General features: G+C 34.7%; 2 protein-coding genes and 1 pseudogene across 2 annotated transcripts; 1 reads left to right on the forward strand and 2 right to left on the reverse strand.

Annotated features, from left to right (window-relative positions):
• Positions 1-25,262: 25,262 nt before the first annotated feature.
• Positions 25,263-27,399, reverse strand: LOC100986196 (corepressor interacting with RBPJ 1-like; annotated as a pseudogene).
• A 108,902-nt stretch (positions 27,400-136,301) lies between these two features.
• On the reverse strand, positions 136,302-427,444 carry LOC100986527 (N-deacetylase and N-sulfotransferase 4). Its single transcript, XM_003830045.7, has 14 exons — positions 426,881-427,444; positions 389,464-390,687; positions 290,991-291,078; positions 284,222-284,376; positions 248,581-248,766; positions 246,465-246,593; positions 182,299-182,481; positions 164,260-164,356; positions 159,747-159,870; positions 157,671-157,845; positions 151,234-151,404; positions 145,472-145,581; positions 141,971-142,073; positions 136,302-140,111 (listed from the first exon to the last, which is right to left on the reverse strand). Exons 2-14 carry the CDS (start codon positions 390,439-390,441, stop codon positions 139,992-139,994), a joined length of 2,619 nt encoding a protein of 872 aa, XP_003830093.1. The 5' UTR covers positions 390,442-390,687; positions 426,881-427,444; the 3' UTR covers positions 136,302-139,991.
• Positions 427,445-454,526: 27,082 nt separating this feature from the next.
• On the forward strand, positions 454,527-455,019 carry LOC100986857 (small ribosomal subunit protein mS33-like). Its single transcript, XM_034958079.1, is given in 2 exon segments — positions 454,527-454,868; positions 454,870-455,019. Coding segments are annotated over 2 exon segments (321 nt in total). The 5' UTR covers positions 454,527-454,697.
• Positions 455,020-576,716: the final 121,697 nt, after the last annotated feature.

Here is a 576,716-nt window from a genome sequence, read left to right on the forward strand (position 1 = left end):
ATAAAACCTAGACTGACACATAACACCCTTCATTATTTGGTGCTTAATTGCATCTCCAAACTCATTTCTTTTTACTTTCTACACTTCCTACCTGCTCGATATAGTCATTTGCAATTTCTCATATGTATTATGCTATTTTTAATAAACATAAGCTTTAGTATCTCTGTTTCTTTCTTGATTTCCCACTACCTACCATCTTTTTCCTCACCTCTTCCCACTTCTGTCGTCACCCTTTCCTTGACCAAATGTTTCCTCTTCAAATCATAACCCTAATATTATCTTTTAGAGAAAGACTTAGTCTGAGTTATGCTCCCTGCTCCCAAGTTTTCTTCTGGTTTTCTGTGCTCATGGCTCGTTGTTATAATTGCTCACACGTTAGTTTCTTCACTAACCATGAAGAAACCATGTCAGTGACTTTTTAATTTTAATTCCCAGCACCTAGTAGAGACCTCAGATATGGGAAGCACACATAAAATGTTTGCTGAATGAACAAAAGAAGTATTTCGGTTCATTATTTATCCTACTGCTTCTATATCTGTATATGTTAGGATTTAGGGTGAGAATTTGTGGTAGAAATAAAGCTAAATTTATGTAAGATGAGACAAAATATATTTAACTGTTAACTCTTGGCCACTCTGACCCAAATAAGAGCCCCTTGCTAGCTTTCTCTGAGTACTAAGCATATGCATACATTTCCCCCCTCCCCTTCTGGGCTTTAAATTCTTCCACATCAGGAACCACATCTGTCAGGCTCAGTGACCTATCCTCAGTGTCTGGCACAGGATATTTTCAATAGAGGCTGTGAGATTTACTAAATAATTGATTCTCCTCTGGAGAATGTCTAGTGGAATAGTTGTTCTCGATCGTTCGTAGATAAACTTATTTCTGAATCTTTGTCAAGTAGTTGCCTTTCTTGCTGCCCTTATAAATTAAAGCATAAATTCACTGATTTTATATGACATATATAACCTATGTGCTAAAATATATGGGATGTGAATTAGAGTTCAACAAGGATGTTATTTTTAAAAACCAAACCAGAAACACATACAAAGATGTTATTTTAACGCAGTGGAGAAAGCTCAAAATAATAACCTGTATCCCTGTCAAAAGCAGGCAACATACAGTCATTATATAATAATAGTATTTGATAATATTTAAAGGATAAATATTATTTAGAATAAGGCAATCATGTGGAAACACTACTTCATACTTATTAAATCATTTTCAGATGATATGCTTGGACATTCTGCTTTATTACTAAATCGTGAAATTTACCTGTAAGATTCTTTATGAATGAAACAATTATCTTGGATTTCTCTTTCAATATTGCAGAATCTATGTCTTTAGTATCTAATGATGCTGGTTCTGGAAGAGCTTTTATAAAGAAAACAACACGATCAGTAACCCTGGTCCAAGAGATGTGAGAAAATGAATAGTCACATTTTTGGTATAGTATATCCATGCAAACAATTGTAGGTCTATATTATCACTTTATAATCATCTCACCAAGTAATCTGGAACAGAATGTTTAATTCCATGCTCTTTTTGTCGTAAACACAATTAAAAACCTACCTATTTTCACATGTTAATGTTTCATTTTCTTCTCTCTTTTTGCTTAGTGCTTGTCTGTGTATGTTATTTAGACTTCTCAGCAGGATAATACACTTATTTGTTCATTCAGAGAAACATGTACTGAGCACCCACTCTGTGCTAGGCACAGGACTATGTGTTGTGGGAGACCAAGCTGAAAAAGACATGGTCTTTGGCACAAAGACCCTACTGTCTAATGGTAAGTTTGAAAACAAGAGGTTTTTGAAGGTGTGATGTGTGGGAAATGCCCAGGCTGAGATTTCTAGTACAATTAATATTCCCAAAGGTAGTTTCATCCAATTCTCTGATAAAAGAGCCATGGTAACAATGAAAAACAGAAAAATAATTACCTTAAGTACTCAAGAAATCAAGCAACAGGTAATCATTTGAGAAGCCTAAGATAAATTTTGACTAAATATAAAATACCGTGTGGCATGAACGAAAGAGTCCTATTAGGCCAGAAGAAAGGAAGACCCCCTGGAGTTTTAAGAGTGGTAGAGAATAAGAACAATTTGCTGTGGTTCGTTTCATGTAATATGAGTTAAAATTGAAATCCCAAACTTTGTTAAATACAACACTACTCTAATGCCAGACTTTGGGAAAGTCATGACTCTATAAGCATCATGCATACAAAATGTAATTTTTCCTGCTCAGAATCAGGTAGTGGAGACAAGAAAATCTCACTTTAGTTCAGCAGAGGCACACTTCTAGATGTTATACATTGGGCTAATCACTGCACCAACTCCCAGGTGTGGCTCTTCATCAAAATTCCCTGGGAAAACCCAACTATCTGCCTACTGTACATCTGCACCAGAACAGCTGAATACTGCTAGAGAACACTGCAGTGCTGACTGGTTTTCTCATTATACCTATGACTGCAATCTTAAATGGCCTCTCAACACTGCTATCCATCTGTTTACCCTTTCTTAATAGATTTGCTATTTTTAAATTCTCTTTCATTAATTGATGAATCTTTTTTTAAATTGTTGTTGTTGAGACAGAGTCTTCCAGGCTGGAATAAAGTGGTGCAATCATAGTGCACTGCAGCTTTAACCTCCTGGTCTCAAGTGATCCTCCTGCTTCAGCCTCCTGAATAGCTGGTACTACCAGCATGTGCTACCATGGCCAACTTTTTTTTTTTTTTAACCATTTTTAGAGATGAGGGTCTCATTATGTTTCTTAGGCTAATCTCGAACTGCTGTCCTCAAGCAATTCTCCACCTCAGCCTCACAAAGTGCTGAGATAACAGGTGTGAGCCACTGCACCCAACATTTTCCATTAATCTTTCTACACTCTTCCCTCTCGTATTCAAATGATGACCATCATATTTCTTTCAGACAATAGAAATAGTCATGAACATCCTCTTATACTCACCATCAAACCTACCCACCTTCCCTGCTTCAGTGTTTATATTCTTTTTGCCCGGATTCCTGTTAAAATACACAATGTCTCAGCACCCACAAAAAGTTAGTTCCTCTCCATTTATAGTTTGGATCACATTCTGATTTTTCAAGGTTTTGCTACAGTAATTAATCACTATCTTTCCTATGTAATTTATCTCCATATATAGGATAATAGAAGAATAAAAATATTTCTTGGTATCTCTCATATCTTAAATTCTTAATATAGTGTCTCCTTCCAACAAATTTATGTTTTCTCTTTCTCTTTTATAGCAAAACTTCTCAATAAGGTACTACTATTTTTTATAAAGCACATTTTTGTGGAACTCACACATTCATCCTATTGAGCCTGTTTTTTTCTGAAATCACCAATGAGCTCTCTTGCTAAATAAAAGTTTCATTTTTATGTCTTTGTCTTAGTCAAGCTCAAGCTTGCAGCATATTTGACATAGTTTCCTTTCTTAAAATGCTTTTAATTTTTCTCTTTCTTGGTCTCCTCTTCTATAAAAGGAGTTAAGTACTTATGTTTACCTATATCATGTGGCTGTTGTGAGGATGGAGGAGTTAATACTAACACATAAACAGTATTAAATGTGCCTAGCACATGATATTTCTCAAAAAATGAAAGCTGTTACTGTTTTTAAAATAGGTACTCTCCTGTTCCCTCTCCTATTTTGATATTTCGATGACTGTTTCAGTTTTGATTTCTGGCTGTGCCTCTGCTGCCTGACCTATAAATGGAGCAGGGCTCAGGGCTGGGCCCTCTTCTCTTGTCTGTCTTAATTTCCTCCCTGTATAATCTCACAGAGCCTCATGTCTTTGATTATTATATGTACATTAACATCCCAAATTTATATCTCTACCTCTCATCTATCTCTCGAGTTCCCAACTTAACTACTTGTCATCTCTTTTTTAAGTCTAATAAGGATTTCAAATTTAAAATACCATAACAGAATCCATAATTTCCCCCAAGATTTTTCCATGTTGTAAATGATACCAATATTTTTCCAGTTACTTAAACATCTCAACTGCTGTATTTTTCTCAGTCTTCACATACAATCAAATAGTTAAGTCCTATTGGTTTTACCCCTATAAGTTTTCCTAAAACACTTCATCTCTTGCCACCTCCAGCCATGCTCATCTCTTGCTGGCCTACTGCACAAAGCTCCTAGAGGGTCTCCCACCTTCCATCCTTGGCTTTCTAATATTAAGTTTCTACTCAACAACCAAAGCCCTCTTCAAAAACCGTAAAACCTGTCGTTTCACTTCTCTCTCAAAATGCTTGGGTTTTCTAAACATCCCACCAAGGCCTACGGGTATCTACCTGTTCTTGCCACTGTCTGTATTTTCAATCTGATATTCTACCACATTTGTCTTTACTCACTAAACTTCAGCCTTACTGCACCTTTTTTCTTTCTCAAATATGCTAAGCCAGTTTCCTTTGAGAGGCCTTTGCAGTGCATGTTCACTTTTCCTGGAATACTTTTTCTTCAGTTTTTCATGTGGATGCCCTTTCTTCTCCTTCAGGCCTCTGTCTAAATGCCTTTTGTTCAGAGAGGCCTTTCCTGATCAACCAATTTAAATTGGTCTTCTCCAGTGGTTTATGATCGGATCACCCTTTCTTAATTACTCTCACTATTATCTAAAATCATGTTACTTATGTATTTCTTTCTTTACTTGTTTTGTGTTTACTTCTCTCAATGAGAAGGCAATCTCCACGAAGGCAGAGATCTTTGAATGCTGAGTCCTCAGTGACCAGAGCAATGCCTGGCACATGGTACTTGGTAAATAAATATTGTTGAATAAGTAAATGTTTAAGAAGGCATATTCCCAATAAAGTGTGAGAGCAAGCCAGGGCAATTCATATATCCTCTCTGTCGGTAAAACTGAATTTTATAGATATCCTTTCCTTAAATATAAGTTAACAATATAAAAGCATGACAATTTCTGCCATCCCCTACATTTTGTCAACATGGACTTGAATACTATAAAATATTTGGGTTATAAGGAATATGGAATATCATATGAAAGTTTCTAAGAAAGGTTTGTTAAAAACAGTAACTTATTTTCTCAATTTATCTCAGGTTGCTATGACTAGTTGGTCAATTGTCTTATTTTCTTCACTCCTGAATTGTTTATAATAATCTCTGCTTACCTGCAAGTATAAGCTGCAAAAATAAGATATGTCTCTACGTTAAAATTTGCCAATATATTACTATCATTAATATTACAAGTGGCATAGGTATTATTTGCAAAATTAGAGATAAGTACAGAAAAAGCCAAAGTCTCTCTTCTCATGATTACTGCCATGTGTTATTCATGCATTTATTCATTTCTTCAACAGATACATACAGAATATCTAATGTGTGCCAGGAAATATACCTGAAGATATGCAGTGAACTAAATATATGCCATGCCCACCCTTTTCTGAATATCATACTAAAGTAAATTATTAGTATAACCAATGATCGACCTATCAGAAATATCATAATTTTGAGTCGGCATTATATATGACAGCCTTGGAATATATGATTTCTTTCCTTTTTCTTGGAAGGATTGAGTTGGTGATTTAGTATATGAATTTAAATGTTCCATCCTGGTCATAGTCAATGTATTCTCCAAAACATAGAGATTATCTTTAAGTTGGGAAATTTGCAATAAAAACATTATTCAGGTCCTAGAAAGCAAAGTATAATTAATGAGTGTTCAAAAGAAGAATAAAAATGCTTAATCAAAATGGTTCCAATTATATTACATTTTATCTTGAAAAAAAAAGATACTACAAAGCACATTCAGGGAAAATATTTAATACCCAAAGTGATATTTGATAGCACATTATGAAGAAAAAGTCTACATTGAAGGGAATGTATTCATTATTAATTTTATTATGAATTTTTCCTTCCTGCTCTCTTTCAGTTTGGAAGTATGCCAATTCAGATGAACATCAACTTACTTACTCTAAGCTATAAAAGTAGATTATTAGATTGGGTTTTTCAGATAAAATTATACATGTTGCATGAAAGTTTGCTTTTTAAAGGAATTCTACCATAAAACTATATGAAGCAAATTATTTCATTATACAATGAATGAAAAGTATATATTAAAATTATTTAAGCTAATTAAACATGTAAAATCAATTATCAGATTCTCCATCTTGGGGCTGATAATAATAGTTACAAATGATATGAACAGTTTCAACTGTTAATGGTGTTATAATCCTCCCAACTGGTGAGTTATCTTAGAGTGAAAGAGGACAACTTGTACTTATTTTCCAATAAAAATGGCAGAGAAATTACATGCATGTATATTTTTGATAAATATATATAAATTATAAAATTACTCTCACACTGGCAATGTCTATTAATTAGATCTATTGGGAGTTTTGAAATGATAAATAACTTCTCTATTAATATACATTTGGGTTATTTTTATGTATTTTTAAGATATTGCTGCATATGGAAATTCATTATTTAAACATTGAGGAATTAGATAGACTATTTTACTAAAATTATCGTTTCCTGATTATGCTGAGAAATGCAATAATTTTTCTGGCAGAGGTCAAATGGCCAAAAGCTGGATGGCTGATGTTCTGATGAACAGATCTTTGATGACATCTAGTGGTGAAATGTAGATTTATTTATTCACTGTTCTCAAAGTTTTAAGATGTCAATGTTGTATATATCTTGAGAGACATTGAGATAAGTTGGAGATTGAATAAAATGGAGAAATTTGGTACTTTTTGTCTTCAGCAAAGATACCTTAAAATGGTTAAGAACAAAGGGGTAGGCAGAAAAGAGATAAACAACCTTTAGTAAACATTTTTACATTTTAATTCTGAGAAATTTGTGTAGAGAATAAAATTTAAAACTGTAGCTTATAATATAAATATATTTCTTCATGCAATTATGTTTAGCTGATGTGAATATGCTCCATTTCTGTGTATAAGCACCACACTTGTTCTGATTAGGTGAATTTCAGTAATATATGGACTTTTAAGAAAATTTAAAAGAAAGCCAAAAGACAACCTGTGTATATATTTTCCATTTATGATAATCTATCATTATTTATATTTTTAAATGACTGAATAGACATGTCCTTATACTTAGTAGCAGCAAATTTTGTTGACCTAGGCTTATTTTATATGTGTTTTAAGCAAAATAACATCACAAGCAATGAATTCTAATTTTTGCTAGGTTTTCAGGAGCAAAATTATTTATACTTTTAACAAATCAACTCAGACCTTTAATCAGCATGTTTCAGCAGCACAAACATGCTGGAGACTGTCAAATCTTGTCTTCAGACATATATATACTAGCAGAAATTGGGGCAAATTATTTGATATCATTAAGCCTGAAACTTATTTTCAGAATGAATATATTGGATTAAACCCCAGTCTCTCTTTGAATCCAAACATTCTTTGATTTTTATATGATCATCTATATGCTTTATTTACTCTTTGGAACAAAATTCTACCAAGGAGTAGGGGGAAAGTGTCACAATTATATTTCTAAGACTTTGTTTACAAATTACAAGTGAAATTGGAATTTTGTTAATTATCCAGTTAATTTAATTAGTGTTTAAATTCAGACTCAATTTGCCATAGCCTAATTTACCTACATTATTGTGTCTATATTGACTAAATTAAATGTTTAGCCTGCACTTTGCTATGTTGACTTAGCCTGTAAACTGACAGAGAAATAAGAGAGTACATAACAATGTAAACTAGTATAGTCTCTCAGGGGAAATATGTTTTCTTTACACTAGATAAGCTCCATTGTGTTAATCACACTGCAAATGAGCAATAAAATATTTGACATACATGATCAAAATGTTATAGTCAGTTATTTTTATTAATTCAAAAAATATTTACTGAGTACCGATTATGTGCTCAGCAAAAATTTTTATATTGATAAAATTTGTTTTGTGGTATCTTTTCCCTAGCAGTCTCCAGCACGTTTGTGGCACTGAAACATGCTGACTAAAGATCTGAGTTGATTTGTTAAAAGTATAGATAATTTTGCTCCTGCAAACCTAGCAAAAATCAGACTTCATTGTTTGTGATGTTATTTTGCTTAAAACACATATAAAATAAGCCTAGATTAACAAAATTTGCTGCTAGTAATTATAAGGACATGTCTATTCAGTCATTTAAAAATATAAATAATGATAGATTATCATAAATGGAAAATATATACACAAGTTTTCTCTTGAATTTCATTTAAATATTCTTGTATATTTCCAAATATATTTCCATATATTACTATGTGTATATATTTACTATATATTACTGTGTATATATTTACTATATATTACTATATGTAATATATTACCATATATTACTATATGTAATATATTACCATATATTACTATATGTAATATATTACCATATATTACTATATGTAATATATTACCATATATTACTATATGTAATATATTACCATATATTACTATATGTAATATATTACCATATATTACTATATGTAATATATTACCATATATTACTATATGTAATATATTACCATATATTACTATATGTAATATATTACATATATTACTATATGTAATATATTACCATATATTACCATATATTACTATATGTAATATATTACCATATATTACTATATGTAATATATTACCATATATTACTATATGTAATATATTACCATATATTACTATATATTACTATATGTAATATATTACCATATATTACTATATATTACTATATGTAATATATTACCATATATTACCATATATTACTATATGTAATATATTACCATACATATAGTAATATATTACCATATATTACCATATATTACTATATGTAGTATATTACCATATATTACCACATATTACTATATGTAATATATTACCATATATTACCACATATTACTATATGTAATATATTACCATATATTACTATATGTAGTATATTACCATATATTACTATATGTAGTATATTACCATATATTACCATATATTACTATATGTAATATATTACCATATATTACAGAAATTCACCTAATCAGAACAAGTGTGGTGCTTATACACAGAAATGGAGCATAATCACATCAGCTAAACATAATTGTTGACTGTTTTGAAAACATGCTTTCAGGAATATCTTTGTGTTTATTAATTCTGCAATATTCACATTGTTTTATTAAGATAGAGTCCTGAACTGAAATTGAATTGATGAAAGTATGAGTACTTTATAGCTTTTGGTAGGCATTGCCAAACTGCTTTCCAAAAAGACTTAATAGTTTATAATATCACTAGTACTTGTTTTTCTACCATGCATCATTATTACGAAGTAAACTTGTTTTTTCTTGTTTTGCTTGTTTGCTAAGTGAAGTCTGTATCTCATTTTGATTTGAATTTTCATTTCTTTAATAGAAAAAGATATCTGTATTTTCTGTTGCTATTTAAAATTTGTCTTCAGAATGTATATAAACTTTGAAAATTTTGGCAGATATATCTCCTACTGTATTATTTGCCTTTTACTGTTTTTGCATGGTAGTTTAATTTTTTTCTTATCTGTCTTTTCCTTTATGAGTTCTCCCCTTGTTTTCAAATGTACAAAGGCACCTCTGTCTCTTCCAGGATATTGAAAATATTTGGGTCTAGTTTCTTTTAGTTGTATGCTATTTCATTTTTAAAGCTTTACCTTTTAATCCACTTACATTTACTTGTGTTTGATGTAAAATATTTACCTGAATTAATTTACTCCCAAATTTTAAATAATTGTCCCAATACTGCTTATTATATAATGCTTTCTTCACTCTATCATGGTGATATTTTCTTTGTCACATAAAGTTTTATGTTCAGCAGGACCCTTATCTTGTTTAGGGCGACATTTTTCTTCTTGCTTAGGTTTTACACTTTTGCATGCTTTCCCCATCCTGACTTTGATGAATATTAGTTGAATGAATGGCTATAATTTTTAATATGTTTTATCACCTGATAAACTAATTGACATTCAAACCTCCTGTCATCAAGTTTAGGTATCTGCTTTTTTTACATTTTACTTATTCCTTTTCTCATTTCAATGTAATTGTGTTCAAATCTCTCCTAAATATGTTTGATCTCAGATGTACCATGCAAGGACTTCTGAAAATCCAGCTTCACTTTTACAATGTAGCACTTTTTCCAAGTGCATATTTTGTGAGGCTTTTAACATTTATCAATTAGCAACTAGACACTGACTCAGGAACAAAAACAACAAAAAAAGTGTTCAATGAAATGGCCTGAACAGACGGCCGATCTAAGACAGGAAGTCTTCTTTTTTCTGTTTAGTCCACTGATCCTTTTTATTCTGCAGTGGAATAAGGATGATTTCAAAGTTACTCTTATGCTGTTCTATGGATTATTCTGGGCTGTTTATGGATGAATACAAGGTAACCATTCAGTGGAGCAATGTTGCTGTTGGCTTAAAACGTAAAAGAACAATGCAAGGACAACTGACCTTGGTACCCTAGTATTCTATCTTGAACATATATTTGATATTCGCAGCCTCAGTCTGAAGTATACATTTGAAAAGTAAGACAGAAAAGACATGTTAATATAAACTCGGTTATAAATACTCCTTATATCATTAAACATAGACTATTTGGAAACATTCCCAGGATATAAGCAGTGATTTATTTGTTTGGGGAGGTAGGCATGGAAATTCCTCCCCTTCTCACTAAACAATCTCATTTGAATTCTTCATGTTCGGTAAATTCTAAGCACTGGGGAATACATTTTCCTTCCTATAACTCAATGTGGTTTGCATTAGTCCTTAATAAATATATTATGATATGCTATATACGTCCGTTTGCAGCTTTAGAAATCATTGTGTAACTTCCTGCCAACCACCTCCAAAATGTACAAATAGGCTATTGCATACAAGTTGAGTAACTGTGTATCTTTTAAAATTGAATTATTATCCTTTTAAAAAATTAATCATCCTCACTTGTACACCAACCTAGAGAGAGTACTGACCTCTTGTAAGCAGTTTTGAAGGTTATTCAAAGTGGTAGTGACATTTTCAAGTCGTTTTTCAAATGCATTTATTTTTGAACCAGCGGGACTTTGTAGCTGCTGAAAGAGAGTATCACAAAGTCATATACACCAGGCAGCAACAATGATATAATTAATTGAGTTGTAGGTAAAATTATGTAAAACAGCTTGACTTTTGAGTTCATCAGTAAGGTGTCCAGTTTATTTATTTATTTTTTTTGCAAGGTAAAGCTGGCAGTGATATTTTAGTGGTACAATACTGACATCCAATGGAGAGACAAATTAAATTTTATTTCCTTTGAAGAGCTAAAAAAGAGTTATTATTTATGCTGTTTCTAAGAGATCTTTCACATTGAAGAATTCGTTCAATTTTAAGACATGTAAATTTGTATCTCTGTATCGTCCCTTCAAAACAGTATTATAATTTTCAACATAGTTGTATAAATATGCCAAAAATTTTCAGTTGTAATCTTTTTGTTGTAGTTGCTTGTTTGGTTGCAGGTTTCTCCCTGCAAGAAAATATTTGTTTCTTAATTCATCAGGATATAATCACTAAGTAAATAAATATCATTTGCTTATACATAACTATATTTAGGACCTTAAAATGAGCATAAAAGATATGTTGTTCATAGTAAAGATAACCAGTTATTGCAGATATTTCCCCATAATATTTTAGAGTTTAGCTGAGTCAACGTTTGGTTGATTTTCTAATATTGCATAATTAGATGTATTTTAACAATTAAAAGAATCTTAAAGAGCTATTAGTGCTGGTATAGTAAATCATAGCCAGTGTAAATGAATGTTTCTAAAAAGTCATTAATGTCAGTGGAAATTAGAACCTCGGGCCTGTAGTTTTTCTGTCAGCAGAAGACAATGTGTATTCTGCCGAGGAATATTGACTGCATTCTTATTCAAAACCCAAATAAGTTTGATAATTTAGACTGAGCCATATTGAAAAAATTTGAAAAGGGACCGGGATAGACACCTTTGTGTGTGTATGTATGTGTGTGCACACGTGTGTGTGTTTTCCTACTCAGCACACCTCCTCATTCTTTTGACAATGAAGCCCCTCCTTATTGGGGGGTTCTATGTAGTTTGGATGGGTTAAATTCTTTCCTCCAGTGACAGGGATTTGCATGTGACCCAGGACTGGTTAGTCTGAGTAATTCATCTCCTGCCCACAGTGACAAGTGCAGGGATCAGAACACAAACCAAGCAGGAGCTATTTTTTCAGATTCTGCTAGGATTGCTAAAGTTATAGGACAGGAGCTTTAGACTCAATGGCTCTGGTTCCCTGGATCCAGCTGCACCTGATCTGGCTTTATTAGGTGCATGAGTTAATCCATTCATTTGTGTACTTAAGTTAGTTTAAGATAGGCTTATGATTATTGTTATTGTTATTATTATTATGATTGTTGTTTATAAGGGAAAGAACCCTGAGCAATGCAGTGAACACAATACTGGTGACTGGCATGAAAATTTTGAAATAAATTATAATATAATTCTCTGCAACAATAGATTTATGCTACCAGAACATATCACTATTTCACACAGTCATTGCACTAAGAGGTTAAATCAAGTGAAACTTCTCTATTAACCATGAAGGGAAAAAATGGTTTTAATAAAAATAGTTTTATTAAAAAGTTTAAAAATCACTAAAAAATTAGAAAGCACTAAACTATTGATAGGGTGGAATAAATCAATAATTTTCTTACTAATAAATTCAGTGATCTGGAACAAATCACTTTCTTACATTTTTAATTTCCTTATATGTTTGATGCAGGAGTTAAACTCCATAACATAAATCTAGCTCATACTGAATACCTGACTATTATGACGGCAGAAAGACTATATCTTCCAATGTCAGATAGTCTCCAACACAAAGCGAATCAGGAAAAATACAAAAACAAAAACAAACAAAAAAGAAATCACTAACAAACATAAAACTGGAAACAAAATGTATGTACGAGGCTTTAATACCCTTAGGAAATCTGTTTACACTTTTGTTTTCTTTTTACAAAAACACCTACACCAAAGAGTTTATTCATTTGTTCTTAGTTTTGCCTTTTGCTTTTCAAACAATGTTTTGGGTTTTGTGAAGTTTAGGAATATAAATTTGTCTTTTTTCCCTAAAATATAAGAAAATCTTGCATACACTGGAATGTGGATAATCAGATTAACTGCAATTTTTTCATGGATTCAGCAACTTAATTAATCAACACATAGTTATTGAATAACTACGGTGTGCTAAACACTTGGCAAGAATATTCTTCTATTATTTTGGAGAACAAAAAATATTGACACTGACCTATTTGAGACAGAACAGATGAAGGGGTTTGGGTGGTTTTAAGCATAATTTTAATTAGCACATTTTTTTCAAAGTCTTAGGTCTCTCTGTATACAGATTTGAATTGAGAAAGACAGGGATGGGGCACAGAAAATACTAAGAGGGACAAGTGCTTTCAGGTCGTATTTGAGATTTACTGCTACTCTTCGGTGAAGACCACTGAAAAGTGTAGGAACTTGAGGTAGATTCCCTTCTTTCACCACTATAGAGAGTCAATAACCTAAACTCATTTTATCTGTTCAATATCCTGGAAACTAGGAAATTTTTGTTTAGTATTTGCTTTTGACGAACATTTGGCAGCTGAAAAACTTCCAACCAGATTAGTAAACTCTGGAGAAAGATAAAAACTGGAAGCAATCATTCAGGGTCTGATTAAATGTAAAAATGTACATGTTTACTATGTAATTTAGTTACAAATAGTTTTGTAGGAAAAAACCCAAACTTAGTGGCTATATCTAGTTAGGAAGACAGATAAGGATTTGTGTCATCCAAACACGAACTCGGTGAGTAAGCTGTTGAAGCTCAGATACAAATTCACACAGGAGTGATTTAATTTTCTCAGTATAACATACCAATTGCCAGATTCTTGGCTACACTCTGATTGTTACTTACATAGTAGCTGAGTAGAAACAATAAGATTGAGCCAAGTAGCATTTCATATGTGCGGCGTGGGGGAGGTGCTGGTGGTGGTGGTGGTGTTCTTTCTTTAATGACTATTTAAGGATGTTTCATAACTGTGTTGCTTTTATCACTATTTCTCTTATTTGGTATAACTCTGAATGTAAATCGTCCTAGTTTTTTAAAAGGTAGCTCTTTATTTCACACAAGTTATGGATCCATTAAGATTTCAATGTAAAATATATGCTATTTTCTTGCTTAGTAAACCTCTGGATATCTCAGGCCAACATTTTGTAGGAACGATAGGCTGTGTGTATGTATTGCTATTCCAGGACTAACCTCTGTTACATTTTATATCACTTTATCGCCAAACATTTCCATAGTAATCCAAGACTATAGCCTTCACTGATGTTTTTTCAGCCTTTAAATCTGTGGATAAAGATTATTAAGGATTATATCTCACTGATTAGTATCAACTGATTTACAATGTATAAAGATTTACATTGTAATACAGAACTACTAAGGAAATCAAAGTCAATCAGAATAGCCTATTAATGCCTTCCAGAGGAAAGAAAATAGAGATGTGTCCTGGTCAGTCTCTCTCTCTCTTCCCCTCTTTTTGACACACTCTACAAATATTTTGCATCTTTAAGTGAATATCCCCAGATAGAGATAATTGAAAGATAAGCATTTTCTTGTATGAAAATGAATTAGTTTATTACCAGGACAGAATAGGGGGTCTTAAGAGAAAGTAGCTCCTACTACCTGTTCCCTGGCAGAAAGAGGAGCTACAATTAAAATATTCCAAAATGAAAATTATCGTATCAGGCAAGATTTTTATTTAACTTTTAGCAGGCAGCAGTTACTACCTGGAGGTTCGTCTTGTACTATTCATGGCTTATTGGGCATTTTTATATGATTTAAGTTGCAGTCATGCTTCATAGCTTGGAATTGTGAAGGCTTGTTTGCTCACTTGTTGCTATGTAAGAGCACACTTGGAATTGCTGCTTGATAATAACTTTATTCTTACCAATAGGTATTACCTGGCTCACCTTAAAGGTGAGCAGCCCTCACCTAGTCAGCTACATATCCTTTTCAGGATTCTTAATTTTTACAAGAGGATGGCAGCCTACTCCCAGCAAAACTGCCTGTTGAAGCATACAGCACTGCGCTCAACTCCCACAGTAAAAGTGACTATATGAAGGTCCTTCCTAAGAATATACTCTTGACCTTGTTATCTGTCAATAGCTTCCAAAAACTTGGCTGAGATAAACAGTAGTTATAGAAGACTGCATAAAGATTGTATCATCCATTCTTTCAACTAAATCTATATTTTTCAAACATCTTTTAAAGTAGCAGAACCTTTTTATCAAGTGGGACTTTTCACACTGTCCAGTAAATAAAATGGATTTAAAGAAGAGTTTACCCCCAGGGACTCCTGTTGAACCCTGTTGTCTTTAGTGGGACCCACAGCTGTGCAATGAACAATCTGAAAACCATTGCTATAATTGAGGTTGCAAGCCCAAAGGCCTTTAGGGGCCCACTCAAGTAAAGGTAGATTAGTCTGTATTACTATACATATACAAATACATGTACATATACATATACACACAAAATATATATCAAGAGCATGAATAATTCCCAAGGGCATTTATCAAATGTGATTTGTTTGTAAAACACTGTGCTGGCCACACAAGGCACATGTGCCCTTCTCATTTTATCCTTTGGGCCCTAGTTTCCACACCCAGATACTCTAAAGTCTATCTTTAAATAGCCACGTTATCAGAAAATTATGCCCTGAAACTGTATTATATTATATATAAATGTAACACATCATTTATTTTGCTTGATTGCATTTGGCATATTGCCATGAGCATGACTGACTCTATAGGAAAGAGCATCATGTGTTTATTATTAGGACATTTAGAACAGTGTTTCTCAAAAACTGATAAATGTACCTTTGTATTAGAATCCTCTGGAATGCACATTTCTTGGCCTTATCTCAAACTTACCAAAGCATAATTTCTGGTAGTGAAGACTGGAATTCTGTACATAAAATTATTTGATTAATGCAGAGGAAATTTAAATACATATAACTAAGTGAAAGAAGCCAATCTGAAAGGCTACATAATGTATGATTTCAACTACATGACCTTCTGGAAAAAGTAAAATGGACATTCTGTTCCATTTTATTGTAAGCCTAAAACTGCTCTAAAAAAGTTTATTAATGCAAAAAGGTAGATAATTATTATGAACAATGAAGTTTGAATATCACTGGTCCAAAGGGTCTTTTCTATTTATTAACCTGTGTCCTCAGAATCAATAGAAACTGTTCTCTGAGCTCATCTTGGAAACAGTGTTAATTAGGCTTTTACTAAACATTTTTTCTTAACTTTCAGAATGCTGTGAATTTTGTAACTAGTAGTACTTTCTTCTTTGTGTGGTTTGCTCATAAACTTAGAATCAAATTTATGGAGTTTATTTCACAAGTATATACCACTTCAAGGCCTTAAATTATCTTGCCAAACACACTATTGGCTCTACTTTATTTTTCTATTACTAAATTTTCTTCATTTATTTTTCTTCAGTTATTTTAATTTGCCTTATCTTGACAGAATATATTTTTGCTTCTGTGTAAGATATTTTAAACACTGTCACATTGGACAATAACTTAATTTTTCTGAGGTAATATTCTCATTTTTAAAAGGGAAATATTATTACCCAACAAATAAGTTTGTTGGATAATTCAATGTGATAGTGCATATAAAATACTTACCAGAGTGCCTGGCACATAATAAGCACTCAATAACTGCTACTTAGTAATTTTTTTAACAACAGGAATAATATATGCCAATATAAGTGTTAATGTAAATCATCAGTGATATTTCAGACATTGATAGCTTTTTCACTTTATAATTTCATTTTTATTTGCTTAATTATTGTGAAATAAATTACATACCTCATTACATTTTATCTCTAAGTACTTCTAATGTGCATCTGTACAAAAATAAGAACACATACATCTAAAATAATATTATCACATCTGAAAATAATAATTTCTTGATGTCTTACAATACTCTATCTACTCCTAAATTTTGCCAGTTATCCCCATAATGTCTTTTCTAATGCGTTTGTCCAATGAACAATTTTAAGTAGAAAAACAATTACTGGGTTTCTCTCTATATAATCTGAACATTATTTGGCCATTTCTAAGTAATTAATTTTCTGCAGGTTGGCTAGTAGAAGAGGACAAATGTTAGACAAATGGAAAGGGCAAGGAAAAGACCTGGCCAGAGCAGGCTGTTCCATGTGAATAAACAGCCAGAGCATGCTGTTCATGCCAATTGGTATTTTTGCAGTTGGACTATAATGTCATAGGATAGAGAGTCATACTTTTAAAATTCATTTCAGCAAATAATAACACAATGGCCAATAATACAAACCCGGGAATTGACAGTATAGAACAGAGAATCCACAACTATCTCCATAGAAAGAAGCTGATCTGATAAATTATGCATACTATTGTGTAACTGGATAATTTTGCCTTTCGATTCATGAAGTTCCAGTGTGCTGGACATATTCAGGTTGTAAACACATTCAAAAAGACAGGATACTTCCTATGTGGTGAAAATAGAAGAGCACTGAAAGCATAAAGCATAGATTTTATTTCTTTTTTTGGATGGAGTTTCGCTCTTGTCACCCAGGCCGGAGTGCAGTGGCACAATCTCAGCTCACTGCAACCTCTGCCTCCTGGGTTCAAGCGATTCTTCTGCCTCAGCCTCCTGAGTAGCTGGGATTACAGGCACATGCCACCATATCTGGCTAATTTTTGTATTTTTCGTAGAGACAGGGTTTCTCCATGTTGCTCAGGCTGGTCTCGAACTCCCGACCTCAGGTGATCCTCCCGCCTTGGCCTCCCAAAGTGCTGGAATTACAGGTGTGAGCCACCATGCCCGGCTGAAAGCGTAGATTTTTCTAAGTGAATTTACTAAAATATTCTGTGAAGTGACCATCTAAAAAGGAATTAAGCACCAGAAAGATCCCCTGATGCACAGGAATAAAATTTTAGTAAAGTAAATATAGCTCAAATTTTAGATTTTAGAAAATGATATGGCAGGGGTTATTTTTTGTTCTCAAAATGAGCACTAGTTGCTTTGATTTTTGAGCTATTGACATATATTTCCACTACTTGTGGTTTTCTACTTTGTGAGAAATTCACAGCAATCAGAGAAAAGATAAACAAGAATAAAACTGAGCATTTTTAAAAGTTTTCTTTAGTCTGAGGTTTTCCAAATGTTTGTGCTAGTCTATCAGTTGGAGTGAATTCCAAAAAGCATCTGATCTTTGAAGGTAAAACTAAATTCGTTAGTGTCTCTTTCCCTTTTTCACTTCCCCATCAAACATATACACAATAACACATACACAGTCCTTGTATAATATATTTCAGAGGTAATTTGATGACTTTAATAATTATTGGCCTGATTTATGCTACCTCATGAAGCAATTGATTTATTTTGAGTTTGGGGAGCTGGAATCAAGTCACATATTTTATTATATTTATTCCTTCTCAGTGTGCTTCCTTGTCTTGATGGAAAAGTTTTCTCATTCTAAATATTTGGAGTGATCTTATTCATTATATTTCAACTATGTTAGGTTTTCTTGCTCAGGAAATACAATTAATTCAAGTCATTAATTCAAGAAACATAATTGAGCACCTGCTATGTATCAGACTCTTTTTTTTAGGCACTAGGAATAGAGTATTAAACAAGACAGAGAAGCATATATATCCTCATGGGCCTTGCATTCTAGAAGGAAGAGAGAGAAAATAACAAAAAAAAAAAGTACTACGCTATGTATTTAAAGTGAGGAAAAGACTAAGTGAGTTCTGCTGAGGTGGGGATGGGGAGAAGAGTCACAAACATAAATTGGGTAGATGGGAAAGACTCTTATTCTGCCATGTGCTAGGTAGATGCAGCTGAATTCACTAGAGGAGGGGGAAGTTTATAATGTTTTCTACAAAGGCTCAAATGGGCTAGACTTAGCTTTGGGGAAGCAGTCAAAATCATTGACTTTGACTTTCATGGAGTAGAATGAGAAGCCAGTTGATGGCTGCCAAGCTTAGGACAGTTAGTTGGTTACTGCCATGTCCAAGCAAGCTCTGACCAGGGAGATTGCAGTAGACATAAAGGAGAAATGGTCACAATCTGAACATATTTTGAAAGTAGAAACAACAGAATATGGATATTAACAAAAAGGAAGAATTGATATTACCACACAAAGTTTTGGCCAAGAAACCATGAGAGTGGAGTTACTATTGAGATGTGATATGTAAAGAGTTCAAAAGAAACATATTTGGGGTGTGTGTGCATGTATGTGTGTGCTTGTATCAGGGAAAAGGAGAGTCAAGAGGAATATTTTGTTTGAAATTATTATTAAAAATCCAAGTTGTGATGTTGTGTTGACAGTCTTGAATATAAGAGGCTGGAGTTCAGGGGAGAGTTCCTGGGTAGACACGTAAATTTGAAAATTTTCAGCTTGGTGTCTTAGAGATTGGATGAGATCACTAAGAGAGTGAGCATGAATAGAGAAGAAGTCCCATGAGTTCGATATGAGACACTACACTCTAGAGATTAGGAATATGAAAACAACAAAGGAGATAGAGAGGGAGCTCTCCCTGAGAAAAGAGGAACACCAGAAAAAGATGGTGACCTGGAATCCAAGTGAAAAAATTACTTTAAAGAAGAAAGCAGTATCTGAAGAATCAAATGCTATTAATAGGTCAAACAAAATGAGGGTTGATAAACTATCTTTGGACTTTGAAATACAGGGCCTTTGGCGACTTAACAAAACCTATTGTTTTTTAGTGTTTGAGGAAAATAATGGTATGAGTTCAAGAAAGAATGCAGGAGGGATTTGAGATAAGAAATAGAGGACGATGATTGTAGGCAAGACCTTCAAGAAGTTTAGCTAAGAGAAAGGACATGGGAGGCCTTGGATAACGCTGGGGGGTCAAGTAAATATTTTTAATACAGAAGAAATGATATTATGTTTATATATGAAGTGAAATTGTTGTAGAGAGAGAAAATTAAGACTTGAGATAGACTGGAGAACTTCCTGATTGATATCCTTGAGTGGGTTAAAGAAGGCAAGGCATAGAGTACAAGTGAAAGATGTGGCTTTAGCTAAAAGCACAGTCATACCCTCCATAGCAATAGGAGAAAAAACACAGGGCACACATGTGGGAAGGTGGGAGAGTGTGGATGTAACCTTCAGACTGTTTCCTTTATTTAATGAAACAAGGTCATTGACCTAATGTAATGGGGGAATTGGTGTGGGAGTTTTGAGGAGAAATAGATATAAAGTAGTTATTCAGAATGTGGATTAGTGAATGAATTAGGGAAATACGGTATTTTAGCTGGAGAGTATTGGAGACCCACTTGATGAAAGACACAATTAATTTAAGGTCATTGTGTTCTGCATAACCACTGTCATTGTCACATTCTGACCTGTAAGTGAAGACTTAGAGTGGGCTGAGAGATAGTGTTTTCAGTTTTACTGAGTGAGGTATCACAAAGCAACAGAGCGGGGTTATTATAATGTTTGGCCATAGAATCTAAGCTGATGAATTGTGTGAATAAGATGAAGCCCTAAGGAAAGTGAGGGACAGTAAAAATGTGATAATATCAAAGTATTGTTTTTCTGGGGTTAAAGGAGTTTTGAGTTAGGATGTCTATTAGTTTCCTATTGCTTGTGTAGCAAGTTACTACAAATGTAATAATAGTTTATAAAAATACAAATTTATTATTTTACAATCGTGGATGTCAGAACTCCAAAATGCATCCCAATGGGCTAAAATCAAGGTGATGATAAAGTTGAGTTTCTTTCTGAAAGCTCTAGGGAAAACATATATTTTTGTACTTTTTCCGGTTTCTAGTGGTTTCCCGCATTCCCTGTTCATGGCCCCCTTTCATCTTCAAAGCCAGCAATGTCTGTTCATATCTTTCCCTGGTTCTTACTCTTCTGCCTTCCTCATTTAGGTCTCTTGTGATTACACAATGAGCCCATCTGGATATTCCAGGATAATCTTCATATTTTAAGATTTGCTAATTAGTAAACTTAATTCTGTCTAATATTTAAATTTCCCTTTGTCATGTAACAGCGGGAATTAGGACATTGACATCTTTGCAGGTCATTATTCTGCCAAACACAAGATATTGAAAGTAGTAAGCAGGAATTATGGGAGGAGATGAGAGAAAATATATACATGTATATATGTATACAGAGAAAATGTATATAGAAAGAAGTTGTTGAATAGGAAGCTTGAAATTGAAATTGTTATTTTGTAGTGGGTCTAGAGATTGATTATGGGAATGAACAAATTCCAAAGGAAGAGAGTAGTCTAAAGAACTGATAGACCTCAGTTTTGAAATTATCATTTTGAAAGGATAATTATAAAGCCCATACCATTACATTAAAAATCAACATTAAGGATGTAGAACCAGAAATACCATTTGACCCCACAATCCTATTACTGGGTATACACCCAGAGGATTATAAATCATTCTACTATAAAGACACATGCACACATATGTTTATTGCAGCACTGTTCACAATAGCAAAGACTTGGAACCAACCCAGATGCCCATCAGTGATAGGCTGGATAAAGAAAATGTGGCACATATACACCATGGAATACCATGCAGCCATAAAAAAGAATGAGTTCATGTCCTTTGCAGGGACATGGATGAAGCTGGAAACCATCATTCTCAGCAAACTAACACAGGAACAGAAAACCAAACACTGCATGTTCTCACTTATAAGTGGGAGTTGAACAATGAGAACACATGGACACAGGGAGGGGAACATCACGCATTGGGGCCTATTGGGGGATGGGAGTCTAGGGGACGGAGAGCATTAGGAAAAATACCTGACGTAGATGACAGGTTGATGGGTGCAGCAAACCACCATGGCACATTTATACCTATGTAACAAACCTGCATATTCTACACATGTACCCCAAGACCTAATGCATAATAAAAGAAATCAACATAAGAGGGTTTTGGGGATCCAAGAGATAAAATACTTAATCAGTGAGGAGTCATGACCCACTGTGGCAGATTTTATTATTGTTTAGTAAATACTAGGCTTGGCCATGTCACTTTCTTTGGCCAAGGGAATGTAGCGATAAGTGAAAATGTGCCAGTTCTGAACAGAGGCTTTAAAGGCTATTACAGCATGTAGCCATTCCTCTTGAGCTCCTACTGACCTCTGTTGTTAGAACTGCATGCTGGGATGGTGGCTGCTCATTCAGCCTGGGATTTGGAATGTGAAGACATGTGAAGCAGATCTGAAACTAATCTATAACCTGGTTCTAAGCCCAAGTGAGTTTAACTCATTTCCGTCCAGCTAAAGCCAATCCACAGACCAGTAGGTGGAACATAAATGATTGTTTTTGTAAACTGTTAAGTTTTGAGATTGTTTGTCATGCAGCATTATGCAGCAAAAGCTGCTTAATACATCAGGTAACAGCAGATGACAGTAATAAGCAGGGCTAGTAGTGAACTACTCTGAAGATATGGAATTTAAAGCTTTTTGTTTTTTCTTTCAGGGAAGAGGGAGGGAAATGATCTGGGATTCACTGTGAGAAACAAGGACACTTTATTTACTGGTCCAAGAACTGTGAGCGGAAAATCAGAATTTACTTTAGGAGTTTCAAGGAAAATGAGGTTCACAGAAGGTATCTGCATTTTTATTAAAGCAAGAAGGTGAAGGGACAATTTGGAGACATTGAAGATATTAGAGAATTTGCTAAGGATCTTCCTTAAATTTCATAGCACAGTAGTAAAATTTCCACTTTGACTTCTTTCTTATTTTAAGATCTTTTTTTTCAGCTCCATAAACATGCTTCTGCTCTTCATTGTCCTTTTTCCTAAGCAAGAGACTAGAGACATTCTTAATTCTTCCCTCCCCATTGCCTCTCACATTCAATAGATGCCCAGGCTTTGTCTATTATGCTTTCAAGTTATGTCCCAAATGGGTTGCTGTTTTTTTCTGTCCTCACACTGCTGGCCTAGTACATACTCTCTTCTTTACTTGCATGAGATTCTGAAACAATTTTCTAAAAGGCTTTTATGTTTCTAGTATCACCTCCAATTAATCTGCTTATCTATTGAAAAAAACATGGATTCTGGAGTCAGATATTTCTCAGTTGGCATATCAGCTTTGAGACTTATTGTAGACAAAAGATAAAGCTTTATGAACTTTCCTCACTTGTAGAAATGGGACACAATAAAATTATCTAATTTATAAGGTTGCTGCTGGAGTTAAATGAAATCAAACCTAGGTAATTTTTGGCAGTAAATAATGTCCAATTAATGTTAGCTTCCTTCTTTCTTTTACATTTCTAGAGCTGTAGTTTAATAATGAAAATTTGATTGTGTCACTCTATTGTGAACAAAAGAGATCTCAAAAAAATTCTCAGTTACTATAGAATGGAAAGCAAATTCTCTACCATGGCATAAAAGACCTTCAATGGCTTGACTTATTTTTTATTTAATCACCTTCCACTCTTAGGCACAGCTGATGGGTCTGAATTATAGTAGTAACTCCATTGGTGCAAAACCCAGAAGGCTCAACTTCTAAGTAGTACAGCATCCTGGAAATGAGCTAATGCAGACATTGCCATTTGCTTACTACAAATCCATTTTCTTTTTTGTTGTGGCAGAAACTTGCCAACTGTAAACAATATCTGTGTTATCTTTCTCCATATACCCATTTAGACTGTATGATCTAATCCTCTGTATTAAGTGGGGCTATGTTTCTGAGTGTAGGTAGCAGAACATACATAGATGTGATATGTGCCATTTCCATGCCTAGTCCTTAAAGCCCGACTTACTTCTCCACACTCCCTTTCTTTCCTGGCAGCCAGATGTGAACAATACAATATCTGCAGGCCAGATGTGAACTATACAATGGAGGACTCTGAGCCTCTGAGGGATGATAGAGCCATGAGATCACAGGCATTTGGATCCCTAAATGATTACATGAAGCAGCTCCCCCACCCTCAATTTCCATTGTACTGTGATGTAAACAAGAATGATGTCTTGTGTGTGTATGTGATAATCCGTTGATATTTTATTGTTGAGTCTAATAACTTTTAGCCTGCCACATTAACACAGATATTGAGGGGTGTTGCTGCTGCAATAAAACCTAAAGAATGTGTCATTGGCTGAGTGGTTGGGCAATGAGCTACAAAGAAGCAGATATAAAAGGCTGACAGTTGAGATCCATCCTTTACTATGGCAAAATATCTGGTAAAAATAAAATATGATAACTAGAAAGGCAGATCACAAGCATACACATATAATTATGAAGAGAGGTTGAAAAACAGAACATTATTCATGAGTATAGGTTGCTATTGGATGAGTTTCGAAAGGCATTACAAGAAAAAGATGACAAGAAATAAGTGGTTTATTTGTAGCAAAAAAGGAACAGGAGGAATTTAGAGGCTTTTTCAAGGTGGGAAAGCCAATTGATTCTGAACTCCAAAATAAGAGACATAAAAGATGAGATTAAGAAAATGGCTTTGAGCGCTGAAGACTCAGTGAGACTTTTCAGTTGAAGTGATTTACTCAGCCACATTTTAGAAAGTCAAATTAAAGTTACCTTTCCGTGAAGGTCTATCCAGCTGCCATCATGATACCCTATCAAATTGAGAGAAGAGGTTTGAGGATGAGCAAGCAGAGATAAAACTAGGTCTAGAAAAATACTTTAAGTATGGTTACTGTCATATGAAAGTGACTTGAAGCAACTAAATCAGAAGCCCACTAAAATTTTGAGGGACTTCTGTTGCCAATGAGACAATGTAAAAGAAAAAAAAAACCTTTGAATGTTCAAGCTATAAAACACATTTCAGTTCCTCAAGCTTTCTCCAGAAGTAAATGAGCTGTAAAAGCTGAGCATCCCCAAAGGATGGCAACATCCCCAGTGGAGAATAATGGGAAATGAAGGGTTACTCCCAGAAAACAGAGTCAAGGCCTAATTTGGAAACTCTACCAAGTGTCAGGAAAATAACCTTCATTCACCAAGCTGGCCCAACAGGATTTCATAGACACTACAGCCAAATGACTACTTCCATTCTGCCATTCTTCAAATGGGCATGGTTATCATAGTTATTCTGCTCCACTCTGTGTATACATATAACATACATATACTTTTTGGTGAAAAAGGGGATCAAATAAACATGACTTATAGTTCATATAGAACTACCAGACATGGCATTTGTGCTTGAGGACTGCATATCTCCTAAAGGTACTAGACTCTGAGCTAGGGGCAGAGACTAGATGAGGCATTGGCTGTCTCTTTTATGGAAGTGGCAAGCATGTTCCATGTGTGGAGAATAAAAGTCAAAGACTGGCTTGTACACAAATACCTATTTTAATTTGCAAACAGCTAGATGTTACTTTCCAGCCTCTTTTTTTTTTTTAAATAGAGCTTTATTAATTAGAAAGACAATAGTACATCATTTAGCCCATGATAAAGGTATTCATTAAAAAGTGGAGATATTTTTATTCCCAGATAATCATCACATAGAGTCTCTCTTTAGTCTCTCATTCTGCTTCATTCTCTTTGTGTCACTTTAGTATGCGTATCTCCTGGGTACTCTGTACATTTTTTTCTTCTCTGTATACATCTGTGCCATGGCTTCTGGTGTCATTTCTTCTACTACACTCTTCACTGGGACTTGGCTGTGGCTGTTTTCTTATCTCTCATTGTTTATAGCTACAGAACTGCTTTGGCTTCCCCAGATCCTATCTTCTCTGCCATGGCTTCTGCAGCTTCCCTCCTTTCTTTCAGAGACTCTTTTCTCTGGGCTATGATTATGGCTTCTGGACTTTTTGTCAGAATCGGAATGGCTCCATTTGCCATTCTCCCTAGAACTCTTGTGTTTTAAGAACTCAGGCCTTTCCTTGGCTTTTTTCCAGTTTAGGGTAACTTTTAGAAAGTTCTTTATAAAGTTTTCTCTTTTTAGGCTTGTCCTTCTCTTCAGAATCACTGTTGTTATGCCCTGAGCTCTTGCATTTCTTTCTTTTCTTCTTTTCAATATATTTTTTCCTTTAATGTCACTCTCACTCTACTGCTTTCTGAAGTTTCAGTAGGGGAAGAGGAGGAGGAGGAAGAAGAGGATTTGTTTTTATGTTTTTTGTGTGTACTTCAGATCTTCTGAAACTTTTTCTTTTTTTCTATCTCTTTTTCTTTGTTTCTCCTCCAGTTTATCTAATTTCCTGAGAAGTTTCTGTTTTTGTTTGGTTGTTAATAAGTTTAAAAATTCAACTTCTGGATCTTCTTCAGTGTCACTTACAGCAAACTCCTGTGATGGATCATTTGTGGTCAAGTTTCTCCGCAGTACATTACATTGCAGGGCAAATCCACTGTTTCTCATTTCCTCTATTGGCTCTGAGGGGTGCATTGATGGCCCTGAGCCATCACTGGGAACTGAACTTGCATTGATTCCAGAAAGACCCAACAAAGGGTATTCTTGATCTCTGTTGACATGACCCCATTTGTGACATTTAATGCCCCTCACATTTCAAACCTGAACACCAAAGGGTTGATCTCTGATGTTCATGTCATCTTTGGCATATTTTTCTTGTAGGGCTCCTTTCTGCCATTCAAATTTGTATTCAGTCTCTCCTCTATTTCTTCTTTCTCTTTGTCTACTTTTTAAACTTCTGGTGGGGCTTCATACATGAAATTAAGACCATTCTTTACAGATTCATATCCCATAACCAAGCTATTATCATACGATTCTTGTTCTTAAAGATACTGTTGCATTAATTCTTCTTATTTCTTCTTACCATATAATATTTTCTATTCCTCCCTCCATATTTTTTTGATATTAGATTTAGAGGTGGGATGAAAGTCCTTCTTGCACATGAAGTTGGTGAAGGATTTCCCCATCTTGGAGCTGGAGCTGGGGAAAGCAGAGACTACTGGAATCATATGACTAAGTTCTGTTCACAGGATGTGATTAGAGGGTTTGTCTACAACTTTCAGGCCTCGTCCCTCAAATAATTCTGTCTCCCTTTGTCTTCTGGCCACTGTAGAGGATCATGCAGAAGCTTTGAGGTCCTAGGATATTGCTGAAGCATCATATGGAAAAAAAGCTGATCCTTAAATGACTGCAAACAACAAAGCCTCTTTGACAACTTTCACTGTAGTGACATAAGCAAGAAGGAAATATTACTGTTAAAAATTATGAAGAGTTTTTTTTTCATAGTAGTTAAGCTATGTTATAGTTCCCAGCCTCCCCTAGAAGTTTACTTTTAGACTGTATTTTTAGTTTGACACTTATTCAATATATATTCCATTCCTACAAAAACATTTCAGTAACTTTGGTCACAAGAGACTGTATCTCAGTACAACTTACTATGTTCATTTGGAAACCGTGTATTGTCTACTCTGTGTGAGTAATCATGGCCATATGACTGAGTTCTAGCTGGTGGAATATAAATGGGTGTTTAGTGTGCCATTTCTGGGCTAGCAGATATGACCCTTTAAGATATCTTGCCCCTTCTGTTGGGCAGATGTGGAAAGCAACCATACCTGAAGACACAAAAAAACCCACGAAGAAAGGAGCCTAATTCCAAATCATTGCATGGAAAAAAGCCACCATTTTATGTAAGCGAGAAGTGAATTTCTGTTTTTACTTATATGCATATCTACTTTTTAAATTTTTAAATTTTTAATTTTTAAATTTATTTTTATTTATCGATTGATTGATTTTTGGAGGCAGGGTCTGGCTCTGCCACCCAGGCTGGAGTGAAGTGGCATGATTTTGGCTCACTGCAACCTCTGCCTCCCAGGCTCAAGCCATCCTTCCATCTCAGCCTCCCAAGTAGCTGGAACTATAGGCATGTACCACCGCATTTGGCTAATTTTGTAGAGATGGGGTTTCCCTTTGTTGCCTAAGCTGGTCTTGAACTCCTGAGCTCTAGCAATTCTCCTGCCTCAGCCTCCCAAAGTGTTGTAATTACAGGCGTGAGCCACTGCGCCTGGCCGCATTTCTAAACCTTCTTGTAACAGCACTCAGCATTTACCCTAAATAATAAATGGGCCATATTCCTTTACATCTCTATTGCTTCCATATAGTCAGTTTGGAGCACCCTTTTCTGACTTCTTCTCCTGAAAACTCCTATTTAACCTTCAAAAATTCATCTCAAATGTTAACTACTCACTGAGCTTTTCTCTATTCCTAGGCAGTTATTTATTCCCTTTCCCAGAATAACTAAAAATTTCATGTATCCCTATTATTGTATTTCTATTATTCAGTTATGATTGATTTGCACAATCATAATTGAATAATAGAAGATTTGCACAATCTTCCCTTCTTGACAGTTAAATCATAGAGAGTAGGAATTTACTTTGTATTTCCCTGTATCTTACATGCCTCACACAGAGTAGACAATACATGGTATCCAAATGAGCAAAATAAATTGTATTGAAATAATACTCTCATGTGATCAAAGTTACTGAAATATTTCATAAGAAGCATATATATATATATATTGAATAAGTGTTGAACAAAAATACAGTCTAAAAGTAAACCTTATTAAAACAGATTCAGCTTTAGAACAAATAGAACTCATTATCTGTCTGTTTCAGTATATGGAAATTCTAATAATGTCATGACCCTGATGGAAGAAGATAGAAAATGCTATAATAGAGATTTTTCTTCCCACTCACCTCAGGTTAGGAAGGGATTTTAATTATTTCTACACCAATCCATTAATTATTCACAAACTCGATGATCTGAGTGCTATCTCCATTCTGTCAGAGTAGAGTTTCAGGCTTCCCTAGGCTTTTGCTGGGTGTAGGTTGTTAAAATGCAGTCAATTTAGTCTTTTGTAGAAGTTTCTTGACACTTTTCTCGAGGTCTTCTATGACTGCATAGAAATCTTTGTTTCCACAGATGAATTCCAAATGTGAGAGAAAATAATTTGGAAAAATGTAATTATGTTTTATTCCAGATCCAATATCAACAACGGAACACAACTTACACAAAAAGCTTAATTTCCACTGGGTTGGTTCATGTATGACTCACTTGTATGATTTTTAAGAATCTTCTACTTTAAAATCTATCATAATAGTTAACAAAATTGAAAATCAAGAATATGAATCAGATGTATTGCAGTAACCGAATTCTCAACAGGTTTTATTTTTATTATACCACACTGTGTAGATGCAGTGACAGAAACATAGATTTAAAGTAAATAGCTCATTTTCTTTGTATTAAAAATGCCTTAAAGATAATATTGTTATCAGATTAATTCTGTTTACACATCTGAATCTATTTCTGGATAATATGATCAGAATTAATTACAAAAAGACAACCAGAGTGGACCACAATGCTATGAGTTTATCACTTCAGGCCTCTATATGTTCCTGTTTTCATTTTTTTTAGTACATACTTTCTTAATACATGGGACAGAACTCTTATTAAGTGTTCTATTTTAGATTACCTTTAAATTACAGCTGTCATTTTTTTCTGTATTTGTGGAGATCAATAAACTAATAGATACCTGACAATAGACCTAGTTGTCTCTATCTTTTGCACCTATGATTAAATTCTTATAAGCTATAACTTCCAAATTTTACATGATTATTTGAAATGTCAGCACTTTAAGCAAACATAAACTTAAATCTGAGAGATTAGCTCAGCTAAGCCATATACTTACTACAATAAAGCCATAAAACACACACCTGGAATTACAGTTTCCCAGCATCTACTATTGCCTATTGCCAGCAGTTGAATATGTAGAGAATATCAGCAGCCCTGAGGTGAAAAAGAGTATAATGTTTGGTATCAAATCCATCTGATGCTAGTACATGAGAAGCCTTTACTTTTCCCCCCAAACACACCTTTTTAAAAAGATAAAAAATGATTAGAAAAAACAAATCAGCCTCAGTTGCTTTATGTTTGTTCCTACTCTAAATATTACTACTCTGGGGAAGCTATACCATAACACACAAATGTAAAAATATAAGGCTAGCCATGGTAGAGTCATAAGGTTACTATTATTATTTGAAATGTTAAAGTGGCTTTAAAAACTGATAAAACAGAAATCACAGTAATACTCAACAGTCAACATAAAGCATACTATTTCTGGCTCTAAAGGGTCAATGCACTAACGCTGCTGGATGTTGAGTAGCATCCTCTATGTTTCGTATCAGGGAAAATAGAAAAAAGTTAGATCATTTTTCTACTTCTAAGTGGAATAGCAAAGAATCATTATAAAGTCTCTGATACAAAGTAGTACTTCAGATAGGTGAAGGTTGGTATTAAATTTCACAGCCTGATTTTCACATTCTTGTTTAAGCCTTAATTACTTGTTGTACTCAAGTTTTCAAACTATTTTAATTCATGATCTTTTCTATTACAGCACTTCCAGACTTCCCCTCAAATCTTGCCTTGTTAATCTGATTTAGAAACTAAAAACTACAAACTTAACAATTATTAAACTCAACTCTTTAAAACCATCTTGCCCCAAAAGGATCTGACCTGCAACTGATCCACATTCTCTTGGTCAGTAATACCACCCTTTGCTCAGGAACCCAAGCCATACCTAAATCACCCTTCTCTTCTTATTCCTCTCCGTTTACTTCAGCCAGTAAGTCCTAAAGCCTTGTCTGTCTCCTAAAAATCTCTTTTATAAGTTTCTTTCATCTTGTTCTATCAGTGGTTTTATTCAGGATCTTGTTATCTTTTTTCTAGAACTAGCATCCTAACTAGGCTTACTGTATTTAGTATCTCTCTAATTTTACCCCTTTTCTTCCCCCAAACTTGTGTTTCTGAAAATAATTTGATCTTTTCACTATTCTGTTTGAAAAGCTCCATTAAATCCTTATTATATACAGGATAGTATAAAAATTTCTGAATTTGGCTCATGAGATCTTTTATAAGGAAGCCCCATGTTGCTTTTCTTATACTTCCTTGTCTTAGTCTCTTTAGGCTGCTATAAAATTACCATAGACTAGCTAGCTTATACACAACAGAAAATTATTTCTCACAGTGCTAGACTGAGAAGTCCAAGATCAAGTCTCCAACATACTGAGTGTCTAGTGGGGGCTCACTTCCTTTTTCATAGAAGGCCATCTTCTCACTATAACTTCACATGGAGGAAGGGGCAAGAGATTTCTCTAGGGTCTCTTTTATAAGGTCCCAAATCTCATTTATGAGGTCTCCATCCTCATGACCAAATCACCTTCCAAAGTCCCATATGAAAATACCACCACACTGGGGACGATATTTCAACATATGAAATTTGGAGGGACACAAACCTCTTTTCTATAGCATGCACCCTTTCATTATCTTATAATCCAGCCATACTGGATGACCAGTATTCCCAGAAATTACCAAGTTTATCCATACATTTGATAATCTTCTTGGAATAAGAGACTACAGAGGAAGTATAGCTCAGTGTTGAGGACCACAAGTTTTGGAATGAATTCAAATGGAGGCCTTGAGTCTCTGCTTTGCAATTTACTAGTATTGAGACCTGGTCAAGTTACCTAAAATAATCAAGATCCAAGTTCCAGTTTCTCATCTATAAAATGAAGATTATATCACTCTTTTCAGGATTGATATGAAGATTATCTATCTATCTATCTATCTATCTATGAGATTATCTATATATAAATATGATATTCACACAATAACTGGAAAATACTAAATAATATATGGTACTTATTTAACTGTGGCTATGACTGTTATTACTACTATTACTATTTCTACTACTGCTGTAGTTCCTTTTGTGTTTAGTTGCTACATGTTCTGAAATTCTCAGCAACAAATACTTGTTTTTCTGAAAGTGTACTTGGTTATTAGAAACAACTGAAAATGATTTAGGCTACTTTATTTTTAAATGGGTGATAAAATTTTATAATATTATTTTGATCTAAAATGAGATTTAATTATGAAAAAATATCCTGATAAGCCAGGTTGGATGATTAACTTTGAAAACAACTTCAACAGATCATTTTAAAAGTATTTAGAGAAACATCAACATTTTGATGTAGTTGTATGGTTAGGATGAATATTAATTATCCAAACACTTTTTGGAATGAAAGAGGAATTAATAATTACTATGCAGAGACAATAAGAATAAATGAGAGTAGTTGCTGGAAAAGCTCCCTCTGCCCCCCAAGTTAGTTCAATTTATTTTTATCTTGAGTGAGATTGAAAAAGTTGGGTTGCAAAACGTTGAATGTAGAGAGGTCTAACATTAAAATAAACATTGAAGTCAGTTGCTGTCCTTTAGATAAAGCTAAACTTACCTTTGCTAGATATTATGATATATGTGACAAATGTAACCAGAATATTAAAACCATAATTATCAATTATTTATTCGTAGATAATTTAATTTTAATGAGGTAGAGGAGTAGTTTGGATATTTTTAAAGTGTGGTCACGACAAAGCTGGTCATAGGTAAGTTATAACACACCCAGCTGCCCAAAAGTCCTTTGGGCTTTTGAGACAATAAAGAAATTTCAGGGTTACCTTTAATATTTGTGTGAAGATAAGAAGACACACGTCAAGTTAAAGGAGTTACTGAGTGTTCTTTGGAGGAAATGAGATGATGAGTATTAAAAAAACTAAATAAGCATAGTGTTAAAAGGTTGTCATCACTATTGGGGAGAATTTAAAACAGAATCCTCTTTTCTCTTTGACATCTAGTTTCGTATGTATTTTACAACTTTTTACAAGAAAGGTGACATAAATTTTTTTTTCTCTGTTTGCTTAGCTGGCATTCAGTAGTCTGCACATCAACAGGAAAGAAAAAATGCAAGGAAAGTCGTTTATCTGCTAAAGAAACACATTCCTGATAGTATTCACCTGCTAAAAATCTCACATGCATTTTAATAAGGTGGGGGTAGTAAATCTCCTATGTTTTTATCACCAGCTTTATTGCATACTCATTAGGTGTGCACTATGTGTAGAATACTCCACTAAGCACTAGATTTCAAAAGTTTGCAGAGCTTTTTCACAGAAGATATTGGGCAGTAACTTTAGATGTTATGAAATGTGACTATGCTTACCCAGCCATAGAGAACAGCTTCATGAAAGAAAAACTCAGTCTGTTTTGCCTGAGTTAATAGACTCTTCCAGTGTTTGTACATGGATTATTTTTCTTATAATTTTTTCTGCATTTTCATGTTGTAATCCCTAGATCCTATGTCTAGACCACAATCCTGTACCTTCGATTTATGTTACTTTGTCCTGACATTTTAAACTAGATTCTGACTTTATGCTGCAGTTGACATAAAAACTCAATACTGTTTGAAGACCATCCCATATTCCCTCTGGATTTCACTGATAATTCACCTGGAGAGGGGAACTGACATTTCTAGAAATGCTACATCACAGAGACATAGAATTTCACAAAAATAAACTACAAGATTAGAAACTGGGAAAGGACCAAGATAGTGGATTAGAGGCTCTTAATGTGCCTCAGCCACCTGGAAATATTACAAATTCATCCAAAAATATTTATTGACCACCTACAATGTGCCCAACATCATTGAACATGTTGGGAATAGAGCAATCAAATGAGAAATGAAGTTTCTTCTCACAAGCTGCTTGCATTTTAGTATATGTTGAAATACAGACAATGCACTGGATATATATAATACACTGCATCAAATAGTGGTGTGTTCTGTAGAAAAATAAAGCAGAACAATGAGGCTGGGGTATTATGGGCATGATTGGAGGTACTATGTCTTGCAGGGAGGCACAAATGCCACTCAGATAAGGTGTTGTTTGTGCAGAGACATGAAGAAAATGAGGGGCCTGAGGGATAGGTTGGGGAAGAACATTCCAGGTAAAGAAAACACCACTGCAAAGGCCCCAGTGCAGAGGTGCAGTTGCTGTTTTCTTTCTTTTTCTTTTTTCTTTTTTCTTTTCTTTTTTTCTTTCTTTCTTTTTTCTTTCTTTCTTTCTTTCTTTCTTTCTTTCTTTCTTTTCTCTTTCTTTCCTTCTTTCTTCTTTCTTTCTTTCTTTCTTTCTTCTTTTTTTTTTTTTTTTGACAGAGTCTTGCTCTGTTGCCCAGGCTGGAGTGCAGTGGCGCCATCTCGGTTCACTGGGAGGCTCACCTCCGCCTCCCAGGTTCAAGCGATTCTCCTGCCTCAGCCTCTTGAGTAGCTGGGACTACAGGTGCCTGCCACCACGCCCGGCTAATTTTTGTATTTTTAGTAGAGACGGGGTTTCATCCTGTTAGCCAGGATGGTCTCAAACTCCTGACCTTGTGATCCACCCGCCTCAGCCTCCCAAAGTACTGGGATTACAGGCATGAGCCACTGTGCCCAGCAGTTGCTGTTTTCAAAGAATAATAAGAGCAGTTAGAGTCCAACAAACATTACGGAAAATATGAAGAAATAAGGTTAGAGGTTGGCAAAGGCAGACTGGGGACAGTCTTCAGGCCATATTAGGAATTGTGGCCTTTATTGTCTGAAATACAAAACCATTACGCATTTACAGCAGAAAGGGGATATGGCCTGATTTCCTTCTTCAAGGATTACTCTGGCTGTGTGTGGAGGATATGCCATAGAAACGACAAAATTGACAACCAAGACACTAGTCCTGAAACTATCTGAATACATCATATGAGAGATGATAGGATTTGGATTGGGTAGGAATGATAAACATGGTGAGAAGTATTGAAATTCTGAGTATCTCTTAAAGGTAGAGGTGGTAGGATTTGTAGATAAATGATCTGTTGGCAATAAGATTGAGGGGTTCAGTTTGATTCTAAGTAACTGGTAATATAAGGTTGTCATTTATTTATTAAGATGAAAAAGCATATGTTTGTGTGAGTGAGGTGTGTGTGTGCACCTGTATAAAATATCAAGTTCAGTTTTAGATATAATATGTTTAGAGTTGCAATTAGACAGCCAAGTCAAGAGGTGAGTAGGAGCTGGACACATTTGTTTGGAGTTCACATGAGTTTAGTGCTAGAGTGTAAATTTGGGAATCCTCAGCATCTAGATGGTATTTAAAGCCCTGGATGTGGATGAGGTCACTTTGTAGTGAGTAAAGGGGGAGAAGTTCAAGGCCTGAGCATGGGAGCATTCTGAGATCTAGAGGTTGAGAGGGTGGGATGCAGCAAGAAAGAGACTGTGAAGAAAGGGCTGATGAAGTAGACGTAAGATAGAAAAGAAAGTACTAACCATGTCACATGGTTTATCTGCTTAGAGATCTAGTAAGATGTATGCTAAGAAAATATCAGCTGGGCACGGTGGCTCATGCCTGTAATCCCAGCACTTTGAGAGGCTGAAGTGGGAGGATCCCTTGAGCCCAGGAATCTGAGACCAACTTGGGCAATGTGGCAAAACCCCATCTCTACCAAAAACCCCACAAAAATTAGCCTGGCATGGTAATGAGTGCCTGTGGTCCCAGTTACTTGGGAGGCTGAGGTGGAAGGATCACTTTAGCCCTGGAGTCAGAGATTGCAGTGAGCCAAGATCATGTCACCGCACTCCAGACTCGGTAACAGAGTGTGACCCTGTCTCAAAAAAAAAAAAGTAAGATAAATAAAGAAAAGTAATTATCATTAGATCATTGGCTGTGGCAACAAGGAGTTCACTGGCGAGAGTGGCAAGGGCTATTCCAGTGGGAGACCTGGCCAAAGGCTTACTTGAGTGGACTGAGTAAGGTCATGGAGAAGATGAAGGAATGATTTCAAACATGTAAACTGAAAAGATTGGCTATTACTTATTGAGTGCTTAGGCTATCTAAGCATCTCTCGAAGGACTTTATATGAATTTACTTTATATGAGGAAGTTATGTGTATTAACTTCAATTTGTAGACAAGGAAACTAAGTTAACAGAAAGCCTATATTACTTGTATGATAACATATAGTAAGTGATGTGATGGAGCAGGGATTTTTTTTTTTTTTTTCGGAGTCTCCCTCTATTGTCCAGGCTGGAGTGCAGTGGTGTGATCTTGGCTCACTGCAACCTTCGCCTCCCGGGTTCAAGCAATTTTCCTGTCTCAGCCTCCCAAGTAGCTGAGACTACAGGCGCCTGCCACCACACCTGGCTAATTTTTATATTTTTATTTTTAGTAGAGATGGGGTTTCACCTTGTTGGTGAGGCTGGTCTCAAATTCCTGGCCTCAGGTGATCCACCTGCCTTGGCCTCCCAAAGTGCTGGTATTACAGGCGTGAGCCACCACGCCTGGCCGGAGCAGGGATTTTTAACCCAAGGAGTCTAACTTTAGGAATCTGGCTCTTAATCCCTATGTTATAGCAGAAGACTCTCTACAATTAGTTCCATAACTTCCTGATTCTAAGACTACAAAAATGAAATGTTCCTTTTCATAGGGATAACATCGATGATGATACTTCCATCAAAATTTTCTGCAACCATTTTTCTTGCAGTTGACACTTATCTTCACCTTTCTTTTTCTGGTGGAAGGAAACAGGGAAAGTGGGATGCTATGGTTTGAATGTGTCTCCTCCAAAATTCAGGTGTTCTCAATGTGATAGTATTAAGAGGTGGGCTTTTAGGAAGTGATTAGGTTATCTACATTCCACTGTCATGAATGGAATTAAGACCCTCATAAAAGATGCTTCACACAACATTTGGCCCTTTTGCCCTCCTCCCTTCTGCCATGTGAGAACACAGTGTTATCCACTGTGGAGGACACAGCAACAAGACACCATCATGGGAGCAGAGAGCAGCTCTCATGGGACACCAAATTCCAGCACCTTGATCTTCGACTTTTCAGCCTCCCAGAACTGTGAGAATATATTACCAGTTACAGGTATTTTCTTATAGTGGCACAAACTAAGGCAGGAAGTAATATAACAGAAAATGGTAAAATAATATAGACATGAATGATGAAGTTTAGATAAAGATACAAACATTTAATAATCTTATGGCTTTCTTCTACTAAAAACAAAACACTAAAAAAAATTTCCAGTTTAAATTAATTATGGAAGGAAATAAAAAATGCACTGAAAATATTTATGATTACTACTGTTACAGGATCTCTTTGGGGTGTGGATTTTCTGGCCAGAAGCCTCTGTGGCTGTGGCACCTTGGCCTGCATCCAGGAAGAATGAGGTACAAAGACAAGTGAAGAATGAACAAGAGGAAGATGAGCTTTATTGAGTGTTTGTACAGCTAAGAGGAGACGCGCAGTGGCAGTGGGTAGCTCCCTTCTGTAGGCAGGTCATTCACCCAGTGTTCGGTTCTCAGCAAAGAGAAGGCCCTGGAGAGAGTGGCTTCTCTCTGCTCACTGGTCATCCCGATCGATGTCTGCAGCTCTCAGCAGAGAGGAGGCCCGGAAGAGGGTGAGGCCCTAGAGAGGGTGGCTCCTCTCTGCCTGCAGGTCATCTCTGCAGCTCTCAGCAGAGAGGGTAGCTCCTCTCTGCAACTGGTTGTTCCATCCTCTCTCTGCCCTTTTCTTCTCTGGCCATCCTCTCCTGTGCTCTGGCTGAGTCCAGAACTTTTATGGATCTCAGAGGGGAGGAAGTGCCTGTGGAATCATCCATGCGCGGCCACAGGCTGGCGGGAAGAGGCACCACGAGCCCCCACTCCAGTCCATGGGACTGGCAGCCTGCCCCCACCCTTCAGGCCCTCTCTGGCCTGAAGGTGAGGCCTTACTGGGGACCCACCCTTTTCCACCCAGGAATCAGTCCCCTTTTCCATCCAAGAATCAGTCTGCCTCCCGCTGCCATTCATGGTCCCTAGGGATCGGCCCCAACCCCTGCTCTGAGATTGGAGCACACTCCAGGAGTGGAGAGAGGCCAGGCAGCGGAAGCAGACACCCACGAGCCTGCTCGGAGGATTAGGGGTGTCCTTCTTGGGTCCCCTAAGGGTTCAGGCTGCAGAGATGCCAGGGTCTTGCGCCTGGGAGGGTGGCTTCAGCTGCACCCAGGAGGGCAGATCCTGCCTGCTCCTGGCCCCCTCCAAGAGCAGAGGGAGGCTCAGACCCACAGCTGCAGTTTGGGTGGGGTTCCTGCCTGTTCCATAGAGCAGGAGCCCTGGGTCTGCAGCCACAGCTTGGGTGGCAGCAGCGGCATCCAGGGAGCTCCTGCCCCAACTCAGAAGGGACAGGGCTCCCACCAGCTCCATGGAGTGTGCGGCCCCAGCACACCTCCCTGCTGCAGCTGGTACCACTGCCATCACTATGTCCCAGGCATCATGGATACCAAGTACCAGGACAAAGTCATCATTCCCTTAAAGCTTATAATCTAGTGAAAGCAGAAAAAATTAAAATATTATAACACAGTGTGACATTTTGTTGACTATTACGTTAGTGCAGGTGCAGGTACAATGGGAACACCAAACTGAAGGCCTAATCTGATCCAGACCTGGGAAGATTTCCCTCAGCAAGCATTGTGTAATTTGAGATAAGCAGAACATATGGACTGTTAGATATATACTCTGTAAAACTCTCAATGGTTAGCCTTTAGATAGATATATGTATAGATTAGGGTGAGCAAACCCATGGGCCAAATCTGGTCTTCCAGTTTTTTGTAAACAAAGTTTTACTGAATACAGCTTTGGTCATGAAATTACATATTACTACTTTGTCAACACAGTGGCTGAGCTTAGTGTCTATATGACATACAAAACAGAAAATATTTGTTATCTGGCCCTTTATAGAAAAAAAATTGCCAACTCTTGATATAAATAATTTACTTGTTGCATGTATAAATTATTATAATTAATGTTTTCAAGGAATATTTGTAAATATTTTTCATTAAATTATTATATTTAAAGTATTTTTAAATTAGTTTCTTAAATGAATTTTTTTTTAATTTAAAAAATATGGAAACACTGAGTGAGCTTTTTATAAAGCAATTATCAACTAGTGCTTATTAGCTGTGGCCCCCTTAAGATGGGATGAGCTCTCCAGGTCATCACTGCCCCGCCAGTCCTTGTTTTTCCTATATGTGACTCTTTGTCACTCATTTATATTATTTTTCTGGACCCTCTAGGATTTGAGTTTTGACCCAATGAAAGTGAATCCAAGATGAAGTCTGTCTTTCTAAGCAAATGCCAGGAAAGATAATCAATGGAAGTTCAAAGATGAAAATACAGGCTGTTGTCAGAGGATCTGGTACATGCAAATTATTCTTTTTGTATATTCTAACAAAAACTTTAAAAAATTTAAAAATTTTAAAATATTATCATTTTTATTATCTGTTTCAGAGAATTATAGGGACTGAAATGGGAGGCTTTTATGTAAGAACAAAGGAAACTCAAAAGTTTCCCAGGAAAGATAAAGAGATAGATATTTTATTCGTTCTCGAACTTCCACAGAGACAGAAAAATATTGCCTCCATGAAAGAACAATGTAGGAAGTTAGCGAGAACACATCTAAATTAAGTTCCACTCTAATAAAGATGATAGTTCCCATGACCAATACTGTCTTTGTAATTTTACCATTGTCTGTTACATTGTCTCCTCTATGTTTCCTTCTAGTTGTTTCAGAGAATAAAGAGTTAAGGAAGGGACAAAAAAAATCACATTCCATTCTGTAGTGGACTAGAGGAAAAGTGTCCAGCTGGGAGAAGAATGGCTGCAGAGAAGGAAGCAGAAAGATGAGCTGAGAGAGTAAGTGGGGTGTTAGAAGTCAACATGGGATAACAAAACCATCTGGGGTTTGGATCAATACAGGAGGCTCTACATTGCATTGTGCATGAACAACAAGAGTAAATTTTGCTGACTCTGAGCTTGAGGTAAGCTCCTTAAAGTCTCTGTGGAGAAAGAGAGGCCCCAGAGTGTGGGCTGGAGATTGACTGATCCCAGATGCAAAGAAAATTATAAAAGCGTAGGACATTGTGCATTTCTTTGATAAGCCGAATGTTTGGCATTTAAATTGTATCATCTGAGGTGTTGCAGAAGATATGATTCCTTTATCAAATCAAATACAAGTAAATGGATATCCCTAAAATTGTAACTTAAAGTAATGCACTAAGACACAAGTATCCAGAGTTCACTTGAGCCTAGAAACCTAAGATAATGTTCTTTTGGAAAATGTAAATAACAGCTAATTGGGGAGATAAAGAAAGGAATTGTAAGAGTCAAGTCATATTTTTAAATCTGTGAATAGGTTAATGTGTAATTTTTTTAGAACTGCTTTATTCCCTATGTCGAGATAAGAGTGTTAATGCAGATTCACGTGAGAGATTTCCAAGATTTAGTTACTTTTACTTTATTAAGAAGTATTAAGATGTTCCATGATTCTTGCTGATTTTGTGCCTTGTTTCCTTATCCTTTTATTTCGTCTTCTCATCTTTTACTTTTTTGTATTTTTTCACCTCTTAGTGTAAGAAAGTAGACAGGATATGGAATAATTTGGCAAATTAGTTGACAGAGCAGGAGGTGCGTGGAAAAACCAAACCAAACCTAGTCTGGTTATTTTCTCTTCACTTTATCTTTTATATTAAGTTGAATTTTATGAAACTACTGATGCTTTAATGGTTTTGACCTATTAAAAAAAAACAAATTCATTTGGTTCAACCTACTCAAAAATGCACCATGTCATTCCTCTTCCCAAGACAATTTCAGTTACTTCCTGTGGCTACCAATGTAAAATCCAGACTCCTTAGCCTAGCTGTTCAAGAGGACTCATCAACAGGGCACAGTACTTTTCTACCACAATTCTCTAATCCAGTTAAGTTGGCCCCACTTGAAATCCACTTCCTTTAGAAGGCTTCACAGCTTAATGCGGTAACTGATTCTTTCCTTCCCCACGCTCCTAGCATTGTGTATACACGTATGCTGTAGTATACAATGCACAATTAATCATGTGCTTATCTTTTGGCCTTGCAGTACTCTGGAACATGCTATCTCAAATGCTTCTACTTTAATCACAAATTAAAATACAAACTGCTTATGGACACAGCCATATCTTAAGCATTTAAAAAAAATCTCTCTCCATCTATTCTAATATCTTACAGCACAATTGGAATTTAATTATTTTTGGCTTTTTTGTCAATTTATTTTTGTTGCAGTTGATTAATCAAGATTTAGAGAACCCTGCCCAAATTGATATATTCTGGGGAATTTGAAAAATATAAAGCTGTTATGTGGGCAGCTTCTTTTGCTAATTTATGCCCTTTTTATATACTTTAAGAAAAGATTATTTAAAGTCCCTATACTTTGTTAGAATCCAGATTCCAAACTTCAAATTTAGTTGTTTTTGTTCAATGATCTTAAGTTCAAGGGAATTGTGGTCAAGTGTGAGAAGTGCATTTGTACTTGTGAGAGCATCTCAGCCTACCATGGAAAGAATCCTTTCACATAAATTATGCAAACTGTCTAAAAGAAGAAAATTAAACCACACCTCATACAAACACTGAGCTCAAGGAAAAGAGGCTCTGTGGGGGAAAGGTAATTTTAGGCAACCCACTGAATAACTTTTCTGTGTGTGACAGTGGGACGGATGCACAGGGTACAGGGGCTGCCATGTGGTAGGTAGGGACTGCTGCAGAGCTGGCAGAGGCCCCAGGGTGTGACTGGCAGGGGCTGTCTTGCAGCAGCTGGGAGCAACAGCAGGTGGCCATGGTGAGCGTATGGCTGGCAGGAAGATGGCCATACAGCTGGCACGGGAAACTGTGAAGCAGTAACCTGGCTGGGGCTGCTGTCAGCAATCCCAACCAGGTACCGACCCTGCTTAGAGCTCTGTGAGAAACAAGGGTTGATATCACCTGATTCTAAAAATAGTCAGCAAGGCCACATGAACTGGCAAAGCAGAATATTTCATGTATGTGTTGAATGACCTTCTTTGCCATGAGTACCTATTACTGGTTATTTTCATGGCATCTTGATTTTTTCCTTTGAAAAAAAATACCAGGAAACTACAACCATTAGCATCCTAAGGACAATTTTCACCGATAGAGACCCTTGAATCTATCCCTGTAAATGCCTAATTAAATATTACGTATCAACCAGTAATAAGCCAGGGAAGCATCTGGCTCTTTTAACAAAGGTTTAGGATGGCAATGCTCAAAGGTAACTTTCATTTTTATAGAAACAAGGTTGTAATCTAATAATAAAGAAAGGTCACCTTTGCTGGAAATTCACATTTGTGCTTTGCAATTGTTTTAATCCAAAGTATATCCAAATGAAAGAACATTAGGGCAGCCAAGGTTAGCATTGGGCTGCTCTGGTACACACAAACACACACACACATCCCTTCTGAATGTACCCAGTGATTTGCAAAATGTTATGTGAAGAACAGTACAATCTAATAGCCGAACAAAGAGCTGAGCGAAAAGCACAGTTAGAGAACGCTTTGCCTTGATTGTGCTTGATACTGTCCACAAAAATTTCTTTTTAAAACATTCATTTTTAGCAATAGGGTGTGGATTAGGAACCCTCGTGTTGATGGTGAAGGGAACCATAGCACAATCCAGAGTTTAAGAACATGAAACTATTACTCTGAAGAATAACAGCAGCACTATTTTTAAAAGAATTATTTTTCTCTTTATGTCTTCATTTTTCACCATTTTCTCTAGTTTTTTTTAATGTATTTGATGTCACCTTAACACTATCACTAAAATTTTAAGCGAGCTCTTCATGATAATAACACTCAGCCCCATTTCAAACAGCAAGTAACTCCTAATATAGTTTTTTTGTGAGAAGCAAAGTTTTGGGTGTGTGAATATGATGAGCAGGGATTTGGGTACATTTTGCAAAAGAGGGCATCTTTCTCATTTCTGGCTCTGCTGGCAATTGAAGTCACTTTACCTGCTTTGTGTTTTAATTTATTCCCCAAGAGAATGAAGGATATTCTAACATAATATTCCTCTACTATATTCTTAGGACTGATAATATGTAAAACTAGAACTTTCAAATTATCATGGGCTCCTTTAAACTAGGTTTATAAAATTAAATAGCCCATTTTTCTAATACTTTTTATACCACTCAGTAAATAATATATAGCTATAAGATTTTCCTGCTTTAAACTTAATCTACCATTTTTATTACTGTGTCAGTTATAGACCTGAATATATAAATATGCTTATTTTAGTTTAAAATAACAATTATTTGGTTGCATGCATGCTAGAAGAATATTGAAAAAATGTGGAGACAATTGCCAGATGTTTACTGCTAATTGCAATTTTTGTTAAAGCAATGTTATTTTATTTAATGTCTTAGGAAGTCCTAAGCAATGCTCACCGCTGAATGATGCGTTGCGATATCTACAAGTTCCCCCCCACGCGCTGCCCCTTCTAACTGTAAGAATAGCAGCTTTCTAACATTACTACTTTGGAGAAAAAAAAAATGCCTCTTAAAACTATGTTGTATTTATAAAATGGTTCTTTATAAAATCTTTTCAGAGAAATAGCTTTGAAAAATTAAATGAACTGGATTTTGATTATTTCATGGGTCTCTTTTTGTGTACAAGATATGCAAAACTGTTCCTGTGAGAACTCAGGATCAGGATAACAAAGGGCCTTCAAAAGAGTAAATAGCATTAAAGTTGATGACTTGGAGTCAGGGAGTCCTGAACTGGAAACCCAACTCTTCTTACTCTCTGTGCACCTCTGAGAATTCTTAACCTCACCTACACAATTATCACTGACAAAATGGAGCGGATAATAGAAGCCTCATTACAGGGATATTGTGACAGTTCAATGATGTAATTAATGGAAGGACTTAGCCTAAAAGCTCACAAACAGTGACACAAGAAAAGAACTGGGCAGCGGTGCTAGGAACCACATCCTTTTCTTCTAAGCCTATGGCTCGTTCCCACATTACAGTACCTGGCTTTTATCTTTAGGAATTCCAGTTTCACTTTTCTTAGCTGATGTAGGCTGCTCATTAGTGTTTCTGGAAATAATAGTTTCAATGGAGGCAATTCCCAGAGAAACAAAATGAAAGAAAGCAAACAAATCAACAATCGCAATATATATAACAAATCTATGGAAAAAAATTAAGCTGTAACAAATAGTCTGCTTTGTTTTTCAGGAAATTTGCACCAAAATGATTTTTTTTCCCTGTTGCCCAGGCTGGAGCGCAGTGATATGATCTTGGCTCACTGCAACCTCCGCCTTGGGTTCAAGCAATTCTCCTGCCTCAGCCTCCCGAGTAGCTGGGATTACAGGCATGTACCACCACACCTGGCTAATTTTTTTGTATTTAGTAGAGACCGGGTTTCACCATGTTGGCCAGGCTGGTCTCGAACTCCTGACCTCAGGTGATCTGCCCACCTCGGCCTTCCAAAGTGCTGGGATTACAGGTGTGAGCCACCGCACTTAGCCATAATTTTTCTTAAATGTACTTTTCAGCTTCTTTTATAATTCCTATGGAGGACTAAAGATGACCTAGGCTATACTATAAAATGTAAATAGACTTTCCTGAGTCAAATTACAAATTCTTACTGATTTCTTGCATTGTGATTAAGAAGAAATCTATTGAGTTCCTGCCATACCCTGGCTCTGATATTGTGTGCTGGGGATTAAGTGGTCAGCAGGACGGGACTTCTCTGCTGTCCTGCAGCTTGCAGTGAAGTGGTGGAGTCAGAGATGAATTGTGTAATCATGAGTCTGAAAAGTATGGGGAAGGGGAAAGACTAGATGATTTGGGGATGCAGCAAGGGAATTTACTCTAACTTAGCTTGGTCATATATTCTCTCTGGAGTAGGTAATATATGATTTCAACCCTAATAAAGAGACAAACTGCCTCAGAGACAGGTAGCTTTCTTCACTAGTAAAATAATTTTATTGAGCCTTTATCATAAAGAATTACTTTTAAAAAATTCACTGCTGTTATTGACAGATAATATTGGATTTTTTTTCTTTGCTATGCATAATTGAATAATAACTGGTTTGATAACCAATTGTTATTGGCTAATATTGTGGTAGGTGCTTTACAGGATTTTAACACAAATTTGTGAAGTATTATTTTCATTTTGTAGATAGTGGAAACATGGTAGACATAGAATTAAAGAACGTTTCTAATGTCACACAGGTAGAAAGTGGTGGAGATGTGTTCCAGGTCTGGTACTCCCAACAATGAGAAGTCTGTAATCTCAGAACGATAGCACCCAGTCAGAGCAAGGGAATTTATTAGCAGGAGGCTATCATTTCCATTGATCTATTCTTTAAAATAAATCTTCATGATGAATATAATAAAGATTAAATGGAATAAAAAATTTTAGGCTTTCAGATGAAAACAATGCTTGAGCTGGTTACTGAATGAGAAGGTGAGAATGTGGACTCCACAAGGGCAAGGACCTTTGCTTGATTTATTCACTGGTGAACCTAAGTGCTTAGAACACTGCCTACTGCTGAAAATTATTTGTTGAATTAACAAAATGACAAATGATAAAAATTAACCCAAAATGAAAGAATCATTTATCATTGTGAGGAGAAAAGATGCAGCACTTTTTTGTATTTGAAGTTTTGTTAACTTCTCTCAAAATTTTTTGAATCATGTGAGACATAGTATCAGACCAATTTAATTGGTAAAATTACAGATTTAGAAATTATATAAAGCCTTGATAAAGGATTTTGATTTATCACTCTCCTGCTAAAGGAAATGGGAAGAAAAGAAATTGCTTGATATGTAATGGGATAGGTTTACTTTTTAAGGGAAAATATGAAGATGGAGTAGAAAGTTGTGTCTACGAGTGGAAGAAATGACAATAATTTTAGGGATCAAGAGACAGTTTTATAGGAATGCCTCTTCACACACACACACACACATATATACACACACACACACACACACACATATATATATATATTTTAATATCTCTTTCCTGCACGAAAAATGTGAGGACCTGGGGAAGTTGCAGGAGCAATGAAGCAATCAGAACAATATACTTATCATGGAAAACTAATTAGAAACATACAAATAGTCCTGCTAAAGTGAAACATTACCATATATATAATATATACCATATATTTTATATATACATATATATACACACATATATATATATATATAAAATATTACCATGTCACACAGGTAGAAAGTGGTGGTATTAGTATATATATTTATTTTACATGTACTATATATTTTAAGACAGAGTGTCACTCCGTCACTCAGGCTGGAGTGCAGTGCAGTGGCATGGCCTCGACTCACAGCAACTTCCACCTCTTAGGCTCAAGCGATTCTCAGACCTCAGACTCCTGAGTAGCTGGGATTACATGCATGTGCCACCTCGCCCACCTAATTTTTGTATTTTTAGTAGAGATGGGATTTTGTCATGTTGGCCAGGCTGGTCTCCAACTCCTAGCCTCAAGTGATTCACACACCTCGACCTCTCAAAGTGCTAGGAATATTATCATATTTTAAAGGAAATTATTAATTGCCATTAGAAAGCATGGTCCCAGATATTGCACCTATATTTATTTCATCACGATTCATTCAATAAATTATTATTTGTGACACCTAACATGTGCCAAACACTGATTCAGTCCCTTGAAATAGATCACTGAACATAATGGACAAAGGTTCCTGATCTTATGGAACTCATATTCTTAAAGGGGGAAACAATATACAATTAAAAAATAAGAAAACTATATAGAATTTAAAATATGTGTTGTAGAGAAAAGAAAAAGGAGGGTGGGATAAGGCGTACTGGGAGAGGTGGTGGGCAGGCAGTTACAATTTAAGTAAATTGGTCAGGGTAGACCTTAATGAGAAGATGATATTTAAGAAGAGGAAGAAGAAGAAAAACAAACACAGTGAGGAAGTTAGACATGCAAATATCTGGGAAGAGCATTCCAAGCAGTGGGAACAGATGGTGGGAGGTTCTTAACGCAGGAGCATGCCTGAAATGTTTGAGAAAGAGCAAGAGGCTGCAAGAGCAAGAGAGAGAACAGGGGGAGGTGAGGTTTGAGAGGAAGGACAGCCAGGTCATGACTGTGGCATTGTAAGGCCTCAGGCATTTATTGGGTGCAACCTAGGGAGACATTTGAAAGTCTTGTACAGAGTGATGGCATGAGCTGACCTATATTTTTAAAGGATTACTTTGTAGGGGTTCAATAGTGAAAAAGAGAGAACTAGTGAGGAGACTTGGAGCTTTTAAGGCAAGAGGGGATGGTGGACAAGGGTGGTTGTGGTAGACATGGTGAGAAATGATCAGGATATGGGCATATTTTAATTTACTGATAAATTGGTTGTGAGAATTAACAGAAAGAGAAATTACTTTCAAAGAACTGATTTTAAGCTTCTGACATTAAATTAAATTTTGGTGAGCATGAAATGTAAAACCAGCATGAACTCTGCTGTGGTTTTAATGTGTCCCCCCCAAAAGCATGTATTGGAAACTTAATCTGCAATGCAGCAGTGTTGAGAGGTGGGGCCCCTTGGGAGGTGTTTAGGTCAGGAGGGGTCCACTCTCATGAACAGATTAATGCTGATTCGAAAAGGGCTCGAGTCTGGGAGTTTAAGCTCTTTGTCTCTCTTACCCTGTTTTTGCTCTTCTGCCATGGCCTTTGTCAAATGCTGGCCCTTCAATCTGGAGATTTGACTTCCCAACCTCCAGATCCATAAGCCAATAAATTTATGTTCATTATAAATTACCCAGTCTCAGGTATTCTGTTATAGCAGAACAAAATGGATTAGGACAACCACCTCACTTTATTGAGGAATTTTAATTTTAATGGAAATATTTTAAATAGTTTAATTATCTTGGATCATTGATTTCACCAGTGATTTTTTTAAAAACATTTTAATTGTATAAGGATAAATAGAGTATGCCTAGGATTTAAATCCTGGAGGTAGATTTGTATCAACTTTGGAATACATTTTAAAAAGCATTAGATGTCAGATATTCATCCAGAACAATTGGCTGAGACTCTCTGAAGGTGGTGCCTGGATGCTAATATGTTTTAGTTGAAAAGTTCCCCTGGTGATTCTAATATGTAGCAGATTAGAAAGCTTGAAATATTGCTCATTTGTACTAAGTCAGGAGAAGTATTGCCCCCTGAAGGGGAAGAAGTCTGTAACTTGATCTTGGTATTCCAATAACATAAGTTTAATTTTTTCTGAATAATTTAAAAGCAAAGATTCAAGCACCCAAAATATTTCCTTTTCCACTTAGCTCTCATGCCCAGTAAGGGTAGCCATTTATAATAGCTTTTTAGCTAGAACTCCTAGAAATTAGTGCTTGCTCTCAGGAGATATACATATTAATTCTGAAAGTGATATTGATGCCAAGCCTAGCGTGAGGAAGGAAGCCATGTTAATCACATGGGTTTCAGCTCCATTAGAAACACCAGAGAGGGAGAGAAATTCCTTTTTGCCAAATGGAAAATGTCAAAAAATCAGCAGGGTAAAAAAGAATTGGATTTTCATGCTTCTAAGAAGGAGGAAAATATAAGCAAAATAGAGACTTAAAAAATGCAAGTTAATTCTCCTAAAGAAGTTAATTTGGTACATGTCCATCATTAATTCAAGGATATTACCCTTTTAAAATTACCATTTCTTTAAAATAAAAATGTCTTCTGCTTCAAGCTTCTTCCGAATCATGTCGTCTCTCTACCTGCTGTTCCAAAATACTGGTCTAGGCTTGGTAAACCATGAATCTGTCCTTACCTGCTGGTTTAAGTCTTTGAATTGAGAGTCCTTCTGCTGTTATTCTTTCTACATCCGTCTGCTCACTGGCAATGTTAAAAGATGCTGTTAAAGGAAAAATACAGACAGTAAGATCATTTTTGAAATATTTTTTGGAGCAGAATGCATTTTCCTTACTAAATTATATACGATACAGTCTTTGAAACCATACCTATTATATAAACAAGTTAAATCTTTAGTATGAACAGTCTTATTAAGGCTTGACAATACAAATTTACACTGAGAAGTATAACTTCATAATAACGAAGACAAGGAAATCTAATCATATGAAATAAATGTTTGCTAGCAAAGTGGGTTATATGAGAACTGTTGTACAAAGAACCACAATGTATTACTATCCTTGAGGGAAAAAAATCAGGATAAACTTATATATATCCATAACATAAATATATAATACAATGACATATACAATATACATATACAATGTGATACATACACATTGACTTAGCTGAAAACTTTAATCATAGGAGAATATCATATGGCATTTGACTCTGATACATACGGGATATTGGAGAATACAACCAATAACACATGTGCTGAACAATATAACCCTCTCAGCAACTGAGATTTCCCAGGTATTCTAGAACACTCCTTTCACTGTATTCCTGAGCACCCAATAAATCACTTTTCTGCTTCCCTTAGACCGGTGTGGTAGCTCATGCTTGTAATCCCAGCACTTTGGGAGACCGAGGTGGGTGGATTGCCTGATCTCAGGAGTTCATGACCAGGCTAGGCAACATGATGAAACCTTATCTCTTCCAAAAATACAAAAATTAGCCGGGCATGGCGGTGTGCACCTGGGGTCCCAGCTACTCAGGAGGCTGAGGTGGGTGGATCACTGGAGCCCAAGAAGTGGAGGCTGCAGTGAGCTGCAATTGCACCACTGCACTCCAGCCTGAATGACAGAGTGAGACCTGATCTCAAAAACATTAATAAGTAAAAGTAAAAAATCTGCTTTACTTTTTCTTCCTTATTTATATATTATAGAAAGTGAATAAAATTGCAACATATAACATCAGGCTATGTTATCTAATAATACTCCATATAATATTATATTTAGCATAAAATTATCCGTAAGTGGAAAGCTCATCATATTTGAGGTATTAGGCTTCATTATACATATAGATCTGGAGGCAATAATTCATTTAACTTAAAACAAATTGTGCACTTGTGGTTTCAGCCAGCTTTGAATCCTACTTTGGCCACTTAACCTCCCTGTGCCTCAGTTTTACTACTTGTTAGGTTGGGATAATAGTAGTACTTATTTAGAAGATTGGTGGGAGGAATAATTGATTTAATATATGTAGAATACTTAGAATAATGTCTGGCATAGAGTAAGTGCCTTATAGCTATATGCTATTACAATGTATTTGCTATTATCAAAATTATTAGTTTGGTATTATGTAACGTGATTCCCCAAAAGACCAGTTTTGACATTTCATAACAAAAGGGAAAAGAGTTAATTTAATTATTTAAAAGCTTTGCTTGTAGATAATATTGCATTACTTCTCCCACCCCTTGCTTAAGATCTAAAGAAATTAAGATACCACAGTAAGAAAGGAACATTAAATTAATAAACATATAACAGAATGTTCCATGGGTTTAAAATACAAGCTTGCTCCAAACTGCATATCTGGAAAATACCTATCAAAATCATTCAGAGAATTTGGCTCTTGGAATGTGATTCATTATAGTTCATTGACAAATAGTGGATGGCATTGCTTGGTTAAAGAAGTACAAAGATTATCTGAAATGCATTGACGGAAGTGTTCATAGAATGAAATGCATAAATAAAAATGAGGAGTATTGTCAGTTTCTCATTTACTGCATAGAGGAGATTTAGCTTTGATGACATACCTGATAGTATAGAAAGCTCCAGTTCATATTGAAATTCAAACTCTTTTAAAAATAATTTTAATTAAAATTCAAAGGAGTCTAGGGAATTATATCATTAACCTTTTCCTGCTAGAATTTAAGGGATCACTTTTTAGGTCAACGTGAATAATGAGTTAGCTAGTCTCATCCAAATGTCCATTTATACAGCTCCCCAAGCCAAAAGCAGGATTATTAAATCATCAGCCATTTGGCAGTCTTTGCCAAAAGAAAAGTGCCAAATGGGGGTTTTAGGTCATGACTGTCTTCAATTGACGATGCTGCACGACAAATTTAGTGAAGCATTTTCTTGATTTAATTCATTGCTATTTGTACCTGACTCATTCAAAAAATTCTAGAAATAGTTAAAGGCCTGCCAAAGAAAGGAGTGAAACAGGTACAGAGAAAAAGATTGGGAACACAAAAATATATTCAAAAACATTTATCAGAGCTCTCTGTAATATGTTTGATTGCATCTGTGTTTGCACTTTGTGATTGAAAAATAGTTAAGGGACTAGTGGTAATCACTTGTCAGGTTATTGTGAAATTTCAAATTTGAAACAAACAAAAAAGGCAAAAGAAATTGAAAGAAGTGTGAGTGTTTGAGGAAGACTTCTTTATTGGGGTTGACATATTCCTAGATAGCACATAGGAAGTAACCTGAATAAAAGGCAAGAGGGAAAACAAGATTATGAGGAAGATAAAGACTATCAAAATCAGTGAAACTATGCTGGTGACCAGAAAAACTGATGGAGAAGATAAAGGAGAGAAGTTTGAACCAATAGTGCTATAAAGGCAAGTAAGTTTCTTTCCACCTCAGCACAATTAAGATATTTAATAGGAAATGCAGTCTTTGTTTCTCTGAACTGTACAGAGAATTTTTCAGTCATTAGCAGATTTGAGGAAATCTGTCCCTGGCCCCAAGAAAAGCTGAGGCAATTGATGTCTCAGGACTCAAGTCTTTTGTGGACGGGCTATTGTGAAAAGGGTGGGGTATAGTCTTCCCATATTCAATACTGTTATTGTGGCAGAGTATCTGTTGGCATTTTTGAAATTATCATCTTCCTGTTGATGTATATTGGGACAAATGCCACTGCCAGAGTACAATCTCTGAGAAACTATGAACTTCCAAGTAGAAAACTGAAAAGGGCTCGAAGATACAGCTGATTTTATCTTTTTTATAAAATGGAATATAATCATGTTTCAAAAGAAAGAAAATTGGGAGTAAACAAATGGCTGCTGAGTAGAAGGACAGGGCATTTTTCTTTTACATGATTTAAGCATTAATAATATGTCCCTTGATTTGGATTGAATTACTTGGAAAGGATAGAAAAAGTGACCCAGACACCTGACAATCTGATAGTAGGATTTTAACCTAAAAGTGGAGAGAGGAGAGAGAGAAAGAGAAACCCTTTAATTCAATGGGAAAAAAAAGGCCAGAATATGTAAATTATGAGAACTAAATTTTGTAGAGTACTTTTTATAGACTGCAACACTGTTAAATATTATATGTTTTTTTAATGTATTAGATTGTTTAATCATCTCTACTTACTTATTGGATAGGTTTTTTCCTCTTTTATTTTTTCTTTTTAAAAATATTCACATATACAGGAAGAAAGTGGGGTCTGAAGAAATTAAGAAACATGATCAAGATCATACTGTTAGTAAAATCTTAAAGTCAGCAGTCTAACTCCCGAGCCCATATACCTAAATACATGGATAGTACCTAAATACTATTCTCTCTTTCTGATATAGATATGTCACAATAAGAGGAGCAATAATAAAGTATCAAGCAATTCAGGTAAAAAATGTTGAAAATATTAACAGACATCAAAATAAGGTGATCATATAATAAAATAAAAGTAAAATTTACTTAGAGTTAATAATTTCCAGCCAGATGGAGAAAATGAATATACACTTTAAGGAAAAAAATGAAAATGAAAGTGACCAAAAATACACAAGTTTCTACAGTTATGGGATTTTCCAGTTATGTGGATACATTTAGAAGACAAATTATAGAAGGATAGTAGTTGATCCCTTTATGACTGTATTTGTCTGCTATGACCAGCATAACATGGCCACATAGATTGGTGTAAACAACCAAAATTTATTGTCTCATAGTTCTGGAGGCTAGAATTCCAAGATCAAGGAATTAGCAGGGTTGGTTTCTTCTGAGCACTATTGGAGACAATCTGTTGCATTATTTTCTCCTAATTTCTGGTTGTTTGCTGGCAAACTTTGCTGTTCCCTGCTTGCAGATGCAAATTTCTCCTTCATCTTTACATGATGGTCTCTCTGTGCTTGTGTCTGTGTCCAAATTTCCCTTTTTTATAAGAACACTAGTTATAATGTGTAAGGGGCCTACTCTACTTCTGTATAACTACATCTTAACTAATTACATCTACAATGACACTATTTCCCAGTAAGGTCACATTTTGAGGTACTGGATGTTAAGACTTCAATATATACATTTCTGCTGGGACACAATTCAACCAATAAAAATGGACTTGAATAAAATTTTTATTTTTCAGAATGCAGAATAAGTTATAATTGGAAATACTACTCTGAACTTGATTGAGACCATCAACTAACGGTGTTTGCATATGTGTAGATATTGGAAGCAAATGGTTGCAACTAAAGAAGGGAACAACACATCACATGTGTAGTTGAATATTCAAGAAGGCAGATTTTAATAGGTAATATTAAAGATATTTATGGAATCTTCTGTCCTGGGACTTTAAAAGGAAAAGTGGCTTAGCAACGATTGATAACGCAAAAAAAATTAAAAAATTATAATGGATCCCTACATTGAGGGTTAAAAGCTGGCATTGAGGAAGAGAGAAATATACTGGCATTGCTCTTTCTAGAAAGAGCTTTCTGAAGAACTCAAGTTTACAGCATAGAGCACCAACTAACATTTAGATTCTGTTGATTTAAAGTAAAATTTGTCATGTGCAAAACATGGAAATTGGATGATATGACCAAGAACTAGTATTAAAAGTTCTATAAACTTGTATAAATTATGTGAAGAAATCTATAACTGAATAAAATGTGGCTTCAACAAAAAATGTCAAAGGTACCCAAAGGCTTTTTTAAGGCATGTGAAGAGCAAGGAAGACAAAAGTATGAATAATTCTACCACTTGGGACAGATGGTATAATGTTAACAGAAAACAGGGGAAAACAGAAGTCCTTCACTCATGTGGGATTTTTAGCTATTTTGTTATAGAAAACAACCCTTCAGCTAGAGAGGGTAGAACACATATTGACAAGCGGGAATTGAACGTCAAGTGAAGTGATACAATTGATAGAGTAGACCTGGTGTTCCTCAGGATCCAGACACACTGTATTATAGGTTTCAAGGGAAACTGGGGAAGAGATGTCTACATGTCTGCTTCTAATATGTTTTCAAGACTTGTAGGAAATGAAAGAAATGATAAAAAAAATTGGGGGCAGAAAATAACATCCTGGTTTCTAACAAATAGAGGACAAAGAGTGGACTATCTGCATTGCAGATTAGTGAGTTTGAATTAATTCCATAGCAAGATCTATATGACAGGAATTTGATAAACTTTGGTTGTCCCATGTCTTATGGTTTTCCATGCTCTGGGGTTCTTAGAGAAATCATAAGGGACTGGGGTGAGGGTGAGGAAGGACTATCAGGAGAGGCAGAGTACCTGCACTAAGATCCCAATCAAAACATCAACATTTTCCTTTTTTCAGATAAGACTTTGGCTGGGGAGAAGGGTTCTATGATTTTTTTCAATTATGAAAAAAACCCACCATATAATAGATTACTAAACCCTTGTTTTGTGAACACTTGGAGAGGATTTCAGTAAGCACCTCTACCTATAGTGATTTGAAGGAGGATCGATAATGAGAATTTTTCTTTCCCTTTTTTTATTTTCTTTCTCATTTTTTTCTTCCTCTACCTTCCCTCCTCCATTCCTAATTCCATCTTTTGCTTTTGTCTTTCTTCTTTACCTTTCCCATTCCTTTTCTTTTTCTAGCTTATTACGATTTTAAGGAAATTTTCTAAACATGTAGAATATTATTTCTTGTAAGACATTGACTGTAACTTTTGATAACCTTGTAGATGAGACAAAAGAACGGAAGATGAATGGCATTATAATTAGGTAAAATTGTAAGTAGTTGATTAATTGGATGCAAAGTTTGAAAATTTAATAATGTAACATGGAAAGATATCTCAAGTAAAGTCCCAGAGCTCTATTCCCTTTATAGTAATACCCAACATTTTAAATTAATAACTATTCCAATTAATAAAGCATGCTGATTGAATTCATGTACTTTACATGAAGCTGTGAAGAATAACAAATTTATTTTTAACTTACTTCTTTTAAAGTTTCTCAACAGGCTGGAATGGGACTATAACTGATATATCATGACCACACCAACTGAGGGTGTGGAGTAGGTCACCCATTGGGGATGGAAAAGGGAGGCTTCGGCCATGCCTGTGGAGAAGAAACCAAGTCAGTAATCTGCAAGAAGGCCCATCTGGTCACATGAAGGTCAATCTCATGGTCCCACAATAAAAGCCAACTTCAGAAGCCATTTATGCCAAGAGAGACTGTAAGGTACCTGCACCAGCTGGAGGAGCAGATGAAAGCAAAGAAGTGCTGCGCTACCACAATTATGTGAATGTGCACCCAACCATGAGCAATACTTTCATTCTGTCCTTGAGGCTCCCAGCTTCTGACACAAATGAGCTAGGGAAATTTAAAAATGGGAACAGATGAAGTAAGAGGGAAAGATTTTTGAGAATTGAAATAAGATCTGAAAGGAAGTTGTAAGCATTGATTGAAATATTAATACATTAATTGCATTAGACCATCAGCTCAATGTATGTTTTGATCCATAAATGGCCATGACTACAAGTGGCAAGATTAAGTAGTCACTGTCAATAGGATTAGAATCCCATAGGGAAGTTTAATTTTGCTAAATAAAAAAGAAACCTCTCTCTTTCTTTGTCTTTAACTTACCTGATTTGATACTGTTCCATTTCATCTATCTCTATTTAATAAGCAAAGCACATTGAACTGTACCTGGAACTTTGTAAGTGCTCCATAAATTATAGTTTTTATAAATAGAAGTCCTATTTTATAATATGGTGCCTAGATCACACGTGGAAAATTATAGTCAGTTTAAGATGAAAATTGATAAACTAGGGTATATCACCCCAAAAAACTGTCCAAGATAATGAGTATCATTCTTGCCCTAAGAATAGAGACAGTAACACTACCCAAATGGCTCAACAATACAACTACTGTGTATAAAGTAAATGTGGGGGAAAGGAGCAATGCTGTGGGTGCTGGGAGAGAAGGACAAGCCATGTTTTATAGTAAATGAGGAATGAACAAAGCCAGACATCTAAGCATTCAACTTTGTTATGGGAAAGCCAGAAGGAGTGGATTTCCCACTGTAGCTTAAGAAAGGTGATTATTTTAGAATATTGCATAAATGTATAAAGGAAAAGAAATGTAGTAGAATCAACTCCATGCAAAATTAGGGGCTAGTTATGACAATGGGTTTTAGAGTGGCATGATATACAGTGTGGCACTATGCAGGTATGGGTTGAAAATTAATAATTATCTTAATACATATCAGGTTGTTTATTAACTTTCTATTATTATGTAATGAGTTGGGTTAGAAAATACAAAGGAACAAAGACAAAATGAGTTCTCTGATAACTTGCAGTTTAGTAAAAACATAAAATACAGAAATAAATTGCATTATTATAAAAGAAACATGTGCTGTGTTCAATATAGGCACAGACGAGAAGGGAGTATCAGGAAAGATTCTCAAGAAAAGGAGATAATAGAATTTATGTTAAAAAGATAAATATGTTTCCTCCAAGTTGACTAGGAAAGGTCTTTCAGATAAGAGGCTATCATAACATTAAGCACAAGAAAGTTAAATTATTATGAAACAGTGTGGAAAATTCAAAGTGCCAGGAATTCAGTACTATTGGACTATAAGAGGTTACCAGGCAAATTATCTGACTTCAGATTTTACTTCAGATCATGGCGCTGGCATAAAACAGCATGGTACTGGCATAAAAAAGACACACAGCCTGATGGAATGGAACACAGAGCCCAAAAATAAATCCATATATCCACAGCGAACCCATTTTTGACAAACGTGCCAGGATCATACACTGGAGAAGGAACAATCTCTTCAATAAATGGTGCTGGGAAAACTATATTTCCATATGCAGAATAATGAAATTAGGACCCTATCTTTCACCACATACAAAAATCAAATAAATATGGATTGAAGACTTCAATCTAAGACCTCAAACTATAAAACTACTAAAAGAAAACATTGGGGAAACTCTACAGGACATAGGTCTGGGCAAAGATTTCTTGAGCAATACTTCAAAAGCACAGGCAACCAAAGTAATAATGGACAAATGGAAATACATCAAGGGTGTGGTAGCTCATGCCTATAATCCCAGCATTTTAGGAGGCTGAGGCAGGAGAATCACTTAAGCCTAGGAGCCTGAGACCAGCCTGGTCAACAGAGCGAGATCTTGTTTCTACAACAACAATAAAAAAAGCTAATGTGGTGCTGTATGCCTGTAGTCCCAGCTATTTGGGAGGCTGAAGTAGGAATACTGCTTCAGACCAGGAGTGAGCTATGATTGTACCACTGTACTCCAGCCTGGGTGACGGAGCAAGACCTCCGTCTCAAATAAATGATAGATAGATAAATAAATAAATGATAGATAAATAAATAAATAAATACATAAATAAATGGCTTCTGCACAGCAAAGGAGGAAACCAAAAAAGTGAAGAGACAATTCACAGAATTGGAGAAAGTGTTTGCAAATTATGCATCTCACAAGGGATTGATAACTAGAATATATGAGGAGGTCAAACAACTTGGTAGGAAATAAATCTGATAATCTGATTTAAAATGAGCAAAAGATGTCAATAGACATTTGTCAAATGAAGACATACAAATGGCCAACAGGTATATGAAAAATTATCAATATCACTAATCATCAGATAATTCAAATCAAAACTACAGTGAGATATGATCTTACCCCAGTTAGAATGGCTTTTATTCAAAAGAAAGGCAACAACAAATGCTGGTGAGGATGTGAAGAAAGGGGAACCCTCATATACTGTTGTTAGGGATATAAATTAGTATAGCTACTATGGAGAATGTATGGAGGTTTCTCAAAAAAAAAAAATCTAAGAATAGAACTATTACATGATCCAGCAATCCCACTGCTAAATATATACCCAAAAGAAAGGAAATCAGTATATTGAAGAGATATCTGCATTCCTATGTTTATTACAGCACTATTCACAGTAGTCAAGTTTTAGAACCAACCTAAGTACTCATCAACAGATGAATGAATAAAGAAAATGTGTTTTTTCCCCAAGATATCAGAGTAGAGGCTTTTAATGTGCCTCGGCCGCCGAGAAATAGCAAGATAGTGCATAAAGATCAACTCTATGATCTTTAATTAAAGAAGGAAAACAGGCTCCACCAGAATCATAAAGGACACCCCAGATACTGGGGAGGAGCCATCTATGACAAACCCAGAGCCGATATCATACTGAGCAGGCAAAAACTGAAAGGATTTTCCTTGGGAACTGGGGCAAGACAAGAATACCACTCACACCACTCCTATTGAACACAGTACTCAAAGTGTTAGCTACAGCAATCAGGAAAGAGAAAGAAACAAAAGGCCTCCAAATAGGGAAGAAGTTAAACTATCATTTTGGATAATATGATTCTGTACCTACAAGACCCTGAAAACTCTGACAAAACACTCCTGGAAATGATAAGTGACTTCAGTAAAGTTTTGGGATACAAAGTCAATGTACAAAAATCATTAGCATTTCTACACATCAATACATTCAAGGTAAGGACCAAATCAAGAAAGCAGTCCAACTTACAATAGACACACACACACACACCCCTAGGAATACATTTAACTGAGGAGGTGAAATATCTCTACAAAGAGAACTACAAAACACTGCTGAAAGAAATTATAGATGACACAAACAAATGGAAAAACATTCTGTATTAGTCTGTTCTCATGCTGCTAACAAAGACATACAGAAGACTGGATAATTTATAAAGGATAGAGATTTAATAGACTCACAGTTCCACATGGCTGGGAAGGCCACACAATCATGGTGGAAGGCAACACAGGAGCAAAGTCACATCTTACATGACAGCAGGCAAGACAACATGTGCAGGGGAACTCCTCTTTATAAAACTATCAGATCTCATGAGACTTATTCATTATCATGAGAACAGAATGGGAAAGGCTTCCCCACCCCCATGATTCAATCATCTCCCACCGGGTCCCTCTGATAACACATGGGAATTATAGGAGCTACAATTCAAGATTAGATTTGGGTGGGGACACAGCCAAACCATATCACATTCCATGCTTTTGGATTGGAAGAATTAATACTGTTAAAATGTCCATACTGTCAAAAGCGATCCACAGATTTAATGCTATTCCCATCAAACTTCCAATGCTATTTTTTACAGGACTAGAAAAAAACCATCGTAAAATTTATATGGAAACAAAAAAGAGCCAAAAGAGTCAAAGTAATCCTAATAAAAAGAACAAACCATAAGCATCACATGACCCAATTTCAAACTGCAATGTAAGACTAGGGTAAGCAAATCAGCATGACACCAGTACAAAAACAGCCACACAGATCAATGGAGCAGAATTACGAACAAAGAAATAAAGCCACACACCTACAGACATTTGATCTTTGACAAAATTGACAAAAATAAACAATGCAGGAAGGATTCCCTACTCAATAAGTGGTACTGGGATAACTGGCTAGCCAGATGGAAAGAATGAAACTGGACTCCTATTTTTCACCATATACAAAAATTAAATCAAGATGCATTAAACATTTAAATGTAAGATGTCAAATTATAAGAATCCTAGAAGAAAACCTAAGAAACATCATTCTGGACATTAGCCTTGGCAAGTAATATTTTTCCTCAGCCTGCTGACGGCCTCTCAGTTTTGGAAATCTGAGTCTCCTTACTCCTCAGCCTGCAGACAGCCTATTGGGAGACCTTGTGATCATGTGAGCTAATACTTAATAAACTCCCATATATATATATATGTATATATACACATATACATACATATATATGTGTATATATACACATATACCTATATATTCCATTAGATCTGTCCCTCTAGAGAACCCTGGCTAATACATATTTTGGTACCAGGAGCGGTTCTAGACGAAAAGAATATTAAGGATGGAATTCTTTCATTGGTTTGGGGGTTTCTGGAGTTGGCTGCTTAATATGATTAGACCCCAAAATGCTAAGGATTCTACTTCTAATAGTATGGAGAACACTGATAGTCCTGAGAGTGAACTGTTTAGAGAGTTATGCAAAATAAATGCAGTTGACACTCCTGATTCATTGCTTGTGAAAGGCAAGGAGTTTAGTGACTCTGTACATAATACCTTTGACCATATGTGGAGAACCAAGGAACATAATGAGGCTGGTTGGTTGCTCCCAAGTTCAGTGGACAAAGTGAGGAAAGAAAATGATGAACTCAGTGATTCTATCTCCCAGCTTCCGAAGCAGATACTGAACCTCTGAACCTCAAATCTGCTTAGAGTGCCCTGAGTGTCTTATCTCCTGTAGAGAGAGAGCTAAAACTGTGGAAAAACAGACACAAGCTCTTATCATGCAAGTGGCTGACCTGCAACAAAAGGTGCGTGCACAGCCTCACTAGGTGTCTACTGTTAAAGTGAGGGCATTGATTGGAAAAGAACGGGACCCTGCAACTTGGAATAGGGATGTGTGGGAGGACCCTGATGAAGCTGAGAACACTGAGTTTGTAAACTCTGATGAACCTTTTTCGCCAGAAGAGACAACTTTCCCATCCCCAGTAGTGGCAACATACCCTTCCTGACCCATGCTGCCATCAGCCTTTCCATCATTGTCTGAGGAGATAAACCCTGCACTGCCTGAGGCAACAGCGGTGGCCTCCCCTGAGGCAGTTGCCAGGCAAGATAATGTTGATTCTCTTCAGGAGCCACCCCAACAGCCCTGTTTGCTTCTAGACCTATAACTAGACTAAAGTCCTGGAAGGCCCCTAGAGGTGAAGTTCAGAGTGTGACTCATGAGGAGGTGCACTACACTTGAAAAGAACTGCTTGAGTTTTCTGATTTATATAAACAGAAATCTGGAGAACAGGCATGGGAATCGATATTAAGGGTATTGGATAATGGTGGAAGGAACACAGAGTTGGACTAGGCTGAATTTATTGATTTGGGCCCACTAAGTAGGGACACTGAAGTTAATGTTGCAGCTTGGGGAGTTATAAAATGTTCTAATAGTTTATTGTCTTGGTTAGCTGAAATATGGATTAAAAGATGGCCCACTGTGAGCAAACTGGAAATGGCTGATCTCCCTTGGTTTATTTAATGTAGAGGAAGGGATCCAAAGGCTCAGGGATATTGGGATGGTAGAGTGGATTAGTCACCTTAGACCTACTCATCCCAGCTGGGAGGGTCCAGAAGACATACCCTTGACCAGTGCCTTGTGCAATAGATTTGTAAGGGCAGCACCTGCATCTTTGAAGAGCCCTGTAATTGCTCTTCTCTGTATGTCAGATCTAACAGTGGGAACCACAGTCACTCCACTACAAAATTTAAATAAATTGGGAATAATTAGATCCCAAGGTGGCAGGTGCCAAGTGGCGGCACTCAACTGTCAAAGACAAGGTGGGCTTAGTTATCGTAATGGATAGCAGAGGCAAAGCAGCAATCAGAATAGTCTGACTTTTCTAGAGCTCTGGCATTGGCTAATAATGGTGTTCCTAGAAGTGAAATTGATAGTAAGCCTACAGCATTCCTACTTAATGTATACAAGCAGAAAACTTCTAGGTTGAATAGACAAAGGACTAATTTGAATTATAAAACAGAGAATCATGGCCCCTCAATCAATTTCCAGACTTTATCCAGTTTACAGACCCAGAACCCTTTTAATGAAGGGGAGGCTGGGTCCCCTTAAGGAAGGACCCCACTACGTTACTGACAATTTATGCAATGAATCTTTCTCCCATTCTTCCCCAAGAAGAGCTCTGGCCTTTTACCAGGGTAACTGCACACTGGGGAAAGGGAAATGATCAGATATCAGATATTTCGGGGACTACTGGACACTGGATCTGAGCTGACATTGATTCCAGGGGACTCAAAACGTCATTGTGGTCCTCCAGTTAAAGTAGGGGCTTATGGAGGTCAAGTAATTAATGGAGTTTTAGCTCAAGTCTGACTTACAGTGGGTCCAGTAGGTCCCCAGACTCATCCTGTGGTCGTTTCCACAGTGCCAGAACAGAATGCTTAATTGGCATAGACTTTCTTAGCAGCTGGCAGAACCCCCACATTGGCTCCCTGACTGTGGGGTGAGGGCTGTTATGTTGGGAAAGGCCAAATGAACTTGGCCTTAGGTAGAGCTGGCTCAACCTAGAAAAATAGTAAATCAAAAAGAATATCACATCCCTGAGGGATTGTGGAGATTAGTGCCACCATCAAGGACTTGAAAGATGCAGGGGTGAATGATTCCCACCATTCAACTCTCCCATTTGGCCTGTGCAGAAGACAGATGGATCTTGGAGAATGACAGTGGATTATTATAAGCTTAATCAAGTGGTGACTCCAATTGCAGCTGCTATACCAGTTGTGGTTTCATTACTTGAGCAAATTAACACATCTCCTGGTACCTTGTATGCAGCCATTGACTTGGCAAATGCCTTTTTCTCCATTTCTGTCCATAAGACCCACCAGAAGCAATTTGCCTTCAGCTGGCAAGGCCAGCAGTATATTTTCACTATCCTACCTCAGGGGTATATCAACTCTCCAGCTTTTTGTCAATCTTATTCTGAGAGTCCTTGATCACTTTTCACATCTGCAAGATATCACACTGTTCCATTACATTAATGACATTATAGTGATTGGATCCAGTGAGCAAGAAGTAGCAAACACACTGGACTTATTGGTGAGATATTTGTGTGCCACAAAGATGGGAAATAAATTCAGGAAACTTCTACCTCAGTAAAATTTCTACGGGTACAAATAAATTCAGGAAACTTCTACCTCAGTAAAATTTCTACGGGTACAATATCTCGACAGGCCCCACGGGTACAGGTGGGGCCTGTCGAGATATTCCTTCTAAGACAAAGGATGAGTTGCTCCATTTGGCTCCTTCAACAACCAAGAAAGAGGCACAGTGCCTAGTGTGCCTATTTGGATTTTGGAAGCAACACATTCCTCATTTGGGTATGCTACTCCAGCCCATTTATCGAGTGACCTGAAGGCTGCCACTTTTGAATGCGGTCCAGAATAGGAGAAGGGTCCACAACAGGTCCAGGCTGCTGTGAAAGCTTCCCTGCCACTTGGGCCATATGAACCAGCAGATCCAATGGTGCTTGAGGTGTCAGTAGCAGATAGGGGTGCTGTTTGGAGCCTTTGGCAGGACCTCATAGGTGAACCAGAGCAGAAGCCTCTAGGATTTTGGAGCAAGGCCCTGCCATCTTCTGCAGATAATCGTTCTCCTTTTGAGACAGCTCTTGGGCTTTTACTGGGCTTTGGTGGAAATTGAATGTTTGACTATGGGCCATCAAGTCACCATGAGACCTGAACTGCCTATCATGAACTGGGTGCTTTCTGACCCATCTAGCCATAAAGTGGGTCATGCACAGCAGCAATCCATCATCAAATGGAAGTGATATATACGTGATCAGGCTCGAGTAGGTCCTGAAGGCACAAGTAAGTTACATGAGGAAGTGGCTCAAATGCCCATGGTCTCCACTCCTGCAACATTGCCTTCTCTCACCCAGCCTGTACCGATGGCCTCATGGGGAGTTCCGTAATATCAATTGACAGAGGAAGAGAAGACCAGGGCCTGCTTCAAAGATGGTTCTGTACGATATGCAGACACCACCCAAAAGTGGACAGCTGCAGCACTACAGTCCCTTTCTAGGACATCCCTGAAGGACAGCAGTGAAGAGAAATCTTCCCAGTGGGCAGAACTTTGAGCAGTGGACCTGGTTGTGCACTTTGCATGGAAGGGGGAATACTGATTCATGGGCTGTAGCCAATGGTTTGGCTGAATGGTCCGGGACTTGGGAGAAGCATGATTGGAAAATTGGTCACAAAGAAATTTGGGGAAGAGGTATGCAGATGGACCTCCCTAAGTGGTTGAAAACTGTAAAGATATTTGTGTCCCATGTTACCACAACATGGGTCATGGGCTCTCCTTGCTCCGCAGCCTGCAGATGGCCTATTGTGGGGACTTGTGATTGTGTGAGTTAATACTTAATAACTCCCCTTTATACATATGTCTATTCCATTAGTTCTGTCCCTCTACAGCACCCTGACTGATACAGTTGGTAAAATGTATAACAACAAGGAACAGGTTGAATAACAAAAAGATCCACCAGTTTCTTCATCAGCACTGTCTATTCTTATATACAAAAGAGACAGTGTGAACTAATATTTTACTTGAAAAAAGTTTAAAATTTGAAATGTTTTCATAAGAGGTTCATTTATCTTTGGAATTATTTTATTTGTGTTAGGAAAAATAGAACATGTGTGCATAAAAGTAGAAGAGAAACATATTTGCAAGCCAAAGTACAATCTCTAAATAAATTAAAGAGGACAGAAATAATCAGATATCAATGTCTAACCAGAGGCATCTCCTTATTCTCATATTAACAGTAACATGTGCTCAAATTTACAATGGCTGATGTTTGAATCTAATCTGCCAGTACCTTTTGGTATATATTCCTTGTTTATGTCAACTCAAGCCCTTTATCACAGGAAGAACAGAATAATAGAACAGATTCCCAAGGCAGTGCTGAGGTTAATAAAAAATAAGTCATAAATATACAACATGAGGGAAAAATAAGACCGGCAGGAGCTACTCTAGTATATAAGCTATTTCTTTCTCATTAAAATGTCCTGAAATTTTAAAGATGAAAATTCCTATTGCAAATGCCTTTTTTTCATTACTAAATAAGGTCTGGTAATTTTACCTTATAAACTGGATTGAAAGGTTCTATGAGTGATCACAGACAGAAACTGTTGTAATGATTACCACACTTCTTCTCAGCAGAACCCTGGTGCTACTAAGCGTGATTTTCCTTTCCCTTCTCAGTGATAGATGTGTTTTCCTAGCTGATGGAATTAAGGGGGAAGAATTGTGAAGGATGTGACACTAATCATCCAGGGAACTGGGGAAAAAAAAGAATCGTAGTATTCTTTGCTGCTCAGGGCCATTTTTGCTCACCATATCTTAAATTACATCCATTCTATGATTTACAGGCACCTCGGTTTCATCTAGAGAGCCATCTGGATCAAAACAGTAATATAGCCATGTTGACAAATGCCACAAAGCCGACTTCCTTCTCAGGGACCAACTTGAATTTCTGCTTAGTCACAAGCAGACCACAAACGAACATGATTAAAATCTCAGAATGATCTTTAATACAAGACTGCCCATCTTGGCCACATTGGCTTTCTAAGGGTATTATCTAGTGTTTCACTAGCACACCAGGATCATGTAACATTCCCCAGTATCCCATGGGGGACATCTTGAAGGGAGAAGTGTATGATTCACATGCGCAGCTAGGAGATCAAAAGAGTTTTCTGGATATTGAATATTTGGTAAATTCCAAAAGTCTGAGACAGAAAGTTGGCCTTAAGGCTATAAAAAAATACAATTTTGTTCCTCCTCAACATTATATAATCAAGCATTTGTGTGTGAAATCCAGAAAGCTGCTTAAATTTTAGGTCCCTTGAAGGGCTAGGAGCTTAGCATTTCCTTCAACTAATATCAAGGGAGGAAGAAAATTGAAGGAGCTATTTTTCCTGTGTCATTATTTGTTTCCAATTAATAGTCACAGAGATATGAAAAGGGTCATGTAATTTAAGAAGTCCATGGTATAGAGAGTTACTGAAATAATTGCCCAGCTTGGAATCTTCATCAGCTTGTCAGATCGCTCTCCCTCTACAAGCACTTTCATAGTATACTTTAAGAGACCACTGTGTAACCTTCAAAGGCCAAACATCTACCCAGCAGCACATGATTAAACTCTCAAACATATATAAAAAGAGCTCTGCTGGATATTCTCCTTTCAACCAGCCAGTATTTCAGGCTTCACAATGTAATTTTTTTTTATAACAGCTTGCATTATAAGAAAAAGGCTGTATAACTGGAGGAATAACCAGAAGTAGTTGAAGAAAGTGAATATTGCAAACTGCATTTCTTCCTGGAACTAGTAGCAATTCCAAATTTAGTAATGTTTGTTGCAAATTTACATGAATTCCAAAGTACTTACCTTGATCAAAAGTACAGGTTAAAGTCTAGCCCCAAAGATGATATTGTTGAGTATTATTTCTTATGTGATGTAAGGAGATGAAAGAAGTTGCTTTCTTATAATTATAATAACTTATAAGTATTAATAAGTACTTGTAGTGCAGGTAGGAATAGCATAGTACTCAGTGTAATCTATAATAGAGTGGTTAATCACAGATACTGGAGTCTGACTCTCTGAATTCAAATCTCAGCTTTTTAATTTTTACTAGCTACCTGACTTTGGGGAAGGCATTTCACCTCTCCAAGGCTTAGGTTCTTTATCTTTATAATGATAATAGCAGTATTTTAAAAATTAGGTACAGGATATTGTGTGAGATCAAGTCTTGTAAAGGATTTTAGACAATACCTCTCAAGTTGTAAGTGCTTAACAATCGCTACTGTTTTTGATAGCTTAATCACTATCTCCATTGTTCTTTGGATATAAAAATGTTTAAAAATGTTATTTAGGCCTGGCACAGTGGCTCACGCCTGTAATCCCAGCACATTGGGAGGCCGAGGTGGGCGGATCCAGAGGTCAGGAGATCGAGACCATCCTGGCTAACACGGTGAAACCCCATCTCTACTAAAAATACAAAAAATTAGCTGGGCGAGGTGGTGGGCGCCTGTAGTCCCAGCTACTCGGGAGGCTGAGGCAAGAGAATGGCGTGAACCCCGGGGGGCGGAGCCTGCAGTGAGCCCAGATCACGCTACTGCACTCCAGCCTGGGCGTCAGAGCAAGACTCAGTCTCAAAAAAAAAAAAAAAAAGAAAGAAAAAAAGAAAAAAAAAGTTATTTAAAAAAATAGATCCTTTGAATTGGTTTTCTTTTTTTTTTTTTTTTTAGTGAGGGCGTCATCCAAAACCATGAAAAGCTAACACTGACATCAGCTTTGGGTAAACAGGGCTACATCACAAAATGTTTTGTAAGGACGTTTAGCTTTTATTGTGAAGGCAACTGGAGTTTATTGAAGAGCTTTGAGCAAGGAAGTTTTAAGATATTAGGCTGTGAGAGAGGAATTTCAGGGCTGTGGCAAGGAAATTAGTCACAACCATAGAGAAAGGGTTAACAGGCAGCTGCTATGAGTTCTTTGGATTCTAAGGTTATCAGAGGTTGGATCTTTAACACGCAAATCAAATTAAATGCAAGAGGAAAACTTGCAAATTGATGGTTAGGTAAATCTTTGTAATCGTGATTGCTTATTATCTAAGTATTCATTTTTAAGTCAATTTTTCTATTCTGAAGTTTTTTTGTTTTTTAAATGTTTAGGATGACATTAGAAATCTAAGCAAGCAAAATGTGACTTTCTTTCTGGACTACATCAATTAACAAACATCAAATTTGCTATTGTTTTCACCAAACCATCTAAAACTGAAATTGCAGAGATATCTCATAATTGATCACATGTATTTAGTATTTTATTTTTGCAATCACAACACTCTCTCAAGGTTGTCATTAAATATTTTTTATTTTAAAGAGCAAACTCAGTTGCAAGAAATATTAAAAAACTTTTCAGAAAAAATATATTAATCATATTGAAGGCAAGGGGGACTAATGACCAGTGGCAGAAGCATGTGACCGGTGATAGTTTTATAACAAGGTAAGAAAAATAAATTTTCCTTATTAAGGGAATTTTGCTAAAATAATCACATGAAGGTGATAAGCTTCAGTTTCAATTTCACTTCTGGCATGTGTGTACCACTTTAAAGAAAATAAAGGCATCCATAAACTTTGTCCTGGTTTCTGGCAATGGGTGGCTTTAATGATTCATAGAATATTTAGGGGTGAACGTAAATACATTGAAAAAAGTTATGTTACTTGTGGAATGCATATATACATATGTGTGGCATAAAGCTGTATGATTACAACAGATTTAGGATAAATTTATTCAGATAGAATTTGAATGAGGGGGCAAGCATGGCAATGGCTTCTGAGCAACTGTTGAGAACTGTGTTTTTGTTTCATTGTTGGAGAAAAGAAATGAGAACTGGAAAAACTTATAACCTGTAAAATTTAAAACTGAATCAATTGAATTACCTGAGCCTAGATTTTACCTGGGGCTTGTTTAACTTGAGATTGAAATCATAATTAAAAAACAAACAAACAATAAACTCATCATTCCCTTACCTTTCATTTGTGTGGATGCTCCCTTTTGTTTAAGCATGCTCAAATCTTGATGAGTTTTTAGGACGAAGAAACTTGAAAGTCTCTGGGAAATTAATATCAACAGCACAAAGAAAGCATCACAGAACCTTTGGAATTGACCGCAGGATGAAAACTTCTTAGTTTTAGAATTTCTTGAGAGAATTTTCCTGCCAAAATATAAACAATAAGTTGTTTTAATTAAGGTATAATATGTTCTTATAGTTAGTGAGAGAAGAGCTATATTTTTCTTCAGTAACCAATAAAACTACAAAAAGTATTTCAGATGTAACATAAAAAATTGCACACTATAATACATTGGATTTATCTAAAACAGAGCAATGATTTGAAATAACATATCCTTCAGACAGTGTAATAATTTTGTTTTTATACATTTGGGGAATAATGATAATTTTTAAAGGAGGCCAGTATTTTAATGTGTCTGAAATTAGATCTTGCAATGGTCAACAGTCGATGATGTACAGGTCTCCTACTTTTGCACATAGGGAGAAATGCAGGGCTACTCATCTGACCATTATTACATTAAATGGAAGTGTGGACTTGATTTATGAAGTCTAAGAGCTCCTTTTATCTTCCCTCCCTCCCTTTCCTCATTCCTTCTTGCATACATTTTTAAACTGTTGCCTACTTAGAAAAAAATCTTAGTGGATTCTTTTAAAATTGATTTTTCTATTATGAACAGTATACTAAGCAATTTTAACTTTACCCTATAGCCAATGATATCATTAGAGACTATTGAACACAGGAACGTTCTGACCGTGAACTGTTGGATGGATTGGTGGGATTACAGTCTGGAAGGCAGGAGGCCTATTGTAACAGATGAAAAATTGGGGTTTGGTTAGGTTAACGGCAGTGAAAATGGAAGGAAGAAAGAGTTTTGAAAAGGAAGAATCAAAGGAGCTTGCCAATTGGCTTTTGGGGGAGTGACAGCTACAGTTGTAGCTAAGGATTCAAGTGTCCCCAGTAAGGAAGAATAAGTGATGAGAATGTATACAATAGAAAGGAAAGAAAATAAAATATTACAAAGAGCAGGTAGTGGCATTGGATGTAATTTGAAAGAATAAAAAGAAGGAAGTACATTTTAAAAAGAGACCTAGACAGTTAATTGCATCGTGGGGGACCACCTTATTATTTCGCTTAACTTTTCACGTAAGAAGAGGTCTTGGTGATGACTAGGGATGATGCACTGTCAAGACTGGGGAAACATTCTGTCCTAGGCTATTTTGATTTGTTTCAACCAATATTTATAAGATGTGATAAAAAATGATAATGGTGAAGGTAAAAGGTTGGTACAAGAAGATAAGACCTGGCTGTGTTTTAGCTAATTCTGGTTACTTCTTTTCAAAATAAAGTAAGTTTCTTTTCTTATCCCTCTGAGTGTGCACGTGTGCATGTCTGTGCCTTGGGTTTTGATTACAAAATTTGCAATCATAACTAAACCACTGAATGCCTACTCAGTGCCAGGAACTGTGCAAATCACTGATCACATTTACTCTTCACAGCAACCTTTAAATGTAGTAACATTATTATTCCAGCTCTATAGATGGGGACATTGAGTCTCGGAAAGATTAAAGAGATTTGCTGAAGTTCCCAAAGTTAATAAATGGCAGAGCCCAGATTCAAATCTAGGCAGTCTGGCTCCAGAGTCTTAGTTGTTAACAAATGTACTTTACTCTCAAATTTTATATTTGCTCTGAAAAAAAGGTACATAACCTCTTGTAAAAATTTCAGAAAATAAATTTATTTTCATCTTCAGCTTTTTCATATCATGTAGAGAGTAAAGGATTTATGTAGCATATTAAAACTTTAATTAATGTAGACACAATATGTACATAGCCTGGATTTCTGAGGGAAAATGTGATAAAATTTCCTCTTTCCTTTCTAAGAGCACATAACCTGAAAACATCAGAGCTTCCACGTATGCATTTAAATGAGTAGTATTTGTCTTGAGATTATTTATTCATTGAGTGGAATGTTCCTGGTTATATAATTTAGCACGAAAAGGTAAAAGTTTTTCCCCCACTTTTCTCCCCAAGTTGATCTTTCAGACATGAATTGCCTTTTACTCCTTCTCTACAGGCAAATTTCTATTTGTTTGACAAGATTCACATCAAACTGAATTCCCTAATAATTCCAGGGAATTACTGGTAATTCCAGGGAATTAGTGGCTCTCTTTGTGGGATTATCTAGCACTCTCCATAAACCTCTCAGAACATGTTACTTTGAGCAATCATATCTTGAGGGCAAAGAGCTTCTATCTTATCTATTACCTGATGCATAGTAGGAATGTATTAGAAATAGTTGAGCTGATGAATAAATGAAAAATAGATGTATTTCAGAATACTATTGTGAGCATTTCAAGCCTGAGTATAATAGCCCTTTGTTCTAAAGAGCACAAATGACTTTTGGAATTCCTGAGGTACAATAGAGATTTGGGGAACAAAAGATTTCATTTGTGGTCCAAATGAAACTCTTAAAGTAATTTTACTTGAAAGTCATAATGTGCACTGCCTGACTACGTTTTTTAAAAATACGACTGTTGATGGTGCTTTCTTCAATTTTTTCTTTCCAATTCTGAATCTGTTCTTGATTGCTCTGAGTATCATCTTGCCGTTCAGAGTGAGTGTCCAATTATATTTAATTGCATCACTTTTCACAGTTAAAATTTCCACCATGACCAATTTTTCTGTGTTCCTGGATAGCTTTATGAGTAATCTATTATTTTTCTAATTTCCAATTTGAAATAATGACATGCTCAATTTGCTTCTTATGTTTGTCTAATGTATATGTCTGTGAATATCAATTGCCTTTATTCATTTTAGCAAAATTGTTTATTTCACTTTAATTATAAGTTTGCTATGTTTTCACTTAGACCAAGCACACTATAAGATTCAACAGTTTTTTCTGCTATAACAATTATATTTCTCAGATGGCAAGTTATTGTGTCAGAACAATCAAATGACCTGAGATAGCCAAGGGGGATAATGGATGCAAATGGAGGATTTATTTGGCACACATAAGTGATTTGATTGTCTTTCTTTGCATCTCAAAGAGAATAAATTTCATATACTACCAGGCAGAAAAGATGAAAGGAGCCATTTCTACACCCTCCTATTTTGAGTAATTTATTCAGTCTTATTCCTGCAAATTTAGTAAAATTTGTTTTTCTGAGTGAAGTTATGCTTTTCTACCTAGAAGTAGAGAAGAAACCCAGTTCTGTATTTTCTATTTATGGATAGAAAGGGCCTTGTTTAGCAGTGGAATTTGAGTCAAGTTTTAGCATATGAGATAGCCACAAAATTGACACTAAATTGAATTCACTGCCTCTCAGTGTCTTCAACCTGGGAGGCAAATAACCAACCATGTGGCAGTATATCTGCAGTTAAAGCAGCTTCTCTTAAAGGATTACCTACTGCACATACTTTTGTCCTTTGCCCAACTACATGAATATTATAGTGAGTTACAATAATTTATAACCAATTATTTCAACAAGCTTTTCCTAAACCCTATCTAAATTCCCAGCACTATAGCAATCTGTGGAAGTCACAGCAGTGAATACAGTTGACTGAGCATTTGGGCAGCTTGCAATCTACAGGATCATGGGCATCAGACAAATTAACACAAGGGGCATAACCACAATTAGGGAGACATTTAGAGAGCTAATAAAGGCCAGTTAGAGTGATCTACCCAGGGTCACAACTGGGAGGAGGCCAAGTCAGGTGTTGAATGTCTGCCCCAAACCTTATCAAAATGAGTAAAAGCACTTGAAGTCCTAATCTACCCACTGTACTCAGTAAAAGGCACAAAGGTTCCAATATCTACATATAGTGAAGAGTTAGAAAGACTGAAGATTAATTTCCTACTTTCAAGACTTAGAAACAAAGTAAACACCACTTCCTGATCCTCAATTTTCTCATCTGTAAATTAATCTACTGTATAATGTTCATATATTCAATAGTGTTTTCTACATCACACTCCATAAATGATGGCTATTTATTTTAGTAAGACTGTGTGTGGACTTTTCAATAATGCAAGGTTAAAAAAATGTAGAATTTTTGAAACAGATTTTGAATAAGCTCTTTCCTACTTGAATTCAGGTCAGTATAACTTCTAAATTTAGAGCCTATGTTTTGAATAATCTGAGATACCAATGCATAGAAAGCTAGGGAACAGCCTACATGGAATAAAGATCATGGTAGCCTCCATCCTTTCCCCCATTCCACAACCCCCTTCTCTCTCTCTCTCTCTTTCTTTCTCTCCCTTTCTCTCCCTCTGTCTTCTTCCCCCTCTCCGCCTTTCAGCACTTGGAGTACATTTTTGTTTGTAACTGCTGAGGGAATTATCTGCAGTCTTTCTTGAGGAAAGGGAAATAGGAAAAAAGCATGGAGAATAAAGAGGATTTTCAAGTTCAAAAGGTACCTAGTTTGTGCTCATCTTTTCTGAAATTTGAGAAGATTTAACTCTGAGTGTTCCCAACAACCTTTCTGGTAGACAATGCTTGTAGCGAATGAATGCATGAGCAGAAACCATATCCAACAAAACAAAACAAAAATAGATAAACTGAAATTAGAGAAAACCAGACGAAGCCCTAGTACAGATTTTCTTTATGATTTTGGTAATATATACCAGGCTACTAGGTACAACTGAATAAGCTGGCCAATTGGTAGCAGCAAAATCTTTATCCTGAAGTCTTTATGTTTAATATTATTTTCACATAAATGATTTTTTTTCTCCTGATTCAATTTTCAGTGAACACGTTTAAGAGCAAATATGTCAATTATAAGCACACAGGGCTTAAAATGCCACTATTATAAGCATATTTTTTTCAGAAGATTTTTAAGCTTTTAAAAGAGAACTTTTTTTTAGGAGATAGAATATATTATTTCAATTTTTCTCTGCTCTTCACATTTTTTTCTCCTTAATGTAATCATAAGACAAATATATAGTGTCGAACTTCGTGGGCTTAAAAAAAATCTTTCACCTGTAAATTCTTTCTCAATTCTCTATGCCCAGTAAGAAGAGATTTGGGATATGTCACCAGGAGAACTGGGATTATTAAATGACATTTTCAATTGTTAGAGTTCTGTGTGAGTTAGAGACATTGAATTTAGTGGGCTCAATTTTAATCTGTTTTATAAGAAAGTGTCACTTTATATCATGTGAAAAAAATACTTCCTCAATTGGGATACAAAACATCAAAGTACTTCTTTGAACCTTTCAATATATCTCCTAGGATAAAAACAACAAATCCTGTTTTTACTTTTCACGTTATACAGACTATTTTTTTTCAATCTGCCACCTAGATTACTTACCATTTTTATAAATCTCTGGCTGTCCTAACATTTAATATTCTTGTTTTAAAGTTTACATGTCATGAAGACAAAGCATTTGAAATCTGTATTAAAAACTATTCTTTACTTAGGGTACATAAAACATGTTAACATTTCCGAATAAAGTATGGTGTTTGATATAGAAGATTCATGTAGAATTGATTATCCAAGCGCTTCTTGAAAAATCCTTAGGATTATGATTTTACTGATCTCTAATCCCTTTTGATAATGGAGATAATGCAAATAGACATTGAAAGTTAATAGCATCATCATATGGTGGAGATAGGCAATTTACCAAAAGCACATATCGCTATTTTCCATGAGCATACACATACAAAGCATTGGCAGCCTCCACATTACATAAAACCACTAAAAGCAAAGCAAATAATTTAGGTAAATGTTATATATTCTACTAATCAGTGTCTTGTTTTCATTGTTTTCCGCAGTTTTTTAAACTAAATGTCTTTCTCCCATGTAGGATTGGCCTTTTGGAATTAAGCTGAAGACTCTGAAACTGTCTATTGTTATTGTTTGCTACTTAGAGCTATTTCCCCAAAGGATTGTAATCAGTTTGCTTCTAAAGAATATGTGATGTTTGAAAGAGAATGGCAGACAGAAAATTAAAAATAAAATAATTACGAAATGGAAATACATAAAGTAGGTTGCAAATTGTCTTATCAACTTTGGCCAATTAGTCTGAAACAAGCTCTAAACCCATGCTCTAAGAAATGTCAAATCTATATTTGTATCAAAAAGTGGTTCAATTTTAATCCATCCATATGCCTGTGATTTAGAAAAATACATAGAAGACACCTGGAGACAAACATTGCAAAATGACTTTATTTACAGCTAATCAATATTGGGCAACCACATGGCTTTTTATGTTTTCTGTTATACCTGGCTCTAAAAGTACAAATATAGAACAGCCATAGATAGAGTCTGAGTTGATATGTCAATAATAAACATGTATTTGTAACACTGATGCCTTTCTGTTTAGAGACAGCAATCTGGTAAGTTTCTGTACACTTAAATCATTTCTTTAAAATTACTGAAATCACTGGATATGATAAAACTAGTCCATTGTTTCATATTACAATGTATATGATTCTCTAAGTAATTCTAAGAGCTAAGTATATGACCATCTAAGTAATTCTAAGTAAATATATATATATGTAATTCTAAGAACCAGCTGGTATTAAATAAATACTGTCCTAAAAGTATAATGTAATACATTTGCATGTCTCTAGATAGAATTTCTATGCGTTTACTTACACTGTGTATACTTATATACACACAGCTATAAATTGGTAAGTACGTTTTGAATAAAATGATCATATTCATATTTCATAAAACTTACCCTTCTTGAGTTTGATGTGTCAGTGAAATTTTACCTTTGTCAAACTCTTCCAAGTCAGAGTTATTGTTTAAAGGAATATATTTTTCCTGCTTATCTGCTTCCATCATTTTCATTTCTGAAAGTCTTGATTCAATAATCTCTGAAAGTCTGCTTAAATCCTAAGGTGATTTAAAAGCTATGCTTATAAATTCTATTTGTATCCTATAATAACATTAAGAACAAACTTTGGGGTAGACAGCTTGTTAACCTGAGCTTCCTAACTTAGTGTTGAGCCTGCAGCTCAAGAAGCCTGTGAGGTTTTTCTGCAAAAAGTTCCTCCCACTTTAACTGCAGGTAGGATTTCAGTGTCACCTTCACAGGACTGGATGTGGGGAGGGCAAAGGAGAGAACAAGTCTAGCAAGATAAAGGACTCACATGAGGGGAGGTGATGTGAAAGCAAATATCAATCAATAACCAATAACCTGTTTTGTGAATTTTGATCTAAGTTTTCCCTTCATCTGAAACTGTTAATAAAAAAGAGTCAAAAAAATTTTTAAAAGGGGGAACGACAGTGTTATTTTATTATTTATTTATGTATTTATTTGACGTTTAAGTTCCTGGTTACAAGTGCAGGTAACATAGGAAAGCTTTTGTCATGGGGGTTCGTTGCACAGATTATTTCATCACCCAGGTATTAAGCCTAGTACCCATTAGTTATCTTTCCTGATCTTCTCCCTCCTCCCCCACTCCACCTTCTGAAAGGCCCCAGCGTGTGTTGTTCCCTCTGTGTGTCAATGTGTATTACATACCCTAAAAGACACAGGCTTCAGGCCTCTTTTTTTTTTTTTTTTTTTTTTGACGGAGTCTTGCTCTGTTGCCCAGGCTGGAGTGCCGTGGCGCCTCTAGGCTCACTGCAAGCTTCGCCTCCCGGGTTCACACCATTCTCCTGCCTCACCCTCCCCAGTAACTGGGACTATAGGCACCCGCCACCACACCCGGCTAATTTTTTGTATTTTTATTAGAGACAGGATTTCGCCGTGTTAGCCAGGATGGTCTTGATCTCCTGAGCTCGTGATCCTCCCGCCTCGGCCTCCCAAAGTGCTGGGATTACAGACGTGAGCCACCGCGCCAGGCCAGTTTCATTCTTAATTCTGTGGCCAAACACTAAACAGCATTCTTGAGCCAGATTTTTTTCTTTCTAGCTCAGGCTACTGTAGTCTCCACGTTCTGTGATGTCTTTTATTCAAGTAAGAATGCAAGTCCTTTCAGGTATCTTCGAAATCTTTATTCTGATATGTAACCCTGGCAATAAAGTATTAGTACCTATACGTTGGATGTAAATAAAGCCCATTAATCATTTGTTTATCAAAAAGGTTCAGAAAATTAGTAGGTTGTTCATATGTGGACAATATTCTTATTAATCTATTAGTTCTGTTCATTTTGCAAAGGGTAGTTACTTGCACAGGCAATTGCCATCTTTTCATCTTTCTCTTAGAGAACTGGTTCTCAGGCTGGAACATTACATTCACTTGGGGAGTGTTTAAAAAAATATCAGTGCCAGGGCCCCAATTCAGATAAATTAAATCACAATTTTTGAAGGCAGAACCATATATATATAGGCTCTATATGTTTACGTCTCTCTCGGACACATAGCTAGATGATATGCAGTTACGTATGGCCATAGGACTGAGTTCCCAACAATGGATGGTGATGAAAAAGTGCTTCTGACACTTTCAAGTCTGAACATTAAGCTGTTTTCTTTATCTATTCGCTTGCTCCATTGAACATACTCTGAAAACGTAGAGGAAGGTAAAGTTAGAATATGTAAGAAATTTGTAAATTTTTGCATGGAAGGTACCTCCCAGGAGAGCCATCTTACCAAAAACTCTCACAATGGGCTACTGTGTGAGCAGCAGATACATTTTTACTGTGGTAAGCCACTGAAATTTTGGGAATTCTTATTTTAACATTTAGCCTATCTTCAGTAATACACAGAAGAAAGTATCAGAAGATGAATGCAATACTCAGGTCTTAGGAAGAGAAGGATTAAGAACTGATGTGAGAATTCTAGTAGCAGCAGTTTGCTGATCTTGAATGTGGAGCACTACCTGTAATTGAGCTCCAACAACTGCCAGCCCCCATGATACTTCATTTTCAACTTCTTTTTTCTGGAAACAAGAATCTGAAGGATTCATAGTTAATCCACTGTCCAACTCTGGATCAGTTAGTTAGCTGTGGCTGGTGGAAGAGAGCACACTTTTGGAAAGACAGAGAGAATCTCCTTTTTTTCTGTTGTATTTCTATTACTGCTCTTATTATTTCTATAGTGCTTCTGTGTAAATTCCCTCAAAACTTGTATGAAATTACTAGAACAAAAATAAATAAATGTATAAATAATACATAGATCAAGGATTCTTTTTTTCCCTCTTTTCAAGTTAGCAGTGCCATTTATTTCTCCACAGGCCTTTGGCATCATTCATATTCTTCACCCTCTTCAAAGGTTTCTAATAGTAGTTCACTGATCCCATTTACACGTTTTTCATATATCCTGAAATATAATTATCCTCCCACCATGAGAATTTAATTCATTTACAACAGCCCAGGTATTCTTTTACAATCTCTTCTTACATATTAAGTTTTATCTCCTTCTTATCATGCTGAAGTTCATTCTCCTTGACAGGGAAGATAGAAATATGATGACAGAGAAAAAGTACCTCATGTTGTCCATCAACAGTATATCATAGGCTGCTGAAAACCAGCCTTTGTATTTCATCATCTTTCTTGATTTGAATTTAACCAAAAGAGTGGACATTGTTTTTCAGAACAATTCTTTAAAGCCTAAACTCATTAGGAGCTTTAGATACAATAATATTGGTCTTATTGCTTTATGTAATCTTTCTACTGATCTTTAAGAGAACCATCTCCACCATTTTTATATATAAATTTTAAAGTGTGAATTCATCAGAGCACACTGTATGTACTTTTTCTGGCTTTATTTAGGTATTTTCTTCTCTCTTTCTCAATAGGATCATTTATGATTGAAAAAATAAATATTATACTTCTGAGAATCCCTAAGTCACCATCTATGACAGAATCTCATATCATAAAATCATTACTATCTCTTTCCTAAATGTTTGAATTTCTGCCTTTAAGGATACATGTCTTCATTGTCTCAGTTATTACAAACTCTTAAATCACATGGTTTCTTTTTCCTTGTTTTATTGTCACAAAGAGAAGGAATGGCACTATCTGAGGAATGAATTATCATTTTTTGATTTTCTGTCTTGGAAATATAATTCTTAATATATGCAGAGTCACTAGCCTAGCTGCAAAACTAGTTAAGAGCATAGAAAAATAAAATGTAAAAATCAGAATGACAATTTTTGAATTCACATTCATAGACCTCTATCAAGGAGGACATGTAGATACTGTCATTAAATGATGAGCTTATTCTTCCTCTGCAGTCAAATGTATATAAAATGTCAAATTGTAATCTAATGACTTTGGGCAAATTGAAATAAGTTGGGTGATTTTTATTATTAGGATCATCATTCCATAAAAGCTGGATGCGTCAACCTTACCAAGAAGGAAATATCTATATATTTGCTTCGGGAGGCTGAGGAGGATCTCTTGAGCCCAGGAGTTGGAGGCTGCACTGAGCTATGATTGTACCACTCTACTCCAACCTGGGTGCACAGTGACACCTTGTCTCTAATACCTATATCTATATATAAACAATCTATAGACACACACTTCATATATGTGTTTATATATATATATATATGATATTTTTCAGGCTAGTATTTAGGATCCCCTAAAGTCTTTGGCTATGTTTGGGGGATATTATTTCTATAATTGTATTTTACTTATGTATTTTAATTTATAAATTATAAAAAATTAGTTATAAAACCTAAATTGTATTTTCAAGGAATTATTCATAGTTGAAAATAATTTTTAATTCTCAAGTCAATGTTCTAAATTGATATAAACAGACTACAATTTTGAGAGGATGTGAAGGCAACAGTTTCATATCTGTCTCTAAGCCATTTATTGCCCTATTAAAAACAAAACCTTTTTGGAGTTATTTCACCAGGCAATAAGTCATAAATTACCTGCAAAGACTAGTTTTTTATCCAAGTCCCAAGGTCCAATAAGATTTACTTAGAAATCCCTAGCTAGGCAGAAATATGAAAATATTTTCTTGCTTTCCCACAGTCTCTAAGGCAAATTTACCTATCTTGGCTTTAAGCATTCATGTGCTGATAGTTTAGCTCTCCCAAAATAATGTCATTTTTCTATTTTCAAATTCTCTGTGGCTCCAAACTGCCTGATTCTTGCAAATTTCACTGCAACACAAATTAATTCTTATGCCTGGAGAATTGGCATGGAGCAGTGTTTTTTTTTTTCCCCAAGATGAATTTTTCAGCAAAGCATATCAAGAATTTGTTATGAACTATATATTATTAGTTAAATAAACTCCAAGGATTTCCCAGATATTTGAAAGTTGCCAGTGGTTTCTCACTTTTGTGCCAAGGGTACATTAGTTGGTCTAGGATACTTACATAATATTATTATATTAATTTATCTTTTCATTTATTCTTAGCCATATATTTACATGTCAATATTCATAGGCCCAAAAGATTCAAAAATTTTCATGCAGGTAAATATCTTCTTGAGATACTGTTTTCTTATCCAAAACACCTTTTAAATATCAAGTGAACATTTATTGCTCTAATCCAGTATTTAGCTCCATTCCAACTAGTCTTAATAAAACTTAAGCAATTTTATTTACATTCCTAAATTTATACTTGCAATTACAATTAGTCTTTGACACCACCTGACAAAATTGCCATGTTTTCCTTTTCCTGTTCTCCATGATGACTTTGTCAAACACACTCTACTGTTTTTCAACACTCTCTTGTCTGTCTTCACATCACAGAAAATCAAAGACTTAATAGGTGAGTAATCCTAACTTGGGGAAGAAAGAAAAAACTGCCTGTATTTGCAATCACTCTTACTTCTTTCCTCTTTTTTTTTTTTTTTTTACAATGTTTAGTAATTCACTGTTACGTGCCAAGGACCTACTAGATTCTGCTACTGGGTTTACAGTCTAGTAGTCAGGGAGAAATACAGGTGTACCGGTAAGTCCCACATTACGTGATAATGTTCTCACTTATAAGTCGGAGCTAAGTGATGAGAACACATGGGCATATACAGAGGGACAACACACACTGGGGGCCTATTGCAGGGCAGAGGGTGGGAGGAGGGAGACAATCAGGAAAAATTACTAATGTGTACCAGGTTTAATACCTGGCTGATGAAATAATCTGTACAACAAACCCCCATGACACTAGTTTATGTATGTAACAAACCTGCACGTGTACCCCTGAACTTAAAACAAAAGTTAAAAAATATTAAAAATGCTATATAGAGGTGTGATTGAGTTTAAGATACCACCAGAATAGAACTCTAATCAGATAGGTAAGCTAGGATTCTTCTACTGTCTGTAATGCATAAGCAAAATCTTGAAGAATGAGTAAAGATTAGCCTGGAGAGTGGAGTGAGAAGTTCTAACCAGATGACTTGGAATTTGTATAGCCATGGGTACAAAGGAGCAGGAAAGTTTTCTGTTATTTATTTTTGTCCCTGAAGAACCTAAATATTTATTTATTTAAATTCTTAGTTATTGTGTGACCGAAGCAAAGGGAATATATGGGATGTAAGGAAAATGATTAGAAATGAACTATCAAATTATACAGAATCTTAAGTGCCCGCGCTTTATTCTGATGTCTCATAGGGGATGGGATTGGCACTGGAGGGCTTTAGCAAGAGAAGTTGTTATGGATTGAATGTCTCCCCGAAATACATATGTTGAAGTCCTAACCCCCAATGTATCTATATTTAGAGATAGGGCTTTTGAAGAGGTAATTAAGGTTAAATAAGGTCATAAGGGAGGGGCCCTAATCCAATATGGTGGGCATCCTCATAGAAAGAGGAAAAGACACTAGGGATGCCTGTGCACAGAGAAAAGGCCATGAGAGGACACAGAGAGAAGATGCCATCTGCAAGATGAGCAGAGGTCTCAATGTGAAGCTGATGACACATCGACCTTGAATTTCTAGCCTCCAGAACTGTGAGCAATAAGTTATTGTTTAAGCTACACAGTAAGTGGTATTTTGTTATGGCAGCCCTCAGACTAATACGAGGTATAATAAGTCTCATATTTTCAAAATAAATTCTAATATCGATATGAATAGTAAATTCAATGGGTGTGGGGAGAATGTATGAAAACTGAAAACAAACTATGAGTAACACAGGTATTTTGTAAGACTGAAAGAAGTGGACATTGGAGAATTGGGGCCAACAGATTTTAAGAACTTAGAATACACTTACAGCAGATTATTAAAAGTCAGAGATAAGGTATATGAAGACAGCTAAGATTATTTTCAAATTTCTCTTTGGAAAGCTAGACTGTACTACTCATCAAGTTAAGAAACAGGAAAAAAACAGATCTGGAGGAAAGATAATGGACTTTATTTCTGACGTGAGTGGGTTTCAGGTGTCTGTAAGACATCCAAATAGAATTTCCAATAGATACTGAATACTGTGATGAGTAATCTTGAGTGTCAACTTGATTGGACTGATGGATGTAAAGTATTGTTCCTGGGTGTGTCTGTGAGGGTGTTGTCAAAAGAGATTAACATTTGAGCCAGTGGACTGGGAGAGGCAGACCCACCCTCAACCTGGGTGGGCACCATTGAATCAGCTGCCAGTGTGGCTAGGATAAAAGCAGGCAGGGGAACGTGGAAGGACTAGACTGGCTGAGTCTTCCGGGCTTCATCTTTCTCCCGTGCTGGATGCTTTCTGCCCTTGAACAGCAGATTCCAAGATCTTCAGCTTTTGGACTCTTAGACTTACACCCGTGGTTTACCAGGGGCTCAGGCCTTGGGCCACAGACTGAAGGCTGCACTGTCGGCTTCCCTGCTTTTGAGGTTTTGGGACTCAGACTGGCTTCCTTGCTCCTCAGCTTGAAGCCAGCCTATTGTGGGACTTCAGCTTGTGATCATGTGAGTCAATACTCCCTAATAATAAACTCCTTTTCGTATATACATCTATCCTTAATAATAAACTCCCTTTCATATATACATCTATACTATTTGTCCTGTCCCTCCAGAGAACCCTAATACAGATACATATATGTAGAGATTAACACAATTCCATGAAAGTTATATATATATGTGTGTGTGTATATATATGTATATATATGTGTGTTTGTATATATATGTGTATATATGTGTGTGTATATATGTATATATGTGTGTATATATGTATATATGTGTGTATATATATGTGTGTATATGTGTATATATATGTGCATATATATATATATATATAGAGAGAGAGAGAGAGAGAGGGCTATAAGGCTATACAAAATCTGGTTCTTAGTTACCTAACTCTCCCAATGTAACTCCTATTATTTATCACCATGTATGTACATTCTCCAGTCACAATGGCATTCCTCATGTTTGTGGTAATTGCCAGGAACATTCCTATTGAACTTAATGTTCACCCTGCCTAGAATGTTTTCATGCCAGATTTTTAAATATAATTATCCCTTGCATTATTTATTTCTCTATTAAAATGCTATCTCACAAAGGCTTTCCATGACCCATAACTATCCCCTTCCCCTACATTTTTCTCTTTATGACACTAATGACCCTGGAATGCTGTATGCTGTGCTTATTAGTTCATTGGCTTTCCCATCCTCTAGATTGTAATTTCCATAGATCTGATACTTTACATTTTTTACACCATGTCCCTGGTATATATAACAATGGCAGGTGCATAAAAGGTAGTCAATGAATACGTAGGTAGAGATAGATAGATAGATAGATAGATAGATAGATAGATAGATAGATAGATAGACAGAATGGCTGAATCTAGCCATTAGAATATAAATGGTAGTTGAAGCCATGGTATGTGGATGATGTACCTAGAAGAAAAAAAAAAGATCAAGGAACCAGGATAGAATCCTGGGCTGTACTGATTTCAGTGAGTGAGTGAAAGTAGAGGAGTCTCTTCGAGAAAATTGAGAAGGTAGAGATGTAAAAATAAGCCAGAGGAGCATTGAGAGAAAAAAAATAGTCAAATGTTTCAGAGATCTCAGTCAAGGTAAAAAAAAAAAATACTTCATAGCTTTCCTTCCTTACAGCCTTATTTGAAAATCCCATGGATTTTTAATAAGCAACATTGTGCATACAGGTACAGTCATGTGTTGCAAATGCATGGTGCTTACATACACAGTCGTGTGTTGCATAACAATGGGGATATGTTCTAAGAAATGCATTGTTAAGTGATTTAATAATTGTGTGAACATTATAGTGTGTACTTACACAAACCTATATAGTATAGCCTATTATACCCCTAGTTTATAACATAGCCTATCACACCTGGGTTACAAACCTGTACATCATGTTACTGTACTGAATACTGCAGCCAATTGTAACACAATAGTACTTGTTAACATATCTAAACATAAAAAATGTACACTAAAATATTGTATAAAAGGTTTTTTTTAAAGTGGTGCACCATGAATAGAGCTTGCAGAACTGGAATTTGCTCTGGTTGAGTCAGTGAGTGAGTGGTGAATGAATCTGAAGGCTTTGGATATTACTGTACACTACTGTGGATATTATAAATACTGTACACTGAGACTATACTAAATTTGTTAAAAATTCTTCTCCTCAATAATAAATGGACCTTAGCTTATTTCTTTACTTTATAAAATTTTTAATATTTTTAACTTTCTGACTCTTAAAAGACAAATACTATTTTACAGCTGTACAAAAATATGTTCTTTCCTTATATCTTCATACTATAAGCTTTTTTCTATTTTTTTAAACTTTTTAATTTTTAAACTTTTTTTTTTTTAAAGACACAAACATACATTAACCTAGGCCTACACAGGGTCAGAATCACCAGTATCAGTTGTCCACCTCCACATCTTGCCCCACTAGAAGTTCTTCTGGGGCAATGACATGCATAGAGCTGTCACCTCCTATGATAACAATGCCTTCTTCTATAATATCTCCTAAGGACCGGCCTGATGCTGTTGTAAAGTTAACTTTTTAAATAAGTAGAAGTATACTCTAAAATAATGATAAAAATCAGCGCACAGTTGTTCACTCCAGCATCACCACAAACACCTGAATGAAGTGTTGCATTACACTCCTGCAGTGGCTACGACATCACTAGGCAATAGGAACCTTTTAGCTCTATTATAATGTTGTGGTACCACAATTGTATATGCAGTCAATTGTTGACTCAAACATTGTTATGTAGCACATGACTGTATATATTTATGCTAAGCAAAGAAAGCCATTATAGGAGAATGAGAAAAGACCCAAGATGGGATATTTGATCAATATAGGAAAAATGAGATCAAAGATAGTGGTGGAGGATTTAGCTTTAGATAGGAAAAAGAACATCTCCTCCTCCAGTTGTGAAATAACTACGTCAGCACCTACGGATTCTAGCTTCATATACTGGAACCAATAAGCCCAGTACCTTAAATGTGACTTTAAACTTTCTTTGAGCCAAGTTACCTTCAGGATGTAATTGAGTCCCCAAAAAGATCCTGGTTCATAATTGATAATATTACATAATGAAGCACATGTGAAACATAGACAGAACTTTGCTTCTATTTTCTTGAATTTGTCACTATTACTACTACTTCCAACAACGACTGTGTTGAGTTCCTGCAGTGGTCAAGGAAAACATCTAAAGACTATATGTGAAACCTGAACAAACATATAAAAGTATCTGACCATATTTTCCCACATATATTAGATCTTAATTTTTGTGAATATTCTCCTGTCTCATACAATATACATTTTTATGTATTGTATTAAAAATGTAAATCAGAACTTGGAATATGCCTGGATATAGTATCTTAATCAACTTCCCTTGTCCCGAGATATGTCTACTTCTCCCTTGCTTAAAGGGGCTGCAACTATTCCCTGGCATAAGAAAGGTGTTTCAAGAGAAAATACTTTTCCTCAAACGCCAATCCACATTCTTCATTATCTTGAGTTGTAACCACAATCAACCCTTTCTGTGCCTAACATGAATGGCTTTATGATCTAATCAACAGAGACATGAATGCAGCTGTGCTTAGGAGCATTTTAAATGGAAATACTAATTACAGGGCAGGACCCAAGAAGATTCTGAAGACAAAATTATTTGGTCATTCAGATTACTTGCATTCTCCACATATATTTTACTATCCATCCCCTAATAAACACCTATTGTACTAGGAAAGAATCCCATAGCATGGACCATTTAATAGAATATAAATAAACCAGCTCAGAGAAACTACACTGGCATTGGACAATTTTACAATTTTGTGCAAATGTAGGAAAATGTTGGATTGGTGCAAAAGGAGGAATTGCTTGATACCCGAGTCCTGGATCTAAAGCTATTGAAAACACTTAATCTTTGAATATCTGAGCAGTGAATGAATATCCTTAAGTTGTAAAAAGGATGGTTATACTGTTAGGATTTTAAAAATATATACTATTTTGTGAAAGATAGAAGGAAGGTTATATTTTAATACTGATCAGCCAAAGAGTAGACTGTATAAGAGACACTTTGCCGTTTTGAGTTATTTTTGTGGCTATTTTCAGCATCAGTGCATATTTTTGCTTTGGGAAATTCCTCACTGTGTGCAGTATTGGTAGGAAACAATGCCTTACCCCCTCAGGAAAAGTCATTATGAGGGAACAATCCTACTTTTCTGTCACTAGTAGAAAGGGCATACGGACCCTAACTGATTGAAAGCTCATGTCTGGGACTTGAGATGCAAAGATAAAGGATGAGAAACTGGTACCTTTAGTAGAATGCTTTTAATAGAGCCTGGTTGCTGTATTTCTTGTTTCTTTATCTTCTAGAGCTGCCCTTGTTCCTGCCTATTTTATAGACCAGCTCTCCAATGTTCCTATTGACTTTATGAGCTTCCCTGTGGTCTTCCTGTACATTTACTCTTGCTTTTGTTTTTATTTAAGACAGCATGATTGACAACTTCTTTTCTCATTGTAAAGAAGGCTAAAGACTATCTCTTCGTTTCTCCCATATTACTCAACTACCCTACTATCCCCATCTCTTCTCCTTATAGGGACACTTCTAAATGCTGAAGAATAAAAATCCTGACCTCTCCCCAAAATCATAATATATTTAGAAAACAAACTAAAGTCATTAAATTATAAGCTGAGTTGCAGTTACTTGGCCCACTCTTCTACTGATACTCTTTTTTTTCCCTTTTTTTAGAAACACATGCTTTTGGTATGGAATATTCATTAGTTGTTGTGACAACAATTTTCACCTGTATAGAAAAGTCATGGATACTTATATATAGTTTTCATTCATTTCATTTAAAGGGATAATTTTTCATTGTACTTTCTCCTTTTAATTTTTTAAAAATTGACACATAGTAGATGTACATATTTTGGGGGTAAATATGATAATTTGATACATTCATATAATGTATAAAGGTCAAATCAGGATAATTGGATTATCCATCACCTTAAATATTTGTTTTTTGTTTATGCTAGGAACATTCAAATTATTCTTTTCCAGCTATTTTGAAATGTACCATAGATTAATATTAACTATAGTCACCCTGCTGATCTATTGAACACAAGGTCCTTTTACTTTTCTCTAACTGTATCTTTGTATTCATTATTGAACCTCTTTTCTTATCGCTCTCCTCCCTACCCTTCCTGGCCACTTGAAACCACTAATTAACTCTCTATATTTATGAGATACACTTTTTTTAACCCCCACATATGAGTGAGACCGTGCAATATTTGTCTTTTTGTGCTTGGTTTATTTCACTTAACATAATGACCCTCATTTTATCCATGTTTCTGCAAATGACAAGATTTCATTCTTTTTTATGGTGGAATAATATTCCATTGTGTCTATATATACTACACTTTCTTTATCCACCCATCTGTTAATGGGCATTTAGGTTGATTCCATATTTTGGCTATTGTAAAAAGTGCTGCAGTAAACATGGGAGTCCAGATATTTCTTCAGTATACTGATTTCCTTTCTTTTGAATATAGACTCAGTGGGGGCATTCCTGGATCATATAGTAGTTTTAGTTTTTAGTTTTTTGAGGAACCTCCATACCATTCTCCATAGTGGCTGTACTAATTTACATTCCCACCAAAATTGTATGTGAGTTCCCTTTTCTCCACGTCCTTTCCAGCATTTGTTATTGCCTGCCTTTTGGATAAAGGCCACTATAAGATAGATAGATAGATAGATAGATAGATAGATAGATAGATAGATAGATAGATAGACAGATAGATGATAGATAGATACATACACATACATACAAATCTTATACTAAATACTTGTTATCTGTGGGGTGAAAACATACCTTGTTGTAGTTTTGATTTATTTTTCTCTGATGATTAGTGATTTATATAGCTCAGATTTTCATCCCCTCCAAATCTCATCTTGGAATCTGACACCCCAAATGCTGGATGTGGGGCCTAATGGGAGGTGTTGTGTCATAGGGGCAGATCCCTCATGAATGGCTTGCTCTCTCTGTGGTAGTGAGTTCTCACTCTATTTGTTCATGCAAGAGGTGGTTGTTTAAAGGAGCCTGGTACTTCTTGCTCTCTCTCTTGCTCCCTGTCTCACCATGTGACAAGCCTGCTCCCCCTTCACCTTTTGCCATGAGTAAGAGCTTCTGAGGCCTCACCAGAAGCTGAGAAGATGCTGCTGTTATGCTTGTACAGCCAGCAAAACTGTGAGCCAATAAACTTCTATTTTAAAGATAAATTTCTCAGCCTTTAGGCATTCCTTTGTAGAAGCACAAAACAAACTAATACAATGACATTGAATTTTTTTATATACCTGTTTGCCATTTGTCTGTCTACTTTAGAGAAAGGTCTGTTCATATCTTTTGCCCAATTAAAAATTTGATTATTTATTTATTTGCTACTGAGGTGTTTAGGCCCCTTATATATTTTGGCTATTAATCGCTTGTCAGATAGTTTGCAAATATTTTCTTCCATTTTATGTATTGCCTGTTTGTTGATTGTTTCCTTTGCTATGGAGAAGCTTTTTAGCTTGGTGTTATCCTATTTGTCTCTTTTTGCTTTTGCTGCTTGTGCTTTTGAGGTCTTACCCAAAAACTCTGCCCAAACCAATGTCTTGAAGTGTTTCTCCACTGGAAACTTCTCCTGGTAGTTTCATAGTTTCAGTCCCTTAGATTTAAGTTTTTAACCCATTTTGAATTAAAGTTTTATATGATTAAAAATAGGAGTCTAGTTTAATTATTCTGCATATGGTTATCCAATTTTCCCAGCACCATTTATTCAAGAGACTGTCCTTTCCCCATTGTATGTTCTTGCCACCTTTGTAGAAAATGAGTTAGCTGTAAATGTGTAGGTTTGTATCTGGGTCCTCTATTTGTTTCTGTTGGTCTATGTGTTTGTTTATATGCCAGTATCATGCTGATTTGGTTATCATTGCTTTGCAGTATAATTTGAAATCAGGTAATGCGATGCCTCTAGCTTTGTTCTTTTTGTTCAAGACTGCTTTGGCTATTTTCAGGTCTTTCCTGGTACCATATAAATTTTAGGATTTTTTTATTTCTTTAAAGAATTTCATTGGTATTTTGATAGGGATTGCACTGAATCTGTAAATTGTTTTGGGTAGTATTGTCATATTAACAATATTAATTTTTTCCAATCCATGAGCATGGAATATCTTTTCTTTCTTTGTGTGTGTCCTCTTGAATTTTCTTCATCAGTGTTTTTATAGTTTTCTTTGTATAGATCTTTACTTTTGGGGTAAAGTATTTAGTATTCTTTGTAGGTATTGTAAATAGGATTGGTTTCTTGATTTCTTTTTCAGATTGTTCTCTGTTGACATATATGAATTCCACTGATTTTTCTATGTTGATTTTGTGTCCTGTAATTTTGCTGAGTTCACCTATCAGTTTTAACTGGTTTTTTTTTTTTTTTTTTTTTTTTGGTGGAATCCTTAGGCTTTGCTAAATGTTAAGATCATGTCATCTGCAAACAAGGCTAATTCAACTTCTTCCTTTCCAATTCGGATGTCTCCTCTCCCTCCCCTCCCCTCCCCTCCCCTTCCCTGTTTTACCTAATTCCTTCCCTTCTTTCCTTCTTTTACCTAATTTCTCTGGCAAGGACTTCCAGTATTACATCGAACAAAAATAATAAAAGTGAAGATCTTTGTCTTGTTTCAGATCTTAGAGAAATAGCTTTTATGTACCCCACTCAGTATGATATTGGCTATGAGTTTTTGCTATATGGACTGTATTATTTTGAAATATGTTCTCTTTGTACCCAGTTTGTTGATGGTTTTTTTTTTATCATAAAGGGATGTTTTATTCAATGCTTTTTTCAGCATCTATTGAAATGATCATATGGTTTTGTTGTTGCTTATGTTAATGTGATATATCATGTTTAATATTTTGCATATGTTGAATCATTCTTGCAACCCTGATATAAATCCCTCTTGAGTATGGTGAGTGATCTTTTTAATGTGTTGAATTTGGTTTGCTGGTATTTTGTTGAGGCTTTTTGCATTTATTTTCATTAATTATACTGGTCTGTAATTTTCTTTTTTTGTTGTGTCCTTTTCTGGTTTTGATATCAGAGTAATTCTGGCTTCTTCGAGGAGTTTGAAAATATTCTATCCTCTTATTTTTTTTGGAAGCATGTAAGTAGAATTGGCATTAGTTCTTCTTTAAGTGTTTGGTAGACTCTACCAGTTTATTCCTCAGATCCTGGGCTTTCTTTGATGGGAGACTTTTTATTATGGCTTCTATTTCATTACTTGTTTTCAGTTTGTTTAGGTTTTCTAATTTTTCATCTTTCAATCTTGGTAGGTTGCATGTGTCCAGAAATTTATGCATTTTTTCTAGGTTTTCTAATCAGTTGGCATCTGGTTGTTCATAGTAGTCTGTAATGATTCTTTTTATTCTATGGTCTCAGTTGATATGTCTTCTTTTTTGTTTCTGATTGTATTTATTTGGCTTTTCTCTCTTTTTCTTAGTTTAGCTGAAAATATATTTTTAAAAACCCAGTTTAAAATCTTTTTTGATCTTCTATATTTTTTAGTCTTAGTTTTATTTATTTCTGCTTTGATCTTTATTATTTCTTTCCTTCTATTTTTGGGGGCTTGATTTTTTCTCACTTTTATAGTTCCTTGAGGTGCATTGTTAGGTTGTCTATTTAAAGTCTTTCTACTTTTGGTTATTCCTATAAAATTCCCTCAGTACTGGTTTTGCTGTATCCCATAGATTTTGATATGTTGTATTTTCATTGTCATTTGTTTCAAGATATTCCTAAATTTCCTTCCTAATTTATTCATTGACCCATTGCTTGCTCAAGGGCATGTTATTTAGTTTCCATGTGTTTGTTTTGTGTAGTTTCCAAGGCTCAAACCCTCTTGTTATTGATTTCTAGTTTTATTTTGTTGTGGTCACAAAAGATATTTAATATTATTTCTACTTTTTTTTAATTTGTTGAGATATTTTTTGCAGCCTAAACTGTAGCTTACCCAGGAGAATGTTCCATGTGCTGATGAAAAGAATGTGCATTCTGCAGCAATTGGGCAAAATGTTTGTAGAAGTTAATTAAGCCTATTTAGCCTAGTGTGTAGTTTAACTCCAATGTTTCCTTTTTGATTTTCTGTCTGAATGATCTGTCCATTACTGAGAGTGGGGTGTTAATGTCTCCTACTATTATTGCATTACAGTCTGTCTCTCTCTTTAGATTTATTAATGTTTACTTTGTATACTTGAGTGCTCTGATGTTGAATGCATAGATATTTATAATTGTTATATCCTTTAGCTGAACTGACACCTTTATCAGTATATAGTGATCTTCTTTGTCTGGTTTTACAGTCTTTGACTTGTAGTCTATTTTATCTGATGTCAGTATAGCTACTTCTTCTCTTTTTTGGTCTCCATTTGTATAGAATAACTTTTTCCATACTCTCATTTCCAGTCTATGTGTGTCTTTATAGGTAACGTTCACTTCTCATAGACAGCATATAGTAGGGTCTTGTTTCTTTATCCATTCAGCCACTCTATGTCTTTTAATTAGAGAATTTAGTCCATTTACATTCAGCATTATTACCGATTAAGTAAGGAGTTACTATAGGCATTTTGTTGATTTTTTTTTTTTACAGGCTGGTTTGTAACTCCTCTCTTCCTTTTCTCCTTTTTGTTGCTTTCTTTGGGATTAAATGATTTTCTCTGGAAGTATGTTTCAATTCATTGTGTTTTATTGTGTATGATCTATTATAGATTTTTGCTTTATGATTACCATGAGGCTTACAAAAAAATCTTATAGACACAAGAAGTTATTTTAAAGAGATGATAACATCTTAGATGGCAAAGAGAATAATATAAACAAATGAAATTTTAAAAATCCTCTGCAAATTAACTTAATTCCTTTCACATTTGGCTTTTGTGTTGTCTTAACTTAGATATTTTTATATTGCCTATCTCTTGACAAATAACTGTGCATATTATTGTTTTTGATAGATTTGTATTCTGGGCTTCATTATGAGCAGATTTTTATCACAATTACAGAATTAGACTATTCTCGGGTTGTCTGTGCACTTAATTTTACCAGTGGGTTTTATATCTTCAATTTTTGTTGTTGTTGTTTGTTTGTTTGTTTTCATGCACATTAGTGTTTTCTTCTTTCAGATTTAAGAACTCCTTTCAGTATTTCTTATAAGATCAGAAGGGTGGTGATACATTCTCTCAGTTTTTATTTGTCTGGGAAAGACCATCTCTCTGTATTTGAAGGATAGCTTTGCTGGATTTTGCATTCTTGGATGACAGGTTTTTTTTTTCTTTCTTTTTCTTTTCTTTTTTTTTCAACACTTTTAAAACATCATCTCACTCTCTCCTGGCCTGTATAATTTCATCTGGGATGTCTGTTGCCAGATCAACTGGAAGGATTTTAAAAAATATGTTATTTGCTTCTTTTTATCTTGCTGCTATTAGAATATTAGAATCTTCTCCTTGTCATTGACCTTTGAGAGTTTGAGTATTACATGTCTTGGGGTAGTCTTACTTAGGTAGAATCTATTTGTTGTTCTCTGATCTTCCTGTACTTGGATATTTATATCTTTCTCCAGTTTTGAAAGTTTTTTGTTATTTTTTCTTTAAATAAGCTTTCTTAGCCTTTTTCTTGCTCACCTCCCTGTTGAACACCAACAATTCCTAGACTTGGTTTTCTGAGATACTTTTCTATATTTTGTATTTGATATTTGTTGCTTTTCATTCTTTTTCTTCTTTCTGCTCTGTGTATTTTCAATTAAATAGGCTGCCTTTGAGCTCACAAATTCTTTCCTCTCCTTTATCCATTTGGCTGTTGAGAGCTTGTAATAATTCTTTTTCAGTTCAGTAAATGTATTTATCAGTTCCAAGATTTCTATTTTATTTTTCAATTATTTCAGTCTCTTTGTTAAATTTCTCTGATAAATTTCTGAATTGGTTTTCTGTGTTATCTGGAAGATCACTGAGTTTCCTAAAAACTGCTAATTTTACATTTTTGCTTAGAGAGCTCACATATCTCCATCTTATTAATCTCCATCACTGGTTTCTTGCTTTGCCCATTTGGAAAGGTCATGATTCTCTGTTTGCTTTTGCTTCTTGCAAATATATGTCTATGCCTTTGCATTGAAGTATTAGCTATCTATTCCTGTCTTCTCTGTGTTATTTTTGACTTTTCCTGGATATATTTGTTTAGAGATTCTTTGTAATTTCGGAATTTCCTTTCTTTCTTTCCTGCTAGGTCATTACCTCATATTTGGCACTAGATGGTGGCGTAAGCCCAGGTTTGCCTCAGATTTAGTACACAATCAGAGCACTCCCTGCCCTGAATGAGGGAGTTCTCAAAGGGGATATCCTGGTAGTGTGGAAAAGCTTCTAGGAGTTTGTGCCAAGTGGACCTTTGGAATGCACCTCCTATAGTGTGGTGCTATTGAACAGTCACTCTGATGGGATGTTTCCTTTACCCAAGTTATAGACCACCTTTTGTCTCTGACTGTCTTCTGGGGTATTTCTCACTTCAGGCACTGGTGATGTTTCCCATGGGTTGAGGCAATGAAAGGTCTCCTGGTATGGGAAACTGGTTGTCCACCTTGGTCTCACTTTTTCCATTGTAGAAACCGGGAGTTGAGGGAAATTTTTCTGTGTGCTTGGTGCAGGGCAGATTGTGGGGCTGGGCATCACTGGCATAGAAGTTCAGTTCTCTTACCATCTGCTTGGAGTTTTTCTTCACTTCTCTGTGGCTCCAGGAACTGTCTCATCCTCATATTTCAGTTCTGGGATACTGCTGGCGATAATCTCAGTGTTGTATATTTGGTTTTGGTTTTCTGTGGGGAGGAGTGAAGCCAGCTTGCTTTTATGCTGCCATTGTGGGACTGGAAGCTCCCCACATTGCACACTCTTCAATGTTTTGTTACCTCCACGTGGCTGCTCTCTAAGGCTTTGTTCTGTCTTTTGCTTTCTAGCTTTTGCTCATCATGTTCTCCAGGCCACTTCCACAGAGTTCCTTCATTTCATTAGTTCAACAATTACCTTCATGCTGTGTCTTAAGCTTATCTTTTCACGTGGTATATGTTTCTGTTTCCATTTGGGCATTTTCCCATCACCTTTTATTCAAATGTCCAAATCTAAATATGAATTCAATCCCCACAAAATTCTATCTTCCTAACCAAAATTCTAATATGTGTTAGTTTCATCATTATCCTCCTTATGCTTTAGACTTCTTTGCTCATCACACACTTCACCTTAGACTATTTCATATATGTTCTCACCACTTTACACAAGATAGGACACTGAAGCCGATGACTGGTTCTATCTGCCTTTGACTCCGAATTCGTGTCTCTCCAATCCATCCTGTTTATTCAGTAAAACTCATTGTCCTTAACAGACACGTTCACACTGTTACTGCTCTGTGAAGCCCATAAAGTTATCAGATCCCTGCCTCAGAAGTCAGACCACCTCAACAAGAGGTGGATGTCACTTACTAGTCTTTTACTTGTAATGAGGCTATTTCCTCATCTGTTAAACAAGAATGATGACAATGTTTTGTCTGCCCTCTGCAAATAAATGATGTGGGAATACTTGAAAGAAATGTCAAGAGCCACATTTATAAATTATTATTACCATACTGTCTTTTGGCAGCACAACATTAAGTTTACAGTCTTCTTGCTTTTACTCTATATGTTTTTTCTGTGTTTCCTAGTCAACATTTCTTCACTACTTCTGATAAGGAACCTTTTAGGAGAAGCTTCTCACTGACTCAAAACTTATAATAAAGGTCATCTCACTCTTTCATTTTTATTGGTTTTTCCCTTTGTCTGAGTTATTATTCTCTTTTATATACACCTGCCAAGATATATTGTTATGTTCAGTTCAACCTTTATTTCCTACATGGACATTTTCCTATAGCATTACTCTAATACATTTCTTCCTTTTTAAAACTATTATTGCTAGTCTGTTGCAATACTTACTATAACAGGTAATTACTCTTTTGTTGTTATTATTATTATTCCAGTTTTCACTTTAGCAACTACCACACTTTGGTGAGTATGGTAGGTGCTTAATAGTAGTTTTGATTGACTGATATAAGTAGCAAGTATTATATAATATAGAAAATATAAATCCCTCTGTCACATATTTTATACCTAATTTTTTTGTTTGAGAGATGATGCAAAAATTGCATTACATTAACAAAACAAAAATTATTACATTATGAGTCTGAAATTGCTAGATATAGACATACCAATCTTTGTATTCAAGTGAATCACAAGGACATATCAGCCTAAATAATAAATTAGAAGTCTGCAATGTGCTTGTGCCACTTGACAATGAGTCCCATCGACATAAACTGATACCATGGACAGATTTCTTATTAATCATGCTTCACCGGGTCATTGGGTTAAACATTTAAATAATAGGCTAATAGGAGTCTTGCTGGCAATTTAATTCCTGCTTTCTAGGCTCTGGAAGACAGAGTCACTCCTCTCTTTCCCTGGAGGAGGGGAAGTCCATCAAAATGTCATTATTCTACATGTGTAACAGAGTAATTTCTCTTGGTTTCTATATAGGTAAATTTGCAGTTGGCAATTGGTGATGAAGTGTCACTGATTGATCCTCACAGACTCATTCCTTTCCCCTCCTTACAACAAAGATCCTGTTTTTAATCACCTTACTGTGTACTTCCTTTGCCTTATCCATTATGCAAGGAGGTCAGCTAGTAACACTCAATATGACTAATTAAAGAAAGAACTCCAAGGTAAAGTGCACAGAGGCACTTTGGTAATTGCTGTGATATCCATAAATAATAATGACAACTAATGAGACCCATAATAGCTTTGTAAACAGTAATTTGCCCACTCACAGGAAGTGAATAACAATTTACACTGAGTGAGGAGAGTCAACTCTCATGGGTCATTTGAGCATTTCTTTTTCTGCTCTCTGTAGCCAACTGTTTTTGGCATTTCAGGAATTTCTGGAGGGGGTCGACTTATAACCTCGCTCTAAATGATAGCACAGTGTTTCAATGCATGGAATGAATAGCATGTTCTTTGCATGGGCTACTTTATTTTTAAAATATTTAGTTAGGCTAATTTGAAATATCTTTGGAGATGGTAAGAAGAGTGGCCATATTCAAATACAAAAGAAATTCAGAAAGTTGTTAGAGGTTACCTAATAAGAAAACTGAGGCCAAGTACGGTGAAGAAATTTGTGCAAGAACTTAAAACTTCTTTGTGCCAGAGTAGGGACAAGAAGATAGAATCTCTGGACCTGTGCCAGTTATCTTCACAGAGCCGATCTCTGAGGGCTTTGAAAATCATGAGCAGGGGTGTGGCTTGAATTGTATTGTGAAGCCCCCTTGGTGATGTCATGCTACTGTCTAGTAGCTAAACTGACTACAAATAGCACACTGCTAAAGTAGAAACATAAAATCATATAGGTGAAACAAATAGCCATAAGTACATCAAAGCAGGTAGCATAGCGAAAGACCTGAGGATCACTTTCCAAATTCAGGTGGAAGCTTCTCACTCTGACTTAAAAGCAAGGAAACAGACAAATACACTTAGGTTCTGGGTAGTACTTTTTTGCCTGGAAAATTGCTTTTCCGTCAGGACAGTTGTATCTCTTGAATATCATTCTCCTTTTTAAGGATAAAAACACAATTCCTGAATGTGGCCTTATCTTTTCCTATATGCTCAGAGTAGCCATCTTCCTCCTATTCAGGAATTTGTATCTGCTTAGTTTTTTGGTTTTTTTTTTTTTTTTGGTCTGGGAAAGTTGATCTCATTCTTCTTTTGCTAGTTAATACCTGTTAATCATTCAAATCTTAGATCAAGTGGCATTTCCTAGGGAATATCTTCTGTGATTTTGACAGGTAAAATCCATCCCTTTATTATAGACTTTGACAACATCGGGAATTTTTGCAGCAGCTGTCACAGTTGTAGTTGAGTACTTGTTGTCCAGTTTATTTGATAAATATGGATCTCCATCATTAGGCGTATTAGTCCATTTTCATGCTGCTGGTAAAGACATAACCGAGACTGGGAAGAAAAATAAGTTTAATGGACTTACAGTTCTACGTGGTTGGGGAGACCTCACAATCATGGCAAAAGGTGCAAGGCACATCTCACATCGTGGTAGACAAGGGAAGAGAGATTCTGCAGGGAAACTCCCATTTTTAAAACCATCAGATCGCGTGAGACTTATTCACTATCACAAGAACAGCAAGGGAAAGACCCCCACCCCCATGATTCAATTACCTCCCACTGGGTCCCTCCCACGACACGTGGGAATTCAAGATGAGATTTGGGTGGATACATAGCCAAACCATATCATTAGGGTTCAAGTCCCATGAGACCAAGACACTATCTGTTTTTACAAACTGTTTTATTACCCTTCCCTAGAATGTGCCTGACACATTGTAGGTACTTAGTTTGATTAAATAAATACATGTATGAAATGAAATAAAACAAGAATCATTTTGAGAGAAAGAAAAACACTGCACTTTGCTTTGTGAGAAATGCTGGATAGACTGTCTAGACAGAGCCCATTTCTGCCTTACTCACTGCTGGATCTCCAGCACCTGGCTTTTTACAGGTTCACCTGACACCTGAGCTTGCAAGATATGTCTAGTTATTGAATGGTTAAATATTTCTATGTTAGGAGGTAAATGTGGCTGTTGACTAGAGTTAAAATTCTAAAAATGTTAGCAAGTATATTGGCCAGTGGGAAATTGATTAGTTTTGTGAGAGGTTTACTTATGAAATGATTCCATACACCACCAAGATTCCACATGTTGGTGGGAATGGATAAGCACCAGCTCAGCTTGTTTCAGAATTACAAACTTGAGTGAAGTTCCCACATTCTCTGCAAGTTCTAGTTTACATCTGAGGGAGAAGTTTGTGAGTGAAGCTTAGGCAGTCCCATTTGAATTCTTTTACCCATTCTCATTTATTAAAACTTAAGGAAGGCTTCAACAAATGGTACTGGGTCACCCAGATGTTCACGTGCAAAAAAATGAAGTTAGACCACTTACCTTATGCCATGTTTGAAATTAACTCAAAATGGACCATAGACATGTATAAGAGCTAAAGCTATAAAACTCTTAGAGCATAGAAGAGTACATCTTGGTGACTTTGGATTAGTCACCAAGAAACAATAGTTTCTTAAATATGACACCTAAAGCATAAGAAACAAAGGAAAAAAATAGATAAATTGTACCTCATTGATATTAAAATTTTTTGCTTCCAAGGAGAAAAGACAAGCCACATAATGGAAAAAAATCTTTGTAAATAACATATCTGATAAGGAATTTGTATCCAGAATAGATGAATTACCCTCACAATTCAACAACAAAAATGCAAATTATTCAATTAAAAATGGGTAAAGCCTCAACAAACTAGACACTTAAGGACCATACCTCAAAATAATAAGAGCCAGAGCCTTCTATGACAAAACCCCTGCCAACCGCATACTTGAACAGACAAAAGCTGGAACCATTCCCCTTGAGAACCAGAACAAGAGAAGGATGTCAACTCTCACCACTTTTATTCAACATAGTACTAGAAGTCCTAGCAACCGAAATCAGGTAAGAGAAAGAAATAAAAGTCATTCAAATATGAAAAGAAGTTGTTAAACTACCTCTTTTTGCTGACAAAGTGATTCTATACCCAGAAAACCTGAAATATTCTGCTGAAAGGCTCCTAGAACTAATAAATGACTTCAGTAAAGTTTCAGAATACAAAGTCAATATACAAAAATCAGTAGCATTTCTATACACCAATAACATTCTATCCAAGAACCAAATCAAGAATACTATCTCATTTACAAAAGTCACAAAAAAATTAAATACCTAAGTCTACATCTAATCAAGGAGGTGAAAGATTAATTAAATACCTTGGTCTACATCTAACCAAGGAGGGAGAACTAAAAAACACCAATGAAAGAAATCAGAGACACACAAACAAATGGAAAAACATTCTATGCTTATGGATTGGAAAAATTCATATTGTTAAAATATCTATTGTGTCCAAAACAGTCTAGAGATTTAATCCTATTCCTATCAAACTACCAATGACATTTTTTACAGAAGGAGAAAAAATGATTCTAAAAATTTGTGTAGAATCAAACAGAGCCCAAATAGCCAAAGAAATAAGCAAACAAACAAAATAAGCAAACAAACAAAAAATAAAAGCAAACAAACAAAAACCCCCAAAAAACTGGAGCCATGACATTACCCAACTTCAAATTATACTACAAGGCTACTGGTGCTAAAACTGGCCCATGAATCAATTGAACCAAATTGAGAACTCAGAAAAAAAAAAAGCCACATACCTACAACCATCTGATCTTCAACAAAGTTGGTAGAAACAAACAATGGTGAAAAGACACTTTACTCAATAAATAGTGCTTGGATAACTGGCTAGCCATATGACAAAGAATAAACTGGACCCCTACCTATCATCATACACAAAAATAAACTCAAGATCAATTAAAGAATTGAATGTAAGGCCTTAAACTATAAAAATCCTAGAAAAAAGTGTAGGAAATACCCTTTTTGATATCAGCTTTGAGAAATAACTTATGGCTAAGTCCTCAAAAACAATTGCTACATAAACAAAAATTAACAAGTGGGACCTAATTAAACTTGAGGGCTGCACAGCAAACCAAACTATCTACAAGGTAAATAAACAACGTACAAAATGGGAGAAAATAAAAACTATGCATCTGATAATGGTCTAATATCCAGAATTTATAAAGAACTTAAAGAAATCAATAAGCAAAAAGCTCATTAAAAATGGGCAAAAGACATGGACACTTCTGATAAAAAGACACATGAATGGCCCAAAAACATATAAAAAATGCTCAGGATCTTTAATTATCAGAGAAATGCAAATCAAACCACAATGAGATACCAACTTACACCAGTCAAAATGGCTATTATTAAAAAGTCAAAAATCAAAAATAAAAACATACAAACAGGTGATGGTGAGGCTGAGGAGAAAAGGGGACACTTGTATACTCTGGGTGGGAATATGAATTAGTCCAGCCACTGTGGAGAGCAGTTTGGAGATTTCTTTCTTTTTTTTTTTTTTGAGACGGAGTCTCACCCTGTCTCCCAGGCTAGAGTGCAGTGGCACGGTCTCGGCTCACTGCAACCTCCGCCTCCCGGGTTTTACGCCATTCTCCTGCCTCAGCCTCCAGAGTAGCTGGGACTATAGGCATGCACCACCTACGCCCGGCTAATTTTTTTTGTATTTTTAGTAGAGATGGTGTTTCACCGTGTTAGCCAGGATGGTCTCGAACTCTTGACCTTGTGATCCGCCTGCCTCAGCCTCCCAAAGTGCTGGGATTACAGGCATGAGCCACCACGCCCGGCGGAGATTTCTGAAAGAACTAAGAGCTGGACTACCATTTGACCCAGCAATCCCATGATCAGGTATATACCCAAAATAAAACAAATTATTCTGCCAAAGGACAGATGTACCTGTATGCTCATTGTAGCACTATTCACAATAATAAAATCATGGAATCAATGCAGGTGCTTATCTTGGTGGATTAGATAAAGAAAATGTGGTACATACACACCATGCAATACTATGCAGCCATAAAGAAGAATAAAATCATGTTCTTTGCAGCAACATGGATGCAGCTGGAGGCCATTATCCTAAGTGAACTATTGTAGAAACAGAAAATCAAATACCACAAGTTCTCACTTATAAGTGGGAGCTAAACATCAGGTTTAAGGACATAAAAATAGGAAGAATAGAAACTGGGGACTAGTAGAGGAGGAAGACAGGAAGAGGGGCAAGTGCTGACAAACTACCTGTTGAGTACTGTGTTTATCACCTGGCTGATGGTTCAGTCATACCCCAAACCTCAGCATCATGCAATATATCTTTTAAATACACATGCACAGGTATCTCCTGATTTTAAAATAAGAACTACATAAAATGGGTAAAGGATTTGAATAAATATTTATCCAGGGGAGATTTATAATAGTCCAATAAGCAAATGAAAACATGCTCAATGCCATGAGTGATTAGAAAAAATAAAGAAGCACAATGAGATACTCCCTCATACTCAAAGACAACCAAGATAAAAAAGACAGACAATAACTAGTGTTGGTGAGGATGTGGAGAAAATGGACCACTGATACACTGCTGGTGGAACTGTAAAATGGTGCAGCCACTTAGGCAAACAGTCTGGCAGTTTCTCAAAATGTAAATAAGAACTGGCAATTGCACTTCTAGGTATATACTCAAGAAATCTGAAAACCTACATTCACACCAAAGTTTGTAAACAAGTATTTATACGAACATTATTTAAAACACCTAAAAAGTGAAAACCACCCAAATAATCATCAACAGATGAATGGATAAAGAAAATGTGGCATATTTATATAATTGAATATTATTCAGCATTTAAAAAAAGGAAGTATTGAAACTTACTACAGTATGGATAACCCTTGAAAGTATTATGCTCAGTGAAAGGAGCCAGACACAAAGGTCACATGTTAAATGATTACTTTTATATGATACATTTGGAAGAGGCAAATCCATAAAGACAGAAAGTAGGTTAATGGTTTTCAGGAGCTGGGGGGGCGGGGGAATGAGAAGTGAATAGTATTGGGTACAGAGCTTCTTACTGGGGTTATGGAAATGTTCTAAATTTAGAGTGTGATGGTGGTTGTACATCTCTGTGAATATACTAAAAAACACTGAACTGAGAACTTTAAAAAATGAATTTTATGGGATGTGACTAACCTCAATAAAGCTGTTATTAAAAAATGAACTAAAAACACTCAAATAAAAACTGTAAGAACTTATACCTATGTGCATTATTCAAATTACATTCTAAAGTTATCTATAACTGAAAGCGATAAATGTTATGCTTTAATATAGGCCATTTTTAAACATCCTGGAATTTGCACAAAATTAATTTTTAGGTTATTTTTACTCAATATATTTGCATTTACTACTTACAAAATGAGCCATTTAGAGCAAAGATTACCAGATATGACTATGAATTACAATCACATAGAACACTAATATCTAAAAATTTTAGTCATGAAGTATTTCAAATATAGATTCAAAAGAGTATGTTATCGCACTGATGTATGTTTATCTGTGATAAGGATTTATCACTCTATGCTTAGTATAAGAAATTTTGTCATAAATGGAGGCTGACTTTCATCAAGTGCTTTTTTTCTGGCTATATTAATATAATCATGTTTATTTTTCTTCAATCTGTTAACATGGATTCCATTCATTCATTCCAACACATAACTGCTCACCATAGCATATGTATGTCCTTTCTTTTATATACTTCTGGTGGATGTTGGCAAGTGTACTGGGGGGCACTAGAGTGTGACCTTCATGATGTCAGGGACACACTATCTCCAGCCAGCCAGCAAGCAATCAGAGTCTTGTCTCTGGTGGTGAACTTAAAGTGTCTTCTTTCAGAGATGATTTTATTTGTGCTTTTTCAGGCTACACGAGGCAATCTTAACTAAGGACTAATGAGTTTAATTTTTTTCTTGGGATTTTGGAGCTTAGATGTAGTATGAATTCTAGTGACAAACTCATATGAGCTTGTGGTTTGGAATTATAACGTGAATATAATAAGTATTTTCACATTTTCCCCTGGATAGATTTTTTTCAGACTCATTCATAGAAGGCATCACCCTGTTTCTGCTTTTGAATAATAATAATTTGAATAATAATAACAATAATTTGAATCTTTAGATTCTGTGGTTTCTTAAAACTTAGGCAAAGTCGTTACGGCAGAAACTGGCTCCATTACTAAATCACCTCTCTAAATTCGCAGTTCTGCATTGTTTTAGCTTTAGAATAATTTCATTTACTTTCATATAAGGTCAGCCATTCATCAGAGCTTTGTTTGTTTGTTCTATTACCCTCATCGATGATTTTTTAAGTTTCGTAGCCTTCTTAGATTAGATATACTGATTAATTATGTGTGCAAAAACTTGTCAATACTGACTTTGTTATTAATAGACATTTATACCTTTGCTTGTCTTATATTCGGAAAGATGTAAGATGCAGGCTTGGTATAATCAGAGAAATGTCAAGATGTACATTCCACAAATCTGTTGCATTTAACCCTATTTCTATAAGATGCTCTGATAACACAGGATCTCATCATGAAATAAAGCTGGGAACCATTGCATACCAGAGCCTCATTTTAGATTTACGATGAACATTTGCACAGTAAAAGTCCCAAGAAGTCACACCATAAATATCACTGTTTTATGTTGCTTAACATTTTTCTTAAAGCCTATTAATATTTGAAGAAAATAGTATTCTGTAGAATAAACTTTCTTATTTTACAAGTGAAGAAACACAATCTTAATCAGGCTTATGGATAGATACAATTAGAACAGAGTGAGGAGGAGAAATAAAGTCATGCTCTCAGTTAATTTATCTTGCTCCACACTGCACATATCTTATATCAGAGAAGCAAGTAGGGATCCAAAAGAAATGGGTTGCAGATGACATAAATATGCATATATTTGTAATTAGTAACATAATAAGTTCCAGCATATAAAAGGCTTTCCAAAAGTGATCTCTAGTATACTTGGACAGTCAGCAGGGAAAGATGAAAACATTACATTTTAGATTGGTGGTAATAAAAAGATCAGGCATTCAACAAAAAGCAATGGAGAAGACCAGAGCACTCACTTCTCCTCCTTCTTCTTTTGACCAATTGACCTATTATTAACTACTTGCTAAGCAGGTATTTGAAAGGACACAAATGACCTCTCTCTTAATGGATTTTTTGATGTGGAATTAATGTTCAAAGACATTTAAATTTTGTACAACATAAAACTACTTTTTTCCTTTTATTCCTTTAAAACCTCTGCTTATAAGCATTAAGGAATTGATTATCTTAATCCCATAAAGACAAAAAATTTAAAGTTAAAAAAAGAAACTATTTCATCATATTGTAGAAATCTTTTAAAAGTCAGTTAGTCTACCATGACAAACACCTTGACTATTTTACCTTCATATCTTGCCATTGCACAAACTGAATTTTATTTATTTTTTACCAATATTATTTAAACATTCTCACTTACTAAAAAAAATCTGGCCGGGCGCAGTGGCTCACGCCTGTAATCCCAGCACTTTGGGAGGCTGAGGGGGGCGGATCACGAGGTCAGGAGATCAAGACCATCCTGGCTAACACAGTGAAACCCCATCTCTACTAAAAATACAAAAAATTAGCCGGGCGTGGTGGCAGGCGCCTGTAGTTCCAGCTACTCGGGAGGCTGAGGCAGGAGAATGGCATGAACCCGGGAGACGGAGCTTGCAGTGAGCGGAGATCATGCCACTGCACTCCAGCCTGGGCAACAGAGCGAGACTCCGCCTCAAAAAAAAAAACATCTGAATTTACTCCTTTTTGTATCACATAAATCTTTTAACAAACAAATTCTTAAATAAAGTCCATATAGAATGCTTTGGTGAAGAAGATGTAGAGAATTTGCAGCTCAATTTTCTTAGCCATTCTCCAAACCATTTACCCCCAAGTCATGCAGACACCTCCTCAAAACCCTTAAGACTCCACACAAACACCTTGAAAGACTGTAGAAATCTTACTGGAAAGGGATCCCAATCCAGACCCCAAGAGAAGGTTCTTGGACCTCACGCAAGAAAGAATTAGGGATGAGTCCATAGACTAAAGGGAAAACAAGTTCATTAGAAAAGTAAAGGAAATAAGAATGGTTACTCCATAGGCAGAGTAGTGGTATGGGCTACTGCACTTAGTATACTTACAGTTATTTCTTGATTATATACTAAAGACGGGTGGATAATTCATGAGTGTTCTGGAAAAAGGGCGGGCAAAAAAAAAAAAGGGCGGGGAGGAGCTCTGGAACTGAGGGCTCCTCCGCACTTTAGACCATACAGAGTAACTTCCGGATGTTGCCATGACATTTGTAAGCTGTCATGGTGGGAGTGTCTTTTAGCATGTTGATGCATTATAGTTAGTGTATAATGAGCAATGAGGGTGACCAAGGTCACTTTTATCTCCATCTTGGTTTCAGTGGGTTTTGGCTGGCTTCTTTACTGTATCCTGTTTTATCAGTAAGGTCTTTGTGACCAGTATCCTGTACTGACCTCCTATTTCATCCTGTGACTAAGAATTCCTAACCTTCTGGGAATGCAGCCCAGTAGGTCTCAGCCTTATTTTACCGAGCTCCTATTCAAGATGAAGTTGCACTGTTTCAAAGGCCTGACAGAAACAGATGAGAAACCTGAAGTTCTGTCTTTGCTATCCCTTTCCCCTTAAGCTTCATCTCCTAGCAGTTCTGCATAAAATGGCAGAAGTAGTTCTGCATCAAGTGGCCATCCACTACTAAGTCAGCTTTTGTTATAATCCACTCTTAGTTCTTACTGACTTCTGTCTGCTATTCTCAGTCAAACCTTAGATGCCCATTATTTTCCCTTAAACAAGAGAACCCCAGGACTTAACTCTTTTACAGCCTAGTGCAATACTAAACCCACAGGCAGTTCTAGGATTCTGCACTACAATGCTTTCTAAATTCCATTAACTCACAGCATTTATGTGTATCTGACTTGAAAGACTTGAGGATAATCTGAAATAAATATATTACAAGGAAAATAATCACATTAGATGTTAAATATGTCTGTTTTCAGACCAGAGAGGAGAAATATAATTTATATCTCTGCAAGATTTCCTTAATGAGCACATTATTGTTCCTAGCCTTGTCTGTCTGAGTCTACATTTCATCCTGTAATTAGGCCTTCACCCTCCACTCTTTTATCCTTTTACTAGGGAAACCCATGATTAAATAACCCATAGTCGATTTTCAGAAAAGTTCGAATTGTTCTGGCTAGAACCAACACCAGGGGTGGGCAGACTTCAGCAGAACAGTGAAAAATGGCCTTAGTCATTTCAAGCCTTCACCTCTTTAAAACCTTAATTTCCCTCCGAACCCCGGTTTTTGTCCCTTGTTAAATTTTGGAAAGTAAAGACACTCACAGAACTATAAACTGGCTGGGTGTGGTGGTTCATGCCTGTAATCCCAGCACTTTGAGAGGCTAAGGTGGGAGAATTGCTTGAGGCCAGGAGTTCGAGACCAGCCCTGGCAATATAGGGAGACCCTTTATCTGAAAAAAAAAAAAAAAAAAAAAAAAAAAAGAGGCCAGGCGCGCTGTGGCTCACACCTGTAATCCCAGCACTTTGGGAGGCCAAGGTGGGTGGATCATTTCAGGTCAGGAGTTTGAGACGAGCCTGGCCAGTATGGTGAAATCCCGCCTCTACTAAAAATACGCAAATTAGCCAGGTGTGGTGGTGAGTGCCTGTAGTCCCAGCTACTCAAGAGGCTGAGGCAGGAGAATCACTTGAACTCGGGAGGCAGAGGTGGCAGTGAGCCGAGATCGCACCACCGCACTCCAGCATGAGAGACAGAGCAAGACTCCAGTCAAAAAAGAAAGAAAGAAAGAAAAAGAAAGGAAAGAAATAAAGAGAGAGAGAAATATAAACACTGACAACACACAAGTCATTTTCAGAGACAGAATCTACGTTATTATTGAAAAAAAGAATTATTTTCCAGATGGCTCTATAATATGACTTTTCGCAGCCCACAATGTATATAACATTTAACATAATTTTTAAAGAAAATTCAATCTCCCATTCTTAAATATTTCAAACCTGCAATCTATTAAAAATTACTATTTGCTATAGTGATTAAGATATTTTAATGAAATAAAATATTATAAATACATTTAAAGTCTAAGGTAACAGATCAGTCAGTGTGTTTATTTCTAGTAAGTGTGTTTATATTTTACTGCATGTGGGTTCAAAAAAAGTTTCACTTTTAGGGCTCCAATCCAAGCCCTAGGGCCTTTAGGTCCTATTACTAAACCTTTCCAAACAACATTTACCTCTGGTTTGTTCACAGTTAATTGCACAAAGAACCTAGAAATAGGAGGAGGGAGTATCTAAATTTACTGGGACCCCAACTTGTGCAGGTGCTTTACCTATCTTTTCATATTTCATCATAACATTCATTATATAAATGGAGAATTTGGGACCCTAAGAGTTTAGGGTCTTAAACCAGGCCTCGTGCTTATAAAGAGCCAGTATTTGAAACTCATTTGGCCTTCCCGCCAAGCTGGAAGAGAAACGTGGCATCTCTACTCTCTAGAGTAGGTTTATTATTTAAACTATGAAGTGATTGATGTTAATGTTAGTACTGTTAAATGAAGGCTAACTCTGTAATGGAATATGTATATCACTTTAACAAGTACCTCACCAATGCTTTCTAAATATTGTTCACAATAGAATTTTCCATTTCTAAATACATGATCAATTCAGGGAGATATCTCCAAAATTAATTTGATAGTCATGATGAAAGCTTTGGGACTTTTAATATAAAATATAGATTATCAAGATCGCTACCATAAAAACAAAGACATTCTTAAAAATAACTAGCTACAAATTATGGATGGAACAAATAGGATGTATGGAATAATAAATTTTTAGTAGACTTTTGACAATGATATGCACATAATTTTAAAAGATAACATCTTGAAATATTACTATTTTGGGGTCTTCTAAGACTTTGAAATCAATGTTGGAAACAAGTTAATATTATGTATTTATTCTATTTTCAGGAAAGCAGTTTGTAATGTGTTTCTATTGATATTACCCTTAATGTAACTTTACAACAATGAGCTATTCATGCTCCATTGTTTTGATGATCTTAACTAGGATCTAATATATGACATTCAGAAGATATTGTAATATTGGCCCTACAACTTAATGAAGGGCAGCATTACTTACTTTTATTTTTCCACAGGCAGCTGGAACTTAACAGCTGTGTGACTAATAAAACATGGCATCTACTTTCTAATATAGAAACAAGAAAGTAAAGCTACCAACATTATTGTAAACTGGGTCACAGTCACATAACATGTTATCTGAAAAAGCTGAGTGGTGCTGCAATTAATGAATCACCTGGAACTATAACTGGGCTGAGGTTTTGTTTTTTTTTTTTTTTTGACCTAACCCATTTTTCACAAAACTAAATGCAAAGCTTTGCAGAAAGAAAACAAAAATTTAATGGCATCATTATCACATATACACATAATATAAATCAAGTATTGAGTAGTGGAGGAAAAGGGTAGGTAACAGAAGTAATATTTATAGAGTGCTCATTTTTTTATTGATATGTACTATGACTTTTATATAGGTGCCTTATTTAACCCCCACAAAAAAACTTGTACATTGATATTATGATTCCCATTTTACTGATGACGAAACTGAGGTTTATAATGTTTAAGTAATTTCGGCAGGTATGAATGAGGTAAAAAGTCATTCAATTTGACTCCAGGACCATACTTCTTCCCAACAAACCTCAGTGCCCATGAATGAAAAATACATTTTGAAGGGTGAATGTTCCTTGAGTGCCCCAAAGAAGAGATTTTGACATAGAACTTGGCCTGCAAAATGCTTGTTTATACTCTTAAAATTAATGCTTGTGGAAGGGAGGAGATGAAGCAGGAGCAAGCAGAGAGAGAGAAGTCAAGCTGTGACAGAGACCCAAGCTGACGGAGGTCATAGGAGCTGAGGCAAGTTTTTCACTGAAGGAGGATCCGGGTGGCCTCTCACAGTGCCCACCTCAAAGTTACCAGGTGGGCTAAGGGCTTCCCAACAAAACTTATGAGTTTAAAAATGTATAGAGGATGACAGTTTTTTGCATTTGTGAGATATTTCAATGGAATGGCTAGTTTACCTATTATAAGCTGAAATTGCAATACAACGGATTCACTGCAAGATTAAGAAACAAGAAAAGGAGGCCAGCGCAGTGCAGTGGCTCAGGCCTGTAATCCTAGCACTTTGGAAGGCTGAGGTGGGTTGATAGCTTGAGCCCAGGTCTTCGACATGAGCCTGGACAATATAGTGAGACCCGCACCTCTACAAAAAATAAATTAGAAAAAAAAAAAAGAAACAAGAAAAGGTATTTTCTGTTTCATTACAAGTAGATTGTTGAGTTTAAGACAGTGGTGGAAAAAGTATTTTCTAAGATAAACTGGAAAGCTACCTCTCCAAGAAAATTGCCAGAAAGGCAAAACCATAAGGTGAATAACACTGGCCAGGGAGTGTGTCTACACTGTCAAGAAATCCTGCCTAGCCAAAGGCAATTCCCAGGAAATGGTGGAGATACAAGTTCTGAGGATAATGGGAATTTGATTTCAGTTGAGATTTTGGTCTCTGAATGTACTATTATTTTGAAAAATGGCAATATGATACAACTATTACGATTTATCTGGCAAAATGCATTCTAGAATGATGATTTTTAAAAATTAGGCATTTCCCTGAATAACATCAAGTTCATAAAATGTTTTATTGGTAATGTAAACATGTTTGTTTAATTTTTTACCTGTTAGCTTACTGTTTTCTGCTTATGCATTCATCTTCTGCTTATGCATTCACAAACCTTAAAGTTTGTGTTTCTTCACATATCTATATCCTTTCATTCTCTCTTATTTCCACTGACTTTAGATCTCCTTCATTCTGAGAGATGAGAGCCATGAAAATGAAAGAAAATAGAAAAGAGTTGACAATAAGATCCAAAGAAATATCGCCTAGACAAAAGTAAGTGACAGTTTGGAAAGAGCACCAAGAAATAGGGTAGGAATCACTTTGTCTTGGGTTTATTTAACTCCCTGTAAAAATCACTTCAAATGAAAGATAGGTACCAAGGACAGCTTACATACCTGGCACTCAGCAGACTCTCAGAAAATAGTAAGTGAACACCAATTAAAGGACAAATAAATCCAGTTTATGGCATTATTAGACTGTATTAAGAGTTATTTATGGCCACAATTCAAAATTATTAGAATTGGGAGGGGACTATTAAGATGTCTGTGGCATTCTCCGTGTGACTTGCAAGTTGAGAGATTATCACCTGTGATAACTTCCAAGGATGTTACACAGATAATAGCTATGTCTTCTTAAATTATTATTTCTTGAGGTATCTATGTTAATATAATTATTAAAGAAATCTACCTACCTAAAGTTCTAGAATTGCATTCCATTGTAAACTTTAGAAGAGCTTAGATACCGTTTTTTGAGAATGATTTAGGGACAAAAATTTCTATTTGTTTTGAAGTAGAAACCAGGGGAAGAAAAAAAGCCCAGTTAAAAACAGAACACCTCTGTTATTGGGAGCAGAGTCTCTCTTGATCCTCACTGCATCATTTTCCTTGATCTTGCTGACTTGGAAAGCTTAGTCTCAGAGTTGAAGCCACAGACACTGCACAGAAAGAGATGAAGATGACGAGCAAAAGGAGAGAAAACATTCTATACTTTTGGTGAAAAATAGACTCAGAGAGGAAATTTAAAAACAGGCATTAAAGCTAGAAAAAAAGTCAGAAAAAAATTATAAAGCTGCTATAGGTAGTAAAGGAATTCTTTTGTAATTGATGAAGAGAGAAAAGATGGGATATGTTTCCTTTAAAACAGTAGTTGGAAAGAAATGATATCCTGGAGCACATGTGCTAATCATCATCTGGACAAATAGCCATATGATTAGTATGTTACTGACCAATTCATTCCACTGGCTCTTGATTGATGTGCTCTTCTTTAATGCATGCATGCCTTCACTCATTCAACAACTCTTTCTGGGAACATTCCGTGTAAGTCACTAACTGTACTCCATGATGGAAATCTCTTTGTGAATGAGACTAAAACCTTTCTTGTCTTCTTAAAGTTTGAAAGCTACTGCTTGGGTGAGTGTTAGCAATCCTATAAAAAAAATTGAGCCGTGGATATATGAAGAAATATTATCCTCTAAAATGTACAGGTCTGTCTGACTCAGGCTGAAGGTCACCTTGTTTTAGTCATTTTCTTTCTTTGGATCCTACTTACTATGCATATATCCCTAGCCTTCTGAATTTGTTAAATACAAAGAAATTTGTGTATATTTAAAATGTTGTATTTTTATTTACTCTATTATCAAGTGAATCAGGCTTCCTACAGTGCACTACCTGGATTTCAGTCTCAACTCTGTAACTTATTCCCTATGTGACCTTGATAAAATATATATATCCTCTTGATAACATATGTATATTCCCATCCATTAAAAGGACATAATAATAGTACTTGTGCCATGGGTTTGAGTATAGGGTGAGATAATGCATGAGATTGGGCATCTTTTCCCATGGTTATTAGCTATTTATGATTTATCTTCTGTGGTATGTGTATTTTTGTCCTTTGCCAATTTTTTGATTGAGGAATCAGTCCAGTCTCTAAATCCAAGTTGAATTATTTGGGAGATTATTTTCATGCCTACCTTTCTCTTTTTCTAGGTGACTGATGTGGGCCTGAGCTAGGGTATACACTGGCTGGTTCTATGAGGAGGGGAAGAGGAAATGAGGGTAATAGATCCACTGTAATACTAGATTAGGCTGGATTCTGACTTCCATAATGAGGAGATCTATTTGTCTATGTATTATCTATCTATTAATTACCTACCTATTGTCTGTATATATGCACACACGTATAGACATATATACATATGCAGATATACATACATAGACATATGTACTGTCTGTCTATATACATATATGTGCATATATATGCATCTATAATTATTTTTGCTATTTTTAATTAAGAGAAGGAAATGAACTGTTTCAAAGTAGTATGGTAGAGACTTTTGTTGCTAGCCAAAAGGAGAGAAAAGGCCTGGAAGCAGGATCAACTGTAACAAGCCCCCACAACACCATTTGAAGTTATATGTTGTATTAGGCTGTTCTGGAATTGCTATAAAGACACAGTTGAGACTGGGTAATTTATTAAAAATAGAGCTTTAATTGGCTCATGGTTCTGAAAGCTTTACAGGAAACATGGTGCTGGCATCTGCTTGGCTTTTAGGGAGGTCTCAGGAAGCTTAGAATCAAGGCGGAAGGCAAAGAAGAAGTAGGCATGTCACATGGTGAAAACATGAGTGAGAGGTGCCACACACTTTTAAATGACCAATCTCGCAAGACCTCACTCACTATTGCACCAAGACAGCACCAAGATGTGAGGGATCCACCCCCATGATCCAGACACCTCCCACCAGGACCCACCTCCAGCACTGGGGATTGCAATTCAACATGAGACTTGAGCAGAGATAAATATTCAAACCATATTATATGTAACGTTATCATATTACATAAAATATTATTTATATAGCCAGGCACAGGGCATGCACTTGCATTCCAAGCTACTCAGAAGGCTGAGCCATAAGGATCACTTGAGCCCAGGAGTTCTGGGCTGTAGTACATTATGGGTATCAGGTATCTGCACTGAGTTCTGCATCAATCCGGTGACCTCCTGGGAAGTGGGGGACCACCAAGTTGCCTAACAAGGGGCAAACTGGCCCCTGTCAGAAATGAACCAGGTCAGAAGTCCTGTGCTGATCCCTAGTGGGATTGCACCTGTGGATAACCATTGCACTCCAGTCAGGGCAACATAATGAGATCCTGTCTCCAATATAGATACAAAATTTATATAGCTATTCATTTAAGTGAGTGAGAAGTGTATGGAGTAATTCTGGAGCCTTGTGAATTTCCTAAAAATAGGAAATTAATGCAATGTAAAATGAATATACATTATACAATTCTGTTTTCAATTGTCTGTTTGATGGAAGCAATTATAAAATACACTTTGTTTTAATTTAATGGCTTCCTTAGATACTCTATTATAAAAAGAGGCATTGTAAGATAGTATTACATTTGTCATTCATTGCTCTTGCTGTTTACATTTTGTTTTTCTGATCAGTTTAAATACTGATGTGGAGGAGTATTCTTTACTTCCTTGGTCTAATGCATTAATATTAAGATGTTTAGCAATATTGCATATTTAAAATAGCAGTCTAACATTTGTTACATTGTGTATATGCTACACCAAAGTTTGCTAATTCTCTACTGAGTTACTTCAAAATAAGTATACTAAAATAATATATGAGATCTACAAAAAATACGTAGTTGGTAGTAAGGAAGCATTGGTATTTTAAATCCTTAGCCCTTTATCAAATATTCTAGACATTTGTGTTTTTTTAAAAAAAATCTAATCTCCTACCACAACAGAAAGACTTTAATTCATATTCAAGAAAATTTTGAAAACTTCAGTAACATTTTCAGTTTTCAAATGCAAAGTTTACTATACCAAACCATATGTTTATTTTTTCACCAAATCAGCTAAATAGGGAACACATTGCTATCACTAATTTATCCAACTCAGTGTTTAGACTACATAATTGAATTCTTCCCAATCAATTTGCAGGTGTGTATAACATATTTATAGTGACTGAAACATTTTAAATGATGCATGCTTAGTTTATGAATATACCTCAAAATGTAATAAATTTTTATTTTTTAGCATTTTTTATCTGGAGGCTTAAGTTTTTATCAGTTTAGTATGTTCCTTTCAATTACACACCTGGAACTCAGTAAATATGAACGCATTTTAACCTCCCCTTTGGATATGTGTTTTATTCTTTAGATGCAACAATGAAGCGTAAAATATAATCTAATCTCTGAACATATAAGCATCTGAAAGACAATCGAGTTTGTAAAAATTGCAGATTTTTATTGTCTAGACATATTACAAATTTATCAATCTAAAATGCACTTACCATTACTTAAGTCAATCAATTGTAAAACTACATTTCAGAAGTGCCCTTAATGTAGAGAAAAACCACATTCAATGAGCTGTAGATGACCATTAAAGAGGGCATTTTTCCAAATACTCTCTATGACATTGTGTTCATGTTCTTTAATGCCTCTTCAAGGTAACTTATTTGCTTACAGTCACTTTAAATTTTTTTTTGAAATAGTCAGCAGATACAGTACATTAGATTAACATGCAAGCACCCCCGCTAAGGTTTCACATAATTTCTGTGCTACTAGTGACTCTGATTTCTGTTTTTATTTATATCCATAATGAGTTAAAATTGCAAATTCACCTTATTTCTAAGGTTTCTTATTTGGTGTTCACTTAATTAAAAGTATCATCGCTGCTGCTATAGTGATAGCAAAATATGAAGCTGTCTTGAAAACTTTGGTTAAAGGTCTTTATACATATAAAACCTGCATTTTGAGAAAACTTGCAATGAAGTTTTAATTCTAATAATTTGGTATTTCTTAGAAACACAAATTAAGATATAGTATTTTTTTCTTGTGACTACCTACCATGTGGCCCTTTGTGTGTACTATTGTATTAATATTAATAAAAGAATGCTATGTCTGGTTAAGTTTGATGGCTTAAAATATTAAACATTGTGGTTTCCAAGTCTAAAGCATTTGATACTTGTACAACTAAGAATTGCAGAGAATGCTCAATTTCCCAAGTTTAGTTGTATAAAACCAGATTATTGACTGTGACAGCTCCACTCTATTAGATGGATCACATTTCTGTATGGTAGACATCAGAATGGTGGGGGACTGTAGACTAGAATTCACAAGTGGTACCAATCCTTGAAGATGTAGTAAAATATTTTAAAGGTATTATACTGCTAAAGCATGCTTTTTTTTTGCATTACTGTAGTCTGAAAAATAATTTATTTTTGACTGATCACTTACTATATCAGATTAGAACAATTTTAGACCAAAATAATATTGATAAACCATTTAATCTTCTTTTTGTGTATATACATACACATGTCAGTTGAAAAGAAACTTAGCCAAACTTATAAAATAACCATTCAATTAAACTGAATTTTACTTGTATATCTTCTTTATTCCTGCCTTCTCTAATTTCTGCCCCATTTCCTGTCCTACTATCTGAGTCAAGTCACTTCTTATTTCTCCCAGAAAAACTTGTGCATAGTTTTATGAGAATTTTAACATTCTACATCAAAATTGACAGTTGTTTGTCTTTTCCTTTACTTAACTCTAAACAACTTGACAGAAGCTGTATCTTTTTCATTAATTAATCTTGTAATATTTTAATAACTCTATAAATACTTTTTAAGTTAATGAATAACAGTAGTGTATGTAAAGTTACAGCTGAAGTGTCAGTTGGCCTGAAAGTCTTCAGCCAAGTTTAAACACTTGTGGCTTTAACTTGCTGAGAGTCTGATGTACAAGAAATATTTCAGTTGATTAAAAAGGGAGATAATTTAGAATATGTGGCGTCATATTGCATATTTAAATTAATGATGAGGGAACAATCAGATGGATACTGATTGGCTCATGTAGGTCAACTTTACAGTTTTCATTCCTATGGTTTTGACCCAAGTCCAGAAAGATTTTTTGAAAGATTATATGGATAATTTCATCATTTACATTTATTTTCCTGGTTAGTCAAGCATAATGATATATCGTAAGAGTAGACCAATTAATTTTATATTGCTCATTTTTTATATTTTGGATAGCAGATCAACATAAGAATAGATTTACAAAAGAAATTATTAGGCTATTATGGCAATGGTCATAAAAAATTAGATATTATTAAATAAGTCATAATCATATATGCTTTATTGTTTGACATTTCATTATTTAAAATTATGATTTGTGAAATGAAATATGACTTTAACTCATTTTTCATGATATAACAACCATTTCATGCCATGATATTTAATCTTATGAATAGTAGTGTCTCCTTGTTAGAGAAAAAGATACTACCAAATGTAAATTTGAACTAGGATGTTTTTCCAAATTCAATTCAATCAAGTTTGATTTAAAATAATTTAGTTTAGCAAATTTTTACTGAAAACTTAACATTATCTTTGGCATTGTTCTCTACACAGAGTACCTCTTACTCCAGGCTTACTATTCAGAAGCATTTCTAAATCTTATTACTATCACTGAAAGATTTGTTTGCAGTATCCTGGCAATCTTATTATTGCTATAACAAAACTAAATATATTTATTTACAAATATATCACTTTACTATTTGTAGTAAAACAATACTAAAGAGCAGTAAGCTTTTTAGTGTGTAAAATTATCTATAAGATTTTGTAGGTAGAAGATAGAGGGTGACCTCACAAGCTCCTCCAGAAATGGTCTTAATGAATTTACTCACACTCTGTAAACCTCTCAGATATGTTTTCTTATTTACACTTACGTTGTAAAAGTTCTAGGGCTTTTTTCCTAATCATTAAATTTCAATGCTACATATAACAAAGAGATATTTAACAAATCTGAGTTTCATTAAGAATAAACATTTTGAACAATTAAATGAGAATATTTCTGAAAGCTCACTTTAGATTTATATGTCTTCCAAAGGATATAAAGAAACAAACCCATATGAACCCAAGTTACCTTAATGGAATGTGTCTTATTAACTTATTTTTATTTTATTATTTTTTTTACAGACAGGGTCTCATTCTGACACCCAGGCTGGAATGCTATGGTGTGATCATGGCTCACTGCAGCCTTGAACTCTGGGAATGAAGGTATCTTTTCACCTCAGCCTACACATTACCTTGGACTACAGGCATGCACCACCACACTCAGCTAATTTTATAGATTTTTTTGGTAGAGATAGGGCTTCACTATGTTGCCCAGGCTGGTCTAAAACTCCTGGCTTCAAGCAATCCTCCTACTTAGGCCTCCCAAAGTGCTTGGAATATAGACATGAGCTGCTGTGCCCAACATGTTTTATTAATTTAAAATACTATATTCAATCAAGTCTTAATGATATAATTAAGAATGAGCTATGTCTATATGAGGGGAGAATATAACATTTTTTGATTTTCAATAATTTTCATCCAAGAAACTCAAGGAAATCACAGAACTCAAAATAATTCTTTAAAGAAGGTCAGCAAACTGCAAGAAAATACACAGAAACAATCCAGTTAAATCAGGAAAATGACAAATTGCCAAAATTAGAAATAAATAAAGAGATTGACATTATTAAATAAAAATTAAACAGAAATTCTGAAATTGAAAAATACAATGAATTAAATAAAAAAAATTAAAGGGCATCAATAACAAAGTTGACCAGGAAGAAGATTCTGTGAACTGGGAGACAGATTATTTGAAAACATACAGTCAGAGGATTAAAAAAAGGTGAAAAGGCATAAAGAACCTTATGGGATTTATGGAACTGGATCAAAAGAGAAAATATCCAAATTATAGGAGTTGAAGGAGAAGGAGAGATAAAGGAAAAAAAATTATGTTATGAAATACTAGCAGAAAACTCCCAAGTCTGCAGAAAATTATAAATTTCCAGGTACAGGAAGGTCAAAGGTCTCCAGTGTAATCCAAATTACAGTATATCAAAATATAATCAAACAGTCAAAAACCGAAGACAAACAAAGGATCCTGAAGGAGCAAGAGAAAAATAGAAAATGAAATATAAGGAAGTTCTGATAAGGTGAGCATCAGATTTCTCAGCAGAAATTTCTTGGTACAATCATGGAAGGTCAAAGGTCTTGTCAGATTAAATCTAAATTAAACTACACTAAAATTTGTTGTTTTGAAGGTTTGTCAAAAAATTAAAAATAGAACTACCTTATGATCCAGCAGTCTCACTACTGGATATATATCCAAGAGAAAAACAAAACAGTATGTCAAAGAGGTATCTGTACTCTCATGCTCATGGAAGCATTTATTCACAGAGGCCAAGATATAAAATAAGCCTAAGTGTCCATCAACAGGTTAATGGATAAATGAAATGTAATATAAATAATGTATGGATGCACAAAATACAATTAATGAAATGAAAAATGAAATAAAGAACATCAATGGCAAAATTGATCAAGAGGAAGATTCTGTAAACTGAGAGACAGGTTATTTAAAAAACATGCAATCAGAGGAGAAAAAAGAAGGTGAAAAATCATAAAGAAGTTTATGGAATTTATTGAACAGCATCATAAGAACAAATATCTAAATTATAGGCATTCAACAAAAAGAAGGAATAGTATTCCTATTCAGTCCTAAAATAAAATACTCTTCAGCTTTAAAAAAGAAGGAAATCCTGTTATTTACAACAACATGGATGAATCCAGAATACATTATGTTAAATGAAAGAAGACACAGAAAGGCAAATACTGCATTATCTCACTTTCATGTAGAATCTGAAAGAGTTGACCTCATAGAAGTAGAGAGTGGCAGGGGCGGGGGTTGGGAGTGTTGGTCAAAGGATAAAAAATTTTAGTTAAGAAGAACAAGTTGAAGAGATATATTGCATAAAATAGCAACTGGAGTTATTATCAACGTAGTGTATTTTAAAAAACTTCTGAGAGGATTTTTAAGTGTTTGTACTACAAAAAATGATAAGTATGTGAGATAATGTATATATCAACTGGCTCTACTGAGCCATTCTACACTGTTCATATATTTCAACACATTATGTTGTACATGACAATTATATACATTTTTAATTTGTCAATTGAAAATAAATTAATTTTCAAAAGATACTAAACAAAATCAACTGCAAAACAAAATTATTGAAAAAGAATCATAAAGTACCAAAACACAAAACAATTAAAAGATTTACATAGCTTTTTAATGGGAACAATAATTTTCTCACAATGAAAACTAACACCTTAGAAATTACATGGGGGAAAAACATTCCTCATGCACTATATGTGATATATTACAAATAATAATACATTGAAAAATTTTTGGGACAATATAAAGACATCTCTATTTTATACATGTTATTATATATAAAATAAGACAAATAAAAAACAATAATTGTGATTGGAAGACTAAATAATTTAACGATATTATATTTTATGTATAATGCAGCTCCATACCAAACCTTTGCAGTAGAATTAACACGTTCATGTACTTAACTTAATGATGGTAAAATACTGTTGGATAATAAACAAGAAAATATTTAATACTTTTCAAAAATGAGAATAATTCTAACAATGTGAATTAAAAGATTGGTAAACAAAGGTTGATATTGGTACAGTAGATATTTCAGTAGAAGTGAATATTAGTTTGTATAATATAGCATTTGATAAAAAGTGGCATTAGTTCCAATTGAGGACCTAAAGGAAATAAATTTAGACAACTAGTATTACCTGCCATGTGAACTGGGGTTTACTGTGTAATAATGAGGAAAAAAGCACCATCATTCTTTCTGCAGAACCAAGTAGTGAAAAACATGACAATATTTGAGATATCCCCTTTCAAAACAAGTCTAATACATGTATAGAATAATGCACTTGGAACAATTTTATTAACATGAAGGAAAACTAACTTGTTTAATAAAATTGCTATTTTCTATAATCATGCAGCTGCAGAATGGTGTCAATATACATAAATATATCCTAAATTAAATGTGTGCTTCTAATCATATGTGGATCAGTCAATAAAATATAACAGATATACAAGCAAAATGTTTGCTATGTATTTGGTTGTGAATGATAAATAAGATTTTTGTTATAGTTTCTTAATACTAGGAAAAGTGATACTTAGCATAATTTTACTGATGTACCCTGTTAAAGTTTCCCTATGATTTACTATCTCCAAATTTCTTGTTCAATCCTGGAGTTCTACAATGATCGTTGTGATAGAAGATACTATACCACTTCTTTTTTTTTTTTAAATAAGGATGACTAGGGATATTGGATGCCAGTTCTCCTCAGAGAGAAGATCAAAGTGCAGGTGAATGGTCATGATCTGAGCGGAAGGCTGAAGGAAGAGGTCCAGGACCTGTTGGAGAGCCCATGGAAAGAAGCTGGAGGACAGAAAAGGAAAGCAGCAAGAGTCTAGCAGGGATGGACCACTGAGGAACTCAGAATCCCGTGGAAAGGGTAGGTGGCGGTATTTCTCTGTGTGTTCCCCGCAACCCTGTGACAATCTACTGACTGCCAAATTGTCTGGGAGCCCCTCTACCCTTATGTTCCCAGGTAAACCTTTTGGTGACAATTTGGGAACTTCTCAGGGATAGAGCACCAAGTGGCCAGCTCCTGAAGGTGTGCTGGCACTCCCCTCAGGCCTGAACTGAGATGGTGGGCACTATACTGACTCTGCACCCATTATGGGTGACTCCTTCACCTGGGAAACCTCAGCCCTTGTTTTGCTGCATCATCAGACACACCACAAACACACCCTTGAACCTGCTCTGACTTTGGCAACCATGGGGCATTAGTGGGTCTCTGGGGAGCGGCAGAATCCCTGGAGATCTAGTGGCAGAATCTCTGGGCAGCCTCAACACGGGCTGCTTCCAAGGGAGTGGGTAGCACAACCTGCCAAAGCCTCTCTTGGGACAAAAGAAACATGGGCGTGGCATCAATAGCTGAAGGGGGTGTAACAAATGGCCAGAAATGAATACTGAGGGGAGGTTCTCTCCCACTCCTCCCAACCACTGTGGCAGACACAACAGAGACTTTACTTGCTGGAGGCTGACACGAGTGCATTTTCACTTGTGAGACAGCCTTTTCAGCACTTTTTGTACCGGCTGCGCCCCCATTGAAAGTTAGCCCGTGCTGCATGGGCTTGCATGAAGGGTGGACCCGTTTCCCCGACCTATATAGAGCAGCAGTGTCTGGGCAATGGAGAGCAGAGAAACCGCACACCTGTCTGCTCTGGAATGGAGGAAGAGGCTCTGCATTGAGCCCATTTTGTGGGTAGCCACTAGAGGAGGATTTCGGGGGACTTCAGTTGCACTGCAGCCGGTAGCCAAAGGACAATGTCAATATTAATCAAAGGTCGCAAGCCCTGCAACAGGAGTTTGATGGGGAAGAAAATCGCATTCCTCCCTGGCCAGAACAAGGACCTGGTGCATCCACCCTCACACCGCCTCTTCCCCACCCAACCCGTGAGACCTCAGTGTATCCCAACACAATCTCACCCTGCTATCTCTCCTCAACCTCCATCAGGGCAGGTGCTTCCGTGCATTATTGGGCTGCCCCAGGGCAAGCTGGCGCTTACTCTTATCCGCCACCTACTGGAAGGCAGACTGAACTGCACCACCGAATAAGAAACCTTTCAAGCATATGCTGGCGTACAAGATCAGCTTCCTGAGACTTTCGCACTCTCAGCCCTGTAGAAAATAGTGTGTCAGATCATATATCTAATCTTTTGCTACAACAAGCGGCATTTAAGAAAGCCATGGCACAAAAGCTATCCATAACTAAGGAACCCATACAGAACCCTGGCCTTCTGAAAACACCCAGAAACAAAGCCAAACAATCGTACACAACATACACTACAATCATACGCTCAAGGAAAAAACAAATAAACGAAAGTCTCATCCAAACAATAGCAAATTCAAAAATAATAAGCAAGAGCTTTTTTAGATGAGAAGGAATCAATGCAGTAACTCTGGCAGAACAAAGAGTCAGGGTGTTTTGACACCTCCAAAAGATTGCAACAGCTTTCTAGCAATGGATTCTAACCAAAATGAAAATTCTTAAATGACAGATAAATAATTCAATATATAGATTGCAAAGAAGTTCAATGAGATGCAACAGAAAGTTAAAAGCCAACGCACACACACAAAAAAAACAGAAAAAATGATTCAGGATATCAAAGATTAAATAGTTTATAGCTTTATACATATAAAACAACATATATATAAAACACTTCTGAAATTACATATACTTTATAATTATTATATATAATAATTATTGAATATTACAGTTTTAAATTATATATAATTGAAAAAATTATTATATATAATATACATATTGAAAGCAACTAAATATTATTATTGTGTATATTATGATATATGTATATTGAAAGAACTGAATGAAATTAGAACTAATAAAATCATATATACAATTAACAAAACAAAAGGTTGGCTTTTTTGAAAGGATAAACAAAATTGATTGCTTACAAGATTAACCAATAAAAAAAGAGAAGATTCAAATAAGGACAATCAGAATTTATAAAGGTGGCATTAGAACTGACACCACAGCAATACAAAAGATCACTATAGACCTCTATGAAGATCTCTAAGTACACAAACTAGAAAACCTAGAGGAAATGAATAAATTCCTGGAAACATATAATCTCCCTATGTTGAACCAGAAAAAAACTTGAAATTCTTGACAAATAACATGTTATGAAATTAAATCAGTAATAAAAATAACTACTAACCAAAAAAAGCCCAGAACCAGATGAATTAACAGCCAAATTCTGCCTGACATACAAAGAGCTGGTACCAATCTTTCTGAAACTATTCCAAAATATTGATGAGGAAGGATTCCTCTCTAATTCATTTTATGAAGCCAGTATCATCCTGATACCCAAATCTGGCAAGGACACAACAACAACAACAAAAAAACACAGGCCAATATTCCTGATGAATGTAGATGCAAAAATACTCACCAAAATACTAGCAAACCAAATCCAACAGCACAGCAAAAAGATAAGTTATTACAATCAAGTGGGTTTTATTCTGGGGATGCAAGTTTTGTTCAACATACATAAATCAGTAAATGTGATTCACCACATAAACATAAATTAAAACAGAAACCATGTGATCATCTCAGTAGAAGCAGAAACAGCATTTAGTAAAATCCAGCATCCTTTTCTGATAAAATCCCTCAACAAACTAGGCATTGAAGGAATATACCTAAAAATAATAAGAGCTGTCTATGATAAACCCACAGCCAACATGATACTGAATGGGGAAAAGTTGAAAACGTTCCTGATAAGAACTGAAAAAAGACAAACATATCCACTGTCACCACTCCTATTCAACATAATACTAGAAGTCTTAGATAGAACAATCAGGGAAGGGAAATAAAAAGCACCCAAACTGGGAAAGAAAGCATCATATTAACTCTGTTACAGATGACATGATCTTATACTAAGAAAATCCTAAAGATTCCTTGAGAAGATTCCTAGACCGGATAAACAACTGCAGTACATTTTCTGAATACAAAATTAGTGTTCAAAAATCTGTTGCATTTCTCTAAGTTGACAAGGCAGAAGCTGAGAAACAAATCAAGACCTCAATCCCATTTACAATAACTACACACACACACACACACACACACACACACACACAAACATAGGAATACATTTAACTAAGCAGGTGAAAGATTTCTGCAAGGAGAGCTAAAAACCTGATGAAAGAAACCATGGATGATAGAAACTAATGGAAAAAAATCCCATGATCATAGATAGGGGGAATCAATGTTATTAAAATGACTATATTGTTCAAAGCATTCTACGATTCAATGTAATTCCTATCAAATTACCAGCACCATTTTTCTCTGATTTAGAAAAAACAATTCTAAAATTCATATGGAATTGAAAAAGAGCCTGAATACCCAAAGCAATCCTAAGCAGAAAGAACAAAGCCAGAGGCATCACATTACCTGACTTCAAATTATATTACAAGTCGAAAGTAACCAAAACAGCATGGTACTGTTACAAAAATAGACACATAGATCAATGGAACAGAATAAAAAATCCCAAATAAAAGCCACATATCTACAACCAACTGATCTTAGACAAAGTCAATAAAAGTGAATAATGAAGATGGGACCCCCTATTCAATAAATGGTGCTGGAAAAATTGGCTAGCCATATGCAGAAGAATGAAACTAGACCTTTATCTCTTACCATATATAAATAATTAACTCAAGATAAATTACAGTTTTAAATGTAAGACCTGAAACCTAAAACTTCTAGAAGCAGACCTAAGAAAATCTCTTCCAGATATTGGCCTAGGCAAATAACTTATGACTAAGACCTCAAAAGCGAATGCAACAAAAATAAAAATAGACCAATGTGACTTAATTAAAATAAAGAACTTCTGCACAGCAAAAGAAACTATTGGCAGAGTAAACCGACAATCTATAGAATGGGAAAATATATTAGCAAATTATGCATCTGATGAAAGACTAATATCCAGAATCTATAAAGAACTTCAACAGATCAACAACGAAAAAAATCCCACAAATAATCCCATTAAAAATGGGCAAAGTATATGAACAGACACTTATCAAAAGAAGACATACAAGTGGCCAAAAAACATAAAAAATTTTCAACAACAATTGCTCAAACTAATTTACTTTCTTATTTGTTTATAAGTGTTTTTAAAACATTAAAGAAGAAAACAGAATTTTTTGTAGCTTTTCACTTGTATCTTTTACTTGTTTTATTTTTATATATAATTCTTTTAAATTAAATTATTGATTGATAGATTATTACTTGGTAAATCACATATGGAAAATAACTATCACCAATACCAACTAAAATAAATGTCATTTGTTTAATCATGTAAATGCTATGTTTAAACTTTTATCTATCTCTTTTTACTTGTTTTACCATTGAATTTAATGATTTGGATTCTTTCTTTTTTCTCATCTGAATCCGAAACCCGAGCTATGCAGCAGAACTCTAGCCTTTGGGAAAATTGGTTACCATCAGTGTGACTGAGAGTAGCTTCCAGGTCACCAATCCAGTCCTCTTTAGTTTCCTCCTAGAAAGATAATTAACAAACAAAATAACCGCCTTCTAAAATTTAACAACAAAAAATTTAACGACTGAAAAATAAAGCATCTTATTTTGCAACCCTCTTCTGTTTCTTTCCTCGGGCTCTTTGAGATATGAGGAGCATCTCTTGTCTTCCTGGGTTCTGCTTCTCCTCCAGGGTTCTGCTTCTCCTCCAGGGTTCCTAATCCTTAAAAATCCTCCACTTGTTCTGGCTGGTCATGCCTCAGGGCCTCCTCTGACTATGTCGTGAATAATTAGGCTGACTTCTGTGACTTTCCTTGTGTTTTTCTTGGCTTAATCATGATACAAGCTTTCTATAACCAGTACCTAAATGCAGTCCTTTAACATGGCCCACATGATCACCGTTTTCCTATGCTGTTTCTTGTTGAATCCAATACAGCTTTTCTTACTTGGTTTCTCTGTGAATCCTGGCTTTCTGTAATTCTGGTGGGATATATCCTAGAAGTTTCTGCCTTTAAAAAATGTTGTAAAGGGAAATTGGAAACAATACAATTGGCACCCTTATTGGAACAGTGAAGAGGTCTGCAATAAATCTGTACAACTTATTGCTGCAGCTTTGAAGCTTTGAAACAGGCCAATTTACTTTCCCTTCTGCAGGGTCTAATTCATTAGACTCCCGCTATAAAACTTTTATTGGAGAAGTTGAATCATAAAGTCAACCAGAAAGAAAGGATTTGGTGATAAGTGGTATAAGTGTCATAATGCAAAGAATAAAATGCTACACACAAAATAAAAGCATTTATTTACTGCTTTTAGAAGTGAAACAGCTTGAAAAAGACAAGACTGCATTCCCAGTGATGATAAATTTCTGTTTTGCAGGCTTTACAATGGTTTGGCAAAGTGGCAGGCCTGCTATATTGGAGACATGATTACTATATCTGTACCACTATAACACACACATACACACACACACACATATATAAGCATACATTTTTGTGTGAATGTGCATATATGTGTGTATGTATTTCGTATACATATATATAGACAGATTATATATATACACTATTTATAATATATGTATGTTCTAACTAGGGCAGAAGACTTGATTTGGAAATCAAGAAATTGCTCCCTCTTTTCTAGTGGGGTAGATATAAGTCTCCTCCCCACGTGCTTCTTACTTAGCAGATAGGTTTGATCAAGATGACTATCTGAATTATAAATAAATGAATACTTCTAAAAAATAAAGGTAAAACCAATAAATTGGTTTGTTGGTTGACAAATGGATAATCAACCAACCAGTCAAATATTAGTTATAATATCCTGTCAATGGTTATACTCTCTCTCTGTCTTTTATTTTGTACTAAATATCATATTCTTTAGAACTGGAAAGGAACAAAAGGCTAGGATTTTAGACTTTTTTGATGAATTTTCTGGAAAACTCCAATTATGTCTATTCTTGAAGACTTAAAAATATGTGAAGGTTACTTCTCCAAGCATCTCATTCCAATACCCTATTTACTAGAAAATATTTTCCTATTAAAGTATTTTAATAGGAAACACTAAATATTTTTTCTATTTCCTATTAAAAGAAAATTTGCCTTTCTAAAACTTCTGTTCTTTTATGCAGCAGGTTCTTGATATCAATATGTTCTCAAAACCTATTCTTCACTTGCTATGCCTTCATTTCCCTTGTCTACACACAAGCTTTTGTTAAAAAACAGTTCAATTTTTTTCATGTGCTCCTCATTTGTTACGGTTTCCTGATCCTTCACCATCCTGTTTTTTTTTAAATTCATTTTTTAATTAATATCTGTTGAGAGCCTAATATAATGTGCCAGAGAGCTCCAGGCATAGGAAAAGCAGCAGGGAATAGAAGAGAGTCCTTTTCTCATGGAGTTGATAAGATAGAGGAAGCAGAAAAATAATCAAGAAAACCCTCATATGTCAGTTGTTGGTAAGTGGTAGGGAGAAGAATTAAGCAAGAAGAGTAGATGAAAGTATAATGATGCAGGAGTCTGGGAAGACCTGCCTGACAAGGTGATATTTAAACAAAGACTTGAAGGAAGAGAGAGGATAAGCAATGCATATATCTAGGGAAACTGTGTTTAGGAATAGAACAGAGAATGTGAAGGCTCTGGGATAGGAGCCTGCTTAGCATGTTCAGAGAAATCTAAGGATGCTGGTGTTGACTGAAGACGGTCAGTTGAGGGGGAAGTGATAGGAAAATTGGTCAAAGAATTTCCCTGGTTGTTATGGAAACTAGTCTGTAGGACCTCAAGTTTTAAGTAGAAAAAGCTATTCGTTTATTTTGAAAAAGATGGTGGGGTCTTGAATTAGCATACCAGAGTTGGAGATGACAGGAATTTCTTAGAGTCTGAGTAGTCTTGGAGATAAAGCTGACAGGATTTGTCAATAGACGAAGGTTGTGGGAAGAAAGAGATCATGGCTGACTGAAGTTTTTAGCCTGGACAAATGGACTTGTTCTTTCTGGAAATGGGTAATCGAATTGTCTTAGTTCAGAAAAGTACTGAAGTTGGGCTATAATTCCTTAACACCTTACTCTTTCATAGTGTAAACTTCACCCAAGAATTTTTTATGTCCTAGGTGTGATCTGTTCAGTACAAAATAAAGCAATCATTTTTTATGATCTAGATTTATTGTTATTTTTTCTCATGATCTAGATGCACTGTTATTAGCGGACAGTGATATTGCATCATCGTTTATGGATGTCTACTATTTTTCATGTTGAGTTTACCTTTAAACTAAATCTTGGTCTCATTTTCAACCCCAATCTGTGGGGCAGCGGATAGATAGCTGTTTATCAAATATGTATGCCATTCTTCTTTTCAAACAGCTCGACTACAGTTCTCAGCCTCTGTTGTAGTGAAGAGTATCCAGATGACTGAGTTCTAGACAATGGAACATGGGCAGAAGTGATTAACATGACTTCAAAGCTTACCTTTCAAAAATCTTTCACTCAGAAAGCCTCCACTCTTTTCTCTCCATAAGGCTTTCTCATTGACACGAGATAATCCAGGAAGATTTTCAAGGCAGATTCTCTGTGTAGAGGAAAACAGCTCTCTCTTCCACTATTTGGAGTATATGTGAAAGAAAAAAAAAATGATCTTTTGAAAAATGATACTGCTAAGAATTTGGTATTAATCCATTACAGCAGCTAGTAGCACCTTAACTAATTTGAAAATTGGTAGCTTAAGAAGGGATCTTATAAACAAAGGTTAATATTTGTAACATTTCCCAGCAGTGGCAGTGGCTGCTAATGAGAACACCGAAATGAGAGATTGGATATTTGTGGCAAAACATTGGTCAAATTGTCATTTATGATAACTTGAAAAACAGATCAAATGCCTCCAAGATTGTATTTCTATGGAGAAAGCTACAGGATAGGATGTTTTTTATTTGTAATAGAAGGCATTAGAAGAAAGAGATGGGCTCGCCCAAGAATTAGTTGATTTTGCAGGCAAATATAGAATGAAATAAATACTCCGGATATCTGAGGCCTCAAAAGTTTGAAAAATCTGAATTCTCCTAAACCTCAATGATACAATATTGAGAGAAGACTTTAGTTTAAAGGCCTCATTAAGATTCAGCCTTTTGAAAAGAGTAAAATTGAATATTACTTTTACATTTAAGCCTGGTGCCTCTGAAGGCTGCCATTAAATTGAGGAAGGGAGAGAGCTCCAGAGACAGACAGAGAGAGGGAGTAACACAGAGAGAAGGAATGACTGGTGCAAGAAAATGATGGAAAAAAGCAGATACAAGAACAAGGGTTTGGAAGATGATGACTGGCCCACAGAACTAGTGGAGGCAACTAGATTAGATACCTACTAAGTTTTTGAGGTAAGTGTAGTGGCAAAGAAATCATAAGTCCAGATTATAAGGGAAAATGCTCCTAGAGGATAGAGATGGTCATCACTAGCAGCTCTAAATCACCAAACTCCAGATCACCAAATGATCAAGGGAGCTCCTTTCAGAGAGCAAAACCAGCTCTAATAAATAAAACAAATTTCCACTGCAGGCATCCCCTGCCTTGCCAGCAGAAACACATAATAATTACTGTCTATTAACAACCGTGTGTTACCTAGTCTTCCAATTTCCAAATAGGAATGTCTACTGTGGTTATCGTGCCCCTGGTCCACCATTGTATACCTGAGAGAAGATGATCTGCCCATGGATTGCTAGACCACAAAAAGCCATACCTGGACCTGATGAAGAGGCTGACGTATGACTCAAAGATTTTCTATGTTGCACTGAATGAAGTGGACAGACAGGATTTTGTGCTGTTTTCCTTGAGGAAAGGATGAATGTGTTCTATGTGTGGAAGAATGTAATGGATATTTGGTGACTAGAAGGGTGGACTAGGACAGAGAATGTCTAGCTATTTATCAAACCTATTTCCCTTTCCTTTTGGCATACAGCTAGACTACATTTCCCAACCTCCCTTCAGTAAAGTCTGCCTTATAATCAAATTCTGGTCAATGTGGTATGTTTTAGAGTGCTATGAATCATTCTGAGGTCCATAAAATACTCCTACTTTCTGATTCCCACTTTCCATGTCTTGCAGGCTGGTCGAAGTCTAGAGTGACAGTGAAAGCTACATTTGTGTTTGAGGACAATAGAGCCTAGAGCAGCTTGATTTTCTAAATAACAACATGGAGCAAAATTTCCTCCCTTGCCCATTCCTCCTCGTTTCTGATTAGATTTTTATGTGAGTGAAAAATAAACGTTGTTTGTGTTAGGCTATAACTTTAAAAATTTATCTTTTATAAAGGATACTAGTTTGAAAAATCTTTACTAAAACTATAGTACTTGGTTAGTTGGGTTTTTGAACCTAAGACAAATTACTTTATTTATGCTGAATCCAGATCATAACATTGCCTGAGATTTATATATCTTCCAATGATTTCCATATACAATTTTCTTAATGATAAATTTCAGATCAGGGCCCATAAACCCTAATGCCTTCAGCATCTAGACAGTTATAAATGGAAAATAGAAGGCAGTACATCCCAGGGAACTAGAGAGAACATGCCCTACCTAAAAGCAATACAGTAATTTTAAAAACCTACTGGCTAGGGTACTCCGAAGACTGCAATATTGGGACCTTTGATTTGGTTCTTTATTTGAATATTTTAATAAAAATTTTCTTGCACGAAACTGAAGAGTAAGCCACTCAAATTTTCTTTTTAGACAAACATTTATTCATTAACCATATTCTTTGAGTATGCTATTTCAACTGTTTGCCGGTTTACTGAACTTCATTAGTTTGTGGTTCATATTTCTCTTACTCATTTATAAAGATATCAAGAGAAACATTGGCTCATGGCTGCTGAAATCCAGAAAGATGATTTACTTACATCTACATAGTTGGGGCTTCAAATGTTTGGAATATCTGAAGGCCATCAACATATGAATCACATAAAGAATTTGGACATTCTATCTCATCTCGATTTATTCACTCAGATTTCAGGGGAGATGGAACTGTGAATCCAGATTCTTGACCAGCTCCATAAGCAATTCTTACGATTTAGTTCCTCTGATTTATTGTATTTTTCTAATCTAGAATTCTAGCATGTAAAATTAGATAATGTTTACTATAAAATGACTGCGTCTTTAAATTAAAAGTTGCCAATCTCTTTTTTTGTAAAAGATCCCACAGTGAGTATTTAGGCTTTGCAGCCTACTCACAGTTTCTGACTCATATTCTTCTTATTTTGAATATTTTTAACATTCGTTTAAAAATATAAGTCTATTAGTTCATGAATTGTATGTATAAAAAGAGGCTCTGGCCCATGGGCCATGGTTTGCTGGTATGAATTCTCTTCAAGATGTCTATGTACCTTTCTTTAAATGAACGGTTCCTAACTTGTACTCCGTGAAATTGTACCCCTGAAGGATGTATAAGCCAACAATTCTCATTCAAATTATTGGTGGAAGTACTGTACATTATTTCATCCTTATGGAGATTTGCCAAGTAAATCAACATAGTAAATGTTCATATATAAAGATTAGAGTTGTCTGGCCAATTAGCTCCATTTTTAGCAGTACTTTTTGAATATAGAATCCTTTTCTTTCTCCACAAAGTTCTCATTAATGTCTTTAAATTTTAATGTTAAATCATATGTGTTGAAGAACAGTTGAAGAATTTTAGTGTCTGTAAAATACTTTTGGGAAATTTCAAACACTCTTTTCCAGGATCTTAAAATCTTGCCCATGAGTAAATATTGTTAAGTTTAATAGTTTATAGTATACAGAAGATACTTTTTAAAATCCACTTTCAAAAATTAAGTTGATATTTTTAAATCTCTGGTTTTAAAAAACTTTTTTCTTGTCCATTACTCCTCAGTAATAGCACCTAAACAGATTTATGCTGTTCTTTTTCCATATAATGATCTACTTTGCAGGTTTTCTCAATGGTCTGTCCTTTATAGGCAACTTTAATTTAGTAACAGTTCAGTTTTCTATTTAATTTCTTCAGTAATTCACCTTAAACTTTGGGTTCACTTATTGGTACTCTATCTTTAAGCTCTTATTCTCAGTGTTTACTCAGGAAAAAATGAGATTCAGAATTCCATAATTTGGTCAACCATGTAAAAATAGTTGACAGAATTAAAATTTTAAAATACTTATATATCACAGGTAATCATCTTGTTATTGCCTTGTTATTATCTATAACTATCTTGTGGTTATAGAATCTTACATTTTTAAACATACTTAATCTTATATATATTTAATTTTATATGAAGCCAACACATTTGGAACATATTTTTAAAAACACGTATTTTGTGTCTATAAACAGAAATGCAAAAAGTAAATAATTACAGCGAACACTTTTAAAGTAGTTGCTATGTGCCAGCTACTGTTCTAGGTGCTTTTACTTATTTTAACTCATATAATCCTCACAATAGCCCCAAGGGATAGGTGTTATTTTTGTTTGCAATGTAAAGATACAGAAATAGTAACACAGTGAGGGTAAGCAATGTGCCTGAGACACACCACATATTTAGTAAATGGTAATGTCAGAATTGGAACTGTCACTCTGGCTTCAGAAGTCCATACACTGTGTTATGTTGCACTCTGCTTCTTCCAGTTGAAAGCATTTTAAATAACTTGAAGGACCTTGTTGTTGAAATCGCAGGGGCTTGATACGAGTTGGTTCATTTCAGAGAGTAGCACAAAAACTGATAAATCCTTGCATTATTTATTTTGATTGAAGGTAGTTGAGAATTCTGTGTTTGTATGTGTGTCACCTGTGACAAAGGCACTATAACTTTTGTTATCTAAGTCTATTGCCTTATTTCTTTTAGCTTTGCCATGCTGCTGAAATGGGATCCAAGTGGCCTCAGAGTCTCATCTACAGGGAACATTACCAATCTCTTCAAGACATAATTACAGGCTTACATATGCTTAATTTAATTAACAGGTTAAAGACTTCTGTGTAAAAACTCTGTGATTTCCAGGCAACATTCTGGAAGCAGCAAGAGAGAATTACAATTGATCTGGACTTGAGAGTTTCATGTATAGACTGCTATCTGGAGGTACAGAGAGAAAAGCAAGTCTACAGCTTCACTCTGTAGAGTGAAGAGAGCTTATTTTAGATAACCCAGGCAAAGTAAAGTCTGTACATTTTTCGTCTCAAATGCCAAGTGGGTTACTACAAGCCCATCACCCTCAACACTCCCCACCACATACTGCTCTATCTTTGACTTGTGATTTGTTCTCATCAGCAAACAAGATGGGAGAAAAATAAAAATATATTCAAGGTAAGATTTGCTCCCCTGACGCACCCTCATTTGGATATACATGTGTCCTGGTTCATGTACCAAGATGCCACCTCTTGCTCTGGGTCAAAAGCAGTTGATGTTTCTTCCTGCTTTTCTGAAAACATTGCTGATAATTGTACAACTCATAGTAATTTTTCTCTCTTACACCAACACATGTGATCTGGAAATGGCCATCAGGGGTCATAGGAATGCAGTCATGATTCTTTTGTATTCTTGTGCATTGGTTCCTGGTTTCTCGTTTCTGCTGTGTATCCTTACTGTGTTGCTAGTGTTGTATTGTTGGCATATTATTAAGATTTCTGAAAAGACTTATGAAATTTAAGGATATGAGAATGGAGCCTTAAATAATTCAGAATATTCTAGAAATAATCTTGTTTACATAGATACATCTGATTATGTGGGGATATTTTAATTCCACTTGAATTCAAATGAAAAAGTGCCATAGCTTTCTGGCATAACAATTTCACCTATCCTTTCTCTTGGCAGTGTTTACACAGACATTTTAAACATATCATTAAACAATTAGCATTATTCTCTTTGTCAGTAGAAAAAAATATATAAAACTCAAGAGCCTCAATAGTCAAATGCTAAGACAGTGATCTTTCATTCCCTTCAATAAGTTGAACTCTTTTTAATTCTAAGGCATGCACTGTCACCACACTAATTGCATTGTAGATAGCTCTTAGCTTTGCTCTGATTATTAACAAATATATTTGTAGGAAAAAAATGCTGTGAGATCTTTAAATTAATACAAAAGAGCAATATCTGATGTAGTTAAACTTTTATGTGTTTAGAGTTGCTTAAATTTGTCTGTTTGGCAAAGTGGGAGCATGATCTTATTAAGCCAGAATAGGTGATTCAGATATACACACATAAAGACTCACAGAAAACAGTCAATACTCCTAAACCCAAACATCCTTGAAAGTGTATATTTTGAGCCTGTGAATGAGAGAATGACAGTAATTTTTTATGCTTAGAAATTGAATTTAATATCCCACCAGTGTAAAAATATAAGATCATTTAACACTCACTTTACTTATTTTGTGCCAGATACTGCGTTCTGCATGAGAGATCCAAAAATGAAAAGACATTGCTCCTTTTTATAACTTACATTTTATCATATAGATAGACATGTAAAAAACTACTGTACAATATATGTTCAACAATAATGGTATAATGGAAGAATATCAAATCACCTTCTGGGATTATGGTTTAAATATATTATCATTAATACCCAAATATTGATGGCCTAATGCCAAGGGAACCGGGAGATTTCTGAAACTACTTTAAGCTGGAGATCCATGTGAAATCTTGTAAAGTTTAGAGGCTTGATATTTCTGTATTTTAGATACAAAGGAATAGGGGGGGAAAAGGAAGTGGACTTTCACAGCTAGGTTGCTTGAAGTCCAGTGATAATTATGTAAGTGAATCAGCAACTCCAGTTCATACAGGAAATTGATTGACGAAGGGACAAATAAGTGTTCTAGGCAGCGTCACTTACAAAGGCCTGGAGATGTAAAAATTATAGTAATTGGAGAATTGCAAATGGTTTGTTGCTACTAGAATTTGGAATGTAATTTTTAAGAGATTGGAAAATAAAAAATAATAATAATAAAAAGAATAGTCTGGGCTGGGTGCGGTGGCTCACACCTGTAATCTCAGCACTTTGGGACGGCCAGGCAAGTGGATCATCTGAGGTCAGGAGTTCACTGCTACCAGCCTGGCCAACATGGTGAAACCTCGTCTCTACTAAAAAGACAAAATATTAGCCAGGCATGGTGGCAGGTGCCTGTAATCCCAGCTACTTGGGAGGCTGAGGCAGGAGAATCACTTGAGCCTGGGAGGCAGATGTTGTGGTGAGCCCAGATAGCACCATTGCACTCCAGCCTGGGCAACAAGAGCAAAACTCTGTCTCAAAAAAAAAAAAAAAAAAGAAAAGAAAAGAAAAGAAAGAAAGAAAAGACTAGTCGGGTATACAAGACCTTAGCTCATAAAATACTTCATAGAATAAGTTGTGGAGTTTTCAAACATTTTATTTGGAGGAAGATTTAGGGGTTTTTAAGGAAAGGAATGGTATAGTCCAATTTAGAAGCTGTGTAGACCATCCCATCAGTAGTGTGGTGTATGATTTAGAGAGAAGTGAAAGCTCCTGGCTGTACCAAAGGGAGATAATGATAGAATGAAAGAGTGTTGAGAGGTGTGATATGAGGCCAAAAATTAAGGCTCAATATCATCTGCTGCCTTGATATCTGGTAAAATCTGAAGGACCTTGAATGGCATACCCACAAGTTTCTCTTACCTCTCTGCTCCAGTGGATAAGGTTTTCTAGCTAAAAATCCTCCTGATTAAATGGACTCATTGCAGTTTCTGCTCATCCCTGAGTAGCGGGTTTTGGTTCCCTGACAATCTGCAGAGGAATTCAGACAAGCCCATCACATCTTCCTGTGGGAGCTAGCAGTGACCCCTCTCTATTGGTACTCCAAAACCTGCCTCCCATAGCCCCTGATTGTTCACTGTGTTCCTAAGTGTAAGCCCCATGGGCCTGCATGGCATGGGATGTCCTCCTCTCTGGGCTGTGTGTACAGTTGATCTCATCTGTCTTGTGTTGAGTGTTGTGTGTTCAGCCATTTTTTTATAACCCCAGGGTAGGAATCCTTCTCTCACCAATGGGGTGAAAAGAGGACCTCATAACAAGTACACGTGGAGAGTAGAGCTCAGAGCTGTTCTGTCTAGTAGCTTTTAGCCACATGTGACTATTAAATGCTTGAAATGTGGCAAGTCCTAATTGTTATGTGCCATAAGAGTATAATACAAACTGGATTTTGAAGACTATGAACACAATAATATAAATATCTCAGTAAACATCTTTATAATAATTGCAGGCTGGTATATTTTACATATATTGTTGTTGAATAAAATATTAAAATAATTTTCATTTTTATAGTCTTCTAAAGTGGTTACTGGAAAACTAAAAATTATATACATGGCTTCCATTTGTGACTCATGTTATATTTGTACTCTGAGACTCTGGTTTAGTGAAATGGATTCAGGAAGAGATGCAGCATAACTTGGGTGTATAGAAGAGAGAGATTTCTAGAAAGGACTAAAATGTTGGTCTGGTTGGGTATAGTCATTAAAAAGACAAAAAGATAGAGGAGGAGCAGAAACTTTACTTGCGTGATGATTTTGGATGTGCTCATTTGAGATGTCAGGCGGATATTTAGTTGAAGATGAACAGTGTAAGGTGGATAATAGGTCTGGAATTCCTGAGGAAGGTTGGTGCTGAAGATACAGATTTGGGAGTTGTTAGTTCTGGCATCTAAAGTCATGGATAAAATTTCTAGAGCTAGAATGTAGAGCAAACTGAAAAGGTGAGTGGTATATATTAAAATACATAAAAGGGTTAAGTAAATTAGTACTGCTGAACACACTTGAGTGTTAATTAATTAACTAAAAGTTAATTAACCTTTAGTGGCTACCTACTATGTGCCAGGCTTTGGTGATATATGAGATTTTAGGCATTAGAAAAACAATAAAAGTTTTTGAATGGAAATTAATAACTTATATAAATATCTTATTTCAGGCATAAAATGTTGTGTATTTGCAGTTTTAAAAATGCAGAAAACAGGCTGGGCAGCTGTGGCTCATGCCTGTAACCCCAGCACTTTGGGAGGCCGAGGTGTGTGGATCACCTGAGGTCAGGAGTTTGAGACCAGCCTGGCTAACATGGTGAAACCCTGTCTCTACTAAAAGTACAAAAATTAGCCAGGGGTGGTGGCAGATGCCTGTAATCCTAGCTACTCGGGAGGCTGAGGCACGAGATTCGCTTGAACCAAGGAGGCAGAGGTTGTAGTCAGCCAAGATCGCACAACCGCACTCCAGCCTGGGTGACAGAGTGAGACTGTCTCCAAAAAAAAAAAAAAAAAAAATGCAGGAAACAACAGTGTTTGATATTAATAAATGTAATAGGAAATACATTTAAATATAATAAATAGTTTTTATTTGTGGCAAAATCTTTCTAGAAGAAGGTGACATTAGAGATAAAGACTTGTGGAGAATTCTGAAAAAGTTTCTTGTAATTTTATAGAACTAATTCTTTATTATATATGCTTTTATTATATATATGTCTCCATATGATACATATGCTGTCATTAAATTTTGTGACTTTGGTTTGAGGAAGTTGCAGCTCTAGATCTGATATTTTTGATAGAATATGTGTTAGGTTGCAAAGAAATTTAAGAGAGCAATATAAAGAGAAGCTACAAGGGAGATATTCAGCTGAGTAGACTGACAAAGGAATAGATAGGAGGAAAAGGAAAGAGACTTCAGTAGAATGGACTGAGACGGCACTACTTTGCTGTCAATGTTATCAGAAAAATAGCAAGGAAAAGCACAAAATTTATTTTTTGATAGTGATGAGGAAGACAGTTTCCCATTTTGACCACATATAATTATATGTTTAAGATTTATATGTTTTATTTTAAAAGGAGTAGAAAAAACATATTCTTTTTGATAAATGAAGAGAGAATGATTCAAATTTTACATATTGTTGTAATTAACATGTTCCCACACAACTGCATCAGCATTGTGCTAAGTTATTTAAATGTATTTTCAATTAATGCCTACGAAAACCCAATGAGTAGCTATTGTCTATTTTTTACTAACTGGCTTAGAAAAGTTCCACAAACTGTCCAAGGCCACACAGCTAGCAGCTAGTAAGAGGTAGAACTGAGATGAGAATTCAGTTCTCATAACCTTGTGGTTATACTTGTTAAGGGTTTAAAATTCAGGGAGTATGTATACAGTGAAGAAAGATAAAAGATAAAGAATCAACTATTGATTAAAGCCTTGGATTTCAGAGGAGAAACAACACGACTCTAGTGACCATACCAGCAGTAGTATTTATTCTGAGGAAGTGAGAGCCAATGATATGCTATGCATGTACTACATCAGTTTTTTTTTTTTTTTTTTTTTTTTTTAACAATTTCAGTAAATACAGAACTCTCTCCCTGCTTTTCCCAGCCACCTCACTGGCTGACACAGAAAATATAATTTGGGAGACAAAAAACTAGTTGAAGTTTCTCAGACACCACATATATGCATATACATTTGCATTATACACATATAATGAGTGTGTGTGTGTGTGTGTGTGTGTGTCCATAGCTAAGCTGTGTTCTTATTGTTGAAAGAAAATTCTGCTTGCAAGACTAATAGATTTTTTTTTCTTTTTGGAATAATGGGCCAGCATTATTTTTGAGGTACTTCCATCAAGGAAACAATTAAGTTTTCTAGCCACCAGAAACTGAGCTTTTAAGATATCTTTCCTCCTATAATTTTTTTGTGTTTTCTGTAATTAAAAATAAAGCAGTACTCATGGTAAATGTGTCACATTATATTAAAACAGTGAGACAGAATAACAAAAACTACACAGGGTAAATGGATAGGTTTGTTAAAATTGAAGGCTACAAAATCTCGTATTGGACTAAAAGCTATTTTTCTAGAAAAAAATGTGATAAAAAGAGTATAAATTTTTCTCATTAGCATTCTTTCTTGTTGTTTATTTAATTCTCTTTGGGCCATTGTTAAATACAAACAAAATTTGGTTTGGGGCAAGTTTTGTAATATAATTTTTAGAGACTGTTACTTGATAAGCATACACATTTTGATAAAGACAATAATCAAATATTGTTTTTGCCTTTATAAATGTGAGGTCATCAATGATTATATCTGTGAATTAGGCAACTGGATTATAAAAAAAAAGAAAGGAGAGAAACTAGCTTGTTTTAGAATTTTTAAAGAAAGTACGTCATTCAAAGTGGTGAAGAGAGAGTATAGGATTCTAAGGTATTGTTATTTCACAGCGATGAGGTATCTATCCCTTTTCAGAAATATTTATTGAGAAACATCTTTTGCTTTATGGCTCACCATGCTGTTATTATTGTGGCTTTTGTCAAGACACTGTCTCTGTATTTATACTGACTAGTGAATAGATACCAGTGAAAGTTAGTTTGACACCTTATTTGGGAGATTAATATACTACTCTACTTAATTGCTTTGCCTACGGTTTGTGATGCTTCATATTCATTGGTAGAAATTAAAAGAAAGTTTAAGCAAACAGCCTGAATTTAGCCTAAGAACTAAAATTTTCCATTTCTGTAAATTCATTGTAATCACTTTTTTATTTATAGATAGCTTAAATAAATTTCATGACTACTAAAACATATATTATTTAAGACCATGAGATCAAATTTATTTAACATTTTAAAGAATTAAATGTATTAAAATCTTGAGTCAATAATTCTAAAATAGCCAGTGGGTAAAAATTGGAAAAAGCAAGATATTCTTAAATATTAATTTTTTCCTGATTTATTATAATCTCAGAGCCCAGAGTTCCTCTTAGTAGTTTATTGTAAGATGAAGATAAATTATACAATTAAAATTTATTTTGTTGTCTTCATTATCAACCTTAATGAGAAATATGTTCACATTGACTGAAGTAACCAGATCGAAAAGAGTAGTTGAGTTTGGGGAAAATTTTGCTCCCAGATATCTGTAGACAGCTAACTGATACTGTATAAATTATTTAGAAAACAATGAAAATGGCATAAAATGAGTTACACTTTTAAATGCCAGGTGATGGGTTGGAAAACCTTGAGTTACATAGATTGTACTTGAGATGTAAAAAAGTTTCCCTCTGTTCTATAAATATTACTTTTATCCCACTTGAAAAAAAGTTAATCACTATTTTTAAAAAGAAAGATTTATAATATAAATTGGAGGAAACTAATGAATAAATCAAAGGTTCGAGCTGTACATGCAGTTACTGTGATTTTAGTGTGTGTAATAAAATGCTGTGAAGCACACACTCACTTACGCAACAATAAGATGGATAATTGAGCCTCACAGTTAACAGAGAAGGACAACAAAAGTATATGTGATTTATACTCATGTCCATGAAAAGCCTTACATTTTTTGAATAAGGTCAAGATCCTTTTGCTGAGAAACAACAGGAAAACAAACAATCTTAATGAAGTATAAATGTAAAGTTGGATGCTGAATACCCCAATTAGGACACATAAATTTGATGTGTTTGCTTAAAAATCAACAACAAACTAATATACAGAAAAATACAGATCTGCGATTTGCTATTATATTATTGCAAGCATAATTTCTCAAATTACAAGAAAAAGTAGTATTATCTACAGCCAATAGGAAAATTACTCTGGAGGAAGAATAGGTTGTTGGGTAATGTTACCAAAGTCAGTTTGATTTACTGTTCTGTTGAAATTTTACCTTCATGTATTACTGAAAAGTTTAACAAAATATTAATATACCATCATTGACAAATGAGATAAAAATCCAACTAGCCTTACAATAACCTCTAAATAAGAAAAGAACCTATAACTCTAAGACAGAAAGAATATCACTTCTCCAGAAATTAACATTTGGGTGGCGTGGCTGAGAAACTGGGTTTAGGTTAGAGAATTAGTGATGTTTGAAGAGGTAAGATTTGGATTATACTTATTTTTTTAATAGGCATTAAAAACATAATCTTCTACAATAGTAGACATACTGGCATATATGAAAAATCCATGCTTTAAAAAGATTAACATATAGTATGTAGAAGGCACACTGCCTCACTATATATGCAAACACACCTTGGTGTTTTCATTCCATATTTTATCAATAAAGCTTTATTTCTATCTCAGATAGTGAAAAATATATAAATACTATATCATTGTCAAGGTGGAAATATCTATATTATTAGTATAGTAAGATTCGGGACCGACTTAAAGATGGCCTTAGACTTAACAGTGGTATTATGCAGCTTCATACTCTTTTTCTTCCCCAAAAACTTTAACAGATTTTGCTGGAATCATAATGACAAATTCACTGGGAAAGGCATGTGCTGCCAGATAAAATAATATCAGTGAATATGGAAGCTTTCACGTAATCCCCTCTTACAGGAGGAAAACAAACAAAAAACATGGGAAGCTATAACTTCACAACTTCTTTAGCAAGTCAAGAAATTAATAAAGAGGAGTCACTGCAGAAAGAAAATATGTGGGCTGATATAATAAAGAGTAATTACTCACAAATAAGAGTATGGGGTTACATAATTCCCTCTCATAATAAAAGCAAAATTGTTTTTAAATTCTCAAGGGGAAAATGTTAGCCCTTAATTCAAATATTGAGTTATGACTAACCTCATTTACTTGGTTTTTCCTTAAAATTTTAACTGGTCACTTGTATATAATCCAGATTATCAGTCGTACATAGAGTATCTGAAACCTTACGCTTAACATAGGAACTGGGCTGTGCTATGATCTGTACACTAGAAACTGGATATTGCCACAAACCCCCACATAATCTCCCAAAAGCTTACACAGGGATTGATGCTAGTAATTGTCAATGCGTGCATGTATAACAGTTTTCATTTTATGAAAAAGGCTGAAGGAAATTTATTCACACAGTTCTTTGTTGACAATCACAAGTGCTTGAGAATAAAGGTGGATTTTTTTTTTTTAAACACTAGAAGTATCTTGAGAGGCTTGGTTCTTGTCTCCAGTGCTATCTCACTTTCTGCAGTTCCTGTCTCAGCCATGATGGCAGAGGCTGTCCCAATCTGTGTAGCAGTTTGGATAGTTCCACATTATGATCTCGGTAGTAATTAGAGAGGAACGTTCTAGACTGGAAAGAAAAAAAGAGGAACTTGAAAGAAGCTCTTTGTTTCATCAAACAGGATATTGTAATCTATATTTCTTAAGGAATATATCTACTACAGTATACGTGTCTACAACATATTATATTTCTTGTATTTTTCCTCAAATATCAGTTATTTTTACCTTTTGAAAATATTTGGCAAAGGTGTAGCTAAAAATAGAAATAGGACCAAGTATATCCTATATGGCGTATCTGTCATTACGGCACATATTTATTGTGGTATATATGAAGTCTACACAGAAAGAAAAAACGATGACAGGAGTGTAATACTAGAGATAAATGAGATAAGGACCACATGAGGTATGAAATTTATGGAGGTAAGCTAGATAAATGTACATACATTTTTTTTGAAAATTGGCCCATAAGATAAAAATTGAATGTGAGCATAATCATAAAAACTAAAATTCACTATTACAAACAATAACTTGCAATATTATGCAAAATTTTTATACATTTACTCAGAGCTGAAATATATTTTTTTAGTCACTAAGAGCTTTTGGTTTCCAAAATATTATAAGGTCTCTGAAGCCTGATCCTTTTTGCAATTCTTATATTTCTAATCATGTTGCAGAGATGGGCCGTTATTAGAGAAATGCTAAAAAAAATGAATGGTTTTAGTTTTATATTTATCTTTCATCTACACAGATTTCTGGAAAACAGGACATTTCTAATTGGACTTTCTTTCTGGATATCACCTATATTATAACCCAATTGGCAGAGTTCCATCTCTTTGACAAAATTGGAGATGAACACTTTTCCTGTTGCTGGCATAGGTAACAATGCCTCCTTCATTGTTTTCCATTTGGTCCAAGATCCACCATCTCTCTTAAGCCCTCCTCAATATTTTAACACAAATGGTCTTTTACCACATAAACCTCCCTTAGCAACTTTTGTGTATACTGTGGAAATGGATTTAAGACAACTACATTTCATCTTGGAACGTTCACCAGGTATTTCATTATGTTTCTTCCCTTAAACCAGATTGTAAACACTTCACATTTCGGATAAGATGTTTATAGTAGTAGTGGGAACATTACATTTATTTCTTGGTGGATTAAAGTGATTTCTGAAACCCTTTTGAAGTTATTGAGTTCAAAAATGTAGCTTAAGGACCTTCTAGTACATCTATTTCCATAGTAACCCATGAATCACCTGCATCCCCCTTTGCCCACCTTGCCGTAAGAGAAATATGTATGATACCTGGCTGAGCCAATTGCTGGCTGGTTTTCCAAGCCTGTTCTACCAGATAAGGCATTTCTTCTCATATCCTCACTTCTATTGAAATATTTTCCCGCCGTTTTCTGGTTTCGTTTGTCATGTTTTATGTTTTTATGTCCCTAATACAAATCAGTGGATATAACTAATTTATCCTGTAATAAATCTGAGTTCGCAACTGTTTTATCTTTGTATTCTTTCCATTGCTTAGCCCAGTTCCACCTGTAATGTAGGCCTTGAATATCTGTATTGAATATATAATAATGATACTTGAATATTTTATCCAAAATCACTTGTTTAGTAAACTATTTAAGTGCTTTAAGCATTTGGAAATGAGTCATTTTTTAGTAAATATTTATTTTTGAATTGCATTCAAACAGCAAATAATTTCTAGGAATGTATATTAATTCTTAATATCTATCTACCGATCTCTATCTATCTATCTATCTATCATTTCTATGTGTCAATTATCTCTATCATCCTCTAAGTATATAAAATTATTAATTGCAAAGGAAGAGCAGAAAAAGGAAGCAAATTTCTTGTTACTAGTTTTGAAATAGCTGTTTGCAAATATTTTTGCTAGAGTAATTCAAAGATTAAAAAATTATTACCTCTGGATCCATAGGTGGATATTTTCGGCCTTTGCTTTTTCCAAGGCATTTTGTCTTTCCTCCTTCCAGTAATTGACACCAAAAACCCTTTTGGGGATCAAACCTACAGTACATAAAACATATAATGATTACAAATTGTATGCAGAATTTTCAGTGAGACAGCCTCACCAATTGAATAAAGGAAATGTATTTTTGTATGCCCACTGATTTAATTTAATTCATTTTTACAGATATTTATTTAGCTGATTTGAGAGAGGCTAACTGAGATGAAAGAAGCTATATGTTATTATATATTTTAAGTAGCTATACTATAATGAAAAAAGAAATAGATCTTTAGTTTACTTTTACATGAAAATTTTTAACTTAAGTTCCTTAGCTTACTTATGCATCCATAAAAGATCAAAGACCAATAACTAAAATTACAGCCAATATATAAAGGAACTTTAGGATACTTTATTTACTTATGGATGTGATTTCAAAGATATGTTAACAGACTTATTTGAAATCATTCACTGGTATATATTAAAGGGGTTGAATGTAATGTAGGTATACTTCTGTGAATATAAACATGAATTAAAGCTTTCAGTTCAGAAATTATTGCATTTTTTACAGTTCAAAATGCTTACACTTTTCAAAAAACAAATTAGAAGTGTAAAAATAAAGTGGAGGATCAGACAACCTCTTATTTCTCTTGTTGAAGGCAGATAATCTGTTAGATAATTCAGGTACCTATATTCTTACAGAAAACTCTAATGTCGTTTTGCTCACGTAGCTGCACTGAGTTATGAAAGAAAGGATGTGTGGCCTAGTGTGTTTTTAAAAGTCAAATATGTAAGAATTTTTGTTTAGGACTAACAGGAGAGGAAAAACGGAAGAATGAACCAAATAAGAAGGGAAATTTTAAGTTCATTACTATGGGGCTTGCTGCATGCATAAAACATCGAAAAGGTTTGCATTTTTGTTGCTCAGCAGATGTTTTAGAAGGATGAAGCATAATTGACTGGGATGTAAAGTTAATTAGTTGCAGAATATTTTGTTGCCCTGGGCCCATTCCTATAATACTGGTGCACCTGCAATTTGCTTCTGTACATATGTGAATTCATTTAGGGGGAGAGGGAAGTTTTCTTCACAGTTCTCTGCCCAACCTATTATTAGAGACCTGAACCTTGCAGTCCAAGTTGTCCTAGTACATGTTGTAAATTAAAATTAAATACACCACTAGTTAAATGGATAAAAGAAAGACAGAGTCATTTCCAACCTGGAATTTTCAATCTGCTCTTTGCCTGTCACAGTCCTTTCTCCTGTTTTCATTAATTTCCCAAGAGGAAAAACAATTCAGCATGCTGTATAAAATGAGATGAAGTCGGCATAACAGTGCCCCTAAACATTGTTTTCTGCCTCAGGATGAGAATATTTAACTGCATTAAGGTAAAATACAGCCCTGGCAGCAAAGTCAACATATTTATACACATGCTGAGAGCATCTCCTTTGCTCTCAGGTAATGCCGAGGTCTCAGGATGGGCTGTGGTCTCTCCTTGTTATCCACAGCAGCTGTTGTAAGGCACAGCTTAATACAATCAGAGAAAGTAGAGCCCTCCAGAATACCGAAAGTCATTTTTTTTAGATAGGGTTGTCATAACCTTGAATCTACATGATTTTGCTGTCCTGGTTTCATTTAATGCATTGGCAACTTCATACGCCTTAAGTCTAACAAAGGACATTTATCCTCTCTAAGTTATATCAATTCATTGCTTTATGGTTTTACTTTAGTAGGCATGAAATTGTGAAATTAAGATGCAAAGCCTGCCTCAATATAACTGTTAGGCAACTTTTAGTACATGAGTTGGTTGTGGTTTGAGTTTTTTTTATTCTACTGAACATCACTATAGTTATTAATTTTTGTGATGTGTGAGACATATTAAAAACGACATATTTTGTACTTGTTCGTAATCTCTCCTTCAAAAGTGTAATTTTACAGGTTTATTGAACCATAAGCAACTATTTTTCATAAACAGGATAGAAACATTACCTCAACTACTGCTGAGAGGCAGGAAAAGAAAGCCAACATCAGTAACTATTAATACAAACATAGGAAGCTTCGTTTACTTAATTAACAGGAATAGGCCTTGTGTTGTTGTTATTTCCATGTGTAGGTAAAAACTTCATTAAGATTGTTTTAGTGGATAAAACACAACCCAATCTTATTACTGCTTTTCCTGTTCCTCTGTTAGCCTCTCTAATTGTCTAATTGCTGATTCTAATCTGCTGCGAACTGGGAAATTATATAATTGCGCTTGTTAGAATTTTGTCAAAATTTCACAGGTTTTGTATCAGACCTTGTGGGAGAGGCTTTTATGAATAAAGTACAATCCCTTTTAAGGTATATTTTGGCTACTTGTTTTTGTTTGTCATTCTGCTTCTTTTACATTTCTCCCCATTTTTAATTATAAAAATATAGGGTTTTATTTTCCCAAGATGACAGCAATCATATCTCCCATCCCACATTCATTCCCACTGGTGATGCTGTCCCACCCCACCAAGAGGTGCAGTCTTGTTTTTCTCCCCTTGGATTTGGACTGGCTTTAGTGACTATTGTAACAAGTAGAATGTAGCCTAAGTTATACTGTGTGACTGGCAGGTCCAGGTCAGAGAAGGACTTGGCTGTCTTGGACCACATGCTCCCTTGACTTATTGCTCCCTCTTGGAACACAGCCACCACAGGGTGAGGAAGCCAAGTCATCCAGGAGGCCTCATGGAGAGTCTTCAACCCACTGATCTCAGCCTTTGAGCCACGCCAGTCCAGGATTCAGAGACGTGAGTAAAGGAGACTCCAGATGATTTCAGGTCCCAGTCATCTGAGTCAAAGCCAGATATTCAAGTCTTCCAGGCTGTGGCTCTAAACATCATGAGCGAAGACAAGCCATCCTTCTGTATCCTGTCTAATTCCTGACCCACAGATTCCATGAGCATAATAAAATAATGGTCATTATAAGCCACTAGGCTTTGGGATGGTTTGTCATGCAACAATAAATAGCTGGAACAGTATACATGATTATATTTGGTTATAAATAATTTAATAAATACAGAATAAAACATGAATATACTCATTTCCCAATTCTGTCCTACATATTGCATTTCATTTCTAACCTGTAAATTTCTTGAAAGAGGAGACAATATCTTTTTCACCTTTGTAAACTAAATTTCTAGGACACTTTCTGCACAGGTAGGCATATAAAAAATTTACTTAATCAAACTGATAACAGGGAAAACTCACAAAAAGAAGAATTTGCAATAATATAACATATACTTTATAAAATAAAGTATTTCTCATATTTAAAAGAGAAACACTACATGATTGATGAGGATATTCCTTTGATTGCTTGTAGGTAGCATAGGATGTATAAATTCTAGCTAGTATTAATGATGTTATATACACACCTACCAGTGATAATTTATGATGGCAAATAATGGAAATGAAATCAAGCATGACAATAGACTCACGTTAGTGCTTCAGAGTAATTATAATGAGGTGTAACTCCCAGAAACCTCTGGACTTCATCCATCACAGTAGCTGGGTCAGATCTCAGCTGCTGTCCATCAATAATTAGCAACTGTAAAGTCAGAAATAGTCACTTTATGAAGAAAAAAATTAAATTGAATAGACTGTGATGCCTTCCTTTACCTGGTGTGACATTCATAAATTGGATCAGTGTGAATAGGAAGCAAATATGCCCTACTTAGAATACATTTGAATGTTTATTATTCTTGCATCCTTCCACATAAACAATAAAGTTTGCCATAGGCATCATTTCTTGTGAATTATCAAGTTATAGCCCTTAACTTGCTTTTTGTAAATCAGAAGTAAACATAGACACTTTCTTGATTTAGTGCTTCAGTAGAAACATAATTTTCCATTTGTTGTGTGATCAGATAATTATCCAGCCTACCAAATTCCTATTAGCTAACCCTGGAGCTTAGGGCTCAGAAATAGTGGTCATCCAAATGAAAATCACCCATCTAATCTTAAACAAACAAGACAGAGGGAGGAGGGAAATGTTTGTCCGTGCCTTACTGATCATTGGATCACTGCCCCAGAATATCATAATTGTCAAAGGAATACTGGAAAAGGCCGGGCGCAGTGGCTCACACCTGTAATCCCAGCACTTTGTGAGGCTGAGGTGGGTGGATCACCTGAGGTCAGGAGTTCGAGACCAGCCTGACCCACAAGGTGAAACCCTGTCTCTACTAAAAATACAAAAATTAGCCAGTCATGGTGGCAGGCTCCTGTAGTCCCAGCTACATGGTAGGCTGAGACAGGAGAATTGCTTGAACCCAGGAGGCCAAGGTTGCAGTGAGCCAAGATCGTGCCACTGCACTCCAGCCTGGGTGATGGAGCGAGACTCCATCTCAAAAAAAAAAAAAAAAAAAAAGGAATACTGGAAAAAGGTCAATGGTAAGGCCCAGCTACTAGGGCTTCAATTTGCCCTGAGCTGGAAGACAGAATATTAAAGTTATGCTTTTTTTGTTAAGTCTCTGCCAGGTTTTGATATCAGGATGATGCTGGCCTTATAAAATTAGTTAGGGAGGAGTCCCTCTTTGTAACTCTGGTAGAATTCGGCTGTGAAGCAGTCTGATCCTGTGTTTTTGGTGGTAGGCTATTAATTACTGCCTCAAATTTAGAACTTGTTATCGGTCTATTCAGGGATTTGACTTCTTCCTGGTTTAGTCTTGGGAAGGTGTATGTGTCCAGGAATTTATCCATTTCTTCTAGATTTTCTAGTTTATTTGCATAGAGGCATTTATAGTATTCTCTGATGACAGTTTGTATTTCTGTGGGATCAATGGTAATATCTCCTTTATCACTTTTGATTGTGTCTATTCGATTCTTCTCTCTTTTCTTCTTCATTAGTCTAGCTAGCTAGTGGTCCATATATTTTCTTAATCTTTTCAAAAAACCAGCTCTTGGATTCATGGATTTTTTGAAAGGTTTTTCATGTCTATCTCCTTCAGTTCTGCTCTAATTTTCTAATTTTAGTTATTTCTTGTCTTCTGCTAGCTTTTGAATTTGTTTGCTCTTGCTTCTCTAGTTCTATTAATTATGATGTTAGAGTGTTGATTTTAGATCTTTCCAGCTTTCTGTTGTCATTTAGTGGCATAAATTTCTCTCTTAAGACTGCTTTACCTGTGTCCCAGTGATTCTGGTATGTTGTCTCTTTATTTTCATTTATTTCAAAGAACTTCTTTATTTTTGCCTTAATTTTGTTATTTACCCAGTAGTCATCCAGGAGCAGGTTGCTCAGTTTCCGTGTAGTTGTGCGGTTTTGAGTGAGTTTTTTAATCCTGAGTTCTAATTTGATTGCACTGTGGTCTGAGAGACTGTTATGATTTCCATTCTTTTGCATTTGCTGAAGAGTGTTTTACTTCCCATTACGTGGTCAATTTTAGAATACATGCTGTGTGGTGTGGAGAAGAATGTATATTCTGTTGATTTGGAGTGGAGAGTTCTGTAGATGTCTATTAGTTCCATTTAGTCCAGAGCTGAGTTCAATTCCTGGATATCCTTGTTAATTTTCTGTCATTGTTCTAATATTGACAGTGGGGTGTTAAAGTTTCCCACCATTATTGTGTAGGAGTCTAAGTCTCTTTGTAGGTGTTTAAGAACTTGTTATATGAATCTGGGTGCACCTGTATTTGGTGCATATATATTTAAGATAGTTAGATCTTCTTGTTGCCTTGATCCCTTTACCATTATTTAATGCCCTTCTTTGTCTTTTTGGATCTTTGTTAGTTTAAAGTCTGCTTTATCAGAGACTAGGATTGCAACCTCTGCATTTTTTTTCTTTCCACTTGCTTTGTAATATTCCTCCATTCCTTTATTTTGAGCCTATGTGCGTCTTCGCACGTGAGATGGGTCTCCTGAATACAGCACACCAGTGGGCCTTGAATATGTATCTGATTTGCCAATCTGTGTCTTTGAATTGGGGCATTTAACCCATTTACATTTAAGATTAATATTGTTATGTATGAATTTGATTCTGTTATCATGATGCTAGCTGGTTATTTTGTACATTACTTAATACAGTTTCTTCATAGTGTCATCGGTCTTTATATTTTGATGTGTTTTTGCAGGGTTGGTGCAGGTTTTTCCTTTCCATATTTAGTGCTTCCATCAGGAGCTCTTGTAAGGCAGGCCTGGTGGTGACAAAATCCCTCAGCATTTGCTTCTCTGTAAATAATTCTATTTCTCTTTCGCTTATGAAGCTTAGTGTGGCTAAATATGAAATTCTTTTTTTTGTTTGAAAATTCTTTTCTTTAAGGGTGTTTAATATTGGCCCCCACTCTCTTCTGGCTTGTAGGGTTTCTGCAGAGATCTGCTGTTAGTCTGATGGACTTCCCTTTGTAGGTAACCTGACCTTTCTGTCTGGCTGCCCTTAACATTTTTTTCTTCGTTTCAACCTTGGAGAATCTGACGATTATGTGTCTTAGGGTTGGTCTTCTCATGGAGTATCTTAGTGGTGATCTCTGTATTTCTTGAATTTGAATGTTGGCCTGTCTTGCTAGGTAGGGGAAGTTCTCCTGGATAATATCCTGAATTGTGTTTTCCAACTTGGTTCCATTCTCCCTGTCACATTCAAGTACACCAATCAATTGTAGCTTTGGTCTTTTCACATAGTCCCATATTTCTTGGAGGCTTTGTTCATTCCTTTTTATTCTTTGTTCTCTAATCTTGTCTTCACACCTTATTTCAGTAAGTTGATCTTCAATCTCTGATAGCTTTTATTCTGCTTGATCGATTTGGCTATTGATACTTGTGTATGTTTCACAAAGTTCTCATGCTGTGTTTTTCAGCTCCATCAGGCAATTTAGGTTCCTTTCTAAACTGGTTATTCTAGTTAGCAGTTCCTGTAACATTTACCAAGTTCTTAGCTTCCTTGCATTGGGTTACAACATGTTCCTTTAGCTCAGAGGAGTTTGTTATTATCCACCTTCTGAAGCCTACTTCTGTCAATTCATCAATCTCATCCTGTGTCCAGTTTTGTGCCTTTGCTGGAGAGGAGTTGCAATCATTTGGAGGAGAAGAGGCATTCTGGTTTTTGAAATTTTCATCATTTTTGCACTGGTTTTTCCTCATCTTCGTGGATTTATCTACCTTTGATCTTTGAGGCTGATAACCTTTGGATGGGGTTTTTGTGTGGGGGTACTTTATGTTGATGTTGATGTTTCATATGGAACCAAAAAAAAGAGCCCGTATAGCCAAGACAATCCTAAGCAAAAAGAACAAAGCTGGAGGCATCATGCTACCTGACTTCAAACTATAGTACAAGGCTACAGTAACCAAACAAGCATGGTACTGGCACCAAAACAGATATACAGACCAATGAAACACAACAGAGACCTCAGAAATAACACCACACATCTACAAACATCTGATCTTTGACAAACCTGCCAAAAACAAGCAATGGGGAAAGGATCTCCTATTCAGTAAATGGTGCTGAGAAAACTGGCTAGCCATATGCAGAAAACTGAAACTGGACCCCTTCCTTACACTTTATACAAAAATTAACTCAAGACAGATTAAAGACTTAAATGTAAAACCCCAAACCATAAAAACCCTAGAAGAAAACCTAAGCAATACCATTCAGGACATAGGCATGGGCAAAGACTTCATGACTAAAACACCAAAAGCAGTTGCAACAAAAGCCAAAATTGACAAATGGGATTTCATTAAACTAAAGTTTCTGCACAGCAAAAGAAACTATCATCAGAGTGAAAGGCAACCTACAGAATGGGAGAAAATTTTTGCAATCCATCTGACAGAGGGTTAATATCCAGAATCTACAAGGAACTTAAACAAATTTACAAGAAAAAAAACAACCTCATCAAGAAGTAGGCAAAGTATATGAACAGACACTTCTCAAAAGAAGACATTTATGCGATCAACAAACATATGGAAAAATTTTATCATCATTGTTCATTAGAGAAATGCAAATCAAAACCACAATGTGATACCATCTCATGCCAGTTAGAATGGTGATCATTAAAAAGTCAGGAAACAACAGACGCTGGAGAGAATGTGGAGAAATAGGAATGCTTTTACATTGTTGGTGGGAGTGTAAATTAGCTCAACCATTGTGGAAGACAGTATGGCAATTCTTCAAGGATCTAGAGCCAGAGCTACCATTTGACCCAGGAATCCCATTACTGGGTATATACCCAAAAGATTATAAATCATTCTAATATAAAGTCACATGTATACGTATGTTCATTGCAGCACTATTCACAATAGCAAAGACTTGGAACCAGCCCAATGCCCATCAATTTTAGACTGGATAAAGAAAATATGGAACATATACACCATGGAATACTATGCAGCTATAAAAAAGGATGAGTTCATGTCCTTTGCAGGGACATGGATGAAGCTGGAAACCATCATTGTCAGCAAACTAACACAGGAACAGAAAACCATATTCCGCATGTTCTCACTCATAAGTGGGAGTTGAACAATGAGAACATATAGGCACAGGGAGGGGAACATCACACACTGTGGCCTGTCAGGGGTGTGGGGCAAGGCGAGGGATAGCATTAGGAGAAATACCTAATGTAGGTGACGGACTGATGGGTGCAGCGAACCACCGTGGCACATGTATACTTATGTAACAAACCTGCATGTTCTGCACATGTAGCCCAGAACTTTTTTTTTTTTTTGAAGATCAATACAAAAAAATATATGGATGCCTTTTTTCAAATCCTTATTTCTCGGTCTATCTCATGTTCCTGTGGCCATTATAACACTCCCCATTTGGCAGCCTAGTGCATGACCTTCTTTCCTTATAAGGGCCATACAGAACAAACAACATGCAGGTATCTGCATGTGGTGTTTCGTAAAGTTGTTGTCTAACTGGCTGTTGTACTGGTAGTTGAGAGTTGTTGCCCATAAATCACATGATGTCTCCTGTATGAGAACTTATCACTTTGAGACTAGCTACTGTTCAAAAGAAGATTGTAAGAATGTGTTTTAGAGATATTTATCATGTTAATAGTATTAATAAAATTAAAAATGTAAAATGCACATTTCTTCCTTACTTATCATTGTCTCTGATTATAAATCACTGTCTGTGGCAATATTAATTCCCATTTTCTGCTTGTCAGTGCAATACAATCATGATAAACAGAAGAAAATAATTTCAGGACATTATAATAAAATATAAAATTTCAGGACATTATAATAAAATAAACAGAAGAAAGTAATTTCAGGACATTACCTGAGAAGTAGCAAAGTAAGTTAGCCATCTTTCTATGTGGACTGCATACCATCCAGGTACTAGGCATCTTCTCTGCAAAGTTTTTAAGTCAGATGGAGCCCAATGTCCTGTTGAAATAACTTCATAGAAATTGAACCTCAGAGCAGCTGGATCTTCATGTGATCGTTGGTGCTTTAACAAGAAAGTCAATTGTAAAGTTAGATTTTTTTTTAATGCCTGTGTAGATATGCATATGTGTATGGGTGAGCACATGCATGTGTGTGTTTGGTGTGTATGTATAAATGTGTGTGTCCTTTATGTCACAAAATAATAACAAATCAAATACTTAATTTTAAAATGAAAATAAACAAATGAAATGAAATAGAATGACAATTGTATACATTGGAATACCCATTGGCACACTGCTTATTTTAAAGTAAATTAAAGTACAAGCCTTCACTATATATCAAGTGGTATACACATAAACTTGTAGTTATATTTATGTCTAAAGTGGTTAGGTGCAAGGCAGAGGTAGGATGTGAGGATTTTCTTCATGGATATTATTAAGACTGAGAAGATGTCAGAGACCAGACAAATCAAGCCTAATGAAAAATTTAGATTTTGCAAGAATAATCTTTTTAAGAGTAGTCTTACATGTTTCTTGGGCCACTGTTCCATTACTGCCACTCCTTCAGATTCTGACATTTCCCCAATATCCCTGTGTATCAGGTGCTATGGGTACAGATAAAGCTGCTGTCTATTTCTCATGCTTGTTTAGATGTCATATTCATATTACATCACCCAAGATCCTTTCTGTTTGAAAGGGTTTCTACCTAAACCTGCTAATTCACGAATACTGCTTCACTTCTACTTTTCAGTATCAAATCCTGAGTCACACCAAACTATCATTGGTCAAACAGGAAAGAGCCCAGCTCAGTGAGAGATAAATTTAACAGTCAATACAATTTAACAAACATTATTTAAGCTTCTTTCCGGAACAAAGATCTGAGATAGATCCTGGAGATGAAAAGATATAAGACATAACCACTCTCTTCAAAGAAATCAGATCTAGTGTGGGAGACAATAGATTGGAATAAAGTTGTATATTTGACATATTTGATTAGAGGTAGAAGTTACTTGCTGTGACAGCCAGATCAGTAAGGGATTAATTCTGACTGCAGCATGAAAGGACTTTTCGACGGTTGAAGCTTTCGAGCTAAAATGTAAGGAGAAAGATTGTGATACTCAGAAAAACAAAACCACCAAACACATATGAAAACTAAGAGGACTTCATCATCTAAGGTAAGTTTGAGCTAAGATAGATGAGGTATGTGGGAATAAGTGTTGTGAAACTTCTAAAAGTGAATTTGAAGAAATTCTAGTGTAGGGTAAATGTGGAAGTATACTGGTCCGTGCTATGACCGTGTAATGGCTGGCCTTATGTGTGAGTGATGGATCTTATGTGTGAGTTAGAAATAAAAATAACTAGAAAAGTAAAGATGATTAGGAATTGATGAGTGGTTAAAGAATAATTAGTAAGTGGCATACACTTTTAAAGTTCTCTTGTTGTTGTATATTTATTGATATTTTTACATGCATATACCTTATGCTGAGTATATAGATTATATAACTCATTTAATTAACAAAATGTGTAGAAATTATATAATTTCAATGAAGAATAAGACACACTACATACATATTTAATACAGTAATGCTAAAATGTCTACCTTAAGCAGTGATAATATGAAACTGTGCTTAATCTGTTCTATATTGACTTTTACCAGTTTAGCACCAACTTTTCTTTATATTCCTGCAACTAAGTAGATTAGCATAAAAATATGACCATGAAGTCACAAAAGGACATATTTTATGGAAAAACAGCACTATAGCTCCTCTGCGAGGTCCGTTATGAAAATGCGGGGTAGAAATTACAGTGGCAGGTGACATTTGTAGGAGTTTCTGAATTATGCCTGCTGAGCTTTGGATTTACGGTATTTACTGAATAGACAGGACTAGCTAAGTAATAGGCTACATTATTTTGAAATGTGGAGCAGTGTGGGGCCCTGCTCACTGCAATACAGCAATAAAAAGTATTATCAGAAAAAATAATTCCTTTCAAACCTGTATGTATGTTCAAAGAATTTATTTGAAAAAGCAAGCGCAGAGAGGCACACACATCATAAAGATTCTCTTTTATTGAACTGGTTTAATCTATGTGAAAAAAAAAGGTTCACTTAAATCTGCTCTAGATAGTGACCATGCTTTCTGCTAGGGAAATGTTTAACATTTTCCTCAATTGCTTAAATTCAAAACTTTAAGGCTTCATGCTTTAATGCTTTTGGTATACTGAAAAAATAAGTTTATCTTGCTTTGCAATGAGTGTTCACAAACTGAGAAAGACATAATTCTTGTACCTTGTGGGAAATACTGACTCGTGTATTAGATAAATTCTGATGGTAGTTTATAAATTTTGCTTCCAATCTAAGTGTTTTTTTGGGATCCCAACTACTCGACCTCCAGTTTGCAATGTCACATTTTTCTATACAGCAGTATTTGTTTTCAGTAATACATTTTTTATTAAATAAATTTTGAAAAATCAAGAAAAAGAAGCAAAAAAATGAAATGACTTGTTATCCTACTCCACCCTTCAAAAATTCCCTTTTAGTCTTCTTTACTTTGGTATTAATTTGTATATGCACTAAATTCGTACATACACAAAATGCACTCACATCGTTGGGATTTTGGTATATATACACTGTTACCATCATAACTTCAAGATTACCAACTTGTATTAGGCCATCATTGCTGTAGGCGAATTTACATTTTTGTTGTCAGCTTTATCGCGCCACTGTATAATGATTTCACATCCTCTTTTTTTCCTCTTCTCAAACTGCTGTGTCTTCAAACTATCACCCTCTTTTCATCAGATTAACTCATTCCAGGCTTCTCAAAGGAAGGAGAGACCATCACAGTCACTTCAATTTTTCCATCTCAGGTCTTTGGATTTACCAGTGTCTACATTCATCCCCTCTTCTATCCCTTAAGTTTCAACCCAGGGATTCTCAAACATAGGCCTGTTGATAGAATACAGTGTGTCTACGAACTCGGATCAGCAAAAGGAAAAAAAGAAAAACGACAAAAATACTTTTTGTGGCAGGGCGCGGTGGCTCACGCCTGTAATCCCAGCACTTTGGGAGGCCGAGGCAGGCGGATCACGAGTTCAGGAGACTGGGGAAAACACGATGAAAACCTGTCTCTACTGAAAAAAAAAAAAAAAAAAAAAAATTAGCCAGGCATGGTGGCACGCGCCTGTAGTCCCAGCTACTCAGGAGGCTGAGGCAGGAGAATGGCATGAACCTGGGAGGCGAAGGTTGCAGTGAGCCGAGATCACGCCATTGCACTCCAACCTGGGCGACAGAGTGAGACTCCATTAAAAAAAAACAAAAAAGCAACAACAACAAAAAACTTTGTTTTCAGTAATTACTGAATGGAATGTATGTAGACAACAGCCACAGTATTTATTGTACTGTGATTGTGATTTTACCACCAATAAAAATCAGTTATTTTATATCCCATTACCAGTGTCTTAGATATATCAAAATGTTGCTTATGGTCACTACTATTTCAAAGTTATTATAGTACTAGACTCATCATTATCATATGATGTAGTACTAGACTCATCAAATCATATATCATATATCATATGATATAGTACTAGACTCATCAAATTATCATATGATGATTTAATTAAAAAGTTTGTTACTGATTGAAAAAGTATTTCACATTAACATAGCAGTTTCTTTTGTATACATATTTAGTTTTAGGCTTTTAAAATATATTTTTGAAACACTTATAGGAACCACCAGACAGCTAGAAGAATCTCAACACAAGAAAAGTTAAGAACTCAGAATGCAGGCAGGGTTGCCCCTGGTCCCACCATGTAAGCCATTTCCTATAGCCATTCTTTCCTGTATCTCCGCAGAGTTGGTTACCTATTTTCTCTTCTGGGCCTTTAACCTCTCTTTTTCTTTGGAAATGACTTATCAAATCAACACTACTACAGATCACGTTTTCTCAGTTCTACTTCTACTTCTATGTAATAAACCAGTGTCCTGTTTTACCCCTTCAAAATCACACTTTTGGAGTCTTTCGCAAGTGCTGCCTCTATTTCTTCACCCCTAATTACTTCTTTTTTCACCAAAATCCATCTGGCTTTGCTCTTTTTTACTGTCTTGCTAAGGGCTCCACTTCCCTCCACATCTTTCGCTTTGCCTAATGGTTTGATTTTTTAGCAGCTTTTGGAATTGTTGTCACCCCTCCATCTGGCAGCACTCCCTTCCCTTCGAATCAGTGCCACTGCACTCCTGAATTTTTTTCTTCTATTTTGGCTATATTTTCTTGTCTTTCTTGGCACCTCATCCCGCTCTGCACTTTTCATCTCTAAACTCTTTCCTTAGGTGATTTCACCATTTACATGGCCATGGCTTCATACCTCTGATTCACAAATATCTAGCTCAGACTTCTCCCAGAGTGTCAGCTGACTTCACTGTTCTTTTGATAATGAAGGGTTTCATTCATCATGATCATAATCCACACTTTTTTAGTCCCCACCTCCCACCCCACCCCAACCCTCCTGTATACTGCAGTGATTCTTTTTTCATGGGAATGTGTGGCCATCATCTAGGGCCCACATTGGAAATTTGTTTCATCCTTGACACTATGTTCTCACCAAATTCTGTTGATTTTAATGTCTAAATATCTCTGAATACTTATTCTTCATTCAGTTTCTACTTACCATTTTTGTCTACACCATTTCCATACCTCAGTAGGTCTATTGCAATAGCTTCAAGTGTGATTTCTCCAAAGAGTCATTTGTCCTATTCCAGTTTCTTCAAATAGCAGATAATGTGATGTATTGTAAAAGAAAATCTGGTAGTCACACATTGGCTACTGTTTTTCAAAGGCTTTCAGTTGCTCAACAAATGGCAGCAGCCAGATGGTTCTAGCCCTAGTGTGCCTCTCAGCTGCAACTCCTATAGGTCTCTACCTAGGATTTTCCCACTAGCCACGCGGAATTTCTTCTAGCTCTTTAAATGTGCCATGATTCTTTATATCCAATGCGTTTAACATATACTGTATCCTCTACTCCACCTTTCTTCTATTCTCACTCAGGGAATATCTACTTGTCCTTCAGTTTTAGGTCTTAAGTTTATTTTCTTACACAATGCTTTCAGAGAACCTTTACATACTTCCTCACAGTACATTCACAATGTTTAATTACATATCACTATGATTATTTAATATCTACACATTAGACAAACAACTTTTAATTACTATTTTATTAATTAAAACCACAGTTAAATGTTGCTGCAGAATATTCCATTTTAGTATGACACAAATCTATGTCAATGAACACTTTCCTCTTGTTATTATTTTTGTAGATAGTGCTGCAATGCTCCTAAACATTTGTCCATCCTTTTGAAGTTTCCCTTATGATCAATTACAGAAGGGGAATCACATCACTAAAAGATCTTTACATCCTTTTTTGTAATTATTGCCAAATGAGTTTTCAGAAAATATCTTAAGTGTACCTTCTATTGGAACACTTGAGAACCTTTGTAATCACTTTCTTGCCAGCAGAGAAAAACATCATAATTGTTGTCAAGATACTAAAAAAAGAATGGGCTGGGCTTGGTGGCTCATGCTTGTAGTCCCAAAATTTTGGGAGGCTGAGGTTGGTGGATTGCTCGAGCCCGGGAGTTCAAGACCAGCCTGGGCAACATGGTGAAACCCCATCTCTACAAAAAATATAAAACAAATAGGCGGGTGTGGTGGTGTGTGCCTGTAGTCTCAGCTACTTGGGAGGCTGAGGCAGGAGGATAACTTCAGCCCAGGAGGGAGAGGCTGCAGTGAGCTATGATCACGCCACTGCACACCAGGCTGGGTAATAGAGTGAGACCTGGTCTCCAATTGGGTTGATTATTTTCACATAAATTGTTGGACTGTTGTTTTTTTGTGTGTGATTGTTTAGCTGTGCCTTTTCTTCACTTTGCTCATTTTTCTACTGCGATATTTTACTTATTTATTAACTTGGACGAAACTTTTATAAAATAAAGCTCTATGCCATTCACCATGTATTGTCACTCTAGAAACTGACTTTTAAATTTGTTAATTTTTGATAAATCAACATTCTACATGTTTATATAGCTTAGGAAATCTATTAATTCTTTGGTGATGTGTGAGTTTTTAAATAATTATTTTATGCCTGAAAGTCCTTGCCCAACTTGGTACGAGTTAAATATACAGCTCATATTTCTCATATTTTTTGGTGGGGGTTGGGGGTTTAGATATTCTTACATTTGACTTTTCATATGTTTAGGTTCTATTCTGGTTATTTTTCATTGCCTCCATTTAAGCTATAACAAAATGCTTTTAGCCGATTTTTTTACTGACCATACCTGGTACCAAGAGTATGCCCTGTCTGAGGGGTCAATGAGGATGGTGATGATCTTGGCTTTGGGGACAAGAGATGCGGCTCGTCTTGGAGCTTCTTCCGAATGGAAGTAATTAGCACTCTTTTCAAACAGAAAGTCACTTGTAGTATTGGATGGTGTAGGGAAAAAGTCCATATACCTGAAGGCAGAGAAAGACAATTAATTAATCTGAAAATAATTTTTCTTGCCATATTCTGAATGTGAAATAATTGGAACATTTTAATATTCATTTATAGCTATTTCTGATTATTATGCTGTTATAGTTTAAATAATAGATATTCTATACACATTGAATGTGAAGTCAACCCAAAATATTCCTCTTCTAATGACCCATTTTGGGCATGGGAAGGAGTGAGGTGAAATAGGTAGGCCAATAAGGGTCAAAGGAAAAGTACTATACATTTGGGCTGATGTTCTGTGCTATAAAACTCCAATTCCAGAAATACTATTTGCCTGTGGCAAATAGCAAATTACACTATATTGTTTAGTTGATATTAAAAAATAGTAAATTTATGTTTGCAAATTTGAATGCAGAAATTATTCGGTGAGATTAAAGTTCACAAGACAGAAAAATGTGTAAGTCTGAATAGCTATAAAACACCAACAATTTTAGGGCATGGCGGTTCTCTTCCTTCTTAATTTCTTTGTAATTTGTAGTATACGTAGCGATGTGAACACTTTATAGTCTATCTAGAGTAATTAAGGGGATATTTCCTGCCAGTTGATCCTGTGGTGCCTCAGTAGGTTCCCTCCTCCATATGCTGTCAAAACGTTCCTCTGCGTGTGGATTATGGAATCAATATGTTCTGAGGTTAATTCAGTGCAAGTCTTTAATTATGTGTGTAACCCTCCTTACAGCTCATCACTTCTCTCACCCTCAAATATTCTAGAAATAAATAATAAGAGCAATTAAGAATTCATATAAGACACTTATTTCCCTCTTTGACATTTGTTATTATGTTTCCCAAAAGCAGAGTGGTGAAGAGTCTCATCTATATTCCTGCTAAACAATTTGTGTTCCATTTGGGCTCACAGATCAGAGAAAATTGCCGTTCTGCTTTTAATAACCTGCATGCAATTCCAAAGGTTATTTAGCTTTTTAAAAGTAAGGTAGGATATAATGTCCTAGATGCAGAGTCGACACATCTCCAACAACAATGGGAACCTTGATCTGCTCGCTGGTGTTGCACCTGCCCAACCCTGATCCTAGCTGTACCTTAAAAAAATGTGTCTTTCATTGCAAACAGGTTCATGCATGATGATGACACACAAACTTACATGCTGCAGATGTGTGCATTGAGGGGAATTTTCCTCAGGTGAGATTTGCTTTATATACCTGTGAACTAGAAATTAAATTCAGGACCGTGTTTTCTTGAAAAATTGGAATAGAGCTAGAAAAAATCACCAGAGTGAAAATCATTTCCAATATCAGGTTTATTCTATTTTAGTTTAGGGGAAATACTGTGATTTTATTTTTTTCATAATTTATCATGTGTTACTTAATATTTATTTTATGTACGTGTGTGACTAGAATTGATATGGTTTTGAAAATGTCCTGTTATTATTTGCATGACAAATATCAGCCTATATTATAACAAAACTTATAGTTTATGTGGTTAATGAAGATACATGTCACAAATTATAAAATAAACTACTGATTTATTTGTTGCCTGAAACATTGTTGTGAAGACAAATTATGTGTTCAGAAAAAAATTAGGCACAGTTAAATAATGCTACGCTTAAAGAGAATTTTAAATACCCTTATGAATAATTCTGATGAAATGTATCCCATAATGTTTTTTATTCAATCATATTAATTTAGCAGAAAAATATTATCATTATTGCACTGTCCAAATCACATTATAGGCAACACTGATTAAACATATCATCATTATAAATTAATTTCTAATTCACTGTGGTAGAACTGAGCATAACAAATTTATCCTGTAATTATGCAGATGCCACACATACATCTGTAATTGCTCTGCAGTGATTGAGCATGTGTTAATAATGGAATTTATTTTTTGTTATTTTTCTTACCAGTCTATTCCTTTGTGATAGTTGTTGCCATTAAAGAACTGAACTTCCTCAAATGTCTTTGGACTAGGGAGATTGCTGATGATTGAAGGATGCATAAGAAGAAATAAATAAAGTGCAGTTGTTCCTATTACAAAAAAAGAAAGTAAAAGGTTATATGGCAATAAGAGACAAAATATTATTTTAGCATATTTTTGCTCAAAAAGTAATATTAAAATAATCAACTATTTCCAGTGTCAAAATGATTTCCTTAAAATCAACTAGATGCATTCCATGCAGCCACAATCTAAGTGTTCTATTTTTAGTCTTCATGATTCTATTTATCAGAATGCCTGATTTAATATTAGCACATGGCCAAAGTAAAGCAGACTGATGATGCAGCTAGTGTGGCACTGCGGAAGTCATGCAGCTCAGCTTTCCTCCAGGAGTCAGGTGAGTGGCTAAAGCATGAAGGGCAAGGGTCCTTCTGTCTCCATCTTTATCATTAGGCATGGTATCTTAACTGGTGGGTCTTCAATTAGCATTGAAATTCAGATGAATGAAATCAAACTATTTAACAGAGGTTGATGTGCTACTCTGTGTATGGTCCGGAAGTAACTCTTGATTAAGAAAACACATTTGCTGCCCTCAATGAACTTAAAGTCCATGTGTGGACTTGGACAAGTACACAAGTAATTGTGATGTTGTGGGACAGGTGCCATAATGAGAGAAGACCAGAGCACCTTTCCAATATATGAGAAAATGGGTGATTTAGACTTGGGAAATCAGTGACAGATTCTAGGAGGAAGTGTATTCTAATACTTTTCCTTAAAAACATAAGTGTTACACAGCAAGGTTGAAAGAAGAAGGCAGGACTCTTGAAAGATGGCTGCTTCAATGACTTCTCTGGCAAAATATGACAATCAAGTCTGATAATTGGAGCACTAGATAGAGCAGACTGGCTGATAGAAACCACCTGTGTGCACATTGCAGCGGTCTCAAATGTAATCTCTGAACCTTATTTCCCTCAGAGCCAGGCCAGAGACTAGCAGCTATAGCAGAAAGAACTCATGAACTGACTGGGTCATCATAACTCTCATAAATCAAGACTTTTCTTCTGGAAAAGGTAAACTGTTCTGTGATACATTGGAGTGAGCAGCAGTTGTTAGATTTCCTAGCCCTAGCAGAGCTGCAGACAAGCTACATAGGTGGGCTGGCAGAACAACTATCATTGCAAACGGGATCTGGAAGTAGACAAGGCCAGCAGATAATTGGCATTTTGTTCACATATACCTTAAGCTCATATGAGCAAAGGCTACTGCACTTTGAGTATTAATGAGATTGCCGCCCTTTTAGATCCTCCCAGCTTTACATGGCCACCAAGAGGTAATGAGTAGCTAAAGGGAAGAACGTAACAACAGATCCATGGGGACCAACCACCTTGATAGAAGACATGTTAAAACACCTAGAATGAAACACTGTGTGCGAAATAAGATGGCAAAATTAATAAATGCCCTAGGGATATGTAATTACTAATTTAAAAAGATTTAAGGAATAACAAATGTGAAATCGAATTATACAAACTTGATTAAAAGAATGAAGGAGACAGAACTGGTTAAGAACTAAATTAGAGTCTTAAAGTTTAGACAGGAGAAATCTCTCAACCACACTGAAAAACACAGATGTAATAGTTATGAGGGACGAGGGGCATCCTCAAGAGCTTATATGGTTTACTCCTAAATATAACAGGAGTTTAAAAACGAGAAAATGTGAGAAGAGCAAAAACAAAAAATGTTCTAGGGAAATGAATTAGCAATAGAGTAGAAACTGGAAGGAAACATGAAATCTAGAAGTTTTTTTAAAAAATACTTTTTAAGATAACACTTTCTTAAGGGGGGTGGAGAGAAAGAGAGATTTGAGACACACAAAACACAAATGAGAAAATTGATAGTTTAATATTCCTAAGGTATTGAAGGTAGATGAATGCAGGGCACAGAAAAAAATATTCTTTAGTTGTTGATTATCTAAATATAGACACTTTATAGCCTCACTCAGTAATAAGTAGAAATGTTTAATTACCCTGTTGGTCACATAATTGTACCCAGATCTCCCCTGGCCTACAGAAAGCCAAAGCCTTTATGTTCTGCACACATACCTTCATGCCTCCAGGACCTTAAGGGACATCAAGAGGCATCTGATAGGGAGGAGAGAGCAAGCACTCTCAACTAGAAACAGAAAAAATGTGGCTTGATATTCATGTAATCAGCCATAAAATCTGGGCCCATTACCTCAAAATGCACATTTTAAAAATTATCACCTAAATTTTTCATCTATCCTTGACATTAATTTTCTATCAATTTCTTTTACCTCATTTCCTTTTATATCAACTTCTTTAATATAAATATTTCATGGAGGAAGAGGAAAAAATCCTATACTAATAGAAACTATTCTATTTTATATACACTCAACTCCTCCTTAGTTTTAATGTATGGGGATAAGCCAGGCAAATCATGAGACATTAATATTGACAGTGTGAACACTGATCTTCTGAAAGATCTAAGGCCAATGAGTTATGCTCTTATAATTGTTGTGCTAAATGTAACCCTATGAGAATCCTCTTTTTACATTGACAATACCAGAATTTGACTCTGAATGATGAAGGATGAATATCTGTTCAAAGGCTCACAAGGGACTATGATTTGAACTTTGAGTCCCTTAAGTCTAAGGTCTCTAAGTCTATGTCCATCATCTCTGCCTATTTCTCTTCTCCCCTTCCTCATTCCCTGACCGACTTTAAGCCCACAGGAATCTCTTCTAGGATTCAGCAATGGCAAAGTGAAATATCACGTCTTTCCATTCTCACCTCACAAAAACTGAGCAAATAGGAGTTTGGGAACCACTTTTGTACCTCATGCTTCTTGTAAGAGATGCATGCACCACATTTAAGTCACTGAAAGACAAGTTTGCATTTAAGGGAAGATTGGCAGCACGTATTTGTGACCCCCCTGCAGTGAATTTATAGTCTCTGACAGCACTGGGTGTTTTGCCAACTGAAGCAATAAGAAGAACAAACTATGACTTCAGACTTCTACAATTGGATTTTAAGAATTACTACAACCGTTTTTATATTAGAAGAATATTTTCATAGCCTATGAAATATTATTACCATCTGATTCCTTTGTTTTAACATCTTATTTGTTTGTTTGTCTTAGGAAAGCCAAAACCAGCTAAATGCTTTATCATTTCCATACTGGTAGGTCAAATATGAAAATCTAAAGGTATAGCTTAATGTCTTTATGAATGCAAACAACAAGAAAGAAAAATAGATTTATAGTTACTAAGCTGTAATTTTTTCACAGAACTAAAACATAATAATATTCAATGACAAATGATAGGGGATACATCTTTCTATTAGATTTTTAACACAATTTTACAACACAGGAGTGTTTTATTTCTTTAGTAGTCACTCCAGAGTTAGCAATGCTGTAAGGGAGTTGGTAGAAAATTAATGTACATTTTAAACAACAACAAAAGTGATCTATCTGAAAATATGTGTTGCTCTTTCCCCTCCCTGCACATGTGTTAACTTACTGTTGTAATACAATTTATATTCCTAGAGAAAGAAAAGATTTCAACAACCAATATTTAATAGTCTGTAAATTTTGCCCACAACTTTTAAAATGACCTACTTACTTGTATTACAAATATCTTCATCTGGGCCAGGCTTATTTATTGAGACTGTTTGTTTTCTGTTATGGTTTGTGCACTCACTGATGAAAATGCTTCTAGTCAAAGTAGTGAATTCAAAATACAGCAACTCAATAAAACTTTAATTAATCAGGACATGAGCAAAGTGTATAAAACTGTCACATACTGAAGAAAGTATAAAATATTCTAATTGAAAGTGTCATCTCATTGGTGAAATGCTTTCACTCTCTTTTACTGCATTCTTATACAGTTGTCCTTCAGTGCATGAGAGAATACCAAGGAAAAAATACCTGATGAACTTCAAGTGTTTCAGAAAGTAAGTCCATACCATGCTAATACCTAATGATTAATTTTTTTTAAAGGAATCACACATGTAAAATATTTGAAAGTAATCATGGCAGTGACTCTGAATAAAAATCAATTCAAAGGCTGATGTACCAGATAAAATAGTTTGAATCGGGTCAAAACATGTTTTTATAAATTGCTTTAGAAATTAATTAAATAAAGCCAAAAAAGTAAAAATTAAAGATGAGGTACAACAACTGAGACACATAAGTTCATAGTTGTCCAAATTTGGCATGTATGTTGAACAGTTTTAAAGTTCATAAAGAATTTAGTGTTTAAGGCTACTTAGTGGGAAACTTTAAGATCCTCTTGAGGTTCATGGCATAAATGCGAATCATGGAGATGACAAGCAGTTCAAATAATAAACTTGCATGGATAGCTAAATATTTCACAAAGAAAAATCTAATCTGATAAATCCATATACCAATGTATTTCATAAAATATTTTTAAAAAGGATATAAGTAGCACAATTGGCTATTTTTACCTGTTTTTTGTGGACCAATTACTAGAAATTTTGGTAAGTGGTCACAAGTTTTCTCTCTGGACCAGATGTCTTTGTGTCGTTTATCATCACATGGATTCTGCAAGAAGGAAGAATAAGTAACCTCACAGTGTAATGACTGTCTGGCTCTGTTCTCTAAAAATTGTTCAAAAGATGGAATCAAATTCTGGCCTAATACCTTAGAACTTGGAGTTAGACCTCACTCTGGTTCTCTGGTTTCCAAATCTTTTTTAAATAAAGTTATTGACACCTTCCTTATCTCAAGGCTGGGACTCAGCATCAAGTCCTTCCTGTTGTTATCATCTTTCAGTGTTTGGCAAGGCTCTAATCCCTGTGATACTACTCTATTTCTTGGTTTATGTTTTATGTCTATATATCAGAGGACTTGACTTAACCTGGTTTCATCATAGTTACTCATATTACTGTGTTCTCCCTAATCATTCCTATTTTTTCTCCCTAGAGGCTGGAGTGCTATCCTTGAATTCCAGACCTGGCCAACTTTTCCTTTCATTTCATTTCATGTTTTGATTCAGATATTCCCATGGTTTGGCCACATCTTATAAGCTGATAGCTTCTAGATCAGTATCCAGCCTCTACCTCCCTCCTGAGCTCTAGACTTAAGGTTTTATATTGCAAATATATCATTTTTGTATAGATACGGTGAGGAAATTTCAGACTCAACATACCCAATGTATCCATTGGTCCAATATTATGCCCATCTAACCTACACTTCCAGTGCCAGTTTTTATTTCATTCTATCTGGCTGACTCTAATTTATTACCAAAATCATTACACTTTTGAGAATTAAAAGGGCTTTTAAAATTAAAAGGATAAAATTTTTGAAATACTTATTGACTGCCATATTGGTTTTATTATATTGGTGACCTACACAATAATTATATTCAAGATGATTGTCACAAGTAAAAGTATTTTTAAAAAACATATACCTTGGAAATTAAAACATTCTATTTTTATATTTATTATCCCAATATTAACAATGAAACAAGAAGGAAAAACATTTATGGTTCATATTTCTGTACTTTAATCAGTTCCTTTTTCACTTAATTTTTAATTTTTTAATTTTTAATTTTATGGCTACATAGTGGGTATATACATTTTTGAAATACATCAGATATTTTGATACAGGCATACAATACATAATAATCACATCAGGGTAAATGGGGTATCCATTACTTCAAGCATTTATCATTTCTTGTATTACAAATGTTCTAATTTTATGCTTTTGGTTATTTTAAATGTAAAATAAATTATTGTTGACTGTAGTCACCTTGTTGTGCTATTAAATACTAGATTTTATTCATTCGATCTAACTATATTTTTGCACCCATTAACGATCCCCATTCCCACCACCTCCACTTTTCTTCCCAGCCCCTGGTAACCATCATTGTATCATTGTATGCTCTATCTCCATGAGTTCAGTTGTTTTAATTTTAAGTTCTCACAAATGCATGAGAACATGTGAAGTTTGCCTTTTTGTGCCTGGCTTATTTCACTTAACATAATATCCTCAGGTTTCATCCATGGTGTTGAAAATGACAAAATCTCATTCTTTTTCATGGCTGAATAGTACTTCATTGTGTATAAGTACCACATTCCCTTCATTCATTTCTCTGTTGATGGATACTTAAGTTGCTTCCAAATCTTGGCTATTGTGAATAGTGCTGAAATAAATGTGGGAGTGCAGGTATCTCTTCAATATACTGATTTCCTTTCTTTTTTTTTTGAGACAGAGTTTTGCTCTTGTTGCCCAGGCTGGAGTGCAATGGCACAATCTCGGCTCACCGCAACCTTCGCCTCCCAAATTCAAGCGATTCTCCTGCCCCAGCCTCCCGAGTAGCTGGGACCACAGGCACGTGCCACCACACCCGGCTAATTTTTTGTATTTTTAGTAAAGACGGGGTTTCACTATGTTAGCCAGGATGGTCTCTATCTCCTGACCTCATGATCTGTCCACCTCAGCCTCCCAAAGTGCTGGGATTACAGGCATGAGCCCAACCAATTTCCTTTCTTTTTTAGAATATTTTTAATATTCATGATGTTAGATTGCTGAATCACATGGTAGTTCTATTTTTAGTTTTGTGTGGAAACTCCATATTGTTTTCCATAGTGGTTGTACTAATTTACATTCCCACCAACAGTGTCCAAGTGTTCCCTTTTCTCTACATCTTAACTAGCATTTGTTATTACTTGTCTTTTGGACAAGATATGTCTTAACTGGGGTGAGATGGCATCTCATTGTAGTTTTGATGTGCATTTCTCTGATGATCAATGATGTTGAGAACATTTTCATATAATAATTTGGCATTTGTATATCTTCTTTGGAGAAATGTCTATTCAGATCCTTTGCCCATTTTTAAATCAGATTATTAGTTTTTTTTTCCTATAGAGTTGTTTGAATCCCTTACATATTCTGGTTAAAAATTCATTCTCAGATGGATAGTTGCAAATATTTTACTTCAGTCTTTGGGTTGTCTCTAAACTTTATTGTTTCCTTTGCTGTGCAGCCTTTTAACTTGATGTGATCCCATTTGCCCATTTTTGCTTTGGCATGGACTTGTGGGGTATTGCTTAAGAAATCTTTGCCCAGACTAAATGTCTTGGGGAGTTTCCCCAATGTTTTATTTTAGTAGTTTTATAGTTTGAGGTCTTAGTTTTAAGTCTTTAATCCATTTTAATTTTATTTTGTGTATGGCGAGAGATAGGGGTCTAGTTTCATTCTTCTGCATGCAGCTATCCAGTTTTTCCAATACTGGTTACTGAAGAATCTATCTTTTCCCCAGTGTATGTTCTTGACATCTTTGGTGAAAATGAGTTCACTGTAGAGGTATGGGTTTATTTCTGGATTCTCTATTCTGTTTCATTGGTCTATGTGTCAATTTGCGTGCCAATACCATGCATTTTGGTTCCTATAGCTCTGTAGTATAATTTGAAGTCAAGTAATGTGATTCTTCCTATTTTGTACTTTTTGCCTAGGATGGCTTTGGCTATTCTGGGTCCATTGTGGTTCCATGTTAATTTTAGGATTATTTTTTGTATTTCTGTGAAGAATACCATTGGTGGTATTAATCAATTTTTTTAGATACATCTTTCTTTAATACTATGTCACCAAAGTTCTGAAGAATGATCATTTTTGATATGATATTATTATGTTTTGCTTTTCTATAAAATTGTCTTCAATCCTTCTCAAATTTGCATTTCATAGTTAATAAATGTGAAAGTGTTGACACTCAAATTACTCTTCTCTGTAAGCCACTGTATTTTTAACTGGAGAGAGAGGTGAGATAAGCCCCTTCCCTTTCTTTCTTTCTTTCTTTTTTTTTTTTCAACACAGTCTCGCTCTGTCACCCAGGCTGGAGTGCAGTGGTGCCAACTCGGCTCACTGCAACCTTCTCTTCTCAGATTCAAGTGATTCTCCTACCTCAGCCTCCGGATTATCTGAGACTACAGATGTGCACAACCATGCCCAGTTAATTTTTTATTTCTTTGGTAGAGATGGGGTTTTGCCATGTTGCTCAGGCTAGTCTGGAACTACTGGCCTCAAGTGATTCTCTGGACTTGGGCTCCCAAGGTGCTGGGATTAGCATGAGCCACTGTGCCTGGCCGATAAGCAAATTTTCAGTTCTAATTTTTTTAATATGAAAATGTCTAAATATTAGAGACCAAATATTTTCACAATTATTTTCCATTAAGAATGTTTTTCTTTGACAAATACTTTTAAATATAACACTTGTCAAGTGAGTTTTCTCTAATTATGATTCTTTTAACCATTTTGCCAAATATAGGTGCTGCAAAATCATAGACTTCTCAATATCATTTTATTCTACGACAGAATATAATTTTATCCAATTAAAATAGAAGATCCATTAAGAAATGCTTAGGCTGATTCTTCCCAGTGTTATTATATAGACTAAAGGGACCAGTATCACCCTGGCATTCTGCAGAACCTAACACTGGCTTACTATATTGTTGACATGATATTTGGACCTGACAAATAAGTGGAAATTACTCTGGCTGCCTTAATAAAACACATGCACCTCAGAGGATGGAAGACAAGCATACAAAGTTTTAGGAGCCTGCCACCTTTTAAGCTTTCAGGGATCTGGACATCTTGAGCACACTGGGACATCCCGTTCATAGCAAAGTGTAAGTTGTACATTGCAACTCTTACTGCTAAGAGGTAGCACAGTGCTAGGAAATATTTCTCTGTGCATTTATTGAGTGATACAGATAGCTTCAAGTTTAGGATGGGGCCTAGAGCAAGAAAGGGGTAGGCAGTAGGTAAGGCTGAAGTACAAGCCACCCTCACACTTGGGCTTTATATGCTGGAAGATTCATGATACTATGGCATCAATGATATAAATGGATGCCTTGTGGAATATCTGGCAAGTACTTGAAAAGAATCACAATGTACACTTTTAAGGTTCTGTAGCAAAGGATACTATCTGAATCATATTACGCAAACCATAGCACTTGTATACTGCTGTATCCAAGAAGAGAGTGCTATGGAAGAGAGTGTTTGTCATTAGTCATTAATGTGATCAAGTGGCCATAACTACCCACCATGAACTGAATAGTGATAGACCCATCAAATCATAAGTTCAGGTATGTCCAGCAACAATTCACTGTAAGATGGAAATGGTATATCTGGGATCAGTGTCAGGCTGATCCAGGGGCCACTTACAAATAAGTGGCCCATGATTCTAAGTCACCTGTCACTGTTGCACTGATGCTTCTCCATCAGCTCATTTTTAGTTTTGTGAAGGGTTCCTATAACCTGCTGACAAAGAGGAGAAACCCAGGCTTGGTTTGCAGATGGGCTAACCCATATGTTAGTAGAAGACTAAAATGGACTTTGGTGGCACTACAGTTCCATTCAGAGGGGTTTCTAAAAATCGCTGGTTAATGGAACTCTTTCAGTTGTCAGAGTTGTGGGCAGTGTACCCAGTCATCTGCTTTTTGTTTGCTTTGTGGATAGACTTATAGCCAAAGGTAAGGATATGACAAACTAATCAGCAGAGATGAATAAATGGCATAGGATGGACAGGACAGGCAACTTGAAGGAACAAGCTAGGAAAATTAAGATAGGAAGTTCTAAGAAAGAGGCATGTGGATGGACCTATGATAGTGTCCAAAGTGTGTGATGATCTTTGTATTATACATTAATGTACACCAGAGAGCATTTTATGTAGAAGAGACCCTGACAACCAAGAGAGCAGCATGATTCAGCCAGGTTACAACATTCCTACATGTTGCCTAATCTCTGTTGTCAACTAACCCAGAGCTAATGCAAATGGCTCATGAATAGAGTAACCATGGCAGCACAGGTGAAAGCCATGCATGGACCTCTTTCCCCTATGTCTTCTGTAGTTACTGCCAGTGCTGAATATCTGACCTGACAGTAACAGCAAATACTTTCAAATCTCAGAAATAGCATTATCCTGCCACTTAGTGAAACATTGATTATATTGGACACTGTGATAATGAAAAGGGCATGATTCACCTACATCAGGTTTGACATGTATTCCAAACATTGACTCTCCTTCTCTGCCCACGTAGCCCTGGCTATCACCACTATGAAAGGGCTCACAGAGTATATGGCTCATTGACATGTTATCTTACATACTATTGCTTGGGATAAGGGAAACTTCTTTCTGGTAAAGGAAGCATGACAGTAGGCATATGGCCCTGAAAGTCACTAGTCCTATTAACATACCCCACTTTCTACAAGTTGCTCACCTGAGAGTGATGGAAAGGCCACTTGAAAGATACAGTTGAGGTACCAGCTTGAAGATATAGTGTACGCCTTAAATCATAAACTATTAGTTGGTGCAGAGTCCAACAAATAGTTTTTATTTAAGGAATACACTATATCACCAACAGGTGCCTCTACTGTACCCTTTGTCCAAAGAGTTGTGTATTTGAGTCCAGGAGTTGATGTGGGAATGGACCCCCTTACCAGTATTCCCAATGATATGCTTGGAGAATTTGTGCTTTCTTTCCTCATAACTTTAAGGTTGGTGGATCTAGGAATTCTAGCTCCCATAGCAGGGAAGATTCCACCAGGAGACATGGGAAGGGGCTCACCAAACACAAAGCTAAAACTCCTACCTGGTCACTTTGGACTTTTTGTGCCAGTAGATTGGCAGACATGGAAATGAGTTACCATCCTGGTAGGGGTAATTGACCCACATAATCATGAAGAATTAGAACAGCTACTATATAGTGAGAACAGGGAGAAGTATCTTTGGCATTCAAATAGTTCACTAAGTTGCTTGTTGGTACTTCCTTACCCAGTTATAACTGTAAATGGGAAAGTATGGCAACCACTGCCTGATAAGAGCTAGATGGGGGTGCCAGAACAGACTACCATAGTGTACTCCTTAAGTCATCTTTATCTAAACACAGCTTTTCTCCTAAAGAAATTTACAAGAGGAGAGTTAGTGAGACAAACTACCACTGCTGCTACTTCCTCCAGTCCTAAGACTAACTGACCCACCCAGTATTTCTTCTAGGCCAGCAAAAATGCTAGACAAAGGTGGGGGAAATACAGAATAGGAGACAAAATGGGAGAAAATAATCACTGATTTCACCTTTGGGACCAAAAGCAGCAATTGTGTTATAGTTTCTCAAAGTAATTCTCCTCTTATAAATTTCCCCAGGCATGAAGTTTATAGAATCATGAGAAAAAATGTGTCTGGTTGGAGTGAACATAACAAATGAAACTGAGCGTGTACAGAGTAGAGCGTGGTGGATGCTCTTTTCTCCACTGAATGCATCCTCTTTTCAGACTAGAGCAAACCCTCCACTCCTCTGAACTTTGCCAGCTGCTATTGCCCCCAGCTAGGGGATTGAGAATTCTCCCTGGCTAATAGAAGCCACCTGACCGGAAATCAAACTCTGCATCCCCTCCTCACTCTCAGGGGATAGCCCACCTCCAGTGGATGCAGGGGTATGGAAGACTGACCTGCTTGCCTCAAGGTGAGAAAATTGGCCTGTGACTAGTTCTCTCCCTGCAGATCAGGTAAGGCTAGGCTTTACCAGAGATGACATCCTTGTCAGCTCTTTTCCCATCTTTTCAGTTTCATAGTTTCCCTTATAGGTTTTTCCTGAAAGCATTTCTTAAATCATTTGCAATGGAATCTCTATCTCACATTCTGCTTCTAGGGAACACTACCTATGGCAGTGGCTATTCATATTCATACTCTATAAAATTAAAAGGCACTCTTGACTCAAATACATTTCTATCCCTGCTCTCATTGGAACAAGGCTGAAGTACAATCTAAAGGGATCAGTAATGTATAATGACAACCATATTATGTTAGAATTTACCTTGGAAAAAATTAGTTACAGATCCTGGATTTTTCTACAAATTCATCTATGGAAACTGTGATAAAAGGAATTAATTAGAAGCCAGTAAACGACATTCCTTATTTAATTCGCATAACTGAAATTTTGTTTTAACTGGTATCTCCATTTTCTGCCATCTTTTTATTTAGTATTCCATCTCATATACTCATATGGTGTAGTTTTAGTTCAACTAACCATATTTTTCACTGTGGCAGAGAAGGCTCAACTATCTATTCTTCATTTCTTCAGTCGATAATGGAGCATCCCCTATTTAGCTTATTATGCAGATTCCCAGCTAGAGAGTATATTTCACACTCTTTCCTCAATGTAGCTTTCCTCATATTAATTTCAGTTCAATGGAAAGTGAGACAAAATGATATGAAGTATCCTAAAAAATAAAGCCACACTCCCTGGATTTCTCCTTTCCAACTTACCCCCTGCTGTAAAATGGCTAGATTGCAGCATGTAACTTGACCTCAAGTGGAAGCCATATATTGAAGAGCCTATCAGTCTGAGGCCCTAGGTGATCATGTGGCGTGGAACTGTCTGCAGCTCCAAGACTACCTGCTTACTTCTGGACAGTTACATGAGTGAGAAATACATTTTCATTTTATTTAGCCAATGTATTTTTGAATGGCATAATTACAGCAACATCACCTATACTCTAGCTCATTGTGTTTCAAAGTACTTGTCTATGAGAAGATAAGGAGCTTGTGCAAGAATGTGAATCAATGCATTGCTTGTTTCAAAAAGAACATTCTGTTACAAGATAAAAATAAAATTTCAAGGAAAGCAACTGGTATGCTTAGTGATATAGTTGATTTCTACTCTGGCACCAGCTTCTTGTCTCATGGTAAATCAGCAACAAAATAATTCAAACAGGCTATTAATGGACCACACTTTGAGTAGCACTATTCTGAGTTAATAATTGCCAACATCAACTTAATGCTTCAGTTATACTGTATTCACTACTGTAGAAATTCTCATGTTTGTACCCTAATCATTGAATTATTTCTCCATGTGATGCTCATATTTTTCCCCAAAATTTTGCCTACATTTCTAGCTTAAGCTAATATCTACCATAAACCTTCCCTATTTATTTTAGAGGGGTAGCATAGCCCAGTCATTAAGAGCATGAACTCATGAGGGAGACTGCCTGTGCATTAAGCAATTTTCCTAAATTATCTGGACCTCAGTTCCTTATTTATAAAATAGTGGTTGGTAATATTTATCTCATGTGGTTGTTGACAGCATTATACGTTATTTAAAATCATTAAATCATACTGTATGTAAGAGTATTTATTATTTGATTCCACATTTGCCCTTCTTTTCTTTTTGTCCAGATTAGTTAGGCAAGATTAGTTAGGCAATTGGAGCAAGAGAAAGAGTAAATCTCACTGATGGATTGCTTTACTACAGGTGTTCATCTTGAGAGACTTCTTGGTCCATCATTAGAATGTACCAGCACCATGTGTGACTGTCTGTCCACAAGATAAGTTTTGCCTCACACAGTCAGATCACTAGACTTCTGGCATCTGTGAGTTACTTTGTAGAGAAATAGCTTGGAGTATCTTTAGCCAACTTGAGGATATAGGTTGCCCTACTAGATTACCTGAAGACCATTATATAATCCTAATTTAACACATTTCTGTGTATACTTGCTGCCTGGTTCCTGCAACTCATAAAGCCAATAGTTTCAGCACCGCTTACCATTCAGATCTCAACACAAATGTCAACCCATGCAAGTGGCCTTCCCTGATGACGATAGTCAAAGCTTCTTCCCACTCTTGTCTCTTTCTGAGTTTCCTGTCATATTTTCTTAATTACATGTCAGTACCTAAAATTATTTTCTTTGTGTATATGTTTGTAATGTTTATATATATAAGTATAGTTATAGTTAATAGTAATTCTATGTCAACTAGAATGTAAGTTCTCTGAAGGTGAGGTCTCTGTCTTCTTTATTGCTACAACCCAATACTTAAGAAATGCTGAATAAACATTTGTAGAATGACTTAGGACAGGCACAGTAAACATTTAGCAATTGGCATAGACTAATTTGGATATATGTTTGAAAACAAACATAATGTTAACTGTATAGACATTTAGCATCTAAACTCCTACAACACACCATACATAATCCCCAATGCTGTCTTTCTTGGCAGTCCCAGAAGCTAGTTAATGAGTACACCATCACTTTAGAACTTAAACATTATTTCTCTCATATTATCATATAACTATTTATAAAGAACTTCATTTCTGAACTGCATTTTTAGATACAAAGCAATAGGAAGGCAGTTCTCAACCTATACTTATTGAATTTCCCCACACATAACCCAGCAGAGCAAATCTCAGAGTAGGTGTTCACTTCATTTGCTCAAATGAAGATATCTTTATGCTTAGCAAAGGCAGAAGAGTAGACTAATTGATAATTCAGTGCCACTGTTGAATGTCAAAGTCTTATTTGCGAGCTCGTTCTTGGTTCTGTATGTTCAACTCAGCCACTTATCTTCTTTATTGCAGTGCACATGTCTTTGGCATTCTAATTTCTGCTTGCAAAACTGGTGAAATAAAATGTTCACAGAAATAAGCAGATTTAATATAAGACTTGAAAAGAGTTGTCGTTGTCTCCAACACAGAGAGAATATGGATAAGCATGCTTTTTGGGGGAAGAGGATGACACTAGTTAATATTTATTTATACTTTCCCAGAATGTTGGGATGCTAAGCTGTTACAATACTTGCTGTTCCAAATATTTTTATTACTAACAACTTAATTTACATTATTTCAGGTATTCCTATCGGTATGTTCCTCAATATAGGCAGATTGTCTTTTTTTGTAACTGCAATCCTTTTATATTATGCTATTTTAGGGATTTCCAGATGCCCATTTCTGTTTTCACCTCTTTTCCTGGCAAGTTTTCCCTTTAGTCTGTTAATCAAAACTTTATTAATGGATGTTTGTATTTTCTATTTTATATTCTGAACATGTTTGTTCAGACTTTTCCTACTCTGACTTTTCTTATACTGTATGAAAATCTGAATACCAGCAAAAATAATGTCTAACTTTTATTGATCACCTTCTATATTCCAGGTACTTGATTGACGTAGATTATTTCTAATCTTCAAAGCAACCTGGCAAGACAGATATTATTATCCCTTCTTGATAGCTGAGAAAGCTGAGATGCAAGGTGTTTTATTTAGGCCCTGCTGAAGGTCACACAGCAAGGTAGTTTCAGATTTAGAATCCAAATCTGGCGTTGTCTGCAGTTAAATTATGTGCGTGTGTGCATGCACACATGTGCATGTGAAGTTTTTTGACAATGATTATGAAGGGTAAAGGATCTTCCCTCCAAAAAAGCTAAGCATTTAATTGCACTTTCTTACTTTGTTCTGTTTCTATTGTTTTAATTTTTAAGTCAGAAAATTAGAAAGCAATTATTTCCCTTTTCATTCTCCAATCTTATTGTTCCCTGCATAACTGAAACTGCAACAGATATTTACTGGTTTAAGTATCTAGCACTATAGATATATTTAAACTTTGAAAAAGGAATTCAGTTAAAATTGCTTTAGGCAGTTTATGGCTACAGTGCCAGTCTAGTGAAAGTACATGTAACTCAGCTGTCACACAGGTACAGGTGATGCACATGGTTTGTGTTTGTGGAATATATGAGGCAAATTTACTTTTAAGTAAACATAAACAAAGCAGGCAGAAGATTTCCTGAAGCAATGAACAAGACTTAGAAAGGGCAGTAAAATCTGATGAAATTATGTTCCTTGCAAGGGCAGAAGCACCCTTGGATATTTCCCTCCAAATAAGTAAAAATTGCAAATTCGCAATCAAGCTAAGAAGAACATAGATTGAAAGAATATCATACCATTTACCTTATTATAATTCCATATTTTTATAGGCTGCATTAAAATAACTTTTGTTCTTATTATATCTAGTTATTCAAAGTCTACATTGCCTTTTTGCTACTAAATTTTTGCTTTGCTCACTATTCTCCACATCCTTCACTGGCAAGGACACCATGGAATTATCAATTCAAGATTGATGATCCTCATCCAGGTCACGTGCCTATTCTAGATAACTAGGACATTTCTAGACCTTAATAGTTGAAACTTTAAAAATGCCCAGTGCTCATGATAGAAGGATTATTTTACTAATTACAAACATTTCAGAGGCCATTGGTTTGCTTTTCATTTCCCTTTTGGTATTCCCCTGACGGTTTAAAGAAGAATGCTATAAAAGGCATCTTTTAAAACATATTTTTCCTTTCCAATTGGCCTGTGTTGTTTCTTAATTTTTTCTGCTTATTGAGTCTTGCCCTGTGTATGTCTGTAAAATGCCCTTTCCAAGTTGTATTGCACAGGGTGGTGACTTTCAAGTTTTGTCTCTCAATGTCATTTAAGCCTAATACAATCCATGTACACTGATGAGGAAGTTTAATAGATTAAGGGTGTTTATTCTCAGTGCTCCAATCAACAAATCTTTATGGAAAAACTGAGAGACATCTTTATGAAGGCTTGAACTCTCCTTGTTCCCCATGTAAAATCTATGCAGTCCCTCAACTTCTTGGGAAAGTGTTCCTCGTGTGAGTACACTGATCCATAATAAATGCACTCACTACAGAACTCCTGTAGCACTTAATAGACTGATTTGTCAAACTTTGCTACAAAGTACCCTGAATTTCAGAGGTTTATAATGCCAACCTCTGGGGGTAGGACTGGATGGAAAGGAGCCCATGGTTCTGTGTCTGTCTGGGGTGACAGCTTCAAGAGTACTGCTTTAGACACAAAATGTTTCTAATTTACCCTAAATGTCTATCTATTCTTCACCATATTATACTCATGTTTATTTAAGTAAATTAATACTACTGGTATTTTCCCATGAGGTAGTCTCATAGTAAAATTGACCCCAAGAGAAGGTGGCATATTTACTTTGTAGCGCTATCATTTTTTTTTTCTTTTTTTTTTTGAGATGGAGTCTCACTCCATCACCCAGGCTGGAGTGCAGTGGCACAATCTCGGCTCACTGCAACCTCTGCCTCCTGGAGTCAAGTGATTCTCCTGCCTCAGCCTCCCAAGTAGCCGGGACTGCAGGCACACACCACCACGCCTGGCTAATTTTTGTATTTTTAGTAGAGACGGGATTTCACCATATTGGCCAGGCTAGTCTCAAACTGCTGACTTTGTGATCTGCCTGCCTCGGCCTCCCAAAGTGCCGGGATTATAGGAGTGAGCCACTGCACCCAGCCAGCTCTATTTTTAAACTAATGACTGTGTACTTTTGAACATACTCCCTTATGTTATTATTTGTGTTTTAATGAATATCCTGGCAGGGAAAAGAAAGCCAACTCAATAAAATGAACTGTATTTTTAAACTCTTATGAATCAGTTGTTCTAATACAGTATTATTCACTCATATATGACATTGAACTTATCAAATGTTTCTGTAAGGCACAAACAAAAAATTCAGTTTCCTTTTTCATTATTATACTTGGATTAAATGCTCAAATATATTTTATGATGATTTTAAGTTAGAAAGTATTGCCACTTTATTTTATTTTCAAGGGAGCTATCTGCAAGTAATTTTTTTTTTATGACTGAACCTCAATAAGTGGTTTGTGTGGGGAATTTGACCCTTGACAAGAACATGTTTGCAATTGATTAACAGGGAAAACAATCCAAGACTTAAGTCATCATTTTTGGATGTCAGAATGACTGACAGCCTCATATAATCAAAATGTTGCTTCAGTGTAAATTAAAGAATCAAAATCGTGAGAAATTATTGCCATCTTTGGTGGAGGAGATATTCCTGAAAGGTATATAACATACTATCGCTAAGTTAGGAGGAGAAAGATAACATGGCAAAATATAAATTTAAATTTTGATTAGGAAAAAATATTTAAGATAATAATGAAATCTGTCCTCTCTCATCTGTGATATGATAAAAACTATACTGACTTAATTTCACTGAAAAGACTAAAAGATGAAAGAATTAAAGTGAAAAGTGCTATTACAGAACTCCTATTTCCCCAGCAATGGGGGTAATTAGTCACAGATCACTCTTTCGTTATTCTCAGTCTCACTCACTCCTACTTCGAAGGTCTTGCTTTTCACAACCATGAAGCTCTTCTGGGCTTCCCTCTCTCATAGGTAGATTATTTTCCTATCTTCAGCACCTCCCTATTCTTACCTGTCCTGAGAAAAGGCTTCTGGTGTACTCTTCATTGACCAACATTTTTTTAAGTCACTTCACTCTCAACTTCAGAGCCTATAGCTTGTTGTTCCTAATTGTCTATCAAATTCAAATTACACTGGCAGCATTCAAAGCTTCCCGCACTGACTTGTACCTGCTTCTATAGGTTACTTACCATTACATCACTATTTACTATCTGAGAAACAGATGTGCCACTTTTCTTGTTCTTTGTACACACAGCCCTCTGCTTTTGGTTATTCTTTAATGATATTTTGAAGACGGTGGCTATTGTACTATGCTAGGTTCCAGGGTGCAAATATGAACCAAACAAAGTCTCATTCTTTAAGGTTTGCAGGAATCAGTATATGACAGGCATAAGTGTCTGCAATTCTGTGTGGTAAGTGCAGTAATATAATTATAAATAAGTTGTAGGGTGGTAAAAAGAGAAATAAATATGAAGACAAATTTGTAACACTATTTTGTTCACATAACAAGCAATTATTGTGGCTTATAAGTTCCATGAAGGCAATAATTTTCTTTTGATTATGTTAGTACTTCAAAAGCATAGGTTGAATAAATTCACACTGAACATACTGTCAGATCCTTCTAAAGTAAGGAGTTACCCCTGAAATTTCATTTGACGTAGAGTTGATGATAATAGTATACTTGCTTTTTTAATTGTAAAACCACCATCTTGTGGTTGAAATCACCCTTGAGGAGGAGTAAGAAAACCTAGGGCTTTAGTCCTGACTTGTTCCTAATAAGCCATGTGACTTAGAACAAGGCATTTCACTACACTGAGTGTCATCCATTTTCTCTCTACAATGAATAGGTTGAGCTAGATGTCCCTAATTTCTTATTCTGCTCTTACAATCTTTAATTCTCTGTGTCAGCATTCCTTCATTCCTTCAACAGACACATACTAATAGAATCTACAGTGTGTTTGCCACTAGATCTTAAGATTTCTTTATGTCACAGCTATTCAAATTTCATCATTTCTAAACTGGGGCTGGATGTCTTGACAGCTGGAATCAGCAAAGGGATTAACCACCTAAGGTTAGTGCTCTGTGGTTTATTTTCCCACTTCTTTAACCCTGGAGACGTTGGCATGGGGAGAGAAACTTCAGCTCTTTGAGCATTCTCCTAGTCACACAGAAAAGCAGGAATCCACATCATGTTTGGCATGTTTGTTGATAGTGAGACTCTGGAGTGACTGAGTGAAGACTGGAACTGAGCTAAGCTGACAGTTTGAGAGCTTAAAAGCATCGATTAGCTCATGTGTAAGAATCTGACCTTCTAACTTCCTCCATATTGTGGTTTTGGTTCCCATAATGAGAATTATAAAAAAAAAAAAAAAGCAAAAAAAAAAAAAAAAAAAGAAAGAAAAGAAACCCTATTCTTTTACACTGTGTAGTGATTATTCTACCAAAATAATAAAGGACATGAATTAATGTACACGAGTGAGTACAATTTTAAGAGTCTTACACACTAAGGACTAAACTGACAAGGATACAGTCTGGGGATTGCATTTCATATGTGTCCTCAGTACACATTCCCATGTTAATCACCTGTGAAAGAATCCATTTCCAGTGAGAGATGAGCACAAATGCGTTTTGTGCTCTACTTATCAGGGTACCCATTGACAGATATTCATATTGCAGTTTTTAATTAGGTGACAAAGCAGCTTCACATACATGGTAGTTGGTGCTAATGAAACTTTACATGAGGAACCAAAGGAAATTAAATAGATGTGAATATTATCATTTTTCACTTTTTCTTTTATTTGTGGTAACAAGAATGTGTGAATTGAAAATCTAAAGAAAAATAATAGTTGACTTAGTTTTAAACATGAAATATACTGAATAAGAAGTCACACTTGTAAATACAAAAGAGTACTTTAATATTTTATTTTGACACTTTGTAACAGTAACAGAAACACACCATGTTTCTCTATTCTAACTCTCTAGCATTGTGATGAATGGGCCATAAAAAACCTACCAAGTAATACTGGTTTTTAAAATAAAACTAAGTTCATATTTTATAGAGAAAAGGGTGACAATGCTTACCATTTTAAAATGTGTTATTATAGATATGAATATGAAAAGAAGAGATAACCACCAGGGAAGTGAACTAGTATTATGCACTTTATTGTTACTTCACAACTTGAAGATTTTTGGACATGATGTGTTTGGCAAAGTTCATCAGATTTGCTGCAGTAAGTCAACTTTTGTCAAAATCTCATGTATCTGAATAATTCTCCCTTTAACTTAACTACTCTATTTTCTATTCCTTGTTTTTCTTCTTAAATATATTTGAGAATATATGATATTTAGTTAACAAAAATGTTTGCAACTTTAAAATTTCAGTGAAAAGTAACCATATAAATAATATAATTTCATAATAGCAAAGGGAGACTTTCAGTAGGAAAACATTTACTCATGTATCATTTAAGTATTCTTACAGAAAACTATATTTTGATAATGTATATGAAAATTCCTAAACTTATATAAACAACAGCAATGATGAAAATTTGTAAACTCTATGTTATCTTTTCTGAGTTATTCTCTCTCTTATGATGAACTTCCTAGGAACTTACCCCTATGATATTATGCAAAATTAAAATTATCAGCACTTGCAAATTATATATATATATATTTCTTATATCTTCCAAGAATGATGTAATTTCTTACAGAATAATCCCATATTTTAATTTCTAATTTCCATTTATACCCCTAATCCACCAGCACTGTATTCTATATTTAACAAACATTCAATCAATACTTAGAATCATCATGTTGCCCAAATCATATTGGAGCTGGCATATCTTTGATTATATTTATTTTTTAAGAAAAGTGTCACTGATATCCAAACATATTAATAAATACAATTCTTTATCTTAAAAATTTCAAATAATATCAAGAAATTTAGTTCATCATTAAAAAAAAGTTTTTCCTTTTTTCTACAGATAGAGGAAGAGTAGAGCTGGAGGCCATTGGAGGATTCTTTCTATGTAAGCTGTCTAAAATCTTTGTTAATTTGTCTGATTTTTATTATTACTGTGCCATAAATATTATAGATATATTTTATATAAACATTTGTGACAAAAGAATTGATTTACCATCAATAATTTATCAATTTTATAAAAGTATGTGAGATCTTTTGAATAACCACCATTTGTGGGACACTTGCTTTGTCTTTATACAATTGTATTTTGTGTGTTGATATATGCTCATAATACTTATGCTTCTATCTATTTACCTGTCTTTCTAAATTACATATCAAATGGTAGATGGTCAAGTAACTTATTGGGATGGTAAATAGAATGTAGTTCAGTGTAAACACAAACGGTAAAAAGCTGCTTAATAAATCATCAGAATATAATATGACATGTAGCAGTCAGTTTTAAAACACATTTTTGAAATGTATGATAGTGAATAATGAGAAATCTCTCCACTGGCTTTGAGAAAAAATTTATTTTGTTCTTTGCATGCCCTAGAACATCTAGCCTTACCTTACACATAACAGATGGACAATGAACATGTGTTGGATGTATTTCTGACAATGTAGACAGAGTGGCATGTAATATGCTTTATGGAATAAAGAGAAACAAATAGTCTTGACCAGAGGGAGAGAGGATGACAAAAAGTCTGTTTCACAGTAATTTCTCATTAATGGTGATGCTACTTTCTCAGCCGACTGCTTGGCAGGGGACTATCTGATCTGCTCTCTGCAGCCAGCCTATTGATTTTGTGGGTCGATGTAATCTGATGCATAAAGAGGCAAGAAAATGGGAGGCAACATTTGCCTAGATAACTGCCAAGAAGCAGATAGTTTACATTTGATGCATCCAGGCTAAGTGGCCCCACATGAAGTTGAATTATTAGTAAAGCAATCCTAACACTGACAATTCTCTTTTTCAGTAGGTCTAATATTAGTGAAAGATCTGTTAGATTTAAAGAAAAGTGAAGATATGCTTGAGAGGTTAACTCTATATGGATACAAGGTGAAAATTGCTTTTCCTTTCTTATATACACAATGTTGCACATATACATATCAAAGTCTAATTATAAATCTTAGATTCCAGTGGCTCTAGGTTTTTATTTCTCTAGATATCTACTGTCTAACCATTTTACTGCTAGTTAGTGCTCACACTGCATGCAAGTTAAAATGATTAGCTTGGAGAAGACACCAACAATAAAACAACATCTTCAAAGCAAAAATGTTAAACCAACCAAGCAACCAACCAAACAAAAACCCAGAAAAGCAAGCGAAAAATGCAAACAATTCATAAAATAAGCAAAAATTGTTGAGGAAGAGGATAAAAGTATTGTATAAAAGAGGATTTTGTGTTAAATTCCAGTTTTAATATGTCCAGCAGAGTGCCTAACACAAATTATACACTCACAAATTGCTAGTTTCTTTCCTTCCACCCCAAGAGAGAATGTTAAATGTTACCTGCCATAGAGGGTCTTTCTGCTCAGGGAAGAGCTCAAAATACTGGTGGGCCAGTTGCACTGGAGGCAGAGTTTGCAATTTCAGGTTGGTCCAGCTCTGCACAAAGTTGGCCAAGTTCACAAAGGTATATAACCCTAGGCGGTCATTTCCATAGTTTGATAAATGGGTCATGAAAATGCTGATCTGAAAGATAAATAAAAATGACCACAAAAATATCATATGCTTAAGCTCAAAAGTAGCAGTACAAGCCCCAGGCAGCACCTCACCTCACCTTGGAATTTCATAAGAAGTACAATGATCTTTTTAAGTGGAAAGCCACACATTTAATTTTCATCTCAAAATAACACTTAAACTCACTTTTAAAATTGAAATTGAAATTGAGAGTGTTATTTCCTCACTGTTCTTCAGAAGTATAGCGTTACTTTGCATATCAGTTTTGCTTATTGTGGAGCCAATACCATCAAACTTCAATCTAGTAACTTTCAGACTAGTGAAGAAACAATATTAGACCAGTTCTAAAATTAAACAATTTTTCCAGAACTTTCCTGGTGTAGATATGTGTACAGGTTGAAATAGAATCAGATTCAAGAAAACGTGTTTCTTTGTGGTCTAATTAAACGAATTTTATTTCAGTAGAGACTGTAAATGTTTGCACAGAAACTGATTGCATTTAGCCAGAAACTTTTCCCCACTCATTAATCCTTTTACAACTTTTCATACCCCAATATTAACTCTAAAAATATCATGGCATTTCAGTGTTGTTCTTTTGTGTATCATAGACAAATAAAAAGTGAAATTAGATTAATTGGTCTGGAAAGAGCAAGAAAAAATTCAAATGTTATTACAAACATAATCTAATATTTAGTTCATTAGGCATTGCAGCAGGGATTTTAAAAATACTAAATAAAAGAGAAATTGCAAAATTCTGATTGAAATTGCAGAGATTGTTTACGCAACTCATAAAAAGAGAGTTCATTACTTTGTGACAAGTATAATTTTGTACTTGTTTCTCAATTTCATGATATTTTCAAATTTAATTATCTTAAAAATTCATTTTACTATTTACTGTATTGATCTGTATTGTAAATGTTTTATAACAACCCAAATATTATAATGAAATAATTTATTAACTTTATTAGAAATGTAAGGCTAATATAAGGTTATAAATAATAATATTAGAACAAATGTAACATCTGAAGCTGAACAGAAGAATAATATAGAAGAAAAGTCAAGTGTCTCATGGCTAATATTTGTATGGAAACTCACTGACACTTTTTTAAGGGTTTATGTTTCTTGGTGTGGTTATTTGGAAATAAAATAGGTTTGCAGAACTATTCCAATGTTAATTTTATTGACACCTGGTTAGATACTAGCCATGCAATAAAGACTATATGCAGACCTTCTGTTCCCATGATCTAATATGTCACTGGATAACTATAGATGTCTAAAGAGGAGGCCTTTTATCTTAAAAAATAATAAAAGCATTATCTTGTACCAGAATTTAGAAACTCTGCTCTGGCAAGCCACTGTAAGTTAAAACCCCACTATAGGTTAAAAACATCTAAGCATTAGTTGATAAAATGGTTTTACTTGAGATTCATATGGAATCATTTAAACAAACACAGGCATATATGTCACCGGCCAATGTTACGCTGACCAATCTGATAGATATCAGTTCGTTGTTTGAATGCCCTTTTTATTGTGGAAAAGATAATCTCTATTATGTGTCATACTAGAATGCTGAAAAAATATCTGAAGAAAACCTATTAAAATGATCAAAGTCACACCTCATCATGGTTGAAGGTAGAGAAGAGAATGTGGCTTTAATGTCTCTAACTTAGATAAAATCTTACCTAAAATTCATATAGTGTTTGCTTACTATGTACTAAGCAGGATTCTAAGCCCTTTACATATATGAAATAATTAAATCCTCTCAATGCTGTTACAGATAACTGCTGTTATTGTCCCCTTTTACAGATGAAAAAAAATGAAGCACAGAGCAGTTAAGTAACTTGTTCAAGTTCTACATCTAGTCAGTGGCAGAGCAGGACTTTAAAACCAGGCAGTCAGATTCCCAGTTCTGACATATAATATAACTGAAACCTTCGCCAAAACATATACGTACATTGAGTTTGACATCCGTCATTTTTTTTCCTTTTGCCCTTTTCAACAACAACAAAAAAGCAAGACAAAGAACATATTTTTATAGAAGGTAGTAGAAAACTATATAAGTATTATCCTGGCAGCTGAAAGTTTTTATTTTTCTTTTTAAATTGGAATGACAAAAGAAAAAAATATTTTGGAAACCTTAAATGAAAGCTTTTAAGACAATGAATTATAGCATCTGAGAAGAATATTACTAATAGACTGCAAATTTATCTTTGAAGACAATATCACTCATCATATTTCTAGTCCATTTTTTATCCTTGGAGTATATTCAAATCTTTTATTTGAAACATCAAAAAAGACTATAGATATTTTAAAAATATTATTTATTTGATTTACCTAGGTAGAAATTTAAGTTAAACCCCTTAAATTTAAGTTAAACCACTTAATCTCTTTAAAGTTAAACCTCTAAATATTAGTTGACAATGATTTTAATTGAGATTCATATGGAATCTCAAGTAAAATTTAAATCATTTAAAAATTTAAATTATTTAAAAATTTTAAATTATTCCATATGAAGCTCAAGTAAAATCATTATATCAATTAATATTTAGGGGTTTAACTTAAATTTCTACCTAGATAAATTATATAAACATAACACTGTCCAATGTCCCAATCTCTCACTCTTGAATTCTTTTATCTCAAATAGAAAGTTCCCTCTTGGCAGGACTTAGTTACAGAGTTTCTGTAACATAGCATTGTATCAGTAGTTGATGACCATATAATTGCAATTATTGTCATAAGAACTTCTTTATAATCACCACAAAATAATATGCATTCGATCCCAATAAGTATGCATTTATCTCATGTCACTACTGTAATTAAGAAATAAGACGGTGTAAGTAGCATGCTTCAGGATAATTATGGTTTCCCAGGACTGAAAATAGTATGAAAAACCAGGCTGCAGGCTAAATGCCTGAAGAAAGATAATAATGTCCTAGAAATCTACCACCTGCCTTCTTAGCATTGTTATTTTAAGAAGGAATTGTAAATTTGTATTGTGCTAAAGTACACATAAAATGTACCATCTTCATCATTTCTAAGTATGCAGTTCTGTGGCATTAAGTGCATTCACATTGTTGTATAACCAGCATCACTATTCATCTCCAGAACTTTTCATCATAACAATATTTTTTATTTTGAATAAAATCATGCAGATATTATTGAAAAAAAAGGAATTGTAAGACACCTGTGAGAGTCTAAAGTCTGACAAAATTGTAAGTAAGAATATTACTTTGAGAGTATCATAAAGAGTATTTTTATATCATAAGCAGATGTATATTATCATTTTATAAGGGTATTAATATAGGCTTTTAAAAGATTTTTGCAGCAGACTGGTTCTAAGTCATTTTTCCAGAACATTCTTAGGAGGATAAGCTTTGTTTGATGAAAAAAAAAGCTTAAAACTGAATGCAGGGCAAATGGAAAATCTGTCTTTGGAAGAAAGCAGAGTCTGGAGATATGTGGTTCTAAGCTGAGGCGTGCTGCTGCATTTAAATTTTCCTTTACTGAGAATAAAAACAAGCACGCCATCCATATTGGTTGTAATCACTGTTGTATGGGGCAACATGTGCACATGCCTTACTGGTTAGAAACAAATTAGTGCTGGTATATGGTCAATTGGTTGCACTTTAAGAAAAACAATTCTGCAAGCACAGCTTAACTGTGCATATCTGGCTTGCTAAAATCACCTATTGTGCAGACACAGCATTTTAGTTTTAGCATTTCTGGGCAAATGGCTTCTTTAAACAAACAAAATAAAACCTATTTCAGAGAGTATATGTGTATAAGACAAATTAAAAATGGATGCTGTTGAGGCATAAATAAGAGAATTCAAAAGATATGTGGTATGAGATAGTAGCAAATAATTTTTCACAGACTTATGTTGCTACTATTTTTTACTGTTTATCTTTTTTTATATATTTATTTTGATTATTATTTTCTTATTGCATACTAAAAATAATCTTTCTCAACAGTGTACTCCCAAAAGTATCATCTGGGGAAAGTATGACAGGACTACATGGATAAAAATGGTTTATATATACAACCCACTGAACCTTGAAATATTGCAGCTCAGAGATATGCATTGATTCAAACAAGCAGAGCTTTATCTTTCATATGAAAAGGACAGGAAAGGACATCTTGTTCAATGGATGAACTGAAGAATAAGATGTTCAGTATGTGCTAATTTCAGTAGGCCAATTGCAGCAGGCCTTCCAAGAGGGCACCAAGGTCTGGGTGCCACTGCTTCTGGTATCAAGCACTCTGGGCTGCCTTTATCTTGTTGTTGGCACTTCTACCTATGTTTCTCCCTCAACTCTCAAGGCTCTCAACTTCATTATAACCAAACATAAAACAAGTCTAAACTTTCTTATCTGTTGTAAAAATATACAAGCAAGCTTATGGGCACGTTCATAGTCTATTCATTAGAAACATAAGCAGTTTTTCATTAACCTGATTGTCAGATACAATACATATACTCAAAATATGGGAAGACATTATCTATGGAATAAATCTGTTTAATGATGTATCTAAAGTTCAAGGAAAAAGGAAGGTTTATGTATCAAAATGTATAAATCTTGATAATAGGGAATTGAGTAAATATAATTGAACTTTATGGATAATCCTTAACTATGGGTAAACACACTGTCATAGTGACAAATGGAATGGTGGTAAATAAATTAGGCAACTGCTTATCCCCCTGAGTATTTAATTGCAAATTATACAATTAATTGTTTTTGTAACATTTTGTTTTTGACTTATGAAGCTGCTAATATCCAAAATATAAGAAGAGAAGAAAAAAGGAAAGAACAAAATAAAAGTGAGAGGCCTTATTTTATCCACAAAATAAAGCATTACTCTCCAGGTTGAGTCAGAGTGTTTTCACTGCCAAGACCAGAATAGTTTCCTTGCTTTTCCTACTTGTATGACAAATAGAATGGTATTGTAAACTGTATGATCATGAATATCAGTAGCCAGAATATATTATACAGCATTTTTAAATTGAAATTAAAAATCATTTTTAGAGCATACATTTTTAGTTAAAGTACACATTGAATATTTGGGTACTTAGTCCTGTGCCTTACAGTGCCTTTAAAAGTCAAATCATGCGCAGAATAGTCAGATATTTGGTTCCTAGGAAAAAAATGCACAATCACAAACACAGGATGAAACAACGGCTTTGCAGAGCAAGAAGAGAGGCACCCTGTTTTAGGGCAGCTTGCTTTGTGCTCACGCTGCAGCACAGTATTTTTCAAGATAGGCATTAAATATTAGCAGTCGGTTTCCATTTTTGCCTTTGTGGCTCTGATAGCGTGCCCCTTTTCAGAAGAGTTCATTGTGTTTAAAAATATGTCCATTAGCTTGTTAAATTATCGATTATGCTTTTAGTTCTCATAAAATGTGAAGATAGATGGAATATAGGGAAATACATCCCTGATGGCTCATCTGATGGGCTTTGGCATTGTACTCACATTTTTCTTATAAAAGGTAATTTTGTGTCTTTATTTTATTCTAAAAATAGTCTGGAACCACACAAGGGATATTAAGAGTCAGACTAGGCTTAACATTACTAATATGAGTGCCAGTAACACTTCTTGATTTAAACACACATAACTATTGATAATAATTGTAGGCAACCCAGTCTTAGGCAACTCTTCAGGCCTGGGCAACTAATAACCTGGTAAATGTCAACATCTATGTTCTTAGATATCAAAAGTAAGGAAAGTTTGTCCAAACCTAATATAACTATATTAATCTTTTGCTCAATCTAAAAATGGTTCTCAGCTTGGAGTCTACTATTTAGATACATCATTTTGTTTTTCTAAAAATGAAACATTCCAATGAATCATTAATTAATGATTGATTGTAACATATTATTTGTTGAATGTTAATGTTAATTTACTTATATAACTTTACAAAGTGGTTTTATGTGCACTTTTGTTGTGTTACTAGGAACTAAGAAACTATCTTATTTATGAGAAAAGGAAATGAGGATCAGGGGTTTCAGGTGACTGTCTGAGTTTATATAGGGAATTCTAGCAAATCCAGCATTCAAAGTAGTCAACAAGCGGATTGCACGCTTAATGATTTGTTAAGAGAGTAGTTCCTATATTAAGTGTTATTAACACACACACACACACACGCGTGCGCGCGCGCAAGCCTGGGCATAGGAATTCAGAATCAGTATTCTTTCTTATTCCATGGTTCTCCCAGAACTTTGGCTACAAATTCATCAAACTTCCGTCTATTTTCTGCTTCATTTTCTTCTATTATTTTATTTACCTGGTGAATTTTATTTATAACAACCCTATATTGCAACTTACGATATTTCCTCATAAGCTTTTCCTAGAATGGATTAAATCTAAAATATCACTTACATATTTTTACTTTTTTGGAAATGAAAATAAAATTTGATATTTCAATATGTATATCTACGCACACACATGCATGTCAGCTGATTACTGACTCTAGACACTTCAAGATAATAAGTACTTAAGAGAGAAATGATTGTTTCACTTGGAAAGATTTTAATTCTCTTGCAGCACTAAAAATAGATGCCAAGTTTTTCACAATGGAACACAATAATAGATTTCCACTAAGAAATGTGTTCTATAAATAAAAAGTAACTCTGATCTTCCAATTTCAAAGAGACACATTTTATTAATTTAGGTAGATGTTTCAAGATTTATTCCTGTAAGAACTACACTTAGAAGGAGAAATAGGCCGGGCGCAGTGGTTCACGCCTGTAATCCCAGCACTTTGGGAGGCTGGGCGGGCAGATCACCCGAAGTAAGGAGTTTGAGACCAGCCTGGCCAAACCTGTGAAACCCCGTCTCTACTACAAATACAAAAAGTAGCCGGGCCTGGTGACTAGCACCTGCCTGTATTCCCAGCTACTCAGGAGGCTGAGGCAGAAGAATTGCTTCAACGCTGGAGGCAGAGTTTGCAGTGAGCTGAGATCATGCCCTGCATTACAGCCAAAAAATGAGAAGTAAGAGAAAGAGGAGAGGAAAAAAAATAAAGAAGGAAAGAAAATGGAAGAAATAAAGAAAGAAAGGAAGAAGAGAAAAGAAAGAGAAAAAAGAAATGAAAGGAAAAAGGAAAGGAGAAAAAGAAACAAAGAAAAGCTCCAGAATCAAACACATCTCACCATGTGTAGGTCAGATGAGTAGTAAAAAGGTTAGGCTACTAAAAATTGTTTAGCTCATGCCTTTAAATCTCCACTTACAGTAAACTTCAGTTATTGATCTTTCCACTCAGGCTACTTCCCTAAGCACAGGAGCTCTATTGCTCCATGTGACTTTCAATGCGGTTTCATATAAGATGTGCATCACCACAAGCATTTATGATTAATCACTAATCCTAGTTGATGTTTTAACATCCTATACCCTTGACTGTTAAAACGAAATCTTTTTTTGGATGTGTGAAGAACTAAGTTTTTGGTTATTAATTTGGAGCAGGCTTCATGAAGAAAATAATAGTAATTAAAGAGTTAACAAATAAAAAAAGGGTATCGATAAAAATATCCCAGAAGTTTGTATTTAATAAGTCTGAAAATATTTAAAAAATCAGATTGCTATAATATTCATATTGTTTTGATTTGCACACAATGGAGCAATACAAACATGAAATTTGGAATTAGAATGACTACGCTTGAGCACTGGCTCTTCATTAGTGTATCAATTAACTTCTCTGAATCTCAGAGATCTCTAAGGCTAAATGAAAACAATAATTTAGTTTATAGGTTTGTTGTGATGCCCAAATGAGTCGAGGTATGCCAAAACATTTTATAAAATGAAAAACATTGTATATTATCACCATGGATATTCAGTTAAAATAAATTTAGAATAATTAATATATCAAATATAATTTAACTTATTTTATTTATATCTAATAGATAATATATTTTGTAAGCAAAGCCAGTGTTTCTTTGTTCCTCTGCTATCATCTGTATATACCAAGGCCTATGATAATATAATTTCTGGTTAAACCAGAAAATTTTGGATACGTGTATACCAGAGTGAAAATGACTAACTTTGATACCTAATAAATGAAACTCTTTTGTAGTCTTTATGTTATTTTTAAGTTTTATTTTATTTTTAATTGATAAATAATAATTGTATATATTTATGAAGTACAACGTGAAGTTTTGATACATCATTGTGGAATGATCAAATCAGGCTAATTAGCATATACATTACCTCAAATATTTACCTTTCTTTGTGATGAGTACATTTAAAATCTTCTTTTAGCTACTTTGAAATATACAATACATTATTATTCGCTATAGTCCCCAGGCTGTGCAATAGGACACTAAAACTTAATCCTAATAAATGCAAGTTTTATCCATCAGAATCACCTCTGACAGCTGCAGTTAAAAATCAATATAGGAAGAGATTGTTAAATGGAATCCTTTGTTTCATTTTCAAAAGTTCAATTAGTAGATTTGAGAAGCAGACATCACTCAAGGGTAGTATGATGAGGTGATGTCTTGTTTTTCCCCTCCTCTACACACCTAAATCAAAGAGCACCCCCATCCCTCTTCCCCATTCCCTTGCCCTTCAGGCCACTCACGACCTGACATATTATGTATTTGTTTGGGTATTTCCTGGCTATTCCCTCAGTCTCACCTTGCATTTTAATCTCCTTGAATACAGGGACTCTGGTGCTGTTGTTTACTGCTGTATCTTCAATGTGTAGTAAAATACCTGGCACATAATAAGTATGCAAAAAATATTTATTGAATGAACAAATAAATCCTTGATAACATACACTTCTTTGCCAGTAGAAAATATGGAGTAATTTAATTGCCTTCCAATTATTCCCCAAGGTCTGAAAACACGAGGGGAAAAACAAAACACTATCCTAAAACCCTGAAAACAGCTGGCATTTAACAGGATACAATGAATTGTTAAATTACATTTTTTATTTGTGTTTCCCTTTCCATTATCAGACTAAATGCAACTGAAGTTCCATTCTGCATCTGATTATTTACCAGTGTCCCAGTTTTTCAGTCATAATATTTGGTTAGTGCATTATTAACAAATCAGAACTGTTTTGATTCAAGACTGGCTAGAGTGTAAACACCGATCTTCCTGAATAGAGAAGCTGGGCAGTGACTTCGTCAAAGCAGCAGTAAATAGGGCAGCTGTTCTAACTGAGAACAGAAGGCTCCTGCTATATTTCAGTGAGCAGGTGCTTTACACTATTTTTCTTGTACATTAATAAAGGCTTAGTCATTAAAAGGCAACACATGCTCACAACTGTATAGTTGTTGCATATATTTGTGTTTTGTTTTCTTTTAGTAGGCAAGTCAGAACTGGGATTTTAGATGTCATGGCAACTACATTTTAGAATACCCTGATTTTCAACAAAGATCTCCCACTTTTACATGATGGGAGACAACCAAAGCTGCTTTCCATCTGAGTTATTTACCATTACTCTTTTTAAGAGATTAAATCTCCCTTTCAACCATGTTGCAATGATGCCACATAAAAGTCACTGAAGTGCAAATTCATAACCCCAGGAATAATCATGGGCAGTTCAGCCATGGGGTGGAGAAAACATGTCCATTACTAATCAGTGTAAGCTTCACTGACAGCCTCAAATAGAGTTCAACAGTTTTCAATGAAGAAAATAATGTCACATTTAGTTATTCAAGCAATCAACCAATTGAGAAACATTTATTAATGCTTAATAAGTGCCTGGCAGTCTATTAGAAACTACAGATATAATACTAAATAAATTATCCATAGTTTTTGCCTAAAGATGCTTAGGGTTAAATGGGAACATAAAAAAGAGAACAGCAGATTATGATACAATGTGAAATGGAAATTCTGTTGTTCTATAATATCACACAGCTGCTTGGGGCAGGGTACTGATCTAAGCCTTGCAGATGTCTTCTTGAAAGAGAAACATGGGAACTAAGTTCTGAAGGATGAGTAGAGAATCTTCACGTGAGACAATGGGTTGGAGTAGGAGCAGGGCTGAGATTACGTGTCAGACAGAAACGCATAGTGAAAAGCAATTGGTAACACAGTGCCTTCTAGAAACTAAAAGTTATACAATGTGGTTCATGAAAGGAAAAGAAAGAGACCAGCTCATATAAATCTTTTAAACTGTTGAGGGCTTGGACTTTAATCCTAAGAGCCATAAGGAACCATTGAAGGATTTTGAGTAGGGAGGGATCATAGTCAGATATGCATTTTACAAATTCTTAGATCCTAAGTGTCTTATGAAGAAGAGTGAAGACTGGAGGTGGGGAGTCTTTCAGAAGGTTGCTGTAGGTGTATGATTGAGAGGTGATGACTACTTGAACAGTGACAATGGGAAAGGAGAGAAATTAAATAGATTCAAAATATGTTAAGATATTGAATCTCTAATGATCTGTGTTTGATTTGACATCAGGGATGAAAAAAAGGAAGGCTCAAAGGTATACTCAGGTTTCTGGCTTAGGTGACTAGATAGATACTGGAGCAATTTCACCTAAATAGAGAACAATAAAGGGATGAATGAAACAAAAGACTGAGAGGAACAGAAACCTCAAAATAGTGACTATCAGGAACCACACACACGAGCTAACAAGGGAGTATAGAAGCATGCTGCGGCTGCTCTGAGGGTCGAGGTGAGCCCATATAAATTTATACAGCCTCGAATCTGCATGCTCTTCTCCAGCGGTACACCAGTGAGAAGCCAGTTATAGGTCTGGAGGGAGCAGACAGCTGAATTCTTCTAGCCTTGAGTATTTGCCAAATAAATAGAATGAAAGTGCAGTGGTATAAGAGACATGTTTGTAATGATTGGAAGATAGGAATTGAAATGATCTCCCATCGTGTTTTCTCTAAATTAGTAACGGTTTCAATCTTCTAAAATAGATTTTTATAATATTTTAAAGAACTCACTTTATGGCTACATGTAAATCATACTAAAATATGTTTACATATTGAAGTGTACCTTTTAAAGTTTCTACCAAAGTGCATTAGGAAGCATTGACAATTATTTAGACATTTTTTTTAAATACTACAGAACTCATATACTTTCTACTCCCTCAAATGTCAAGGGAGTATTCTGATAAGTGACAACAGTGAAGAAAGGGATATGCAGTGTGTTGTTTTAAAAGAAGAAAAAAAGGATCAAAATTTTCTCACACGTTTACTCTCTTCCCTCTCCTACTAATTATTTAGAAGGAATTTTTTTTTATTTTTTTATTTTTAGTTTTTAGTTTTCCTCTGGATCAAACTTAGCTTTTCATGACAAAACACATGAATTTCTTGTGGGTCAGGGTGACACTAGGGAAAGTATCTTCACTGGAGTTATTTTGCAAACAAGAAGATTCCCCTCAAAGCAAGAAATCTCAAAGAGTAAGAGGCTTTATGACATGTGGGCCTTAAGGGGGCAAAAAGAGTTGAATATACTTGTGCAATAGGATATGTGCAGAAAACATCACTGCTATGATTCCTGAAGAACCACATAGGCCTCCCTGAGAAGTGCAGCATTCGAATGCCAGCCACACTGGACACATACTCAGTGAGCTGGTGTTAACTACTCAGTCAGTTATTTACAAATAGATTCAACATGGCCAGGGAACAAATTAGTGAGCTTGAAGAGAGGTAAAGAGAAACTTCCCAAACTAAAGTACAAAGAGAAAAAAAAGTAATGAGGAAGAGAAATAAGCATACAAGAACTGAGGGGCAATATCAAAAGTTGTAATATATCTATAATGCCAGAATAGGAAAAAAGAGAGTGGCGCAGAAGAAAATTTAAAGTAATGACAGCTGAAATATTCTAAAATTAATGACATAAAGCATATCACAAATCTAGGAAGCTCAGGGAACACCAAGCAGGATAAGTACCAAATAAACATACAGAAAAAAACAAACAAATAAACAAACAAAAACACACCTAGAAAGCCAGAGGAAAAAGAAACATTACCTATTGACACACAAGGATAAGAATTACATGGAATTTTTCATATGAAACCATGCAAGCAAGAAGAGAGTGGAATAAAATATTCAAAATGTTAAAAGTTAAAAACTACCAGTCTGGGATTCTATATCCAACAAAGTTATCATTCAAAAGTGAATGAGAAATAAACACTCACAGAAAAACAAAAAACAGGAATTTCTTTGTCAGTGGACTTGCCTTGAAAAAAGAAGTCAGATGAAGTTTTTTAGGCAGAGAAAAATGATATAGTTCAGAAACTTAAATCAACATAAAGAAAGAAAATGTGTTTAAATGAATAAATAAAGGTAAAATTAAATTTTTTATTTTTAATTAATCTAAAAGATAACTGTATACAGTAATAAAACTAATGCATTGGGTGAGTATAGCATACAAGCAAGTAAAATGATTAACAGAAATGTCATAAGAAATAACAAGGAAGCATTGGGGATACTGAGTTATAAGGGATCTGCACTACAGCACTACCTGGGAAACAGTATACTGTTATTTTAAAGTTGTCTATGTTAGTTTAAAATGTATATTGTCAACTCTGGGCAATCACTAAAAAAGTTAAAAGAATATATAATTGATGTGCTAAAACAAGAGATAAAATGGAATTCTATGCAATGTTCAATTAAAACCAGAAATGTCAAAAGAGAAAGAGCCGAGAGCAAATGCAAAAAGTAGAAAACAGTTACAACTGGTATAAATAATTCAACCATATCAATAATCACTTTAATCATAAACTGTCTAAATACACAAATTAAGAAAACAAAAACAAGACCCAGATATTTGTTGTCTATAACAGTGGTCCCCAACTTTTTTGACACCAAGGACCAGGAAGACAATTTTGACAATTTTTTCATGGAAGGCTAGAGTAGGGGGAAGTAGGGAATGGTTTCGGATGAATCTGTTTCACCGTAGATAATCAGCAGGCATTAGATTCTCATAAGGAGCCTGCAACCTAGATCCCTTGCATGCGCAGTTCACAATAGGGTTCATGTTCCTATGAGAATCTAATGCCACTGCTGATCTGACAGAGGCATATTTCAGGTTGTAATGCTAGCTTGCCCTCTGCTCATCTACAGAGTTGGGGACCCCTGGTCTACAAGACACTCCCTACAAAATAAAGACTCATATGAAATAGAAGTCAAGAGATAGAGAAAGTCATGCCATGCTCACACTGACCAAAAGAATGCCAGAATGCTTATATTAATTTTAGAAAAGCCCACTTATAATGAGAAAGATTATTATGATAATGAGTACATATGCTGCCCAGAGCTGACGCTGGACTTTGCACACTCACACATATGCTGACACACACATAAGTACACTCACATATTGAACTTAAACACACTCACTTGCACACTTATTCACACATGCATGTGTGCACACATATCAACTCCAAGCTGCTGGGGAGGCAGGAAGAGGTAGTCAGAATTGGGAGGAGAAGAAAAAACTTTTTTTGGTTTTATAATTGCAGTTTTTAACTTAAAACATCTATAATCTTCTTATAACTGAAAACTGCTAGTGAATTCTAAATTCTGGCTAAGGTTATCTTACAAAATTCCCTTACTTTAGAGGAAGTAGGGTTCAATGTAGCACATGTGAGAGTTCTCAACAAACATATAACCATACATGTTCTGATAGTAGTTCTTTAAGTCTCCACAGTGATGTGGTACCTTTAAAAATATTTTGTCTAAACACCTCAACAGACATAATGTTTATGTCTACATTAAAGCTTGTTTTAAGAAAGGTTACATCAATATTTTCTTATAATGTTGGCTTGAATTAACTTTTCAGAAATATTAATTTCTCATTTGAAAACACATTTTTTGCCTTTATTGCCTTTTAGTGAAGAAGTCATAGAAAGCATATGAATGGTTCTCCAGCTTATGCTAAATGAAGCATGTTAGAATAAATCATTTTTTGAAATATCGTGATTGACACTATCAAAATACGTGAGATGATGTTTAAAAATAGAGCTATTAAATTTTTGATTAAAGTAAACCAGGCGGCTAAACTGAATTTGGTTTGGAGGCCGACTCTATTGTGAGATAGTAAGCTCAGAGTGGTTTTGCAGTTTATACATAAGATGATCTGAGAAACTAAAATTGTTTTCTTCTGTATTTCACCATTTTCCCTCCTGTCTGCCTTTTTCCTCTTTTCTACTCTCTTGTATGCTGATATAAACTGGGGTTTTGCTAGTCTCAGACTTTTTATAATTTCCAAGCTGTCAAAATCTGATCTGCATGCCAACAGGCTATATTTTTAAATACATGAATAACATTGTGAACAAAAACATTCCTGTCAACTGTCCATTTCCCAGTACTAAAACATCTCCATCCTTGGTTATCTGTCACACAAGTTCTTTGAGATTTGAGTGTTGAACATGTGTCACATGCTGACAGTCTACCATTACAGATTATAGTCTGCTATTATAGATTAAAAAGCATTGTCCATTCATTGCTGCTGGATCTCCTAGAACATTTGGACATGGTAACTCAACAAACAGCTGCAGTAACAAAGAATTGCTGAAACCTAGATTTTGTGTTGACAGAGCATTAATTTTAATAATGACAAATTGTCTCAGAATTCAATGCTTTTTATAATATATTCATGACCCTTCTGGTCCTGAAACAAAGTAATTTGTGTGCCTGAAAATTGTTTCTGTGCCTTAATTTGGTATCCTTATAGATTTCTTGTATTTTTATGTCAGTTTATTTGACAAAAAGTTAAATGTTTTCTTTGTAATATTTTTTCAGTGAAAGGTCATACAGGCAACATATGAATGGATTTTTTTCTTTCTCTTCTGTATTCCCATAGGATTTTGAGCATGGATTTCTGATACTGCTTACTGTATTTTAATTAATTAATTATTTCTTCCACTAGCTGTGAGCATATCTGGATCTGGAATAAATTTTATACACATTTCAATAAATTTTATACATCTTTATCTTGGGCTCTGTATAGTTTCTAGTAAAACCAGAGCAGGAACCACAAACTCAGTTGCATGTAAGGGACAAGCAATCAAGTTATAACTGAGCAGGTAAAGCCTATGAATTAAGAAAATACAAAATACAGGTACACATTTCTAGAAAGATCACATTCATATTTGAGACAATAGAGAGTGGTGATGTCAATATTGAACTAGGGAGGTCACCTTTTGCTCTCTACTCTCCAACAGAAAGTTATGCTATATTTCAAAAGACTTCATGTAAATTTTGCTAATATATTTATAATTTTTAAATGGTGAACAATATATTTGCCAAAGAAAACGTGCCTGTTAAGTGAATTCAGGTCATTGGCAGACAGTTTTTCAAACTTTAAAGAAAGTATTTGAAAAATATAAGAATGGTTAGCTGCAGGGCATCACTGTCTTACGTGGTAGAAAAAGTCAAGAAGTGCTGAGATATGTCGCTGTCCTACTTCTTCATTCTTGGAATTTAATGGAACTGAGTGTACTTCAAATACTTCAAAGTATAGAGGTAAACCTTGAATTTATTGAGGAACTTTTTAGACGGAGGCAGAAAACACTTTCCGGTAGCTGTTTATTGTTCATCTGCAAGTTATTCATTATTTTGTGTGGAAATATCAAATTGCCAATTAATGATGATGAGAAATAAGTATTTATGACATAGCAATCAAGTTTTAAAGCTAATATAACAAAAAAGTTTGTGTGCCACCAAGTATTTTCTAATTTGTGAAATACTATAAACATTAAAAAAAGTTCTGTTTACAGTTTGTGGTTTTGCTCATTACCATGTAGTTTTTGATAGATGGGAAAATTTATTTCTCTTATTCTTAGATACTATATGTTGCTTTATTCAATAAGAAAATAAGGAATAAATAACGAAGAAGTGATGGAGAGAAAAAAAATCCAGCAAGTACATGATGCTGGGTTATTCTGGTCTCCTAATCTCCTAGTCTGCTTGTTGGAAAATAACAAAACGAATTTTTGAATACTTTTGTGAGAGTAGAGAAGTCTTAGCTTTATGAATTGCTTGCAAACAAAGGAACTCACAGGAGAGCAGAGAAAAGTGAAAAAGATAAGACAGAGTTATGCCATTTAGTGAATATTTGGAATTATCTAGCAGATATACCTATGTAGTTTCTTTTTAAGAGGTACATGATGGCCACTAATCCATTGTGAATTACACTTTGGCTTTCACATTGTGAAAACAACAATGCAGCAACAAAAGAGGCTAATGTGAAATCCAATATTCCTCAATGTGCTAAAGATTTATTCTTAAGGAATCTGAATTCAAAATCAGGTTTTAAATTAGAGAAATTAGATTATTTATAAAGACCTTTAAGAATATCTGGGTCTAATGTGAGACATTTTGGAAAGCGGCAGCAAACTCTTTGTTTAGTGTAAAAATTGATAGACTTCAGAAAGAAAACATGATTTTTTTGTGATACAGAAAGAAATCAGATAAATAGAAATTAGCACACCTGTGACTTTTGAATCTGAATTATATTAAGAATCAAGCAAGTGAAGATTATAATGCTGAAGAAGAGTTCAGGGCTTAAGTGTCAGAACTGTTTAAGAGGATGTCTGCCTGGTCATACATCTGTAAGTTTCAGTGCTGAGTTTTTGATTAACAAGGATAAACTGACATTCAGCTGCAGCTACACAGAAGAGGCTATGTGATTAAAACTTATAAGCATTGATGTCTGCTTGCTGGCACAAAAACAAACAGACATCCACACAAGGATCCACTTAATAATTATTCTATGAAATCCCAAACTATCTAGCTTAAAGTAATTTGGCATTTAAAATCCTTTAAATGTTAGTTAATACATCTGCACATCTGGAGCACATTCAATTTATTTATTAAAATAGAGTTTGCTTTCCCCATGCAACTTATCTTTTTCACCCTTTAGACTACTGGTAAGCAGGAGAAGGGGACATTTACTCACAAATTTTCCACTTCGTTGTCACTAGATAATTTCAGGTTTTTCTTCACTGTCTTTAATGATAGATAAAAGGAGATAGATTCTTCTTATCAAATTAGTTGTCCTAATAGGCCTTATAATTTTTGCATTTAAATATTGATACCTTTGAGATGCTAAGGTGTGAGGATCACTTGAGGTCAGGAGTCTGAGACCAGCCTGGCCAACTTGGCGAAACCCTGACTCTACTAAAAATACAAAAAACTAGCTGGGTGTGGTGGCACAGGCCTGTAATCCCAGCTACTCAGGAGGCTGAGGCAGGAGAACCACTTGAACCTAGGGGCAGAGGTTGCAATGAGCCGAGATGGTGCCACTGCACCCCAGCTTGGTGACAGAAGGAGACTCTATCTCAAAATAAATAAATAAATAATTTAATTTAATTAAAAAATATATATATATTTATTGATACCTTGCCTTTGTGCATTTCTTCAAGAACTCATCTTAGAATGTAACTAAACCTTACTACAAGTGATAAAATTCCAGGGAGAAATGATACACCTGAGAAGTATAAACAGTTTAGTTTCAACCTGCTCATTCAGTATGGCTCAAGCTTAAAAGCATTTATTTACCTAGTTACTGATGAAAAGGACAAGTGAAGTTTAAAAATGTCAATTCGCTAGCACTCCCAAAGTAGCTCTTATATGCTAGTCTTTGCAACTGCCTTATAATGCTCATTTAACGAATGAACTGGTAAAGAAGTTAAAACTCAGAGAAATTGCATAACTTACAGTAACGCATCAGGCTTACAACACAGGAGTTTGAGATTCCAAAGCTCAGGTTCTTAACCATAGTTCTAAGTACACTGCATCATTTTTTAATTTCTCCTTGTTAATCCATAAATTATTTCTTATACTTGATACAAATTTTATCCCACCTCTTTAATTTTGTTGTCTTTGTCACTGCTTGCATCAGTTCAATGAATAGCCCATGACTCTGGCCGTAAGAAATACGGTATCAGCATTTCTTCGGTTGAGACCATGGGATCCTACAATAGGTAGTGGATTTTAATCACATAGTCATTCTCATTTTTTTTCTTATTTCACTTTTTTGATATTTTGGGAATCAGAACACTAATATACTTGCATTTTATCTTTACTTTCCCTTATTTCTTCTTATTTTTTTAAAGGTTATTTCTACCTCCAGTTTCTCATCCATACATCCCTGCCAGCTATCAGTTCCTCACACATATATGTAGGAACACTAGATATTATCATGCTTTCTCAAATGACTACTTCCTTGATGGTATAAAATATACACATATGTATTTCCAAACCAAATTTTTATATTTTACAAAAGCACATGTGTTTGAGCAAAAGAAAAGCTGCCTACTTTGCTACCAAGTTAAATACTTAATTCATAATTCTGTTTTTGGAAAACAGGGATATTCTTTCAGACTGCCTTCCCAAGATACGTGTGAATTGTTCATTTTAGTGCATTTTACATTTAGTGGATTTTGATCCCACTTACTCTAGACAGGTGATGAATATACAAATTATATAACTGGTTATTGCTTATCAAATATTAAAGAGATGTCAAACAAAGAAGTGGAGAGTAGACTGAAGATGACCTTGAAGAATATATTAAGTAAAGTAATCAGAAGACCATGATCATAAAGTCTGTGCTGAACATGAACACTTTGGCGGAGATAATAAAACTTGTGTTCACATTAGGTAATAAAGTGTTTGAGGTTAAGCCATATTTGGAACAAAGCACAAAACTTTGATTCAGCAAAGGTGCAGCAAAGTTGATAATCCTTATGGAACTTTACAAAGATTTTTAGAAAATGTCAAAGCAAACATCAATCATAAGCTTCTTTCAGAAACATTATGGGCTGTCTTCAAATAAAGCAGCTGCGCCTTTCAGGGAGACAGCCTTGACTGGGGGGAAAAAAGCACAGAGCTTAATATTAGATGCACCTGTGTCTAACTTCGGGCTTCATCGTTTTCTAACTGTTGGCTATGGGGATTTTTTTATTTTCCCAGAGCCTCAGAGACTCCATCTGCAAACTGGGGATAATGATACAGTCATAACTCTCTGCTGTGAGCAGGAAAGTACTTGGTTCACAATGAATACAAAAAATGTGTTTTGGAATGTATAATATATTCACACGAAGGGACAGAGTTGGGCCTGAAAAAATCTTGGTGCCTTTCTCAAGCTATTCTTTGGAAACCCCAATGCTTTATATCACTCCAAATTTTTATTTTACCCATGGATAGGTATTTTCATTATTTTAATGTATGTGTACAAATTTTGGGTAGTTAACAATGGAAATTGTTAGTAGTTAACAATTTTGAGTAGTTAACAATGGAAACCTCTGTTTTATAAAGTCTCTTGACATCTTTTTTTGTAGGCTCCACATTTGTACCATTTTCCAGGTTGTATTTTGGAGAATAAGGATATTTATAAATCTAATGCAATTATAGTTATCACGATGACTATAAGTAAATTAAGAATATAAATAAAATATTAGAGCAACTTTAAATAAATAATAACAGGTGGTCAAGGGCATGTTATTAAAACTTCATTAAGGCACAAAGTCTTGCATAAAGAATTGCCTTACTCCTTTATAGGAAATACTCTAGGACAAATCTCTAAACACCTTTTTTTCTCATGTCATTATCAATAATCTTTTCACTAAATATATGGAGATTGACTATACTGCATAAACTTTCCTTCCACAGAAGTAACAGTTGTTATTCCAATCTTAGTATAGGAAGCAGTGCTAAGCAATAGTTAGAGATTTCTGCAAGTGCTTTCCCAGTATGCCCAAACTCTAACTTTATCCTCTCTCTCTCTTTTCCTGCTTCTTCAGAATAGAACAGTGTACTCAAGGTTAATCCTCTGTGTTCGAGTGGTACTCTCATTTGTCCTCAGAGAATTTTTCCTATTAATTAACCATTCCCTGCTCCTTTGTTAAGATAGGCACACATTTATTCTCCTGCCTCTTCACTATCATTTTGCCTACAATCATATAGTCTCTTTATGCTAAAATTGGCTAAAATTCACTTATGCCCTGGAGCTGTTATGCAAACTTTCTGCTACCTCCCCCTGACTGATTTCTTCAAATTGCTTCATGTTTTCCCCAGGAACTGACTCATTAGTTCTTTTGTATTTGGCTTTGGGTTTGACCTCTACACCGAAACACCCTCCTCTTTTGAAAGTCACTAATGACTTCCTAGTTACTAAATTTTGAGGGATTCGTCCTACTTGACACTTCAACCCCATTTGACAATGATGACTTTTCCTTTGTCCTTGCAGTGTTTGTCTGCCACAAGTGATAATAAACTCTCAGTTCACACTTTGTTTCTCCTTTATTGATTCTTCTCTTCACCTGAAAAGTCCTCTGAGTTCTACATATAACATTTTCCTTTTTTTTTTATACAATATCCTCTTCTAATATTATTAAAGGTCTTAGCTTCCATTCCTGTCTTAAAGTACTCACAACTACCTTCAAGGCTAAAAATTTTAGTGCTACATTTGCAATCTGAAATGTAGACCTCTCTGACTGAATATCTTTAGATCATTTCACATTCTTCTCAATTTCTTGGTTTTCTTCCCAAACCAACTCCTCCACCAGATCAGCCAGTTCAGAATCTTTGTTTTACTCATTGCTTTCCCTTGTTCTCAATGCCCTGTCAGTTACCAGTCCTTTTGATTCTACCCTACCATTTTTCTTGCCGTAATTTCTTCCTTCTTTATTTGTATTTCCATCATTCTAGTACAGAGTCTTTTTAATATCTCTTTAGCTATACTGCAGGAATCTTCTGATTGGTCTCAACTTCCATCTTTGTTCTAGAACTTCATTCAGCACCAAACACTGCATTAATCACAGTCAAGCATATCTCTGCCTTTCTCCGACAGAAATGTTCACTGCTTTCAGTACTTTCTCGTTAAAGTTGAGGTTGCTTCAAAACTATTTGAGGCCCTTCATGGTCTAACCTTAACCTTGAGTTCCAGGTGTTGACTCTTTGATACAAAAACATTCTATTGCCATCCTTCAAACATAACATTCTTTACACCTTACACATGCTCTTGTCTGTGTGATCACATTTCCAATTTTACTTTTGGAAATTCTATACCTTCAAGACCAACTTATGAATAATTGTAGCACTTCACTCTTCTCTTAGTGGCCGCACCATACACACTGTTTTGGGATTTTTGTTTTATTAGATGAACCATATAAAATTGCCATTTTGTAGGACAAAAATTGTAGAAAATAGAAAATTTTACCAGGTGTAACCTAATATTTTTCCTATTGAATTGGAAGCTCCTTGAAAGTACAATTGAGTTTTACCTATCCTTATAAATTCCCCAGCATACTGATATTTATAATCACTCAATATTTATTTATGGAATTTAAGAGTTGGTAATACATACCATGTACATTATTTATACTTGGATGTATTGTAAATAATTTACTTTGTGCTTTTAGCTTGCTTATATTTTTCTACACTAATTGTTTTTAACATTTTGTGCTTTGATATATACTGTGCATGCAGAAAAGTAAATAAAAATTGTTTCTATTAGCCGTAGTATCTATTTGTGCAAGTTGTCTCAACTTCTTTTTTAAGAAATGTAAAATGTTATCTTTCTTTTACATACAAATTTTACCTAAGTAGCCAATACTTCTGACCATCAAAGATGTCTTATTTCACATCCCTACCACTTAAGTTTTTACCATAATACAAGTAAACTATTTCACATACATTGTGCCTCTCACAACTAACACATTAATTATTTGTGTGTGTGTGCATTGAGTTAGAAATGGGTATACCGGAGATAAGAGGGGCCCAAGAAGGAACTGTATCTGCTGAAATGCTGAAATGTGTCTCTATCTACTTCCTAATTTTCTTTTTTTTTTGTGGGTGTGGGAGTTGGGAGGGCAGTCATAGTTTATTTATTTATTTCTTCTTCTTAAAAAAGGGGTACATTTGCAGAACATGCAATTTGTTACATTGGTGTATATGTGCTTTGGTGGTTTGCTGTACCTATTGACTCATTCTCTAAGTTCCTTCCCTTCACCCCTCAACAGTCCCTGGTGTGTATTGTTCCCCTCTCTGTGTCCACGTGTTCTCAATATTTGACTCCTGTTTGTGAGTGAGAACATGGTGTGTTTGGTTTTCTGTTCCTGTGTTAGTTTGCTGAGGATGATGGTTTCCATCTTCATCCATGTCCCTGCAGAGGACATGATCTCATTCCTTTTTATGGCTGCATAGTATTCCATGGTGTATATGTAGCACATTTCCTTTATCCAGTCTATCATTGATGGGCATTTGGGTTGGTTCCATGTCTTTGCTATTGCAAATAGTGCTGTAATAAACATACATGTGCATGTGTCCTTATGATAGAATGATTTATATTCCTTTGGGTATATATCCAGTAATGGGATTGCTGGGTCAAATGGTATTTCTGGTTCTAGATCCTTGAGGAATCGGCATACTGTCTTCCACAATGGTTGAACTAATTTACATTCCCACCAACAGTGTAAAAGCATTCCTATTTCTCCACAGCCTTGCCAGTGTCTATTGTTTCCTGACTTTTTAATAATTGCCATTCTGACTGGCATGCGATGGTATCTCATTGTGGTTTTGATTTGCATTTCTCTGATGATCAGTGATGTTGATCTTTTTTTCATATGTTTGTTGGCTGCATAAATGTCTTCTTTTGAGAAGTGTCTGTTCAGATCCTTTGTCCACTTTCTGATGTGTTTTTTTTTTCTTGTAAATGTGTTTAAGTTCTTTGTAAATTCTGGATATTAGACCTCTGTCATATGGGTAGATTGCAAACATTTTGTCCCCTTCTTTAGGTTGCCTATTCACTCTGATGATAGTTTCTTTTGCTGTCCAGAAGCTCTTTAGTTTAATTAGCTCTCATTTGTCAATTTTGGCTTTTGTTGCATTTGCTTTTGGCATTTTAGTCAGAAGTCTTTGCCCATGCCTATGTCCTGAGTGGTATTGCCTAGCTTTTCTTCTAGGGTTTTATGATTTTGGGTTTTATATTTAAGTCTTTAATTCATCTTGAGTTAATTTTTGTATAAGGTGTAAGGAAGGGGTCCAGTTTCAGTTTTCTGTGTATGGCTAGCCAGTTTTCCCAGTACCATTTACTGAATAAGAGATCCTTTCCCCATTGCTTGTTTTTGTCAGGTTTGTCGAAGATCAGATGGTTGTAGATGAGTAGTGTTATTTATGAGGTCTCTGTTCTGCTCCATTGATCTATACATATGTTATAATACTAGTACCATGCTGTTTTGGTTACTGTAGCCTTGTAGGATAGTCTGAAGTCAGGTAGCATGATGCCTCCAGCTTTGTTCTTTTTGCTTAAGATTGTCTTGTCTATTTGGGGTCTTCCTTCATTCCATATGAAATTTAAAATAGTTTTTTTCTAATTATGTGAACAATGTCAATGGTAGTTTGGTGAGAATAGCATTGAATCTATAAATTACTTTGGGCAGTTTGGCCATTTTCATGACATTGATTCTTCATATCCATGAGTATGGAATGTGTTTCCATTTGTTTGTGTCCTCTCTTATTTCTTTGAGCAATGTTTTGTAGTTCTCTTTGAAGAGGTCATTACATCTCTTGTTAGCTGTATTCCTAGGTATTTTATTCTCTTTGTAGCAATTGTGAATGCGAGTTCATTCAAGATTTTGCTCTCTGTTTGCCTATTGTTGCTGTAAAGGAATGCTTGTGATTTTTTGCACATTGATTTTGTATCCTGAGACTTTGCTGACGTTGCTTATCAGTTCAAGAAACTTTTGGGCTGAGATGATGAGGTTTTCTAAATACACAATCATGTCATCTGCAAACAGAGACAACTTGACTTCCTATCTTCCTATTTGAATAGGCTTTATGTCTTCCTCTTGCCTGATTGCCCTGGACCGAACTTCCAATACTATGTTAAATAGGAGTGGTGAGAGAGGGCATCCTTGTCTTTTACCGGTTTTTAAAGGGAATGCGTTCACCTTTTACCCATTCAGTATGATATTGGCTGTGGGTTTGTCATAAACAGCACTTATTATTTTGAGATGTGTTCCATCAATACCTAGTTTATTGAGAGTTTTTAACATGAAGGGGTGTTGAATTTTATCAAAGGCATTTTCTGCATCAGTGTTAAGAGGGAAATTTATAGCACTAAATGCCCACATCAGAAAGCTAGAAAGCTCTCAAATCAATACCCTAAATTCACAGTTAAAAGAGCTAGAGAAGCAAGATCAAACTAATCCAAAAGCTAGCAGAAACAAGAAATAACTAAGATCAGAGAAGAATTAAAGGAGATAGAGACTTGAAAAACCATCCAAGAAAATCAACGAATCCAGGAGCTGGGTTTTTGAAAAAAATTAACAAAATAGACCACTGGCTAGACTAAGAAAGAAGAAGAGAGAGAAGAATCAAATAGACACAATTGAAAATAATAAAGGGGATATCACCACTGACCCCACAGGAATACAAACTACCATCAGAGAATACTATAAACACATCTATGCAAATAAACTAGAAAATCTAGAAGAAATGAATAAATTCCTGGAGGCATACACCCTACCAAGACTAAACCCGGAAGAAGTTGAATCCCTGAATAGACCAATAACAAGCTCTGAAATCGGGGCAGTAATTAATAGCCTACCAACCAAATGAAAGCCCAGGACCAGAGGGATTCACAGCTGAATTCTACCAGAACTACAAAGAGGAACTGGTACCATTCCTTCTGAAACTGTTCTAAACAATTTAAAAGGAGGGACTCCTCCTTAACTCATTTTAAGAAGCCAGCATCATCCTGATACCAAAATCGAGAAGAGACACACAAAAAAGGAAAACTTCAGGCCAATATCCCTGATGAACATTGATGTGAAAATCCTCAATAAAATACAGGCAAACCGAATCCAGCAGCACATATATAACTAACCTGCATGTTGTGCACATGTACCCTAAAACTTAAAATATAATTAAAAAAAAAAAGCTTATCCACCACGATCAAGTTGGCTTCATCCCTGGGATGCAAGCCTGGTTCAATATATGCAAATCAATAAATGTAACCCATCACATAAATGGAACCAAAGACAAAAACAACATGCTTCCTAATTTTCAAAATGATCAAGCTTGCCTAACAGATTTGCCTTAAGAATAAAGTATCTTGTATTTAAAACCTAAACAAAGCACTAAAGAATGTGATTCTAATACAAAATATTAAGTAATATCAAAATTCTGCATATATTCACATTCATGGGATTATGGTATGAATTTTTCTGGGAATTAGAGGCTTTGATACCATTTAGCCATTGACAATTATGAACATCAGTCTCTAAACATTGGACTCAATCTTTGAGATCATTCATCTGTATTTCTTTTAGTAGAGGCTGAAAAAAGCACATTGATTAGTGTAGTTTTATATTATTATTACTTATTATTATTATGGCCTTTTGAGTGAGGGTGAAGGTATCATCACCTGCTGTTAAATTATTTGCTTTTGGGCCAGGCACGGTGGCTCACGCCTGTAATCCCAGCACTTTGGGAGGCCGAGGTGGGTGGATCACGAGGTCAAGAGATTGAGACCATCCTGGCTAACATGGTGAAACCCCGTCTCTACTAAAAAATGCAAAAAATTAGCCGGGTGTGGTGTCGGCTGCCTGTAGTCCCAGCTACTTGGGAGGCTGAGGCAGGAAAATCACTCCAACTCAGGAGGCGGAGGTTGCAGTGAGCCAAGATTGCACCACTGCACTCCAGCCTAGTGACAGAGCGAGACTCCGTCTCAAAAAAAAAAAAAAAAAAAAATTTGCTTTGGATAAAATACTGCATTTTAGAAGAACACATATTATTCTAGAAATCAACCTTGTCTATATATGAGATGTTCACATTGCATGAAAATTCTTTGCAAGAAAACACAAGCCAGCAGCTATTTTACATGGTAATTTTAGTATCACTATACTTGTTTTTTTCTGTTTGCATGTTTTTAAACATTTATGATTTTGTCACCTTCTCTTTATGTTTCCCAGAAGTCAACCATGTACAACTCAAACTTTCTTTCTTCCTTATTATTATTTCTTAGTAGACTATTGTTTAGATCAACTTTCGGTTCAGAGCATAATTGAGTGGCAGGTACAGAGATTTCCCTTAAATCTTCTGACCCCACATTTGCATAGACTATCCCATTATCAATATCCCCTATGAGAGTGGTACAATTTTTATGACTGATGAGCTTACATTGACACATCATTATTACCCAGAGTCCACAGATAGTTTACATTAGGTTTCATTCATGGTGCAGTACATTATATAGATTTAGACAGATGTATAATGGCATGCATCTACTATTATAGTATACATAATAGTTCTGGAGCCCTAAAAATCTTCTTTACTCCACCTTTTCATCCCTATCTTCCCTCTAACCCCTGGCAGGCATTGATCTTTTTGCTGTCTCTATAGTTTTAACCTTTTCCAGAATGTCATATAGTTGAAAATCATACAGCCTTTTAAGATTGACTTCTTTCACTTAATAATATACATTTAAGTTTCTTCCATGTCTTTTCATGGTTTGATAACTCATTTCTTTTTGGCACTTAATAATATTTTACTGTCTTTATTTACCACAGTATATTTCACTATCCACCTATTGAAGAATATCTTGTTTCTTCCAAGATTTGGCAACGGTGAATAAAGCTACTGTAAACATTGGTGTGCACAATTTTTTGTGGACAAAAATTTTCAGCTTTCACTGGTAAATACCAAGCAGCATGATTGCTGGGTCTTATGGCAACTGTATGTTTAGTTTCATAAGAAACAAATACACTGTTTTCCAATTAGCTATACCATTTTCCATTCCCACCAGCAATGAATGAGAGTTCATGTTGGTCCACATCCTCACCAGCATTTGGTATTGTCAGTGTTTGATATATGGGTAATTGTAATAGGTTTTTAGTGGTATTAACCTGCATTTCCCTGATGACATGATGTGGAACATTTCTTCATATTCTTATTTGCCATCTGTATATCTTCTTTGTTGAGGTGTCTGGTAAGGTCTTCAGCCCATTTTTAAAATCTGGTTGTTTCTTTATTGTGGAGTTTTAAGAAATCTTTGTAATAGGTAACAGTCGTATATTTGATGTGTCCTTTGCAAATATTTTCTCCCAGTCTGTGGCTCGTCTTCTCATTCTTTTGATGCTGTATTTCGCATAGTAGTTGTTAATTTTAATGGAGTTCAGCTCATCAATTATTTCTTTCATGAATCATGCCTTTGGTGGTGTAGCTAAAAAGTTATTGGCATACCCAAGGTCATCTACGTTTTTAACCATGCTATCTTCTAGGAGTTTTATAGTTTTAGGTCTTAAATTTAGGTAGGTCTATGATTTATTTTGGGTTAATTTTTGTGAAGGGTGTAAGGTGTCTAGATTTATTTATTTTTTTTATTTGATGTGCAGTTGCTCCAGCACCAGTTATTGAAAAGATTATATTTTTTTCAATGTTTTGCCTTTTCTTCTTTGTCAAAGATCAGCTAACTATATTTATGAATGTCTCTTTCTGGATTTTCTACTATCTTTCATTGATCTATTTGTCTGTTCTTTCATTAGCACACTGTATTTGATACCTGTAGCTTTATACTACCCCTTGAAGTCGGGTAGTGTCCGTACTTCAACTTATTCCTCCTCCTTCAATATTTTGTGGGTCTTTTTGCCTCCTCATATAAACTTTAAAATCAGTTTGCTATTACTCACAAACCACTTTTGGGGATTTTAATTGGGATTGTGCCGAATCAAGTTGGGAAGAACTGGCATCTTGGTAATATTGAGTCTTCCTATACACAAACATGGAATAATTCTCCATTAATTTAGTTATTCTTTGACTTATTTTATCAGAGTTGCATAGTTTTCCTCATGTACATTTTGCACTTGTTATTAGAATTATACCTAAATATTTCATTTTCAGGTTGCTAATGTAAATAGTATTTTTTTCAAATTCCATTTGTTTATTGCTGGTATAAAGGGAAGCAATTGACTTTTGTATATCAACTTTGTACCTTGTGACCTATATTCACTTATAATTTCCAGGAGGGGTTTTTTTTTGTCACTTCTCTCAGATGTTTTACATAGACAATCATGTCACCTGCAAACAAAGACAGTTTTATTTTTCCTTCCCAATCAGTATACCTTTCATTTCCTTTCTTTGTCGTATTGGCTGAGCTAGGTTTTCTAGTACAATGTTCAAAGAGTGTGGTGAGATGGGACATCCTTGCCTTCTTCCTGATTCCTGATATTAGTTGGAAAGCTTCCAGTTTCTCAACATTAAGTATGATGTTAGCTATAGATTTTTATAGTTTTTTTTTTTTTTTTTTTTAAGATGGAGCCTCACTCTGTCACCCAGGCTGGAGTGCAGTGGCACAATCTGGGCTCACCGCAACCTCCACCTCACGCCAAGCTAATTTTTTGTATTTTTAGCATAGACAGGGTTTCACCGGGTTAGCCAGGATGGTCTGGATCTCCTGACTTCATGATCCACCCACCTCGGCCTCCCAAAATGCTGGGATTACAAGCCTGAGACACCACGTCCAGCCTAGATTTTTAATATTAAGTTGAGAAAGTCTCAATCTATTCCTAGTTTACTGAAAGTTTTTTTTTTTTTAATCATGAATGGGAGATGGATTTTTCCAAATTCTTTTATTTACGTCTACTAATATGGTGTGATCTTTCTTCTTTAGCTTGTTGGTATGATGGATCACATTAATCAGTTTTCCAATGATGAGCCAGCACTGCATACTTGAAATAAATTCCACTGGATCATGGTCTTTTTATACATTGTTGGATTTAATTTCCTAATATTTTGCTGATAATTTTTACATCTTTGTTCATAAGATATATTGGTCTGTAGTTTTTGTTTTTTGGAATGTCTTTTTCTGGTTTTGGTACTACTAGGAAAATGATGGCCTTATTAAATGAATTAGAAAGTACTCCCTCTGCTTCTGTCTTCTAAAAGGGATTGTAGAGAATTGCTGTGATTTTTTTCCTTAAATGTTTGTTAGAATTCACCAGTGAACCCACTTGGCCTAGTGATCTTTGTTTTGGAAGGTAATTATTGACTGTATTTCTTTATTAGATATAATCCTAATAAGATTGTTTACTTCTTCTTGTGTGAGTTTTGGCAGATTTGGTCTTTCAAAGAACTGCCCCATTTTACTTACATTATCAAATATGTAGACATGGAGTTGTTCATAGTATTTCTTTATTATCCTTATAATGTCCATGGTGTCTGAAATGATGTCCCCTCTTTAATTTCTGATACTAGTCATTTGAATCCTCTCTTTTTTTTTCTCAGCCTAACTATAGGCGTATTTCTCTTACTGATCATTTTAGAGAACCAGCTTTTGGTTTCTTGATTTTCTCTACTGATTTTCAGTTTACAATTTCATTGATTTCAGCTCTAATTTTTATTGTTTCTTTTGATTACTTTAAATTTTCTAGTTTTCTAAGGTAGAAGCTTAGATTGATTCTAGATCATTTTTTCTAAAACAGTAATGGACTACATAACAGTGTTTTAGTCAACAATGGACTATGTATACAAGGATGGTCCCTGTGATTATAATACCATATTTTTACTGTACCTTTTCTATGTTTAGATATGCTTAGATACACAAATACCAACCACTGTGTTACAATTGCCTACAGTATTCAGCTCAGCAATATGCTGTGTAGGTTTGTAGCATAGGAGCAATAGACTGTACTATATAGCTTAGGTGTTTAGTAGGCTAGACCATCTAAGTTTGTGAAGATACATTCTATAACATTCACACAAAATTACCTAAAGATGCATTTCTCACAATGTATCCCCGTCATTGTTACACATGACTGTACATGCATTCAGTGATATAGATTTTCTTATAAGCACTGCTTTTGCTGCATCTCACAAATTTTGACCAGTTGTGTTCTCATTTTCTTTTACTTCAAAATCTTTTAAAATTTTTCTTGAAATTTCTTCTTTGACCCATGTGTTATTGAGAAGTGTGTTGTTAATCTCCAAACATTTTGGGGTTTTCTAGCTATCTTTCTATTATTGATTTCTAGTTTAATTCCACTATAGTCTGAGATCAGACACTATATGATTTTTTTCCCTTAAATTCTGTACGGTGTGTTTTATGCGCCAGAATGTGGCCTATCTTGGTTACTGTTCCACGCAACCTTGAGAAGACGGTGTATTATGCTGTTGTTTGATGACGTAGTCCTATAGATGTCCATTATATCTAGTTGACTGATGGTGTAGTTGAGCTCAACTATGTCTTTACTGCTTTTCTCCCTGATGAATCTGTCCATTTCTGATAGTTGGGTGTTAAATTTTCAATTACAATACTGGATTAATCTATTTCTCTTTGAAGTTCTATCGTTTTTGCCTTCAGTATTTGCACATACATACTAAAAATTGTTGTGTCTTCTTAAAAAATTAATCACTATTTTATTATGTAATGCCCCTTGTAATCCCTGAATAACTTTCTTTGTTCTGAAGTCTGCTCTGTCTGAAGTTAATATACCTACTGCCACATTCTTTTGACTAGTGTTAGAATGATTTATCTTACTCTGTTTATTTATTTTTAATCTATATGCGTCTTTATATTTGAAGTGAATTTCTTGTAGATGACATATAGTTGGGGCTTGTTTTTTTATCCACTCTGACAATCTCTATCTTCTACTTGATGTACTTAGACTATTGAAATTTAATGTGATCACTGATATAGCTAAAATAATATGTGCCATATTAATAATGCTTTTTGTTACCTATTTTCTTTGTTTCTATTTTTCTTTCAATTTTTTTTTTTGCCTTTTCTGGTTTTAGTTAAGCATTTCATATCATTGTATTTTCTCTCTTATAGCATTTTTCCTCCCCCTTCCACTCCTTCTCTTCTTTTCTTCTTCCTTTTTTCTTCTTCTTCATTTTTTAGTGACTGTAATAGAGTTTCCAATATGCATTTACAATTAATCCAAGTCCATTTGCAAATAGCATTATACTGCTTCATGCGTAGTGCAAATATCTTTCAATAAAAAAATCCTAATTTCTCCTTCCAATGTTTGTGTTATTTCAGTCATTTACTAGACTTATATGTAAGCATACATATGTGACACATATATGAAACATACAAATATGATTACATATATGACTAAATACTTTGTTGCTATCATTATTTTGGACTAACTGTTATGTGTTAGATTAACTAAGAATTGAAAAATACATTTTAATTTTACACACTTATTTTTTTCTCAAATGATGTTCATTTCTTTATGTAGAATCAAGTTTATGACCTGCATTATTTTCCTTCTAAAAAAATTTTTTCGCACATGTCTAGTAAGGCAAGTCACTGGCAACAAATTCCCTCCATTTTTGCTTTTCTAACAAAGTCTTTATTTCTTCTTCATAGTTAAAGGATATTTCTCACAGTACAGAATTATAGGTGGGTGCTTTTTGTCTGAACATTTTAGATATTTCACTTTGTTCTCTCCTTGCTTGCATGTTTTCTGAAGAGAAATCAGATGTAATTCTTATCTTTGCTCCTCTGTTTCCCCCTATAACTTATTTCAGAATTTTTTAACTTTTGTTTTCTGTAGTTTGAATATGATGTGCGTAGGTGTAATTTTGGGGGAGATTTATCCTCCTTGATATTCTCCGAGGTTCCTGGATCTCTGGTTTGGTGTTTGACATTAATTTGGGGAAATTGTCTGTTATAATTTCTTCAAATACTTATTCTCTTCGTTTCTCTCTTTCTCTCTTTTTGATATTTTCATTAACCATGAGTTACACTTTTGGTACTTATTCCGTAGTTCTTGGATATTCTGGATTTTTTTTTCAGTCTCTTTTTTTTCTTGGCTTTTTAGTTTTGAAGATTTTACTGAGATATTTTCAAGCTCAGAGATTTTCCCCTTAGCTGCATCCAAGCTACTCATGAGCCCATCAAGAGAATTCTTCATTTTTGTTACAGTGTTTTTGGTCTTCAGCATTTCTTTTTGATTTTTCTTAGAATTTCCATCTCTTACATTCTACAACATTACATCTATTTACATTGCCTATATGTTCTTGCTTGCTGCCTAGTTTAACTGGTAGATTCCTTAGCATGTTACAGTTGTCTAAAACTATTGTTCTGAAATTTCCACATCCCTGCCATCTCTGAACCTTGTTCTGATGATTGATTTTGAAACTGTGTTTTCTGCCTTTTAGTATGCCTTGTATGCTTCGTAATTTTTTTCTTGGCAGCCAGATATGATTACTGGATAAAAGGAACTACTGTAAATAAGTTCCAATAAACCCCCTTCAGGTTAGGCTAGTTAAATATTTTCTCTCGAGGACAGAACTTGTTAAGAAAAACAGATTCTCTGGCATATTTCAAAATAATTACTTTTCCTCTCCCACTGAAGATAGCAGAGAGAATTATTTTTCTCCAGTATTCACTGTAAAAACCTGGTCAAGCTTCTGGAGGTAAAAGTTACAGAAGTGTGGGGGGCTTTATGACTGGGTTTCCCTGGAGTTTCTGAATTTCAGACTTGTCTACTGAGCCTGTAGCAACTTGTCAAGTACAGTTCAGGTTTTCCTACCTGAGCACTGGTTCCCACGGAGATTTCTGCTTGGGAGGTTTCTGTTCCAGTAAGTTGTAATTATTCGTATTTGCATTTCTAGCTCCAATTTTGAGGGCAGAGGTATGCCCTGTGACTTCACTTCTCCTAGAGCTCTAACAAAAGTTGTTGACTGTTTAGTTTGTTCAGCTTTTTACTTGTTAGAATGGAGTTGCGACTGCCAAGGTCCTTAAATGCTAGACCAGAAACTGTAAGTCTCTGGATTGATTTACAATAAAGAAAAACAAAGGAGAAATAAAGAAAAAGCAACATAGGCACTATTTTTAATAGTGAATCACTTGTGATCTGAACTCTGGCTTCCTATTTTTAACCCTCCAATATCTGGTAATCTCTAGATTTTTGACATGCATAGGAATTTTTACTTCAGTTATAGATCAAAAGTAGAAGCCAATTGAATGAATAAAATTCTGCAAGGCTTAGTTTGGGATTTCTTTGAGGTTGTCATTATATACCTATTATATTCAAGCTTTTAAAAATGTTAGTCCTGATGTCACATGCCTTTCACAATAATATTGACTTACATGTAAAAAAGTTTGCCCTTTCATTAATGCAATTATTAGAAAAAAGGGTAAGAAGTATGAAAGTGATCTCTCAATTCATAAAGTGCTGTCCTTTTCCATATTAATTATCTCTTAGTGGCAGTATTTTTCACCATGAAATAATCACTGTTTCCCACTCAAGCAATATACATTTTTTAACTACCACATACATCATAAATTTCTCATTCATTTTTCTTTTCACAACTAACAGAATAATTATCAAAAATGTGAAGAAATTTGAAACATCAGAATGATAAGCAAGGTACAGAAAGAGAAAATTTTACACGATATTCTTGTTCTTTTACTCTAGAATTATACGTTATTATTAGTAATGTAATTGATATTATTCTCATTAATAACCTAAACTAACAAAATAATTTTAGCATCAATAATACATGTTCTCTTTATTTGCTTATGATACCAGATTGCTTAAAAGTCATAGAATAGAAAGAAGAATAAAAATGTGTGTTTTTATGCCTGAAACTTATTTTTGACAATGTTTATCCAATTGTTTTTGTTGCATAGATACTAGAAATAGCTGAATGTTATATGGATTTTTTTAGAATGATTATGTCAATATTTCTAAAATATTTGACAGAAAGAATGTTGTGTAATTTGTAGATTTTTTTTTTACAAGGAATAAGAGGTATCAATTGTTAATAGCAATAATATTAAATATACACAAATCCAAGTAGATTGATAGGCATGTCATATCTATATTCTCTTCTCTAATTACTGTAAGCCACACTTGTGCTATAGAAATTCTTCCCATAATTAAACAGCTTTGTGACATTGTTATTCTTGCCTATCCATACAATTCACAATTAAAGACTGGAAAAGACCTCAAAGGGAATATTTTCCTTCTTTGGTAATGGATTATTGAGTTAAAAATTTTACATAGTATTAAAGTTATTTTGCCTACAGCATCAAACCAGGCTGAAAAATGAAAGACAGATGAGCAAACAAACAAACAAAAGACAGCCTGTAATGATTTGTTTGAACCCTCTTTCTTCATCTACCCTGTCAAAAATTTAGTTGCAGCATAAAAATTCTTCCTTTTTTTTTTTTTTTCTGCAACAAATCAGTGTGTGGTATGTGGGTAGCCTCAACCTAGTTAATATACCGCCCTATAAAATCCCTAAATTATGTATTCCCTGGACCAGTTCATTGCTAATTGGTGGAAATAAAGCTTGTTGAGTGGCTTATCTATCTTGGATAGAATTACACAAATAATATTTAGCTTCACACAAATTGAACCTCTCTGCGATATGTTAACGGGGATTTCTTAACAATTTATAAGTTACACACAGAGAAGACAATCTGATTTTTTAATCCACACAATTTTAAGTGTAGATAAAGGGTTTTATTTGATACAGAGTAAAAACAGAGTTCTGTTTTTTAAAAAATGTAGTTATAAAAACTAGTGAATTTGAAATATAAAAATATAAGTTATTTGCTTTTCATGACTTTGTTTTTGTCAAGCTGATTTCAATAGCAACATTTTAAAAACTACTTGCAAATGATAATTAATTAACATCTATTTTGAAGCCTTACTATGTGTAAATAAACCTTAAAATTCATTTTATTCACTATTCAGTCAGTTCAGTAGAGATTATTATATTTTCAAATTAACCATTATCCAATTAATTTTGAATGATAAACAGCACAGTTGGAATACTGTTCTTTTTCATTTACTTCATTAAAGATTCATTTTAGGTGATCAGAGAATTTTGTATCAGCTGTTTTTTACCTTAAAGGTTTGTTTCTGACACTTTAATAAATTGTTCTGTAGTCTGTGCTGGAAGGTAATGAATTTTTTTTGCTCAACAGCCCTCTCTTTGACACATGTTCATTTATTACTATTTCTTCCATCAGCTGACTCACTTGAGGCTAATTCTGATGAAGTGCTTTCAAACAAGGACCACTATTGGTTTACATTAACGAGGAAGTGGTGGAACGGCAGCTTCAGAACAGGAGAAATTAGAAAAAGAAAAATGATGAACCTTGGGATCAATTTTTCTATGAGTCATAACATAATTAACTATAAAATATGAAGCTGAAAAGTATTATTCTCAGTAGACTGATATTTTGCCTCATTTAGGAATTCTATATTAAAAAAACAAGGGAGAAAGATTGAAAAGAAAGATAGACTTAGTCATATTTAGAAAGAAAAATTGTGCAGAAAAGCTTGAGTTAGGAAGAAACAGATTTAATCATATATCTGGAGTTGGATGATAAAAGTCCCTTCTAGTTTTATGTTTGCACTCTAATTTTTCTATCATGTTATCTTCTCTAGCGGCATTTTTTTGTTATGAAAGGAGATATTCGGGGGAGATTATTCCATAGATAAGCATTCTCTAGTAACATACTGTTCACTAAGAATGTAATCTTCAAACTTCCATGCTGTAAACATAAAGTTGTGGTTAACCCATTCTGTCTCTCTAGCTCAGTTAATTTCGCAGGCCTACCACCAACTCAAAATATATAAAATATGTTATTTCTCAAATTTCCCTATATTTGTTGAAGAACGATAAAACCATGAACCATCTTTTTTACCTCTCTGGTTTTAGGTCTTTCAGTTTTAAAAATATGTACATCTTAAGAGATATAGCTTATATATCTTGTCTACATAAATATCATTATAAATATATCTCTTAAAACATATGAAGATATATTTATAATGATCTTTTTGTAGACAAAAGCCATGCCTCCAATCAACTTGGACTTAAAGGTATCTAGATCCAGCTCTTCTGAAGGGACCATGGTGTATTTATTTTTCACAATTAAGCCTGTTTGTCAAGATTGGACTCTTTTGCACATTTTTATAACATTTGGCTTTTAATAAATAAAAGCAATAACTCTATGTTCTTTTAGATTCATGATTATATTTTCTTCGAAACTGTATCTTAATTTGACATAAAAGAAGTACTAACTCAGCTTAATCTAGTGGGAAAGTACATTAGAATTAGGGAAATGAAAACTAATATTTCCTAGATATGATCCTAACTAGCTATAGCACATTGGTAAATCATTTACCCCTCACAATCAAATTTTCTGAAACTCAGGGAAATAAAGCCGAGGCGGTGATATATGTCCTCACTGTTTTAATTAGTTATTTTGCTTTAAAGTCACATCTCATGCTTGTCCTTGGATTCATTGTAGATGGAGAAAATACATCTGGCCCAGAATAAGGGCACAAGCTTCTGCTCTTGAGGGCCTGCCCTCACAATATGGCTCTGACATTTACTAAATGTCTAGCTGTCAACACATTGCTTAACCTCACTACATTTCAGTTTATCCGTCTATTTAAAAATACGGTAAATAATAATACCTCTCTCATAAGGTTGTGAAGATTTAATTACCTTAATACATGCAAAAAAGTTACAGCAACTTCTAGCACATAGGAAAGTTCTTAATAAATGTTATGATTTTAAATTGTATTTAACAAATATATTTATAAGCAATAAGCCACATTGTTGAAGCAAAAATCAATCTAATATGCACACTTAAACCCCAAGCTGCTTGCTATCTAAACAGGAGACAGATAAGCTAACAGGTGTTTTCCATATGTTATGATAGGGGATCAGTTACAAGTTTATACAAGCTAACATGGAAGCTTAGGGGAGAGGTAACTACCTCAACTTGGGGTGGGGGTGGTCAAAAAGTTTTGAAAGAGGAGGTTGTATTTGAAATGAGTGTGGAAGAGGAGAAAGAAAAAGAGGGCCAAAGAGAGGGTCCTAACTTCTAGGCATGAGAAAAAAAGGCTTTATTGGGAAGAAGCCAACATCAATATTATTGGATGTTAAAGTCTTCCTGTTGGAGTGAGACCAACTAGAGTCAGATTGTGAAGAAACTTGGAGCTATACTAAGAAGTTTAGACTTTCTCTTAAAGGGAAATCATTTAATATTTTGAGAGCAGTAACTTGAAAAGATTTTTGGCTTAACAAAATATATCCCTGGTGGCAGTGTTAAAAGGTGAACAAAGTGAGCAATATTGGTAAGAAATATTCAACAACAGAGGAATGATCAAGTGAATATTACCAAAGACACATTTTTATCTATAATATAATCATGTATAGGGCAATATAAATAAATTCTGACATCAGGGGAAAATCCCAATGCTATCATACTAAGTTAAAAAGCTAAGATATAAATGAATTATCTGGTGGTACATATATTGAAAGTACTTTCTAGTACTTTAAAATAAAATGTTACTTGTGGCAGGAGTTATGTGAATTTTATTATCTACTTTTATTTTTCTTTATTTTCACATTGTCCTCAATAAGCACGCATTTATTATCTTTGTTACCAGAATAATATATACTTTTAAACATTTTAAATTATATCAGTTGAATTTAATTCTGGTGAGTTTCTCTCTTCCCCTCTGGAACAGTAAAAACAATGTTGACTTACTTTTTAATTATGTAGAGTTTGTTAGATATAAAATGCTTGGCCCTTCCATTTTACGTGATATGATATGATATGAAAAGTCATTTTACTGATTAGCAGCTACAGGGCACTTGGGTGGTTTGAATTATGAATTATATTTGAGTTTTAAACAATTTTTTGGGTTATAAAAGGTTAAATTTTCCTCCCTTGTCTCAGAAAGGAGACTAAAAAATTGAGTAAAATCAAGAAACGTGTTAGCACACATATATACACGTACACACGGGAGACTTTCAAAACTTTTTTCTTAAACTGATGAATTAATGTTAACTAAGCCTTATTAAGTCCATACTTTAAATATTCTAAAAGAATTTTGATTTAACATTTTCTACTTTCATAATTATAGTAAGGAAAATAAACTGTAAATTGGAATATATATATTTAGAATTTGTTTAATTAACTAATATGAAATGTGTGCCAATATTATCAGTTATAAAGACATACAGAAATTTTACAAAAAATATGTTTCAAGTAAAACACATGAAGTAGAACAAATCTTTTTCTACTACCTTGATATAATGCCTCCTATCCACATCTTAATTAAAACAGTATGGTGATTTCATCAAAATTCTATAAATTGAAATACATCTCTACATTTATTATTATTTTTAAAATTCATTTATCAAAAATTATCTCCTCCTATTCTGGAATATTTTTCAATATAAAGTAGAGTAAATAATGACCAAGATAATTAAAAAGTAATGTTTTCTCATGACGATGACGATGATGATGGATAAAGCATATTGAGGATGTGTGGGTTGTTTGGTAATTAATTACATGTATGATGACTTGGTATCAAGGTTACAGGTCTTAAAATCTCAACTACTGAGACTTCTTAGAAAGCTAAATTATTAATATAGATTAATTCAATGGCCATTCAGGGATTTATAAATTAAGACATCCTCGGTTTCCTTGGGCAAACACTTATTGGTTAATAAAGACAATTTTATGGATTAGTATGACATTAAAAGTCTATTGATATGAGTAGCAAGATATGTTATTTAAATGCCAGAAGAATTGCTAATATCTCATTTGAAATGTAAATTTTATTTTTAATTTTGACTTATACAGAGCTCTTCTGGGTTGGCATAAGGAATTATTTCTGAACAGATAATTATTTGGCTATTGTAAGGGGATGGTATTTAGAGCTGTATTTATTAACTTATCTTGTCTGTTAAACATTTATGAGCTAGTTCTTTATCATCCAAAATGCCAAGGGAGCAAGAAAGATGAGCTGGAAAAAAGATACTATGAGACTTGTGGACACTGAAGAGATATGATCACAGGTTGGATTCTGTCTCAGGATGTTTTAAACATGTCAGAGCACATTCTCTCAAGATCCACTCAAGAGCTTGATGAAGGAATAGGGGGAAAATTAAAGGTATTCAATGAGGCATAAACTGCAGTAGGTGAGCAAAAAAGTAAATCTCATCTCATTCATTCATCTCCTCAATTTCTCAGAATTACCATTTCAGGAAATGTACATCTCTATTAAGAAGAAAAAAGAGCCCTAAAACATCATCATATTTCAATCTTATGACAGTCATTCTAGAGAACAGGTGTCTGTGTGCCTGTGTGTATGTGTGTCTGTGTGTGTAACAGTAGTAGCTCATTCTTTGTCCTAGAGAAAATGAGAACTTTTTTCCTTGAAATTACTAACAAGAAATAGCAGTGTCTGAATAATATTTCTACATATGCAAGATAAATTTATGTTATTGAAATGTGTTCTTTTTCTCTGCAGATATATCATTCAGTCCTGTAATTTTATATGCCATCTAGATGCCAATACATCTCATTGTTATATAGCACTTGAACTACAGACTCACCTAGCCAAATGACTAATGTGTTAGAGGCCTAAAATTTATTTCAAAATCAGCATATCAATCCATGTACCCTTACTAGGCCCTTCTCCAAACTGATCATCTCCCAGTATTCCACATCTTAGTAAACATGCTTTCACTCACCTGCTCTTCAGGCTAAAATATTTGATACATCATTGACTCCTTTTTCTTTTACACTTCACACCTAATCCATCAGAAATTAAAACATATCCCATAGTCAATTGTTTCTCATTATCTCTATTATTACTGCCTAGCTGAAGCATTAATTTCTGCTTTGCAATAGCCTCCTAATTGGTATCTTTGTTCTACACTTGCTGACTACTGATTCTTCTCCATTCACTAATCAGATTGTTTTAAAACGTAATCTGATTGAATCAGATCCCTAGTCAAAAATCTTCCAGTGGCTCACATCTCACTTATGTGAATAAAAAGGCTTTATAAGAACTCATTAAAAAATATAAACAGTAAAACAGTTCTTTCCATGGCCTAGTTCGCATTGAGTGACTTAGTCTTGATTCTTTGCTGATTTTATTTCCAACCACTTCTTTTGCTCAGTGTGCCTCAGCCAACCAGACCTCTGGAGGTTTCTTAAACATGCCAAACAATTCTACCCCAGAGCTTATGCCAATTGCTACTCTCTGTAACAGGAGCACTCTTCTTTTATATGGCCACATTAATGAATGCCTCATTACTTAGCTGTCTGCCAAACATTACCTCATCACAGAGGCCTGCCATGCTAATATATGTAACTCCCATTTATTGACAAAAATAACTCTATTTCTTTATTTTTTGTCACTCCCCCTTATAATATAATCTCATGAAAGCATGGATATTTTTTTCTTATGTCTCTGTACCTAGGGCCTAATTGGAAGAAAATCCATGCTCAGTAAAAACTGTAGAACAACTGAACACTATTGCAGAGAAAGAGGAATGACCAAATATTTCATTTTTCTTAAGTACTTGTTACTCTTCCATAGAAAAATGGAGGAAGAAAATCATGAAAATATCGCGGGTATTGGGTATTTTTTCCTTTAAAACCTCAAAATAGTCTCTTCTAAATTGCTAAGTGACAATTTTAGAACAAACTTTCATGATCTCCTACAATAAGTATAGAATTGTTATAGATTATATTAAGAATTGTTTTTATAGCCCCTGTTTCTTTTCACTATTTCAACCATCTAATGCTATCATTTACCTAGTTTGAGAAAGGGTTAATTACTGGCCAGAAGAATATACAACATCAACTGAAAGCAGCGGAGAGGGGGAAGTTTATAGGCATTAGGTGCAGACAGATGTAGTCTAATACAATATGTTGGTAATAACCTGCTACCAATGGAACATAAATTTGGTGCAAAGCTTTCTAACATCCAAAATGTAAAAGGGAAATTAGTTGTGAAAATTCCTGTTTCATAAGACTCTAAGAGACCAATTGCTCAGAAGAAATACTCTAGATGCTAAGTTTTTTCAGGATTTCTTTCAAGATCCTCATAGAGATGGCACTATCAATGTGACAAGTGAGGTGATCAACAAAGCCACTTCTTATAAAGTCTCTGACACTTACACACAATTAAGTTTAAAAGCATCTACTATGGGCATGGTGACTGTGAAGGGAAGCATCCTTGAAGATTTGAATGGCCTAAGAACACAGCTCTCTTCTTTTCTACTCAAATCCTCAAGTGGGTGTTCAAATACCTGGAGGAATGGAGACTTCGTAAATGTCAAAACCATTCTCCCCAGTTACACATATTTGATAGACACTGAGTCAGGATGAATTTGAAATGATGCTTTCTGACGTACTTGTAGTGCAGCTTGTCATGTTGGCAGTTAAACCCAAATGCAGGTGCCTGAACAAGCATAAAGCATGAAAAGCAAGGAGGAAGATGGTAGAATTAAACCTTCAAAGAAAACTCAGAAGTTTAGCAAGAACCTTGCCATCCCACCTTATCTCAAAAATAGCTATAAGACATTCATTCAGAAGTGGTCACAATTCTCTTATAAAATCATTTTGTATTTAGTTAAATTGTAGACAAAATAGTGTATCTGAATCCATTTTGGGGGCAAGAATTATCATGTCTGCTTCACTGTTTGGGTCATTAGCGTCACAACAACAAAGTAACTCATTGTCATATAAAAATCACTTGTTTTTACTTTTTATATATATAGCCAAATTAGGATGGATAGGTGAAAATGTTTATGTATCCAGACCATTTAAAAGTGATATATTTTTATGAATCAGGCTGTAAAATAATGGTGGATGCAATATATCCATCTTTACTCAATTTTAAATTCTCAATGTTATATCAAGAGACCCTGAAACTGATTCTGACTTTCTCTGTAATATCATGAGTTTGTTTTTCAATGAGCATTAATAAATTATTGAGCTCTTACAACTCAACCCATATCCAATTTTTGACAATGGAGTTACAAGCCACAGAAAAAAAAATAAAATTATATTTTTTTTCAAAAATAAGAATACCACAAATATTCTTTTAAAATAATGACTGTATGTCAAATATTGACATTGTGATGTTAATTCCTCTTTATGCTTCTGGGATTAAAGGGCTAATTTAGAGTGATTGCAAATTTTGTTAAAGTTTTTGATTGTAAGCTATCTACATTTGGAAGAAAACTTGGGACATGAAAAACATAACTTTCTAAAATTTTCAACAATAGTTATTTTTGCCTATAGTGGTGCTTCTCAAACTTTAGTATATAAAATAAAATGTCTTAAAATGTTGACTTATGATATGCGGAAATACCTAGACTTCAACATTTTGATTTGGGTGATCCTAATAGAGATTATCTGCCTATTTTGAAAAACACTGGCCTAGAGAAAAAATGAACTTTGTTTTATAGAATGAGATCATTGATATAATCAATTTCTTTAGTTTTTAAAGGAGAGATTTTAATAACTTGTGCATATTTAAGAATATTTTTCTACCTTTTAATCAACTTTTCAATCTACTACAGTGCTGGTCCCCAGAATGGTATGCAAGAACCCCTGTGGGTTAATAAACCTATCTCCAAGAAGAAAAAAATAACACTTTTATTTCTATTTATTTTGCCCTTCAGTATAATGCATATGGCATAGTAATGCACTGGTATAGTAGGAATGCATTTAATTTATATATAAATAAATATTTATGAACATTTTGAGGATACTTGTTCAAAATTATTTTTATTGATATGCTAAAAAGTGTTGGCTGCTTCCAAATTTTGGCTACTGTGAACAGTAACAGATGAATGGATACAGAAAATCTACTTTCAAACAACAAAGTACTATTCAACCATAAAAATGGAATAAGATCCTGTCATTTGCAACAACATGGATGAAACTGGAGGTCATTATGCTGAGTGAAATAAGCTAGGCACAGAAAAGCAAATGTCTCAGTTCTCACTTACTTGTGGGGCCTAAAAATCTAAACAATTGAATTCATGGAGATAGAGAGTAGAAGGAAGGTTACCAGAAGCTGGGAAGGGTATCAGGGCATTGGGGGGAGGTGGGGATAATTAATGGGTACAAAAAAATAGAAAAATAAATAAGACCTACTGTGTGATAGCACAACAGGGTCAATAATAATTTAATTATACATTTTAAAATAGCTAAAAGAGTATAGTTGGATTGCTTGTAACACAGGGATAAATGAGAGGACAGATAACTTATTTTACATGATGTGATTTTTATGCATTGCATCCCTGAATCAAAACATCTCATACATCCCATAAATATATATACCTACTGTGTACCCACAAAAATTAAAATATAAAATTAAAAAGCAATGTTAGATACCACTGCATTAGAAAGAAGATTTTGCTTTTCATTACCCATAGGAGGAGAAATAGTAAACATATTTTATATAAATATATTAACTACAAGCTAGGGACTGTGTGTAGACTATGGGGAACATTTTATTGTTTAGTAAGGTAATGATATTATTTTTTTCAGAATCAGTTCTGTTTTTTCAAGAGTTCCCTGAAATTTCAAAAAGTCATGGCATTAACCTAAATTCAAGTTTTGTTTTTGCTTATGTTAAAGCTGAGGTAGAAGGAAATGGAGATACGAAGTACCTGAATTTCCAGTCCATGCTTTTAATCACTGTTTTTTTAAAAGGCAAGAGCAGCTGCTTGTTTCCCTTTAATGTTTCATTAACTTATTTTTACTCGTGCTATCGCCAGGCAGAGAATAGGTAACTTGGACTCAAGACAGTGGTAGGTGGAGGTGGGGCATCTTTTAATATCTGTTCCTATGATTCTTCCTGTATTACTCAATATCTGATCTTTATTTTCCCTTAAAATATTAAACTGGCACTATTTTTAATGAATTAAAACAAGAAGAAAAAATTAAATACAGCAGATTGCTTAGCAGAGGTGCTATGTATGAACAACTAAAAGCAAAGTCCTTCAGAGTTGATAAGAAGATTCCTGAATTCAAATGTTCTTACCAACCTCACCCTGTTCTCAGGGATTCTCCAGCTATCACAAATAGCCAGTTTGTTCTGTGGCCTCTCTTGTCTGTAGGCTAAGAACAAAACCACCAAGCTGTGAAATAATCAAAAGGAAGCCTGGAAAGATTGTCCAATGCCGTAAGGGGTCAATGAACCAGCTGTACTTGAATTTGATTTTATTTCTTCACAGTTCACTATTATCCCCCCACTTACACCAGGTAGGATGCAAAAAGGTTAATAAGTCTAATTAGAAGTTAAGATAAATATGCTATATGATAAATTCATTCCTTTTTAATAATAATCTTGTTAACAGTCAAAATGTGCAGAGTTACAGTAATTTTCATGAATAAAATTATACTGAAAAGTTGTTTTTATTGGGCAGTGACAAAGTCTTAACAATAGTTACCTTCCTGATTTTTAACACAGAAAACACTTCATTAAAGACACTAAGTAAACTAATGTAAATCCTGTGTGCTTTTCTAAATACAAGTTCATTTTAAAATCCACCTCATTGGTTGTTAATTGAAATCTATCACTTTTATTATAAATGCCATTAAAAGTCAGTGGACAGTGTAATATTACTACATATTTTATTATAGTCTAATAGTATAATGATTATAGAAGCAATGAGCTGAAGTTGCTTATTAAACAGAAAAGAAGAAGGAGGAGAAGGAGAGGGGGAGAGGGAAGGGAAGGAAGAGGGTAGGAGAGAAAAAAAGAAGGGTAAAAAGAAAGAAGGAAAAAATGCAAACCCCAACCACTTAAAATGGTAATATTCTCATTTGTTACACAGTTTTAAAATCAGTTTGAAAAGAAGAATTTTCAGAAGTCCTGAGATCTTTTATTTTGCAAACACAGCCTAGGAAGAAGAAATGGCACAACCTGTTGGTCTCATACCACCATTTCATTTGTGAGTAATGGACTATCGATATTTATCCTTATGTTCTTTAAGATGACAATTTTTTGAAAGTTTTAGCAAGGGGCTGAAGCCACTCTCATGGTCTGGTGAAAGAAAAACTATCCTTTCTCAAGGAAGGTCACCATTTCAATGGAATAGCTTGAATATTAAGAAATATGAACATTAACTTTTGTTCTAAACCTGAGTATCATGCCATTCCCTTATGTAAGTGCCCCCACATGTGATCCATAAAAACCTGCCAAAAGTAGCACCACATTCTCTTCTAGCCTCTTTCTCTCCTTTCACCCTTATCTCTATCTCTTTTTATTATACATTCTTTCTATAGTCTTTTCCATATATGCTTCCAGCTTAGTAGCTCACTAGCTTCCTCTCAGCATGAAATAATATTCTTTTTCAATTAAAGTAAAAATTTTAAGTACTCTGTCTAGTTCAGATGTCACATTGTCCTGGTAGGCTGTGTGTGTGTGTGTGTGTGTGTGTGTGTGTGTGTGTGTTTGTGTGTATGTGTGTGTGTGTGGCAGTGGAAATGCACTCACTTTCTGTGTTTTTATGCTTTTTTTTTTCTGACAGCTCTAAGCATCTTTCTATTTTTTTCTAAATTATATTTTTTATTCTTTTTAGAGACAGGGTCTTACCATGTTGCCCAGCCTGGACTTGAACTCTTGGGCTTAAGCAACTCTCCCACCCTCCCACCTCAGCCTTTCCAAGTGCATGCCACAGTGCCTGGCTTCAGCAAATCTTACCTAAATTTTCTGTTGTATTTTTTTTTCTCCCTCAGACCATGAGAACCGTACCCTTAATTTTTTTTATTTCTCTGGAACACTATAAATCTTTAATAAATATTTAATGAATGAATCAAATAACCTATTGCTGTGAGGTGAACATGGAATTCTGAAATGTATATATAGTTGTCCCTTGGTATCTGTGGGGAGTTGTTTCCAGGACTCCCTGCAAATACCAAACTTAATGGATGCTCAAGTCATTTGGTATTTGCATATAATCTATGCATATCCTCCCATATATTTAAATCATCTCTAGATTACTTATAATACCTAATAAAATGAAAGTTCTACGTAAATAGTTGTTATATTCGTATTGTTCCAAGAATAATGGCAAGAACAAAAGTGTGTACATATTCAGCACATATGCTTTTGTTTTACTGAACATTTTTGATCTGAGATTGTTTGAATCTATGAATGTGGTACTCACATACAGAAGGCCAACTGTATACCTCTGCAATTACAGAAATGTGTTCAACCTTGGAAGCTGATGGAGTCTAGTTATTGCTGCTAAAATTCCTATCCCTCAAAAAGACATATATCTCCAAGTTATATTAGTATTTTGATAGTAGTTGGCGTTAGAGAGACAGCATAATGTACTGATCAAACAACAGGGACTTTGGAACTCGACTTTCATGCACCTACAGAGGCTGAGGTGGGAGGGCTGGAGGATTGCTTGAACCCAAGAGTTCAAGTCTAGGCTAGGCAACATAGTGAGACCTTGTCTCTAAAAAAATAAAATATATAACTTAGAAAAAAATAGAGAGATGCTTAGTGCTGTTAAAAATAAAAGCATAAAAACACAGAAAGGGAGTGCAGGGGTGCATTTCCACTACCAAACACACATATAATGAAGTTCACACTGTAGCTCTGCTACTCACAAGCTCTGTGATACTGAATTAATTAGTTAACTTCTCTGAATAGTTTCCTCATCCAAAAAATAAAAACAATAATAGTCTCAACTTTACATGGTTGATGGGAGGCTCAAGTGAGTTAAGGCATAGAAAGCATTTGGAAGATTAAATAAGGTAAACACAATAAATGTCATTTATAAATAATCAGAACAAAAAGAGATTTATTACATTAAAAATAATCATGTCAATACTTGAGTGGATACTGAAGATGGCTTGGATATCACAGGAATTTTGCAGATTTTGCTCTCATATTCCAGTTTTAGATATATGTTTCTTAGAAAATGATTACAAGGTATCTTTTCCTAATGTTAGACAGATCTTACTATAACCATTTTGAAAAGGTAAAATAAAATTTTTCTTTAAGTCAAACTTGTGCCAACTTTATTAAAAATATTAAAATATGCCCCTGGCTGACAAAATGGGCTCCTCATGGCTAACTGGGAAGCTCAAAGTTAAAACAGAATTGGGCTGCGATGCTGGGTGAAGGAGCAATCATGTACTGTGTTCTCAGAAAGATGTTGTAAAAGTGTGTCAGGACTTCCCTTTCTAGAGTCAAACCACAGGAAGAGGAATATCACACTCTGGGGACTGTTGTGGGGTGGGGGGAGGGGGGAGGGATAGCATTGGGAGATATACCTAATGCTAGATGACGAGTTAGTGGGTGCAGTGCACCAGCATGGCACATGTATACATATGTAACTAACCTGCACAATGTGCACACGTACCCTAAAACTTAAACTATAATAAAAAAAATAAAAAAATAAAAAAATAAAATAAAATAAAAAATAAAAATAGAATCAAACCAAACAAGTTCCTGTTGTCATTGCCAAGATAAACTGCAGCTGGAAACCTGTCCCACCCCTCCCCTGACCATTTGAAAGAAACATCTGACAGAGACTTCTGGCTTGGGCTTGGAAACTCCCCAGTCAGAGATCAACTATTTTGACCAATCAGAAATGAACAAATTGGAAGTCTTCATTTGCATAAATGGACCTGATTGAGAACATAGGGGAGGACTTTCTCTATTTAAGCCAGACTCTCACTTTGTTCCTTGGAAAGCACAATTTCACTTTTACCAAAGGCTGTGCCTCCCCAATCTGCAGATTGTTTTTTGTTTCTTGTTTTGGTATTTTTTTTTAGAAAATAAAACTCTCCATTTTTCCTCCACAGATGTCGTGGTCTTTTGTTAACAAATACTTCAGGTATATGCTGTTTCCATAAAAATTGTAAAGTTATCTGTGTATGCCAAAACAAACAATGATCAATACAGAATTGATCTCATTTGCATATTAAAAATTTAAAATCTTAGCTAAAGATTACTTCCAATGCTCATGAAGATATTTATCCAACAACATACAGTGGTTAAAATTCAAATCAATTTCTATGCCATCGGTCTCTTCCCTGAATTTCCCACAGCAATAAAAATGTGGCTGGGCTTACTGAGCTAATGTGGAGTTGATTGTTGGTGATATGAAGGTGGGGAATGAAAGTAGGGAAGGGAGACAGATGAAAAACACATAAATAACTTTAGAGAGTGGTAAATGCTATGAAAAAATAAGACAAGTTAGTGATAGAGAGTGACTGGAAAAAGGTGGACAACCCTTCTCTGAGGAGATAACTTTTGACCTGAGGTATAAAGGCAGAAGAAATCAGGTTTCCAAATTCCTGGAAGCAACTTATTTCAAGAAATTAATGGTAGCACAAAAGCCCTGAGGGACAAACAATCCTGGCATGTATGAAAACCTATATGGAAAGAAGGATGGTGTGGTTATAGTGTAGTAAGTGAGTAAGTGAAGGTCAGAGTGGAACTTGGTAAATGCAGAGAGGGCGGCAGAGGGCCAGGTCATGGTCCAGAGTTTGAAGTTAATTTTAAGATTAAATGAGAAAGCATTGGAGGACATTAAGAATGGCTGTGGCATGCTCTATTTTACGTTTAACAATAACATTTTAACTGCTCTAGGGATAATGGATTCTATGTGGCCAGAGAGATAGCAATTTTTCTGGGAGAGAGAAAACAGATGCCTTGTCTTGCAGGGTTGCTGCAGAGATGGAGAGAAAATAATTGGGATATAATTTGGAAGGAGAGTTGACAGTACTTACTGATGAATTTATTCATTCAACAGATATATAATAGAACCTACTATAGGTACACGCTGGTGAAAGGAATATCTCTTGATATTATTGGGAAGTTGCCTACCCTCTAGAAAGTCATTTATAAAACCATAATAATTTAGCCAATGACTCTGCACACCACAAGTTACTATCATCACTGATGGGCTTCTTTTTCAAAAATTAAAACAGTAAATATTCAACAGTCATTATAAATAATTATGTATAAATATATATTGACATATATGTATTTTTAAGATGCATTCAGCAGAAGATTGGGTAAAAGCTGCATCAAATTTGGGGCAGTGTGATATATTTAATTTCTTTTTTATTTTTCTCAATAACTCATAATTCCCAAATTCTGTGTATATAAACATAACATCTCAGGCCATGTAGGAAGCTCTGTCTATATAGATTTGATTGCTTGAGCAAGTTAAGTGAATTGCAGAATGGACTTCTAAAAATAAATTGCAGGAGGATGGCAATTTTCAAGTCACATCTTTTATTCACTTTTGATTTGAATGTGTACCTGTGTGTGAAAGAGAGTTTAAGTGGATATAATAACAGCTTCAAAAAGGAGTGAGATTCTGTTACTTACACTTTATACTTTGAATGGCATTATTGAATATCTTAAATTGTGTTACAAGTGGCAACTATAAATCAAGGAAACACTTCATGCTTGGAATCTTATCTTTTACATTGTTTAAGGTGGTAATTTCCATACAGTGCTAGAGGAGGCTAGCAGTCATCATGAACTTTCTGTTTACAAGAACATGACCTTTTCTTTACTTCTAAATCTCTTGGCTGTTTCTCTGGTTTTAGTTAATGTTCTCACAGAGAGATAATTGAACACTGACTGTTCTGTTAGGTGTGAAGTTCAATGGAGACAGATCTGTAGGATCAATAACTGCAGACATGAAGAGTATCCTATCCACTAGTGATAGGTGATGAAACCCAATCTAAAGGTTTCTATTTGATTTGTGGGGTTGAATTTCTTATTTATATTAAATTCATCTCAGCCCTCTAAATTATCTCTAAAAATGTAACAACTAGTAAGGGCTTTAAGTTTTCATATCATTAATATATGTTTACCAAACACAGAGGTTGCCATAATTCTATGTATTCCTTATTCGAGCTAAACTTCTGCCACAGTCAGTGTTGAAGATAAACAAAGAACTTAGTGTTTCCAAAAATGTGTCTATTAATACAAAAATTAAAACACCTTAAAACCATCAACACTAGCAACTGAAACAAAAACGTTTGCCAAAAACATCTGAGGTATTTTAGTAGAGAACAAAATCAAAGAAAAAAAATTGTTTTGAGCAACCAAGCAAGTATTGCGTTCGATGACTCCATTTGTTTCACTGGAATAAAAAATAATGATGGAAGTGTTATCACTTAAAAATAGCTCAGAAAGCATAATAAACTGATACCACAAGAATAGTTTCAGAAGCAAAACATGTAATGAACTAAAAGCCTTTGTAATAGAGGATCTCTTTATCACATGATTTATGTGTTCAAGCAGCAAGAAACAACCAAGCAAAATTCAAGCTGTAAATAAACCCAGCACTCATGGGCTTCTAATACACCTCAAATATCATTTGATGATAAAAATGACATTTTAAATAACGATTGCAACCAAATTATTTATATTTTTTGTCCAAAAAATAAAATCACTTGCTTTTTATCACATCTTATACTGTTTGTGTAAAACAGTAAGAGAACCAACATTTATTTCTCCCGTTTTATAGACATATTCAGAAGCACAAGGAAATTAGATGACTTATTCTTCACTATTTAATAAACTAGAAAAAATAAAATAAAACAAGATTTTCTGAGTTTGGGTTATTAGATGATGCACTACCATTCCAGCTGCCTGTTTGATTTCACGAAAGAAGTGAGAATAAACTTCCTATTTTCTTTTTCCCCCTTCATTTCCCCTTTTCCCTGCTCCCCTTGACTCACTTCCCTGCTGTCCCTTTTTATCATTTTCTTCCTTTTCTCTCCTCCTCTTTTCTTGACTCCTCTCCCCTGTTCTCTCATTTCCCTTTTTTTTCTGACACAACATTAACAACTCATGTGAAAGTGTTACAGTCGGTAGTTAGTCAGACACAGGCAGGGCAGGAGACCCCACCACCCCCCTCCGCCTTCCAGTCACCAGGAATGTCCAGCCACCATCGGGTGATGGTCAGGCGGTTGTTAACTGTCTCTCTAAAATAATAATCGGTTGCAGCAGTGCCAGGGAAAGGCAGTCTCCTGACATATCAAAACCCTTGAAACTGGTGATCAGCAGCTTCCTGATAAGATCTCAGGAGTGAAGCCAGCAGGCTCAAGCATGCACAGTAAGAGGCAAGATGGCAGGGTTTAATTGGTATATGATCTTCCTCTAGAAACACTTGACTGGTAAGGGAAGAACACCTCAAGTGAGCATGCATATAGCTTCAGTAAACACACCATGCATGCTCACCTTCCAAATGTTGGCCGGCCACCGTGCATGTGGACAGCCTCCCCCAGTGGAAAAATCAGGCGAGAAGTAACACAACCGCAGAAGCATGTCAATGTATAAGATCCCAAGTCAAAGGTCAAACTGTGCACTGATCTCTAACACTGCCTGCTTGGCCCTCTTCCAAGTGTCATTTACTTCCTTTTGTTCCTGCTCTAAAGCTTTTTAACAAACTTTCCCTCCTGCTCTGAAGCTTGCCTCAGTCCCACACTCTGCCTTATGCCCCTTGGTCAAATTCTTTCTTCTGAGGAGACAAGAATTGAGGTTTCAGGAGACCTGTATAGATTTACCACTGCAAACACACTTCAGTACCATGTGACTCAGATCCATTCCGTAGTGGTAACAAAAGGGCATGTGGTAGACACATGTGGTTATGGCATAATTTTCATTTGTTAATTTATTCAACCTATTGAGCCCATGCTGTATGCCTAGGGATACATAGAGTAGAGGTGAAGAAGATAGTCACTAAACAGGTACCACCATGAGCTGTATTATGCATATGACTCTATTTGTGTAAACAGCCGTGACATCTGACCCAAACCCATGATCAGGCTCAGGGGATGAGAAAGAGAAAGCAGAGATGAAATCTGATAGACAAATAGGTTAAAGTGAGAGTAGTAGAGATATTAATAGAAAAGTACTGTAGGCATAAGAAGCTATACATACCAAAGCCTTCTAATACAGTATAAGCCTTGACGTGTCAAATGGAACTCCAGGTCACCATTCTTTAGCATTTACATACATACTCCATATCATATCTGCATATAAGCCACTTAGGGAAATGCTAAGCCAGAAGTATTTGCTTTCCTCAAATATAAAAATAGGAAAATATCAACATGTTTTAGAAAAGAGTTTATATTTTTATTTTCACTGTATCTAACTCTGAGGAATAACCAGAGGGACATAAAATAGGAATAAACAAAGTGAAATAAGGTAAAATGATCCAAAAGAGTCTTTCTCATTCACTGTACTTAAAAAAATAAATATCAAGGAAAAGAAACAAGACATATTGAAATATTTAGGTGTTATAAAATTTGTAAAATAGATAATAAAATCTAGAATTTTGAACTCTTCAGTAGAGTGAAACCTCACAAACAAACCAGAAAGAACAAACCAAAAAAGCACACATTTCCAAATTTAATTTTGTAGACTAACCAACTTCTACTTTCTCACCAACTCATTAGTCATATAAACACTGATACAGGGAGTGTTTTCTTTTCTTTTTTTCTTATTATGAATTCACTGATAATGTTTGCAAACTGTCCCTAAATGTGAAGAGCATTATGCACCTAGTACTTACATATTGCATGCCCCAAAATATAGAGAGAAAAAAGGTTTTATCTGCTGACTAACATCCACATAAACAGGAGGTTGTGCTTTTGCTGTTGAAAGTTTATTTATGCTAAAGAGCTATTTTACTACCTTTCATTCCAAACTTTGGGAAAACTAAAGTAGCCAGTTATATTAGATGGAAAAGACTCCTCTAATAAAATATTGCAGCTTTCATTTATTTTTCGATGGAAACAAAATTGAAAAAAAATGCAATCTTACGGATTTTTTCATGTTCTGGAAATACACAGCAGTGCAAATTGTATTCCATCAGAACCGGTAGCAAATATTGTATTAGAAAGATATATGTCTACACAATAATATAAATCTCTCTCTTATTTCATGAGAAGACAGAGTTCAAGTTCAGGAGGCAAAAATATTTTGGTCATTTTTTACAGCACACTTGATATTCTGAACTACTCATTTTTAAATAAATCCTACTGTGGAAAATTGAAATAAAACTACTACTAAAAATCTAGGGAAAAAGCACAAAATTTACTCACATTCTCTACATCCTTATGCTAACTCTGATCCTGATTTTCAGTGTGAACAGAAAGAATAATATCATACGTTGTAAGTCCATGGATCTTAGCTGACTCCAGATTTTACAAAATCCCTGCTGTGAGTGTGAATCCCTTACAGAAGTGGTGATTCATGTCCTGTTGTAAAGGTTAGTCCTGAAAATCTTTAAGGATAGAAAAAAAAAAAAAAAAGAAGATAAAGGAAAAAAAAAGGTGACTGTAGGTCTTTCAGTGAGTGGAAATAGAATTTTCCACAATCTATATACTCCACAGGGGTCCATTCCTCTCACAGTTGGTGGCTATTCTCCCCAGCTCTAAGCCCCAGAGCTCCCAGTAACATTAATTGCTTCAAAGTCCCTGTCTAGAGAAGTAGATTTCACTCTAGTAGAAAAGTTACAAGTTAATTTCTATAAAAATAAATACCCCTGAGTTCGGGAGAGGGGCTAGGGGATGAAGAGAGGTTGATTAATGGGTACAAACATACAGTTTGATGGAAGAAATAAGACCTAGTGCTTGAAAAATTTGTAGGGTGGCTACAGTTTACATAATCTGTTATGTATTTCAAAATAGCTCAAAGAGAATAATTCCAATGTTGCTAGCACAAAGAAAAGACAAGTATTTATGGTAATGGATATCCCAATTACATTGACTTAATCTTTCCAAATTATACAGAATGCATTAAATTATCATATGCACCACCCAAATATGTACATCTATTATGTATCAATAAAAAAGATAAAGAAAAATATAAATCCTCCTGGAACACATGTAGAAAATCTCCTAGGTCTCCAAGTTAGAAATATTAATATATTATTTTATGAAGATGAATATTTTGATGGAATATATAATTGCTTTGTTCTCCATGGAATATTATCTCATTGTCATAATTTTCTTTAAACCACTGTGTTTCTATGTGGTTTCTATTTCTATAAACCACAATGTTTATAGGAAATCAAAGCCAAAATCATCAAAGAATACTTGGAGACCTTGATATCAGTAATCACTTCTTTATAATCTGCTACAGACTTGGGATATTGCTTGCATTTTATTTTGTTGCTCTGCACATAAAATAGTTTTCTCTAAATTACCTTGTCTATGCAGCTCTATATTATTTCAGCATCAAACAGAATTTCTCGAAGTTTGTTTCAGGTTATTTCATGTGGATGTTATCCTGTGCCTCACAGCTGCCTTTTCTCTAACCTGTCTGAAGAGCCAGCACTAATCCATAATGTACTGCACCTGCTATTAGATTCCATGAACTCAGAGATTGATATACACGGAGAAGGAAAGCTCATTAACCAGACTAGGTATATGAAAGTTCAGCAGACAGCACACGGAGAAGTTTATCATTGCAGTTCCATTATACTCTACTGTCAATTTCAAGTACACCACTCTTTCAGGCACATATTTTTTGTTCACCTGAATTTGCAAGTGGCCAATAGAATAGGTGAGGTTTAGTGAGTCTAGGCACTGCTCTGAACTTTGGAAAGTGTAATAACTTTTCTGGCTCCTGAACTGCTATTTTAGAGCATTCTACAATCAGAGCCTATTGAAACATATTTGTCAAGAAAACAGAAAATTCTATTTTTAATGTTGCTCTTTGTGTAGCATGAAATTAAAATGAGTAGAAAAAATTAAATCCTGTAGGACATATTAATTTCAAGCTTTTATACTTATTGTGGAAACCATCTGATAAGACTTCAGACTGTTTTGACTATTTTCAGTTGCTGCATATTTTATAGGGTAGTGTCTCAACTTGAATGATGGTGGACTATCTGGTGTAAGCTGTTTCACCTCATACATGATTAAATTATATTTCTTCCTGTCTGAACAAAGATTATTTGAAAATACAGGAAGGATGTGGCACCAGGGAAATACATGTTAGTATTTGACAAGTGTGGAACAGTGCAGAAAAATATCAATATGTGATGAAGGCATGATAAGAATCTAAGAAAAATAAGAGGGAGTTATCTGAATGTTAAATAGACAGATGTCGAAGTATGCTTTTGAAATCCCATTCAAATGGCCCTCATATCATTTAATTTTCAATTGTTAGGCTCATTTGGGCAAAGTAAGTTGGTATCCAGGGAAATCAAGAAACCCCATTCCTTGCAGTTGGCTGAATCAAAAAATATAACACATAATAGCAACAGGAGTTCATATGTGAATCAAGATGTAAAACTTTATTCCAACTCATATTTTCTGTTTCATGGTAAATTATAAAATAATGACATATTTTGAAATGTGTCAAACTATGAAAACAGGATATATCTCTGAATGCCATTGAGAGTCAAAATTTAAAAAAACTGTTGAAAACGCAGAAAGAAAAAATATCAGACACTTTTGAACACAGAATAGATACAGTTGTCTTGTAGAGAGGGCCAACACAAAATAATGTGAATCCTCAAACTGAGCGCTGAAGACGTAAAGAAACAATACTGGCTTTGTTGTGGCATTTGCCTTTTTGACTGCAGAGCAAAGCTGCAGATGTTATAAACCAGAAAAACAAAATGTGAAACTTTTCAAGGTTATTTAATCCAGTCTCCTTCCTTTAGGCAGATGAATTCCCAAGGCAATAAGAAAGAACTATAGAGTTGTTGATTCTATTTTAAAGTACTCTAGAGGGGAAAATTCCAGGACATTCCTTCATATACTTTTTCCAGCTTTTATTAATCTCATAGGATACTTACATACATATGAATTCAGTAACTACTAATCAAAATTCAAAATGGTCCTGCAAAATCTGGAAATTATATTTCAGTATACAAGTAATGGGAAGGTTTTTTTCTTTCTCTGCTTCCCTCAATATATCTACCATTAGATATCTTCCCATTTTATCTCATCCTTTAATTATCCAATATGTTGACAAACTATCATTTCCCCATTTCTTCCGATCTTATAATTATAGATTAGATCCAAATTTATAATGCTTGTAATATTTAAAATTAACTTGATTTGTGTGTGTGTGTGTGTGTTTTACAATGAGAGAGATGTAGCCACGATTTAATTGTATAAGAACATAGAAATCACATATTCTTAGTACAGGATGAACTATTAGAAGCTCAGTAATAGATTTCACATTTCTACAAAATTTCTATTTGGACAGCTTCAACAACAGGGAACTTAATATGTCGTGATTGAGGCCCACACAATTTTCTGACAGATTTAATTTATCCTTATATAATATTTATCCTTATATAATGGTGAGATTATATTATTATTTTATTTCAAAATGATTAGGGGGCTTTTCATTATTTCCTTTTAAATTTCACCCTGTTAGATTTGCTTTTTTAATTCTAATATGCTAACCAAAACCAGATATTAATATCATAATCTGGTGTATTTACTTTCACTGTCAGCTTTGTGTCATGCTAGCATGTCCTTATTCATCCACTGATGAACATACTAAAACAACAATACTAAGTACAGAAAACTATCAATCATTTTCAAAACCACAGAGAAAATTACCATCCAAGAGAGATGTCATACATTGTCTACAGCATTTCTATAATATTAAAGTATGGATGATTAATGGAAAAGGAAATCCAGCATAGATTGGCTTTTATGTTTTAGAATTTATCCTAACACTACTGATCACCTCTTCTACTTGTAAGTTCCTACAAACATCACTTTTACACACTAAGAGTCAGCTGGGAAAGTAGGTAGAGAAAATGGTAGTCTCTGGATGATTTCATGGATGTTGAACACTTCGCACTAAAAACACATTTCCCCCAGGACTTTGATACCTAGCAAAATGTATTCATGGATCTTCCCTTTAAAAGTCAGCTCTGTTAAATAGAAACATTCTTCAGAGTCAGCATATTATTTCATATCAATAATTTTAATCTTCATATTAACTAACTTCTTTCCTTGGCATGGTTTGGGTGAAAGATATGAAAATATTCTTTACTCTGACAAAGAATTAAATGATGATTGGAAGAAAAGAATGGAACAGAGAAGCTGGCTTATTGTTTTCTTTTTCTGGTTACTTCTTTCCTCATTCCACTCCTGCAGGCTCCTTCCTTGCCAGGCTTGTTGGAACCTTAAACTTAAAATAGTAACTCATCATCAAGTAGCCCCAATATTTACTTTCTCAACATTAGTGAGGTAAGTATTAATCATAGCCCATCACCTCTCTATTTATGAGAAGACACTTACACAGAAAAAATCCAAGTGTGAATTATCTTTTCTTTCATTCACTTCTTCCTTCTTTCTGTGTTCCCCATTTTCTTTCACTTACTCCAAGTCTGCCTGCCACATTAAGTTCCTCATCTGGTATGATGGTTAGTCTTATGTGTCGACTTGACCAGACCAGGAAATGGCCAGATATTTGGTCAGACCTTATTTTGGGTGTGAACATGAGGGTGTTTTTGGATGAGAATAACATTTTAATCAGTCCAGTGCACAACCCCTGTATTGGGTAAAGCAGATTGCCCTCTGTAATGCAGGTAGACTTTAATCAAGCTGTTGAAGGCCTGAATAAAACAAAAAAGCTAAGTAAAAGGAATTTCCTTCTGCTTGACTGCCTTCACTTTGGGACACTGTTTTTTCTTCTCTGCCTTTGGACTCTAACTGTAATCTTGGCTTTCATTGGGTCTTGAAGCTGCTGGCATTTGGACTGGAACTATACCATCAGTTTTCCTGGGTCTCCCCAGCTTCTTGATTGCATATCAGATCTTGGGTCTTGACAGCCCTCTTAATTGCATGAGCTACTTCTTTATAATCTCTCTGCCTCTCTCTATATCTCTATCTATCTATCTGTCTATCTATCTATCTATCTATCTATCTATCTATCTATCTATCTATCTATCTATCTAAATCCTATTGGGTCTGTTTCCCTGGAGAACCCCGTCTAAGACATCTGATAACTTCCGCCTATGCAAGCCGGGAAGTAAGCTCCATTTGGCCTGGGCTCTACCAGATGCTACCTGTAGTCTGTTTCCCTTGAAATCTGAGCAATATCTACTCAGATTGCTTGAGGCTATGCATAGTCCTTGTTTTGAGCAACATTGTTCCTTAAACAGTCATCTTTATGGACTAGTGCTTGCTTGATCTATACTTCATATTCCCATATTAGGATGTGCTATCTTATCCATACTATCGACCCTCTTGACCCTCTTGACCCTCTTGACCGTCTACTCCTGCTGTGTCTGTCCTGGTCTCTATCATTTACCTATGTATCATATTTTGAGCTCACCATCAATTTACAATGACAAAGCAAGTATAGTTTGTGACTGGATAGATGAAGCCTCCTGAAACTCCCCTCTTTCACTATCCTATTCTGCCTAAAATTGAAATAAATGTGTGTAGCAATGATAAGCTTTTTAAAGTAAGATTTATAAGACTTATTATAGTTTGGTTAGTTCACAAGTGGTAAACATGGAAATATTAGAAGCCAAATAGTCTTTTATGTTATTTAAAATCCTGAGATTTATTTTAAGTTTAAATCTCCAAATTATGCTCTATGAGGGGTACTGGGTTCAAAATATTTAGAAACAGATGCATAATCCATGTCTTTATTGACAAATAGACAAACATTCAAGCAATAAGCACCAGTAACAATCACACCTGGGCAAGAGGTCCAGGGGAGGCAATGGTCAGTGTTCTGAAAATTATTGACTTACCCTAAAGAGATGACTAGGGCAGATATGTGTCAGGAATGTAGCCCCAGAATGAAAAGGGTATGATGAAGTGACTCTTACCTCTGCCGAGATTAAATTCTCAGTAAGGGAAGGAATGAAGAGAGAGGTTTCCACTTGCTTTCATTAACATTTACATCTCAATTTTTAAAAATTATTTTAGAATATCCTTGATGTTTTTTAAAAATATATACAAAAGGTGTTGATTTTGAAATATGCACAAAAATTGAAATATCTCAGATATAGCTTTGGTTGGAATACCTTTGAGGTACATTGAGGATTAATTCAACTAGTTTGTTATTCAGAAGTACAAGCAAGTTCTGAGAAATGAAATTTCTTGCTAAAGATCATAGAGCATCCACGCTCCTGTTCCAAGTGTGGTGCCATTAAACCAAACAGACCTTTTGTTTTGTTTTGTTTTTAATAGCCATGCAGTTGTAGGAGAAGACAGTTTAATCTGACAAAGCACTTTTGCCCTCACTTTCCTATCTTCCAATCAAATTTAGAAGTTTCTATTTTCATACAGTGTGAGTTTTAATTTATTTTTTTAGGAATTGAAAATAGTGTATATGAATTATCTAATGTAATTTATTTTAAACACACCTAGAGCTTTACCACAGCCAACTTAGCTATAGCTTTGTTGAAAGTATATCTTTTTCTTAAGTATAAGCCTTTCTTCCATGAAACAAAGTGGGCATAGCATAAGGCTCGCTATTTCATATTTTCTGTATACACTGGGACATGATGAGGACATGCTTTCCTAAGACCTCAGAAATGGAATCATTACAGAAGAAGAAATTAGAAAGCTGAAATAATCACAATATTATATAATGTTGGGATTCCCACACTGCTATACCATTGTACATCTATTTATAACAGAAAATAAAATTACAACTATTAAAGATGAAAAGAAACACACACAAAAGGGTCAAGTTCTCGATCTTTGATTCCAAAAAAAAAATTAGCAAATATTTAAAAAATAAGCTTCAGGTCATCCAAGTACACAAAGATAATACAAAACTATCTAGTTTCAATTCAGCTTTATATTGTGGTCACTTTTAGAAACTGAAGTAAGTGTGCCTACTGAGATCTCCAGCCAGAAGCAAACTTAACTTATGGGCCTAATAGGCTCCTCTGATAAAATTATGATTTTTAATTTTTGGCTGGAGATTCACATATTAATATGTCATTACTATAATTAAAAATAGAAGCCAAATGAGATATTATATAATATTTAATTATTATATTAAACACACGCTTCTTAAAAATATGTGGTTTTCTTGACTATCATAAGAGAAACAAATTATTTAGAGGTGCAGTCTAAATTCTTTGTAGTAGTGCTAGAATTTACCAACTAGTTTTGTGAAGAAGTTGTGAAATAGCTCTAAGAGGGAAATTTATAGCACTAAATGCTTACATTAAGAAAAAAGAAAGATATCAGATAAAAAGCTTAATCTCAAGGAACTAGTCAAAGAAGAAAAAAATTAGTCCAAAGTCAGCAGAAAGAAGAAAAAAATAAGGAATGCAGCAGAAATAAATAAAATAGAGATTAGAAAAATAGAAAAGATCAATGAAACTAAGAGTTGGATTTTTAAAAAGATAAATAAAATTAGCATGCATATAGCTAGACTAAGGGAAAAGGAGAGAAGGCTCAAATAAAATGAGAAAGAGGAGATAGACAACTAATACCACAGAAATGCAAAAAGGGATAATAACAGACTACTATGAACAATGATATACCTAACAGGTTAACCTAGAAGAAATAGATAAATTCCCAGAAAGATACAATTTACCAAGATTGAGTCATGAAGAAATAGGAAATCTGAACAGACTAATAACGAGTAAAGAGAATGAATTGTAATTAAAGGTCTCTTAGCAAGGAAAAGCTCAGGACTTAATGGTGTCACTGATGTGTTTTATAAAAAAAAAAATTAGAGAATTAACACCAAATCCTTCTCAAACTCTTGCAAAAAATTTAAGAGGAGAGTACACTTCCAAACTCATTTTATGAGGCTAGCATTACCCTGATATCAAAGCCAGTTAAGGGCCCTATAGGAAAAGAAAATTACAGGGTAATATTTCTGACAAACATAGAGACAAAAGTTCTCAATGAAATCCTAACAAGCCAAATTCAATACCAAATCAAAACATTAATACACCACAATCATGTGGGATTTATTCCTAGGATGTAAAAATGGTTCAACATATGCAAATCTATAAGTGTGATAAACCATATTAATAAGATGAATAAATGGCAAAAATCATATGATCATCTCAATAGAAGCAGAAAAAGCATGTAACAAAATTCAACATCCATTCATGATAAAAAGCTCAACAAATTAGGTATAAAATATTCATCACAACACAATTAGTGCCATATATTACAAACTCACAGCTAATATCATCTTTAGTGGTGCAAAGTTGAAAGCTTTTCTTCTAAGATCAGAAGCAAGAGAAGGATGTTCACCCTAACTGCTTCTATTCAATATAATATTAAAAGTTCTAGCCGGAGAAACTGGGCAAGAGAAAGAAAAAAAAGACATCCAAATTGGAAAAGAAAAAAGTTAAATTGTTTCTGTTTGCAGATAACATGATCTTTTATATAGAAAACTCTAAATATTCCTTGAAAAAACTGTTAAACTAATAAATTCAGTAAAGTTGAAGTATACGAAATCAATGTACAAAAATCAGTAGTGTTTCTATACACTGACAAGTTATCTGAAAAAGAAATAAAAAAAGATCCCATTTACAACAGCATCAAAAAAATACTTAGGAATAAATGTAACCAAGGAAGTTAAATACCTGTATACCAAAAACTATAAAACATTGATGTAAGAAATTGAAGACACTAACAGACAATCATCCCAAGTTCATGGATTGGACGAATTAATATTGTTAAAATATCCATATTACTCACAATGATCTACCAATTCAATGAAATTTCTATCAAAATATTAATGACTTTTTCACAGAAATATAAAAAACAATTCTAAAATTTCTATGGATTCACAAAAGACCCAGAATAGTCAAAGCAATCTTGAGAAACAAGAAGAAAGCTGGAGACATCATATTATCTATCATCAAACTATACTACAAAGCTGTGGTAATAAAAACAGCAAGGTACTGACATAAAGAGTGACATAAAGACCACTGAAACAAAGCAAACGGTCCAGAAATAAATCTATGCACTTACAGTCAACTGATTTTTGCCAAAGGTTGCAAGAATACAGAATGAGGAAAGAACAGTCTCTTCAACAAACAGGTGTTGGGAAAACTGAATATCCCCAAACAGAAGAACAAAATTAGACCTTTATCTCACACCATATTTAAAAATCAACTCAAAATGGACTAAAGGTTTAAATCAAAAACCTGAAACTGGAAAACTACTAGAAGGAAGTATAGGGAAAAAACTTTTTGACATTGGACTGGGAATTGATTTTTTCTTTTCCTTTTTTTTTTTTTTGTATATAAACCCAAAAGCCCAGACAACAGAAGCAAAATAGACAAATGGGATTGCATTAAATTAAAAAGTTTTTGGCCGGGCGCGGTGGCTCACGCCTGTAATCCCAGCACTTTGGGAGGCCGAGGCGGGCGGATCACGAGGTCAGGAGATCGAGACCATCCTGGCTAACACGGTGAAACCCCGTCTCTACTAAAAATACAAAAAATTAGCCGGGCGTGGTAGCGGGCGCCTGTAGTCCCAGCTACTCGGGAGGCTGAGGCAGGAGAATGGCGTGAACCCGGGAGGCGGAGCTTGCAGTGAGCCGAGATCGCGCCACTGCACTCCAGCCTGGGCGACAGAGCGAGACTCCGTCTCAAAAAAAAAAAAAAAAAAAAAAAAAAAAAGTTTTTGCACAGCAATGGACATAAATAACAGAGTGAAAAAGACAATCTATGGAATGAGAGAAAATATTTAAAACCATATATCTGCAAATGCTTAATATCCAAAATACATATCAGGAACTCAAACAACTTAATAGTAAGAAAAGGAATGACCTCCCTTAAAAATGGGCAAAAGATTTGAAAATATATTTCTCAAAGGAAGACATACAAATGCCCAACAGGTATACGAAAAAATCCTAACATCATTCATCATCAGGGAAATATAAATTAAAACCATAATGAAATATCACCTCACACCTGTTAAAATGACTATTATCAAAAAGATGAAAGATAACAAAGTTGGCGAGGATGTGGAGAAAGGGGAACATTTGAACACTGTTGCTAGAAATATAAATTACTTCATCTATTATGGAAAACACTATAGAGATTCCTTCAAAACTACCATATGATCCAACAATCCCTTTACTGGGTATATAGCCAAACGAAATGAAATTAGTGTGTTCAAGACATACCTGCATTCTCATGTTCATTGCAGCATTATTCACAATAGCCTAAACACGGAATCAATCTACGTGTCAATTGACACATGAATTAATAAATAAAATGTGGCATATGTATGTATCTACACATAAAATAAAATATTATTCATCCTTAAAAAAGAGGGAAATCTTGTCATTTGTGACAACACAGATGAACCAGGAGGACATATGCTAAGTGAATAAGTCAGGCCCAGAAAGACAAATACTTCATGATCTCACTTATATGTGAGATCTAAAAAAGTTGAACTCTTGGGAGGCCGAGGCAGGCAGATCACGAGGTCAGGAGATCGAGACCATCCTGGCTAATACGGTTAAACCCTGTCTCTTCTAAAAATACAAAAAATTAGCCGGGCGTGGTGGTGGCAGGCGCCTGTAGTCCCAGCTACTTGGGAGTCTGAGGCAGGAGAATGGCGTGAACCCGGGAGGCGGAGCTTGCAGCTAGCGGAGATCGCGCCACTGCACTCCAGCCTGGGCAACTGAGCGAGACTGCCTCTCAAAAAAATAAATAAATAAAAATTAAAAAAATTAAAAAAAAAAGTTGAACTCATAGATCCAGAGAGTAGGATGCCAGTGGCTGGGGGAAAGTTCGTGGAAAGGAACAAAGTTCCAGTTAGATGGGATGAATAAGTTAATAGTTAATAGTAACATATTGTATACCTAAAAATTGCTAAGAGAATAAATATTTTAAATGTTCTTGTTACAAAAATAATAAGAATGAGAGATGATAGTATGTTAATTAGATTGATTTAATTATTTCACAATGTTTACATGTAACAAAGCATCATGTTGTACTGTAAAAATAAAAAAATTTTATTTGTCAATTATACCTTCATAAAGCTGAGAGAAAGACCTAACTTGAAAAAAATAACAATGGAAAACATTGCTACTTTTTTACTGCTAGAAATAAACTTTTCACTACCCACATTACAAAGTAAAAACCATGACTTTGTAATGAAATCTACTGAAAAATCAGTCCCAAAGTCAAATTTTATCAAGAAAAGTATTTTAATGTAGATTTAAATGCATGACCAGTAAGATGTGCTGTAAATAAAGAAAATAAATATGATTTAGTTTAAAAGACAGGAAAATAAAACACATTTTAAAACGCTAATCTTATTGTAAGATGCATACATAGAATACATACTGGGTTTAGAAGGATTGTGAGAAAAAGTTCACCTCCTCTGATACTTTTATCCAGTTCTTGGGGTCCTCCTGGATATTCTTTGTAGAAAATAGTGTGAGTGAACAACCCACAAGTCTGTCGAGGGAGGACCTGAGTAAAAAAGGGGAAAAACAGCACATGGACGTGATTTAATTAAGAACTTCACCTGTGTCTCATAACTTTAGAATCTGCAAATTGTAATTTCCTATTGGATTTTCTTGGTTGCTAAGGTCCAAATCTTATTATAATCACAAGTTGATGTTGGTGCAATTCTGTAAATATTAAGGGAGTTTCCATATCAAAGGCATAAAAAATATAGGTTAAATAATTTTCAGTTGGTTTTATAAATCTAACCCACCACCTGTGTTATGTTAAATGATTAGGGAAAACGCAAAGCCTTCTTAGGGTTAAGTTCATCCAAAGATGGAAATTCTCCAAGGTTCCATCTTTCATGCCATTAGGCCATTACTCTCTTCACTTCTGAAATCGAGTCCTGCATTGTAAAGTTATTCAGGTTCTGGGATTTACCACAATTGGTTTTCATAACCCCTTCCACATTAGCTTTGTTTTCACTACAATCTGAATTTACATTTTATGACATACTAGTCAAATTATTTAGTGATTACTTCTGGTATATTTTGTGGTTACTTCTTTTGTAAGTCTGAATGTTTAATAAAGAAAGCAAATAAGTAATTTTATTCCAAAATCATATTTTGAATGACAAACTACTGGTAATTTAATGGACAAATGCATCTAATTGCCTACAGTTTTTTTTTTCAAAATTATTTGCTTAATTATCATAAGGGTTAATATTAAACTTAAGGTAAATAAATGAATATAATATTGGTTACAAAGAATGCTTTTATTTCATAATATGTTGAATGGTCATTCAAGGCAAGGAATTAATGCCATACAAGATCCAATGATGTTTTAGATACAGAAGGTAAAGGAAAGGTAAAGGGAAACCTGGGTATTTTCACTATGATTTGAAATTATGTGAGTAATTCTATTTATACCTTCTGGATTTCTATGGCCATCAATGCCACTATTTGCATTATCAATAGCTTCTCTTAAATCTGAGGCTTCTTCAGGCCTTCTGGTACCAATTTGCAATAAAATAGAGCTTCATGACTAATAAATATTGTGTATCGCTCTGGTTAGATATATGTGTGTGCATTTGCTTTACTCACAGATGGTGATTAGATAGAAAAATAAATCATAGATAGATAGATAAATAGATGATAGATGGATTTTAACAGCAATATGAATAATGAATTAGGAAGGTGTAAATATTCAAATGAGTGAGAACAGTTTGTAAACCGATGCTCTGATCTTGGCAACTAATTATAAAAACATCATCTAAGTCACTAGAAGTAGGTATACTTGTTTTAAAATAGGCTATTTTATCTCAAAATTAGTAATATAATGTTTTCTTTCCCAATGAATGATTGCAAATTGCCTTCTGAAATCCAATTGGTTTTATTCTCGTTTATTAGGATTCCTACATCCTATTATTTTTCAATTACTATATCTGAAAAGAAAAAACATATACCTCCCTTTTTGGAATATGTAAGGAAAAGACAAAAAGAGAGAGCAGTATTCTTAGATACTTTTGAGTGCCTGAAAGCCAAAATAAACTGAGTGAATAAATTTAACTCTCAGATGCTATTTGTGACATTCTGTCTGTTGACAGAATAACAACTTGAGAGGTGTTTTCTTAATCCATGGAGCCTTAGTCTGCCTGTAAAACTCTCAGTAAAACCACCCAACCAAATAGATAATGAGAAATTTCCTAGGAAAAGTATGGAATCCACAGGCAAAATTTCAATACTGAAACTACAGTGGATAATCTGTACATAACTCATTCCTGTTAGTTTCAGCTTGTTTTAGATTTGCCAAAGCCACTCCACAGCTTAGGAGCAAGCCTATCACCAAAAGATGGGTTAACGCATAACCAGTCACCACTGAGATATGTTAGGTATTTCTGATAATCATGTAAAAGAGGTTCGAGGTTACATCCTTAGAGGAAATGGCCCTCTGTCTTCATTCCACATGTAAATATTAACATCCTTCAATATACATGGCTCTCTGTGCTCACCATGATGCTATTGTGAATGAAGCCCTTTCTGTACCGGGCAGGTTTCAGATGTGGATATTCTTCAGTGCTGGTGACTTGAATACCCCAGACCTTCTTCCAAGCTGCATACAGCTGAATGTGAACCGGGTAGACCCCTGAGTGATGTGGGGCCACAGCATAGCCCATGTTGATTGGTATTCCATGTTCCTAAAACAAAGCCAGAGCAACATCATGATGGGACAAGGCCAATTAATTCAGTGAAAATCATTTCCACCAACATCTATTTAGAATACATTGAACTCTATGCTAAATATGAGAATTAAAAATCCAGCAAGGTAGAGGTTTTATCTTCGAGCAGCTCATAATCTTATAGAACTCTGATGGCATAACAGATATAGTCATTACTTTGGGCATGTGGTGTGTGGGTGAGATTAATTTAAAATTTTGAATATGTAAAGTTTTGGGGGAAGATAAGAAGTGAAATTAGCCCTTCCTTGGATAAATGTGGGGGGCGGGGAAAGGTGTCATTTGAGGAAGCGCTCAAATATGAAGGATGAAAGGGCATAGAATGCGTGTGTACGTGTGTGTGTGGCGGGGGGCGGGTATTGAAGAAAATCAGAAAGGTAACTATGAATGATGAAGTGATGAGCTTTTACATTTAAACTGAAAGATTTTGAATTAATTCGATTTCAACAAGGTAGATAAGGAAGCTCTCTGAGCCTGGAGGGCCAAGATCTGCTCTGAGTTTTAAGAAGAAGAACCTAGTGACAGCATGTTAAGATAAACTGTAAGGGGAAGAAAATGAATAAAGGCTGTGCATTAGGAAACTATTTCTATGCTACCAATTAGGTGAACATAGGTAACTAAATTAAATTATTTATGGTCAGATTCAAAGGCAGGGGATTAATACCATACAAGATCCAGTGATGTTTTAGATACCCAGGGTAAAGGAAAGGTAAAGGCTAAGATTTTCTCCTTGGTTTTGAACCTTAACAACTCAATTTGTTTTTATAAATCTTACACTTCACTATGAGATTCTTGGGTAAACAGTCAACTCTAAAAGAAAACAAGTATAAATTTAAACAAGAATATAAAAAATTGTCAAAGAATGGGATTATATTGCTAGGTACATAAAATAGATCTGCAGTTTTCTAATTTCTGTTTCTTTATATCCCTCCCTTTAAATGCTTATCTGCTTTAAAAGACTCCTTGTAGGATTGAATCTCATCAATTGAGGTTATAAATGACAATGCACAGTCATACATGAAAGCTGATTGAATCAATAAACAGAACACAAAAGTGTTGACTTGACAATTGCCATTTATATTTTCCATTATATGGTACACAGCATAGGAAAAGAATTCAGTCTCGTATAATAAGCAAGTAGTGAGTGGATCACATATCTACAATGCCTTAGTCATGTGCTACACTCAGTTCAGAAGATGAACCCTAAATTTTTCACAAGTCTCCATCATTGTGCCTTTCACGTAATGACCCTCATTGTATAGCCAAAGTCACCTCTCTTTCTCCAAGACTATGGGTGTTTCCTAACATCTGTTACAGTAAATGACTCTGTAGAAGACTGAATTATGAAATCAATGCTGTAAAATGAGCTAGAGTCTTTTGCTAGACACTGGGGAGAATTTCATTTCTTGATCTGTGCAGAAGAAAAATACTTCTTCCTAGCACTTGTGTTTCCAACACAAGGCAAAGCTGGAAAAGTCCAGTAATAAAAGTACTTGGAAACTACCAGAGAGGACAGGCAACAGTTGTTACCCTGATATCACTAGGGAACATGTACTGGGACAGCCTTAGTTCTCTCAGGTTTCTTCCATGCTCCCCAGTGAGTGGTCACAAAGTGTTTTGAGGATAAGCAATCCTCCAGCATCCAAGACATTGCAAGCTTGTGGATGCATTGGGTGTGAAACAGATTTTTCTCATTACTTCATGAGAAAAATCTAGAGACAAGCGTGTCCAGACTCCTCTGTCTGGTAAATAGAATGTGTATGAATGTGCCTAGAGAGGTGCTCCTGATTTACAGGAAAAGGGAATTAACCTGTTATCCTCCTTTTTACTCTCTCAAGTGATTCATACTGAGGTTTTATAAGGCTTGTCCCACAATGTGAAAAGTGACAAAATCAACAGTGTACAAATCCTAATAGTCTTAACTAATCACTTTGTTAGTCCTCATTCTCTACAACTGTATAAATTTGACTCTAAATTTGGGGCCTAGAAGGTTAGATGAAGTATGTGAGTGTCCTAGATACAAAGCAATGAAAAATAAAATCAGCAAAAAGTATTGAAATATCAAACAACTATATCTCCTCAGGAAAAAAAAGAGACATTTCACTTTTGACAGGTAGTAAAATGAATTGTAGAACTTTCAAAAAAAAAAGGTAAAAAGCAATTGATTCGGTGAGTAGGAAGGAAGGGCAGTAAAAAAAGTTACTATATTTATTGATTTCTGGGGGCCCAGTGTTATACTGTTCATAAGGTCATCTTATCACACTGGCAACTGGAGCTCAATTAAAATAGTATATCACACTACATAATTATGAGTTTATGCTTTTTCAATCTAAATGACAACACAAAGTGGGAAGTAATTCCCTAGCAACTCTTTTGCTATTATCATGGTGCTTACAGACCGAGAAGCTTCTATTTTCTATTGTCCAGGGCTTAAAACCTACTTCGCAGAGACTTGGCCAACTAGAAAATCAACCAAGCATCATATTTCCAGAAGATCACAAAAATTACAAAATTTGAAAAGCCTTCCAATGTAAATATAGGAAGCACTTGAGACTCTATAAATATAGACACATAAATGACAGAAAACAAATAAATTCAAATATGGCTTTAATTATTTATTAGAATAATGTCTCTTACAGGATCTATGGAGTCTATACTACAATAAGACATGATACCACAAATATTCAGAGGGGTTTGACTTGATCTAATGTTTCCAGTCCATTAAATCCCAGTTAGTTGCGAAATAAGATATTGCAGTAATTTACAGACTATATGAAAAAGATCACCATTTTTCAAAAATTAGAATAAAATAAAATGTATTTAGCACTAAAGCTCTAACAGCAACTGAAATAATGTCATTTAATTTTCCCTTGATAATTCCTACTGATCATATCTTCTTTTAATTGCTTAGTTGAAATGGGATGGTTCCCTTGGATTGGCTGATTTACTCAGCCCACAGCTTTCAATCCCTAACAGGACGGGGAGCATGTAGCTGAGTGAGCAGGTGCAGGGGCCAGCATGAGTGCTTCTGGGCACCGGCAGGAGTAGTTGCACTGTGCTCTTTTAGCTTTGCCATCCATGGACGGCTTGTTTAACAGCTCAGTGGAAGGTCAGGTGACAGCCTTTTGCACCCGCCCTCTTGGTACCCAAGTTCTTGTCCAGTGCTGAGGAAGAGTCAGGTCGTATGAAGGAATTGAAGGGTGGTGAATGTGGGGCGGGTTTATTGAGTTTGTCCATGGTCGAACACTTCTCCAAAGTCCTGCTGTCAAGCTGGCCCTCTGAAGTCAAGCTGCTACCCTCTGGCATCCAGCTGCTTTTTCTCTTCTCTCCTCTGCTGCTATGCTCTGCTGCTCAGCTGCTCTCCTGCTCTGCTGCCCCTCTGCCAGTGGTGGAGCCTGGGGTTTTTATGGGTACAGGATGGGGTGTGGGGCAGGCCAAAAAGCAACATTCAAGTGGGAAAACAAGAATGCATGTTTTCACTTTGGGCCGCAGTCCCAGGCTTGAGGGTGTGGCCCTTGTTGGGAACCTCCCTCTTCTACCTAGTATTTTCCTGCCTCATGTCTGTATCAATATTTATGAAGTATTTTTACATTTACGTGTAGTATGATTCTCATAATCATTCTGTGAGGAGGACTGGATGCTGCTCTAAAATGTGGAAACAGCGGCCCAGAGAAGGCATGTAACTTGCTTATATTCACAAGTGTCTGAGCTATACTTCTACCCAAGTTGTCTAGATTCATCATCTTTGCTCTTACTTTTTCACTAAGTTGCTTCTACTGTGACCCCTCCCCTCCCCTCCCCAAAGTATGAAGGAAGACACTTGACTTACAAAAGGGGTTTGATTTTAATATGCATGTTTCTGAACTGGATCTCCTGTTCACTTTTTTTTTGTTCTTGGAGAGGTTATAAAACAAAGTCTACATTTCTCAAACTCCTCTGCAGCTATCATTTTTTTTATGAAAATGAGTTTCAGCCTTTTAGGAGTACTCAAGATGAATTTCAGAAGGCAGTAGGAAGGCAAATCCTAAATTTTGGCAGCTCCTGGCTCCTGTTGCTGGCTGTAAGTTCTTGCAAATAAGCAGGTTTTTTTCTAGCAGTGTTTGGTGCCCATTTGCAGGGCAGCAGCAGAGGCTTTTTTTTTTTTTTTTTTTAAAGCATTTTTTTTTTTATTATACTTTAAGTTTTAGGGTACATGTGCACATTGTGCAGGTTAGTTACATATGTATACATGTGCCATGCTGGTGCGCTGCACCCACTAACTCGTCATCTAGCATTAGGTATATCTCCCAATGCTATCCCTCCCCCCTCCCCCCTCCCCACCACAGTCCCCAGAGTATGATATTCCCCTTCCTGTGTCCATGTGATCTCATTGTTCAATTCCCACCTATAAGTGAGAATATGCGGTGTTTGGTTTTTTGTTCTTGCGATAGTTTACTGAGAATGATGGTTTCCAATTTCATCCATGTCCCTACAAAGGATATGAACTCATCATTTTTTATGGCTGCATAGTATTCCATGGTGTATATGTGCCACATTTTCTTAATCCAGTCTATCATTGTTGGACATTTGGGTTGGTTCCAAGTCTTTGCTATTGTGAATAATGCCGCAATAAACATACGTGTGCATGTGTCTTTATAGCAGCATGATTTATAGTCATTTGGGTATATACCCAGTAATGGGATGGCTGGGTCAAATGGTATTTCTAGTTCTAGATCCCTGAGGAATCGCCACACTGACTTCCACAATGGTTGAACTAGTTTACAGTCCCACCAACAGTGTAAAAGTGTTCCTATTTCTCCACATCCTCTCCAGCACCCGTTGTTTCCTGACTTTTTAATGATTGCCATTCTAACTGGGGTGAGATGATATCTCATAGTGGTTTTGATTTGCATTTCTCTGATGGCCAGTGATGATGAGCATTTTTTCATGTGTTTTTTGGCTGCATAAATGTCTTCTTTTGAGAAGTGCCTGTTCATGTCCTTCGCCCACTTTTTGATGGGGTTGTTTGTTTTTTTCTTGTAAATTTGTTTGAGTTCACTGTAGATTCTGGATATTAGCCCTTTGTCAGATGAGTAGGTTGCGAAAATTTTCTCCCATGTTGTAGGTTGCCTATTCACTCTGATGGTAGTTTCTTTTGCTGTGCAGAAGCTCTTTAGTTTAATTAGATCCCATTTGTCAATTTTGGCTTTTGTTGCCATTGCTTTTGGTGTTTTGGACATGAAGTCCTTGCCCACGCCTATGTCCTGAATGGTAATGCCTAGGTTTTCTTCTAGGGTTTTTATGGTTTTAGGTCTAACGTTTAAATCTTTAATCCATCTTGAATTGATTTTTGTATAAGGTGTAAGGAAGGGATCCAGTTTCAGCTTTCTACATATGGCTAGCCAGTTTTCCCAGCACCATTTATTAAATAGGGAATCCTTTCCCCATTGCTTGTTTTTCTCAGAATTTTAGACCAATATCCTTGATGAACATTGATGCAAAAATCCTCAATAAAATACTGGCAAACCGAATCCAGCAGCACATCAAAAAGCTTATCCACCATGATCAAGTGGGCTTCATCCCTGGGATGCAAGGCTGGTTCAACATACGCGAATCAATAAATGTAATCCAGCATATAAACAGAGCCAAAGACAAAAACCACATGATTATCTCAATAGATGCAGAAAAAGCCTTTGACAAAATTCAACAACCCTTCATGCTAAAAACTCTCAATAAATTAGGTATTGATGGGACATATTTCAAAATAATAAGAGCTATCTATGACAAACCCACAGCCAATATCATACTGAATGGGCAAAAACTGGAAGCATTCCCTTTGAAAACTGGCACAAGACAGGGATGCCCTCTCTCACCGCTCCTATTCAACATAGTGTTGGAAGTTCTGGCCAGGGCAATCAGGCAGGAGAAGGAAATAAAGGGTATTCAATTAGGAAAAGAGGAAGTCAAATTGTCCCTGTTTGCAGACGACATGATTGTTTATCTAGAAAACCCCATCGTCTCAGCCCAAAATCTCCTTAAGCTGATAAGCAACTTCAGCAAAGTCTCAGGATACAAAATCAATGTACAAAAATCACAAGCATTCTTATACACCAACAACAGACAAACAGAGAGCCAAATCATGAGTGAACTCCCATTCACAATTGCTTCAAAGAGAATAAAATACCTAGGAATCCAACTTACAAGGGATGTGAAGCACCTCTTCAAGGAGAACTACAAACCACTGCTCAAGGAAATAAAAGAGGATACAAACAAATGGAAGAACATTCCTTGCTCATGGGTAGGAAGAATCAATATCGTGAAAATGGCCATACTGCCCAAGGTAATTTACAGATTCAATGCCATCCCCATCAAGCTACCAATGACTTTCTTCACAGAATTGGAAAAAACTACTTCAAAGTTCATATGGAACCAAAAGAGAGCCCGCATCGCCAAGTCAATCCTAAGCCAAAAGAACAAAGCTGGAGGCATCACACTACCTGACTTCAAACTATACTAAAAGGCTACAGTAACCAAAACAGCATGGTACTGGTACCAAAACAGAAATATAGATCAATGGAACAGAACAGAGCCCTCAGAAATAACGCCGCTTACCTACAACTATCTGATCTTTGACAAACCTGAGAAAAACAGGCTTTTTGTTTTTAACGGAGATCCTGTGGCAGCCTCAGAAATGGCAGCTCCCCCAGGGAGCCAGTTCTATATGGTTCTGAGAGTCCCTGCAGGAGTACAGCGTACAATCTGCTCCATGAGTCCTTCCAAAGATTTTGGAAGCACTGAAATCATTAAATAAAGTCTTCTTGTTTAAAATAACTTAAAGTGGCTTATGTTTCTAGCTTGGAAACCTGACTGCTAGAGCTGATTTTTGCCCATTTCTAATAAGTATAAAAAGATTTAAGAACTTCTGTTGAGACGTCTAGTGGTTTAAGTTCTAAGAAAACAGAGGAAAAATTTGGTAAAACACTGCTCAATACTTATCCAATAAAGCTGATTAACATAGTAAATATGTATTTTTCTAGCTGGATACTATCATGTAATGTATGTGACTGTTAAATGTCATGCACTGAGTAGCCAGTGAATATTGTATAGAAAATAAATAGGAGACTACAGTCATTTAAATGAAAAATACCAAATGCACATCAAAACAATTAAGTTAAACTACACTTGAAATAATTGTTTTTCAGTTCATGACCTATGTTAAGCACTTTGCTAAGTGCTGGGGATGCCCTGGGTATAAGATAGGGCTTCTACCTTCATGAAGTTTGAAACCTGGAGACAATTGTGGAAATCAGATAGAAGTGTCTTAATTTTTGGTGAATTTTAACCTAAGATTATTTAATTTTTTAAAAAATATATTATTAATTTTAACTTTTAGGCATTTTCCTAGCAGAAAAGAATGATATCCTTGACACGAACATCTATAGAGGCTGAAATCTTCATCCTACTAACATTTCCTTAGTAGATATTGAAATTAAAATAAGAAATTTATATCTAGGGGACTACAATTTTAATCTTCCTCAGGCTATTATTAGTAATTGGGTAAATGCAATTCAATATAATAAATTGTGTCTAGGAAGCTTTTGATAAGAATGGAATATGGATAATTACTGCTTGTGTTACAGTGATATTTCTAGTGATGTGGCTGCACAAGCAATTTTTGACCCACTGACTTTATGTTGGTAAATGTTTCCCACACCCAAAATAATCAAATGGAACTTAGTATTGATGATTCCAAGAATGATATTTCTAATGGATTTTAAATAACAGTTAATAAGTGTAAACTTCAGAATCAAAAGTATTCCAAACAAGGTCATAATCTCATAAAATACTGAAAGGAATAAAGTACTCCTGATCAATGGTTATTATGAAAAAAATGAGTATCTTGAATTCTTGAATCAATTTGTTTATATCAGTTTGTTTTATTTTTAGATGAGTAGAATTATATATACTGATATATAATATTTACATGTATTATATAATATAATTTAAATTATATTATATAATATATACATATATTAATTTATATATTATATAATATAATTTAAATTATATTATATATGTATATGATAAGGATAAGCTTAAAAAGATAACATTATTAGATCCCATGTATTTCCCATAAAATTCACATAAAAAGTTTGAATGTTTAATAATAAGCTTAAATCTTAAAAACAGGACAAATAGGTATTCATTCATATACCTAAATATACATTGACATATACAAATAATTTTTAAATAGTATATTTACACTATAATTCATATCTGCACTTTTACCATCAGAATGTTATTTTAAAAGTAATAACTTAATTATGTAATTCACCAGCATTAACTCATCCAATGGTTCCTTGCTGTGTTCAGGTTAAAGTACAAACTACCAAACTTTGCCCTCCAAATATCAGTAATGATTTCCTCTTGGGTACACTCTCTGATTCTTTTCTCCCACCCTAGACTGAGATTGGTTAGGTACATTTGGGGCCTTATAGTCTTACATGAATATCTCTACATTAAAACTTTCTTTATTACATTTGAGTATCTCTGCCAATAGAACTTAATCTCTTCGTGTAGAGAGATTATTTCCATTTTCACATAATTATATATAATATTTTAAGTACATAATAAAATATTTGTTATTCCAAACAGTATACTAGAGCTTGGAATCTGGAGACTGGTTGGCTGGATTTGAATTTTGGCTTTGCCAAGTATTAGTTGTATGACCTTGAGAGACTTATTTTTCTGTGCCTCAAATTTCTCATTTATAAAATTAGTTTAATAATATTAGGGGACTAAATAGTTGGGGGGAATAGATGAGGTAATAATTCCTCTGCTTGAAATAGTGGCTATGAAGCCATAAACTCTATTTAAGTGTTAATTTGTTGAGAAAAGGTACATAGATCATTTTGGAAAAACATCAACTTTGGGAAATGCAAGCACAAGGACCACAAGCTTGAGTCAAGTATAATGACTAAGGATTGAAGCAGAGAGGAGATTTAGACCAACAGCCAAATACTTTCCTAGGTCCCACAGAGATGGAGCAGAGCTAAAATCTGGAATAAAAGTGGCCTGTCCATTACCACTGCCACCTCTTTCCACCCTGCTCTATAATTTAGGGGCCAGAGTGTGTGAACTGTTTCAAGGGGTTCTCTTGCTTTCTTGCTTCCAGTTGAGTCTGGCAAATGGAGAATCCTGGTAGGAGATCAGAGAGAAGAAAGAGTGAAGCGGATATTTATTCTATTAGCTCTTCTTATGCAATGCCATCTAAAGTTGTCAGACTCCTTCAATCAAAGGTTAAAACAACTGTCAAAGTGTCCCCAACCCCACATCACATATAACTCTCTCCATCTCAACTCTGATGATCTTTTTTCGCCTCTTCCCCTTCAAACTTTGGGATTTCACAGCTCACCATCTGCACTGTGTTTAGTCCTAGGATAATACTCTATACCCTACTTATTCCTTTGTAAATAGTCTTCTTAATAAATCCTTTGCAATTGTCATTATCACCTCTAATCTTCTGGCATCTGATGTGCTGCAAATAGTTACTATGAAATCTGTCTTAGATCCTAGGAACACAGATTAACACTATGGTGAAACCATACAATGTAGGTAACCTCACAAAAGGGGACAGATTTTCTTGAAAGAACACTGCTCCAATGGACTGATTTTGATTACCACAGCACCTTGGTGCCAGCATGCATTGCAGTGCTCCTTTGTGAAGATAACCACATCTTTAAAAAAATGGGCAAACATATCCGAAAGCTTCACATGCGGAGGTAGAAGAAACGATAGGTGAGCACAAACACCACCCCAGTGCTGCATTTTTGGTCAGGCACTGACAGCTACTTTTCAGGAGACGCGCCACACCACAGAGAGCCAGAGAATAAAAGAGGACAGTCCGTGGTGGCCCATGCCTGTAATCCCTGCACTTTGGGGGGCCGAGGCAGGCGGATCATGTGAGGTCAGGAGTTCGAGACCAGCCTAACCGACATGGAGAAACCCTGTCTCTACTAAAAATACAAAATTAGCTGGCTGTGGTGGCACATGCCTGTAATCCCAGCTACTTTGTAGGCTGAAGCAGGAGAATCACTTGAACCTGAGAGGCAGGGTTGTGGTGAGCCGAGATCATGCCATTGCTCTCTAGCCTGGACAACTAGAATGAAACTCCATCTCAAAAAAAAAAAAAGACAAATGGAGGTGCAGAGGATTTGGCTCATAAACATACAGGAGTCATTGCCAGGATTTTACACAAATCCCTGGGCAGAAACTTGAAAAGTGGATGAAGGTGTCAATATAAAGAGGGGGTAAGAACCAGCAAATGGTATTTTCTCTATTTTTATGACCCTATGTTTGCACTCCAGGAACTATGGCTTGTAAAACCAGCCCACAATATATTTGAGATAATATATCCCCAGTGCTTAGCAGAGTGCTTGGTACATTGTTGGTATTTGATAAATAATTTTAAAGGAAATAAACATATTATTAAAGAAACACATCATAGGTGCTTAATAAATTAGTGTGAAGAGAAAACAATAAAATAATGACTGCATAAAGTAATGCACTTGTAGTAAAGAGATAATGCATTAAGCAGTACCTTGTTGAACTTAAAGTGCTGGTTTCTTCTCCTAAATGCACAACTTCTAGGGAGTGACACTGGCGCTACAGAGAATAGATCTCATTATCTATTTCTCCTTTTAATAAGGACTTGGATTCATATTGTCAACTTTGAAAATGATCCTAGAATCATTGATTTTCCACTGTGTTTAGGGGACTGAAATTGTCTTCTTCTGTTTTCATAAGTGATAAAAGTAATGACTATGTGACCCTGGAAATTGGCTGGGTGAGTCTTGACACTTTTTGGACTGAAGCCTAGCAAATGGTGACAAATCTCTGGAGGGCTCTGTGTTACAAATTGATTTTTCTTTTGAAAAAAGAAATAGCATAGAAATGGCATTACCTCTACAGTCTTGAACTTTTCGATCCTAAGTAGGGCTATTTTGGGCAATTGAGACACATCCTTTTAATATTCTTGACCCTGCTGAAGGTCTACTTTGCTGCTTAAAGGGGACTAATGGAAAAACCAGCAAGTTTTCATTCACATTGTATAAAATGTGCCATTTCTGTTGATTTGGCACTTGCTTTGCTAAATTTTGGTTCTGAAGTCTTATTTTATTGACAATCAACATGTCCAACACATGGCTTATTAATTCATTTTATTCATGGTGAGGATACAGCAGTGAAGAAAACAGAAAAAAAAAATGCCTGCCTTCAGGGAGCTTACATTTTAGCAGAGTGAGTCCAAGGTCATACAAAAGAAGTAAGTAAATTGTGTAATATATTAGAAGGTGATTAGAAATATGGAGAAAAATAAAGCAGAAATATAGAGTGGGATCAAGGGGTACGGGTTGCAAAATTAAATAGATCACTCAGCCATGGTTTAATGGAGAAGGTAGTATTTTGAGTTAAGGTAAAAAGTTGTGATGGATTGAGCTATACAGACTATTTGAGAAAGATTATTCCAGACAGAGGAGACAACACAGATGAAGCCTGGTCATTTCTGAAGAATAGCAAGAATTCTATTGTTTTTGCAGCAGAGTTAACAAAGGGGGAGATTAGCAAGGGATGATGTCAAGAGGCAGAGTTGCTGCAAATAGCTTTGAAAATCTTTCACTGAACAACTCCAGGGGGCACCATTCACATTTACCATGCTTTTCCAGAGGCTGTGCAATGCGGCAACATTGAAGAGAAGGAATGGGTACAGATCTTTTAGGTTTTTATATAAAAACATTGTTATGATGATTACTTTTTTTTCTGTAGATATTTTCACATGCTTAAAATTAAAATCGTGGCTACTATTTCATTTTTATTTTGTTACCATTATATTGAAGTGGAAGTTGTAATAACAGGAGTATGTGAAAGGTTTTTTTGTTGTTGTTGGTCGATTTTTTTTCATTGAAATAAGAAACAAGATTATCAGCTGAGAGTAGGGATGAGATAATTTGTGCGGTAGTTTGAAGAGAGAGGAAAAGGTATAGAAGAGTAGGATTATGAAAGAAATAAAGACTTGTAGTGTCTGGGCAGCATAGAAGGTCCCCTTGGGGTCTATGGCCAGGTATTAAAATGAGAACAATTAAACACTGGTCCAAGACAAATTTAGTTTCAGTAGTATAGGCATAAACTTGGTGTCAATTTGGATTTAACCAGGGTTGAGGCTTTATAGGGAAGTATGATAAAAAGAAAGGTGTAAAGAAATTCAGAGCATATACAAGGGAATGAATGCTTACTATGATTGGCTCTTGAAAGAGGTTGAATAAGGAGGAAAGCAAGTGCCCAAGAAGAGTGAGGGACAACAAAGATGTGGTAGCATGATATCCTGAGAAATGCAGAACTGCATTTTAGCACTACTCCCTTAATTGCAGGACTGTGTTACATAGAGAGATGTTTTTATATTTAATTTAGAAGCAAGAGAAAAGTTACAGGTATTAAGTACTAAGTTTCTAATAGTGCCTTTAACCTGGACTAAATGATAACATTCAAAATTCTTCAACTTGTTAAGTCAGGTGGAAATAAGAATGGTATTATCCAGCCCATTATTATATCACTTCTATAGTACTGTAGGCAGAAATGTGGAAAAAGAAGGTACTTAAAATAATTTTGCTTAATACAAATCATACAATTTTCACAATATGATTTTCTATAATTTTGTCTTAAGTAACGACTACATGTAAATATCCTGGCATATTTCTCTTCATTCTTAGTACCTCAAATATTTATATGGAGCACACAAATAAAATATTAGCCTTTAAAAAATCTTCGATCTGATTGCATATTTTCATGGAGTGAAGCATTGATTTCAATGGGATAGCCGGGGATGCCTGTGTATGTGAAGAAGACAAGTGGAAGAGGGCTAAATGTCCTTTTCGAAGCTGTCTACCGTGTGCTTCATTTTATGATTATGAACGTATTTCCAAACTTTTTGGATCCTTCTACAATTATATATAGCAGCTGATGGGTTAGAATCATTAATTCAAAGACATCACTTTGCAGAAAGAGTAGATTAGCATAAACTACTACTTTCTCTTAGCAATGGATTTTTTTAAATATTATTTTTGATTCAAGCTGAGATTTCCCTTACGAGGCATTTTCCCAACTTAATGTCAGCTTAACACATTTATGGAAAAATGTTTTAAACATTTGGTATATGCATGAGCCATCCCTCTGAATGTCACTTCCCTCCCCCACCCCCCAAATACAACGTGTTATTACATTTTGTCCTTTTATGACATCCTGTGCCTTCTCTTACTTGAAATAATGATTGTTTGCAATTTTGTGGAACCTTTACTACCAGGCAAAGCAGGTTAAATTTCATCAGACCAAAAGTAGGTTCCTACTAATAAATGGTACCTATATACTCAAAGAATTAAATGAATGATTTCATTTACTTGAGTAACTGGCCATATAGATTATTAAATGATTATATTTTTCCGTAGACATGTTCACACATTTCAAACTAAAATCATATGAATTATTATATTTTCATTTTATTATCCTGTTGAAGTGATATCATATTTGGAAATAAGGTCATCAATACAGTTCTCATCCCCAAACAAGTTTACAGTAAACACCCCAATTCTCCTGTGTTATTAACCAGCTTTAATTCTCTCCAGTGTAAACATATTTGGAAACAATTTCTTATATTTGAATATTGCTCAAGTTACTGCAGAAAAGACTGCAGAGAACTAAAGTGTCAACTACTTTAAAAAATCATGGAATGCTGAAGATGTTCAGCTACTATAGATAAAGTATAAAGGACACCATCATACTAAAATAATTTTTCAAACTCAAAAATGCAAAAGAGAAAAGAAAAGAGGCAGAGAAAGAGTTGTTTTAACCAATAGTTTGGAGGGATTATCCAATTTAAATAGTCATATTTAGTAGAGCAGTTAAATAATAATAATAAAACAAAAGAGGGAAGTAATAATGCTTTAAAAATCATTGAAAACTTTGGCTCTTAATTATTTCACAGTCATTTAATAATTAGAAACAAGGGTGATCACTGAAACAGTGAAACTAAATTTTGTGAGAGCTAATTATGCTATTATTGACCACTTCAAGAATCCAGTCACAAAACTGTTATCTAATAATTGATTAATAACTCTATCAATTTTTTTAGAAAGTATTAAAATATTATATTTTAGGATATTATTCTATATAAATATTCCTTTGAGGGTCTGCAAATTCTAGACAATGGGAACAACTTGAATATAAGCAAATCTCAAAATAATTTAAGAGAAAAACTCTAAGGGAAAGCATTAGAGCATGATGTCGGATAGGGAATGGGTCCAGCCTTTGTACCAAAAAAGGAACAACCCCAAAAACAGTAAACTGAAAAACATAGGAGTTTTATTTTTATTTTTTTCTCTCGTGTAATGGGGAACCTGTAGAGTAGTGGTTGCTAGTATTGGTTCAGCAGTTTAAGATTGCCAAAAGCAAATGCCAGATTCTCTTGGCATTTGCTCCATAGTTTTATGATGAATACTTTAGTTCCAGCCAATGGGACCATACGGCAGGTTAGAGAAAGAAATAAAAGCTAAGGGCAGAAGGGCAGAGCCCCAGCAATATCTAGCCTCCTTTTATGAAGCTTTCCTGGAAGCCCCATACTATAAGTTGTGCTTTCATCTGATTGGCCAGAACAATGTTCAATGCCCACTACCTAAAATAAAAGCTGAGAAATTTACTCTTTTAACTGGACAGTTTGGCTCCACAAGCAAACTTTGGCTTTATTGAGTAAGCAAGAAAGTAAACATTGGCATTGAGTATACATTTAGAAGTGATGTCCCAGGATTTAAGACATCTGTAGCCTGAAACGAGAAAGTAAAAATAAGGATGTAAATTCCCTGTTACTAAGCAGTCTACTTCCTATGTACAAAGTACATGTAAGAATACTGATTTAGAAGATTATAGGAGAGCAATAAATTATGATATATTAATTAGGAACACGGGGAGGTGAGATGAGAAACTGGAAAATTGTTATTTCAAATGTAGAGCTCTAAGCAAAGGTCATTTATACAGTTGGATTTAGGGTACCTGAAGCTCTAACACCTAGGATAAAAAGTTCCTCCATATTCTGGACCACATGAGCTACTTGATTCCATCTTCTCCTAATTCCCAACACAAAGCTTCCTCTGGAGCCAAATCAATTTATTATTTCTGTCTTCAACATTTTATCCACTTTTCCGAGGTTCATTAAGGCAGGAATATTGGAAATAAAATTTTATTGTCCATAAATTTCATATTTCTAAGGGTATAGTAGGTCACCTATAGTAACTGATGAAAAATGTCCATTAGCTAAGAATTCATGAACTACTGTTCATCATTATGATTCCAATTTTTATACTATCTTCAGAACCATGTGGAAGTTAAGGTTTGGTAAAATGTTGCCAGCAACATACTGCCTCTGTCACATATTTCCTTTCTTTATTTGGTAGTTACAACTCTGTAAAAATGTAAAACTTACTGTTAACATACCAACCACACACTAACAGACTGCGGGCTAAATCCCACAGGCAGTACTTCCCAATCCATAGACAGGTTGTTGCTAAACCTATGTGGATTTTACTGGAAGAGTACAGTAATTGGGCATAGTCTTGTGCTCTTTCTGCTACTGCTCCCTCTGTTTAGGGGTTCTCCTCCTGCTTTCTGCCTCATTCCCACCTACTTATTTTTCACAAATGTTATCAACTCAGTTGTTCATTTTTTTTTCTTACCCTTATAACAAACAAGTGTCTCTTTTGTGGCTGCACCGTGTTCTGTACATTTCTCTCAAAAACCTAAAATGTCACTTTATTACTCTTCATGCATTCTCCCCTCTCCTATCAACTAAGTAAGTAAAATCTCAGCGTCTCGATCATTTTTGCATCCCTGGTGTCAAGTAAGGTGCTCAGCAGATAATGCATATTCATCGTCTGTTGAGGAAAGGAAGAAAGGAAGTCAGGAAAGAAAAGAAGGGGAGAAGGAGGGAATAAGGTTGAAAGGAAGAAACAAGCAAAAAATCAAGGACTGACAAATGAAAGGAGGGAGGTAGTTTTCACACTGAAAGTGTAAATTTTTGGACATAATTGGAAAACAATAATTTCAAAGATTCACATGTTCACATGCACATGAATGAACACTTTAATTAATTTTTTCACTTTTTAAAATACAATTTTTATCATCCATGTTCTTTTTTCTTGGAATGTTTGTTAAAATATTAGTTTTTTCATTATTAAATACTTGTGACCACTTTCAGTATGGGGTTATGGATAGATGGAGAATTGCAAAGCAAATTAGAATGTCTTGTTTCTGTTTCCAACTTGAATATTACATAACCTTGAAAAAGTTATTTGGCTATTTCATACATCATCAACCTCTTATTTCAAAAGTAATGATAGCATGCTTCTTGAAGAAATATGGTAAAACTGATGATAACCATAATGATAATGATGACAAATACTTTTGAAACACTTATGTGCCAATTACTCTGCTAAGAATTATGTATACATAAACATGTACACACAATATCCAATCCTCATAAAAACCTTTGGGGTAGGAACTACTGGCATATTTATTTTACATATTTGAAAATTATAGCACAGGAATTTTAAGTAATTTGCCAAGGTCATCCATATAATAATCGTCAAAGACAGAATTTGATCCAAGCTTGGTCCAAAGCCAAATACAAGGGTTTGACTTCTACACTGAGCAACTAGGTAATGACTCATGTAATGTGAACTCATATCACACAGGGAGGAGCCTTTATGTATAAAAGTAGCTAAAATTTTGTTTTCTTCTGAAAAATATGACTTCTTTTGTATTTTGTGCACAGACCATTGTTCTGAATAAGTGAAATAATAGTTGTAGAAAATACTAATTTGCTTTAAAGCAAGTAAATTAAGTATCCCCAAGTACATTAACTAGTTATCAGCCTATCCCCTGGGGGGAAACCTATGTTATAATTTTCATGTATAGGTATTTGAAAAGAATTGGAGTTCTTGTAGTTAATCTCAGAAAATTATTTAAAAGCACAAGACTACAGAATGATCAAGTAAAGCAGAAAGAATGATTTTTAAGGCTTTACACTTACCAAAAATAATAATAACAAGGTATCCAGAAAAGACAGATGTAAATCTTGATAGATTAATATTAATGAATTTTGAGTGATATAAATAGCTCATTTTTCAATTATTGCTGCTCGATACTGAAGTGTATTTTGTAGGGGGCATTTATGTCTTTGAGGTTAAATGTGTTCAGAAACAAAACAGCTGCTTGACAAGAAAAAGATGCTGCAGTGAAAAAAGCTATTTGGGGGGTGGGAGGGTCTGCTATTGCCATCTGCTAGGAAAATCAAATATATAAATATGTATTGTAGAGATTTTCTGTCTAAGGAAAATTCTTTCATCTACCTGCCAATACCAGACCAGCAAGTCAAGGACTTACCATGATATAACACATGACAAGAAAAGCCATTTTTCTCTAAATCCATTGCTGAGAAGTATGAATATTAATAGCTAATGAAATACCAATTCTAATTTGCAAGCAAAAAGTTCATGCTATCCTTTATGTTGTAAGTTTGGTGAAAATAGGAATTGACGAGAACCTTGGAGACTGCTAGAATAAGCCAGTTAAGAAATTTTTGGCCGGGCGCGGTGGCTCACGCCTGTAATCCCAGCACTTTGGGAGGCCGAGGCGGGCGGATCACGAGGTCAGGAGATCGAGACCATCCTGGCTAACACGGTGAAACCCCGTCTCTACTAAAAATACAAAAAATTAGCCGGGCGTGGTAGCGGGCGCCTGTAGTCCCAGCTACTTGGGAGGCTGAGGCAGGAGAATGGCGTGAACCCGGGAGGCGGAGCTTGCAGTGAGCCGAGATCGCGCCACTGCACTCCAGCCTGGGCGACAGAGCGAGACTCCGTCTCAAAAAAAAAGAAATAAAAAAAAAAAAAAAAAGAAATTTTTAAAACAATATCCTACTTGTAAAACGGGTAAAAACCTTATCTATTGCCAATGGGTATCTAAAGAAAGAGAAATAGAAAATATGTTTTCTTGTTATTCAATATGTGAATCATTATGCCATTTATACACCTCAATTTTCCATGCTAATCTAAGCTTTATGCAATAAGATCTCAATACCTAAAGGTGAGTAAGTTTTTCAACAATTACTCATCTATTCAAATGTCATTCATTCATATGTTACTTTAATTACCTGTGCTGTGACCAAAAAAGGCTTTAAGAAAACCGGGCACACAAGTTGGCTCATTTTTTTTCTTTTTTTTTTTTGTGGGAAGGCCTTGTCCATTTCTCCCAGAGACCATCAGCTCTTACTTTGCAGTGCTGCGTGGTGGTACAACTGGAACCACATGGCAGCTTGTGAGTTCTTTGTGTGACTATGCACAAGTCACATAAACAAATTCTAGGGCTCTGTTTTCTCATTTGTAAAATTGAGATCTTTCAATATCACTTTAGAAATAAGCCTAAGAACCTTTCTCCATTTGATTTTGAAACTGAGAACAACTTAGATTTATATAATTTTAGAAGTATCAGGAGCTTTGATGGTCATCTAGTTTGATCACTTTGTTTTTACTGAAATGAGAATCTGGCTACTAGAATCAAATAACATGACAATGGCTGCAAGAGAAAGTTATCAATCTTACAAACTTGGACCAGGAGACTGAGAAAGTAGAAACAGTAGACACAAGAGCTCAAAAACTCTAGGAACATAGTTTAGGAGCAAATAGTCCTTATAATATCAGCAGATTCCAAGAACACATCAGGGGCACAGTGCAGTGAAATCATTCATATTAACAACGAAAACTTAGTCTTTGTGAATGACAAAAACTTAGTCTATGTGAATGTGATGTGATGCCTGGCATGCATTTATTAACTTAAAAGCAGTAAGTTATGTGTTTTAGGAAGTTGTTCACTGAAATGAATAAAACAATAAGTAACTCAAATGCTGAACTTTTCAAGTGACAAATGGCTAACTCATTCATTGTAATATAATATTCTATACTGAATAATATAAGAAATGTATGCATACTTAACATCAACAGCAAAACTAATTAACAGACATAATGATGAACAGATATTTCTATTAACTACATGGATACAAAAGAATACTTTTAAACTGCTGTAAAATGCCATCCATAAATAAGTGTTCTATATGCAGTAACAAAATTATTTAGCCACTCATATAAATGAGCTTCAAGCTTACTAGCTGATGCTCTGTAATTTTTCCCACTGTGATTTTATTTTCTTCCACCCTAAGACTATTTTACTGATCACAAATTTCTGATAAAGAGAATTAACTATATTCAAGATCATTCACATACTCCATTTTCTAAACATTTAGCAAATTTTCACTGCTCTGTTTTCCAGGGAAATGCTAGTAATATTTTATGTTATTATTTGATTTTTTAAACTTAATTTTTTTGCCTATCCTGTTTTATGACTTAAAAATACTGTTTCAAAAAATTCCAGATATAATAGATTCTTTTAAAAAATTCTAAAATCACGATGGATTTAATTTAAATTAAATTTAATTTGAATGCCCAGTCTAGAAATTCTAGCATTGAAGGAGAAATTATTAGTAATCCTAGATGCACATCTCTCATGAGGCTTAAATGTAAAAGCAGGATGGCAACTTTGGCACATAGTATTAGCAAAATGAATTACACGGATTGAGGTATATTAGAGAAATGAGATAAAATAAAAATGATCTCATCCTTTGGAAGCAAGGAAAAGAGGAAATGGAAGATAAGACTAGAAGATAAGTAACTTACTTATCTTGTGAAAAACAGATAAAAGCTATACTCTCTCCAAACAACTTTTTGATATGGAAAAGTTAAATTTTGAATTGACAAAAGATAATGTTACTAAAACATTCTTTTATCCTGGCTTTTATAATTTGTTCTTAAAAGTGTATATATGGTGATATCATTTGGATCTGTGTTCTCACCAAATTGCATGTTGAATTGTAATCTCCAGCGTTGGAGATGGAGCCTGGTAGGAGGTGATTGGATAATGAGATCACAATTCTCACGAATGGCTTAACACTATCCTTCTTGGCACTGTCCTTGCAATAGTGAGTGAATTCTCTGCAAATCTGGTTGTTTGAACGTGTGTAGCCCCTCCCACATCCTTGCTACTGCTCCCACCACGTGAAGACATCTCACTACCAGCTTTGCCTTCTACCAAGGTTAGAAGCTTCCTGGGACCTCTCCAGAAGCAGAAGCTGCTATGCTTCTTATAAAGCCTGCAGAATCATGAGCCAATTGAACCTCTTTTCTTTATAAATTCCCCAGTCTCAAGTATTTCTAGCAGTGGGAGAACAGACTAATACATATATTATTTTCATACTACATGTATGAAAAATGGTAGGAAGGGAAACACTTCCAAATTCAAGAACTGTACAGCCTTGATGGAGGCAGCTCAGCATCAATTTGTAGGAAGCTCAGAGGAACCTTGGGGTCAAGGTGAGAGTCACCAAACCAGGAGAAAGACCATGACACAAGAATGGCAACAGTGCGGATTGACTGTAGTCATCAATGAGTAAGTAGCAACTACAGGAACGGAGGCACACTGAAAACATCCAAGTACCAATCACTAAAAAGCCAGAGGGGAGCTTACAGCATGTGAAACAAGGGGCCAGTTGCTAGGGGCTTGTGGGCTATCTTAAGTTAGCTTAGAGGGCTTTGAGACAAAATGTGACAGAATCTAAATTACATGTTAACAGGATCACTGTAGCTGCTTTGCTGAGAATGGACTCAAAAGGCCAAGAGTGGAAATTAAAAGCAATAAAGATGCTGCTGCCATAAATTAGTCAAGAAAGAATAGTAGGATGCAGAGTTGTGCAATGGTGGTATGAGGAGCTCTGTGGTCCATCTCCAAGTGAGACACCCATAACTGGTGAAAATTATTTTTAAAACATTAAAAATATCTGGAAAGTGAACAAAAGGCATATAACTCATGCAAAACCATTTATTCAAGAAAATCTACTACAAATGGTAAGAACAGTGAGAGTCGATGGCATGTGAGCCATGACCTGCTCCTTTCTCTTCCTGCCCCAGTTTAGAGTAACAGAATTCTTACCTTGGGTAAGTGTAGCCAAGAACATAGGGCTACATCTCTCTGTAGTGTCAAGTCTAGGCTTATGATTTCTCCTTGGAAATGGCAGTCCACGGCATTTCTCCTCTCCGCATCTCTGTATGCAGAAGTTCTATTCTAGTTAACAGCAGATTTGAGACCTGGAGTTTTCCTCCACTATGCAGCCCCACTCATAGAAAAGAAGCTGTACCCTAAGTGCGGAAGGCCAAGAATACTGTAATTTTAATTTTCCCTTGCCTCATCTCAATTGTGGAGTGTTGATTCCATTCCAGGAAAGGAAATCGGAGAGTAATAGGGGTTACTACCCCAACCCAGGACCCCGCCTATGAATCTGGGTGTTACTTTGAGAGAAGTAGACAATTGTAGTTACCTTTATCTCTGAGCAGTGGCACAGAGGTTTTGCTCAGGGAGAGAGGCAGGTCTCAAGAAGAGAGATCTGCAATGTTCTCCCCAAGGAAACACTTTATTTGAGACACAGTGTGAAGAACTTTCAGCCTAAGCTCACTCTCAAACAGTAGAGATTTTAACAGTAAGCAAGTAAGGAGGAGGCTGTTGTTATCATAATTAAGACAGAAAACAAGTGAATCATTGACTAAACAGAAACTTTCTATCTAGAGAGAACCAGATAAACAGGTAGCTAAGAGGAACACTCTTTGGGTCAGTAAAAGCCTCATAATCTGAGTGCCTTTTGTCAAAAGCAATCAAGTATACAGCTGATAATTAGTATAGGCTCACTTCTGACTAAGCTCTATTCCAGAGGCAGACAGCTTAACAAAAACATCAGGAAAGACAGTCAAAGAGCGCCATGCTAAAACCACTATTGTCCAAGCGTGACTATGTTCCCTATGAGGAGCAACATTGAGGCTGCACACTTCAAGTGAAAGAGTCACTTAAATTATCCAGCCATTCCATTTAAAAAATAACTAAATGGCAACAAAAATACATCCTTAACATGGAGGGAAGGGATCAGTGTGAAGAGTGCTGCCAAAATTATCTAAAATGTCCATTAAAAAAATACAAGATATACAAAGAAACAGGATGGTGTAATTCATCCACAGGAAAATAAAGCGAGCAATTGAAATTGCCTCTAAAGGGCCAAGGTGCCAGACATAGAAGACAAAGATTTCAAATTTGTTCAAAGAACTAAAGCAAACTAGGCTTGAAGACATAGACAAAGGTATGATGACAATATCTCATCCAATGAGAATATCAATAGAGATAGAAATATTAATAAAGAGTCATAAAAATTCTAGAGATGAAAAGTGCAATTATTGAAATAAAAATTACTACAGGTCTTGTATTTGTCCATTTTTATACTTCTATGAAGAAATACCCAAGACTGAGTAATTTATAAAGAAAAAGAATTTTAATAGACTCACAGTTCCACATGGCTGGGGAGGTCTCACAACTATGGCAGAAGGCAAAGGAGAAGCAAAGTCACATCTTACATGGTAGCAGGCAAGAGAGATTGTGTAGGGGATCTCCCCTTTATTAAATCATCAGATCTCATGAGATTATTCACTATCACAAGAATAGTGTGGGAAAGACCCAACCCCATGATTCAATTATTCAATTACCTCCCACTGGGTTCTTCTCATGACAGGTGAGCATTATTGAAAATGAGATTTTGGTGGTGACACAGCCAAACCAAATCATTCCTGGCCTCTCCCAAATTTCATGTCCTCACATTTCAAAACCAAACATGCCTTCTCAACAGTCCCCCAAAGTTTTTATTACTTTCAGCATTAACTTAAAAGTCCACAGTCCAAAGTCTCATCTAAGACAAGGCAAGCCCCTTCCATCTGTGACGGTAAAATCAAAAGCAAATTATTTACTTCTTAGATACAATGGGGATACACATACTGGGTAAACACACCTGTTCCAAATGGGAGAAATTGGCCAAAACAAAGGGACTATGGGCCCATGAAAGTCCAAAATCCAGAAGGGCAATCAAATTTTAGCTCCAAAATGGTCTCCTTTGATGCCATGTCTCACATCCAGATCATACTGATGCAAAAAGTGGGTTCCCATGGTCTTGGGCAGCTCTGTCCCTGTGGCTTTGCAGGGTAGAGCCCCCTTCCTGGCTGCTTTCACTGGCTGGCTTGAGTGTCTGTGGCTTTTCCAGGCGCACGGTGCAAGCCATTGGTGGATCTACCATTCTGGGGTCTAGAGGATGGTGACCCTCTTCTCACAGCTCCACTAATCAGTGCCCCGGTGGGGATTCTGTGTGGGGGCTCCCACCTCACATTTCCCTTCCTCACTGCCCTAGCAGATTCTCCATGAGGGCTCCGCCCCTGCAGCACACCTCAGCGTGGACATCCAGGCATTTCCATACATGCTCTGAAATCGTGGTGGAGGTTCCCAAAACTTAATTCCTGACCAGAGACCCTAAATCATCTCTCTTAAGTTCAAAGTTCCACAGATCTCTAGGGCAGGGGCAAAATGCCACCAGTCTCTTTGTAAAACATAGCAAGAGTCACCTTTATTACAGTTTGTAACATGTTCCTCATCTCCATCTGAGACCCCCAGTCTCTTTCTAAAACATAGCAAGAGTCACCTTTATTACAGTTTGTAACATGTTCCACATCTCCATCTGAGACCAATCATCTCCATCAAACACCACATGTAGGCTGCAAAGGCTTCGGGCTTTCACCCTCGGAAGCAACGGCTTGAGCAGTATATTGGCTCCTTTTAGCAATGTCTGTGACAAAGGGCATTAAGTCCCCAGACTGCACAAAGCAGCAAGGCCCTGGTTCCAGTCCAGGAATCCATTTTTCCCTCCTATGCCTCATGACTTGTGATGGGAGGAGCTGCCATGACAGGTACTGGAGACGTTTTCCCCATTGTCTTGGTGATTAGCATTTGGTTCCTTGTTACTTATGCAAATTTCTGCACCCAGCTTGAATTTCTGTTCAGAAAATGGGTTTTTCTTTTCTACTGCATAGTCATGCTGTAAATTTTCTAAACTTTTATGCTCTGCTTCCCTTTTAAATTAAGTTCCAATTCCAAACCATATCTTTGTGAATGAATAAAACTGAATGATTTTAAAAGCACCAAAGTCACCTCTTGAACACTTTGGTGCTTAGAAATTTCTTCCACCAGAGACCCTAAATCATCTCTCTCAAGTTCAATGTTCCACAGATCTCTAGGGCAGGGGCAAAATGTCCCCAGTCTCTTCCTTTATTACAGTTTGTAACATGTTCCTCATTTCCATCTGAGACCACTTCAGACTGGACTTCATTTTCCAGATCACTATCAGTATTTTGGTCAAAGCCATTCAACAAGTCTCTAGGAAGTTTCAAAACTTCCAACAATTTCATCTCTTCTTCTGAGCCTTCCAAGCTGTTCCAACCTCTGCCTGTTATCCAGTTCCAAAGTCACATCCACAATTTTGGGTATACTTCTAGCAGTACTCCACTCTACTGGTATCAATTTACTGTATTAGCTCATTTTCATACTGCTATGAAAAAAATCCAAGATGGGGTAATTTGTAAAGAAAAAGAGGTTTAATAGACTCACAGTTTCACATGGCTGAGAAAGCCTTATGATCATGATGGAAGGTGAAGGAGGAGCAAAGGCACATCTTACATGGTGGCAGGCAATAGGGCATATGAGACTTATTCACTGTCTGGAGAACAGCATAAGAAAAACTTGTCCCCATGATTCAATTACCTCCCACCAGGACCCTCCCAAAACATGTGGGGATTATGGGAGCTACAATTCAAGACAAGATTTGGGTGGGGAGACAGCCAAACCATATCAGGGTTCAACAAGAAATTTGAGCTAACAGAAGAAAAATTTAGCACACTTGAAAATCGATTATGAGATTATGCAACTAAAGAATAAAGAGGAAAAAAGTAGGAAAAATGAATGACCAGAGCCTCAAAGAAATGTGGGACACTAATAAATGTACCAATATATGTCAGATGGGATTATCAAAAGAGTGAAGGGAGAAAAAGAAACACAAAGGGTATTCAAAAAATTATTTCCTAAAAACTTTGCAAATTTGGTGAAAATTATTAATTTACACATATAAGAAGCTCAGTGAACTAGAACTAAAATAAACAAAGAAATCCATATGCAGATATATCATCATAAAAATTTTGAAAACAAAGGCAATCAGCAAATCTTGAAAGTAGCAAAAGAACTCATCACATAGAAGTGAAACACAAAATTAACTATTCACTTCTCAATAGAAACTGTGGGATCCAGAAGGAAGTGGAAAGAAAAAAGAAAATAGCAATCAGTAATTGTATATCTAGCAAAGCTATCTTTCAAAAATAGCAGTGAAATAAATACATTCACAGATATATCAAAACTGAGAGAATACATTGCCAAACCTCTCTTACAAGAAATTACAAATGTAGTTCTTCAGACTGAAAGCAAATAACCACAGAGAGTAATTTGAATCAACATAAAGAAATAAAGGCTGGGTGTGGTGGCTCATGCCTGTATTACCAGCACTTTGGGAGGCCAATGCGGGCAGATCATGAGGTCAGGAGTTTGAGACCAGCCTGGCCAACATGGTGAAACCCCGTCTCTATTAAAAATACAAAAATTAGCTGGGTGTGGTGGCAGGTGCCTGTAATCCCAGCTACTCAGGAGGCTGAGGCAGGAAAATTGCTTGAACCCAGGAGGCAGAGGTTGCAGAAAAAAAAAATAAAAGAAAGAAAGAAATAAAGAATGTTGGTAAAGGTAATTACGTATTTATGGAAGACGGTATATATATTTCTTTTCTCTTCTCATCAGATTTAAAAAGCAATGATAGAAAACAATATGCATATAATTGCATTGCTATGACTATAACAGGTGTAAATGCAGTATATTTTTAATAACAGCAGAAAAAAGACAGGTGGGAGAAAAGCCATATTGAAGTAAGGAAGTAACACCAAATAGTATTTAAATTTACAAGAACAAATGAAGAGTAGAAAAATGTCATAGAAGAAAGTTTGTGTAGAAACCTATAAATATATACTTTCTCTGCCTTCTTATTTCAAGTTTTAAAAACATAAAATTATATAAAGTATAAACTATAACAATGTATTGCTGAATTTGTCACATATATGGATGTAATGTGCAATAATAAAGAAGGAAGGAGGGAGGAATAGAGTTATGTAAATATAATGTTTCTATACTTCACTGGAAAAGCCACTGTGAAACTGAAAAATACTCTGAGAAGTTAAAATGTATATTGAAACTCTTAAGCAGCCACTAGGAATAAATCACAAGGGAGATTAGGAAATATTTTGAGATGAATAAAAATGAAGACCCAACTTACTAATACTTAGAGGAAGCAGCAAAATTAGTGCTTAGAGGGAAATTCATAGCTGTAAAATGCCTTTATTAAAAATAAAAAAGCTTTCAAGTCAATAACCTATTATTTCTCCGTAAAACATTGAAAAAAAGCGTATTAAATATAAAGCAATTAGAAGGAAAGAAATAATAAAGATGAGAACAGAAATTAATGAAATAGAGAAGAGAAAAGCAATAGAGAAAAACAATAAAATTAAAATGTGGTTATTTGACATGATCAACTAAATTGGAAAAACTTTAGATAGACCAAGTGGGGGAAAAGGCACAAACTGGTAAAATCAATAATGAAACTGGAGACAACACTATTGACCTTATACAAATAATAACTGCCATGAGGTAATACTATGAACATTCTATGCCAAATATTTGATAACTTAGATAAAATTAGTAAATGTCTAGACACACACAAACTACTGAAATTGACTCAAGTGGAGATAGAAAATATAAATAGACTTATAACAAGTAAATTGAATGACTTAGTAAATTAAAAACTTCCCACAAATAAAAGCAAGGAACAGGTGACTTCTACCAAACATACAAAAAATAATTAATGCTTGTAATTTGTGACTTCTTTTCCCTTTATACATAAAAAAAGAAGAGCAAAGAATATTTCTCAATTAATTACATGAGGCTAGTATCACCCTGACATCAAAGCCAAACAATGATGTCTAAAGAAAAAGAAATGTGCAGACCAGTATCTCTATTAATAGAGTTTAAAAAATACCCAAAAAGGCACTAGCAATCAAACTCAATAATATACAACACTGATTATATGCAATAACAAAGTGGGATTTATCATAGGAATACAAGGTTAACTTAACATCTAAAAATCAATTAGAGTAATATACCATATCAAGAGAATAAAGGAGGAAAAAGTATGTAACAAATCCAACATCCTTCTATGATAAAAATCCATGCAGATACATACAGAAACAGAGACTTCTTCAACTTGATAATAGGTATCTATGAAAAATCTACAGCTAACATCATGCCTAATGGCGAAAGACTGCATACTTTCCCCTTAAGACCAGGCATAAAACAAGGATACTTGTTCTTGCCATTTCTATTCAACATTGTACTGAAAGTTACAGTCAGGACAATTAGACAATAAAATAAAATAAAATAAAATACAGCCAGATTGAGGATGAAGAAGTAAAAGTATTTCTATTTGCACATGACATAATCTTATACATAGACAATCCTAAGGAATCCACTGAAAAACTCTAAAAATAATAAATGAGCTCAGCAAATTTGGAGGTTTGGATGTTACAAGAGCCATATACAATTATCAATTGTACTTCTATACAAAAAATTAACAATATAAAATTGGAATTTTAAAAGATTTTTGTTTATAATAGCATCAAAAAGATTAAAATACTTAGGATTGTATTTAATCAAAGAAGTTCAAAATTTAGACTCTGAAAATTATAAAATATTGTTTAAAGAAATTATAGCAGACCCAAATAAATGAAAAGACAACCCATGTTCATGTATCAGAAGACTTAATATTGGTAAGAGCTGTATTTCCCAAATTGAGTTGCAGATTGACTGCTATCACTGTCAAAATCCCAGTTGTTTATTGTGCAGAAATTGATAAGATGATCCTAAAATTCATATGGAAATTCAAAAGACCCAGAATAGCCAAAATCATCTTGAAAGAAAAGAACCACTTCACGCCCACTAGAATGACTATAATAAAGGTAGATAATAACAAGGGTTGGTGAGAGCAATTGGAACACTCATGAATTGCTGGCAGAATATAAAATGGTGCTCACACTTTGGAAACAGCATGGCTATTCATCAAAATGTTAAACATAAAGTTAGTGACCCAGTAATTCCACTTCTGGGTAGATACTAAAGAGAAATAAAAACAAATCTCCACACAAAAACTTGCACCTGAATGCTCATAGCAGCATTATAAAAACTAGCCAGAAAGTGGAAACAACCCCAAAACAACCCAAATGTCTATGAACTGATAAGGAATGGATATATAATAGGTAAAGAAAATATGATAGAGCCATACAATGAGACATTATTTGTCAATAAAAAGGAATGAAGTACTGATATATGTTACAACGTGTTTGAACCTTAAAAACATTATGCTAAGTGAAAAAATCAAGTCAAAAAGACCATGTAATGTATGATTCTACTTATATCCCACGTCCAGTATAAGCAAATCTGTGAAGACAAAAAGTAAATTAGTTATTTGCTTAGGTTGAGGGAGTGGGGAGAAATGGAAAGTGATTGCTAAGGGTACTTTTTAAAAATGAGTTGATGAAAATGTTCTAAAATTATGATTAGTTTGCACAGATCTGTGAATACACTGAAAACCATTGAAGTTTACACTTTACATGGGTGAACCTTATGATATGTTAATACCAATATCAATAAAGCTGCTAAAATGATACAATGGTAACTTGCACTAAGTTGATTGATAGTAGAAGTGGTAAGACGTCAAATTAGTCAGTTATAAATACATTTTCAACTAGAGGAAACGGATTAGATGAGAGAAAGAAAGGTAATAGACGAATTCAATATTTATGGCTTTGAAGGATGTAATTGACATTAACCTTGAGGAAAAATATTAGGTTTTAGTTAATACGCAAATATTTTTAAATTAATGCAATAGTAAGTGTGAGTTATATCACACAGGATCCTCTGTATTTCTTATTTCTAGTTAGATGTGATAGGCAGCTTCTATAATGTCTTCCAATTAGTTATCGCTGTCTCCTGATATTCCCTTTATTGTTTATGTTCCCTTTCTTTGAGCGTGTGCTAGACCTAGTGACTGGCTTCTTCTGAAGAGTATATGGTATAAGTGAAGAGGTATTGCTTCTGATATTTATATAATAAAAGACTCTGAATCAATCTGTCTCTTTTTCTCTTCCTCTCTCAGAGCCTTAGCTCTAATGAAGCCAATTACTGTGTTGTGAGCTGCCATCCTGAATGACCCACATGGCAAGGAACACAGGGCAGACCCAGGCTGGTGGGAAATTGAGGTCTTCAATCCAACAGCTTGTGAGGAGCTGAATCTTGCCAATAACCATGTGAGCTTGGCAGCAGGTCCACCCTCCAGTTGAGCCTTGAAATGACTGCCACCTCAGCTGACACCTTGATTGACATCTGTGAGAAATCCTGAACTGCAGGATCCAGTTATTTCATACTCAACTTCCTGACTTCATAAACTGTTAAATAATTAAAGTGTGTTTTAGGTCTTTATAGTCTAAGTAATTTGTTATTAAACAATATCTAAGATATCTGAATGTTAACTAATGCACTCAATTACTGAAGTAATTTACATAGAAATTTGTACTAAATTGGCAGGTGTTCCATATGATACCTCAAGATCTTGTTCAATTTCCAAAAAATGTTTTATTATTTTATTTTATTGTGGTAAGAACAATTAACATGATATCTACCTTTCTGACAAATTTTTAAGTACACAATATTATTATTGGCTCTAAACACAACGTTGTATGGCAGATCTCTAGAACTTACTCGTCTTGACTAAAGCTTAATGCCCCTTGATTATTAAATCGTCTTTTCTCATTTCCTTCAGTCCCTAAAAACCACCATTCCACTCTTTGATTCTACCAATTTGACTGTTTTAGACACCTTATATAAGTGGAATTATGCAGTACTTGTCTTTCTGTGACTGGCTTATTTCACTTAGCATAATGCCCACAAGGTTCATCCATGTTGTCACGTGTTACAGAATTTCCTTCTTTTTTCAATGCCTTGGTGCTTCAGGGTTTTTTATTACTGTGATTAAATCTTTCCTGCACATGTGGATCCACTCTTGAGTATAAAGATTTTTTTATTTGTTATTGAACCTCCAAAATACACTATTTATTCATTGTGAATTTTTGTTGCATATTTGTTCACAATTTTGTTTTAGTGTAAATATCCTTATCTTCTCTAAATTCCCTACCTTTAAATACCCTATAAGTTATTATCAGTTTTTTTCTGCATTTGTGGCATAATACAAGGCTGTAAACTGGATAATCCAGTAAAAATACTGTAAAGCATTGTCAACATTGAAAGGAAGCTCTCTCTCAGTTTCATTTCATTATACTATTAATTTGCTATCATATTACTTTATTTCTTTTTAATATGACACATACATAGCTGATTGAGTGTGCAGCCTATTATGATACTTAAGGATTTTCCATAGTCTCTGTTTAATAGATTTGTGTTTTTATGAGAACAATTTAAATGTCAGCATTTTTTACTTAATGTATATTGTGTAATTATGAAAAAAGTTATATAGATTTCATAAATATGTGTAGCTTTTTAAAATCAGAATTTAAAATCCTATGTCTTTATTTCAAGAATCTTCACTTAGTCATGAAAATGATACCAGACTGCTCAATAACACAGCAAGTAAAATTCACATCATCATTGAAAATGTCAATATTAAGGACAAAAACTTGATACTTATCCCTTCAGGATATTTCATGTCTGCAACTATTAGTGAACTGAAAAGCCCTACTGGCTTGAAAACTTTAATGAGTTTATATGTAAAACTTAAAACAACAAAATACAATTTTTAAACTTTTTTTTCAAGTCTATTGTGGAATAAAAGTAAACAGTTCAGTGTATGGTATATGCACTTTTCTTTCTATGGTTGGAAAATAGCTGTAGGTTAAATTGGGAATAAGTTTTGGTAATTTTTTTTATTAGTGCTTTCATGTTGGCCAGTGTTTCTAGTTCTCTTTAGCCTTCATTCATCTATTGTTGTTATTGAAGCTTTGCATCTACTTATTGACGTACTCAAGCAACTGAATAGCAGCAAAGATCTATGAGTTATTGAAGGAAAAAGAACCAAAAAGTATTTTTCTCCACCCTACTGCCATACTAAGAAGGGTATCTTGTAACTGCCATATTTCGGTTGACTATGCTTGTCATTAGACTAAGATCCTGTATACAAACACACTCATATACACATGACATATATGTGCATGGAGTAAGCATAATACATCCATACACATGTACACCCCCACTGCATACATTGGTGCTCATGGATTAAGCATATACATACACATAACTCCCACATGCATATACATATTCACATGGCATATGTGTGTGTGTATGGATGAAGCAATAACAATAACAATGTTTTATATTAATAAAGTCTCTTCCAACATGGTGAAATGTGGCAATGTGTTTCTCTCATGATTTTTAAACATATTACAAGAGAAAACAAACTCCATCCGGAAACATTTCAGAGAAATTCCACAAATGAAACTACTCAGATAGATTGTATTTAAAAAATACAATTTTTGAAATATCAATATCAAGCTATTAATATATCTGAATATGTTTGAATCATTTTTGGAACTGCTATGAGAACAAATGTGCTTTTGAGACTGACAATCCCTCTGACAGCCAAGGTCATATCAAGGGATAATGAGGAATGTCAGAATAGAACTTAAAAAAAGGATTTAAAGACTTTTGATTTTTATCTGTATGAATTGTTCATTTAGTTTGAAAATATTTTCTCATAATTGCTTCAATTCCAGCTAGATAAGGATTTCATGATGTTCATTCCAAATTTGTGGACCGATGTAATCCACAAATGATCACAGAATTTTAAAACTGAAATTGATCAGTAGCATTATCTGGTCCAGTGCCTTTGGTTGGCAGATGAGTTGATGTAAATTAATTATCTAAAAACTTTGTAGTTTAGAGAATGAAAGAACAAGTCATTACTATTTCGAGAGAGGAAAGTGAGATATAAAGACATTAAATAAGTTGCCAATTTTATCAGAACTTGTTACTAGCAGTCAAGACTAAAATTTACTCCACCAATATCCAGTTAGTGTTTCTGCTATCCTATCCTATCTTGATACTGTTGATGGCTCTAAAGTGTCAGCTGGATGTGAAAAGATAATAATTTAATAAGAAAGAGATATATCTCTTGGCTCTCTGGATAGCACACATATTGTCATGTTATGTTGACAATAAAGGTGGGGTTCTGAATGTCACTGCTTGAAGAGTCTTGAGTTTTATTGAGCTGAACTCCAGAAGGAAAAGGACAGTGTCATTTCAGTATGATATATGTTTAATGGATTTCATTTTAGTCGTAATATTTTGACTATGTAAAATACAATAAGATTTTTTACACAATATCCTTATAGGAATAAGTGTAGTTTCTAGCCACGCTGACTAAACAAATGTAATTACTCTGAATGGACTCTAAATAGCTTTCAACATTTCATTACAAAGCAATTACATCTGAGTCTTCCCAGAGCTCTCAGCATGGCTCTTAAAAAAGAAATTACACAAACAGGTGAAATCAACCATTATGAAATATAACCTATATCCCTAAAACGCAAGGCTCTAGAGTAGGAGTGGAGTGGAATGAAGTGGGGGAAGTTTAAGACAGGTGATAAACATGTTTTATTTTCAAGGTAAGTGTCCTGAGAGAATTTAGCATGCTTACTCAAGGTAAGTTTATTTTTGAAATGGAAAAGATTTACTTAATTTTATAATGCTATGAAGCAGTACCACATTTATGAGACATTTCCTAAAAGTTAAGTAAAAAATGACCCCTTGTAAATCCATATTTTTTTTTAAAAAAATTAGGTGTTTTAAAAGCAAGATGTAATTGCATGCTCCTCTGTATTTAGAAAGGTCATAATTGGTTAATTAACACTATTGAATGCTTACTGTGTGCCAACCGCTGCTCTAAGCACATTATGTATATCCTCCCAGCAATTCCATGAGGTAGTTGTTACCATTATCTCAGTTTTATAAATGGAGAAACAGACATAGAGAATCTAAGTCATTTGTTCAAGGTCAAGCAACCATCAATGGAAGGTGAGGATTCAAACAGATAATCTGGTGCCTGAGTCCTTGATCTTAACCGCTTTTTATGTTTTCTGCATTTACTACTAAGAATCCTGTGTGCAGATCTGACATTGGTCTGGGGATTTAGAGACTCAAAGAGTGATGAGCTATTAGCTTAACAACTGGGCATAACTTTGTAACATATCATAGTATTAATTTGACTTGCGCTATGCTTCCAAAGATGGCTTAAAACAACGAAAATATCAGTAAATCACACAGTACTAATGAATCACAACAGTTTAAGTTAGGAGTTCCTAACTAGGAACTAGGGTCTTTGGTGGATTCACAAACCCTTTGTGATTGTATGTCCCACTGGGTGAAGATGTGAGAATGTGCATCTGAGCATTTTTCAAGGGAAAATGTTTCTGTCTTTTGTTAGATTCTTAAAGGAATGCATGGCTTAATTAATGTCTAGAGCAGGGATGAGCAAACTTTTTTTTGGTAAAGATTGAGATAAAAATATTTTAGGCTTTGTGGACCATAGGATCTCTTTCACAACCATTCAACTCCGCCATTGCAATGTGAAAGCAGCTGCAGGCAATTCATAAAGGAATGAGTGTGGCAGTCTTCCAACAAAATTTTATTTATGAACATTTAAATGTAAATTTTATATAATTTTTACATGCCACAAAATATCACTGTTCCTTTGATTGCTTACTTTTGATTTGAATTATTAAGAAATGTTTTTTAAAAAAGGCTTTCTTAGCTCAGGGATCATAAACAGCAAGTAGCACTCCAGAATTGGCTTAAAGGTCACAATTTTCCAGCCCCTCGTCTAGAGCAAGTGATTCTTAGTGTAGAATCATGGGGATCATCTGGGAAGTTTCTGAAATGCAAATTGTCAGGCCTCTCTGCAGATCTACTGAATCAGAAACTGTGCTAATGGACCAAGCAGTCTGTGTTTCAGAAGTCTTCTAGGTGAAATAGATCACACTAAAATATGAGAGCCACTGGTCTAGAGTCATGGCTCCAAACATTCAACTCATTCATTTCTTCCTTCATTCTTGCAACAAAAGATTTTTTAAACTATTATTTAAAAAATAGTTCAGGGCTATGTGCAGGTTTATGATATAGATAAATTGTGTCATGGAGTTTCAGTGTACAGATTATTTTGTCACCCAAGCGATAAGCATAGTATCAGACAGGTAGTTTTTCCATCCTCTCCCTCCACACTCAAGCAGGCTCCAGGGTTTGGTGTTCCCTTCTTTGTGTCCATGTGTACTCAGTGTTTAGCTCACACTCATAAGTGCCAACATGCAGTGTTTGGTTTTCTGTTCCTGTGTCAGTTTGCTTAGGATTATGGCCTCTAGCCGCATCCATGTTGCTGCAAAGGACATAATCTCATTCTTTTTTATGGCTGCATAGTGTTCCATGGTGTATATATGGACCACATTTTCTTTATCCAATCTACTGTTGGTAGGCATTTAGGTTGATTCCATGACTTTGCTGTTGTGAATAGCTCTGTGATGAACATGTGTGTGCGTCTTTATGGTAGAAGAATTTATACTTCTTTGGCATATAACTAATAATAGGATTGCTCAATCAAATGGTACTTCTGTTTTAAGTTCTTTGAGAAATTGCCACACTGCTTTCCACAATGGCTATACTAATTTATATTTCCACCAGCAGTGTGTAAGTGTTCTCTTTTCCTCTGCAACCTTGCCAACATCTGTTGTTTTTGACTTTTTAATAACTGTTATTCTGATTGGAATGAGATGGTATCTCATTGTGGTTTTGATTTTTATTTCTCTAATGATTAGTGATGTTAAGCAATAAATTATTTTTGAATGGTTAATTATATTGCACCAAGAATGAAAGTTGTACTATTTTTTCATCTTCATAGATACAAGAATAGTCATCTCATAGAATAGGAGTTGAAAGCTTTCTGAAAATAACTTACTTTTTGAAATATGTTTTCTATATAATTACATAATGGCCCTTTACATATACACACATGCCTGAAACAAAATATCACAAAGTTATATGTACCCTCAATACATGTGATGCACCCTGATATTATATTTTATTCTATTTCTATCATATTCAACCCAATACATTAATTTTACACTTCCACCACAAGATCACAACTTATAGTTCAAAAGATACCACAATAAAATGTGCTCACCAGTGCAAATTCCTTGTTGAGAATCATCTGCTCTACTAAAGATGACTCATTGTGGAAGAGGTGGGGCTGCATGTGGCTCCACATGTGAGGAAACCACCAGAACTCATCCACAGACCGAAGTAAAAGGTCATCTCCTTCATCTTCCTCTTCAGTCCCTTTAAAACATAAAGTTAAAAATAACTTTAGTGAAAATTTCTTACTATCTTAAAGGTTATTTTTGTCAGATTTATGTTAATTTTTCATGCTGCTGATACATATATCCAATTCTGTGGGCTTTTTAAATCAGAATAAAAGACCACAGTCTAAAATGAATCAAAGGCAAAGGGACTTGGGATTAGGATGGGGTGAGTAGGCATGGCTGGCACCAGGTCAGACAGTTGTTTAATTTAGAATTTAAGGGTATTTTATACTCTTACATATATGTTATACCCTTATATGTATTTTATACCCTAACATATATTTTTTACCCTTAAATGTTAAGGGTAATTCTCAAATAATTGGACATAAATTTTAACTCATAACATTTGGTAATTTTTTTCTGATTACATAAATAATATATGTTTATTAAAGAAATGTCAAAAGCACAGGCAAGTAATACACAAAGCCCAAAAACAAACACAAAAACAACAACAAAAAACCTGTAAGACCATCTTCTAGAGCTAACCAGTAAAAACATTTTTGTATTATTTTCAAAAATCTTTTTCTACTTATATTTTAAAAGTTTAGCTCTTGCTGTACTAATATTTTTGCATGCTTAAATTTTTCACTTAATGTTATACATATCAAATTTCCCATTTTAATATAAATATTTCATAAAAACTAAACAATGGATCTGATAATTGTTTATAATATGTGTGACTTGAGAATTTAAAACTAGTATCACTTTCTCTTCTTCTTTTGGGAAAATTTGTTAACAGCACCCAATACATAGGAAATAAAAACAAAAAACATTGTTATGCCACAGTTAAGAAAAAAAAAACTTATTTCTAAGAGAATTAATTATATTGCAGCTATCCAAGAATATCCACAAATGAAATGAAAGAGTTTTCGTATGATTTTGTACAATTTTACTATATACAGCTGAATTTACAAATGTTGTGAATCGATAACATAAGAATTAATTCCTGCTTGCTCTCTTACTACTTAACTGTGTAAATAAGAGAATAAGTCCTGGCTTATAGTGTGGGGTGTATTATTTGGTTTATTCTCTCACAAAAGAATATGTTTTACAGATGGATGTTTGATTTTTTATTTTTATTTTTTACTTAAATTTAGGGAATAAATATTAAAGATGGTTATAAGGATTTTCTCTGAATGTTCCATGTGTGCGTCTTAAAGATTTCCATGGTCATGAGAGTAGCTCCATGAAAGGATTAAAGCATGTATTTGGTGTCACTCAGTACTTGGAGCAGAGTCCCTAGTTTTGCCACTTAATTAACTATGTGATCTTGGACAAGTTAACCTCTCTAGGTCTTAGTTCCCTGTTTTAAAATAGGATTATAAATACCTGTTTTACAGGGTCTTAGTGAAGAGTTGATGAGATTAATTTATTAAAGCACTTAATATTGCGACTTGCAAGTAGTAAGCACTTTTTGAATATTAGGGTCACCTTAAAAATTCTATCTATTGCTTTATATTTGCTGTGTTTTGAATTTATATGTATTCACACTGTTTTAGAAACTTTGCCTGCGTAGATTATAAATTTCTTACAGTCAGGGACTGGATCCCTTTACCTTGTACTGTAACACGCCACTTACCCAGGGCAGTGAATAAATGAATAATTTAATTTAGTCTATATTTAACAAAGTCAGTAGATTAAGCAGCTTCACATGGCCACCAAAGTATATGGCAACTTCTTTCTTTTATGTATACTCACTGTTCCTGGAATAGAGTTCATAATTCATAATCGTTGAAAGGTATAAAGACCTTCAGGTTTAATTAGGGCTTTGGCACCTTCAATGCTACTACACAGAGTAAAGAAATTCTATTTCTATTAGAAATTTTGAAAGTAATAAAGTCCTATAATTAAGATGAGCAGAGGATTTCTTAATTTTTGTTTTAGCTAACAGTGTTAGTATTACAGACTCATAATTCATTGACTTTTGTTAATATATTAAGAATATGAAATATTAAAATTCAAAAGAAGAGTTTACCACTTCCTCAGATGAGGTGTTTATATGTTTCTCATGGTCATATTTTAGCAAATTGAGGCACAGATTAGAAAGAGTTACATTATGTCACATATGATGAAAGAATTGATAGTTCTCCCCCCCTCCTGGAATTATCTTGTTGTGCTTTGAATATAGAGTGTTTGAAAAATGCTTCCATTCATTTTAAACTCTGCTGATCATTATTGCAAGTGGCAGGAAGCACATAATGCACACTTAACCAGGTAGGAGGTCAATTACTCAATTTAAAGAAAATTTTGTGGACTATTGATAGAAACACATGCATGACTGATCATAAAATCTTAGCAATTTTTATATTAGAGATTATGTTAATTTATAAACACCCTCAAAAGGCTGAGAGTAACGTTTAAAACTTTCCTTTTTTTGCATCATGGATTAATTTTTGTCAGCTTTTCTCTTGTTTTATGCTGGTCGTATAAATTCAAAGCCACACGAGGCAAACCTTTGACACTGGAAACAGCTTAATAAAAAATATGATACTAAGCCATACTGAGGGACAGCAGCAGAATCTCAAATGATTTTAAATCCAACTAGATGAAAGTATTACATTTTGGACTTCCTGTAAACATTTATTTTTCTGTACCTAATATATACTTAAATTATATGTGGAAATATCATTTGCAGTTTATATGTGACCAGATTAGTGCATTTATTTTTCTATACCTAATATATACTTAAAGTATATGTGGAAATATCATTTGCAGTTTATATGTGACCAGATTAGCACATTTATTTTTCTGTACCTAATATATACTTAAATTATATGTGGAAATATCATTTGCAGTTTATATGTGACCAGATTAGCATGTTACAGACCATTAAAATATCTGTGCTCAAATTAAACCTTTCACTTCTAATCTGATCTTGATCCTGGTCTAGATAATTATTAATGAAAAAATATATTTTGCTCTTATTAAAATTTTTTTTTACATTTCCTAATTACCAATGAATAAAAAATGTTTTAATTCAGAAGTAAAATACATGAAGAGTTTGTTTCTTTACTATCACTTTTGGAGAATCTGTGTTGTGAGATAAAAGTATGCTTCTGAAATTTCTTTAAGTCTGCCTAAATATGAATAATTTTTCCCTACAGGTTAATCTCCTTAAAAGTACAGTTATTAAATTAAAATAAGATATATATAATTTCAGTGTATTTATTTTCTCTTTTGTAAAAATTTCTACCTTATATTTGTGTAATTTGTATAAAATATTATAATTTCTAAATGTTGAGATATTTTCTAATTTTCCTTGTACATCGAACCAGGCATGGTTCCATGTATGTGGGGATATAATAAACTACTTTTTAATATTATACTAAATATAAAGAACTGTGGAATGATAAACATTGATTAAAAGCTACCTATGTTTCCAAAATTAGAAAATAGTGCCATATGAATTGTCTACGATTTACTTTTTGATAATATTTGAATCTTATATGAAAATAATTTTAAAATTAATAATAAATATTTGCATAGCACTTGTAACATGCTAGGCATTGCTCCTAATAAAAGAGATATTATTATCCCCATTTGGTAGATATATAAACTGAGGCACAGAAAATTTAAGTAAACTGTGTTCAAATGCTGGCAAAATGTCAGAATCTGGATTTGAACATCAAGTTTGTTACCAATATCAGGTCTTTTAACTAATACTCCACACAGAAAAGCAACATATGCAAAAAAAAATCACAGAAGGGGTAAGAATGTAACACTTTACTTACTGTCATGCTTGAAAGTTAATGATTTTATAGAAAATGCTACTTTTCATAAAATAATCTTTCATGGAAAAGACCAACGTTAATTCAATTTGCAAACATTATTCATGAATTAATTATTGATTGGGTCACATTTAATTCCAAGGAACAGCAATGACTGTCACCAGAAATCATGTCCCTGGCAAAATACAGTGGGTAGCTCCTCTGTCAAAGAAGGCATCTGAATACTATAATGTCTCCATTTCTCAATTAAGCTTTTGTTATGCAATTCCATTCAAGCTCTAAATATTTCCAGACTAAGATATTTCATTCTAAACTCTGTGCTTTTATTTTTTTTCCATTTAATCTGCACTATGTCCTTCCTCTTTCAATTTGGCACCTGTGGGTGAATGACTTTAGGAAAAGCTTAGTGGTATGCCCTTTTGGGGTGAGATTGTTTTTAGCATGTGAAGGACAGAGAAACTGAACAGGAAAGAATACATGAGAAATACACATAAGTGAAGCAGCCTAAGAAATGCAGAATCAATCATTATTACACTGGGCATATGTGATTAAATGTCTTCAAAACAATGAGGCTCATCCATCAGCATCCTCACTCACTGGGAAATCAGATCATTCTGGGAGAGAACAGAGACAGTCAGTCCGACAAGGCCATCTCCTCATGGTTACACATCACAGCCAAGTGCACATGTAAGGAATGCACCTCCTTGATTTGCAATTGTTTTTTCTACAATGTGAAATCTCCGTATAGAAATGTGACAAGATAGGGGTAAGGCACGTCTTTCTGATATCTGAAAGGGTATCACGTTGTGTAACTCAGCTCCAGAAGAAACTTTGATATCCCTGAATTATTATTATATGAATAATAAGTATTCATATAATTATGATGGCACTCTTGAAATACGTTATAGGTGCATTTCAATGATCCTACAAATGAAGTAAATGTATCCATTAAATAAAAATGACATATTTATGTGAAAGAAATTAAACTTCTAAAATTTATTGATTTATAAATATTGCTTATTCTCTAAAGTGTACTATCACCACAGTATTACAACACAAACTATTCTATTGTTTTTGTTATACTGGTTTCAACACAAAGAGTCAATAATGCCTGCTTAAAAGATATAATTAAAATACATCTTTCTTTTTTACTGTCCTTCTTCAATAACTATTTCTGTGATACTGACTGGTGTGCTGCTCATTTCCCAGTGGTTGTGTACTCTATGCATGTTCAGTGTTTTAAAGAAGAAATGGGAAGTGGTGTATTCTCTACAACATTAACTTTGCAAATGTCAGGCACATTTAATAGGTCTGAGTATGAAAAGTAAATAAAAACTGAGGCAGTTATCCAGATATACTTCAGCCAAAAGAATGACTTTCCTTACAATCTACAGCTATTTAAGACAAAATAGTATTGTTTGTATGTGAACTCCAAATAATCCCATAATTTTCCCCCCTGCATGAGTAGATATAGCCTTTAAAGCTATCTGCTTTATAACTTCATAGTCAGAGCTTCTTTGGTCTGAAATCATTTCTTGAGGGAGCTTTTGAAAAGATTTACAAAACCATGTCTATTTTCAAAATTGCAAGCTGAAATTGCTTTGCCTGTGCAGATATGCTGACCCAAATCTCTTTCTGCAAAACATCCTTTTAAAATATGAAATCATTTGATTTATCAACTCGTATACATACTAATTTTCCTTCTATTACTTTAAGCAGGTTTACATGTTTCAAAGCAGGAGAAAAAAAAGCATCAAGGAAAAGCCAATAAGACATGGTTATTTCAATATTCTAACAAACCATATTGAGCTTTTACATTAAAAAGCCTCATTTAGTAAACAAGGTATTTATGAAAACTAAAGACTACCTTTGAATAGAATATTTTAATAAGTTAATAAATGGCATACATGGATACAGAATAAATACTGTGAAATGTTTTCACTAAGGTGCTGTGAAACAACAACAGTGCAAACTTCTAAACAAAGCAATCAGTTCACAGCATGGATGCACAAATAGAAGCAGATTATAGGTATTCCCCTAACACAGGCCCCAACACATAGTTTAGTACTCTTTTTGTCAAAGACAATCAATTTTATTAGCATAGCTTTCTCTAACATGGTACCAGATATTTCAATGCTAATATTCAGAAAATAAAAAGTCAGCATTTTGGAGGTGAGGGTAAGTAAAGAAGTAAGGAATATCAGAACACAGCACATGAATAGCAATCACATTTGAAGAATGTATTTAGAGGGTGAGACTGAACATAAGTACAATTGTGGCTGGATAGAGATGGAAAGAAATACAAGTCTAATTGTGATGGTTTTAGTCTATGCTAGGCCAAATTAGTGGTAATATTGTTTTAGGGAAAAAATCCTGCAAAGGAAGGTAAACTAACAAGTTTAGAGTCTATTACATTTCATTGAGACCATAAAGTTTCTCTCTATCATCAGACGTTTTCCAAAGGAAAATAATATGTACAAAAGTATCTATCTCATCAACTATTTGATAATTTTAAAATTCTGTCAGTTATTATTAGTAGTATTCTCATTATCACTATTACTATGCCTTCTACCCATACTGTGCTGAGAAACAAGATGCAAAGTCATACTCAGTATAGTGGTTATGCTTTCTATTTTTAAAAAAATGAGTTGAAAAAGTCAATTCTCTTTCTCTTTTGCCCTTGATTTTAAACAGTATTTGCCAAGGTAAATATGCTCATTGATTTTGGATTTGGCTACTCAAATAATGTGCCCAAGTTTTTCCCATAATCAATCTGGAGAATCTATCTCTACCACTTATGAATCATTCAAAATTTATTTCCTATTTATATGTAGCTGCCTGAGAACACAAAGCTCCTTCTTACCTGTGTGGTAAAACTTCCCTGAAAATCCAAGGTTGAAGGTAAAATTTGCAACCTGAGTGCGCAGTAAATTTTGAGTCTCTAGTAATGCCTGAAATAAATAAGAAATTAACATGATTTTAGAAAAATAAATATGAAGTTTTGGGATGCCTCTTTTGCAAATGTGTATGCATGAGTAAAACAAAATGATATGAGCTTTTTTGTTTTTGATGGGTACTGTTATGTAGTATTCGTATTTCAGGTATTATAATTATTATAGTCATTATTTTTATTGAAGGTCACCATATTACGAAACAGTTAAGTCCTAAGCACATTTTGCATTGCTGAGAGGCAATTGTCCAACTCCACAGCACTGAAATCATTTTTCATTTCTGTGTGAGACATTTCTTGAACTTTGGATTATTATACTTCCTTTATGTGGTGAAAATTTTTCAGAATTGTTGAATGCAGACAAGTCATGTTTTCATGGTAAGCAATAGGAGGAGAACTTTTGTTTGAACTGCAATTTAATATTTTATTTAACTGGGCCACCTCCCTCATCATTTTTAAAGGCATAATTATTAAATTGAAAGCTTGGATTTTTACCTTACAAACTACAGAGCAATGTGTATTTTATAGGACATTGCTTGCAAACCTAGTTATGAAAAAGGGAAGAACATGTAAAAATAGATACCCCTTTTTGTTACTAATTCCATAACAGAAATTTTCTAAATGTGACAAACATTTCCCTAGTTTCTAGATTTGGAATTATACTATGTGAAAGTCTGGTTTGTGGATAATAACACATTGCTAATAATGACACAGAATTAGTTATGTAAATTTGTTGCCAATCCTTTCACCGCCATTATTCCTATGTCAAAATTTGTAGCATAATTCAGAACTCTTATATCCTTGGGCTTTTTAGTTTGCTTACTGGTCTGCATATTGATTCAGAATGCTTTTTCTATTTTTAATGGATTTTTAAAGAGGGCATACTTTGTTCTGATTAAAATGAGAAGCTAATTTCAAACAAGAGATATTAATAATAAGACTGATTTTTGATTACTCCTATCCATCTGTTATGGAGACTAAGGAGTCAGAGGTTAAACAATTTTTTCCATTAGTCATGGTGGCTAAGCATTTGTTTCAAAGACTTGTGAACCTAACTGTTTATTCCTTTACAATGAAAGGAGTCTCCTGTACATTAGTTTGATTAAAAAAAATGACTAAGTAACTAAAATGTTGATAAAATATATAGTCAATGGTTATCCAAGACCACAATTAGACTGGGTGTTATCATGTTCAACATTATTAAATATTATCAACTAAGTAGACAAAGGCAGAAATAGAACCACTAGCTTAACTGAGTTCTACAAAATATTAAAAATACATTTCTCATAGAGATTAAACTAAATATTAAAAACAGTTGAGATAAAAAGTGCATTGAACTAGTTGAACATATTGGTAAATGCTCTGGAATACAGCCTTAAAATAAGAACATTATGCATTATTTCCCTTAGCTCCCTTTTCTGGCTTTTTTTGGCTGTATTCCATGCACAATTTCTGAGTCTCCTTATCTTGATTTTTAAAAAAAATTTCTCCCGTCTGCTATTCCCCTCATCACTCCAATTTCATCCACTTATCTTTCTTCCTCTAAGTTCTTGAAGTCATTCATTATTCTGCATTTATTTATCTGTGAAATGGAGTACTTTTGAATATTTATTTTATACTCTTATTAGGAGAATTACATTGGGTAAGGCATGCAAATTGTTTAGCTAAGTGTCTGGCAAGTAGCATGAGCTCAATAAATACTATTACTGATAACTGAGTCTATCATTCTCTCTCCATCAGTTAGGTATCCTTGGTGCCTCCAACACCCATTGCTATTTCCTGCAAATCACCATGTACTCTGGTTAAACTTAACTATCTCCCACCTCCTACATTTCCCAATGCTATTTCTCTCTTTATTCTCTTTGCCTAGAAAGCCTCCCCAGCTCCCAATCCCATTTCCCAAATCCTACCAATTCTTTATATCTCCGCCCAAATGTCAACTTTTTGTATAAAGCCTCCTCTGGTACACCAAAGTAGATACCTAAATTATTTTCTTAAAACTTGCATCATTTTTGACTTTATTGCATCCATGCTGTATCTCATGTTTTCCTTTAGTCTATGCACCTGAAGCTCCATCAAACCTTATTCATTTTCATGTATCTCATGTTACTGGTTTTTTTTTGCATTTAGTAACATGAGATACATGAAAATGAGTAAGGTTTGATGTATCCAAAGTATGATAAAAGTACATACCAATACACAGCAATAATTGGATTAGTTTCTTTTATTTTTAATTTTTAATTTTTGTCAGTAACATTTTTCCAATGGTAATATGATAAACATAGTTCATGGGCCATACCACAAGATGATATCAGAACAATATAGATAGGATCTAGCATTTCACCAGGATGTTTTATAACACAGATGTTTTATAGCCTTGTGTCGTAGATCTCTAAAGCAAGTTCAGAGAGGCAAAGGCAGATGGGGGGGCTAGTTAGCTATGTGAAGAACTTAACAGACCTTTTCATTGTTGAAAAAAAAGAGCTGTCTAGTCATGGCCTACTAACATGTAGTCTGGATTAATGAGGGAGTAAAAATGACAAATTCTATAAGTAAAAAGAAAACAAATGAATGAAAAAAAAGCAAATCTTAGAAAGTTTTCAAGGCTTCCTTGTTTAGTACAAGTAAATGTTCTTTAGTTTTCAAACTTCAGAAAAGTTTCCATGCCATTCAGTTACAAAGGAAGGGAGAAAAAAATAACAATGAATATACACAAAATGATTCAAACTAAAAAAGATCAGAAATAAATTAAAAAGAGAAAAGTGCTAAACCATACAAATTCAGAAGAAAAGTAGAAAGACGAAGGAATTCCAATACAGGAATAATGTAAAATGTCAGAAGAAATATTAGGGCAGAAATAATATGGATATAAATTTAAGAATAAATTAAGTACAAATTTAACTTATTCTTTTAAAACCCTTCAATTTTTAAAACCCCTTATTTTGGAAAAACTTGTTAATGAGCTAGAAATAAAGTGTCTCAATTTGGGATACAAATAAAATAGTAAAGCTCAGGAAATACACTTTTTTCTACCTGAATATTTCGTGCGGAAACTTTAGTTTTGAATATGTGTAATAAAATGTGGCTGGGCATGATGGCTCATGCCTGTAATCCCAGCACTTTGGGAGGCCGAGGCAGGTGGATCATTTGAGATCAGAAGTTCAAGACCAGCCTGGCCAACATGGTGAAACCCCTTCTCTACTAATAATACAAAAATTAGATGGGCGTGGTGGTGCATGCCTGTAATCCCAGCTGCTCGGGAGGCTGAGGCAGGAGAATCACTTAAACCTGGGAGGTGGAGGTTGCAGTGAGCTGAGATTGCGCGATGGCACTCCAGCCTGCGCGACAAGAGTGAAACTCCATCTCAAAAAATAAATAAAGAAATAAATAAAATAAAAATAATAAAATGTGTTTGGAGCTTTGACAATATACATTATTTATTTAATAGTCTGCATGACATAACAAACAATATAAATGGTTTTGAAATTTTTTCTTTTACTGCTTATGAAGAACTCACTAAGTTGATTGTATATTAAAGAGAATAAATATGTAACTTATTTATAAAAATCAATAATTTATTATTTTAATAAACATAACTTCCATTAATTCAATAGTCTCCTAATAAATTTGTTAGTATTTCAGAAAGGAAGTCTAGGCTGGGTGTGGTGGCTCACGCCTATATTACTAGCACTTTGGGAAGCTGAGCTGGGAGGATTGCTTGAGCTTAGGAGTCAAAGCCGGCCTGGGCAACATGGTGCAACCCCTTCTCTACAAAAAAATACAAAAATTAGCCTGGCATGGTGGGGTGTGTAATATACCTGTAGTCTCAACTACTTCCAGGGTGGGAGCGAGAAGATCACTTTAGCCCAGGAGTTTGAGAGTACAATGAGCCATGTTCATGCCAATCTGACAAAGCGAAAGAAAGAGAAGAAGAAAGGATGGAAGGAAGGAAGGAAGAAAGCAGGAAAAAGAATGAGAGTCCAACTTTGCCCCTATATAGCTACATACTGTTTGATAAAGCAGTAATGGTATTCAAACTTTATTATGTGTACAATTTTCTAGAGAAAATTGCTAAAATTGTCAATTCTGGGGCCCACTTCAGGAAATACTGATTTTTGTCTGTCATAATGCCTACAAATGTGCACTTCATCATATACTCCAGCTGGTTCTAATAAACGTCGAGCAATTATTTTCAAGTTGCCCACATGAAATGAATCACCAGCATGCTTGTAAAATATCTACTCCCAGGCTTATCCTCTGGGGATTCTGAATTGGAGACTATAAAATGAAAACAAAAATCTGCTTTTAACAATGATTTTTATAGCTTCAACCTGGAGATCATCACCATTAGAACATTAGTGTCCTAATAATACTGAGTTAGTATACTATTTATATTAATTTCAAGGTGTTACGCATATTTCTTAAACCATTTGGATATTAGGTTGTTACTCTCAGGCTAACCCTTTCCCTAAATGTACCTAATAAGTCATGTGCATATTCACACTTTGATATAGTCTTTGATATGGTTTGGCTCTGTGTCCCAACCCAAATCTCACATCAAATTGTAATCCCCACATGTTGAAGGTGGGGCTTGGTGGGAGGTGATTGGATTCTGAGGGTGGTTTCTAAAGGTTTAGCACCATCTCCCTAGTGCTGTCTCATGACAGAGTTCTCACGAGATCTGGTTGTTTCAAAGTGTGTGGCACTTCCCCCCAAACACACTCTCTCTCTTCCTGTGAGTCAATTAAACTTATTTTCTTTATAAATGATCCAGTCTCAGGTATGTGTTTACAGCAGTGTAAGAATGAACTAATACAGAAAATTGGTATTGGGAGTGGGGCACTGCTATAATGACACCTGAAAATGTGGAAGCAACTTTGGAACTGGGTAATGGGCAGAAGTTGGAACAGTTTGAAGGGTTCAGAAGAAGACAGGAAGATGTGGGAAAGGTTGGAACTTCCTAGGGACTTGTTGAATGGTTGTGACCAAAATGCTGATAGTGATATGGACAATGAAGCCCAGGCTGAGGTGGTCTCAGATGGAGATGGGGAACTTATTGGAAACTAGAGCAAAGGTCATTCTTGCTATATTTTAGCAAAGAGACTGGAGGAATTTTGTCCCTGCTCTAAAAATCTGTGAAACTTTGAACTTGAGAGAGATGATCAAGGGTGTCTGGAGGAACAAATTTCTAAGAAGCAAAGTGTTAAAGATATGGCCTGGCCCTTCCTAAAAGCCTAACTCATTTGCATAAAGAAAGAGATGGTCTGAAATGGGAACTTATATTTAAAAGTGAAGCAGAACATAAAAGTTGGAAAAAATTGCAGCCTGACCATATGGTAGAAAAGAAAAATCCATTTTCTGGGGAGGAATTCAAGCCCAAGCCAGCTGCAGACACTTGCATAAGTCAAGAGGAGCCAAATGTTAATCGCCAAGACAATGGGGAAAGTGTCTCCAGAGCATTTCAGAGACCTTCACAGCAGCCCCTCCCATCACAGGCCCAGAGGCCTGAGAGAGAAAAATGGTTTCTTGGGCCAAATTCATGGCCCAGCTTCTCTGTGCAGCCTAGGGATATGGTGCCCTGCATCCCAGCCACTCCAGCTCCAGCCATGGCTAAAACGGGTCAAGGTACAGCTCACATTGTGGCTTCAGAGGGTGCAAGCTCCAAGCCTTGGTGGCTTCCATGTGGTGTTGGGCCTGCAGGTGGGAAGGAGGTAAGAGTTGAGATTTGGGAACCTTCACCTGGATTTCAGAGGATGTATTGAAATTCCTGGATATTCAGGCAAAATCTGCTGCAGGAGCAGAGCCCTCATGGAGAATTTCTACCAGGGCAGTGCAGAGGGGAAATGTGGGGTTGGAACACCCTTTCCAAATCCCCACTGGGGCACTGCCTAGTGGAGCTGTGAGAAGAGGGAGACCATCCGCCAGACCACAGAATGGTAAATTCACTGACCAGCTTCCACTGTGTGCCTTGAAAGTGCAAACTCTCAATGCCAGCCTGTGAAAGCAGCCATGGCGGCTGTACCCTTCAAAGCCACAGGGCAGAGTTGCCCAGGGCCTTGGGAGTCCACCCCTTGAATCAGCGTGTCCTGGATGTGAGACCTGAAGTCAAAGAAGATTATTTTGGAGTTTTTAGATTTAATGACTGCCCTGCTGGGTTTCAGACTTGCACAGGGCCTGTAGCCCCTTTTTTTTTGGCCAATTTCTTCTATTTGGAATGGGAGCATTTACCAAATGCCTTTACCTGCATTGTATCTTGGAAGTAACTAGCTTGTTTTTGATTTTACAGGCTCATAGGCAGAAGGAACTTACTTTGTCTCAGATGAGAATTTAGACTTAGACTTTTGGGTTAATGCTGGAATGAGTTAAGACTGAGGGAGACTGTTGGAAAGGCATGACTGTATTTTGAAATGTGAGAAGGATATGAGATTTGGGAGGGGCCAGGGGCAGAATGATATGGTTGGGCTCTGTGTCCCCACCCAAATCTCATGTCAAATTGTAATCCCCACATGTGGAATGTGGGGCATGGTTGAAGGAGATTGGATCATGAGGGTGGTTTCTAATGGTTTCGCACTATCCTCCAAGTGCTGTCTTGTGACAGAGTTCTCACAAGATCTGGTTGTTTAAAAGTGTGTGGCACTTTCCCCTTGCACTCTTTATTTCTTCCTCCTCCTGCCAAGTAAGATGTGCCTTGCTTCCCCTTTGCTTTCCACCATGATTTTAAGTTTCATGAGGTCTTCCCAGCCATGTAGAACTGTGAGTGAATTAAACTTCTTTCTTTCTACATTATTGAGTCTTGAGTATGTCTTTATAGCAGTGTGAACAAACTAATACAATTTATTTATTTATTTATTTATTTATTTATTTATTTATTTATTGAGATGGAGTCTCACTCTGGCTGATGGAGTCACCCAGGCTAGAGTACAGTGGCATGACCTCAGGTCACTACAACCTCCACCTCCCAAGTTCAACTGATTCTCCTGCCTCAGCCTCCTGAGTAGGTGGGACTACAGGCACCCACCACCATGCCAGGATAATTTTTGTATTTTTAGTAGAGATGGGCTTTCACCATATTGGCCAGGCTGATCTCGAACTCCTGACCTTGTGATCCACCTGCATCGGCATCCCAAAGTGCTGGGATTACAGGCATGAGCAACGGCGCCAGGCCTAATACAGTCTTATATTTTCAAAATTTCAAAACAGCTACCTCAGAGTGATAGTGTTTGTTTTATATGGTCTTTTATCATACTTAATAGCTCAATAAAAAGGTGTCTTATTTATCCTAAGTAGATTATGATATGGGAATCAGAAGAGATAACTTATATTTATATTTTCCAGGTAAAAAATATTGCTTTATGGAAAGATTATATAGTCCACCCAGATAACACGAGAAGAAGGCCAAAATTGACCATGCCTGCCTTAAAACTCAGTCTAACCTTAGTAACCTTATATTCCAATATAGCAAGTTTGTGTGCCTACCTCAGTAAAATGGAGTTGGGATTCCATAAACTTTTGCATCGATACTATTTGTAAATTTACAATTGAAGATGAATAGGGCTGACCCAGGATGAAAATATGAAGCTTTTGAAATTTGCATTTTATAGCTCTACCTTTCTTCTTACTCATCTTGATCTCATTTCTTTCTTTTTTTTCTGATAAACTGTTACTGCTACTCAAGGAGGAATTTGCTATAATGTATACATTAACAAAAAACTTATACCAAGTTTTCTACGTAATATCATGTTAAATGGTTTAGCTCAGATTGTGAAATGGATAAGTTAATTAATTAAAAATGAGTGAATGCCTCTGATGACAATACTGAACAAGTGCAAGGGTATTTATGGGGAGAAAGTTTGAACTGTAGGGATCCTACTTCTGAAATCACACTCAATCTGAAAAAAAACCTAATGAGCCAAAGAACACCTTGACATTTCAGAGCAATTTTTCCTTTCCTCTTTTCACCCACCAGTTAAGCATTTCGTTGCCATTTTTCTTTTTTGGCCTGTCTCCAGGAAGACAGGAATCTAAAAGCTCACTCTCTTTGGGCGCTCTTCCCTCCTTTTGCCACTGTTCATTCATTCATTCAAACAATATTAATTGGACTGTATGTTTTAGGTACTCAGGATAGAGTGGAGAATGGCAAAAATAATATCTAATATTATCAAGCTTTTACTATGTGTTAGGTGATGAGCAACACTCTATTTATTTAAATCTTCCAGTGACCTTTTTATTAATCCTGTCTTACAAGTGGAGAAAATAATGCACAGAGAGGCTACATAAATTATGCTAGGTATGGAGTTAGAAAGTACCTGATAAACAAAACTGGTAAGTTTTCTGGTTTTTGATGGAACCTACATTCTTTTTAGACACACAGAGGATACACATAACAAATCAATCAAATAATTTTTTAATTACAAATTGTTACTAGTGTTGCAAAATTAATTTTAGTACCATGCTATTATTGAAAGAAACACAAAGTATCAGTATCTACGTTTCAACAAGGTAGACAATGAGATCAATAAAGTCCACCCTGGAAAAGTGGCAGGCCATTTTGTTGAGGCATGGAAAATAACAGACCAGTTATGCCTAAAATGGGACCTGGGGAGTCTGCTCCAAACAATGGGGCCAGTGAGAACAGATCTTAGGGTCAGGAAAGAACTTAGCGTCGTTAATTTCAAAACTTTGTTACACAGGATTGGAGGGTAAGTTTCAGGAACTAACTGCACACAAAATGTATATATACCGGTAAGGATAATGGTTTCATTGCATTAGGAGTATTTTTTGAATACTGGAAGTTTAAACGTTGATACTGATTAAACATACTGGCAAAGAGAAGAAAAAAATTAAAAATTGGTTTGACCTTATAAAATAATATTAAATCATGTCACATATGTGAAGAGTTTGCATTTTCTGCCTGATTATCAAAGAACACAATGAAGGTTATATAAATCATTAAACTGCAGTGTGTTCATTGTGTTGTAAATTTTATTTCATTGCATCAGCAAAACACTCCACGTGTCTTTGACTCCTTTCCTAGTAGATGTGAGTGGATGTGTCTCGTGCCCTAAACGTTGTTACTGGAGGGTGTCCTGGTCATCTCCTTTCCACAGAACTATAAGCCACTGATTTTAGTCCACTCTGAAAGTGTGTAAGACGAGCTTCTGCTTCTGTTTTCTGATTGGCATTCTGGTTCTCTCCCTGAGATCAGAAAATTTCCTTAAGAATGGTGAAATACTGTTCAGTTCTTATAAGTCCTAATCTCTCTTTCAATTGTATCTTATTTCAGTTCATAAAGATCATCTCAAACTATGTCTGTGTCCTGCACTCTCTTCCTCTGGTTTCTGTTTCCCATGCTCTACTGAATTGATTGAAATTTTGAATCAAGTTAGTATATCTGAATAAAATGTGATCTCATTATGACCCTTCAAATGGTATCAGTTAGGGCACTGGCATTTTTGTTTATAATTTAGTTCCTCTAAGCCTGGTATCCAATTATATATATATATATTTTAATATACTATTCCTATAAGCTCTTGCTCTCAAGTCTCCATTATAACTTATAAAATTTTTTTGTCTTGTAAAAAGATAAATATATATTTTAACTTCAGAGGTCATTGTTTGTGTGGCATAATTATTTCCTTAAAAGCTTCTTATAAGATAATAACAAAAATAACTCATATTTCCTAAAGCCAAAGTATTTAAATATGTCATAGAGTAATAGTGGCGTAGAACTTAAACTAGTTAGGATTTCTTTGAAAATAGCGGAATGAATCTTTTAGTCATTTTAACCTCAATGACTTAAAAATGGCTTTAGGAATAATATGAAATCAAATAGCCAAGAATAACATACATATACATATACGACATAAACAAAATAATCAAGTCAAAATCTTTTTTGGGTCAGAGTGGGAGACAAGGAGTTTATAACACAAAATATCCCCAAGAATTCTCAGAAAGGATCTGAGAACTGGGTCCAAGTTCTCTTTGCATTTGTTGCAACTTTAAAATGTAACTTGAATCCCTCTGCAAAATCCTGGCTTTTGTGTTGGAAGGCCAGCTTGATGGAGATACTTTGCATTGCATGTGGAAGCTCCAGAGCAGGTACAGATTTGGTTACCACTGTCAGAAATGGCTTAAGATCTGCAGAATGTGGATGTTTGAGCTACCTTCTTCTTCAAGTGATTATAGAAAATTTCACTGTGTAAGAAGAGATAAGTAGTGAAACAGAAATCTTTACCACAGACAAGTGGTAAACCAAACTATGATCCATGGGTCACTATAAATTTGGGTCTATAAAATTAAATGTCTGTGAAAAAATAATTGTATCTTCAAAATGTTTAGGAAACACTCTGTATCATACACCACTAGAGAAGGTCTCAACCCACATTAACATACTGAAGTCCTTTGATAGGAAAAATCTTGCACTTAATGTATCTTATCTTTTACCTCAAATAATCAGCCAGAAACACCCACCTCCACTTGCTTAAGTTTATGGTTTGCTTATTTAGGAAAAAACATTAAGTGAATGTCTGATCATGGGAAAGTGAGGTGTCTTTTGGGGTCATGATCTCCTCTATTGAATATAGTTTCCTACTTATTATGCAATGTAAATGAAAAATGTAATAGCTGTGATTTTATATGAAATGTGATTCTGAATATGCATGGAGTCAAATAATCACATTAACTCTCTGCAAGTGATCTGTACAAAGGAGTGTTTTTCCATTATTCCAGGATTTGCTATTGTTAAGGAGCTTCAAATAAAGATAAATTCCTTTATATTATGGAATTCTGAAAATATATTTAGAATTAACAATTATAATTTTGATAAATATTATAGTATATTTCTTAAAGCATCTTATTCTTGCTGAGAAATTATGAAAAACAACTATTAAGTTAATGAAAACAACTTTTAAGTTGTTAATGAAATGTGGATTAATTCAAATTTTCATGATCAATTTTATAAACTTTTTGAAAATTTTCATATGATACATGGTTGAGTATTTTGTAAGCACACAGATACACACATCTTTTTTTTTTTTTTTTTGAGACAGAGTCTCGATCTGTAGCCCAGGCTGGAGTGCAGTGGCGCAATCTTGGCTCACTTCAAGCTCCGCCTCCCAGGTTCGTGCCATCCTCCTGCCTCAGCCTCCCAAGTAGCTGGGACTACAGGCGCCCGCCACCATGCCTGGCTAATTTTTTGTATTTTTAGTAGAGATGGGGTTTCACTGTGTTAGCCAGGATGGTCTCAATCTCCTGACCTTGTGATCCACCCGCCTTGGCCTCCCGAAGTGCTGGGATTACAGGTGTGAGCCACCATGCCCGGCCTACATACATCTTTAAATGTGTACCCCCAAAACCACTTTCAAAGGCTGAATATCAAATTATGAGTCAGTTTATATACATTTGAGGCATTAAGGCTTATTTATTTTTTAAGCTCAAATGTAGTAGAATTTTCTCAGTGCACCGCCAGTAGGATAAATATACCTAATTTTAGATTTTGTTATAAATGTGAAAACCATTATTATTCATATAGGACCATACATAATTGGTTATAGAAAGTAGAAGAAAAACATATATACTAAAATCCATAGTATAGCAAAATATTTTAAGATGGATTTTTCTTTACTTGGCAGATAAATCTTTTTCTTGTGGAAAGTCTCTCCCTCTGACAAAAACTTAAGAGTTTCAAAAACAAAAACTCCTGTGATATCTTGTTGTCACCTCCTTGACTCAGCCCTATTTAAAGTCTAATTATGATGCACATTTATAACAAAGTAGGTGACATAATCTAATAAACACCTGCTAGTCTACCAAGTGATTTTCTGTAGATGAAGGGAAGCTAGTGAGACACTCATGAAAGAGAACAGCAAAACCAAAAATGCATGAATGGTAACATTTTCCAGTACAGCTCTCATTTCCCAACAAGAGACAGAAACAGTATAATTATTTTCTGTATGAATGGTATCCTTTGGATTCTGTGACTGACATTATCTACCTTTGACATTATTTCTTTAATAAAGACATTTTGGTGTAATTTAACTTTAAGTGAACTATGTTGCTGTGCTTACCTATTCAAGAAATATTTAAGCAGCTAATATAGTCCAGCTGTTGTAGGGACTGGAGATTCAGTTTTGAATGAAACAAACAGTCCTTTGGTTAGGAGTTTGTATTTCAGTGACACAAACAATAAACAAAGAAATTACTAATACATTGCAGTTGAACCTGTGGGAAGCCATTGGAGAGTTTTGAGCAGATACATAATATTCATGATTTATACCTTAAATATTTGGCCACTGTATGAAGAATTGCCTGGGTCAGAGCAGGAGAAGAATGAAATAGGAAAACATGTAGAGGAGAAAAACAGGTTAGCCAATTGAGAAATGAGGGTCCTGGAGTTTGTAGTAAAGCAGGAAGAAAGTGGTCAGATTTGGGATGTAGTTTGAAGATAAAGTTTCTAGAACTCTTAATATCAAATGATACATTAAATGCAGGTTGTGAAAGAATTGAATGTAGCATATGATGACTTCTGATTTGTTCCCAGGCTTTATGTATCAGATGAACACTGTTTGCAAAGTACCAGCTACCTTTATTCTTCAGTAGAGAAGTGTCTCTTCAAAATCCCTATCTAGCCTTTAGTGAGTTGACTTCATCGGCATAAATCAGGTGTTCTTAATCTATGACATTTTTGACACTTCCATTTTTTTTTATGTCTGCGTTTTCGTGAGAGCTCAAGAAGTGGGGAATAGAAGCAATTTTGTTCCAATATTTTGAAGAAAAGATGATAGAATGAGTAATCAAGCAAAATAATTATCCTAATTCTTTTAAAATTTAAGAAGCATAGTAGATACAGGTTCATTGTGGAGGAAATATCAAATTGAAACAAATTTCTAATTTTACATAAGGAATCTAAAACAATGAAGAATAAAAAACATATTATTACTAGCACTTTTATTCCATTCACTGAATTATTAAAATAAAACTCCTAATTATTATTTTACTAACTATAGCTCATTTAATATTATAAAAAGTCACAAAGTATTCAAATTTATGGATACAACATTCTTTGTATTGTATAAATGAAGTATAGTAGCTCTTTTAAATAAGCTCTTAAGGAATCCCTTGACCAAAAGATATTTTATAAACTACAAGGATGTTTTATTAACTGATTCTTTAGTTTGACATTGCAAATATCTCTTATCTTGGGCCAGCAGTGAGACAAAGTCTCTTAAAAAAATCTTACATCCCACATTATTTTACATTAATCACTAGAAATACGTTTACAAATTTTTGAGTGATCTTTATTCTTCCTAATTGTTGCATGTATCAAGCAAGACAGATATATTTCTACAATATCTTTGTTAATAATTAACACATCACACATTTACATAATACACTTTTTGGGGCAATTTCTGTGGTAACATTTCATGACTAATAGGAAGCAATTTGCTTTTCTTTATTAAGTGCATTAAAACTTTATGCCCCAGACATCGTTGACGGTAAACATTTGATTCTGCTCAAATTTAATGCACCGAGGCATTTCGCTGTGCCATATTAGGTTTATTTATGTGCTGTGTTCTGCATTGTTAGCTGCTAATGAGACTTCAACTCTTATTGCTCTAAGGCCTGAACACTAACCTCATTTTAATGAGTTCATTATTTGCTGTCTTCTGAGAGGAAGACAACAAATTTTCCTTTTAATTAAAGGTCAAAACACCTCTGGCGAACTAAAGAGAAGAGGTTATCAAACCCTGGGAGAAGATGAGAGATAGCTCTTTCGGATTTCTAAGCTAAGCAGAATGAGTATAGACTGGTGTAGGCCCTGGTTTCTCAAGACTATTGACAGTCGATCAATCTCTCGAGACCATGGTGCATTTATTTAAGACAAACGAGAATAATACAACATGATAGCTAATGTGCCTAAGACTTTGTAAAATATGAAAGTCAGCCAAAGTAATTAAACAGGCTTTACTCCTAACCAAAAGGGCCTTGTGGATCAATACCACTGCAGGAGCAAGACTCCTCTTTTGCATGACGAATGAGTTATGGGGTGAAGAGAACAAATGCCACATTAACTGAGCCAAGAAAAACTATTCTCAAATATTTTACCACTGAAAGTAAAGCAAAGGCAAATAAATATTTTGAAGAACTATTTTTTAATAACATAAAGGGTATGTGGACACAGCATGTGATATAGGAATACACATTGTATATTCAGAAAAACCTGGCCGCTAAAATGTGACATTCCTGGAAATATCAGTTGTTATTCACATTTGCAGGCAATGCATACCTCTAGCCACAATAGAAAAGCGAAATCTCAATAATATCAAAACAGATAATATGAACAACTTGTTACTTATATAAAATTTAATACAAATGAAATTAAGAGACTTAGGCACAAAATTAAATGGAGTATTTATACTTAACAAATAATGTGCTTATATTACAAACCAAAAATTTTCATGGTGCTCTGATGACATACACATTCTACATATGGATTATTTGAATCTTGTACTACACTGCTTTTTAATTAAAATTTAACCTAATTCTAATAAAATATTTTTATTTGTACATATGCCTTCAATAACTTTAATGTGTGAGATCTGGCATATACCTTTTTATGTTTCTAGTATTGTTTCTGCTTTAAAGTATATAATCAGTATATCTTTTTCTTCAATAAATTGTTTATTACAGAAAAATCTCAAAAATAGTACTGTTCCCATATACCGAATACTTATTGCATTATATGTTAGTATGGTACAGTTGTCACAATTAACGAACCAATATTGGTACATTATTATTAGCTGAAGTACATACTTTATTTTTTTTCAGTTTTTCCCTAATTTCCTTTTTCTGTTCCAGGATCCCATCGGGATAACACATTACATTTATTTATAGTTTTTACATCTCCTTAAGCTACTCTTGCCTGCAACATTTAAAGGTATCTTAATTTTTTTTAGGGATGTTTTAGGTTTACAGAAAAACTAAGCAGAAATTACAGAGTTCTATGTCCCCTGTCTTCTCACTCCCGCCCCACCACCCAGATTCCTCTGTTGTTGAGAGTTTCCATTATGTGATGCATTTATTACAATTTATGAATGAATGCTAACACATTACTCTTAACTAAAGTTCCGAATTTACATTAGGATTCACTGGGTTGTACAGGTGACCCTTCACAGAACATGTTTGAACTATATGGGTCTGCTTATAGGAAGGTTTTTTTTTTTTCAATAAATAAAGTTGACCTTTTGTTTCCATGGGTTTCACATCTGCCACAAAACTCAGATAGAAAATACAGTATTTACAGGATGCCAAACCTGTGGATACTATGCATAATCTCCATTGAGCATTTTACAATTTTCAAAAGGTCATTATATGGTATTTCATTTAACTTTTACAATAATTCTATGCACATTTATTTCACAGATAAGTTTTACAATTAATTTAGAAAGGGGTGTTGCTTAACCAGTCTCTAAATCTCTGATCTAAATTCTAAATCTCTGATCCCAAATCTGTTCTTTACATTTCCTATGAGAACTCTAGCTCCTGGGTATAGGTGGCATCAACTACTCACTGATGGTCAGCTGAATTGTAAATATTTTATCTGATATTTGTATATTTTACTTAAAAAATAACCACTTCAGTTCCAGAATTCAATGTTCCAAAAGAAAGAATTAAAATTCACAGAAATGAAATAGTATTTAAATAATTATATATCTTTCTAACTTAGTTTCATGGTGTACTATAGATAGTAAGTGCTTAGAATTTCAAATAAAGAGATGACACTCATATTGCAAAGGCTCCATATTTTATTTATAATTTTAGCTGAGGCATTACAAATATTTTTGCTTATTATTCTTTTTTAGATGCTAAGATCCTAGGATTTTTGGGAATACAGAAATGACATCTGGGTGTGCACTACTAAAGTGGATCTAATTTTGAAAGTTTAGGATTCATCTATTTGGACAATATCTGTATTAGTTGTGCATTTCTTCATGTATCTGTAAGAATTGGAGTAGGCAAAAAACTTACTTGAACGTTCCTTCACCTTGTAGCCTTAAAATTATTGTTTCTGTTTTAAGTAATACTAGTTATAGAGGTAGTGCTGGGTACCAAGTGGAGAAATCAGAAATAGAAAGTGGCTCACTCAGCATTAATTGCAGTTTGGTATCACACTTCCCAATTGGACATATATTCTGTTGCCTTTACACCTATTTTTGTTGGAGAATATATGTTTTCTTTAAATCTGCTTTTGACATAGAAATACATGTAAAATACTTAAAAATATCTTAGCCTCTGTTTTAAAAACCAAATGATGAAGGCAACTGCTCATCTAGGTGTTGTGTGAAACATGGAAACCTGTGCATTCATAAAGTCTATCTTCCGCTAATCAACTGTCTAAAAAAGTTCCATCCTTGTCCATAAATTTAGCTCCTTAAAGACATTGCTTTTCTAGTTTTCAGTTGTACCACTGCAACTCAGGATGCAAAATAAAATTGGGAATTTTGTTTCTATTCATGATTCATAAGTGATCACATACATTCCATATCTTCTCTAACAACAGTGTCTATTGACAAATCTTAAGGAAATTGCTAAAAGTATGATGCTTCCTCTATTCCATTTTTCAAAGCCATATTGAATCCAGACATTTGGACCAGACATTGATGTCATATTGTTAAAACACATTTGTATAAATTCCAAAAAGAATATCTGACTTTCTGATAGAGTATTCCGCTTGTTAAAAATTCATATTCTTGTTTCTATTTAATGAAACTTGTATTGCTGGAGTACTTAGTAGCCACTTAGAACTGCTCCGTGATCTTAGCAAGAAAAAAAATAATAAAGTAACTGTTCTTACATTTAAAATACGTAATTTTCTGCTGAACAAACAAAACAGAATGAAGTTGTCTAAAAAATTTTATGTTCCATATGACTTAACACCTTCTGGTATACCATATAATTTAGCATTATATATCTAAACTTTCTCCCAGCCACTTGAATGAGAGCAGAGAACCTTTCTTTCTTTGCAAGTATACATACACGCTTGGAATATTTGGCTTCACCTCAAATCTCCTTGCTTTTTTTCTGTCTTTCTTTGTACCATGATGCATCCCATGAGCCTAAAAGTACCTAGAACACAGAGTGATCAATAAATGTGTATGGGATGAATGCTAGTAGCGTTTGAAACTGATGGAAATCAGTTACAAGGAGGCAGGTGCTCAACACTCATGTCCCCAGGGTAAAGAAATTTCCAGTGTTGCTGTAATTACTGTCAGTTGACTGAGATGAATAGGAAATCATGTTCAAATACAAAAATGTTTTCCTTAGTTACCGAACCATTGTATACAGCTGGGTTTTGGAGCCTTTGGGGTTAGATGATGATACAACAAGAATAAGACTGCAATATGAAGAATACTTTGAGCTTGGAAAAAATCTTATCCTCTTGGGTTTAAAAAACATTAATGGCTTTCACTTTTCCTGTTAATTAGTCAACAAGCCATCACTAACTATTTATGATTAACTAACCAGAAAATGACAGGCTGAATGAAGGGAATCATAAAATCTCCACAAATTTCTTAAGCAGCAGAAGAAAAATTCTTGACTAAATTATCTGCTTTTTTTGGGATAGGTCACTTCAGGAAGTCTGAAATTTTATCTGATTTATAAATATTATAGATCATTGAACTTGAACCAGAAGTATAAATTTAGACACTAAAATGTGTGTTGAACTGGCTAATTCTTACAACTTTTCCTCTAGAATCCCCAAGAAGCATTTAAGTTATTATTCTTTCTCATTATTACTAATTTCACCTAAGCCGGGTAGAAAGCTATGCAGTTATAAACTGTCCATTTAATGATATAATGGGATGAAGCCAGAACTGTCTTACTACTGTTAAGGGAAATGTGAATGTAGAATCATTAATGTGATTCTTACATTAATGTGAATGTAAGTGACACATTCGCAATGACAGGCTGATAATATTCTTATTTGAATTAAGAGATTAGCTAGATTCATAATCATGTATACTACTGATTCATTTTCAATTGCTACCTCTATTTTCTATTTTCACTTAGAAGTAACAAACAGCAAAAGTATTTTGACATCTCTTTTATAGAAATAACTATTATCATTACAATGCTGACATCCTGGCATTGAAAGGCAATGTTAATTTGAATAAGCATCTGACTTAGACATACATGTACAGTCATTTTGTGTTGCCTAATGTACTCCATTCAGACCACCAAATATGGTTACAGACTAAATGATGTTAAACAATCCTGACACTTCTGTGGGAATTTTATTTGAATTCTCCAAAATGATCTTCCCAATTATTCATTTTTATCAGAATGCTTCTGTTTTTATTTGTTTTTATTTCCTATATGGTGCATTTAATTGTTACAAATGTTTTTTAAAATCTCTCTGTAACTTACTATGCAAAAAACTTTTTTTTGATGTGTTAAATGACAACTCAATAAAGATTTAAAGTAGAAGCTTGGGTTGTCCACTGACTGGCTGAGTGAGTTTCCTGAACCTTAGTTTTCTTATTCTTAAAATAGGGAGAAAAATACTTACCTTAAATAATTAATGTGGAATATAAATGAAATGACTCATACAAGTCATATGCAATATGCATATAGTATTTATATTCATGAAGAAACAAAAAACTAGAATGATCATAATATTGCTGACATTTCCATAGGAAACTTATCTTAGAGATCATAATCCAGGTTCTCTGATTTCCCAGTTTATATGGTTTGGCTCTGTATCCCCACTCAAATCTCACCTTGAATTGTAATCCCCATAATCTCCACATGTCAAGGGCAGGACCAGGTAGAGGTAATCAGATCATGGGTGCAGTTTCCCCTATGCCGTTCTTGTGATAGTGAGTGAGTTCTCAGATCTGATGGTTTTATAAGCGTCTGGTGTTTCCCCTGCTTGCACTCATTCTCTTTCCCGCTGCCCCTGTGAAGAGGTGCCTTCCACCACGACTGTAAGTTTCCTGAGTCCCCCCAAACCATGCAGAACTGTGAGTCAATTAAATCTCTTTTCTTTATAAATTACCCAGACCTGAGTATTTCTTTATAGCAACGTAAGAAAGAACTAATACAGCAGTTTTCTGTCATGTTATATTGTTATGACTCATAACTAATTCCCAATTTTGTGTATGAAAAGACTTTTTCAAGATAAGAACACCTTTAAGTAATAGAAACATCCAAGAGGCCTTTTAAGGGCTGATCTTAGCTCTCCTCTCTGTTTCCTAGGTTCTAGCTTCTGCATCAAGCCAAGTCCCCCTCCTTGTACCTGTCAGAGAATGGTCAGCCAAAAATCAAATAAGCACATCTCATTTTTATTACAACAAATTCCTTAGGTTATTTAAAGAAGACCAATACTAAAAATTAAAATTTCATTCGGTATGTGTTCCTCACTAGTTTAAATTGAGAACTCAAACTACTTGCCAATGTACTTCTTTTCATGCAGGCAAAATTAGAAAATGATTCCAGATAATTTCTTTTTCATGTGTTCATAGGTGGCCTCATAGAGCAAAACAAAAATTAAAAAGTCATGTTTAGAAGAAGTATCTACTTACTTTTACTCAAATGAGTTCATAAATATCAATGGTGCTGCAGGGTATTGTATTAAATAGGTACTTCTGGTACCTATGAGGCAGCTACCTGACCTAGCAATGTTGTATTTCGTTGCTTAAATGTCTCTACCATGGACAAAGTCATTTAGATATTTTTCACTTCCTCCTATTTTCCCCTTATCCAGGATAATGATGTGACTTATTTGCCAATATGATTCATTTTCTAACTTCGGAGCTTTTGCTTATGTGGAGTATTTTTCACTTCCACCAAAGCCCTATTGCAAAACTAGTATTCCCACTAACTAGTCCTCTTATAAACCCAAATCTTCCACAATGTTTTTCCAGATTATTTAAGAGGAGAAAATTTATTTTTTCATATTATTTTCTTTCTACTTCTCCTAGCATGTTTATATCAAGGAGACAGAATGAGAAAAAAACAAAAAGAGTTATGTTACCCAAGTTGCTAAAGGAAAAATATATCTGTCAGATAGGTGATAATATTATCAAAAATTCATAAACCCAGCTCTAAGGAGTATGAAATTTATCACTGTTTTAATTGGTTGGTGATGAATTTTTTTTTCAGTATGGCAGAACATAACCTACCACATTGATTTCTAAGTAATCAGAATATTGAAGCATAAATATTACGCCCAAGAAAGCTATGTAAATTAATTCAGTCTTGTATTGTTTTTGTGAAACTTTTCCTACTTCCTGCAAGATAATAAAGGCTTAGAGGGAAGGAACTTTTATTTATCTTCATGTTTCTCACATAAACAAACATGCACAATGCCTTATCTATAGTACAGACGCAGAAGGTAATGCATTGAAGTGAATACTCCATTAGCTTGCTCTATACACTCAGAGAGAACTATGACTCATTACAAAAGAATTATGTTAGCGATGTTCTTTTCTGCCCACTCCAACCATCAAAATCCTGATTATAATAGACAAATAATTCCCCCTGGTTCTAGGGGTTTTAAACTTGCATCTTTTTGAAGAGGATTAAAGGATTTGTTGGAAATGACAGGCTATGTTGAAAATTATATGTAGTCTATGATACACAGGCATATATAATATGTTGTGGTAGTCATCTCTAGGTATCCTCCACTGATGATAACTTCTAAGTAGTATGGCTAATGGAATCATTTTGCTTTATACTGGATTCCTATACTTAGAGGACCTAAGGATCAATCACTTCCACCAGTGGTTCTTATCCCTTGCCTGCTTTCCTGTCATGCCCTCTAGTTTCAGAATTCTTGCAGCTGTCCACAAAACTTGGTGTTTGCTTTGCTAAATGCAAAAAAGGATGCTTCACACTGTAACTTTTTCTTTGTCTATCCCCAAAGTGAGCATCCTATATCTACAGACTCTTCTGGAGATTAGCTTTTTTCTGCATGCTGTGTGCTATGATAGAGGTTTTCTAAAACCTGTTTTAATGGAAAGAATCACTTCCAGCTTAGAATCCAAGTTGAAAATGAATTCCCCAAAGTGCAGAGATGAGGAGGTCATGGCTCACACTGTGCAACCCCATTAACTATTCCCTGGGTAACAGATACTCTGGAGTAGCACATACCTCATGCCTTTGATGAAGGCCTTAGGGAAACATTGTTTTTAAAAGAAAACAGATTCTGGGCAAGAATTAAAAGCAGTCTCATACCATAAGTGCTAGAATTCAGGCTTTTAAGCCTCATTGCTCTCAGATACATCATCAAAGTGACATTGCTGATACAGGAGCTTTTGTGGTCTGACTATAGTTTTGCAATTAGAGAGTTTCCTTTTTTAATATGCCCCTAAACTTTACCAATAGAGTATTTGGTGGTCTTGCCTCTATTTCCCTGGGAAACTGCTTCATGGCATGTTATATTTTTCCTTTTTGGCAAAGGACTCTTGCTGGTAAATAAATTCCCTGTAGGCCTTGGGTTTGAATTTGGCTTGCCCTTTTCAGAGGAGTTACCTCATCCACCAAGCCTCATGATTAGGCGTGACTTGTGATTTCCCCCTATTGTGTGGCCTAAACTTTGGGTCAAGTTGAAAATGCATCTTGTTTATCTCATATCATAATCACACAAGATTGAGAAAGTAAACTTCATGAAGATGAGGTCAAGGTCTATTTTGTTTGCTGTTATATCACAAATACTGGGCACAGCTTCTGGAGTGAATTAGGTACATGATGCATATTTGTTAATGAATGGGTGGATTCATATATCTATTTTTTACTTATTTGCTTCATTGAGATATTTAATTAGTTGTGCGTTTTTGTGAATGCCTATAGGTTTGGCTTCCATAGGAATTAGCAGGTAATAGAACAGCTGGTATGAAGCACTGTGGATTTAATCATAAGTAGTCTTGCTTCTGAGTCCTTGTAGGAGCTCTAGATTTGTATCCTGGTCCGCCGTGTACTAGTGGTGTGACCATTTAGATTCTCCTTCACCTCTCAATTCCATTATTTGTAAAATGAAACTAATACTCATATCTACTTCCTACTTATGAGAAATAATTGAGATGCTACATAGTAACTTCTTAGGATTGATTCCGCTTGCACAGAAAGTGCTCCATAAAAGCAAGTGATTAATATTATCATGATAAATTTAAAAGTTTATTATAATTCTTATTTGGATATTCATTCATTAAGAAAACTCTTACTGGACACCTGGCTTTTCCAAATAAAGAAGATTTGAAGCACAATAACTGTAAATAAATAATAGCATTATGAAAGGTCTTGGCTTATTCATGGAATGGTAAAACATTCAGAGTAGCATTCCTTCCTTTTATTTTCTTGCTGAGAATTTTGAACTTACTTCCTAGGCAACAGGTAATCACAGAGGTTTTCCAGAAAATGTATCCTAAAATATGGAAGTCAGGAGGAAAGGAATTATTGTCGTAAGGGCTGTTAGGAGGTATATAATACCTCAGAATACTGATGAGGTATTTAGTAAACTTGTAATTGATATGTCTGGAAGGCCCTTGGGGAGGTGATCAATGAAGGACCAATACTTATCAAAAAATCCTCTTTTTGCCAATCTTATGTGTCAATGTTATTATCTTTCAAGAATATCTTCCAAATCTGTAATTTAAGTATATACTTCTGATTCTTTTATCAAAAGTCATGAACAACTGTTATTCTACGTTGTAATCTAATGCCATAGCATTAGCTATGTGTTTTGAAATGTTATACAAGCCTGTGTTTTGAAATGTTAACTTGCATAATTGTTTAAAAGGTATATTTTCTCAACTCAATTCACTTCCAAAATGTGATGGCAACTAGATCATCTGACATTAAGAGGAACTGATTTGACTATTATGCTGGTTCCAAAGAATGATGAAATGAGGGTAAAGTTAAATGACATAAATTACAATGGAGAAAGTAAAGTATCTTCATTTATCATCTTAGCTGATTTTTCAGGAATTTAACCTTTCATTTTTTTTTATTTTTTGCTTCATGAGAATATCTACGTCTTAGAATTCTGCTAAGAAATCAAACATCTCATTGAATAAACTAATGATGATAAATCACAAAGCTATAATAAATTTTAAGATGTCTTCAGACCCTTTCAATGTATGCAGTGAGGACTATTTAGACATGGACCCAAAAGGATTGTCAGTAATTTAAAAATAAAGCAAAATAAAACAAAACAAACCTAAAACTACATGAGGCAAATACTTACTATCTGTCTTTATTATTAATGAAGTAGTAGTCCATAATCCTTGATATGACACTAATTACTACGCAAAATTTCTTACCCTTCTGCAAGAATTTTCTGCACTCAACTGTTGAAAACCTTTCTGTCCTTCAAGAATTACATCTCTCCTGAAATCTTCATCCAAATCTTTCCATTATGATCTTTGATTGTCCTAGTCCATTTGGTCTGCTATAACAAAAGACCACAGACTAAGGAGCTGATTAACATAAGAAATTTATTTCTTACAGTACTGGAGGCTGAGAAGTCAGAAGTCGAGACAATGACATATTTGATGTCTAGTGAAGGCACTCTTTCTAGTTCACAGATGGCATCTTCTATGTGTGGCCTCACATGGTGGAAAGGATGCATGAACTCCCCTGGGCACCTTTACAAATGCACTAATCCCATTCATGAGGGCTTCATCCTCATGACCTACTCTTCATCTCCCCCAAAGACCTCACCTTCTAATATCATCACCTTAGGGGTGAGAGTTTTAACATATGAATTTTAGTGACACAAACATTCAGACCATAGCATTTATTTACTTGTTAGAGTGATCATTTTTGCTTTTCTTGCTAATCAATCATTTTCCTTTTTACTGGTAATAGCACCTTGGTTTTCTGACATTGCATGAGGTCTCAGTGGGATGCTTATGGCTTGCCTTGCCTTGATCAAGGGGTCAGCATACAGTCAAACTAGGCTAGCAAGACTCTTTCCCAGGAATGTAATTATTCAGAAGAGTGACACAAAGACAGAATGTTAGAGTTGATCAGCCCACCAGACTAATGCTGCGGAGAGCACAACCATTAGTTTCCCCACCTAAACTATCAGAGCTTGTTCTGCCCCCTGTTAGGAGATTCGTGGGTTTTTTTTTCCTGCTTTTTATACGAATATGTAAGCTGTCTTATGACTTCCAATCAACTGATTTGGCATGAGATACCAGAGTAGAATTCTGTTTGATTACCAAAGAACAATGATTCCCTGTATTAGGTAATTTTTACTATATAATAATTATACACTCCACTCTAATATAATATACTATATATATTATAATGTAATTTAGAATCCTTCAGGACTAGAACCAAGTAGGACATTTTATTTTTACAGCATCCCTCAACATAGCAGTCAGCTGTATTTTATGCTTAATAAATAATTGTGTAAATGATGCCTTGTTTTCAAAAATGACTTGCAGCTTTCAATTTACTTCATGAAATGAACTTAATTTGTTTTCATATTCACTGTGTGCATTTTCCCAAGGCAGGTATTATAATCATGCCTAAAGGCAGCATGGTAAATATGTAAGAGCCCAGGCAGAGTGAGGTATGAACCCTACTCCATTACTTATAAGCTCTGTCTGCTGGGGCATCTTATTCAATGTCCCTATAGTTTATCTCCTCCTCTATCAAATAATAAATTAAAAAGTTCTTTCTTAAAGTTGTGATGCTAGTATATGAAGATGTAAAAGGAGTAATATAAAATGGGTACTACAATGTTTGAACTAATTTACACTGCCACTAATAGTGTAAAAGGGTTCTTATTTCTCCACAGCTTCACCAGCATCTGTGGTTTCCTGACATTTTAATAATTGTCAGTCTAGATGGCATGAGATGGTATCTCACTGTGGTTTTTATTTGCATTTCTCTAATGACCAGTGATGATGAGCTTTTTTTCACGTTTGTTGGCCACATCAATGTCTTCTTTTGAGAATTGTCTGTTCATATCCTTTGCCCACTTTTTGATGGGGTTGTTTGTTTCTTGTAAATTTGTTTAAGTTCCTTGTAGATTCTGGATATTAGCCCTTTGTCAGATGGGTAGATTACAAAAATTTCTCCCATTCTGTAGGTTGCCTGTTTACACTGATGATAGTTTCTTTTGCTGTGCAGAAGCTCTTTAGTTTAATTAGATCCCATTTGTCAATTTGGGCTTTTGTTGCAATTGCTTTTGGTGTTTTAGTCATGAAGTCTTTGCTCATGCCTATGTCCTGAATGGTATTGCCTAGGTTTTTTTCTAGTTTTTATGGTTTTAGGTTTTACATTTAAGCCTTTAAACCACTGAGGAAGACAGTGTGGTGATTTCTCAAGGATCTAGAAACAGAAATACCATTTGACCCAGGAATCCCATTACTAGGTATATACCCAAAGGATTATAAATCTTTCTACTATAAAGACACATGCACATGTAGGTTTATTGCAGCACTATTTACAATAGCAAAGACTTGGAACCAACCCAAATGCCCATAATTAATAGACTGGATAAAGAAAATGTTGCACATATGTACCATGGAATACTATGCAGCCATAAAAAAGAATGAGTTTACATTCTTTTCAGGGACATGGATGAAGCTGGAAACCATCATTCTCAGCAAACTAAAACAGGAACAGAAAACCAAACACCATGTGTTCTCACTCATAAGTTAGAGTTGAACAATGAGAATACATGGATACAGGGAGGGGAACATCATACACTGGGGCCTGACTGGGGCTGGAGGGACAAAGGGAGGGAGAGCATTAGGACAAATACATAATGCATGCAGGGCTTAAAACCTAGATGACAGGTTGATGGGTGCAGCAAAGCACCATGGCACATGTATAGCTATATAACAAACCTGCACGTTCTGCATATGTATCCCAGAACTTAATGTTAAAAAGAAGAAGAAAAAAGAATTCTAGATGTTTAAAATCAAACAAAATTTTAGATTGTCTTTGGCTACTACTGGCCATAGGAATTCACAGATTGTCATGATAACAGTGATCTTATATATTTTGTTTCTCCAAGAAATGCATGGAAACCAAAGCTGATGCATGATTACAAGGTCATCTCTCACCATGTTCCTAAAGCTAGTGTCTATTATTCTCCAGATTTTATGTCGCCTTTACCTAATTTTGTGATGCATTCACCTTTGCCTGGAAATCTTGTTGAAGTCACTTTGACAAAAATTTTTAAGAATAAATTTAAAGACTGTATTCTTTTTTTAAAAAAGGGGTACTAGTACTTAGCGGTGGCTCACGCCTGTAATCCCAGTACTTCTGGAGGCAGAGGCAGACAAATCACGAGGTCAGGAGTTTGAGGCCAGCCTGACCAATATAGTGAAACTCCATCTCTACTAAAAGTATAAAAAAATTAGCCAGGCACGGTGGCGGGCACCTGTACTCCCAGCTACTCGGGAGGCTGAGGCAGGAGAATTGCTTGAACCCGGGAGGTGGAGGTTGTAGTGAGCTGAGATCACACCATTGCACTCCAGCCCAGGCGACAGTGTAAGACTCCGTCTCAAAAAAAAAAAGTTAATTATAATTAATGTCATTTTAAAATAAAGAAAATGAGGTGCGCAGTGTTTAAATAGATGTTTCCCCTTTTTACAGTCAATAAGAGGCTGAGTGGGGAAGAGAACTTGGAGTCTGTGTACCTCTAGACCACTGGACATTCCATTCCACCAAGACTCTGCTCTTTCTTTACTTATTGACATGTGGCCTCCTTTACTTATAGAAATTAAACAAATTTCCTGCTCTTTGCCTATCTCTATGGATCTAATCGCCTAAGCCTTTGTTTATTTTAATCAAATAGGAAAAAAAACCCAATGATTAAAAATATAAACAGCTGAAAATCATTTGTACCAACTTAATTCCATAACCAATTAAAACCAAAAAAATTAATTAGAAGTTTTTTTATCCTGACAACACTTAATTATTAATACTTACTTGGCTTCAAAATTTGTATCATGATTTACCAAAACAATAAATATATAAGAATTTTTAGTGGAGATCTAGGAAAGGTACAGGCTTGCAAACAACATAATTCAGTTTTCATCCCTATGAGAGGTAAAGCGAATTTGCAGACTGCTTTTGCAGCTGGCTCATGGTAATACTTTATTTCCCAAGTCTTAAGCTTTGGGTGCACTATGTACAACGAAGGCAACAGGAAGCTTTCTGAGCTGCGGCTGAGAAAAAAGCAAATCTATTTGTCATTCTATAAGTAAAGCTGGCCCTGAGAATGAGGTTGGTATAAATATATCTTCATCTTGCTGCTCGTCACACCAACCACCCCTTCTCAATCAACCCCAAATCACAGTACAATTTGAACATATAATAGAAAGTTATTTTACTATAACAGGTGTATTAGTTCAGTGAGTTGTATAAGACATGTATGGTGTTTCTTTAGTACTTAATATTTCATCCTTTTCAGGACTAACTGGGCAAAAGTTCCCAGGGTTTTTCCTAAATTTTTTATAGGAGAAAAAGTGGAAAATAGTTTAGCTTTTTCCACCACAAAATTAAGTTTGTTACAGCTTAATTTTCAGGTGAACACACAGGAGTTTAGCTGAATTTACAGGATTATTTTTCAACATTTTCATGATAGGAGAATTTTTCCTCTGATTTTAACAAGAACTGATTCTTTAATTTTAAATTGCTTACATTGAATTTAATTATTAAAATTGAATTTCTTAAACATTTTAATTTCTTATTAATTCTATAAATATTTATGGGATACGTATTATGTGATTGTCACTACACTGCCTACAAAGAATAATAATTCATCACTCTTTCTATTCATTGTTTGCTAAATATTTTTGAGTGTTCACTTTTTTCCAGGCACTGGTGATACAATAGAGAACAATATACACAAATGGCCCCTCTTTCATGCTTACATTAAACAGAGGATTCTATAGACCTAATAAACACATTACATAATATCATAGAGATTAATAAGGTAAGGTTGCTGGGCCTGCTGATAGGGTGGTTTGCAGTTTAAATAGGGTGGTAATGGCAGGTGTTTCTAAGCTATTGGGATCTTACCAGAGTTTTAAAGAGAACGAGATAGTGAGCCATAGGCATATATGGCAGAAGTGGAAAGCAACATCAATATCTTGGGAAGAAAGCACGTCTGAGGTAGTAGAGGAAGAACTAGGAGGCCCACATGGTTGGGGAGAACAGAGTGGGAGGTTGAACAATGAGTGACAAGTCCTTGTTTTTATTGAGCTCATAGTCCAGTGGGAAAAGGCAAGAATACTGATCCTAAAAGTGCAGGGTTTACTATATTCAAACTAATCTTAGGTATGAATGGGGCTTCTGAATAAGATTAGAGGCATCCTAGAGGTGGTGACCAAGAGATAAGTGAGATCTGAAGGTTGAGTACAAGTTAGCTGGATAAGATGGTGGGGGCAATCCAGAAAAAATAAAACAGAAACAGGTATATGGCTGAGGTGGGTGGAAGACTTGAGGTCAGGAGTTTGAAACCAACCTGGCCAACATGGTGAAATCTCGTCTCCATTAAAAATACAAAAATTAGCCAGGTGTGGTGGTATGTGTTTGTAATCTCAGCTACTTGGGAGGCTGAGGCAGAGAATCGCTTGAACTCGGGAGGCAGAGGTTGCAGTGAGCTGAGATCGTGTCACTGCACTCCAGCCTGGGTGACAGAGTGAGACTCTATCTCAAAAAAATAAAAAAGAAGGAGAAGGAGAGATAGAAAAAAGAGAGAGAAAAGAAGGAAAGAAAGAGAAAGAATAAAAGAAAAAAAAAGAAATAAATAGGTATATGTAAAGCCTGGAAAGACAACACAAAACATACATTCAGGGAATGGCTAGAAGTCCTTTATGACTGAGGAAGAGTTGATTAAGAACAGAAGACAAAAATAAAGATAGGCTTTGTGTAACAAACTAAAGGATTTGAATTTCATCCTCAAAGTAATAGGGTGCCATTTAATATCTTTAATCAGGGGAATGATGATGATCAAACAGATATCATTCATTGCAGATGAATAGAAGCTGAATCAGCCTATAGGCAGTTGGAATCCTATAACTATAAAAATAATTTTAAAAAACTGGACTTGGGAAAAAAGGGGTAGTAATAAATATGAAAGCTATCAACATAGTTTAATAGACAGGTATTAGATACAGATTTAATATAGGGGAGAAGTCAAAAAGAAGTTGTTAATTTAAATCCCTAATTTTTCTTTTAAACATGTAGAGGCATAGGAATGAGATTCACAGGCAGAGGAAGAACAAGTTTGTGGGAAAAGATGACGGTATCTTTTTGAGACAGGCTGAATTTGAACTACTTGAGGAATAGTCAAGCTGAGACACCCAGAAGTGGTATATATAAATTGTACATAAGGAGAGGATTCTGGAGTTGTCATGTGTCTGGTGAAGGTGAAACCATGGGTTTGGATAAAGTTTACAGAGACATATGTAGGATTAGTATAGTAGAAAGCCAACTACAGCACCCTGGGAACACTTAATGGTTATGGTATGAATGGAGAAAGACAGCCAGCAAGAAGACTACTAAGAAACAGCCAGAAAAATTGAGATAATAATAATAATAACAACAACAGTAATAATAATAGATGTGATCAAGACTTACAATTGTGAGAATTATAAAATGGCTAGGTTTTATTGCATATTTACTCTATGTACTTTACATTGGTTAAAGCATTCAGCCTCAGGGCTTAATTCCCGTATAAAATGAACTATTGTAATTCTCCATTTTATATCTCAGGAAATGGAGATACTGATAGTTAAATTAAACTTGTTGAGCCAGACACTGCTAATAACACTACATGTAAATAACTTAACTCTCACTACCATACTATCACCTCCTTTTACATACATGATAATTGAGGCACAGACTATGGAACCAGTAAACATGCAGCTATAGTATGGTTAAAACTTCTAAATGCTTAACCCTTATATTTCTGTTTTGTGAAATGGTGACAAAATGTGCTTTTACTTTCACCATGTAAATATATGACTGGGAAATAACAAGAACCATTTCAATGGGGTGATAGTGGCAAGAACACAGGCTATACGCAATTGAAAATTTAAGTGAGAAGCGAATGTAGACAGCACCTTCAAGAGTAAACAGACAAAAACTGATGAAACAGAAGGTAATGATACATGTGGATTAAGAAAGAGTTTTTTATTCGGTTGTTTTTTGTTGGTTTGTTTAAGAGGAAAGTAGGGTGAGTTGAGAATTCCAACAGAAAGCTGGAATGATGATACAACCAAGAGATAGAAGGACTGATGGAATAAAGTCCCAAGGAAGGTTGGGAGAAATGGGATATGAAACGCAGGGAATCATTTACCACACAAAAACAAACCAAAATAAAAGACCTCATTAGCTGATATCTGCTTAGATGCTAAAGACAACAGGAAGACTTTCTGGAATATGTTCAGCAGGTCCAAGCATTTCCCTTTGCTTCTCTGAAAGAAATGTAACTGAGGCAAAGACCATCTGGCACAACTCCTCTCTGGGCTCTATTTGCATTGCTCCTGAAAGGATCTGAGGCCTGACTAAAAGCTGGCTCTGTTCCTGAGTTGTCCTTGGAATTCAAGTGGTTCCAAAGATGCTAGAATAAAATTTACTTTTAAATCCACCACACAATGGGCATTAAATTTCTTTATTTCCTTTTCAACTAAATTAGAAACCCTGGGAATGACCTACAGGCCAGTGAGTTTCTCTGAGGTTTCTAATCCACAACATAATTTCTGAGCGGACCACAAGAATAGTCTTAGAAATACAATACAGCACACTGATGGGTCTTGACTCTTTATCCAATTTGCCAGTCTGTGTCTTTTAATTGGAGCATTTAGGCCATTTACATTTAAAGTTAATATTGTTATGTGTGAATTTGATCCCGTCATTATGATGTTAGCTGGTTATTTTGCTCGTTAGTTGATGAAGTTTCTTCCTAGACTCGATGGTCTTTACAATTTGGCATGATTTTGCAGTGGCTGGTACCAGTTGTTCCTTTCCATGTTTACCTTCAGGAGCTCTTTTAGGGCAGGCCTGGTGGTGACAAAATCTCTCAGCATTTGCTTGTCTGTAAAGTATTTTATTTCTCCTTCACTTATGAAGCTTAGTTTGGCTGAATATGAAATTCTGGGTTGAAAATTTAAAACTCTCAATAAATTAGGTATTGATGGGACATATCTCAAAATAATAAGAGCTATCTATGACAAATCCATAGCCAATATCATACTGAATGGGCAAAAACTGGAAGCATTCCCTTTGAAAACTGGCACAAGACAGGGATGCCCTCTCTCACCACTCCTATTCAACATAGTGTTGGAAGTTCTGGTCAGGGCAATTAGGCAGGAGAAGGAAATAAAGGGTATTCAATTAGGAAAAGAGGAAGTCAAATTGTCCCTGTTTGCAGATGACATGATTGTATATCTAGAAAACCCCATTGTCTCAGCCCAAAATCTCCTTAAGCTGATAAGCAACTTCAGCAAAGTCTCAGGATACAAAATCAATGGACAAAAATCACAAACATTCTTATACACCAATAACAGACAAACAGAGAGCCAAATCATGAGTGAACTCCTATTCACAATTGCTTCAAAGAGAATAAAATACCTAGGAATCCAACTTACAAGGGACATGAAGGACCTCTTCAAGGAGAACTACAAACCACTGCTCAAGGAAATAAAAGAGGATACAAACAAATGGAAGAACATTCCATGCTCATGGGTAGGAAGAATCAATATCGTGAAAATGGCAATACTGCCCAAGGTAATTTACAGATTCAATGCCATCCCCATCAAGCTACCAATGACTTTCTTCACAGAATTGGAAAAAACTACTTTAAAGTTCATATGGCACCAAAAAAGAGTCCGCATCGCCAAGTCAATTCTAAGCCAAAAGAACAAAGCTGGAGGCATCACGCTACCTGACTTCATACTATACTACAAGGCTACAGTAACCAAAACAGCATGGTACTGGTACCAAAACAGAGATATAGATCAATGGAACAGAACAGAGGCCTCAGAAATAACGCCACATATCTACAACTATCTGATCCTTGACAAACCTGAGAAAAACAAGCAATGGGGAAAGGATTCCCTATTTAATAAATGGGGCTGGGAAAACTGACTAGCCATATGTAGAAAGCTGAAACTGGATCCCTTCCTTACACCTTATACAAAAATTAATTCAAGATGGATTAAAGACTCAAATGTTAGACCTAAAACCATAAAAACCCTAGAAGAATACCTAGGCATTACCATTCAGGACATAGGCATGGGCAAGGACTTCATGTCTAAAACACCAAAAGCAATGGCAACGAAAGCCAAAATTGACAAATGGGATCTAATTAAACTAAAGAGCTTCTGTACAGCAAAAGAAACTACCATCAGAATGAACAGGCAACCTGCAAAATGGGAGAAAATTTTTGCAATCTACTCATCTGACAAAGGGCTAATATCCAGAATCTATAATGAACTCAAACAAATTTACAAGAAAAAAACAAACAACCCCATCAAAAAGTGGGCGAAGGACATGAACAGACACTTCTCAAAAGAAGACATTTATGCAGCCAAAAAACACATGAAAAAATGCTCACCAGCACTGGCCATGAGAGAAATGCAAATCAAAACCACAATGAGATACCATCTCACACCAGTTAGAATGGCAGTCATTAAAAAGTCAGGAAACAACAGGTACTGGAGAGGATGTGGAGAAATAGGAACACTTTTACACTGCTGGTGGGACTGTAAACTAGTTCAACCATTGGGAAGTCAGTGTGGCAAGTCCTCAGGGATCTAGAACTAGAAATACCATTTGAACCAGCCATCCCATTACTGGGTATATACCCAACGGACTATAAATCATGCTGCTATAAAGACACATGCACACGTATGTTTATTGCGGCACTATTCACAATAGCAAAGACTTGGAACCAACCCAAATGTCCAACAATGATAGACTGGATTAAGAAAATGTGGCACATACACACCATGGAATACTATGCGGCCATAAAAAATGATGAGTTCATGTCCTTTGTAAGGACATGGATGAAATTGGAAATCATCATTCTCAGTAAGCTATCGCAAGAACAAAAAACCAAACACCTCATATTCTTATTCATAGGTGGGAATTGAACAATGATAACACATGGACACAGGAAGGGGAACATCACACTCTGGGGACTGTTGTGGGGTTGGGGGAGGGGGGAGGGATAGCTTTAAGAGATATACCTTATGCTAAATGACGAGTTAATGGGTGCAGCACACCAGCATGGCACATGTATACATATGTAACTAACCTGCACATTGTGCCCATGTACCCTAAAACTTAAAGTACAATAATAAAAAAAAAGAATATATATATGGCTCTTTGTGACTTTGAAATCTAAAGCGATTGTAGGAATATAGACTTGAAATATCAGATAATATGAAAGACAATCACCAGATATATTCTTGCTTCTTTCAAACACAATTCAATTTTCTTCTAAACTACTTCTAAAAATGAAGCTGCTAGGCACTTTGGTCACTTACTAATAAAAAGTTATTGCTTAAAAATTTTGCAACAAATTTATAACCATTTGATTAAATACAATGTTGAATTTAGCACAGGTTCAGAATTAAACATGGCAAAAATAATAGTTAATAAAGTCTATGTTGATCTTTTCACATTGATAATAATTTAATTTTCATATGTAATATAATTTAGTGCCTTCATTTTCCCACAATTCCCACAATACCAAACAACTGACAAATAGATACAAAAAGGAAACTGATAGAAACATTCATGCTATGTACATGCAGTTTGCCTTCAGAAGCTTAGTACTAAGGAATAATATGCTTATCTTATCCTGCTATATGACTTACTTGTCTCTTGAATGGTTTCTATTCATCTGTATGTTACATGTCTACTGATAGGCCAAACAATTACCTTAACTGTGCTTCATGGCTGTCATGCCATTCTGGTACTTATCTATATTTCTACAGTCTGAGAAAAGTCTTATCACTTATCTCTTCAGATACTCCATTCAAGTGTATTTCTTAACCTTTCTTTATACTTCATGCACCATCAAACTTTCTACTTTTACAATGGAGTTTAGACTAACATGAAGGCATCACTATTTTTTTTTCCTGCAATCTCCAGTACTCACTTCCTTAAAATGGTTGGTAGCTTTATGAACTGACATTTCTTGTAAGACCTATCATTGTCAACTTAGACATCTTGTTTTTTAAATGAAGAATTTATTAGAGAAATAGCAGTTTCGGGTAATAATAAACAATAAAAATCTATTGTAAGATCTTTTCATTCAGGAATAATAAGTAATGTAGTGTCTATTTAAATATTAAAAGTTTTTATCTCTGTGAAAAATATAGAACTTACTTTATTTTATATTCCAATAAAGCTTCCTCAAGATAAAATAACTCAATTTCACATGGAAGCCAAATAACAAGAACAGAAATAAAAGCATATTTATTGTACAATAGTTACATCGCCCTTGATGAATAATGTTGCAAGTTCATGAAGCAGTGTTAATTTTTCATGTCCATAAATAAAATGCTTAATTTAACAAAAATTTTTGAATTTTACAAATAGGATACATGAATGGCAACATGAAAGAGAGAAAAATGTGTATGTGTGTGTGTACGTGTGATAGGAGTAAAGTGAATAAAGTAAGAGGGGATTCAAAGCCTACTTAGAATGAGTACTAGGGTCTTAGAGCTGATCAATTACTTCACAAAAGAAAATAAAACAATAACAAAAAATTACAAACCAATAAACAAGCAACAATTGATTCCAAGAATCAATGATCCCATCATAAAACAAATGATAATTTATCAATTTTACAACCTAGATATCATACCTATTAAAGCTAGGTATTTCTGAGACCATTTTTTACAACCAGCAAAACATCTTGTTTTTACATTTATCACTGATATATGGGAGCCTTCATTTATAAATGGCTGGGTTATCTGATGGGAAATTGAACCAGCATCTTAAATTTTCACTACTTGATGTTATGGCTCAATGTCATTCTAAATCAAATGTTTTATTACTTGACGGTTGCAAAGTAAAACTATCATTCCAACACCACGGCTTAAGTGACCTCACTTGTTCTCTTTTCTTGCTGGAATTTACTCACCCAAATTAAGTAAAATAAACAGTTAATATTGAAGTATGTTTTTACTCCATGAATTTTAATATAAAGGTTTGATTTAAATGTCTTTTCAATTCCACAATTAATTTTGCCAACCATATTTGGAAATTTGGAGGTTCCCCAAAAAATGAAAAATAGAACTACCATATGATCCAGCAATCCCAATGCTGGGTGTGTATCCAAAAGAAAGGAAATCAGTACATCAAAGAAATACCTGTACTCTCATGTTTATTGCAACATTATTCATAATAGCCAAAACGTGGAAGCAATCTAATTGTTCATCAGTAGACAAATGGATAAAGACAATGTGGTACATAATTTTAAAATGTATGCACAATGGAGTATTATTTAGAAGTAAAATTAAATGAGATTCTGTCATTTGCAACAAAAGGGATGAAACTGAAGGACATTGTGATAAGTGAAGCAAGCTAGACACAGAAGGGCAAACTTCGCATGTTCTCATTTATTTGTGGGAGCTAAAAATTAAAACGATTGAACTCATGAACACAGAGGGTAGAATTATGGTTACCAGGTGTTAGGAGGGGGTACTGGGTGGGGATAGGGGGAAAGTGGGGATGCTTAATATATGAAGATATAGTTAGAGAGTGAATAAGATCTAGAATTTGATAGCACAAGAGGGTGACTACAATAAACAATAATTTATTGTACATTTTAATAACCAAACAAGTATAATTGGAATGTTTATAACACAAAGAAATGATTTACAAATGCTTGAGGTGATGGATATCCCATTTACCCTAATGTGATTATTATATATTGTATGCCTGTATCAAAATATCTCATGTACTCCATAAAAATATAAATACCATATATATATATATATACACACATACATACCTAATATGTACCCACAGAAATTAAAACTTTAAAACTTATAACACACTGTTAATCTTTCTTCCAATCTTCCCCATAAGGATCTACAGTCTTTGACCAGGGCAAATGTGTACTGAAGAAAAGGAAATAATCAGATGTTTTAGGGACTATAGAGACTGACTTTGAACTGTCAATAATTCCAGGAGACACCAAATGTTTCTGTGGTCCACCAATCAGAGTACGGGCTTATGGAGGTCAGGTGATCAATGGAGTTTTAGCTCAAGTCCATTTCACAGTAGGCCCAGCAGGTCCCTGAACTCATCCTGTGTTTATTTCTGCAGTTCTGAATGCATAACTGGAATGGATATACTCAGCAGCTGACAGAATCCCTATATTGGTTTCATAACCTGAAAAGTGAGGGCTATTATGATAGAAAAGGCCAGTGGAAGCCACTGGAACTGTCTTTACCTAGGAAAGTAGTATATCATAAGCAATTCTGCATTCCTGGAGGAATTGCAGAGATTAGTTTCACTATCAAGAACATGAAAGATGCAGAGGTGATAATTCTCACCACATCCCCATTTGAATAGACTATTTGGCCTGTGCAAAAGACAGAAGGATATTGGAGAATGACAGTGGATTACCCTAAGCCTACACAGGTGGTGACTCAAATTGCAGCTGCTGTATCAGATGTGGTTTTATTGCTTGAGAAACAGCACAACCTCTTGTACTTGTTATGCAGTTATTAATCTGTCAAATGCGTTTTACTTCATCCTTATCAATAAGGCCTACCTAAAGCAGTTTGTGTTTGGCTGGTAAGGCCAGCAATGCTTTTGCACTGCCCTGAGTCTCATGGCTATATCAACTCTCCAGCCCTATGTCCTAAATTAGTTTGCAGGAACCTTAATCACACTTCCCTTCTATAACTTATCACATTAGTTTATTAGATTAATGGCATCATATTGATTAGACCTAATGAACTTATGGGTAAGACATTTGCAAATAAGATGGTACGGAGTAAATCCAACAAAAGTTCAGAGGCCTTCTACCTCAGTAAAATGTTTAGGGGCTAATGGTATTGGTCATGTCGAGATATATTTTCTAAGGTGAAGGATAAGTTGTTGCATCAATGTATTCTTCATTGATGCGTGTTACTCCAGCACATTGACTTAATGACTTGAAAATCTACTGGTTTTGAGATTTTTTAGTAGGGTTCAGAACAGAAGAAGGCTCTGCAGTAAGTCCAGGCTACTGTGCAAGCTGCTGTGTCACTTGGGTTATATGATCTATCAAATCAATGGTGCTTGGAGTATCGATGGCAGAGGATGCTGCTTGGAGTTTTTGGCAGGCCCCTTTAAGTGATCACAGCAAAATCCCTTAGAATTTTGGAGCAATGCCTTGTCATCCTCCTTGGATAACTACTCTACTTTTGGAAAACATCTTTTGGCCTACTGGACCTTATTAGGTCTGAACACTTAACCATTTGCCACAAAGTACCATGCAACCTGAGCATTGGCTTATTGATCATAGAGCTCCTAAAAGTAAAAGAGATAGATGGCTACTAAATTCTGACTTGGTGTGTATGAACAGTTCTAGGTTAAGTGAGCAAAGTCTAACCTGGATTATAAAAATAGAGAGTCAAGTCCCCACAATACATTTGAACTGGGTATTATCTGACCTGTCAACTCATAAAGCTAGGCAATCCCAGCAGCGCTCCACTGGGGTCAAGCTGGTCCTAAAGGCATGGCAAGATATATGAAGAAGTGGCCCAAATGCCCATTGGCGTCACACCAATTACACAGCTTTTGTGTGTAATTGATGTGAGGACCATGGACATTTCTCTCCCAACCTGCACCTATGGCCTCATTGGAAAATATCTATGATCATCAAACAGAGAGAAAGAAGACTCATGCCAGGTTTACAGATGGTTCTGTGTGAAATGCAGGCAAGACCTGGTAAAATTCAGGTGCAGCACTATAGGCTCTTTTGGGATATCCTTAAAAGATAGTGGTGAAGAGAAATCTTTCCAACTGGCAGAACTTCAAACATTTCATCTAGTTTTTCATTTTGTTTGGAAGGAGAAATGGCCAATTATGCAGTAATATACTAATTCATGGCCTGTGGCCAATGGTGTTTGTTTGGATGATCAGGCACTTGGAGGAAAAACAATTGAAAAATTGGTAACAAAGAAATTTTGGGAAGAAGTACGTGGATAATTCTGTCTTAAAGGGCAAAATATATGAACATATTTGTATTCCATATGAACGTTCACTAAAGGGTGACCTCAGCAGAGGAGGATTTTAATAACCAAGTAGATAGTACTAATTGTTCTATGAATACTAGCTCTTTCTCAGTCTACTGCTGTCACTGTCCAATGGGCTCATGAACAAAGTGGCCATGGTGGCAGGAATAAATGTTATCCATGGGCTCAGCTTACGAAGGCCTACCTGGTTATGGCCACCACTGATGCACAGTCTGCCAGAAGCAGAGACCAACATTGATTTCCTGATATGGTATCATTCCCTAAGGTAATCAGTCTGCTGCTTGCTGGTATGTTGATTACATTGGACCACTTCTAGCATGGAAGGAGCAGCATTTTGTTCTTACTGAAATAGACATTCTGGATATGGATTTGCCTTCCCTCCGTGCAATGCTTCTGCCAAAACTACCATCCATGAACTTTTAGAATGCCTTATTTATAGTCATGTTAATCCATCAATTATTGCTTCCAATTAAGGCAGTCACTTCATAGCAAATAAAGTGCAGTAATGGGACTTTCATGGAATTCATTGGTCTTACCATGTTCTGCATTAACCCAAAGCAGCTGCTTTGATAGATTAGTGGAAAGGCATTTTAAAAACTCAGTTACAGCACCAAGTAGGTGGCAATTCTTTGCAGCTAGGGCAAGGTTCTTCAGAAGCCTGTATATAATCTGAATCATTGTCCAGTATATGGTACTGCTTATCCCATAGACAGAATTCATGGGTCCAGAAATCCAGAAGAGGAAGTAGGAATGACATCACTCAATATTACTCCTAATGGTTCATTAGCAAAATGTTTGCTCTCTGTTCCTATAATCTTATGTGTTGCTGATCTAAAGGTTTTATCTCCAAATGGAGAAATACTTCCACCAGGAGACCCAACAATGATTCCACTGAATTAGCAATGAAGAATGCCACTTGACCACTTTGGCTTTCTCATGCCTCTGATTTAACAGGGAAAGAAGGGAGTTACTGTGTTGGCTGTGGTGATTGATCCTATTGGGGGATATTGGATAGTACTCCACAATGGAGGAAAGGGATAATATGTATGCAATAGAGGAGATACCTTAGGGCATCTCGTAGTATTACCATGCCCTGTGATTATCAGTGGAAAAGTACAACAACCCAATCCAGGCAAGACTGCTAATGACTCCGACCCTTCCAGAATGAAGGTGTGGGTCATCCCACCAGGTAAAGAAGTATGACCCCTTGAGGTGCTTGCTGAAGGCAAAAAGTATATAGAATGGGCAGTAGAAGAAGGTAGTGATAAATACCAGCTATGACCATGTGACCAGTTGTAGAAAAAGAACTGTAATAATCATACTTCCTCCTTGTTTTGTTTTGAGTGTTTGTGTGTGTGTGTGTGTGTGTGTGTGTGTGTGTGTATTCAAATTAGGAGTTTTTCTATAATGAAATCTAGGAATTTGTAGTGCTGTTAAGATAAATTGTATTGTTCAATTAGTTACTTGATTTTTAATTACAAAATGGTTTCAATTACAACTAAGTCGTTCAAACAGAATGCACATTTAAAAGTTGTCAAATATTTTCTAATTATTATTAGGAAAGAACACACTGTTTAATAAAGCAAATTGACTTTTTAGAACTTCAACATACTATTACAAAAACTCACAGATGGATTGCTAAGGATTCTCTTTAATTATACTTTGGGGTTCTACGGAATTCAAATACATTTCATAGAAATTTTTATTCAATATATGCATTTCCTGTTTTTGTTTTATCCACCAAACACATTACCCAAATAAAAAAGTCACATTACAGATATTATTTCTTCATAAAACATTGCTACATAGAATACTATTTTATCCAGATCACTGCTTTATGCCATTCCTTGTTTCTCTAAACCTATTCAGATTTCAAATATCATCTTCTGCCACCTGGCAGGAGATTCTTAGACACCTTGAAGGTCATTTTGGGAAACACCAGATATAAATTTGCTTTTCCTTTGCCATAGAATTCACTATCTTGAAAACCATTTTATTTTATAAAGGAATGCATATTAAAACATTCAGATGATAAGAGATCAATCCAGTGTTACAATGTGCTAGGTATATTATAAAATGTCTCAGTTATTTAGGAATAAAAAGGCAATCATTAATAAAAACGTCATCCAGAAGAGTGAATTTTACTTTTGGAGTAGAGGTAATCCATAATTGGATCATATGCTGCCCAGTGCCCAACCACATAGCCTGCTCCTGATTGTTTACATGCAGAGGATAGTAGAGAAAGTATATCTGGTTAGAACAATTAGATATTCTTTTGTAAAAAAAATTGAGAAGACAAATTTAATACATATTGACTATATTAATAAGGGTATGATGTTATGATTTATTAATATGGCATGTATATGTTAATATGGATATATGTGATTGAACCACAACAAACATCTCTCTTAAAATCTAGCTTTTTTTTGTAAGTCAAAATGCTGTTGAAGCATGCATGTATCACTAAAGGCTACTGCAGCCAAAATATTTTAAATTTATAATTATAAATGAAATGAAGCTAGTAATAATTTATACTCAAAAGTACAAATGAAAGCCATTGAGAACAAAAAACAAATTCACTCTGAATGTACTAATTTCCAAGTGTCCTTAAACCAAATTACAAACTAGTCATTGACTAGTATAACATATAGCAGACAGATTTCTTAGTAGAATAGAGTTAAAATTCTCAGTACAAAATGGAAATAACTTAATTTTAGTTTTGTTTACAAAATCTCTTTTCCCACATAAACAATATGGAGCTGATTTAAGAATTCTTAATAATATGTATTTTAATATTGATTGTGTGTTTTCTTTGCAAACAATCTTACCTCTATTATATTGACTTTAAATCATTTGTTCACCAATAGAGTAAAAATGATGGAAATCAATTAAGTTATACAGAGTGTTTCTATAACTATTATATTCAAATAAGTGATTTTTATCAGGGATTGCAGGATAGACTGTAGATCCTCCATTGTCAAGGACCTTGGGCAGAGTTTTACATGACCACCAGGAACCATATTTAAGCTGCATATGTGGTACATGTACATTATTTTGTGTTTTTCTAAGATTTCAAAATTTAGAATATTTATAAGATAATCATGGGGCTAAGCACTTATAAAATTATTATTAGAATTATTATACATGCTTAGTAAAAATATATTAATATCAATACAATAAAAATGCAAGTTACCAGGACATGAAAATTTCAATCTCCCAAAACTTATCTTTCATTTCAGAAAATTGCATCAAAGCTACATTTATTGCAAAATATAATTTTCTTGGTGAGAATGCAAATGCTAATTTTTATAGGTAATAATTATCTTGGAGACAACATTCCTTCCACTACTTCTTTATAGCTCTCTCATTATCAAATCATCTATATTTCTTCTTTTTATAATTCTAAATTTTCATTTAACCAGCCTAATTCTTGTTCTCACCATTCCTTCTGGATACTACATTAACTGGTTTTTATTTAACTAATATAATACTTGGCTTTTACTTAACTGTGTTTTAATACATATTGTAAACATGTTATGGCAAGTATATAATCTGAGCATATTGCCTACTTTGTTCAATGGGCTTCTTTAGTGTCCCCTCAAAACAAAATATACTATTATAAAAAACAAGTTTAAACTCCATAAAGATACAAGTTCCTCTAAACAAGGTGTATGTATTTAAGTGAAGTTAAAGCAGGTGACCTGATATATTTTCTGTCTTCATCCAGGACATACCCCAAAGAAAGAAAAGATGCCAGGTGACCCAGCCTAATCTTTTCATCATCTGGTTCTTTGGGTAAATCAACCGATTAGACTTGCCATAAGGAAGAGAACTGATCTCTAAAATGCCCAGAGTATAATGCCCTGGCAGCAGATTCTTATTATAAATAGAACTCAGTATGTACGAGGCCTAGCCTCCTGGAGAATGTCATGAAACTTATGAAGTCGTCGGGGCATAAAATGTAAAAGTTTCATAATTTAAATTCATCCCACTGTGTTGGTGCCCTAGTTTCAATGGCCCCTCAAAAACTCATGTTGCAATTTAATTACCATTGTGATGGAATAAAGGATTGGGACCCCTAAGAGGTGATCAGGGCATAAGGGCTCTGCCCTCATCAAACGAATAATGTTAGTATTGGGGGAGTGAGTTGCGGATAAAAGGATAAAATTGGGCTCCCTTCCCAGTCTGTCTCACAAACTCAACTGTGCTTTTTCCTTCTGCTACGGGATGATGCAGCACAAAGGCCCTCACCTCCAGAATCATAAGCCAAATAAATTTCTGTATATTACAAATTAGCCAGTCTGTGTTATTGTGTTGTAGCAACACAAGTCAGACTAAAAAAATTGATACCGAAGAGTGGGACTATTGCCATAACAGCCTGAAAATGTAGATGCACTGTTGGAATTGGGTAACGGATACAGGCTAGAAGAATTTGAAGAAGTAACTTAGAAAAAAGCCTAGATTGCCATTAATGCAGCATTAAGTGCAATTCTGGTGATGGCTCAGAAGAAGATCCTAGAACTAGGAAGAGCCTAAAACTTCTTAGGTATTACCTAAGTGATCATAGTCAGAATGTTGTCAGAAAGATGGACTGTAAAGTCCAATCAATCAAAGTCTAAGATGGAACCAAAGAACAAAGTATTGGAAACTGGAGTAAAAGACATCCTTGTTATATAGTTGTGGATAATTTGGGTTAATTGTATCGAAGTCCAAAGGCTTTATAAAAGGCAGAATTTAAGAGTGATGAACTAGGATATCTGGTGGAAGAAATTTCTAAGCAAAATATTGAAGAGGCTGCATGGCTACTTTAAATCACACACAGGAAAAACCCTTTTAGATACTGGTTTAGGCAAGGATTTCATGACAAAGAACCCAAAAGCAAATGCAGTAAAAACAAAGATAAATAGCTGGGGCTTAATTAAACTAAAGAACTTTTGCATGGCAGGAGGAACAGTCAGCAGAGTAAACTGACAACCCACAGAGTGGGAGAAAATCTTCACAGTCTATATACATCTATACATCTGAAAAAGGACTAACATCCAGAATTTACAATGAAGTCAAACAAATTAGCAAGAAAAAACAAAAAATCCCTTAAAAAGTGGACTAAGGACATGAATAGACAGTTCCCAAAAGAAGATATACAAATGGCCAACATCATATGAGAAAATGCTCATCTCCACTAATGATCAGGGAAATGCAAATCAAAACCACAATATGATACCACCTTACTCCTGCAAGAAGGGCCATAATCAAAAAGTCAAAAAACAGTAGATATTGGCATGGACGCGGTGAACGCGGAACACTTCTACACTGCTGGTGTCAATGTAAACTAGTACAACCACTATGGAAAACAATGTGGAGATTCCTTAAAGAACTAAAAGCAAAACTACCATGATCCAGCAATCCCACTATTGGGTATTTACCCAGAGGAAAAGAAGTCATTATACAAAAAAAGATATTGCATACACATGTTTATAGCAGCACAATTCGCAGTTGCAAATGTTGAACCAATCTAAATGCCCATCAATCAGTGAGTGAATAAAGAAACTGTGGTATATATATTCCATATATATATATATTCCACATATATATATTCCACATATATATATTCCACATATATATTCCACATATACATATTCCATATATACATATTCCATAGATACATTCCACATATACATATTCCATAGATACATTCCATATGTATATTCCATATATATATTCCATATGTATATTCCATATGTATATTCCACATATACATTCCATATATACACACGTTCCACATCTATACACGTTCCATGTATACACACGTTCCACATCTATACACGTTCCATGTATACACACGTTCCACATCTATACACGTTCCATGTATACACACGTTCCACATCTATACACGTTCCATGTATACACACGTTCCACATCTATACACGTTCCATGTATACACACGTTCCACATCTATACACGTTCCATGTATACACACGTTCCACATCTATACACGTTCCATGTATACACACGTTCCACATCTATACACGTTCCATGTATACACACGTTCCACATCTATACACGTTCCATGTATACACACGTTCCACATCTATACACGTTCCATGTATACACACGTTCCACATCTATACACGTTCCATGTATACACACGTTCCACATCTATACACGTTCCATGTATACACACGTTCCACATCTATACACGTTCCATGTATACACACGTTCCACATCTATACACGTTCCATGTATACACACGTTCCACATCTATACACGTTCCATGTATACACACGTTCCACATCTATACACGTTCCATGTATACACACGTTCCACATCTATACACGTTCCATGTATACACACGTTCCACATCTATACACGTTCCATGTATACACACGTTCCACATCTATACACGTTCCATGTATACACACGTTCCACATCTATACACGTTCCATGTATACACACGTTCCACATCTATACACGTTCCATGTATACACACGTTCCACATCTATACACGTTCCATGTATACACACGTTCCACATCTATACACGTTCCATGTATACACACGTTCCACATCGATACACGTTCCATGTATACACACGTTCCACATCTATACACGTTCCATGTATATTCGTTCCAGATATATATGTTCCATGTATATATGTTCCAGATATATATGTTCCATATATATATATATGTGATGGAATACTTCTCAGACATAAAAATGAATGAATTAATGGCATTCGCAGCAATGTGGATGAGACTGGAGACTTATTCTAAGTGAAATAACTCAGGAATGGTAAACCAAATGAAATGGTTTGGCTGTGTCCCCACCCGAATCTCATCTTGAATTGTATCTCCCACAATTCCCACATATCATGGGAGGAACCCAGTGGGAGGTGATTGAATTATGAGGGCGAGTCTTTCCTGTGCTGGTCTCATGATCATGAATGAGTGTCACAAGATCTGATGGCTTTAAAAATGGGAATTTCCCTGCACAAGCTCTCTTTGCCTGCTGCCATCCATGTAAGACATGACTTGCTCCTTCTTGCCTTCTGCCATGATTTTGAGGCCCCCTCAGCCACGTGGAACTGAAAGTCCATTAAACTTATTTTTCTCCCCAGCTTCGGGTATGTTTTTATCAGCAGCATGAAAACAGACTGATACGCCAAACATTGTATGTTCTCACTCATAAGTGCGAGCTAAGCTATGAGGATGCAAAGACATAAAAATGACACAATGGACTTTGGGGACTCAGGAGAAAAGGGTGGGAAGGGGGTGAGGGCTAAAAGACTACAAAATGGGTGTAGTATATACTCCTTGGGTGATGGGTGCACCAAAATCTCACAAATCTCCACTAAAGAACTTATTCATGTTGGCCGAGTGCAGTTGCTCACATCTGTAATCCCAGCACTTTGGGAGGCCAAGGCAGGCAGATCACCTGAGGTCCGGAGTTCGAGACCAGCCTGACCAACATGGAGAAACCCCATCTCTACTAAAAATACAAAATTAGCTGGCTATGATGATGCATGCCTGTAATCCCAGCTAGCAGGGAGGCTGAGGCAGGAGAATCACTTGAACCCGGGAGGCAGAGGTTGCAGTGAGCCGAGATCGTGCCATTGCACTCCAGCCTGGGCAACAAGAGCAAAACTCCATCTCAAAAAAAAAAAAACGAACTTATTCATGTAACCAAAACCACCTGTTCCCCAATAACCTATGGATATAAAAAAAATTAATAAATCACATACAGTAAGATGCAAGAGAGAAACAAAGAATTAAAGATGGAATTTTTAATTAAAAGAGAAGCAGAATGTAAAAAATTGTAAAATTTGCAGCCTGGCCATGAAAAGAGTAAAAAAGTGTGTTAAGGAGAGGAAACAAGGGTGTAGCCATCCATCATTTGCTAAAGAGATTCGTATGGACAAAAGGTATCATGAACACAAAGGGAGAATAGCACCAAAGGCATTACAGAGAACTTTGATGGTGCTACTTTTATGACAGGCCCATGCTATAGGAGGGCAGAATGGTTTTGGAGATGAGCCCAGGGCACCTTCTACAAGCTCATTGCCCAGATCCGCCATGGTCATCTGTACTCTGCCATTCCAGTGCAATGCTTCTTGACCAGCCTAGCCATGGCTCAAGTGGCCCCAAGTGTGGCTTGGCCTGCCACACTGGAAGGTACAAGTTGGCAGTGACCATATGGAGCTAATTCTGCAAGCTCACATCATGTAAGAGCTGTAAAGGCATGATGATCTTCACCTCCATCACTACTTAGGAGCCCAGGCAGACCTCCTCACAGGGGAAGAGCCACTTCACACAGCCCCCACTAGGAAAATGCCCAGCAAAAACACAGGAGTGAAGCCACTCTAGAGAATCCTCACTTGAGCAATGCCTAGTGAAGCCATGAAGGTGGGGTCACCTTGAAAACCCTAGAACTGTAGAGTTACCATCATGCAGCTTCATTCTGGGAAAGCTGCAGACAGGAAACTCCACCACTTGAAAGCTGCTGTGTGGACTGAGGCCTGCAAAGCCAAAGGAGTGGGGCTGCCTGAGGCCTTGGGGGATGCGGGACGTGGAGTCAAACATGATTATTCTTCAGATTTATAACTGAATTTTTTTTCCCTGTTGGGTTTTGACTTACTTGGCAGTAGTTACCCATCTTTTCTCACCTATTTCTTTTATTTTCAAATGGGAATGCTTCTCCTTTGCCTGTCCCACCATTGTATTTTGGAAGTAAATAACTTGTTTTGATTTTACAGACTTAAAGCTGGAGGAAATTTGCCTCAGAATGAATCATGCCTTGAGTCTCACCCATTTCTGATTCAGATGAGACTCTACTTCTAAATTTTAAATTGGTGCTGGAAGGAATTAAGACCTTTGGGGCTATTGGAATAGACTGAATATAATTTGTATGTGAGAATGATGAGTTTTGAGAGGGCAGGGGTAGAATGCTACTGTTAGGATGTCACCTTCAAAATGCGTGTTTAAATATAATTGCCATTGTGATGAAATTAAGAGGCAGAACTGTTAAGAAATTATTAGGCCATCAGGGTTTTTCTCTCATGAATGGATTAATGCTGGCATCATGGGTGTGAGTTAGAAATCTTGGGAGTGATAAAAGGTTGGCCCTATTTTTTCTCTGTTTTGGGAATTCACGTGCTCTTCTGCCTTCTGCCATGGGTGACACGGCACAAAGGCCCTTAGCAGATGCTGGTGCTATGACCCTAGACTTCCTACAACCACAAGCCAAATAAATTTCTGTTCATTATAAATTACCAAGTCTTGTTATTCTGTAATAGCAGCACAAAACAAAGACAGACCCCACAAATCTCCCTTAGGGACCTCACTGTATTGGACAAGTGTGACACATCCAACATGGGAGGAAGGGAGCTGGGCAACAGCCTCAACAGCCTAGAACATTCTCTGCTTCATCTGAGCCTGACTACTTGCATCCATGAAATTATTTAGTAAAGAGATATTGAGTAGAATATCAGTGAGTGAGATTTATGCTACTCGGATTTGACAATCTGATCCTGTTTGATAGCTTAGTATCTTATCTGGAGAATGTCTGACTTCACTTAGGTAATGATATATTTATTTTTAATAATTTGCTTATGAACATGAAGAACCAAAATGTACACTGAAATAAAAACTTAAAATTGAGGAAGATTATTGAGAGTTCCTGATAGAATTTAACCTTAAAGGAAAATTTAAATTTATTAGTAGGTTTCTAACTCTGCCATTTGTTCTTCATAATGGCCATAATCAGAGGAGACCTATTCCATGTAAATTCCATCAGCATGCTACAATGTGAAGAGCATATCTTACATTTCTAGAGTTCTTAAATTCTGTAGTATATATTTATTCACATTAAATGGAATAGAAGTTAATATGCAGAGACATAATTTAAAGTGATGCCTGAATTTAAAGTTTCTGTAATTTCAAATGTAGTAACCCTGGGTTGAAATACAAAGATATATTTTTCAAAGGTACATATCTATGCGGTATGATTTTATTGATAAGAATTATGTAAATTCTGCAAAAATCTTTATAGATGGAATCATTTCCTTAAGTAATATCTGTGATGCTTGTTCCTTTCAATTATGTTGTCAGTTGGGTTCATCAACTAATACTTGTATAGCCATTGAACTAGTATTATAGTCCTAAAATTAATATTTATGATTTTCAATTCATGATATTGAACATTATTTAGAGCCCTTTTCCTCCACACATTCTTTGCTCTAGTTCTAGAATAATTAAGCTATATTTCCCTTTCAACTCCCTGTGTTGCAGTTTTCCATTTGATTGCATGTACTTTAACTAAGTTAATTTTCTATAGTATAAGAAACATGTTGTATAATTGGCTTTATTGAAGCAAACTGATTTGGGTCAGTAAAAAGCTCTCAAAAAATGTGTTATAAGAAGGAATAATAATTATTTATTTCTGTAGAAAAAATGTCATGGAGAAAGCTAACATTATAGTTAAGTATATTTGAACTATGATTTCTGCATATTTTTTCTCCAAAACACCAAGATACATACCTACATTCACATGCATTCAAACAAACATTTTCTCATAGTCTTATTTTTTTAAAGTACACACACACACACACACACACATATACACATACGTTGTGATTTCTGTGAAACTCAGATTATACACATGTATGTATGTGTATAATTTAATTTTCAAAGAAATCACAATTTAAAGAAAAAAGCAATAACATTGACTGTCACCATTTCTGTAATTTACTCTCCAGTTCCCTGGTGCCAGCAGCATTAAATTCCAGATGTAGGAGACTTGTCGTTTTTTGCTCAACATTTCCCCATCATTTTTCTTTTCTTGGCGGGGGGGTTGCGGGGGCTGGGGGGAATTGACTGAGAATTTGCCTCAGAGAGATAGGCAGGCACAGCGTTGTGGAGGTTATTGTACAGCATAGGAGCTTTCAGATAAAAGAGCTACTGAAGAGTTTCATGTAAGACTTTAGGTAGGATTTGTCTGATTTGTATTTTAATAGATATTTCTGATAGTTTTATGGGAGATGAACCTTGGGAAAATCAAAGTAGAATCACGTAAAAGGCTACAACTTGCATTTGAAGAAAGAAGAATGATGGCTTCTGTTCTCTCTGCTGACTTCCATAATTCCAGTCTAGTTGCTGTTTAACTCCCAGCTTGGGATGATAGAAAAAAGAAGTAACCTGGCCGGTGTTTGAAGTTGACACCTTATTTATTGGAGTGTTTATGGGTTCTTTGAAGGTTATCAGCACTGTGGATCCCCATGATATTCTCAGGATGCATTTCGGCATGCTTTGTACGTAAGTTATTGTGTGTCGCTGCTTGACCACTCCTCCTTAGTGAACTTCACAGGTGGGCAACACCACGCATATGTTGGAGTCTTTACATGCTCCCACACATTCCCCTTGAACAGGACTTCATACCATCTGGGATGGAAGACGGAATTTGGCTCTCAGCCTCTCTATTAAAACAGTTTGTCAACCCATGCACTGATTTCTAGATTTCTGGGTGAGATCATTGTATCTCAACACTTATGGAGTGTATATAACACATACCAAGCTCTCTGGGCTATCTCTTTGAAGTGCAGTCACTGTATATTTGAGGTGATAAAGACGACAGCTTACATCCTACCTTCTCCTTGGAAAGAGACTAGGGATTCACAGGATTTATTTTAGAATAAATTTTCTCAAACTGCTCTCTTGTTCTTTTTTATACACTCATAAAAAGTGAGAAGTTTTAAATAACACGGATACAAATTTTGATTATTTCCTTTGAAGATCCTTTATATCCTGATTGATTTTGTAATTTCATACATACTGTATTTTGGTATCTTGTTGGAAACTTAAATTTTAATATCATGTTAAAACACCATTTTGAGCATTGAACTTCTTTGGTAAGCATTGTTATAAGAGTTTCACGGCCACGCGCTTTGTCTTACGCCTGTAATCCCTGCACTTTGGGAGGCCAAGGCGGGCAGATCACCTGAGATCAGGAGTTTGAAACCAGCCTGACCAACATGGAAAAACCCCATCTGTAATAAAAATACAAAAATAGCTGGGCGTGGTGGTGCATGCCTATAATCCCAGCTACTCGAGAGGCTGAGGCAGGAGAATCTCTTGAACCCAGCAGGTGGAGTTTGCGATGAGGCGAGATTCACCGATTCACCATTACACTCCAGCCTGGGCAATAAAAGTAAAACTCCGTCTAAAAAAAAAAAGAATGATCCTGAGTGGAAGAAATTATTAGCTCAATGATTCCTATGAATGTACTTGTAGTAGAGAAGGATAGAATGGTATACATTCAAGGAGGTATTTAGGAGATATAATCAGTGATAACTCTTGATTAGATGTTGGAAGTGATGGAGACAATCAGACAACTCTTAGGATTCTTACCACGAATGTCTGGTTGTATCAATTTGCTATCAAATAATAATAATAATAAACAGGATAAACACTCTTAACAAGGGGCAGGGTTCATGGAAACACTTTGGACAGAAACTTCCAGGAGATGATGTCTGTATTAAAATATGAATGTCCGGAAAGAAATACGTGTACATATATCGATTTAGGATACTTTAACATACATGTCATTGCTGAAACTCTGTCTATTGATTAGCTTCCCTAATATGAAAATGTAGAATAAGAAATAAAAATGGGCTGAGCTGGCCCTAGAGGTAGCAACAAAATTCCTGGAGAAGAATACCAAATTAGAAGAGAATACCAAAAAAAATGTGTATTAATCGAAGAAAGAGAGGAGCTACAGTAAAACAAGAGGACTGTTGTACATTTGAATTTGTGAAAATAGCAAGTTGCAGGAGAGTGTCACTAGATGTATGGCAATATAATAAAAATTGAAAAGACTAATTATGAATAGGAATTAGTAGGTATTTGGAGCACTTAGCAAGAACACTTTTATTATAAAAATGTGGTAGAAGCCAGATTACATTGGGTGAGAACTGAACATTGCATTAGTTAAGATCCTCACAGGAAGCATGCCACATTAAAATTAGATAACTAGAGGCAAATTTAATAAAGGGATGATTTACAAAAGTGATGGCAGGGAGCAGAAAAACCACAAAAGATAATACAGTAGCTCAGAGCCTAAAGGCAGGACTCTATTACTGCTCCAAAACTAAGGTGACAAGGAGGGAGTGTTTACCAGAATTGGAAGAAAAATAATTCTATGTAGAAAGGGTCACTTGAAAAAAGTGAGAGCTTCAGTCAAGAAACTTAGTCAGGGTGCAGCAATCCCAGAGGGAAATATGTCATTATCACACTTTCAAATCAAGGGTAGATTACTGTTTAAAGAAATATCAATAAGGAGGAGAAGAAAAGATCGGCTGCAACCAGAAAGGGATGTGAGGTCAAAGAAGGGTTTTTAAGATGAATAAGCAGTGAGCTTGTTAATAGGGTGTGAAGATTGCCTTAGAGAAGGAGCGGTTGAAAAATAGAGCAGCCAGAGCTGTTCACTAATATCATAGGAGAGAGAGATGGGATTGTGGCACAGGTTAAGGCATTGGTTTTAAACAGCAAAAGGGACTCTTCTTCCTCTCTTATTTTAGGGAATAGATTTATGATTTGCTGACTCAGTAAGTCTAGATTGGAACTAGAAAAAAATTTCTTGTCCTCTCAGGTAGCTCTGATGAGACTGGGCCAGGTTCTACTTAGAAGCTGACTTCTAATTTGACGTCTAGGATAAAGTAGGGATTGGCAGGGAAAGGAAGGAGTAAGCCTAACTTTTTTTAGTTTATGATGTGGGGGCCGTTAGAAGACAATGGAATAGGTTGAGGTTCATACAGGCTGTTGGCCAGATGCTCAAATGAGGAGCTAGAAACACCTCAAATGCCCATGGTGGTAAAGGAGTGATGTTTGGAGGCACAGTAAAGCAGGAGGATCCCAAACTTCCCTACTGGACCAGTCATATTTAGCTACAGAGAGAACTGTAGAGAAAATAGTGTTCCTAAGAGATCCAGTTTTCAGTTAAGGCACAAGATAGGCTAAAAGGATTTTGCAGAAAGGTTGACAGTGTATGCAAGTTGGTTTCAGAGAATTCAGGGAAAAAGTTTGTACCTGAGAATGGGGCATAATTTTGTGATAAACCAGGAATGAAAGAGCACAAAGTATGCTTAGTTAAATTATTTTCTTTCAACACAAAGAAGTCAATCTATTTTACCTTATTGTGTAATTTTGTTGTTATTACTGTTTTATGCTATGCAATGAAGAGGAACAATGAAAAAGGAACATTCCTTTGTGAGAATTCATGAGCTACAGTGTTGAAAACAAGAAGTTTGAATGCTTGTAAATGGATAGAGAAACAGAAACAATAGGTTTGTGAAAATATATTAGGTTTGTGAAAATATTCTGGCTTGTCTACCAGCAAGCCAGAAGACATCACGGATGCTTTTCTAACACAAATTACAACATAAAAATATACAAAATGTGGTGTGATTAGAAGTGGTATCCATTTGAATGTATATTATAATTTTTATTCTGTTAATACTGAGCATCTAAAAAGTTCATAACAGTATTTTCAGACTATTGTCTTACTCAGAAGAAAGAAATAATAAGAGAAACTGCCAGTTTGAACTTAATTCTCACCCACACAAAAATGCTTCTTTGTAACGTCATCTTGACAGGAACCATAAGTCACAGCAACTGGGTCATCCTGAATTATCTAACAGAGAAAGAAGGGAAGTCTTACAGGCAAGTCAGACTTTTGGGAAGAAATATAATAAAACAGAAACTTTTTTTATTATCCCATGGTGAAACTGAAATGTCAACTCAAAAGGGAGGAAGAATGTCAAAAATATAATACTGATCATATAAGTGTGTAATCACAATAAAATTTTTAAAGAGAGATAGGAAAAACAAATTCAGTTTGGCAGAGAGTTTGCCAAAGACCTTAAAATTTTAAACATGTGTATGAGATAAAATGAAGAACACGTTACTGGGGATGAAGACAAAACTGCATCATGTTCTATCGAGAATAGTGTTACAATGAGATAAGTATTGGGCCTCAACTTTAATCTAGAAATGTAGGTAATTCAGAAAAGAGTTACAAGAACACCTCAAAATCTTAATATCACACCCTGTAAACAACTGTAGCCAATATAACTAGTTGAATTCATTATTTCTCTTACAATGTCATCACCCCATCTATATTATCTCCTGCTTCTCTAATCCTCTTTGATAGCTCATAACTTTTCTGTTCATTGTCATTGTTAGAACAGTTTAATTTTCAGGGATTAAAAGAAATATATTCCCTTTAAAAACTGATTTGATCGCCTATCTGATTTAATACACATCTTCATCTCCCCAGCCCAGATTTAACTTGGTGATGGGAGAAAGGGGAGTGGTCTGTTCATTTGTTATTCCTCTACCTGTTGTTGTTGTCATTGTTGTTTTTAATGCCTCCTGCTCCAGACATGTTGCTCTGGCTCCTCCATTGTTCGGAGGATAGATGAGTGGGAAAGGAATAACGCCTGGCTTGAGTAAAGGAGATCAATTGCTGAGATCAATTCACTGCTTGAGTGGAATTTTTGCAAGGTGAATATAGCTTGTGCCATCCACTCTGAAAGTGCAGACTCTTCCCAGTAATGCCCTCTCTTCACTCTGGTGTAGACTACTGCCTGACCAACCTCATCCCCTGGGATTATTCCAAGTAAGAGTAAGCCACCAGCCTTCTTCTCTCTGAACTCCAGGGAACTCTGTTCAAGTTCTCCTAAGAAATCTTTCTCTACCCACACTCAAGTTCCATGCTAGCTCTGGGACTCACTAAACTCCCTCATGTAGTTTAAAGTATGCAAGTTTAAAGTAGAAATCACCTTTCTCTCCAAACAGAAGAGAGTGAAAAGGTGTCCTAGTAATTATATACAAAAATAAAACTTTACTCTGGAGCTTCCTTAGATTTTTTTCTTCCCTTTTATAAACCAGAATTAAGAAAGGGGCTAAGAGTCTATCTGCCATCCAACACCTACTCTTTTTGGGATGTGTCAGCATCTAATGCCATGGTCTTCAACAAAAAAGGAAAAGTCCCATGGAACATTCTGTTATATTTGTTATTCTGAACAAAGCTTAATGTTTACTGTGGCTAGAGGTTACTGAAGACCAGGACATCAGAAACATATTTTTTCCTAATTACAGAAAGCAGAATCAAGATCCACCACGCTCTCCAACTGGCAATATAAAACGGGAGTTCTATCTATCATAAAATTATGAGCTCTTCTTCTCTGGAAACTTTAAAATTGATTTTGGAACTAATTAATGACTTTGCAGAAACAAATCACATTTAAGTACACATGATGTTCTGTAGAACCACAAGGTCCTGATGTGAAACTATATAGTCTGCTTCCTAGTCTTCAGGAAAAATTCTAATTCTCTAAATGAAAATTAAAATGACCCCAAGAAACAATCCGAAAAACGGTAATAGTCAGCAATAACATTGACTACATTTGTACTTTTATTATCTCTCATTTAATTTAGTTTTTCAGTGGAATCATGATTAATTTTTATGTAAGAACTAATCTCCATTTTTGTTTATTTGAATACTTTCTCTGATAGCTTAATTACATAAAATTATATTAAGAGGTTACTCTATGTAACTAGACTCATTTGAGAAGCTTCAGGGTAAAAGCTAAATCCTCATTCATTCAGAAACCAAAAAAGAAGAGATAATAATGCCTGTCCCACATTTGAAAGAACTGAGCATTTTCTCTTCTTTGCACTGCCTGCCTCAAAAATTAGAGCTAAAATTGTATTAGATTATATACTTAAATAATAGAGTAATGCATAGTTTCCATTGTAATCTTCATGAAATTACCTCAGTTGTACTACATATTATCTATCACAGTCACATTTATTACTGCCTTCTGACCAAAGCTTATGTCCTTGCAAGAGCTTTTGGTAGGTAATAGTTGTTGTTGATGTTATAGAAGTTTGAGGTTTGGTCAACAATAATGAAATTCATTAGTTGGAAGATGACTAATGATGTGTTTTGAGTTTCCCAAGACATGCTGTTTTGTTCACCAACTTTCATAACTTGTTCCTCTATAAATACTGCTAATTTTATAAGCAGACATGTTGATTCCTTTGAATTTGTATGTTTTTGATTACTAATAAGGTATTAGTAGTATATCTTTCACCAATGTCTATTTACCACTAATATTTTATCTTTTATTTTTGTCTGATTACTTTGTCAATTTATCTATAGAACTCTAAAGGGGCTTAAATTTTGATAATCTGTCAATTAAGTTTATTTTGAATGCAAAAATTATATATATATGTATATATATGTGTGTGTGTGTATATATATATATATGTATATATATATATATATATTTTTTTTTTTTTTTTTGAAACAGGGTCTCACCTTTTGCCCAGGCTGGAGTGCAGAAGTGTGATCATGGCTCACTGCAGCACTGATCTCCCAGGCTCAAGCATTCAGCCTCCCGAGTAGCTGGGACTAAAGGCTAATTTTTGTAGAAACAAGATTTTGCCATGTTGCCCAAGCTGGTCTCAAATTCCTGGGCTCAAGTGATCTGCCCACCTCCACCTCTCAAAGTGCTGGGATTACAGGTGTGAGCCACCCTGCGTAGTCCTGCTATTAATTTTTAAGTAGTTAATTGTGTCTTCTATTTTTATAAAACTTATTTGCTCATAATATTGATTAAAATGTTTTCTTTTACATTTTTTATTTTAATATTTAACTTTTTGATCTATCTATAATTTATTTGATAAATTGTGTGGAGTAAGAGCTCTCATTTGATTTTTCCCCAAAACCAATTTTATTTATTTAATAATACAGAATTTACCCATAAGTTAGGGTTACAACATTTATTATTCATTAAGTGAATAGTCATTAGTGACAAAGGTACAGAAAGACTGCACAATATAAACCATTAGTGGCAGGTTGGTTGTTCAGTCTTTTTGAATAACATTTAAATGATGTTTATCAAGCATTTAAAAATTTTATTTCTTCTGTAATAAAAAACATACTTCTTAAAAGCTAGTTTATAATTAACATAAATTACAAAAAGATTATTCTCAATATGCTAGCTGCAGAATTACTTAAAAGTTTTGACAGTTTTAAACAACTTAAAGACTCAATATTAAAAGAAATTAATTGTATTTTGACACTATCAATATTTATCGTATTTTGATCCTAAAATCAATGTTTAATATTATGTGCTGTGTTGAAATCTGGTGAAACAGTAAAAGCTTCAAATGCCCTAACCACAAGTTCCTCTCCTCACTTTGCTCCAGAGGATAAGGTCCCTAGCCAAAAATCCTCCTTCTTATGGGGACCACACTCGATCCTGCTTATTCTTGAGTAGTAGCAGGTTCCCATTTCCTGCTGGCTCACAGAAATATTCAAACATGTTAATTACATTCTCTGAAGGCACCAAGGGAAATACAGATTCCTCCTGAGACATCCACTGGTTGTTTACTCTGTCCCAAGTGCAGTCCCCATCTGCCCTGCTAGCCGATGCCGTGTCCTCCTTCCTCCTTCCACTGGCTGTGAGTATTATTTGACCAGTACATTGCCATTGATCTCATCTGTCAGTGTCAGGAATTGTGTGTTTGACTATCCTCACAAACTTAGAGGCAAGAATCCTTCCCTCAGCAATGAGGGGAATAAGAGGTGATTACAACAATAATAAAATATTATAATAATTAATAAACATTTACAACAATTTGAGTCATATTTGAAGTGCCTGTCATCACATTAAGTTTAAATATGTAGAATCAAAATTCTATTGCTTTAAAGACATATGTTTACCTTAATCTGGGAGAAAGTATACTAAAAATATTCATTTTGTTGATGTGGAAGCCATGAAAATGTGGTGTTCTAATCTTTTATAGGGAGTGACATTGGTTGATGACCCCAAGCATGGCCCCCGCCTTGATCCGCCACTGCTTTTGCACCAAATGCTCCCCCAGCCTGCTCCAACCTGATTACTGACCATGGCAGTAATAATAATTTAAGATTATTTCTTTAAGATGCATGACTATTTCAATAGGTGTCTTTATTTCAAGGATTTATCGTCAGCCTCGTCTAAACTTTCTTAGAATTGTATTGCAATCTGAAACTCTTCCTATCTACCCTCCTTTCTTCTTCCTCTCTTTTACAGAAGTCAGAAGAGCCTTACAACCTGAAAGCTCATTCCACCTTCTCCATCTTCTCCCCCAATCAATAAATTTCTTGCATGTCTAATACCAACTTTACATCTGTTCCTTAGTGTAACCAAACTAACACAATTTTTCCAAAATCTTTATATTCAATTGCAGAACATAGTAAAACTATAACTCATCATTTTATAATTTCATTTGCTTGCAACTTTCATTTATTTAACATAAATTTAATGTCATCCTATTAAGTGATAGGTCTATACCATCAAAAGACTTATGCATTTCTGGTAGAAACAAGATTGGTTATAACTTAAACAATAAGAATATGCAAATAATAGTAATAAAACAATAATGCAAGAAATTGCATCAGATAGAATTTCATTATGTGATTGAAAACAACAGAAAACAAGTGCTATAAATTGTGGAAAGATATATCTTATAGTTGAAGTAGTGGGTAAAGTCTATGTGATCATAGGATTGGAGTTCATTCTTCAAAGTTAAATAACATAGAGAAACACTATGAATGGCAGAGGTTTTACAGACAAGGGGAAGTAGAAATAATAAAAAAGGCAGCAGAAGAAATGTGTTTTAAGAGTAATGGATAACAAATTGTGGAAACATAATTTGTAATCTCCCTTAATGTTAAATATTAAAATACATGCTGTGTTATTTAAAACATAGCGACATGTTTTTAGTTTTAAGAGAACATAATGCAATCTGTATTCAGTTGACTTTTATTCTATATGTGTACCTATATGACTATGAGTTGAAGAGTCAGAACATCTAACTTAAGGTTATGTGCATTATGAATGTTTAAACATAGTGAATATATCCATTACATATGAGATAGAAGTGCCATGTTGATTTCTACTTCTTCCTTTCTTGGCTGCATACCAAGGATGTTAGTAAAACATATAATTCATAATTCTATATGAAAGTCAATTATAGAATTGTATTTACAATGAAAAATGTCATTACCAGTAAAAATACAGAAAGATAATGAGAGCATAACTTGAATTTATCTTTTATCACTTCATGCAGGACAAGATAATAATTGGGACTCTAAGCTTTTGAGTACTTATCTTTGGAAATAAAAATTCAAATGAATAATCAGACTGCTTTCTTTGATGTTTATTAAAGCATAGTTGTTTTAATAGGTAATGTAGCAACACAAAAATTATTTTTAATGTTTTTTATAGCAAAAGCCTAACTTCTCAAAAGAGAAAGATATTTTTATCTGGTTGGAAAATGTTTTCTAATTTGACTACTATATAATGTTTCTTAATACAGTATTGTCTGTAACAGGTATTTACATCAGTTTAAAAGTGAATCTCATTTTTCTGTTCACCTCATTATTATTATAACTAATCACTGGTTGTCATGGTTTACAGCTATTAATATGGGGATTTAATTTTAATATAAATTTAATATAAACTATATATTTATATAATTTTAAGGATAATAAGTATGTGTGTGCATATATGTATATGTTAGATTCAAAACATTATAAATAACAAGGAAAACTAATAATAGTATCTATGAAGTGATTCAAAATAAATAATTTCATCTAGTCATTTCAGCAGACCAATAAATATAAAAATCTTCATGTATTCTTTCTTCCTAGGCGATAATTCTGACACAAGAGTTTAATAAATTTGCCAAGGTCATATAATGCACAGATGTCAAACCCAAATTCCACTCTGAGTTTTTTGTTGCAAGTTGAGCATCTTTTCTAAAGGTAGAGAATTATCATAAAGGCATACTTTAATGGTACATGAGTAATTTACTTCCAAAGTTCTTGACCTCAAAGGATGATCTTAAACATAAAGATATTAAAATGAAATCATTATTCAATACTACAAAAAATTTTCAAGCATTACATTGATATTAAATAGGGAACACAATTTATAATATCCTTCAAACTTCTTTATTTTCATACTGATAATATATTTATCTGCAAATAAAATGGGTTAAATAAAAAGCACAAGTTAGTTAAAATATTTGGATAAAACATTTAAAAGAAAAATAGCATTTTATATATTATTTTGCTTGATAAATTATGTGTTTTAATAGAGAAAAAGATGGGAGAAAGAAACAGAAATAATGTATGTGTGTGCTACAAGAGATTTCATGAAAAGAGGAACAGGATTTTATAATTAAGATCAATGAGGTTGTGATTCCAAGACCATTTCTCCTTTGTAAGGATAGTGGTCATTAATGATTCTTCCTGAAAGAAAAAAAGATGGAGAAGAGAGAGTAATCTGCAGTCTGGTGAACATTGGTAGAGACCAGTAACCCAAGAAAACAGAGTTAAAGCAAGACAAGTCAAGGTAAATGAACAAAAGGTAACACTTGGGAAGAGAAAGAGACTATAGATGGTATTTTAGTTGGACAGAAGATTGCTACTTTGAGTTGGCATATGTGAATTTAATTTTGAATTGGACAGATGACTGCTAACTTGTAGATCAAAAGTTAAGTATATAAACTCAAAGTGAGCTAAGAAAGATATAATTTTATCTTTTGACATTTCTGTCTATACATCACACAAATCCTCAGAAGCCAAATTTTAAAATTATTCTTATTATATTGTTATGTGCATGTATGTAAATATGTATGTATCTACCTTTCTTTCCAGAATATTCTGTGTGATCAAGGACTTTATGTATTTTCAGAGCATAAATTTAGCATCCAGAATCTTGTAAATGTTCAGCAATTTTTTTAAATTAATGACTAAATAGTTGGTTTGAGTAACTCCCAATAAAAAAGCTAAGGCAGAAGGCCAAAGTTAGGATCCTAGTAATTCTAGTCCATGTCAGTCATAGCAGTATTGATTCAGGTATTCAACAACATAGGCCATTGATATTATGCCTCCCTCAGTAGCCTACACTTAAATTATAGAAGAAAAAAACTGTGAATAAATATTTGAAAAGAGTAGCAAGAGAAAAGGAAAGCGATATGGCAAAATAACAAACTTTAAGGTAAGTTCACAGGTGAGTTCTATGTAAAACACATGTTTTGACTATAATTGCAGCTGAAGGAAAAATCAGAAAGAGAGGATGAAAATAGAATTCAGAATATCCTCCATGGAGAATACACTGTGCATTTTGTGAGTTTAGAATCAAGCACAGTGCTGACATATAATACCTGTTCAATTGATATTTGTTTAGCGAATAAATGAACTCAAATGGGGTTTTCAATTATCTTTTTACGAGGAAGTGAGAAACTATAAACAGGAACTACTGTAATAAATTTTAGAAAGTCCTATAACCTTTCCTGCTTTCTCATGTTTATTACTTTGCTATCCTTAGTTTTTTTAATATAGTTATTGAATAGGAAATCATTATAATTAGATTTGTTCTTAACTTTAGTGACAACCTAAAGGAGAAAGCTGGGGAAAAGGATAAGACAATGGAAAAGGGAGCCCTCAGCAAAGGAAAGGACAAGGAAAGCCATCAAAGACAGTAGGAAGACTAAATCCCTCTGGTTTTCTGCAGTAAAAGAAAGCCTGGGGAAAAACAGCCTAAGTCTGAAAAAACATCCAGGGGCTTAATACCCACTCACTGAATTTAATATTCAACAAATTTAAAAGCCCTGAGGTACCCTATCTCTAATATCAATATTGTACATTTGTAAAATGACTTAACATTTATTTTCAAAGAAGTAAAGGACATGTAATTAAGAACAGATATTTTTAACATGTGTTTCTCCCCTTGAAAAATTAAGTTATAAGAAATGTTGTGGGCTGATCATGGTTGCTCACACCTGTAATCCCAACACTTTGGGAGGCCAGGAAGGCAGACCGCTTGAGTCCAGGAGTTCAAGACCAGCTTGGGCAACATAGTAAAACCCTGTGTCCACAAAAAATACAAAAATTAATCAAGTGTGATGGCCCATGCCTGTGGTCCCAGCTGTTCAGGAGGCTGTGTGTGTTAGGAGGCTCACTTGAGCCTGGGAGGTCAAGGCCACGGTGAGCTGTGATTGCCCCATTGTACTCCAGCCTGAGTGACAGCAAGATACTACCTCAGAAAGAAAAAAAAAATTCTCAAAATATGTTGTCAGCAGCATATCTCTCTGATTTTCTTATAAACATAAGCAGCAATTACTTCAGATAAACTGAAAATCATGGACTATATCTATAAAATAATCCGGTGAGCAGGCATTTCAGTGAAATCCACAAAATGAGTGGGTAGGGCCAAACTACCTACAGGTAAGAGATTCATGTAGTACCAGCATTTGTAGAGGAGGAAGCAAAGGAAAGAAAGAGGGTGTGTGAAACACCAAGAATAGAACACAAAATCCCGAAGGATGCCCACTGGAAATCACTGCACATCAACCTTAGAAGAGCTGCTAGAGCTAGAAAGGTTTTTACGTATTTCTTTTCACTAAATTTAGCCTAAAATCTGTAGAGGCTGGAGGGATCTGGACATATGAACCTCAGAGCTAACTAACAGAAGTTTCCAGTGTGGACACATTCTACATTGAAAGAAAAAAAAAAAACTTGTTGGTCAAATCCGAATTAAGCAAGAAGTGAAAATAGGACAAACAAATTGATATAAAAGGTGTGTGTGCATTATTCCTTCATATGTGCAAAATATGACAGAACTGAAGCTATTCATAACAGCTATATCAATAAATGTAAACCACTTAACTCATTTATTAAAATAAAAAATTTGCATCGTCTAACAAAGCTAAATGTACACCATGTCCCATGTCTCTCTATACGACAATGGATCAATCTCCAGCTTGTTGTTAAGGAAAAGAAAATCAACTTAGACAAGAGTGTGTGGTGTATAATAACATTTACCTAAGAAAAGAGGGGTGTGTAAATAATACATGCACACACACATATATACTTACATTTATATAAGTCTTACATTTATATATCCTTTCTCCCATACTAAGAGTTTTTCAACAACACTGAGAATAATAAAAGAGCTCAAATAATTCATTTTCCATTATCTCATGATAACCCCAACATTTATACGCAACCAATACTAAGATGTAAGTGGTGTGTGTGAATATGTATGTACATATGCATATATATTCATACATACCCATATATATACACACACATACTTGTTTTTTGATGAATACATTTTGATTTATATTTATTATTTATAGTTTTTGCAAAGATAAAAACTAGACTTCTTTGAATATTCTTTTTTAGTGAATTTTTCTTTGAAAATATGCAACTTTTTTCCATGGTTTTTTAAGTTAAATTTTAAGAAGTAATCTATAAATATTAAAAATAAAATATACAATAGATCTAAATATATATCCAGTTAGAGGTATAATAACACAGTAAGGTACTATTCCAAGGGCCTTATAAGCAAAGCAATTCTTCTCTACATCCATACGAGATACATCTTAAGAACAATATGAACTACCAAAAAATCCAAGATTTTATCAATAATCACATTGAAATTATTATTCTAAGACTGCTGTGTTCATATCATGAGATATGGTAAATAAGTCATCCATATGAACTCTTCTGTTATCCTCAGTGTCTTTGATCACCTCTCTGTATAGGAGAAAGGAGATACAAAATGTGAGACAGAAATGAAACACTGTGTCTTCCTCTGCGTTGGAAGTCCAAGTATGATGCCAAAGCTGGGAATATATTTTATATTAAAACAATGAGCATCCCTACAGCACAGTTCATAGCCATGAAATGCCTTTACTTTTAGCAGGAGTTAGGGCTCTTTGGCAAAGTAGCTAAAACCAGACCTAGGCCAGAAAATTAACAAGACAAAATTGAAACATTTTGCTCTACTAATAGTAAGATGAACAGCTTCCCACCAAAGTTAGAATAATTTGAGCATCAATAATAGAATACAATGTCTGCAATAGGTTTATCTATATGTGCATATATATATATATTTAAATGTATTAAATCAAAAGGATAATAAAAACAAAAAACAAGTAATTGCCCACAGTTGGAGAATGCTAGTTTTCTAACACTCTGTTTTCAAAATTAATAGGTAAAAAGAACTACGTTTCTTTCACCTTTCCTTTATGAACTCTACTTCTGAGTAACCAAATAGAAGAGAAGTTTCTCTTTAGAAAGGTATTCCAGCTATTAAATGAAGAAATAATTGCAATGTCACTATTTCACAACCCCTAATGAATTAATGCATAGAGGCATTGATCATTGATTGCTGCTAAAATCACACAAAGACAGACGTTAAGTGACTCCTTATGGAAGAAGACAAGACAACTCCCTTTTTTGAAGCAGACTGACTTAAATATTGAAACTGAATCTGATCTAATCTCTATATCCAACTCTCAATTTACAGAAAATACAGAGCATGTTAAAGGACAGACTATTAGACAACTTATTTAACAAAAGACTTTTTTGGGATCTCTTTTTATTACCTAAAAAATACATATTTTTAAAAGAGATAATTATTTATAAAGTGCCTCAGCCTTCCAGAAAAATGTTCCCAGTTCATTGATGGCAAACTCAAACAGGTTTGAAAAAAATCTCAATATTAAATATGGATATGATGCATCAGTTCAAGGTGATTTCTGGTTAGCTGTGTGCTGACAGGCTAGCTAGTGATATTCTCTGAGAAGGATTACCTCTGAATGAAAGTGTATGGCTGAAATATGAATGTAAAGAAAAAAAGATTAAATGTCTTTTTTTAAGTTAATTTAATCACAGACCTTTGATATCTTTCTCCTTTTCATTCGAAGAATGTTACTGATCATTATAACCAGAATTTGGTGTGTTCCATTTATTTCTTCCTGACACATCACATTACATACCTGTGAGATGTCTGAGTTTCTGCCTATGGGTTTAAGTTTTCTCAACATACATTCAGGAAAGACTATACCCCTCAGATATTTACGAAGGTAATTTGAAAAATAAAACCGAGGTGGTACTTTTCTTCCTTATGAAGAAATGACTTCTTGTGGAAGGGCTTATTCGATCATGAATGAATTTCAGTCACCAAATATTTACCAAATGTTCATCATATGCCAACTTCTAAGGTTAGTGCTGAAGACATAATGATTTACTTATTAAGGTTATTCAATAGTTTCATAGTATAGTAGCCCCACCCTTAATATGGTTTCATTTTCCATTTTCACTTACCTGATTCCAACTACTGTCTGAAAATATTAATAAATGGAAAATTTCTGAAATAAACAATTCATAAGTTTTAAACTACATGTCATTCTGATGAGTGTGATGAAATATTGTGCTGCCCTGCTTCATCTTGTCCCTGGATGTGAATTATCCCTTTGTCCAGTGTATCTATGCTATATACACTACCCGCCCTTTGGCCATCAACGTCATCAGCTTCTGAGATCCAGCCATCGACATCGTTATGGCTCAATGATCCAAGATCACCTGAAGCAGATGATTTTAGAAGGATAAATTGTAGTCTACTGCTATGTCACAAGACCTATGTCATTCGCCTCGCTTTGCCTTATCACATAGGTATTTTATCATCTCCCGTAATCACAAGATGAAGGGTAGGTACAGTACAATAAGAGAGGGAGAGAGACTACATTCACATAACTTATATTACAGTATATTTTATAATTGTTCTATTTTATTATCTGTTATTTTTGTTAAAACCTTACCGTGTCTAACTGATAAATTAAATTTTATTATACGCATATATGTATGTATGTATAGGAAAAAGTATAGTATATATAGAGAGAGTTCAGTACTATCCAAGGTTTAAGGAGTCCACTAAGGAAGTATCCCCTGGCAGTGAGGGGAGACTACTGCACTCATTATATACTAGGCATCTTAACAACTGGCAGATCTGCTGTTTGAACTCAGAGATGTTGTTTCTAGACTCTGCATCAGAAGTTCCCAAACTTTTTCATCAATGACACTTTGAGTGTCTTGGTAATTTATTTAATAATGTTACAAGACCAAAAGAAACATCCTAGTGTTTCATTATCATGTATTTAGGTCTCCAAGCTTAACAATACTAGCATATGTTGTGCCTGACAGATGTCTCTGTGTTTTTTTCAAATATTTAAAAATCTTTTGGTACTCTGGGAGTTTACTGGATGTTTAGGTACACTAAAAATGCAGATCAACTTATTTACCACTACACATGCTGCTTACATATGAAAAACAGTCTACTCTCAGTCTAGGCCAGCAATATTCATTCAGTTTTAAAATTTATTTTAAAGGCTCAAAGTAATATATATATCAAATATAACTTTAAAAATAAAAATGAAATTATGATAAATATGCAAAATATTGGTTGTCAATCATGGTCTTTACTGATACATCAGAATATATCTCAAGAGTTGGCAGAAGTATTATAAAAAAATTTTAATATAAGCTAAGGTATCCAAGTTTGGGGGATGATGTACATTTTAAGTTATCACTAAAATATACTTTCTGCATGCTTTAGTTAGTAGAAGGAATATACTCTCATATGTTTATCCAGCTCATTGGCAATTGTGCATTAATATTTGTATAAATGATGCACTAATGACTATAGGCACTATACACTGTTCATTGTAAGTCACAGTTTTGCAGAAAAAATGAAGTCAGGAACCACTGTCTAGAGTTATATAGAGGCATCATGGAGTGAGGAAGATAAGAACATAGGTTTTTAGATATGAAAGAGATGGAGTGGAATCAACCAAGGACTGATTGGTTGATTCAGAGGGCACAATAAATGTATGACTGTAGAAAAGCTACTAATTATCTCCTGGATGTCAGTGTCTCATCTGTAAAATGGGGCATATAATACTCAAATTGAAAGTTATTATTTTGATTTAAATAAGATCCCTAAAATGCTTACTTCCTGGCATACATTAAATGTTGAATAAATGAAATAAAGAAGGGATATAATATAAAAGTTACTGTATGAAGTATCATAGCATTTCAGGGAGGAAATTACTTACCACTGGAGAGGTCAAAAAGATGTTATACGACTGGCTTTTAAGGATAGCTTAGAGCAGTGACTTTCAAATTTCATTACCATAACCAAATAAACATGCGTTTTAGATGCTTTATTACAATGTTGTGTTTGTATAATTTTAACAAATTCAAAAGATACATTTTCTTTCTATATTTGATGCATCCTGTTTAAAACCTACTAAATTATTTTTCATGTCTCTTAGTTTGAAAGGCATTGATTCAAATCTTGGGCAGAGACTGAATTGAAGCTTTGATTTAAGAATCAAATAGTATCTAGGTAGGGACTGATCCTTCCTTCCAAAAGTATGGTAGGCTAGATATGCTACAGAGATTGCCACTGAAACTCCTAAGATCTGGAATAAATTACAGTAACATATATCTTTTACATTAATATGTTCACTAAAATTAAAAGAAGATTGAAGATTCAGGGGCAACAAACAGACACAACCGTGAGCTGAACCATAAGCAGAGGGCAATAAGGAAGAAACAAGTGAGAAGAAAAGGGTATGGTGCATTGTGCCTGCCATTAGGGCACAAGCCCATGTTAATGTTAGTGAGGGAAAACAAAAGATTCTAAAGGCACGGCAAAGTGAAGAAGGTCCTCCAGAGATTCTGTGATTAAACTGAAGCCCATGGCAAGGCTAAAAATATTCCAGGTCATTTATAACTATTGATTGAATAGTAGGATGAAATTCAAGTTCACTCTGGTGAAAAACACTCCTATGTATTTTGATAGATGAAATTCAAAACCAAATATACCAAACATGTTAGGAAACAAGACACCATGAGTAAAAGTCAGCAGGAAGGAAAAAGGAAAAAAAAACATTTAGACCACCAAGAACATCAGATATTGGGGTTACTAGATAAATAATACAATATAATTATGTATAAATTAATGAGAAAAAGAAAAGGCCAGGTAAGTTTCATGAAAATGGCTGATAAAGACATGAAAAGATGTTTAAACTAATTAATAATCACGGAAATTCAAATCTGATTAAAATGAATTCAAATTTACACACACTAGATAAGGGAGAATCAAGAAGTATGATAATGTTAAGTGTCGACAAAAATGTGGAACAATTGGAACTTTTATACTCTCCTGGTATATATGAAATGCAAGTTGGTAGAGTAATTTTATAAAAAATCTGATAGTAACAGAGTTGAACATGTGAATACAACTTGGGAATTCTACTCTTAGAAAAACTTGAATGAAGTCTAATAAGAGAAATCCACAAAAATAAGACCTCAAGTTTTGCATCCTCAGTCTTAGGGTAGAGAGGAAATAAACCTTCCATACATAGAAGGGGAAAGAGGAAATTTGTCTATGGCGTGAAATGATAGAGAAAATTTGCCTTAGGCATGAAAAAATATAGAATCAAGCCAATCTTTATATAGGTTTTAAGTTCAAAATCAAGCTGCCTATGTTGTGAAAAAAAAAAACAAAACCAGACAAAAACCTCACTAGCTAATTTAAGTGATCTTTCTGTTGGTAGTCCTCCCATCCCTGCTCATTAGACTGATATAAGTAAATGTAGAGCTCTAGAAGAACTTATACTTCAATTGAGTCTTCTAGTAGTTTCCACAGAAATGATCCCTGAAAAGACTGGCTGTGTTTTCTGGTACAGAGGTTTCATGCATGGACTCTCTCTCACAAGAGTGATCTTCCTCTTGCTATTGTTGAATGCCTGACCTCCCAGCAGTAGACTGATATTGAACAACAGATCTCCTACCATCCCTGGAGACCTTTTTCATTCTGGAGAGGCCACTGAGTCTGTCTTACAGAAGGACACCTGCACCTAACATGGGTTTGCCTTCCCTTTCTACAGTACTTTTGTTTTATTTTATTTTATATTTTTAGTTCGAGGTGGGAATATAATAGCAAGTGAGGATGTGATAGGTCTTATCAAGTAGAAGGAAAAATTGATGTGGAAGAAAAATGGGAGAATTGCCACAGTCAAGACCATGAGCAATGAACTACACATTGGGGTGACTACTAATTCTTGAAATGGCAAAGGATTAGGGTTATGAATAGTTGTAGTGGATCTGGAGGTGTTCTGCCTCAATCATATTTACCAGAAGGTACGCCCATCCACCAATTGTGGAAGTTTTTTCTGCTAATAGCTCACACCTGTCGCCTTCTCTGATGAGTCACCTATAACCTAGGCCAAACAGGAGCGTTATTGCCCTGGTAGTTACACAGATACACCTGCGACTCTCAGACGCCATCCAGGCCAATGACTGAAGCAACTCATTCCAGAGTTCCTTTCAGGAAAGACTGAAGGGGCTTCCTAGCTGGTATCTCCTTCTTCCTTGGCTTTTTGCCCTGCCCCATTCTGCCTCCCTATGGCCTGTTCCCAAGCTCTTCCTCAATCAATCTCTTGAGAATCTCCTTCTCAGATTCTACCTCTAGAGAAGGAAAACTAAGATGAGAACTTTAAGAGACTCACTTGTCCAGATCCTTATTTAACATAGGTTCCATTTACTAAAAATCTCTTTAGTGCTTGCCTGTATTCATGGCAGTCTTTCTGTCACTCAGTAAAACAAAGCCATAACTTTTATTTCAGTTGAGTCCTACTGTAGCATATTTTTCCAAGGTGAGAAACTGTTTGGAGTACATGGAAGAGTGGAAAAAGGAGTAATTCATTATACTGATTTCAGGGTAACCTCCTTTAATCATTAATCAAGGTACCATAAACACATCAGAATTTACTTTTCCCTGTGTGATGTGTGTGTGTGTGTGTGTGTGTATCAGATAGATGATAAGATAGATAAGTTTGGACAAATAGATGATACATAATTTAAGAGTTATTTCTGTTATACTGGAAAATTGTTTATTCAGGAATTTGAAGAATGTGGTGATGGAGGAATCACAATTGTTTATTAGTATATCTTCTATCTCTGAATTATTGCCCAATAATTCATTGCACTTGAAGAAAGGTCCACTGAGAGCAAATCAAAGAGAAAATTGTAAGAAATATTAACTCTTAAAAATGACTTCCTTTTCATATATTTAAATATATTGCAGATAGCCTCAAAATTCATCCCAAGAACACTTTAACTGGAGTTAAAAGCACATTCTAACAGCTTAAGCACTTAATGATGCTCATTCTTTACAATTGAATTTGAATATTTCCCAAGACTTCTAAATTTTGCAAGATACAATGAACAAAATCCACTGGAAAAAAAATACGATTTTGTTTCAGATTTAATAGTAAGATGGGTAAAACTTATTTTATCTGTTATATCACAACATTATCCAGAGTCAATTATTATCTGTTTTCACCTTATAAAATATTTAATATTTTAAAAACCTATTAACAAAAATAAAAATGAGTTTTATGTGTCAAACATTGTGTTTTAACAGTCAATATATTTATTTTAACTGCATAGAAATTAATGTAGTAATTTTTGAGTTTTTACAATATTGTTGTTAAATACTTTTCAAGGCCCAAAACCAGACAGACAGGCACACATTTACCAAAAGAATACCATGGGTTTTAGCATATTCCTTGCCCTGGTACATGAAAATATTCTAGCATTTATTATTACAAAGTAAGTAATGAAAATAGCATATATATTTATCTTTTTATAACTTATTTTTCAAAAGGTAATTAAATTACATCCATTTGATTTTAATTCTGATAGCTTTGTTTGTAATCTATTTTACAAGATGCAACTTTTATTTTAGAATAGTTTTAATGCTATTACACAAAATATTTTTTAATTTAATAATGAGGATGGCCTTTGAGCTAAAATAAGCCTGATTTGGGTGGTAAGTTGACATGAAGATTGCCCTTGCTAATTAGGTTTGACGGCAGATAAATTGAAGAAGTTAATTGAGTCAAATCTTAGATCTCCATTGTTTTGATGGCTATATATCTATGTACCTATATCCTTATTCCCCTATTATATATCGTTTATCGATCTATTAATTGATCTATGACCTTCAATAAAAGAATATTATAAAAATAATGACTTGTCAAATTGTAATAGAATTAATAATATTTGATTTTTTTCAACCTTTTTTAAATGTATGAGGTTAAATTAGGTGCCATTATGTGAAATTCTTAACATGCAGTGTCGTTATTTGATAAGTATGTAAAAGCTATTTTGTATTCTTTCCTGAAACTTACTAAGAGACAAACTTAATGACTGGGTAATACATCCTCTTATACAGCAGGAAGTTTATAATTTTTTTTTTTTTTTTGCCTGAAGCAGCACCAGACCTGACAAACTTTTTAGCTGATAGGTCTTTAAGGTTTTTAATTTTGTTTTGTTTGTTTTAATGAGGGATAGCCATGCAGACTTTTTAAGCATCTATTTTGAAGCAGTTAAAAGAACTGAAAAAATTACCAAAAGAAAACTTCTACTCTGACACATTAGTTAGAAAAACAAGGTTTTTAGCATTTACATTTATAAAAACAAATCATTGAAAGAAAATTGGTGCTGAACTTCCTTTTCATATGTCAAATTCATTCATGAAAATATACACTTATTGAAAAAAATCCTTATTCAGCCTCTTCAAGAGACTCGTTTCGAATAAAACATTTTATGTTTACTAATTCCTTTGGAAAGTGTGCAGATTATTGCATTTTGATCAAAAATCTTACTATTAGTAATGCCACCTCAGTCTACGAGAATTTTTAAGGCTTGATTACACGCGTGAGCCACCGTGCCCGACCCACATTATGAATTTTTGTGCGTGCAGTAAAAATTTTGATTTGCATTTCTCTGATGATTAGTGATGTTGAGCACTTTTTCATATACCTGTTGGCCCAGGATGGAGAGCAGTGGCGTGATCTGGGCTCATGGCAACCTCCGCCTCCGTGGTTCAAGCGATTCTCCTGTCTCAGCCTCCAGAGTAGCTGGGATTACAGGAAAGTGCCACTGCACCCGGCTAATTTTTTGTATTTTTAGTAGAGACGGGGTTTCAACATGTTGGCCAGGCTGGTCTTGAACTCCTGCCCTCAAGTAATCTGCCCTCCTCGGCCTCCCAAAGTGCTGGGATTACAGGTGTCAGCCACCGCGCCCGGCCCACATTATGAATTTTTGTGCGTGCAGTAAATCTAGTGAAATAATTGTAGGAGAAAAACAACATAAATATTGTGAATGTTAAAGAGTGCTTTCTCATGGTTACTATGTTTTCTCTCTAATGCATGATTGAGGATGTTCAATTATTTTTGTTGAAAGCAGTAATTAGAACCACTTGACTTGTAACAGAATGTGTTGCCTCATCTTTACAGTCAGTATATTCTATCAACAACATTTTGAAACTTTTGTTTCGCAGCCCAGAGATGATAAACCTTCAGCATGGTAAAATTTGGCTTGATGAGAAATAACGTGTCTTCTGCAAATTGGGAAAAGGGCAATCATTAAAGAGAAAGTGGAAAAAGAGACCAGTAAGATGTCAGGATCTCGGGTGCCTTCTCAAGCAGATAATGTATAGAAAGAAGTACATAGGCAAATTGAGGATTATGTCATTGATTAGCTTAAAACTATGCCCTTGCTAGAAATGTCTTTGTGTACCTCTAGGGTTACACATAAACCAGTTGTTTGGTAGACCCCTACACTAGGATAATCATGTAGGGGGACCAAGCATTCCAGACCAAACATCTTTTCCAGGTAAAAAAGTAATCACTTTAAATTGAACCAATATGTAATTGTTTGTTTTCTCTAATATATTTCAGCAACTGAAGTTGCATACGGAGTAACTGGAGAGTTAGACTTAAATGGAAAGGAGTTTTGCCCTGTGAGAGAAGGGCAATGATTAAAGGTGTAGAGCAGGGATTAAATCTATAGTGAATTAATCAGAAAATGAGACAATTTGGATGATGAGGGCCAGTGACGTAAAAGTTGTTGGAGTTGGGGTATTGGAGAGAAAATATGAGGTTATGGCATTCAAGTGGGAAGTTTAAAATTCAGGTTATGTAAAACATATGTTTTGTGCTATCTTGGTTACATCCACACAAAATAATCAATTCGTAGTTTCACAGAAGGCCTTATAGCCCATTAAGGCACCTTAGTTCATTACCCTCATTTTACAAATGAAGACCTAGCAATATTAATGAGAGGGTATTGCCTAAAATTCTGTCAGAGGAAGAACCAAAACCAGACCTTTCTGATTATCATCAGTCCTTGCCTTTTTTTTAAATCTCTCACCTGATACCTTTACTTTAATATCTTGCTTTCATGTTATGTATTCCTACCAATCCCCATACAGTTTACATTTTCTTTCCCATAAGAACACAAATTGAGTGAATTCTCAAACTTTTATTCTTGTATATGCATAAATATCCTTAATGGTAATAGTTTTGGTCTGTTCTGTCTCAATGCCCTGGATAATCAGAATCCTCAAACATGTCAATATTTTTCATTAAAACTTTTCTGAAAGCATCATCTACAAATATTGCAAAGTGACCTAATGCATGTAAACAGGTAAGAATCTATATAATCAATCATAAATTATACCTGCCTCCTTGCCAAGTACTGCTTTGAAAATGAAGCTTTACACACACACACACACACCACAACACACACACACACTGCTGTTTAGAATGTAAGACTATTGGTTTTTAATGGAATTAAATACTCCAGAATTTGCCCAGAAATATTCATGGCATTTATGGGGAATTAAAATTTCTAGCTATGCTCCACAAGTGTGATTCTAGATTTCAAAGAAGTAATAACTTTGTTTTATGGGAAACTTTGTTTTCATCTTCAATAACAAATAGAGTGGAATTATAGTTTGTAACATTCTTATCTTGCTGGGTTATTGTGTTCATGAATCTTAGCAGGTACAACTGGGAGGAAACAGGCACAGTTTGTGAGGTCATAAAGAATTCAGTCTTCATTTGCATGTTTCCCACCAAAAGAGTAATCATTAGTTACTATTTTAAGTACATGAGACTTTGTACTGCATTAAATTCTTATGACTATAGAAATAAGTAGTTTATATGTGGCTTGATGAAATACAATCTTCTTCAAACATAAAAACATTATGGGTTTGTAGTGCAGAGAACTCTATTCCAGGAGAAAATCCCCAGATTAATCAGTGAAAATAGCTTCTCAGAGTGACATACTGAATTTTATTTAGATTGTATGCATTTTAGTTACATTGTAAGAGTTTCAAGTTAAACAATTGTTCCAGATAGAATTTAAAATTGTAAGATTTTAGTGAACTAGAAATTGCTTACTACCTTTCAATATTTACTTTTTTCCATGCCAGTTGATTATTGTTTATATTTCCTAATTTTATTGAACTATGGCCTGCCTTTATGATTTTATTCAGTTTTTAATGTATTCTCAACAGTGGTTCAAATTTCAGTGTCTTCATCTCATTTATTTAAGTGCATATAAAGGATAAACATCTGTAAATTTTACATTTTTTATTTTGTTTTTTTATTGCGGTAAAATATACATACAAAATTTACCACCTTTACCCTTCTGAAGTATACATTTAAGTAGTAATAATCACATTTACGTTCTTTTCTTTCCCTTAATTCTCCCATCCTTCCTATCCTTCCTGGCTTCTTTTAATCACCAATCTATTCTCTATCTTCAAAAAACCCACTTTTTAATTTGCCACATATGAGTGAAAGCATGAAATATTTGTCTTTCTGTGCTTGGCTTATTTCACTTAACATAATAGCCTCTGGTTCCATCCATGTGGCTGCAAATGGGAGGATTTCAGTCTTTTTTATGGCCAAATAATACTTCATTGTGTATATGTAGCACATTTTCTTTAACCATTCATCTGTTGGTAAGAACTTAGGTAGATTCCATATTTTGGCTATTATGAATAATGCAGTGAACATGGGAGTGTAGATATCTTTTCAATAGTTGATTTTGTTCCTTTTGGATATATACCCAGTAGTGGAAGTGCTGGATTATATGGAAGTTTTATTTTTAGTTTTTTGAGGAGCCTCTACACTATTCTCCATAGTGTTTGTACTAATTTACATTCTCACAATACAGAATTTACATTCTCACAAACAAAATTTACATTCTCAGAAAAGTTTTAATGAAAAATATTGACATATCCACATCAGATTTTGATCCAAGCCATTTTAACTGAGGTAAGATGATATATCATTGTAATTTTGATTTGCATTTCTCTGATGATTAGTGATGTGAGCACTTTTTCATATACCTGTTGGTCATTTGTATGTCTTCTTTTAAGAAACATCTGTTCAGATCTTTTGTCTATTTTTAAATAGTATTATATATTTAAACTGGTCTTGAGCTTCCCGAATATTGATAGATTGAATTAATATTTACATAAATTCAAACAGAAACACTTTTCTTCCATCGGAATTTCTTTTAAAATCAGCAGTTGTGTGTTGGTTGTTCCACAAGCCAGCAATGTCAGTAGACAATTAGATTTAAACACCATTTTAACTCCTAAAACTTTTTTACTTTCAGAAGATACATAATGAAAAGAGGTAGATACAAATTTTCATCCTTGTAGTGTGTCAGGATAAAGTACTCTATTCACCTATCCATTCATGTTATGGTTTGGCTGTGCTGCCACCCAAATCTTATCTCCCATAATTCCCATGTGTGGTGGGAGGGACCTGGTGTGAGGTAACTGAATCATGGGGGCGAGTCTTCCCCGTATTGTTCTCCTGACAGTAAATAGGTCTCAAGAGATCTTATGGTTTTATAAAGGGCAGTTCCCCTACACAAGCTCTCTTGCCTGCCCTCCCGTAAGACATGACTTTGCTCCTTATTTGCCTTCTTTCATGATTGTGAGGCCTCCCTAGCCATGTGGAACTGTGAGTCAATTAAAACTCTTTCCTCTGTAAATTACTTGGGTATGTCTTTATTAGCATCATGAGAAAAGACTAATACAACTCACTCCTTCATTCATTAATTCAACAAATATTCAGTTAATTCTAGAAACACTGTACCATGTTAACACCTTCATTCTAGCCCAGTGAGCCTAATTATTAAGTACCTGTCTAGAGGAAGATATTTATGAAAAAACAGTAGTCACTGTAAATTTTGTTGTGATTTCTGCTGCAGAAAAGCCACACAACAAATGTAAACCACGTTAAAGGGAAAATAACAAATATTTTTTTCTCAAAATTTTATTCATTCCTCGAACAAAAGGTACATGTTTAGAAGGAAATAAGACTTTTTGGAAAAATTAGGGTGGCGAGCATGTGCTGAAATATCAATAAATGGAAGCACCACAATATGTTATGGGAGACATAATGTATTGACTGAAAGTAAAACTGAATGAAACATGTTTCTCTCAGACCCAGAGAGCAACAAACACAGCTGAAATTTAAATAAAATTGTGTTGTCTTATTTACGAAGAAATCTAGATAGTAACCAGTGATGAACATTTTAACACTAGTAAAGAATTAGTAATGGAATTTCAGAAAAACATACTCAATGTACTTAAATAGGATGGACTTTTTCTTTTAAAGGATGAGATAATTGTCTCAGGGCTTTACATTTAAGTAATTTTCTGAAACCTAATGCTATCAAATTCCCAAACCTCTTCATCTAGTTTATATAAGTTCATATAAAGTATATACTCCTGCATATATATCCTTTTTCCTGCCACACCCTTTCCTGTGCAATTTCACTGGCCTTTAAATTCTCAGTCCTTGCACTCTGGGGACATTTTACTATATGCTTCTGTACTTTTGATGTTTGAATGATAAACACAGTCACATACAAAATGATGCTCAAAGATATGACAACTTTCCTAGGAATGAAAAATCTGTTAGACTATTCACCAAAATGTGTTACAATAACTACCGTCCTAACATGTTTTTACACTGTGCAGGAAAATAAAGCAGTCAACTCAGAGAGAGAAGGACCATGACTTGGGATGTATATGGTTCCCTAAAAATGTCTCTGAACTTCTGACCTCCTTGATCAACATTCTACTGGTTCTCTACCTTCCTGTAACAACACAGTTATGACAATCATACTACCTCTTCTTACACTGAGTGTAAGAAATGTATCTAAAAATCTAAAGGGTTATTTTTTGTTTAGTAATTCCACACTATTACATATGTTTAGAAACCTAATGGATCTTAATCACTTTGGCTCTTAGTAAAGAGTTTTGTATCTATTAAGCATGTTACCCACTGTATATCTCTAAATGATAATAGGTCACTGTGATGTCCTTCAAAGGAAGAAAATAACCCAAATTATTAAAGTTTTAAAATTTTGTAATATTGAATAATAAATATTTACAATATTTAAAACATAATTTACCTAAAAATGATATAACATATTATAAGAAGATAATATATGGCAGGCTTATTTTCAATAGTAGAATTATTGGAAAACTAGACAAAGAAACAGAACTTCTGTATCTATCATGAGGCAAGCAATCACTGGAGGGAGTTCTTGCATATCAGTTTAACTAAATAAGGAAGAACTATTAGACAGAAACTAGCTGAACCGAATTATTTTCTTTATGACTTGGTGTATTTACTTAGAGCAGTATTTTTCAAATGAGAATAAATCTTTGGATATTTACTCTAGTGGGCACACAACTTCTAAATTATACACACATACAATAAGAAATTTTATGTTTTAAAGAAGTAATCATAAAAAGTGCAATGCTTATGTTAAATGAAGAAATATTGTCACCAATATTTTTATTTTATATAGATTTTAACATATATAAGACAAAATATAGTTATTGGAAAAGTGAGATAAAGCCTAAAGAGCAGAAATGCTAATATTTTCTTCTGACATTTCAATGGGGGTGTATGCAGCTTCCTTTGTAGACCATTCCAGAGGAACACCAATGGCAGTCAGTGATGCACTATGAGTTTATTGTATAGACCTGACAATTACAGATCAAGAATTTCCTTATATGTTAGTATTATCCTGAAATTTTAGGTCCTTGTTTCCTGATGTGGTTCCTACTCCTTAGCAGATGGTTTTATAACATTAAGAAAATCCAGAACCCATCTTTTGACATGGAAGGTTGCTTATTTGAGGGTTCCTCCACTCCTGGGCCATGGACCAGTACCAGTCTGTGGCCTGTTAGCAACCAGGCCACATAGCAGAGGGTGAGCAGTGGGCCAGTAAAGCTTCATCTGTGTTTACAGCTGCTCCCATCACTTGCATTATCACCTGAGCGCCACCTTCTGTCAGATCAGTGGCAGCCTTAGACTCTCATAGGGGCGTGAACCCTATTGTAAACTGTATATGCGAAGAATCTAGGTTGTCTGCCCCTTATGAGAATCTAATGCCTCATGATCTGCCACTGTCTCCCATCATTTCCAGACAGGACCATTTAGTTGCAGGGAAACAAGCTTAGGGTTCCCACTGATTCTGCGTTATGGTAACGTGTATAATTATTTCATAATATATTACAATGTAATAATAATAGAAATGAAGTGCACAATAAATGTAATGTACTTGAATCCTCCCAAAACCATCCTCTTACCTCTCGTCTGTGGAAAAATTGTCTTCCATGAAACTGGTCCCTGGTGCCAAAAAGATTGGGGATCACTGGCTTATTCCATTGTTAGGTTGCTAAATATAAAGTTGGCACACACCCTTGAATAAACAGGAAGTTGTATCTTTACGCTTGTGTTACTGATATGTATAAATCATTTTGTTGTTTATTCATTTGATAGCAAACTAAGTGAAAGCAACTTTAACCTGAGTTCAAGTTGTCATTGATCATATCGGTTATTGAGTCCAAATAGATTTGGGGGCCTTTTTAACTTATTACTGTGGCTCAATGCTGGTGATTTCAATGTTTAATTTGAGTCTGTATTTTAAATCAAATTTGTGCAAAGTAATACTTGACTCTGTAGGTTAATGAGAAACAATAGAGGGATGATAGATAAGGGGTAAGCTGGCACCACTTAAAGACCAGCAAGATATACAAATGAGCCAGAAAGAGTAAGTATAAGCAAGCTGAACTGTAATCAATCTCTGTGCAGCAGATAATCCCATATTCATTGTTCATGTTACTCACAGTGTGGGCAACATTTAATTTAAGCAGCAATATCATTCATCAGATTAGATTTAAATTATCACAGTGTGTCATATATTTTAAAAGAAACTTGTAAAATGTTCAAATTTGAAAAATACTAATAAGGGCATGACTAATAATATAATTAATATTAAGTTGCATTATGAGTATATTATACTATTAGGCCAGGCGCAGTGGCTCACACCTGTAATTCCAGCACTTTGTGAGGCCAAGGCGAGTAGAGGGCTTGAGCTCAGGAGTTCAACACCAGCCTGGGAAACACGGTGAAACCTCATCTCTACAAAAGATATAAACATGAGCCAAGCATGATGGCTCATGCCTGTAGTCCCAGGTACTTGGGAGGCTGAGTTAGGAGGATCAACCTGAGCCTGGGAGGCCCAGGATGCACTGAGCTATGATCACTCCAGTCTGGGCAACAGGGTGAGACCCTGTCTCAAAAACATTTATAGTATTAGCTTATAATATAAAGAGTAAAACACCTATAGGCTCCAAAATTACTTGTAATCATGTAAGAGTGATGATGATGTTGATAGAGCTAACTTAGTTTCAAACAACTGTTGATTGTAGGTTATTTTCCATTTAATTTAAGTTTCTCAACCAGGGAACAACTGAAATGATTTGTAATTTCATAAAGCATTGTGAAAGGCCATTTCATTGTCCATAGGAAATAAACTTGAAATCAGATTCCCTCTACCAAGTGCATGATAGAATGCCACTCTCACAATGAACCATCCAACTTTTATTAGAAACTACTGTTTCTCCATAAAACCAAACTCTTCCCTGCATTTTTGGTCATGCTCAGAAAAAAATATTTATTTTTTACTGTGATTTAAGCACAGTTTATAGACTGTCAAGACCATGACTCTTCACATTAATATGGTTTCCTTATTTCCAAAGACCAATTGATGTTCTTTTATGAAATTTAAATTATAGAAAAAGAAATCCTTCATGTTTTTGGATGATTACGGTCAGAGATCAATTTTGAAAACTATGTTGTAGTAATTCCTAGTAATAACAACAGTAATAACAAATTTTGATAAGAAAAAGGACCATTATTTTGGGTAATTTTTTTTCACTTTGTTGGATTTTTTCTTTCTATTTCTCTTTCACACATTTCCCCAAACACACATGCTCGTGCACTGTAGTTACTTAAAACAGGATGAATTTACATATGTAAGTAATTTGACATTATATAATCCCAGAGGCTGATGCTTCTTTTGGTTATAAGAAATGTTTTTCTCTGGAGTAAATGGTCCGTGGTTAGCAAATATATCAATGGAGGTACAGTGGTACAGTAGTCTGCCTGCAGAAGTGCAAAGACTGGAAAGGAAGAGAAGATAGCTAAACAAAGAGGTTTTGAATTTTCCTTGGTAACAGATTATTTCAAACTGGCATTCTAGTATAAACATTAAGCAACTGGGAGGAGGAAGGAGAAATAGAGCCAGAGAGAGAGAAGAAGGAGAAAATGAGGGGAGAAAGAGAGTGATGAAAAGGCAGAGGGGAAGGAGAAGAGAAGAAGAATGAGGAAAGGAGAGGAGGAGAGAGAGAAGAAAGAGAACTGCCCAGCAATATAGCAACCCATGAGCGGCCTGCAGAAAAACGCCAACCTGAAAGTACTATTGGCAGACATCAGACAATGTTGGTTATATTTCTGTATTATTTCTAACGTTTATAACTGAACCTTAGTTTATAGTACACATCGATTCAGCCTTAGTACTCGAATGAGTGATTTTATACACGTATCTGGCTTTGTTATTTGTAGATAGAAATTTTCCACTTAGCTATGCGCGCACACGCACACACACACACATACACACACAGACACACACACACACACACCAAAAAGGGCAGTGTTCAGATATGAAATTTCTATTTATCTCCATAATGGATGAAATTAATAGATTAAATCATATCTATTTTTGAATGTAAGCTTAACAATAATATATATACTATGTGTGCATGATATTACATCACTGTTGCAAGGCTCATAAAAAGTATGGAATATTAAAGATTAATAAAACTAGTAGGCAAATGTAAATATGTATATCTGTAAGCATGTGTATATGTATATATGTTTTAAAATCATGAAAGGCCACTTGGAAGTCAACATAGAAAATGCAAAATGGCTTTGAATTTATTTCACGTTCTGTTAATGAAATATCCCTGACAAAAAAAAATCCAGAAAGTATTTATATTTCTTTAAAATGAAATGAGTGTGGAGCTCACAAAGGCAATGTGTCTCCTCTGTAAACACAGAGAAATGATACTTTTACCTTTTCATAGCTATCCAACCACCTAAGCCATTACTGTCACTGAGGAATGTGACTTTTTAAAAATTCCTTGTATAATGTTAATGATATTCAATCATGTTATTATCCTAAGTGTATACTCTTGTACTTGTATTTGGATAGCAAAGCAACTTCAATCATACCATTGCCAATGGAAATGCAGCAGATCTGACAATTTTTGTAATGGGTTTATTACTACAACAAGGGCTTTCAAGTTAATCATTATTTGACTGCTTTTTAAGTTTGGATGAGCTAAATATCCTAGCATGATATTTTATCTTCTTTCCATGTGCTGTTTTCCAATATGTAAACAATTATGTTTGTTTCCTGACAAATGTTACTGTTTATACTGAATTTTTAGAATATAGTTTGACTTTTCTCCCTCCATTCTTTTTCTTTTTTAAATTTTAAGACATTTAAAATAAAGATGTGCTTTTCTATAGAACACAATGCTTTGAACTGATTTCTCCTACTTTGAGGTAAAGGCAACAACGTTTGAAAGTAACGTTTTCAGAACCAGTTTCAATTTCAAGGTCTCTTTCAATTTCCTTTCCTTTCAGTATTAATGATACAAAGTGAAATTGTACTCCACAGGAGCTCCAAACTTTTATTATTTTTTAAAAGATAGAGCAGTAAGAAAAGCTTAGCATTAAATTATATAATCTTAGCAGGTAGTAAAACTAATTGTGCTTTTTTATTTAAAAAAATTAAATGGTTTCATAGAGTCAGAATAGATGGGAATAGCTGAAACTGTGGAAAGAGTTCTGAAGCTACACACACACACACACACACACACACGCTCAAAATTAGATTTATTGAGGTCAAGAACCAAGCACTCATATCTTTCTATTATCACATAGCACTGAACAGAAAAGTAGTAGGACATTCCTTAGTGGGATGATAAGTAACTCCAAAATGTAATAACTTTATCCCCAAGAACCAAAAGAAAACAAAGCAATCAACTGAATTCTGATTGTACCAACAAGATGGTAATATGAGAATTAATCATAACCAAAGAAAACAGATTAGAAATGGATTGGAAGGGACATCAAGTTAGGTATGGAATGAACAATACAATCTAATGAAATAAATGAAAGTTGCCTTTTGTCTCATTGCTTACAGAACCCCATCTCCATATTTGTAGACATGTAAAATATCTCCTCTCCACACTGTGATTACCTTCATATGGAAAAGGGTTTCATATGGTACACATGTGACTATCCTTGGATGTAATATTTTACAAGGAGAATTACAAAGAAATACATTTGGCCTTCTGCAGGCTTGAGAGCTGAGAATAAATACAAATGTGCACTAAGAACCTACATCTGGGAAAATCTCAAAGATGTGAACAAAATTATTAACCCAAGGAGTTCTATTATTTTTACTTTAAAAAATTCTTCTAGAGACATTTTTTCATACAGACCATCTATCTTTTCACCCGCTTTTTCTAGTCTTTCACTTTGCAATGTTGTATCTTGGTTTCTTTTTTAAAAAGCGGGTACATTCACATGCTCCTCTATTCTCCACTAGCCTTAGAAGTAAGACAAGTCATTTCAAGGTTTTCTAAACTTTTTAATTAGTAGCAACTAAGGGAAAGAAATTCCACACAGACACATGAGGAGAAGTTGCAATAGCTCTTATAACTTTTATAATAGTGTTTCTGGTACTCAGTCTTACTAGGTTAGCTTTCTCTAAAGCTTCAGTATAGGAACTAATTGGCATCTCCTACCTTGAGGGTTATTCCCACTAAACCTCTGCAACCCTGTTATTTTTAAATGTTGGTTTTCTTCTGTTTTCTCAGATAGTTCCCGTTCCACTGTCCCCATATTGCTACATAAAAACAAGCCTTCATTGTTTATATCCTACAGAGACTAATACTGTGCAGTAATAAATAGTGGCTATTTGGGCATACAAATCATTCAAGGGGAATTAATTTATACTGTAGGGTAAGTGCTATATGGATGCCAATCAATGTGTTCCTTCTTTCTACAAAAGTTGCTAGGTATTTTCTTCATTTGTGCAGCCTAAAAAAAGTTTATGGGTTTTAGGGTGAGCAACTCTCAGCAGAAACATTCTGACATCTCAATTTGGCAAAAGTTTCTAAGAAAGGAATTAACTCTATTTACTGTAGATTTCTATAACTTCTCTTACATTGTGAAAATGAAAAATGCATTTTCATTTTGAGAGGTCAATGTAGTAGTCTTTAAGCATCATAAAAACTCTAACTGAAATTAAGTAAACTATTACTGATAATCTGTGAGAGACTTATAATCAAAATTAAAATTTAAAATAGCTGTACATACCTGAACTAAAATTTGCATTAAATATTCAAGTAGGATAGAGTTTCAATATTTAAAATAAATTATACTTTAAAATTTATGTCGTGAATGCAAGGAGTAATAGGGAACTAATTGTGATGGTCCACCTTAGGTATATGTTAAATATTATTTGAGAAGACTGTATAAATTTGGGAGTTTATGTAATAATGATACCTTTTTTTCTAGCAGCAGTATTTCAAATGAACATTTACACACACAAAAATACACACACACAGAGAGATACACAAAGTTACTTTGTTCAGTGTAGTCCCAACATGGCATTTATAAATATTTAAATTATTAAAATAATTGTTTAAATTACACAAATGACATTATAGAAAGAAAATGAGCTAATTTTCTTCTTTCAATTAGTAGTTTAGAATAATTTATATTTGGGTACGTTGAAATAAGATATTGGAATCTATAAAGGACTTAAACAAATTTACAAGAAAAAAAAACCTCAACAAAAAGTGGGTGATGGATATGAACAAATACTTCTCAAAAGAAGACATTTATGCAGCCAACAAACATATGAAAAAAAGCTCATCATCACTGGTCATTAGAGAAATGCAAATCAAAACCACAATGAGATATCCTCTCATGCCAGTTAGAATGGCGAAATAGGAATGCTTTTACACTGTTGGTGGGAGTGTAAATTAGTTCAACCATTGTGGAAGAGAGTGAGCTGATTTTTCAAGGATCTAGAACCAGAAATACCATTTGACTCAGCAATCCCATTACTGGGTATATACCCAAAGAATTAAAAATCAATCTACTGTAAAGACACATGCATACATATGTTCACTGCAGCACTATTTACAATAGCAAAGACTTGGAACCAACCCTAATGCCCATCAGTGATAGGCTGGATAAAGAAAATGTGGCACATATACACCATGGAATACTATGCAGCCATAAAAAAGAATGAGTTCATGTCCTTTGCAGGAAAATGAATGAAGCTGGAAACCATCATTCTCAGCAAACTAACACAGGAACAGAAAACCGAACACCACATGTTCTCACTCATAAGTGGGAGTTGAATAATGAAAACACATTGACACAGGGAGGGGAACATCACACATTGGGGTCTGTCAGGGGGTGAGGGGCAAGGGGAGGGAGAGCATTAGGACAAATACCTAACGCATGCGGGGCTTAAAACCTAGATGACAGGTTGATGGGTGCAGCAAACCACCATGGCACATGTATAGCTGTGTAAAAAACATGCACATTCTGCACATGTATCCCAGAACTTAAAGTATAATTTTAAAAAAAGTAGACAGTGTTCAAAATTGCAGGCTAATAGCTAAACTACTTTAAAAAAGCATGGCGCACTTAGTTGAAATTGTAATCTTTAAATAAATGATATTAAATGCTTATATGAGAGGAAAAAAGTGACACTTCATTAGTTAATCATATATTTTAGGAAGACATGGAACGAATACCAGAATAAAATAAAAATTATAGAAGGAACGAACGCACAAAGGAAAAAGCAAACATTGAAACAGAAAAGGAAGGCAAAATAGTGAGGATTAAGAAAAGGGAAAATGAAGTGAGCCAATTTCTGTCAAATAGAACAATCAGGAGAGAAAACAAAAATGAACAACACTCAAAAAGAAAATGTGACATAGTCAATGGGTAGAGAGTTTTAAAGTATCATAACGATCTGTTACGAACAACTCAAAACTAGAATTTTTAAGCAAGGCAATTGAAATATTTTTTGAAAATATAAACTGCAAATAACTCATAAAGATTGTAAGAGAAAGAATATACCATAAGCAAAACAACAAAGAATAAACCGTAAGCAAACTAAGTAATTTTAACACATTTCAAAATAAAATTTTCAGGCTCAGATCATTTTAGAAGATCTTTAAATAATAAATAAGGCCAGTATACAAACTTCTAGAGATGACAAAATATACGTATGAAAAAATGCCCACAAGCGATGCATGATCATATTGATATATTTAACTACAATAAAATTAAGTTGTTGTATGAATCAAATATCATCATTAAAAGATATAAAAAGACATGAAATATACTATTAGGAGAAGATATCTGCAAGCATATCAGGCATTAACATGCAGACTATCTAAAGAACTTTAAAAAATTAATATAAAATATAAAATAATTCTAAATTAAAACAAGAAAAAGGCATACAGAGTATGCAAACTACATAAAAAAGAAATAGTCATTAAATACAAGAATAGCTAATCATCCACATAATCAAGAAAATATAAAAATTTTAATGTTTGACAATACCAACATGGGAGATAGTAAATACTACAAAGAAAATTAGTTTAGTAAACTAGGGCTATAGGTATCAATGTGGGTGAACCATATGAGTAAAAGTAAGAGAAAAAGCAATTTGAAGAAAATGTGTATGGTAGGAACATATTTATATAAATTCAAATTTAAAACATCTAGATACTAAGCAATTTATTGTTTAGGGGTGCTTTCTTATGTGATACAAGTAACAAGAAAGCTAAGAATATGATACACTTGAAATTCAGGATATGTGTTGCCTCTCCAGTGGTAGCAAAAAAGTGACGTGATTGGAAAGGTGGTGGTATTATTCTCTGTTCTAAACTAAATGGTTTGTGCCAAACTGTTTTTATTATTATCTTTTAAGTTATAGAAATTGTTATACAAACTCTTTAGAATGTAGGAAATGCTTCAAAATTATAAAAATAAAGAAAAGACATCAGAAGACTATTTGATTTATTTGGGGGAGAAAAAGTGATGGGTAGAAATCATCAATCCCAGCAATGCTCTAGAGCTAGGCTCAGAGTACACATGAATAATGATGAGTTGAATAAAAATAAAACACAATGTCTATGACTACTTTAACAGCTTAAACTATTTTCTAAATTATAATGAAAATATATTCTAGCTTGCTCAGGGTTTTGTAAACTAGTTGCTATTTTCCATGATAATTTAATTTATTTCAGGGCACCATGTGTATTTCTATAAGGAGCATGAAAATAGCAAATTTTTGTTTTATTTCTTTTTCTCTTTAGTCATTCTTTAGATATGAAACCTTTTTGTGGTATCTTTTGCTGGTTATCATAATAGGAACACAGTGGCTTTAGCTGAGGAGGCTCATTATAATCTGAGCCAATTAATTATCGAATTAATTACAATTTATCTCGCCACAGAGAATGACAAAGCATAGAAAACCAACCAGAAAATATCCCAGTGGACTTCCCCCAGGGCTTTTAAAGCATTAACCACAAGATTTAAGGACTCTTATAAAAGATTGCTTTTTTACCTTGCTCAGACTTTGCTAGCTTCTTACCAAATACTTCTTAATACTTTTTTTTTTTTTACCAAAATACTTCTTAATACTTTCTTTTCCTCACGTATACAATTGCTACAACTTGACTAGTGAAATGGAACTCATGGACATTAATTGTCTTCTTCCCTGGTGTTTCAAGAAATTGCTCTCAGCTCCGTAATTATCTAATACTGTAAAGTAACCAAAGTCAGCACTTAACGTTAGTATTACATCCATTACTATGTAGCTTGTTTTGAGTATTAATAAATTTAGGCAATGTCCAATTTTTAAATTAAAATTTAATTTGCATTAAAAACAGTAAAAATATTCTGAGCAGAAAATCTTCACATGGTCAGAGGCCTTGTTTTGAAAAATATATTTTAAAAAATTAATAGCTGGTTGCCACACAGGAAAGAAATATAAATGAAAGCATGCCTATAAACCACTTGTTTCTAACAAAAAATAGACATCTTTGCAACTCCGTCCTCAAGAAAATAAACACATAAAACTAAATAAAATTGTTTCAATCGATCATAATTTCTAGGCAGAACAACTTAAAATAAAGATTTAATTTCCTTGTTGTCTTGACACTTAACCCCTATACAACACTCTAAGTTTAGGAATATTTGTGACACAGTATCAGTTGGTACATCTCACAGTGATGGTAGGAGGCGCTCATGTTGAAATTCTTATTCATCAAGGAGTCATAAATAGGAAGGAAAAAAAGGAGTTCCAAATTCCAAATTCCAGATAAATATTGTAATTTCCTTGTTCCATAAACACTGTTCTCTTTTGAGTCAGGCATTCCTTTAATTTTCTTTCTTTGAGGACTTATTGTACCTACTGAGCTTTCATGCTTTCTTCCTTATAACCAATGAAAGGCATACAAGAGGCTACTATCTCAGTGCATGAGACATTTTTCCTCTATGTGAAACTAACTTGTTATTGGTTTATCACCGAATATTGCAAATACTTTATTCAATCTGTTTTTCTTCTTCTTTGATATATTTCTATTTAGTGATTACCATTAAAATTGCAAGTGTTAAGCATGATGATTTCTAAATGTACACTGCCAACCCAATGGGGCCAGAAAATCTACATTTATTGTTTCAGAAGACAAATATGGATGCCCATGTTAAATCATTAGACCTTAACCCATTAAAATTATGAGACCATAAATCAAACTCCTCATCCTTCCAGCATCTTTACCTCTGTCTGATTCTATACATTTTGATGAACACATCCAGGCTGAAAACAATAGTGATGACATTGTATTTCCAGCTTTCTTTTTGCTCCTCCATTGAGTTCATATTCAAATTCTGTCAATTCTACTTCTGCGAGGACTTTCCTGATTTTCCCTTTCTATCCTGTTTACCACCAAGATGGGCTGAGTCTATCTTACCGGCCAAACTCTGTCTTAGCTACTTTCCACTCCTTATCTCTTTAATGCTCACCAAAATATTCTGAATTGGGTTTCTTTACATTGGTGTTACAGATATATGGTATGAGGGTTGAAGAGATTAGGTTAAGGTAAACTAGTAGGTGCAGAAGTTAAGATTCAAACTCAAGCCAAGCCCTTGTCTTTTAAAAGAAAGTTTAAACATTCAAGACAGATAGTTCTGGGTTTGTTCCTTGTTCTGTCACTTATTAGCCATATATTAGACAACTATCTTAATATCGCTAAGCCTCATTTTATTCATTCAAAGTGGATATAGTTAATATTGTTTGGGCTTGTAAATGATTAGCACATTTTAGCATATATTAATATGCTCAATGAATACCTTATTTTAAGATACAATCATTAGTATGATTGTATTATTGTAACATTATTTAGTTGGTCTCCTCAAAACAACTCCCTGGTTCAAACAATATATTTTCCTTCAATTCCAACTCTGATTATGCCACTTTCTGGCTTAAAAATCCTGAGTGACTCCAGTGGTATCCTATTTTCAACAGAATAAAGGCAAATGTTCTATAACAGAATAGGGGATTTATATTCTGGCCACAAACAGCACCCACATTTAGTCCCACTATTTCTCATTTACCTTATAATTCAATTAACACAGGCAACTTACCATTCTCAAAAATGTCCTGATATTTTCAGCCAAGTCTGAGCTTAGGCTGATCCACTGCCCTAGAATACACTGCCCAGCTAGCTTTGCTGCAGTTCTGTCCAGTGATCGCAGAAGACTCAAATACCGCATCCTCCATTAAACACTCCTGGTTCCTAGAGGAAGAATTACTGTCACCCTGTCTTGGTCCCCATTGTGTACAATCATGTTGGCATGATATATATTGCATTCTGCCTTGTAATGCAGATAACTGTGAATATGTCCTGTCTCTACTACTGAAATCAGGAACTGAATACTTTACATATTTGTGTGAACTCTATAATAAAGACTGATACACAAAGGAAAAGGTATTGCTGGTATGTATTTTCTCAACTTTTTAATTCTTATTTTAAAACGTACTTTTATACAATTTTGGCCATTTTTTAAGTGGAGAATAACCCTATTTGCTTCCATAAAGGAATCTCTTTAAAACAGATGACTTTTCCTTCCATTGATAAAGTTAAATGTGTGGTGCTACTTGAAATAATTCAGAAGAAATGAAAACCTAGATTACTTACAATGATATTTTCAATAAAAGAAAAATTATGATTAACTGTATCCTGTACAGTAACTGTCCTCTTGCAAGTAAGTTTGAGGTTCTCTGAGGTCACTGCTGACTGCCAAAATACATGAAAATAGAGCTTCTCTTTTCAAACAAGCAAAATTCTACTTACTAAAACAATTTAATTGATACAGTGATACTCTTTGTTTACATGGAATATAAACCATTCTTATTATAAGCCTTTGATACTGCCTGTTTTTCTCCTTGATCAACTGAGGACTTTCAAATAGTACATTGAATTCTCACAGCTGGGCACCTAAAGATTTCATGATGTTCTAAATGTAATCCCTCCCTGACAAGGGAGATCTAGGGAGTTCTATAACAGGATATCAAGACCATCATTTCAGGGAAGTATTGCTGATGGCTCCTCTCTCCTGCACAGGCTTGCTGTGACTGAGCTCTTAACTACCACATTCTCTGTTGTGTGCCCTGTGTCAAACTCCACATTGTGATGTAATTATCCAATCCCACATTTCCTCCAGGAGTAAGCCACTGCTGTCTATGCCATTTTTCTCAAGATGACTGCTGCCCATAGAACTGAATCCAGAGATTTGGTACCTTCTCTCCACTGTCGAATATCTTGGATAAATGCTCATTCCCGCAAGCCCGGGCCATTGCCCAGGTCTTATGCTACACTTGCCAATTGCATGCTGGGTCACCCACCTAGAAACTGCCAGCAACTTTCACATACTGCTTGCTTGACTGGCTGGGCCATCCACCCAATTCTTGCTTCCTGGACTCCTTTGCATTACTAAATCTATACTAGCTGATATGCATCAAATCTGGATTCCATTTACCACAAACCAGACTTTGTGTTTATCTCTAACTCTGAAAATGATTCATACCTTATTGAGTCTGAGGTATGAAATATTCTAAAAACAGATTTTTCTACTAGTTTACCAAATACAACAAACTTATTTATTATCATAAAATATAGAAAAGTAGTAGTTTCATTTACCAGTGTAGCCTCTCATCTTCTGTACTAACGTTCATAGGATAAATAATGTCTTATTTTCTAAAGACACAAACTTAGTAATCTTGAGGGTTTTTTTTCTTTCTCATTCAACCCTTATTCAAATTAGGAATCAAATTTTAAGATTTTATTTTATAATAGGTTTCTTCTTTTCTGTTCACAGCAACCTGTCTCCTGTTTAATGATATGATAATTCTTAAACATATTTTGACTGGAATTTTTTTCAGATATTTACATTACTAATGGAAGAGTCCTTCTTAAATATAGTAACCTTATCATTTTCTTTTTTTGTTTTTCTTTTTTTATTATTATACTTTAAGTTCTAGGGTACATGTGCACAACGTGCAGGTTTGTCACATATGTATACATGTGCCATGTTGGTGTGCTGCACCCATTAACTCATCATTTATATTAGGTATATCTCCTAATGCTATCCCTCCTCCCTCCCCCCACCCCACGACAGGCCCCAGTGTGTGATGTTCCCCTTCCTGTGTCCAAGTGTTCTCATTGCTCAATTCCCACCTATGAGTGAGAACACACGGTGTTTGGTTTTTTGTCCTTGTGATAGTTTGCTGAGAATGATGGTTTCCAGCTTCATCCATGTCCCTACAAAGAGAAGATTTCAAATGGCTGTTGGAACTAACTGAAACTTATTTCCCTGTGTTTTCAAGACCCTCTATTAACTGTTTTTTTTTTAATATCTGTTAACTTATCATCTTTGTTTTCATCATCAAATTTGTACAATATATTACTTTTTCACTTTATAGTTTTGAGCCTATGGTTTTCAACTCATAAAATACATAGTAAAATAAAGGCATGAAAACGTTCATGTTAAGACATCAGTAAATTACTTGTATCTAGATCAAGCCTTAATACCAGCCTAGGTTCATATCCATTGAAAACACTACGTAGGAAGGAAAATCAAACCAAATAGCCTGCTAGCTTTGGACTCCAAGTTTATAATAAAGATTTTGTTTTCTACTTTTGTCTTATATGCAAAATACACAAATCACTTGCTTCAAGATGAAGTTCAAAACTATCCTCAAATTATTCTTTCTTTACAAAGTAAATCAGTTCTGGCTGGGTGCGGTGGCTCACGCCTGTAAACCCAGCACTTCGGGAGGGTGAGGAGGGCAGATCATGAGATCAGGAGATCAAGACCATCCTGGCTAACACGATGAAACCCCGTCTCCATATAAAAACAAAAAACAAAAAAATTAGCCGGGTGTGGTGGTGAGTGCCTGCATTCCCAGCTACTCAGGAGGCTGAGGCAGAAGAATAGCACAAACCCGGAGGTGGAGCTTGCAGTGAGCCCAGATTGCACCACTGCACTCCAGCTTGGGCATCAGAGTGAGGCTCCATCTCAAAAAAAAAAAAAAAAAAGAAAGGAAAAAGAAAGTAAATAGTTATGTTACTAATTGATTCTGCCCTCACCAGTCAAAAGACAATATAATAATTGTCAATTAAATATTTTTTAATCATTTGTAAGGTTGTGTAATACATTCCTTGAGGCATAACTAGATGTATGAGAAAAACTGTCACCTCTTAATTTTGGAGTTGACTTACATACATAAAGATGCTAACTGAGAATTAAGGTCAGTGATTATGCAGGGACTCAAGTTAAAAAGAAATAACCATCTGCTGGAGTCATTAGGGGATGTGTCATATTCTTATAAAAAGTAGAACTTAAAATGTGGGTAGATTCAGGAAAAGTATTTTAGTAAAGGCATAGAAGCTAAGAAAAATAGGTCATGGTAGACATGAGATAGTCATAGTTGAAAACTATATAGTGGGCAAGTCTAACAAAAAACAGTGCATATTGAGAATTGGGAAGGATAGATATTGAAATGTAAACTTGAGCTGGCTCACAAAGAACATTGAAATAAGAAATTTGGTTTTATCAGAGTAAACAGACAACCTACAGAATGGGAAGAAACTTTTGCAAACTATTTATCTGACAAAGGTCTAATATCCGGTATCTATAAGGAACTTAAGCAAATTTACAAGAAAAAAACAAACAACCCATTAAAAAATGGGCAGATGACATGAACAGACACTTTTCAAAAGTATACATACATGCGGCCAACAAGCATATGGAAAAAACTGAACATCACTGATCATTAGAGAAATGCAAATCAAAACCACAATGAGATATCATCTCACACTAGTCAGGATGGCTTCATGCCTGTAATCCCAGTACTTTGGGAGGCTGAGGAGGGCAGATCACTTGAAGTCAGGAGTTCAAGACCAGCCCAGCCAACATGGCGAAACCCCATCTCTACTAAAGCTGGGTGTGGTGGCAGACGTCTGTATTCCCAGCTACTCAGGAAGCTGTGGCAAGAGAATTGCTTGAACCTGGGAGGTGGAGGTTGCAGTGAGTAGAGATCTTGCCACTGCACCCCCACCTGGGTGACAGAATGAGACTCTTTCTCTAAATAAGTAAATAAATAAAAATAAAAGTTAAAAAATAACAGTTGCAGAAGAGGTTGTGGAGGAAAAGGAATGCTTATATACTATTGGTTGGAATGTAAATTAGTCCAACCACTGGGGAAGACAGTGTGGCAATCCCTCAAAGACCTAAAAACAGAACTACCATTCGACCCAGCAATCCCATAACTGTATATATACCCAAAGGAATATACATCATTTTATTACAAAGACACATACATGCATACAATCATTGCAGCACTCTTCAAAATAGCAAAGATATGCAATTGATCTAAATGTCTATTAATGGTAGGATGGATATAGAAAATATAGTACATATACACCATGGAATACTATAACAAGAATGAGATCATATCCTCTGCAGGAACATGGATGTAGCTGGAGGCCATTATCCTTAGCAAACTAATATGGAAACAGAAAAGCAAAAAACAAATATTCTCACTTATAAGTGGGAGCTAAAAGATGAGAACACATGGACACATAGAAGGGAATGACAGATACTGGAGGGTGGAGGGTGGGAGGAGGGTGATGGCATTAAGGGCCACAGGAATATTAACAGGTCAAAACATGACCATATCTCTGACCTAATTGATAGATAATATTTCACCATCTTTAAAAACATAATTAGTTTCTAGGAGCTTATATACATGAATAATCTTTCTTATATATCTTGAGTTTTTAGGTATACAGTTAAATTTTATTAATAAACAAATGAAAGTTATTGAAACTGAATTTAATTTTGATTGCCTTACAAAAGGACATTGATTTTTATCTCAGTAGCATTGGTTGGAGAAGAGAATGATAAAATGAGATAAGGCATGAATAATTCTCCAAAAAAAAGATATATTGTAGATAGCTTAGGCCAATTATATCTAAGTATTAGAAATAATGAGCATTTAACTTCAGTCAAAAAACTCGTATTCTGGCCGGGCACGGTGGCTCATGCCTGTAATCCCAGCAACTTGGGAGACCGAGGTGGGTGAATCACTTGAAGTCAGAAGTTTGATGCCAGCCTGGCCAACATGGTGAAACCTTGTCTCTACTAAAAATACAAAAATTAGCCAGGCGTGGTGGTGTGCACCTGTAGTCCCAGCTACTCGGGAGGCTGAGGCAGGAGAATTGCTTGAACCCAGGAGGCGGAGGTTGTAATGAGCTGAGATTGTGCCACTATACTCCAGCCTGGGCAATAAATAGAGCAAGACTCTATTTCAAAAAATACTAATAATGAAAATAAAATAAAAAAATAAAAAATAAAAATAAACTCGTATTCTTTTCAATACATTAATATTCTTTGCCTTAAAAGTATTTACTCTTTAACAGTATGATTCAGAATCTCTATCTCAAAATAGAAAATTTGGTTCAAATGAAAGTATGCCTTCACACACACACACACACACACACACACACACACACACATTGATAGAGGGAGGTGGTACTGAGGATAAGGCTATGTCTGAATTTGTTGTTAATGCTCTCGCTATTCCAGTCTAATTGTGGAAGTGGCCAAGGAAGAGTCCAGTTACAAACATAACCAAGACTTTTTATCCCTAACACTCTTGCTTTCCTTAATTTGTTTTATTGAGGAACAGAATACCTCTTTCATACCTTGAAATAGGGATGACATTTGAATTTCAAATTCAAATAGGTATTTCATATGAATTGAAATATATATGAAATACCTATTAAAATACCTATTGAACACCTCTTTTATACTATTTCAGAGTAATATAGAAAATTGTCGGTAGCTATGCAACACCATTGTTCTAGAATTGGGGTAGAGTTTGAAGGAGGATGAAATTCTCTTTGTGCACTAGTGTGTTAATGTTGTACTACCAGAAAAAAAAATGAGAATGAAGAATATGAGACTGTCAAAACTTTTTGGCACATAATTGAAATTATTTCCCACAAAATTATATTTGTCCAAAAACTAAAGTCAAAAAGCAAAACTGTGACTAGAATATTTTTTCTATGGACATATAAGTAACATAGTAGATAAATAGTGCTCAATTCTCAATTCCATTCAAATTTCTCATATTTATTCATTAATAGGTCTGAGGGAAATATTCAAATTATAGAAGTTCAAGAAAAACACAGAGATAAAAAGCCATAAAGCTTATTTAATAAAATAACGGAATAAAACTGCTCAAATCTAAGGAAAAATACAAATATTCAGGCAGAGGAAGGCCAAACAAGGCTACACTAAGACATGTTATAGTCAAAGAGTCAACAATCAAAGACACAGGATCTTGAAAGCAGCAAGAGAAAAGCATACAAAATAATCTTGAAGGACTTGAAGAAGGCACCAATAAATGGAAAGCTTATCCCCACTGATGAAGTAGAAAAATTAATATTGTTGAATGTCTATGATATCCAAAATGATCTGCAGATTCAATACAATTCCTATCAAAATTCCAAGGACATTTTTCACAAAAATAGAAAAAAAATTTTAAAGATATTAAAATGCATATGAAACTACAAAAGATCCCAAATAACCAAAGCAATCTTGAGGAAAACAAAACAAAGCAAGATATACTACAAAGCTATAGTAATCACAACAGCATGATACTAGCATAAAAATAGACACACAGACCAATGGAATAAAATAGTGAACACAGAAATAAATTCTTGCATTGACAGGCAATAGATTTTCAGCGAAGTTTCTAAGAACGGACAATGGGGAAAGGGCAGTCTCTTCAATAAATAGTGTTAGGAAAACTAGATATCTATAGGCAGAAGCATGAAATTAGAGCCTCATCTCACACTATATAAAACAATCAACTTAAAATAGATGAAAGACTTAATTGTAGGATCTAAGCCCATAAAATGACTAAAAGAAAACATAGAGGGAACTTCTATGATGTTGGTCTGGGCAAGATTTTTAGATATGACCCAAAAACACAAGCAACAAAAGTAAAAAAACCAAATGGAATTACATCAAACAAAAAACTTTTATACAGCAATGGAAGCAACAGAGTGAAGAGACAACATATGAAATGGGAGAAAAATTGGCAAACTATACATCTGGTAAGAGCTAATACTAAAGTATATATCAAACTCAAGTATCTCATAGTAAGAAAACAAATAACTCATCTTAAAAATGAGCAAAAGGCCTGAATAAACATTTCTCAAAAGAAAACATAAATGACCAATAGGTTTATAAAAATAACATCGCTAACTATCAGGGAAATGCGTGTCAAAACCATAATGAGATATCACATCATACCTATTAGAATGGCTGTTATCAAAAGGACAAAAGATAATAAGTGTTGGCAGGGATGTGGAGAAGGGGGAACCCTCATATACATGGGTGGAAATGTAAACAGTATAGCCACTATGGAAAACAATATGGAGATTCTTCAAAAAATTAAAAATGTAACTACCATATGATCTAGCAATCCTACTATTGGGTATATATCAAAGGAAATGAATTCAACTTACCAAATCAATATCTGCACTTCCTTGTTCATTTAAGCATTATTTACAATAGCCAAGATATAGAATCAGCCTAAGCATCTTATCAGTGGATAAACGGATAAAGAAAATGGGGTACATATACACAATGAAATATCATTCAGACATTACAAAGAAGAAAATTCTGTAATTTGTGACAACATGGATGAACTAGAGGACATTATGTTAAGTGAAATAAGCAAGGCACAGCAAGATAAATACATAATCTCACTTTTTAAGGAGTCCAAAAAATTTAAACTCAAAGAAGCAGAGAGTAAAATGGTAGTTCCCAGAGGTTGAGAGTGAGGAGGTTGGAGAGATTCGGTTAAAGTACACAAAATTTCATTTTGATTGGAAGAACAAGTTGCAGAAACCTATAGTAGATTCTAATAGTAACAATGTATCATATTCTTGAAAATTACTAAAAGAGTAGATTTTAAGTGTTTTCACCAAAAAATGATAAGTATCTGGGATAATTAATTCCTATGTCATTTTTCTGTATCTAAACATTTCATTATTTACACATATTTGAAAACATTATGTTGTACATGAAAACTATATACTGTTTTTGTCAATTAAAAATTAAAAATAAAAATAATTCTGAGGGAGAACCAGAAATCACAACAAAAGAGGCAGTAAAGAGTATTTTCTTCAAAAGCACAGTTCAATTAATATGTGTACATAAATAAATATTATATATTACTCAATATATAGGATATAATTCTATCCATATGAACACATACTAATAAATACATACACACACACATAGCCTTTCTGATTCTCTCTCCATGTGTGATATTGCTCAAGCCTTTGTTAAATTATTGTATTCTATTTGGAGTTATGTCACTTAAGATAGCCATCAGTGACTTTTGAATATTATTTTGAGTAGCAGCGAGTGACAATTTGTTTTTCTATTGAGAAAAAGTGAAATAGTTGAATTCGAGCTGGTTAAGTTCATTTAGACGTATAAAGAACTTTTTAACTCATATTGTTCTTTAGCCTGAAACTAGGAAATGCTATATTTTTAGCGTGTGAAGATAGGAACCAACCACTCAAAGAACCTTTTGAAGTAACTGTCCTCTTGTTAAGCCTATGATTTCAAAAATAAAAAGAAAACTGTCATTTATACTAATTAAAGGAAATAATACATACTAAAAAAGTAAAAGAAAAAATGAGCAAAATCTGGATAGAACTCAATTGTGGTCACTTTATCTCTTCTTAACAGTCACAAAATGAAATATTTGGGTCACAGTCAAGCAGTGCTTCATAGGAACTTATTAAAAACAGAGTTCATTGGTTCACATATACTTTGAAGGTTTTTAAAAAGTGAACTTATTCTACTGCTTTCAATCATTTTGCTTTACAGTGGCCATCAGGTCTTAGGATGAAAAAAATACCCTGTTATTTTGAAGAAGTATCCAAATTTTATCTTTGGAAGATAAACACTTTAACAGAAGATCCAAAAACGTCGATAACATCTTAACACTCTTTGATTCCTTTATTATTCTTAGTTGTGTCCTCTAATTTTTTATGTGTTTGCTAAAATTATTTGCACACAAAATAAATTTAGTTATACATAGGATGAGACAGTCACAAGTAAAAGATCAGGTGAGAGTACTGCATCAAGATTGTTTAAAAGATGATTATCTTTAGAATTGTGCACCTAATCTAGTGTAACATATTGGCTTTATTTTTATTTAGTAGCAATCACAGGCTGAATCTGTTATTCAGTCAATTGATCAAAACCTAGAAGTGCTACCAGTAACACTGCTGTGTTTTCCCAAATAATGCAATAAATAAATAATAGGTATAATAATGAAAGCTACCTGAGGCTAATCCAATACCACATTCCCTATAAAATGATTTGTTTTTGCTAATATCTATATTTTCAGATATCTGAACATTTCATATGAGCAAATATTATGCTTGTTTGAGATTATAGAAAGGTCTTGTGCTGTTTCTCCATTTTCTATTTACACCACAATTTTCAAACCCGAGTTTGGCAGGATTTGGCAGGGTAATAATCCAGAAATAGAGTTATATGACTATCTTGGTTTCACTGTTACAAACTGCAGCATGTACTATAATAAGGGAGGCAGTTCTAAGTGGTTCTAGCTGGGATGGGAAAGACTTAAGAAGAGGCAAGGAGGCTGGGTGCAGTGGCTCACGCCTGTAATCCCAGCACTTTGGAAGGTCATGGCGGGTGGATCACGAGGTCAGGAGTTTAAGACCAGCCTGGCCAAGATGGTGAAACCCCATCTCTACTTAAAATACAAAAATTAGTCAGACGTGGTGGCAGGCACCTGTAATCCCAGCTACTCGGGAGGCTGAGGCAGAGAATTGCTTAAACCCAGGAGGTGGAGGTTTCAGTGAGCCAAGATCATGCCACTGCACTCCAGCCTGGGCGACAGAGCAAGAGTCTGTTCCAAAAAAAAAAAAAAAAAAAAAGGCAAAGAGATTAAGTTCACTAACTCTTCGGGATATTTTAATATTTTAGCTCTGTCCCATTCTGAAGCTTCTGGTGTGTGTATGTGTGTGTAAAGAATGGTTAAGTCTTGGTTCAATATTTTTCGAAATGGCTATCTTATTTCAACTCTACTGCACCTTAAAACTTTAGGGATTAGTAATCTATCATATTAGTAATATTTTATCAGTACCATATTTTGAAATACAAATTTCGATGTTGTCTATAAATAAGCTTACCTTCACATCTTTGACATTCATCCTTGTTCCCTCTTTCCCAACAAATATATCATCAATGTCCACAAGGATGTACCTGTCCAAGGACAATGTCAGCCTCTTCCCTGACAAGAAGGAGATGGCATCTATGAAGATGAGCTTGTGCAGCCAAAAGTTCAAGTTGTTGCCAAAAAGTACTCTCTGAATTCCATCATGAAGCCCCAGATCCTGAATCACCGTTGCAAAGAGTGTTTTGCTAGACAAGGATGACAGGGATTTTTCTGTCTGTAATTCAGTTAAAAGTACAGGCTGGTAGGTTGAATGATTATATTGGAAAATAGTCCAGTCTTCCCCAGGAAGAGGGCCTTTCTCAACCTTGGGGGCTTTGGTAATATACAGCAAAGGAGATTGAGGGTTAACAAAACAGTCCTTTAGAGCTAGATTATTGAAAAGGTTTAACGGAAAGCCTTTTAATTGTGTACTTGGTAAGCTGTTCTCATTGGCTTTATGAAAACCGATTATACTAACACTGTATTCCACACAGTATTTTTCTAAAAGCTCTCGATTCCATGAGTCCATGCTGACATACTTCAGAATATTTTCATAAATAACTAAAGTATATTTCCCTTTGCCATTATCTGTAAGAGGAGGTATATCTCCCTTTCCAGGGGCAATAACCATGTGGTACTGAAATCGGCTGGACTCCAAAATAGCTATGATATCTTGACCGAGTTGAGAGTATTGGCTCTCCACGAAGAGAAGGACAGTAGGGTCCGTTTTGGATGTGTCAATAGGTTTAACTGTTTTCAGCTCCATTGACCGATATGGTAGAATTTTGATGCCAGTGCATTCTGCTTCTGCAGTGGTTTCAATAAGTGTCATTTCCTGTTTGTAGCCAGAGTAGAGAAAATAGGCAGAAATGACAATGCTCACCAAGCAAAAGGTAGCTAAGAGAACAATCAATGTTCGAAAACTTCTCCGAAGTTTCACAATAAGATTCATTTTTTAGAATAATGTTTTGGAAGCTTTTTCCCAATTTCGTTTCCTAAAGTGCCATAGTGAATAAAGTATGAGATGTTGCAAATATCACTTCCCCAGAGTTCATGTAACCATCGCAAATCATGTAAAACGTTTGAAGGGAGCACAACTGAGTTAAAGCTGGAAGGCAATAGATGGGAAGGATATAAGTTGAGGAGATTTTGAATATGTCCAATACCGAGAATTGCTGCAGAATCCTCTAAGCATAATCTGAAAGAGAGGAGAGATGTAATAACTAAGATAAAAATAGAAATATAAATATTTATTTCTATATAAATGCTGATGCTCAAGAAACATATATAGCAATGATAATTTTAGTGTGTTAATATGCTAAAATATTAACAACCTGATGTTTACAGTCTAGACTTAACTACCTAGAGTATAGTAGATTTTTTGATAACCTCCAGAACACAGAACCCAATTTTATTTTGGCCTAAACATCCATACGTATATAGAAACATGTATTGAGATCATTTTCTAACTAATCCCACCAAAAAAGAAAAGAAGTAAGAAAGTAAGCTTTAACAAAGAATGTCAGTTACCATAAAACTATTCTACAGAACTGATAACCATTATATACATATAAAATTAGGAAATCAGGAATCAGGGGCTTAGAGCAATTAAACATGCTCTTAGGTATCTGCCTGAGTCTCTGGAATTCCCAGCTGACTAAATAAATCTGTCTTAAGTTTAGAGTAGTTACAAGTTTTTCTCTTGAATAATATATCCTTCATCTGGACTCACAGGGAGCCACTTGGCCCTCTTCAGCATTACAGTCCAGATACATAGGACTGCTCCTTCTTCTTGCAGGAACAGGCATTCTCAGATCTCGCTAATGAAACAGAGGACAGAACGCTTAGGTGAAAAGAACATTGACATGTTAGTCTCAAAGCATATTTCCTAATTTTGCTTACTCTTGTAATAAGAATTAAAACTCTTACTCATTGTCAATTTTTATCCAAGAATTAGATGTTCTATTTCTCTATCACTTCCTTTAGTTCAAAAAAAATGAATGTAGAATGCATTTGTATTATTTTGTTCTTGTATTGCTCTAAAAAAACACCTGAGACTGGAAAATTTATAAAGAAAAAAAGGATTAATTGGCTCACGGTTCTGCAGGCTGTACAGGAAGCATAGCAGCTTCTGCTTCTGGGGAGATATAAGGAAGCTTCCAATCATGGTAGAAGGCAAGGGGGTGCCAGGTATCTCACATGGTGGAAGCAGGAGCAAAAGAGAGAGTGTGTGCTTAGAAGACAGGAAGATGAGGATATGTTTGGAACTTCCTAGAGACTGGTTTTAAATGGTAGTGACCAAAATGCTGATAGTGATATGGACAGTGAAATACAAGCTAAGGAGGTCTCAGATGGAAATGAGGAACTTATTGGGGACTGGAGAAAAGGTCATTTTTTGTTACGCCTTAGCGAACAACTGCGCTACATTGTGCCCCTGCCCTGTGGATCTGTGGAACTTGAACTTAAATGTGATGATTTAGGGTATCTGGTGGAAGAAATTTCTAAGCAGCAAAGCATTCAAGAAGTGGTGGGTGGATCACGAGGTCAGGAGTTCAAGATCAGCCTGGTAGGGATAGTGAAACCCTATCTCTACTAAAAATACAAAAAAAATTAGCAGGCATGGTCGTGGGTGCCTGTAATCCCAACTACTCGGGAGGCTGAGACAGAGAATTGCTTCAACCCGGGAGGCGGAAGATGCAGTGAGCTGAGATTGTGCCACTGCACTCCAGCCTGGGCAATAGAGCACAACTCTCTTCCGCCCCCACCAACCCCCGCCCAAAAAAAGTGACCTGGATGCTTCTAACAACCTATACTGGGATACATAAGCAAAGAAATGACCTAAAGTCAGAACTGATATTTAAAGGAGAAGCAGAACCGTGAGGCAATTAAAGCTCTTCTTCATAAATTACCCAGTTGCAGCTATATAGTCATTTGAGAATGAACTAACACAGCATTAAAAAAAAATTTCCCATTATACACTACATTACTACAGGCGCGGTGGCTCAGGCCTGTAATCCCAGCACTTTGGGAGGCCAAGGTGGGCAGATCACAAGGTCATGAGATCGATACCATCCTGGCCAACATGGTGAAACCCCGTCTCTACTAAAAAAGTACAAAAATTAGCTGGGTGTGGTGGTGCATGCCTGTAGTCCCAGCTACTCAAGAGGCTGAGGCAGGATAAATGCTTGAACCTGGGAGGCAGAGGTTGCAGTGAGCTGAGATCACACAACTGCATGCCAGCCTGGCCAGTCTGGGCAACAAGAGCGAAACTCTGTCTCAGAAAAAAAAAAAAAAATCCCAAACTGCTTCATCACGAATGGACAGAATTTTCCATTATTATTAGATGTTTTTCTTTGTATAGATGATTCTGACTTCAATGAATTACTTTCTATACAAGCTTACTTCATCTGTCTCTACACTGTTAGAGTACTTAAATAATTTTCGATTTCCCAGTTTGCCAAACTTTCCCTAGGATAACTATTTTGGGTGAAAATAGTTCATGTTATCAATGTGTGATATATATATTTAAGATATGCATTACATCAGACATATTACATCAGAGAGAATTAAACTAGCATGCTTTTTAATGAGTGGTATGTTCTATCACACTGTGGATATTTTATGGATTTCTTTATTTTTTAAATGGGGGATCTGAGTGATGAATGCTTATTAATGATGACTGAAAACTTTTTAGATTAAATAGTTAAACATTGCAAAATTATGTCGCTACTTTTCATTTTATATTTCTATGTTCTACACTACTTAACCTCATTAGTAATTTAAGTTTTAAAAATCTGCATGATGTTGAAATGGTTGTTTTTGTCAGAAAATAACTTTTAAACTTTTTCAAAAAATTAAAAATTTTCATCAAATATTTTAAATATTTTAACACTTCAGATTACAAATATATAAGTGGACCTTAGCTTTTCACTGTGAAACATATTGTACCAGTTTGCAGTCTCCCCAGTGACTTCACATGGACTTTAAAAACAAATGAATCCCACATGTTGGGGAATTACTAATACTCTATTTACAAATTTTATTTGTTTCATTTATTTATTTATTTTGAGATGGAGTCTTGCTCTGTCACCCAGGCTGTAGTGCAGTGGCCTGATCTGGGCTCACTGCAGCCTCCGCCTCCCAAGGTCAAGTAATTCTCCTGCCTCAGCCTCCCTACTAGCTGGGATTACAGGCACACACCTTCAAGTCCAGCTAATTTTTGTATTTTTAGTAGAGACTGGGTTTCACCATGTTGGCCAGGCTGGTCTCAAACTCCTGACCTCAGGTGATCCACCCACCTTGGCCTCCCAAAATGCTGGGATTGCAGGCATGAGTGACTACGCCCAGCCAAATGAAATTCTTTAATATAATTGTCTGCTTTGCAAAAGCCTTTGTTTCAAAACTCAGCTCCCTTTAACCAAATTGGATTGCATTTTACTAAAAAGAAATGGAATACAGCAATAAAAAGGCTTTGGTTTGGTCTGAAATATATAAAGCAATTATATTATATCCTCTACTTTTATGTATGCTTGAAAATTTTCATATGTAAATTTTTTAAATAAAAACTCAATTAAAAGATACATATATACATATATATAGTGTGTAGTGTGTGTGTGTGTGTGTGTAATAATAATGAAAGTGAAAGATATTTGGAACTTGTTGAAGGAGATTATTAATCTTATATCAATTCTTAGATTTATCCAAGCTCACATATTTAATTTAAAAATCTATTTAAACAAATGTAAAATCAGACCCACCCCATCCACACAACTCCCCCAAATAACCCAATAAGAGCAGATACCTACTTACATGCTTTGGAGGATTGCTTAGTATTTTAGGAATAAATTTAACCAGGAGATTCGGAGAGAAATTAAATGTAGGACAAGTTAATACTTCGTTTAATCTTTACTTCTTCTCACATTAAAAATGTGATTTTTATTTTTGAATACACAAAAGAGAATATGTCAGTTTTGCATATTTAGACTATCTCCTCCTAATGCAATAGTGAAAAATAAATTTAAAAAAAACATATGGGGCAAGAATCTGCCAACCCAAAGAATAAATAAAATTTAAATGTGACATTTATTTAACAGTAATATGTTCAGAGTTAGAAGAATGATAGATACATATTACCACCATGGAAGACATATGTGTTTTCAATGTAGGTGTTTTAACTAAAGGAGTTATCCTTCCCATTCAATTCTCCCAGTTCTCCTTCCCTAGCAAAACTGGCCAGTGGAGATGAGGAAGCCTGGACCATAAAACTTGATATACCATAAGTGTTTACCTATGTCTCACACCTGAAGTAAGAAATGGTATTATGACATTGTTTAGGATGCCAAAAAGGTGTAGTCTGTGATTAGCTTGAATCTCTTACCTACTGTGTGACCCTTGAAAAGGTGGGGGAAAAGGCATGCAGGAATATGGATAGGGAGAGCAACCAACATAAGAATCTTACGTCGTTACCATAAGTCGAATAAGACAATTGAGATTAATTTTCAAAGGCACGTGTTAAATGAGTCATATAAAATTAAAAAAATTACTTCAGGATAATAACGAAGACATTAAAATGCTGCTATAATGGTATAAAATATGTGGCAATTATTTTTAAGTAGTCTAAGGTGATACACCAAAATTTTTATTTTACCTTAATTAGTTTCTTCTTCAGGAAGACCCTGGGACAAGTTAGCAAGAAACAGAAACATTTGAGAGCTTTCCTTTCCCCACTTTCCCCTTATATGGTGATGTTGACCTTTCATTATAGAAATAACAGACAAATATGTGGATTACTGAGTAAATTCCATCTGTGGAAAAACTATTTTATTAACCATCAAACCAAGTAAGTTAAACAGGCTTTGGTCCCAATTCTTCTTAATCTGACTTTCCATGTTCTAATAAATCTATCGTGAAAAACTTGGAAGGAGAGATCTACTCATTATTTTCATGACAACCTGTCACAAAATGTGGGCTTCATGACCCCTGCACAGGCTTTGATGAGAAAAAAAGGGAGGCTTTTGTAGGTGTTGATTTTCCTGTTCTCATTTTTGTTTTCTTATTTTTACCTTCTATCCTTCCAAATGTGGCTTATCACCTAGGTAGTGGAATAAATATCTCCTAGAATCTTTGACTCTCTTTCAAGATTAGAAAATATTATATGATGATATTAACATTATTGTTTTATATATCTGTTATAAGATTGCCTTTTGACATTTTCAAAATGTGTTTAGAGATTCTCTAAAATACAGTTTGCAAAGTTCATTTGCCACATAATCATGGTAAATTTCTAGTAATCTCTGGTAGCAGCAGAGAAGTGAGTTAGTAAACAAAGCAATTACAGGTACTACTGTAGTTATTGCTACTTTTGGAAAGGCTGAAATACAGAAGAAAGCTAGATACTAAATCACATTGCATATACGTGTGGTTGTTTCTTTGTTGAAGGTGATCTGATGAGCTGTACAGATCACTAAAGAGGCTCCTGAAAATTCAGCTGAAATTGAGAACAAGAGCAACGACGTTTACCAGCATTTAATAAATGGCTACTGCTTGCTAGTAACTATGCTATATTCTTTGTATTCATCATCCTGTTTACTCTTTATGGATCTATTTTTAAAATGACAAAATTAAAATTTAGAAGGTTTAAAAACGGAACTAAGATTAAACTACTAATGATTTATGATACTAGGATTCTACAGTTGCACTGTAGAGAAGAAACAAAGATTAAGTTAAGTGAAGCCAAAAACTTAGCAGTCAGCATAATTAAATAATTTAACTGCAAATCAGCAAGTTTTATTTTAATTTTAAAAGTTCAGCTATTCAAAGCCAAAAATGTCTACCAAAAATGGAGAAAAATTGTAGAGGTGAATTAAATTGATTTGAAAGCAGCTGTGTTGTAAATTGGAATGACTTAAGAATTTGCAATAATTTCACTGACCTTGACTTTTCGTGATGGCTGTGAAAAAACTATTTTATTATATACCTTGTTTTTACATGCTTCATGCGTTTTTTTGTTTGCTTTTAAGAATCATAAAGCATTAGCTCATATTTTATATTAATGAAACAGAATTTTTAATTAAAGCTCTTACATAGGCCAGGCATTGTGGCTCACACATGTAATTCCAGCACTTTGGGAGTCTGAGGCTGAAGGATTGCTTGAGTCCAGGAGTTTGAGACCAGCCTGGACAACAAAACAAGATCTTGTCTCAACACAAAAGAAAAAAGAAAAAAAATTAGGCAGGTGCGGTGGTGTGAACCTGTAGTTCCAGCTACTTGGGAGGCTGAGGCAGGGAGTTTACCTTGAGCCCAAGAGTTCAAGGTTGCAGTGAGCTATGATTGCACCACTGCACTCCAGCCTGGGTGACAGAGGGATACCCTGTCTGGAAACACACAAAAACCAGAAAACACAAAAATTATTCTATAAACATTTAACTATTTGTTCATGTACATTAACTGCACCAGTGCTTCTTTGGAGTGAATTCCAAAATTTGTAACCATCTAAAATGGTTTGGCTGTGTCCTCACCCAAATCTCATCTTGAATTACAGTTCCCATAATCCCCATGTGTTGTAGGAGGGACCTGGTGGGAGGTAATTGAATCATCGTGGTGGTTATCTCCATGCTGTTCTTGTGATAGTGAGTTCTCATGAGATCTGATGCTTTTATAAGGAGCTTCTCCACTTTGTTCAGCACTCATTCTCTCTCGTCACCCTGTGAAGAGATACCTTCTGCCATGATTGTAAGGTTCCTGAGGACTCCCCAGCCATGACGAACTGCGAGTCAATTAAACCTCTTTTTCTTTATAAATAACCCAGTATCAGGTGTTTCTTCATAGAAGCGTGAGAATGGACTAATACACTAAGCAAGTACCTCAGAGAGTGAGGCACTGCTGTAAATACCCTGAAAATGTTGAAGCAACATTGGAACTGGGTAACAGGCAGAGGTTGGAACAGTTTGGAAGGCTCAGAAGAAGACAGGAAAGTAAGATAAAGTTTGGAACTTCCTAGAGATTTGTCAAATAGCTTTGACCAAAATGCTGATAACAATATGAACAATGAAGTCCAGGCTGAGGTGATCTCAGATGTTGATGAGGAACTTGTTGGGAACTGGAATAAAGGGGATTCTTGCTATGCTTTAGCAAAGAGACTGGGCCCTGCCCTAGAGAGCTGTGGAACTTTGAACTTGAGAGAGATGATTTAGGGTATCTGGTGGAAGAAATTTCTAAGTGGCAAAGCATTCAAGAGGAAGCGAAGCATGAAAATTTGGAAAATTTGCAGCCCGATGATGCAGTAGAAAAGAAAAACCCATATTCTGGGGAGAAATTCAAGCCTGCTGCAGAAATTTGCATAAGTAACAAGGAGCAGAATGTTAATCACCAAGACAATGGGGAAAACATCTTCAGGGCACGTCAGAGACCTTCATGGTAGCCCCTCCCATCACAGGCCTGGAGGCCTAGGAGGAAAAAATGGATTCATGTACCAGGCCCAGGTTCCCCCCTGCTGTGTGCAGCTTGGGATTTGGTGCCCCGTGCCTCAGGCTACTCCAGCTGTGGATAAAAGGGGCCAACATATAGCTCTGACTGTTGTTTCAGAGGGTGCAAGCCCCAAGCCTTGGTGGCTTTCATGTGGTGTTGGGCCTGTTGGCACACAGAAATCAAGAATTGAAGTTTGAGAACCTCCGCCTATAATTCAGAGGATGTACGGAAATGTCTGGATGTCCAGGCAGAAGTTCGATGCAGGGGCAGAGCCTTCATGGAGAACCTCTTCTAGGACAGTGTGGAAGGGAAATGTGGGGTTGTAGCCCCCCCTCCACAGTCCCTACTGTGGCACTGCCTAGTGAGAAGAGAGCCAGCATCCCCTAGACCCCAGAATGGTAAATTCACCACATCTTGCATCATGTACTTGAAAAAGCCACAGACACTGAATACCAACTGTGAAAGCAGATGTGAGGGGGGCTGTACCCTGAAAAGCTACAGGGGTGGAGCTCCCCAAGGCCATGGGAGCCCACCTCTTGCATCAGCATGACCTGCATGTGAGACATGGAGTCAAAGGAGATAATTTTGGAACTTTAAGCTTAATGACTGCCCTATTGGATTTCAGAATTTCATGGGGCCTGTAGCCCCTATGTTTTGGTCAAAGTCTCCCATTTGGAAGGGGTATATTTACCCAATGCCTGTACCCCCATTGTATCTAGGAAGTACCTAACTTACTTTTGATTATACAGGCTCACAAACAGAAGGGACTTGCCTTGTCTCATATGAGACTTTGGACTTGGACTTTTGGGTTAATGCTGGAATGAGTTAAGACTTTGGAGGACTGTTGGAAGGGTAAAATGTGAGGACATGAGATTTGGGAGGGGCAGGGCCATAATAATATGGTTTGGCTCTGTGTTCCGACCCAAATCTCATCTCGAATTGTAGTTCTCATAATTCCTACGTGTCATAGAAGGGACCCGGTGAAAGGTAATTGAATCATGAGGGTGGTTACCCCCATGCTGTTCTCATGATACTGAGTGAGTTTTCACAAAATCTGACTGTTTTATAAGGTGATTTTCCCCTTTTGCTCAGCACTCATTCTCTCTCCTGCCACCCTGTAATGAGATGCCTTCTACCATGATTTTAAGTTTCCTGAGGCCTCCCCAGCCATGTGGAACTGTGAGTCAATTAAACCTCTTTTCTTTATAAATTACCCAGTCTTGGGTATTTCTCCACAGAGTGTGAGAATGACTTAGTACCTCATCTTTCAAGAGAGATGCAGTATTTTTCAAATTACAGGTCACCAACAAGTAAGTGAAAATGAAGTAGACCAGAATAGAAATATTGTCATACTTCATGTACAGCAGAGGTAAGTAGTGCTTTATGAAACTTTATGTTATGGTGTCCGCATATGCATGTGTGTGTATTTGGATACCAATGTAAGATTATTGCTTATTCTGGGTCATGGTCAAAAGTGTTTGAGGAGCACTACTCAGTAGGGCACAATTAATTCAAATTATTTAATCTGGTTAAAAGAATTATAAATATCATAAAGGTTTTAGCTAAATATCAATGCAGTCTCTTATGATTCTGAGTGGTTTCGGAAAATATCCAATATTGATTAAATAGTAGTTGAGACTATGAAATGGTTGATATCACATGGTTGGTCCCATGGAATTCCTTTCAGCTTCCAGGCCAAAAAATATTATGATATTATTTTCAGTAGCAACCACTGCTACATAAATCATAAATTTTTCAAAATAGAGGTACAAAGTAATGAGTAATTGTTATATTTAATCAAAATCGAGGTAGTATGCACAGTTTATAATTTTCTGCAGAAATGATCTTTTCTATACCCATAAATAACCAGTTGATATCACCTAACTTCCATACACTTCATATATTCTTGATTTCAGTGACATAATATAAATTTATTTTAGTCCCCAAAGTGTGCATTTTTACCAGTACAAACTCCTAAAAGTGTCATTTCAAACATAATGATAACATTACTACCATAATATTATATTGTAACATAATATTATACTAGGTTCATAGCTCTGAGCTATCAGCTACATTCATACTTCAAAAGATTATGAAGTCAACTCAGTAAATAGAAGAGTAAATGTCAGGCGGTTTCTTTTATCACCATTTCCTGCAGAAATATGTATAGTGCCTATTCACCATTTTCTTAGTTCTTATTTTCTAAAGCAAAGAAACGACATGATTTTTTAAAAATAAAGAGTCTAATTTATTAAAAGCAACTGCAAATTTCTATGCATTCATCTTGCTTATTAGAAAAACATGGGGATTTTGCAAATAAGGAAACTTTTATGTGGATATTTCTTCTGCTTTGCCATATAAGATTTAGATAGAGTAGTAGAAATGCTATCCGTGGCCAAGTTGAGAGGTCTGGTAATCACTGCTTGGAACTTTGTATTTATATTTATAGCTAAGATTTCATCACTGAATTTTACCCTTATACTACTAAAATAATAATCAAATGCCCAGAATGTGTGGACCAGAATTAAACAGGATTAAACAATTTTTGAATGCTTAGATCTGCCCCAGGGTTTCTGACATTCAGAAAGTTTCCTCAGGACCTTACTTAGGATGACTTTGGGATAAATCTGTGACTCTGTCTCATTTTGTATAGATTTGGAGGTAATATTTACAATGGGACATTTATAATCAAACTGAAACCAGACAGGCTATCTAAAATTCAGTTCAATCGTGGATTTGCTCCTATTTTTCTCTTTTATGTAAGAAGCCAAGGCATTTATCTGACATCCATTCAGCAAATATATGTATTAACATTTATCAAGAGCCTATTTGCCAGGTACATCTGCAAATTCAAGTATTTCTCTTATTATCAGCAAAAACATCTAAATTATTTTGTTTTAATCTGTTCTCTGTTTCTTCCCTTTCCTATTTCCCCTTCATCTCTAGAATTTTTTTCTTTTCTTATATTTTTCCTTGACAGTGGATGGTTTTAAAGTTACTGACTTAAGCTTATGCTAATGGAGTTCATGTGAAAATTGTTGGCATTAATCTGCTAATCTATGTAACAATGTTGTGATTTCCTATCTTGATTTTTTTTCACTCCATATAAACAATTTATATGGAAGCTACAAAGGATGACTGAGGAAATATAATATCATATATAATATCTTGATATGCTTTCCTGTTTAGATGTAATATTATTAGCCATTTTCATTCAAAAGTAAACTTTTTTTCTGTAACTTATCAGCAAGGATGATGTGAAAATGTTTTAGAAACTCAACTGCTTTTTTTCTTAACAAAATTTATGTATATTTTATACTTGTAAGTATTATAAATTTTGAAAACCCATAATATTAAAAATAAAATGAACATTAACAAATTCTTATTTCTTTCTATATTTTTCTGTATAATGTGTTTTTACAGTTTAAAATATAATTTTTATCTTATTTTTACACTTAGATTATGATAGTTATAATAAAAGGGGAAATGTGATTGAGACATCTTTGAAATATACATCATTATTTTATTTCTATTTCCCCAACTTATACTATTTTGATGATTTCAATAACTTTCTAAGCCACATGGTCCCTCTCCCTAGCTCCACAATCTTCTACTTTACAAAAAAAACAGAAAGTGAAGGTTGAACTGGCTCAAAATTATGCAGGGAGCCAAGCTGACTCCCTCCCACTAATGTTTCCCAAACTGAAAAATTCTCACTGTCCTTATCTGCCTCCTGATGCCATAGATAATGTATATCTCTTCTAAAGTTATTATTATTTTTTTTTGCCTCTACCTATTTGCTAGAACTTCAGCCTCTCTTTTCTAGGGACTTTAAAAAACTGGTATAATGCTTTGTTAGTAATTGACCATAAACAGCATCTAAATGTTTCATCTGTAGACCATAAACACCTTCTAAATATGTTTCATTTGTAATTATAATCTTCAGGTATCTGAATGGCTTCAGTCCCTACCACTTCCTCACCTTTCCTAGTTTCTGGGTTCTGTGTTTATTTTAGTTGGAGACTCCAGGTATCATTTTGTTAAGAAGTTTAGCTCATGCCCATGTTCATAACATTTTCTGTCACTCTCACCCCCACTCCCGCCCCCAATCCAAGCAACTGCCCTAATTTTTCTCTTTAGCTTCAGAGTCAAGCTTCTTGAGAGTTTACTCTTATAAATTGTTTCATCTTGTTATTCCTGCACTTTATGTGTTGAACCATTTACAGTTCTGGAATGACCCAGGTTATCTCTTTTATCTTTAAGTCTAATCAGTTCTTATTCATTTTTAGAAAGATTCAGCTTGGATAAAACTACCTCAAAAAAAGTCACCCCTGGCATTACAGAAGTTAGTTTAGTGAGTGTGTCTGTCTCCACAATGCTGTCATAGTACAGCCTATAACACAGACATTTTAAATGAGTAATTATTCATGGATTTCCACCAAGGCAGGAACTGTGATTTATTTAGAATTGAATCTTCTGCATTTTGTAAACTTCCTGCTATTTAATGCACAAAACAATTATGCCAAAACAACAATAACCATATTTATGTCTTGAATATATTCACCTTCTTTCTCTACCCCAAGGTACAACTCAAATGATCTTTTCTCCAGACACTTGCTGGGAAAGGTGGTGGATGGAAGGAGTCTGAACTTCAGTTTCTTCATTTTCTAAATGAAGGATATAAAATGGTTTATATTTCTATTTCCATGTATACACTCATCAGGGAAGATTTGGAAGGATGCTCAACAAAATATTGCTCGTCTCTGTTTTGTATTTTCTATATTATTTCATTTTTTTCAAGAATCATATACTAGCTGTATAAAAGCACAAAAATGTAGGAAAAATTTTTAAATGGGTGAGTTTCATAACTGTAAGTTTGCTTCAAACTATAAAATTCTATCATCTTATGAATAACAAGCCTTTCCTATTCATGCCTGTCTCTGGTAGTCTTTCTTCCTCTAAATCTCTGAAGAATTACGTTGTCCTTATCCTTTTTATAATACCTTTGCATTTTTACATAACTGGTTTATGTGTCTTCCCCAGAAGACTGTGGGTACATTTTCAATAGCCTAATCTATATAAAAAGCTTCTCTTTTCACAATAAGCTACTTAGTTTATTTTCCTTCAAACATAACCCAATACTAAATTAGACACACAGTAGATTAGTAACAATCTTGAGTAAGTCAGTTAAATTGATGTTCAATGTTATAATGTTTTAATAGTTTTTTATTGGAACAATGATCTCAGAATCAAGCCTAAAGTTTTGAAAATTGGAAAACCAATTGCACCAAATTATCTCTAAGTTTACTGATTATCAACCAGACCCCATTTGTAGTCACAGGATATGTAGGTCTGGAGAAATCTGGATTATATTAATATTGGTATATGTCCCCACAGAATTTATCTATTTATTTATATTAATTTTATTTTTATATTTTGGTAAGCACACAAAATTTGATCTACCGTCTTCACCAACTTTAAGTGTAACATGCAGTATTATTGCAGTATTATTTAAAAGTCTCAGCTGATTATTTTTAAATACAATGATAAATATATCATTTCTACCTCAATCATTAATTTTTTATGTTATTTTTAGAAGACTTTTTCTAATGAATTTTTTACTACTCAATCCTTTCTCTTGTATTTCAGAAATATATATTTTTACTAGGCACAAAATCCAGTTATAAAGGACCTATAAAGTACCTCTACCAATAGAATAACCTATTCTACAGAGTTATGTTCTTGACTTTAAAACATTTTTAAAAACTGATATTTACACCTAATTTTTATTTTTTAAAAATCCAAAATAATGATAGAAGATAATTTATTGTAAGGAATGAATATTTCCTAAAGTTGTAAAATACTTAGCCAAAACTAAAGTGAAAAAGGATCTAATTAAATTACAGAAAGATAACATAATAAAATGAAATAATTTATTCTCAATCCAGTCACCTTTTTTTATAACAGGCCATAAAACAGATTTGTTAATTATATTTGATTTTTTTTCTAGAATTAGGAAATAATAACCTGTCTATCAGTATATCACGTTTATGTGAAAGGAGAAAATAAAAAATTTGATTTTTTAATGGGTATTTCTGAACACTCTTTTGGTCTCCTAACTTTTTCAACACTAGAGGGCAATATACTCTTGCTTTTATTGCAAAAATAGGTCAACAGCACCTGTTCTCCATTGACAGGTTACTAAACTAAAGAAAGTGTTAACTAGATAAGTCCAGGGAGTATAGGTAACTGGCTCTCAGGATGAGCATCGTGCTGTTGACATCAGCGAAAGATCAGTGACTCAATGTTAAAATACTAATTTTGCCACAATTGCACACCAAATACATTTTAATCAATTCTCTTCTTCACATTTGTAATGAACAGCCATTTTTATATTGCTTGTATGGTTCCCTGCTTCTGAAGTTTTATTTCTGTTTTTCAATATACATCTTTTTGTTACTGTTGTGCACAAAAGAAGAAAAAATAAAACATCACCTCTGTTTAATATTCTGCTAATTTTTGTGAACTTTTAAGATCTAAATCTTTTTCTGAAAGGAAGAGAGGTACAATATCTAAAATTCATATATATCTAAAACAAATTTTGATACATCTTGGTTTCAAATTAACATTTGTCTAGTATTATATTTATTTTATTTTAAGTATATACAATAATATGCATTTGTTTTGGCAAAATAAATTTGCTTTTTCATTTTATATTTCTCTGTTATGCAAACATGTGTGTGTAATAATTTCATTTACAAGAAATGACAAAATTTCTAAATATTTGAATCTGCTCAAAGGATTAATCATTTATTTTTTAAGAATCTAAAATCAACATAAAATGAACAATATGAACAACTTATATACAAAAGAGAAATGTGTACACCATGGTTTAGATTATTTCTCCATCTACTCTTCTCAATTATGAGGTAGAAAGAAAAAACATAAGAGCTATATTTGAAATAACTTAAAATTGTGGTTACAATTTCTACTTAGAATGGCATTATAATTTATTTGTAAGTTAGGCTTTCTGGATACCAACTTCTATTGTTCATAGTTATATTTTAAAGTTGTCACATTATGTGGTTCCATTATAATTTATCATTTACATGAGAATTTGTGAAAATACATGTTCATATGCAGTTGTTTTGTAGCTGATTTGAAAGATAATGTATCATTAGGAGGTTGTGCTTGCAATGAAGTATACTCAGATTAATCATTCTGAGTAAAATGCACATATATATAATAGATTTTATTTTTATTCATGTTTTGAAATCTTTTCCAAAGTTGCTTTCCCTGAATAAGTGATCAAAATTTGTTAAAGTATTTTTTGGTACTAACAAACCTGTGGTAACTATCACAGAATTTGTCATAAATGAGTACTAAATAACAGTATAATATAAGGTGCAAACTATATAACTGGAATGCAAACATCGAGATGATTACATGTAATTCAAAAAATAGTCCTTAATTAGGTTTAGTAACATTACTCTACTGAAGTTATGGTTAAGGGCATGTAAACACACACACAAATATCAGAAAAGTCCATTTTGAAAAGTAGCCATAGAGCAAATATTGCACGACCAGCCTGGGCAATACTGGGATCTGGGAGTTCTTCAAGTGCCACTGCTATTGGTGCCCTTAAAATATGGATGTAGGTGAAGACCCCCAACCTAAAAGGAATTTTTTTTCTGCACCCACTTATTCCCTCATTCACTAGCTTCTGATTCAAAGTCTGCCAGAGGTATTTCAGAATAGCTGCTTTCAGTAGGCATGCCCATGACTTGGCTGTGAGGGAGGCTGGAAAACAATTATTTGATATCTGTAAATGAGGGGGAAACTCATATAATCATGAATTTCTCAAATGTAAGAAGCATGTTCAAGTTGCTGGATATGTGAAGTTAAAAAATGATAAAATGTCAGTTAGTCTAAATGAACTTGAGTATAGAATATGGTAATAATAAAATCTTGAGGGATTAAAATCAAAACCAAATAATTGAAATAAATAAGATCAATAGTATAAAAGTACTAAGGGAATAAATGGAGTAAAATGTTCTAGAAATGCTGTATTTTCTGCAAAGGTCATAATATCAGTTAACTTTGCATATTGGTAAGTTAAGGGTGTATATTGTAGTTTCTAGTGAAACTAATAAAGAATATACCTATCTATGCATATTCTTCAACATCAAAACTAGTAGTGGAGAAAAAATAAAATAGGAGAAAAATATTCAATTAAAAAAATTTAGTAGAAACCTACAGCACATAAGACTAGTAGAAAACACAAAATAAATAGGTCTGTTTAGATTAGTAATTACGTTAAAAGTAAATTAACTAAATTATCTTTCAAAAACAAAAATTTGCAGATTGACTGAAAAAATCCAAGTATATGCTGTTTACAATGGATATAAAATAATGGGTGAAAGTAATCATGAAAAAGATATGCAGAAATTATTTTGTGATGATAGAAAGTTCAATTCACCAGGGAGACATTAAAATTTAAATGTGTATGCATCCAATATTGTGGCCTCAAATTTACAAAGCAAAAATAGTCAGAACTACAATAAAACATTTATAAATTCCCAATCACAGAGTAAGAATTCATACCATTTCTCAAGAATAATTTTATAATAAATTGGATAGAACATTAGAGCGGTGGCTCATGCCTGTAATCTCAGCACTTTGGAAGGCCGAGGTGGGCAGATCATGAGGTCAGGAGATCGAGACCATCCTGGCTAACACGGTGAAACCCCATCTCTACTAAAAATACAAAAAGTTAGCTGGGCATGGTGGCGGGTGCCTGTAGTCCCAGCTACTCTAGAGGCTGAGGCAGGAGAATGGCGTGAACCCGGGAGGCAGAGCTTGTAGTGAGCCGAGATAGCGCCACTGCACTCCAGCCTGGGTGACAGAGCAAGACTCCGTCTCAAAAAATAAGAAAAAAATAAAGAAGACCTAAATAATATGGCTAACAAATTTGGTCTAAAAGACATATGCAAAATATGATTCTCAAGACCTGTAAAATATTAGGGAATTTGGGAATATTTACAAAAACAAATCATTCCAAGCCCCAAAGGGAGTCTCAACAAATTTTAAAGAGCTAAAAATCACATGGAGCATATGCACTGTGACTGTAATGCCATGTACCCAGCAACTAATAACAAAATAACTAGAAAATGCTCCTGTATTTAAAATTTAAGAAACATAATTAAAAACAATTATAAATAAGATATGAGTAAAATACATTTAGAGTTTTAGAAGCATGTACCTGAAAAAGTCTGAAAATTAATAAGCTAATAATGTAAGTGGTCATCTTAAAAAGCTAGAAAAAGCAATAAAACAATAAAAAGATGGTAGAAGGAAAGAAACAACAAAGATGAGCAGAACACATTCAGATATTCAGATAAGAAATACAAAAGAGAGAAAAATAAAGCAAGAAGCTGATTTTTTTAAAACAGCTAATCAATTTGACAAACCTCTGCTGACATGAAGATAAAACAAGATAAAGCAAACATAACTGATGGAAATGGAAAAGAGAAAGAAAACTACATCTGCTTCAGATGTAAAAAAAAAAAGAAAATTATTAATGAAGTTATTAAATATTTTAATCTTCAGTGCAATTACGTGTACAAAGTTCCTATAAAATATTGCTTTATTAAAATGTAAGGTTTAGAGAAGCCTCAAAATGAATAAAGCAAAATAGAATTTGAATAGTCAAAAATATTTCCAGAAAGAAACCTCCAGTCACTGATGTCAACAGAAGATCTCATCAAAACTTCAAAGAATAATGTAATTCCAACCTAACACAATCTGTTTTCAGAGAAATGATAAGAGTAATAGCTGTCAACCTTATTTTATAAGACTAACATAATGTTGATAGTAATAAATAATAAGAGAAAATACAAAAAAAGAAATTACAAACAACATAATTCATGAATATAAGATGTAAAAATTGTAAACAAACATAAACCAAGCCAGTTATCTATAAAAAGAATAAAACATAATGACAAAGTTGGAAGCAGCCATTATGGGTTGAATTATTTCCCCTCTAAAATTAATATGTTGATTTTCTAACCCCCAGTATCTCAGAATGTGACCTTATTTGGAAATAGGATTGTTGCAGGTGTAATTAGTTAAGGTGAGGTCATGCTGTAGTAGGGTAGGTCCCTAGTCTAATATGACTGCTGTCTTTATAGAAGGGAGAAATGTGACAGACAAGCACACTGGGAGAATGCCACAAGCCAAGGAACTACCAGAAGCCAGAAGAGAGATCTGGAACAGATCCTTCCCTACCACTTTCAGAGGGAGCATGACCCTGTTGTCACTTTGATCTAGAACTTCTAGCCCCCAGAACTGTGACACAATACATTCCTGTTGTTTAAGGCACTCAGGTTTTAGTGCTTTATTATGGCAGCCCTAACAAACTAATACTTTATCTGTGGATTGCAAAGTTAGTTGAATTTTTAAAAATTCATCAAGGCTCCCAACACAATGTCAGAGACAGCTGTCTACCAAGAATTCCAGCCCTTCTTTGCATGTTCCCACCTCATTCAAATCTTACAGCATGATAACTGCTATAGGTATTGGGCTCCTCAGGTCTTAACTCATCAAACAGGAGCCTCACAACTTCCTTCATTATGCCATTTATCCCCGGCCATATCAGTTACCAAAGACACTCAGCACTCCAAGGACTTTCCTTATCCACCTAGCTAATACTGTTTGTGATCCTATTCCCTACCCTCTCTTTTTCTTGAAACCTTTCAGTGTGCTTAGCAGAAATCATGGTCAATCATCAGAAAAAGTATTTCCTTACATGGTGAAATGATTCTCCAAAGGTTTTCTTCATATTCCTAGCTCTAACTGAAATCTGGCTTTCCCCTTAGGACCTCAGAGCTCTCTGGTATATGTTTTCTCTCCCAGTTAGTCTACTATTGGGTCTATTGGTTAGATGTCCTTTTTATTTCTCATTGTCACTAATAGCCTATTTTTCTTTTCTACTCCCTAAAATCCTCTAACTTTTCATCTTATCAAACCATACCACATGCCTCTTCTCCTTAAAGCAATTACCAACTAGTACCTGGGTTAGACTCCTTTAATCCTAGAAAATCTTATCTTTTAGAAAACTCTCATGCTTTTAAAAAAGTACTCATGAATAATTATTGGTAATAAAGATATCCATATGGATGATCCTTCCAACACTATAGAGGTTTTATGCATCCTCTTAAATGTTTCTTCTTTCTCCCTACTATTGTTAACAGGCCCCATAGTCATATGCTAGGTCTTTTCATTATAATTAATCACTGTATAACAGTAAGCAATTAATAATATTTCATATATTGTGCTATCCAATCACAATCTTCTATTTCTTTTGCTCACTTCACCTGTTAATCCAACATCAACAATATTTCAAACCTCTAAAATCTTTAAGTCATTTATCCTTTAACTTTACACTCTCTCTCTCATGGCCTCACAATCCCCCTTACCCAGTTTAAATTCCATAATCAGTTATTATATTAATTCTCTTTTATATACTCTCAAATCATTTTACAGTCTTTTATTTCATGATGTACATTTTTTAAAACAAAACTGACTAAATCCCACTGTCCATCAAATCTACACTTGCAATTCTGATAATGGATAGAACATTACTCAACACATTTTTTAGAACAAAACTGACTAAATCCCACTGTCCACCAAATCTACACTTGCAATTCTGATAATGGATAGAACATTACTCAACTGACTTAAATTCATGATCAGTAGACCCAAATGAGCCTTTAATTCTGTGATAAGTCTTGCTATCTCTTTTTAGTTCATTAACTATCTTTTCTTCTAGATGACTGTTTCGTATTTTTCTCTATCTTCAAACTTCTAACATTTCTTTCCTTTTCATTATTCTCATCCGATAATCTTGCTTTCTATTTCATAGAGAGCACAGTAGCAAGCAGACAAGGATTTTCATAAGCACTCATTAAACACTTATTCACTATGTGAGTGTATGTTCTCTTTAGGATGAGTTATCCATTCTAGCTAAGGACACCCTCCACTTGTTCACCAGTTCTAATGCATTATCACTTACTCATTGAAGATATTGCTTCAGTAATACTTTTCACACTCCCATGTAGCAATAATATTTTCCTTCTCGACTAAAATATCCATTCTGACACAGGCATTCTGTTCTTTTTTATCATGATTCACTTACTTCACAATCTATCGCTATATTTTGTTCCTGTCTACAGCAAAACTGTTTGAAATGCTAAGTCCAATTTTATCTAGGACCTACTCCAATCAGGCTTACCATCACGACTTCATTGAAATTTATTTTATAAATGTCACCAATAAACTTCACGTTGTAAAATCCAATTATCAATTTTTGCTCCTCATCTTATCTTACTTTACCTATAAGCAGCATTTTATACCCCTGATCATCCCCTCAACCACACAGAAACTATCTTTAGTAAGCTTCTAGGAAATCGTATATTTGAGTTTCTTTATGACTTAGTCACAATTTATGGTTTTTCTTAATCCTTACCTTCTAAATGTGAAGTTCCCCAGGGCCTATTCTTTACTCTTCTACTCTTTTCTATTTATATTCACTTCCTTGGGATATCTTACAATGTTCTAGTTTTAAGTACTATTGATAAAGTTGACTTCAAATTTTACGCTTCCAGCTAAATCTATTACCAACCCGTTTGTATATCTAACCACATATGTGATATTTTCACTTGGATATCTAATGGGCATTTCCAACTTAAATGAGACCAAGCCTGATTATCTGACATTTTCCTTTATCCTAAACTTATTCTTCCCACTGTTTCTACATATAAGTAAATGATGCTTCATTTTTAAATTTGTTTAGGAACTCTCTTTCTCTCTATCTCTATTGGGGCTGGCCATTGACTCTTCTCTTTCTTTCCCGTCAGACATACCAGGCATCCCATCCATTGGCTCTACCCATAAAATATATCTTGAATCTGAACATATCTTAACGGTTCCCATGGCTATCACCTCTGCACAAATTAGCATTATTTCTCCACTGGACTATTGAAATTTCTTTCTAATTGATCTCTGCCTAAGCCCTTGCTCCACATCATTTTTTTCCCAATACATTGACCAGGGTTCTCATTTTACAATGTAATTAAGGTTATGTCTCTCCTCTGATCAACTCCCCACCACCAAAATCGGCCCGAATTTTACTTAGAGTAACAGCCAAATTCACAGAGTGGTCCACACAGTTCTACCAAGTATTCTACTACATCTTCCCTACTGGGCCTCTCTATATTCTCCAAACATGCTGTGTTCTTTACATATGTACTTCTAGGCTTCTGGACTTCTTGTTTCTTCTTGCCTAGAATACTTGTGAACCCGATATAAACATGGCAGATGTCCTCATTTCTTTTAATCTTTTATTCAAATGTAATATCCTCAGTATAGTTGCTTCTGGTTTCCCGGTGCAAAATTGCAAACTCCCTCCTTACACTTCCTAAACCCTCCTTGGTTGTGTGTGTAATACTAACAATCTATTACACCATATACATAATATTACATTTCTTCTTCTCTATCACTCCAATTAAAATGCAAGCTCTTTGAAGCTGGAATATTATTCTGTTCTGTACCTTTTATTCCTAGTTCCTATGTCTCTCTTTACAAAGGAGTAGCAAGAAATTGGATTGAAAAGGTAGGTAGGTAATAGAAGATAAAAAGGTCTTACTCAAATTCTAGAGAGTTTAAATTTGTTTAAAATTGGACAACTATTGAAATACTTCGATGTGAAGACTGACATGGTAAACATTTCCTTTTAGAAAGTTATCTTTTGAGGAACTAAGAGGGTGGATTAAAGCCAGCAGGTAGGAGACCAGTTAATAATTAGTTACAATAGTCCAGAGGAAGACTTAAAAATGAAAATATGGATTAAAAAGAACATGCAACGTATATTTGGAAAGCAAAAGACTCACAGTCACCAATTCAATATTAAAGGAGAATAACAAAGTTGGAGGATAGATACTAACAAACTTCAAGATTCAAGGTTTATTATAAAGCTATAGTAATCAAGACACCATGGTGTAAATGAAAGAACAGACCAGAATAGTGATCCCAAAAATAAACTCACAAAAATATTGTCGATTAATGTTTTCCTTTTCTTTTTTATTTTTTAATCAGGTTCCCCCTCTGTCACCCAGGCTGGAGTGCAGTGGCATGATCACAGCATGGCTAACTGCAGCTTAGCCCTCCTGGGATCAAGTGATCTTCCCACCGCAGCCTTCTGCATAGCTAGGACCACAAGCATGTGCCACCACACCTGGCTAATTTTATATATATATATATATATATATATATATATATATATATATATATATTTTGTAGAGACAGTGGTCTCACTATGTTACCTAGGCTGGTCTTGAATTCCTGGGCTCAAGCAGTCCTTCCACATTGGCGTCCCAAAATGATGGGATTGCAGGCATGAGCCACCATGCCCAGATGTCAAGTGATCTTTGACAAAAGAACAAAGGTAATGCAATGCAGAAAGGATAGCCTTTTCAATAAACCCTGCTGGTACAACAGAACATCCACACGCAGAAACAGCGATTTACACACAGACTTTACAACCTTTTTAATAATTAACTCAAGTGAATTTTAGACTATTTGTAGATATAAATTTATTGAAATGTAAAATACATAACTATAAGACTCTTAGAAGATCATATAGGAGAAAATCTAGATGACCTTGATTTTTTTTTACTCAACATAAAAGGAACAATCCACAAAAGAAAGAATTGATACTTTTAACGTTATTAAAGTAATAAACTTTTGCTCGGTGGCAGAAACTCTGAAGAGAAAGATGACAGGCTACAAACGGGGAGAAAATATTTGCAATAGCCATATCTGATAAAGAACTGTTTTCCAAAATATACAAAGAACTCTTAAAATTCCATAGTAGAAAACCAACCCAATTCAAAAATGGGAAATAAAAACCTAAATAGATACCTCCTTAATGAAAAAATACAAATGGCCAGTTAGCATATGAGAAGATGGTACACATCATATGGTACTGGGGAGTTGTGAATTAAAGTATCAATGAGATGCCAGTACACACCTTTTAGAATGGGTAAAATCTAAAACAATGACAACACTAAATGCTGGGGAGGACATAGAGCAACAAGTGCTCTCATTCATTGCTGGTAGGAATGGAAAATGATACAGCCACTTTGCAAGACAATTTGGCAGTTTCTTACAAAGCTAAACATAGTCATATTATCCAGCAATCATGATCCTTGGTATTTACTCAATGAGTTAAAAAATTTACATTCACACAAAAATTTGCACACAGATGTTTTATTGCAGCTTTATTTATAGATGCCAAGGCTTGGAAGCTACCAAAATGTCCATCAACAAGTGAATGAATAAATAAGCTTTGGTACATCTGTATGGTGAAATATCATTCAGCTCTAAAAATAAATGATCTATCAAGCCACAGAAATACATGGATGAACATAAAATGTATATTAGTAAGTGAAATAATCTAATCAGAAAAGGTTATATACTATATAATTCCATTTATGTGAAATTCTGGAAAAGGCAAAACTATAGAGTGAGTGAAAGGATCGGTGGTTATCACAGGTTTGGGAACAGGGAGAGAGGGATGAATAGGTGGAACACAGGTGATATTTAGTGTAGTGAAATTTTTCTACTTAATACTATGAAAATTAATACATAATTAAAAAGTAATGACAATACAACATTTGTTGAAACCCATAGGATATAAAACACCAAGTGTGTGCCCTGATGTAATCTATGGACTTGGGGTGATAATGACCTGTCAGTACTGGTTTCTTGATTGTAGGAGATGGTGGTGGGAAAAGTTGTACACAGGGAAATATGGAAAGTCTTTGTACTTTCTGCTCAATTTCTGCTGGGAATCTTAAACTGCTCTAAAAAGTTAAGTCTATTCAAAAAAAGAGCAAGCTGTTTCATGACATTTATATATAACTTTCTAGCTCTTATAAATTTGTAGCCCTATGTGGGCTACTATTACACATGCACAGTAGGATACATTTAAGAAGCACAGTTTAAGAGCCACAATACTTTATTTAAAAGGAATTATGTTCTTCACGTATATTTCCTTAATAACATTAAATAGTCTGATTCATAAGACAAAATGACACTTCTAAAATACCTGTTTCTCTACTCTTCAATTTCCCTGCACCCCAAAGCATGGAGAATTTCTGGAAATACTCTCATTACAATACTTCGTTTCTGCCAAATGCTTCAATCCTTTTTTTTTTTTTTTTCCATCCTGCTCTGCCCTCCTTTCTTTAAGTTCCTATTGTACTGATAATTAACCTCACATTCAGAAAGCAAGATGCCCTTATCTTTAAGGGGAAGTAAAAAGCATGGATGGTTATGTTGTTTGTTAAGGAGACAAGGTCGTGAATATTTTCATACGAATTATTTTTGTCCCATCACATAATAAATAGAAGTGTCATGATTTGGTGATTGATTGGATGTAGAGGAAAAAAAAATCACCCAAAGACTTCAGGCTTTCACAGTCATTCATTTAAAATTGATTGAATGCTCTCTAATAGCCAGATGCACTATCCATCTGACAAACACTATCTCTACTCTTCAAAAGCAATGGAAGTTTATTCTGTGACATATTCTATGACATAAAAAGGCAATTGCAATAAGGCATGATAAGTGTAATAGTGGGGAAGATACAAAGTTATTTAGAAGTAGAGAAGTGTGAGGAGAAAATGAGTAAATTATAATATATCATTTTTGAAAAGTCTGTGAAATATCAAAAAGGAAATGTCCACTAGTTTGCTGACTAATAGAAATGGAATTTAAATTCTTTGCAGGAAGTGTAAGTTAAAGGATAGAAAAAAAACCCTAATATTGAGGAAGAACACTAAGGAACAGGGTGCACGGTAAGATGATAAAGGCTTGCCATGAAAATCTTAGGAATAACACTAAATAAATGGTGTTGGTGGAAGAGGGTAGTAGAAGCTGTACGTAAATAATATAAAAATAAATATTTGTGATAAAAGCTGAATACTATTTATGAGTCAAGAAATACAACACAAAATTGATCTTGAATTTGTCAATCAAGAGAATACTGGTGGTGGTGTTAAAGCAGTCCAGTGGTATAGTGAAGTCAAGTAAAAGGTTAAAGTGAGTTGAAAACAAAGTGGTGGTGAAGAAGCTGAGAATAGTTTGAAGAAAAAGAAAAGGAATTGAAAGAGTTAATAGGAATACAAAACTTTCTGTCGTGAGGAATATATGCTTACTAGCAGGTGAGAACTCTGTAAGCGATATGAGATTTCAGAGAGAGTGGAGATTCCCATGGACTGACGTCATTAGGAGACGGGTTGGAGAGGGATGTAAATTGTTTTAGCCATTAAAAAATGAGAGGATTTAGATTTTGAGGAGAAAAGAGAGATTTGAAAAAGAAGATAAAACACAAATCTGTGACAAGTCAGGGGAGTGACATGATCAACTTTGTCCTTAATATTACAATGGAGTATTTATTTTCTGTACTTTTCTGTACACTTAAGTTAAATCAACTTATAGCCAGCAGCAATAAAATGATTATCATCAACTGATAATTGCTTTGTTTTAGCTCAATAATCATTATTTAAAACCATTATTATATTTAGTATTGATTTGCATCCTTGCTAATTGCCTCAGAAGACAATCATGGAAGCAGTTATCCATGAAACATAAAATGCTCATTTGACCCTTGTATTCTTACAGGCAAAAAAACTATAAGATACAGAGACAAGTGAATGAAACCAGAATGTAGAAATTTGCTAACAGACTGATGCATAAATAAAGGAGAGAGAAAAATAATTTTGCCTAATATTTAACATTAAAGTTTAATTTCAAGAAATCACAAAAGAAGTTATTAAAATATCAATGATAACAGTAATCAAATTTTCCATTATTTTTTAATGTAAATTTAATGCTAATAGTATTGCAATTATATTCAGAAGTTACATTAATATCCATAGTCTCTTAGAAGCTATATTTGTAATATTTTAATTATTCTGCTTCTGAATTTAGGTAAGCAGTCACTTCCATCATCATAAATGGAATTTGCCTGCATCAGATGTAACAAAAGATTACTATCTCTTAAAATTCACATCAATGGTCACTTATATACCATATACCTCTGACTTCCTTTCTTCCTTTTTTTTTTTTTTTTTGACATGGAGTTAGGCTCTTATCAGCCAGGCTGGAGTGCAATGGTGCGGCCTCAGTTCATTGCAACCTCCACCTCCCGGGTTCAAGCGATTCTTTTGCCTCAGCCTCCTGAGTAGCTGGAATTATAGGCGCCTGCCACCACGCCTGGCTAATTTTTGTATTTTTAGTAGAGACGGGATTTCACCATGTTGGCAGGCTGGTCTGGAACTCTTGATCTCAGGTGATCCACCAGCCTGAGCCTCCCAAGGTCCTGGGATTACAAATGTGAGCCACTGCTCCCAGCCCCACTGACTTTCTTATCTAGAGACACAGTAAATACATTAATGCTGTCCAAAAATTTGGATCATTTTTGGGTGATATAACAAGAGTTTATTATCTAGTTTACAGAAAGGTCTAGCAAGATGTTTTTCATTATGTTACCTTTCTATCAAGAAAGTATCTATGTGACATTCTGACTTTGTGCTGCTGGTGATGGAAAATAAACTCTTTCTAAATTGTCACTTTAAATCTATAATACAAAAAGCTATAAATTTTAATTATCAAAATTATTATTCAGAGAACTCAAGGGATGAATGAATGAAGAATTTAATGCCCAAAGAAGTGAAGTGACCAGTCCACTGTTAAACAGCCAATATGAACCCACATTTTAAAATTAATTATAAATCTCTTCTTTCATTGCCACTGCTCTATATTGGCACCTTAAATATCATGAAGTAAAATTTTCATTGCTGTACTCAAGACTTATAAAGAATCTTACCGAAATAGGAAATACTGATATTTTCTTTTGATTATTTTCTAACTATATATTTAATAAACCCTGTAGTTATGGTTTCCACCTTTTATTTACTTCAGAGAGTTCTTAATTTTATGCAACACACAAAATGATTGGATTATTCTTTATCGTAAGAGGCATACTCCATTCAATTTCACAGGTAAACCTGCTATTTTTAATTTAATTTCCTTCTGTTTTATGTTATTTTGTCTTTTAGATATTAACAAATAAAATGCCAACTTGGCCATAAACCAGAAATAACGTGGATAGTAACATGTAAATATATCCTGTATAGAATATTATTCTCCCACCAAAAACTAATCCAGGTTACACAATTCTCAAACATCAGAAAAGCATGATAAAAACTCAAGAGAAGAGATCTGGAGTGATTTCACATATTCTGCTTCTTGTCAGAGACAACATTTCTTGAGATGTTCCTATTTTAATACTTGATGACTGGCATCTAGAATTATCACGATAGTTACTTATGGATCCTTTAAAAGAATACTAGACATCGTACCAAAATAATTCACTTAGCAAACTGGTTTGGTGGAAAATACTGGGAGATTTAGAAATGTGAAATATTGTGTTTATATTCAAAATATATTTTGGGGAAACAAAGAATAGGAGTGAAAGTCGTCTTGTTTTACATGTGGAAACCATGAGATCAATTTAAAATTTATCAGCACATTTGTGGCAAAACTTAGAATATAGTTTATATCTTTTTACTTTCAGCCTGGGTTAACATTAGTAATTAGTAATCTAAAGTAGCTTATTATGTTTACCAAACTGCTTTTGTGGAAGAAATTACTACTGCCTTGAGAAGGAGACAGATGGTGGCCAGGAAGGTTTCTTGTGTTTACATTGTGTCACTATAAGGGGTGTGGATAAAGACTTCGGAATAAATACTCTCTTCACCTACCTCTCAGCTCTAGCAGTTGGTCAGAAGACCAACTAGGAAACATTTGTATTTGTTTTTATTCTATCCAGTTCTAGTTTCTGAATCTTTGTCTTTGTCTTCTTCAAATTCCATGTTTCTGCTTACTCCAGCGTGACAGAAAATAGAGGAAAACTATTTGGCCCCTTTTTCTAACATTTTTTTCTCTGGGATATAGTATGTTTTCCTGAAAATTTTTGAACGTTAGTTAATTTTCAAGATCATGATAAATCACATTAAAATGTTGGTGAATGAAATTTGATCCTTTAAGTTAGATTCAATGTTATTAATATTAAAATATATGATCAATAATACAGTAGAGATAGTAGAAAAAGGTGACTTAGATCATTATCTCCAAGTGAGAAAGATTGGGAGCAGTCAATACTAATCACTCAGGGGATACTTTAAATCAGTACAAAATGTGGCATTGCAGGCCAAAGTCAGAGTACTGACACATGTAATCAAAACTTGATACTATTAATTTAAAATCTCATGTTTCCCACTGTGTATTAGAAACTTTGGACTTATTGTTAAGTTTAGCTGTCTCAGCAAGTCTATGAATTATTATTACCCCATCCCAGATCATGAAGCTGAAGCAGAGAAGAGTTAGAATTTTCAAGGTTATATCATGAGTCAGGGCAAAGCAAGGCTTGGAATCCTGATCTCGTGGAAACCAAGGTTAACACCGGCCTTCCAATATGTCACAATATTATCTCATCTTTAATTCACATTTGTTTACATGAAGGCTTCTACAAAAAGGCATCATAATTAGGTCAATCAATCTCTGCATTCCTTAAAATTTAGAAGTTTATGGAAAGAAAAATAATTTTTCTTATTCATTCCTCTAATGTTGACATGTTATCTTTCTTGGACTTTCTCAAAAGAATAGTAAAATAATATGTTTACATTAAAGAACAAACTTTCACTTACTCAAGAAATGTATTATTTTATTTTCTTTATAAAATGGTACATCTTGTAAATAATTCTATTATGAAAATTTGCTTTTTTACTCTAGGGCATATCCTGAGTAATACATTTCCACTGTGTAATTTTACCCAGTGGTTATTTACTTGAATTATGTTGACCAGTCTTCCAGCCAACTGCTAGAGCTGGATTTAGGTGGGCCAAGTGCTCATTCTAAAACCTTTGTCCATAGTTCTTATAGTGAGACAACAAAAAACAACAAGAAATCTTGGTAGCCAGCATTTATTTTCTATGCAAGGCAGAAATTCCTTCCACAAAAGTCTTCTGGACAGGTAGCATTCCAGCCTGTGTTTGTTGCTTTGACTGAGTAGAATCTCGCTGATTTTTAGGAAGTATTGTTTTACCTGACATTGCATAGAAACAACTTCCATACCTTTCGTAGCTTAGTCTGCTAGCGTCACATAACATAAAACAAATTCCTTTTGCATAAAAAAGTATCTAATATATAAAGATAACTATACTGCTCCCTTTTAGCTTTTTTCCTTTAATTATCACTGTGTTTTTCAACTGTTACTCATATAGCATAGTTGCCAGATGTCTTCTCACGTTTTACACTTATCAAACCCTTAGTATCTATTGATTATTGGTCAAGCACTCTCTAAGCATTTCTGCCATCAAAAAGCTTTTGGATAAATGGGGAGCACTGACACACACACAGCAATTACATCATAAGGTAATAAGTGCCCTGATGGAACTGTGTGGGGGTAGGGCAAAAATATCTGGTTCACCATGGGGGAAGAGGAAGGTCATAGAAGACTGCTATTAACATGAGGCATCGGGAAACTGAGAATGATGAACAGGCCAAATAATGTCAGACTTGTATTAAATAGGATCACAGATAACTGTTCCCTGGATGTTGACACTATGGTTCTGTTAATGCATTCTAAGTTTGTATTAGCATTGTATTAGTGTCATCAAACTTTTGGTTCTTGTTAAATTTGAGGTAATTTTATAATTGGAGAAATTTTTTAAAAAAGAAACAGTCATCTCTTGTGATAAGGAGTGGTTCCTGGACCCCCTAACCCTCCAGGACCAAAATCCAGAGATACTGAAACCTCTGTATAAAATCGCATAGTACTTGCATGTAGCCTATACACATCCTCCTGTATACTCTAGCTCAATTCTAGATGACTTATGATACCTAATACGATGTGAATGATATGTACATAATTGTTATACTGTACTATTTAGAGAGTAATGACAGGAAAAAATGCCTGCACATGTTTAGTACAGAAACAATCATCTATGTTTTAAAATATCTTTCATTTTCAGTTAGTTGAATTCACAGATGGACCCATGGATACTAAGAATTACATCGATCTTCATTTCATTATGTTAGGTCCATCATTCCAGCCAACTGGGTGATGTTTTGGAATATTGGTTCTTACTGCCACCAATTTGGGAGAATGAGATATGGAGCCAGCTCCTCTGCTACGTAAGTTTTAGTAATAGCACTGAGACCAGGCAGTGGCTCATGCCTATGATCCTAGCACTTTGTGGGGCTGAGGTAGGAGGATAGCTTGAGGCCAGGAAATCGAGGCAACATGATGACACCCCACCTTTACAAAAAATATGAATAATAAAATTATCTGGGTGAGGTGGTGTGCACCTATAGTCCCAGCTTCTTGAGAGGCTGATGTGGAAGGATTGATTGAGCCCAGGAGTTTGAGGTTATAGTATGCTATGATTGCTCCACTGCCTCCAGCCTGGGTGCCAGACAGTGCAAGAGCCTATCTCTAAATGAAATTAAAGAAGGAAATAAATAGCATTGAATTTCAGTCTATGAGAAAAAAATTTAAAAACCAGTAATTTGAGATAATTTACACACATAATACTTCTTAATACTTAGAAATATAAAGAATAGAAGTAAAGGTGAGACTTCTATTTTCTAAAACTGATTAGTTTTTCTACTTTCCAGAGAAAGTGACACTAAATAGTGTGCCATATCTTAAATTCTCCCAAACAACTTCACAGACCTGAGGAGGATAATCAATAGACAGAGTCAAAATTCAGCTTGTCAGCTTGCACATTACAAGAAATTGCTACTCCTCATCACATTTTTCTACAAGATAAAATAATAATGTTACTCAATTTGACATCTATGTTTTATATGGATTTACTGAGTTTCTGCCTTATCAGAAAGGCATTTCCTGACCAGTCCTATCACTTTCACATACAGCTTTTAATGTGCCACCTTGACTTATCTTTAGAGCACTCACAGGCACTACTGTGGGGTCTTTATTTATTTACTGTCAGTTTTCTACCATGAGAATATAAGCCTCCTGAGAGCTATTTTGTTCACCCTAGTAACTTGCATGGTGCCTGACACATATTAAAAATAATAGAAAATAATATTTATTATCCTTATTTTTATGAACATTATTGAGCAAAAGTAAAAATGCTATTTTTTTCCGTCTAAGGTGAAAAATATGTCCAGACAGATAGAGTAATTTAAGTACTGAATTGAGTTCAACCTCGATTGATCAATTTTAGCATTATTTCTATGGATATCAAGAAAATGTCCTGTTTCAAGGAAAGAAACTTCAAAAACTGTGTTATCAGGAACCATAATACTTTAGATAAGTTGGTAGTATAATTTATTGATTGTGTTTTATTTTACTTATTACAGTACATGGAATCTCAATTGAATTGACATAATTATTAGTGAAAGATTGATTGAGAAGCCAAATTTAAATTCTGATTCTAATTATTCACTTGCACTTCAGAGTAATGAATAGAATTAGGACTGTTATATGCATTCACAGGAGCATATGCATCTCTGCATCTGTTACCTTTCCTTGCATTAATCTTTAGTGATGTTATATTTATTTCTGATGTTTAAATGATTGTTATGTAGGCATGAAAGACTATTCAATACATCAAGAAGAAGAAGAACTCTTTTGAGGTGTCTGATGAACTATGACAAATTCTGTGGATCAGCAGTCTACAACTGAATTTCTGATTCAGGAATGGAATCAAGCCAAAGCATCTAAATGTGTGAAATCACTTTCCCTTCTCTCTTTTTCTTCCACTAGCATGGCAGTTGGCCTTTGGGTTGCTTATGAATGTTAATATCCTTAAACTACTAGATATAAAAATGATTTAGAGGATTTAAAATTTCTAAGGAATAATTATTTATATTTATTATTATCATTTTATTTTTTACCACTAAGGTGCATCTGCTATATGGAAAAGATGTGACTGATATTAAAAAGGGAGTGTTGGAAAAAAAAGAATTCCACTTAAATAATTTAGTAAATTAAATGGAAATTTATAGGTGGAAGAACAGCCCATATGTTAAAGTCAACATCACTATTTCTCTGAAATAAATCTCCCACCCTATTTTACTTTTCCTCGATTGCTTATTGCAACTTAACCCACTCTTTCTCTTCATTTTCCCCACTTACTCTGTGTTCAAACCAGGTTATTAGATTAATAATTGCCACAATACTAAAGATGAGTGATTTGCTTTCCAATTACACAAGAGAGCATGTAAGCTGAAGTGGCAAAAATGAATGGAAATAAAGGAAGGAGGGAAAAAGGGAGGAAGAAAGGAAAAAAGACAAGAGGAAGGTAGGAAAGCAAGAAGGAAGAAGGAAGGAAAGAGGGAAAAGGGAAGGAAGGAAGGAAGAAAGGAAGGGAGGAAGGAAGAAAGGAAGGAAGGAAGGAAAAAGTGGTAAAATAAGAAGAGAAGAGAGAAAAGAATAAAGAAATAGAATAGAAAAAGAGAGGAAGGGAAGGGAAATAAGAAAAATGAGTAAAAGAAAGAGAAGAAAGAAAGGAGCTAATGAAAAGAGATTAAGGAAGCATTTCTCCATTTACTTTTTACTTGAATATAGTGAACCTGGCCAAGCTAACTTTCAACTTCTATGTAGTTATAGTTGACGATGCATTCCATTAAGGACTTTTTAAAAGGAGGCTAAATATTTGAAATAAATCACAACATAAGTTCAGTTGATGGTGGAATTTGCAAAATAGAGAAATTCCTCTAATTTGGGAACAAATGAAGCATGTGGCCGCACATAAAACTCATGTGTTTATTAGCTTGTTAAAGTTGCTTTCTTCATTGAACTCTTCAAATATTTAAAGTAATAATTTCTAAACAGAGTACAAATTGGATTTATTACAGAAGTCCCAATTCTATAATTCACTAGAGTCATCACTTTTGTTTCTCAACAAAAGTCTCGCTTCTGTTTTCTGAGTACAATATCAAATTATATTCTCAAGCATTCAGACATAGTTTTAACACTTTTTTCTCAGATTTTTCAAAATTTCAACTAATTAAACATAACTATTTATTTAGTGTTAATGAAGTACATTATCTCTTTTAAAAGATATATCTAAAATAGCCTATGTATGTAAATGACCTCAAAGGGTCACCTGAAAACCATTATTTAGCCTGTCATGTGTAGTTTATTTTATTAAAACCTATTTCATGGCATGAATTTTCTGAATACTGATGAATATAGACAAACTATAACAATGCAAAGAAAATAAATACATTAAGTTATATCAGCAAACATGTTTACCTGTTGGAATGAAGAGTAATTTACTATTCACATTTCAAAAAAATATTTTTGCCTTGAAATGCCTGAGGCTATTGATGAGTTTGGAATTCATTTTCAGACTATTTTAGCTTTTGAGGAAATCTGTTTTCAATTCAATATTATTTCTGAAAGAAATTTTAGATTTGTCACCTCTAGAAAGTGATAGTTTTCCTTAGAAAACTGAGATAAAGAAAGCTTGGAAATAGAACTATATCTATTAGAAATGCCTGTATATATGTGTACACATTCTGCATTGCAAATAACACCTCTAACTTCTTAAGCTTGCTGAAAATAACTTTTAAAAATAGTGCATTTAACACCCTGCATAACAGCATAGCTGAAAGTTTCCTGAAGTGTTAAAGAAAAGGCTGGCTAGATGTTTTATCATGATGGCTGAAGGCAGTAGCATTGTGTCTGACACCTGACCCATTTATCTCACTTAGTAAACTTCAAATAAATCAACAGACAACATGGTTTCTCTTTTTCCTAGTTATTTGGGGGTACGTAATGAGAGTTTACCTTATGTTTGTTGCCTACCTTCAGAAGATATATGCTACAACAGTATTTAGTGTGTGTATCTTTACTGTAAATTTTACTAGGCCAGGTATTTTAATAAAACTTTCACATTTCTTTGTTTTGGCATGTATCCATATGTGTCATTTCTGATCTCTCTGCCTCTCCAAGATCATGGTTAGATGATGCATCTCATCGTTATTTCTTTTTCTTTTCCTGAGAATAAACTGTATTTTATAGGAGTTTCTGGTAGGCTTATTTGCATTTTTTCAACAGAGCAACTTTTAATAAAGAAGAAACCTTTGTTAGTTTAAAATTTAGTTCTACTTAGAAAATATATTTGTTCTTTAAATATCCCACAGTTTGTACTGGAGAAAAAAATAACACTTCAGGTTAGACTCTAAACATAATGCATTATCAATGAATTTTAGCCCAGAAAGAATTAGCCTTCTGGGTGCACAGCTTCTCTGTCTTGGCTTCCGGCCAGGGCTGATATTCTAGCTTTATTTTATGTTTCCCCAGCTGCTTTCTAAATCTGGGGAGGCAGTGCCAGCCAGAATCTTCTAGTTTGAACACAGTATGCTAAATGCTTCTCTCTTCACCCTTAGTAGTTGCTTGTAAATGATGCACACAAAGTTTGATCTTTGGATTTTATTTCCAAAGGCCCCCTTTCAACTCAAACAGAAAGTACAAGGGGATCATATGAACATTTAACCTATTGGGGACAACTGTTCTACTGGGTTGGAAACATTTATTTAGTACCTTTAAGAACTAATGTTAGTATTGAGATTGAATTAAGTTTATTTTAAATCCAAGTATAGAATGCTTTTCTTTGGGAGAAGAAAGAATAGGTATAACAGTTTTAATCTCAAATAAAAAATGAAAGATTCTTATTTTCCTGAGGTGAACATAAGCATGAGCATATGTTTCTATTTTGATTATCAATTATAGAAATTCCAAATTATGACTTAATATATTTATATATAAAAATAGTCCCCATATACTTCCTTTTGATGTTTAGGATAATATATTTAAAATTACACATTTCTTAAATAATAAGCCTATCTTGGAGAAAACAAAATGTAATTTACGTATATTTGCATTTTTATTTATTATTTATATATTTGCATTAATCAATTTAAAACATTCAAATTTTCAGGAGGTTTTACCTTCCTTTTATTTAAAAATAATGCCTGAGTTTCTAAATTGGATCTAAGGGTGATTTTCAAGTTATATTAGTAACTCATATATATTATAACTTTTTCAAAGGGTTTTTATGTATCAGTCTTAGTGGTGACCAGGTGCCATTCAGATAGAGTTAAAAGGCCCATTCTGCTTAGTATTCAATTTCTAAAAATCTTCCCAATTAGCTTATTATGAGATGTCTATCAATGTAAACATTGTTTAATATTGATCATCATAATGTATTGTCATACGATTTCGTATTTTTAAAAATGTCAACAATAGTAGGCTTAACTTCCCATTTATATATTGAGATAAATGTAAATGGCAATTATATTTTGCTTATTAATTAGTTAGTTTTTTATGAATTCCAGTTGAAAACTTAGACTGTTGTAGTCAGTGGACTTTATATTCTTTACATAAACTTGCTACTCACACACACACACACACACACACACACACGTACACAAATGACCAGCACAGAACCTATATGACACTGGGATATAGCTAACTGGCATACTTTTAATAGAGTAGAATAAATTACTCTTTTGATATGAAAAAAAAAACTTTACATCGTTGTGGGAAAATTCATTGCTTCCTAGTTTTGGGGAAATTCAACCAATTACAATAACTTTCATCTTTATCAATTTCCTCTTGGGGCAGAAACCTCACAGGATTTTAACCATGTTGTTGGTGAGAAAGTGGAAAACTAAAATCATTCTGAGAGTTACAGAAACACATCAGTATCTTGGTATGCAATCTATGTTAAAGCATTTATGAAACTGTGCAAATGAAAAATATTCTGATAAAAGGCACCATGAAAACAAGCAAAGGTGAGTTTGAAAGAGACATGATAAAACATAAACTTAAAACTTTCTAAAGCTGTATGAGAACTCACAGTATAACTTATCATAATAAACAAAACATATAATCACTTAAAAAACCTATGACAGGAATTCTGAAGAATATAGTATTTTATTAATCAGGACAAATTGTAAGAAAAATAAGGTTTAATTTTCCTTATTTAGCTTTCTCAAAAAGAATATTGAAAAGAATGAGTAAAACCATATTCCAATAACATTTCTTGTTTTCCAACTTATTCTGTGCTTGAGGAAATTGGAGGTATACCATAAAGCTTTCTGTCCTCCTAGGAAACTATGCTTAGGGCATATGACATATATTGTTCTAAGAATTTATTTTTCTTTTCTAATAGGAGGTAGGAGGAAAACACCTATTTCTTTATAAGCAATTTATGACTGTAACATACAATTTCACATGTCTGTGACAGCTGTTTCTCTAAAGCAGACCATTAGTACAGAGCATGCCTATAAATCTCAGGTCCAAAAAACAGGAGTTCCCATCTTCGGTAATTTGAATGCCATGTTTTCAGTAACACTTCTTAGGGAAACATTTATAACCCTACAGTTAACTTTGGATATTGAGTTTGTAAAATTGGTGCTTTTAATAGGAAAAGGCTAAAATTGTTATCAAATAAGATATTTCCTATGCAAATGTTCCGGCAACTGTTTAAATTTTATCAAGTTGTATCTCTTTTTTTTTTTATGTACGACTGTATTTTCTACTTACGTGCAAATATAACTTCTATAAAGCATGATGACAGGTAAGCACACACATGCGGAAAAGGGAGATTGAATTTGGTTTTAAGATATTATCTGCTTCTACATAAATCTTTCACAAATAAAACTTTATTGTGTCCGACTTGTTTACATAGCTAAGCAACGCATATTCATTTATGATACACACCTCGATTTCAGCAAATTAAGCAGTAACTTACCTAGAGAAGCATTTCAATATTTTGTCTTTTTCTAACTTGAATTTATCCCGTGTTAGAACATGAGATATCCAGTATTCAGGTTCACTTGGCTCCAGGTTAATTAGAAGGAGCTTTCAGTTCATGCAATCTGCCTCAACAATATTCCAAGAGCACTCTCTAGCTCCAGTCTTAGTGTCTGAACTCTTCCAGCAGAGTCCTTTTATTTATACACACATTGTCCTTTTCAAAACAAGCAGCCAGCTGGAATGATTCAAACCTCTGTTCAGCACACCGTTAAAATGCAGCTTCCTTCTTGGACACGAGAATTACACCAGGGAGCAGACCGAGTACAGCAAAAAGGCTATGAGAACTATTTAATCACCGGAATACCAGCTGCTCCTGCTCTGCTGTTGCTAGTGCTGCTGTGCCTCTTGTTTAGCTGTAGTCGGTCTTTCCCTCCCTCCCTCTCTCTCACATCTCCAGAACTATAAAGGCAGCTTTGCCGGATTATGATTGGCAGAAACAGCCAATTCCTTCAGCTAATCATCCTCAAGACTTTCAAGGACCTGGAGCTGTTGTGATGTCATCCAGTCAGTGGGATGTTACACATGAATACATTCCAACAGAAGCTAATTCAGCGATGGGCTGCATTCCGCTCACACCGCGGTGATTGATTAGATGCTCCTTGAAGATTTGCATAATCTTTCATTGTACAGTTCGACTATTTCCTATGAAATTTGAGGATAGAATTCCACTTTGCAGCTATGACACTGTTCCACGAGATTCTACTGGACAAAATAAGAAAAGTTCAAGACAGGATTTTCTGCTGTAAATGTGTGCCAGTTAAACACAAAAATTACAAACTCAACAAAAGGCAACAATGAGCAATAGGAAACTCGGACAAGTATTAGTAAGCTACATAGTCCTGAAGTTAATAATAGCATTTTAGACCATGATAAATGTTAGAAGAAAAGAAAGAGTATGTGCGTGTGAATTTATTGTGTGCATTGTTTTAGTAATTAAGGTAAACTACTGGATTATTATGGAAAAGTTCTTTTCTATGTCTCTTTTCTTCTTTTTAACGTGGCAATATAAGTTGAAAATTACCTGCTCTTTGTTTTCTATTAATTCATGTAAACACATAAAGATATTATCTAGTACTTTTATATACATTATGTAAAGTTCTTTAAACTTATTCATTAGGATATATGTAAAAGTAAAAGTAAAGTGCTTTCAGGTACTTCTCCTCATTCCAGACTACATGATTCCCTGGGCTTTTCTTGCTTTAGTACATCCCTTAGTTTCTACCATTTAATTTAGTGGAATAAGATAGGCTAATGAGAATTTGGTTCAACACCCCTAATAGGCTGCAGAACAGAGCTACAAGCTTTTCTCAACTCCAAGCCCTCCTCAGGTATATGGGTGTCTTTGGTTGTACGTAGTAGTTCCACTTGAAATACTGGTGTGGTTTCAATGAAATCCTCTATAAGATTGGAAGGTAAGGGTAGGAGGGAGTCCTTCAAAACTCAGCATTTACTGATGACACGGTCTTTCAGAAGAATAATTTTAATGCATCCAGGATTACTAGTGTTATTATACTGCACAAGGTTTTGAGGGTTAGCAAGCCATAGACATATGCTATACAGAGGATAGGGAAAAAAAATCTAGCAAGTTAGAAAAAATATTTACCAGTTATTCATAAGCAATAAATAAAACCTAGTAACTCATAGGTCATGTATCAGTTTTTCAGGTGCACAGGCTAAAATATATTAAAGAAAAAAATTTATATTTTAAAAATAATTAAAGAGTTCAGGTACTTCTTACTACCTTTTAAAACATTTAGAATGCAAAGATGCATTGAAGTCAAGTCAGAATTTTCAGAGTGATACACATCAAAATTCAAAATGGATAAATAAACTGCAGTTAAATATTTCAAAGATGTCATAATAAAATAATTATTACTAGAGTAGCATCATGGGAAACACTAACAGTTGATAAATAACATAAAATAGTGTAAATTATAAAAGCCAATTGAAGATTTTTCTGTTGTATGTAGTTTGGCTTACTAATAATGCCTTCTTCTTTATTCAAGTTGGGTAATTATTTTTAAGTCTTAACTTTAGAAAAATAATTTAAATGAAAAACTATTATAAATGCTCAACATCTTTATATTACTGACATAGTTCTATTTCACAACTCAAGAATGCCACTTTATCAGAGTATTGTCATTTATTGGAACTAAATGGCAACACAGTGATCTGAAGATAAAACCCATCACATTAAAACATGGAGCAGGGTTTATATCCTCGGCTCTGGTGATAAACTAGAGCTGATATCCATTGATGATTACAAGTGAAAAATGTTGATCAACTTCTTCTCTAGCATTAAACTATAAACAATGTTTTAAGCTGAAGAGGTAACTACTTTCACAATGTAAAAATGCTATATAAAATATTAATAGAAGATATTCTTATTAAAGGTAAAATTCTTTTAAATATTTGTGAAACATGAACTTTGAAATTCAAAAAATCCAGAGATGAGTAATTAAAATTCAATTTAGGGAAAAAATACCCAACTTTACTCTCCCTGCCTCATTTTTCATTCAGAAATATACTAAGTACTGAAGGCAGAGGGTCCCACCATATACATATGTATAAATGAATGGAAACCCACCAAAAAGTGCTTTCTTTTCTATTCCTGGGGAAAACTAGAGAAATTCACAACACTCACACTAAAACAAAACAAAATAATCCTCAAAGTATTTTGAATATTTTTCTTATAATTTTCTTTGTATATTGTATTCGCAAATGACTAAAACAAACATATTTGTGAATTTGTAATCTTTTACCATTTTCTCATCTGTCATGTTGGGAAAATGAAATAAATGACCTTGGACATTTCTGGGAAGAAATGTAATACACAAGAGAGAAAAGAGGAAATAATTACTTGCTCAAAGTGTTTTAATTTTTTAAATCATTTAACTTGTGTTCCACAATTTACAGGGCTTGCACTTAAATATCAAAATGTAGCATCAAGTCAGCTCATTTTCAACAATACACGCAATGCAAAGCATTCACCCAATTGCTTATAGTTGACTTTTAAGAAGAAAGTGGATGCTTTTATGTTTCTTTAAGCACTCTATAAAGTATAGTATAATTGTTCCTTTATCTATTAAGATGTAGGTCCAGACTTATATTAAGACCTCAATGGATTTTTAAAAAATTGAATTGAACTTGTTGAACTAATAAACTTTTAGAGCTCCACATATTTTTATTCAGTTGCTCTCTTGATTCAGCAAAAGTTAAAGTAGTATTTGCCCACTACAAAACCTTTTCATTCACCTGAATTTATCTTTGAATTTACCTTTTAAATTTTCAGTGGCGTTTCCTTGGAAGTTCAAGAAATGTGTATGTGTTATATGCATTATTTGGAAATTTTAAAAGTGAAAAACATTGAAAACATTATATAATATACACTTATAACATATATCTAAGAACATAATATACTTTCAATTTAATTTATAAATACATATATACGCTTTGTTCTTTATAATACACACATATATCTTTGTATATACTTACTCAATAGAAGAAAAAAAACAAAAAGATGTTTATTTTAAAAGGAAGGTCTTTTTTTTGTTCGTATGTCAAGTCTTCATTACAGTGAAAATGAGAGGGTAGTAATATCTACTAATAAAAATCTTAGAAAACTTCAAAAAACTCGGTAAATTTAACAATTTCTAAAATTTTCATAATTTTCTTTCTCATTAAGTTTGTTCTGCTAATTGTTACTAATGGTAAGTTTTAAATGCTTGCCTCTAAAATAAATAAAGGTTTGCACAGAAAATACTAAAACAAGATTGCAAGTACTTCATAATTTCTACTTTTTAAAAAATTATTCACATGCATATACAGGCTATAAACAGAAGATATTTAGATCTTTAAATGTACATTTTTATTCATTTCAAGTTTCATCTTTTTTGTTACTTTTACAGCAAAAATAATTTTGAATGAGCACAACCAACTAAATTTATAGTTCTCACAATTTTGATTGAATGTGTTTAGTTTAATTTACAGTCTTCACTACTGAAACTTACAAATACAAGATTCTATTACCACACTACCACTTTCTGTCTATATCCTTTTCTTGTAATTTTATTTTTTAACATGAGCAACTATCCTGTTGTACCAATATGAAAGGCTATAACTCTTTTTTAAAAGAAAAAGCATGAATAAAAGAAACTTCTATGTTCAAAGTTTATGCCTTCAGGGAGCAGGGGAAGCCTCTAATTGGGCTGTGAGTGACTAATACAAAAACTTTTATTAAGAGAAAAAAATCTTCTGCTAGCAATTATTAGGATAAGAACTTATGTGAGAAAGAAGGTGCATAAAGTCAGTTTTGCTTCAATGGTATCATAATACATGATAAAAAAATCGTAAGTGCCAAATAGCATTACGTGGATAACGAGCACCCCAGTCACAGACTTAGAAGTTATCTTATTACACATCTGGATCTCTTGTTAGCAAGTTATTAGAAAAAGGGAAAAAAATAGGAAGAGCAGGTTGGAAGAAAGAATCTTTTTGCCAGTATCACTCTAGTGCATTGTTGTAGCAAGAGAGAAATCAGCATGTTAATGCTTCAAATAAATCCTTTGAAGATGCAAAACTTGAAAGGCCAAGTGAGGGAACAAACAGACTAAACAGTCCAATTCCAGTTTGGCAGACAACTACTTAAAGGAACATGATTTTTAATAAATAGCAGTTGTTGGCCAAAACACCATTGCATCACAAGAAATTTTGTTGTCACCAAAATGTTAGCACTCAAGTGAGAGACCCAGGGTGAGGTGGGGGAGGACAGTAAAAATTAAATTTATGATTTTTCCATGGTCTGATCATTGCTATGAGAATTTTCAGTTAGTTTCTCTTTTAGAGGGTACACAAAGGTGAGGAGAGTTCATAAAGCTCATTAATTGGGCCCCAGCTCCAGCGGGAGTGTCTCATCAGAGTAGGATCTTTAAATACCTTACAGGGGTTGTATAAGTTTTATCTAGGATAGGCAGTTTCAGTTTGTTTCTTTCTTTGTTTCTCTTTTCTTTGGAATTTTCATTTGCCAAATTTTATTAGGGTTTGATGGTGATTTCCTTTTGACTTACGCCTTACAAGTCATTTTACATTCTCTAATTTGAAGTCCTAAATGTTCAAAGTGAGAAAGCTACTTGCAGACCAGAATCATAGCATCACAGTGATAAGTTTGATAAAATTCTTTTTGTCATATTGGATATTTTCTTTCATCTGTTACCAAATTTTTTGTATCTTAAATATCCCAATATCATTTGTTTTCCGCCTGCTCTAGTCCTTCAGGGAAAGACATCTCATTTATGAACTATTTGGCTAATGCTCTGATCAGCATGGGAAATCTTAATTTTTTACTAAGCCTTAGTAAATCAGTTTCTGTCCTGTTAGCTTCAGTGCCTCACTGTAAATTATCGTCACTCTGGATCGTAATTCACTGGATGCTGTCACTCTTTCTCCTATTTGGTTTAAGCCGTGTGTGTGTGTGTGTGTGTGTGTGTGTGTGTGTGTGTGTGTGTTGGGGGACCATGTTGAGATGGTAAGTTGTGAGGAAGTGGTATAAGAACATGAGATGTTCTAAAGCAAGTCAACAATGGCTGAAAGTCTCCTTAAGCTTGAGAAGCAATACTTGTGAATTCTAATTCATCCTGTATTCCAAGACCTGTAAACCCAGTGTTGCCCTCTGTAACCAGCTAGCAATCGGGTACACAGCATTATATTGCTATCGTTGCCTGATTTGTAGGCACACACATAATGCTAGCAATGAAGTCTTTATTCTTTGAGGACAGAGATAATCTCTTTTGTTTTTGTTGGTTTGTTTGTTTGAGGCTTATATCCTTAATACTTGGAGCAGTGCCATGGCATAGTTACTGACATGTAAAAAAATAAATTTATGAATGAATGAACGAATGATGGCAACCCAAAGCTAGAAAATAGGGAACCAGAAATTAACATTTCCCCTACAAATATATTTTCAATGAAACTGTTGCACCAGTTCTGTATGTCACAAATAGAAGCAACAATTCATTTCAAAAGGAAGATGCAAAGATACATTATAAAGCAATTTTCCCCATGGATAAGAAGACCCAGATTAGTTTTCCTTTTTAGAATCCATGTCATTTAATCTTCCTAATATTATTCATGAATAAAAATATTTTAGTAAAAATATTGTCATATATTTTAAAGAATTGAAAATATTTTATACATTACTGTAATTTGGTTTGCATTTATAGAATCAGAAGAATGGCACTGTAAATTCTAAATATTCCTTTATGTAAAATGATTTGTTTGTCTTCCATATTAAGTATAATTTTATTTTAGAACTTTAATTGGTGTTTCCCTTTTCCGAAAAGGAATTATCATAGATGAGATGATATGAAGTAAATGAAAATATAGTACTCTGAAAACAGAGATATTTTACAAAAGAAAACCAAACAAATAATTAAATATAATGTAAAATAAATAAAGTAAAATGAATTCTGATACTCTAAACCTACTATATAATAAAACAATGATGAATTTTTTTGTCAGCTCAGCTGTTTATACCTGTTAGAGGGTGGGAAAGAGCAAAGTAATTAAATTAAGAGGAAAGAAAAATCATGTGATGAACACAGGAGTGTATGAAAGAATATACTTATCACCCTGCTAAAATATTCAATATTTTACAATATTCCCATAGAGGGCAATATTGTATAAAAGATGGTGAACCAAGAATCTGCCAATTCATCTCTGTTGATATGCTTTAAAGAAAACTGCTGTTACCATAAATTTGGAGCTCCACTTCCCCTCAAACTCTAATATATAAACTGATGCACACAAAAACGTAACACAGAGTCTCATCAAAGGCAAAGAAAATTAATCTGGTATCCTACTTACTGGAAGATTACTTGAGTGAATAGCCTCCAGTTTCACCTTTAATTTGATTTAATCACTGCATCTCAGATCTCAGATAGCAGATTGAATTCTACTATACAACTTACATCTATAATACACACATGTACATATATATACACAATACCATTTAGTTTATTTGAAATATTAATAAGGTAGTGCCTTCTTCAGTGCCTGGAAAGTAAAGGTAAACTACAGGTAACACATAAAGTGCCGCAAATTTTGTAAAATTGAAGTCTTGTCAATGATTCAAATATAACTCTAAGGATCTAACCATAGAATAGGGCTGGGCCATGGAGAATGCAAAATTACACTTAGCTATATCTCTCAAATTTATTTCTATTATAAAATCATCATGCACTCATCTACCTTCCTTATTTAAATATACTCCTTTACTTTCCCCTCTTGTAACTCAGAAAGATTGCTTCACTGTAAACCCTTTCCTCTCAAAGATGTTAAGTATATTAGAACTTGAAACATTTGCTCTTAAATGACCTTCGTAATAGCTGCTAATTTGCATTTAGCATATACTGAAAGAAAAGACATTGTGCATTCTGTAGTATCATTAAAACAAACTATTATCTTAAACATTCAATTATCTACAGATTTTAATAAACATAGTGATATGGAATACATGGAATTATGAAGCATACTATAACGTTCTACCTGTCTGCTATGCCACAGATGCAATTCTACCTTCAGAGAGATGAGTCTCCTCAGTTCCCTCATTATGAGATGTCCTATACAAGATCATTATGATTATATCCTATAAAAATTATTTTAAGGCTAATGTAAATAAATGAAAATTAATACGACTATAAGCCAGATTTAGTCATAAGAAATATAAATCTAGTCCTTTTATTTAGGACATCCAATTTGTACCTGAATATTAAATCAAACTAGAGTAAACTGTTTAGTTCAAATTAAATTATGTGAATCTTTAAAATAACGTTAATTACTTGTCAAGTACAACTTCTCAAGTCTAAATAATTAATATTCTTCAATCTGCCAAAGTAACTATGGTAATCAAGCAATTCTTGTGTGTGTTTGCAATTAAACAAGAGGTACATTTAGAACAATCTGGTTTCTTGAAATCCCTATCTCAAATTTCCAGATTACTTTGAAAGGAGTTATTCCTCCAGCATAAAGCACTATTTGGCCTGACCCTTCATGACCACTGTTAGGATGATGAAGGGAAAAAGGCTATTTGTTGAACCTGATACTCTGAGTCACAGTTGATAGTAGAGGTTTGTTCCAATTTACTTGCTTTCATAATACATTCAATACTAACATTATGTAATCTTCAACTCATTTAAAATCTTCAGAGTTTTCAAAAGATGTTCTCATAGATTATTTGATTTGAGGGTCACAATGATCCTATTATTAGTTATTGTGGTATTATATCTGCATTGTATAGGTTAGAACGCTGAGACACAAGTAGCAAACCTGGGATCAGCAACAGGACTCACTAACCCTTAGCCCTGTGGTCTTTCCACTATACCAAACAGTCGTCTGAATGAACGTCCCTGGAGAATGCCCCTTTTCATTACTCTGTAAGCAGAGTGGCCTTTCAGGTGGCCATTCAAAACCCTGTGCTTTATAATCCACTTGGTAATATATAGATAAAACAAGAGTTATGCTTTTAACCTTTCTATATGGCAAGTTACCAATAATTTGGTAGCATTGAAATTCTGGTATCTTCTCCATGAATATGTTTTATACAAATGCTTATCTATACCAAGATCTGTTCTAAAGAATAGTAGAGAAGGAAAGATTTAATTAGGCTTTAGAAATACTAGGCAGCACAGGGAATCATAGTTCATAGTCATTGGCATATGCTAAGGGGAGAATTAAAATGAGGGAAACTTGTGAGATTTTATTTTCTGTTCATTTTTATTTAAATTATACAATTTCTTTTTCTGGTTTGAAGAAAGAGGTGGATCAGAGAATTTCTCAGACCGGTGCTAAGATATCACAATCTAGATCACTGGTTGTCCAATTTTTGTGACCCACAACACAGAGACACTAAACAAGAATTTCAGAAAATAACTCTTACTTCTTACTTTGACTGTGTGCAGTGCATTTGATTTTCTTTTTTGTTCCATTCCATTCCATTGTATAAACATTTTGAAATGCTGACCTAAATCTACTAATGTAAATGCATATAAAGAGTCATGAACTGAATTTTAAAAAATGAACCTAGATTCATTATGTATTTACACAGTACTGAATATAAAAAAGATCAAGTCATTTCCATGGTATAATAATTGGAACTTTTCCCTAATTTTTCATTTAGCTATTTTAATAATCTAAGCAGAACACCATTATTATTTCACAAAGTGACTGTCAATAGAGAATGCTATTCTTTGGGAATATAGAGGCAAAGAGGCAGACCAGGTTGTCATACAAACATGGAATTAAATGGAGCTTTGAGGTATACAATAATAGCACTGGCCTCTCTTCATGTAGACAACACCAGAATAACTAATACGTTAATTCCTTTTAGGACTTTAATTATTTACAATTATAAATTTATAAACACTTAAAAATTCCAAATTTCCAATTAAACAGGAAAAATGAGTTTTCATAAAACTGTGCAGTGTAGCACTCAGTATTTTTTCATGATTACTGTGAAAAAAATCATAGAAATGTTATCACTACCTTAATGCTATCTCACTGCTGCCTTACAAGTCTGGAAGAATTTTAGGGTGCTACTATTAAGCTCATTTAGTTGTGTACTGTTTGTAGAGTGAGAAGTTCTGACCTAATTCGAAAATTTTAAAAGGTTATTTTCTTTTGTGAAATGTGTAGCTATAATTTGAGGAAAATAATCATTGCTTCAAAATATAGAAGAAAGAAGAAAAAATGTAGCAGAATGCATGATTTGTCTAATTCTTCAGCCTTTTGTCATGTGACTTTGTAGTTCCTCTCAATAAGAAGGTTACCATATTTCCCCACCCCTTTTCTTTTGGTGGTGGTACATGATTCGCTTTGACAGTAGAATGAGGGGGAAGGGACATTATGCTAATTTCGGGTTTGCTTTCTTGTAATTCCGTCATCACTGTGAGAAGGACATGCCAGGGCACATGGACCAACACTGCCCAGCTTAGGTGTTCTTGCCAAGACTAGCTTAGGGCAGAGCCCATAAATCACCTATATGTGCATGAGCAAGCCTAGTCAATACCAGCAAAAGACAACCAGATCAGCTGAACCAAACAGACCTGCTGATCCATGAGCTGCAAGGAGAATAGAGACAGAAGCAAATTATATTAATGCAATGAACATAAAAATAAATGGAGCTTTGAGTTATATATTAATGTTCACCTCTTTATATCAATAACAGCAAACAATATTAATTCATTTTGGTAGTACAATTGTTTGGATTTATGGGTTTTCAGATAAAAACTTAGAAATGCTTGTCTTAAAAATTTTAAAGACAAAAATGTATATTTAAGACATAAATTTTGGATAGCTTGTTACACAGCATTACTTAATTGACATAAAGTTGTTTTCTCTCCAGCTAAAGTTGTTGTAAAATATCTTATTCTACCTAATATATAGCTATATGAATTGAAGCAAGAAAAAATAATGATCGTGTTTCCTTATCAGTAGAAATTGTTATATGATTTTAAAATGCTTCTATCTATAGTAAATTTTTTAAAATACTCTTTAAAATGTGAGTAAATTTCAAGCTTTTTTTTTTTACCCTGTTTAGGTCTGCCTATTTCCATGGAGCAAACATATTCTATGATTCTTAAACAATTTGCTATTTTATTGTTAAAGTAAATATGGAGTTCAAAGCAGAAATGGCACTCATAACTCCACAGCAATGTTTGTTTGTTTCTTTTTTACTTTCAGCCAAGATATAAAGTGAAAGTCATACCTTTTTAAAGTAAGTGAATTTTTGGTACTAAATGATCCTAGATTTATGAAGGAAGACATTTTTGACTGATGTTATTTATGAATGAATTATTGGAGTACCATCAATTTTACTGTAAAGCAGCAACTGTAAGCTAAGTAGATTTAACTATAATAAAATGTATTAGCTAAAGACACTCAACCTAAGTTTTTAAGTTGATGTTATTTAGTCTGCTTGAAATGAGGACAAATTAATATTTCATTGATTCACACCTACAGAATCATTTCACTTTGTCAAGACAAAAATGTAAAACAAAGAAAAAATACTTTGATTTCTAATTTCAAAAATACAGTTATTGGTTCGCTGTGTCCATTTTCTATTAAAATTAAGACACATTAATACTTCTATGTAGGAAATACGTAGACAAATGGCTAGTAGAGTTGGCCCTCCATATCTGTGGATTCCTGACCCATGGATTCAACCAACCACAGATCCAAAATACTTTTTAAAAGAGACTGGTTGTGTGGTTGTGCTGCACTGAACACGTACTGACATTTTTTCTTGTAATTATTCCTTAAACAGTACAGTGTAACAATTATTTACATAGTGCTTACATTGTATGAGTTGTTATAAGTAATCTAGAGATAATAAAGTATACTGGAGGATGTACGTATGTTATATGCAAATACTATGCCATTTTATATCAAGGACTTGAACATTCTGTGTATTTTGGCATCCACAGGAGGTTTTGGAGCCAATATTCAATGGATACTAAAGGACAACTGTGTACATCAAATCACTTATCTTTTAAGTACTGAGAAATGAGAATAATAATCCTCAAATAATACTAGCAAGTAGTAATAATGACCACAACAATAATAGTTTCACAACTAATGTCATCAAGTAACAGAAATGCCAATAATAATAGCAAGTACTATTTTTCAAACCTTTATAGGGGTGAGGCAATGTGCTAAATGGTTTGAGTTCCCTTCATGATAATACATTTAAGACCAAATTGGGATAGGTATCATGTGAACCTTATTAGATTCTGTAAACTATGTGTCTGCATGCATTTATAGTTTATAATTTGTTAAGAGTTAAGAATAACAGAAAGAGAAATGGAAGAGGAGCAGCAAAATGAGAATAGAGAAGAAATGAAGCCACAGCCTTATGTTAATGATTATAGCAAACTTTGAGTTAGCCTGGTATCTTCTAAGCCATTTTATTTTATTAAAATTAATGCCCTTGGCCAGGTGCGGTGGCTCACGCCTGTAATCCCAGCACTTTGGGAGGCTGAGGTGGGTGGATCACAATGTCAGGAGATCGAGACCATCCTAGCTAACAGGGTGAAACCTCGTCTCTACTAAAAATACAAAAAAAAAAAAAAAATAGCTGGGCGGGGTGGCAGGCACCTGTAGTCCCAGCTACTCGGGAGGCTGAGGCAGGAGAATTGCTTGAACCCAGGAAGCAGAGGTTGCAGTGAGCGAAGATGGCGCCACTGTACTCCAGCTTGGGCGACAGAGCAAGACTCCGTCTCAAAAAATAAATAAATAAATAAATAAATGAAATAAAAATTAACACTCTTACGCCTCATTAAAAAACCCAAATGTCCAACAATGATAGACTGGATTAAGAAAATGTGGCACATATACACCATGGAATACTATGCAGCCATAAAAAATGATGAGTTCATGTCCTTTGTAGGGACATGGATGAAATTGGAAACCATCATTCTCAGTAAACTATCGCAAGAACAAAAAACCAAACACCGCATATTCTCACTCATAGGTGGGAATTGAACAATGAGATCACATGGACACAGGAAGGGGAATATCATACTCTGGGGACTGTGGTGGGGAGGGGGGAGGGGGGAGGGATAGCATTGGGAGATATACCTAATGCTAGATGACGAGTTAGTGGGTGCAGCGCACCAGCATGGCACATGTATACATATGTAACTAACCTGCACAATGTGCACATGTACCCTAAAACTTAAAGTATAATTAAAAAAAAAAAAGTGTATAAATTTAAAGATTGTAAGTAGACTTGCTTAATTTGATGTCTGGACTTTCAGCATCACCATCACTCAAATAATTTACATTGTATCCACTAAGTAATATCTCATCATCCACTTTTCTCCCACCCCCTAACCCTTCTGAGTCACCATTGTCTATCATTTCACACTCTATATTCATGTGTACACATTATGTAGCTCCCAGTTATTACTGAGAACATGCAGTATTCCTCTTATCATTTCTGAGTTGTTTTCTTTAAGATAATGGCCTCCACTTCCATCCATGTGGCTGCAAAAGGCATGATGTCATTCATTTTATGGTTAAGTGGCATTCCATTGGGTATGTATATCACATTTTCTATATCTAATCATCCTTTGAGGGACGCAGGTTTATTTCATATCTTTACTATTGTGAAGAGCACTGAAATAAACATGAGTGCATGTATCTTTTTGATATAGTAATTTATTTTCCTCTGGGTAGATACTAATTAGTGAGATTGCTAAAAGACATGGTAGTTCTATTTTTAGTTCTTTGAGAAATCTCCATAATATTTTTCATAGAGGTTGTACTAATTTACATTTCCAACAAGAGTATATAAGCACTCCCTTTTCTCCACATCCTTGCCAAAATCTGTTATTTTCTGTCATATCTTATCATAATAATAGCCATTCTGAGAAGTTTATACACAGCAAAAGAAATAATCAACAGAATAAACAGAGAAGCTGCAGAATGGGAAAAATATTTACAAACCATGCATCCAACAGAGGATTCATATCCAGAATTTACATGGAACCCAGATAACTCAACAACAGCAACAACAACAATAACAAGCATTAAAAAAGTGGGCAAAACACAGAAAGAGACATTTTTCAAAAGAAGCTATACAAATGGTCAAGAAACGTGGCAAAAAAAGATGAACATCACTAATCACCAGAAAAATGCAAATTAAAATGACAATGGATATTATCTTACTCTAGTGAAAGTGGTATTTTATTTATTTATTTATTTATTTATTTATTCATTATTATTTTGAGATGGAGTCTCACTCTGTTGCCAGGATGGAGGGTAGTGGTTCAGTCTCTGCTCACTGCAACCTCGTACTCCCTGGTTCAAGCGATTCTCCTGCCTCAGCCTCCTAAGTAGCTGGGATTACAGGCACACACCATTTATGTCTTTTCTAATGCATTAAAAAAACTTGAAACAAGCATTTGATGAATGGAGTGCTAAAAATTTTTCATTTTCAAGGTTTACTGACATCATTGTTAACATCAAAATTTGCAAACAAAAAGCATTGAAATTAAGTTGTATAAAGGCAAAGTAAGTACTGAGTAAATCAAATTATATGATTTCAAGATATGTAGACAATTTAGTTTTTTAATTGTATATTGCACTTTGGAATATCTTGAATTGTAGGAAGAAATTCAGGGTCTTTTTATTTCATTGTATGCCTTTATATCTCATATTGGAATTTTGTAACCCATCATTTTAAATTATATATTATTTTAGGTTTTAAAAAATGTTTATGGATACGTAATAGTTGTACATATTTATGGGAAACAGGAGATTTTGATACAAGCATACAATGTGTAATAATTAAATTAGGGTATATTGTTGATGCATAGGAAATGACTCTTCGTGAATTCTCTCAGTGAAAATTTGGGAGTCTTTTATATTTTGCTGCAAGGGGATATCTATTGTTTTCCCAAATATAGATATTTATGCACTCTGGCCTTATCTGCCATCATTCTCATAACAGAATTATTTTCCATTAGAATTAACCTATCTCCATGTTCATATGCCATATTAAGTCAATTAAACTTGAGGTTAGACCTTATTCCATCCTTGTTGGTATAAATAATAGAATTGGGAATATTAATATGTTGTGATAAAGTAGAATCCCAACCTAGTGATTCAGAAGACTTGAATTCCTAGGTCTGAATCTGCAAACAACTAGACCTTGGATCTTAGCATCTTTGAACATATTTCCTGAGGAAATAAAACATTTAACATGCAGTTTACTGTCCACAATACAGCAATATTACTTTACTACTCCAGGAAACTTCTGCCCAGTAAGAATAAAAGTTGCAAATGACTTTACTATCTATTCAGGGACTTCTCAAAGATCTATTTAATGAATAACAAAGTTGTCATCTTCTCAACAGGTAATTTCAATTAACTTCTTACTCTTCATGATTCTTTAAAACGTTTGTCTCAAAGCCCTCACTCTGATGTTTCCAACAATCCTAAACTATTCCATCATAATCCCTACCCAGTGCCAATAATGCCCTCTTCAATCCCCACATTGAAAGACTGCAAAAGTCTCATGAATACACAACCTTTACCCTCTCATTTGAGAGAAGACTATGACTCTGTTAAAATTGTGCTCCTCCTGACCAGGTAAGCAAAAAACTATCAGAGAAGTCACAGAAAGAACTAGGGGACAGAAAAAGAAGGAAGCAAGAGGATAGCAGAGATCGAACCCAGAGGGACTTGGTATGTTGTCAAAAGGTTAGATGGGAGTGTTTTTGGTTCCCCTCATCCCAGGGGCAGACTGCTGTTCCCAAACTATCAGAGAGCTCCCCTGCCCTCACAAGCCCAAGCACTTGGTTGAGCAATGATTTGGGTACTTCTTGAGGGCATTATGCTACACTACCAGCTTGCACAGGGCCACTCGCCCTTTCTCCAAACCTGAGCTATAGTAGCAAGCTACTATGCTGGGTACATATCAATTGTGAGACTCTGCCCTGCTGGAACTGTAGCCTTTGTGTCTCCACATCACTGAATGCCCCCACAGACATTCTCCAGTACCCATTCAGATTGTGGCAGCCACACAGAGCTGGCTGGACCCAGGGGAGCTGCAGGAGTTCCAGTGGTCTAGCCCTCAGGGCGTGCTGCTGCAAAGGGAAGGGAAAGTACAGAACATCAAGAGACAAGAGCATCCCCTGAGACAAAGGAAACCAAAGCATGTATTTTGCTGTACCTGAGAACTTCCAGCATGTGGGCTGAGAAGGACTACACCTCTTCCACTAGAGATGCAGACATTGTGCTTTGCTCCAGGCATCCTACATACTTAGACACACACATGGAGAGAGAAACTTCTCTTTCTTACTCACTGCTACAGACACAGCTGTGGGAGATCCAATAGGAGACTGGCATAGGCGTACAAGTGGATGGCCATTCTAGGACTATTGGGGGTGGCAGTGCCCCCATTGGCAGTGTGTACAACAGGCTTGGGTTTGCATGAAATGCAGATCCTCTCCCTACTCTACACAGAGTGGTAGCATTGCTCCAGTAGAGAGCAGGAAAGCCTCAGATCTGTGTTTGGGGCTGAAGGAGAATGTTCCACTGAAGTGGACTCCTGCCTGCCCAGGCCATGGAGCTTGGCCAGCTCCCGCACCACCTGCAAAGCCCTCAGTGCATTTCATCAGCACCTTCCCTACCACCCCCATCAGGGCTGGTGCATTTTTTCACCACTGAGGGATACAAGGGTGAGATTGGTGGACCAGCTCCATCCAGCTTTGTCCCCTCCTCAGGGGCTGAGCATGGATCTGAGGGCACTGGGTATTCCACAAACCAACCCATTCCTTGAGGCCACAGAGAGCATCTTTTGGTAAAGAAAAAGAAGCTTATACCCATTGGTCTCTGCCACAGCCAACTTTTACCCATAAGCATCTGGCCTGGAGGTTGAACTACATACCCAATGCAAAACTTGCCAACACGAGTGTACAGCACGGGAATAAGATAAGCTTCCTGAGACCTCCACTATCCCAGCACCACAGGAGGCAGGGAACCTGCTCATATGCCTAATACATCACTATTATAACCAGCATTTGAGGAAGCTACCACAAAAATCTATAACTAAGTAACTCCTACAGAGTTTTTTGGCACTAAAAGCACTCAGAACTAGAACCAAATGACCATATACAACTTGTATTATATTCACATCCTCAAGGGGAAAAGAAATCCCATCCAAATGAAAGTAAATTCAAGAAAAAAGGAAAAGATATTTTATTCAGATGGGAAGAAACCAGAAAAAGAATTCTGGTAATATGAAAAAACAGTGTTACAACATCCCCAAGGGATCACATTAACTCCAGCAAGGATCCTAACCAAAATGAAATCTTTGACATTCCTGATAAAGAATTGAAATCATTGATTTTAAAGAAGCTCAATGAGCTCCAACAGAAAGGTGAAAACCAATACAAATAAATCATAAGGATAACTTAAGATATGAGTGAAAGATTTCCTAAAGAGATAAATATTAATTTTAAAAATCCAGAACTTCTGTTAATAAAATATTCATTGAGGGAGTTACAAAGTACGGTTGAAGACTTTAACATTAGACTAGTCCAAGAAGAAGAAAGAATTTCAGACCTTAAAGGCAGGTCATTTTTATTAACCCAGTCTGCCAAAAATAAAGTAAGTGGATTTTAAAAAATAAAGTTTTTGAGAAATATGGGATTATGTAAAATGTTTAAACCTATAAATTATAGGTATTCCTGAAAGAGAAAAGGAAAAAATAAAAGTATGTAAAATTTATTTGATGAAATAATTAAAGAAAACTTCCCTAGTCTTGTGAGAGATTTAGACCTCTAGATATAGAAGGTCAAAGAACTTCAAGAAGCTACATTGCAAGATGAATTTCACCAATTCATATAGTCATTAGAGTATTGATATGGTTTGGCTGTGTCGCCACACAAATCTCATCTTGAATTCCCATGTGTTGTGAGAAGGACTCAGTGGGAAGTAATTGAATCATGGGAGCAGGTCTTTCCCATGCTGTTCTTGTGATGGTGAATAAGTCTCATGAGATCTGATGGTTTTATAAGGGGGAATTTCCCTGAATAAGCCCTCTCTTTGCCTTCCACCATCCACGTGAGATGTGACTTGCTCCTCCTTGCCTTCCACCATGATTGTGAGACCTCCCCAGCCATGTGGAACTGTAAGTCCAAAACCTCTTTCTTCTGTAAATTGCCCAGTCTCAGGGATGTCTTTATCAGCAGTGTGAAAATGGACTAATGCAAGTATGTGAAGTCAACATGAATTAAAAAATCTTAAAATTAGTAAGAGAGGGGCATCTAATCATCTATAAAGAAAATCCCATCAGACTAACAGTGTATTTCTCAGCAGAAACCTTATAAGCCAGAAGATATTGAAGGCCAATTTTGAGACCTCTTAAAGAAAAAGTAAAAAAAAAAAAAAAAAAGTAAATAAATAAAATACCTGTCAGCCATGAATTTTGTATCCTGCTAAAACTAAGCTTCATAAATGAAGGAGAAATAAGACAAGCAAACACTAAGGAAATTTGTCACCTCTATACAAGACCGATGAGAAATGCTAAAAAATGCTGTAAACATGGAAACAAAGGGTCAATACTCACCATCATAAAAACATACAAAATTAGAAAACTCACAGGTCTTATAAAACAATTACAAAATTGAGACTGTAAAGCAACAAGAACAAAATTAACATTACAATAGGAATAAAACATCAATATTAACATTGAATATAAATGGACTAAATGATCCACTTAAAAGATATACATTGGCAAAATAGATGTAAAAAACAGAGTCTAATTACGTGCTAGTAAAGACAGTTATGGACTCAAGGTAAAGGGTTTGAAAAAGATACTTCACATAAGTAAAAATCAAAAGTGAGAAACAGTACCTATAGTTTTATATGTTAAAACAAACTTTAAATAAATGACAGTAAAAAAGACAAAGACAGTCACTGTATAATAATAAAGGTATCAATTCAACAAGAATATATAACAATTCCAAATACATTTTCACTCAACACCAGGGTACCCAGATTCATAAAACAAGTATTACTAGAAAAGAGATAGATTTCCATGCAATAGGATGAGAGACTTCAACATTTCATTTAAAACACTAGACGGGTCATAGAAACAGAAAATTAATAAAGAAACATTGGACTTAAATAGAACTCTACACCAAATGATACTAACAGATATTTACAAAATATTCTGCCCAACAATCATAGAATATACATTCTTCTCATCAGCTCATGAATCATTTTCTAAAATATACCATATGTTAGGATACAAAACAAGTCCCGGTAAATTTTTTTAAAGAAATAATTTCACGTGTCTTCTTGGACCACAGCAGAAAAACAAACAAACAAACAAACTAGAAATCAACACCATAATGAACCCTCAGAATACACAAATACATGGAAATTTAAAAAAAGAAAAAAAAACCTCTTCCTGCTTGATTTTTGGGAGAACAGCAAAGTTAAGATAGAAATCTTAAAAATATTTGAAATAAGTGACAATAGTGACATAACATACTAAAATAGCTGGATACAGCAAAAGCAGTTTAAGAGGGAAATTTATAACACTAAACACCTACATCAAAAAGATACAAAGATTACAAAGGATACCAACCTAACATTGCACATCAAGTAACTAGAAAAACAAGAACAAAAAAAGCCTACAGCTGGCAGAAGAAAAGAAGTAACAATCGGAACAGGGAAAAATAGCATTGAGACCAAAAACTAAATAAATAAGCACTCACACAACCCCACAAAGAATTAGAAACCCCAAAATTTTGTTCTTCGAAAAGATTAACAGAACTAATAGACTGTAAGCTAGTTTAACCAAGATTAAAAGAGTGAAGATTCAAGCACAATCAAAAATGAAAAATGAGACATTACAACTGATATCACAAAAATATTAAAGATCATCACAGACTACTATGAACAACTACCTTCAAAAACTAGAAAACCTAAGGAAATGAATAAACTCCTGAAAATATACAACCTCTCAATATTGAACCAGGAAGAAATAGAAATTCTGAACTGATTACTAATAAGTGGTAAGATTGAATCAGAAATTTTAAAATTCAATAACAAAAAAAGCACAGGACCAGATGAATTCACAGCTAAATTTTACCAGACATACAAAGAACTAGTACCAATCCTACTGAAACTGTTCTAAAAAATCAAGGTAGACAGAATTCTCCCTAACTCATTCTACAATGTCAATATCACCCTGATTCCAAAGTCAGGCCAGACACTACACAGAAAGAAAACTACAGGATGATATCCCTACTGAACATAGATGCAAAATCCTCAAAAAATTACTAGCAAACCAAATTCAACAGCACATCAAAAGATGATACATCACAATCAAGTGGGTTTTACTCCAGTGATGCAGGGCTTTTTCAACATACACAAATCAATAAATATGATTCACCACCTAAATGGAATTAAATGCAAAAACCATATGATCATCTCAATAGATGCAAAAAAAAAAAAACCTGGTAAAATTCAGCATCTCGATATGATAAAAACTTTCAACAAACTAAGAATTGGAAGAACATACCTCAAAATAATAAAAGCCATATGCAAAAAACCCATAGCCAAAATTATACTGGATGGGGAAAAGTTGAAAGCATTCCCCCTAAAAACTGGAGGAAGACAAGTATGCCCACTTTTATGGCTCCTATTCAACGAAGTACTGGATGATGTAGCTGGAGCAATCAGGTGAGAAAAAGAAATAAAAGGCACCCAAATTTGAAAAAAAGAAATTAAAATTATCTCTGTAATCTAAATATGATATTTCATGATCTGATTGATACCTTAAAAAAAACCCTACAAATTATTTTAAGATACTCCTAGACATCTTGATACATGACTTTGGTAAAGTTTCAGGATGCAAAGCAACATGCAAATGTCACTAACATTTCTATACATTAATAATGATCAAGCTGAGAACCAATCTAAATTAAAATAGCTACAAAAAATATCCAGGAATAAGTTTCACTGAGGAAGTGAAATATCTCTACAAGGGTTACTACAAAACACAGATGAAAGAAATTGTAGGAGACACAAACAAATGTAAAACTATCCCATGCTCATGGAATTCAAAGATCAATATAATTACAATGGCCATACTGCCCAAAGCAATCTACAGGTTTAATACAATTTCTATCAAATAACCAATGTGTTTTTTTCATAGAATTAGAGAAAACAATTCTAAAATTCATATGGAACCAAAAAGAGCCCAAATAGCCAAAGGAATCCTCAGCAAAAAGATGAAAGCTGGAGACATCATATTGCCTGACTTCAAAGTACATCACAAAGCTATTGTAACCAAAACATCATGGTACTGGTATAAAAAGACACATAAATCTATTATGGAACAGTAATCTATTCTCTTCCAGGATAAAGATATTCTGGAACAGAAATCTATTTTGTTCCAGAATAGAGAATCCAGAAGTAAAGCCAGTTTCCTACAACCAAGTGATCTTTGCAAAGTCAACAAAAACATAAGGGAAAAGATCCCTTATTCAATTAATCGTGCTGAGAAAACTGGATAGTCATATGCAGAAGAATGAAACTGGACCCTTGTCTTTCACTATATACTGAAATTAACTCAAGATGGAGTCAAGATTTACATATAAGACCCAAACCTGTAAATTCCTAGAGGTAAACCAAGATAAAACTTTTCTAGACATTGACCCAGGGAAAGAACTGATGGCTGAGAACTCAAAAGGAATTTAGAAAAAAACCCAAAAATCATCAATAAGACTTAAACTAAAAAGCTTTGCACAGTGAATAAATAAATAAACAAATAGTGCAAATTGATAACTTACAGAATGGGAGAAAATATTTGCAAACTGTGCATCTAACTATAAACTAATATCCAAAATCTATAGGCACTCAAACAACTCAATAAGAAAGAAAATTGAATAACCTCATTAAAAAGTGGGCAAAATGCCAACATGGTGAAACCCTGTCTCTTCTAAAAATTAAAAAAAAAAAAAATAGCTGAGCATGGTGGCACATGCCTGTGCTCCCAGCTCCTCAGGATGCTGAGGCAGGAGGATGGCTAGAACCCAGGAGGCAGAGGTTGCAGTGAGCTGAGATGGCAGCACTGCGCTCCAGCCTGAGTGACAGAACAAGACCCTGTCTGTAAAAAAAAAAAGAAAAAGAAAAAAAAGTGGGAAAAGGATGAAGACATAAGCAGATAACATTTTAAAATGCCCAGTATCACTAATTATCACAGAAATGCAAATTAAAACCACAATGAAATGCCATTTTACACCACTCAGAATGGTTATTATTAAAAGTCAAAAAACCTCAACAGATGTTGGTGAGAATGTAGAGAAAAAGGAATACTTATACATTGTTGGTGTGAATGTAAATTAATACAACCTCTATGAAGAACAGTATGGATATTTCTCAAAGAACTAAAAATAGAACTACCATTTGACTTAGCAATCCCACTATTGGGTATCTACGCAAAGCAAAAGAAATTGTCACATCAAAAAGACATCTGCCCTCAAATGCTTATTGCAGCACTATTCACAATAGCAAAGTCATGGAATTAACCTAAATGTCCATAAATCGAGGATTTAATAAAGAAAATGTGGTATATTTATACTCTGGAATATTACTCAGCCATGAAAAGAATGATGTCTCATATTTTTTGCAACAACCTGGATTGAAGTAGAGCCTATTATCTAACTAAATAACTCAGAAGCAGAAAGTTGATTGCTGCATGTTCTCACTTATAAGTGGGAACTAAATAATGTGTAAACATAGACATACAGAGTGGTATAATAGACATGAAAGGCTCCAAATGTGGGAGGGTAAGAATGGGTGAGTGATGAGAAATTACCTATTGGGTACACTGTTCACTATTTAGGTGATGGAGATACTAAAACCATACTTCATCACTATGCAATATATGTAACAAAACTGCACTTGTACTCCCTAAACCTAGACAAATGAAAATAAAAAAGATTAATAAAATAAAAAATAATAATTTTCTGGGGGAATATAGTGACAACATTTCATTTTGAGTGAATTTCAAAGAGTAGAAGAGATATTTGAAACAGTGAGGACAGATAATAGTTTTGACAAGTTTTTCTGGGGAAGAAAACAAAAATAGATATTAAATAATAGAATATTTTATTATTTTAAGATTAGACTAATCACAACATATTTGTAGACTGATACGAAAGATCCAATGAAAATGAGAAATCATGATAGAAAAGAGAAATGGTGAACTAATGAAATAACGTCCTTGAGTAAGAGAGAAGGGAGGAATCTGTTAATGAAATGATAACTTAGTTTTTGATAGTATGGACAGTTCTTCTAGAGTAATAGAAAGGAAGGCAGTACATATGGAGGCAGTAGATAGTAAATAAGATGATGTGAGCTTGTGTATGGTCTTTTTAATGTCTTCCATTTCCTGGGTGAAGCAAGAAAAAATGTTGAAAGGGAAGATGAGAATGAAATATTTAACATTTGAAGAGATGAAAAAAATTTAAAAAATAAACATCTAGGAGAAAGGTGTGGTAAATAAGCCAAAAAAATGTAGGTACTGGCCATGAATGTAAAGTATAATTAGTCCAAGAATTTTTACCTGCTACTTTCAGCTGCATTAAAGCAAATGAAAATTAAGGAGTGAAATATAATCAAAGTTGGCATTTTGTCAAAAGTTTATAATTAAAGAGAGGACAAATATGGAATTTGTATTTATCAGGGGTGATTATAATTATTGTACTTCCAATTAAAGGTGGGGCATGAAGACCTGGGGGAGAAGAGAGATAGTGAAAAGTTTCCAACATCAATTCGTGGGTCTTAGTATATCAAAATATTGGAGTTGAGATGCTAGATGAATGAGATTTATTGCTTTCTGCTTTGCTTTGTGCCTTTTAGTAAATAAAAATTTCTGTTCTCACCGTATTTTTCTGGCCCCTTTCACTAGTAAAATACCTGGACAACTATTACTGTAATTTATTCCATTTCTATTAGGCATAAGAAAGTCTTCCTGCCATGTAGATTGGAAATTCCTGCTATTTTGGAAAAAGGAGGTGTTGGTCAAAGAATTAGATGTTTAAAACTGAAAATGCTGAGGTGTGGTAGGTAGAGCAATGGTCCCCAAGGTGGTCCACATCCTAATTTCTAGAACCTGTGCATATGTTACCTTACAAAGCAAGGGGAATCAAAGTTACAGTGGGATTAAATGGTAATCAGCTGAATTTATAATAGGAAGATTATCCTGGGTTATCTGGGTGACCCTGATGTAATCACATAGGTCCCTGTAAGTGAAAGAGGGAGACAGAAAAGGGGGTCACAATGACTTGAAGGGAGAAAGACTTCATCTGTTCTTACTGGCTTTTAGGATTCATGAGGAAGGCCATAAGTTAAGGGAAGCAGGTGACATCTAGCAGTTTGAAAGTGCAACAGATTCTTCCTTAGAGCTTCCAAAAGAAATGCAATCCTACTGACACCTGGATTTATGCTCAGTGAATTCCACTTTTATCTGTCAGAACTGTAAGGCCATAGTTATGAATTGTTTAAGCCTCTCCATTTGTGGTAATTTGTTGCAGCAGCAATAGGAAACTAATACAGGAGGAATTGCAAGAATTTGTGAGGATAAGGTTTAGGGTGCAAACATGGAAGTGAGAGGCTCAAATATGGGCAAAGGAAAAGTCCTTTGAGGAAAGGAGTACAAAAACCATCAGGCCAGGAGTGGAAGGATATTAACATTTATGTTGAAAGGTGATATGGTTTGGCTGTGTCCCCACCCAAATCTCATCTTGAATTGTAGTTCCCATAATCCCCATGTGTGGTGACAGGGATCCAGTGGGAGGTAATTGAATCATGGGTGTGCTTTCCTCCATGCTATTCTGGTGATAGTAAGTTCTCATGAGATCTGATGGTTTTTTAAGGGGTTGCTGCCTTGGTTCATCTTGCAGTCTTCTCCTTCCTGCTGTCATGTGAAGAAGGACATGTTTGCTTCCCCTTCTGCCATGATTGCAAGTTTCCTGAGGCCTCCCCAGCCATGCTGAATTGTGAGTGGATTAAACCTCTTTTCTTTATAAATTACCCAGTCTCTGGTATGTCTTTATTAGTAGCATGAGAACAAATGAATAAGAAAAGGACTTTGAATCAGCACAGGATGGGTAGAGTTAGAGTGACTTTTAAGAAGTCCTCTGATATAGACCTATCCCTCTGTTCATCTGCCACCTCGTCTCTTTGTGTGAAGAAATGAGATAACTCTTGCCAACATCTCAGCTACTGATCTCCCTAGGCCATTCTTATAGTATTGCGGATAGTTTAGATTTTTTTAATTCCTTCACCAATAGAAATTTCAAGTACACCACCAATACACCAAAAATGTGATTGAATGTGAAACTTTTTCAGTGGCATGTATTATGCTATCTTTTCTATTTCTTTATCTTTTTACTAACAGGCCTTGGTTTTAGAGATTGAATAGCTTAGTTCTATCACCTGTTGGTGAATAAAGCCATGCTCTTATTTAGTTTTGTTGTTGTTGTCTTGAAACATGGTCTTGCTGCTGCCCATACTGAAGTATGGTGGTGCAATCACGGCTCATGCAGCCTCAACCTGCTGGACTCAAGTGATCATACCTTCTTAGATTCTGCAGTAGCTGGAACTTCAGGTGCAAGCCACAATGCATGACTATTTTTTTTTAATTTTGTGTAAACACAGGGTTTCACTACATTGCACGAGCTGGCCTCGAACTCCTGGGATCAAGTAATCCTCCAGCCTTGGCCTCCCAAAGTGCTGGAATTATAAGCTTGAATCACTGTGCCCAGCCCTACTCAATATTTAAGCCTCATTTTACAATTTATAAAGGGGGACAGAGAAACTATTAAAATAAATATATAGTTATAGAATAATGAAGTCCCTCTGGCAGCTTGTGATTATGTAGATCATTGTTGCAATACGAAGTTCATGGACAGGATTCCAGAAAAGGCATCTGATAAGGAACAGTTACAATGCTCCTTCCACCTCCGCATTTCCGAAAGGAAGCTTGTTACTGACTGAAGGGAAAATAAGTTTTAATATTTTTTATATATCTAGAATTAATGAAAATAGTTTGGTGTAAGCCCTCCATATACTTGAGAATTTTTCAAGAATACTGCAAGCATGTTATGTAAAGAACATTTTCAGGTGATTGATAGATGAATATATTTTTATTGTTGAAAGATTGTTCAAACATATTGTATGTTATGGTTAAAAATTCAAAATATGGTTATAGGTTTCAACATAATAACAAACAATTCAATAACATCTCTGTTTTCAAAGCTAACTAGCATTAATAATGAAATTATCCGTTGTTTCCAAATTGCTTTGTGCTTTGCTTTGTGCATTTTAGTAAATTAAAATTCACCTTGAGAATTTTTCTGGCCTCTTTCACTATTAAAATACCTGGACAATTATTACTGTAATTTATTCACATTTCTATTATGCATAAGAAAGTCATCCTGCCATGTACATAGGAAATTACTGTTATTTGTAGTTTTTTGTTTTTTAAAATACATTTTAAACTGACAAAAATTATATAAATTTATTGTATACAACATGCTGTTTTGAAATGTGTACACACTATGAAATGGCTAAATTGAGATAATTAACATATGTATTGCCTCACAAACATTTCTGGGGTGAAAAATGCTTCAAATCTGCTCTATTATAAACTTTCAAGCATACAATACATTACATTGTTATTAACTATAATCACTATGCTGAGTAATAGATCTCTTGAACTTATTCCTTTGCTCTTAATTGAAATTGTGTATTCTTCCACCAACATCTCCCCAGATCCCATCCCTCAGTCCCTGCTAACCACCATTCTACTCTCTACTTCTATGAGATCAACATTTTTACACTTCACCTATAAGTGAGATAATGTGGTATTTGTTTTTCAGTACTTTGGCTTATTTCACCAGAAGAGGATATCTAGCATTACACAGCTAACATTTCAACTAATTTATTTAAAGATAAAGTTCTTTAGATCATACACCAAAATTTTGAAAGAGTTCCAAATGGTGCCAAAGTAGCATTTAAGGTTGAAACTAAATTCTCTAAATTTGATTTTAAAACGTTCAAGTTGGTTAAGAGAAGATCCTCTCTAGATAAAATATGAGTATTCAGCATTTTGACTGAAGGAAGCCTGGTACATTATCACTTAAATGATACCCATTAATTGATGTGAAGAAACAGCTAAAATTTTGGGTAAAGGGAATGAAATGAGACATCTATGATTTAAAAAAATGGCTTTGTAAACTTTTTAATGCTTTTTAATTCATTTAAAAATTTTTGCTGTGCAGAAGCTCTTTAGTTTAATTAGATCCCATTTGTCAATTTTGGCTTTCGGTGTTTTATCAAAAGCTCATTATGAGATTCATAAGAACTAAGGATAGGTGATTTTGTCTATATTTGAGCTAGATCTTAAAGGGAGCAGCATAACTTTTGGAACTTGATAAAGAGATATTCAACGTGAATGAACACCAAAAAAAAAAAAAAAAAAAAAGTTACCAGACCTTATGGTTTACTTCTGTCTGCTAAATCTTCTCTACTAAAATCTTAATGAACTTGTATTTCATAAAAGCAGAAAAAAAAAACCCAATAAATTTCTCAGTTATCAATCAATTTTGAAGTAACATCTGCATTTAATTATGTTATGTGCATATAAAAGACAATAATGAGTGCTGGAGACTCAATGCTGCTACCATTTCAAAAGAAAACTGTCAGGCCTAAACTGAAGGTTTCAACAAGAAGAATTTCCCTAAATGTTTCTGTCTGAAGAATACAATACCTGAAAGAAAGAGATTTCTAGTAAGTAATTTATATGCTCATAAATATTTTAAAAAATCAATGTTAAAATTCAAATTACAAAGAAAATCTGTTATATGGATTAACAGAGAAGAGAATCAATCAGTGAAAAGTTCGTATTAGTCATTTTAATAATGAAGTACAAAAGAATAAGGTAATGACAAAAAAGTGACTTGTGTTAGAGGATGACTTGAAGGAATAGCAATTATTAAATATCTGATTACATATTTTATCAGTTAAAATATGTTTCTTTTTTATGTGTGTTTGTTATAAGAAGCAGGTAGGGGTAATAGTCGCCAGCGTGAGCTAGGAGCCTGGAAGAGGGCGCGGTAGGTGAGGAAGGTCAAGTCCAGGAACTCTAGCTCCTTGCCACTCAAGAAATGTCCCCCCTTTCAGAATATGCTTTGCGCATGTCTCCTCTCAGTGCTCGGCTATTTTGTCAAGTCGTCAGGCCTACTGATTCCAAGGCTATGAAAGTGGTGAAACTATTTAGTGAACCTCCCGTGGCCAAGAAAAAGGAAATTTATGACTGATATCCAGATCACAATACTTAACACTGCACTCACGGGGACACTCCAATTTCTTGGACTCTACAGAGATAAGCATCAAGATTTTAAAGATGAGCAAAAAGGACTAAACAAGCTTCGTGGAAAGGGGAAACCAAAGAAACGAGAAGGGAAAAGAGCAGCAAAAAAGAAATAGGGTTGCTCCCTCAAGAGGGAGAATTTCTTCCTCCGTGGCAGAGAGAAGAAAGTGCATTTATTGCCTTTCCACATATTGGAGTAATGTCATCTTCCGAAATGAAGGTTATTTGGAGAAACACAATTATCTCCTAGTTGAAATCTATTCCAGTTAAATTGTGACTGGTTTGTTGAACACATTCTAACCGTGCAAAACTTTTTTGGCCTTGGCCGTGTAATGTGAGGTTTACCTAATTCTCTAATGAAGTGAATACATAAGCTAATATTTAATGGTTTGGGGTGGGGTGGGATGTTGGAGCAATGGAGGGGAAACCTCATTAACTGAGCGTCCTATAGTGTCCTCCTTTCTCGCTTCTTGCTTACGTACTCACCCAGCCCTAAACTTCTTTAATCTAGGGCCCTGCAGCCACTGTCTCCACCACCAAGCTCACAAATCTTCTGTGCCTCTTCACCTACTCCTTTGAGAAATCTATTAAGATGAATTCGCAGGATAAATATCTTTTAACATACTTCCCTTACCTAGAAAGGAAATATTGAATACCTGCTCTATACAAGATACTGGGGCCCTGGTAATACAAGTGATTAGCAAGAGAAATACTCCCTACCTCATGTAAGTTTCTGTCTTGTGGGAGGGACTAAATATTACATAATTACATACAATTGTATTACATGCTACAAAGGAAAAAGCCAGACTTCTATAAGAGTGTGGATGGTTGGGGCCGGGCGCCGTGGCAGATGCCTGTAAACGCAGCACTTTGGGAGACCGAGGCGGGTGGATCAGGAGGTCACGAGATCGAGACCATTCTGGCTAACACGGTGAAACCCCATCTCTACTAAAAATACAATAATAATAATAATAATAATAATAATAATAATTAGCCAGACGTGGTGGTGGGCGACTGTGGGAGGCTGAGGCAGGAGAATGACGTGAACCTGGGAGGCGGAGCTTGCAGTGAGCCGAGATTGCTCCACTGCACTCCAGCCTGGGCAACAGAGAGAGACTCCGTCTCAAAAAAAAAAAATAAAAATAAAAAAAGAGGTCCAAACCACATTAGGGAATTAAAAAAAAACCTCCCTAAAGAAATGATATGTAGGGGCTGGGCACGGTGGCTCATGCCCTGTAATCCCAGCACTTTGGGAGGCCAAGGCGGGCAGATCACCTGAGGTCAGGAGTTCAAGGCCAGCCTGACCAACATGGAGAAACCCCGTCCGTACTAAAATTACAAAAAATTATCCGGGCGTGGTGGTGCATGCCTGTAATCCCAGCTACTCTGAAGGCTGAGGCAGGAGAATCGCTTGAACCCGGGAGGTGGAGGTTGTGGTGTGCTGAGATCGCGATAAATAAGACGTAGCCAGAAGAAAAACGGTGAGTAAGGTGTTTGAGGCAAGAGAGTACCATTTGCAAAGCCCTAAGATATGAAGAAATTGTCTATTCAAGGAACACTGACTTGTTCATGGTTGGCCATAAGAAAATAGAGGCCAGATCATGAAGGGCTTTGCAAATTCTGTGAAAAAGCTTGAACATAACCAGAGGTTATTTCTGTGAGAGATGACTGTTGTATAGATTTGAGTAGCTAGCTGCTGGTTTTATTGTATTCTAGCAATGAGTTTCCAAAGAAATTGTGAGGGCTTCTCTGATTTTTTTCCCCAACAGTTGTTCTGAATCTTTAGCATGTCCAGTAAATCTTTTTTAGTATATGTGCTGCCGAAGCAAGCACAATTTTTAATACTTTTTATTACTGTGGTAAAAACATAGAATTAATCATCTTAACTATTTTTAAGTGTGCAATACAATAGTGTCAACTATATGCATGTTATTGCACTAAAGTACTTTTAATCCCTGTTTCTAGCTCTCAGGTAAAGAGAACACAGTGCATGGGCAGGAGTATGTATAGCAATACTCCAGCCACAGTTTTCTTTCTCTGTAACATTGAATGATTCCTGAACTAGAAAGAATTCCAGTACATATGTTTAAACGAATGATCCTTTTAAAGATACCTAATCCAGATGGTATGGCTAAGGCCTATTTTATAGCCTGTTAAAAAAATACTAAACTAAAATTGGGTGGTTTGTATCTGATAGAAGTGAATTCCAGCAGAAGGCTGAGAATTCATTCATTAAGAATTCTTTACTGAGCACCTGCCATGTGACTGACACATAATAGTTGTAGAGGATACAGAGACCAATAGACTCAGTCCCTAAGATTGTGTGAATGAGCATGTGTGTTTTACAAAGTATTGGCAAGATCCCAGAAATTTGCTTAGACAGGTGCAGATGCACTGTTACTCTTGGTCAATGCAGCCAAGCCAGGTGTGTGTGGATGATTACCCCAGGAGGTTGGGCTGAGAAACAGGCTCTCAGCCTGAACCCAGTGTAGATAAGTAGATGTTTGAATTATGTGATCTCTAATTACTGGAAAAGATCTGAATGTAAGAAGAACTTAGGACAATTAGCATGATATTTTAAAGAGAATTACTGCAATAAATACTAACAGCAGACCTGAGTTAGAAAAGAAGTAAAGAATCAATGTATTGGTTTGCTGATGGAAGAGCTTCAATGAGATCTCAGACTCTGACCCTGCAATGAGCCTTGGCAATGGTTAACATGGAGGTTTGTTGATAATGCAGCAGATTAGTGTGCCACTGCTCCAGGCTGAAAATCAAAAATGAAAGCTAAAATTTATTTGTACATAAGCTATAACTTCAAACCAACTGATAGAGCAAGTTGTGTGACTCAAAACAGCCTGTACTGAACTACAATGGACCAGCTGGAAACTATTAACAGAAGAAAAGGAAAATTTAACTCTTGACAGCAGAGAAGTCAAGAAATTTCAGGATACCAGTGACCAAAGGTTAAGATGAAGATTAAATGCAATCAGAAAAAAATATTTAACTCAAAGCTTGGACTAGCTAGTTTGTTTAATTGGATTTCTCTGGTTTGTTTAATTGGATTTCTCTGGTCAAAATTTAAACTATTGGTGCTTTCTAATTGGGTTCATTGTGCATAGACCATTTTGCCCTCAATTTCAGCACTGCATAGTAAAAAGACTGGGCTTTGTATTCAGAAGTCATGGGTTTGTGACATAGTTTACTTACTGGTTTTGTGACTAAATCACTTACCTTCTCTGAGCCTCTTTCCTTCTCTATAAAATCATAATACTTCATTAGATTAATGGAATATTAAGGTATTTGCGAAAAGGAATCTAAATTATAAAAGGTTAAACACATCTGCTAAAAATATAAACTTCTCCACATTTACAAGCAGCACGATAGATTCAGGAAGAAGAGGCAGATGAGAGATAACATCTTATTGTTTCTGTAATTATGGGTTCCAGAAGTTTATTTTTCTAAGCACCATATATGTGTGTGTGTGTTTCAAATAAACATAAGGCATCATATATTTTAACATATATAACCATAATGCTTGTATTTAAAAATCATCTTCCAAGAAGGAATAAACCAAAAATTGAAATTCAAAAAAAGCAGGTGGACAGTTTTCAGTAAATAACAGAGATTAACAGAAAAATTTATTTGAAATTATATCAGACTTTTCTTAGAAGTTAGATAGCAGATAGTTGTATTCCTGTAAGATAACAACAGATAAAATATAATCAATTTGATGAAGCGTGACATTAGCTTGACTATAATATACATGTCACCTAGAATATTTATATTTCTAACAATACATCTAAAATGTATAGTTTCCAGAAACCTTATGTTTCTCTGGAACCTTAATAAAATCTTTTGAAATTATGGGCATGGCATGTTGATTTAACTGTGACACTTCTTAACAATATATATCTTTAGGACAATGACTGATTCAACTGTTTCCCCCCAGTATCAGGTAGTATAATTGGTTCCTTCCATAATCAATGATTAGTAAACATTCGTTGAATCAAGTAGAAAATATTCAGTACTTTCTAGTTAATCTGTTGAAGTTCTAAGAAGAGAGAAATTAAATTTCTTGCTACTACCAAGAGTTCCTGGAGTTCTATGTAGTTTTAATGAGTTACCAAAAGCAATATAACTGTATAATTTTTCTCACTCTTTTAATTCAGTACTAAAAAAGTAATTTTCATGTAATAAAAAAGGTGTATATAACAGTGAATTTAGTCTATTACTCAATTCTTATGCAAATGACCTAGTCTCATTGTATATATCCTTCTAATACATTTTCACATTCACTAAGCATTCTTTCATTTAAAAAGCAACTGGACATATGTTTTACATGATAGCTATTGGGGATACAAGAGGAGTAAGCTGTGATAGGCCATTATTAAGAAATTCTGAATAGAAAAGGAAACACTCACTGAAATAATAAAATATATAATATGTTAGGTATAATGATAGAGGTATACACAATGTTCTCTGTGTCATCAAGAATGAGAACCTAGTAATAGCAACTAATACCTACCTAATACTAAATGTGTTCCATGTACTGTTCTAACTTCTTTACAATTATATTCACATTTATGACATACAGTTATTGGGTCAAGAATAGATATATGTGAAATAAATGAGAATCTCAGGACTCTTTCTTATAAGACCAGGAGAGAATAGAATCTCTTTCTTGGCAAATCTTGGTGTACATAGAGTATACCTATTTTGACATGTAAGAGAAAAAGCCTGAGAAGAAAGCCTGTCTGAAGCTGATAGAGCTGAGGGAAATTGGAGTGAATTCACAGACCTGAAGCCACTGAAGTAAGCTAACTGTGAATCTTGCTCTATTTCTAGACTTTCAATTACTTGAACCAATACATTCCCTTTTTAAGTGAGATTGAGCGAGGTTTTCTAAGACTTGTTACTTGAGTGGAAAAGGACAATTGGTTTAAATACCATGATCTTTTCATGTGATTTTCAAAGCCCTCCCAACTTTACACATTTCTCCTTCCCCTAATAAATTCCAACCCACCTACTAAGATTGAACTCAACTCTAATAACCTATATTAAGCCTTTCATGATCTCTCCAGTCAGAAGTAATTAATTACCTCTTTTCCTTCCATTGTATCTAGTGGCACTGATTTAACTGTCTTGTATTTTAGTTAGCTGTTTTTCATAAGAATTCCCTTACTGGCGTTGTGATTAGAAAGATGAGGTTCAAATGTCAATTTCTCGAGTTATTAGGTGGAAGTTCATTAAACTTATCTGACTTAGAACTTCTTCATATCTGTAAAATAGTGATAATAAAAATTAAATTATAAGATTAAATAGGATGAAATTAGATAACACATATGTTATGGATTGAATTGTGTCTCCCACAAAAATATATATTAAAATTCTAACTCCCAATAGCTCAAAATGTGACTTTATTTGGAAGTGGAGTCATTGAAGATGTAACTGGTTAAGAAGATATCATACTGGAGTAGAGTGGGCCTCTAGTCAAATATGATTGGTTTCATTATAAGGTGACAGACATGTGAGGAAAGAGAGACACGCAAGGAGAACACCATGTGACAACGGAGGCATAAATTGGAGTTACGCAGTTGCGAGCCAAAGATCAGCAGAGATTGCCTGCAAACTACCAGAAGATAGGATGAGACAAGTAAGGATTTCAGAGGGAGTATGGCCTTTGTAATGTGACAGGAAATTGGTCCCGATCCAGACCCAGAGAGAGAGTTATTGGATTTCACACAAGAAAGAATTCAGGGCGAGTCTGCAGTGCAAAGTAAACGTAAGTATTAAAAAAAGTAAAGTAGTGAAATTACAGCTACTCTATAGAGAGCGTAGGGTGTTCCCAAGAGTAAGAAGACCCACTACCACCTGTATTTTCTACTTTTAGACTTCAGAACTATGAGACAATAAATTTCTGTTATTTTTAGCCACCCAATCTGTGGTACTTTGTTAAGATAGCCCTAAGAAACGAATACAGCATGGAACATACTGCTTATTGTTGAGCAAAAAGTTAAACAACAGTGAGTTTATCTGAAACTTACTAGGTAGGCAATAAATACCAGCTAAATTTTAAAAGATTTTATTGATCTCTATATTGTTCTCAGTACCTAACACCCACACATAAACACACATGCGTACACACACATTTATTATATAGTATTTATGTGTATACTGTATTCATATAAATATACACTAAATATACTGTATATATTTGTGTAACATGTATTTATTTTCTTATTTATCTGTATAACAGTTTTTCAATGTATATTAAGATCAACATTGTCCTTTCAGGTCAAGGCTGCATGAACGTCTCTCCCCACCTCTTCTCTTTCTGATACATTGATACTCATGGTCTACCAGTCTTCCATAAGAATAGCAACATGACAGCAATGACATCTATTTCTTCATGACTCTACACCCGTTTTATCTTGACACTTGTAGAAGAAAGTTGGCATCACTGAACATTACCAGGATTTATTTAATAAATGTGCCAGCAGCTAACAAATTTAAAAAGACAAATTAAAACTTTAAGTTAGGGCAGTCAGTTTAAGTGTCACAGGACTCAATGTTCTCATGCCCTAACAGATTGTAATTATTTCATTTTGTTAATTGTTGGAGGTGTATGAATTGTGGAAGAACATTTTGAACTGTATTAAATCATATTTAAAGTGTACTGTGCATTTAGCCTGCATATAGTATAATTTATTTTGAATGTCCAGTATTAAAGAAAATCTTTTAAAGAAGACTGATAATAGAACTATGTCCTTCCTTTGAACTCAGGCCCAGATTCATACTGGACCATACACCATTAAATTTCATGAGTCTCAAGCCTTTGGACTCAAACTAAAACTATACCATTGGCTCTCTTGGGTCTCCAGCTTTCCAACTGCAGAACATGGGAGTTCTGAGCCTCCATAACCACATAATCCAACCCCTTATAGTAAATATCTTTGTATATATGTATCCTATTGGTTTTGTTTCTCTGGGAAACCCAAACTTACATACACTATATGAATATTATTTATGAAATTCCTTTCTTGCCTCAGTTTTTTCAAATGGAAAGCTTTTGATCTGAATTACTTAAGCATGTGAAGCTGTATCCACTAGTGAATTCAGGTATATATTCTGGATATGAGGAAATGTGAATTCTGAGTACTCTATAAATTCTGGCACCTGAAGTTATATAGATCATATACACTGGAGTCCTAAATTGTGCACCAAACCATTTATATATGGCTGTCTCAAGCTGTAACCACTGATATAACAAACCATATATTGCGCAGCAGCAACTGGAGCCTTGAACACTGTATGCATAGTTTAAAGAGGTACATTTTGCCTGCTTTGAAGTAATGTCTGAAGTTGTATACACTGAAAGCATGTAATCTGAAATCTTGCACATTGAACACATTGCCATCTCAGGCTCTACCTTGAAATATTATTAGCCTTGTTTATTTTTGCTTTTTTTAAACACTAGCATCTAAAGCTATGTAGACAGAGCTTTCAATCTTTATTAATTTTTTTCCCTTTCATCCAGAGGCATAGTTTTAAGGGCCTATATTTAGGCATACTCACATGTGTAGGTCAACAGTCTGGGTTTTATTTCATTACTGACTTTTAAACATCTGCAATTTTCCATAGCTTATTAGCTTAGTTGGGTAGTGTCTGATGTTAACATGATCAACGTTGTGCATTCCATGTCACTATGAAAATGATTTCTGGACCTTCTTCCTTGTGTTTCTTCCTTCCTTTCTCTCATAATTGTATCTACTCAGACAAGTTTTCTCATTAGTATATGCCCAGGTACTAAAAAGGAATCTGGCAAAAAATATGACTACGTATGCAGAAATTAACAGAACTACTGCTAAAAATCTATAAAGAGTAATCAAATTTCCTATTTCAGTTCAGTTCAGAAAGCCTACAATGAGAACTGGGTGATGTGCTATCAAAGGACACAAAAATTAATCGTGTCCAAGTTATCCAAAATTTGCTTGTCAGACAAACAACTATAAAGAAGGCCATAAGACCAGTTAGACTATTACAAGTACTATAGTGACTTAGTAAAGCCAGTTGCTTAAGATCATTTAGATTAAAGCTATAAATATTTTGGGGGATGAGTGAAGTAGCACGTAGATAAGGGCCCTTTGACAGGTCTTTGAGGATGCTCTGGACCTGGATAAGAAGTGGTATATCAGTCAAAGCTCTTGGTCACAAGTCAAATTACCTCCTAGAGTTTACAAATTTAGCAAGTCTGGATAGGATGTACTTATACTAATTAATTAGTCAGTCTATTTGTCAATTAATTAATTATTTATTACTTTTGCTAGTCTAGCAATCTTAGAAGGGGTATTTAGATGTAGGACAGGGAAAACTATGGCAAATGACCATTGACACACAAAATATTAAGCACAGGCTTTAAATAACTTTAAAAATGAGACTATCAATATAGTTTTCATAAAATTCAAATTTCAGTGAAATCTCATGTATAACTTTAAAAAGAATCATAAGATAACTTGTATATTTATGTGACCCTAGAGTTTTCTGCTCATTTGTATATTTAAAGATAAACTACATAGGGTTTTCTAAAAATAGGGTTCTCTAGTCTTCAAAATGAAAGCGCAAGAAATACTAAGTTTCTAAGTTTAGTACTGTTTTTCTGAAACTGTGTGGCACACTAAAAAGATCTGTGTGTGAAGTTCTACAAACACTCACTACCCTACAAGAAATAACTGACATCGAATCTGAAGAACTTATATTCACAGTTTCACAAATCATGTAAGAATAGTCCTTGGGGAAATACTAGATCTTTGTTGAATAATTCTGATAACTTGAATTTCAATCAGATATCAATTTCCTGCCAAAGAATTGTCTCTATTATCTAATATAGTTACTTCCCTGGCAAAACCTATTAGATTTAAAAGGTCAAAATTTTGGATGCTTCTGCTTTTATTTAATAAGTATTTAAATGGGCTGCTATCTATTGAAACTTATTTTAAAAGGGTACATAGACATTTTATTCCTACAGCTATTAGAGTTACTTTCATAAATATCAGTTTATTTCCTCATAGAGGACATTTGAACTTCTGCATTATAGCACTGTTATACTGACCAGCCAAGCTCTGAAGAACTGCTCTTGAAATGTCCCCCAAATAGTGTGTGGGGAAAAAACAATCAATCCAAAAACATCTTTATTAAGAAATTCTGTAGTAAGAAATTACTCTTTTGAGTATTACACATTTCACCTCTCAAATAATTAACACCACATATTATCCTAAAAAGAACAGTACCCTGGACTTTATTATATCCCAGGATTTAGGATTGGAATTTGTGATAACAGATATTAAGTCATAGAAACAGTATCTGTAGATAGAAAAGAATAGGTATGTGAAATGAAAATGTGTAAAGCACAAGCATGATATCCACATAGAGGAAGTCACAGAGAAAATGAATCAAGATAACAGTATTATTGTGAGGCACAGAGATACAAGAAAGGCCTCATCAGCAAATATAATCTGTAAAGGTTAAGAATTTTAATTTTCTTCAACAGTAAATAGCACTGTCACATTCCAGAAAACAGTGAATGACCTTGGTAAGCATGCAGTGTCCATGTGAAAAGAAGGAAGTAGTGAAATTAGTTGTGAGGTGAAGCTGTGAGGGTAGACAAACAGGTGGATAAAAAATTTTGAGCACAACCTATATTTATATAATATGATAAAAATGAAGAGTCATTATAAATGCTTTGCAAAGACGGGCCTGATAAAATGAAGATTGTTCTAATACCTGAGCAGAAGTTAGATTAAACTAGAATTAGCTAATTTTTCAGTTTGGTTGGGAGAGGCCTATAGTTGACTTTTGAAATGAAAGATTTGGGAGAATGAATAGGTAATATTTTAGCATACATTACTTCTGAGCTGAACCTTAAGAAAAAAACAGAATAGCAGTGTCAAGAGGTTACAGTATCTCTGGAATACATTTAGGTTGCTATTTCTTCCAGTAAGGTCCTCAGCTACAGTCCACCCAATCAACCCTCACAGTGTTGTCCATAAAACTACAGACAAGTACTTTGGGAAACTATTAATAATGACCATGGAAGCAGGCAGGACTCATTTAAGAGGCAAACTCAACATAATTTGGTAAATTAGAGAAAAATAAGTAAATTAGTAAGCATAGAGGATGAGAGTGTGGTGGTGAGATTTATGTTACTGTATTATGTTACTGTAGACAATATTGAGAAAATAGTTGTTTTGTAAATACAAATGACGAGTTTATAGTCACCATATACTTCAAAGTACTTATTTTATATGTTTCCTAAGTACACATTTTGCTATTGCTATTGATTCATTGTTCTATTTGATTTTTTTGCTGTGATTTCTAATGACAGTTGGAAATAAAGTGCTGTGCATACTTGAAAATGTGTGGGATTACAAAACAGTCAAGGACCCCGGGTCCAGTTACAGCTCCCAAATTAATCCTCTGAAACTTTAGCCAAGGCACTCTCCCTCTCTTTGCCCAGATTTGCCATTTATTGAAATTAGGTATAACATTTGGTGGTCACTTAACACATACAAATGAGTAATGGCACTTTTGAGCCTGACAAGATTGTAAGCAGATTTTTACTCTATGGGTTTATATTTGTGCTACATTTCCATTAAAGCTCCCTTTCCTCAGTATCCTTCCAAGTTTTGCTCATGTGAGCTTCTCAGTGAGGACTTCCCTGAGCAACTCTGCTGAAAATTTGTTCCTACTCCTCTCCACCCTCATCCTTCCTCATGCTTGCCTTTTCTCCACACTTCTTACACATGATGTAACTTACATACATACTTTATATGTTTGTACAACACAGAATATTACATGAATGATATACCTGGAATTATGCAAAAGGAATGCAGTGTCATGATTTGAAGGTTAGCCACAATGACAAATTGAACTCAGATTAAAAATACTTTTATAGAGTGTATTGTTAAACCAGCAATATAAAAGATAGCCATATGCAGGGGAATAAGTCATTGACTTCTTACCTCCTTCCAGTGACATAAATGGAATTCAGTTCATCTTGGTGGCATATAAAGAATAAGAAATCTAAAAGTCAGAATAGCCGTGAACTGGGGCTTGTCTATATACAGAAGTGATCCTGAAGGACTTCTCATAAAAAAGACATGAACTAACTTAGAAAAAAAAAAAAAAGGATGTAAGATATTTTGAAAAGAGATAGTATTGGACCTGCATATAACCTGACACCTATTAAAATATTCATGGAATATTAAAAAGACAAAAACTTTCACAAACTCATAAATGTAAGAGTTTTCAACCTTAGCACTACTGACATTTGGGCTGGAAAATTATTTGTGGTGAGATGCCATCTGTTCATTCTAGGATGTTTGGCAGCATCCCTAGTCTTTACCCAGTAGATGTCAGTAACACTCTCCCTCCACCATTCTCTGCACAGAAGTCACATTAACCAATAGTGTCTTCAGGCATTCCCAAATATCTCCTAGGAAGCAAAAAATCACCTCTGGTTGAGAACCCTTGCCCCATAGCCATAAAAGCAAACAGAGAGTTCCTTATAACAAGCAGATGCAAGCAAAGTAAAAATCTACAAAGCATGAAAAAGGGAAGTAAATCTACAACACTTGGATGGAAATACCGGTCTGAAATGGTAATAAGCATTACAGCTTTAAATTTTTCTAGTAAATATAAATTAAATATAACATTTACCTTTAGGAGAGAAAGAAGATACCAAGAAAGTAATAGTAACTAATATTATAATAAAATTAATATCAAATACATAATTAAAAGAAATACTACTCAGTGGGATGAGTAAGCTAATCTTACAGTAAAAAAAGTTAACTTCACAAGCCCTTGTACATGTAGGAATGTAGCATAAATCAAAACATTTTAAAAATATGAGAAGACATTGGCAAATATAGATGAAAAAGGGAAAGTTAACACATGGTACTCTGTATCTGATAGAAAAATATTACAACTTGTGGCTGAGGCAGGGAAATCGCTTTAACCCAGGAGGCAGAGGTTGCAGTGAGCCCAGACTGTACCACTGCACTCCAGTGTGGGTGACAGAGTAAGACTCTGTCTCAAAGTAAAAAGAAAAATATTAAAACTTGTTATTAACAGAAACCATAGAACAATGAAAGTTGAATTGATATTTTAAAACTTTTTCTACAAATAAAGATTGCAAGATTTTTCAATGCTCCAAATATTAATATAATTTACCAAAATTGACTTAAAGTTGGAGAAAAAAGAAATCTAAAATAAATGCGTGTTTGTGCTCACACAATTATATGTGTACATTACAACCATAAAGATCACAATCTTTAAAAACACCAAGTAAACTTAAAACGTAATAGCAAAGACAGAAATAATGTATCAAAACAGAGAAGACACAAACAAGACTCCAACTATTTTGAAATTTCAGCAAGACAAAACATAATACCAAATGAAAAGTCTGCAAAACAAATAATAGTAAAAGTGACTATTGTTTAACATACCTTCACTGCCTATATATCACATGCTAAGTATTACATATAAATTTATTTGATCTGCAAAATCACCAAGTGAAGTCAGGTCTCTCAATGCTGCCATATTACAGAAGGCTGACATTTACCAAAATGGGGAAATAAAAAAACAGCACATTTGGTCTGTGTGTGGTTGGGGGAATGGATGAGTTCAGGGAGAAAGAATCAGAGATTTCTCTGAGATGTGCTACATTTAAAGTACCAGTGCATTTGCACCGGTTTCTCCTTTATCCTGGAGAACTTTTCTCCCAGATTTGCATATTACTCACATCCATATTTTAGTCACCTCCTCATAGGGGCTGTACTGAACACCTTATTAAAAACAGCACCTCTTGCCACCCTCTTACATGACTTCATTTTTCTGTATGTGTATAGTGTTCTAAGCAATTGAGGCAGGGCGTATATCTGATCCATCTTTTATGCCCAGCACCTATTATAGTGTATAAATATTACTGAGTAAATATTATTATTTACCTAATTAATTAATGAATAGAGGATGTGAAAGAACATTCAAGAAGAGAATACTGGTAAAATCAGGAAATCAAATTGTGGATGTTAGTGCTGCCTGTGATTCCACAATCCCAGACATGATCTAGCTTTCTGAGGTGAGTGGCTCGGGGCCATGCATTTGGTGATTTTATGTGGATAATTAGAGCCAAGAGAGGGTCGAGGGAGAAGTCAGAGTTTTAGCAAGCATCATGCAACAATTAGCCAACCCCACAAAAGTAGGGATTTCAAGTTCTATTTGTTGGACACAAATTTTGGTCTCAATGCTGTACTAACTGAAAAGATTTTTAATGTGATATGGTATAAGATTATGATTCTTCATAATCTGCTGCTTCCAGAAAGCTGTAACATTCAACACTAAAAATAATTTTTTTCCGTAGCAAAAAAAAAAGGTTGATATCCATCTAAGGAAAAAATCTGTTATTGTTTTAACTTATCTTAAATTATATGTATTTTTTGCAGCAAGGACACAATGGCTTTTAGAGATGTGACTTAAATCCAGCAGTAGAAAACATCCTTTGACTCTGAAGCTCACTGACTTTCTTATTATTTCCTCTTATTAATATATCATTCACTGCTCTCCATTTTTAGCCTTCTGGTTGTTTTCCGCAGATGAGTTCTATTTTAATTCTTTTTACTCAAATCAGCTCATGCCTTAATGAAACCCAGAGGAATATTTAGTCCATTGTTGCTGTATAGAACAGTGATCTGGTTAACTTTGAATCAGATTAAATGTTATTATTTAATCCCAAAGAGTAGAAATTTAACTCTTTGTTACTACTACATTATATATTACTATATATTAATGACACCTGATACTGATACAATCACCTTAATAGGAATTTCATGCAGTAGTTTTCATTTTTAAATTTGTTCTTTTACCCTTATTACACGGAATGATTGGTCTTTGCTCTTCTCATGAAAAGTTTTCTTCCATGTGTTTCCTCAGTATTTATTTGAGTGCTTTATTTGTTTCCAGAACGTATTTATTGTTGCTTCCTGATTTTATGTGTCTTCTCCTTTCTTATATTTTGTTTTATGGAATTTATATTTAAAACATAATAAATCTTATCTATTATGTCTCTGGCATATAATACATTGTTTTGTTAATATTATTGCTGGAAAATATTAAGTCATAATGTGACAAAGATGGCTGATATAAGCATTAGGAATCCTTCACTTAAAAACTATTTCTAATTTGTATTTACTGCTATGATATGAGTCTGCGAGATTATCTCAATGTCTGCATTTTACATTAAAAAAATAGATTCAAACAAGAAATTATATATTTTAAGCCAAATAGTCTCAGAATATGGATTTGAATGTCATTTTATTTTTGATATGATTCTCTTATCCTACCTATTGCCTTTTATTCTATACCACCAGATCAAAACAAACCATTCATCACCACCATCAAATCACACCTACATATATGTATACACATATTCACTAAGAATGAGCTACCCCTCATCTTCTGGCTGTAACTTTCAATCAAGACTCGATAATGAGAGATGCTTGGAAATTTTATTCTCTTTTCACTTGGACCTCAGTATAGCTAAATAATTTCTATGGTGGGATGCATATGTTTGAAATTTGTTCAACTCTTTTAGCTGGAATAAAATTGCTTCAGAATCTGTTAGCCAAAATAATCTTTCAGCAAAATAAACATAGTGAAGAATGAAAGGAAAAATTTCATTATAATTGGAAGTGGTGACAAGAACTGAAAGACCTATATATATGATTTTCATTTTCTTCATATGTTCATACGTAGGAGTCAAAAGCAAGAACTTCAACAGGATGCTCTCAGATACTTTAAGTGTCCCTGAATGTTGCACTCCATAGTTGTTCCCTGGGGAGCTAATGAACTTATTACCCCCTGGGACCTCCTTTACTCAAAATATTTCCTAGGGATTTTGGATATAGCTTGGTCCTTGGACTCAAAAGTGACTTCTGAACACTCATGATGTGACAGTGACATAATATTTAACCTTACTGAGCTCCAGTTTCTTCATATATACAGACAGACCTTAAAGTATTTTCATAATAATTAAGTCAGATAAATTATGAGAAATCTCAAGTACATAGTAAAAGTTTCATACTGCAAAAGAAAATATTCTTGTTTTAGTGGACATTCTACATAATGCAGAATGGTAATATGCAATGTGGCAAATCAGTAGTTTTCACTACACTGGGCATGGAAATGATGTTGTCAATAGATGCTTTAAATGAAGAGTATACCATCATAGATTATTTAAGGGCTATTCCTATAAGATGTGGCCAGCTTAGCTACTGCCTCATAAGATAGAATTTACCTTGAGCTATGATTTTATCAGGGTGGTACAAAATTCTGATCTGAGAATCACCCTGAGAATTCCTCTCTCAGGGTGATGACAGATGTTATGCTTACAAAAAGTTATGTGTAGTTTTGTGAATTCACAAATTTCTAGTCAGTGTGGAAAGTCAGCTTAACATCAAAATGTCCCTTAGCAAACTTCAAATCACCATGAGGTCAGCTAGTTTTATAATTTGAACATTAATGATATCAAAATATGAGTGCCTCCACCATTGTCCTTTCAAAGGACCAGGATGACCATCCCAACTGTCAGGAAAAACGGCTGAAAGTTAAATCCAACATCTTGATCCAAACATCTGACCCAAATCTCTCACATTAGTTATAATCATCTGGAGAAACATTTTTTCCTGCTTTGTCACTGCCACTAAACAATGAGTAATAAACTAAAACAAATACCAGTTTTAAAAGAGAGCTAAAAATGTTTTGGGGGTTTCAGAATCTTATAAACAAAACTCACAAGAGAAGAATATTTTCTAAAGAAATAAAATATTAAAATACAATGGGAATGTAACCACTAACAAGAGATAATGCATTTGAAAATGCATAATATCTACCTAAAAGTGACAATTATTTTTTAAAATGTTTTTTTAGTAAGTGGTAAAAGATTTTGATATTTCAAATAGAAAATTCAGGTTACACAATCATTTCAACTTTTTAAATCATTTAGTTAATGAGGAAATAGAATGATTACTCAAAGAGGAATTAAAAGCAAAATTACTATACTGATATGTAAAGAAAATCTTGAAAGGGAATTCATAAAATTCACTGTAATTAGCTATTCTGTCAAAAATTGTAAATGATCATTTATATTTATATTACAGATGTAATTTTTAACTCTGATGTGATGTAATACCAGTATTTAAAGTTACTTCTTTATATTATGCTGTATTATGTTGCATATGAAAAAACAAAGTAAGTAAATAGGACTAAACAGAGAAGTTGGGCAAAACACCTACATATTTTATTTTCCACACAGGGAGACTGACTGTTCTAAACTTTGCAGTGCGATACACACACACACACACACACACACACACACACACATACCCACACACACACAGACATATATACACACACACACACACATATATATACTGTTATATATCAGTGATACTTTAGTATTTTAGTTTTGGAATGACAGGTCATGAACTGAATCTTTAAGGCAGGGGACAGGGGACATGGGACCTAGGTGACACATTTTCTCTTTTACATTACCATTAAGAGTAAGATAGCAGGAAGTGCAAAATGATAATGTAGCAATGTAACATTAAAGCACATGAGCAGAGAGACCTATGCTATCATACTTTACACTACTAAAGAATATTTAAGGAAAGAAAGGAGGGGCACAGGAAATCAAGAAGAATGTATAAATGAAACCACTTTCCTTCAGGAGTAGTATCATTAATCAACCATAATATCCCGATATAACTTGTGCTGGCCTCTTTTTCCTTATATATGTGATGAGAGCCTTAGATAATAGGAAAAAAGTAAATGTTTTGTGAACACTCACTAAGTACCAGGCACTATTTATTATAATGCATTCATTCAATCGCTCTTCAAAACAAACATCTTCATTTTGCACACAGTACAATGAAAAGCGAAGTAGTTTTCTTAAGGTCGTAGAGCTAGGAAGTGTAGGGGACAGGCCTTGGAGCTCGGCAGTGTGACTTGAAAGCCTATGCTTGGCCACTACGCAATGTAGACAGTTTCTTAGGTTTGTTTCTCATCTGTGTGCCAATACTTCCATGATCCTGAAGAAAAGTTATGATACACATTTTATACTGGTGATCTTTACACTTGGAAACAAAGGAGATTAATGAGAAATTACATAAATGTTATTATTTATTTTTACAAATGCTTTCCAGGTGGTCACAATATGCATACATATGTTAGACACTGATGACCTCTGAAACTCTAGAATATAGATCATGTTATTTATATACATTAATGCATACCCTTGGCCTAAGCATACCAAAATACATTAATTTGTGCTAACATTAACTATTTAATTTCACATCCATTCCTACAAATTCAAAGTAAAAATAATGAATGCAATTCTGAAAACTATAAAATAGTCACATTTATAAGAAACCAGTAATCAGATACCTGTTTAGATCTCTGACACATTTCACAATTAAATGCTTTTTCAATATTGAGTTGTATTTTCCTTGTCTATAAAATGTAATAGAGGAAGCCAACTCTTCTGTTTCTATTTTTTCAGTTCTTAAAAACAAAACAAAGCATAAAGTATGTTTTACTCAACTTCAAGTTACCTATTGTATGCCACTGGTCTTTAAGAATGTATTAACAAAACCATATTCAGTATATCCTAATGTCTCACTGTCAACTCATTAGTGGCTTAGAATGAACAAAATCTGAAAAGAAAAAACAACACATTCACTTATAACTTCAATTTAGCTAGCTATTGTTTGACACTAGTCTAAAATAATGTAGTAAAAAATATAGTCAGAGAATTTCTTTATTTTGTTCTCAAGTCATTAGCTGCATTAAATGATACCCTGTGCCCAAGCATCTATTTGAGCCATTGGTTATCCATAGGGCCTTTTGTTTTAGCCAAAGTATTTTGATGTTATTATGTAAGTGAGTGTATTTGTGGACAATAAGGAGGAAAGTGAGTGAAACAGAGTGCAGAGTGGGTAGGGTAGCACCTGTTTCCATCCAGAACCTTAGACAAGGCTGGAGCCTCAGTTTGAAGCAAAAACATATAATAAATAAGTATAGTTTAGGACAGGGTGTTTTCTGGGGACAAGTTTTGCTGTACATGCCAAATGACAAAGAATGGCATGAAGTTAGGGGATATTATTTTGTTCTATTTTGACTTTGACACCAACATTGCTCAGTAACTTCCAGGTGAGCAGCAGATGGCAATGTCAACCATGAGGTAATTTCAAAGTTTTTACAGTAAGGAATTATTGTATTAGCACCTAAGATGAACAGGAAGAACATGGCAGATGCATTCTGTGGGGGGAAGTGAGAATAACCAATTGATTGCTGTGTGATCTCATAAGGCATCCTTTCGGCACTTTCAGAAATAGACATGAGGAGATGTCTATTCATTAGACGATGAAGATTTTAATTGCCTACATATGCCAGTGAGAAAAGTAAAATGCATATTAGAAAATTGACACTAATGTGACTTCATTTGATTTCACTGGGTGTTGAGGTCTCAGAGCACTGAAGTTTCACTTATTTTAAATCAGTTGATAGACACCTCAAGAGTCACATTTATATTTTGAGGTATGTAACAGAAGTAAATTGGGCATTTGTTATCAGTTTGAATTGATAAATACAATATCTTAAAGTAATTGTTATCATTCTATGATTGAGATAGTTATTACTCATTTCTCTTTCATCTTGACATAATGGCTAACTAAGCAATGACTGTAATATCCCAGTTTCTTCTCATCTTTCTTACCAAATATCTTGGGCAGAGTGAGATGTTATGTTAGTGTACCTGAATATGCTTTGCAAATGTATAGTGTATCATAAAAGGGAAAAGAAAACATATTTTTCACCATTCATTCATTCATTTTCAGGGAAAATATACCAATATATAGCAATAGGCCATTTTGTCATTTGTGCACGCATGTTGCCTATGTGTAGGTGCTGTGGAGATCAAGTTTGTGTCTAATTTTTTTTATGTTTGAGACCCCTGATTACTATTATATTGGATGTGATGCCTTTTAAATATGTGATACAAAATGTGATTGTATGGAAATTGTTAAGAGAATTTTTTAGTTTCCAAAATTCCTGACAAGATTCTAATTATTATAACTTTTAAATCAAAACATTATGAGTTTAAATTATCTTAGCTTTGTCCTTCATTCTATAGTTGTACAATGTAATCATGTAATTTTAGCTAAATTATGCTCTTTTGGCTAAGTTACGTAATTGTGACCTTTTGAAGTCTTCATAACTACAAAAATTCCTGAGAGAGATTTTATCTAAATTATAGATAGTTGGGCTCCCATTTAATTGTTGATCATATCTTTATTTCTATTATTTAATATTTGCTAATTATTGTCAAGATACTATTCTCAATCTGTTATATATATTTTCTTATAATAATTGAAATCTCCTTTCTTAAGTAACTGTCTTTGATGGAGTTGGTTCATATTCAATGATAATATGTAGTTAATATGTTTTCTAGACTCCAGGAACCCAATGTTACATAAAAACAGACATAGCTCATGTCCTCATAGAGCTTATACCTGAGTAGGGATAGGAAGACATTAACTAAAATATAAAGTCTGAGAAATGTTAAAATAAAGAAGCACAGGGCTATGAAAATATAAGGGGTTGGATCTAGTGATAAGTGAGGTAAAATATGTTTGAGTAAAATTAAGTAAGAAAAGTTAACATTAAAACTCATTATAAATAGAGAAAATGGCAGTTATAATGGAAGTGGGCTGATACAAAGTGTGTATTATGAACAGCAAAAATCTTAACGTGGCTTAAGCCTAAAGAGCAAAGAGGAACAAAGCACAAGAGCTTGGAGTAAGGGCAAGTATAAATGAGGGCCACAGAGTATAAATTGGGCCATGCTAGATTTTCTATGCTTTTCCATGTACTTTGGACTTTCAGACTTTCAGAGCAATGGGACACAATTTAGCATTTTTTTTTGTCAGAAAATCCATACTTTTAGATGCAAGGAGAAATTTTAGGAGACAGTTATAACAAACTAGTTAAAAGACAATGGTTTATAACTTCAGTGACATGGTGGATAGAAACTGATAGAATTAAAGGATGCTGACATAATAAAGTTAGTAAGTCTGGATAAGGAGTAAAGGAACTATGGACTTTTTAATGTATAAGATGGAATATGTGTTGATGGTATTCACTAAAACATGTAACACTGGAAGATAATACATTTGATGGGAGCAGGATCGAGGAGTTTGGTAACAGTTGATTTTGGACAGCTTAAATTTGAAGTCTTTATTTAAGTTTTTAAATTTAACTCACAGGTAAAATTGTGTGCAATTATTGTGTTCAACATGATATTTTGAAGTATATATACATTGAAGAGTGACTAAATCTAGATAATTCACATCTGCACGATCTCCCATAGTTATTATTTTTGTGGTGAGAAAACTTTAACAGTCACTCTCTTGGCATTTAAAAAAATACAAAGAAGTCTTTCTAGACATATCAAAAATGTGGTCTGGTAAAAATAAGTGGGAGAGGTTTCAAATATGTGGTTGACTATACTGATTTGAAACTAAAAAAAGGTATCTAGAAGGGAGATACAGATTTTTATATAGATGAATACATCATTTTCATATAAATAATTTTCAAAGAGATGATAACTGAAGCTGTGCTCAATACTGAGAACAACAGTTAGAAAATATGAAATGAGAAGAAAATAAGCCTAAGGAAGAGACTTGAGGAACTCTTGCAATGATTTTTTATAACAGAGACTAAAATGAAAGTTCAGAGGGGATGTATAATTAAATTTAAAAAAAAAAGATGTTTTAGAAGACATGGTAAATACTGTCAGATGCTGCTGAGATACAAAATATGTTCAGGATTGAAAATATGTCAGTTGAATGTTAAGCATAGAGATAATTTGTGTCCCTTATGGGAACTTTTTATTGAAATGATCAAGTCAAAATTGAGATCATGGTTAATTTTGGAATAAATAAGAAAATATATGGATGTAATAATTATATAAAGTTGTTTTCTGGAAATTTGGTTCTAAAGTAAATTTAGAAAGTGCTTTGTATATTTGGTTGATGAAATTAAAATGAGTTGAGCATATGCCAAAGTGAATGGGAAATATTCAGGTGAAAAGAAAAGTTAACTGATTATATAAAGTTTCTGAGAAGAGGGAGGATTTACATTAGATAGGAGGAAACTTCCTTTATTTTATAGTAGCAGAAGAAGAGATGATAAAAAGTTTTGTATGTTTGGATCCTGAGGATTTGCAAATCTTTGAGTAAGCATCTTTCTTACAATATTCTATTATGCATACTTCAATAATATCACTAGTAAGAATATACAGTATAGATCTTCCACATAATTTGAAGTCATTCTACCTAGATTTATATAGATTAGAGAAAACTACACTTGGTCCTGAAATTAAAACAATGAATTTTGTCCAGCATTAAAATACATATTTTAAATAAATATATTAAAAAGAGGAAAATGAAAATATAGGTAGGTGGAGTGCAAATACTAAAAGTAAATATTGCCTCAACTTTCAGTAATATATGTATTTGTTAAAGAGGGGGGTTAAAATGTAAAATTATTTCTTATTTGTGAGTCACGGGCAAAAATTATTTGACTGGGTGGTTCCACAATCAATATATTACCTTTAATAATTTGTTTCCTGTGAATGTGAATTATGGTGCCAATGATATCTTATTCTTTTGTAATTTTTAAAATTTTCTAGGCAAATTGTCTACATAATCCTAGTAGAGAAACAAATTCTATAAGTCAAATCAAATATTATCCAGTAACATCATTATTTAAGCTAAGAGTTCTAAAAGATCGCTCTGTTAAAATCTTTTGAAGTCAGTAACAAATCTTTTATTTCTGAAAGCCTTTTCTCATCCAACATGATGCAATTTTAATATATGTATCTGTGGTTTGCTAAGATGTTAGAATAAAAGAAGAGTTCATCTCCTTTAGTTGGTCTGTAGAGGAAGTTTCTCTTGTACACTCAAACCCATAAGCTTATTAATCATCCGAAGGTTTTTGTCAAAAGGAGTGTGTGGTTTAATGATGCAATTATGTCCATGGATATCTGGGTTCTGTTTTCAGTTTTCTGCCTAGATTATGTTCGGTGACTTAGGGAGTCATTTAACTTAGGGTAGTTTTATTTTGTATGTTAATCCTATTTACAGATTATTCCAATGATAGAAAATTATGTTATACTAGTTAAGCAATGACTGAATAAAATTTCTATGACTCTGGAAGGAATTCCTGAGGATAATGAACAATGCTTGTTGGTTTTAGATGTATTAACTATTAACATATGGCGTAATCACATTTCTTTGTTTTTTCATTTTTAATTTCCGTGGGTATACAGGTCTATATATTTATGGGGTACATGAGATGTTTTGATACAGGCATGCAATGTGTAATAACTGCATCATAGAAAACTGGGGTATCTATCCCCTCACGTATTTATCCTTTGTGTTACAAACAATCCAATTATACTTTTTTTAGTTTTTAAAAAATAGCTATAGTCCCCCTGTTGTGCTATAAAATTCTAGGTATTGTTCATTCTTTCTAACTATTTCTTTTGTACCCGTTAACCAACCTCACCTCCCCCGCAATTCTCAATACATTTCCCAGACTCTAGTAACCATCCTTCTACTCTATGTGTGTTCAATTGTTTTCATTTTTAGATCCTACAAATAAGTGAGAATATTTGATGTTTGTCTTTCTTTTCCTGGCTTATTTCACTTAACGTAATGTCCTTCAGGTCCATCCATGTTGTCGTAAATAACAGGATCTCCTTTTTTATGGCCGAATAGTACTCCTTTCATTGTATATAAGTACCACATTTCTTTTAACCATTTATCTGTTGGTGAACACTTAGGTTGCTTCCAAATCTTAGCTATTGTGAAAAGTACTTCAATAAACATAAGAGTGCAGATAGGTCTTTGATGTACTGATTTCTTTTCTTTGAGGCATATACCCAGCAATGGGATTGCTGGATCATATGGTAGCTCTATTTTTAATTTTTTGATGAACCTCCAAATTGTTCTCCATAGTGGTTGCAGGAATTTACATTTCCACCAATGGACTACAAGGGTTCCCTTTTCTCCACATTCTCTCCAGTATTTATTATTGCCTATCTTTTGGATAGATATTTCCTAATGTACTATAACTACAGAATAATTTCTGCTCCTTTTTAAACTCCTACACATTCAACTCTTTCTAGATAAATTGATTCACATCATATGTGATTGCCATGAAAACTTCTAATTGCTGGCTTATAGAACTGGTTCCAAATCTCTATATGATATGGAATGTGAATATATATATATATTTTATATGTTAAATATAAATATATATATATATATATATATATTTACAAATACTTACAAATCCCTCATGACTAAGATGCTCAGGGGTTTTAAGTGACCAATGTAGAAATCAAAGTAGGATAGTTGAAATGTTACTTGCAAAACAAATAGATGAAGGGTTTTGAGCTTAGCAAGTATATATGGACTGGCAGCTCCCAAATTCATTTGATTTTGTTTTCTTTGAAGAGTATACGTGAACACTGCTCAGTTGGATGCCCTCTAATAAATACCAGAAAGAATGTCCTTTGGAGTTCTGTGACTGCATATTGAGTCCTAAGAATGTAAATTTTATAAAATTATTAATAATCAATGAAGAAAAATGCTGCAAAATTGTTGCTACAATATAACAAATTTAGACTGATTATTTAGCCAGGATATTGAAATGAGAATTCTATTGAGCAATGCTGGCCTCTATCCACTACCAATATGTCTCATGAATGGGAAGTTAAGTGGTTTTTGTTCCAAGTTACTGATATTCTGAGTTATTTGTTACCATAGATAGCAGAAAATATAAGCAAACACTCATTGTAAGAGGAGGCATGTTTAATTTCATGTAGCAATAAAACTTTTAATCTGGAAGAAACATACTTTTTTATTTTTATGTGAAAGGCGAAGACAAACAAAGAGAAAGATTTTTTTAAATATAAAAATGCTAAGAATTTGGAAATTGATCCTAAAACTGAGGTTATTTAGCATTCTCTCCCATAGGAAAGCTTCACTGAATATATAATTTGCAGTTGATAGTCCTTTAAGTTGAATGTTTTAAAAATGTTGGGCCAATTTTTTTCTAGCCTTCCTGGTTTCAGATGACAACCCCACTGTTAATGGAATTGTTTTACTCCTATAGGCAATGTGAAATTTCTCTGCAGCTTTCATTATTTTTTTCTTTACTTTTAAAAAGTTTCATTATAATGTCTTGTCCTGCATTTCTTTGGGTTTTTCCTACTTTGGGTTTGCTCAGTTTCTGAAGCCTATAAGCTCATGTCTTTTTGCCAAGTTTGGGAAGTTTTCAGCCATTATTTATTTAAATACTCTTTTAGACTAATTCTCCTTTTTCATACTTTCCTGTACTCCAATTATATAAAAGTTGGATTTTATTAATTGTCCCACAAGTTCTTAAATATCTGTTTATTTTCTATTTTTCCCTTTGGTTATTGTACTGTATTTGTTCTATAATTTTCATTTTTTTAAAAATAACATTCCATTGTTGAGATTTCCCATTAATTTGAAGACAATTTGTAATTATTTCTTTAGATGTTTTTATTGTTATTTATTTACTTTTTCAGACAAGGTCTCACTCTGTTGCAGAGGCCAGAGTGCTGTGGTGTAATCACAGCTCACTGCAGGCTTAATCTCCTGGACCCAAGTGATCCTTTTCCCTCAGTCTCCCAATTAGCTGGGACTATACGCACAAGCCACCATGTCCAGCTAATTTTTAAATTTATTTTTTAGAGATGGGGGTCTCACCGTGTTGTTTAAACTCATTTCAAACTTCTGGGCTCATGTAATCCTCGTGCCTCAGGCTCCCAAAGTGTTGGGATTACAGGCATGAGTATCATGCCCGGCCTGAGGTATTTTATTATGACTGAGTTAAAATACTTGTCAAATAATTATAACATCTGATTCATCTCAGTGTTGACATCAGTTCTCTTTTTCCATTCCAGCTGTGATTTTCCTGTTTTCTTGGTATGAGGGGTGAATTTTTTTTTATCGTGTCCTGAACATTGTGTCTATTATTTAAGGAGCCCCTGGGTTCTATTTCAATCTTTTGTTTAGAAGGCAGTCATCTGCTTGGTTTCATTAAGCAGGTCTTGAGCTACCTTTGTAGGTTTTGGTTCCAGTTACAATTTAATTTCCAGAGGCTTCGTGGGGCTATTTTGGTCCGCTTTGTTGATTTGGTGCTTTTGGGTCTCCTACAGGTTCCTGCTGCTGCTGCCTGAAGTTCTTTAGGTTAGGCCACCTGCTATCTGTCAGAGGGGGGAAGAAATCCCTGATGCCTGGGGAAGAAGAGGCTTTGTGAACTAGCCAACTTAATGTGGTGAGATCTCCCTCGCTGGTCTTTTCAGCCATCCATAGACTCTTGATGGGGAAGAGGAATCTCTAGCCTGTTGGGGAAGGAGAGTACTTCCCAGGTCAGGAGATTGCTGTGGTTGTCTTTCCCTTTCCAGTGTTGTGTAGCCACCTATTTTTAGCTTGTGACTGATACTCCATGCCCATACTATCAGGCTTATTGGTGTTGTCAGGAAGATCTCAATTTGACATGAATAAAGAACAAACCTATCTGAGCAGCCTTCTCCGGCTTACTGGAAGGTTGAAAAATGCTGGGTCTATAGTGTTTTCTGTTTTGTGGGCTCGTAAGTTGCCCTGTTGTTATGTCTGTCTTCTAATCCTGGAGTCTCTAGTTAGCATACCTCTTTTCACCTTTTAATATTCTCCATTGTTTGCCTATGGAATTATTTCCTAGGCTCATAGTTGTACTTAATGGAGAGAACCAGGAAGAGATGAGCTGGTGCTGTCATGTTGGAATGGAGGCTTTGTAGATGTAATTTAAAATAGTTTTTAACTTGAGAAACTCTCTTTAATAGCCAAAGACAAATCATTTTATTAAAATTGGCCTCTGAAATTGCATTGTGTGTCAAATTGGCTAACCTAAAAAATTAATTATCATTATCAACCAAACATTTAAAAATTTTAAGCAACTATTTAAAGCCTCTGTTTTAGTCAGAATAGGTATACAAGTAAGTTTCCTTTCCCATTAGTTTGCTTATAACTCATGTCATTCCAAACATAATACCCCATCAGTATTAGTTTCCTGGAGATGCCATAACAAAGTGCTTAAAAAAAAGAAATTTATCACCTGATAGTTCTCAAGTCTAGATGTCTGAAATAATGGTGTCAGAGAGATTTTTCTTTCTGAGGTCTACGAGGTAAGGGTCTTCCCTTTGTGCCTCTGTGTTGAAATTTTCTTGTTTTAAAAAGAAACACTCATATTGGTTTGGGGACTACCTTGATGACCTCATTTTAATGTGATTGCCTCTGTGAAGACCCTATATCCAAGACTGAATTCTGAGATACTGGGGGTTATGGTTTTAATGCGTGAATTGTGGCGATACACATCTCAACCATAGCACCATCTCAGTTAATGTTAACTCTGTTCTTCCAAATCATTCCAAAGTCTTGGTGTTCCCCTTGACTAGTCTCTTTATTCTGCATTCCACATGTGATACATCATTGAAACTGTATCCATCTGGGCCAGCCTCATGCCTGTAATCCCAGAACTTTGGGAGGCCAAGGGGGGTGGATCTGAGGTCAGAAGTTTGAGACCAGTCTGGCCAACATGGTGAAACCTCATCTCTACTAAAAATACAAAAATCAGCCAGGTGTGGTGGCGGGTGCCTGTAATCCCAGCTACTCAGGAGGCTGAGGCAGGAGAATGGCTTGAACCTGGGAGGAGGAGGTTGCAGTGAGCCGAGATGGTGCCACTGCACTCCAGCCTGGGTGACAGAGTGAGACTCCCTCTCAAATAAAAAAAAAACAAAAAACACCTGCATCCATCTTCAAATTATATAAGCATTTTCATCCACTTTCTATTACCTCAGCAGCTATTACTCTGTTTCAAGTCATTATTATGTCTGTTCTGAATTATTGCAGTAGCTGTTTAATTTGTCTTCCTGCTTCTACCCTTAATGTCTATAGACTATTCTCAACATAGCAGCCAGAGTGACATTGTTAACATGTATGTGAGATCATGTTATAAAATCTCCCAATGGTTTTCATTACATTGGCCTTCTACCTTTACATGATTTCTCTTTGATTCCTTGGACTTCATACCTTGCTGCTTTTCTCCTTGCATCTTCTCCAGCCATCCAGATTCCTTATTAATCTCTACACTTTTTAGGGTTGGTCTTGCTTCAGGGCTTTTTTGCTTGCTGGTTTCTTGGACCAGTGTGTCCTTCACTTGTATATCTAAAAGACTATCTCTCTCATTTCTTTTAAGCCATTACTCAAGTCACCTTCTCAGTGAGGACTTTCCTAGCACATTGTCTTAAATATTACCCTTTCAAGGCATTTCATGACTTCATCTGCTTCTTTATTAACATAATATATATTTTACTTTTTAATCTGTCACTTTTATTTCTCTTCCATCAGAATGAAAAATGTATAAGGTTATGAACTTTGTATCATTCCTTATATTACCACATCCTCGCTATATTAAAGAGTATTGGTCAAATAATGTTTACTTGATAACTTTTTGTTGAATGAATGAATATATGAGAAAAAAATTCAAGATGCCAGTTATTTAGTCCTAGATATTGGGTAGAAAGTCAAAATGGGCAAGTTACAAATAGGAGTTATAGTTTTTGCTGACACAAATCAAAAAAGTATGTATCTGCACTTTATAAACAAATGTTGATAAATTAGAATAAAAATATTCACCTATATTAAATTATACATTTAAAAAATAATTTACAGTGTTATTTGTAACTCTGTATTATAACACAACTAGCTACCTTTTATTATACTTAACTCTTGGATGTGCTTATCAACTCATGGCTTTTCTCACAGTCAATTCATTTCAAATTTACAATAGTAAAATGACAATTTATAAATGCTTAATTTGCACAAGTTTGGCTAGTGGAAGCACCTTTAAATTGAATTATAATCCTTTCACTTATTCCTTTAACATTGTTGGCAATAGGATATTCCCAACCTTTCATTTTTTTATACTCCCAAGGCCTGAAATGAGGCATCTTCAAAGGAGACTTGGTTCCCTTCAGTGGAGTATGTTAGTAGAAGCCATGTGCTCACAAGTGAGTTGGTGGTGGGTGAGTGTTTTGCCCCTGATACTGCTACTAGAGCACTTTTATGAGTGAAATAGCTTTAAATATATTTCCTTTCTGGCTATGAGTTCACATTGATCTTCAAAATTTAACATATCATATTACTTGCCTTAATTTTTAAATAGTGTGTGGTTTCATTGATTACCAGTGTTTTCTTTACATTGACATTTGGCATACCAGATGGCAGGCTGAGTTAGCAATAAAGACAACCTAGGGCATAGGAGGTAATATGGGAGCCAGGAATGAACTGGATGACTGGAATATCAATGTAATTTAATAAGTTATTCTTTTACGAACCTCTATCAAATAACAACTCTGCTCCCCTGCTTATGATACCCACTGTTGTTTTCATTTTGCTTTTTTTAATACCAGAGAAAAAATATTTTACAATTTGTTATGTTTTCTTCACTAGCGTCTAAACCCTGGAGGAGACTGTATTTTGTTCACTCTCATCTTCCCATTGCCTGAAATAGTGCTTGGGGTAGGGGGGAGCCAAGATGGCCAAATAGGAACAGCTCCGGTCTACAGCTCCCAGCGTGAGCGACGCAGAAGATGGGTGATTTCTGCATTTCCATCTGAGCTTTGAAGAGAGAAGTGGTTCTCCCAGCACGCAGCTGGAGATCTGAGAACGGTCAGACTGCCTCCTCAAGTGGGTCCCTGACCCCTGACCCCCGAGCAGCCTAACTGGGAGGCACCCTCCAGCAGGGGCAGACTGACACCTCACACGGCCGGGTACTCCAACAGACCTGCAGCTGAGGGTCCTGTCTGTTAGAAGGAAAACTAACAAACACAGAAAGGACATCCACACCAAAAACCCATCTGTACATCACCATCATCAAAGACCAAAAGTAGATAAAACCACAAAGATGGGGAAAAAAACAGAGCAGAAAAACTGGAAACTCTAAAAAGCAGAGCACCTCTCCTCCTCCAAAGGAACACAGTTCTTCACCAGCAATGGAACAAAGCTGGACGGAGAATGACTTTGACGAGCTGAGAAAAGAAGGCTTCAGACGATCAAATTACTCCGAGCTATGGGAGGAAATTCAAACCAAAGGCAAAGAAGTTGAAAACTTTGAAAAAAGTTTAGAAGAATGTATAACTAGAATAACCAATACAGAGAAGTGCTTAAAGGAGCTGATGGAGCTGAAAACCAAGGCTGGAGAACTACGTGAGGAATGCAGAAGCCTCAGGAGCCGATGCGATCAACTGGAAGAAAGGGTATCAGTGCTGGAAGATGAAGTGAATGAAATGAAGCGAGAAGGGAAGTTTAGAGAAAAAAGAATAAAAAGAAATGAGCAAAGCCTCCAAGAAATATGGGACTATGTGAACAGACCAAATCTACGTCTGATTGGTGTACCTGAAAGTGACGGGGAGAATGGAACCAAGTTGGAAATCACTCTGCAGGATATTATCCAGGAGAACTTCCCCAATCTAGCAAGGCAGGCCAACATTCAGATTCAGGAAATACAGAGAACACCACAAAGATACTCCTCGAGAAGAGCAACTCCAAGACACGTAATTGTCAGATTCAACAAAGTTGAAATGAAGGAAAAAATGTTAAGGGCAGCCAGAGAGAAAGGTTGGGTTACCCACAAAGGGAAGCCCATCAGACTCACAGTGGATCTCTCGGCAGAAACTCTACAAGCCAGAAGAAAGTGGGGGCCAATATTCAACAGTCTTAAAGAAAAGAATTTTCAACCCAGAATTTCATATCCAGCCAAAATAAGCTTCATAAGTGAAGGAGAAATAAAATACTTTACAGACAAGCAAATGCTGAGAGATTTTCTCACCACCAGGCCTGCCCTAAAAGAGCTCCTGAAGGGAGCGCTAAACATGGAAAGGAACAACCGGTACCAGCCGCTACAAAATCATGCCAAAATGTAAAGACCATCGAGACTAGGAAGAAACTGCATCAACTATCGAGCAAAATAACCAGCTAACATCATAATGACAGGATCAAATTCACACATAACAATATTAACTTTAAATGTAAATGGACTAAATGCTCCAATTAAAAGACACAGACTGGCAAATTGGATAAGGAGTCAAGACCCATCAGTGTGCTGTATTCAGGAAACCCATCTCACGTGCAGACACACACATAGGCTCAAAATAAAAGGATGGAGGAAGATCTACCAAGCAAATGGAAAACAAAAAAAGGCAGGGGTTGCAATCCTAGTCTCTGATAAAACAGACTTTAAACCAACAAAGATCAAAAGAGACAAAGAGGGCCATTACATAATGCTAAAGGGATCAATTCAACAAGAAGAGCTAACTATCCTAAATATAAATGCAACCAATACAGGAGCACCCAGATTCATAAAGCAAGTCCTGAGTGACCTACAAAGAGACTTAGACTCCCACACATTAATAATGGGAGACTTTCACACCCCACTGTCAACATTAGACAGATCAACGAGACAGAAAGTCAACAAGGATACCCAGGAATTGAACTCAGCTCTGCACCAAGCAGACTTAATAGACATCTACAGAACTCTCCATCCCAAATCAACAGAATATACATTTTTTTTCAGCACCACACCACACCTATTCCAAAATTGACCACATACTTGGAAGTAAAGCTCTCCTCAGCAAATGTAAAAGAACAGAAATTATAACAAAGTATCTCTCAGACCACAATGCAATCAAACTAGAACTCAGGATTAAGAATCTCACTCAAAACCGCTCAACTACATGGAAACTGAACAACCTGCTCCTGAATGACTACTGGGTACATAACGAAATGAAGGCAGAAATAAAGATGTTCTTTGAAACCAACGAGAACAAAGACACAACATACCAGAATCTCTGGGACGCATTCAAAGCAGTGTGTAGAGGGAAATTTATAGCACTAAATGCCCACAAGAGAAAGCAGGAAAGATCCAAAATTGACACCCTAACATCACAATTAAAAGAACTAGAAAAGCAAGAGCAAACACATTCAAAAGCTAGCAGAAGGCAAGAAATAACTAAAATCAGAGCAGAACTGAAGGAAATAGAGACACAAAAAACCCTTCAAAAAATTAATGAATCCAGCAGCTGGTTTTTTGAAAGGATCAACAAAATTGATAGACCACTAGCAAGACTAATAAAGAAAAAAAGAGAGAAGAATCAAATAGATGCAATAAAAAATGATAAAGGGGATATCACCACCGATCCCACAGAAATACAAACTACCATCAGAGAATACTACAAACACCTCTACGCAAATAAACTAGAAAATCTAGAAGAAATGGATAAATTCCTGTACACATACACTTTCCCAAGACTAAACCAGGAAGAAGTTGAATCTCTGAATAGACCAATAACAGGAGCTGAAATTGAGGCAATAATCAATAGCTTACCAACGAAAAAGAGTCCAGGACCAGATGGATTCACAGCCGAATTCTACCAGAGGTACAAGGAGGAACTGGTACCATTCCTTCTGAAACTATTCCAATCAATAGAAAAAGAGGGAATCCTCCCTAACTCATTTTATGAGGCCAGCATCATCCTGATACCAAAGCCGGGCAGAGACACAACCAAAAAAGAGAATTTTAGACCAATATCCTTGATGAACATTGATGCAAAAATCCTCAATAAAATACTGGCAAACCGAATCCAGCAGCACATCAAAAAGCTTATCCACCATGATCCAGTGGGCTTCATCCCTGGGATGCAAGGCTGGTTCAATATACGCAAATCAATAAATGTAATCCAGTATATAAACAGAGCCAAAGACAAAAACCACATGATTATCTCAATAGATGCAGAAAAGGCCTTTGACAAAATTCAACAACCCTTCATGCTAAAAACTCTCAATAAATTAGGTATTGATGGGACGTATCTCAAAATAATAAGAGCTATCTATGACAAACCCACAGCCAATATCATAATGAATGGGCAAAAACTGGAAGCATTCCCTTTGAAAACTGGCAAAAGACAGGGTTGCCCTCTCTCTCCACTCCTATTCAACATAGTGTTGGAAGTTCTGGCCAGGGCAATTAGGCAGGAGAAGGAAATAAAGCGTATTCAATTAGGAAAAGAGGAAGTCAAATTGTCCCTGTTTGCAGACGACATGATTGTGTATCTAGAAAACCCCATTGTCTCAGCCCAAAATCTCCTTAAGCTGATAAGCAACTTCAGCAAAGTCTCAGGATGCAAAATCAACGTACAAAAATCACAAGCATTCTTATACACCAACAACAGACAAACAGAGAGCCAAATCATGAGTGAACTCCCATTCACAATTGCTTCAAAGAGAATAAAATACCTAGGAATCCAACTTACAAGGGATGTGAAGGACCTCTTCAAGGAGAACTACAAACCACTGCTCAAGGAAATAAAAGAGGATACAAAGAAATGGAAGAACATTCCATGCTCATGGGTAGGAAGAATCAATATCGTGAAAATGGCCATACTGCCCAAGGTGATTTACAGATTCAATGCCATCCCCATCAAGCTACCAATGACTTTCTTCACAGAATTGGAAAAAACTACTTTAAAGTTCATAGGGAACCAAAAAAGAGCCCACATCGCCAAGTCAATCCTAAGCCAAAAGAACAAAGCTGGAGGCATCACACTACCCGACTTCAAACTATACTACAAGGCTACAGTAACCAAAGCACCATGGTACTGGTACCAAAACAGAGATATAGATCAATGGAACAGAATGGAGCCCTCAGAAATAACGCCACATATGTACAACTATCTGATCTTTGACAAACCTGAGAAAAACAAGCAATGGGGAAAGGATTCCCTATTTAATAAATGGTGCTGGGAAAACTGGCTGGCCATATGTAGAAAGCTGAAATTGGATCCCTTCCTTACATCTTATACAAAAATCAATTCAAGATGGATTAAAGACTTAAACGTTAGACCTAAAACCATAAAAACCCTAGAAGAAAACCTAGGCATTACCATTCAGGACATAGGCATTGCCAAGGACTTCATGTCTAAAACACCAAAAGCAATGGCAACAAAAGCCAAAACTGACAAATGGGATCTCATTAAACTAAAGAGCTTCTGCACAGCAAAAGAAACTACCATCAGAGTGAACAGGCAACCTACAAAATGAGAGAAAATTTTCGAAACCTACTCATCTGACAAAGGGCTAATATCCAGAATCTACAATGAACTCAAACAAATTTACAAGAAAAAAACAACCCCATCAAAAAGTGGGCAAAGGACATCAATAGACACTTCTCAAAAGAAGACATTTATGCAGCCAAAAAACACATGAAAAAATGCTCACCATCACTGGCCATCAGAGAAATGCAAATCAAAACCACAATGAGATACCATCTCACACCAGTTAGAATGGCAATCATTAAAAAGTCAGGAAACAACAGGTGCTGGAGAGGATGTGGAGAAATAGGAACACTTTTACACTGTTGGTGGGACTGTAAACTAGTTCAACCATTGTGGAAGTCAGTGTGGCGATTCCTCAGGGATCTAGAACTAGAAATATCATTTGACCCAGCCATCCCATTACTGGGTATATACCTAAAGGACTATAAATCATGCTGCTATAAAGACACATGCACACGTATGTTTATTGCAGCATTATTCACAATAGCAAAGACTTGGAACCAAGCCAAATGTCCAACAATGATAGACTGGATTAAGAAAATGTGGCACATATACACCATGGAATACTCTGCAGCCATAAAGAATGATAAGTTCATGTCCTTTGTAGGGACATGGATGAAATTGGAAATCATCATTCTCAGTAAACTATCGCAAGGACAAAAAACCAAACACCGCATATTCTCACTCATAGGTGAGAACTGAACAATGAGAACACATGGACACAGAAAGGGGAACATCACACTCTGGGGACTGTTGTGCAGTGGGGGAAGGGGGGAGGGATAGCATTGGGAGATATACCTAATGCTAGATGACGAGTTAGTGGGTGCAGCGCACCAGCATGTCACATGTATACATATGTAACTAACCTGCACAATGTGCACATGTACCCTAAAACTTAAAGTATAATAATAATAAGTTAAACAATAAAAAATTAAAAAAAGAGTGCTTTCCATGTAATAGTTTTCTAATTAATGTGTTGAATGAATTAATAAATTTGTTATTCCTTACAAAACCCATAGGTTAGATGATGTCATCAAAATAAAATGTTTTTAGAGAAAAGAGCTGAAGCTGAAGAAAGTGGATAAGTCGTATTGTGTTTCGGGCAAAGAGAAGAAAAATCCAAAACGGTGGCTAAGAGGAAGCCACCAGAGATCAACGAAACAAACAAAAATGGGAGTGATAGAGGCCAGAAAGGAAAGGAATTCTACATTGAGATTTATGGCCAATAATATCAACTATTTTTAGCGGTCATTACGTTTGGCAATGCATAGTCCTGTTTTGAATTTGGCAAGACCAGTTTAAATACTAGTTTCTGAAGGAGCAAATGAAAAGTTAGGCCATAAAGAGAATGCATATCTAGTATTTAAGAGTAAGACTATAGAATGGTAAATAGAAATGTGGAGTCTCTGAATTTTTGTGTGTGTGTATTTTCTTATTAAAAGAGAGTGGTTTGAGCATGCTTTATATTTTGAGAATAAAGATTCAGTGAGGGGTTGAGGTAAGAAAACAAAATAATTTGTTGCTCAAGAGTAAGTGGTATGAAATCTAAAGCATAAGAAAAGGGTTGCCCTAAATCTGATAAAAGTATCTGGAGTTTTTTTTAGCTCTCCTACTACCAAAAAGTATTACAGTCTGTTATTTTTTTAATACTTTACCAGTGTGTCCGGAATTGGTGGGTTCTTCGTCTCACTGACTTCAAGAATGAAGCTGCGGACCCTCCCGGTGAGTGTTACAGTTCTTAAAGGCGGCGTGTCCGGAGTTTGTTCCTTCTGATGTTCAGATGTGTTCGGAGTTTCTTCCTTCTGGTTGGTTCGTGGTCTTGCTGGCTCAGGAGTGAAGCTGCAGACCTTCGTGGTGAGTGTTACAGCTCTGAAGGTGGCACGTCTGGAGTTGTTCATTCCTCCCGGTGGGCTCGTGCTCTCGCTGGCTCAGGAGTGAAGTTGCAGACCTTCGTGGTGAGTGTCACGGCTCATAAAGGCAGTGTGGACCGGAAGAGTGAGCAGTAGCAAGATTTATTGCAAAGAGCAAAAGAACAAAGCTTCCACAGTGTGGAAGGGGACCCGAGCCGGTTGCCACTGCTGCCTCTGGGCAGCCTGCTTTTATTCTTATCTGGCCCCACCCAAATCCTGCTGATTGGTAGAGCCCAGTGGTCTGTTTTGACAGGGCACTGATTGGTGCCTTTACAATCCCTGAGCTACACACAGAGATTCTCCAAATCCCCACCAGAGTAGCTAGATACAGTGTCGATTGGTGCATTCACAAACCCTGAGCTAGACACAGGGTGCTGATTGGTGTGTTTACAAACCTTGAGCTAGATCCAGACTGCCCATTGGTGTATTTACAATCCCTGACCCAGACATAAAGGTTCTCCAAGTTCCCACCAGACTCAGGAGCCCCGCTGGTTTCACCCAGTGAATCTCACACTGGGGCTGCAGGTGGAGCTGCCTGCCAGTCCCGCGCCCTGAGCCCACACTCCTCAGCCCTTGGGTGGTCGATGGGACTGGGCGCCACGGAGCAGGGGGCGGCGCTTGTTGGGGAGGCTCCGCTGCACAGGAGCCCACGGCGGGGGCGGGGGCTCAGGCATGGCGGGCTGCAGGTCCTGAGCCCTGCCCCTCAGGAAGGCAGCTAAGGCCCGAGCGCAGCGCTGGTGGGCCGGCAGTGCTGGGGGACCCAGTACACCATCCGCAGCCGCTGGCCTGGGTGTTAAGCCCCTCATTGCCCGGGCCGGCAGGGCCCGCCGCTGCTCGGAGTGCGGGGTCCGCCAAGCCCACGCCCACCCGGAACCCCAGCTGGCCCACAAGCGCCCCGGGCGGCCCGGGTTCCCGCTCGCGCCTCTCTCTCCACAACTCCCTGCGAGCTGAGGGAGCCGGCTCCGGCCTTGGCCAGCCCACAAAGGGGCTTCCACAGTGCAGCGGTGGGCTGAAGGGCTCCTCAAGTTCCGCCAAAGTGGGAGCCCAGGCAGAGGAGGCGCCCACAGCGAGCGAGGGCTGTGAGGACTGCCAGAATGCTGTCACTTCTCACCAGGTGATTTTAATACGCAGCTGTTTTGAAGATCACTGACCAACATAGAAAAAAACAAAATAATCAAAGTATAAATTATTATAAATATTAAAATATTAGCAAGATGGCTCAGTTCATGTCATTAGCAATATGTAGTAGAATATATAATAGAATAGTGTATGTTTATATCAGAAGTTATACATTGAAAATAAAAATTTCAATGGAAAACAAATATAATTTGCAAAATCCGGAAACTATAGAGTAATTTGTTAAGTAACTATTACCTTGAGAAAAGAATATACTACAAGACTTTAAACTGGGAAAAGTAATTACATTTTATTAAAAGACACAGATAAGACTTATTTCTTACTTCTAGTTGAGATGGTCTGATAGTTTGTAAATGTCAGCTTCACAGAAGTATCCCTTAAACTTATTGTAGTCCCAATCAAATTCTGTAGCTAGATTTAGAATTCACTCAAAAATTATTCTGAAGTTTTCTAAAACGTATTCTAAGAAAAATGTGGAGGAATAAAGTTCTCCGTAGCTAAGTCAACTTAGATGCAAAGTAGATAGTGTGGCAAGAAACTGCCTAGCAGATAGTAAAATAAATTATAAGACAACCTTAGTAAAATTTTGATGTTGATGTTGTAAGTCCAGGCAAGAAGACTAATGGTATAAAAACAGTTCAGAGATGTACACTTGTATATTTTGGAAATTTACGATTGTATAGTAAATGTTGTTTTGAAACCTAGTTAATATAAGGAGAAAAATAAAACTGTGTATAAGTGGATTGCTGCTGGACTAAAAACTTAAATATGAGAGAGATAACTAGAAAGGTAATACAATTAAAAATAGGAGAAAAGGACCTTCAGGAGACAATGGTTTGTTTGCGTGGTATTTGATTAGCACCAAGCATAAGATAAGAATTGATTATATCAAAAGTGTAAACATTGACAAAGCTAACAGAGAGAAGGCCCATTGTGCAAAGATATTTAGAACATTTAAAATTCACATGAGACTAATATCTAGAATTTATGATAAAATCCTATAACTCAATGAGGAAAAGTAAATAATAAGTGATGAAAAATTGGGTAAAGAACTTTAATAGACAGCTCACAAAAGGAGAAAAGCGGTTGGCTAACCAGTAAGTAAAAGTTATACTTAAATTTATTAATGATCACAGAAATGCCAATTAAAATAGCATAAAAAATTGCCAATGGCATTAATTCATAGAACAAAAACAGAGCATTTAAGTAACACATGAAATTATGTCACTAACATAATATTTGTTAATCTTTACTAGGAATCAAAGTACTACCAGAGACACAGAGGCCCAGAATTAGTTTTGCAACTTGGTAAGATCACATAACCATTTTTTACACTAAGAGAATATTAAGACATTTTTATTCATATATTATGATAAAACTCTTATGAAATTCTTTCTGACAACTTTGTTTGGCTACTGTCTCTTAAGTTTTGAAAGTTTCATGGGAAATTTCACATGAAAATTGTTTTGCTGGGAACACCTTTTCATATTGTGAATTTTTTCTCTTGTCTCTTCCTTTAGCCTGTAGACATTATTTAGCTTTCTATTTAATTTTGTTGGTCTACTTATTAATTGTTTCCTATTTTAGTCTACTGAATTCTGCTGTGAGAAATAATACTCAAAATACTATTGTGAGAAAAATACTCATAAAATATTATAATGAGAAAACTATTACCATGATTAGATTTTTCTCTATCATTCTTAGATGTCCAACATCCAATCCTTTGCTGTCCAATATTTCTTCTTTCTCACAATCTGCTTACCTACTTTCACTTTGTTTTCAGTCTTCCCCCTTTTTCTTGCTATTGTTTCCAGTAATGAGAATAGATACTGTGGGCTCTTAATATTAGATCGAGGTCAGATACAGTATTTATCTCCCAGATTACGATATAATCATAGCAGTGACATGTGAGCAGAATTGCAATGAGTGTACAGGACAATTTGTATAGTTCTGCAGCTATTAATATTTCCTTTGCTGATGAGTTGCATTAAACATTAAATACACATTTTATTCTAATTTTTTGATTTTGGAAACATCTCAGTGTTAACTATACATTAAATAAAATTGTAGCCTGACTATAAGAAATAATAAAAATATTACTAGAAGTTTCAATATCCCTTTAAAATGTCTCCTCATTCTAGAATAAAATGAATACCTGGTGATTGCAGGATAACAACAGCAAGTCATACAAAATTATTCAATGAATTAAATTATTCAATTTAACCTAGTATTTTGACTTCTATCCCGGTCAATCAGTTTTCTCAGAATTTTCTGGCTATTAGTCAATAGTACAATATTTCTCTAAAACAAAATGTTTTTATAAGTATTTATAATTAACAACATTGTTAATCAAATTGAGACATTGTTAATCAAAGACAGTCAATCAAGCACAGTTGATCAGATCTAATGAAACACAAGAATGGAGAGAAATAAATATTAATGTCATCCTCTAAGCTCCTATAGGGGGCAAAAATGTCTCCAAAAGCAACATTCATGATTTAGGTCTCTAATCCCTAATAATATTATTTTCTTTTAATTGATTTTATTTTTATATTATTCAAAAATATTGTATTATGTAACTGTTGGGGTGTGCAAGTGAATAAAAAATGCAATAATGAATAGGTCTCAGATTTCATTCCCTTTACTTATATCTCATTTGCTTAATTATTTTGGTCTTCATAAATTTAAGAAGAGACCTTGGGTTATTTTCACTTAAATGTTTATATTAACAAGCTTTTATTCTAATCTTGATATTAATGTTCTTTTTCAGATGTTTCAATTCATTTAAATAATATATTATTTTGGTAATGATACTTTTAGTACTTTGCCAATAACCAAAGTTCTAAAAATTACTTTAATCTGTGTTCCTGATTGCTTTGCTCCTGTGATTTTCTATGTTATCCTTGCTAATTCAAAGCAGCTGTATTTTGTTTAGCACCATTGAACACATCATCTGTGCAAAAGTAGCTACAACTTCCAAAATTAGAGTCTGTGCCATACAGTACAAAGTCAAACTACCTAACCTTTCACAAACGACAAGAAATGTGAAAAGTCAGTGATACACTGGACAGAAGAAACAGTGACACCAGCAGGCCATTTAATCTACATTATTCTCTCCAGGCTTTTAAAAATAATTATGCCATTATGTGCTTTTTGCTGCTGTTGTGTCATAATTGTCTTACATCTCAAATCATTAATTAAAATGGATTTTAAGAGTAAGGAATTGGTTGATTTAGAATAAGAAATTTGAATCTGAAAAGGGCCTCTTCCAAAAGTATATCAAGGCTAACTTAGAAGTTATTCTCTCTCATTTACATTGTTTCAGGAGTAAGCATGTAGTAGAAAAAATAGTACTATATAAGGGTTCTAAAGCAATAAGGATGATTATATACTTTTATGAAGAAGTATACAATATGTAACTGAAGTATTTTCCAGAGAAAATAATTTTTATTTCCAACATATATATTCTGTAATTTAAAAGAGAAATCATGAAGTACATTAGTTTCAAATTCATAAAAGAATATATTCCATTTCCACATTGACTTCAATTTTTCTTAATTTTAAGAAATATAAAATAAAAACGAATCACTATCCAGTAATGAAGTGAAACGTGCTTTGTTACTTACTGAAATCAAATAATGTAACAATAACAAAAAATACAGATGCCTTTGAAATATCTAAAGTCACAATTTTACAGAGTTAAATGTCATCTGATGAGCTTACATTTCAGTAGTGTGACACAGAGAATAACAAAATATACAAGTAAAACAAATTATGTGTCGGATGGTAAGTGCTATGAAGAAAAAACACAAATGGAGCAAACTGCTATTTGAAATAGGGTAGCAAAGGAAGTCTTTACTAACTCAAATGTCATTTGAGTAAAGATCTAGAGAAGGTAAGTATCAAGCCAAATAGATATTCTGGGTAGGAGAATTCCAGGTAAAGGAAGAATGGGTCAGCTGGATACCTGCTGTGATTCCAGAACAGCAGGGAGATGGGTTAGGCTCAAGTGTCTATTAGTAGATGGTTAAGTCGAAAAGGTGTTTATGGTGGTGGTAGTGAAAATAGTAATCTTGTATTCCCTTATATACTACTCTAAAGTCTTTTATATTTACTCCAATTGAAATGAGACCCACTGGAGGGTTTTATGTCTTTAGTCATAATCAACAGTGTTATATCACTGCTGTGGCAGAGCAAAGTGTGGGCAGAGACAGAAAAACTAGCTACTAAGTATTTACAAATATGTATGAGGCAGATATTGGTGGTTTGGGCAAGAGGAGTAGAAGTGGAGGTGACAAAGATTCGAAGGATTCTGGCTACCTTTTGAAGAAAACACTAACAGGTTTTCCGGAAATTGCAAATGAGGTGGAAAGAAAAAGAGATATTGAGAGCCACCCAAGCTTCTAGCTTGAGAAACTGAGAGGATGAGATTGCCTTTAATGAAATGGAGAGATTATGGGAGGAAACAGTTTTGGTAGGGGGAGGAGGGCATTTAGTGATTGAAAGTTAAGTTTTAGAAATTTTAACTTTCAAATGCTTGCAAGATATCAAAGTAGAAACTCTGGGCAGGTGAATATAAATCTAGAGTTCAGGAGAGAATTCTGGAGTGGAGACATAAACGTGAAAGTCATTCAGATAAAATACAATTTAAAATGGTAACACTGGATGATATCACCAAAGAATTGAATAAAGATGGAAAAGAGAAAAAATTAAAGGACTAATTGCTGAGATAGTCCAATACTGGAGATGAGGTGAAGCCACTGAAAGAAATTGAGAAGGGACAGGTAGATTGGAGAAAAAGAAAACTGGTACAATGTGGATTTGGAAGCCAAGCAGGCAATGTTTCAAAGCTCAAGAAGTGTCAAATGTTGCTAATAGATCAAAGAGGAGGGGACTGAAAAATGGCAGTTAAATTTGGCAGAGTGAAAATAATGAATTACCTTTTCAGGGACTGGTGGGGTAAAGGTCATATCAGAATGATTTCATGAAAATACACTGGAAACAGGAAACTGAGAAGGTTGTGGGGGTTGGCTACAAAGAGAAGATGTGATATGGTACAGAAGACAGAGAAAGAAGTGGAATTAAAATAAAAATGACTCAAATTACTGTGAATCTCAGCATTTCATCCTAGTAAATCAGAGTTCCCAAACCTTAATTAGAGTACAGCATATCAGAATTAAATTAAGATGTGCAAACCATTATTTGATTTATTTGTATTTTCCTTTATTGGTAAGGACTTCAACTTTTAATAACTGAGGTATTTTTAATTGTATATTATTTTTCAGTATGTTCTTAAGGATATTTTTAAAACTAGATCAGTAACTCATACAATTAGCTATTAAATAAAAGCACAGATTGGGTAGCACTGGCTCTATTTCTCCCAGGTATTTTGCAGAAGAAACTGTAGCAATACATATACATATCCATGACAGTGTTTCCCTGGATTGCCTAAAACATGTTTTTCACTCATTCACAATGGTCTTTACAAGCAAACCATCTTTGAAGTTTTACACTTGATATAAATATAGTAAGGTAAAAGCAATATAAAAAGTAGAAATAGTGACATGAGTTTCTTTACATCAAAGGGATGGTTTTGGCTAGTCAAGTTTCATATGCATCAAATTACACAATTTCACAGAGTTTTGTTCAGACATGTAAAGAAGTGATGATGATCAAGTGAAAACTACATTTATTTTCACTTCATGTGCATCGCTTGGTTTGGCCATGAGAGTGTTATTGCAAATCAAAATAAAATATAAACAAAACCACATATCTTCATAGGTTTATGTTTTATCATCCAAAAGAAGAGGTGAGAGCAAGTGCTCTCATCAAACATTCTAGTGAATGAAAGTGAAAAATAAAAGATTTCAGAAAAACTTTTAAAAAAATTGATAGACAAAATTATTTGTACTTATTAGGTATAACATGATGCTTTGTTGTATGAATTGTGTGTTGAAGTGTGTGTGTGTATATATGTATATATGTATACACACACGTATAATATATGTATGTGTAGATATGTATATATATATGAAGTATATATATACATATGTGCATATACAGGTATGTTTATATGGATTTCATATATAAAATATGTAAAAATTTATAAAATATACAAAAATGTGGTATCCATATATAAATATATATATAGTGGAATAATTAAATCCAGTTTATTAACAAATGCATTACCTCCTTTGTGGTGAGAACACTTAATATCTGTTCTCTGCAGTTTTCAAGAATATTTGATGGCAGGAATAGACACTTTCAGTTCTATATTCAGTTTTATTTCATGTTTCAGCACAAGCTTGAATAAAGTTCAGATAAAATGTTATTATTTAAAATTGTTTACATGCCCCCACATGAACTAAATTTTTAACATTTCTAAGTAGTGTGAAAATAGTCTCCTGCTGCTTTGCTTTGACAGCATAAATAGCCTCCAAATAATACATGATCTTTAGGAAAACATTATGAGTTTATCTAATATACTTGCATGTGAACACATTTCTAAATGTGGTGGGTGTTATGTTTTTCCCCAAATATTTCAGCAGTTGACATAGTGTTAAAATATTATTAGTTATGAATAAATCAAGGTCTTATTAAGAAAAATATAAATCTCAATATTTAAGAACAATATATGCAGAATTATGAATTCAATGAAATTGTTATCTTTCAGTTCAATTGAAAATGCTTATCAAAAATTTTATTATTCACTGTGACATACATAGACATTGCTTTGGAGGAAAGATAAGAAGAAAAGATAACTTTTCTCAAGGTGGTCAACATCTATGAGTGATATTAACAAAAAAGGTATTTGATAATAAGAATAAGAACATATTTATCAGTCTGAAAAGTTAAAGAGGACTTCAGAAAGGAGATTATAATTTAGCTGCATCTTAGTACTTTAAAATAAAAGAACTGGTTTTATATGCATGATCTCACTGTACAAGCATGTTCCCTTCTCAACTCACACTAGTAGAGTTTTCTTTTCAGCCCTTTCATTGAAAGGACTATGGTCAAGGTCACAAAGAAGGAATTGATGAAAAATTTTAATTGTGACTCATGAACTCTGAGCAATACACATGTATTAGTATGTTCTCACACTGCTATAAAGAAATATCTGAGACTGGATAATTTATAAAGGAAAGAGATTTCTTTGACTCACAGTTCCACATGGCTGGGGAGGCCTCAGGAAACTTAGTCTCACGGCAAAAGGGGAAGCAGGAATGTATTACATGGTGGCAGGAGGGAGTGAGAGCATGTAAAGGGGGAAGAGCACCTTATAAAACCATCAGATATCATGAGAACTCACTTATTATCATGAGAACACCATGGGGAAAACCGCCCCCATGATCCAATCACCTCCCACCGGGTCCCTCCTCAACACCTGAGGATTATAATTTGAGATGAGATTTGAATGGGGACACAAAGCCAAATTATATCAACACGGAACAAGTTGACCACCTTTTTCTTCTTAAAATCTTCTCTCTTTACAAACAAGCTTATTGCTTCTGGGCTACAGATCTGTACAGTATGTTACAGTACTGAATACAGAGGCCAATTATAACACAATGGTAAATATTTGTGTATCTAAACATACTTAAACATTAAAAAGGTACAATGAAAATTTGGTATGAAAGATTTAAAACTGGTACACCTGTATAGGGCAGTGACCATGAATGGAGTTTTCAGAACTGGAAGGTGCTTTGTATGAGTCAGTGAATGAGTGGTGAGTGAATTTGAAGGCCTAAGAAATTTCTATATACTAATTTAGATGCTGTAAACACCATAAATCTAGGCAACACTAAATTTATATAAACATTTTTATTTCTTTAGTAATAAATTAACTACCTTACTGTTACTTTTCTACTCTAAAAACATTTAATTTTTTTAACTTTTTAAATTTTTTGTAGTAACACTTAGCTTAAAACACAAACATTTTATAGCTATACAAAAGTACATTTTTATATCTTTATAAACATTTTTCTATTAAAATTTATTTTTACTAGTTTTTTACTTTATAACTTTTTTCTAAATATGAAGACACAAACACGCATTAGCCTAGGTGTACACAGAGTCAAAGTCATCAATATCTCTGTCTTCCTCCTCCACATCTTGTTCCACTGAAAAGTCTTCAGGGGCAATAACACACATGGAGCTGTCATCTCCTAGGAAAACGCCTTCTTCTGGAGTACCTCTAAAGGATCTGCCTGAGGCTGTTTTACATTTACTATTTTTTCTATAAGTAAAAGAATTACACACAAAAATTGCAATAAAAGTATAGTGCAGTAAATACATAAATGGTAAAATAGTTTATTATCACTACCAAGTATTAGGTACTGTACATAATTGTATGCACTATGCTTTTTTATATGGCTGGCAGCTCAGTAGGTTTGTTTACAAAATCATCACCATGAATACGTGAGTAATGCAATACACTAAGACTTTAAGACGGCTATGACATCACTAGGCAATAGTAATTTTTCAGCTCCATTATAATCTTATGGGGCCACCATTGTGTATGTCTGTCATTGACTGAAATGGTGTTATACAGAACATGTGACACAGTCTCTCTCTCCATACATGTATACATACTATAAACACATTTTATATTTATTGCATTTTTTTAAATTATTTGTTCCTGAGTAGGATTGGCCCTTGGTATCCTTTGCTTTTTTTTCTTCAACTTTTATTTTACATTCCAGGGTACATGTGCAGGATGTGCAGGTTTGTTACATAGGTAAAAGTGTGCCATGGTGGTTTGCTGCACAGACCAATCCATCACCTAGTATTAAACCCAGCTATTCTTCCTGATGCTCTCCCTCCCCTCACAACCCCCTGACAGGCCCCAGTGTGTGTTGTTCCCTCCGACATGTGTCCATGTGTTCTCATCATTCAGCTCCCCCTTATAAGTGAGACCATGCAATGTTTGGTTTTCTGAAGTTTACGTAAGGCTTGTACAATGTGTCAAGGAATGTTTCCTTTCTTTTTCTTTCTATGGCTTCATTTTGTTGAAGAGCAGTTTTAGGTTTACAGCAAACTTAAGAGAAATGTAGAGATATTTCATATATAACAGCTGTCTCCCCACACACATAGCTTTCTTCATTATCAACATCCCCAACCACAGTGGTACATTTGTTAAAACTGATGAGCAATTTTAACATCATTACCAAAGTTATGTTTAATTGATGAACATTGACACATCATAACCCAAGTCCATAGTTTACATTATAGTGCACTCCTGGTGCTGTGTATTCTATGGGTATGGACAAATGTATAATGGCATGTGTCCATCATTAGAATATCATTCAGAATATTTTTACTACCCTGAAAATCCTCTGTACTTTGCCTATTTATTTTTCCCTTCCTAACTCCTGACAATCACTGAATGTTTTACTGTCTCTATGGTTTTGTCTTTTCCAGAATATCATATAGTTGAAATCATATAGTATGTAGCCTCTTCAGATTGGCTTCTTTCACTTAATTATATGCATGTAAGTTTTCTCCATGTATTTGCATGGCTTGTTAGCTCTTTTTTTTTTTCCAATCAGAATCACAGCCGCAGCTCATTTATTTTTTCTACTGAACAATATTCTATTTTCTAAATGCATCACAATTTATTCATTCACCTACTGAAGGACTTCTTGCTTGCTTCAAAGCTTTGGAAATTATAAATAAAACTGCTTTCAATATCAGTGTACACGTTTTTGTGTGGACTAAGTTTTCAATGCCTTTGGATATATATTAAGGTACATTATTGCTGGATCGTATGGTAAGGACATGCTTCATTTTTTCAGAAACTGCCAAATTGTCTTCCAAAGTGGCTGTACCATTTTGCATTTTTGCCAGCAATGAATGAAAGTTTCTGGTGCTCCACATCCTCTCCAGCATTTGGTGTAGCCAGTCTTTTGAATATCGACTATTCTAATAAATGTGTAGTGGCATCTTGTTTTATTAGCATTTCCTTGATTACCTATGATGTGAAACATCTTTCTATATAATTATTTGCCATCTGTAAATAGTTTTCTCTGATTTCATAAATATTAAGACTTCTTAAAACTTTAAAAAATTTTTAATTTGATGGGTACATAATAGTTGTACATATTTATTGAGTACATGTGATATTTTGATACATGCGTAGAATGTGTTGTGATCAAATCTGGATAATTGGGATATCTATCACCTCAAGCATTTATCATTCTTTCTGGGTATAAATCTAAAAGAAAAGAAATCAGTATATTAAAAAGATGTCTGTGATCCCATTTTTTTTGCAGCACCATTAACAATTGTCACAACATGGAATTAATTAAATTGTCTGTCCATCAAGGGATGAATGGATAAAGAAAATATGGTACATGTATACAATGGAATATTATACAGCCATGAAAATGAATGAAATTCTGTCATTTGCAATGTAAATGGAACCAGAGAAATGTCTGTTAAGTGAACTAAGCCAGGCACAGAATGACAGATATCAAATGTTCTCCCTGATATTTGGGAGCTAAAAAATTATTTTGAAGTCATTTGTATATCTGTATTTGATGAGATGTCTATTAAGGTCCTTTGCCCATTTTTTACTCAGTTTTTTTTTTATTATTGAGTTTCTTAAGTCCCTCGTATATTTTGGGTAATAGTCTTTTACCAGATGTGTCCTTTACAAATATTTTCTTTCAGTCAGTAGCTTGTTTTCTCATTTTTGGACCATTATCATTTGCAGAGCAGAAGGTTTAAATTTGAATTAAAGATAACTTATCAATTATATTTCATTCATTTTCATTTTCAGAGGTTTATATAATGTTAGAATTCTCAGATATATTTGTTGATAATATATTTGCTAAAAGTGTCCTGTCAAATATATTTCCACCGTGGAAACATTTAAATAATGAATAATTTTTTGAAGGCTATATGGGTATATTAATGTTCTATATTTTGTTAAAAGTAAGATATTTTGTATACTTTTGTTCATATACCTAATTTCAAACTTACTGGCATCTCTATTGTTTTTAATTCAAATATCAGTCTTTCTACTTACTTTTCTGTTTGCTAGGAATTCTATTTCCCTAGATTTTATGATTTAGGTCTCAAATCAAATGTAATCTCAAAGAAGCCTTCCTTGACTATGCTATATTACTATGTTACAGACATTCATTTTATTTCTGCATTATTAATTTAACTGCTTAGAGAAATTATCTCTGTTGTTTACTTTGTTATTAGAATTTTAGCTCCATGAGAGCAGGAATGTAGTCTGTCTCATTTATCACTGTATTCTCAATCCCTAGTACAGTGTCTAGAGTATAGTATGCCATATGTATTTTCTGAATAAATGAATCGTACTTACTATTGTTAGGAGACAATCTTCCATAGTTCTTTAACATTTCTGCATATTGTACAGTGAGGCATTGGCCCCATTTTATTCTGGATGTCTTTTCAAGATTGTCTGTGTAATGAACAGTCTTTGAAGATAGATCTAATATTTTCCTCTGGAGCAAAGGGAAACATGCTTACTTTCTAGTATAATAAAGATAATTTCTATCTCCCAAGTACAGGATAGGAATGTGGATTACCCATTATAAAATATTTGCTTTCCATATGCTCACAATTCCTTTCCCAAAACACAATCCACTGTGTGTGCACACATCCATCTACTTTGTCCTTGTGGGATTTGGGAATAAAGGATATTGACACAAATTTGTCCATGCTAATGATGCTTGCTGTACTGTGTGTAATGTAGTCCACTGTCTTTGACCCAGAAGTCTCATAGCTTCTCCAAGCATTCATGGAACTGTGGAAGGCTAACTTGTTATCTTGTTATAGAGTTAAATCTCAAATCTCAACATTTCCTCACAATTGCATACTAGTTGGAGATGAAGGTACATATTAGGTGAAGAATGCTTGACCATACTTAGTCTTGAGGACTTACAGATCTTGCCCAAAATTACACAGTAAATAATTTAAGGTTTTGGGACTGGGGCCTATGTATTCTATAAAATATCACTTAATACTAGAGTGAAAAACCCCAGTGTTTATAAAAAGATGTATTTTTAACCTTTCCTTTATATGCCTTCAAAATGTTCTGATATTCCTTTATTATATTTGTGTTTATATAATTGTTAATGACCAAAATATATGCTATTATGCTCAGCTAAAGCCATTCAAAACTTCATTGTACAAAAAACCAAAAATCCTTTCAATTTCTTATGGTAAAATGGTGCTAAAAAAGAATCACTTTTTGTTACTTGCCAAGAGCTCATTTATATTTTAGTTGTATTCAAAATATCTATTTAGATTTTTTACAAGTTTCATGAAGTCTAATTTCCCAATAAGCCTGAATAAAATACTTGTTTCCAATAGCACATTTTGAAATGTTTTTTGGAGTTGCTACTGAACTCCATTTGTACATTTTTTAAATTAAGAAAATAAATCAGCTAAAGTCTATTATAGCACAGTTATCCTATTTGTTACACTAGCTTTGTAGCTACCAAAATTTCCTTGAATTATAGCCTCAAAATTTAACCAAGGTCCTCCACCCTAACCATCCATGGCTGAAATCATCCTTAATAATTTTCTCTGACTTGATACATAAACAGCAATATATTGACTTTATAATCCCTCTCAATATGGCTCATAAATTCGGGTTACTCAGCTTTAAAATTGTTTTGTGGACATAAAACTCACTTAACTCATCAATTATGTAGTTCAACCACTGTCATTTGACTTTTTGGAATATAAATAATGTGCTACATTTAAGCTACTGACTGTTGTTTTATAAATTTTATCAGCTGAGAGATTATTGCACATACATGCAATTGTGAAATAAGATAATCAGTGTTCGTATATTTCATAAGTAGTCATTCTGGAATTTATCTTTATAAAAAGATTCTATAAAATTTACAAATATTTGCTGTGGCTTAAATTGCTATGTGTGATGTAGTACAATGACTTTTATCCCAAATAATTTATGCTTTTCAAACAGGTGTCAATCTTCAATGTTAGAGGGCAAGGAAGTCACATAATATAAAGTTATTGTTAAAGAAATATGTGCTCTTCATTAAAAATCACTATTTAACCAGTTATTTTGATGTTTAAATATATGTAGATATAATGAAATTTACTATTAAAATATTAATAGCTTCCAAAACACAGTTCAGAAAAGGTAATATTTAGACAGTTAATTTTGGAAAAAAGGGAAATGCTTTTTTGATTTCTCATTTTTACATTGTAGTATGAAAAACACTTTCACAATGTACACAGTTTCTCTAAAATTGTAATGATATTCTCCATATCATTTTAACAAAAAAAAACTGTTACAGTTAAAGCAAAAAAATTATCTTTGCCTCTATTCTTGGAAACAAAAGTAAAATATTTCTCATTTTTTCTTTTTAATTTTTATTTATTTTTTAATTTTTCCATAAGTTATTGGGGTACACATGGTATTTGGTTACATGAGTAAGTTCTTTAGTGGTAATTTGTGAGATTTTGGTGCACCCATCACCTGAACAGTATACACTGCACCATATTTGTAGTCTTCTATCTCTTGCCCAGCTCCGACTCTCCCCGAAGTCTCCAAAGTCCATTGCATCATTCTTATGCCTTTGCGTCCTCATAGCTTAGCTTCCACATATCAGTGAGAACATATAATGTTTGGTTTTCCATTCCTGAGTTACTTCACTTAGAATAATAGTCTCCAATCTCACCCAGGTCACTGCAAATTCTGTTAATTCATTCTTTTATGGCTGCGTAGTATTCCATCATATATTGATAATTATCTCTATGTATATGATATATTTTATATATATAATCACAGTTTCTTTCTCCACTTGTTGATTGATGAGCATTTGGGTTGGTTCCACGATTTTGCAATTGTGAATTGTGCTGCTATAAACAGCATGTGCAAGTTATCTTTTTTGAATAATAACTTCTTTTCCTCTGGGCAGATAGCCAGTAATGGGATTGCTGGATCAAAGGGTAGTTCTACTTTTAGTTCTTTAAGAAATCTCCACATTTTTCCCACAGTGGCTCTATTAGTTTACATTCCCACCAGCAGTGTAGAAATGTTCCGTGTTCACCACATCCACACTAACATCTACTGTTTTTTGATTATGGCCATTCTTGCGGGAGTGAGGTGGTATTGCCTTGTGGTTTTGATTTGCATTTCCCTGATCATTAGTGATGTTGAGCATTTTTTCATATGTTTGTTGGCCATTTATATATTTTCTTTTGAGAATTGTCTATTCATGTCCTTAGCCTCCTTTTTTATGGGATTATTTGTTTTTTTCTTACAGATTTGTTTGAGTTCATTGTAGATTCTGGATATTAGTCCTTTGTCCAGATGTATAGATTGTGAAGATTTGCTCCCACTCTATGGGTTGTCTGTTTACTCTGCTGTTACTTTTGCTGTGAAAAGCTTTTTAGTTTAATTGGGTCCCAGCTATTTATCTTTGTTTTTATTGCATTTGCTTTTAGGTTCTTGGTCATGAAATCCTTGCTAAGCCAATGTCTAGAAGGGTTTTTCTAATGTTATCTTCTAGAATTTTTATAGCTTCAGGTCTTAGGTTTAAGTCCTTAATCCATGCTGAATTTATTTTTGTATAAGGTGAGAGATGAGGATCCAGTTTCATTCTCCTACATGTGGCTAGCCAATTATCCCAGCACCATTTGTTGAAAAGGGTGTTCTTTCCCCACTTTATGTTTTTGCTTGCCTTGTCAAAGATCAATCAGCTGTAAGTATTTGTGTTTATTTCTAGGTTCTCTATTCTGTTCCATTGGTCTATGTGCCTATTTTTGTACCAGTACCATGCTGTTTTGGTGACTATTGCCTTATACTATAGTTTGAAATCAGGTAGTGTGATGTCTCCAGATTTGTCCTTTTTGCTTAGTCTTGCTTTGGCTCTTTTTGGTTCCATATGAATTTTAGAATTGGTTTTTCTAATTCTGTGAAGAATGATAGTGGTATTTTGATGGAGATTGCATTGAATTTGTAGATTGCTTTTGGCAGTATAGTCATTTTCACATTATTGATTCTACCCATCCATGAACATGGGATGTGTTTCCATTTGTTCATGTCGTCTATGATTTTTTTCCACAGTGTTCTGTAGTTTTCCTTGTAGAGGTCAACTGACACCTTTGTTAGGTTTATGCCTAATATTTTATTTTTTTGCAGCTATTGTAAAAGGAGTTGAGTTCTTGATTTGATTCTCCACTTGGTTGCTGTTGGTGTGTAGAAAAGCTACTGATTTGTGTACATTAATCTTGTCCCTTGGAACTTTGCTGAATTCTTTTATGAGTTCTAGGAGCTTTCTTGAGAAGTCCTTAGGGTTTTCAAGGTAAACAATTATATCATCAGCAAACAGGGACAGTTTGACTTCCTCTTTACTTATTTGAATGCCCTTTATTTCTTTCTCTTGTCTGATTTCTCTGGCTAGGACTTCCAGTATTACTTTGCAGAGGAATGGTGACAGTGGGCATCCTTGTCTTGTTCCAGTTCTCAAAGAAAATGCTTTCAACTTTCCCCCATTCAGTATTATGTTGGCTGTGGGTTTGTCATAGATGGCTTTTATTACATTAAGTCGTGTCCTTTGTATGCCGATTTTGCTGAGAGTTTTAATCATAAAGGGATCCTGGATTTGTTGAATGCTTTCTCTGCATCTATTGAAATGATCATGTAATTTTTGTTTTTAATTCTATTTATGTGGTGTATCACATTTATTTACTTTCATATGTTAAACCATCCCTGCATCCCTGGTATGAAACCCACTTGATTATGGTGGATTATCTTTTTGATATGTTGTCGGATTCAGTCAGCTTGTATTTTGTTAAGGATTTTGGCATCTATGTTCATCAAGAATATCAGTCTGTAGTTTTCATTTTTGGTTATGTCCTTTCCTGGTTTTGGTATTAGGGTGATGCTGGCTTCACAGAATGAATTAGGAAGGGGTCCTTCTTTCTCTACCTGGTGGAATAGTGTCAAAAGGATTGGTACCAATTCTTCTTTGAATGTCTGGTAGAATTCTGCTGTGAATCTCTCTGGTCCTGGACTTTTTTTTGTTGGTAATTTTTTAATTACCATTTCAATCTCACTGCTTGTTATTGTTCTGCTCAGGGTATCTAGTTCTTCCTGATTTAAGCAAGGATTATATTTTTACAGAAATTTACCCATCTCTTCTAAGTCTACTAGTTTATGTACATAAAGGCATTCATAGTAGCCTTGAATGATCTTTTGTATTTCAGTGGTGTCAGTTGTAATATCTCCTATTTCATTTCTTAGTGAGGTTATTTGGATTTTCTCTCTTCTTTCCTTGGCTAATCTTGCCAATGGCCTATCAATTTTATTTATCTTTTCAAAGAACCAGATTTTGTTACATTTATGTTTTGAATTTTTTTGTTTCAATTTCATTTAGTTCTGCTCTGATTTTGGTTATTTCCTTTCATCTGGTGGGTTCAGATTTGATTTATTCTTGTTTCTCTAGTTCCTTGCAGTATGACCTTAGAGTGTCAGTTTGTGCTCTTTCAGTCTTTTTGATGTAGGCATTTAGGATTATGAATTTTTCTCTTAGCACTGCCTTTGCTGTATCACAGAGGTTTTGATAGGTTGTATCTTTATTGTCATGCAGTTTGAAGAGTTTTTTAATTTCCACGTTGATTTTATTTTTTATCCAATGCTCATTCAGAATGAGGTTATTTAATTTCCATGTATTGGCCTGGTTTTGAAGGTACCTTTTGGAATTTATTTCCAGTTTTATTCCACTGTGGTCTGAGAGAGTGCTTGATATAATTTCAGTTTTCTTAAATTTATTGAGGCATGTTTTATGGCCTATCATATGGTCTATCTTGGAGAAAGTTTCATGCACTGTTGAATAGAATGTGTATTCTGTGGTTCTTGGATGAAATGTTCTGTATGTATCTGTTAAGTCCATTTGTTCCAAGGTATAGTTTAAATCCATTGTTTCTTTGTTGACTTTCTGTCTTGATGATGTGTCTAGTGCAGTCATTGGAGTATTGAAGTCCCCTACTATTATTATGTTGCTGTCTGTCTCATTTCTTAGGTCTATTGGTGATTGTTTTATAAATTTTGGAGCTCCAGTGTTAGATGCATATATGTTTAGGATTGTGATAGTTTCCTGTTGGACAATGTCTTTTACCATTATATAATGTCCCTCTTTGTCTCTTTTAACTGCTGTTGCTTTAAAGTTTGTTTTGTGTGATTTAAGAATAGCTACCCTTGCTCACTTTTGGTGCCTGTTTGCATGAAATGCCTTTTTCCACCCCTTTAGTTTAAGTTTATGTGAGTCCTTAAGTGCTAAGTGAGTCTCCTGAAGGCAGCACATGGTTGGTGAGTTGTTATCCATTCTGCAGTTCTGTATCTTTTAAGTGGAGTATTTAGGCCATTTACATTCAATGTTATTGAAATGTGAGGTACTGTTGCATTTGTTGTGCTTTTTGTTGCCTGTGTACTTTGGTTTTTTTGTTTTTGTTTCTACTTTTAACTTGTATTTTTGTTTTATAAGTCCTCTGTAATTTTTCTGTTTTGATGTGTTTCCAGGATTTGTTTCAAGATTTAGAGCTCCTTTTAGCAGTTCTTATAGTGCTGGCTTTGTAATGGTGAATTATCTCAGCATTTGTTTGTCTGAAAAAGCTGTGTCTTTCCTTCATATATAATGCTTAGTTTCACTGGATACAAAATTCTTGGCTGATAATTGTTTTGTTTGAGGAGGCTGAAGACAGGGCCTCAGTTTCATCTCGCTTGTGGGGTTTCTGCTGAGAAATCTGCTGTTAACGTGATAGGTTTTCCTTTATAGGTTATATGATGCTTCTGTCTCACAGCTCTTAAGAGTATTTCCTTCGTCTTAACTTTGGATAAAGTGATGACAGTGTGCCTGGGTGAAGATCTTTTTGTGATGAATTTCCCAGGTGTTCTTTGTGCTTCTTGTATTTGGATGTCTAGGTCTCTAGCAAGGCCAGGAATGTTTTCCTAGATTATTCCCCCAAATATGTTTTCCATGCTTTTGGAATTCTCTTCTTCCTCAGGAACACCAATTATTCTTAAGTTTGATCATTTAACATAATCCCAGACCTCTTGGAGGCTTTGTTCATATTTTCTTACTCTTTTTTAGTATTAGTTGTATTAGATTAATTTGAAGAACTGTTCTTAGAGTTCTGAATTTATTGCTTTTTACTTGTTCAGTTCTATTGCTGAGACTTTCCAGAGCATTTCACATTTCTAAAAGTGTGTCCAAAGTTTCCTGACTGTTTACTGTTTTTTTTAAACTATCTATTTTCTTGAATATTTCTCCCTTTACTTTTTGTATCATATTTTGGGTTTTCTTTCATTGGGCTTCACTTTTCTCTGCTCCCTCCCTGATTAGCTTAATAACTAACCTCCTGTATTCTTTTTCAGGTAAATCAGGGATTTATTCTTCGTTTGAATCCATTGCTGGTCCATTGCTGGTGAACTAGTGTGATTTTTGGGGGGTGTTGAAGAGCCTTGTTTTGTCATATTACTAGGGTTGGTTTTCTGGTTCCTTCTTATTTGGATAGGTTCTGTCACAGGGAAGGTGTAGGGCTGAAGGCTGTTGTTCAGATTCTTTTGTCTCACAGGGTGTTCCCTGGATGTAATACTCTCCCCCTTTTCCTATGGATGTGGCTTCTTGTGAGCTGAACTGCAGTGATTGTTGTCTCTCTTCTGGGTCTAGTAACCCAGTGAACCTGCCCAGCTCTGGGCTGGTATTGGGGATTGTCTGCACAGAGTCCTGTGATGTGAACTGTCTGTGGGTCTCTCAGCCATGGATACCAGTGCCTGTTCTGGTGGAGGTGGCAGGGGTGGGTGCAATGGACTCTACTTGGGTTCTTAGCTTTGGTGGTTTAATGCTCTATTTTTTTGCTGGTTGGCCTCCTGCCACGAGGTGGCGGTTTCCAGAAAGCATCAGCTGTGGTATTAGGAGGAGGAACTGGCAGTTGGCAGGGCCCTAGAACTCTCAAGATAATATCCTCTTTGTCTTCTGCTACTGTGTCCGGAATTGGTGGGTTCTTGGTCTCACTGACTTCAAGAATGAAGCCGCCGACCCTCGCGGTGAGTGTTACAGCTCTTAAGGTGGCGCATCTGGAGTTCGTTCCTTCTGATGTTCGGATGTGTTCGGAGTTTCTTCCTTCTGGTGGGTTTGTAGTCTCGCTGGCTCAGGAGTGAAGCTGCAGACCTTCGCAGTGAGTGTTACAGCTCTTAAGGCGGTGCATCTGGAGTTGTTCATTCCTCCCGGTGGGCTCGTGGGCTTGCTCACTTCAGGAGTGAAGCTGCAGACCTTCGTGGTGAGTGTTACAGCTCATAAAAGCAGTGTGGACCCAAAGAGTGAGCAGTAGCAAGATTTATTGCAAAGAGCAAAAGAACAAAGCTTCCACAGTGTGGAAGGGGACCTGAGCGGGTTGCCACTGCTGCCTCTGGCAGCCTGCTTTTGTTCTCTTATCTGGCCCCACCCACATCCTGCTGATTGGTAGAGCCAAGTGGTCTGTTTTGAGAGGGTGCTAATTGGTGTGTTTACAATCCCTGAGCTAGACACAAAAGTTCTTCATGTCCCCACTAGATTAACTAGATACAGAGTGTGGACATAAAGGTTCTCCAAGGCCCCACCAGAGTAGCTAGATACAGAGTGTCGATTGGTGCATTCACAAACCCTGAGCTAGACACAGGGTGCTGATTGGTGTGTTTACAAACCTTGAGCTAGATACAGAGTGCCCATTGGTGTATTTACAATCCCTGAGCTAGACATAAAGATTCTCCACGTCCTCACCAGACTCAGGAGCCCAGCTGGCTTCACCCAGTGGATCCCGCACTGGGGCTGCAGGTAGAGCTGCCTGCCAGTCCCGTGCCGTGCGCCCACACTCCTCAGCCCTTGGGTGGTCGATGGGACTGGGCGCCGTGGAGCAGGGGGCAGCGCTCATCAGGGAGGCTTGGGCTGCACAGGAGCCCATGGAGAGGGTGGGAGGCTCAGGCATGGCGGGCTGCAGGTCTCGAGCCCTGCCCCGTGGGAAGGCAGCTAAGGCCTGGTGAGAAATCGAGAGCAGCGCTGGTGGGCTGGCACTGCTGGGGGACCCAGTGCACCCTCCGGAGCCACTGGCCCGGGTGCTAAGCCCCTCATTGCCCGGGGCTAGCAGGGCCGGCAGGCTGCTCCGAGTGTGGAGCCCGCCAAGCCCACGCCCACCCGGAACTCCAGCTGGCCCGCGGGTGCCGAGCGCGCAGCCCTGGTTCCCGCTGGCGCCTCTCCAGCCACACCTCCCTGCAAGCTGAGGGAGCCGGCTCTGGCCTTGACCAGCCCAGAAAGGGGCTCCCACAGTGCAGTGGTGGGCCGAAGGGCTCCTCAAGTGCCGCCAAAGTGGGAGCCCAGGCAGAGGAGGCACCGAGAGCCAGCGAGGGCTGTGAGGACTGCCAGCACGCTGTCACCTCTCACTACCAAGGTGGGTGAGGGAAGACCATCAGATGGGGGTGGGGCTAGGCAAGTCTGGGCTTAGACACTTCTTGGTCAGATCTTGCTGTGGCTGCTGTCGGGGGTGGGGGTGAGATTCCCAGGTCACTGGAGTTGTGTACCTAGGAGGATTATGGTTGCCTCTGCTGAGTCATGAAATTTTTCAGGGAAGTGGGGAAAGCCAGCAGTCACAGGTCTCAGCTAGCACTCACACAAACTAAAGGGCTGTTCTCACTCCCCTATGCCCTTGCCAACAGCCCTCAGACCTTTTCCAGGCAGAGTGATATAGGCTTGAAAAACTGCCCCAGGCTAACTGCTTCCCAGCTGCGAAAGAAATGGGCTTGCTTCTTTCCCTGCCTGTGGAGCCAGCACAACAGATTTGCACCTTCCCATGAGTTCTGGCCAGGAGGCTTCTCACCCCATTCAAACTGTTACAAAGTTCAGCTAGAGGTTTGCTTTTCCCTGTAGTTTTACCCCCCCTGTTCCTCCAGCATTGGATCCGTCTGATGCCAAGCAGGAATGACTTCCTAGGGGACCCTGTGAGCTCCCAGGGCCTTTCTGCTGTTTCCTCAGTGGTTCACATCTATAATCACAGCACTTTGGAAGGCCAATGCAGGAGGATCTCTTGAGCCCAGGAGTTAGAGACCAGCTTGGGCAACAAAGGGAGACCCTGTTTCTACAGAAAAATGTGGTAGCATGTGCCTATACTTTCAGCTTCTTGGGAGGCTGAGGCAGGAGAATTGCTTGAGCCCAGGAGGTAAAGGCTGGATGATTATGCCAAGATTGTACCACTACCTGCACTCCAGCCTGGTTGACAGAGTGAGACCCTGTCTCAAAATACATGAATAATAAATAAATAAATAAATAAACAAACTTGCCAATTAAAATTTAACAAAACACATAGAACTGCAACACAAGAAACAAACAAACAAGGTTTTTTAAAATGATACTTCAGACCAAATGTCTGGTAAATTTTATATTAAATTACATTAATTGTTTCTGTATGTTTTGTGTTGCTTTACATTCCAGATAGATACTACTGTTCATTATCAGAATTCTAAGTTTCAATGATCATTATCTTTTATTATTTTAAAATTAAAGATAGATAGATATAGTATTTTCTATATTTATCTAAGCTTAATATTCCTCAGAAAAGTGACCTAAACAATACAGTCTAAGCTGAAGTTGCAAGAAAGCTTTCAGACATATAAATATATTAGTCTTCAAATAATGAAAACAACATAAATCCAAAGCTCATACTCAAGTTTGAGCTAATTGTATATTTACAAATATAGTATTTTATTCTTTCCTTTTAAGTTATGTGTAGTATTTGTCTATTATAGTTACTGCTTGAGGAAAAAGTGAACAAGTTTTGCTTTGTGTATGCCTAAATAAAATTATCTTTTGAATATTGACTGTTAGCATATTACTACCATCTTAATATAGCAAAAGTAACATTAAATATTATAAAAAGTAAAAAAATATATATATAACCTGACTTCCTAAATGTGTGATCTATTTTTGGTATAAGTCGATGTGAGAGAAGCTTATCTGAAATAAAGATAGAAATATAGTCAAGACGTAGTTGTCTGTCTGTGGTTCGCTGACTTCTTTACCTAAATATATACCACAAAGCTCAGCACATCTCCACTGCAAATGCCAAATTAAATATTAACAATGTAAACCCTGGACTAATACAGGCGATAGCTGGATTTCAAGTTGGAAGTTGTTTTGGATGTATATTTAGATGTTCAGAGTTTTTTTTTTAATCCAAATATGCTTTGATGCTGCAAAAATCACTTTTAGTAGAAGTGCTGACAGAAACATTATTATGACAGGAGCTTCCAATTTTCCAGCCAACATATTGTTCTCAAAATAATTTTTATTTTATTTATGGACATTATATCATAGAGATATGAGAGCCTAAATGAGCAAAGTAAAGATTCTTGGTTGTTTCTGTTTTTCTTAGCTTTCAGAATCCATACATCTCACTCAGATCATTAAAGAAATAATACAGTTTCTACATTTTTAGCTGTTATCATAAGAAGTATAGGCCAATTTTTAAGAAACTAAAATGCCCCTTTGTGGTTTTTTGTTACCTCTTGTAACATAAAGGAAGAAGTTTACATTAAATAAATTACTCTTACACTAGTACAATGAAAGATTCAGACATAATTATGGAGGATGAAGATATATGGCAGCTCTTCTTTTTTTCAATATCTCTGTCACTAAATTTATTTTTATTGATGGCTGAAATATCCTAAATGTGGAAGAACAGGATACTTTATTTTCTTCTTCCTTCCTCCCTCCCTCTCTCTGTTGTTCTTTGCTTCTTTCCTTTCTCCTTTCTTTCTCCCCTTCCCTCTTCTCTTTGCCCTCTCCCTCCCTCTCTCCTTTCATCCTCTCTTCCTTTCCTTCTTTTCTACCCTTTCCTTTGTATGCTGTGAGCAATTGGTATATTTTGGGGGCATTCAGGTATTCATAATTGGATCAAAGTACTGGTTTTCAAGAGAAGGAAGAATCAAAATAATTTGTGGGTGATGTTCCAAAATAAGTACTTATCCTCTGCAACCCAATTCTCATATATCTCTATTTGGGGAAGAGAAAAATAAATGTTTTGAAAAAATTCCTAGGTGATTTTACTATTAGCCCCTACATGCTCCACATCTACAGTTGGGAAACATAATTTTAGAATATCACAGTGATACTTTGCATGTGTGATGAATGTATCTGCTTATGATCATAATAAGTTTGAAAAATTTTGAAACATTCCAAGATGTAATTACAATGAAATGTCCAAAGAAAATTTGAAGATCAAACAGAAATGTGGAAAACCTCTTATTAACGAAAAATCATTTTTGAATATTCCCTCTGTTTAATAAATATGATTTCAATCTTTTCACATTCCATGATTTTTTATGGGCTGGATTGTGTTAATGTGACACAAATCTTGCCTCAAATGTTTACTGGTAAGTCTGAGTAAGTTATAGGCTTTGTTTTAGCTATGTTCCAGTAATGCCTAGCTAAGATTTTATCTCAATCTTTTAAAAAAAATACTATAATAACCTGGTATTTATATTTTTCAAAATAAATTAACAAATCGATACTAAGTCTTGTCTGACAGTATTTGTGAGATTGTTTAGTGGGAATTAACTTTACAAAGTCAGATTACCTCTGAATCAACTATGATCATATCTTATTATTTAAAAACCAGCAACATGTTGCAGCTATTGTGACTTCAAAGTGCCTTGCCTGAATCAGTTGACACTCTTTATCCTAAACACTTTAGTTTGGCATAAATCCAGTGTTAGCTATTAACAAAGGCTATGATACAGGGAACACATAACTAGGACATTTAGAAGTTAACAATGTAGAGAAGCCTTGTAAAGTTTAGAAAAACTATGAAGACTAAAAAATAAAAATAGCAGTATCTAGAATATAATATACCTGTGGTATCGATAGGAAATTAAGTGCACAAAACTGCACTTATTAAGAAAGTTCGAAGTTTAAGAGGAAAACTGAGTCAGGGTATCTATAAATCCAATTGAAGATAGTCATTATTATTGATAGTATTATTATTATGCTTTTGACTGTGCTTTACCCAAGGAAGGTAAAGTTTGCACAGCAAGTTGAAGGTCACACCTGCACAACTGTCATGAAGATTTTTTTCTTCGCTTTTCTTTGTTTCATGCCTGAAAGGAAAATACATCAATATTACACAATTAATCAGTATAATTTTAATTTGTATCTTCAAATAACTGATTATTCAACATGATTTTATCATAATTCACTTTTTATGCTATTGAACAGGAATATAGAACTTCATTATTGAACAAGTAGACTATAGTGCAATAGTGTGCATTGACCTGCTAAACAAAGTGTCTGACTAGAGCTGAATAGCTGATGTAATTGATTGAGGGCAAAATTGTCATAAGTTAAAATAATTTGAAAGGTGATGACTGTCATGCTTATAATGCTACAACATATAGATTTTTCAATGTTTTGCAATGATTATAATATAAACATTTTGAGATATTTCATGATGTGATGGTCAAAATAGTTAACTCCTCACATACATTAAAGAAAACATGGCATTTAAAATGAAATGATGACAATCAGGTTTCTACTCTACACTGCTCAGATTACATGAATATTGTTCAGTTCTAAGAGAATAAAAATAAAATGTGAGTTGAGATGCTTGATTATTAATTAAACTGAAGGGATTTTAAAAGATAGAATCAACATATGAAGCATATGAATGAACTGGTCATGTTTTGAACTGAATCTGAATTGCTCTATGGAAGAATAATAAGAGTAATTTTATAGAAGCTCCAAAAATAGAATTTATTCCAATGGCAGATATATAAGTAGATATAAAAGAATTAATGTATGGAAGAATTATTTAACAAAGCTGTCAAAAGTTGAATAATTCCCGAAGAGGTAATATAGGTGTATAGGCTAAAATATCTATAGCAGGTATGCTCTATAAATAATTATGTAGATAGTTGAACAATGTGACATTTAAATGTCCTTATAATCCTTGAATTCTTGACTTACGATGATTCAATTAATTCATTAATTTGTCATTTACTAAATATTTGGTTTTTTTTGTTAGGTGAGAATGGTTTATCTCTTTTACAATCTAATTCACTTGGATTATTTTTCTATTAGAAATTTTATTCTAGTTCTCTGTATTTGGTTACACCCTCTTTTTCTATTATTAATATAATTCTGCCACTTTTTATGTCCCCGTCTTATCCTAGATTCAATTAGTTAGGGGCATGAAAGTCAGGATTTATCATGGGAAAGGAATATGCAGTTTATGTTCTAAACCATTGAGCCACTTTTCAGACAACTGATTTGCTGAGCTGAGGGGAGTGTCATGCTATTATCTAAATAAACTTCATATTTTACAACAGCCATAACAGAATATACAAAGATAATGTCAAAACAAAGAATGCATTCTCCCTATTATACATGCCATTTGGTTTCTCATGTACCAGTATTATGAAAAAGGAAATTCCGGCTGGATTTCCTGGCGCCATGGCTCACACTTGTAATCTGAGAACTTTGCGAGACCCAGGTGGGAGGATCGCCTGAGTCCAGAATTTAGAGACCAGCCTGGGGGGGAAAAAAAAAATGCCTGTAGTCCTAGCTACTCAGGGAGGCTGAAGCAGGAGGATCACTTGAATCTAGGAGTTCAAGGCTGCAGTAAGCCATGCTTATGCCACTTCACTTTAGCCTGGGTGAAGCTAAACATATTAAAAATATTTTTAGAAATGTTACTCTTACATAGATGTTTCTACCATTGACAATAACTGTTTGACTAATGTCAAGTCAACAAAAATAGTGTAAGAAATAAAAGTTATTGGCTGGGCACCGTGGCACTCACCTGTAATCCCAACACTTTTTGAGGCCGAGGTGGGCAGATCACTTGAACTCAGATGTTTAAGACCAGCCTGGGCAACATGATGAAACTCCATCCCTACAAAAAGTACAAACATTAGCTGGGTGTGGTGTTGTGCACCTGTGATCCCAGCTACTTGGGAGGCTGAGGTGGGAGGATCACCTGAGCCTGGGAGGGCAAGGGTGAAGTGAGCCATGATTGTGCCACTGCATTCCAGCATGGGCAACAGAGTGAGACCCTGTCTCAAAACAAACAAACAAAGAAATAAAAGTTATTTCTGTTATTGCCATTTATTTGTAGTTTTAAAATGATTTTAAATTCTAACACATGCCTGTTTTTGTCTTTTGCCATCAGGTAACATTTAAATATGAAATATATAAAGCACTCTGTGCTGAATCCAACCTATTGTGTGTCAGAAAATTATGTGCATTTTTTTCCTAGATGGTAGTAATTAAGTAGTAAGCACTGACACTGATGGAGTAAAGTTTCCAGCATCATGCCTATCTTTTTGTTTTAATTATTATTATTATTATTATTATTATTATTATTATTTTTGAGACAGGTTCTCCTTCTGTCACCCTGACTGGAGTGCAGTGGCACAATCACAACTTATGGTTATTGTAGCCTCAACCTCCCGTGCTCAATCGACCTTCTCACTTCAGCCTCCCAAGTAGCTAGGACTACAGGCACATGCCACCATGCCTGGCTCATATTTGTACTTTTTGTAGAGACAAGATCTCACTATGTTGCCCAGGCTGGTCTTAAAACTCCTGTGCTCAAGGGACCCTCCGGCCTCATCCTTTCCAAGTGTTGGGATAACAGGCATAAGTTGCCACGCCCAACCATACCTACCATATTAATAAATGATAGATATCCAATATAATGAAGAAAAAAACTGAATCGTTAATTGATTCATGTTTTAAATGAAGCTGGAATCTGTAAAATGGTTGGTAAATACAATGTATACTAGTGCTCAAAAACATTGTCATGAATTTTCGCCTAATTCTTAAGTGATAATTTTAATATGTAGTAAATATAAAGTTGTATACGTAACCCAAAGCAAATTACAGAAGTATTCAATTTTGTAAATAAAACCATAATTGTATTACATAATTGTATGTATGTAAATAAAGGGCTACCACTAATTTTAGTGGTCAAATGACACCCTTGTTGAAGGGATTTTGCTGTATTTGGAGTCAAGTAAAAATAAATAAGAAATTATGTTTTTAAAAAGTCTTTATTATCATAACTATTATTTGGTTTCAACATATTCCAGGAAAAATAGACAACCTAGAGTGCATAGTGACGGCCATTATTAATGAAAAAAAAAACAGTAGTAATCTGCAGGTAAAAGGAAAATAGAGGGAGGTAAAGATGCTTATTACAAAGGCATCCAAATCAGTAAAGAGGAAGTCAAACTCACAGTTTGCTAATGATATAATTGTATACATAGAAAACCCTAAAGACTCATCCAAAAAGCTCCTACATTTGATAAATGAATTCAGTCAAGTTTCAGGATCAAAATCAATGTGCACAAATCAGTATCACTGCTGTACAGCAACAATGACCAAGCTAAGAATCAAATCAAGAGCTCAACCCCTTTAACAATAGCTGCATAAAAATAAAATTTTTAGGAATAACCCTAACCAAGGAGATGAAAGACCTCTGGAACAAGGAAAACTTCAAAACACTGTTGAAAGAAATCATAGACAACACAAACAAATGGAAACACATTCCATGTTCATGGATGGTAGAATCAGTATTGTGAAAATGACCATACTCCCAAAGCAATCTACAAATTCATTGCAATTCCCATAAAAATACCATCATTATTGTTCATAAAACTAGAAAAAAAGGATCCTAAAATTCATATGGAACCAAAAAAGAGCCCACATAGCCAGAGCAAGATTAAGCAAAAGAACAAATCTGGAGGCATCACATTTTCTAACTTCAAACTATACTACAAGGCTATAGTTACCAAAACAGCATGGTACTGGTATAAAAATGGGCATTAGATCAATGGGACAGAATAGAGAACCCAGAAATAAAGCCAAATATTTATAGCAAACTGATCTTTGACTAAGCAAACACAAATGTAAAGTGGGGAAAGGACACCTTATTCAACGAATGGTACTGGGATAATTGGCAAGCCACATGTAGAAGAATAAAGCTGGATCCTTATCTCTCACCTCATATAAAAATCAACTCAAGATGGATGGAAGACTTAAATCTAAGACCTGAAATCATAAAAAATCTAGAAGATAACAGGAAAAAGTCTTCTAGACATTGCCTTTGGCAAAGAGCTCATGACCAAGAACCCAAAAGCAAATGCAACAACAACAAAAAAATAGATGAGGCCAGGCACAGTGGCTCACACCTGTAATCCCAACACTTTGGGAGGCCGAGGGGGGCAGATCACCTGAGGTCAGGAGTTTGAAACCAGCCTGACCAACATGGCGAAACCCTGTTTCTACTAAAAATACAAAAATTAGCCAGCCCAGGTGGTGGACACCTGTGATCCCAGCTACAGGGGAGGCTGAGGCAGGAGAATTGCTTGAACCCTGGAGGTGAAGGTTGCAGTGAGCTGAGATTGTGCCATTGAACTCCAGCATGGGTGACAGAGCAAGACTTCGTCCCAAAAAATAAACAAACAAACAAATAGATGGCACCTAATTAAACTTAAAAGCTTCTGCACAGCAAAAGAAATAATTCACAGAGTAAACAGACAACCCATGGAATGGGAGAAAATCTTCAAAACTATGCATCCAACAAGGGACTAATAACCAGAATTTACATGGAAGTCAAATAAATCAGCAAGAAAAAACAAATAATCCCATCAAAAAGTGGGCAAAGGACATGAATAGACAATTCTCAAAGGAAGATATACAAATGGCCAAGAAACATATGAAACAATGTTCAGCATCATTAATCATCAGGGAAATGCAATCAAAACCACAATGAGATATCATCTTACTCCTGCAAGAATGGCCATAATTAAAAAATAAAAAAATAACAGACGGTGGCATGGATGTGATGAAAAGAGAACACTTTTACACTGCTGGTGGGAATGTAAACTAGTACAATCACTATGGAAAACAGTATGAAGATTTCTTAAAGAACTAAAACTAGAACTACCATTTGATCCAGGAATTCCACTACTAGGTATCTACCCAGAGGAAAAGAAGTCATTATATGAAATAGACACTTGCACACACATGTTTATATCAGCACAATTCACAATTGCAAAAATATAGAACCAGCCTAAATGTCCATCAACCATCAAGTGGATAAGGAAAATCTGAGAGAGAGAGAGATATATATATATATATATATATAAATATATAAATATATATAAAAAAATATAGTGATATATAGATATATATGAATGATATATATAACTTTATATATATATATACACCATGTATACTGCTCTGCCAATAAAAGGAACAAAATCATGGCATTCATATATATATGCATATATATTATATATTATAATGTATAAATGATATATATAGTGTAATATTTATACCAAGCATACTGCTCTGCCAAAAAAAGGAACAAAATCATGGCATTCAGAGTAACCCAGATGGAGTTGGAGACCATTGTTCTAAGTAAAGTAACTCAGGAATAGAAAACCAAACATCGTATGCTCTCACTTATAAGTAGGAGTTATGAGGATGCAAAGGCATAAGAATAATATAATAGACTTTGGGGACTCAGGGGAAGGGTGGGAGTTATGTGTGGAATAAAAGACCACACATTGGATACAATGTACACACCTCGGGTAATGGGTGCACTGATATCTCAGAAATCACCACTAAAGAACTTTTCCATGCAACAAAACACCACCTGTTCTTCCAAAACTGTTGAAATATTAAAATGTACACGTATGTTTATTGAGGCACTATTCATAATAGCAAACACTTGGAACCAACCCAAATGTCCATCAATGATAGACTGGATTAAGAAAATGTAGCACATATACATCATGGAATACTATGCAGCCATAAAAAAGGATGAGTTCATGTCCTTTGCAGGGACATGGATGAAGCTGGAAACCATCATTCTCAGCAAACTATCACAAAAACAGAAAACCAAGCACTGCATGTTCTCACTTACAGGTGGGAATTGAACAATGAGAACACCTGGACACAGGGCAGGGAACATCACAAGCTGGGGCCTGTCGGAGGGTGGGGGGCTGGCGGAAGGAAAGCATTAGGAGAAATACCTAATGTAAATGACGATTTGATGGGTGCAGCAAACCAACATGGCACATGTATACCTATGTAACAAACCTGCACATTGTGCACATGTACCCTAGAACTTAAAATATAATAATAATAATAATAATAATAATAATAATAAAAGAACTTTAAGAATCCCATGAACTCTTCTTTGTGCTTTTCCTTTTGTTGTTGTTGTTGTTTTTTTTCCCATTACTCTTTTTCCTGAAGAAATCATTTTCTGTGGTGGAGCAGAGCAAGCAGGAATCAAAAGTGGAAGCAGGTGGAAGCTTCGGCCACCCAAGAACTTGTTCATAGTGAATTCTGCATATTTGTTAAATACAACAAACAAATAAATACAAATGTATTAGTTCATAGATCCTTGAATATTACTTATTACAATTTCATATTTAGATTTAAGGTGTCTGAGGCATATTCACTTTGAAATATTGATTTAGGCAACCAGGTTTAGTCCCAATAATTCTGGAGAAAACTTTAAACTGGAATAACTCACTTGTGATTATCGGCACATAGTTCAGTTAATCCGCAGTTACTAAGGGAAAAGTACAGTGCAAGTATCTGAGAGCTAGAATTGAGCCCCGAGAAGCAATGATGACGACGATATTGAAGGATAAATCGTGTTCTGTACAATATTTCAAGATGAGTATTAGCTAAGGTCAGTCTTGATGTGCAATTCCACTGTAGTTTATTCCCAGGAAATTATTTTTAGAAAAATTCAGAAGCTTGGGAAGTGATAAAGGCAAAGAAGTTTGGGAATTCGTTAAAGAGGACATTTAAACATTGAAAATTAGAAACAAACTCTTTCTGGGATGATAAAGTGACGCTGGAGACATCTAGCAGTGCTTGGAAGAGATAAAATGATGGCAATTATCAAATTTTAAAAATAAAAGAAAGTAGTTTTTTATTTTTGTAAAATTACTGAAAAATTTATAATAGCTGGATGACATATTCTAGCAGTGCAGATCCTCCCTAACAAATAATGGAGTTAGCCGAGTGAATCTCAGCAGTGTTGAAAGGAAGACAATTGTAGGGACTGCAGTGAATGAGTCATCTCGATAAGCCATGACATTAAAGAATTCTGAATAGAAGACCACTCACCATCACCTCCACTTATTGTAAGCCTGTTGGCAAACATGAAAATTAAGAAATCAGCTATCAAGTGAAAATGATAAAAAATTTGCCAGAGTCATATAACAGAAAGTGAATTAAAGTTTCTTGGTGTTAATTATACCTATTAATACAACTCTGTTGTAAAAGTCTCTATTTCTTAATTTAGATATCTCAAGAGTGCAAGGAAAAGGAGCTATGTTGATGAAACTAATTACCTGGTAAAAATTATTTTTAAAAATTTTACTGAAAATGGTGCTTCATTAATATGAATCAATAATGCAATTTGACTGCTGAAAAGGCTAATGCATACTCAAGCTTCATTAATTAAACCAGAGCACCAAATCACAGGAAATAGTAGTTTGATTGTACTTGAGTTTATTAAAAGTTAGTTTAAAATATATGTATCTCAAGGATTTGCACTTTGAGCAAATAAAAGCCGTGCTAGACTATACAAGAAAAGAGATTTGAAATCATACAATAAGCAAAGCATTTTCTCCTAGTGATTTTCTGTTGAGATACTTTGCCTAGCATTGCCTGAAATGCTTTTTCCTGAGATCTTCTCACGATGGCCCTTTCTAATCATTCAGGTTTCAGCTGTAATCTCACCTCTTGTAGATGAATGCTTTGTTATTCTCTGTACCTAACGCTTTTCTCTTTCAAGGCAACACCTTCCCATCATCTTGTTTATTTATTTTCACAGTAATAAACATCATTTTATGTTTATATATCTACATATATGTCATCCAGAGAATATGCTTCATGGGAGCAGAAAATGTCTCTGTACTGATTATTTCTGTATTTCTAGCCAAGCTATACCTGACACATAGAAAAACATTGATGTACATGAATTAAGTATGTTTTAATATATTGAGAATATTTGAACTAGAGAAGTTTAAAGTAAAATGCAATAGTTTTACTGAGACAGTATGTATTGTTTTAAAATACAGAGTGATGAATAGTAGTTTGAATTTGAAAGAGGGCATATTTCACTTCAGTGCAAGAAACAGCTTCCATACAACTGAAATATTCAATGAATGAAGTTGCCTTATTCAGAAAGACGTGTGCAAAAAAAAAATGTAGAAACTACATGTTCACCTGTTAATTAAACTGTACAGGTTTAAAATGGTTAGATGGCCTGTAAGAGCCCTCCAAACTCTTGGACCGTATTGTGATATAATCTACAATTTGTTATACATTTTATTTCAAGAAGAAATTATTAAAATGTTACTCAGTAGCATATGTCTCCCCCTATGATTCCTACTGACTTTATACCTGCATTTTTTTAGAGCAGATTGTTCCAAAATATTTTGAGAAAAAAAACCTAGTATTTTTTATGTAATGAGGTATATAAACATTACACTCAACCCGACCAATCTAGATCCAATTCTAGAACCCATTGCATTATTAACAAAAATTATTAACCAAAATTCTGTGGCAGATATGGCTGTTCTCCCTGATACTATACTTAGTTTTTTACTTTTAAAATTTAGAACTATAGATAGCTGTGTTATTTAGAAATTAAGCTAATTTTTTATCCATTTATATTTCTTGTTGCTATTGCCTTAGGAATATATACAAATGTTACATCTCCTCTACTAAATGTAAACAATTATGAGGTATTTTGTCTATTTTCAAATATTTTATTTGGATTTCCAAATGTGCTTTTATTAATCAGGATTATTTCTGTTGTAATAACAGAAAATTATCTACAACTACTTTAAGCATTGAGAAAAGAGAACTTATTGCCTCACGTACCTAAAAATCTCTGAGAAGGACCTAGCTTTATCATAGCTGAATTCAGGGGCTCACTCCTTTTCTCCCCATTGCCCAATTTGGCGTTCTTTTTTGTTGGCTTCAGTCTAGTGCAGGCTCTTTCCCTGGAAATTACAAAATTATGTTCCACCAGTGTAACCATTCCACTAAAAGTGAATTCACTAAATTTAACAGTTCTAGCAATTCCTGATCATAGTCTTTCATAGGCCCACATTGGGTTGAATGCATTTTTCTGGGAAGATTCAAACCTGAGGCACTCACTGATCATCTCCAAACTAACACCATGGACTGACAATTCGGGATGGGGGAAAATTGCTCTCAAAAAGAAAAAAAAAACACTCTATTACTAGAAGAAGGGTAGATTCTTTATGGTAAGTAAACAATAGTCATTTATTACAGGTCCTCTTCTTCCTGCTTTTGGGAAATTTGTGAATAATTCCGAGGTTACCTTACTCAAGGATTCACAACCATGGTTTTGAAATTCTGTTCTTCATCCTTCTCATTTTAATTGTTCATTTTAAATTAGTTCCTAATTTTACTATTTCCTGATATAATCTCCCTTTCCTTATGCATTGGCTCTATTTTATTGCCCATTTGTGGTTTCATCATGTGTTTCTTGATGCACGGTAAATGTAACCACACAGCCATATAAAATTGGAGGAACATTTTCTGTTGGCTTTCTGTTGGCTTTCTATTACCTTTCTGAGAAACCAACGTTTCATTGACTGTTAAAGGCTGAATTTTAAGCTCATTATCTTAGAGTAAAATTTAAAATAGTTCTCAGATGTTTTTTCTTATATTGTTATCTAGAAATCAGCACTCAGTTCATTTTATTTGTTCATTGTACAAATACTTTATATTAGAGTTGTTCCCATGTAAGATATTTTGTATATACAGAAAACAGCTTGTCTTGAGAAGACAGAGAGAAATGGATTTAATCTAGATATATCAAGAGAGACATAATAGCTAATTACTGAGATATCATATTAAAATTATTAGGTTATAGGGGCAACTCTTAAACCTCTGAGGAATATTGTAGATCTTTATTGTAGACACCATTAAAGTGGAATACAATATACTCCATAGAAAATATATTTTTAGGCATTGCTTTCTCTCACCACTCTTTTTCAGCAAACTCTGAATTAGGGACAAACAATCACAAACCCAAAACTCTGCTCTTCTCTATCCTCACAGCCTCTGCCCACACAGTCTGTTTTCTCTCTATCTGCACCTTCATTGCCCTGGATCTTCACACACCTGTCAGGACTTGGTAGAATCTGTTCTCTGTTTCCAACTGGTACTCTTGAGAAGAACAAACTTTTTGGTTACAATAGTTTAAAAAACAATAAACAAAAAAACTTCACCTGGTTTTATCACTAGATTTCATAATATTTTAGAATACTTTCAAACTTGGGAGTTTCATGGTATGTGTTCTTCAGAAAAATGTATTAAGATGTCAAGTGAAATGACAGGTAGTAACTACAACTAAGAAATTACATTTAGAAAATCTGCCATCTTACCTCTATGAGGTATATTCTGTTTCCAAACAGACAGCATAAAATCACAGTTGAGATTCCAGAGTTAGAGTGTAGGAATGCAAAAGAGTTATTCATGTGTTATGCACTTCAATTGCCTTACCGGTAACATCAGAATGATATTAATTAATGTACCTCATAGGATTGTCAAGAGTAAATGGTGTAATGCATGACACATATTAAAAACCATAGTTCTAGTTTTAAATATTTCTTATCTGAAATCAACACCCAACTGATTATTGTTCCATCTCGTGAACATTCCTGGCAAAACATTTTAAGAGATATTATTAAATATTTCCTCTTTATGTTTCCTCTGAAATGACTTTTATTTTTTGACATTAAAAATGTTGATTTTTCTAAAATGGGTTGGTTTCCTCAACAATACTTTATTATTGGTTTTGCACCCCAATTTGGATTAATGCTCAGTATTCTATAATTTTCTTGATTTGACATAGAGCCTTTCTCATGTTTAAGAATTATAATTTTAATCTTTCCAACCTCTGCCACATCAGCTATTCATAAAGGCAAGATTGGGCGACAGTTAGTGACATCCTTAAGATCCTCCAGTACGGAAAATGAGTGCTGACACATTCCATGGGGGCTCTATGATTTGGTTTATTCAACTTGCTTTTGTGCTTCCAAAGCACATGTTATTTATTTCTATGTCATTAACTATCATATTTTATTTTAATTATTTATATGACTTATTCTTGTTTTGACTCTGTTTGTCTTGAGGATTTTTTCCATTCATTTATTTCGTTGTCATTGCTCTCTAATTTCTATCTGTCAAAACACACACACACACACACACACACACACACACACACACACCAGATCCAAAACATATTAAAGAGTTGATACTTATTTAGAGAATGAGTCTGTATAATATTAAGTACAATTTGATAAAGAATCGTGAGCTCGACAATAAAAACTCTCAACACATTGCTTACGGAAGGTAAAATAAAGCATTCTGTTGCTGTTTTTGCCCTCTCAAATCTTCACCTTAATCTCAAAATTATCAAGAATATATCGAGTTGTCCTCATTTTGGTGAGATAACAACAAACAAAAGCAAACATTTGTTGGATGACTATCAGAATAGCATCGGGCTAGATACTTAACTGGAGAGAAGTGAATTTGGACAAGGTTGAGTTATTGGGAACTACAATTTTGCTTTGAGTCAAATAAAAGGAAGTGGTGAATGAAGGTAGCCAGAGAGTTTACTGAGTATACTTAGGTAATGAAAAGGGCTTGCTACAAAATTCCAATCACATTGTTTTATTTGCATTCTTGAGTTTCCATTGAGATACGATTGTTCAAAGTGCAGACCTATGTATCTTAAGCATGAGAGAGTAGCCCAGAGGGAAGGAGTCAAGGGAGTAACAGTGTGAATAAAACATTTGTGAAAGCTTACAAATTCCTTATAATATGCTTCTTGAATAATTTTGTGCTTTATATATTTTAGTTTTTATATAACTTTTCAAAATTAATGAGATTCCTGGACTTCTATTATTTGCATTTGCTACTTATTTAGGTTTTCCTTTAGTTCAGCACTGGGCAGCTAGTTCCTATAGGGTCCTGATGAGCCAAAATCTAGACAACATAAAAACTCTTTTTTCCTTTATTATTATTGACTAATTTAAGTTATATTAATATAATATAAACCTATTTACACATTTTAAAGTAGATATTTGTGAAAGTGTTTCTGGGTTTAAAAATTTTGTAATTGCCAGCATGAAACTATAGGTCCCTCAAATCATAATATGGAACCCTGTCAAAGAGTAATCAACATAGATACACTATAAGTAAGAACTCTCAGAAATGGTGCTTGAGTGAAAAGCATTAAAATGCCATTTTTAAATTTTATGCTGGCATTTTTAACAGGAAAACAATTTTTATGAATGCCCTCTTATGTATCAGTATGGAAGAAGTGTCATAAATGTAACAGAGCTATTGAAATAAGAACTATTTCTAACTCAGGTGAGAACCTGTCCTTTTCTCTTCCCAGGAAATGACAACTACTACCATATTTGAAAATTAGATAGGGGAATACCCAAGTAGGATTTATTAAGAAGGTGGTGTATCTTCCAGCTTATAAAGTAAGTTGGAACAACTAAGTAATATGATTGAGGTAGGAGTGAGAATTTTTCCTCACTGTAACACAGACACACACACACACACACACACACACACACACTTTAGGAATACATTTACTTGCAGTTCTCTAGAGGTATGGAAGATAGAAATTGGTGCCAGATATGCATTTGGAAAAAGAGGGTGGCTGATTACCTTTTCTAATTACAAAATTGAAAGGAGTAACCTGAATTTCAGAGCTTATCAGAACGAAGGATGTTCTCACAGTAGATGAGAGTCATCTGAATCAGAGCATCATTGAAGGGATTTTGCCTAAAAGGGACAGGAGTGTGGTTAAGAAGGGAATTCTAACAGAGAAACGCTCAATAAATTGAACATAACAAAATCAGGGAATGATGGGGAACTTATATACGACCAACCAAGGGAAAATGCATCCCTTATTTCTTTAAAAGTATCTCAGAAGAGCATGCTTCAAGACAGAGTTTGCTTTAAAGACCAGCAAAGCACAGAGAAATTCAATGCCAAATAATATCAGTCACTCTCAAAAATAAAATTCCTACCTTTTACCTCTTTTCTCATTAATCCCCCACTTCCTTTAATCCTGGAACAGCTTAAGGCAGCCTAGTGAGAGATGGAGAAGAATACAGATATAGGCAAAAAATAGAAAATATATCATGCATTCAGCCATATCCTTCTGCAAACTTCCCCTCTGGAAAGCTTGATCATTAAAAAGGACAAGATTTATTTCAAACAAAGTTATTGAAAGAGATGCTTCTCATTTGAATGAAAACAGAAGAGCAAGCAATAGAGTTAAAGAATGTGTCAAAAATTCCATCTAAGGCAGGAAAGTTCCATTCTTACAGAGTAGGTTAAAATGAGTAGGAGGAAGAAGGAAATGGATTTGTTTTCTGACTGCACTCTAAACACCCAATTTGTTCAATAAAATATATCTATAAAAATTAAAATCGCAAAGCTTTAACAAACATTTATTTTTCTGAGAAAGGAAAATCTAAAAGATCAAACATCTAACATTAAATTTCTTAATTATTTTTTAGAAAAACAGTTGATTCTACATAAATAAATTTTCTTAATTTGAGGCATCTTCCCAGGAAGAATATTAGGAATATACACAATTAAGTGAAATGTCAGCAAGCCTTAACATTGTGAAAACTGGAATGTAAATGAAATTATCAGCAATTAATTTTTTGTCATTATCTAACAATCCCCAATACTGGCTATATTATTTTTGTGTTAACACTTAAAAATAAATGTTTGTAGAAAAAGTGATTAATGATTGAATAGATGGATAGGTGAATGGCTAGATAAATGCATAGGTAAGTAAAAAAAAATGTATCTGAAGTTTGAGAAAGGTACCTGAATAAACTTCTTGGCAGTGGCTACTTTATTTTTATTAACATAAAAGATAATGTGACTCAAGAATTTTATGATCTGAGCTGATGGAAACAGTATGGATGAAAATAGCTAAATTTGAATAGATTTATGAACACTATATTTGAATCTGTTCAGAGTATTTAATGCAGCTAATTTATCACTATGAACACTTTTTCTTCTTTGCTGAGATTAATATGAATTTGTGCTGCTGTGAAAGCAGAGGGGAAAAAATCCTTCCTTTATTCAACCTCTCTTACTGGCTGAGCAGAGAAATAGGAGCTACAGGAGGGATTCCTTGCAGAATTCAGAGTAGGAGCTCTCGAGAGAGAATAGCGGGTGTTCTTGTGGAGAATGACAGATCATTGTTTACATTCATCACTGACTCCATGGCTTACTCCTGGACAAGTGGCAGGAAGTATACACAAAGGAATGAATGTGTGAAACTTAGTTTTAAAAGGTTACCATAAAGGAAATAAATGAAAAACATGAAAGCAGAGGTGCCTCTTCCATATTCAGCCCTTCACTTGAACTCACTATTTTTTTTAAAAAGTGAAATGATTAGAAAAATGTCATATCTAGATATAAAAATGGAGGAACACAATTTTCTTACACAACAATTTAATGGGAGTTTTGAAAAATATGAATATTGTTGTTTTGAATTGAGTGAGAATATCTGTATCAAAAAGCACTGTAATAACATGCTATGTTAACTTATTTTAACTATCATTAATAGAAATAATTTCACAAACATTAAGTATATCCAACTAACATTCATTTTTTCAACCTTCTGTAAAGTGTTTTAAGATGGGTTGGCTAATTTAAAAGATATTTTATTTTGAAAATTTGCTAAATATGTTGTTCCGAGATACCTTTTAACATTAGTAACTCTTGACTTCACACTGGCTACCAGTCTACTGTCTACCTGACTACATTTTGGCTTATGTACTTTTTAGTTACAGGAATCTCAAGGGCTGGAATTTGTTTTTAAATTTCATGCTTTTCTATTTGAAGTAAAAATATAAATAAAGAAAGCAGAGCAAAGATTAACTAACCAAACACTGTGTTTGATGAAAACTGTCAGATGGCAAGGAAAATGGACATAAGAGCAAATAAATGTATGCATACCTGCAGGCTCCAGGAGACAGGTCAGTATTTTCACACAATGGATAGTGTATTGAATACACAGTAGGAGTCCTAGTACTCTCTAAGGCTTGCCTATTATTAGGTGAAGATGGTAGGTGTATGACAGGTTCAGCCTGATCACAAGAATGAAATTTAAATATAAAGGCATATTTAAATTCTTCTGAGAGATGCAGTGTGGCAGTTGGAGAGCAGAGCAGGAGCAACACGAGTGAGGAAGTAAGTGACTCTTGGCAATTAATCACACATGTCAAAGAACAGTCAGGAGGATCTGTTGCATTTGTCAAAATAAGGGACTCCTTATACTCCTGAAGAAGAGGGCCTCCAGGTCCTCTTGTCCTGGTAACTATGTTTGTTTTAATCAGAGTGGCACTAGGATGAGACACTAAGTGGAAAAATAGAAATTCAATAAATATAAAGTAATTCATGACATTGTATAATCATATTGTTGATTTTACTATACCTTTAATATTCATTAAAAATAGCAATAAGCAATCTTAATTTATATATATATAATTACAAAGAGTGTATTTTCTTTTGTTTGCTTTGGCATTTTGGCTCATTTTTACACATGTGCTTTTACTGTATGATAGTTGGAGGCACGTGGAGCCTTCTGATACATCCCCATCTGTGCCTACTATTCTGTTGACTCTCATTCCTGCTCTCTCTTTGGTCCTCACATTGCTAAAACCCCTGAATCACCATTTACTACTCACTCTCTCCCATACCTTGCCTCTCATCTGTTCATAATTATACCAGAATTGCTTGTGAACTATCTTTCTATTCCTGCCCTTTTTCTAGTTCCCAGTTTCTGCTTTTCTTCATCTCTTCCACAAAATTACAAGAATTATTTTCTAATGTAGACCTAGTCATACCATTTTTTCTTAAAGAAAATCCTTGAATGTAAGCACAAGAGAATCAGATTTGGGTATTTCAGAGATGTTGTAAAAGCATTCTTTGATATGAATATATTATATAAAACCAAAGAGAATCTATATTATTATCTAACTTGCAAGCTTGTCCAACCTTCCTTATATTTTGTTTTTGTTCTTTTTTTTAATTTTTATTTTATTTTTATTTTAGGCTTTCAGCAGCCTGAAGCCATGGTTTTTCATTTCTGTCTCTAGTGATAAGTGGAAAACAGGGATGAGGAAGGGGCTTTACGGGTCTAACCAGAAACAGAAACTAAGAACCCATGACTGTATGGTCTCCCATGGATACCCTGAATATGTTTTATTTTAAATAAAAATAATACCTTTTATGTATTTTGTGTATATAGGCTTAAAGGAAGTGCTTCAGCCTATTCACTGTCTCCAATAAACATGCATTCTTTTGGTAATGAGATGCCCACTCCCCTGCCCAATTCAAGACATGACACAATCTTGATGGCAATGTGTACAGCTTCTTTAAGACTTTCCAGGATCTTTTCCAGCCTTCTTTCCTAGCTCATAATGTTGCAAATTCTCTTTATTCTATGCCCTGCCTCCAGTCCGCTGTAGCCTTGTTAGATGCCAATCTTTTCCCAAAGAACTTTGTTCATTTTCAAGAATTTTTTCCTTTTTACATATTATTGCTTCTGCCTGAAATTTTCTTCTCTTTCTTGTCTGATTGATGAATTCCTATTTGTTCTTTAGGACAATTCAGGTTTTATGTGCGTGAAGATGTACCTAACCTCACTGAGGAAATGAATTGTTCTGTCTTGGATACGGTATTAGAACAACCTGAATATATACAACAGCTATCAATTATACACTAGGTGTTTTTTAGCTTTCTTGGCTCCATGATAAATGATGAGCTTTCTTAGACTATATCTTCCATGGATTGTATTTTATTTCATATTTTATTCACAATCTTTAGTGAGCTACTGTGAATTTGGTAAGTCTTCAACAAATGTTTACTCAATGAATGCAAGAAAGAATCTGAGACATAAGAGCTGGTCGCCTTAACTTCAAATTTTTAGAAAATTATTTATTTTATATATTTGTATCATCTAAGATCCTATTTGAATTTTCATTATCATTTCTTGATATTTCAGTATAATTACTGCCCTTATTTCTTACTTCCTCCAATCATCCCCACATAAGATTATATTCAAATACACATTCCTGAATTCCTGAATAATGTCTTTCAGAGATTGGAATTGTTTCCAAGTAGGAAGAATTCCCAAGGAGGGAGAAACTGTATGATGCAAATTTGGACCTTGAGCATTCAATCTTCTCCCCAGTCGTCCTCTAAGAACTTATGTCCTCAGAACTTTTATAATGGAAGATAAGCATGGCGGGGAGGGGGGAACAAAACAATACACAGACAATTGTGCCTAGCATTAGGAATAAATAAAAGCTTCACACATAAATGATTTTCAAGAGACATACATGTTATCTCATAGTTTTCTTAAACTTAAGTCCTGAGTTCTCAATAGAAAAATATTAAATCATGGGCTGAGGAAGGAAGAGAATATGTGGATGGAAAGGTAGTTGGGGATACACTCAATTTGCTCATAGCGATTTTTATTCAGCACAGCATAGTTTATGCCAGACAATAAATACTCAATAGATTGTTGTTATTTGAAATAGTGAATTCCATGAATAATAGTTGAACATCTATTATCATTCGTCAAGCCCTTTTCAAGGCCTAGGGAATTCCTAGTTTAGGGAAGAAATGCTGTATGTTGCTTATCTTATCTGTAAATACTTAAAGAAGATACAGGCTCTGTCAGACTCTGTGAAAGGAAAATAAATCTTTGGGCTCCAAAATCACTAAGCTACTGGGAAAACTCAAGCTGGGAACTGCTTAGGGCAAACCTACCTCCCATTCTATTGAAAGTCACTCGTCTGCTCACTGAGATAAATACATATCTGATTGTCTCCTTTGGAGAGGCTAATCAGAAACTCAACATAATGCAACCATTTGTCTCTTATCTACCTATGACCTGGAAGCCCCCTCCCTGATTCGAGTTATCCCGCCTTTGCTTCAAGTTGTCCCGCCTTTGCTTCAAGTTCTCCTGCCTGTCTGGACCAAACCAATGTTCATCTTACATATATTGATTTATGTTTCATGTATTTCTAAAATGTATAAAACCAAACTGTGCTTTGACCACCTGGGGCACATGTCGTCAGGTCTTCCTGAGGCTGTGTCATGGGGCATGCATCCTCAACCTTGGCAAAATAAACTTTCCAAATTAACTGAGACCTGTCTCAGATATTCAGGGTTCACAACACTAAACAGCGTTCTGGACACAAAGAGAACAAGCCAGTTGTCATTCCTGAATTCACAGAACTCCCAGGCTGAAATCATAATAGAAGAATATTTAAATGATATGAGCAGAAATTGATAAAGCTCTAATTATACCTAAAGGAAAATAAAATAACTTTCAGAAATGTGTTAAACATTTATTGATGGATATGCCAAGTATTGTACACAGATGTGTCATTTATACCACCCTGCTGGTTTATTATAGTGCTATTTGTTTCTGAAATGCTTCTATAATTTTGCATATACTAAAACAGAACAATTTATTTTAGTACAATATGTAATTTTATTTGAGTTCTGTTCTGTACTCTCTCTCAGCCAATATTTGATCTAGCTTGCATTCATTGAGTTTATTATAAAGTGTGGTTTACATCAGTCTAAACTTTATCCGCCATTTACTTTTCGTTTTCGTTAACAGTTTTGATCATGCCTGACAAAAGGAAAGCAAGTGATAGTGCTTAACTAGCTGCAAAAAAATAAAAGACATATCACACAGGATATGAAATTGGAAGTCATATAGATTTCCATCAGAAAAGCCTCAGAAAGTGATTGAGAAAAAAGATGGCAAAGATTATCATATAACTTAGAACTGGTGAATGGGTTTTCATATTATAAAAAGTATCAGGAAATTTAGTGCAACTTGAGAGTATGGCAAAAGAATCATATAAGAGACAGTTGAAAGTGAAGATAACAAACTAACAATTGCAAGTTTGCTATGCTGTAAATACCAGTACTGTGTTGCAAACACATTTCTGTGGGGATAATGCCATGAGGGCCTATGCAAAACAGGTCCATTTAACAAGACTATGTTCAGTGATGCATCCCCTCCCTATCTAATCTGTGTATGTAAGTATAGTGTCTTTTATATTAGTTACATAAGGACAGGAATAAAACAAAAATAAGTGGCACTGAGCTGGACTTAGAACAATAAATTGTATTTCAATAAGTGGCCAATAAAAAAAAGAGAAAATCAGTCAGAAGAAGTAACCTAAATACATGTGTCATATTCTGGGTCTTGAAAATGTTACAGGATAAGGTTAAAACTGGGGAAAGAAAAAATATTCGAAATTTAATGTAAAGCAGTTGTAGAAAGTATTCTACATTTTTATATTATTAAAGTATGTGTAGTTACTTTAAATAGTTTTGATATGAAGTTGAAAATATTATTAATATAATCAAAAGGAAATAAAGGCAACTGGAGATCATACGTTTTACTATAAATGAGCTTAGATTTTTAAAATAATTCCTCTTTACAGGTTTTACAATTTGACCTATTGTATATCTTTCTTACCTGTCAACCTTACCTATCGAGAATATACTCAGGAAAAAAATAAGGTAAAAATACTGTAAATAACCATAATGCTTCCTAAAATCTAATTTATTTTATTGACAATAGAACACTTAACATAGTTCTATTTAACAATCCAAACTTCTTACCTCTACTTTACCTCTCAGTTCATAAGAAATCAGAAGCAATAATATCAACAGGTTTTAGAGTTGATTTCTGCTTGTTGATATGAAGAAGTAGCTTGCAGAAAAAAATGAAACCAGACAAAATATGATGGGATCTTCTGTCTCTAGAGTTGCTAGCCAGGATTTGAGGGAGCCTAGCAGAGGTGGGCTGATGTTCTGCAAGATGTACTAGCTAAACTCAGTGTATTTGTTGATGCTTAGGGACGACAGAAAGGCTGTGAGGTCAGACATAGAACTATTATTGAGAGGCCAGAATGCCAGTAGAGCTTTCATCAATTTCATAAGACTGGGGAGAAAAATTGAGCTTAAGGGTGCAATGGCAGCCAAACCTTACATACCAAGATCTCAGAAAAAGTGAAGCATAGAGAAGACAAAATTTTGTGATTTTCCTCTTGCAGCATTTATTGAAATCTTAATTTACACAGGAGTAGAAGCAAAAAACTAAACAAATAGTTGCTCAAGAATATTACAAAATTTTTTGACAATCTTAAAGTGTGAAAGAGATAATATTAAAAAGAAAAAACATAAAGGGCATATCAAGAAGAAGGACTCTTGGTAAAGGCGTGAGTTATCTCAGCTGTTGACTAGATTATGGTAATCTGCCTCATCCTAGCCACTCAAAAAAAGAAAGACTAGAAGAAGAGAACATTGTTTAGAGACTCTGAAATTATAAATGTGAGTTGTCCCACAATCAATGAGAAAGTACCCAAGATACCAAGAGACAATACCAAGAGAAATAAATGACCATAAAATGTAACCGAAGGAAAACCTCGATATTGTGTTTACTAGGAACGTACTTTAAAATAAGTGTGATTTAAGTTTAAGAAAGCAGATGATATAATGGAGAATTTCACCAGAGAATCTGAATCTATAAAAATAAAGGATATAATTTTTACAATTCAAAATATCAAAAAACTTAAGAACAAAAAAGATAAACTAAATAGCAAATTGTACAGAGCAAAAGGGGTTAAGTGACTGGAAGAGAAGGGCAATAAAAAATATTCTGACTAACACATGGAAGGTAAAGAACAAAATACAGAGAAAAGAGAGTAAAAACTCATGAGGAAAAAGTAAAATGTCTACTTTAGTTGCAGTTGGAGTTTCAGGAGAGAATGAAGAAAACACATCAGAATGATATTTATTAATGGCCAAAACCTCACCAAAACCAACAAAAGACATAAATCTACAGACTCAAGAAATGTTGCAAAATCCAAGGAGGATGAATTACAAAGAAAGGAGAACCATGGCCTGGTATGTTGTTAACATCATCAGGGTTCTCTATCTGGGTAAACTAAGCAAATGTTGGTATCACTGAAAAAATAGAGATATTTGAGGAAAGATGGGAAAATGAGATAAGGGAAACATGATGAGCTTGATTTTAGAAATGGTCAGAAAACAGGAAAATAAGTAGTAGACATAGGCAGCCTCAAAAGAGATCTGTCTGGAGGTGCAGAAAAGAGTCCTTCACCAAAGATGTCTTTGCCCATGGAGAGGAGAGGGGAGGGACTGCATTAGTAAAGAGGGTTGCAGGAACTCACAGAATCCAGGACCCTGTACCAAGTCTCCAAATATTTCAAATTCAACCCCCCCTTTGGTTTCACTTGGCTTATATAAATTGAGGAGTTTGGCAGAGATAATTCTTGTTATATGTATTTTGAATTTTAGGATTGTATGCATTTTATGAAGTTTTCATATGTTTTGTCTCACTATAATATGTTATGATTGAAAAAAGGCAAATATTTAAAGTCTCCATTACAACCACAATGGAACTGACCTTGAGAAAAGTTAAATGTGTTGTACGTATGGAATCTCTCTGGCTTTAACTTTCTAGAACTCATCCTCTAAGTCAAGAAAGCATGATTTTTTAATGAAGTCTAAAATGTAAAATATTTACATTTTAAGGAATTATAATTTAGGAGTGATAATGGGATTGTGATTATGTTTTTAAGAATCCTTTTGTTTAAGACATATGTACTAATTTTTTTTTTTTTTTTTTTTTTTTTTTTTTTTTTTTTTGAGCTGGAGTCTCACTCTGTCACCCAGGCTGGAGCGCAGTGGCATGATCTTGGCTTACTGCAAGCTCCGCCTCCTGGTTTCACACCATTCTCCTGCCTCAGCCTCCCGAGTAGCTGGGACCACAGGCGCCCACCACCACTCCCAGCTAATTTTTTGTATTTTTAGTAGATACGGGGTTTCACCATGTTAGCTAGGATGGTCTGGATCTTCTGACCTCGGCCTCCCAAACTAAAATATTTTGAGTATGATACTGGAATTTGCAACAGAATGATACGGTAAGTAAAATAGTAATTCTCTATATGTTTTTATTTTATTTTATTTTATTTTATAGAGATGGGGTTTCACCCTGTTGCCGAGGCTAGTCTAGAACTCCGGAACTCAAGCAATCTGCCAGCCATGGCCCTTGGCCTCTCGAAGTGCTGGGATTACAGGCATGAGCCACCATGCCCAGCCCCTATTTCTTGTTTTGGGTCATTCTAAAATACATCGGTACAGTTACCAAAACCCATCCAACTAAAAATTTAAGCTTTTTGCATTTTAGTGGATGCAAATTGTGTCTCAGTAAGAAGAACATACAAAAACTAACAAAGATAATGTTGAAGAAAATAACAAAGCTTAAGGACTTAAACTATTACCATCAAGACATGTATAACTACAGTAATTTTAAAAACTGTTTTCTTGCATAGGTATAGAGAAATGTACTAATAGAAAAGAATAAAAATTAGAAACAGACACAAATAATCACCCGATAGTTCATTCTGTAATATAATTAGGAAATAATGGTCTTTTCAATAATAGTCATGAGTCAACTGAATACATGTGTAAGAAAAAAATCAACTGTGCCTTCTACTTAACAATATATTAAAAATTTAATTCCATACAGAAAATAGATGTAAATGTGAAAGACAGAAAAATAAATCTTCCAGAAGAAAACATAGGAGAGTACCTTCATGACCTAGGATTAGACAGAAATTTTTTAACTAGGTCACAAAGGCACTAGTCATAAAGGAAAAACAGAAAGAGAAATAGGGTTACATTAACATTAAGACCTTCTATGTATCAAAACACACCACGGAAAATGTGAGTAGGTATAGCATAGACTGGGAGACTTTGCAAGGCATGTATTTGATAGAGGCTTGTATACACAATATATAAGAACGTGTACAATTCGACAATGTAAAAAGCTCCATAAAATACTAGGTGAAAGTTTTCAATGGGCATTATAAAAGGATATCCAAATGACCAAGGAACATATGAAAAATTCCCAATCTCACTAACGGCAAAAAAGGCAAATTAAGAGGCAATGCCATTGTTCACACAGTCTCCAAAATGTTAAATCTAAAAGAGAGACAATACCTAGTTCTAGTAAGAATGTGGAGTAAATGAACTTTTCGCATACAGGTGGTGAGAGTGCAAAATAGTAAAAATAACTTAGAAAATTGTTTGGCAGGCCGGGCGCGGTGGCTCATGCCTGCAATCCCAGCATTTTGGGAGGCTGAGGTGGGCAGATCAGGAGTTCAGGAGATCAAGACCATCCTGGCTGACAAGGTGAAACCCTGTCTCTACTACAAATACAGAAAATCAGCCTGGCATGGTGGCACGCAACTGTAGTCCCAGCTACTCCGGAGGCTGAGAAAGGAGAATCTTTTGAACCCAGGAGGCAGAGGTTGCAGTAAGCTGAGATCGCGCCACTGCACTCCAGCCTGGCGGCAGAGGGAGACTCCATCTCAAAAAAAGAAAATTCTTTGGTGGTATCCACTGATGTAGAACATGTGACCTAGTAATTTTATTCCTTGATATAACAAAGTTTAGCCTGCAATGGAATTGGGAAATAATGGTCTTTATTGGTTTTTTAAATGGTTTTTCATTTCTTCTTAGCACATACCACATATTCAAGAAATAGAATATTATAGTATCTCGAAAGCCTCCTTTATGCTCTCTCTTATTACTCTCCAAACAACCACTATACTAACTTCTGTCATATATTAATTCTACCTACTTTTGAACTCTACATAACTGGCATCATATAGTATATTTCCTTTTATGTCTTGGTTCTTTCACTGAATAATACAAATTTGATACTGAGCCTTTGTGTTTTGCATAGCAGCAATTTGTTTACTGCCATTACTACGTGATTCTTACTTTTACAGATAAAGCACAATTTATTCATTCTGCTATGGTGGTCATTTGGGCTGTTTCTCGTTATTGAATTCTAATATATAAACTTCTATGAACACTTGTGCATATGTTTTGATTGATTTATGTATATCTATCTGTTGGGTATATATCAAGTATACCAAATACATACTTATATATTTAAAAAGACTATGAATGGTTAAAAAATCTGATAGTTAAAGCTGTAAACTTTAGATATGCATTCATTGATTTAACAGCTAATTATTAATTGAGTATGATGACGTGAACAAAGAACATTAGAACATTTAAGATTTTCATATTTTTCTGATTGCATGTTATAAATTAGTATAAAATGTATCCTCTCCAGTTAACACACGCACACAGTCACACACACACAATATTTTATCTTATTAAACAACTAGGAAGTATCAGATACTGTACTGGGAATAATGAAAATAAAATATACAAGGCCATATCATCTTAGAATGTATTATCTAATAGGCAATTAACAAATTATCAAGAAATGGACATAAACTTGGAAATTGAAACAAGTATTGTGTATGAAATAGAAGCGAACTTTTGAAAGAGAATAATGGAGGGTAGGCAGAGGGGCAGGAAAAGAATAGGACAGTGGGTGGTGTTGAATCTGTTCTCTGAGGTTGTGGTAGTGAAGCTGAAGCCTTTTGTTCTAACTTTGCTTAGTGGGAGAAAGACCTTTTCAGTCACACCAAGCTTGTATATTCAGGGACTTGCTGAGGACATATTATACCAGATGAGGATGGGAAGTCTGGTAGAAATCACATGATCATAGCCTTAAGGGCTCTTTGGAAATGGTAAGAAAGATAGGTTTTGTTTCTCTTGCACAAATAATTGGGTGGTTTTAATTAGTGGGAGCATAATCTAATTTATGATTTAAAGTACATCTCTAGCTGCTGTATCAAGACTAGCTTGCAGGGATGAGTGAGGTGTTAAAAGACTTGGGTTGAGTTCATGTGAGAAATTATGGACCCTACGCAAACAATGGTTTGGCAGAGACAGAGTTTTTTTTTGTATGTAGACTTGATAGCAGTTGCTGATGAACTTAATTTGGAAAGGTGGTGGTTGGGCAAGGTAGAACAGAAAGTAATTTAGAATGATTTCTAGGTCTCTGGCTTGTTCACTTGAATGTATGTATATTCCTTTTATTTATTGAGAAAGAACTTATTAACAAATCACTTTCAGAAAAGGCAGAGTTCAATTATAAGTGTGATAAGTAGTTGAAAGTCTTATATATGGATGAATCAAGTTTACAGTTGCATTAATCAGTTGAGACTTCAAAGAAGTCTGGGTAGGGGATATATTTTGGAGGCTGTCAGGATATAGTTGCTATATAAAGCCTTGAGAATATGTGAGCTCATGTAGGAAGAAACTGTAAAGAGCAAATGCCCAAGGTCTACCCCCAAGATTCAATCTCTCTGACATTTAGTGTCTGGAATAAAGCCTGAGATGGAGCAGCAAAAGAAATACCAATAATAATAATAATAATAATAAGAAGAAGAAGAAGAAGAAGAAGAAGAAGAAGAAAAAAACCCCAAAAAACAAAAAAACCCCAAAAAACAAAAAAAACCCCAACAGTGTTTTGTTATAAAATGTAAGTGAAGTAAGTGCACCAAGAAGAAGCTAGTAGCCAAATCAGAAATTTTGCTGGGCAAGTAAGGGCTAAACAAGTTCTGTATGTTTGGTTATGATCTTTGACAAAAATAGTGTTAGTGGTGGTTTTGTGGTTAAAAACCAGACGTGAATGGATTTCAGTCCATAGTGTTCTATATCTGGCGTATGGCAGATTAAAGATCAGAATGATACTTTGGATTTGATTAAAGCAACTCAAATGCTGGGTAAAAGTTGAAAACAATTTTAATGCATCACTGAGCTGCACAAAAGTAAGAAATACACTGTGATTAAAAATGAAATTAAAGCAGGAACCTTGGGAGGTAAGTGAACACCAAAGCTTGTTTTCAGCCAGAGGGTTTTCTGACAAACCCTGGGAACTTGAGGTTTTGCTTTAATGAACCTCATTACATAATGGGGTATGAGGGAGAGAAGATAAAACTCAGAGCCTGCCCAAGATTCAGAATTGAGTTACATAAAGCAAACCCCTACAGCTTAATGAAAATTAAACCCCATTGCACAGAAAGGAACTGATTGGAGAATTTAAAAATCTTAACCTTGACAATAAATGAAGAGAAAAATTCACCCTGCATATTTATATTCACAAGGTGGCTTTTACATGGGGTGAACATCTATAAAAATAATGTAATTCATGCCAGGCACAGTAGCTCATGCTATAATCCCAGAGCTTTGGGAAGCCAAGGCAAAAGGATTACCTGAGGCCAAGAGTTCAAGACCAGCCTGAGCAACATAGTGAGACCTCATCTATACACAAAGAAAAAGGAAAAAAAATTATCTGGGTGTGATGGCATGTGCCTGTAGTCCTTGGTACTTGGGAGGCTGAGGCAGGAGGATTGCCTGAACCCAGGAGTTTGAGATTAGAGTGGCCTGTGACTGAACTACTGCACTCCAGTCTGGGCAACAGAGGGAGACCCCATCTCAAAAAATAATAATAATAAAAATATATTATAATTCAAAAGGCTTCAAGTAATTCATACTTCAACATGTTAAATGAAAAGGTTAAGATTATATTATCTTGATAAAAATGGAAAATATGCAAGAAAATTCAACATTGATTCCTTATAAAATTATTAGTAAATATTTTTAAGTGTGTAAATTTTGTAGAGAGCAAATTATAAAACTTGACTATATGATATTAAAGAAAACCTAAAAACGATAGAAATATAACTATTTCAAGGGTTGGGAAATTCAACATTTTTATGATACAGACAACAAAGTGGCTGCAATTCTAGTAAAATTCTCAGTATGGTTTGTTTCACTTAACTTTACATTTTACATTTAATTTGTCAGTCTGATTCTAAAGTTTGCATCAAAAAGCAAATGATCAAAAATAGGCAAAGGAATTCTAGAAAAAAAGAGCAATGTGAAGAGACTGGCCCTTCCAGATCCTCAGAGCAGCTATAGAGCTATAGTAATTAACATGGAGAGGGTTAGCACAGTAGGAAACACATAGACAAAAGGATCTAAAGAGAAAGCCTAGATATAGAACCACAGCATAGATATAAACCCATGTATATATGGAAATTTTATTTGACACACAAAAAGAATGGCAGAGTGATGCAGAAACAAGAAACACATTTCAGTGTGACAATGGTACCAATAATAACAAAATATTAATGATGGTTTGGGGTAAGAGAAATATGAGAAATTATTGCTTTCTTTTTTGTGAATTTTAAATGAGATTTTCCTACAAAAACAAAGATAGTAAATAATATAACAAGTAGTGAATAAAAGGCGAAGAAGTGGAGATGGAAAAATAACTCTTCAAATGGCTATGAAGAAAAGCAGATAATTTAGATATTAGTTTGAGGTATGCAAGGACAAGAGGAAATTATTGTTAATATTGGAATCTAGAGGACCTCTGTAGCCTGAAGGAATGATCAAGTAAAAAGTGAAATCTAGATGATTCAAAAGGTAAGGGGATAAATTATTTAAAAGTTTGTCTACATAGGGAACTCTTAATGTTCTAAAATGCTGTGTAAGCGAAGCATAGTTAAAATGAGACATTGTGACCATGAATTTGCATAGCCCTAGGTTTTCTTTTCCAAGCAGAAAGAATAGACATTAGGAGACATAAAAAATCTGTAATATTCCTGGAATAATCTTTCTGACATTGAAAAATGTAAGGCAGACAGAGCAAAATATGTGAGTATAGATATGAGACCACAGGAAACAATTTGATACAATTTTTCATTTCTTCTTGAAATAATTTGAAAGTTATCCTTTTGAGTTTCTTAATCATAGAAAGTATTCTGGGTCTACTGAACTACCAAGAGCTTATGAATGCATGTGGAACAGAGGTATGACCAGAGTCAAAGGTTTTCTATTTCTTCCTTGATGTAAAACCCTGCATATCCTTTTCTTCCTGCTTTTTATCCAATCATAAAATGTTGATTCTAATGATAGAAGCAAAATTAGAAAATTATGATTCTAAGTTATATTAATGAACTTAAAATAGTCCAGTAAAAAGAAAAAAAAAACTTGATAGGTACTACCCCTGTTCACCAAAGTCTGGCCCTTCTGCATTTCTGGGCTCCAGCAATCCTCCTGCCTCAGCCTCCCAAGTAGCAAGGACTACAGGCAGATCATTCCCCCTTGAATTACACAGTGTGACTGTTTTGGTCAATCTAATGTTAGGAGGAGTGAGGTATCTTATTTCTGATGGAAAGCAATGATCCATTATTCAGCCTGACTCTTCCCTTGCTGCAGCTAGTGTGAAAGCTTATATTGCTGTGGAGATACCATAAATTCAGAGCAAAATCACATCTTTATTGAGGTAACCCAGTGAAAATTTGGAGTTGTTACTACAGCATAACCTGAACTATTTTGACTGAATTAAGAAGCTAAAGTAGAAGGACTAGCAGGAAAATTAAACCCCAGAAGAAGTAAAGGAAACTGGGTAGAAGAAAATCTAAATCTTCAAACTATCCCTAAGCCTTAGGAAGAAAGGAGTTGTGTGTGAAAGAAATTGTAGAAAGTGCTATGTCATGGTATAGCTCAGTTTATGTATTCCTTTCTAGTGGAACTGGGTTTGAAGGTTATTTCAGTTTCTTCGCAAAATTTTACCTCATTTAAAAAATTTTTAAATATTTTAGTTGCCCTGGGACCAGAAACCTAAAGTTGAGGATTTTGAGTCTTAAAATTAGAAAACAGATTATGACTTTGAAAAGTTTCAATTTTTTATCTTACAAAACTTACAGTGACTAAAAAAAGGTAATTAAAAATTAAATAGCTGGTCTTGATTCTTAATTTTTTAAGAAAATGCAACTTGTCTTTGGTCTTTTTATGTTTATGTGTTGCTTTACCATTTTATTTTAGGGATCTGGGTCTATCTTACACGAATTTCCTATGAAGAGAGGCTTACATTTTATAACTGAAATTACTCCCACCAAGTGAGCTTAAAAACCCATTTTTCATGTTTAGCAAGACACTCCTGCATATAGCAATGAGAAAAGATTGTCAGTGAATTTCAAGCATGTCTTTAGAAAAGTCTCACACAGTGCCTTTCTTGTGTCCTTATTGACTTTTAAATATTAAGTCATGCGACAATACTGTTTTTACTCCAAGGGTCAGGTGACAGAAAACAATAAACTGGCTAAAAGTAATAAAGCGCTATTAAATAAAATCAAACAAGAAAATATAGCTCTAAAATTCAGGCTACCACTTTGTCCTTACTTTGGCTTGCTTATGGGAATTTATTGAAGAAGCTTTTTAAACTTCATCAAAAAAGCCTCGTAGCAGTTAATGATAGTGTGAGGGAGAAGAGGTTTTGCTATGTTTAAATTCCATTAGAGCACTGTGGGTTTTCACTTCTTTAGTGGACCTTTTAACTTCCGAAGTAAATCCTTTGAGGTTTAAGCTTATTTGCTCTCAGCAATAATATGGCTTCTGTGACAAAAAAAAAAGTAATACCATAGCAATTTTTACAGCATGCACTTGTGAAATATCTTCCTATCATGAATATATAGCTGAAAGGTATCTTCAAATTAAATTGTATGATATGATGTATAAGTTTAAGTTTTTAATGAAATGGAATACAGCTATACTGAGTATTCAATCAATTGCAATTTTTAAAATTTCACTTGAAGAAACACAAAATAATAGGAAATTAACTCATAACAGCAATATGATTAAAAAATCATGAGTAATTTCAAACCTTATAATTCTTTCCCAATGTTTCTGCTAGATTTTAATATAATAGGGATTAAATTCTAGAGCCACATGCAAGAAAAGCATGTTTAGACTACATAGGGTCTTTGATAAATACAAAGTAGATAAATTCATGATTATATGAGATAGAATGCATAAAATAATTTTATTTCATTTATGATAATTTTATTATGTATAATCAAAAATTACACAATCAAAACTTTTCTTAAGGATTACATCATCCTAATTCACTAATTTGACTCTGAAGCTTCTGGTTAGACATGGACCATTGATTGATCACTAACATTTATCCCCTCTTTTTATGAAAACTCACTAAAATAGGAATTCAAAATACATAAAAATCTATAAAGTCAAATACAGCAAGAGAGAAAATAACATAAAGAGAAGTATGGTTCCTCACTTAGCGGATTTATAAAAAAGTACCTGCAGGGGGCATGCCTGACACAAAATAGAATTGTTTCCACAGCTCCTGGGAACATAAGTTATTGAAAAAGACATAGCTAAAATGGGGACCTGAAAACAGGAGATTGTGTAAGAGGCTGTATTGTATTATATTGACTCCTCACTCCCAGGTCCCTTTCTTACAACCAATCCATCCCTCAACACTAAAGTTTTATTTTCTAAGAAAACTCAGTACATGAACTACAAGCATAGAAGAGGACAGGGCCAGGCTTGGGACTATAAACAGCCTGAGTGAAAAGCGGAACTCAGGTCCCTTTCCCCATTCTGAGAATAAACGAAGCAATCTGGTATTTATTTGCACAGCAGGAAATTAAGAGATACCACTAAGGAAAAACAGAGTCATTGCAGCTCATCCCACAGTAAATGTCTTCAATCAACAAAGCCTTTACAGAGAGCTTCCAATCAGCTTCAAGTGTTTCACTTTTAAATGTAATGGAATAGTAAAAGCTTACCCGATATTTGAGGAAAGCCACCAACATGAAAAGTGAGCGACCAAAACTAACAAAAAGTGGAAAAATGAGAAAAGAAAGCCAATGGAGAAAGGAGAAAATAAAGCAAAAACAAAACAAGACTAATTGTCATATTAAGATATGAGAACATATTGCATACTTTAATAAAGTGGTCTTCTCTAAGAAGAATAAAAAAAAGCAAGAAGACATGGATAAAATAAAAACATGTAATTAATGGGTTGGATAGTAAAGTTGATAACATTTTCTATCATGATCTCAGGTCAGAAAAATGCATCCTGCAAAGCAGTACACACAAGACACAAGGAAGAAAAGGAGAGTTGTGGTTCAATTCGGCCATTTTTCTCTTTGGAGACCTGGCACATAATTTTGATATGCATTTGATTGTAATGCATATCAAAACCTAACTGATAGTAAAGATACTTAAAGTAATCATTAATCATTGAGTAAACTAAGATCAGATTTGCTGGTATTTTATTTATTAGACATTTGCATCTATATGCATTAGCGAAATAAGGTTAAAGTTTCATTTTAATTTTTATCAGATTTTGATATAAATGTTTGTAAATGTTTTTAAAAACTTTTTTTAACAAAGTGTTTCTTATATTCTGGAAGATTTTGCACAGACTTGGAATGTCCACACAAACCTAACATATCCGCTATAAAATCACCTGTGTTCAGAATTTTAAAAAGTTATTTATTTCACTCTTTTCATTTTACTATGATTATTATTTTGTTGAAATCATGTTTTGTTTTTAGAAGATTTTGGTAAGGATATAATATTCTCTATATTTGAAAACCATACTTGTGTTTTTATTTATTAGTCATAAATATTCCTAGTTGTGTGGTGATTTAATTAAACTTGTAAAAGCTTTATATATTTTATATTTTGATTATATCTACCAAAGAAATATTTTTTGGATTAATTTAGTTATTCTGTGGTTTTTTCTTTTTCTAGTTGATAACATTTGTCTTTAACTTGCCTATTTCTCCACTATTCGTTTTTTTTATTTATCATATCCTACTTTTTTTCAACTTCTTAATTTGATGTTTAATTAATTTAATTCATTATTTAAATGTAAGCATTTCACTTTATAAACCTCAGAAGCCAATGTGGATACATCCTAAAGCGCTTAAAAGTATTCCCACTTTCAGTAATAATCTCTAGTTGTTTCAGAATTTCCTAACTGAGCAAATTTTTCAGAGGAATGTTAATTAATAACCAAATGGATATTTTATTTGGTTTTTGCTCAATTAATTCATAATTTTATTACCTTTTGAAAGAACATGTGGCTGAAGTAGTTTCTATTTATTGGAGTTTTCTGAGATTTTCTTCATGATCTAATATATGACTGTGATCAGGGAATAATTTTTAAAACTAAGAGCTATCCTACATATTTGGCTATGTTAAATGTCCTTTCAACTCTCTATATTCTCATTGTGTTTGTGCTGTTGAGACTAGGCAAAAGCAGAGATTGTATTTTCTATTTATTTTTATGTAAACTCTATTTTTACATAAGAAGTATGGATACTTACATATATATATATATTTACATATATTTTGAAAGATTGTGAGTGGTTTGTTAATGTCCTTTCCTGTGTTTCCTTCAATTTATATTTGTATTTATAAGAATTTCCAGGCCGGGTGCGGTGGCTCATGGCTGTAATACCAGCACTGTGGGAGGCCGAGGCGGGTGGATCACGAGGTTGGGAGATCGAGACCATCCTGGCTAACACGGTGAAACCCGGTCTCTACTAAAAATACAAAAAATTAGCCGGGCATGGTGGCGGGCGCCTGTAGTCCCAGCTACTCAGGAGGCTGAGGCAGGGACCGGCTTGAACCTGGGAGGCGCAGCTTGCAGTGAGCCGAGATCGCGCCACCGCACTCCAGCCTGGGCAACAGAGCGAGACTCCCTCTCCAAAAAAAAAAAGAATTTCCTTCATATATATTCAAAGTTATGTAGTTCAGCAAAGCCTCTTTTCTATCCAAATTATAGACTTCTTTAATTTGCCCTGAAATATACTTCATTATTTATTGCTTATTACTGTTATTAGTCTTGCATCTTTTTGTTTGAACTTCTCTGATAAAATTTTGCTCAGTTATGTATTATTTGCCAACATTTTACATTTTATCAATAATGAATATATGGATCTTGAATTCCAATAAGGTTTTATTTTTTAAAATGTTTAATTTCTTATATAACTTTCATTTTATTTTGTTTTGTTTTATGATTTATATTCTCGATGCTCCTAGTGTTTTGTTTTTACTTTATGGCCTATGTTTTATTTATATCATTTTTTAACTTTCTAGAAAAGTTGGGCCCTGTGCCTAATAGTTTAAATTTCTCTAAGGGTGATTTTATGGCTATGCTAATTGCTAAATGCTTATGCTAATCTGATTTTTTTTTATTACTTTTAAGAATGAGGTAAGATCTTGTAATACCTTTGAGAATTGAGATTGCATTTAACTATGAATAACTAGAAATTTAATTACAGTTACATGTAAAAATACTTTATCTTTCTTACAAACGAATAAATCTGGAATCAGTTCATTGCTAGCACTAGTTAAGTAAAAGGGGCCAAGGTCTCCAATGTTGGCTTGGCCTTTCCCTAATAGTCTTAAGATGTTGGTTTAAGTTCAAGTCCTGAGAAAGCTCTGGACAAGGTAAGAAGACAGAGTCATCCAAAGATTTAACAGGAGCATCCCCTTGTCTGAAAGGAGGTAGTTGCTGGCATTATCTTTTTGCTTACAAAAAAAGATGAGCATCTTTTTCTTGTTACCTTTTCCCATCTTCTTCCTAAATTGATTTTTAAATTCTAATTTATTAGATTTATGTTTAGAGAAAATTCAGTGGTTTGTTTTTAACCTCATCTTTCAGAATTCGTTTCTCTGATTTAATATTTATGTTAATTTTTACAAAATTATAATAATCATTTAGACAAAACATAGCTAAATATTCATGTGATGTCTTCTAGTTGTTTCTTTGCTAAATCTCTGGTGAATTGTGATGTATATTTTATATATTTTATTGTATTAGTACCATCATGTTACTTTTTCAAATTTTTGAGTCTCTTTTTTTCAGTCTTTAGAAAATTTTCTTAATGTTGAAAAACTAGAATGGTATTCCACTATTGAATTTTGTTGTTGAGAAAACTTCGGCCAATATGATTTTTGTGTACTCATAAGTAACAATTTTTTTGTTATTTGCTTTTAAGTAGCTGGTTTTTCTATCTGGATGTGTGCATATTATTTTATATTAATTTATTTTTACACAAAAAACATACCTTTTAAGGGTGTTGATTTATGTTTACCAATTTTGAGACATCTCAGTGAGTCATTGGCATTTATAAGTTTTAGTAATTTTTAAGATCACTGTTTTTTTTCATCTGTTCTAGCTTGAATATTGCATCTGCTCCACTAGCTGTGGTTATTTCTAAATACAATTTAGAAATATATTATATATATATATTTATCTCCTTGTTACCTCCACATTCTATGTGTGGCTCACAAGTTTTTCTTCAGTTTTCTTATTTTATTTCTGCAGCATTAGTTCAGCTCTTTATGATTTATAAAGTTTATTTTAATATGGCTTTGGAGGTATTAATTTCCTTATAATATTTTTCCTCCCATGTAATCTTTCAAGCGTTTTAGTAATTTTCCTTTTCAGTTTAATTTGATATTTTATATTATTTTAATTATAACCTCCTTTTTGACACATTCTCAGAAAGTTACACCTCCAAAAATTAAAATTATATAACTAAGATTACACCTTTCTTATTACATTGAACTCAAGTTCCGCTTCTTTTATGTTGTAGAATCTTTTCACTTGCAAATCTTTGTAGCTGGACCAGTAGTCCACAGTATGGTTTTGTGTGGAGGCTGCTGCCAAACATAGATGACAGTAGCAAAGCTAATCAGACCCGCCCCCCACCCTCGCTTATGCCCTATCACCACCCAGGAATTTAACTGTGAACGTGGGAAATATTTTCAAGTTTTTTAAAGTGCCAGTGGGAAAAGAGAGACAATATTAGAAGGGATAAATGAGTAATTTTAAAATTAAAAGAGAAAATTAGAGACCTAAGAAGTACTGTTTGTAATATCCTTAGAGATACTGTCTTGAATTCAGTACCATTGCTCTATTACAGTTTCTTTCAGGAATGACTATTAGGTTTCTGTAAATGTATGTGTTGTTCCACATACATTTTTACAATGCAAACTTCTGTCCCATGTTGGTTGAGTTAGTTTTATTCCTGATTATTGTTGCTTTGGCATTATGATTACAAAAAAACACTCACAACCCAAAGTCTAAGAATACTTACTGACATTTGCTGATACACTTGCTGATATTTCTGTAGTTTCAGGTTTTTCATCCTTAGTAAATCTTTATTTATTTGGCCATATGATAAGGTGGTATAACGTAACCGTTTTTTCTGTTTAAACAACTCACAATTGCCACAATTCTTTAGATTGGCACATCGTACCTCATAACTTATATGCATTATATATTAATATCATTACTAATACTAAGTAATTGAAATCGAAAATTGGTTGAACTCAAGATGTTTGAGGAAAGGGCATCGTACATTATTTTCTGCCTGAGATACTTTTTCTTACAAGATGCATTTCTAAGGTCACAGTCTTAAAATAAGCTCTTTCTACTAGATTAAATATAACTTTTAATTGTAGTGGCATTCATACAGTATCTCTAATCAGAACTGTATCTTAGGTTTATACAAATGTGCTCTAAACATGCAGCTTTAACCTCTACTGATTTCAAGGACCCTGTCATTATGCCATTTTCCAGGGTGAGGTGATTTCTAATTACTGCACATCCTGATGTTTAATTTCATGTGATAAGCTAGAAACTAATAAATGAATGGTGCTGTTTATTTCCAAGGACACACTAATTTGAATAGAATGGCAGGAAAAAAAACACTTAAGAAATGACAAACGTGAATTTCACAAACAAGATATGTACTTAACTGGGGTTTATCTGTAATTTCCTGACAACAAAAAGTAAAACAAAAGCCTCTTGACCTTTCAAAACTCATAAAAAATAAAATAGGCAAAAATGAAAATGACAGCCATTTTGCTGCTGGTTTATATACAGTATTTTTCTTAAATCACAAAAATGAACAAATTTATTCAAAATATAATTTAATATATTTTAATATATTTAATTTACTCATTAAATATATTTTGTGATTATATTTATGAATAATATATTCATAAATATATAATATATATAATAATATGTAAATAATATATTCATAATATATTATGAATACTATACATTCATAATATATTATGAATACTATACATTCATAATATATTATGAATACTATACATTCATAATATATTATGAATACTATATATTCATAAATATATTCACTAAATATATTTAATATATTTAATTTATTCAAAATATAATTATAATTTTAAAATGAGAATTTAAAAATATTTAAATGAACATGCAGAGTTAAATTGAAGCACATCTTTTACTATATACCTATTTTTCAAAATTATTTCTTCAATTTTCCCTGTTCTATTTTTTAAAAAAAGATAAGATCTGCTGATGCTTAATGAATTTTAAATATATAGCTAGTTGTGTATCTGTGCATATTTATCAGCAGGATAACGAAGGGTTAACAAAACACCTCTCTACTTTGTGTTGTGTACATTTGTGAAGTGCAGGTGTGCTATTTCTGTTGAAGGAGTTAGAGGTGAGTTGCAAGCTGGCTAAAGAAATGTACATTACATTCAAAAATGGCTTTATATTCCCTGGCTGTTCACTCTTTTGAATGCAAAAAGTGGTTTTTGCTAACTCCATTTTGCGGCTCATGGAAAGCTGAAAAATCAATAGCTTCAGGTTGATGAAACCTAAATCCATTTGATTCCTTTCCACCATTGCCATTATGCAGACAGTCAAATGTGACGTATTTAGTTCATGCAGTACTTATTACTCTCAAGCACAGCTTCTCATCAGGGAAAAATTAGACCAGATGAGAAGTAATCAAGAAATTCTGGAGAGGTTTCAAAGATCTTCCTTCTAACTGCTTCCTTAAAAAAAAAAAAAAAAAAAAGTCTTGCTCTCTCAGTCTTTCGGAAGAAAAAAAAGTAAACATCTCTACCCTCTACCATAAAGCTCTAGAAAGTTCTGTACAATTGCTTCATATCACTATTTTCTTCAACATTTTTATTTAATAAAAGTCACAACAATAGATAATACTAGCTGAATAAATGCCAAATTAAGGAATTTTTCCCCTTACTAATGGTACCAGAGCCATCACTCTGGCAGAACTAATGCCAAAGCAAAAATAATCACAAATCAATCAGGAATCAGAACAAATAAAAAAACTACTTAAACTGATTTGGGTATTTCATTTTTACTGAATTGGCTATTTAATAGAAAAATATTGTTAAGTGGTTGTATAATCAAAAGGTTAAGAAGATTTGGCAACGGATTGCAGTGGTTCAAATCATACTCCTGTTAATTAGTAGCTTTTTTATAAGTCTTAAACACATTATATCTTTCCTCTCTAATTATGAATTTTATCATATGTAAAAGGGAATTATAGCAGAATCAACCTCAAAATTTTGGTGAGAGAATGAAATGAATAATCAGTATAAAACGTTTAGCATAGTAAATATTCAATATGGATTAGTTGTTAATCTCTTACATAGCAATAATTATATTTGAATATCTGGCACCTCTTTTCTGTTTTAGCAATGTTTTGTGACATTCTCATTGAAATTTATAGATACCTAACTGACAAAATCTCCTATACCATCCTGCAATAATGGAAATATTATAAAAAATTATTGAATGATCATCTAGGCCAGCATCCTATTTTAGTGTTTGAATCCCTGAAATGTAAGAGAGTCTAAGTGATTTTTCTGAAGTCAAACATCTACTCTTGGTGGAGATCCAAGATTAGGATTTGAGTGTTCTGATTTTTTGAAAGTGTTTTCTTCAGTTTATTTTCGCATCTGTGTGTACAACCAAGACTTGTTTTTCGGACAGGAGTGGAGTAGACAAGTTAACTTCCAGATTACATATACTAGAATTTAAGATAAGAACTTGATCACTAGACTGTGCATAAAGATTATTCTTTCTAGAAATAGTGCAAGTGCCTGACCACTTGGGATGAGTTAGTAGTTGGCAAATATCATTGTCTCCTTGACCAATGGGGTGAGAGCCATGATGATAAGAAAAGCCAACTGGAAGGTACTGAAATCCCAAGCAGACAAGATAGTCAAATAAAGCAATGTTGAATCTCAGGAAGAAATTAATCTACTATCATAAACCTTTAGGATGTTGGAGATGTGGTCGCTAGTATTTTCATGATCAATTCAACTGTGTTGATTTTGCACAAACCAGATAGTTTGTAACAAAAGATGGTGGATTACCATAATTTTAATCAAACATGAGCCCCAATCACTTTTGCAGTTCTAAATGAGGTACTTTTACCTAAAGATGTCAAAACAGGCTTGGAAACTTAGTGTGCTTCTATACATATAACAAATGTATCATTTTCACTATTAATTGAGATGAAAAAAATTGCCTTTTGTGACAAGAATAGGAGGGTAACAATTATTTTATCTAAAGGATATATTAATTTTACTTTTGCCTGTTCAAAGATAATATGAAGTACCTCAATTTGGTGTTCTGCAGAATATCACACATTTCATGATTACATCATGAAAATTGGATCTAGTGAGTAGGCAATGGTATATATTTATTATGCCATGCTAGGACATGTAAATGACTGTCTATGTGAAATGAACTGTACAAAGATTCAGAGACATGCCATATTAATGAAAGGTTTTAAGGGTTGCTCAGCTAGGATGGCTGGTACAAAATGGTGGACTGGTGGAGTTTGTCCAGAATTTAAGAGATTCACTGAATTGTCTCTTTGCAGTTCTATGCCTAGTGACAGTGGTGAGCAACAATTTTAATGACAGTAGCCTAACAAGGGAAAGACAACAAAGAGCTTAATTTTTTGAGATGAAAGAAAAATCAACCCACCATGGAAACAAGCTAGACCAGCTGAATTGCTGATCCAGGCTGAAAAAAATCTAGGATGTATGGGTGAAAAAGAAAAATGATAAATATAACAGTGGAGATTATAGTTTGTTTCAGTGACCATTGTATATAGTCTGCTGTGCTATATACAAAACGAGGCCAGCAATCAATTTGAAAATTCAATGCGATAAAAGACTAAAATGATGTAAGTGGTAGACGGTATCCAATGCCTCAGTTACCCCACCATACATCTTCCTTGCCTCACATATAATTGTACCTCTGGTTTCATGGATAATTCTGCATGTGTTTTGAGATACCTGGTCTTAATAGCATCTTGTTGTCTGTGTCAACTTTTCTCCTGAGCTGCAGACGTAAATGGGTGTTACTTCATTATGCTTCATAGTAATCCCAAATCAAAGGGAAATTAATGCCCTTGAGAACAACTCTTAACTCTTAAAGTGGTGGTAGCAGCAGATGCATTAAACCTTAGGTGGGCAATTCTAGGAGACATTCTGCACTCTCCTTTGAATCTCCCAACTGAAATGAAGCCTCAGTTGCTCACAACAATGTGTATTATTACAAAGTGACTAGATTTTCCCCCTTACCTCTTTCCTCCTTTCCTCCTTTTCCTCCTTTCTTCAGTTCTTCAAGTATGGAACAAGGATATATATGCAAGCTGCTTTTAGGAAATAATCTCAAGCAGCTTGCATATAAATCTTTGTTCCAAGCTCTACTTCAAGGGTTCCCCAGTCTAAGACATCTTTTGTTAAGTAAATCTTGTTTTATTTTATTAAATCCTGCTTGGCTATGAGAAATATATTTTTGTTAGAGCAATTACAAGACAATTTCAATTGATAAGTAAAATAATTTCTTTCCATTTTATGATCCAGGATAGCTCCTATTATTTTTTCCACATAACTATCTTTCATAATCAATTTATATACATAAATTGGTGAAAGTTAGGCAAATTTATAAGATTCATTCTCTTGTTATGAATCACTACTATACATTTTAAACCAAGTGTCTTTCTTCCCTTGGTAGCTAGTTCCACCCATACCACTACCTTCTTTAGTGTAAAAATGACTCTGTCTTTGAAATTAAAAAATATATATAAATATTTGTAAACATCATAAATAAATTACAGAATAATAAAGAAAAGCCCACTGCTTACAATTATAGCTCAGGCAGTATGGGGAATTAGATTAGGGAACCTGGGTGGTTTTCTGTTTGAATAATATATTTGTAATGGTATTACATTTAGCAGGATTAGACACATATGATAATTGTTAAATTCATACACAAATTGACTTTAGTTACCTCTCATGGTGCATTGTTACTGGAAACACTCTTAATATATTTTAAATCTCTGTGGCATGTATTCATTAGCTTCTTTTATTGCATTATAGAAAACCAGAAATGCAATTTATATCAATTTGCTTTCCATACTTCTTAAAAAATTTGAATAAACATGAAAAAGTACTTCTGAGTTCCTGTATTGTATACTGTAATAGGGATATATGCCTATACAGATCACTTATTAAATTGTCTAACACTTTCAGATAATTCAGTATAAAATTCAGTACAAAATTCTGCATGTAAGACTACCATTTCCTGCCAGATTTACAAATTCACATATTCTAGAATATTATTTATGAATATATATTTACACACATACCTCTTATTTTCTTCTCCACACTTTGGAATTTGGAGGATGGGTTGTGGAGAATAAAAAAAAAGTGGTGGGAAGAAAACATTTACTTGTCTGTGTTTATTCTCTGCTGGGTCTTAGTCGGCAAAGGCTACCTTTGTAGTAGGTCCTCTTTTCTTTTCTCCTTCTTTGTTGTTCTTTCAAACAAAATTTGGAGATGTTACCCACTTTGCCCCAGTTTCTGATTCTGGTGAAATCAAAATTCAAATCTTTCTGTCGTTTTAAATTTTAATATTTTCGTGACTATTTTTTTCCTCTTTTGGATGGATTACATTTGGTTTTTGCTTCAACAAATTTCTTATTTCGTATTTAGGTACACAATGATTTGTTTGTGAATTGATATCTTAGACAATCTTCTGTTGCCTAATGTATTTCATTCCCTCTTTTCACTCTCCAATAAATACATTTATCATATTATGTTAATGAAAGATAGGCTTCTCCATAACTTTCTAGACTGTATATACACCGAGAGAAAGAACATCATAAGTTGGATAGTAATGGTATACATGAAAGACACATAATTATTAAAGATTATTAGTAAATGTGCAAAATCCTATGCCCTTTATAGTATATATTTGTTTCTTTAATATGCTGCACATATTTGCTAAAGATATTTATTTTATACCTATACTTATGTATTTACCTCATAACAGTTACTTAACTTAGGTAAAATATTCAAAAATATAATTTCACTTTAAACACTGAAATGGCCAAAAGTTGAAGAGATGCAAGAAAAAGGAATACATTGCATATTATAAGAGAAAATTTTGAATTAACAATTTGAAGAAAATAATATATTGAATCTATATTATATGACTCTATACCAGTCAAATTAAATACTTTTAAAACCAGACATGGTTAACTATCACTCTACTTGGTTAATTATTCTTGTCTAAAGACATGATTTCATATGGAACTATATAGACTATTCTATTCCAAAGGTAGGGATTACTGAAAGGCGAACAGACACCTAAAAGTGATCTTTTGCCTTTGATGCTTCTACATTTAAATTATATGTGCTATTATTAGCAAAGAGGAATTTGACAAATTATGAAGCTCTTTCAACCCTTGCTAATTAATTCCATCCATTTGCCAGATATTTCCATATTACCAAGAAGTTCTTCCAAAGGCCTAATATTAAATTGTTGTTGTCTAGGACAATTTTTTCTTAACTGTTCTCTGGTTTGTGACAGATATTATGTTATTAATAGAATATAGCATTTGATTCTTATATTATTCCATATACTACCAACTGGTTTATGAAGGAGACCACCAATACAATTCTATTAAAGTCCCTGTCACTTTGTTTGCTATTTAAATTGTTTCTATATTGAATCAAGTTCCTTTTATTAATTAAATATAAATTATATTCAGTGGTAATTAAATATTTCAATTATTAATGCTTAGATTTTAACTTTTTTCATCTTTTACATGAGAAAATGACTTGTTTTATAAAGTTCAAGATTTAGCAATTATTTGTAAACTGTTACTAAATATATATTTTAAAAATACTAAATTGTTCTTTCGATTTAATTTGAATTTTTGATTTGGTTAAAAAATCTGAGCAATGCTGATTTATTTTGCCATCCTTCCATTAAGTCAAGTTTTTTTGGTTTTGGTTTTGTTTTCTTAAAAGATGGCTCCTACAAGATAAGACATTTCTTACATGGCCTAATCTGAAGTAAAAATCGCCAAATTGTATATATCACTTTGAGATATTTTATGGTGTTGCTTGTCACATTGCTAGATAATTAATGCCACTATTTCATCATGTTAAGTTTATAAAACAAATTATTTAACATAGCTCTCACCAAAGCTTTATCTATTTTTTTTCAGTTCTTCCCTGAAGAAAACCTTATTAATTTAAATCTATGTGAATTCATTAATTTACTTGTTTGTACTTCTCTAGTTCGAATTAACTGTATTTCTACTAAGGGCAGGAACCATCCCTTAATTCATTAAGTAATGTCTGTATCTTACTCAACACAGGTTAGTGTGAACTCAAGCCATAGAGTAAAGGGACTGTATAGTATTATTGCAGAAGTAGGGAATATCCTCTCAATTTCTTATATATTTTAGCTTTTATGATCTACTGTTGCTTTATCCTTAATTTACAAATATCCCCAAGTAAATCTTGTCTGTAAATCTTATTTCTGGCCCATGTTCCTTTGTATAAAATATTGTGACTCACTGCTTTAAAAAGCATCTGTATTTACTGTCTCTTCTAATTCCTCATTATTATTCCTTCCATGTGGCTAACCTAAGGGCACATTTTCCATTTGTATTAATTGGCCTCTTTTGTGAGTGAGAATCCTGACCACTCTTGCTCCTACAGCAACATTCTACCTTCAGCTTAGCCTGCTTCTCTAGGGAACCCTTTCAGTCTTTCTCATGGGCTGCTCTTCTGTTTCCTTTCTAGTATTCTGGAAGCTTTTCTGGCTCTGGGGATGTCATGCAATCCTCCCACGGTCTTAACATGACTTGGCCTGCCTTCTGCCCAGTTCTACAGGCCCTAATTTAACATAATTTTTCCCTCACAACTGCTTCTCTTTGTTATTAATACTTTTGATAAATTGCACCACTTCACATTCAATGAGTCTCCAAGTCCAAATGACAGTCCCTGTGATGCTTAATTTTATGTGTCAACCTGGCTAGGCCATGGTACCAAGATATTTGGTCCAACACTGTTCTAGATGTTTCTGTGAAGGTATTTTTTGGATAGAATTAACGTTTATATCAGTAGAATTTTAGTAAAGAGATTTACCTCCATAATGTGGATGGGCCTCATCCAATCAGCTGAAGACCTTAGAAAAAGACAGATCTACCCTGAAAAATACAGAATTCTGCAAAAGTCTGCCTTCAGACTCTAACTCAACTCTCCCCTAAGTCTCAGTCTGCTTGTCTACACTGTAGATTTTGGACTTGTCAGTCTCCTTAATTGAGTGAGCCAATTTCCCAAAATCAAGAGAGAAAGAAAGATAGATAGATAGATAGATAGATAGATAGATAGATAGATAGATAATAGATAGATAGATAGATGTTCTGTTGGCTTTGTTTCTCTGGAGAACCCTGATTAATATATTTCCTAGATGCCTCTGAACTATGTCCCTCCATTCTATATTGAACTATTTTTTCCACATTAAATCATATCTCATTTGTTAATTGGAAAAAAACCCTGTTGTAGGAACTTTAAATTTATCAATTAATAAATTTAAATCTCAAAATAGTTTGATAAGTTAGTAATTATTGTTTCTATTTTACAGGTGTAGAAACTAAGGCAGAGTTAAGTAACTTAGCAAAGATGGCACAGTTAAAATTCAATGCAGGCAGATCTAGTTTCAGTGTTGGAGCTCTTACTCTGCTAGCATGTCATTTTCACTGATTATAGTTCCTCACTCATTTAACCAGAATAAAACAAGAATGTTTTTTGTGGTCTCTAACTTCTGTCAGAATTACTGAATTGATTCAAAAAAATACATTTTTTTTACCAAAAATTATGATTTTTACTAAAGCTTTTACTCAAATCTCTAGACTGACAGGCTGCTAAAAAAGCCCATTTTTCACAAAATTGGTGGCAATTATTTATTTTCTTTTCTATAGTTCAAAATCTGATAATAAAATATGAACTGAACTTCCGAAAACATAAACTCCTAGCTAGGAAGCATCCAGATTCATTCAATAATATTTATTTTAAAAGAGTATTATCTTATGCGATACTTTTTCAATGTGATTTCAAGTCTAGTATTTCCATCATTATGATATTTAAAAATATCCAACCTTTTCATGACAATATTGCATACATGGGAATATAAATGAGCAGCACATTTTTTGAGATGTACAATAAATTACATATAGACAAATGTGTTAAGCATTTCCTGTTTGTAGTGGTGGTTAAAAGTTGTTAATTCTTTCATTTACCCTAAGATCGTGCAAGATCCTGAAGCATCTCCAAAAACTAGTGATGGTTTCTGGACTACTTTGGTCCAGATTTATTGTTAAAAGTTTTTTATATGAGTGAGTGTTAATCCTCCTTTTCAAATATTTTGAATAAACAGATTGTGAATATCTAATGCTGCTGAATTATAAAAATGGTAGAGATATTGTTAAGTGTGTTCAGCTCATTTTTCCTCCACTTTTCATTCATATATATTTGGAACAAAGAGGCAAATCTTACCTACAAATCTAGGTGAAGTCATTAATGATTACTCCTCTTTTAAACCGTATTTGTATTTTTATTACAATTCCAAGTTAACCAATCTTTAGAAAGTTATATGACTGTTACTTTTCTAACTTTGACCATCCTTAGAAAGCATATTGCAAATATTCTAACATCTGTGAAAAATCCATATTTTTATGTTAAAAAAGATAAATTTGTCGGTCATAATAAAAACTTCAAAAACTCTGTTATACTAGGATTAAAGTTTTAAAATCTCACACACATATGTTAATACGGATAAGAACATTTAAATATTTATATTGGCACCCTTGAATCTAGAAATTCCTAGACTTCAAGAATAAAAATGAAAATAATACTTCATAATTTCCAAGTAAACTTATTTGAAGGTATGAATAGATGCATGGAAATACCTTCTAGAAATCAGAAATGCCCATGCTAATCTAAGAACCAGTTGAAGTTAAATAACTCTTTTCAAGTAGAAAACTTTCTCTAGTGAACAGGTTAAAATTTACATATCCGTTAACAAAGATGATAATAGAATACTATCATCTTCGTTGCTGCTAAGCCCCAGGCATAAGGGAATAACATAACTTGATTGTAAATGAAGCTACATTCTCTCAGATCTTATTAGTCTTTTATAGCTAATGTATATCTTTAAAATGAAAATTATCACAGAACAGATATTAAAGACCTGCACAAAATTTTGTCTGAAGATAAATCACCTCAATATTTTACATAATCTCTAATATATGTGCTTAACTAAGTTAAATACTGAATGGAATTTTTGGTATGAATACTTAACAGCCAGTTTGTGCAGGTATTGCTGCTTTGGAAAAGGTGACATTAACCGTAAACAATATACGTGGAGCAAAATTCAAACAAATAAATAACTTTTTGTGGTTACCTGACGTGAAGAGTGATTAATGAGTACTTGTGGCACCAGGCTTTTGATGTGGGGAGAATACATGCAGACACTCATAAGAAAAATATTTATCATAGGAAAGAGGTTAAAAATGTTGGTTCTGAAACTTGACTGGGTTATCATTATCAGTCTCACTTAACTGGTATTTGAACTTGGAAAATTACTTAAGCTCTGTGTACCTCCCTTTTTTTCTAAGAAGAAAAACACACATACACTATTATATAACACACATATACTACTGTAAGTGTATAGTAGTATACATTTTTATGAACAATGACTAGCACATAGTAGATGACCCAGAAATGTTAGTTATCCATATGATAGGAAATGAGATATGTGAAGTTAATATTCAAATACTGATGATTGGTAACTTTTTTCAGTCTCTGCTATTATTAGTTTGATATTTGTATCCTAAAACTTTCCCAATATTCTGAATGATGTCTAAGAATTATAACATTGAAGTCAATTTTCCCAAAGAATGTTGTAATATTTCTTGAAACAAATGCCCCAGGTTATATTTAGCTCATTATTTGGGTGGTATTCATTATTTCATGTTGTATTACTTGAATAATACAGAAGGTTGGAATTGGAAGGAAACTTAGAGGTCATGATTTAACAAAAGAAGAAATCTTAGATTCAGATGAACATTATGAGCTTCTGAAAATCACCCAGCAGGGAAGTAAAAGATAGGAGACTGGAATTCAGGTCTTTTGACATTCAAATCTGTGTTTTTCTTATGCTTCCCTGTGCTGCTTCTCAGCTCTGAAATTGTAGTGCTTTTTAAATTTTCTTAAATATGTACATATTCATATATATATATTCCTTAGAAATGAGAAGTGCTATTATAATTTGTCAGGCTAATTTACATTCAGGCAGTCTTTTCTTAGCTTTCTGATTCTAAATAATCGTTATGCTATTGAACAAATGATAAGGCATTTTTCACATCTCAGGATATAAGACCAATATTTCTAAATTTTTAATCATGCCCAGAAGAAATACATCAAAGGAATCAACTATTGTAATGATGATGACTTCAATTAACTATTTTGTAATCCAATAATGCATTTCATTAGAGTATTCTAAGAACTTTTCTGGCATCGTTACCATAATCTTCAGTGTTCCTACTTGGTATTTATTTCAGGACCTAAACATAATAAATAGAAAGGCACAGTCCCTACCACTAGATAACTTGCATTTGTTAGTGGAACACACGGCAGCATAATATGGGTTGACAAAAAGAAATATTTGCATCCAAATTTTACTACTGTGGATTAGTGACAGTTCAGTATTGGTTAATTACCAGAGAAAAGAAGAGAGAAAAACAAAGGAGGAATTATTATTATTATTATTTGGCTATTATTATATTAAAGCTGCTGCAATCTTAAATTAAGGTGAAATATTCACTTATTTTACAAAATACATGTAAGTAAGATAACAAATAGTAATTATGGCTTTTAAATCTGTTGAGCTGAGACATTTGTTAACAATAGTACTGGGAACTTGGTAATATTCTTACTACCCAAATTAATTCTCTTAAACTTAACCTCCATCTTATTTAACTCAGCATCTCTTTCTAAAAGATAATTTCCCATTTAACAGCTCTGTCTTTGCTAGTCTAAACATGTGTTTTCTTTAGCAATGACTGTATTTATTTAAAGAGTATCCGTCAATGCCTGGTAAGCTGAGTGAGTAGATGGGCATGTGCTCGCATCTCATTATTTTACAATCTGGTGGTCTCCTTAACAGATTCTTTAACATGTGAAGAATCAACAAAAAATACAACTACGTCTGATCTTTGTCTTAGGCAAAAGGATCCTGCTTGTCTTACTCATTATAGGAAAAAATATATATAATGTTCATGCTCATTTCCCATTTTTCTGCACCATAAGATGAACTCCTAAAATGGGAGAAAATAGAACTCATTCAGAAGCTATTGAAGGCAATACTATGACCATCTGGTGACTAGAATCTCTTTACCCATTTCTGTACAAATTGTGATTTGCCTGTACACTTATAATGCATCATTCTTTTATATTTTCACAGTTCTGTCTGGAGAGCATTTTTTCTAAAGCGTAGCTTTCTCTTAACCACATAAATGTAGATCACAATGACAATGGCGTATCCTTTAATTTTAACTAATTATTAGTTGATAGCTATGATTTTGTCCCATTTAACAGCTAGAGACAAAAACATATACAGAGCTCGAATAACATGCTATTGATAACACCTCATTTTGGCATACAAATATTTCTTGCTTTCTTAATTGGTTTTTCACCTTGACGTATCACTAATTGAAACAGTTCTGTTAAAATTGTCCACGATATTGGTCAATTTGTCAAATTCTTCCTCTCTTGCATGTGTATGTACATGTATATGTGTGTATGAATATATATGCATAAATATTATGTATTTTAAGGTAATTTTATTAGAAAATAATTGTTCAGAATTTTTATATTTTTGGTGGAATGAATCTTTAATCATTACATATATAGTGTTCATAATGTTTTCTTGATGTTATTCTATATAACATTAATAGTGTCATATCAGTTTTTTTGATTAGTATTTTTCTGGTATACATTCCATTTTTTTCTTCAGTAACATTTTTCTTATTTTAGGAAGGTCTCGTAAACATCATACCTTGATTTCCAAAAGTACAATCTGACAATATCTTTCAAATGAAGAGTTTTTCTGAGCTTCTTTATCCACTTAAATCTGGTTCTAGCATTTATGCTTTCTATTTTCCCACATTTTCGGTGCTTCCTTCTACTTCCCAGTCTTTAAGAAAAACTATTAGGTATTGTTTGTATATTTATTCCTTTCATTCCATTTCTTCACATTCCTTTAGAAGCCGTATATTATATTTATTTTCTTATAGAGGTTATAATTTGTAAGCTATACTTAGTGTAACATATATATTTTAACATCCCTCCAAAAATATAAGGACTTTAAAATGCTTTAATTTATATCAGTAACTTCGAAAGTTCTGTCATTTTTATCCAGAGTTTTTTAAATTCCCCCGATATTATGAGTATTATTATTTATAAAGACAGATTTGACTAGATTTACCTATATTTATTATTTTTTCTCACTACTAGTATTATTTCTCCTAGTCCCAAAGTATATATTTTTAGAACTCTTTTAAATTTAGGTCTATTTTTATTTATTCTCAGTTTTTGCTGAAGTTTTTTATTTTAGCCATATTCTTTTAAATTTTTTTAAATTCATAAAATTCTAGACTTCTGATATGTTAATCTCTCATATTTTAAATATCTCATAAACCCAGGTTAACTATTTTTAACTTTCATTTTTAAAATTAATATACTACTGAAAGTTTAATGATTGTTCTTTTTAAGGAGTTTTCTTTTTTCTCTATTTTTAAGATACTCTCTTAAAAATATCCATCAACAGGCTGGGCGCAGTGGCTTACACCTGTAATCCCAGCATTTTGGGAGGCTGAGGCGGGTGGATCATGAGGTGAGGAGATCGAGACCATCCTGGCTAATACGGTGAAACTCCGTCTCTACTAAAAGTACAAAAAATTAGCCGGGCGTGGTGGCGGGCGCCTGTAGTCCCAGCTACTCGGGAGGCTGAGGCAGGAGAATGGCGTGAACCCGGGAGGCGGAGCTTGCAGTGAGGTGAGATTGTGCCACTGCCCTCCAGCCTGGGCGACAGAGTGAGACTCCATCTGAAAAAAAAAAATCCATCAACAGATGAATGGAAAAAAAAAAGATGTGAGACATATGTGTGAGCACACGTGTGTGTGTGCGTGCGTGGTCATGTGTGAGTGAGAGAGAATAGTGTTCAGCCTTAAAATGAAGGAAACCTTGCCATTTGGGATGATACAGATTAACCTGGAGGACATTATCCTAAATGAAACAAGTCAGACACAAAGAGATTACTGCATGATCTCGTGTATTTGTGGAATCTAAAATAGTCAAACTCATAAAAGTAGAGAGTAGAATGGTGGCACCAGAAACTAGTGAAAAAAGGGAATCAGTAGTTGTTGGTCAAAGACTACAAATTTTTGTTATGAAGATAAATACTTCTGAAGATCTAATGTACAGCAACAAAGACTATAGTTAATAATACTACATGCACGGTGCACTTGAAATTTGCTAACAAGATAAATCATGTCTTAACACACACACACACACACACACACACACACACACACAAAAGGAAGACATGACAGCCATGTGCGGTGATGGGTATGTTAATCAGCCTGATTGTAGTGATTGTTTTACAATGTGTGTGTGTGTGTGTGTGTGTATATATATGTATATATATATATATATCGAAATATCAAGCTGTACATCTTAAACATATGCCATTTTTCTTTGTCAATTATATTTCAATAATGCCAAATAATAATGTTCCCTTAGATGTTGGTGTTTCCTATTTCATTTTGATTTATCTGCATGTGGGTTTTTTTATTCATCTTATTTTGTATATACTGCATTTCTTGTGCCTGTTGTTTTAGATCTTTCATCCGTTTTGAATAATTTTATTATTTCTCAAATATTGCTTCTCTTCTTTCAAGGCTCCACTTCTAAAAGATGGATGAATTACATATATTTAGAATTTCCTATTCTTTTTCTTTCTTTCTTTCTTTTTTTTTTTTTTGATGGAGTCTCGCTCTGTTGCCCAGGCTGGAGTGCAGTGGCGCGATCTGGGCTCACTGCAAGCTCCATGTCTCTAAACCTCTTTTTTTCTATCGTATTTATCTCTCTGAAGTTCATTTTTTAATTAGGTTTCTCAGAATTTTCTTTCAATTGAGTAACTCCTTTTTAGTTATACCTACTGTGTGCTTACTCCATATTTTTAGTGTTTTTCAACTTACAGTTTTAACTTAAAATCTTCCATTAAAAATGCCTATTGCTTACTTATTTATGAAATTCTATTTTCTATTCTTTAAATATCCACTCATAGGAATACATATATACACATTTCAGATAATTTTAATATCTGAATTACTGAGTAGTCTAAACCTGTTTTTTGTTGAATTAATTCTCATTCATGACATTTGGTTTGATTGAATATTAGCTAATTTTTTATATTGAGTCACATGTGATTGATCACAAATTCTGGAAACTGTGGATGCTAAACTGAATCTGTTTTTCACAGGAGATTTGCTCTTGCCTCTCTGTGATATCAAGTCCAATGAGGATTTCTGATATCTAGCTTCCCACCTTGCTACCAGCAATACCCTTAGAGCAACCCTTGCTTTTCTATTTGTTCACTGCTCACCAGTCTAGTTAAGATCACTTCTTATTGGCCCCATGGAGTTTTCTCTTCTTTGCTGTGAGCCTAAATTACAATGGCCGCTTCCTGCAAAAGCTGCAGCATGAGGATTTCTTACAGTATCTAGCCCCAAATGCTATATTTTTTACTTTCACAATTTGCTTTTAATCAAGGAGTTGATAGATGGAAGTTTTGAGAATTGTTTAAATTCATCTATATAATGTTAATTATTTGATATTTTAATTAGCAAATATGTATGTATATGTTTTCATAAAGTTATATGGCCTTTTCATTAAATAAGATATAATAGATGTATAATGATAAAAAACACAGAATAGTAGTTATTTCTTCACTGTCATAATATTTCCTAAAATTTAATTTCTGAATCCATGATGTAGAAAATTTCTTTTCTTTTACCCCCATATACGCCTGATTAAAATTTATTATATTTGTTGTTTTAATAAAATAGGGCACTAAATTTCTAACAAATGCTTTGGAGAGTATTTATATAATAAGCAAGTCTTCTATCATATACTCCTTTGGTGAATGCAAGAATTTTTTTATTGGAGGTCATCAGCATCAGCCAAAAAAATCAATTCAAATGAAATCAAAGTGTAGCTGCTCACATTTCAAAATTTTAATATGATTAATATACTTACATTAGGTTAACTCTTAATATATAATTTAAATCTTTAAACAATATGTAGATAAATTTTAATACACAATTTTTACTTATACTTTTATCAAAATTACATATATTATGGAGCGCTTTTATCAAAATTATATATATTATGGAGCTTGAATATAATTTGCAATGCTTCCTTAATGTATAATATTGTATATGTTAATTTCCATACCCATAGGATTAAGTCTAATATGATGTTTTATAGTGCAGGGGATAGAATGTATTTAAAATCCAGTATAACCCACATATTTTATCAGATAGCATTGACAGACCCCATCCAAGGCTAAACACATGATTTTTATTAATAAACGAATAAATAATCAATTATATTCAAAGGCTTTTATATGAGAATAAAACTGTCTCTCCATATTCTGTGGGTTTCACATCTATGGATTCAAAAATCACAGATTGAAAATATTCAAAAATAATTAAAAAATAAAAATAGGGTTCCGGTTGAAGATGGCGGGCTAAAAGCAGCTAGTGGGTGTCTCCCTCACTGACAAGAATCAAAACAGTGAGTAAATATTAACACTTCAAGTAGATCATCTAAGAGAGCACATGGAGTTTATCAGATAAACAACAGGAATCACAGAAAATAGGAGCGTGAAACCAAGCAGCCCTCTGAGTTTAGCCTGGCATGGAGCTGGGAGAGGAGCTGGGAGAATCTCCCTAATGCAGGAAAGGGATGAGTGAGTGACTCCTGGGGCTCCACACAATCAGAAATGATAAAAGTGAAATCATAACTGATATCACAGAAATACAAAAGATCATCAGAGACTACTATGAGTACCTCTACATGCACATTCTAGAACACCTACAGGAAATGAATAAATTTCTTAAACTATAAAACCTCCCAGTACCAAACCAGGAAGAAATAGACTACTGAACAGACCAATAACAAGTAGTGAGACTTAGTTGGTAATAAAAAAAATCACCCAGCAATAACAACAACAACAACAACAACAACAACAACAACCACCAAAAAAAGCCCAGGACCAGATGTATTCACAGCTGAATTCTACAAGAACCATGCAGAAGAATATGTACCAATCCAAAGTATTGCATATAATTGAGAAGTAGGGCTTCCTCTCTAACTCGTCATTCTAAAGAACCAGTATTATCCTGATAACAAAATCAGGAAAGGACACAACAGAAGTAGAAAACTACAGGCCAATATCCCCAATTAAAATGAAGAAATCCTCAACTAACTACTAGCAAAGTAAATACAAGAGCTCAGTAAAAACATAATACCTCAAGACCAAATGGGATTTATCCAGGGATGCGAGGATGGTTCAACATATGTAACTCTATCACGTTCAATAGCTACAAAATATAAAATACCTAGAAATGTATTTAACCAAGTGAGTAAAAGATCTCTACAAGGAGAACTACATAAGCACTGATGAAAGAAATTGTAGATGACACAAATGAGAAAACATCTGATGCTCATGGATGGGAAGAATCAATACTGTTAAAATGACCATTTTCCCAAAGCAATTTACAGGTTTAATGCAATTCCTATCAAAGCTCCAATATTTTTTACATAATTGTAAAAAAATTCTAGAATTTATATGAAACCAAAAAAGAGCCTGAATATCCAAATCAATCCTAAGCGAAATGAACAAATTCGGAAGCATCACATTACCAGACTTTATAGTATATTATAAGGCTATAGTGAACAAAAGTCCATGGCACTGATACAAAAAAAGACATATAGAAAAATGGAATAAATATACAACTCAGAAATAAAACCACATACTTGAAACCAACTGATCTTTGGCAAAAGTAACCAAAATAATCAATGGAGAAAGGACACTTTATTCGATAAATGGTGCTGGGAAAACTGGGAAGCCATTTGAATGAAACTGGGCCACTACCTAACACCATATACAAAAATTAACTCAAGATGGATTGGAATCTTAAACGCTAGACCTGAAACTGTGAAAATCCTTGGAAGAAACCTAGGGAGAATTTCATCTGCATATTGGCCTAGGCAAATAATTTATGACTAAGTCCTCAATAGCAAATGTAACTAAAAAATAGAAATATGGGACTTAACTACAAAACTTCTGCACAGCAAAAGAAATAATGAACAGAGTAAACAGGGAGCCTGTGCAATAGGATAAAATATTTGCTAACCATGCATCTGAAAAAAGACTAGTATCCAGAATCTAGAATGAACTCAATTCAACAAGAAAAATAAAATCCCATAAAAAAGTGGGCAAAAGTCATCAACAGACATTTCACAAAGAAGACATATAAGTAGCCAATAAAAAATTTTAAAAATGCTCAACATTACTAATCATCAAATAAATGCAAGTTGAAACCACAATGAGATACCCATCATTTTACACCAGTCAGATGGCTATTTATAAAAAGTAAAAAACAACAGATGTTGGTGAGGATGCAGAAAAAAGGGAATATTTGTATGCTAGTTTGGAGGTAAATCTGTACAACCTCTATGGAAATCATATAGAGATTTCTCAGAGAACTAAAAATAAACCTCAGTTTTGACCCAGAAATTATATTGCTGAGTATCTACCCAAAGGAAAAGAAATCAATATATTAAAAAAGACACCTGTACTTGTGTGTTTATCACAGCACTATTCACAATAGCCAAGACACGGTATCAACCTTGATGTTCATCAATGAATGAATGGATTAAGAAAATGTGTTTTATATATATACATAATAGAATACTATGCAGCTGTAAAACAGAATGAATCATATATTTTGCAGCAACATGGATGGAGCTAAGGCTATTATTTTAAGTGAAATACTTCAGAAACAAATCAAATACTGAATGTTTTTACTTATAACTGGGAGAAAAAGAATGGGTACACATGTGCATAAAGATGAAATAATATTAATAGATACTTGAGACTCTTAAAGGAAGAAGGGTAGGAGAAGGTTGAGGGTTGAAAAATTACCTATTGAATTCAGTGTTCACTATTTGGGTTATGGGTATACTAGAAGCCTGAACCTCACTATTATACAAAATATTTATGTAACAAACCTGCACATATACTCCCTGAATACATAATAAAACAAATAAATAAATTACAATAACAATGCAATAATAAAAATAATACAAATAAAAATACAATATAACAATTGACACAGTATTTCATTAGGCACTATAAATAATCTAGAAATGATTTAAATTATACAGGAGGTTATACGCAAATACTATTCCATTCTATATAAGGGACCTTTGCATCCATAGATTTTGGTGTTTGGAGGGTACTAGAATCAATCCCATGATTATACCAAGGGAGGACTGTACTCTGCATCTTATAACTACACATTTTGGTGCATCCTAATACTATGATAATAGTTACAATAAGTGACAACTAATATTTATTGCTTTCTTTATCTTTTAGCTATTTGATTGTTAAGTATGTTAGAGACCCCTGATAACATTTATTACTTTATAGCACTGTAAAAAGGTAAGAATGGTCTTCACCAAACTGTTTTTAAAGTCAATGTTGAGTTGATAAATTATGTTGCTGTCCTAGTAATTAAACTTATAACCAGTCTCCTTGATTTTTTAAGTATAAAGACATTATTTTAGCCTGTAGTGTATCTTTATATTTAAATTCTTAAGGGTATTATTTTTCCCCTATAAAAATTCTATTCAGGTCTAGCAGAAATAATAAAGGCATATATAATTGATATAGTTTGGAAGTTTGTCCGCTCCAAATCTAGAGTGGGACATTGCTATAAATATGTCTGAAAATATGGAAGCCTCTTTGGAAGTAGCTAAGTAACAGGCAGAATTTGGAAGAGTTTGGAGGACTCAAAATAAGACAGAGAGATGACAGAGAGCTTGAAACTTGTTAGAGACTGGTTAAATGGTTGTCATCAAAATTCTGATAGAGACATGGCCAATGAAGTCCAGGCTGAGGAGTTCTCAGACAGAAATGAGGAAGTTACTGGGAATGGGAGTAAAGGTTACCTCTGCTGTGCCCTAGCACAAAGCTTGGCTGCATTATGTCCATGTCCATGCTCTGTGGAAGTTGGAACTTAAGCGTGATGATTTAGGGAATCCAGTGGGAGAAATTTCTAAGCAGTGAAGCATTCAGGATGTGAACTGACTGCTTCTAACAGGATAATATCACATATAAAAGGAAATAAATGACTTAAAGTTGGAACTTGTATGTAAAAAGGAAGCAAAGTTTAAAGGTTTGGAAAATCTACAGCCTGGCCCTGTGTTAGAGGAGGAATACAAGCAGGTTGTGGAGTAACCACTTGCTGAAGAGATTTGTGTAACTAAAAGGAAGCAAAGTACAAATATCCTTGAGAATGTAAAAAAAGCCTGAAGGGAATTTCAGAACTCTTCTAGGAAGCATCTCCCATCATAGGCCTAGAAGTCTAGGAGAAGAAAATGGTTTCACCATAGTGCTTTCACCCTATGCCTGGAAAAGCCACAGTGCTCACCTCCAATCAGTGGTAATCATCAGGGACATTGCACCTTGCGACACCACAGGGGTGGAGCTGTCCAAGACCTTGAAAGCCTACTTTCTGCACCAGTGTGCCCTGGGTGTGGGACATGGAATCAAAGAAGATACTTTTGGAGCTTTAATTACTGCCCTACTTGGTTTAAGATTGTGTGGGTCCTGTTACTCCTTTCTTTTGTCTGATTTCTCCCTTTTGGAACAGGAATGTTTCCCCAATGCTTGTACCACCATTCATCTTGGGAGTAGATAACTTATTTTGATTTTGCAGGCTGATAGGTGCAGACAGATGAGTTTCAGATGAGATTTAGCACTTCGATACTGAAGAGAGTTAAGACTTTTGGGGGCTATTGAGAGATGATTATATCTTGCATTGTGAGAAGAACATGAGATTTGGGAAGCCAGGGGTGGAATTATATGGTTTGTATTTTTGTTCCCTCCAAATTTCATGTTGAAATGTAATTCCTTGTGTTGGAAGTAGGGTCTAGTATGAGGTGTTTGTGTCTTTGGTACAGATCGCTCATGAATAGCTTGGTGCTGTCCTTGTGATAGTGAGTTCTCTCAAGATCTGGTTGTTTAAAAGTATGTGGCAACTCCCTACTCTCTCTTTTGCTCCTACTCTTTTTTTTTTTTTTTTTTTTTTTGAGACGGAGTCTCGCTCTGTCGCCCAGGCTGGAGTGTATTGGTGCGATCTCAGCTCACTGCAAGCTCTGCCTCCCGGGTTTATGCCATTCTCCCACCTCAGACTCCTGAGTATCTGGGATTACAGGCGCCCTCCACCATGCCCAGCTAATTATTTTGTATTATTAGTAGAGATGGGGTTTCACCGTGTTAGCCAGGATGGTCTCAATCTCCTGACCTTGTGATCCGCCCGCCTTGGCCTCCCAAAGTGCTGGGATAACAGGTGTGAGCCACTGCGCCTGGCCCGTCTTGCTCCTACTCTCAACATGTGAGATACCTGCTTGCCCTTCACCTTCTGCTGTGATCGTAAGCTCCCTGAGGCCCTCACCAGGAGAAGACGCTGGCATCAAACTTCCTGTGCAGCATGCAGAAGTGTAAGCCAATTAAACCTCTTTTATTTAAAAATTACCCAGTCTTAGGTATTCCTTTATTGTAATGCAAATGAACTAATACAACCATCTCTTGAATCTGGAAGGAAAACACTACCATCAACAACAAGATTTTGCCAATATGATATTTAATAGAGATAACAAACCTAAGAGGGGCACTAGTATTATGACCAGTTTACACCAAGTAAACACAATTGCAGCTTCTGCACTTAAAGCTTTCCTGGCTGTGAAAGACAGCATGGTTCTATCTCAGCAGAAGTAGCTTCCTTGGCAAGCCACTTTCCCAGGGTGCCTCAGTAGTCTTTCTTGAGAGGTCAGACCAAGTCTCTCCAGTTCTTAAAAACTCCCTTAGGTCACTTAATACACTTTAATAAGTTGCTTTCTTCTGAAATCACGAATGGATTGTTTTCTGTAACTACATTCTGGTGTGTAAAACATATAAGAAAATAAAGACAAATAAAGCCACTTCACATGTTTTAGACTTGTTAATTGCAGTCAGAATTTGAATTCAGTTGGTGTGAGTTCAGAGTCTAAAATGTTTACTTATATAGCCTTTGCCAGTAAAGTATTTTAAGCATATAAAAAATGGACAAACAAGTGATACATTAGGAGGAGGCCCTTGGGAAATCTCATTGGAACCTAACTGAATTTCAGTAAAGTTCATATGCAATTAAATGCAGTGTCACAAAGTTATTCCCAAGTAATCTCAGAAATATAAAAACATATGAAATGTTTTTCAAAAAGATGAATGGACAAAAAACCCTATTTGAAATCACTGTACTTAATATACAGTTTTTGAGTTATTTCCCTTTATTATAAATTCTCATACTAAATAAAATAGTGACAAATTCATTAAAATCATTGCTTATAAATAACCCAGAAGGAACAACAATAAAGAAACAAAATACAAAGATAATAAGCAGAGAACATATTTTTAAAGATGGTAAATATAAATCCAAAGATAACTATAAATACATTGAATGATAAAGGGGTGCCAATTAGAAGTCAGAGATTGTTAGAATATAAAAAGGAAAGACCCAATTATAAACCATCTTCAAAATCTGTACTTTAAATGTGAACATATAGATGGCTTGAATATAAATGAATGAAAACAGATTTGCCATAAGCATGGAAAAAATCAGGAGGCTGGAGTGGTTATACTAATATGATATAATATAGACTTCAAGAGAAAGATTATCTTCAAAGATAAATAGGGACACTTCATTATAATAATAAGTTAATTAGGAAGACACAACAATGATAACATTATTGTTTTCTAATAACAGACATTCGTATTATTACATGAAAAAAGATTAGCAGAATTAAAGAGAGCAAAAGACAATTCCTAAACCACAAGAGAGAAAATTAACACCCCTTCATCAACAATTGATAGAACAACCAGATAAAATAATGTAAATAAGTAAAACAATAATAAAGACGTAGACAATCTGGACAACAGTATCAACCATCTTGATCTAATAGGCAATTATAGATACTAACTTTTTCCAGGAAACTTCTTTTGTGGAATTTGTATTTAAGGCTTACACTTTGACTTTTATACTAAATGTATAAGGTTAAATAAGCGTAATAGTCTTGGTGTTTACTTCTTAATTCAAACATAAATATAGGAAGTAGGTTCTTAATTAATAATCTCAAATTCTGACTAGAGGGTAGTAAGTTACAACATATTATGAAGCAGAAAAATGGTCACCCATTTTATATTTACCCTTGAGTAGAAAAAACGATTTCATAAATCTTAGGCAATTTCATAAATTTCAAAATTTTCTTTTGCTTAAAGAATTGGAGGAAACTTGATTTTTTGTGAGAACAATTTTCTCATTTTTAAAATTATAGATTCATAGTAAGTTGTCTCTATAGGACAGATAAGTCTTGCAAACAAACTCTTACAATTTCCCTTAACAGTGGCACATTATATCACTATAGTACAACATGAAAACCAGGAAATTGGCATTGGTACTTGTATGGATGTGTGTGTGTGTGTGTGTGTGTGTGTGTGTGTGTGTGTGTGTGTGGTTCTATGTACTTTTATCACATATGTAGAAAATTGTTTGGAATGCTTAGATATGATCAGATACAGAGCTATTCCATCACCAAAACATATCTTGTGCTACTCCTTTATACTTACACCCATGCTTTTCTACTCCCTGAAACTTAATCCTTGGCAATCACTAATTTATTTTTTATATCTATGTAGCATGTGAATTTTGCAGGTTGGCATTGAATGAATGAACTTAACATTGTAACTTTGAGATCTACATAATTGTATGTATCAATGGTTTTTTTTATTGCTAAGTAGTAGTCTACTGTCTTAGTTCTCTCTTCTGTTCCACTGATCTATGCATCTATACCTCTGATAATAACAGTAGACTGCATATATGAACAATCTTTACTAAACTGAGTAAGTTCCCATATGCTCTTTGTTTTCTGAGAAATAGTACAATGGATGGATGTTGGATTTTGTCAAATTTCCCTATCAGTTGATAGAATCATGTGATTTTTTTATTTGCCCTATCACAGTTACATATGCTGATTGATTTTTAAAAATCAATACTTAAAATGGATTTTAAATTTAAAAACGTAAAGACTGATTTTTCTTGCATACCTGAAACAGGCATTTCTTGGTCATAGTATACATACGTTTCATACTTGATTATTTCTATTTGCTAATACTTTGTTAAGGATGCTTTTTACATCTGCATTTATGATGCTGGTTGGTCTGTAATTTTCTTTTTCTTTTATTTGTCTTTTCTTTTTCTGACTTTGACATCAGGGTATTACTGGTGTTGTGGATTGAATTCTGCTCCCCACAAAATATATGTTGAAATTTTAACTCCTAGTACCTCTGAATGTGACCTTATTTCTGAACCGCTTCTTTAAAGAGATAACAAGGTTAAAGTGAAATAATTAGGGTGGCTTAACTCAATATGACTTATGTCAATATATAAAGAGAAAATTTGAACATAGACACAACCACTCACAGAGGAAGGGCAATGTGGAGACACAGGAAGAATATCATGTGGAGATGGAGGATTAAAATGATACATCTACAAGTCAAGAAATGCCAAAAATTGCTGGGAGCATACCAGAAGCTTGGAAGATACCAGAAGGAATTCCTGTTGGGTTTCAAAGGGAGCATGCTTCTGACAATGCCTTGATTTCAGACTTTTAGACTCCAGAAATATGACACAATACATCTCTGTTAAGTCACACAACTTATGGTGCTTTGTCCCAGGAGTCATAGGAAATGGATACAACTGTCCTCATAACATGAGTTAGGAAGTGTTCTCACTTTTTCTATTTTCTGGAAGAAATTTTGTAGAATTACTGTTGATTCTTCTTTAAAAATTTGGTATTACCCTTTAGTAAAGCCATCTAGGCCTGGATATTTTTTCTTTGAGGGTGTTTAAAATTCTGAATCTAATTTCCTTAATAGAGAGTTATTCAAAAGATCCATTTCATATCAAGGAATTGTGGTAGTTTGTGCTTTTTGAGGAAATGATTCATTTCATCAAAGTTGTCAAATGCATGCATGTAGAATTATTTGTACTACTACCTTATTTTCTTTATGATGTATTCAACATGTGTAAAGATGTCCTCTGTTTCATTACTATGTCTTACCATGAATTTCTTTGGGTTTATCTTATTTGGTATTTACTCAACTTCTTGAATCCATAGGTTTATGTCTTTTGCCAAATTTGGCAAATTTCTGATTATTACTACCTCAGCTACTTTTTCAGCCTCACAGTCTATCTTCTTCTTCTAAAACTTCAATGTTACAAACATTAGATATTGTGTTATGGTCTCACAGGTCTCTGAAGCTCTGTTCATTTGTTTTTAGATTCTGTGCATTTTTTTGATTATGACTTTTTTTCTTTTAAATTTCTATTATTTGTTTCTTTATATCTTTTTTTCTGAGTTCTATTTCATTGCTGAAAGTTTATTTTTAAACGTTTTAAGTGTGTTCAAAAATGCTAGTTAGAAAGTCTTTATTATGGCCTCTTTAATGTCCATGTCAGATAATTCCAGCATCTCTATCATCTCAATGTTGTCTGTTGATTATCTTTTATCATTCAAGTTGAAATATTTCTGCTTCTTGTTAAAATGAGTATGTTTCCATCACATCCTGGATATTTAGGCTATTATGTTATGAGACCCTGGATCTCATTTAAATCCTCTGTTTTAGTAGGCCATTACTGGAACCACACTGGTAATATGAGGAAAGAGATGCTTTATTACTGCTTTGTAGGGGTAGAAGTCAAGATTTCCCACTCAGCCTCTGGTGACATTTCAGGAGAGCGGAATGGTGCCTCATAACT

This window comes from Pan paniscus, chromosome 3 (genome assembly GCF_029289425.2).
Source record: "Pan paniscus chromosome 3, NHGRI_mPanPan1-v2.0_pri, whole genome shotgun sequence".
NCBI classification, from domain to species: domain Eukaryota; kingdom Metazoa; phylum Chordata; class Mammalia; order Primates; family Hominidae; genus Pan; species Pan paniscus.

Bases quoted from the DNA above. Each gene is read 5' to 3' on its own strand.
- LOC100986527 (XM_003830045.7), bottom strand. From the start codon at position 390,441: ATGAATCTTATTGTGAAACTTCGGAGAAGTTTTCGAACATTGATTGTT. The intron at 248,767-284,221 runs GTGAGCACATTT...GCTTTGTTTTAG, and splicing joins TCAACAAGGAATTTGCACTG to GAACATGGAATACCAATCAA. The intron at 142,074-145,471 runs GTGAGTCTATTG...TATGTACTGTAG, and splicing joins AATTACTCTGAAGCACTAAC to GTTTGATCCCCAAAAGGGTT.